The 530,865-nt window shown below is 43.5% G+C and overlaps 3 protein-coding genes across 3 annotated transcripts; 1 reads left to right on the plus strand and 2 right to left on the minus strand.

Annotated features, from left to right (window-relative positions):
* Window positions 1–30,193: 30,193 nt before the first annotated feature.
* Window positions 30,194–392,932, minus strand: HMCN1 (hemicentin 1). Its single transcript, XM_083156769.1, is given in 107 exon segments — window positions 30,194–31,072; window positions 34,026–34,152; window positions 43,307–43,426; window positions 43,520–43,648; window positions 52,095–52,220; window positions 53,581–53,694; window positions 54,811–54,945; window positions 57,952–58,071; window positions 62,850–62,909; window positions 75,997–76,234; window positions 77,459–77,580; window positions 80,902–81,039; window positions 86,246–86,395; window positions 91,114–91,284; window positions 91,443–91,613; window positions 94,423–94,593; window positions 96,265–96,435; window positions 97,606–97,776; window positions 103,687–103,857; window positions 107,090–107,359; window positions 109,639–109,720; window positions 111,486–111,676; window positions 111,965–112,099; window positions 117,007–117,220; window positions 120,688–120,878; window positions 123,486–123,755; window positions 125,445–125,579; window positions 125,706–125,840; window positions 127,147–127,254; window positions 133,292–133,456; window positions 133,659–133,780; window positions 138,465–138,621; window positions 140,146–140,273; window positions 141,461–141,605; window positions 143,021–143,162; window positions 152,386–152,522; window positions 154,353–154,434; window positions 156,464–156,660; window positions 157,040–157,303; window positions 167,797–167,894; window positions 180,794–180,977; window positions 181,497–181,621; window positions 183,122–183,281; window positions 183,382–183,531; window positions 186,298–186,429; window positions 187,758–187,839; window positions 188,197–188,393; window positions 188,489–188,602; window positions 189,426–189,587; window positions 190,831–190,927; window positions 194,788–194,975; window positions 197,471–197,584; window positions 198,170–198,373; window positions 200,832–200,976; window positions 203,111–203,256; window positions 203,344–203,457; window positions 206,176–206,349; window positions 206,537–206,728; window positions 215,256–215,339; window positions 215,531–215,644; window positions 217,733–217,900; window positions 219,540–219,821; window positions 227,036–227,197; window positions 227,662–227,784; window positions 229,101–229,197; window positions 231,773–231,948; window positions 235,290–235,413; window positions 238,131–238,282; window positions 239,018–239,194; window positions 242,639–242,740; window positions 246,584–246,707; window positions 249,183–249,334; window positions 250,874–251,043; window positions 253,078–253,186; window positions 268,088–268,369; window positions 269,861–270,139; window positions 271,207–271,361; window positions 276,776–276,902; window positions 282,871–283,018; window positions 284,109–284,239; window positions 288,004–288,198; window positions 291,271–291,366; window positions 291,483–291,743; window positions 294,127–294,254; window positions 295,100–295,224; window positions 295,227–295,270; window positions 298,325–298,484; window positions 301,704–301,816; window positions 303,348–303,492; window positions 305,681–305,808; window positions 306,937–307,032; window positions 309,910–310,092; window positions 311,591–311,749; window positions 311,833–311,946; window positions 314,186–314,313; window positions 316,387–316,528; window positions 317,378–317,653; window positions 323,844–323,965; window positions 326,604–326,748; window positions 327,440–327,703; window positions 329,933–330,053; window positions 335,184–335,290; window positions 342,749–342,920; window positions 350,484–350,606; window positions 358,224–358,382; window positions 371,001–371,071; window positions 392,523–392,932. Coding segments are annotated over 107 exon segments (16,506 nt in total). The 5' UTR covers window positions 392,794–392,932; the 3' UTR covers window positions 30,194–30,705.
* On the plus strand, window positions 44,066–51,484 carry LOC146026261 (uncharacterized). Its single transcript, XM_083156770.1, has 2 exons — window positions 44,066–45,780; window positions 48,337–51,484. The coding sequence occupies exons 1-2, from the start codon at window positions 45,414–45,416 to the stop codon at window positions 49,233–49,235; spliced, it is 1,266 nt and encodes a 421-aa protein (XP_083012896.1). The 5' UTR covers window positions 44,066–45,413; the 3' UTR covers window positions 49,236–51,484.
* A 12,322-nt stretch (window positions 392,933–405,254) lies between the features above and the next one.
* APOBEC4 (apolipoprotein B mRNA editing enzyme catalytic polypeptide like 4) lies at window positions 405,255–406,526 on the minus strand. Its single transcript, XM_083158051.1, has one exon. It carries the CDS (start codon window positions 406,524–406,526, stop codon window positions 405,453–405,455), a length of 1,074 nt encoding a protein of 357 aa, XP_083014177.1. The 3' UTR covers window positions 405,255–405,452.
* Window positions 406,527–530,865: the final 124,339 nt, after the last annotated feature.

Raw genomic sequence — 530,865 nt, forward strand, 5'->3', positions numbered from 1 at the left:
CCAATATCAAAATCGGGCGCCCAGATATTACACAAGTACCTTTTTTTTTTCTTTATTCCTATTTTGTTTTATTTGAAACTGTTTTTCACTGTGACTGTAGCTATTAGAAATATCTTGTAACATACTTTTTTTCTGTAACATAAGCCTTGTAGTGTTTTCACTTAAATAAAATTTTTTAATTTAGTTTGGGTGTCTGCTGTTTATCCAGCCCAAGCTTCTGACGAATTCGCCAGGGCGCTACCATGTAATTCATAATTTGGTGTGTCGGCAGAACCAAAGCTGTCGTGGACGAGGTAAAAAAACTACTTTGGTTGGTGGCAAGCGGAAAATCGTGCTGAAATAAACACACGCTTGGGGTACTTTGTAAATGTGTCACATGGCAGGGATTCTGAGATTGGCGTATCTGGGGAATCGCCACCTAGGATCGTGACAAACTGGTGGCCGGCGGTGGGATATTTCAAAAAAGTAATTTTTGTTTTTATTTGGGTAACTTAAGTGAATGCAATTCACCAGATACCAGAACTCAAGGCTTATACAGTTAGTGAAGGTCACAGTAAAAGCATTTCCTGTTGCCCATCCCTGTTTTATTATTTTGGAGAAGTAACTGCAACGGAATAGCAGCTACTTATAAGGAGGCACAGCTTAAGTGGAGACTGACCTGTGACTCTATGGAGGATGATACAGAGTGTCACGATGGCAGACTTGTGCATAAGAGTTCATCTGCCATGGCTACTGAGGTAGCAGGAGGTGGACTTCGTACTGAACTTTTACTTTCTGCGGAAATTAATAGTGTGAAGTTGAATCGTGATGTGGTCTTTGGTATCAACCGAGTGGAGCCTGCCAAGCGGCAGACCAGGGAACAGATGATCCAAGTCCTCAGAGATGCGGACCAGCAGGTAGCTCGGGGGAATCAAGCAGATTCCAGTTCTGAGGGTGGGAATCATTCTTGTTCCAGATCAGAGGAAGAGGAGAAGCAGACACTGAAGATTGCAGGCCCCACAAACCGTGGATTGGAGGCCTCCAATTGCTGTTTTGCCTTGGATCTGTATATGAAAGAGGCTCTGAAGTATGTGAAAGAGTCGGATAATGCAATGGTGCTGAAGCTGATAAAGCAGTTTCATGAATGGGAGGCTGCAGAATGGGCCAGAAAGGCAGCAGCAGCTAAGGAAGACGAGGACCTCAAGCTCCAGTTGGAGCTAGCTAAACTCAACTGGCAGCCTGTGACAGTGGACGCGAATTTCAACGGACTGCATCTCGACTATTTCCCTGTCTGGGAATAAGACAGGGTAAGCAAAGTAATAAAAGTATGTGGCTGAATGAATTTGCAAGATGGTTATAAATTATATATCAATTTTTAATAACTACACATGACAAAAAAACATTTATCTAAAAATGCCACAGTGTGCATGAAAAATGTTAATCTAGAATATTGCAATTTTAAACTGACTGATGTCTTAGTCAGATAAGAAACAAGCTCATTAAAGTTCCCACTGGATGTGAATGAATATTTCCAACCCACACTGTGTTGGAGTAGATGCTGGATGTGAAAAGCCTTAGAGGTGAGAGATGGGAAATCTTGCGTTTTTAGAAGCAATGTCTCTCTTGTGTCCTCATGAGTGTCTTTCAGACAGTAACCAGGAATCTCTGGTTTCTCATACCGTGGTAACTCTGTATGCTGAATAATTAGGAACAGATGCAAATGTCCCAAATGCAGTGTCCAGTTGGTGTTGGGGCTTAATTCACAGCAATAAAACCGGTGGATGGTAATGCCAGTTGGGGGTAATTCAAGGCAAGCTCAATGCGTTTCCCCGGATATACTCCGGCTTCCTCAGGAGCAGAAAGTGAAAGAGTAAGCAAAGTAAATGCCGGCTTGGTTGTGAACAACCAGCTGGACCTGGACTTTACTACAGATGCTCAGGGGTCTGACGTTTCTGCTAGTACCAGGGAGACGGTGGGGTGCATAGCAATCACAGAGGCTGCGGAGTACCAATCCCCTATACTACTGGAGGAGTCCAGTGGGTTTGTTGACCCAGAGAAGGATGATGTTGTGTTTACCCTCATGAGCACAGAGGAACTAACAGTAGAATGGCAGCTGCAAGGTATCTCCTGCCACAACCATACCCATGGGGAGATGATCATGCAGCTCACCCAGGCAAGGGACGATGAGTGCAATACCTTCAGCTAGTATCGTGCAGGATTTCATGTCTGGGGTCCATCTGCATCTCCTGGGGTACTGCTGAGAGAACTGGGGGAATGTTACCAATTTGCGCAGCAAGAGGTCCATGGTTGGGGAAAGTTTGATACCATTTTGGAAGGATCAGTGGCACCGGGTCAGTGTGGAGTGGCATCGTCTAGAACAGTTCCAGTTACAAGCTCTAGAAGTAAAGTCCCAGTTTAAACTGCTGGTAGAAGCTGAGGATGCATGCATCAGGCTCCCACCAGGGTTGCCCCACGAGGAACCGGTACCACTGCCTACTATATTTGTTGCTGGAAGAGGCTGACATACTCATGGAAAAGATTATGTCGGAAAGCAGAATGAGACTGTATTTATGCAAATGTGTTTGGGACTACGGATGTGGGACCTTTATTAACTCCACAGATATCTGCCAATGTTGTCCCCACTGTCTCTAACCCTTCTGAACCATATGATGCATCTCAGGTAGTATGTACCCATGCTGAACATTGCAATGTTGGGATACCTGTGTGAAGCTCCTGGGATGGTCTGTGATAATGCTGTAACTTCTATTGAGATGGAGGTAGGAGCCGAGGGTAAGATAGAGACAGGTATCTGGGGTAATTCTAGTATGTGGGGGTAAGTGGATGCCCTAATCTTGTTGGGAATGAGACACCATCGCTCACCAGTGGTAGGAGTGCTGCTGGTGATGTCATTCATGTTACTGGACTAGGAGTAAACCCTGTCCTTCCAGTGATGTCTGGTCGTGACATGGGGCCAGGGGACACTAACTTCACAATTGGGACAGATCTGAGTTGGTTGCAGGCAGAGCATTTAACTGCCAATAAGTTAATGTGACAACATTCTCAGATAACCACATTCCTGCTCAGAGACAATGGGATCCAGATAAAGAGGTTTTGCCACTGTTTAATTGTAAGACAGTAGGATTGGTCCCATGTGTGGGGGAAAATGCGGGGTACTTGTGTCATATCTGGACACCCGATTATTTGATTGTATGCCTCAACTTAAGGCATAGAATCAGATGCGATGCAATGCGATTTTGCTGTAAAATCGCGTCCATCGCATCGCGACTAAATCGCATGTGATGCGATGCGATCAATGCGATTTTTCATAGGATTCAATGTTAAAATGGTCCTGTTCATTTCCCCACTATCCAAGTGGGCATAGAGTTGATTTTATATAGCGTGGCGAGCGCAGTGAGCCACCGAGCCGGAAGCGTGGCAAGCGCACGCGGATTACTTAAAATGTATTCCGCGCCTGCTCGCCACGCTTTGGGCTCGGTGACTCGCTGCGCTCGCCACGCTATATAAAATCAACTCTATGGCCACTTGGATAATAGGGAAATGAACAGGACCATTTTAACATTGAAACCTATGGAAAAGCGCGTTGATCGCATCGTATGCGATTTGGTTACATGCAATGCGATGCGATTTTTCCGACCCGATCTCAAAATCGGGCGTCCAGTTATTACACAAGTACCAAATGCACAGATTAATTTGCAGGTATTGCAGGATGTCCCCCCAGGTCATGATATTGATGTTAATGTTGATAATGTGATGTCTTGCACTACTGAGGGAAATGTGGTACCATGTGTAAAGCTGAATTGATAATGGATCCCTCTCTGGCAAGTCTCATGGCTATGTATAATAGCGAAAGGGATTGGCACTGGTTATATTGATGTGATCAATTGACAATTGAAAGTTGATGATCTATATAACCAACATAGTTACTGCTTTCTTTCTAAATCAATGGCAGTGTTTGGTTGGTGGTGCTCCCAAAAGGATGTCCAGTGGTTAAACTGAAAAAGGGGGGTCACGAAGATGACTACAAGAGAACATACGTGAGGTTTTTTGGGGCACACTTAAAAAATAATAACGAATAAGTGATACAATGGTTGATGAGTGTACTAAAACTTAACTTTTAATATGATTATTGCTAAAAAAGAAGAGATAATAAGAAAAGTAAATAAATGTTGGGGCTAATTGCCAATTGAAGGTCCTTGACTATATTCACAAAGTCAGCGCAATGTTTAGAAAAAAATATATAATTTATATAGTACCCGTGGAATCAACACCTGTCAGTAAACATAACTTATACAATCGGCACAAATGCACGGTGTAGTTAGTGCAGGTATTGGGTTAAGGATGCTTGACACACCTCAAAAAAAATAATTTAAATATACACTGGTGTGGTCTCCGTCGTGTTAAGTGGTGGTATATAAAATATAGAAAAACCAAGGAAGAGTGGAAAGATTGGAGAGTATAGAAAACTTGGGCTGGGTCCAGAAGGTGATCTTCTGCTTACCTGATAATTACAACACTGGGTATTCCCAGTGGGTCTTCCCACAGGTACTAGCCCGGCCAGTCACTGCTTAGCTGCTGAGATCGGGACGGGTTCAGGCGTTCCAGTGATGTGTGGTAGTAATATTGGCAGGATGAGAGGGCACCAGCATTGTAGCCCGAGGAAAACAGAGTGCTTCTGCTTTCAGAGGCGTCATCAGTGGCTCCCCCTGTTGCTTACCTGCATTGCAGGGGGGTCAAATTTGACGCGACTGATGAGAGAGCACTGAAAAAGGGGTTGGTATAAACAGTTGGATTGGTGTAAAAAATGCGGACCCTGACTTCTGCTGTCCACCATCTACTGATAGTATCCAATGGTGGATGAGAGAGCAAAGGAACGCTGACCCTTTCCCGGAAATGTGGGAGAATAATGACGGTTGTGCAACAGCTGGTAATGTCACCCAATATATGGTATCAGTCACCTTGGTATGCCAGCGGGTAATACCCCAAAGGTGTAGGGGTGTCTGCTTAAGGTAGCTCAGGAAATTCCCCTTTCTGGACACCTTAGAATTAAAAGGGCCTGGGCTTGCATTAATAAATTCCACTGGCCAGGTATGATGAAAGAGGTGGGCAGGTACTGTCAGAGCTGCCATACTTGTCAGATAGTGGGGAAGCCTGAGGTTGTGGGCACAGCCCCGCTCATTTCCTTCCCTGTGGTATCAGAACCCTTTGTGCAGGTGGCTGTAGATATTGTAGGGCCCCTTGCAGTGCCCAGTAGCTCCAGAAAGGAGTACATTTTAAAAGTGGTAGATTATGCCACACGTTACCCGGAAGCTGTGGCCCTTTTTATCCATTAGGGCCGACAAAGTGGCCGATGCCCTTGTCCCCATATTCTCCCAGCTATGGTTTGCCAAGGAGATACTGAAAAACACATAAACCCAGCAGAGGTCCCCTCCAAACACGGAGAGTTTCGTGATAAAACCACAACCATGGAGGCTGCAAGCCTGCGAATGCCAAGTGAGCTGCCTCCCACTGAGGCTGACCCATACATGGTGCATAGGGTGGATAACAGTAGGAAGGCTGTCCAAGGTGTAGAGCCAAGAGACTTGGCTGGCAGTGATGCTGCCGTGTGTAAAAAATTAAGTAAGGGTGAATGGGACAAGGGAAGGCCCCAGCTAGTTACTGAGGCTTTAGTAATAGCAGCAGGTACCCTTTCACAATCTGCACACACACACACACACACACACACATAAAAGCTTTGAGGGAGTGTACCTTCCCCCCAGTGAAAGGGAGGGGGAGGTCAATCAGCTCAGGCAAAATACTGTAGCAGGACAAGAGGTTCTGGGAAAGTGACAGGATTACCTGTCCCACTGTATGTAGTGCTGAGGGAAACACAGTAGCCATACAAGGCCATAGCCAATATGATTTGTATCATATTTATTGTTGTTAACCTCATGTCGTGTAAAGGTATGTTACAACACCTGATAGCATTGTCCCACCCTCCTCTTAAGGCTGCCCAAGCCAAGCAGAGGCTCTGGAATGCCTACACCTCAGGGGAATGCCCATGTGGGGTGTGGCAGAAGCTGGTTCTGACCTCGAGATGGCAAATGGAACTGCCGGCTGCAGGTGAAAATCTATGCCCGGTAGTCCAATGCACAGCTGGGATGTGCCAACAGTTTGCAGCCTGCAGGGAGGGGAGCAGGAACCAGGCTCCTTGCCCACCCTAACAACGGTGGAGGGGTCAGGTGGTACCCTGACTGATGCCCAGAATAGAAACGGAAAAGCAGCTGAGTCAGTTGTCAGACACCCGGCACCCATACCAGACCTGATTCGCAGGGAGGCCAGGGAAAATGTACCTAGGCACCCACCAGGTAGACCTAGGTCACCAAACACCCCTGATACAGCCAGCCTTCGAGGCCACACTGGGGTTGTTACAGATAATAAGGTGGGTGAGATGTGGAGCCTAGGGGTGATACAAGAATCCTGTAGTTCGTGGACCCCGCCCATAGCACTGGTCCTAACATGGGAACTGCAGCAGTCTGTCAGGCAGGGCACTAACAAGTGTCAGGGCTCAGCATAAGAGACTGTGGCAGGCTGTGGCCACTGCTCCCATGTTGATTTTTAAAAGGGGGAGGTGTCATGATTGGATGCCATCCTGTCATGAGCGACCGCCATTATTACACCAGAATGGGCGTAATTGTACCACGCCATTCTGGCCTAACTGTCTAATGTATAAAATGTAATTGAGAAGTGACCTGCCCCTGGATGACTAGGAGGACATGGTGGGTGAAACAGGAAAGCAGATGGGATCCCTTTCCTTTGAAGTCCATACTCTCTGTTTATAATAATGTTTCTGATATTGTGGTGCTATCTCCTCAGCCTAGCATCAATGGGAGTGCTTTCCCCTAGAACCCAGATCAAGATCTGGTCTTCCTGTATGTCTCAACATAGTTTATTGACTCTGACCCCAGGGGGGTGCTTTGTATCCAAAAGTGTCAAAGCTTTGGTTGTTGATGGGTAATTGCTCAGCTTCAAAAGGAAAGTAAATTTGCCAGTCCCTGCATATATAATCAAGAGACGTATTGTGACAGTGAAGATTCCTGAAAGGGGCGGGGGGGGGGGGGGGGGGGGTGCTGTACAGATCTTAAAAGTGTGTGGCACACAAGAAATAAGGTTCATTATGCTTCAGATTTGATGAGTCTAATGGTTCTCGCTGATGATCCGATACCAATACGAAGGAATCCCACTTCCCCCCGTTTCATGCTGTGTGTACTTGAATCGTTTTTTTTCTTTATTCCTATTTTGTTTTATTTGAATGTTTTTCACTGTGACTGTAGCTATTAGAAATATCTTGTAACATACTTTTTTCTGTAACATAAGCCTAGTAGTGTTTTCACTACAAGGCTTATGTTAATTCTCCTTTGCTGACTGCTGCTGCCAGGCCTTCTTCTTCTTCCTTGCTGACCTCTACTGCCAAGTCTCCTTCTCCTCCACTCACCGCTGCGCCAGATCTCCTGTTCCCCCGCGTATTGGCACTGGCAGCAGGAGGAAAGGTACGAGTGGGTACGAGTGGGCACCTCACAATTGTCTGAAAGATTAAGACATTTGACATATTGAAACTGTAGTATTATACAATCCAATACATTATACAATCATTATAAAATTAGATCAAAGATTATACAATAAGAATATAATATAAATAAAATATAAATCATTTTAGATACTGTACATTTCTTTATATGGTAACAACAACATTCAGATTGAGATATATATATATATATATATATATTATACATTTCCCAATGCTATTTTAGCGAGTAGTGCAGTGGATTCCACTGTACATCCTCTGGGACTAATTGCCTTACTGATTAGCTATTGTCCTAGCTAAATATTTCAGCTGGTTTACCAGTCACTAAGGCATTTGAGGTTATTCAAACAAAGCAATTTTTTTAGAAAATGGACAAAATTATGTGCAATGCATATGGGGCAGATGTAACATCTGCAAAGAGAGTTAGATTTCGGTGAATTATTTTGTTTCTGTGCAGGGTAAATACTGTCTGTTTTATTTTTACACTGCAATTCAGAATTGTACACTGCACCTGCAGTGCAGCATAATTGTGTCCATTTGCTAAAAACTGTGCTTTGTGATGATCAGATATAAATAGCCCCCATTGTTTTGGTTACATTAATAACCACCCCTATCCCACCTCCAACAATGGATTAAAACATGTGAAACAAATTGTTATTAGTTAGCACTTTTGGGCTGGAGTGACCAATCCGGCGGCATTTTTTCAAGATGTCCACTAGTGAGTTTGTCAATGTAATGACAAACATGTAAAACACACACACACACACACACACACTCTCCAAACCAGCCATCCTGTAGTGTTACTTACCCGGTGGTGGCAGGTAGCAGCAGGGCCCGGAGCAGTGCGACAGACATGAGGCGGGTGGGAGCAGAGCAGTGTATGGGCTGTGCAGCATGCTGTCTGACAATAGCAGCCCCTGTGACACCTCCAACAATGGACTAGCATATGTGAAATAATGGTAATTAGCTAGCATAGCTTCCTGGCTCTACCTCCTGCTATACACTATGGGCAAGGGTGATGACTATCTTATCACCCAAACCGTTCATCCCGCATTGTTACTCACTGGGTAGTATCAGACAGCAGCATCACCCAGAGCAGTGTGGCAGGTGGGAGCCAAGCGTTAGTGACCTCTAACATCATGTCATGCGAACAGCCACAGAGATGGGGACAGGAGCAGCTGGGCTGCATCTGACCAGGTGCTCAGTGCTTCCAACATTAGATTGCATATGCGCAGGCTGATCCCAGAATTCTGGGATTGGAAGCTCAGATTGCAGGATTCAATTGCTGGTGATTTTAGGGACAAATCCCAGGATCAAGCCAATCCCGATTTTCGGATTGTCCACCTTACCATGGGCCTAATTCAAGTGTGATTATTCTTGCTGTTGCTTTTTTAAACTATAATATAATTGAATTGAGGAATTCGTGATAGACAAAATTAACAAGGACCAATCATAGAGAAATATAAAGTGACAAAGTGGATCATGACTAATCTACAGACAAACAGAAATAATATAACTATTTATAAACCATGACATGTCATGACTTATTAATGATAATAATAAATGTTACCAGAACAAAAGAACATAAAAATGTGAGGGTACGAGTTCCTCAATCACTCAGACACCGAGCAGATGAAACCAAAATATGGTTTATTTTTATCACAGCACACGAAAGTAGATGAAGACAGGAAAAAGAGGCAAATGTAGCATATAAACGTTATCGGGTAGCAGGCCCAAACAGACAGTCCTTGTATAGTCACAGTCCCAGATCAGTTCCACAGGGCAAACTATCACTTAATCCCCACAGCAGTGATAGCATATAAGTCCACACGATACCTAGACAGAGCATAACCTCTTAGTCCAGGACAGTCCTTTAGGACGTTAGGGGTCTAGTATCTGAAGGGTCTAGTTATAAAGGGTCATCTTAAAATTAATAGCAGCGTTATACCCGCGTTATATTATTTATAACTTCCTTGGATATCGATTGTGAATTGACTCCTCTCTATATTCCATCAACAGGTAAACCTATTTCAGATTTCTACTGCAGAACATCGCAGCTGTTTGCACTGATTTAAACGGGGTAAACCTATTTCAGATTTCTACTGCAGAACATCGCAGCTGTTTGCACTGATTTAAACGGGGTAAACCTATTTCAGATTTCTACTGCAGAACATCGCAGCTGTTTGCACTGATTTAAATGGGGTAAACCTATTTCAGATTTCTACTGCAGAACATCGCAGCTGTTTGCACTGATTTAAACGGGGTAAACCTATTTCAGATTTCTACTGCAGAACATCGCAGCTGTTTGCACTGATTTAAACGGGGTAAACCTATTTCAGATTTCTACTGCAGAACATCGCAGCTGTTTGCACTGATTTAAACGGGGTAAACCTATTTCAGATTTCTACTGCAGAACATCGCAGCTGTTTGCACTGATTTAAACGGGGTAAACCTATTTCAGATTTCTACTGCAGAACATCGCAGCTGTTTGCACTGATTTAAACGGGGTAAACCTATTTCAGATTTCTACTGCAGAACATCGCAGCTGTTTGCACTGATTTAAACGGGGTAAACCTATTTCAGATTTCTACTGCAGAACATCGCAGCTGTTTGCACTGATTTAAACGGGGTAAACCTATTTCAGATTTCTACTGCAGAACATCGCAGCTGTTTGCACTGATTTAAACGGGGTAAACCTATTTCAGATTTCTACTGCAGAACATCGCAGCTGTTTGCACTGATTTAAACGGGGTAAACCTATTTCAGATTTCTACTGCAGAACATCGCAGCTGTTTGCACTGATTTAAACGGGGTAAACCTATTTCAGATTTCTACTGCAGAACATCGCAGCTGTTTGCACTGATTTAAACGGGGTAAACCTATTTCAGATTTCTACTGCAGAACATCGCAGCTGTTTGCACTGATTTAAACGGGGTAAACCTATTTCAGATTTCTACTGCAGAACATCGCAGCTGTTTGCACTGATTTAAACGGGGTAAACCTATTTCAGATTTCTACTGCAGAACATCGCAGCTGTTTGCACTGATTTAAACGGGGTAAACCTATTTCAGATTTCTACTGCAGAACATCGCAGCTGTTTGCACTGATTTAAACGGGGTAAACCTATTTCAGATTTCTACTGCAGAACATCGCAGCTGTTTGCACTGATTTAAACGGGATTTCTACTGCAGAACATCGCAGCTGTTTGCACTGATTTAAACGGGGTAAACCTATTTCAGATTTCTACTGCAGAACATCGCAGCTGTTTGCACTGATTTAAACGGGGTAAACCTATTTCAGATTTCTACTGCAGAACATCGCAGCTGTTTGCACTGATTTAAACGGGGTAAACCTATTTCAGATTTCTACTGCAGAACATCGCAGCTGTTTGCACTGATTTAAACGGGGTAAACCTATTTCAGATTTCTACTGCAGAACATCGCAGCTGTTTGCACTGATTTAAACGGGGTAAACCTATTTCAGATTTCTACTGCAGAACATCGCAGCTGTTTGCACTGATTTAAACGGGGTAAACCTATTTCAGATTTCTACTGCAGAACATCGCAGCTGTTTGCACTGATTTAAACGGGGTAAACCTATTTCAGATTTCTACTGCAGAACATCGCAGCTGTTTGCACTGATTTAAACGGGGTAAACCTATTTCAGATTTCTACTGCAGAACATCGCAGCTGTTTGCACTGATTTAAACGGGGTAAACCTATTTCAGATTTCTACTGCAGAACATCGCAGCTGTTTGCACTGATTTAAACGGGGTAAACCTATTTCAGATTTCTACTGCAGAACATCGCAGCTGTTTGCACTGATTTAAACGGGGTAAACCTATTTCAGATTTCTACTGCAGAACATCGCAGCTGTTTGCACTGATTTAAACGGGGTAAACCTATTTCAGATTTCTACTGCAGAACATCGCAGCTGTTTGCACTGATTTAAACGGGGTAAACCTATTTCAGATTTCTACTGCAGAACATCGCAGCTGTTTGCACTGATTTAAACGGGGTAAACCTATTTCAGATTTCTACTGCAGAACATCGCAGCTGTTTGCACTGATTTAAACGGGATTTCTACTGCAGAACATCGCAGCTGTTTGCACTGATTTAAACGGGGTAAACCTATTTCAGATTTCTACTGCAGAACATCGCAGCTGTTTGCACTGATTTAAACGGGGTAAACCTATTTCAGATTTCTACTGCAGAACATCGCAGCTGTTTGCACTGATTTAAACGGGGTAAACCTATTTCAGATTTCTACTGCAGAACATCGCAGCTGTTTGCACTGATTTAAACGGGGTAAACCTATTTCAGATTTCTACTGCAGAACATCGCAGCTGTTTGCACTGATTTAAACGGGGTAAACCTATTTCAGATTTCTACTGCAGAACATCGCAGCTGTTTGCACTGATTTAAACGGGGTAAACCTATTTCAGATTTCTACTGCAGAACATCGCAGCTGTTTGCACTGATTTAAACGGGGTAAACCTATTTCAGATTTCTACTGCAGAACATCGCAGCTGTTTGCACTGATTTAAACGGGGTAAACCTATTTCAGATTTCTACTGCAGAACATCGCAGCTGTTTGCACTGATTTAAACGGGGTAAACCTATTTCAGATTTCTACTGCAGAACATCGCAGCTGTTTGCACTGATTTAAACGGGGTAAACCTATTTCAGATTTCTACTGCAGAACATCGCAGCTGTTTGCACTGATTTAAACGGGGTAAACCTATTTCAGATTTCTACTGCAGAACATCGCAGCTGTTTGCACTGATTTAAACGGGGTAAACCTATTTCAGATTTCTACTGCAGAACATCGCAGCTGTTTGCACTGATTTAAACGGGGTAAACCTATTTCAGATTTCTACTGCAGAACATCGCAGCTGTTTGCACTGATTTAAACGGGGTAAACCTATTTCAGATTTCTACTGCAGAACATCGCAGCTGTTTGCACTGATTTAAACGGGGTAAACCTATTTCAGATTTCTACTGCAGAACATCGCAGCTGTTTGCACTGATTTAAACGGGGTAAACCTATTTCAGATTTCTACTGCAGAACATCGCAGCTGTTTGCACTGATTTAAACGGGGTAAACCTATTTCAGATTTCTACTGCAGAACATCGCAGCTGTTTGCACTGATTTAAACGGGGTAAACCTATTTCAGATTTCTACTGCAGAACATCGCAGCTGTTTGCACTGATTTAAACGGGGTAAACCTATTTCAGATTTCTACTGCAGAACATCGCAGCTGTTTGCACTGATTTAAACGGGGTAAACCTATTTCAGATTTCTACTGCAGAACATCGCAGCTGTTTGCACTGATTTAAACGGGGTAAACCTATTTCAGATTTCTACTGCAGAACATCGCAGCTGTTTGCACTGATTTAAACGGGGTAAACCTATTTCAGATTTCTACTGCAGAACATCGCAGCTGTTTGCACTGATTTAAACGGGGTAAACCTATTTCAGATTTCTACTGCAGAACATCGCAGCTGTTTGCACTGATTTAAACGGGGTAAACCTATTTCAGATTTCTACTGCAGAACATCGCAGCTGTTTGCACTGATTTAAACGGGGTAAACCTATTTCAGATTTCTACTGCAGAACATCGCAGCTGTTTGCACTGATTTAAACGGGGTAAACCTATTTCAGATTTCTACTGCAGAACATCGCAGCTGTTTGCACTGATTTAAACGGGGTAAACCTATTTCAGATTTCTACTGCAGAACATCGCAGCTGTTTGCACTGATTTAAACGGGGTAAACCTATTTCAGATTTCTACTGCAGAACATCGCAGCTGTTTGCACTGATTTAAACGGGATTTCTACTGCAGAACATCGCAGCTGTTTGCACTGATTTAAACGGGGTAAACCTATTTCAGATTTCTACTGCAGAACATCGCAGCTGTTTGCACTGATTTAAACGGGGTAAACCTATTTCAGATTTCTACTGCAGAACATCGCAGCTGTTTGCACTGATTTAAACGGGGTAAACCTATTTCAGATTTCTACTGCAGAACATCGCAGCTGTTTGCACTGATTTAAACGGGGCAAACCTATTTCAGATTTCTACTGCAGAACATCGCAGCTGTTTGCACTGATTTAAACGGGGTAAACCTATTTCAGATTTCTACTGCAGAACATCGCAGCTGTTTGCACTGATTTAAACGGGGTAAACCTATTTCAGATTTCTACTGCAGAACATCGCAGCTGTTTGCACTGATTTAAACGGGGTAAACCTATTTCAGATTTCTACTGCAGAACATCGCAGCTGTTTGCACTGATTTAAACGGGGTAAACCTATTTCAGATTTCTACTGCAGAACATCGCAGCTGTTTGCACTGATTTAAACGGGGTAAACCTATTTCAGATTTCTACTGCAGAACATCGCAGCTGTTTGCACTGATTTAAACGGGGTAAACCTATTTCAGATTTCTACTGCAGAACATCGCAGCTGTTTGCACTGATTTAAACGGGGTAAACCTATTTCAGATTTCTACTGCAGAACATCGCAGCTGTTTGCACTGATTTAAACGGGATTTCTACTGCAGAACATCGCAGCTGTTTGCACTGATTTAAACGGGGTAAACCTATTTCAGATTTCTACTGCAGAACATCGCAGCTGTTTGCACTGATTTAAACGGGGTAAACCTATTTCAGATTTCTACTGCAGAACATCGCAGCTGTTTGCACTGATTTAAACGGGGTAAACCTATTTCAGATTTCTACTGCAGAACATCGCAGCTGTTTGCACTGATTTAAACGGGGTAAACCTATTTCAGATTTCTACTGCAGAACATCGCAGCTGTTTGCACTGATTTAAACGGGGTAAACCTATTTCAGATTTCTACTGCAGAACATCGCAGCTGTTTGCACTGATTTAAACGGGGTAAACCTATTTCAGATTTCTACTGCAGAACATCGCAGCTGTTTGCACTGATTTAAACGGGGTAAACCTATTTCAGATTTCTACTGCAGAACATCGCAGCTGTTTGCACTGATTTAAACGGGGTAAACCTATTTCAGATTTCTACTGCAGAACATCGCAGCTGTTTGCACTGATTTAAACGGGGTAAACCTATTTCAGATTTCTACTGCAGAACATCGCAGCTGTTTGCACTGATTTAAACGGGGTAAACCTATTTCAGATTTCTACTGCAGAACATCGCAGCTGTTTGCACTGATTTAAACGGGGTAAACCTATTTCAGATTTCTACTGCAGAACATCGCTTTAAATCTGTAAAAGCTGCTATTGTGGTTTTATCTGTGCTATGTGAAGAACTTAGAAATATTGGGATAGTGCTACTGCTCTTACATTGGTTTGGTCTGATTAGCACCTTTTGCTGGTGGGGGAGGTGTATTGGGAGGGGCAGCTAATTCAGGATGGACATATGTTTGTTTTAGGCCTATATATTGAGTATAGTTTGGGACGTCAGTCCTTTAGGACGTTAGGGGTCTAGTATCTGAAGGGTCTAGTTATAAAGGGTCATCTTAAAATTAATAGCAGCGTTATACCCGCGTTATATTATTTATAACTTCCTTGGATATCGATTGTGAATTGACTCCTCTCTATATTCCATCAACAGGTAAACCTATTTCAGATTTCTACTGCAGAACATCGCAGCTGTTTGCACTGATTTAAACGGGGTAAACCTATTTCAGATTTCTACTGCAGAACATCGCAGCTGTTTGCACTGATTTAAACGGGGTAAACCTATTTCAGATTTCTACTGCAGAACATCGCAGCTGTTTGCACTGATTTAAACGGGGTAAACCTATTTCAGATTTCTACTGCAGAACATCGCAGCTGTTTGCACTGATTTAAACGGGGTAAACCTATTTCAGATTTCTACTGCAGAACATCGCAGCTGTTTGCACTGATTTAAACGGGGTAAACCTATTTCAGATTTCTACTGCAGAACATCGCAGCTGTTTGCACTGATTTAAACGGGGTAAACCTATTTCAGATTTCTACTGCAGAACATCGCTTTAAATCTGTAAAAGCTGCTATTGTGGTTTTATCTGTGCTATGTGAAGAACTTAGAAATATTGGGATAGTGCTACTGCTCTTACATTGGTTTGGTCTGATTAGCACCTTTTGCTGGTGGGGGAGGTGTATTGGGAGGGGCAGCTAATTCAGGATGGACATATGTTTGTTTTAGGCTTATATATTGAGTATAGTTTGGGACGTCAGTCCTTTAGGACGTTAGGGGTCTAGTATCTGAAGGGTCTAGTTATAAAGGGTCATCTTAAAATTAATAGCAGCGTTATACCCGCGTTATATTATTTATAACTTCCTTGGATATCGATTGTGAATTGACTCCTCTCTATATTCCATCAACAGGTAAACCTATTTCAGATTTCTACTGCAGAACATCGCAGCTGTTTGCACTGATTTAAACGGGGTAAACCTATTTCAGATTTCTACTGCAGAACATCGCAGCTGTTTGCACTGATTTAAACGGGGTAAACCTATTTCAGATTTCTACTGCAGAACATCGCAGCTGTTTGCACTGATTTAAACGGGGTAAACCTATTTCAGATTTCTACTGCAGAACATCGCAGCTGTTTGCACTGATTTAAACGGGGTAAACCTATTTCAGATTTCTACTGCAGAACATCGCAGCTGTTTGCACTGATTTAAACGGGGTAAACCTATTTCAGATTTCTACTGCAGAACATCGCAGCTGTTTGCACTGATTTAAACGGGGTAAACCTATTTCAGATTTCTACTGCAGAACATCGCTTTAAATCTGTAAAAGCTGCTATTGTGGTTTTATCTGTGCTATGTGAAGAACTTAGAAATATTGGGATAGTGCTACTGCTCTTACATTGGTTTGGTCTGATTAGCACCTTTTGCTGGTGGGGGAGGTGTATTGGGAGGGGCAGCTAATTCAGGATGGACATATGTTTGTTTTAGGCTTATATATTGAGTATAGTTTGGGACGTCAGTCCTTTAGGACGTTAGGGGTCTAGTATCTGAAGGGTCTAGTTATAAAGGGTCATCTTAAAATTAATAGCAGCGTTATACCCGCGTTATATTATTTATAACTTCCTTGGATATCGATTGTGAATTGACTCCTCTCTATATTCCATCAACAGGTAAACCTATTTCAGATTTCTACTGCAGAACATCGCAGCTGTTTGCACTGATTTAAACGGGGTAAACCTATTTCAGATTTCTACTGCAGAACATCGCAGCTGTTTGCACTGATTTAAACGGGGTAAACCTATTTCAGATTTCTACTGCAGAACATCGCAGCTGTTTGCACTGATTTAAACGGGGTAAACCTATTTCAGATTTCTACTGCAGAACATCGCAGCTGTTTGCACTGATTTAAACGGGGTAAACCTATTTCAGATTTCTACTGCAGAACATCGCAGCTGTTTGCACTGATTTAAACGGGGTAAACCTATTTCAGATTTCTACTGCAGAACATCGCTTTAAATCTGTAAAAGCTGCTATTGTGGTTTTATCTGTGCTATGTGAAGAACTTAGAAATATTGGGATAGTGCTACTGCTCTTACATTGGTTTGGTCTGATTAGCACCTTTTGCTGGTGGGGGAGGTGTATTGGGAGGGGCAGCTAATTCAGGATGGACATATGTTTGTTTTAGGCTTATATATTGAGTATAGTTTGGGACGTCAGTCCTTTAGGACGTTAGGGGTCTAGTATCTGAAGGGTCTAGTTATAAAGGGTCATCTTAAAATTAATAGCAGCGTTATACCCGCGTTATATTATTTATAACTTCCTTGGATATCGATTGTGAATTGACTCCTCTCTATATTCCATCAACAGGTAAACCTATTTCAGATTTCTACTGCAGAACATCGCAGCTGTTTGCACTGATTTAAACGGGGTAAACCTATTTCAGATTTCTACTGCAGAACATCGCAGCTGTTTGCACTGATTTAAACGGGGTAAACCTATTTCAGATTTCTACTGCAGAACATCGCAGCTGTTTGCACTGATTTAAACGGGGTAAACCTATTTCAGATTTCTACTGCAGAACATCGCAGCTGTTTGCACTGATTTAAACGGGGTAAACCTATTTCAGATTTCTACTGCAGAACATCGCAGCTGTTTGCACTGATTTAAACGGGGTAAACCTATTTCAGATTTCTACTGCAGAACATCGCTTTAAATCTGTAAAAGCTGCTATTGTGGTTTTATCTGTGCTATGTGAAGAACTTAGAAATATTGGGATAGTGCTACTGCTCTTACATTGGTTTGGTCTGATTAGCACCTTTTGCTGGTGGGGGAGGTGTATTGGGAGGGGCAGCTAATTCAGGATGGACATATGTTTGTTTTAGGCTTATATATTGAGTATAGTTTGGGACGTCAGTCCTTTAGGACGTTAGGGGTCTAGTATCTGAAGGGTCTAGTTATAAAGGGTCATCTTAAAATTAATAGCAGCGTTATACCCGCGTTAACCCGACGGAAACCAGAAGGCAAAGAACAAACCATCATTACTGCTGAAGGACTGCATTATACCCAAAAAACTCAGGAATATCATGTGGCCTCAACTCACCTTTGCCATGAGTGGACCAGGCCCACCACCCCTACGGCTGAGAACACCTGGACTACCCCCAGCCCTACCCCTCATGGTGAGCATGGAGCTGTGAGGGGAAGCAGCAGGGTCAGCCTATGCACCAACACTTCACCCATCAATCCCTTGTAAAAGTGTCAGTCCCCTGCAAATGTGTGTTCATGTCTTTTCTCTCCCCCCCCCTCCTCTCCTGCAGCACACATCAACCCCACCATGTGCTTTTCCTGTATTGTGTACCTCCACAGATTGCACACCCTGCCAGCGCTGACCTATGCAGTGCACCAAGCTGGTTGCCTCAGATGGTATCTCCGCGGACAGGATGTGGATCACGTGGATGTTTCTGTGCAGGGTTTATCATACTACTACAGAAGTATTTGCTTTCCAATATATGCATTGGGTCCTTGTATGGCTCGCCCCTTACAGTGTAACCTTCGTAGTGCGCCCTCCATGGCTGCCTCATCTGGTGCACTTGTGAATGGGATGAAAAATACATGGACCTGAGTATACATTGAAATCATCCATTTTGGGTAGTTTCTTTTAGGGGTATTCTATTTCACCCTGGGTAATCCTACGCAGAGCGCCTAAAATGGCTGCCGCACTTGGTACCTTGTCAGGGTGGAGTACACAACCCATGGAAGTTATTATCCAAAATGCTGCACCACTCCTGCATTATGCTTACTGTGTGCTCAGGGGCTTTTGTCTGTGACATGTCTGTTACTGTACCTCCAACATCCTCTGTATTATGTGCATTGTTTTTTTTTTTATGTCTGTAAGCGCCTTGAGTCCTGCTGGAGAAAGTGCGCTATATAAATCTTACTTACTTACTTACTTACTAAAAACAAAAGGCATACCTCCCAACTATCCTGATTTTTGGGAGACAATCCTGTTGTTTTTAAACTGTCCTGCTGTCCCACTCATGATGGGAAAGGGGGAGTCCAATTATGTGTTTTTCTATTTACATGAAACAGAGGGTCTGGGGGCATGCCAGCAGCTCACAGAGCACTGATCATGACCCCATAATGATGGAAATTGGGCGTGGCTTGTGGTCACAAAATTCTTATAAGACTACACCCGCTTCACATCTTAACAACATTGGGAAGCTTGGGAAATAAGATAGGAACCATGAGTAAGATGTCTCTTATAGGGAAAAATAAGAGGAAGAAAAAAAGGTGGGGGGAAAATAATAATAATAAAAAACTAAATCTGAGGGTTTGTTTATAAGATCTTAAGGGTATTTACAATAAGTCTTCAAAAACCTTTGGTTGGAAGAGTAGTTAGAGTACTCAAGAAAGAGGAAGGGAATAGTAATAATTAAAGGGTATTAAAAGGTATCTCAGATGTTGGAGGAGTACTTGTCTATTAACAAGACGCCAGAGGTGGAAGTCATGAACCTGTGGCAGGCTTATAAAGCTGTTATACAGTACGAGGCCCTTTGATCCAAATCACATCCAGACTACGTATACATACTACGTCATAATCAGGCTATCACTACCCTGACCGAACAGGTCCATCGCCTTGAGGCAGTCTTCATTGTCCCCTGATGATCTTAATAAGCTCAGGGGGGAACTTAATGTTTTGTTGTCACACAAAACTGCGTATAGTCTTTGATGCCTTAATCAAACCTACTATGAGAGGGGAGAAAAGGCGTATAAACTTTTGGCATGGAAATTGAGGGCCAAATTATCCTCCAAAAACATCTTATCTATCAAATAATTGGGGTCTTGATCCATGATCCCAATAAGATTATGAAAAAATGTGAATCTTTTTACCATTCATTATGTAAAGCTGGCTCAACCCCTGCCTCCCCTAACTTGCTTAATGATATTGATTTCTTTCTGACCAAGTGCTGCCTCAGCAAACTTAATGACTCCATGGATCCTAAACTAGGTACAGCTACCACTATAGAAGAATTAGGAGAGTTGAAATTACAAATAACTGGTAAGGCCCCTGCCTCAGAATGAGATTTCTTGTAGCACGCTACAGGGAGGCCATCAATCTTATTTGCCCATTTATATGGACTATTCAATAGTACTCGCAGGGGATCGATTTTTTGTGACTGCGCATGGTCATTAATGCGCATGTGCAGCCGCTGTGTGCTAGCGGCCACAGCAAATAGATTATTCACTGGCCGATCGTACACAACAGTGTGGGTGGAGGGCATGAGGCGGCAGGCTGGGGGATGCGCTCATGGGAATGGTAAGCGTTTCATGGGTGTTCTCATGGTAATTCCCCGATGATGCTGGTGTGGGTGTCAGGCAGCTGATGCTACCGGATGTCAGCTGCCCACCCACTTCTAGCACAGGGCACCCCACCACAGAGGTGTCTCAGATCTGCAAGTGCTTGAAAATTTTTGTCCCCGCACTCAAGGCTGTGAATGTATGTTTATGCAAAACAACCATTCTCATGTCTGCGGAGGGATCGTGGCGCTTGTGTGGGGGGGGGGGGGGGATGGGGGTGTTGGCCATGCTAGTGGCGTTTGGTGGACTCACAAGGCTGCAAAATTTACAACCAGAATAAGGGTCAATATGACGATGGCCTTTATATTGCTAATAAACACAATATTGCAGGTAATTGCAAGGGCAAATGAACAGGTGTGACTGCAGTGGCCTGCAGATACTGTATCCATTTATTTACTAGTGTGTTTCTGAGAGTAGGGCATGTGTGATGTGTATGAGCATGTACGTAGATCTGGGGGTATGTATAACCTTCAATATGACCCACTCTATTAGGTACAATATGCTCTGTTCTGGAAGTGGCACTGCAGGGCAGGCCAAAATTCAAATAGGGGCATCACACCCAACTGCCAGTATGTCCATGACAGTGATGGTTGTCAGTTTTTGAAGTGGCAGTTTGTGTGGCTCCTCTACTTGAATTTTGGATTATGCTGAAGTACCTTATGGAATGGATCATGTTAGAGGGTATGGGACAAATCGGAATCCACCAGATCAGTAGCAGGGATGAGGTGGTCATGGGATTGCCCTGTCTGTTCCATTTGTAATGGGACCAAATGATGTCTGATGGCAGCCCAAGTGCAGGGGATGCCATTGCTATTCGACCAGGACTTCCACCAGCGCCCCGCATACCCTTCACCACTGTAATGCTAATTATGTAGAAAAGAGAGGGCACCTAACAGGCAGTAGTGTAATAGCATGGTGGGAAGAGACTCGCCAATATAAAACATGCAAATAAAGAGTTAGCTGTGTGTGTGTGTGTGTGTGTGTGTGTGTGTGTGTGTGTAGCACCACTTTAGTTAGGTGGACAAGTTGCTCAGTTGGATGATTGGAGGAAAGTTAGTTCGGAATATGTCTAGCTTTAGCCATGCCTATCACTGAGGTCCCCAGGTATAATGATGTACTGATCCCGCTTACTTTGGTGCCAGTTTCTCCTACAGTTGTTTTTGTGCTGCCCATGTGAGGCATCCCCAGTACTTAATATAATTACACTTATACAGCATCAATCTATCAAATGTATTACCCATAGATGTAGCCCTTCAACATAAACTTTTATAATGTTATTTTCATTGCATAAATAGTATTATTAAATGAGGATGTAACCAATATAATAATACACCTACACCTTCATTACAGTACCATTCTTACCATGAATTACTGAGTATTGAGTAATGGTTGTATCTACCTATTAATATATTTACAATACACTGACACACATGTTTAGTACTACAAGGGTATACCTCTTGCATATAGGTGGAGTTTATATGTCTGTACAATCAAGTATTATAATGACTTTTTTTTATTAAGGCACTTTGTGGTTTATGTATGCAGCAATAACAATTACAGACAGGGGATGGCCATTTAAATATATGGTTTATATGGGTAATAAAGATGTAGAAAAAACATCCTTATCCTTTCAGCAGTCATCCAAAGACTTTTAATTCAGGAACGAAAACATGTAAAATAAAATTGAGATGGACAAAAAGCATATTGTATACTGTTTAGCCAGTGTAATTAGCAAAAATTCATTAATAAGGATAGCAAAAAAAGATATATGGATAAATATAGCTGTGTCACATTTAAAGAGGATGACGCTATTTTGTGTGTCTAACCATTTTTTATAAAATCAAAGAAAATCAAAGGGACTTTGGGAGTACGGATGGGTCTATGTTATATCATGACGTCATGCGGTAGTCACACAGTGTTCCTCTGGGAACATTTTAGATGGCCAGGATATCTTTATGGGACCCCTTGGGAACTGCGGGGCCCTGCTAGGCACCTAAGTTGTATTATGGAAAATCTGCCTCTATGACAATCATGGATTTGATTAATTTGAAAGTTTTTAGAAAGTTTGGAATGAAAAGTAAAAGTGTATAAAGCTATATCTGTTTAAATCATTCCCCATCGCATCTCCTAATTTAGATAACATCACCATGTTTCCCCTGTGGAGCAACTGAGTCCATACATCCCATTAATGCAGGTTCTGGGTAATAAGTGGCGCAGTGCATTTATTTATTGTCTCCCACAGGAAAGTCTATAGAGGTGTAAACTTCTACCTGTCCTGTAAATTTAAGTTTGGGAGAATCAATTAACCAAAGGATCTGGATCTATAAAGTTTCATTAAATGCAAATGGGAGATTTATCTAAGTTTGGAGAGTGGTAAAGTAGAAACCAATCAACTTCTGTCTGTAAAATGAGAGCTAGAAGATGATTGGTTAGTACGTTATCGCTCTCTGAAGGTATAATAAATCTCCCTCTGTGTCTTTTCTCCATCCAGACCACAAATTAAAAGTAATAATCTTCTCTATAAAAAGATGTGGCAAGTGCAATAAAAATGATATCACATTATCATTTTAACTAAAATGATTCAGTCTCTTTTTTGAATCTGTGTGTTCTGAAATGGAATCAATGAAGAAGGAAATAATATGATGGATCTAACCATCCAAATATACCCATACATTTAAAATATTATTGTATGTAGTTGTGGGTCAGCCTGTGGGCAGTCCCTCCATATATGGAATATATTAGATTTGCCCAAATATCTCAGTCCTGCACTGGATCAAGATTTTTACAGGGGAAGATTCTGCTCACATCAATTTTGAATTTAGAATAAGAAGGCTGAATGTGTTTCTGTCAGGAATAGCTGGTCTGTATGTTCGAAGATCAACGTTGTAGACTTTATGGTTGCAAAATGGAGCCAAAATATAATTGATGATTCAGAATTAGATATTGTCTCCTACAAGGCATCCACCTTTTAAGGAAGGGTAAAAGATATAAAGTAATTCTGTCTACTCTGTCCACCCTTACTGACACTTCACTTACCTGATATCAGTAACTTTAAACTGACTTGTATTAAAAGTCTTGTCCATTTTCCAGTGTAGGCAGGGCAGCTCCACCATCCCAACAACCAGGACTTTTGTCCCAGCTGCCAGGAATTTTGGGTGTGGCTACTGCGTGCGGCCAAGAATGCCATGTGACACACACAAAACAAAATAACGTGTGGCACTTGGAGGGGCTGCATGCACTCAATGTCCTGATAGCAAATAGCACATGATGAGCAGCACATTCCCTTTAATTTTCTACTATTTATCCATGCAGTAGGTCTAGTTGTGTATTAACCATATTCCTTTAGATCAGTAGTACAAGCAAAGGTATTCTTTTCAAATAAAATTCAAGTTTTATTTAAACCCATTGAAAAATGGTCTTGAAGAACCTACACTCTTCTGATGTAGGTTGCTGCCTCCAGGGACTGTGCAAAAAGAGTTAGTTCCCAAAGCCCTATAGTAATATATTGTACAGTTGTGATGCACTCTCCATGGCGCTACCGCTAATCGTGATTAAGAAATGTATATATAATGAAATTCTTATTGGTCTCTGCAGACTTCTCTGTCCTGTATCACTTCACTTAAAAAAGCCTGGAAGTCTTGGTCCGTAGTACATAACAAATAAAAAGAGTAGTGTAGGATTGTGTAGGATTTTCAAGTTTATTATAATCAGAACTTTTCAAAGCATGAATACATTCTGCATTGTGTATCCAATTTCACTTACAAGTGTACCCCAACTCACTTCAACAAATGGTTAAACGCATCATGGTATCTTTAAATCCTCAACAAAATACAGTAGGTGCATACCCCACTCACTTCTGCAAATGATATTTGAAGCACCTAAAGGTTTTTTTTTTGTCCGGATGTGTACCTGTAATGTAATTACCGTGTATACTCGAGTATAAGTCGACCCGAATATAAGCCGAGGCACCTAATTTTACAACAAAAAACTGGGAAAACTTATTGACTCAAGCGGGACCCTCACTCGAGTATAAGCCGAGGCGGGCTTTTTCAGCATAAAAAATGTTCTGAAAAAGTAGGCTTATACTCGAGTATATATGGTAGATACATAATGACACACATCAAGGTATCTTTCTCATTGTTCAGGAATGGAGTAGATGTCCCAGCAAAAGGGTCATTTATTCAAATAACAAGATATCCATAAAAAGTAAACTTTAAAATTAAAATTACAATTAAAATAAAGGTAGAGGATAGGTAGTACATTCCAAGTGCAAGTGCCAAGAGATCAAAATAGCCAGACCGTCCGGATAACTGACCATTCCACTCAGGACACCACCAAATGTTTACCTTAAATTTCCTCTCCAATAAAGAGTCTCTACAGGGCCAACATGTTTTGAAACTCTAGTGTTTCAGTCCTGTGAAGATCTTTCCCTTATGTACATGGTTTTATACTGTGTACTATCTGTATCACTTCAGGTTCCTGTCATCTGATCGGAAGTGACCGTTCCCCGGTATTCGTAGCGATCCTAACAATGGTATAATGGCCATGGTTATAATGTTCTCCCTCAGTATTTTAATTTTAAAGTTTTTTGACTTTTTATGGATACCTTGTTATTTGAATAAATTGCCATTTTGCTGTGACGTCTAGTCCATTGCTGAACAAAGAGTAAGATACCTTAATGGTTGTATTATACATCTAATTAAGTTAGCAGAGGCGTCACTAGGGTTGGTGTCACCCGTTTTAGAAATGTATGGTGTCACCCCCCATGGACCTCCTCCGAAGAGAGATAGATTATGTCTATCTATATCTATCAAGAGAGAGAAAGAGAGAGAGAGAGAGAGAGAGAGAGAGAGACTTGAAAAAAAAAACACATAGGCGGATACTTGCTCAATGTTTCAATTATGAAATTACTTGTGGGTAATTGAAACGTTGAACAAGCATTCGTCTACGTGTACATTTTCAAGTCTGGGGAGCGTTGCCAGTATTTGAGGTATTGTTGGAGCCAGCTCATCAATATGCTTCAGAAGGACACTCAGGCATACTCACTTTTGGGTTAGTGGAGAGCCAGTAGTACATCATACTGAACATGTTTTTGAAAGACAGATAGATTTGTAAAATATATATATCTATACATATTATATAATGTTCACTGGTAAACCAGCACACCAAAATACAGTCAATGAATCAAAAAGAAAATTAAAATAAATTTAATAAAAATTAATTTTATGAAAAAAAAAATATATAGCAAGGTACTTATCTACTGCATGTACGTATTGGCAAAATAGAAGCATGTACAGTCTGCCAAGCCATAATAGTATAGTAATCAATATATATATATATATATATATATATATATATATATATATATATATATATATATCCCAAAGTGCTGCACTCACCCTACATTCTCGAAAAGCCCCCTCTGCATCCCCGGTCAGCACTGCCCCCCCCCCCGGGGTGAGTAAGGGTCCCCCAACTTCGTTACAGGGTTCAGGAAGAGAAGGTGCAGGGTGAAGAGGTAGAATGTACAAAGTGCAGGGAGAAAGAGTGCCGACGTCAGAAGTTACATGGTTTAGGATGGAAGGTGCAGAAGTGGGCCACTGATGGCTGTGCATCACCACATCACTGACAGCAGCACTTCCCTACTCACTGACGGCATCGTTTCCCCACCTCACTGCCGGCGGCGCATCCCTGCCTCACTGACGGCATTGCATCCCTACCTCACTGACTGTGGTGCATTCGCACCTCAATGATGGCTGTGCATCACTGTCACAAGCACAATGCACTAGTCAGGAACTCCAAATTAATAACATGCTCCCATATAGAAAGGCCAATATACTGTAGATGCAGAGGTACTGCAATATGTACTATACAAATGCTGCTGAACCTATTTTACATGTTTTTTTTATTTATGATCCCAATTACATTAATTATGTTAAAATAATGAACTTCCATACTGCTTTAAGCATCATTTCTATAGCCCAGTGTCACATCTGTGTGTGTGTGTGTGTGTGTGTATCTTCACAAGCATCTTGATAAAGGGGCATCACTGTCCTGAAACGCCGGTATATATCTACCTGCTTCTGTGTTTTTTGTCCGAGTGCCGCCGCACACGAATACTGGTATATATATGTATATATATATATATATATATATATATATATATATATATATATATATATATATATACACACACATACATACTTACTGTACATATACAGTATACTGTGCATAAAATAAACACACACACACACACAGTTAATAAACTTTAAAATAGGTGGCGGTGCTTACTGTCACATATTGTAACCGCTGGCTTCTGTGCTTTGCTCGCTGTTGGAGCGATCAAGGTGGAGCGGGTGAAGGGGCCTTGATGCGGGGGACAGTAAAAAAACAGTGGCTGCGTGAAGGAGGCAGAGCCATCTGGCGCAGCATACATTTTAAAATTCTGTCCAATCGCGGGCCACGGCAGCTAACCAGAAGAGTGAGGATCGAAGGGTACCACGTGAGTGATGCGTCCAGGTGTCACGGGGGGCGGCACCAGGAAGGAATCATGCTGCTTTAGGGAGTGAGGGGCAGATTTATTAAGCTTGGAGAAGAGATAGACTGGAGATAAAGCGTAAAAAAGGTAAAAGGAGATAAAGCACAGCCAATCAGCTGTGTTTGAAAAAGACAGTTGGGAGTTGATTGGCTGGTGCTTTATCTCCTTTTACCTTTTCTCTACTTTATCTCCAGTTTATCTCTTAATAAATCTGCCCCTGAGGGAGCAGTATGAGGAGACTCCCTAAGCTGCTGTCGGTAGGGTGTCAGCAGCGTGATTCCTAGTGACCTGGTTCCAGTCCCCAGCTACGGCGATTTGTGTAGCGCAGTGGTAGCCAATCCTAGCCCTCGAGAGCTACCAACAGTTCACATTTTCCAGACAACCTAGCTGCTGCACAGGTGCACTCATTAATCAATGACACATTTTAAAAGATACACAGATGGAGCTAATTAGCTCACTTGTGATTCTGTGAGGAGACCTGCAAAACATGCACTGTTGGTAGCTCTGGAGGACTAGGGTTGGCTACCCCAGGTGTAGCGTGACGTGTGGGTGGAGTGCGGGAGAAATTGTCGGCAGGGGGGGTGAGTGGGGTGCACACCTATTTTGTTGATGATTTAAAGATACCATGATGTGTTCGACATAACCATTTGTAGAAGTGAGTTGGGGTATGCTTCTTAGTGAAATTGGATACCCAATACAGAATTTATCCATACATTGAAAAATGTTCTGAATATAAAAAAACTAGAAATCTTACACATAGTGTATACTTTTAATTTTTTATATACTACGGACCAAGACTTCCCGTTTTTTTAAAGTGAAGTGATACAGGACAGAGAAGACAGAGACCGATAAGAATTTCAATATATATACTTTTTTTTAATCAGGAATCTTAGAGGTAGTGCTGTGTGGAGTGCATCACAACTGTACAATTTATTTAAACCATGTAGTGAAGGGCTTAATATGCAGAAAAATTTATAATTGGTATATTTGGATATTAAAACTCAATTAACAGCTATCTTAAGCAGACATGAATAGATTTGCTGTAAAGCTGTTTTTTCTAATTGATTTTTTTTTTAAATGTTATTATTATTATTACAATGTTTGATAAAACAAAGTCTTTCCCTTTTAAACATGAGCACATGAGGCCATTTACCTCAAAATAATTTAGGAGCTACTAATATATACCTTAAAGTTATACAATGATAAATATTGGTTGTTTAAATGACTTTAATATGCTTGTGAATGCATATCAAGATACCTTTCTAAAAAGTACTAAATATAATTATCTTGTCTCTGCGCTAATAGAAGACTGTCTGACTAGTATGGATTAATCAAACCACACAATTCTGTACATATAAAAACAAATATATTTCATATACTAAATTAGGTCATACACATATCAATAAGAGAGTGAATTCACTTATAGCAATAGCTAGTATAGTTCCTGGATTATAAAATAGACATTGTGGAAAAGGTGGATCATCTAATGATATAGTAGTTATTCACAAATGAAAATGTAAGCTTCCGGATTTATGTATAAATGTCAGCGATATTGTCCCGTACCAGGATCATATATAAATAACAATGTGCAAATGGAATTATGTTCAGCCATGCATGTACTGTATGATGATTTTCAAGACATCTGGAAACAGCACTATTGTAAGCTTCAGGTTCAGCCACTGACATCACAGTACACTGTGTTACTGTTGAGAAATAAGTACAGTTACTCCACCCACTTTATTTTCTTTTTCTGATGACTAAGTGTCTTGCATGACACCCAATGATTCCTCCTGGTATAAAATATTGATGCAATGCAGATACTTTGTGTTTTTTTTTCTCTCCTTTCCAGGTCTTAGTTGCTCGATTGCCCAATTTTTCTGCCAGTAAATCATAGTGCGTCTCGCTATATTTCAGAGCCTCACCCATACCTGTGGTTATAATCAGTCTTTAACTTTAAAAGGTACAATGAAACTGTCCAAAGCAACTTTCTGCATAAACGCCCCCAGACATTTTCAGTTAATCCTTTGGGCACCAGGCGTAAAGTGTTATCCGTTACAGTAACTCAGCTGGGATTACTTACTCCTAATGAAAACGATTTACTTGATTAAACTTCAGTATTTAACCTCTGACACCCTAGTCTAAATGTTACCAGACTTTTCCCAGCAACAAATCATATTTTATAGTTGTGAGACATTCTCTCATAAGTAATGGGTCAGGCCGTAATTGGTTTCCGTCTGATAAATGCCTTACACTATGTGCATCTATTTTAAGGAAGCAGACACGCATTTTGTTTGGGCTGTCAAATTGTTTGCCATTACATAATGTAGAGGACAGACTGAAATTATTTCTTAATGGCAGAGAAATTGCCAAGCACAATTTAATTGGAAACGTAGACCAACTATAAAAATGAAACCAATCTGCCAAATAACTCATTTCTGTGTATGTGTTGCAACCACCTAACATACTGGACACTTAAAATAGATACTATACTGTACATATACTGCATGTAGAATGGACATGATCACTATTTGGAAAATAAAAGCATTAACTTTAAATTAAAAATGTGTATATTTGATTACAGCTGCTATGCCTCAGAAACTCTGCACTTGTACAACAGCTGCTCACTAATTCATGTGATCAGTTTGACAATCTATAATGCTGGTTACCTATAGGGCTTGCTTACTGCCGTCTGTTTAACACTCTGCTGACAGCTGGATAGACAGGAAAATCTCTCTGAAGGGCATAGTGCTCTGTGATTGGTCATATGCAACCCATTACAGCTGTATCCAAGCTCTCAGTAATTATAAATACAAGGGTATGAGTCTATAGGAAGGTCAAGAGTCATTAGGTTGACCACTATTCCTTGACTGGGCATAGGTTGACATCGTAAAAAGATCAACATGGCTTAGGTTGGCAGGGTCAAAAGGTTGACACAAGCATTCGTCAACATGAAAAATGTCAACGTGGAAAAGGTAAACATGAGTTTTTCATGGTTTTTGTAGTCTATATCGACAAGGACATCGTATAAGTGTACCATGTCCCCTCTTGTGGCTTGCTTCGCTCATCATGCTTTGGAAAAACACCTGTTTCGGTAAAAAAAAAAAAAAAAAAAAAACTAATTTCAACCTTTGCCATGTCAACATATTGTATGTGTTAACCATTTGACCATGTCGACCTAAGGTATGTTATCCTTTTTTCATGACTCGACTTACGGCTTGTTAACCTATTGACCAATGACCTATTTATTTTCGACCTGCTGACTGCATCCCAAATATAAATATTACATTGTATGCATATATTGATAAAGTTGTTTTTTATTATTATTTTCCTTCATTATTAGCACAGATGTTTAGAATGGTGAATTCATATATTTGCTCCTGTATCAAAAAAAAATCAAACAATTTTACACATTCATTTTAAACATAATGGTGTAAACATAAGTGCATTCAAATATTATATTACAAGATCATTTAAACACTTGAATTATTGCTTTCAGTGGAATAGCATATTGTACTTACAGTATTATATATAAGCAGGAAGCAGCTATAATCCACATTTTACCATAGCTTTCAATACTTGTTTTTCTTAATAAATAACTATTGAGTTTGTTTATTAAAACATGTCTGTCACTACAACATATTCCGTTTTCTGAAGGACTAATTTGGCAATTTAATGAATCTTCGTAGCACAAACCATGTTACAGATGCTGCATTTTATTTAGCAAAATATTTACTATATTGGAAAAAATCTTTCAAGTATTAAATTATAGAGTGGCATAAGGCTTCAGGACAAGACTGACAAACAATGTCTAGTAAGGATAGGGGGAGACGGAAATATAAACAATAAAAGTAGTCTGATACTCAATGGTGCGATCTATGCTATAGGATAACGCTTTCACTTTCATTCTATAGGTTTCTGGCTCTCTCAGGGGTCTAGTGGTAAAAACAACTCCTTTCATGTTTTCTTCCCTTATAGAAAAGGGCAGCGTTGGGTCTTCGTCAATTATAAGGAATGTTGTCCTTGGATGTAATATGCCATCCTGTGTGTATGCAACCAAGCGGATTAAGTCTTGATTAGCAGCGATGCCGAATGGAAGTGATACCAACTTGTACTGCAAGGCATATGGGCTCAGAGAACATTCCAAATCGTTTGGTGCACAGTTTTTCAGACAATACCTGATAGAGGGAAGAGACAATGAACATCATTAGTAGCAATGGGGATTATTTACTAAAGCTTGGAGAGAGAGATGTAAGGGGATATTTATCCAAGCTTGCTGAGAGATATTCAATCTCCTGCCGCTATTATTAATGGGGTAAATAGCAGTGGGGCCCTATGCAATGCTGTTTTTCCCGAAAAGGATCTCGGACAAACTTTAGAAGCAGTCGGGCCTGTTCTGCCGAGAACGACCAGGGATTGTCGAGCTCCCTGCCGTATCTCATGGCCAAGCCCCCTTTCCGGTGTTCGGCAGGCGGGACATCCTGCCGATTATTCACAAGCCAGCTGAGAACGGGACTGGGATTGAATATCTCCTATAGTGGAGAGACATGAAGTACTAATCAATCTGCTTTGGTAATTTTACAGGCTGTGTTTGAAAAATGTCAGTTAGGAGCTGATTGGTTGGTAATTTATCTCTCTCCAAATTTTTATTAATATCTCCTAAGGTACCACCAATCAGCTTCTAACTTTCGTAAAACTTTTGTTTTACAGGCTGTGTTTGAAAAATGACACGAGTTCATTGGTTGTTTTTTTCTGTCTCTCTCCACTTTTCCTTATCTCTCCCCAAGCAATGATGAAGCTGCCCTTATGTCACTGGTATTATATCGAAATGAAAATTAAAAATACAATATAAATGGTAAATGAATGAGAAAAGGCAATAAAATATATCCAATCCAAATCTAAACAATGAAGAAAAGTTGTTGTTTTACCAAAAACATCTAATAATTAAAAAACTTAACTTGCTACATCATATATTACAGTATTAATAATAATACGTTTTTTACAAATGCAAATTTTCTTCACTCATCCAAATGATTCTATACTGCTATTATAAATATATCAGTAAATAAATAAACTCAGTAAATAAACTCTGCAATTACAGTCCGGGTTTGAGGATATTCATACTTGAGTCCAGATGGTTAAATAAAGCTGACTGAGTTAATTAAGTCATCTATGATCAAGCATAGATATCCTTAAAACCTGGGCTGCAATGGCGGCTTTAGGAAACTCTTACTTAAATGATTATTTCTTTGATGACTGTTCATCCAAACAAATCACAGTCAATTTGTCAGGAAACCCTGAGAAGGAACCTCAGCAGCGGAAGTGGCACCGCACCTGTCCAGCATAAATACTCCATCTCATAGCACCTTAGTTGCATGGCCAATTTGGTAGGAGACACTGGGAGAGAACCTCAAGATTGGAAGTGACACCACACCTGTCCAGTATAAATACCCCATCTCACAGCATCTTAATTGCATGGCCAATTTGGCAGGAGACACTGAAAGGGAACCTTGACATTGGAAGTGCCGCCACACCTGTCCAGTATAAATACCCCATCTCACAGTACCTTAGCTGCATGGCCAATTTGGCAGGAGACACTGAAAGGGAACCTCGACATTGGAAGTGACGCCACACCTGTAAAGTATAAATACCCCATCTCACTGCACCTTAGTTTCTCCTACCAAATTGGTTGTGAAACTGAGAGTGAACCTCAGCACCGGAAGTGACACCGCACTTGTCCAGCATAAATAACCCATCTCACTGCACCTTAGTTTTAAAGCCATTTTGGCAGGAAACACTGAAAGGGAACCTCAGCAGCGGAAGTGACGCCACACCTGTCCAGCATTAATACCCAATCTCACTGCACTGTGGTTGCATGGGCAATTTGGCAGGAGACACTTAAAGGGAACATCAGAACTTGCTTCTACCCTAGAAGGTATATCCACTTATATCTGAAAGATCTCCCCAGATGTACTATATACCGAGATATGATTTCTTTGTGGATCATTTTTGTATTATGGAGTCTACCCACATAGGACCAATATTTACTTAAATCTCAGATCACTACTGGTTTTACTTGATTTAACCCCTGATGAAGTCTTAATGACGCAACACGTTGGGGCTGAGATCTATATCGAACAGAAATATATCTGGCATTCATGTGCACAATTATAAAATGCTTTAAATCAGCCATTTCAGTTTTTACCTGCAAAATTCTGTGAGTTAAAAAACTTATTTTTAATAATTGCACTGTTTATTATATGTAACCCCACAGGGCTTATATTGGTTTCCAGTTGGAAACACTTATTTCTCTATATCACTCATCTCCACTAACAGGGGAATTCGTTAGAGGTGCAGCTTTTCATTATAGTGCATATTAAGGGTCGTATTCCATTTATATAATGTCATTTATTCATGTCTATGTCTGCATTAGTCAAATATGTATTTACCCACTAATTGCGGCACCCTGCTAAAGCAGCTTGCCTGGTGCTGTCTCCATCGGCAAGCCGCTGTTGTCCATTCCAATTGCTGTCCCGTACATGCGCATGGCATCTATTTAATTTGAAGAGAAAACTTGGGGGAAGCCCAGCACATCCGGAAGTGCTGGGCACATCTCCAAGACTCACACTTATGGTTCCTCCTTCCACTCCCCAGGTGGCTATGCCCCCTTTTAGGTTGCACAGGCCGCAATGTCATGCCAGCACATGAGAGCCTTGCTCTCCACCTAGTGGGAAAACTTTATACACTGTAAAGATGGAGTGCGTCACTCCAAAACATTGACATTACAAGCTGCACATTTCTGAAGTGCTGTATTGTGCTTAACCCACCCCTGGGGCTGTGCCATATCCCTATCTTGGGTAGTCCTGGTACATCACTGCAAGCCTGCCCAATCCTGTGCCCAGCCATCTGCCCCTGCAGGATGGCACTGTGCTTTGTGCACTAGCAGGCAGATGAGGTACACAGCTCAGGCATGCCAGTCCGAGCACCTGCAGGCACGGTGCACAGGATGACATATAATAATCCATGTAGTTGAGGTGATGGGAATACATACGAATTATACATTGCCATTAGTATGGATCATGTACTGTTTGTCATTTTCCAGCAAGTTAAATGTAAGTAAATGTAGCATACCCAGAAGAAGAATCCCGGAGGTAGTTTGGAGGACAAGGAGTGTCTATGCATTGGTGACTTCCTCTCATGTTGAAACACATCTGGTTCACCCCACACTGGATGTCCTGTACAAGGCATTCATCAATATCTGTTGGCAGAAGGATACATTAGACACTGCTACACTGCTATTGAAATAGAAAACATTTTGCCTTTTGCTCTGACCCATAACTAATTCTGTTCCAAGAAATGAAACACATCATTGGCACACCCTATATATGACCTCTTCACTCTGGCAATCATTTAGTCAAATTTCCTGAAAAAAATTAAAATAGCGGAAATAACATGAGCTGTGTTCTAGATCTAAAATGATTTTTTAGAAGTATACATAATGTAGACTATTTTGTTTGAAATTGTTATTTACAGCTAAGTTCCTATTTTAATTATGGTAATTACAGGGTAAGACAAATTGTAAGGAGATTAATTATTCTTCTGCTGCCAGAAACTTATGAAGGAAAGGGGAAACAGGGTGACTGCCATGGGTATGGGGAAGTGTGGGCGCAGAGAGAAAGACTTTGCTGCCATTGCAGTCACACCCTGACAGACTCTCACTTTCTGCCAATTCTTAATGCTTGTTTGAGTTTTGGGGGCACATTTATCAATGATCGCATTTGCAATGCGATCTGGGCGGAATATTATCACCCAGGATCGCATTGTAAAATGCGATCAGATCACTGGGATGTATCATCCCTGGCAATGCAGGGACAGGGCTCCAAAAGGAGCCTGTCCCTGCGAAGTGCTAAGCCGGAAGTCGGGGGGTCAGCGCATGCGCGGTTATGCGCTGACCCCCCCCCCCCCTGACCCCTCTTACTGCACTGCCCTGCCCGGGCAGTGCGATGTGTAGCCATAGGCTACAATGGGCTATCGCCATCCCAGAATGGCGATAGCCCATTGGGGGAAACCTATGGGGGATGCGGCCGGCGGCGGTGCAGGGGGGGATCGCAGCAGGGATCAAAGATTCCTGCTGCGGTCCCCCTTTAATACATTTAAGTGAAACTTAATATTTGCGGTTACCCGTTTTCGGGAATTTAGCCACAAATATTAGTTGATAAATGCAGCCCTTGGTCTTTTAAATGGAAGTGTAATAAGAGGATAGATGTTCATCGCATGAGAGATGAGGATGCATGGACATAAAAGGATGTCATAATAAAAAGGATGGTGTTGTAGGGACATAAAGTGTTGGAGCTAAAAATATACAGATGGGGTTTATTGTGAATAAGAGGGACAAGCAGGGGTGCCAAGGGGAGGGGGGTAATAATTACCCAGGTCTGATGAAGGGGCCCAGTGGGGGCCCCTAATACTCCCCTATTACCTGGAAGCAAGAGCTGCAGCAGACAGGCCAGGCTCTCTACTGCCCTGGGTACAAGGACATACTGTAAGGGTGATTCGGGTTGGTAGAGGTGGGCAAGATTCTGAGTAAAACAGGGTTTAAACCTACCGGTAGTTATTTTAACTTCTTAAAATAAAACATTTTATACTAAAAAACTAGTGTTTTTATTTAATTAATATTGAATTCCAGTGGAATGCCCAGTGCAACTGCATAACTCCCTCATGTTTGTGTGTTTCTCTGAAAAGTGCTTTTGCATTTTCTATTACTATTCTGATTTATTTAATGATAATAAGTAGTAAGTAGGACTATTGCTTACTATTAACTTGATGTCCTTTTTTTCCAATTTCATCTATCTCTGAGTGTACTTTGGGAACTTGTTTCCTAGCAGGGCGCCCATCTTATGCCATCGCATACCACTAATTAAGGTATGTGATGGTATGTGATGGAACCCGATTTTAGGGTTCTAAGAGCCGCACTGTACAATTTTAATATCGCGCCGCATCGCATGCCATTTAAATTGCATGCAATGTGATTTGTAATTGTACAGGCACCCTGATGGGTGATTACTATGTTAAATGCACCCCCATTGTTAACGCCACCCCCACTATCAACGCCAACCCGAAGCATGGCGAGCGCAGCGAGCCCACGAGGGGCGGCGGTACGTGTCCTCCAACCTTTTCATACCCCCGCTATCCACATCGGCGTGGAGTTGATTCTATGTAGTGTGTGATATAATCCGCATCCCCTCGCCACAATTCAGGTTCGGTGGCTCGCTACGCTCGCAACACTATATAAAATCAACTCCACGCTGACGTGGATAGTGGCGGTATGAAAAGGTCAGAGGATGCATACCGCCGCCCCTTGCAGGCTCGCTGCGCTCGCCACGCTTCGGGTTGGCGTTCATAGTGGGGGTGGCGTTAACAATGGGGGTGCATATAACATAGTAATCACCCATCAGGGTGTCTGTACAATTAAAAAATCGTTTTGATCGCATTGCATGCGATCTGGTTGCATGCGATGCGATCGATGCGATCAAAACGATGGCATAAGATGAAAATCGTGGGCGCCGTGCTAGTAAAGAAGTACTGTACTTTGTTTCATGGCCATTTTAACAGCATTATAGGCCCCTAGGCAAAACAGTGTGGCGCGGGCCCCTATATACATGTACAGTATCACACAGCCTTGTTTGTTTAAGAAAATAAGCCTTATTAAGGCCCTTACTTTGCTGCTGGCACTGGAGCTGCTGGCACAGAGACAGAGGCTGCCACAGAGTTACACAGACTGTCAGAGTTGTGTACTGACATGAGTCAGGAACCAGAGGACACGCTGCCGCCAAACAGACAGGACAGCTGAGTACAGCATCACAGAGGGATCCAAACTCTTGCCTCCTGCCACAGGCTGCATCAATTGGTTAGTAATGTCTGTCCCACTCTCAGTAATGCTCTGCAGCGCAGGCTAGGCACCGGCGGCTACCAAATCTGGTGCGAACAGTTCCGCAGATCAGGGGGCCTTTCCGATGGACCTAGGATGGAAGTCTTGGGCACTGGACCCCTAGGATTATGGGGCCCTTGGGCAACTGCCCATCAAGCCTATGCGTTAAAATGACCCTGCTTTGTATGTATAATATGTTTAACCTACAGTACATATATTTAGATGTATTAGGAATACTAAACAAGTACAAAAATAGGTTTTATTGAAAGCTGTAAAATAACGTAAAACCTAATAACATTATTAATGTTGTTAAGAGGTTTCTAATACATGATTCAATTCATTGAAATATATATACAAAAAATGGTTAAAAGCAAAAATAATAATAATAATAATAATAATAATAATAATAATAAAAAGGTGTAAACAAAAAAGAGAATTTCTAAAACCAAAACTTTGTTTCCCCAATCCTGGAGTAAAATGTGGGTATGCAGACATAAACTGGGGGATTCCCAATTGTTTTTCACGCTTAGATAAAGATGGGAGAACATAAATGGAATTTGTGGATGGGGAAAAGTTTAAAACAGCTACAAAGAATATTGCTGTGAAGATAACATGTGATACATTTGTGAATAAAATTGTTTGGATGTCTTTGAAGATTTTAGACAGTAGTGACATTAAGAAGTGTCAAGGGCAAAGTATAGGCATAGCTGCAACACACAGCAAATTTTGCCAATTACATTTAATCTGTGCTGTTAATTGCAATGTAGCTGAGTAGCCTACTTAGACAAAAGGCGAAATTTACTAACATCGAATGGGTATGAATGCACGTATTCATACCCATTCTATATCAAATACGGGTGGTAAATTATCTTCAGCTTTTTATATACGACAAGCTCAGCTGTATTCTGGTTTACGAACGAATACACCATCTATAGAACATGGCCATATATGGTTTCGAGATGAGCGGGTCCGGATCCCCGAGATCCGAATGGATCCGGGTCAGGATCCGAGGCGGCTCGGGAGTTCCCGACTCAATTCCGGACCGAAAACGAGGCAAAACGTCATCATCACGCTGACGTTTTCTCGCGGGAGCGGGATCTTATAAAAGACGCGGTACTTGTGTAGTTTCACGTCGCCGGAAGTGCAGAGGCTCGCGTGCCGCTCTAGCTATGAAACTCATGATTAACCGTGCGCGTGCGGCTCTAGGTCAGACAGAATGTGCTCGCGCCGCTCTAGCTGTATTGACAGCTATGTAAACAGCGTATAGCTGTATTGATAGCGTGGCGCCGGGCAGCAGCAGCGCGCTGCCCAGGCGCTGAGAGGTCACTGTCACTGTGGCACTTGTAGTTCCACAGTGAAATAGGCAGCGCCTGGGCAGCGCTGACAACGGGGGTATGTTAAAGTGGACACCCCGGCACAGCGATGCCGGGGCTTCTAAACTGTACGCGAGATTCAGACGCAACTGCGTCTGAATCTCGAGTCGCATAGATAGCCGCTAAGAAGCCGGAAAGCCTGGATTCAGACGCTAAAGCGTTAGAATACAGGCGCCTTGCAAGCCGCAAAGGTGTTGGGGCTTGTAAACCCAGACGCAAATGCATCTGGATTTACTTAGGTGAAGGGGTACATCTAAATTTAGACGCAAAAGCATCTAAATTTAGGTGGCCCTAGGGGAACACTATTGAAACCCACCCTCAGTGCCACTAGTGGACGCCACAGCTGTGGACCGTGTAAATCCCACTAACCACGCCCACCCGAAGTGTGGCGAGCGGCGGCGGTACGCGTCCTACGACCTTTTCATACCCCCACTATCCACGTCGGCGTGGAGTTGAGAATAGATTAGTGTGGCGAGCGCAGCGAGGCGAGTGCACGCGGATACCTTCACAGCTATCCGCGTCCCCTCGCGTGCTTCACAGGTGTCAGCGTCCGCTCGCCACGCTTCGGGCTCGGTGTGTGGTGAGCGGACGCTGACACCTGTGAAGCCCGCGAGGGGACGCGGATAGCTGTGAAGGTATCCGCGTGCGCTCGCCACGCTTCGGGCTCGCTGCGCTCGCCACACTAATCTATTTTCAACTCCATGCCGACGTGGATAGTGGGGGTATGAAAAGGTCGTAGGACGCGTACCGCTGCGCTCGCCACGCTTCGGGTGGGCGTGGATAGTGGGGCTGATTCAGGAACACATTCACCTCAGTGTCTCATACAGGGCTACTGCTGACTGACTGACTACTCAAACTGCGTAGCTCCCTGGTTGACTACGTAACGCTGTCCGCGTGCGTCTAAGCCGAAGTGCCGGGAGTGTGAATTGAGACGCTAAATAAGTTAGCGTCTACATTGGGAACACCAGCGATGTGCCGGGGTGTGCGATTTATAAGCCCCGTTTGTCTGTTTTTAAGCCCCGTTTGTCTGTTTTTTTACACGATACACTTCATTACATTTGGCGCGCGCAGCGCTACGCTACCTGGCAGGCTGCCAAGTTTCATAGCTAGAGCTGAGAGGTCACTGTCACTGTGGCACTTGTAGTTCCACAGTGAAATAGGCAGCGCCTGGGCAGCGCTGACAACGGGGGTATGTTAAAGTGGACACCCCGGCACAGCGATGCCGGGGCTTCTAAACTGTACGCGAGATTCAGACGCAACTGCGTCTGAATCTCGAGTCGCATAGATAGCCGCTAAGAAGCCGGAAAGCCTGGATTCAGACGCTAAAGCGTTAGAATACAGGCGCCTTGCAAGCCGCAAAGGTGTTGGGGCTTGTAAACCCAGACGCAAATGCATCTGGATTTACTTAGGTGAAGGGGTACATCTAAATTTAGACGCAAAAGCATCTAAATTTAGGTGGCCCTAGGGGAACACTATTGAAACCCACCCTCAGTGCCACTAGTGGACGCCACAGCTGTGGACCGTGTAAATCCCACTAACCACGCCCACCCGAAGTGTGGCGAGCGGCGGCGGTACGCGTCCTACGACCTTTTCATACCCCCACTATCCATGTCGGCGTGGAGTTGAGAATAGATTAGTGTGGCGAGCGCAGCGAGGCGAGTGCACGCGGATACCTTCACAGCTATCCGCGTCCCCTCGCGTGCTTCACAGGTGTCAGCGTCCGCTCGCCACGCTTCGGGCTCGGTGCGTGGTGAGCGGACGCTGACACCTGTGAAGCCCGCGAGGGGACGCGGATAGCTGTGAAGGTATCCGCGTGCGCTCGCCACGCTTCGGGCTCGCTGCGCTCGCCACACTAATCTATTTTCAACTCCATGCCGACGTGGATAGTGGGGGTATGAAAAGGTCGTAGGACGCGTACCGCTGCGCTCGCCACGCTTCGGGTGGGCGTGGATAGTGGGGCTGATTCAGGAACACATTCACCTCAGTGTCTCATACAGGGCTACTGCTGACTGACTGACTACTCAAACTGCGTAGCTCCCTGGTTGACTACGTAACGCTGTCCGCGTGCGTCTAAGCCGAAGTGCCGGGAGTGTGAATTGAGACGCTAAATAAGTTAGCGTCTACATTGGGAACACCAGCGATGTGCCGGGGTGTGCGATTTATAAGCCCCGTTTGTCTGTTTTTAAGCCCCGTTTGTCTGTTTTTTTACACGATACACTTCATTACATTTGGCGCGCGCAGCGCTACGCTACCTGGCAGGCTGCCAAGTTTCATAGCTAGAGCGGCACGCGAGCCTCTGCACTTCCGGCGCCGTGAAACTACACAAGTACCAAAGACGCACGCGCGCCCCGCCATCTTCACTACAATCTTGGAGAGGGAAGAGGGTGGTTGGGAAGCTCCGTGTGCCCTGTGCTGTGCTCCGTGCCATGCTGTGCTGTGCTGTGCTCCGTGACCTGCCCTGTGCCCTCACTGCCCTGTGCTCCGTGCACTGTGTTGTAGACTTGTATTGAGTGAGAGTCAGTGACTGTTTATAGGCCTGAGCTATGTAGTGTGATTTAAATAACTAGGTGCTGCAGTGGTCACACGCAGGGGCTGCAGTGTCCATTGTCCAGGGGCTGTCCTGTGGCCCGTGCCCTGTTGTGATTTATTTAGCCCTAAGCCCTGTGTTGTGATTTATTTAGCCCTGAGCCCTGTGTTGTGTGATTTAACTAACTCAGTGCTGCAGTGCTCACACGCAGGGGCTGCAGTGCTGCTGAGTAGTACACTGTGTACAGGGGCTGCAGTAATACAAGGGGCTGTGTCCAGTGTGACGGCCTATATCCATTGTCCAGTGTCACGAGTCACGACATATATCCTGTGTCCAGTGTGACGACATATATCCTGTGTCCAGTGTGACGACATATATCCTGTGTCCAGTGTGAGGACATATATCCAGTGTCCAGTGCGACAGATATATCCATTGTCCAGTGTGACGACATATATCCTGTGTCCAGTGTGACGACATATATCCAGTGTCCAGTGTGACATCTAACCATTGTGTGACGGCATATATCCAGTGTCCAGCGTGACATATATCCATTGTCCAGTGTGACGACATATATCCTGTGTCCAGTGTGACTACATATATCCAGTGTGACTACATATATCCAGTGTCCAGTGTGACATCTAACCATTGTGTGACGGCATATATCCTGTGTCCAGTGTGACATATATCCATTGTCCAGTGTAACGACATATATCCTGTGTCCAGTGTGACATGTAACCATTGTGTGACGGCATATATCCTGTGTCCAGCGAAAATATGTCCTCATGGACATCCATGGTCTCATCCATTCCTATCGTACTTCTTTTTTGGATGGGATGTCCAGAATGGATGGCTGGGTGGGAGAGCCCCAGCAAATCTTTTTCTTGCTCTTTTTTCGTCTTTTTTTGGCTCTTTGGAGCAATAAATATTTTTTTGGGACATGATGGATGAATGGTGGGGAGAGGAAGTCCAAACAGCTGGGGATGGTCATCCAATTAAACCGGGTGTGCGGCTTCGGGAGCGACACACGTGAAGTTGTGAAGTGGTGAGGGAGGTAAGGGAACACACGCCTAGCCAGTCATATCAAACGAATTAACCTTAGCGGTAAATTGGGTGACAGATGTCGCAGACTGATAGACCTCACAACCTAGATAGGGGTCTATAAGGGTAGACTAGATAGGGATCTCCAAACCAGGGGTCTTAGAGAGGTGGAGGAACTCGGTTATCTGCCACCAATTACCCCCCTCCCCTCCACCCATTAGGTGATGGATGAGGAGGCAACTGCTAATGTTTCCAGAGTTCATCAACCTGATCACGACAGATAGGGGTCTTATTAGATATTAAACTGATCAGAACAGATAAACACTTGCCGCAGGTTAGAAGTCAGTCTCTGCACAGACCGACGGCTGCGCAGGAAACTCATACAGGGGAAATTGGCCCAACTACAGTAAATTAAAACAATTCTGTGAGCTGTGAAGTGATCAAAATTGACTAGAAATGAGTGGAAACTAATGTTATTGAGCTTAATAACACTTTAGGGGGAAAAACATGCCCAAATTCTGTTATTTTAGCAATTTCTAGCATTTTTCCAAAAAAAAAAATCCAGATCCAAAACCAAAACCCGCAAGGGTGGTTTTGCCAAAACCAATTCAGATCCAAAACACGAAGGGAGATCCAAAACCAAAACCCGAAAAAGTGCCCGCCGCTCATCTCTGATATGGATATGATTTCTATGGTGTGCTCATTTACTATCATTCACACTGCTGAATTCAGACGGTAATACAGCAACAAAATATGACTGGAAAGTACTCCTCATTTGCCTGGCCTATTTGGCTGAAGCCTGCACGGATCAGTCAGATCCCAGAAAAGTCGAGTCGTTTGAAATTTGGTTTGGGAAAAAAAAAATTGATGATGATGATGGACAGATCTTTGCTCCAATGCATCTATCCTGCTCATTAAATATAACACAATATAACAATATAACACAATGGGTGTATTCAATGCCGCGGGGAGCGGCCAGCGAGGGGGTTAAACAGCGAGGATTGCAGAAAACCAGCGATCCTCGCTGTTTAATCCCTGCGCCGGCCGCTCGCTCTATTAAATGAGACCACAGCGAGACCCGCGGCTAATGCAGGAAACTCGCTGTATTTAGCTGCGAGTCTCGCTGGTTCAGGAGTCGCATACGCCAATTCCCCCTCGCTCAAAAAATGGAGCGAGGGGGAATTGTGAGGGGGCTGCGTTGAATACTGTCAGGGTGAGTGGTGACAGCGGGCAGGAAGCTCTGCTCGCTGTCACCACTCGCCCACAGCATTGAATACCTACCAATGAGTGCTTCAAGTGGCTAGAACTGGTTAAGATTTGATAAAATTGGGTGAAATGGTAATTCATGAAGGATTTAGTGCAATACAATTGTTATCTGTCAGGTATCCCTTTAATTAATCTGTATGAACAGGCATGATTTGCAAAACTCTCATGCATGGTGCTGTGGGGGGGGGGGGGGGGGGGTTACCTTTTCCTTATAATACTATAGCATTCTTGTGAACTTAATATTGACCATTTAGAAACAATACATATTGCGTAACAATACCTTGACATGTCTTTCCGTTGGCCATAAGCTGATAACCGATGGGGCAGAGACACTGATAACTTCCGAGAACGTTTCTACATTCATGTTGACATGCATCTTGCTTTTCACATTCATTGATATCTGTACAATGATTTAAATTTGTTAAAACCAATTAAAATGCAATACAACACGGAAAAAAAACCTATTATGCACATAATGTATTACAGTACATACCTACACAAGGCATTCCAGGATCGTCAGACTTGAACCCACGGGGACAAGTGCAAAGATAACTGCCGTGCGTGTTTTCACATATTTGATTGTTTTGACATCGATGTGTAGCATCTCTGCACTCATTAATATCTAAGATGGATACAAAAGTACAATATGCCTGTAAGTAAGCATGGTCCACACTCAGTGGTTAGCAGTGATTGCCTATCACAGATCATGTAATTCTACTAACACAGAAGACCACTGAAGGGGCTGCATTCCTATTTGTACAATGATGTGCCTGTCCAGCGTGGTGGAGGGTAGGAAGGGGTATGAGTTTATCTGGATCAAATACTGTTGATTGTGAAACTGTTACTGTCAGCACCATAAAAGGGCTTTACTTTGCCCTGTACTGGCCATGCCCTCAGAGAGTGTGGCATCATGATGTCATATGAAGGGGGCGGAGCAGCCAGCACCAGTAATTACAGCACTGATGTTTTGGGGAGCTGTAACAGCTGTATGTAGTGTGCACAGCTAATAGTAAAGTATAAACTGGGCAAAAAAAAAATATTTTAACCATTTGTCAAAACTTTTAAAGATAAGCACATTTAATCAAAGAGAAAATAATGTTTCAACACATTTATTATTTAAGTCAGAGGAAATTGTTGACCAAATATCACACAGGATATTTTGAAACTATGTAAAACGTAATGGCTGCATAGACATGGAGGGGATTAAACATGATAGCTGGGTGTGACCTTAGAGGTCATGTGACATGGAGAGCCTATGGCTACCTTGGATTTGGGTTGTTGGCTCTGTTCATTACTCTGGGAGTAGGAGGAGTCTTCCTCTTCTTCCAGAGAATTTTCAGTGAGTACACACAAATTTTCCTGCTCTTCAGTTTAGGCCCTGTGAGCTTAAATCTCCCTTCTCTAGTTTATCTTTTCCCCCTTAGCTTAAAGCTTGTCATGTCCCGTTCTGCCCCCAGCCGCTCAAGGCGTGCTGTTAGGCCGCCCGCCCGTTTTGCTGAAGCCCTGGGTACTGTGGGGGCGGCTGCACACTCACCTGAGGCGGACAGCCCCACTTCGCGTGCGGCTGGCAGCTCTGGAGGGGGGCGTCGGGCCAGTGCGGCTGCTGCTGCGGTTCCCTCATCCCCTTCTATGGAGCTCCCGGCTAGCCGCGGGCGGAGAGCGTCGCGCGGCGGGCGTGCGGGTGCAGGAAACGCCCGCCGCGGCCTAGCATTGCTGCAGCAGAGCTTCCCCCACACGTTCACGGAGCCCGGGCTCGGGTCTGAGCAGCCCGGCACCTCGGCCGGGCGTAGGGGGAGAGGCCATGCGACGGGGGCTGCGGCGCGGCGAGTGCCCGGTGGTGACGGCATCTCGCCGCGCGGGCAGCCTTCCAGGCGCGGTGGAGCAGCGTCACGCGGTGGGCGCAGGTCTGCTGACGGCGCCCGCCGCGCTGCTCACGGGACTGGGGGCGCAGATGTGGTAAGGGACAGGAGCCGCGCTGCTGCTGCTGGTGTGGATGTGCCCACCGAGCGGCGGCCATTACGCGGTTCAGCGCATGCACCTGACATGGCGGCCGGGCCTAGTCGCCCCAGAGGCCGGAGGGGGGCAGCAACAAGGGCCAGTACAAGGGCTAGGGTTAGCCCAAGGGAGCAGGAGAGGATCATAGATCCTTCCCCTGATCCTGAGACTCCCCAGTACGGCTATAGGCCGTCTTGGGAGAGTTACAGTCAGGATGAGGCAGAGGTGACCCAGTCCCCTCCTAGAGCAAGGGTCAGGAGCAGGGCTAGTGCGAATAGAAGGCCAAGGAGTAATAGCAGGGACAGTTATTCAGCAGGGGGGGGGCCAGCAACACACGCAGGCCTCCTTCTGCAGCATTTGATCCGGAATTACTATCCGCAGCCTTGTCCTCAATGGCTGGGGCTTTAGCTCCCTTAGTCGAGGTGGATTCTGAAGGGGCTGATTCACCTGGGTCTGCCAGTCGTAGATCATCTGCTAGGGGCCAATCTATTCCGGGTTGTGCGGAATTTGTCAGGGCTTTTAGAAATATCAGCCCCTCAGGGCACGGTTCCCAGCCAAGGTCTTCTCGCAGGCACGATGTTAACACCTCTCCCAGTGTGCGCAGGTCTGGCCGGGGCAGGGCCGGAGGGCCCTCCCGGTCTTTGTCTGTTGTTTCCTCAGATCCCGATGAGCGTGAAGCTGACCCTGTGGACGAAAGGGAAGCGGATTTGACAGATGACACGGATGACGACACCTGGGCGGCGCAGCCTGAGTCGACAGGTGAGGAGAATACTGATGAAGGGGCTGGTTCAGTAGCATACTCATCCACAGTGGGGTCTGGATCTAGCCGTTTTTCCTCTTCCTCCTCCTCCTCATCGGCTGGTGGGTCAGATGTAGGTAGTGCTAAGAAGGCGCGTAAGCAGGCTGCCAAGTACGCTAAAAAGGAGGCGGGTCGTCAGGCCCTCAGTCGCAAGCGTAAGCGGGCAACATCAATTACGAAGAGGGAGCGCAAGCGCCGCAACTTGCCAGGGGTAGTACACTGCGACTACACCGCTGTACTTAGGGGCCTTAGGGAAAGCTGTAGGTCAAAAATACAGAAAGGGGAATTTGTGGACTTGTTCAGTTTAACGGACGAGTCCAAAAAAGCCTACAAAGCGGCTAAGGCTAAGGGAGGCATAGGAGCGGAAGCCTTCCGCTCCTATGATAACTGGCTAGCGGGATTCTGTGTTTTCTCCGCATGTTATCTGGAGGATAGGCCTAGGGAACATATGAATGTAATTCGATACATTCACATGGTCCATTAGATGAGGCGCACGTACGGTGGAGTAGCGTGGAGGACATACGATGAGCAGTTCCGGCGCAAGCAGGACTGCTTACATGTCATAGATTTTGGGTGTAAGGACGTGGAAGTCTGGATGGCACTCACCAGGACTCCCGTGGAGGCGGTGGAGAACACGCGAGCTATTGCCGCTCCAACTCCCGCCACAGCGGTGACACAGCGTACCACGGGGAGTGACACTGCCGGGCCGAAGCGTTTCCCTGCTAGCGGTAGGTCCTTTACACCGGGTGCTGCAAAGGGAAAATGTTATGGCTTTAACAACTCCTTCTGCAATCAGGGGCAGCGGTGCCGTTACAAGCACGTCTGCATAAACTGCTCAGGGAATCACCCGGCTTTTAACTGCTTTCGAGGGGGCCGCCCCTCTCGAGGGGCGGCTGCCTCGGCAGCAGCAAGGCCTGCCACGTCAGGCAACCCTAGATAGAGCCTATACTCCGGTAAGGGTGGAAGCCATGTCACCATGGCTCCGCCAATACCCGGATAGAGGTTCCGCGGAATTTCTTTTGCAAGGTTTTGCCGAGGGTTTTCACCTACCTATTCAGAGTGAAGTTGTTGGGGGAAAGTTTAAAAATCTTCAGTCTGCTCGCTCCTTGTCCTCAGTTTTAAGGGACAAGGTTGACACCGAGCTGCGTTTAGGTCGCATGGCCGGGCCCTTCCCTTCTTCTCCCCTGCCCGATCTAATTCTATCCCCCGTTGGGGTAGTGCCCAAGAAAGTTCCTGGTAAGTACAGACTTATCCAGCACCTTTCTTATCCAGCAGGCTCGTCAGTAAATGATGCCATCCCAGAGGAATTTTGTTCAGTGACCTACCAGTCATTTGATGACGCACTGGAGATGGTTCGGGCCAATGGTGCGGGGGCCCTGATGGCGAAGGTGGACATCGAATCGGCCTTTCGTCTCATGCCCCTGCACCCCGATGCCTTTAGGTACATGGGCTTCCGCATAGGTGAGGAGTACTTCATTGACAAATGTTTGCCGATGGGGTGCTCCGTATCTTGTGCATTTTTCGAGAAGTTCAGTAGCTTTTTGCATTGGTGCGTGGAGAGGTCATCCGGGATGAGCGGGATCGCTCACTACCTGGATGATTTCCTTTGCGTTGGCCCTGCGGGTTCCAAAAACTGTGCAGTGTTGTTAGAGACGGTTCGTTCTGTCTTCTCGCAATTCGGAGTGCCTATTGCAGAAGACAAAACCGAGGGCCCTATGACCTGCCTGTCTTTCCTGGGGATCCAGATAGACACAGTTTTGGGACAGTGCTGTTTACCTGTAGAGAAAGTCACCAAGCTGAAAGGAGTCATCGACGCATGCTGTGATTCCCGTAAGATTACGTTGCGGCAGGCCCAATCCCTGCTAGGGCAGCTTAACTTCGCCTGTAGGGTCATTCCAATGGGTAGGCTCTTCTGTAGGAAGTTAGAGAGGGCAACCTCTGGAGTAGCCAGAACTCACCATCTAGTGCGGCTATCCGCGGAGATCAGGCGCGACCTAGCTGTCTGGGCTACCTTCTTAGAGGATTTCAACGGCATTCGCATCTGGCTGGCCCCCGCGATTGACAGCTGCTCGCTGCAGCTATTCACCGATGCTGCTGGCGCAACAGGGTTTGGGTGCTTTTTGGGCGGTAGTTGGTGCGCGCAGGCATGGCCCCCTTCGTGGTTCACTAAGGGCCTCACGAAGGACATGTTGCTCCTTGAGCTGTTTCCCATCATGGTGGCGATTGAAGTCTGGGGCGCGCAGCTTGCTAATCGCAGTGTACTCTTTTGGTGCGACAACTACAGCACAGTGCATGCGATTAACAACCAAAAGGCAAAATCACCTTTAGTTCTGAGGGTGCTGTCGCAGCTTTTCCTGCAATGTCTACGTTTTAACATCCTCTTTAGGGCTAGGCATGTCCCGGGCGCAGAGAATGGAGTAGCTGACGCGCTTTCGCGATTTCAGTGGGATCGTTTTAGAGAGCTGGCTCCTTATGCTGACGTTGTTGGGGTCTCGTGCCCGGCTTATATTTGGCAGGTCATCAGCCCGGACTGGAGGGGCTAGCGGAATTATCGGTAGCGCCGGCTACTCTTAGAACATACCGCCAGGCTTGGTCGGAGTGGGAGGCTTTTTCCGGAGGGGCAGCACAGCCAGGTACGCGGGGTAGTAAGCTATTCCTATCCTTTGTCTGGCATCTTTACAAGTCAGGGAAATCTAGAGCTGTTGCAGCCCGGTACCTGGCAGGAATATCATTTTTTGCGCAGCTGAAAGGGAAGCAGGATTTTACAAAGGGCTTCTTGGTGCGTAGGGCATTGAAGGGTTGGGCTCGCATTGCTCCTGTAGCTCCCGATTGCAGGCGTCCCATTAGCTTCCCTCTTTTGTTATCCTTGTTGGATAAAATTAATTTGTTCACGGACTCCGAGTTTGAGACCCTGCTGTTCAGTTTAGCGTTTTCCATGGCATTCCATGGAGCTTTTAGAATATTAGAGCTGGTTGCGGCATCGAAAGTTAAGATTGCTGCGCTGTTATATACAGACATTTGCATAGATGCAGGGTCGCTTTGGTGCAGGATTAGGCGATCCAAGACTGACCAGGCAGCGAGGGGGACGTGGGTGCATATAGCCTCTGTCATACCCAAATCAGCTTGTCCGGTGGCAATGGCCGAACGCTATACACTAGTGCGACCAGCAGGGGCTGCCTCTTGGTTGGTGCATTATGATGGATCTCCCCTGACTAGATATCAATTTACATGGATGCTCAGGAAATGCTTGGGTAACCTGGGTTTGTCACCGGAGGAATTTGGCACTCACTCCTTCAGAATTGGAGCTGCAACATCTGCTGCCAGCGCTGGCCGGTCAGTCAAGGAAATTAAGAGGCTAGGGCGTTGGCGCTCTGCGACATACAGAAAGTATATTAGGCCTCACCTCCTGCCCTGAAAGGTCTATGCATATATGGGTTCCAGCTGTGTGGTTGTACTCCTATGTTACCCCTGCCCGATTGTTTCCTACTCGGGGATTAGCCACACTCTGTTGTTGGGCCAGTGTCCGGAGTTTTCACGCTTTTTTACCTGAACTGACGGACTGAATTCGGCTATATCTAATTCGGCTAATTCGGCTCCAATTAAGAGTCCCTCAGCAGGTTCAGACGTTTTTTCCTCCGGCCGAGTAATTCCTTGTTTTCCAAACTCCCTTCCAAACCCATTCCTCCCTTTGTTTGTGGCTTCCCTTCTGTGTCCAGGAGTGGCTTCAATTGGCATTGAAGCATTAAAGCACCAAATTGTGCTGCAACCACCAAATTCCTTTTTTCTTTTGGCAGACCCTTCTAAAGCTAGTGAATTAACGCTCCGGCATCCTAGAGGCAGGTGCTAACTGATATCAAACATCTCCTTCTTTATAGGTGTGGGCTCCGATGCACGCAGAATTTGGATAGTTGGGCACTCCTTTGTACATTGGGCGGCCAGGTTGATGGTTGCAGGCGAGGGACCCGCATGTGAATTTGGTCATTTGGTGAGGTGGATGGGCGTGAGAGGAATGTACTGGCGCGAGCTAAAGGCATTCTTGCTGATGAAGGTGAAGAGTTTCGGTGTGCCAGACATATTGGTGTTACACCTTGGGGGTAACGATCTTGGGAAAATGTCCCAATTGCAATTGCGGGCCCTGATTATAGATGACCTGGCTGCCATTAAGGGTGCCTGGCCTGGATGCACCCTGATCTGGTCCTTTGTGGTTCCTCGGTTATGTTGGAGAGGTGCGAGAGACTGTAGGGCCATAGACGAGGCCAGGAAGAAATTGAATTCAGCTGTAGCTAAATGGGTGATTGAAGCAGGCGGGGCCGTGGTACCACACGAGCGTATAAGGTTTAGGCATCATCAGCTATTTAGGCCGGACGGGATTCATTTAGTTGAAGGGGGTCTGTATTGGTTCATCGAGGACTTGCTAGCGGTTGTAGGTTTAGTCCTGGGTTAGGTGGCGGGCGGGTGCCTCTTGCTAGAGACCCCGCGTTGGCGGGAAAGAGCGGCAAGTTATTGATTCCAGAGGTTTATCAAGTTATGTTATTGCGTATTCGGTCATGTTGCGGTGCGCTCGCCTCTCATTTGGCTTAGGCCTTCGCTAGATTACCCGACCGGGGATGGCGAACCCACTCAGAGGAGTGGGCAGCCAGTGCTGTAGGTTGAGTGGATACCGCTTTATAGGTTAGACCGATTATGCATGGGTGTTGGGTGGAGCTTAGTTAAAAGCCGCTCTTTTCTGGGCCACCTTTAAAATTAAAATACAAAAATAAAATAAAAATTAAATATAAATAAACAAACAAAAATAAAAACAAAAATTAGCATAAAAATTCTTTTGAAATAAAATTCAGCTAACAACTGTTCTGCCAAATTCAAGTCTCCGTGTCTTTATTTATTATATATAGAGGTATAAGTATTATGTGACATCAGAACATGATTGGGGTCACACATCTGCTATTACAATGTTTAGTAAAACGTAATGGCTGCATAGACATGGAGGGGATTAAACATGATAGCTGGGTGTGACCTTAGAGGTCATGTGACATGGAGAGCCTATGGCTACCTTGGATTTGGGTTGTTGGCTCTGTTCATTACTCTGGGAGTAGGAGGAGTCTTCCTCTTCTTCCAGAGAATTTTCCCCGCCCTCCCTCCCCTAAAATTATTGTCTAGAGGGCTTGGTTTAGTAGTTTAATTGCGTTAGCTGTTAGGCGGGAAAGAGCGGCAAGTTATTGATTCCAGAGGTTTATCAAGTTATGTTATTGCGTATTCGGTCATGTTGCGGTGCGCTCGCCTCTCATTTGGCTTAGGCCTTCGCTAGATTACCCGACCGGGGATGGCGAACCCACTCAGAGGAGTGGGCAGCCAGTGCTGTAGGTTGAGTGGATACCGCTTTATAGGTTAGACCGATTATGCATGGGTGTTGGGTGGAGCTTAGTTAAAAGCCGCTCTTTTCTGGGCCACCTTTAAAATTAAAATACAAAAATAAAATAAAAATTAAATATAAATAAACAAACAAAAATAAAAACAAAAATTAGCATAAAAATTCTTTTGAAATAAAATTCAGCTAACAACTGTTCTGCCAAATTCAAGTCTCCGTGTCTTTATTTATTATATATAGAGGTATAAGTATTATGTGACATCAGAACATGATTGGGGTCACACATCTGCTATTACAATGTTTAATAGATATTTATTGCTCATATTGCTCCACCAATAATTTGATAAATAACTGGGCAGCAGTACATTTTTAGATGTACTGTATCTTAAAATTTTCACATCGTAACTCCGGTGGGTTTTTCATTTTATTTGAGAGGGACCATGTTATATTTGCAATGTACCCTTAATTCTCAATGATTGGAATGATCTGCCCTAAACCGTTCATTAGTTGAGCTTCATTCAATGGCCAATTGCAAACCTTGCACAAAAAAATTGTGTCAAACTACCAATATTAGATTAGATTAGTGAGATGACCAAGCAAGTTTAGATGACCAAGTCTGTCACAAATTGTGACCCTTTAACTAAACTTGAATGATTGTAAAGCCACCATTGATTTTAGATTTAATGTGCAATTTTTCATCTGTAATCTGCTTTACCAAGCACTTGATGCTACTCATGGGACAGGCTCTTGACCCCTTGTGTCTTACTAGTCCAAGTCATGTCCCAGTTTTTTCCCTGGGATGCTGACATGCTTTACCTGTGAACATCCAACACTGCATTAGCTGATCTAGCTGCTAGCTACCTACAGGGTCCAAGGGGGAGCAGCTGAGCTGCACATAGAAACACTCACCTACACATGATCCATTTTCTACCTTGGTAAATCCAGAGGGACATATATTGATGCATTTATAACTACCACGTGTGTTTTTACACAGCTGGTCCGGCTTGCACACCAACTGGCGGCATTCATTTAAATCTTCAAGGAAATATAAATGTCATTAAAAAGTTATTATTAGTTTGTATACCACATAATTTAGTTTGCATACAGTATTTAGGTGCTTGTGATTTCAGTCTATGTACTAGCCAGTAGCCAGGGAAGGGGGTGATAGGCTTAGATGCTAGTGAAAGGACTTAGCGTTAGGATATGGGGAAGGAAAGGGTTAGGCTGCAGCTAGGGAGGGTTAGGATTAGAACACCAAGAATAGGGGAGGGGGGTGGTTAGGGTTAGGCTCCCAGGTGTGTGTGTGTGTGTGTGTGTGTGTGTGTGTGTGTGTGTGTGTGTGTGTGTGTGTGTGTGTGTGTGTGTGTGTGTGGTGGTGGTGGTGGTGGTGGTGGTGGGGGGGGGGTTAGGTGTAGTCAGCGGGGTGTGGGGGTTAGGCACTTGCAGGGAGGGTTAGGGTCAATCTGTGGCAGAGCAGGGGTGGTGAGGGTTATAGTTATAGTTCGGCTACTAGAAGGGAGGGTTGGGTGAGGCAGAAGAAGGGAAAGTATGCATAAGAGACCCTGTCAGGATTCCCTTCCCTGATCGCTTGTACCCTAACCGCCAGTCATCTGTACATATAGCCTTGTTTTGTATATAACAGTGATAATAGTAATAAAATCTATACGATGTTAACACAACCACTTGAAAGCTTAGAGCAAGCATTCACTTAATTAACAAATAATATGGGGGTCTAAGTATTGTTCTGCATAAGGGGGTTATTCTGGTTCAATCGCAAAGGCAAATTCCTTCTCAAATGGACAAAACCATGTGCACTGCAGGGGGCAGATGTAACTTGTGCAGAGAGAATTAGATTTGGGTGGGTTATTTTGTTTCTGTGCAGTATACTGCAGTGTAAAAATAAAGCAGTCACTATATTTAGTGGCTGCTTTATTTTTACATTGCAATATACTGCCCAGAAACAAAATAACCCACCCAAATCTAACTCTCTCTACACAAGTTACATCTGCCCCCCCCTGCAGTGCACATGGTGTAGTCCATTTGAGAAGGAATTTGCCTTTGTGAGTGAACCAGAATAAGGGCCCACAGTCTCAGAACACTGAGCAGAATCATCTACAAACAGCTTCTGGTCAGGTCTGTGTTTTCTTTATGCAATTATATATAATTGTAGAAAATGGCAAAGCACATCTCATGGACGAGCTCCTTTCAAAACCCCTGTGCCTGCAGGAGCCCATTTAAACATGCTGCCGATGGCAGCGCATATTGATATATGATCCTAGGTGGTAAGATCCCTCCCATATCACATTTAATATGTGATCCATTCAAAATGGGCTCCCTGGTCCGTTTCATTATTTACTCCATTATCTCATAGTAACAACAAAAATGGAATCCATACCAAAACATCTTCTGCCTTTTAAATGAAAACCTGGATCACAGCCACAGTGATAACTTCCAATGCTATTAAAGCAGCGCTGATGACAAGGGTTTGACTCTTTGCACTCATTAATGTCTGTAGGCAGCAAACACACAAAAGACATTGTTACAGTAGGAGACCTGAGAAAGTACTAATCGCCCCTGGAATACAATTCGCTCAGCTGGTATTTGTAAATGGATGTTTAGTAAAATACAGTAGTCATCATTTAAGAATGTGATATAAATCCAAGCATTATACAATATACTGTACAGTATATAACACATTTAAATAAGGGTAGAGGCTGAATACCCCTTGAAAAAATACTTGTCCTCCATAATGAATACTTGTCCTCCAATACTTGTCCTCCATCAAAAATGAAAAAAATAAATAAAAGATTTGGACTACATGTAAGATGCATTTATGACATTAGAAATATAAAGGCTGTCACGCACTACCATGCATACATGTGTATAAAAGACATTTACACAGGTTTCACAAATATCAAGTATTACAACTTTATATTAAAGTAGTAGGTAGACAGATAAATAAGACAGCAGTCACTGAGAGATGAAGACATGCTCAAGGAAAGTGTGTCTCTAATAATCTCCTCAGCACAATCCTCATTATATTATTTTGGGAAAAGGCAGGCAGGGCAGGGAAGGTGTTGAGGATCTGGAGCGAAGCATGGTTAATGCTATCTGAAGATAGCGTTATTAAAGGAGGGCTCCCTCTGGTATATTTTCACAATTCAATATTATTAAATTTGAAGCAGATCACATTTTCCATTTCAAGTATGGGACATGCAATCCGATTGCTAAAAAAAAAAGTGATATCAAGGGCTTGAAGCAGCATCTTGGGAACTCTGCTATAAATAACCATTAGTACAATGCAATGATACTAAAATAATGTGAAAAGGGTGTTAAAACGGTTTTCACTTTATTTTAGTAAAAATAATACTGATAAATAAGCTAGATTTAAAAAAGTGATAATACTCATAGGCATGTTCACAACAATATAGATTTATCAGAAGATGCTAGGTGAAAAACAAACCTATACTCTAGCTTTCTGTACTATGGGCAATTCAACAAGAAAAGAAAAGACATTATAAGTGAAGTCGACTAATATTCTCTGACTAGAAAAGTTTGAACTGCACAATGTACCCTGGATCCTACATCTATCCTACAGTCCCTGCCTCTTCATACTGTACAGTACCTTGACAGTCTAGGCCATTCTTAGCAGCTGCGAATCCAACTCCGCACTTCAGAACACATGTATAAGAACCAATGGTGTTTTTACACTCTTGATTTTTACGACAGATAGAATCTTCCAGAGTACACTCATCAATGTCTATGAAACAATATCATAATTAATAATATATATTAATTACTATTTCTATCACAGTTGCATGCAGCAGTCCATTATTGCATAAACATATAACAGATACGTGTTGTTAATAAAGATAAGAAATGTAGAGCTAGCATGAGAGCTTCTAATGCATCCATGCTACAATATATTTAACCTGAGCTGTACTCACCATATGGTACTTAAGGTGCCCATACACGTTACAATTATTGTATACAATATTGTATACAATATCGCATCTCATCGCATCTCGGTTTTGCGAAGAGTTAAGATCTAGTACAAAAAGTATGTGCTGCACATACTTTTTGTTCTAGATCTCATCTCATCTCATCACAAAACTGAGATGCGATGAGATGGGATATTGTTTACAATAATTTTAAGGTGTATGGGCACCTTAAGGCCCTGATATTCTGATTGCTTCGCACCACTGCACGTTCGCACTGGGGAGCGATGTTTAGGAACTGCGCATGCACATAAACTTTAATTATATTTGTTTCACAGATGCTGAAAAATTGCACTTAAGCCACAGGCTACATATCACATTTTAAGTCAGCAGGAAGGATTGCTGAGAGTCCTCCCTGGCAATGACACCTGCTCATCCATAACCAGCACAGCCACACATGGGCAGTAAGCAAATCCCAGGGATGGGGATCATCAGTGCTTCGGTTATAAGGCACAATTATCTCTATGGCTTCAATCATTTTTTAAATAAGGCCCGTGGACTAATGTCTTTTTTCAGCCTTAATTACTATGTTTCTATGTTACTATGAGATGGTATACAGTGAGGAAGGTAACCTGGCAGGCGAGCAGAGCCAGGGAGCTTGATTATCAGCAGCAGATGACAGCAGCAGATTGCACAGGGTTTTGCACAGGGTAACCACTGGGACTCTAAACAAAATCCTGGAGCCTTGAAACGCTGAGGACTGGATATACACAGGAAACAGACAAGTTGTTCAAGGCAGGGAAAATGGACCAGAGGCCGCAGCTACAGTATATACACGAAGTACCTGTGCACACCTTTGGTCACATGGGTCAGTGCACAGATCAGAGCATCAAGATCACAGTTAAATCATTGGACAACAGAGTCATGTGATTGCAGGTGCCATGGCGGTTCCCATGTGGCGTGGCCGGTCCCGGGTTCAGGGCAATGCCACTCAGATCCTGCCATGGATAGTACCCGGGGATGGCACAGGACAGGGGCCTGCACTGCAAGACACACCAGAGAGTGGGTAAGGAACACGGACCCGTGCGCAGATGTGAACACGCACCGCGGTTTCTGACAAAATGACTTTGTTCCAGGAGTTTTGAGGCTTGTCTCGGTGCTGTTTGGAGTATTGTAAACAGGATGCTTTGTGGCATTTGTGTAGTAATGGCTTTCTTCTTGCGAATCGTTCATGCAGTCCATTTTTCTTCAAATGCCTCTTTATTGTGCATCTTGAAACAACCACACCACTTTTTTTCAGACAGTCCTGTATTTCAGCTGAAGTTATTTGTTAATTTTTTTTTGCATGCATCCTCAACAATTTTCCTGGCAGTTGTTTCTGAAATTTTTGTTGGTCTACATCAGTGATTCTCAACCTTTTACCTTGCGGCACACTAAATAAGACTTTAAAATTGCCAAGGCACACCCTAAGATCCCCACAGGGCAAAACACATTGGCCACAACAGGAAAAAAACAAACCTATTGGCCTGCACATTAAAAACAATCACACTGGTCCCCACAGGTAACAAAAATAAAATACATAGGCCCTTTATATTAAAAGAAGAGATCAGTAAATAACATTTGAATTGGTGGTGGCTGTAAACGGGTTTGGGCATCTTTAGATCTGGGGGCACACTTGAGAACAGCTCAAGGCACACTAGTGTGCCACGGCACACTGGTTGAAAAACACTGGTCTACATGAACGTAATTTGGTTTCCACAGAATCCCTCATTTTCTACTACCATTTCCTGCAGATCCTTTGACAATTCTTTTGCTTTCCCCATGACTCAGAATCCAGTGCAGCACTGGATGAAAGATGCAAGGGACTTTCAGGAGACCAGAAACTCACTGACCTTTTATACACACACTGATTACAAGCAAACAGGTCACATGTGAGGATGGTTACCTTTATTAGCCATTCAAACCCATTTGTGTCACCTTGTGTGCAAGTTATGAGGCCAAAATCCCCAAAGTATGTAAACTTTTGATCAGGGTCATTTGGGTAGTTTATGTTGTCATTATGATTTAAAAAGAGTAAACACAGTTGTTTGACAATAAATGGCTTCACCCAACCACCAGCTATGAGTGAATAAAAAGTTTGTGAGTTATCATTCATATTGTCTGACAAATGGCCAGAAAATCTCAAATTCTTCTAGGGTATGTAAACTTATGAGCACAACTGTACTTTGTAATAGCTTGTTGCAAATACAGATCAGAACCTGTGAGTCGATGGAAACAAGTCAGAGCCACTGGGATCTGCCCAAAGAATCATGGAGCTTAGATGTGTATGGAGATGACAGGAATGAGTCCAGAGTATCCACATGGTGGATGTGATGTGTAGTCCAGTGCAGCGGCCAAGTCAGGATAGATTGGGTCCTGCAGAGTATCCCCAGGATAACTTGGGGTGCCACAGTCGATACAGGAATAGGCATGATTGTGGGCCCGACACTGCCCACGGATCACTATGAATCACAATGAGTGACAGTGGTAAGTGGCCGGGTGTGAGATCATGTGGATTTATCTATGCTAGTGTATGAAATTATTTCATGTACACAATGCAAGAAATGTAAGCAAATTTACATATACATGGAAGGATCACACAAGTACAGACATATGGGAGGCAGCTGGGACTCTGACTCCTGCAAAATAGGAGGCACAATGGCATTGTTTGCTAAGCAAGATGGAGATTTTTTTTGCAGGGCTGGAACACCCATTAGTCAAGTCAAGGCCCCTAATATACCTTTGGTCTCATGTGTTTATGGGTAGTGTACACAAGATCAAGAGCTTACCTTGACAGTTCCTTCCATCTTCTGAGATCATGAGTCCTTTGGGACAAGAGCAGTAGTAGCTTCCCATAATATTATGGCATGAATGTGAGCATGGGTTGTGGGTGGCACATTCATCATCATCTGGAAGTATTTAATAAACATGTGTTAGACAGCCTACACAGATTACACCAGCTATTTGTGGACACCCTTTAAGGGCAGAACCCTGGCATGCTCTGAAGGGACTAAATAATTGTAAACCTAAAACATGGAACACAATGTCCGAATTCTGATTTTGGCTGCACTTTAAATTTTCCATTACCTTTACGCCAAAATATATTATAGTATGTGGCACTATCTGTACAGCGCCTTCTAAATATGCTTAGTTATTTCCAAGGGAAAGTTTAGAGTATTAGGCTTGTAAACCAACATCAGTTATTTTTCTAATTCCATGAGTGCTGTGGGAATCCGTTCACTGCAGAAACATCACACGTACTTATAACATATTTGCTGGATTTATACAGATAAAACATTTCTAGTCATATAGATAACATAGATAATCTATTGGAAAAGGCCCTAGTCCTCGGACTTATGCATACTAATTGAGCTTCAGTGGGTAATTTATTTAGCTTCTTCTTTTAATACAGCAATTGCTATTTTTATATGAACGTTATAAATTGTTTATATCTATCTATCTATCTATCTATCTAATAAATTGTTTACATCTAAAAAAAATGGCTACTATATACTGTATATCAGGCATGTCCAAAGTCATGCCCGGGGGCCAATTGCGGCCCGTCCTGTCATTTCAAGCGGCCCACAGCCTCCAGCTTGAAGCGGGCAGAACATCAGATGTGGGAAGCACAGCACAGGACACTAAAGGTGGGGTCCCGGCGAGCGTGCCTTTACCTTGCTGTCTGCTGCAGTGAGGAGGTGATGGCCGCCACAGATAGATGTATCCTACCCCTGCTGCTTCAATCGTATATTACCCTACTCCACAATCACAGTGACAGCAGTGTTTGGGGAAGGGGGCAGCAAGGGGGAAGCTTGCTCCCGTAACACATGAGTTTATGTAGACTACATTTTGTTTTCATGGACAAGATATACCACTCAGGCCTCAGTCATCTGGTAACTTTTTTCCTAATTTTCCACCCAGTCCATGTATACAATTATTACTGCACAGTTGGCCTTATTCTACTTCACTCTTTCTGACAAAATCCTTCTTAGATGGACAAAACCATGTGCACTGCGGGGGGGGGGGGGGGGGGGGGGAGATGTAAAATGTGCAGAGATAATAAGATTTGAGTTAGTTATTTTGTTTCTGTGCAGGGTAAATACTGGCTGCTTTATTTTTACACTGCAATATAGAGCTCACTTTGAAGTAAACCCCCACCCTAATCTAATTCTCTCTGCACAAGTAACATCTGCCCCACCTGCAGTGCACATGGTTTTGTCCATCTAAGAATGAATTTGTCAGAAGGAGTGAACCAAAATAACCCCCAGTATTCCTTCTATTATTGTTCTGCAATTCCGTGCCTCTACAGTAAACAATGTATACTATACCCAATGTGCAATGCTGGAGAAACTGTGGCGACAAGCAGACAATAGCTCAAATACGGTGGTAGTAGTTCCCATCTATAATATTGCAACTAATAACCTATTAGTGGCTCATGAGGGTGTGTGTGTGTGTGTGTGTGTGTGGGGGGGGGTGTTTCTAAGTACACAAAACCCCCAACATCCCTACCCCCTCCAAAACACCATGTATGTTTTTACTATGTTCACTGTCCAATGACCCGCATAGTCCATAGGTGGTGTTATGCAATTTATATTGAATTAATCTGGCTCTGCATCCTCCCACCATACCCACATGTCATATTCTCAAATACTCCACACAGTTTTCGGTTTCAGGTCACCCGGCAGGTGCACATGTGCACTCATTATTCAGCACCATTTTAAAAGGTCCACAGGTGGAGCTAATTATTTCACTTGTGATTCTGTTTGGAAACCTGGAAAACGTGCGCTGTTGGGGTACTTGAGGACCAGGTTTGGGAACCACTGCCTTAGAGCATGTTTGGTACCCATGGTCCTTTAAAACTGAGAGTGATTTCTTTATCTCATACTTTTGTGCAGCTTTCAAAAATATTCCATTTTTTTTTCCATTTCCTGTTTTTAATTGCTGATAGATGAATTAAGGGCATACTTATCACAATCCACATCTCAGATGGTGACATGATGTGATAAAATTGCCACAATTTGCAATGCAATAAATGAAGACATCACAGGGATCTATCATTTATTGCACGGATGGCAGAGCTTGCAAGAAGGAGCTGTTTCTGCATATGCACTCCTCAGACTTCTCTAGGTAATCTTCCCAAAAAATTATCTGAGTATATGCTGCACATGCACTGCTGCCACTGGTGCTGGGTACATCCCCCCTCCCCTGCTATTACCCAGTGATAGGTGTACCGATGGATGCACTCTGGTCATTTAATGGCTGGCTTCCAGCTCTGAGACCCAGTAATCTTAGGTCTGCTGTAAATTGCTGTAAATGTTGTTTTACAGCAGACATTAGATGGCCAAAGCCACAGTGCAGAAAGCTGGTGATCAGATGACCAGAGGAACACATGAGGACACCAATCACCGGTGATCAGCCTATGGTATTATTAAACGGTATCCGAATGGCTGACAGACAATATCTAGATCTGGTATGGCTAAAAAAGTCCTCGAGATCTACCAACAATTGATGTATTCCAGACTACGTGTGGATCTGTAGAATGTGTCAATTAGGAATGAATGCAGCACATGTATGAGAATGTGACATTTAGCAATGGCTTGCACCTGTGCGTAAGGCTGGAGCCACACATTGCATTTAAGCAGGATGTAGTCGAACAGGAACAGTTTGTCAGGATACAACTTCTTGTGTTCGAACATGAGGCCACAAATTGCATTTTAGGGGGATGCAGAGTTGAACAGGAACTGTTTGGCAGGATACACCTACTTGCAGGATACAGTTTTTGTGAGGAAAAATAAAATTAGCACCAGGCTCTCGGAGCCGGCTCTGGTTCCCAAAATATGGGGGAAAAAATAAGTGGGGGTCCCCCATATTTTATGAACCATCACTGGGCTCTCAAACCCGGCCCAGGTTCCCAAAATACAGGAGACAAAATTAGTAGGGGTCCCCTGTATTTTAGGAACCAGCAACAGGCTCCACTAACAGGGGGTGTAATGCCATAGCCTGAGAACACATTTGACGGGATCCCATGGCCAAAGCATTACCCACCCTAACTAGTCAGCCCAGGCCAGCAGTTCTTGGGGAGTATGGGACCCCCAAATAAAGAACATCTCAGGCCTGAGCTGCAGCCCATGGCTATCCCTCACAACCCCTGGGTGGTGGGTACTGGGTTGATAGCTTATGCATTAAGTAATATTGTCCTTTACAGTGGAACTATAGGTCCCAGCAAGAGAACCACAGGTATGAGCATGTGGGGCATTAAAGGCCCATTGGTACCTATGGCCCCCCCTGTAAAGGAAAAATTTAAATAATATTAAAATTTTACTTCTCCTTAACCTGGTGGCAGTGGCATTTAAGTTTTCTCCTCCCAGAACATTGGTATCTTCAGGAACTCATCTCAGCTCCTCCTCCGCCATCAAACTTCCTGCCTGTCTACGGCCAATATAGCCAGCTCAAGGGTGTGGGACAGTAACAATTGGCTAGCCGTGGCCATTCTGATTTTTTTTTTCTTTTCCACTGTCTCACCCCACCACTACCGATGGGGACCCTGACCACCGTTGCCGCCACCACAAATGAGGGGGGCCTGGACTGCGGCCACTGGGGATCCGGACCATTGCCACTGGGGAATCAGGACCACTGTCACTGCTGGAGGAGCAACAACACAAGGTTCTCCACAGCCAATAAGACCTCACTACCACACTGTGTGAACACGGACATTGAAATGTATGTGTTTGCCTTAAGATCCGGTCATCTTGCCATTCGGTTCCACACATGGCAAGATGACCAGAAGGCCGCATAGGAGTGGAAGGCCGCATAAAAGCCTGCATTCAGGCTTCTTGCAGCGCAGAGGGTCCCGCTTAACAAGACCCACTGCACTGCTATATGTGGCCCCTGCCTAAGCTAGGTTGTCTGTAAAATGTTGACTGTTGGATGATCTTGAGAACCAGTTTGGCCACCTGTGTTTTATATCAATGGTCAATAGGTCCCAAAACCTGTCTGGGTGTCACTCTTGACCTCTCCTTTGCCCTCCCACGTCCAATCCCTGGCTCAATCCTGTCAGTTACAGATACGCAACATAGCTTGCAGTAGGCCTTTTCTCACCCAGTTTGTGACTAAACTTATTAGTCATCTCACGGCTCAACTATTGCAACAGTCTCCTCACTGGCCTCTCATGCTACCAGCTTGCTCCCCTCCAGTCTGTCCTCAACTCTGCAGCTAGACTTATCTTCCTCTCCCATTGTCTACATTGACACCCAAAAAAGTAAAGACCTCAGCTGGGAACCAGAGGGAACACGTGAATAATGCTGTCTCAGCATAGCCTTATTATCATAGGATTGTCTACAGTATTATTATTTTTTTGAAAATTTGGCCAAATCACATTTTTCATGAAATGCAATGTGATTACTAAAAATAAAATGCGAATGAAAGGGTTTGGAGAAATATGCCTGGCATTGAGAAAATAAATATCAAGTACCAGCCAATCAGCTTCTAACTGAGATGTTATAGGATGTGTTTAAAAAATGACAGATAGGAGCTGATTACTTAGGCTTAGCACATCTTCTCCTATATGACTATCAAATCTTACATTGGCACCAAATCTTGACAGTGGGCTACGTCATTTCTTTTTCATGAAAAAGAGGAAAAATAATATGAAAACAAAATATTTGACATTTTTATATAATTTTTTTACCTGCACAGTAGAGCCCCGAAACATCACTAAATCCAGAAGGACACTGACCATCCAGATCACCTTTGGGATAAAAATGAATGAACTTTTAGAAGTAACTAAACTAATATGCCTGACTAGAGTGCAAATTACATTCAGTTTATTTTTGCTAAATTCAATTCTAGCACACTGTGTAATTTTTTATGCTAAGCATTTTAATTTGCAAGAGATGATATGTATACTGTAGCACAAGATTTAGAAAGGGAATGACTGATATGCATGGTCAAAGATCCGTAAGTATCTGCAGGCACAGTCCTCCAATACAGGTCTTGGAACTCTGTGATACAGATGTGGCCAAGTACATCGTGGCTGCGTTGCGCATAATGTGCGCTATGCAAATAGTGCATGAATCGCGCCTGCTCCTTGCGCTATAGTCCCTTTATAGATCGCGTTATAAATGTAACGCAATGTTGTAAATGTAACCTGAAATTACACTCATTGACCACCAGATGTCACTTTTCCTAAACAGTACAGCGCATGCCTGTACATGTAATTGGTGTCTTCTGTAATATTGTATACAGTAATTCACACATACTGTACAGTACTCTGTAACGCTCGTTTATGAGGTACAAATACGGGGGATAAAGAAAGCTGGCCAATCAACTTTCTTTATAAGAGAACTTCACACTATAGATTTTGTCCAACTTCCCATTACAGATTTTGTCCTTACTTTAGGGAAAGAGTACTTACTTTAGGGAAAGAGTTCTTGGATTAAATTCGCAGGAGGAGATATGATCAGTTATACATGTCATTGGTACAGATTGCTACTGTATAAATATGGAATCCATGCTAACCTTTACTAATGCTGGAAACTTTCACATGGTATATTATTTACGGAGGTGTCTATCATTATGCTGTACTGCGCCATGAAAACAGCGCACTCTACTGGGCATGTCTCATACTTGAATGTACTGTATATTGTACACCAATGGAGCAACTGAAATCACAGGTTTCTGTGGCCCAGTGGTTAAAGACACAGTTACTGTATACTGTTAGCAGCAATACTGGTTCGATCCACAGTGTGGTATAATTTTTTTTTTTAAATGTACTATTTTTATTTTTATTTTTTAATCAATAAAGTAATTTGGTGCTTTGCAAATTCCTTTTGCACAAAAAAATAACAATGGCAGGCTGCAATCTACATGATACAGTTATTGTCGTTACATACTGTAAGTTACAAAGAACGTTTTTATTTTCGCAAGAGTAAATTTTCCACTTCAGGTAAAAATCCTTAATTAAGGGAAAGAGTACTTACTTTACAGAAAGAGTTCTTGGATTAAATTCACAGGAGGAGATATGATCAGTTATACATGTCATTGGTACAGATTGCTACTGTATAAATTTGGAATCCATGCTAACCTTTACTAATGCTGGAAACTTTCACATGGTATATTATTTATGGAGGTGTCTATTATTATGCTGTACTGTGCCATGAAAACAGCGCAATCTACTGGGCATGTCTCATACTTGACCGTACAGTATATTGTACACCAATGGAGCAACTGAAATCACAGGTTTCTGTGGCCTAGCGGTTAAAGATACAGTTACTGTATACTGTTAGCAGCAATACTGGTTCGATCCACAGTGGGGTACAATTTTTTTTTCATTTTTTAATCAATAAAGTTATTTGGTGCTTTGTAAATTCCTTTTGCCTTTTGCACAAAAAAATGAACAATGGCAGGTGGCCATGTACATGATACAGTTATTGTCGTTACATACTGTGTTGCAAAGAATGGGTTTTTATTCGCACAAGTAAATTTCCCACTTCAGGTAAAAGTCCTAACTTTAGGGAAAGAGTACGTACTTTAGGGAAAGAGTACGTACTTTAGGGAAAGAGTACGTACTTTATCTAAAGAGTACGGTTATGCATGTCGTTGGTACAGATTGAGTTTGAAAGTCAATGCATGCTTCTGCACCTTCCCCCATGATCACTCATTAGCATTAATTCCCATTGAGCCCACTGTTTACTGTATACAGTATGTCTGTAGCAAAACACCTCCCCCAGCCACTCCGTGCATGGTCACATTAGTGAGTAAAGAACTACTGTAAATGCTGTGAAATGACTATGTTCACCCTATTGGGTGTTTATCCCTACATTGTGTACTTAATCCAGGATTGGGTACTTGTGTCTTAGCAGGGTGCCCGGCTATGCTACGCTGACAATGTAGCTTAGGCTACGTTGTCAGTGTAGTGTAGCCGGGCTCCCTGCTAATATGTGTAGTGCATTATACTTACGGTCAACGATGTCCCCGGCGCCATGCTTCCCCTCCTCCGGCACTCGCCTCCATGTCGGTGTCCCCGGCGCCAGCGTTCCCCTCCTCCAGCACTCACGTCCTCCATGAAACTGCCCGGCGGCAGCAATGTACGCAATTAGTGTAGTTCTGCTGGGGGAGCACGGAAACCATGTAGTACCCGGGTGCCCAATTAACATACATACGCTTGCGCAAGGAAATCACATTGCATGTCCCATTTTAGTGCCATGCAATCCATGCAATGCGATCTCAGTGGTTTATGGATAGAGTACTCCATTCTGCCACAGCTATCATAGGCTGTGAGCTGCCCTCTACTGAAGAGATTTTTGTTAAGAACTGCCGGCGCAAAAGAGATAGTATTATGCTTGATCCCCACCATCCTTATTACCATATGTTCTCATTTTTACCATCAAAGAAAAGGTTAAGGCTTCCTAAGCTTCGAACTACACATATGAGAAACAGTTTCTTTCCTTTAGCAATTATTGATTTTAACCAAGATCGTTAATTGTTGTCTTTTTATGCTTCGTATTGTAATTTCGTTGTTGTTCAATTTTTTATTGTGATGACAATGACAATAAAACTGTTATTATTATTATACTGATAGACGTTTGTCAGTTACCGTAGCTATGCTTTCTGAATAAGCGTAAGCTATGGAAATAGATTAGTCAGTCAGAACTTGCGTAAGTTCTCCCGGGCACCAAGGCCGGTGCTAGGGTGTCAGTCACCCTCCTGCAAACCATAAATTTTGCGCCCTTTCACACTGCCAATGCAACAAGCTGCAGCCCGATTGTGGGAGCGTATGCAACATGCGATCCTATGGAGGATCTCGGGTGCATGTACATGTATGCATACACCATCTCAGTGCTGTGTCCGCAAAATGTTGCAGGCACTATTGGTGCCCATACACGCTGCTATAATCGCATACGTTATGGGCTAGATCACATCGCACGGCATGCATGCAATGTGTGTGCGATGCGATCCGAAAGCAGTACAAAAAGTGTGTGCAGCACATACTTTTTGTACTGTGCAATGCGATGCCCACGGGAGGGGCAGCTACAGTATGTATGTATGTATGTATGTATGTGTATTTGGGTTAAAACGGTGTACTGGTGGGGTGCATGTTCCCGCACTGTCACCGCGTGGTGACAGTGGTGCTGTGTGCTCCGGTGCCATACAGGGCATAGGTGGCGTGAGACGTGAGCCGCCATGTGTGTCTGTGCCTGGTTAGGCCTTTGACTGGAAACGCTGGCAACTGCGCAGCTGCGCACACTCACTGCTGGCTGGTTTCTGTCGCCTCCACGCCATCTTTTGGGATCCTGCAACCTGTACTGTGCGGCTCCACCTTCTCCTGTGAAACGGCTATCCAATCGCCGCACAGCTCACTCCTTAAGGCCGTTTCACACACTCCAGCTCCTGCCGGACGGTGAAATCCCGCACGGCCAGGAAGCCGTGCCGCACACATTAGTTGTGAATGGACACTATTGTGTCCATTCACACGGGACGGCCACGGCCCGGCCGCACGGTTGCAGCCGGATCCCGCCACTGGAAGGGACGGCTGCTGGGCTGTGGCCATCCCCTCCATGATAAACTACTGTGTGCGGCACGGCTCCCTGGCCGTGCGGGATTTCACCGTCCGGCAGGAGCCGGAGTGTGTGAAACCAGCCTCACGGGCAAGACCGGCAGTCAGTACAATGATGTCCATGCCTAAGCATCATTGCTCACTCCTGGCTGTCTGTAGTATTTACTACAGTTCCTGCGCCTCTGGTGAAATTCTCTTCTATTCCTGCTGATCGTCTCACTGCTACACCTGTGTACCACGGAACCTGCTGCCACCAATACGGACTGGACAAGGTTAGCCCCCCAAAGGGGTATTATCTTTCTCCTCAATCCTGACGGTTATTCTCCACGATTACTCCTGGTTCTGCAGCCACGATCCAATTCAGCAAGGACAATCAAACTTCATCATTTAATCTTCATACAACCATCCCATTATTCTTCCAATCATCCAATTGTTCTTCCAACCATCCAATCTTCATTCAATCCTCCAATTGTTCTTCCAATCATCCAATTGTTCTTCCAACCATTCAATTCTTCATCCAATCATCCAACCCTAAGATCAATCATCCAATTCTTCAATCAATCCTCCAATACTTCTTTCAATTACCAAGCATCTCCATCCTCTTCAATAAAGTATTGTATTATTGACTTTTATCATTCCATAACTTACAGTGTATTATTGTTCCAGACACTTTTTAAATAATGGGCTGGGTTATGTGCCTAAAGGTGGTCATACACGCTGCAATAGCAGCATACAATGCGGTTTGCGATCCTGCGGGCATCGCATCGCACAGTACAAAAAGTATGTGCTGCACACAGTTTTTGTACTGCTTTCGGATCGCATCGCACACACATTGCATGCATACCGTGCGATGTGATCTAGCCCAGAACTACACTAATTGCGTACATTGCTGCCGCCGGGGAGTTTCATGGAGGACGTGAGTGCTGGAGGAGGGGAACGCTGGCGCCGGGGACACCGACATGGAGGCAAGTGCCGGAGGAGGGGAAGCATGGTGCCGGGGACATTGTTGACTGTAAGTATAATGCACTACACATATTTGCAGGGAGCCCGGCTACACTACACTGACAACGTAGCCTACGATACATTGTCAGCATAGCGTAGCCGGGCGCCCTGCTAAGATCTGCTTGTGTGGAATTTAATCCAAGTACTCTTTAGATAAAGTACATACTCTTTCCCTAAAGTACGTACTCTTTCCCTAAAGTACGTACTCTTTCCCTAAAGTTAGGACTTTTACCTGAAGTGGAAAATTTACTTGTGCGAATAAAAACCCATTCTTTGCAACACAGTATGTAACAACAATAACTGTATCATGTACATGGCCACCTGCCATTGTTAATTTTTTTGTGCAAAAGACAAAAGGAATTTGCAAAGCACCAAATAACTTTATTGATTAAAAAATGAAAAAAAAAGTAGTACATTTAAAAAAAAAAAAATTGTACCCCACTGTGGATCGAACCAGTATTGCTGCTAACAGTATACAGTAACTGTATCTTTAACCGCTAGGCCACAGAAACCTGTGATTTCAGTTGCTCCATTTGTGTACAATATACTGTACGGTCAAGTATGAGACATGCCCAGTAGATTGTGCTGTTTTCATGGCGCAGTACAGCATAATAATAGACACCTCCATAAATAATTTACCATGTGAACGTTTCCAGCATTAGTAAAGGTTAGCATGGATTCCGAATTTATACAGTAGCAATCTGTACCAATGACATGTATAACTGATCATATCTCCTCCTGCGAATTTAATCCAAGAACTCTTTCTGTAAAGTAAGTACTCTTTCCCTTAATTAAGGATTTTTACCTGAAGTGGAAAATTTACTCTTGCGAAAATAAAAACGTTCTTTGTAGAACAGCGCCTCACCGGCAGGAAGCCTGCAGACTTCCGGTCCAGAGACTTCCAACAGGACAGCCAGCGGCGGCATGTATGGCGTGCGGCAGACACGCTCTCTGCACTTCCCTGGCCTATATAAGGTAAACACTACTTGTTATTCTTGTTATCGCCCATACACCTTGACAAAGGGGGACCACCCCGGAAACATTGGTTTCATTGCTGTGACTATAACATGCTTTTTTTGAAAGACCCCGGAGTGCCAGTCTGCATTTATTCCTTACAAATACCCCTTTGGCGGTGCACCAGGGCAGCTCAGACATTGAGGAGAGTGCCGGGCCGCATCAACCCCTATATATATATATATATATATATATATGTATATACATACACGCAACAAAATCCCCCAAATTGCTCTTCAATATATGTATACACAGGTGGTCGCTATTAGACACTTAGGGTTCCCTATCAGTAGGAACCCACAATTTCCTCTAACCACAATAGTGTCCCCAGCACCCTAAGTGCAATATGTCCGTTCAATAAAGAAAAAATATATAAAAGAAAAGATGCTTGTAGCTTCTGATTTTCTGGAATAAGTTCCTGTTTATTTTGATCAATATATATAATATATATAAAACAATGATCCAATAGACAAGCAGAGGCACTCAGGAGGACTTAGTGTAAAGAACAAACTTTAGTGATCCAACGTTTCAGGGTTAGCAAAGGTGTACACCTTGACAAAAGGGGTTTGCTAACCCCGAAACGTTGGATCACTAAAGTTTGTTCTTTACACCAAGTCCTCCTGAGTGCCTCTGCTTGTCTATTGGATCATTGTTGTATCATTTGCACAAGGGGGCACCTGAACACCCCCAAGGAGAGTGCCGGACTGACCCATGCTGATATATATATATATATACACACACACACACACACACACACACACAAATATAGGACGTGGCATAATGGCATGGGCTTTCTCTGGGATCAGTTTTAATTTGCCCTTCCCCCATGAGGACATGCCCCTTATGTCCCTAGTAGAAAAAGGAGGGGTGGAGATTTTTTTTTCTGGCACCAGGCACCAAAAAGCGGGGTTACAGAGCTGTATATTCCTGGTTATTTTCGGAGATTCATTTTTAAATGCAGCTTGGAAACCATGAGTTTCACTAAAGACCAAACTACCATAAAACCACATGATTTCACACCAGACATCGAACCGGCAGAAAATGCTATTTTTAAAGACATGTTTCTGATAGGTGATATTAGCATAAAACGTATGTTGTTTCAGCTACCTTGTCTGTCAGAACTGGAATGAAACAAATATGCAGTGGATAAAAATGTATTTTCCCCAGCTTACAATGAAGTAATATTCAGAGGAAATAATTATTTTTAATGCCCTATAATTAAATGAATGAACTAGTGTTATACTGTATATAAAAAATCTGGGTACTTGTGTATTATCACGGCTCCCACGATTTCCATTTTATGGCATCTTATACAATTTAAAATTGTATACCATTGTATATGGCATACAATGGCATACGATGAGATGAGATTTTAAATTGTATAAACACACTAATGGGTGCTTTCACTGTTAATTGGCCCCCTATAAGATTTTTAATTGTATAAGCACCGTAATGGGTACTTACAATATTAAATGCACCCCCACGCCACCCCCACTATCAACGGGAACCCGAAGCGTGGCGAGCGCAGCGAGCCCGCGAGGGGCGGCGGTACGCGTCCTCCGACCTTTTCATACCCCCACTATCCATGTCGGCGTGGAGTTGATTTTATATAGTGAGGGGAGCGCAGCGAGCCACCGAGCCCGAAGCATGGTGAGCGCAGCGTGCCCCGCAAGGGGCGGCGTTTTACTTTACATGTATTACGCGTCCCCTCGCGGGGCTCGCTGCGCACGCCACGCTTCGGGCTTGGTGGCTCGCTGCGCTCGCCACACTATATAAAATCAACTCCACGCCGACATGGATAGTGGGGGTATGATAAGGTCGGAGGACGCGTACCGCCGCCCCTCGCGGGCTCGCTGCGCTCGCCATGCTTCGGGTTGACGTTGATAGTGGGGGTGCATTTAACATTGTAAGCACCCATTAGGGTGCTTATACAATTAAAAATCTTATAGGGGGGCCAATTAACATTGAAAGCACCCATTAGTGTGCTTATACAATTTAAAATCTCATCTCATCTCATCTCATCGTATGCCATATACAATGGTATACAATTTTAAATTGTATAAGATCGGGTCCCATCGCAGCACATCTCATCTCATTGCATACAATCTTAAGCCTAATGGGATGCAATGAGATGGGATGAGATAGGAGCCATGATAATACACAAGTACCAAAATCTGTATTGTAGTCTCGGTAATAAATTGTTACCGCATATCTTTTTCTATTCTTAAAATGATCTAATCTATTAGTGGGGAATGACTATTCATGGTGAGTTTCCAATGACTATTCATGGTGAGTTTCCAATGACTATTCATGGTGAGTTTCCAATGATAATTACTCTCTGCTAAACCCAAGAAGTGCAGCTAATCTCATCATCTTGTAATGTGTAGTCGTAAAGAAGAAAAAAGTCCCTAAGTGACCAATTTTGTTTATTTTTCTTTATAAATGTCACTCTAATGCTTTACTGTTTTATAATTATCCTTGATAATTATATGTTTCTTCTCCAACTTAGGAATCCCGAGAGGGAGAGGTTACTAATTACTAAAACCTGGGCTTCTTGGAAAGATCCAATCGATGCTCGGGCCAACATCTAAGGTGGACAAGTGCATCACGCCGGGAATAGTATTTCCATTATTTTTTCAGAGAAAGCTTAGAAACTCCCCACTTATTTAGTTATGTCCAATTCAGTTGCAAGGCCCGGGGGCTGTCTCAATGGCTTCACTGTACATACAGAGGGCAGTATTTTAAAGCATTTAACATGTTACAAATACATTTTCCACACCTACTAATGACCTTGCTTTATAGGCTATTATAACCAACCATCCAACTAACCAACATAAATGTTGTACTGTGTCCATGTCTATGCTTTAAGTGGCATTGTTTAGTGAAAAAAGAGGAGATTTACTGTAATTTTTATACTCAAACGCAGTGTAATTTTAGTGCTGTAGATGACTTGAGCCAGAAGTCTTTTACATTTCTGAAGACCAAGAATATTTATACTGGGACGTTAGAACTGCTCAACTTGGTGATTGTAGTTTATAGATAAGGAGCTTTGTCCTGGTGCTGTCTCGGTTTTATTAGTGCGTAAAAGTAATATAATGTTCCCAACAATGTGGTTAGAAAATGAAAGGAAAAGAGAATGAGATCATTGTGTATACTGTTGTTCAGTTGTGTTCAGAAGGTGTATGCTCGAATGTAAAAACATAAATGACAAAGGAGGCATTGGACAATCTGAACACCTGTAGTGACTTTACATCCATGTGTTCAATAATATGATTCCAACATGTAAATAAATAATGATGGAGTTTTGGACATTCATTTATTAATCCTGGTGTCCTTTATTGTGAAAAGGAGTATTTACTATAACCAGCTCATAGATCCATAACTAGAATAAGAACCAATAAATAAATAAATATATGGCCAAGCTAAATAAATTCAAATAAAGCTGTATTATAAATTTTGAAGACTTTACATTTTTGCCACTACAAAACATGATTGTTGCTATGCAATGTAATATTAACGAATTTAGGCAAAATGTTTAAACAATCTTTCTTTTTACCTTGATATAATTTTTTGCTGAAACATTTTGCCTAGGTTGTGTAAAGTATTTAACCCTAATAAATTTTTATTATTTGTCAGGACTTATTATAGCTCCGGATTTATGGAAACTCAGTTGCTAAACAACCAAAACAGGAAAAACAATGTTAAAATTGTAAGTTTTTATATTGTATCATACACCTGAACAGCATAACAACAGTATGCAGGATGATCTTGTTTTCTTTTACTTTTATTTTAGATCCACATTGATCTGGGGGACCATTATATTAATTTTACACACCATAAGATAGAGAAAGCCCCATGACATATTTTTTTTATTTTAAAAAAGTACAATTTTAGTGAACTGTATTATTCACACACCTAATTTTATTGTTACCAATATATTTAATTAAAATAGATTTTTATGGAATTAAAACAGTTTTTCTGTTCCCATTCATTGATCAGATGAATTTGTAATTGTATATGTAGTAAAAAAAACTGTTAGAAAGCAGTGTTCTTCTTCTTAACTCTCTACTGAACATACATACATGCCGGGTACTATGAACCAGGGAGGACTTTTCTCTAATCTGATGTATTAGTGCACATGAGCTGCAGCCATCTTGTAGCTAATTATTTGTACCATGTAAGGCTGTAGTAACAGCCTTACATGCTTAGCTTGGGAGAGATCTGCATATGAATCTGTTCTAGCATCCCTGCACCACTACCTGCAAGCAGCATACACTCACCTGCTGCTTCACTCAAAGCTTTGCTCCATAACCAGTGTATCAGGTGAGTATGACTGTACGTGCTTTACTTCAATAAACCAACGCTACTGATTAAGTAAAATCCATTAGTGTGTGCCTAAATAAATACAAATACTCATCAGCACCTGCACACACATAATTCCTTCATCAGCAACCAATGAGGAGAGGGGACACACCCCCAATCTCATGAATATTGATGTAGGCAGAATACGTTAACGACTTCCATGCACCCACCCGTTTAGCCTTGAAAAAGCTTATAGCGAAACGCCCATCAGCGTTTCACATTAGGGGGGGTTTGATTGATCACCAATGCTGATTTACTGTATGATTATTTAGCTTTAGACATTGACCAAATAGTGTGTGTACAGGTTTCATTACCCACAGCGTTCCGCCGCATATCTTTAAGCGGTGAGACGCACAGTTATAGATAGCAGCCTTGATAGTGACTGCCTGTGGTGCCAAACATATAATAATACCTGGCTTCACATAGACAAGTGTTCTACGGCACAGTGATACGGGGAATAGTTTCCTACTTTCTCTGGGACCTATATGAGTGACATAGTATAGAGAGGGGAAAAGGAGCGGCCAGGACGCTATCCGCATCCGATCCCCTGCTAATACTTAAACCGACCTACCAAATACAGGGACACGGTTCCCACATCCTAGGGACATGGTTTTAATGTTTTAGTACTATTACAAAGTATGTTGGTTTTGATATTAGGTCATTCCTTATATTTGATACTTATTATATCAATTATTCTACTGTGATACACACTATATACACTACATCAGTAAGATCATCAGTTAACCCCCACAGCGTCAGGAATGTTATTTCCTTTTTAACTTTGTCTATTTAGTCCTTACATGTTATATGTTTAGCTTTTAACTCTTTCGCTGAATTTTTAAAGACCATCAATAAAGGTTATAATTTATATGTTTACTCTTTGTTTACATTCTTTTGTTTCTACTGAAATTAACCATATTCATTGTCTTGCGGTAGCACACCTCAACATAATAAAGACCAAGTCCATTAAAATTATAGATAATGAGGTAGCACTAGTTATTTTAGCTTTCCAGTGCGATCTGATACCCCTTCCCTTTTTTTATCATTCCTAAACGTTTGCTACTTAGCAATCAACACATGTGGTTGGTAATTGTCACTATTAAATCTGCAGATATGAATTATGTTTCATACTGTCTTTGATTCATAAACAATTACTGTAACAATAGTGATACTTTTCCGTTTTAAAATGGCATTTGAACACTCCTCCTTCAAATTCTCCACTCCATCAAACTCTGTGACACTGTACTTTTTTACCCCTCCCCCCTTTTTGTCCAACTACATCTCCACACCTGCATCCACCTCCCCACCTTTCCTGATTTTAGTTGGCATTCACTATAATCTATCCCTGGATCCCTAATCTACTCCCTCTACACTCACTTCCCTCAGTGAGCTCATCAGCTACTTTGGCCTCTGATATTACCTGTATGCTGATAATACCCAAATTTACCTCTCTACCTCCGGTATCATCTGCTATCTGTTGATCATCTCCTCTTAATTAACCCACTGCTTTCTCAACCAGAAACCCACTGCTCTCCTCTTCAATATTCCTCACGTCAGATTTCTCATCCTTGCTCCTCACCTCTCTCTTTTCTCACATTCATTCCCTCTCCAAATCATGTCATTTTCATAGCCGCAATATTTCAAGGATTCAATTATTTCTTAATCTGAATTGCACTAATGCTTTGTCTATGCCCTTATCATCTTCATCCTTGACTACTGAAATCTACTTTCTGACAAAAAATATCTCCCATCTCTTCCCTCTTCAAACTATCCTTAACTATGTTGCTACTTTATATTCTTCTCTCTTCATTCTGCCTCTGACACCTTATCTATCAGTCACGTCAATGGCTCCCTGTCACACTCAGAATCAAATTGAAACTCCTCTATTTAAAGTAGTCAACCAATTCCATATTCATTACATCTCCAACCTTATTCCCTCCCATTCACATGCTCTCCTGCTATTCATTCTACCATTTACATTTGCTTCTCCTCGATGATCTGTGGTCACCTGCTCCCATGCCGGTTTCTTCCTGTGCTGTGCTAGTCTTCTGGACATCCCTACCATGCACTAATAAACACTAATTCAGCCTTCAAATACACCTTCAAGTTATCTCTTTACCCAAGTCTATCACCCTTCCTCCTAAGTCTCCTGTTTCTGCATTATACAACTCTACTATCCTTTACATTTAGGTGCCCCTTCATTGGCCCTTCAAAATATAAGTGCTTGTAAACTGGGCCCTCTTTTCATCTGTGTCTCTACACAACTATGTAATTTGCGGAATTTAATTATGTGTAGTTCCTGTAACAATCCTGTTTAAATACACTTGTACTATGTAAGTTTCTGTATATACTATTGTATAATATACAATGCTACAGAATCCTTGTGGAGTTATATAAATAATAGATAATAATAATTATAATAATAATAATAATAATCTATAAATACTGTTATTACATTAAAATGATAAATCCACTATAGTTATTTTAGTCATTAAAAAGTTGAAATAGTCTGCTATTGTTTGGTAGAACAATAGTTCTTAGCAGTGTTATGAGTCCAGATACACAACTAAGCCTCACTGCTTCAGCATGGTAGCTAAGTCACAATCATTTAACAAGATATTTATTAATTTGTACTTTAGTAGGGTTCTCTCAAAAAGCTTGGACCTCAAACATGGAACAATCTATGTTCATTAGCTGTGCAGCTACAAACAGGTTTTACATTAACTGCCAGAACATCAATGGATAAGTAGAGTGAAGGTTGGCACTGAAAGAAGGGAGCTTGGATTTATTATTTATGACATTCAATGTGACAAAGTCATACTTGTGCAGTAACTGAATATTAATATAATGACTTTCTTTATTCCGTTCAGTTTTATTCTAGCTTTTGTTATCCATACTGTACCTTTGGATATGGAGGCACGCATCTGGAAGTCAAGAGTTTCTTCTAGTGGGTTGTATTCGGCTTCTACAGAAGACACGTGTAATGTCTCCACCATAACTGGCATTTTTCCATGGCTGGGAGCATAACTGATAGAATGATTCCAGGCATATGGTACACTGACTTCACCCAAGTAGAACATTCTTGTTGAGTATGCATAGAGTTCACCAATGCCTGTTTGGACATAATCCTCTGTGTAATCCTATAAAAAGTATATAAAGTACATGTATATAAATGAAATGTCCTTATCATTTTTACACACTGTCTCAAATCCTGCCACACCTGATACTACTCCATCTGCATCTCCCAGCAGCTTTAGTCCCATGCTCACCCCCACCTCCGTAGACTATGTGCTCAGCAGTGCTCTCTTTACCCTTTGTCTCACGTCTGCATCTCCTTCGCCAACCTTGTCCTTTTTGTGCCATTGTATTAAAAATAATTTGGAACTCTGACTGCCTGGCACTATGGAGTCTTATGGTGCAATAGAAATCAACAATGGATATAATTACCACAATAATGTATGTCTGTTATGTAGTCAGTTGGATATTCTAAAAAAAAAATGGTACTTATGTGTTAGTTGGGCGCCCGTTACGTAGTTAGCGTAGTGGTGTATTGAGAATACCAATACACCACTATTCTGGCTACGTAAACTACGTAACTTACATAAATTACGTAAGTTATGCAAATTACGTTACTGCAGCCCTGCTAATACATAAAGGATCACATGTCCACTATCCACATCATACCCCCAGTGTCCACGTGGGCGTGGAGTTAATTTTATAAAGTGTGGCGAGTGCAGTGAGCCCCGCAAGGGCATGCAGATACGCGGCCCCTTGCGGGGCTTGCTGCGCTCGCCACGCTTCGGGTTCGGTGGCCACACTATCTAAAATTAACTCCACGCCCACGTGGACACTGGGGGTATGACGTGGATAGTGGGCATATGATCCTGTTAGTGGGTGTTGTGTGTGTGTAGTGTGTATGTGTGTGTGTGTCATTATACTTACCATCCAGATGTCCCCCGTGCCTCCGGGACTCTGATCCCCGCATCGCGGCCGCCATGACACTTGGTGCTTACTACACTATTAGCGTAGTGCCGCTGGGGGAGCAGGGAAACCATGTGATGTTCCCCCAGTGGCTGCCAGGATCTCCCCTCTCCGCCGCCATTACGCCCTTCCCCGCACCGACGCCAGTCCCCGACGTGTAGCCCTTCACCCCACACCGCCGTGGCCAACCGCACTGCTGACCACCCTGCCCATAAGTAACAGCAGGGCAGCCGCCATCACCCCCCTCCGCCCGGCCGCACCTATTAGCTGGGCACCCGGCGATGGCTACGCTGACAGCCGGGCGCCTGGCTAACATATAAGTACCAAAAACATATTTTAGCAAATTGGAAACAATTACTTTTTACTGTTTTTTTTTTTTTTACCTTTAACTTTATGTCAACAGAAGACTGGAGTTGTAGTACATATCCCTTCACCACTGTATCCAGTAGAATGGAGCCATCAGCAGCAAGACCGCGTGCAATATGAGTGATTTGCATTATTTCTCCTATACGTTTAGGAAAGATAGATATACTTTATTAAACATACTGTCAAACATAGAATTTGATGGCAGATAAGATCCATATGGTCCATCCAGTCTGCTCATTATGGTTAGGAATTGGGTTAGGGGTTATGTAGACAAGGCACCCACTCTGCGTGTCAGAGCAAAAAAGGGTGGCCTTGGAAGCTAGAGTAGTATTGCCTGGCTCCTGTCTAAACTTATTACGGTAATCCATTTAACAGCATTTGGACATGTGACATTGGTACAACATAAGCCCCTCAAGACTCTGCTCCTTTTAGATAAAATATTCCCAATTTTTTTTTTGTGTGAATTAAGCCAGGTGGAAAATATGCTTTTATGCCACTGTTTTCCCCTATACACAGTCTGATACTCTTGGGGAAATTTACTAAGATGGGAGTTATATTTCACATGGGATGTTGCCATGGGCAATCAATCAGATAATATCTATTATCTTCTAGATTGTGCTAAAAAAATAAGAAGTGGATTCTGATTGGTTGCCCTTAGAAACATCTTCTGTAAAACAGAACTCCCATCTTAGTAAATTTCCCCTTCTATGTCATGCAAATATTTGCCTGTATGACTGCTGCCAATGCCTGTGCATCATAATGGTTCTATGATTACACAATGAGTGGTAAGCTAGGGCACTAGTACTGTGTCACGGTAACACCTAGTGCAGGAAGCAACTGTTGGAGCTGGAGGAGCTGGAGGAATTTGATCACAGATTAGATACGTTTATTTAAGAATACAGTATACTACTATAGGACAGGAGGGGGGAGAATACAGCCATGTGCTGTTTACACTTGGACATACTGTATACTGGCTATTCTGCAGGAATAACATATGTGCACTGTTATTTTTATTTGTACTTTGTTGTTTGCACAATTAGTGTTTTTCTTGGATTTCATAAGGGATGGTGATTACCTGAAAGTAGGCATGTCAGTGCACAGAAGGCGCCTTTGTCCCAATTTAGTAGGCCTAAATGTCAGGAGGCATCTCTGCCCAAATCTGACTAAGTTAAGGGGTTATTTATTATTGTTTATAGTACTGCCAGTTCTTAATTGCTATAAAGTGTAGGCATTATATGGGCTGAAATGGTTTCCTGTCCAGTGGGTTCCATATGCTGCCAGCTGCTGCAGAACCACACATCCCAGCTTGCTATTAGGGAATGCTAAAACTGCAGCTGGGATGTGTCACTGTGTGTGTGTGTGTGTGTGCTCTTTAATACATTCGGGTGGTATATTCAAATCTTGCAAAGTAATTTTGGATGCTAATATCATGACCACATTGCACTGCAAATGCAACTGTTGATAAATGGGCCCCTTAGACTTTTTTTTATAAACAGATTACTCATCACTTCTTGTAAAGGTAGCCACAGAGGATGGTGATGGTGGAAGCCTGTCTAGAAGGGATATTTCCATTTATTAAGGTGAGGCCAAGGGAAGGCTTGCAATCACTAGCTCCGGAGAGTCAGAGGACCTCACCCCCCCCCCCCCCCCCCACCAAAGACAGGAGGTCCAACCACCCCTGGAACCCCAGAAAGACAGGAGCCTCTGGGCAAGGCAGGTTATCCCTGCACTCCAGGCAAAACAGGTGTCCTCACCCCACCAGGCAAGACAGGTGCCCTCACCACCCATGTAAGACAGGTACCCCCATCATAGAGGTGTGTATTCTTCCGACCATCGAAGAGGCATGCATACCCCCCACCATCTGAGAGGCATGCTCATACTCCCCACCACCACTGGAGAGGCATAGAGGTATGCAAGCCACATCACCATTGGAGGGGGGGGGGGGGGGCAGATATAACATGTGCAGATAGAGTAAGATTTGGGTGTTATTTTGTTTCTGTGCAGAGTAAATACTGGCTGCTTTATTTTTGCACTGCAATATAGATATCAGTTCAAAGTACAAACCCCACCCAAATTGAACTCTCCCTGCACATGTTACATCTGCCCCACCTGCAGTGCACATGGGTTTGTCCATTAGAGAAAGAATTTGCTTTTGCACGAGAACCAGAATCAGGCCCATGGTGTGAGGAGCTGTGGGCTTTATAAAGCTCTAAAAAGATTGCTCTAAATGGGTAAATTTACTAAAGCTTATAAAACGTAAGAAATTATGTCAAATTTTTATGATGCAATAGAGCAGCGGTTCTCAAACTGTGGGTCCTGACCCCAAAGTGGGTCCTGACCACCTCAGCATGGGGTCACGACACCATGTTGCTGGCCATCAGACTAATGTGTTTGTTGAGGGGGGACAGGGGATAACTCATTAAGTAAACACCCTCTGCTTCCATCTTCTATCCCCTTTTCCATCCCCTCATTACCCACTGCCTCCCTGTCACAATAGCGGCCACTTCACTTCACTAATCACACATGTGGCGGCCATTCTGTGGTAACTTGCTGGGGTCCAGTAATAATATTTATTGTCTGACGGGGTCCCAGAGCACATAGTTTGAGAACCCCTGCAATAGAGAAATGATAGAAATAATCTAATTGGTTGCTACAGACAACATCATCTTTCATTTTTAAATTTAACCCTAAGTGTTCAGGTATTCGTGTTGGTTCGTGTATCATGCCAGACTTATAAATGGAATCATGATAAATGAAACAATCATTTATAGATGAAGGAAAATATGAGTTGTGGAAAGACCACATAGTCCTAAGCATGTAGTATGGTTTATATAATATTTTTATTTATTAGAATTATATATATTAATAATTTGTTATTTACCTATAATTCACATTAAATTAGTAGGATTTAGATATTACTTATCTTTTCATGATGAAATGCTGTGTAGTGGACCATATAGAGCTACAGGTATGCGATCAACATGGCAATGGTTGACGCATGATGGGGGGGGGGGGGCTTTTTTATAATTTACCGTCCGACTGGGTACGGTATAGTGTGCTGAGTGCAGTAATAGTGGAGCAAACCACCTGGCCGAAGCATGACAAGCAAAGCAAGCCATGTGAGGGGACAGGGTACCCTAATTTGGGGTCCTCATGATGAATTGCAGTTGACAAAAAAAAAAAAACTCATGTCAGCCCTTTCCAAGCCGACCTTTTTGATATTGACGAAATATTTTTTTTTATGTCGACATTGCGCATGTCGACCATTTGGTTTGACTAGTCGAATGTCTACCTAGACACTGTCTACCACTTAGACCGTAACCGAGTTACACAGATGGAATGTTGGATGAACGTGGCAGCACAATACAGTGACAGTGGCCTAGTGTTCCATGCAATGTATATTGGGGACAGGAAAGGGGTACCTGATAGATGAACAGGAAACTATGTTGCTTGCACAAACCTGTTGCAAACTCCACCTGAGATTCTCTTTTAAATTCACCACCTGTGAGCGTAAATCCATTAACTGCTTCTCCGATCTCCTTTGCTACGGTCCAATATACAGGATTCAGAACAGATGCAAGATTCCTCATAGAGGGGCCTAAATTGCATAAGAAATCCATCAAAATATAATCTTACCAACAATGCAATTCTTTCAAACAACAGTGTGAACCGTTCATAGATGTTGTTACAAATAGTTTAGAGACATGTTTTATAAATAACAATATAAATAGTTTAGAAAGACGTTGGTTTGCATAATCTACAGTACATATACCACAGTACATACACAATATGCAACAAATTTTGGGGGTGATTCAGGTTGGTTTGCTAAGCACATTTGGTTTGCTAATGGAAAAAACCATGTGCACTGCAGGTGTAGTAAATGTAAAGTAAAGAGTAAATTTACTAAGAATACGAAATTTCGTATTCGTATTCTTAATACGAATTAATACGACTGCATACGGCTGTTTCAGCCGTATGCAAAGTCGTGTTCCGGAGGGGAAATTACAAAGCGGTATATACGGCCGCTAATACGAATTCGTACAGGCAGCCTGCACGGATTAGTCAGATCCGTGCAGGCTGCATAGTGTAAATAAAATTAGAAAAATAAATAAATAAATAAAACGTTGTGCCCCCACCCCCCCCCCCCCCCCCCCACCCCCCACAGCCGAAACCAGCACCAGGCTGAAAGAGACTGGTAATAAAAAAATCAGGAAACCCGGCAAATTTGGGTTCAGCGATTTTTTTAAAAACCAGCTCCAGGTCCTGGGCTAGTTCCCAAAATACAGGGGACAAAATGAATAGGGGTGCCACGTATTTTAAGAACCAGCCCCAGGCCAAACCAGCCAGCAGGGTAATGTCACAGCCGGGGGACACATTATATAAGTTCCCGCGGCCAAAACATTAACCCTACTGACCAGTCAGCCTGGCCAGCGGCCCTGGGGGAGTGGGGACCCCCCCAATTAAGTGGTCCCCCCCTCCAGGACTTACCTGACCAGGCTGAAGCCTGGTGCTATACCCTGTGGCCCTGAAGCGGTGGCCACCAGGCTGATGAACCTGTGTAAAAAAAAAAGAATAAACTATTGTTTAATACTGTGGAACTATGAGTCCCAGCAAGCCTCCCCGCAAGCTGGGACTTGGAGTACCACAAGTCCCAGCATGCGGGGCATTAAAGGGCCCGCTGGCACTTGTAGTTCCACAGTATGAAAAATAGTCAAATAAACTCACACACAGACACATGAAAAATAACACTTTAATACATCCAAAGCCCACACATACTGATACTTACCTATCTTGATCCCGTCGGTAGGTCCCTGGGTCCGGGGCTGGTCCGGGTTCGTGGCTCCAGGGCTGCAGAGTCCATGGTCCAGGATCCGAAGAAATCCATAGGGGTACCTGTGGAAGGAAATCAAACTTAACAAGGTCCTTTGGCGAAGATCTGTCCTCTTCAGGGCTGTAGAGTCCAGGGTCCGGGGCCTTGGTCCAGGGTCCATGGTTCCAGGGCTGTAGAGTCCGGGGTCCAGGGCGTTGGTCCTGGGTCCGGGGCTGGTCCAGGGGTCCAGGGCTCCAGGGCTGCAGAGTCCGGGGTCCAGGATCCAGGATCCAAAGAAATCCATAGGGGTACCTGTGGAAGGAAATCAAACTCACCAAGGTCCTCCGGCGAAGATCTGTCCTCTTCTATCCGACGTAGTCCTGGTCTTCAGAAAATAACAAATGCCGGCTATTCCGGTCGGTACCCGAGACGGACTGAGGAGAGACGCAGAGATGTTTCATCTTCCGCACCTCTCCTCTGAATGATTCTATTGGCCGCCTATCAGGAGCCAAGAAAGTCAGTTTAAAAAAAATCGGGGAACCCCTATTTGCCGGGTTTCCTGATTTTTTTATTACCAGCCCCGGCTCTTTCAGCCTGGTGCTGGTTTCGGCTTTGGGGGGGACCCCACGTAGTTTTTTAAATTTATTTATTTTTCTATATTTTTTTTAACACTGAAGCCTGCATGGATCTGACTGATCCGTGCAGGCTAAAGCCAAATACCACAGGAAAATAAAGTATATTTCCCTGCCGTATTTGGCCGGCCATTCGCGGCCGTTTCACGCCAATTAGCGTCTGTATTTTCAATACGGCCGCTTAGTAAATCAGGATCCACCATTCTTTTGAATGGTGATTTCTGTCTTATTCTATCGATGGTGTAATCATTCATATTTGTAAATACAAATACGAATGTCCCATCAATACGAATATGAAAATTTGTATTTTTTGGTATAGTAAATGCCAAAAATAGGAATACGACCCCAAAAAAATCGGGTACTTGTGTATTTTGGCGGCGCCCGATTTCAGCATCGTTTGATAAACGTATCGCATTGCATCGCATGCCATGTACCCAATTGCATGCGATGCGATGCGACGCGATTTTGACCCCCTATACGATGAAAAATCGTATAAGCACCCTAAGGGCTGTTTCACACAGTACGGTTCCTGCCGCACGGTGAAATCCCGTACGGTCAGGGAGCCGCGCCGCACTCAGAATTTTATAATGGCAGGGATGGCCACAGCCCGGCAGCCGTCCCTTCCAGTGGGGGGATCCGGCTGCAGCCGTGCGGCCGGGCCGTGGCCGTCCCGTGTGAATGGACACAATAGTGTCCATTCACAACTGCTGAGTGCGGCACGGCTCCCTGGCCGTACGGGATTTCACCGTGCGGCAGGAACCGTACTGTGTGAAACAGCCCTGAAGGGTGCTTTTGAGCACCCTAATGGGTGCTTACAATGTTAAATGCACCCCACGCCACCCCCCTATAAACGTGAACCCGAAGCGTGGCGAGCGGCGGCGGTACTCATCCTACGACCTTTTCATACCCCCACTAGATTAGTGTGGCGAGCGCAGCGAGCCACCGAGCCTGAAGCGTGGCGAGCGCAGCTTGCCCCGCGAGGGGACGCGGATACCTTTACAGGTAAACGCGTCCCTTCGCGGGCTTCACAGGTATCCGCGTCCGCTCGCCACACTAATCTATTCTCAACTCCACGCCGACGTGGATAGTGGGGGTATGAAAAGGTCGTAGGACGCGTACCGCCGCCCCTCGCGGGCTCGCTGCGCTCGCCATGCTTCAGGTTCACGTTTATAGTGGGGGGGTGGCGTGGGGGTGCATTTAACATTGTAAGCACCCATTAGGGTGCTTAACATTGTATAAGCACCCATTAGGGTGCTTATACAATGTTTAATCGCATCGCATCGTATGGCATTGTATGCCATGTACAATGGCATACAATTTGAAAATTGTATGCCATCGTACACTAACCAACGAAATCGCGTCGCATCGCATACCATCGCATGCGTAATGGTATGCGATGCGATGGGTGCCGCCAAAATACACAAGTACCAAAAATCGTATTTTCGTCTGAAAATACGATTTTTTTTCACAAATTTATCTTAGTAAATTTCCCCCTCTAGGGCAGTATTCCTCCCACTGACATGTAGGTGTACTCCACTTAAAAAGTTTTTCTTTCCACAATCCAATGGTTCTAACAGCAAAAGGGCTGGTCAGTTCTCTGTAGGTATGTAAACACACAGTAATCTTCAAAGAGACAGAACCATAATTTATCCATGTGCTGTTTAGTTGTTGTTTCATTGTGTTTGTTGTATCCATGAATGGTAAATATATACCAAACAGTTTGTATACTATAGGTTAAGCTGCACTACATACACAATTATAGGTTAGGGCTGTTCTTAGTGTGTCACTCCACTATACAGTACTACTACAACAAGTTAGAATTGAAACCCACACAGCTGTGATCTTGTTTCCTTACAAAAATCTGTAGGTGAGTGGACAAGTGGTAGCCACAATTATAACAATCTGTGTTTATTTGTATGATCCCATTTATTGTCCTTCTGGTCAGACAATAGTCAGGCTCTGGGGGCAAGGTAGAATCTTTGACTGGTGCCAGTGATTATTTATACTAAAACACTAAAACTCTTATTGTTGGTTTTGAATTAATCGGCTCCGTCTAAGCAGTATCCAGCATTCTCATTGGAGCTAATGCCTATCTGGTGCAGCCAGTCACACCTGTGACTTGGATATGTTAAGTTGCACCATGTGCCAGCTAATACTTTTCATTGTGCCACAGATGCAACTTGAGCATGGCGGTGGGTGCGCACCTTTTGCCAACCATGTTGTACACGCGACATGGCAGATGCTTGATGAGCCTGGCTACAGTATATCTGTATGTGCTGTTTTTCCGCCTAGACATCTTCTTTTGTGTCTGCATCCAGTCTGCATACCTGGAGATTTATGTATGGCCGGAATGTACAGGGTGTAAAGTAGGTCATCCATTGACTATACCTGCGCGGCAGCAGGTACCACAACTCCACTGCACCCTCTTTAATAGTTGAAAAAAAATGAACTTTTCAATATTTGTTTACTTGAAACCCGTAGAAATCTGATCATGAAAGCTCAGGGAATCAATTGAGAAGTCTTAGTCAACATATAAGTTGTCTAGCAAAATATTGATACCAGTATTCAAAATGCAGCGTATGCTATGTAATATCTTATTTATATGCATACTGTACATGTTTTAAATTCTATGAAAAGTATATGTTGTTTATTTATGTATTTTGGTAAAACTTTATTCATTACTATTTTGATCAATCAGTCAGACTTTTTAAGAGGCAGGAAGGGCCCACCGGGGAATGTAGTGGTAGGGGCCCATGTTTAGGGGTGTGGCCAGCTGCCACAGAGGTTTGCTAGTCCATGCATGATGATTTACCAGATTAATAACTGCAATGCACTGTAGATAATACACAATAGTCATATATACTATGAGATAACATGTATAATTCAACTGCACTGGCTGCAACCTGATCCCTGGACGATGAGAAGGGCTCCCAGACAGTGGGACCCACCGGGGATTTCCCCTGTTGGCCAGTCCAACCCTGCTATTCGATATTTCAATCTTCAGATTTTTTATTTGGTATATACAGTACTCAAAGGATATACATAAAAAGTTATTGATTTTTATCATTGTTTCTAGCATATAATAAACATCTATTGTTATGCATATTTCACATTAATCATATTTTATAATGCTTATATTCTTCAATGTGTTTGTGTGCTTGTGTGTCACTTGTTATTTTAACCTTGATACCTACAGCAATATGTAGGCAATACCCCTTTATTCAATGGAAGATTAAACAGTTGTGAAACCTGATAAATGGTAAGTCATAGGTTATTTGATTTGATGATAGATAGATAGATAGATAGATAGATAGATAGATAGATAGATAGATAGATAGATAGATAGATAGATAGATACTCACCTAGGCTTTTAGGGATGTTGGTAAAAGTTGCCTTTATTGTACTACTCTGTGAGTCAGGTGAGTTGGTGATTGTACCATTGAGAAGGGCAATGCCAAAGTCAACATCATTGATAGTTCCCACCAGCGTTCCTCTTATAAACTGAGCTCCTTCTAAAGAATACAAATGTCTCATTACAGTAAGAGAAATATTAAAGAAATGGTAATATTAAACTTCATTATAGGTAATTAATATAAAGGTATTCTGCAGCAAGTCTGAATAGCTCATCCATCTTGTGCTTCACAGCTATAGGCATACAGTACCTGTTAGAATGATAAAAGGTGCATTCATCAAAGGCCACAGTACTCCTTATTCTTGCTGATAGTGTTTACATTTATTAGAATGTGCATTGCATTTTGGACCAGACCAGTTAAAAAAATCCATCTCTAGAGATTTCACGCACATTTCCTGGTTCAGAATACTGGAAAGAGGAATGTGACCCTGGGGTCACCTAGGAGCGCTGGTAGGATAGAAGGAATATGTGCTTGTAACAAATAAAAAAAATTTAAAATTTTTTTTTTAAATTATAAAGAGATTCTGAGGGCTATTGCAGCTCCTTGGAAACAGAGGTTGTGTGCCTCTATACAGATAAAGCTATTCAAGGAAATTGCACGCTGCCTAGGCTGCATGCTTACCCAAGGAGCGCAGTTGTACTCAGAAAAAAATAACAATAATAATTTTCCTTAATGGAATTATTTATTAAAAAACAATATATAACAATTTATACATAGAATAAAAATTCATTAGAAGTGCACTTCAAACATAGATCAGACAGACAGGACAAACAACATAAGACAAACGGATGCTTGGCATATATGGTAACTAATATGCTTATTTCTCAATACAACACTGACAAGGCAGATTTGTGTGCATAGTTACCAGTCCTGCTCTTTAGATAGAGCTTCAAGCTGCACAGAAATGTCCCCACTCTATGTGTGTGGTCAGGGCTCAGTCCTTCCTCTACTCAGCTGGATATTCTCAATTGCTGAGGAGGGATGCAGCTGCAGCCAAAGCAGTGTACCCACTTTGCAGACAATTTTTAGCAGCAGTATACAGGGGTCACTTTGCGATATCCTGGCATCAAACACAGCTCCAAAAAACGCGTTTCTCCGCCTCTTAGCAGTCATCAGCGGCTTCCTCAGTTTGTGAAACTGAGGAAGCCACTGATGACTGCTAAGAGGCGGAGAAACGCGTTTTTTGGAGCTGTGTTTGATGCCAGGATATCGCAAAGTGACCCCTGTATACTGCTGCTAAAAATTGTCTGCAAAGTGGGTACACTGCTTTGGCTGCAGCTGCATCCCTCCTCAGCAATTGAGAATATCCAGCTGAGTAGAGGAAGGACTGAGCCCTGACCACACACATAGAGTGGGGACATTTCTGTGCAGCTTGAAGCTCTATCTAAAGAGCAGGACTGGTAACTATGCACACAAATCTGCCTTGTCAGTGTTGTATTGAGAAATAAGCATATTAGTTACCATATATGCCAAGCATCCGTTTGTCTTATGTTGTTTGTCCTGTCTGTCTGATCTATGTTTGAAGTGCACTTCTAATGAATTTTTATTCTATGTATAAATTGTTATATATTGTTTTTTAATAAATAATTCCATTAAGGAAAATTATTATTGTTATTTTTTTCTGAGTACAACTGCGCTCCTTGGGTATGCATGCAGCCTAGGCAGCGTGCAATTTCCTAGAATACTGGAAAGGCTGGTGATCACCAGAGAAGAGTTTACTGGCCTGAATTAAAATTTCCCAAGCGAGCAATTGTAGCAAGTTAATTATATTGTATCTATTGTGATATATGTCATATATGATTTACATGAAGCTTGGTATGGTCACTTTTATGATGGATTACAAAGTTATCCAACCTCTGTTGACTAACGGGCTGGGTATAAGCAACTATTACAGTAATTTAGAAGGCTGACATCTTATGTAATGTCTCTGAAGCACACAGATATACAGCAGCTCACAATTTATATAAATACAGTACATGCAAAGATGGCCATATATAATTCTGCATAATCAACTCTGGGCTCAGTCACATGGGTTTATTTTTAATGCTTAATGCTTTAATGCTAATTTGTCAGCCATGGGGGTCAATTGTATTAACTATGTTACATTAGAAATGTAACATCACTCAGCTATGATATTTATCATAGAAGGACTTGATGAGCTGGGAATATATATAAAATTATAAAATGTTTATATAAATACAAATTAATCTATTATTTTAATACATTTTAGTCAAAAATGTTTATCTTGAAAACGATTTTACATGTGTTTTAAATAGGACACACTATCATCAGGTACAACATACTGTAAAACTACAGGATGATTTGTAATTGGACACAGACAAAGAACAAGTATTTACATACAACGCATATGTGAATTTACAGTATGCATTTTTACTTTTGCCCGATCTAGTCTGAGTTGAATGGGAAATGGGGGATGACACTGATCACACGGAACTGCCCTGTAGGAGTGTCATGGGAGTGTTGTGGATATGAATCTAAAGATCCGCACAATGCCTATAGGGAAGGGATGCCTGTTTCAGATGGCTCTCTGACCAGACAAGAACTTTTCGGGCCTGAAAGGCCAACCTGGAGAATGCAGTGGTAGGGGCACACACTTGAGGGGTGTGGTCAGCCACCAAAGTGGGTATGGTCAGCCACAAAAGATGCTTGGCTGTCTATTAGAAACTACATGTGATAAGTGATTCTGTGCTGACCAGACAGTGTCTAAAGCTCAATAAGGTGAAATACATGCTATTGCAAAAAATATTTCAATAAGCTTTATTGTAGGACAGTGATGTAATGTAGATCAACAATGCCATTCCAATCACAGGGGCAGATGTATTAAGCCTGGTGAAGAGATAAAGTGGAGCCAATCAAAATTTAATTTTTCAAACACAGTTGATTTGGCTGGTGCGTTATCTCCTCCCACTTTATCTCTTCACCAGGCTTAATACATCTGCCCCATTGTTGAGAACTGTTTTTCATGCTGAAGTCCACACCTAACAAGCAAATTGGCCAGTAGTGTGCTCTTACTGCTCACTTTTGGTTGGCAGGATGTCGAAACCTTGTATAGTTTCTTTAGAAGCAAAGCAAGCAGCCATTTTCATCTGTGTTCCTGCTCTACCAGGTAACTGACCATATAGTAGACTAACAAAGTATAATTTGACCCCTAGAAGATAATCTTAAGGCAGCGAGGTCCACCAAGCTTTTCCCTTTACCTTTGTGTTCCTTTCTGACCCTAGGTTCAAGTGATGTTAATAATCATGATGGTTGCAACAGTTGGTGTAAGATAAGTGGGCAGCACATCTTTCCTCTTGAATTTGCCCTATCCCCAATATTGGCTGAATGGAATCATGCATAAGGTAATAAATCTGGCTTCTGTGGCTGCCTGCAATTACAGCAAGTACAGACACTTTGCATGTAACTCAGCATCATGACCATAGAAACAGAAGCTACACACATCGTATATCTCAGTGCAACTTATATGAACTGCTCAGAAAATGGGCACATAAAACGGTGGTTATGTGGAGTCATGTGTTATTTGGGCTCACTGTACAGTGTGGATGTGTGGCCCCAGATGTGGGCCATGCAGACGGACAAAATTCACAATTGCTTATATTGGGAGGGGTATTTGTCATACCTGCTATAAGGAGGTGCATGATCATTATGCAGAAGAGTACACATCACAGGAGAATCATATTTTAGGACATATGCGAATATGTATGTATTTTGTATGCTGTATGTGTTTGTATGTATGCAGAAGGGACTCTGCTGCACAGGGCATTGTGTATAAGGTGCTCTGTGGCAGTGGGGATAGTGTGTAACAGTCAATGCTGCACTGGGCATAGTGTTTAAGGAGCCCTGCTGCAGTGGGTATTGTGTATAAGAGGCTCTGCTGCAATGGGCATAGTGTGTTAGGGTCAAGGCTGCACTGGGCATAGTGTTTAAGCGGCCCTGCTGCAGTTGGTATTGTGTATAAGAGGTTCTGCTGCACTGGGGATAGTGTGTAAGGAGCCCTGCTGCAGTTGGTATTGTGTATAAAAGGCCCTGATGCACAAGGTTCACAATTTCTCGTTTTAGCACAGGACACCAAATGTCCAGTTACAGCACTGGTCCTCAGGTAGTGACAATATGCATATTAACACATATGACACCACGAAAGATTTAATACATTTTGTAGATAAGAACATTAATTGTATCCAGGAGGATCAGTAGATAACGTTGGACACATGTCAAATGGACAAAACCATGTGCACTGCAGGTGGGCAGATATGTGCAGAGAGAATTAGATTTGGGTGGGGTTTTATTTCAAAGTGAGATCTATATTGCAGTGTAAAAATAAAGCAGTCAGTATTTTCCCTGCACAGAAACAAAATAACTCACCCAAATCTATTCTCTCTGCACATATTAGCTCTGCCTCTCCTGCAATGCACATGGCTTTGTCCATTTGAGAAGGAATTTGCCTCTGAGAGTGAACCAGAATAAGGCCCATGGGTTGAACTGTAGTTTTTGGAGGTTTGGCTGAGTATGGCATACTGTATGCACCAAGCCCCGGAATGTGACAGAATCTGGGGCCAACATGCTGTGAGCAATGCCCTATGGAAGTCTATTGGCCTCTATCATTCTTCCCCACTTAGCAGATCCAGTCAGATTCCACCCAGTATCCACTGCAGCACATTCATAAGCCCACACACGTGCAGATGGGGCTCCGGGTCATAAATATGGAATCCTATTATTGCAAAGGACAACTCTTACCGCAAGAGCTGTACTTAGGCTTTTTTTTTAAGCTTGCGGCATCACTTCATAACTGGACCAACCTTGGCACGTGTGAATATTACATCTCAGTAGCTGGGTGGAATCTCCTTGGCAGGTCCGACCATTATTAGATTGGATGTGATGTTTACACAAACGTGTCCGAATCTGCTGTCCACCTCCACAAGAACTAGAGCATTTACTCCAAGCTTCCCATGGACCCCAATTTCCATCAACTGCAACAACAAAAATAAAGCTGATTATTTGTGCTGTAACAGTATACACACATTTCTTTTAAAAGTCATTAAATAAAGGCACATGACTACATGATTACTTTATAAGCAGCACATACTGTACACATACATCTCTCAAGGTAATGTACATGGATACTTACCAGAACACTTGTCCGTATTACATTTGTGTACATCTGTATCAGTGCCAGCACAGCCTCTGCCACTGTTGGAAGGAGCGGGGCTGTCACATGTCCGATATCTTCTCATCTGACCCCCATTACATGTTCGGCTACATGTTCCCCATGAACTCCAAGAACCCCAGTTTCCATGAACTGCAATTAAAAAGATGTGATGTCTGCATGTTTCACGGACTGAAGTGCTGTCTTATAGCTTGAAACCGATGGCAAAAGCCTAATTTTAATAGGCTTGTATAGTCAAGGAAATCATCTTTACATAGCTTATCTACTTATCTTATATAGAAAAACAGTATTTCTCAACCAGAGGTTGACCCGAGTCCTACGGTGCATGTGCCCCTCTCAATGCACATTGCAAATAGATATCCATAGGCAACACCATCTTCAGAGAGCAGAGGGGGATCTAGGTGGTGTCAAGCCTTGGAGAGAGATAAATTACCCAAAACAAATCAACTACTGACTGTCATTAAATTACAGCTGTGCTAGAAAATTATTGTGACAAGCTAATTGGTAGGTATTTTATCTCTCCCCTCGCAGGACACCCCCTCCAATAGATGAAATTATATATTGCCCCAACCTAAAATCTTTGTGGCACCCTTGATCACTATTATCCCTGACCAAAGACACAAACATATGGGCTTATTCTGAGTTGGGCGCAGTTGTGTCTTTTGCTAAAGCCGCTACAAAGACCTTCCCACATGTATATCTGTGCATCGAATGCACAAGGACTGAGATGCCAATTGGTGCATTCTCTCTATCTCAGCTCTTGGGGGGTTATTCTAGTTCACTCTTTCTGACAAATTCCTTCTTAGATGGACAAAACCATGTGCACTGCAGGTGGGGCAGATGTTACTTGCGAAGAGAGAATTACAGATGGAGCTGGCGTTGTCTTTGCAGGGGATGGCGGCAGAATCACCAGCCGCCATCCCCAACCAGCCGCCATCTGCTCTGCGAAAGGGGACGCGCGCGCATGAGATGCGCGCACGTCTTCTTTGGATGGCGCTTCCCCCGGGTCCCCACCGCCTCCCCGCTCCCCCCCACGCCTCCCCTAACCCTGACGGACAGGGTTCCCATCGCCCCGCCGCCTGGAAACTGAGACGCGTGTGCGCGTGAGACGCACGCGCGTCTCAGTCAGATAGAGCGCCGGGATGCTGGCGGATCGCCAGCGGAGACAGTCTGGTGATTCGCCAGCAAGAGGGAGCGGGGACTCATGTGCATATGTAAAACATCTCTCCAGAATGAAAATTTAAACAAGAAACATTAATTGTCTTAATTTAGTACATAAGGAAAGGCCTACCTTAGTCACTATTCTACAGAGTGAAGCAAATTCTTATATACTTACGTTACAGGTTGAGCATCGGTAGAAGGTTTCTACAATTTTTTTAAAGCGACAATCATTTACACTGCAAAATAAAAAAAAAAACGACTATTCTGGCCGGCTTTCTCGGCTCCTGATTGGCCGCCTAGCGGCCAATAGAATCATTCGGAGGAGAGGCGCTGAAGATGAAACATCAGCGTCTCCCCTCAGTCCGTCAGCGGGTCACCGGCCGGAATAGTCAGTTTTTTTTTTTTTTAAAAGAAGACCTGGACCTACATCGGAAAGAAGAGGATGTGATCTTCACCGGAGAACCTTGGTGAGTAGGATTTTCTTCCACAGGTACTCCTATGGACCCCGGACCCTGGACCATGGAGCCCCGGACCCAGGGACCTACCTACGTGCTCAAGATAGGTAAATATCTGTATGAAAGGGCTTTTGGATGTTTTAAAGTTTTATTTTTATTGTGTCTGTGTGTGTTTATTTTACTATTTTTTAATACTGTGGAACTACAATTGCCAGCAGGCCCTTTAATGCCCCGCATGCTGGGACTTGTGGTTCTCCATGTCCCAGCATGCAGGGGAGACTAATAGTTCCACAGTATTAAACAATAGTTTATTCTATTTTTGTACACCAGTTAATCAGCCCGGTGACCACAGCCCAGGGTCATCGGGGGACAGCACCAGGTCCCCACTTCCCCAGGGCCCCTGGCCAGGCTGACTGGTCAGTAGGGTGAATGTTTTAGCCACGGGACCTTATATAATAAGTGTTCCCCGGCTGTGACATTACCCTGCTGGCCTGTTGGGCCTGGGGCTGGTTCTTAAAATACGGGGGACCCCTACTCATTTTGTCCCCCATATTTTGGGAACCAGCTCTGGAGCCTGGGGCGTGTTTAAAAAAAAAACGGGGAACCCCTATTTGCCGGGTTTTCTGATTTTTTTATTACCAGCCCCAGCTCTTTCAGCCTGTTGGGACCCCACGCCGTTTTTATTTTTATTTATTTATTTATTTTTCAATTTATTTTTTTTACACTGAAGCCTACACGGATCTGACTAATCCGTGCAGGCTTCTCCCAATACGACAGGAAAATAAAGTGTATTTTCCTGGCGTATTTGCCCGGCCATTCGCGGCCATTTTACGCCAATTAGCGGCTGCGTTTTCAATAGTAAATCAGGAATCACCATTGTTTTGAATGGTGATTCCTGTCGTATTCTATCGATGGTGTATTCATTCGTATTTGTAAACACAAATACGAATGTCCCATCAATACGAATACAATAAATCGTATTTTTGGCATAGTAAATGCCAAAAATACGAATACGCCCCAAAAAATCGTATTTTCCTATGAAAATACTAATTTTTTACACAAATTCGTTTTACTAAATTTCCCCCTATATCTATTATCATCGTAAACACCATTCCATGGTGATAACATAAAAATGTGATAAAAAAGGGCAATTATCAAAGTTTTACACCATAAATTCCACTTAAATTTGAACAAATATTAACATGAAAATTGACCTTTGAAATGAGTAGCAGCCTATGGAACAAATTCATATGGCAACAGTTATAAGGTTAAAGTTGACAAATTCAATATTAATAGTAAAATACTCTGAAGAATGGAAAACTTACTTGGACACAAGTCTCCATTACAAAGCTCATTTTCATACTCTTTTCCTTCACATCTGTGACCTCCATACTGTGGTGCTGGATTTGCACATTCCCGAAACCTTTGACGAAGTCCTCCTCCGCAGGATAAACTGCAGGATGTCCAGCTACCCCAAGCTGACCATTTACCATCCACTGGATAAATGAAGAGGAGTGAATGATCATCATTTGCATCTCTACTCAAGGGATGGACATTGACGGAAGTGCTTTCACCATTCACTGCGAGCAATGGCCATATGATTTATCATTTGAATGCAGCTTTTTAACAAACATGGTGCACGAACAATAGCAACAATTGCAATGTGAGATCCATCAAAATGATTTATTTTTAAACAAATTCTTCAGATGAGATGGTTAGTTACTATAGCACTGAAAGCTTTGTTGGAGGAAGCTTAGCCATCATTTGATGGCCTGCTTATGATGTTCATCTCTCTATTTGACTAACCAGAGGTTTTGGGGGAAATTTACTAAGCTGGTAGTTGTATTTCAGATGGGATGTTGCTATGGGAAACCAATCAGATGCTACTTATTATCTGAGAAACATACAATTTGACGGCAGATAAGAAACACTTTGCCCATCTAGTCTGAACCATATTTAATCCTTATCATACAAAGCTAGTGAAGTAATGCCAGGTGGCTACCTTGACTTCATATGGTGATCCATGTACTGCCGCTGACCACAGCTACCATTCTATCTCTGCTGATTCTACATCTGTGTGATAGTGGACACACATATCCTTATTACCGCTGCTGACCATGGCTACCGTACTGACCCTGCTGAATCTGCATATGCATAGTAGCGATCACATGTAAACATGTTACCTCAAACCATATTTAATCCTTATTTTTTTGTAAGGATATCAATATGCCTATTCCAAGCATGTTTAAATTGTACTACTGTATTTGCTGCTACCACCTCTGATGGTCCTATTCCACTTATCTACTACTCTTTCTGTGAAGTAATTCTTCCTCACGTTTCCCCTGAATCTTCCTCCCTCTAGTTTCAGTGCATGTCCTCGTGTTCTGTTGCTCCTCTTCCTGTGAAGAATGTCTCCCACCTGTACCTTGTTAAAACCCTTGATATATTTGAAAGTTTCTATCATGTCCCCCCTTTCCCTTCTCTGCTGTAAACTATACATATTAAGATCTTTTAGTCTTTCCTGGTACGTTTTGTGATGTAGGCCATGCACCATTTTAGTTTCCTTTCTTTGTACAGTCTCTAATGTACTTAAATCCTAGATATTTGGATCTACTAGAGGGTGCTAAATAAATAAGAAGTATACTCTAATTGGTTGTCTATAGCAACATTCCATCTGACATAGAACTCCCATCTTAGTAAATGTACCCCTTTGAGTCTTAGGTGAGGTGAGAGGTAACATTGTACATGTTAAAATAAATGTTGCTTTTGAGCTAGAGAACCATTTTGAATAAATAAACTGAATCTCACACCTTGGTATTGAATTAAAACATAACACATAAATATATTAAAATATATAAGATAAAATATAAATGTGCATGACAAAGAATTGACTTACGGTATTAATAATGTGAGATTGTTGAATCATTTTGTGAACAAACTTCAATTTACAAATAAAATTATTATTTGTAAATCATACTGGAAGCAGCTCTCTATATACTTCCTGTGTAATACTGTATGGAACTCTGCCAGTGATTTCATATATATTTATAAAGTTAGTCTTGTACATTTTTTTTATGAATTAACAAGTTACAAATGTATAATGTGAAATAAAAGCACACTGTGTTATAGCACATGAGATGATGAGCAACAACTATTAGCGGCTTTACCCGGACAGTGCTGGTCATTGCATATCTGTGTTTGTGCGTCTTGTCCTTCACAATTTGCTCCATCAAATGATGGCGTGGGATTATTACAGAGCCGTATACGTGTCTGAGTTCCTTTCCCACATGTCTTGCTGCAAGAATCCCAGGGTTGCCAAGGACTCCAAATACCATCAACTGCAATATATTAAGGTAATAAACAGATTAGTATATTTCACATTTGACACAAGGTTCAATTGGCCAAAATGAACGCTAAACCTATATTTTATGGTTTTAACTTTTTTTTAGACAAATCTATGAGGTCAGACCAGTCACGCTAACTAAGTGATCTGCTCCCACCTCATCCTCCTGATGTACGGATGGAGCCAGCCTCATCTAGCAATCTCTGGATAGCTACTGTTCTCAGCTGCAATACAATACATAGAACAATACAGTAGGGAATTAGCAGAGTAATCCCATTACTCATTTAGGGACAGATTTAATAAACTTGGAGAAGAGATAAACTGGAGATAAAGCGGAGAAAAGGTAAAAGAGATAAAGCACCAGCCAATCAGCTGTGTTTCAAAAAGACAGTTGGGAGTTGATTGGCTGGTGCTTTATCTCCTTTTACCTTTTCTCCACTTTATCTCCAGTTTATCTCTTCTCCAAGCTTAATAAATCTGCCCCTCTATCCTATTAAAGGGCTAGATGAGGATGGCTCTATCTGTACGTTTTGCTATCGCTTAGTCATAGGTTCTACTATATTAAATACTACATTGACGCTACTAGACTCCAAAGTAACCATTTTATTTGTATTATACATGAAAGGAGCCAAACTGATCTCAAATAATTGTCTGTGTACATTGGCGTGGAGTCCATTCACACCTTCATATGTCAGTGTATAAGAATTAACAAATCTCCCATTAGTTACAATTAATTGGACATTTGTTAATGCTTATACACTGTATGTGCCAATTGTTTGCTTGGCAGATAAAGAATTGCATATAGAAGAAATATATTGGCAAAGATTGCTTCTACTATATCTGGATGTTTTCACCTTTTTAAACTTGAAATAAATATTACTAATAGATTAGTAATTGAGCTTGTGTTTATATTATCTATGGACGCTCTGTCCATAGATAATATAAACACAAGCTCAATTACTAATCTAGCATTCCTAATCTTAATCAGTCCTATATTTTTACTGCCTGCCTGTATATATGTATATATATATATATATATATATATATATATATATATATAAACAATATGAAGCACTAATTAGTTGCTAAAGTAAGTGACAAGCAATGGTGAAATAGGCAAACATGTGACATGTATAGATGACAGATGACATCTGTGTATCTGTACCTGGGCAAGGTTTTGAATTGCAAACTGCAACATCAACTGCTTTTCCAACACATGATTTTCCACCTTCTTGGGCCGGAGGATCATTACACATTCGTATTCTTGTCCGTTTCCCACTTGCACATGTTTTAGAACACTGCTCCCATGGACTCCAGTCTGACCAACTCCCATCAACTACACAAAAGAAAACAAAAACATTTTTGTGAAAAATTATAGAGCAAATTACATTTCTGAGAGCTTCCGCTCCTAAATTAATCAAGCAACTAGATCAGGGGTGAGGAACCTCCGGCCCATAGGCCGTAAACGCCCTTCGTAGACAGTGTGAGTGGCCCACCCACCCGCCCCGCAGCTTGGCCGGGAGTCAAGTAATGGGGAAATCTTGCGAGAGCTCGGTAGTTCTTGGGAAATGCAGCAGAAGACTGGGAGTCCTGTTCAGTGACAGCCACCGGAGCGTGGGACTTATAATATATGGCCCGGAAGAATTTCTCTCCCCTTGCCACAAAAAAGGTTCCCCACTCCTGTATCATCATAGATCACCTAGATCATAGTGCAACATTTATTCTTACATACAGTATTTATATATCTATTGTACAAGGGGCATTTGATAAGTGTGGTAAATTTCTATGGTGCCACAATCTTTCTTTCTACTCTTCTACCCCCCCCCCCCCCCCCAGGCCAAATTGCAGTCAGAAATCAAGCGATGTTCACTTGAGGTAGTCATTTGAAGTGATCGGTTTAATGCCCGATACACTATACACCAATATTGGCAGCGGCGGGGATCGTCCTGCGTCACCAGGCAATTTCCATTGGAATGCCCATCATTTTCATGGGCATGAAATGCTGGGCGTTCCCATGGGTGAATCCCCTGGCTTAGCATCCCCATGCCCCCCGCCTTCAATTTTGAGTGCATGCACCTGGCGAACACTCTGTTTGCCGTGGCTTCACGCACCCTGCATCTGCACATGCACAGAAATGCATCTGTGCATGCGCAGATGCAAAACATCGATCCCCTGTGCGAACGCATGGGGGACTGAACGAATTAGAATAACCCCCAAAGAATATTACACTAATCCAGCCATTAATTACGCACTGGTCACAATGCAGATGCCTAGGCTACTAAATGGAAGATCTAGTTCAGCACTGACTCAGTGGTTTTCTGTGATGCTTCTATAAGCGTATCAATAATAAAATGATGACTGTTGGAAACATGTGTGTACAGACTTAAAGATGTATCAGATTTTCTGTACACACCAACAGATGCCTTATAACTACAAGCAGCCTTGTTATTTAACCAGATGATTGGTTTTATTGAAAATAAAGCAGGTATATCTGTACTCATTGTATTACACACTGGTAGTTGGAGTGGAGTTTGAGCAGAGAAGGATGTCATACAGCTCACCAGCCAATTAGAGGATGTACTGGGTACATGCTGGCACTCTAGCACGTGAGCGTGACACGGACCATTCTCCACCTTTCTGTATGTCAGGTGGCCCACGGCTCTCTGTCAGCAGCTTTGCTTAGCCAGGCAGTAATGCTGGACCATCCCATCAGGCCTTTGGAATTTCTGGAATTTGCCAAAAGTGTCAGATGGCCAGGTATCACTGGAGCTAAGTGGAAGACTACTGTCTGCCATTGCGCCACTCTCACATAGGGGGAAATGTACAGAGCACGGCCGAGCTGCTTTACGAATAGCTTTGGCCGCGATTGGCCATTCTGTATTTTTAGCCTGAGAACTCTGCAAATGTACAAAGCTGCCGAGTTCTCAGGATTCCTATTTTCCGAAGTCATTTGTATTTGGCTGCTGAGTTTACTGGCAGGCACATAGGGTCAACTCTGAAGCATTGCGCAAGTCAGATTTGTGCAATGCTTCTCTGTGTACAAATAAGAAAAAATACATACATAAATAAAGAGCGCTAATACAATCCACCACCTTGTGGGTTTTCACCATAAGTTTGCACAAGTATGAAGAGATGTACACAATTATTAAACATAGAACTTATGTTTATTAATTAAAAAAATTCTTAAAATTTCCAAATCCACATCTGTTGGTTCAAGACGATAGACAATAAGTTCAACCCTATGCGTTTTGTCTTAAAGACTTCATCAGGGGTTAGGCTGTGGGTGGTAAAAAATGCCAAAATGTATCATCAATTTCACAGAATTTAAAAGGATATTTGGTACTTGTGTATTATCTGGGCAGCCGATTTTTTTATCGCAGTGCAGCGAGCCACTGAGCCCAAAGCGTGGCGAGCGCAGCGAGGGGATGCAGATTACTTCACATACAATCCGCTGCGCTCGCCACACTATATAAAATCAACTACATGCCGACGTGTATAGTGGGGGTATGAAAAGGTCGGAGGACTCGTACCGCCATCCCTCGCGGGCTCACTGCGCTCGCCACACTTCGGGTTCGCGTTGATACTGGGGTGGCATTAACAATGGGGGGGGGGGCATTTCACATAGTAATCACCCATCAGGGTGGGTGTACAATTAAAAATCGGGTCTGGGGGTGCATTTACCATTGGAATCGGGCAATGTACAATGTAATATCGGGTATAATCGCGTCGCATCGCATCGCATCGCATGCCATTATAATGGCATGCGATGCGACGCAATATTAAAATAGTAGGTACTGCTTTCCTAGCACGGCGCCCGTCTCATTGATTGTATGCCTCAAGTTTAAGGTACTTAAGGCATACAATCAACGCGTTAACCATTGTTAACACCACCAGCACTATCAACGCCAACCCGAAGCGTGGCAAGCGGCGACGGTACGTGTCCTCTGATCTTTTCATACCCCCACTATCCACGTCGGCGTGCAGTTGATTTCATATAGTGTGGCAAGCGCAGCGAGCCACCGAGCCCCGTGAGGGGCCGCGGACTAATTTACATGTATTCTCCGTCCCCTCGCTGCGCTCGCCGCGCTTCGGGCTCGGTGGCTCACTGCGCTCGCCACACTATATAAAATCAACTCCACGCCGACGTGGATAGTGGGGGTATGAAAAGGTCAGAGGACGCGTACCGCCGCCCCTTGTGGGCTCGCTGCACTCGCCACGCTTTGGGTTGGCGTCAATAGTGGGGTGGCGTTAACAATGGGGGGGCCATTTCACCCATGAGGGGGGGGGTTAACAATTAAAATTGGGGTTTTGGGGCCTTTTTACATTGATTCCAATGTAAAAATCGCGTCGATTGCATCATCTCATGCATCTTATGCCGCACAAACACATAAGATGCATGAGATGCTTGAGATATCAGCCCCACACATACAATCTAGATCGTGGGCGCCGTGCTAGGAAAGCAGTACCAAATAGTATACTCTGCCTGGGAAAGCCTTAAATCGGTTCCCATCGCATTGTATGCCTTAATTAGTGGCATGCGATGCGATATATCGGGCGCCCAGATAATACACAAGTACCGGATATTTTTCACAGAATTGAAAGGTCACAGAATGAGATGAGCGAGGAGAGCATGTGCAACATTAAATATACAGAGGAATGTGAATTCCTTGTGTACATCTCTTCATACTTGTGCAAACTTATGGTGAAAACCCACAAGGTGGTGGATTGTATTAGCGCTCTCTACTTACCCTAATTTCTTCTTCTTTTTATCCCCACTAACAGGGGGGATTTGTAGAGTAGCTGCTTGATTGTTTGGGGCGCACTCGGGGCCATCCTTGTATACATAAATAAATGTTTAAAAAAAAGAAACAGTGTGAGGTCCCCACCACAAGCATAACCAGTCCCGGGCTCTCTGATTCGGTCCTGGTTTCCTAAATACAGGGGATAAATGATCTGTAGTTGCCTTTTCAAAGACCAGCAGCGCACTCATGGACCAGTCCTGGTTACAAATATATGGGGAACTAAAAGACTAGGGGTCCTTGGATTTTTATAACCAGCACTGGGCTTCAACAGCCAGCAGGGTAATGCCACAGTCGAACAAAGTCAATTGGGGCCAACCACAAAGATGACCTACAGTATATTGACTTTGCGGTCAGATGGATTTGCTGGTTCACGCCATAGATGTCCATTTTAAACTCATAACATGGGCTCCTATGGTGGGAACCGCCCATATACTCTTATGTTGATTTCATAACATCTAGTTATATGGAGGATTGCACAGCCTATCAGACATGGAGTTCTGCTGGAGCTCGCTCCATATAGGCTGAGGGGAGCCCCATTGACTGACATCAGTGGGTTTCACCTCTTTCTCGGGGAGGAGCCTCACATGTATACATGCAGCGCCACAAGTCTGGTGGGTCGTAGTTTGCGGTTTTTATTGTAACCCCTTGGATGCCTACATGGACCGAAGAGGTGATATAATTTTTTTATCTACATGTCCACAATGGATTTCTACTGGACAAATGGACTGAACCTACAGGGACAAGATAAGATAGGTGAGTACGTATGGTGTATGTATGTAAATAATGTTATACTTTATTTGGTGTGGTTGTTTTTAGTGGAGAATTGGTACTGTTGTGGGACTACAAGACCCAGCAGGCCCATTAATGCATATGGGGGAGGCTTGCTGGGACTTGTACCCAATGCTTTTTTTACACTTTTCGGACTATCACCCAGCACCCAGGGAGTAACCAGGGAAGAGATCTCCTTATTGGGGGGATCCCCACTTCCCCAGGGACCTGGTCAGGGCTGACCAGCCATAGTTTGATACTATGGCGGCGGGACCTTATATAAAAAGTGTCCCCGGATGTAGCATTACCCTGCTGGCTGCTAGAGCCTGGTGCTGGTTATAAAAATATGGGAAATCCTTCATCTTTTTGTCCCCCGTATTGTTGTAGCCAGGACTGGTCCAAGAGCCCTGTGCTGTTTTTTTACATACAGGGGGCCACAGATCTTTTGTCCCCTGTGTTTCTAAAACCAGGACCGGCTCAAAGAGCCTGGGGCTGGTGATGCTTCTGGGTGGGACCCCACATCATTTTATTTATTTATTATTATTTTCACACAGAAAAGCATGTACAGATCTCACTGATCTGTGCATTGCTTCAGCAAATACGGATGGAAAATATATTGCGTTTTCCATCCATATTTTTCGCTGAATTCAGCAATACCAATGTTTGTAAATTTGCCGACCACCATAGAACTCTATGGGCATATGCGCCTGAGTTCTGTTGATGGTCTACTCATTCGTAATGCCGAATTTGGCTGAGCTTGCCATTTGTAAAACGGCAACTCGGACAAATTCTGCACATACCGGGTCCTGGCCATGATTAAGATCGAATGGTTATGAATGGGTGCACTTCACTTTCTATAATGACAAGATAAGATATTGTAAAGTACATAAAGTGCTACTACGCTAATATGGTAAATAGACCAATTTCACAAGTAGTGCATGTAGAAATGTAAATCTTTGATGAGTATAATTGCTCTTAAGTATATTTTAAATATATATATATATATATTTTTTTTTTGTTTTGATTTGAGTATTTGCAGAAGCCGTACACACAAGGTCAACCTGGGAGCTAGCGCTGCATGCGGAGCAGCATTTTGCCTATATTAATAGGCAAAACGCACCGATTTTAGCAGGATAGACATGGCATCCGGGGCTGTGCATCAACATCACTATAGCCTGTACACATGGAGTGATCCGTGCTTACTTTCTAAGGGATCTAGTCAGATCACTTAGCAAATAGCCCCAAATCGCCCCATCTGTACAGGCCTTAACTGTGCTTTGTGGCTTTTAACAAAATATTTAAGAGTTTAATCCAATGACTCCCAAACTGTGTTCTTAGGCTCCCTGGGTTGCCTTGAGTTGAGATGAGTTGAGACACTTGCAGGGGTGCCTCGGGTTTGTGGTCCAGGACAAAAACAAATTATTTGTGGTCAAAGTGATAGGAAAAACTAGTGCTGGCAAACATAACAAATGTGAACAATTAGAATCACAGCTATGTCCACCACCACATAACTGTCCCTAAGAGTGACAGGTAAACACAATTTACTGAAATAATTTACTTAAATTATGAGTAGCAAAATTGGACTAGGGGTGCATTGAGAAAATTCTGATTCTCTAGGGAGCCATAATTCCAGAAACTTTGGAAACCATTGGTCTAATGCACTAAAACCCAAATACCTGGGCAATGTTTATTTTGACAGATTCTGGTCTCAGTCTCTTCTCCTTGACAGGCCAATCCGCCATTTGCTGGGGCCGGGTTGTCACATTGTCGCACGCGTTTCTGAACTCCCTGGCCACAAGTCACACTGCAGGATTGCCACGGCAGCCACTCAGAAAAGCCACCGTGCACTGGAAAACAGGTAATTGCATGTAAACAGAAAGGGTATGTAACCTGGCGTGAGAAACGCACAGAATCAAATGAATGATAAGCAGCTCAAAGGGTCCTGGAGACCATCTCCCAATACAGTAACACAAAAATCTGGGGTTGGACCGTCACAAGCGCTGGGTGCAGGTACAAACACTAATCTCCTAGTGTGGATGGCACAGGAGATCAGTGCTGAAATCAGATCCTCACTTGAAATTGGGTCTGACCGATGTGAGTGATAACCTCCCTGGGCGCATGCAGCAGACAGACACTTACTTTAAAGTTCTGTCTCACGTTCACATAGCGGGTTCTTTATCAGGGAAATGACCATCACACATTCGTCTGTATGTCAAACTAGAGCGACACTTACTTTTAAATTCTGTCTCGCGTGCGTGTAGCAGGTTCTTTAAAAGACCAGGGCTTGTGACGGTCCAACCCCGGATTTTTAGGTACAGTAATTGCATGTGTCAGTCATTGATGTTTTTACAGTACTTGTTAGTTTTCAACCTTTATATTTGTGTTTTTGTGTGCAATTATTTGCACAATAATGTGTACTTATATAGAAAACAAATGAGTGATCTTTCATGTGCATAACCTGTAGGAATCACCATGTGTTGGAAAAATGTAAGTATTCAGGATCTGTGTGTTCTTGGCAACGTTGTGACTGACCAATCCCACCGTTGGTGTCTATATACCACTCCAAATTGTGAGTGGAGGGGACAGCTTACCGCAGTGGCAATCATAACACTGAATGGTTATTGTGTTTGTCAGTGAAAGGTCACTCACACTGTACTTACTGTACACCTGCAGTGCAAGCAAGGGGAAAATTGCAGACATTCACCCAAATCCTGAGTTCTATAATGAAATGTACAACTCTGTGCAGCCTGCTGTTCTGTGGCCAGGCCTTTGATATGTCCCTGATATACTCTGAATTGTATGTAGATGTGTGTGCTTAGCTCTGGAGCATGTGCTGTGTGGCACACCAGGGCCCTTATTCTGGTTCATTCACATGGACCACCCTTACATATGTGTGTGCCTTCACCATCATGGGGGAGGTTCGTACTGGCATGCGAATGGATGTTCATGTAAAACATCCATTCGCAAGCCTTAAGAATGAATCCTGGTTGCGAATGGGTGGTGCTGGCTAACCATTCAGGTTGGGGTGACTCGGAAGGATGCGAATTCGCATCTGAGTGAGTCAACCAGAATAAGGGCCAAGATATGGCCATAATATGGCTTGCGTTTAAATATGAGTCAGCCCCTCAGTTTTTTAAGCACTCTGGAAATATTTGGCATACCTGTAGAATACTGCAGATAAAAACACAACAAGAATGTTTCTACAGATGTAGCCATGCCCTTAATGACAACATCGCAGCCCCAGGTGCCTGTTTGGCGAAAAAAAGTAGCACTCAGAGTGCTGGGCTTATGCATTTTCAATGGGCAGTATTCAATGGCCGGGGGCCGCGGGCGGCAGCGAATCCGGTGTAGGATTCGCTGCACTTTCGCCGTGATTCTCCCTGCTGGGAGATTCGCCGGCATTCGCCCGTCCACTGTATTCAACGCGTCAGGGGCTCTCCGCCCCTGACGGCGATAATTACTCTCTGCGGCGAATGGCACTCGGCTCTCTCCCTGGCTCTCTCCCCTGCTGCTGCGGCCAGGGGATTGAGCGGAGACACGGCGGGGGAGCGCGCTGATGCTGCCAGGAGCCCCGCACAGTCTGAGGACGGGGACGGGTCCAGCAGCAGCAGACCTCCGGCTCCAGCAGTACCAGCGCTGACATCTGCTATCACCGCGCTGTGGCTGCCGGAGCCAAAGGTCTGCTGCTGCTGGACCCCTCCCCGTCTTCAGCCTGGCAGCGTTCCCTGCGATATCAGAGCGCTCCCCCGCCAGGATACCAGTCCTCACATCCCCCTGCCGGGACTCCTGACTTGGGCATTGGCTGTGAGCGGCAGCTCAGGGGAGCAGTGCACTTATGCTGGAGAGGGAGAGGGGGGGGGAGAGATAACCTGCAGGGGAAACTACGCACACATCGCAAGACTCCTACAGTCCTGCTGCATGCCCTCCCAGGCAGCCTCTGCTGGTAATCGGGTATCTTGCTGTGGAGTTTGTCAGCGCTCAAAACGGTGAGTGTCCGGCACCAGATGAGCGCAATTTGTGCCCTGTTTTGTGATCTGATGCTAGTCATATGCTCTGGGTGTATATGCTGCTTCTCCCCCTGTATACCCCCTGCTGCTGTCAGTGGCAGCCTGATGGTTCCAGGTTGTGGCACTGGCACTGCCAGGCAGAGGGCACACACTGATCCCCCCTGCCCGCCAGCGCTACTGAACCCTGCGCTACCACCCCACTGCATGCCACCCACCAGCGGGCAGGGGTCCCTGCAGCCCTTATGTGAAATCAGCGGGGCCCCCCTGCAATATGTAATATAATCCGCAGCACAGCATATGTAATGTCACCAGCAGCCCCCCCCCCTGCATATGGTACGTTTAAAAAAAATATTTTAAAATTAAAAATATATTTATGTGATCCTTGTCCAGTAAAAAAAATAGCAAGACTCTTCAAATAATTAAATAACTGATTTTTTTACTACAAAAAAAAAAAAAAAAGCCTTTATTTTGAAAGATCACATTCCAGTTCTCCAAAAAAAGATGCCGAATGCAAATTGGAGAATCATGGCGAAAATCACTGGAGAAAGCAGTTCTCCACTTCAGCATTGAATACACTCTCGGCGAATACCACTGAAAACCCCATTGAAAACCACTGGAGAATCGTGGAGAATCAAAAACAGAGAATCGCCAGACATTCGCTCTTCATTTGCAGAGAATTGTGTCCATTGAATAGGGAGAATTGTATTTCCTGTGAGAAAATTCCCTGAAAACCCGGGGAATTGACTGATTCCCCAGAAAATATGAAGAATCAGAGGCATTGAATACTGGCCAATGAGTCGCAGGTGTGTGTTGTGCCAGTGACGTCTCGTCCATGACATAACGTTGTCATGGACATACTGTTGTTATCACAGTTAAAATCCAATCTTTGAACAAATGAATATATGTTATGTTGTCTATCAAACTGGATTTTTCATTGTTACATTATTGTACTAATTGGGTAATTTATGTTCACATATCAATAATCATTAGCAATTAATCATCAATGGCTGCTCTGCTAAATTTTAGCACCTTGTATATGTCATCTTGTTTGCCATTTTATTCATTACAATACCTTGCACAGTGAATAAAGCCTTTACAACAGCTGATCCCATGATATTGGTAGCTCTGCATTCGTATATGGAAGTATCTTCTTTGGAAGCTGCAACAATTTGCAGAGAGTTGTTTGGCAATACTGTCAGGCGATTATCCCCAGAGATGGGATGACTCAGACGAGACCAATAAATGTCAGGCTTTGGTTCTCCTTCTGCCTGACAATCTAACACCACAGTTGCTCCAGCATTCACTGTAGTATTAATTGGATGAGCTGTTATAATTGGCAGTTCTGTGGATAAAATTAATTTACAATCAGTTTAATTGCTGTGAAGAAAAGTTAGTCATCCATATTCAGAGGAAATTTGAGGAAGAATTACTTCACAGAAAGAGTAGTAGATAAGTGGAATAGCCTCCCATCAGAGGTGGTAGAGGCAAACACAGTAGTAGAATTTAAACATGCTTGGGATAGGTATATTGATATCCTTACAAAAAATAAGGATCAAATATGGTTTGAGGTAACATGTTTAAAAAAGGGCCAGACTAGATGGGCCAAGTGGTTCTTATCTGCCGTCAAATTCTATATTTCTATGTTTCTATATATTTTGGTCGTGCCCCAGGATACTCCCCCTTTGCAATGCGGTCTTTGAGTTTGCCTCTACAGTGCTCAAAACTACTCTCCAAGACTCACCTTCATTGGCTCTTCTTCATATATTCCCCCCAAGTCTATCACAAGCAGATTGCTATGTTTTGGGCCATATCTGCATAGCCACTAGGTCTACAACAGCTCAGCACTGGAAAGACTCCTCTCTTCCATTATCAGTAGCACACGTAGGGGGGTTTCTGAGTACCCAGAAACCCCCCTCCCCTATATTCTGAAAGCTGAGAGTCCCCTCTTCCCATGGGTACAAGAATTTTAAAAATCAGCCCTTGGAAACCGGAGATATCTGACTTCAAAGCAGTGGTCCCCATCCAAGCCTGTTAATTGCTTTTCCCAGTCAGATATTTCAGGTTCTGTCTGACATAGAGTTTTTATAAGGGTATATTCCAAAAGCTGGGACTATCCCTCTTTGATGGACACTAGTAGCTTGTCTCTACTGTTCCCAGAACCAGAGATATCAGCCTTTCAGCAGCTGGTTACTGCTCCAGCTCCACACACCTGGTATGTAGTTTTATATTCTTGTTGCAGATTATTCTGCCTCCTGAACTCTGATCCCGTAGTCCCCAATACCATTTGGTAGGTGGGATTCTCTTGTTTTTAATTCTATTCAAATATAAGAAATCTATTTTCGGGAACTGGAGATATCTGCATCAAGCAAGCTGTCTTCCCACCAGAAAATTATGAATAATAAGCCCACTCCACTATATATATTTATTATTATTATTATTTATATACATTTGGTCTATCTCTAATACTTTAACTGACCCGGCTTTGCTCCACCCCTCTGGAAACCCCCGTCTGAAAATCCTGCATTTGCCCCTGATTATTGATTAAAACTATCCGCAAAACTCACCTAGCTTTTGGAATGGAGACTCAAGGTCTACCCTATTCATTCTCTGCAAAATCCCTGTTAGTCAAGTGTTATAGCTGGCATACTATTTTACCTCTCACAAAGGAGCTGTTATCCTGCTTGATATGGAGCACTGCATTTTGTTTTTCTGTTATAGGAGAATGCCTAGCCGTCTGTCAACCTCTATGCTTAATTCTTGCGATAACTACTGTATGCACATATTTCTTTTGTATATGCATTTATTGGATGACTCCTTGTCTCCCCTGCCCTCCCTCTTTTTTTTCTGTATCCCTTACCATCCGTGAAAACAGAACAAAATCCAAATAAAAACTATTTATGTTAAAAAAATAAAAGTTATTCATTCAACGCTGTCCGTTTTTAATACAAAGTAATATTTTTTAACCTCATAAGAACACTACATTTTGCAAGTGGTGGCTGTAGTAATAGAATTGACGCGCTACAATTAGCGCGTCAATTTAACAATGGCATGATAATGCATGAAATACTTTTATAAGATCCAAATTGTTTCTGTCTTTTCATTAAGCCAGTGGCTAACCAGGTGGTGATGTCTTCTGACCGTGTGATCAATCCACATAACCCTTCCATTCATGACTAAAAGAATGAACCCCACTGGAATTTAAACATAATTAAATGAAATTTAAAATTGCATCTATATATATATATATATATATATATATATATATATATATATACATATATATATATACCAAACAAACTCCATCACTCCAGTACTTTTTTCTTTTAATCCATTTCTTACCCTGGTGCCCTCCTCTGGCCAGTCAAGACCTTTATACCAGTGGTGCAGCAAACAGGCGTCACTCAGGGATTGCAGTGCAAAAAAGTTTATTTTATTTTCCATTCCTACATGTTTCGAGCTCTGTGCTCGTCCTTAGGGAATATATATATTCCTCAGGGAATATATATATATATATATATATATATATATATATATATATATATATATATAAATATATATATTATTTGTTGCTTCAACCAGTAATTATTTCATGTTTCAAAAAATAGTGGAAAAGAGTCTTACTTTGCAAAGATAAAGTAACTGTATGTCCGGTAACACCTGCATCATTTGTAGCTACACATGTATAATCATCAGCATCTTCATTCTGGGTGATAGAGGAGATTACAAGAAACAGTACACATTATAATACATTTATTACCAAGTTTACATTAAGAAGAAGCGGTACATAAAGCACACACTGACATACCTCCCAACTTTGACGGACCAGGAGGGGGGACACTGTTGATGCGCGCCTGCGGCGCGTCGAAATTTCAGGGGGCGTGGCCTATACTGGCAGCTCTCCTGCGAGGCCACACCCCCATTTTGCCGCTATGGGGCATGACCCAGAGGCTCTGTGAGCCTCTGGCCATGCCCCCAGCCCCCTGGCTGTGCGAATAGACGCTGTGCGGATGCGCACAGCGTTTATTCCCCGCTTCTTAGCAGCCGACGGTGGACTCCCAACAGCCCCCCCTCACCGCAGGACACTGCCGGCCGCGGGTGGGACAGCGGGACAGGCCCTGATAATCGGGAGTGTCCCTCTAAAATCTGGACTGTTGGGAGGTATGCACTGATATGAAAACCCAACTGTGGAAAGAATTCCAAAGTAGGGTCAGTGCTCACGTTAGGTTTTAATATGTTAGTGTAATGCAGTGGAATATACTGTAGGCACTTAATGAACATATTGTATTTGTAAAACACTGAACATTTTTATTGCTGTAAATATTGTGCAGCAACTTCATTATTGGACCCATGCTGTATCAGTTTTAAATTTAATGTACTTAACATGAGAAAAGCATACATTGAAATAATACTAAGTTACCAGGGCCGGACTGGCCATCTGGCACTTCTGCAAATGCCAGAGGGGCCGATGGGTAGGTGGGCCGATATCTTGGAGGCTCCGTCTCCCGATCGGTGCACAGAGAGAGCCGCTGGACTCACGATGGGTCCAGCAGCTCTCTCTGTGCAGCACTGAGGTCCAGGAGAGAGGGGAGAAGAGAGGCCACTATTCCCCTCTCTCCTGCAAACCGGGAGAGGCAGCGCACGCATGTGCATGAACAATAAAATGTTGCGCACGTGCACAAATGCCAAGGCCGATTCGGCAGCCACATGTTCGCTATAATGAAAGAAAAAAGAAAAAATAGTAATGTCACTGGCCACGCTGTGCCATTCCAAAATGACACATTGCAGCCATTGCGTTTAATTGCATTGCCCCCTTTAAGACACATGGCAAACTTGCCTACTTTTTTTTAGCTCCTCTCTGGGAGAAGCCCAAATAAGTGACACAGAGTCTAATCATCAGGGGGTGGGGACAAAGGCTGATGTTATCAAACTCCACCCCCATTCCATCCAAATGCCACAAATTGCAGGGTCTATGGAGAGGAGGCGTGAACAAAATTATGCAAAATGGTGCGATTTGTGTTATTTTAGCCCACTCCTGAAAAGCTGCAAATATGGGTATTTGTCTCATGAGATCCATCTTTGTCAGACCCACAGTATATAAGAACAGCTACAATGTTCTCTATAGTAGATATTTAATGGTTAAAACTTTCCGTTCTGATAAAAAAATATGGTACTTGTTTAGTTTCACGGCGGCAGTATGGCCGCCGTGAACTTCCGGCTGCTGCGCTCACTAAACTATCAAAAATAAGGTAAATAAGGTAAATGAACTCTATGCCAATGAAGATCGTTCCTACCCCTACTATCCACGTTGGCATAGAGTTAATTTTAGCGTGGCGAGCGCAGCAAGCCACCGAGCCCGCAGCGTGGGCGAGCGAAGCGAGCCCCGCAAGGGGACTCAGACGCATGGCCGCTGCCGCCGTGAAACTAAACAAGTACCAAAAATATATATTTACTGCTACCAGCTGACTTACCATCGTATTATAAATAGCTAGAGATCCATTATGAAACTGTTTAAACCGTCTGTTAAACAGAATCCCATTTCGTTTCTTGCTCCACTGTATTTTAGGGGTAGGATTCCCGCTTACTGTGCAATGTAATATAATGCTGCTCCCTAATGGAATACTCTGGTTGGCACTGTGGATTCCAACAAGAACAGGAGGTTCTAGAAAAAAAAAAAACAACTTATGTGGTCAAAAATGTAGACTGTAGACTTCAATGTGGCAGGGATGGGTGAGAATTATGTATCACATATGCTCTGTACAACACTGCAGAATATGGTGGTGCTTTATAAGTAAACAATAATAATATAGAGCCTTTTCATTATACAACTGAGAAAAGTGGCTTCCTAATCTCTTCCTCCCAGGGCAGAGAACTAGTATCCTTAGAGCCAAATAAGCATTAGTATATACTCTGCAAGTCAAATATCACAATGCTAATTCTATGTACGTACCCTTCACAAATACATATACTGTCGTGCTGATTGGTGCTACTGTGTTTTCTGCTATACAGGTATATGTACCAGCATCCTGTTTTGAAACCCTTTCAATCACAAGATCATTCAGAAATTTAGACCGTCCAGCAGGTGCTGCAGGAGAAACAAAAATGTGTTAAATACATTTAGTTTTGTATTGAGCATTAGTCCCAGTACTAGGGAGCAATACATCCATGCCTTCAGGAGCACAGCCCATTATGAATACTTGTTCCTTCTTCAGTAGCTATATACTGCCACAAAGGGGGATGAGCTGCAATAAATTGGGGTTTGATTATTTTGTAAACACCCACACTTCCTGACACTGATAGTTTGCATGAAAGCCATAATGCCAGTCTCAAATCTTTCATGTCCCTTTCCAGTTATGCCATTCTCCATTTTATAGAAGTTTAGCATCTGTGCACAGTCACTGTATACATTAAGGCAGTGGTTCCCAAACTGTGCACCTAGGCTCCCTGGGGTGCCTCGGGACACTTGCAGGGGTGCCTCGTGTTGGTGGTCCAGGACCAATTCAAATTATTTATGATGATTTATTTCTGGACAAAACCAGTGCTGGTGGCTGCCAATCATAAAATGTATACAATCAGAACCAAATCCTGCCCTTTACCACATAACTGAATCTAAGAAGCACATATAAACACAATCTACTTAATTTGATAACAGGATTGCAAAGACCCCTGTGAACGACGAGATGTGGCGATCGCAATATGCAGCACCTCAGGAGATGCGGACAACCGCCAGTCCACCACCCCAAGTAGGTCCAGACGCTATCGAGACCATGATAGAACAAATCAAGGAGGCGACTAAGGTAATCCGTGAGATGCATCGAGAACGGGAGGAAGATGAATATAGAAGGTGGCGACGTGAACTTGATAGAAGGTACAGACACCAGCGGAATCCCCGATGGAGGTTGGAGCGACGACCCACCGACCAGGTCACTGTGTGCCCACAGATCACGAGAAGACACGGGAGAGGCGGTCCATCGGCAGTGTTCCAGAATACGATGAGAGGGTCCTGTGGAATGCAGGTGACCGATAGGCCGCAAACCGGCCCAAGAAGAATTACAGGTCGTGTCCTATGGTTTGATGTACCACGCGGGTATGGATTCATTAAGCGCGCAGACACTGGCCATAGCGTGTATGTCCACTATACCGCCATCCAACATGCCAACCCCCAAAACAGCTTCCGGAGCCTGAGCAACGGTGAGGCCGTAGAATTCGAATTGACAAGCTGGAAGAAAGGCACCAAGGCCGCCAACGTGACTGGACCGAATGGAACACCGGTGCTATGTAACAGACGCACCCCAGCACACTATCCAAGTCATAGAGAGCCCCAACCGTACTACCAGCAAGAGTACAGCCACAGCGGAAGTAGAGCTGAACTGAGGGAAGTAAATGGCGAGAGTGACCGATTTAATGCCAACCCTCCTCGACCAGGACAGATGCCCCGCCCACCAGAACCTGACATCACGAGGTCAAGCAAGAAACCGGTCGTGCGGAGTGAGGCAGTCCATCAGAACTGGCAAAAAGCGACCAGGCCTCAACTTCCGGAGCCGACGCGGGAGTATGTGCCCAGGATGGATGATGCCGGTTACCGAGCGGCGAACCTAGGGCCAAAAAATGTCAGAATGGCTGAACCGGAGAGAAACTCCAAAATTGTTGTCCATATGGCCGTGACAGAGACCGTGGAGCCATCAGAAGTGTCACCAGCTATGCCCTTGCCTGAACCCAAGATCAGTAGAGAAATGCCAAAGAGGGATGAGAAGGTCGAAACCTGTTTCAAGCCCGTGATTGATGGTGAATACACCTCCATATCTGGAGAAGAATTTGCCTTCCAGATACAGCAGGCGATTCTGCGATCCAAGAGGCGAGATCGAGAGGCGAGACATGCCTAAAGCCGAGTGCAAGTCGTGAGAGTGGGCGCCATCTATGAATAACGGTGAAGAAACTGGACCGCAGAGGGATGGGAGTCCTGTGGCGGAGGGATGGTTGGCCCGGAGAGCCCACATTAGATATAAGGCAGTGATACGTATAGTTGTTATTGAATGCATGATTGCTCGCACCTGTTTTCATTTAGCGTTTGAATGATGAAATGGACATTGAAAGGTTTGTGTTTACAACTTAATGTCCCTGGTTGGTTGCCTGGGGACAGGCAAATTTCCAGCAGGGAGGTGTGTGGCAATCCACTTCAGATGCCACTGAGCCTAACTGAGGCTGGAAACAGCAGCCAATATTGCCTGCAGTTTGTGCAGGCACAGAAAGGGTTAAAACAACCCAGCCAGCGCTAGGACCCAGCAGCCACCCTCACCTTTGCCTTGCAAGGGGAAGCCTGGTTCCATGGGGATTGGCTGGCTGAGGGAGCGCGAAGTTGGGAGGTCAGAGGCCAGCTGAAAAAGCAGCGTGAGAGGAAGAAAGCGTGGAGCCTAAAAGGAAAGTGCTGGCACGTGTGAGGAGAGGAGCTCTGACCGGCACGCAGGAGGAAGGTTCCGACGGCCAGAGAGAGACAGCGGGCGCATTCAGTGACGTCGCTAAGAAGGAAGCCGCCAGCATGAGAGAGACCAGCGGCGTGTACCCGGCCGGCGGTGATTGACAGCCGGCTCCTGGACACCGCGACGGCGGGCGCAGAAGGGAGAGCAGGCGATGTTGGGAGCTCTCAAGCATCGGGGAGAAGGGACCAGAGTGCCGGAGGGAACCGTGCAGCAGTGGACACTGCTGGGAGGTCCCGGTCCGTGGAGACTGACAGCCAGACCGCAGCAGCAGAGGACCTGGGGCTAGAATCTGCCCAAGCCAGGGGATGACTGGATCGTGACCGGCCGGAGCCGGCAACAGCAGCAGGAAAGCAGGTACGCAGACCCCACTCCAGGAGACCTGTCCTGGACATCTCCCCTGTATTCCTGCCAAACGCAGCCATAGTATATCCAGCCCCTGTCGGCTCGGAACCACCGCCACTCGGACAGTCTGCCTTTTTGGAACCAGGCCTACTCTTGGCTGTCCTGGCCTCTGTAGTGCGCCAAGGTAAAGAACTGCCCTAGTACCCTGAGGCGCTGGGACCCCACTTAACCCCTGCAGCACTTTTCAAGCACAACACAGGTTGTCACCCCAAAAGGGGATTGTTCTCCTTAACCTTGCCCCATGTTTAAAGTGCCTGTTAAGGCCATTGTGAGATTGAGGCTACCGTTACAGCCTGTTCTCTGTTCATAACAGGAGGTTGCCCTAAGGAATGGGAATCTGCCTCTCCCTCGATTCAGAGGATTGTTTTACATCAGTGTGCATATTATAGGGACATACCCTTTTACATGTGAGGACCTGTCGACGTGGGACCACTATGTTGAGCCAGAGACTGGTACTCTGTGACTGTGTGTATGTTGATTCATTTGCCATTAGATTATATTGAGGTTTCTGAGCCATTTAAATTGATTGCCAGATAGAGTGATTATTGTTTGATTGTATGCTCTACTGTAAACGTTTGTTTTATTGAGCATTTCTTCTTGTCATTTGTCATTGAGATATTGCAGCGGTCAGTCCGTGTGTTAGTAAAATAAATTACTGTCGCTGCTAATCGTGGTAGAGTTGTCTTTTGTGCGTCTCCTTGGGTTGTGCCATTCCCTGCCACAGGTTCTCCAGAAGAAGCCGTGAGGAATCCAGAAGCTGCCGCCGTCATCAGCTCCAGACTCAGGTGCCATCTCACAACACACCGTTACAGGGTCACTGTCACATATATTTTTTCGGGCCTAGGGGTGCCTTGGAAAAAATCTGATACTCTAGGGTGCCGTGATTAAAAAAAGATTGGGAACCCCTGCATTAAGGAATAATAATAAAAAAACAACAAACCTCATTACTCTGTTAGAAAGTATTTAAAATCACCCAAAGAGCTGATCTACAGTAATTTTGACTACAATATAATGTACAGTAATATATGGTGTCTTGTTTTAACTGCTTGTCCTATTTATTTAAAAACATAAAAATTATCATCAATACAATACGGTATCAATCATGATAAAGAATTTCACAAATTCAAATATCAGATGTTTAACATTGCAAAAACAGTTGTGGAGAAGCATCGCAATTGCATTTTATACAAACATCAATGAAAATGCTAGTGGCTTGCTTGGAATGCAGGCTACATTTGGATGGATTCACATGAAGCATTCCATATAGGATATATATATATATATATATAGTCAGTGCCGGTGCAAGGCACCGGAGCGTCCCAGACGAGGGGGGGGGGGGGGCGCTCCAGTGCTCACCCGCCCCCCGGCCGCTGTACGGGGGGGGGGTGTGCCGGTGATTTCCGCGGCGTTCCGGGGTGGGGGGTGCCGGTGGGGAGGTTGGCAGGGATTGTCAGGTGATGCAGCGGCATGCCACCACGTCATTTTCCGGGGGCGAGGGATGATGTGGCGACCGCCGCTAAGTAATTCCAGGGGTAGGGAGGTGGAATGGGTGATGCGGCGGCAGCCTAGTTGCTCTGGAGGGGGAGAGGGGAACCTGCTGCAAACTGCCACCCTCCAGTGGCAAATGCCTAGAGCTGCCTAGTGGTGGCACCTGCCCTGTATATAGTCCAATATAACAGTACCCAGTGTTTGCATACTCTACGAAACCCAATATGTCCTCCCATAATGCTCCACAGACGGCCTAAAAAACTCCAGTCACCAACAGATTTAATGTTTTAGTGAGTTGACATTGTCATCAGGAATAAAGAAACAGCATACCTCCTCCCCCGGTCCTCCTCCTCCAGTGGTTGCACTGAATGTCGGACAATAGTATAGTATTATAAAAACACGAGTGGCTAGATGTACCAAGTGTTAGAGTGATAATTACCAGCCAACCACCTCCTGTCATTTTACAAACACAGCTTGTAGAATGATTTATAGGAGCTGATTGGCTAGTAATTTATAACTGTCCACTTTATCACTTTTTGAAGTGCGGTGCATGTGGCCCAATAATATACATTATAATTTAAAACACAGAACTTTTCAGATTCACTTACTAGTCAGATTCACTTACCAGTTATGATTCTATCCTTATAGGCCCATGTAATTTGAGGTAATGGATTTCCTGTTGCTTTACATGATAACTGTAGCTTTTCTCCTTCACTAAGTGACACATTTGTGGGAAGTTCAGTAAAAGATGGACGATAGTGAATGGTGAGGATTACTGTGTGGAAGTCTGTTCCAGCAACATTATTTGCCATACAGGTATAATTACCAGCATCATCATGCTACATCAATGTAAAAAGTTTAGAATGAATATTTATTCACACTTAGGAATTGATACACAACAGATTAATACCAATCTACCATTGTAGGTGGTTAAGGGGGGTATTCAATTGCCGGCGACCATCTCCCCACGGGGGAGATGGTCACCGGGCCCTATTCAATGATGTCTTCCCTGACCGCATTGAGCAGGGTTTCTCGGCAGAACGAGTACGACTTCACTAGCTGTCGGGCTCGTTCTGCCGAGAACGACCAGGAAGTGACGAGCTACCAGCTGCAGCTCGCCTCTTCACGGCCGCAACTCGCGGTCACACCCCCTTCTCGGTACATTGAATCCCGCCTGCGTGTTCTGGGTCGAGCTGACCGAGAATGGGACAGGGTCATGGCGGTGGAGCAAGCTCCACCGCCATGACCTAAACATTGAATATCCCCCTAAGTGCTTTAAGGATTTCAGACAAGAGCTTAACCATTAAATTGATATGAAGACACAGGGCCCGATTCAGAGTTGATCGCTGATGTGTAAAGTCACAATCCGTTCTTTTATGGAATGACTGCGTATACATATAGATTGCAGGGCGCATGCATGAGCCAAATCAGTGCCAAAAAATAGCGTGGCAATAAATTAATTTACATATAAATTGTTTGGTACTTGTGTATTTTGGCGGCGCCCGATTTCTGCATCGTACGATGAACGTATCGCATGCCATGTACCTGATGGCATGCGATGCGATGCGACGCGATTTTGACCCCCTATACGATGAAAAATCGTATAAGCACCGTAAAGGGTGCTTTTGAGCACCCTAATGGGTGCTTACAATGTTAAATGCACCACCACGCCTCCCCCCCACTATAAACGTGAACCCGAAGCGTGGCGAGCGCAGCGAGCCCACGAGGGGCGGCGGTACGCGTCCTACGACCTTTTCATACCCCCACTATCCACGTCGGCGTGGAGAATAGATTAGTGTGGCGAGCGCAGCGAGCCACCGAGCCCGAAGCGTGGCGAGCGCAGCGAGCCCCGCGAGGGTCCGCGGATACCTTCACAGGTAAACGCGTCCCTTCGCGGGCTTCACAGGTATCCGGCTGCGCTCGCCACGCTTCGGGCTCGGTGGCTCGCTGCGCTCGCCACACTAATCTATTCTCAACTCCACGCCGACGTGGATAGTGGGGGTATGAAAAGGTCATAGGACGCGTACCGCCGACCCTCGCGGGCTCGCTGCGCTCGCCACGCTTCGGGTTCACGTTTATAGTGGGGGGGTGGCGTGGGGCTGCATTTAACATTGTAAGCACCCATTAGGGTGCTTAACATTGTATAAGCACCCATTAGGGTGCTTATACAATGTTTAATCGCATCGCATCGTATGGCAGTGTATGCCATGTACAATGGCATACAATTTGAAAATTGTATGCCATCGTACACTAACCAACAAAATCGCATCGCATACCATCGCATGCGTTATGGTATGCGATGCGATGGGCGCCGCCAAAATACACAAGTACCAATTGTTTATTTAGTGTTGTTTTTTTTCTTACATCTCACAATATACATATATACTTACGAATAACCCATTTTCTGTTGAGGTACTTCTCACCTTTGTGCTGATAGTACTTTGGAACTTTTTGAGTTGGTAACATCAATATCAGTAAATGTTTTTATGCAGTAGCTAGCTATAGTATATACATTATGGGGCTGATTCAGTTTCCCGATGTGGCCATGCCAAAGATAGCGCAGGTTCATTGGCCTCGCAAGCCGCACTGTAACCTGAGTAAGATTAGAGGCTGCAGTTGCAGAGGGACTTTATTACTAATGATCGTGTTGTTCCTCTTAAACTACGAGTGCATCACAGTTTAATGTGATCACAAATGCAGACAGGAGGTGGTGTGCACCTTCTCTGGCATTTGCATTGCAAAGGATCGCATATGCTTAGCTGCTGTGATCAGCTTAACAAATACAATCCTTATTAAATCAGGCCCAATATACTGTAGCTTTTTTCACAACTCTGTAGAATGCCCATATGTATGATTGGGATACACATCAGTTATCAGAGCTATCAATATACAGTTCAAGCCCAGTGTGCAGTGATCCTCATTACACCACCACTAGTTCCAGCCTGTTGTTCAGAACAACCTGTACCAGCACAGTGTTCTGTACCACTTAAATTCGGACAGTCTGACCTTCAAGTTTGGTGAATAATATTTACACAGACATGTGGGGCTAGATGTAATAGTGAGCTATTTTTTTAGAACATGAAATTTTTTTGGTCAAAAACAGCCAAAATGTTTTCCAAAAATGTAGTAGTGTCCAATTTGCGAGAAAAATAGCAAAATTTGCAATGACCAAAAAATTGAAGTTCAAAAATTGCATCCAGGTGTTTTCTCATTGAAAACAACAAAATTGCACATGCAGTAGCGTGCAATTTTTGAAATTGCACCCTAAACATGACCAAAAATTGCAATAAAAATTAACTTGAGACTGAAAGAACCCTGAATAAATCAGTCAGATGATAGAAAACATAGTGGCCCATTTATCAAGTCACCACTATAATAATGTGGAAATAGGACTAAATTATGAAAACTGACTATTTATCAAGTGTCATGCAGAATCGCAAGATACCACCATCCTCAAACAAATATGAGGAACATTGTATTTGTTTTTGAGTGTGAAAGCCAATAACAACTTCAACCCCTTCAGTCTATTGCCCCCCCCCCCCCCCACTGGAAATTTTGGCTGCCTTCGCCCCTTAAATAATGCCCGCCTTCCGCCTCCAACCCCGCTACTTACCGCAGGAGCCGCCGGCGCCGGATCCGCAGATCTATTTATCTCTTGTCTGCAGTCCCGGGCAGCTCTCCTCCTGGCAGGCTTAATGAAAATAAGCGGCCATTTTTTGCAGGTCATTTTTATTAACAAGCCTGCCAGGAGGAGAGCCACCCGGGACCGCAGACAAGAGATAAATAGATCTGCGGGTCGCGGTGTCAGCGTCGGTGAGCAGTGGGGCCCCAGCAGCATGTTAGTGCATGATAGCCCCGCACTTAATCAGCACCTCCCCGCGACCGCAGGGTCTGCGGGGCTATTGTTATGCCACTGAACCCCTTCTATAATATTGGAAAAGCCTGGCTGGATCTCTTTGAAGAGGGCCGGAGCCATTGACGATGCCTATTGCAATCATATTACTTTCCACATATGTGGCTGAGTCCGACCCGGCAGTAAAGTGATAGAGTTACAGTAGCAATGAGTCTATGTTTAAGTTATGGCCAGGATGGGCTTTTATTGGAGCCCATGTCCCAGAAAATATCTGTAAATAATATTAAATAAATTGCCCAGAAATAAAATTCCAAATCACCACGATATGCAGCGATAAGGAATACTAGATTTCAGGGTATTAACTTGATTATTATTAAATAGGCCCCATAGTGCCTTTTTGATCAGTACACTAAAGTACCCAAACATTCAATAAAAAGAGTGGAAAACTATTACCTCAGCATTGTGCAAGATGAATTCCCCAGATTCTAGCACTGCTTGTTTCCCAGTCTTATCTGTTAACAGGACATTGTCCTTCATCCAGGATATTTCTGGAGCTGGATTTCCATAAGCTGTACAGGATATGATAACTTGGGAGCTATGTATCACCGACAATTCTTTGCTGTTTTTTAGAATTTGAGGAGGAACTGAGGGGTGAAACAAGAAATTAATATTTACATCATGGAGACAAATGCAAACTCTGTGTGTGCCTGTGTCTGTCTAATTCATGAACACAATTGTTTCTGCTTTTGTATCACAATTTGAAGCAGAATAGGCATCGGGGGCATATATGCAGCTTAACGCAACTACCGGCAGTTCAGAGTCATACCCATCATTAAGTGGGTTTTCTGGTTGGCTATTGGGCTTGCCTACAGTATAAGTGTGGATATATGGGTGTCATCGGTGTGTGATCGAGGTCATGTCACACGATGAACAACTGTGCACAGCATCTTTTTGCAAAGAGAAGTGAGCTTGGGGAGAATCCCAGCACCTCAGTAACTGAGCATGCCCTCAAGAGTGATGAATTGGGGCTGTGTCAGGAAGGCACGCCCCATCCGGCCAGGCCTTATTTTTGGGAACATGCATGCTGAAGGCCTGCCTGCATGTACGTCAGTATCCTTGCCTGCCTTGATTCTACCAGGAACACTCCACATCTGTTACAGACATTAGTAGCAGTGACCTACTGTATATAATGTAGTTAGTGGTGTGACTCAATGGTGAAAGTAGGGTCCTTGCTGTACTATACAGTCCCCATATTGGAGACGATCAACTGCATTTCCCCAGCTATGGAGGTTAAGGAAAAGAATTGGCACGGATAAGCCGCTGCTACCCAGAGCTCCTGCACCAGGTATAGGCAGGGACAGTATACATGTTCTGTATACAGGTGGAAGTCAGCATCTATTTTAAAATATGTAAAATAGTCTCATTTGTGGCCAATTTACCTGCAACTCTGAATTAGGCTTCTTGTCTTAAAAGACCTTTATTCAGTGGTTAAATACAATGAGCCTAATTTGAGTATAAATGTACTAAAGTGAGCTGATGTTACTGGAATCTGACCACATATCTGTGGGCCTTTTCTGTGCTTTAGAAGACATGTAACATTGTGTACTTTATTATCCATTTGTTATAAAGATCAGAACATCTTTTTAGGAAACGATTGAGCCGATGTGTGCTTAGTCATCCTGTGTCTGAGGCGTGTCCCTTATACACCTAATCCTCTGTATGTGACTGTGCACTTCAGAAACAAATATAATAAATATCTAGAAATAAGATCATTCTACTAATTTAGAGTTCTGTGTGAAGACAAGTTGAATCTTTAGAATTTTGTTATATTCTCGCAGTGCAGGAGGCCTTTGTGCAGCCCTATTTACTAATATAGTGTGCACCTTTTGGGTTCTGTTGTATAGGAATAGACTGACTTAGTCTGCTTGTGCTATAATTAGTAGAGGTTTCCTGAACAAAGAAAGCAGTGCACATGATACGTGTTTGTGTGTGTGTGTAGGTAGGTAGGGGGGGGGGGGGGGAGTGCTGGATGACTTCCTGACAGTCAGTATTCCAACGGCCAGTATACTGACATCAGAATCCCAACTGTTAAATGCCCGACAGTCGGACTCTAACTAACAAGGACTTTTCTCCCTAATGGGGGTCCACGACCCTCACAGAGGGAGAATAGAATCTGTGGCGAGTGCAGCGAGTCACCGAGCCACCGAGCCCGCAGGAGGCTTCGATGCGCTCACCCCCCCCCCCCCCCCCAGTTGGAGTACCAGCAGTTGGAATTCTGACATCAGTACACTGAACAACTGTTGGGCCACCATGCCACACCTGTGTGTGTGTTTGGGAAGGGGGGGGGGATATGCACAAGCCCCATTGGTCATTGTACAATAGCAATGTAGTTGTTTTCATTCAATGAATAGGACACACTTTTTGAGTGAAAAGGGGGCTATTTGGAGCCACAGTATATATATATATATATATATATATATATATATATATATATATATATATATATTAGGGGGAATCCGCACTCACGGCCAGCCCCTGTCAGCGTAAGGGGTGCTCAACTAAACTATAAAATATCCACAGATATTCCAAATATAGCACTGGTGTAGACCCCAATAAAAGATCCACGGAGAGCACTCACCAATGAGATCACAACTTTAATGGTACTATTTCAGGTTATCATAAATCTTACTGTTGTAGTCGACGTTTCGGCCACTAGAGGGCCTTTGTCAAGACAGGTCAGCAGATACGTCCGTACAGCACAAGAAATTCAAGTACAATGATCCTATCTCTAGTGTTCCCTTATAAGGCATCCTAATGTGCTCATTAGCTCCAGCCGTGTATAGAAATCTACTGGTGCTTGTAAGGGTCATATGCCCTCAGTCACATGGGGTGAACGCCGCATAATCATTGGTCTGCCGGGCTGAGGTAATTTATACCAACATGGCCGTGCGTTCCACAGCGGTCCTGGTGTGTTCCAGCACCTTTATATCAGTTTTACTTTTAGTTTTGATCCTCCAGTCTTTCGGAAGTAGAGCCGCCGGGTAGTTAGAGGTGTATAGAACCTCCAATTTACTTATGTGTTACTCATGTAGTGAGTAAACACGGGGTCACGCAGTCAGTTCATGTGCACTGGTAAATATATATATATATACACACACACACACACACACACACACACACACACATCTTTATTGATTGAATGAAGATAAAAATTGTTTCTTACGTATAGTGATGCATTTATGAATACTTACTCAGAACAGATAGGTTCATGGTGGAACTGATGGAGCCTGCAGCATTTTCCGCAGTACATGTGTACTGGCCTTCATCATCTGGCTGAGCAAATGCAATTTGTAAACCTCCAGTACCAATTATCCTCTGTCCGGGTGACTTAGCAAGAGGTGCTCCATCTTTATACCAGCCAATCTCAGGTGCTGGGCTCCCATAGGCCTCACAGAACATGGTGACAGATTTATCTACCACAACAGCGTATTCTTTCTGGTGTGGTTTTATCACTGGCGGCTCTAAACATTTATAAACAATCATTAACATTTTAATCACAGTACAATAGAGTTAAAAAAATAATTTCTAAATCAGTGGGGTAAACAAATGATTGCCTGTGTCCACAATGCCCTTTTCCCATTACTTGCAGTGCACCCGGTGTTAGCACTATTTTTTTAATGTCAGGTATTGTCAGGTATACAGTATGGCTGAGCTAGATCTTCAGTTCTGCATAATTAATTCAAATGAGATAAGGCTGAGGAAAACTGGGAACTGCGTGCATTAGTCAAGATTACCACATGAACATTCAGAACAAGGGCAAATTTTATCTTTAAAACAAGGGTTGGTAAGTACTAAGGGGACTATGGGGGTGATTCTGATTCTCTTGCTATTTAGAGTTCGTCCCCATCCCGATGTTTGGGGACTGCACATGCTCATTGTCTAATTTGCGCATGTGCAGGCTCCCGGCGACTTGTATAGCAAGCCATCCGCAAACATGGTGGCAGGCTGGCAGAGGGAATTGGGCTAACCCATGGGAATGCCCAGACTTTTATGGTGGTCCTTATGAAAACACCGACCATCCCAATGGGTTCCATAGGACGTCAGCTTTTATTTGCAAAGGCAGGAGAAATCAATTGATGGTCATCTCACGCAAGGGGGTGTGTTCTCATACACATCCCCTCGTATGTTTCTGAGGAGATTTAGTGGTGGTGGTGGAAGGGGGGGGGGGGAAGCTTCGGAAATGGCGGAACAACACATCTCAGACCTAGAGGATGATCTACCCACAACCCGCACTACTTTAGAAGAAAACGTGAAACTTCTAACTACTATTCAAGACAAATTAGAAGATCTCGAGAACAGAAATAGAAGGAATAACAAGAGAGTAATTGGTGTACCGGAATCCGTTAAATCACAGGAGCTATTGCAATTTGCCACACAATGGCTGCCTAAGGAGCTAGGTATAGCTACCATGTTGATCAAGAGGATACAATGAATCGGTTCAGATAGACAAAGATACCAGAGACAGTGACTGGGAGACACCCAAAGATATAGAGCCAGATGCACTAAGCTTCAAAAGTGATAAAATGGAGAGTGATAAACCACCAGCCAATCAGCTCCTGCCTGACATTTTTAAACATGCTGTGACATGGCAAGTAGGAGCGGATTGGCTGGTGGTTTATCACTCTCCATTTTATAACTTTTGTAGCTTAGTGCATCTGGCCCATAATGTTTTATGGGCATGTTATGGGAGTGTCATGGGTTGTTTCGGAACTGGTTGCAAACTCAGAAGTTTATTGGCTCACCTTAGAGGTTATACTCTGATTGAGAATCTACCCTTAGTGTGGGGCCCTTGCGCATGCAAACACATAGCTGCATGCTGGAGGAAGGGCTTATACTAGCATTAGCTTAAAGTCACAGTCAAGACTATGGCAAAAGACATTGGTGTGGACGAAGCAGCATGCAACTTAGAATCAGACCACAGGGAGTGAAGAGTTTTTGTATTCTTATATAATTTATAATCGTATTCCCCACTAACCCACCTGTGTTTAGGAAACACAACATTTTGTGTCTGTGTGACAAGCATATTTCCCTAAACCAAATATGCATTTTTCTTTATATAGTTTTCTCATCAGCCTTGCCCCCTAATGTACAGTATCAGCAGGATTCATGATGATACAGTACTCACTACCTGGGATGTAATAATATCTTACCCTGAATCTTTAGCTTGATTTTTCCCAATGCAGTGCCAGCTGAATTCTGGACAATACAAGTGTAAGTACCAACATCCTCTTGGGTGACCATCACAATTTTAAGGCTACCATTAGAGTGTATTATGTATCGACTTCCTGCAAAAATTTATAAATTATAATAGATAACAATTATGGTCAGTAATTTGTAGCGATTGGCAATAAACAGTGAAAATACAGGAAAAACAGATTTTTGTACAATTGATGATCACTTGAGTTTAGTACCTGTTTTTATACCAACACCTTCTTTTTGCCATGTAATAGTAGGTGGCGGAAATCCCAGGGCATCGCATGAGAGTGTAACAGAGTGGTTTAGTATTGCTTCCATGTAATCAGCTTGACCATGTATGACAGGCACCTCTAAAATTAGAAATTGAAAAAAAAACCACAATATTTAATTCATCCTAAAGTCTCAAAATTCCCCAAACCTTTTGTTGTCGATATTACTTATTTGTACGATGGAGCCTCTATAGAGGAGCAAACACTCAAAAATGAACCAATGGTTGTGTTTATAGCTTATATCAAAGTAAACATCAAATTGATAATCCTGCCTGTATTCCAGGTTCCTTTGTAAATATATAACATTTTTAGCACGGTGGGGATAGGTATTAGTTATACATAGAACATAGTTTCTGAGGGTTTAGACCAGGCATGTCCAACGTTGGCCCTCCAGATGTTGTGAAACTACACATCCCAGCATGCTTTGCAATATTTTTAGCATTCCTTAATAGCAAAACTGTGGCAAAGCATGCTCGGATGTGTAGTTTCACAACATCTGGAGGGCCAAGTTGGACATGCCTGGTTTAGACCATATAGGACAGTGGTAGCCAACCCTAGCCCTCGAGAGCTACCAACAGTTCACGTTTTCCAGACAACCTAGCTGCTGCACAGCTGGACTCATTAATCACTGACACATTTTAAAAGATACACAGATGGAACTAATTAGCTCACTTGTGATTCTGTGAGGAGACCTGCAAAACATGCACTGTTGGTAGCTCTCGAGGACTAGGGTTGGCTACCCCAGATATAGGACCTTATTCTGGTCCTTACGCATGGTTGTGTGTGATCGCACAGGGCCGATGTTTTCACATTGCATGTGCGCATGTGCATTTGCTGGGTGCGTGCAGCCACTGTGAATAAACTGTTCGCTGGGTACATGCACCCATCCTTGCAAACGGAGGGCAGGGGGGGTGGCTCATTAGCATATGGGAACGCCCAGCATCTCATGGGCGTTCATGCTAATGGGCCGATGACATAGGTGCGGGAGGTGGCCAGCTGACGTCACCGAGTGTCAGCTGTCCACTCACTTCCCTCCGAATGTACATGCAAAACATCCAATCACAGCCAGTGCGAACATACGCGCCTTGTGAATGGTGGGTCAGTGTACCATCATTCGCAAGGTGGGATCTGGTTCACTTGCAAGGATGCAAATTCGCATCCGAGCGAATCAACCAGAATACCCCCCTTATAGTAAACCATATCACACTTCAATAGAACTCTGACCCTAATCTTCATGCTCATACTCTGAATGGGGGCATTATCCATAACAGTATACACAGACCCAACATAAATTCTGTAATTGTATTAAAAGCATGTACTGTATTTAAAGGCTATGTGGTAAACTAGGTTATTCATTATTCTCAATGATAGCAAATTAGTAACTGACCTTGAACATGGAGATTTATATGAATTTCTGCAGAGCCGCCCTCATTAACTGCCCTGCAGGTGTATCTTCCAGCATGAGTTAATTCTGTATGTGGTATCTCAATACTTCCTGGGAAACCCGAGAAAATCAGCTTAGAGTAGATTACAGGCTGTAGTGTGAACGTATATACTGCATGCACATTATTGTGTGTTAAATTACTAAATATTCCCCATGGTGGGAATGATTCATCTTTGTTAGCAAAGCAAAAAAGCACACAACTAGACAAAATGTAGAAAAAACATACAGGAAGATAAAGTATAGAGAGAAGAAGTACCAGTCTTTTTTTTAAATGCAGTCTGTAAACTAAGCCAGCCAATCAGCTCCTACCTGCCATGTCGCAGACTGTGTTTGAAAAATGTCAGACAGGAGCTGATTGATTGATTGGTTGTTTATCATTCTCCATTTTATTACTTTTGAAGCTGGCCCAGAAACTGATTAGTTAGTACTTTTTATGTCTCTATATTTTATCTCTCTGCAAGCTTTGATATACAGTATACTGTACAAAGTATTGATATTTTATAACAAACCTGTATTTGTAAAAATAAACCATACTAAGGGCAGGATGCTCTAAACCAGCGCTGCGGAGGGAATCGCCAGCAAAAGCTGGTGATCCTCTGCAGAAGCCTATGGGCTTCTTACCACAGCACTGTGTGAGGGATCCGTCATGGATCCCTCTCAGCATGCCCCCCGCCGTCCCCGGTGCTCTGCGCATGCACAAATGGACTCCCAGGTCTCAGACCCGGAAGTCCAGCGCTGGAGTCGTATCACAAGGGACAGCTCTTATTGGAAGAGCTGTCCCTTGCATTAATGATCGCATATGTTAGAGCATATGCGATCATTAACAATGCGGTGGCCGGCGAAGGGGGGGCGATACAGGGCAGCGGATGTTAGAACATCCCACCCTAAAGGGAGTGGGGGAACATTGACTATACCCAAATGGTTTTTGGAAGTGTCATCCCTCTTACACAAATACAGCATTTTGCTGTCACACAGAAATAAATGGTGACAATAAACATTGGACACACAGTATTTTCCCCAGTGTCACATTTTAATATAAGCAATAAAGTTGGATGAATTTGAATGAACAGCATTAGAATATCAAAGTAATAAACAACAAGTTTCTATGGGGGTCATTGTAATTTGCTTGGTCCCCGGCAAATTCATTCATTCGCAAAGCGGAGGGGATGTGTGGACCACCGCAGGCATTCGCATGGGCGGCGGGTATGTTAGTTGGCTCGTTAAGAAGCAAAGTTATGCTGCTTAGCGAATCAACCAGAATCACCCCCTTTATACAGACTGACACACATTAACAACTGGACAACAACTGACTTACGATCAACCACAGTTCGTAATAGATCAATAGCTCAGCGATACATAATATAAAGCATGTACCATATGTTATACCTTGTGGTGTATATAAAATACTGTAAAAAGTGAGTACCTGGACATTTACAGTAGTGGTTGTGATCGTTTATTATAGTACATTATTTGCCAATTTCTAATTATACTTCATACAGACATGAATCCCTACTGTTGCTAATAATAGAACATCATCTGCTCTCTCATTTTAGTGTTCACATAAAATTCCCTCTAAGGAACTTTTGGCCTGATTCAGACCTGATCACAAGGCTAAAAATCTGTTAATCGATAGACCAGGCTTTCCCAACCACGGTCCTCAAGGCACACCAACAGTGCAGGTTTTAGTGATATCCAGGCTTGAGCACAGGTGACTTAATTAGTATCTGAGTGAATCTGATTAACCCCTTACCGACGCAGCCTGTTTTTGCCTTCCTGACAGAGGCCTTTTTTTCAAATCTGACATGTATCACTTAAGTGGGGATAACTTTTTTTTGCTTTTACTTATCCCAGTGATTTTGAGTTTGTTTTCTCGTGACACATTGTACTTTAAGTTAGTGGTAAATTTTGGTCGATACAGTTTTTTTTTTTTTTGTGAAAAATACCAAAATGTCGTAAAAAAATTGAAAATTTTGCAATTTGCAAAATGTTAAATTTTCTGCTTGTGAGACAAATAATCATACCACTCAAAATAGTTCATAACTAACATAGACTATATGTAAACTTTATGTTTCATTCATTATTTCAACTTTCTTTTATTTTTTTTGGACACTAGGGGGCAGCAGAGTCAAAATTATATACATAACACAGTAAACGCTGCAATTGGCTGTTCACATTTGAACAGCCAATTGCAACGATCGCCGATCGGGGGGGGGCATCACTGCCCCCCCTGGGCAATGAGGGAAGATGTCTGCTGTCAGGGACAGCAGACATCGTCCCTCTGTCACCGCATCTCTAGACGCGGTGACAGTTTAAAGTCATGACGTACATTTACGTCATGTGTCGGGAAGTACATCCCGACCATGACGTAAATGTACGTCAAATGTCGGGAAGGGGTTAAACATCTGTGCTGAAGCCTGGATATCACTAAAACCTGCACTGATGGTGTGCCTTGAGGACCGTGGTAGGGAATGCCTGCAATAGACTGTGTACGGCCCATAGTATGCGAGACGGTCCTGCAATGAAATCCTGCTACCTTTTAATCACTGGCCATTCACAAGGTGATTGACATGAAGTTGGCATTTGGGGGTGGTCAGGTGTTTGGAGGGAGGGTGTGTGACGTCAGCTCCAGCCATGATCAGTATGATTGTTTTGCAGTTGCTAAGTAAGTCCTGGGCTAGGCACAGACTGCCCACGCTGGGGAAATTATTACATGGTGAGCAATTGCGATTGAATTTGCAGACAAATCCCCGACATAGTGACTTTTCGCATGCCATGCTAAGCCATTCGCAGGCCTGCAAAGGGCGGGATTTCACTCTGGCGGAGAGGCGGCTATCTGATCGCTGGGCTCCAAAATTAGCAGCCCGGAGATCTAGTCTAACTCAGGCCCAATATCTTGGTCAATTACTTGTGACCTTAGAAACATTTGGGAAGAGAGTGTAGCAACATATTGAGATAATAAAGAGCTAGGCGCCCATTTACTACTGGTTCGCATATGCAATGTGATCTGGGTGGGATTTTCTGCCAAGGATCGTATTGCAATAGGCAATCCTTTCTCCTGTATGTATCTCCCTACAGATCCAGGGACAGGGTCTCGGAAAGGAGTGCTCTGCTGTGCTCAGCATTGCTGAGTGCTGGGGGTCTGCATATGGGCAGTCAGCGCTGATACCATGCTGACTGCACTGCCCTGCCGTCAGAGCATTCTGTAGCCCATAGGCTACAATGGGATACCCCCATCACAGAATGGCAGTAACCCTGGAACCCACTGCTCAGAAAAACTATTGGAGATGCGTCTGTCGGCGGGGTCCCCCCTGATATATTCTGGGGTAAACTCAATATTTGTGTCTAACCCCAAAAACGGTATATTATTTTGCTTAGCATTTTTGTTAATTTATTAAGCAATATTTTGCTGTTTGATATGACCACCAATCCTTTTTAGTTAAAGTGAATAGAAGGTATATATTAAACTTATTTCCTTAATTTATTACGCCAGTGACAGGCTTCTTTTTTCTCCTTGCTTACATTTAAACAATATCAAGTGAATAAGCTTGCAGGCAGTGGCATTTAAAGAAAGGAGGAGGCCCGTGTGCAGCTTCCTCCGGCCGGGCTCCCATCTCTCTGCCTGAAACAGTGAAAAAAGGAGGAGGCCCGTGTGCAGCTTCCTCCAGCCGGGCTCCCTTCTCTCTGCCTGGAGCAGTGAAGAAAGGAGGAGGCCCTTGTGCAGCCTCCTCCAGCTGGGCCCCCTTCTCTCTGCCTGGAGCAGTACCGGAGCACCGGGAGCAGTAGGATCTGAGCACTAGCGCTATTAGACCCTACTGTGCATGCGCAAATCTACAGAAACATAGCGTGGATGCCATTTATCCAGAGATTGTGCAGCATTGTGGATTCACTGCGCATGCACAAATTGCTGGAAATATGTCCGCTGCGTCATTTTTCCAGCGATTTTTCCAGCAGTCCTGCCACCCCCGCTGGACTGCAGAGAGTAAGTATTTAAAAAATGGGTGCACACTGCACCCATTATAGATACACCACCCACGTATTTGCAAATATATGTAACAAGATCTCTGAATATACTACCATGTGGTTTTAAAACTGTTTCCTGATATCATTCAGTGTGCTGGGGAAGCCAATCTCTTTTTTCTCCTCAGTTTTACCACTTTCATGCACCTGAGTGATATCACTGAACTAAATTGAGCGTCTGCCAAAATGTATTTTTATATTTGAACAATATCATACTGAGTCAGAACCCCTGTGACTCAGTCTACTGACAGACTTCAATATAGCAGCCTTTCTTAGAATTACACAAATAAGCCCTGGTGCATTAGAACCCTAATTTTTCCAATTACAGAGTGGAACCTTAACCTATAACTGGAACAAGGTTTTCCAAACCATAAAGATAAGGGCAGGGCTGCAGCAGCTTCCACAACGACAAGCTAACACCCAAGAAGACCAGTACAAAGGTCTGGAGAGATAAAACATGTGAGAGACACATGTTGGTTACAGTGTGATCACCCAAGTGAGATCTTTATAATGCAGCACCCAGGAGAGGGTAAGAGCTGCAAAGGTATTGCTGACAGGGAGGGGAGTCTCTTATGTATGAAAGCCTCCATCTGCCATTAAAGAGGGATCACTGTTGTATCCTGCGTGGCTAAATGAGCCATCCCTGTATGAGAGGGACGGCTGCAGCCAATATCAGACTAAGGCTCAAAGAGAATTCAATTGTAGGGGCCCTCTGAAGGGTGGTAGCACCAGTCCCAGTGACAGGGGGTCAAATGAGACAGCTGTGATGCTCCCCTCTGATCTGAGGGGCCCCAGAAGATGACTGCAGAGACATTGATGCTGTACGTAGTACAGTGTTCACCCAGCTGCTTGGCCATAATTTCTATGCCTCTAGCCCCTCGGCCTATTCGCAGTCTGTTCTGTACCCCTAGTCCCTTGGCCATCCTGATCTGTGCATCCAGCCCCTCGGCCATCTGTTCTGTGCATCCAGCCACTCGGCCTCCTGTTCTGTGCCCCCGGCCTATTAGCAGTCTGTTCTGTGCCCCTAACCCCTCGGCCATCTGTTTTGAGCATCCAGCCCCTCGGCCATCTGTTCTGTGCATCCAGCCACTCGGGCTCCTGCTCTGGGCCCCTGGCCTATTGGCAGTCTGTGCTGTACCCCTAGCCCCTAGGCCATCTGTTCTGTGCATCCAGCCACTCTGCATCCCGTTCTGTGCCCCCGGCCTATTGGCAGTCTGTTCTGTGCCCCTAACCCCTCGCCCATCTGTTTTGAGCATCCAGCCCCTCGGCCATCTGTTCTGTGCATCCAGCCACTTGGCCTCCTGCTCTGTGCCCCTGGGCTATTGGAAGTCCGTTCTGTGCCCCCAGCCCTTTGGCCATCTGGTCTGTGCCTCCAGCCCCTTGGTCATCTGTTCTGTGCCCTGGCCACTCAGCCATCTGCTCTGCACCCCTAGCAGTCTGCTCTCTGCAAACTGGTCGCTTAGCAATGTGCTCTGCCACAGTGGGTCATACCCGCGAACGCCCACGATGAATGTCCCCGCTGCACTGACCCACCAATGCAGACTGCCCCAGTGGCACTTCTATGTGGAGGTCTATGTGCATCCAGCAGCCAAAATACAGGGCTGGCTGCCAGCCAATCAGAGTCAGCAACTGTGGTGATTTGCTAATGGGCTTTGGCTCACCATCCTTTAGCATAACTGAAACAATCGCTAGAGGGGTGGGAGAAGCCTGTTCTCTACTCTCCTTCCTTTACAGTGACCAGCAGCAGCGGAGCCTGACCCAGCCAGTACGGTGAGTGAGCACTACTGGGGCTATTATATATAGAGTATATTATACATACATACACACACACACACACACACACAGATTATGGGTTGTTCCTATTAGCAGCAGATGATTCACAAGTGTGAATAATCATGACAACGGACGCACTTTACGGCAGACGGAATTAACCAAAAAGCGATCGCTGCTCCATAGGGTTGCAAGCAATTTTTAGCGAACAGCCTCAAAATGTGCTCATATCAATTTTCATTAGAATATTAGAGCCAATGGCAAAAAAACTTGTAGCCTATAATTAGTAGACAAACATTACCAGATTCCAATGTTTTGTAGCTATCTCCTTTAGCAGACAGGGGTTTTCCATCCTTAAACCAGTGGACAGATGGTTGCGGAACACCATACGTAGTACAGGGAATCACAGCAGATGACAATTTATTCACAAAAATATTTGACACTTCATCAGCAATGGATGATGGTACTGAAGATAAAACAAAAGACACCATGGGTTTACATTGGTTGGTATAGTGACCAGGGCTGGACAGGAAGGGTGTTACAGTTTTTTCCTGGGTGTAGCAAATCATTGAAAAGGTTGCAAGGTTGTTAACTACCATTGTCTCAAGTTATTTGTGTACCCAACATTAATGTCAGGATTAAACCAAGTTTCTATATATTATCCTTACCTAGTACTGACAAATAAATCTCGCTTTCATCATGCCCAGCATCATTTGAAGCAGTACACACATATGTCCCTGTGTCGTCTATAGCTGGAGAGATGATCAAGAGTGATCCGGAAGACAGAAGTCTGCAAAAGAATTAGAAGTCATTGTGTCAAAAATAAAAAATATTATGGGGTGGATTCAACACAGTGAGCAGTGAATAGCTCTGGAAGAAAGATCCTGGAGCTGTTCTAATCAGCGTGCTGCTAACTCCAACTAGTGGTTTTCTGCTCACACCATTCCCGAAATCTGACAAAACTATGGCGGCGATGCTGTTTTGTGCCATAGTGCGGCACAAACAGCATCGCGGGAGGCACTTAAGTTGGAAAATGACAATGAATGCGACTAAACACCCGCGAGTACCGGCATTCTCCAATTTAGCAGTATGCTGATTAGAATAGCTCTGGGAGCTCCCTCAATCCTGTGATTGAATATTAAACAGCAAAGATACATTTTTACTGAAAGAAAAATACAATGGAGCAACAAATTAGAAAAAAATACCAATCACAACCAAACATTTACTATTATGCGAGTTCTATTGAAGATGGGATGTTGCCCATAGCAACCATTCACATTCTACTGTATCTATTATCTTCTGGATCTAAAATGTGCTAAATAAATAAGAAATAGAATCAAATTGGTTGCCATGGGCAACATCCCATCTTCAACAGAGCTCCCATCTTAGTAAATTTACCCCATAATGTCATTTCTCTGAAAATAAAATTGTTGGCACACAGACAATCTAGCACTTACAGTGTAGCTATCATATAGGGATTTGAATTCTTATACCAAACTGAGTCATTATTTCTGAGTATATTCAATAAACAAAATATGATATTCCTTCCGAATTTTAACATGAATTTATTGAAACAAATATTACAGCCCCCTACTGGATGTGATGAGAACTGTTGAGGATCAGTATTCATATAGACAGAAGCCTCTTTTCTCTCATCTTTTTTGAGAAACATAACCAGTGGCGTAACTATGGCGGCCCAGACCGCATGGTAGCAGGGAGGCGCTCAGAAAGTGTGGGGGTTGTGGGGATATTGCTATGCCGCTGCCGCATCTGTGGCCAGGGCTGTCTTTTCGTTTGGGCTTAATGGGAACTTGCCTAGGGGCCCCAGGTGTATAAGGACCCTGATAGATGAGGATCCCCTTTTTCCAGGGATACCAGAATTTAGAAAATCGGCCCTGGGGAACTGGAGATATCCAACTTCAAAGCAGCAGTCCACATCCGACCTGTTAATTGCAATTCCCAGTCATGTTTCTCAGGTTCTCTCTGACTTAGAGTTTTTCTGAGAGTATATTCCAAAAGCTGAGACTCTCCCCTTTCTGTTGACACCAGCGGCTTGGGTATTTGTGTATTATCACGGTGCCCATCGCATACCACTTATTGAGGTATGTGATGGGATGTGATGGGACCCGATTTATGGGTCCAAAGACCCGCACTGTACAATAAAATATCGCATCGCATGCCATTAAAATGGCATGTGATGCGATTTTAAATTGCACAAGTACCCTGATGGGTGATTACTATGTTAAATGCACCCCCATTGTTAACGCCACCCCCACTATCAATGCCAACCCGAAGCGTGGCGAGTGCAGCGAGCCCGTGAGGGGCGGCGGTACGCATCCTCCGACCTTTTCATACCTCCACTCTCCACGTCAGCGTGGAGTTGATTCTATATAGTGTGGCGAGCCGCCGAGCCTGAAGCGTGGCAAACGCAGCGAGCCTGGCGAGGGGACGCGGATTACATGTGAAGTAATCCGGCTGCGCTCGCCACGCTTCGGGCTCGGTGGCTCGCTGCACTCGCCAGACTATCTAAAGTCAACTCCACGCCGACGTGGATAGTGGGGGTATGAAAAGGTCAGAGGACTTGCGATTCGACCAATATGATGCCGTACAATGGAAATCTTGGGTGCCAGGATAATACACAAGTACCGCGGCTTTTCTCTATCATGCCCAGAACCAGAGATATCAGCCTTCCAGCAGCCGGTCCCTGCTCCAGCGCCAAACGTCTGGTGTACAGTTTTATATTTTTGTCAATGTATTGCTCTGGCTCCTGATCTCTGATCCCCAAGTTCCCAGCACCTCCTGAAAGTTGGGACTCTAGGTTTTTATACTATTGAAGGCTAAGAAATCTTTTTCCAGATAATGGCGATATCTGCAGTCAAACAAGCTGCCCTTCCACCGGAAAATGACGAATATTAATTCCACTCCATTATCCAACCCTCTCCTGCGTATAAAACACCCCCTACCTCCCTGGAAGTCATTCATTCAGCTCAGTGCCCCCTTGCACAAGTTAGTGTTCACCCTCCCACCACCTGTGCAGTAAAGGAGTAATTAGCAAAACTTACTGCTCCAGGTCCTACATGTTAAATGTAAGATAGAGCACATCCTGCCACCCGTGGGACATCAAAGCTGCTGCTGATAGCATCCCCCACCCCTAGGAGGGGAGAATGGGTAAGGGCCCCAGTGCATTGCTTTGCCCAGGGGCCCACACTGCTGTTAAGATGGCCCTGTCTCTGGCTGGGACCCGCAGCTGTACTTTTCTGTGGTCCCTGCTCTCCTCCTGGCTCCTACTGCTATTAAAAACTGACCTTCAAAAAAAGTCTGCCCCCATACAGCAGACAGTTTTTGAGGATGAAGATACATACAAAGAGAAAGAAAAAGTTTGTCCCTAGTATGGTGCACCTAAGTTACCTAAAAATCAACTTTTATTCAGTTATTATTAAAAGGCTGCGAAATATAACGTAAAAATCATATACATATATAAACATATAGTGATAGTTGGACACAACGGAGGCTGTGGCCTACTATAGCATCCTTAAAAATGGTCTGCTATTAGGGGCAGCCATTTTGTGAGGGTCAGTTTTCAATAGCAGGCTGCAGCAGGATCCAGGAGAAGAGGAGTTCAAGGCGTGCCGGGACCGCAGACAAGACTGGCGGGGGATGTCGCATTCGGAGTGGTAAGGCAGGTGAGTTAACTTTACTTGGGGGGGGGGGGGGGGGGGGGGGACACTGACAACATTTTCAGCTGGAGGGCGATAAATTTGTTGTTACACTACTGAACATAATACCATATCTAGGCATGTTGGGGAAGGAAAGAGGAAACCGGAAGTATGTACTTCCAAGACCGGAAGTCGCTGCAAACAGACCCAGAGAAAAAGCCTCGCTGGACAAGAGAAGCACAGATCCCGGCAATAGTAAGGGAAAGCTAGCCACCCCACATACAAACTACACCAACGGCAAAAAATATACTTCCCGGAAACGGCATATAATCAAAAAAAGAGCTTTAAACATTTCAACATTTATTTATGATATTTTTTATAAATCAATTAGTATTGCAATAGAATTATGTAGAGCTTTGTTATCCACTTAAACTTCCATGTTTTTTTTTTCTTGCCATTTACTTATTATAGGTATACACGATAAACCAGATTCATATTTTGACAAAAGTAAACAGATGTATTTAGCAAAATCAATAAATAGGACTTACAGTATGTCTATTGACTTTTAAAACGTATTATTATTATTATTATATGACTAATATACAGCTAAGCAAGGCTCAAACTGGCATCACAAATAAATAAAAAACAGGACGTTTGCGTACTCCTGCTTCTCCTGCTTATGTTTTTCAAACACAATTTGTACATCAAGTTCGTAATTTACATTAAGGGTACTGCTTTAAATGTCTTTTTATACAATACTTAATTGATTAAAAAAACACAATTGTTTTTGAAGTTTGCTGTTTATAAATTACAATTGAAAACCTCTGAAATATGCAAAACATCACTTCATTATATGGATTATATGGACAGATTTGAATATCGTCAAACAGGTGTGAATGTTGTCAAATCTTTGCTACTTTTTTAATAAAGCTACATTTTTTCCAAACAACTTAAAATTGTAGATATTCTACCAAATTTTCAAATATTAGAAATGTTTTGCACAGCTGGTATGAGAATCAATATGTCCTTGGACTGACCATCTCTATTATTGAATGGAGAAAAAAGAACTGTCTCCCCTGTCATTTTACTATTACACCCTACAACTGAAGCATTGCATGCAACTGGTAAAGCATTTCTGATTATAGCTGATCCTATGATCCAATATGTATTGACACACCACTTCTTGCTCTTTAATAACTGGGATGCTATTAGTAACTTTTTACCAGTATCAGTATTATACCTGCTACCTGATGTCCTGAGCCCATTTATACACCATGGAGGTTATTCAGGTTGATTTGCAAGACTGCCAATTCGCAGCCTTGCAAGTCCACCAAACCCTGCCTTGCGAATAGCGGCTGACTGCCACCCATTTGCAAGGCAAATTCGCATACGGGGCAGCCTGCTGGGATCCGCCCCATCATTTGATGGAGCAACCTTACAGATGCGTGTCTGCTTGGGGGGAAGTTGGTGACATTTGGTGATGTCAGCTGCCCACCCCCCGCTGTCCGTCATGTCTCATTACCATGAGAATGCCAGTATTCTCATGGAAACATCCATGAAACGCTGGGTGTTCCCATATGGCAATGGGGCAGCCCACCTCCCCACACCCCTCTCCGCCCCCCACCCGCAAGGTTGCTTACGTGCACCCGGCGAACAATCTGTTTGCCATGGCCGCATGCAGCAAGCGCATGCACATGCAGAGAAATGCGCATGTGCAATCAAAAAACATCGGTCCGCGTGCGAACGAATGGACCTTGCGAATGGTCCTGAATAAGCATGTCCAAATTGTTAGTGGGGTTTTGGTATTGAGCAACATACCTGTAAATATTCAGATTTTTCTCTGTATTAATTAGATGTCCATTTTTCTTCCATTCTACTTTAGGCTTAGGGGTACCTGTCACATTGCAAATCAATGTTGTCTGGAGGTTTATGATTGCTGTGACATTTCGTGGGCCTGGGCTTATGACTGGAGGATCTGTAAAACAATTACATGCAGCATAGAAATGCATTATTGTTACTGTACAAACCTTACCAACTTTTGGAACTAAAGCCTAGTATGGTCCATTTATGGCCTATCATCTGTATAGCAAATAAGAAAAAGGGAGCCGTTCCTTTTATTCTGCTCTGTTGAAGTGGACAGTTTTCATCTTTAAGCGCTGTGACCTAGAACCGTGACCTAGAGCTAATACTGTCACTTCAGTAGTGAACTATATCTCTCAGTATCAAGGTAAGGACACAATTAGGGATGCCAAACCCAGAGAGTTTTTTCAATCCCAGGAAATCGGGATTGAAAAATGCTCAATCCCGGGTTTCTCGGGTTCCGGGGATTGGCCTCCCTAATAAAAAAAAATGTACTCATGTGGTGAGGACGGCCAGGGGTGGCGGAGCTTCCGGGAGGAGTGGCAGTGCTTCCGCTTCGTGACCCCCTGACCATATCACGAGGTACAGAGCCTCACTGCCGGAGATGGGAGAAGCCAGGCAGCGTCTGAAGTAGTGCTCAGACACTGCACGGCATTAGACTGCGCATGCGCTGTTTCATTCCAAAATTCTGGATTCAATTCCAATATCAGGATTAAAATGCTGGCAATTCTAGGGCCAAATCCCTAGATTCCGCCAATCCTGATCCCAGGATTGGCCACCCTAGACACATGGAGTTGTCTGCTTACAGACAATACCTTTAAGAAATTATATGCAACCATTAAAATGTCCAGTCCTCCTTAAGAAAAAGGAAGCCCCTGCAGATAAATTAATTAACAAATCAGCTCTGTGGTGTGTCCAGTCAGTGCACAATAAACTGTAGAAATGGTGCTCTTTAGTCCTGAAAATGATAATTCTAGAAAAAAGTACTGTATAAAAGTAATAGGAAGAGTTGGGCTCCATGACGGTGCAATGGGAGAAAGGCGATATAGTGCATATTGGAAGATTAGAATCAGAACTCAGCAAACAAGGTTTAACTAAGCAAGAAAAGTAAGTTTCTTATTCCATGTCCCTTGAGTTTATTCTCACCCTTACCTCAACCATTCTGTAATACCATCAAGCTAACCAACAGGATGCTACCAAAATTCCATTAACTTAGACATGAAGACTATATGAAATGAAGAATACATGCAGTGTAGATTGTTAAAGTAGATAATGCTCACAGGATATAATATCATCTCCTCAAGAAGGTTAGTGTAAAAATATAATCACACCTGATACTTCTGCACCGTCAGTCAATTCAATTTGATCTACCACTTTGGAGAATTCCACTCATTACAGTATAAAAATCTTATGCTGGCAGTTCTATGGTGAGTGAGCTAGAACAAGAGAAATATCCTTGCCAATAGCTGTGATGTCCTGACAGAACCTTGTAGCCAATGAAATCACTCCTAAGTGTTTATATGTAAATCTTTAACATGGAATTGTACTATTGGTGCTTTCATCATCTGCGTTTTGTTCTAACTGAAGTATTGCATGTACATTAAATATTAAACATGAACCAATGCCAAGGAATACATACCATAAACCAGAAGCTCAATTTGCCTCTGGTTGGATCCAGCTGCATTAGTTGCTAGACAGAAGTAATACCCAGAGTCTGTGGTATCAGCTGATGGAAAGTACAGAGAACCAGATTCTGTGATGAAATATCTATAATATAGAAAAGCAGCCTAAAATATTTCACCCATTTTGCAGTTGTATTCATATCACTCTGTGTATGTTTGCACTGCTCATAGGACAAGGAATCAATCCATTTGATAACAAACATTGAGCATTGGGTGCTGAAGAGAATGCCTGTCTTCTTATTTTCCATGAACTCCCACTGAACAAGAGCAAAAATGGTCTGATGCTAGTATGAAATATACCGGGTCACATGCACACTTACAATCAAAGTGGTGGAACTTTATTGTAAGGTGTTATTCTCACTTATAGAGGGTTTACTCTATGCAGAGTTGTAGGCAATCACAATGCATCTATCGGAAGGATCATGTTTTGCAACTTCTATACAGTAGATGTAGGTCTACGCTGATTAAGATGACTAGTAGTAAACCATGTGTGCATGCAAAGGTGGTTGCATATCAAAACTCTGCAGATATATACATTTATTCCATGCATAGATCTTTTCATTAATTTCCCATCAATTTGCTACAGTAAAATACAATACAAAATGAGCGCTAAAGGGGATAAAGTCAATTTACTTTATCCCTTTTAGCGTTCATTTTGTATTGTATTTTATTGTATCCCTTATATTGAGCTGTTCCCGGGATTGGCCACCCCAGATACAATATAAACATGGAGTTGTCTGCTTACAGACAATACCTTTAAGAAATTATGTGCAACCATTAAAATTTCAGGTCCTCCTTAAGAAAAAAGGCAGCCCCTGCAGATAGATCATTAACAAATCAGCTCTGTGGTGTGTCCAGTCGGTGTACAGTATACTTTAGAAATGGTGCACATTGGAAGATTAGAATCAGAACTCAGCAAACAAGGTTTAACTAAGAAATAAAAGTCAGAGTTTCTTATTCCATGTCCCTTGAGTTTATTCTCATCCTTACCTCAACCATTCCGAATACCAGTGACTGTCAACCTATAGTGGTTGACCTAAGTTCTGTCGACCCTATGACCTATACTCGCTATTAGTATACACTGGGAAAATTAGGGGCAACACAATAAAACAAATAATACTATTTCACATACAGATGGGGCCATTCTCCCTGTGCCGTCAGCGCCCTAGATTTCAGTATCTGGCAGCTGCTGGCGGAGTGCGGGCCGGCGGAGGTGGATATTCTACCCAGCTATTTTTTTGACTTTGAAATAATAGTGTTATCAAATTTGACCTTTCATTGTTTCCAGTTAGAAGAGAGCCGTCCTTTCTCCATGACACACTTGGTGAAGGGACACCGCTGGCAATGCACTCCAAATGAGCAGGCTTCTTATCAAAGGTGGTCACTAAATTAGGACCCTCTTTTATTGAAGGAGGAACTGTTGACAAAAGATGAATATTAATCCATAGCAATATGATGTTGGACAACACTGTTTTGGAAGAAAATTTTATTTGTAGGCTATTCCAGAACATGGTACATAAATAAAGTTTAATTTAATGTGGCGTATAGTAAAATATATGTCAATAAAAATAAAAACATACAGTACTGTATGGAATTATGCAGCAAACTAAACAATTGTGAAATATTTAATATTTAAGATGCTTTATTGTAAGCACCCCTTGCCTTGACAACGACTTTTTTACATTCTAGGCATTCTCTCCAACAACCTCATGATATACAGTTGCAAGAAAAAGTATGTGAACCCTTTGGAATTACCTGGATTTCTGTATAAAATGTATTCTGATCTTCATCTGCAGTAAGTCACAGCAATAGACAAACACAGTCTGCTTAAAATAATACCACACAAACAATTATATGTTCTCATGTTTTATTGAACACACCATGTAAACATTCACAGTGAAGAGTGGATAAAGTATGTTAACCCCTAGGTTAATGACTGCTCCAAGAGCTAATTGGAGTCAGGAATCAGCCAAACTGGAATCCAATAATTAGACGAGATTGAGTTGTTGGTTAAAGCTACCCTGCCCTACAAAAAAAACACACACACCAGTTTTGAGTTTACTATTCTCAAGAAGCATTTCCTGATGTGAACCATGTCTCGCACAAAAGAGCTCTCAGAAGACCTACGATCCAGGTGTATGTGACTTAGATGAAGATTAGAACACGTTTAATGACCGATTTATGCAGAAATTCAGGTAATTCCAAAGGGTTCACAAACTTTTTTTCTTGCAAATGTAACTATTTGGAGATTTTCCCATATACAGTATGCTGAGAACTTGTTGGCTGATTTTACTTCACACTCTAGTACATGGGTCTTCAAACTGTGGCCCTCTAGATGTTGTGAAACTACATGTTCCAACATGCATTGCCACATTTTTTCCTATAAGAGCATGCCAAAACTGTCAGGGCATGCTGTGACATGTAGTTTCACAACATCTGGAGGGCCACAGTTTGAAGACCCATGCTCTAGTACAAATCATCCCAAGTTACCTTTATAGGGTTTAGAACAGGTGACTGTGGAAACAGTTCTTATAGAGCCTGGAGGTATGTTTAAGGCCAATGGTGGCCTAACTAAGCACAAGCCAAATAGGAAGACATGTCACTGCAGGATACTGTGCTAGCCATGATGGCTCAGCAGTCAGTGGGTTCATCAAAAGGTTACCAGCAAATTAACCCCACAACATCACACCTCCTCCACCATGGTTTATGATGGGAACCACATATACAGATATATCTGCTTACTTGCACTGCATCTCACAAAATTAGAGAGGTTTGACTTGAGGAGGAGATATAAGAAAATCAATTTGAAAGCATATTAAGGATAATTATTACCATAGATGTTCAGCACAAATTCTCTGGTGGTATATCCAGCAATATTACTAGCAATACAAGTATATCTCCCTGTATCTGTCACCTCAGCATTGTCAATCCGCAGATATCGTCCGTCAGATACAATTTGTACTCGGAAGTTGGCCTAGGCAGGACATAACATTTTTTTTTAAAATTCAGTGGAATTAACTTGCAGTTTTTATTGCGTAACTTACATAACTAAACAATATAATATTATTAAGATTATTCAGTATAACACAGAGCTGCATAATATTATATAGTAGTATTTCTATAGCAAGACTAATATACCAGTACAAACAGAGCGTAGTTACAACAGCATAATAAAAATATACATAGTGTACATAGGCGAATCTAGGGGGTGGTCCGGGGGTGCACAGGACCACCCATTAGCCCATTTTGTAGCTGAGGGATGGAGCTTTCCAACGAGCCCAGCCCCGTGTCTCTAGCCCCTAGGGAACCCGAGATACGACCAGGCAAAGTTGGAACATTTTTCCTATAGGATAACATGGGACCCGCTAATTCCAACCCCCACCCAGTTCAACGGCTGCCAGTTCCCCCTTCGGCATCACTGAAGCTCGAGGTTGATCTCAGTCAAACCCAAATTGCTGGGCCTTCAATCTGATACCAGGCTGAATCCATATGGGTTAAATGGTTCCAGGGATATTGAGGTTAAACCGTGTTTTTTTTTTTTTTTTTCATTTCTTAAATGTAATTTCATGACTGTTTATGTTCTTTGAGGGCAGATTTCTCTGTAACCAAACAGCCCAGTTTCATGGGACCAAAATATTTCGAAGCCAACTCAAAAGTTCTTCAATATGATACTGGTCTCATGTAAATGGGTCAGTTGGTTCTGAAGATATAGCTGGTTGGTTAAAGGGGGGTAGGAAGAGGGAAGTGGTTGTCTCTCCCCCTCACACCAGAAAATGCAGGGACTAGGCTGGTGTATAAGGTGTCAGCCTGGGAATGTCCCTGCATGATCCTGGGATCATATTCCCGGGTAAATCCCTGAATTTTCTGTTGTGAAAGGGGTATTATTTTAAACAGCCGTGATCTGCAGTGCTCTGAATACAGCCGGGCAGCCCCCTGCTCTCTGCCCAGCTGTCAATGACTGTCACCCCTGCAGCTTCCACTCCAATTCTTCTTCCCGCTTTCACCTCAGCCTCCCCCCCCCTTTAATCATGTGGTGCCGGCGCCCGGCGTGCTCCCCCGACATCATGCACAACAACAGCGCGCACAATATTTCAAATGTCCATTCGGATAGAGGGGACACCAGGAGGGGAGTGTGAGCGTGCTCTGCGCTGCGCTCTGCTCCTCTCACCATAGAAGCAGCTGCACCGCTCTCCCTCTCTCCCTGCAGCAGCAGCAAAGGCTCATATAAAAATTTACAGTAAGTGGCACTTTTCGGGGCATTGCTTAAGAGACGCTACAAGTAGCGGTATGTGGGGGCATTATGCATAATGTGTGGCTTAATGTGTAAGGGGCATTATGGTGTGCAGCATCATGTGTAAGCGGCATTATGTGTACTGCATCATGTGTAAGGGACATTATGTGTGCAGCATCATGTGTAATGGGTACTATGGTGTGCGGCATCATGTGTAATGGGTACTATGGTGTGCAGAATCATGTGTAATGGGTACTATGGTGCCATCAAGCAAGAACCCCCTAGCAATGAGCACGTAGGTAAGCAGCAATTATGTGGCAAATATGTAATGGGCATAACGGTTTGTTATATAGTATGTAATGGGCATCATGATGTGTGGCACAATGTGTAATGGGCATTATGGTGTGTGGCCTTATGTGTAAGTGGCATTACGGCGTGTGGCCTTATGTGTAAGTGGCATTACGGCGTGTGGCTTTATGTGTAATGGGTATTACAGAGTTTGCTAAAATGTGTTATGGGCATTACTGTGTATGGTCTAAAGTGTAACACCACACCCCTTTTTGTGATGACACGCCTCCTTCCCATGAGGCCACGCCCCTTTTTGCTGCGCCGCGCTAAGGTCCCCCTACTGTTATGTCTAGATTTGGGACCACCCATTACCATAATTCTAGATTCGCCTATGATAGTGTATAATAACAGGACTTATTTTACAAAATACAATAAACTAGCTATAATAGGTTAGTGAACTTTTAAAAATGTAAGTCACAGGTGAACTTTCCTCAGGTTTTTGTTATAATTAATATAATTTAATTTAATAGTAACTCTACAGTAACACTTGGCAAAATAAGCACTAGAATGCTGTGTCTAGTACTACAAGCACTGTCCATTGGCAGTTCAAGTATGCATTCATTAATAAATTGAAGGCTTTGCTAACAATGGCATTTCAGTGATAAGAAGTGATACTATAATAGACTAGACTAGAATATGATGTCTTGACAAATATGTCATGATGAGAAGTTAGAATGTTATAGATCTATATATTGCAAGTGTATGTCATAGGTATACAATATGGGGCCTTATATGGGACAGTTAAGGCCCCCACACATAAGGCCGACTTGTACTAATGACAAGTCAGCACCGATTTCCCTGAACTTCCCCGGCAGATCCCCAATGAGAGCTCACTAAAAGCTCTATTTCACATAGGATGTTGCTATGGGCAACCAATCAGGTTATTTATTAAGAATCTTCTAGAATATAATAGATAGTATCTGATTGGTGGCCCATAGCAACATCCCATGTGAAATAGAAATCCCCTTAATGTACCATATTTTTACATGCAATAAATCACATGCGATTTATGGCATGTAAGCCTGGGGAGCTGCAGGTGGGTGGCCGGGAGAATTGAAAAATATTATTCAAAAGACTGGGCAGCTGCTTATTGGTGTCACACTCAGCCGCGGCGGTGCGCGGCGGGCATACTACTCACCCGTCCGCGCCCGCCGTCGGCTAGCGTGTAGTGGTCTCTGGGTCAGCGGCAGCGGGCAGCGGCAGTCTGGTGGGCAGCAGGCAGCGTGGGACGTCGACAGGTGTAGCAGTGTGTGCTGTAATGGTGCCGGGAGGCCGGCGCCGCCATCTTGGTTAAGGGCAAAATAGCAGATTGGCCCAGGTCTGAGGTTTCCTCCCATACTGACCTGACAGCCAATGGCAGCCGCCCTCTTGGGATATAGGGGATCTGCCTAGGGCTGTTCAGTGTCAGTGCAAAGAGTCTCCAGAGGCGTTCACAGCTCCCAGCTGACTCCGGCTCTCTGACTCACCTCTCCTGACCTTGGTGCCTTGCTCGTGCTCTGTGTTGGTCTAGGTTGCTGCTTAACCCCATCGCTGCCAGTTCTCTCCACAGTCTGGTCTCTGCCTGTATCCCTGAGCTTCCTGGCCTAGCCCTTCAAGTCTCCTGCTTCCAAGCAATTCTTCAATCTTCATTCATCATTCATCTTCTTCCAGTCTTCAAGGATCCTTCATTTACCATCAAGTACATTCTCTTTCCGGATCCTCTTATTCTTCAAGTCCCCAGCCTGCCGTCCTATGCTATTTGAACTGTCATTATTCAAATGAACTTTCTTCTTCTAAAGTGCCTTACTGGCTCAAGTATTGTTTATCACTAACTGCCACTTTAAGAAAGTATTCAAGTGTGTATTGTTTCCATTTATGCATTCTATTATTAAACCTGCACGATTTAATCCTTCATCCTCTGGTCCGTCTCCAGTCGCTACACACCACACGACTTCATCCAGCCCTTCAGTCGTGACAGTTTGCACTGACCCGATGGAGTCGGGTGAAGTACAGGCTTCCATGGCGGACGTCTTTCAAGGTATCGTGACTCGTCTTGAACAAGTGGAAACTACCCAACGCCAAGTGGCTCAATTTCTTCAGGCCTTGTCCCCGCCCCAGGCGGCTCCCTCAGTGTCGGTTGCTCCAGCACCAGAGATTCCAGTTCCTGTTTCCACACCAGGATCCGTAGTTCCTCATCACATGCAACTCCCTACTCCCAGCAAGTATGATGGTTCGCCAAGGGCATGCCGTGGGTTCCTGAACCAATGTGATGTCCACTTCACCTTGCAGTCATCTCACTTCCCAACCTCCAAGGCAAAGGTGGCCTATATTGTGTCTCTCCTGGCAGGGTCAGCTCTGGACTGGGTGTCCCCTCTCTGGGAACGCTCTGACCCCCTGCTCAATGACTATGAAGCTTTTATTACCTCTTTTCGTCGCATCTTCGATGACCCTGGCAGAGTGTCCTCTGCCGCCACTGAAATCCTGAGGATTCGCCAGGGTAGCCGATCGGTGGGACAGTATGTTGTGCAGTTCCAGACCCTGGCCTCAGAATTAAAATGGAACGAAGAGGCTCTCCTCTCCGCCTTCTGGAATGGGCTGGCAGGTCGTATCAAGGATGAATTAGCTACTCGTGACTTCCCGGCTACCTTGATCGAGCTCATCTCTCTGTGCAACAAAGTAGATCTACGGATGCAGGAACGCCAACTAGAGAGAAATCGCTCTGATCGTCTTCGCCCTCGCTTCACCCCAAATGCTGTTCCCGTTCCTAGACCAAGTCCTTCCACAACTACACCACCTGATGAACCTATGCAGATCAATCGTTCTCGGCTCTCACAGGAAGAAAAGTCCCGTAGACAACGGGAGAATCTCTGCATGTACTGCGGGTGTGCTGCCCATTTGCTGTCCTCCTGTCCATTGCGTCCGGGAAACGGCCGCTCCTAACCTCCCCGAGGGAGGCCCGGTTAGGAGTCTTGTTTTCATCTCCCTCCTCAACTGTTTCCACCATTCCAATTACCATTGTGTGCCCTCAAGGGGAAAATAAAGTCCAGGCCCTATTGGATTCCGGAGCGGCAGGAAACTTTCTTTCTTCATCTTTCGTCTTTCAACACTCCCTGGCAGTACAACCCTTGACCCATCCCCTGGTTCTCACTGCAGTGGATGGGAGTCGTATCTGTAGTGGGCAAATCACCCTTCAAACCAATCCAGTGACAGTGCTAGTGGGTGCTCTACATCAAGAGACTCTAGAGTTCTTAGTTCTTCCTCAGTCATCACACCAGGTGGTCCTGGGTCTACCATGGCTCGCTAAACACAATCCTCATATTGATTGGACCAGCATGGAGATCAAGGCCTGGGGTACGAACTGTTTAACCACTTGCATGACTCGTATCATTCCACTCAATCAAATGAATCCTCAAGAAGAGGGAGGTTCCAGTCTTCCGTCTTCACCAGCTTCACCCTTGTCTATACCCACACCATACCATTCTTTTTCTGATGTCTTCAGCAAGGGAGGTGCCGATTCTCTGCCCCCTCATCGTCCTTGGGACTGTCCGATAGAGTTGGTACCCGGGAAATTTCCACCGCGGGGTCGTATCTACCCCTTATCTCTACCCGAGACCAAGGCTATGTCTGACTACATTCGTGAAAACTTGAATAAAGGCTTCATTCGTCCATCCACCTCGCCAGCCGGAGCGGGGTTTTTCTTCGTTAAAAAAAAAGATGGGACTCTCCGGCCATGTATCGACTATAGGGGTCTCAACGATATCACAATCAAGAACCGCTACCCATTACCCCTCATCACCGAACTCTTCGATAAGATCAGAGGGGCGTCTATTTTTACCAAACTGGATCTGAGAGGGGCGTACAACTTGATCCGAATCCGTTCCGGTGACGAGTGGAAGACGGCTTTCAACACCCGGGATGGCCACTACGAATACCTGGTGATGCCATTTGGCCTTTGCAATGCCCCGGCCGTCTTCCAACAGTTTGTAAACGACATATTTCGGGACTTACTGTATCATTCTGTCGTGGTGTATCTCGATGATATCCTCATATTCTCTCCTAACCTTCATCTCCATCGTCAAACCGTATCTGAAGTCCTGCGCCGTCTACGCCAAAATCAATTGTTCTGCAAGCTAGACAAATGCGTCTTCGAGGTCACTTCCATTCCATTTCTTGGCCACATCCTCACCAGCACTGGGATAGAGATGGACCCAGAGAAAGTAAGAGCCATCCAAGACTGGACAGCGCCTACCACGCTCAAAGGTATCCAGAGGTTCCTGGGTTTTTCAAATTATTATCGTCGCTTCATCCGGGACTTCTCCACCCTTGCTGCACCCCTTACAGCTCTAACCCGCAAGGGAGTAGATCCTAGTCAGTGGCCACCCGAAGCCTCGCTAGCTTTCCAACAACTAAAGAATGCATTCGTCTCTGCTCCAATTCTTCTTCAGCCGAACCTCGACAAACCCTTCATTATCGAGGTGGACGCATCCTCAGAGGGAGTCGGGGCAATCTTGTCACAGAAAGGAGAGGACCAGGAACTTCACCCCTGTGCTTTCTACTCTAAGAAGTTTCTTCCAGCAGAGAAAAATTACCCCATTGGGGAGCAAGAGTTACTAGCAGTCAAGTTAGCGTTGGAGGAGTGGCGGTACCTCCTGGAGGGGGCACGACATAAGATCACGGTATACTCTGACCATAAGAATCTCTCATTTCTCAAGCATGCCCAATGTCTTACTGCTCGTCAAGCCCGCTGGGCCATGTTCTTCGAACGATTTGATTTCCAGATCAGATTCAGACCCGGGTCGATGAATGCCAAGGCCGATGCCCTTTCACGCTCCTTCGAGACTCCGGCCGACCTAGAGACTCCTCCTCGACCAATCCTCGACCCTCTGGTTTTTGCTCAAGTTACGGTCCAACCTTCACCTCCTCCGGGCAAAACCTTTGTTCCCCTCAATCTTCGCAAAAGAGTGCTGTCCTGGGCACACGCTTCCCGTTTTGCAGGACATACTGGTGCACAGAAGACCCTAATGTTCCTGTTACGTTCATATTGGTGGCCCACCATTCGTCAAGATGTAACCAGCTTTGTCGCTTCCTGTGTAAAGTGCGCCCAGCATAAGTCCCCCAGAACATCTCCTGCCGGTCCTCTTCTACCTCTAGCCATTCCTACAGAACCATGGTCCCACTTGTCTATGGACTTTATCTGTGAACTTCCTCCCTCCAAAGGGCATACGGTAATCTGGGTGGTGGTTGACCGGTTCTCAAAAATGGCGCACTTCTTCCCATTGAAAGGTCTTCCATCCGCTCCAGTTCTGGCTCAGCTCTTCATCTCCACAATCTTCAAACTTCATGGGTTGCCCAAAGAGATTATATCTGACCGTGGAGTGCAATTCGTTGCAAAGTTCTGGAGGGCTCTCTGTTCCGCTGTACAAGTCAAACTCAAGTTCTCCACTGCATTCCACCCACAAACCAACGGGCAGACGGAACGGGTCAACCAAGACTTGGAAGCCTTCATTCGTTTATTCATCTCTTCTTCTCAAGACGACTGGGTCGATCTTCTGCCTTGGGCGGAATATGCGCACAATAATTCTTATCATTCATCCTCCGGCACCACTCCCTTTTTTACTGTTTTTGGCAAACATCCCAGATCTCCAGATTTCTCAGACTTATCTTCATCCGATGTTCCTGCAGCTGCTGCTTCTTTACAACGGTTTGCGAAAATCTGGTCAGATGTTCATACCGCTCTCCTCAAAGCATCCGCTCGATACAAAAGGATGGCGGACAGGAAAAGAAGAGCGGCTCCCAAATTGAAGGTTGGAGATCGAGTGTGGCTGTCTACCCGCCACATACGCCTTCGGTTACCATCCATGAAGCTGGCTCCCCGATTCATCGGGCCGTTCCCAATCACGCAAGTTATTAATCCTGTTGCATACAGACTACAGCTTCCTTCTTCCCTGAAGATCTCAAATTCTTTTCATGTGTCTCTTCTAAAGCCCTTGAGATTGAACTTATATCAAAAGAAGGTGCCCAAACCGCCCAAGATTGGTTCTGAAAGAGAGATTGAGTTCGAAGTGAGACGCATCATCGACTCACGTTGTCGCAATGCCCATCTGCAGTATCTGGTGGAGTGGCTTGGATTCGGTCCTGAGGAGAACTCCTGGGTTGATGCTGCAGATCTCCATGCTCCCCGTCTGGTGAGGCAATTCTTTCAAAGGAACCCACATAAGGTGCGTAGGTGCCCTGGGGTCACCCAGAAAAGGGGGGGTACTGTCACACTCAGCCGCGGCGGTGCGCGGCGGGCATACTACTCACCCGTCCGCGCCCGCCGTCGGCTAGCGTGTAGTGGTCTCTGGGTCAGCGGCAGCGGGCAGCGGCAGTCTGGTGGGCAGCAGGCAGCGTGGGACGTCGACAGGTGTAGCAGTGTGTGCTGTAATGGTGCCGGGAGGCCGGCGCCGCCATCTTGGTTAAGGGCAAAATAGCAGATTGGCCCAGGTCTGAGGTTTCCTCCCATACTGACCTGACAGCCAATGGCAGCCGCCCTCTTGGGATATAGGGGATCTGCCTAGGGCTGTTCAGTGTCAGTGCAAAGAGTCTCCAGAGGCGTTCACAGCTCCCAGCTGACTCCGGCTCTCTGACTCACCTCTCCTGACCTTGGTGCCTTGCTCGTGCTCTGTGTTGGTCTAGGTTGCTGCTTAACCCCATCGCTGCCAGTTCTCTCCACAGTCTGGTCTCTGCCTGTATCCCTGAGCTTCCTGGCCTAGCCCTTCAAGTCTCCTGCTTCCAAGCAATTCTTCAATCTTCATTCATCATTCATCTTCTTCCAGTCTTCAAGGATCCTTCATTTACCATCAAGTACATTCTCTTTCCGGATCCTCTTATTCTTCAAGTCCCCAGCCTGCCGTCCTATGCTATTTGAACTGTCATTATTCAAATGAACTTTCTTCTTCTAAAGTGCCTTACTGGCTCAAGTATTGTTTATCACTAACTGCCACTTTAAGAAAGTATTCAAGTGTGTATTGTTTCCATTTATGCATTCTATTATTAAACCTGCACGATTTAATCCTTCATCCTCTGGTCCGTCTCCAGTCGCTACACACCACACGACTTCATCCAGCCCTTCAGTCGTGACAATTGGCAGCCACCCAACAGAGTGCTCTGTCGGCCAATCAGCATCCTCCTATTCTGGAGGTTGCTGATTGGCTGAGAGAGCTCACTGCACCCTACCACACCATATCAGATGCGATACATTGCGGGTGCTCACTGCTTATCACCCACGAAGTGCCGATGATAAATGTGCAGCCTGTCTGACCTTCAATGTGCACAGGACCACGCAATGCAAGTCGTTGTGCCCGAAGCATGGAGAGTGAAGTGAGTCCACGGGGGTATGCGTCTTAATGTTCTGAAGCAAGTTAGTTATGCTAACCCAAAGGCTTACATGCTCTGAACTTAAACCTTTGTGCTATGCCATTCTGGATCCCACATTGTGGTAATTGCACATAACTGAATTGCCCTCTAAGTTATTTAAAAAAAGAAAAAAACAGTGAAAATTGCTGATTAGATAAGGCCTGATATAGCCAGCATCACTTGCAAAAATACACAACAAACCAAAAATCCATGACCTCAAATAAGTAATGTATTAAAAATGTACCGAGAGTGGTCTATCATCCTTTAGCCACGTGATTTCTGGAGCTGGGAGAGCATCTGATTTACATTCAAGATTAATTTGTTTATTTTGCAGCACTGTGATGTTATGGATTCCACTGATGCCGGCAATATTCGGAGGCACTACAAAAAACAATATGCACAGTTATATTATGCACAAGGTGTCATGTACTGCTGATTACTTAGTCACTGCAAGGTGTATAGTTATCAATAATTGACTTTATGTGCCTAGGAAGAAATGCATTATAGTTCAGAAGGAAAGTCCATATTAGGCATTCTAATTTGGATTCTTCTTAATTGATTTTGACATATTCCTACTTATGTCTACTATCACATTAACAATAATTACATTGTGCAGCTATAATTTTGCATGTGTGTGTTATATGATAACTATAGAATTAACTCTGTAATGTTAAATCCAATCTGTGCTTGTAGTAAAGTAATGGGAATAGTTATTTTGGGTCGATTTGCACAAGGTCCACACTGACAAACAGAAATGAAAATGTCAACATGAGTATTTCAAGTTTTTTGGTGTAAATGTCGACACCTGATCACATGGACCCACAATTAGTGTACCATGGGGGTTATTCTGATTTTTAGCATCTGCCCATGGACCATGGACGTTCCCATGGTAATGGCCATGACACGAGGGCGGGGGGCATCCAGGGACTTGACTAAAAACACGAGACACCCAGAACAGACTCACAGGAGGAGACGCCTTTTGTTTTCATCCTGCGGTTCCTCCCCCCCCGAATAGCGCTATTGACTGTCTATCGGCCTAGCAACTCCTGATTGGCCGCTAGGCAGCCAATAGCACTATTCAGGGTGAGAAGCTGCAGGATGTAAACAGATCCTGCGTCTCCACCTGTCAGTCCGTTCTGGGTGTCGCGTGTCTCGTGTTTTTATTTTGCCAAGTCTCTGGATGCCTACATGGAACCAAGAGAATGCGATCTATGCCGGAGGACCCTGGTGAGTTTGGTTTCCTTCCACAGGTACCCATTTTGGATTTCTTCAGGACCATCAGATGGACGGAGACCTACCTACGTGTCAAGATAGGTAAGTATCTGTATTATAGTTGCCGACTATTCTGCTGCCCTCTCCGGGAGAGGGCAGCTAGATCACTGAAGCAGGGGGGCAGGGCCATTGCCAGGAGGGGGAAAGGGGCAGTTTTGGGGCGGGCCATGGACATGCTGCCCTAGAGGGTGTGTGTCTATAGCGAACGCATCATTTTAGCTCCGCCCACTGCAGTGCAATGTCGGTATTTCAGGCATTACACTGCGGGAGTAAAATGCTGCGATCGCGTCATTTGACCCGTGGACCCCCCGCCAGGGGGTTTATTCGCGGGAGATGGAGGGAATGCGGGAGGGTTGCCCCCTTTTCGGGGAACCGGGAGGGTGACCAGATTTCGGGACCCTCCCGGCCATTCCAGGAGGGTAGGCAACCCTGATCTGTATGAAAGTGCTCTGTATGTAATAAAGTTTTATTTTTCAGGTTTGTGTATTTATTTAACTATTGGTTCTGCTGTGGACCTAACCCTTTCTTGCCTTAACCCTTGAGTGCCAAGTGAATTTGTCAAAATAGGTGTGAAAATTGGCAAGCAAATATTTTTATTCATTATAATGACCTGTAATGTTTACCTTATATAGGAAAGATAATCTATTTTTACACAACGTTTTTTACTTGAGTTTGAAAAACAAATTTGAGAAACACTGGCTTTTTTAGTGGATATTTTGCAAACCTCTCACATAGATTTTGGCACTCAAAGAGTAAAAAATCAATGATATATCAGCTCTTTAATAATAGCAGAAACCAGTAGTATACAGATGCAAAGTAAAGGACTAATTCTCCAGTGTGCCTGTAATTTACCACCATACCTAGATAGTGGAGAATAATGCCCATACAATGGTACATACAGTACACCCATACAATAGTGATAAATATATCTGAACTTACTATGAACCTTTACAGAAAATTCTTTTTTAGCATCTCCTGCACGGTTTGATACCACACAAGTGTAGAGTCCAATGTGCTCTTCCTAGAACCATTAAAAAAACATGTTATACATTTCAGCAGCACCAATGGTAAATACAGCAGTTGAGACTGAAAATGTGAATTGGCCAAAATATAAAATTATCAATATACAATGTATAACTTAAACAGGGCCAGTGTAAGGCTTCTCAGCACCCTAGGCAAAACTTCAACCTACTGCGCCCCCATCCCCCTGTGGCCACTAATACCCACTTTCCAACCTTTTAAGGCATACTTCCCTAAAATTCCGGAATGGGAGGGAGGCTCCCAAAAAAACAGGTGTTCCTCCCAGCCCCCCTGGGAAGGTGGGCAAGTCTCCTGCTTTCTCCGGAGGCCAAGGAGTACAAGGAGCGGGGGGGGGGGGGGGCAGCAAAGTAGGGAAGTATGCTTCAAGGGAAAGTATGAAGGTGAAGTTCCAAAGCAACCAACTGCATTAAGTACAACAAGGATCCTCATAGACCTCCTTGATTTTTTGATAGGAAGACTCGATGGTGCCCCCCAGATCCCGGCCCCCCTAGGCTGTTGCCTAAAGCTGCCTAATGCTAAAGCCGGCCCTGAACTTAAAGCTAGTGAAAAAAAACCCCATAACAACAGAAAAGGGGCCTGACTGAGGTGGATGCGATAGCATAAGTTATACACACACATATATAGACGAATCCTGTACCAGTCTCAAAATGTTATTCATTTGCCCATCTTATCTCCACAATGTATATATTAAATGAAGCAGTGCCTTCAGATTTGCTTTGGAGGTGCTACCTACTATTTAGATAATGACCTGAAACACCCATACAAGAGAAGCAAGTATTGGCATGGGTGCACTAAGAGTCCTTTGATAATGTGTAAAATTGTTTTTTTAATTACTTATTGATAAAATGGTGAAATATTAAAATATAGTAAGTGAAGAAAATAGAAAAGAAAAAAGTGTATAAAATATGAATGGCCACTGCCTATTTGATTCAACTTATCAAGGGTCATTTATTCCCTATGTATTCTTTGTGTGTCCTAGGTCCTATGTCCTACGATGGATGTTCCCATGGTAATGACCGTGACACGAAGGCGGGGGGCATCCAGGGACTTGGAAAAATAAAACCACGAGACACGCGACAACCAGAACGGACTGACTGGAGGAGATGCAGGGTGTGTTTTCATCCTGCAGTTCCTCTCCCCCAAATAGCGATATTGGCCATCTAGCGGCCTAGCGACTCCTGATTGGCCGCTAGGCGGTCAATAGCGCTATTCAGGGGAGGAGCTGCAGGATGTAAACAGATCCTGCATCTCCTCCTGTCAGTCCGTTCTAAACTATATTTAGTTTCACACTGTATGACTCCTATAGACTTTCTTTTTCAAAACCTGTGAATATATTCACTTGTATCAATAATATTTCTGTCTATTTAATAAAATTATTCAAACAGGATAAAAGCATCTTTTTGTGTCTACACAGACTTATTAGGAGACCAAGGAATGTTTCATAAATTGTGTCATTTTGTATCAACAATGTATACAATGGGGCAGATGTATTAAGCCTTAATAAGAGATAAATGCAAGGGTGATAAAGAGGGATAAACGTTTAAATTAAACGTTAAATTTGCCAGCTCCTTACTGACTTTTTTCAAACACAGCCTGTAACATGGCAGTTAGCAGGTGATTGGCTGGATGTTTATCTCTCCTTATCACCCTTGCATTTATCTCTTGTTAAGGCTTAATACATCTGCCCCAATATTCCAGTCAACTGGGTCTTTGGGTGCAGTCACTGCCTGTGACACGCATGCATCAGGCTAGCCACTCCCCATCCCAGTTATCACCCACTAAAAATTCCATAGATCTCTGTGGATCTCATGCAGTAAGGATGCATGTGCAGTACCGGCTCAGATGTATACTGTATGTAGACTAAAGACATTGGCCACTTGTGCCTGATGATGCCACAGTTTTCACCTCTAAATCAGGCCCTAGTTATTTAAAAGAAATCACACGCAATAAAAATATACTGTATTGTAACTGGCACAATATAATTTTAATGGACATATATTTTATAATACCTGGGCACTTGCTATTCGGAGTATCTGTCCTCCTCTCATGAAGCTGACATTGTCAGTCTGAGAAACACTCTGTCCATCTTTAAGCCAAGTTATTATTGGTGGTGGAAAACCCATTGTGTCGCAAACAAGGTCCAAGTGGTTATTGACAACCACTGATAATTCATCTGCATTTTCTGATCCGTTAATATGCGGGGGCTCTACGGATAAAGGAAAAATGTACAAGACACACCAAGTAAACCAATATCGTTTTATATAGTATAATATGTAATGAGCTGCTTGCTTTTGTTTTAGTTTTCAAAAAGTGATTTCTTTTTTTATTGATCATTTAGTTACAAAATGTCAGCAACATAGCTAATGGATACTGTTCCTGTAATATTGTATATTCTTCATATACTGACCAACAGTAGTTATTATATATACATATTGAGAACATAAGAATGCCATCCATAATTGTGCATTTGTTGCAGTACAATTATTATTTTTAATACTGTATATATGTAGAAGAAGTGGTGATCACAATCCATGTAGCCATAACAGCATTGTAAGGAGGTTTGTTACATACAGTTGTGAACTTACCAAGAACGTTGAGAATGAAATGCTTGCTGGCCCTGCCTGCCTCGTTAGCTGCAATACATGTATATCTGCCAGCGTCACTTATGTCAGTATTCAGGATCTCCAGGATCATCTTCTGACCCTCTACATGATGAATAGCATTACCATCTTTTAACCATGACATATGGGGCACAGGATGTCCATCGGCAATACATTTCATTATGGTAGGATTTCCCTTCACAGTGGTCAGCTGTTCAGTTATGTCTGCGCCATCCATGCTCGGCGACACTGTAGAAAAATGAACCATACAAATAAAATACATATAAGGTAAACTAGCACATGGGTTAAACTACATGGTATTGGAAATCCTGCAAATAATTGCATATATACACACAAGCATGCTTCTTCTAAGTATTTTGTAAAGAATCGAACAGACCATATATGAGTAATCTTCCCAACTGCTGGGCAGATATGTTTTCACTGATTCTGGAATTGATATCTTTTTTTGCTTGTTACGGTTATTTTTCTTTTACACTAAATTTGTAAGGAACCATTAGTATGGTACAGTTCTGTTTTGTGTTCTGTTTAGTTTGTGTTTGGCATTGGACTCTTTGGTGGCCTACGGTGGTCAGTCTGTGCCATTGCAGCTCAAATCTTCTGGAGTCTTGATTTATTCACAAGGCTGATTGATAATGAGCTCATTATTCCTGCTGGCAGGTTGGCTGGAGATGTCTCAGGTGTGCTAATCACCTGAGTCCTTCTTAAGGCATTCTCCCCAGCAATGCAGAGCTGGTGATAGCTTCCTGTTTCCTGGTTTTCAATTTCCTGGTCTGGATTGTCTTGTTCTGTCAAGTATCTTGTCCTGCTGTGGTCTGGGTCCAGTCATCCTGTGCCTTATGAAGGATTCTTCCTGCTACCTTTCCTGCGTGAGCCTGCTGACTCTCATCTGGGAACCACTACCTTTCATCTTATGCCCGGTGTCATGAGTAGTCTTAGGCTACGGTTAGGTTGCACTGTGGTGCATGTCAGTTGCCCAAGTTGGGCATTATTCCTCCAGTTTATTTATGTGGGGTTGTTCCCCTTTAAGTTGTGCTTAAGTTGTGCTAGGAACAACTTGTCTGTGTGCGATGAGGTCGCCTGGTGTCTGGTTGCGACAGGGTCGCTGGACTGTTGTTTTGGTTGCGACGGAGTCGCAGTATTTTCATTATTATTTTCCATACTTGTGCCACTTCAGGTACTTCTGCATTATCCTCTTTAGTCAGGGTTATTAGTTTAGTCAGATTGTCCTCTTGGACCTATCCTTGGCGGTCGTCGTGGGCTTGTCAGCACCTAACACCTGGCTGCACCGGAGCTTGGGCAGGCCTAACTCGCCCTTTCAGCCTTGGCGGCTACAGGTGAAGCCTAACATCCTGCAGTCCATGACCACCTGTCAGGGAGGGCCAATAGAGTGAGGTAAGAGGCAGCTCCACCATACAGTCGAGGAGATGTTCAGTTACTCCCCAACGCATAACAATTCTATTTCTACAGGCTGAACTAGAGTTTATGTGTGTATATTAGAAATGAAACATGGGGGGGGGAAGGATTTTCCTGATGTGCTATCTGCCGTTGTTGTTTGGGAGAATCACTCATGTGCCTATCACCTCTGCATGGTGCAAGTTTTCCCAGACTATCCCACAACTCTCACACAGTGTGCCTCTGCTCTCTAGTCACTCCTAGCGCCAAAAACAAAGATGTTTTGTACACTTGTGGTCCATGTTTCACAGACAATTGTAACACTTGATCATCTAAATATGTCATATCTGGTCGCTCCCAGTTCCAGATTAATTGGTTTTGGTAATTCTCCAAACTGGCCACACAGCCCAAAAAACACAGTATCTGTATACCTGCCCATATGTCTGTCTCTGCCTCCCTGGTGTGTTTGGCACTAAATCAGAAGGATATGTGTGCACATCAGCTATGGCAGTGGTTCCCAAACTATGTGCCATGGAACCCTGGGGTGCCTCAGGACACTTGCAGGTGTGCCATGGGAAGGGCCATAACTATAGGGGGGCTAGGGGGTTATGCGCCCCAGGCACTGAATGGGGGGGGCATAGTTATTGAGCTGGACACTGACTGCATCAGCGGGAGAAGGTGGTGCATCAGTTTGCTGTCACCGTGAGCCTCACTCTCCCATGGCAAGGAGCATGAAACCCCCTTTGCAGAACATGTAATCCCCATGGCATTGAGCATGAAACCCCCTTGGCAATGAGCATGTAATCCCCCATAGCAACAAGCATGTAATCCCCCATGGCAATGAGCATGAAACCCCCTTGGCATCGAGCATGAAGCCACTGGCATTAAGAAAGAAATTTCAAGCAATGAGCATGTGGGTAAGAGGCACTTATTTGGCGCCACGTGTAATAGTCTCTAGCTTTGTGTGACCACGCTCAACCATAACATGCGACACGCCTATTTTTGCCACGCACATTGGACATTTTTTTTGTGTGTGTGGGGGGGGGGGGGCACCAATTGACCGCCTTATCCAAGGCACCAGAATCCCTAGATTCGACCTTGCCTTGGGTTGGTTGTCCAGGAATAACTCAAATGATTTATGGTCAGTGTGATAGAAAATCCAGTGCTTGTGGCTTGCAATTATAAGTTATGTGGAAAAACAAAAGTGAATCCTCATCACATAATTGGATTTAAGAATGGCATATAAACACAAATTACTTATATTATATTTTTTTCTAAATTTCTCAATAAAAAACATTTGGTGTAGGGGTGCCGTGAAAAACATTTGGTGTAGGGGTGCCGTGAAAAACATTTGGTGTAGGGGTGCCGTGAAAAGATAATCTAGGGTGGGGTGATACAGTATGAAAAAGATTGGGAACCACTGAGCTATGGCTTTAGGTTTTATGCTGAGTACTCACCCTTTTCTTGCCTTCTGTTGGCATTTGCTGCAAATGTAACTGCACCTAGGGGTCTGTGCTCATAGATCCTGATTGTACAGGCTCTATTCCTTCCAACGTAATACTGTTGTCCCACACCTGTAACTTACTCGGCAGATGCAATAGAAGCAGTAGGATTGGGACAGGAGGTGATGTCATATAGATTGGGACTGGAGGGGATGTCAACAAACGCTTGGGCACATGTGCATTTTCCCTGATACTCTCAGAAAATGTCCGGTTTACACCCCCAAACTCCAGATTTTTGTCAATCAACTTGCATACGGCCAGCAATAAAACAATTAGCAGGAACTTATCGCAGGATGTCCTCAGGCATGCGCACTACGATCCGTATGCAAGCACAGTCTATCGATTATGGCCTGACCTGCGCATTTGCAGTTGTGTAATCAGGTTTGAATAATCCCCCATAGATAGGTACTATAAGAAGCCATTCTACATACATATGTTACTATGTATGTAGGGGTCGTGGGGTCGCGTTAACAATGGGGGGGGGGGGCATTTGACCCATCAGGGTGGGGATACAATAAAAATTGGGGTCTGGGGGACATTTAACATTGGGCCCAATGTAAAATCGGGTCTCAGGGACCATTTTACATTGGTTCCAATGTAAAAATCACGTTGATCGCATCGCATGCGATTTGGTTGCATGCGATTTGGTTGTGATCGACGCGATTTTTTAGGTCCCGGTGGATACACTTTTTATCGCTGTGCCCTGCTAGGAAACAAGTACCAATAAATTTGCCATTGCCATACTATTGTATGGAAAAGGTAAATCATCTAGATCAGGGGTGTCAAACTCAAATTCATCGGGGGCCGCATCAGCAGTTTGGTCACCCTCAAAGGGCCGGTCCCCCAAAAAGTACAAATGACAGAAAACTTGTACAAGGTGTACTTTAAAGCAGTATGAAACAGGACATGCATATAACAATAATGCGATAACAAAAATGGTGGGCCATCAAACACAGAGCTATGCTGCAGAAATGTAATTCCACATCCAGTACTAATTATATTGAGGTGCAGGGTTCAGTGGTAAACAGGGACAGAAGGTACAGAGCTGCAGGGGAGAGGATTGAAATGAGCTGGCCAGTCACACATTAACACTGACAATTAGCTGAACACTGCTCAACTATTCAGGGGGCTTGTGTACAGTATGTGCACCCCCCAGCTGAGGCATGGCTTCAGCATCCTGAACTAGGACATTGCCAACAGCAATTCCACTGCCTGGTCCTGCAGATACTGGTCTGCAGTCCCGTTGCACCCGTCCATTAAAAGTGTCTCTCTTGAAATGGTCACCACCTTATGAAGACCGTTCTTAGGGATGCTAGAGGAGGTGACACCATTTTGGCAAAGACATTTTAATGTGGGCTGACTAAAGGAGAGCATGGCCTGGTGTGTAAATGTCAAGCTCAGTGACAGAGATCCCCACGTACAGCGACCAGCCCGAGCTATACACTACTAACCTATTTCAGTCAGCCGCCTCGCACACACGGTTACCGCTACTACCAGTAGTCCAGCACGGATCGCCAGCTGCGTGACGTCCCAGTCCCAGCAACCAACCCCACAGCTCCGGCGAGCGAGCGAGTGAGCGCGGGGTGGGGGGTGGGTGAGAGGAGGTGGCCTAGGCAGGAGCTGGGACACACTGCCCCTGCGTGCTATCTCCTCGCGCGGGCCACATGACGAGGTCTGGCGGGCCAGATTTGGCCCGCGGGCCTTGTGTTTGACACCCGTGATCTAGATGTTGCTAAACAACAAGAAGCACCCTTTGAGGCTTGTCATTCTTTCACATTTCATCAGACTAAGCTAACCTATGGTATGTGTGCTGTGCCCATAGGCGTGCCCAGGGGGGGTGCCGGGGGTGCACAGGCACCTCCTAATGACAGGACCTTGCTGCACGATTGCAGCAAGGTCCTACATCACAGAATATAATTTTTTTTCCGGGAGCTGGCTGCCTGTAGGGGGAGCTGGAGTGCACAGACAGCTCCTCTCAGGCCTTACTGAAACAGTGCTGGACGAGTGGCTGGGTGAGGAGTGAGGAGAGGACTTCCTGGTGTTTGAATGTGCTGCAGGTAAGCTGGAACAGGGGGATTGTATGTTATATGAGGCTATGACTTTGTTTTAGAGGGGAAGGGGGAAGGTATATTGGTCTTTAATAATGCTGGCTGCTTTTTTGTTATGTCATAAAGGTGTGTGTTTATCAGCTTGTTGTAAGTATACTATGTGTGCATAGGGGGGCTGTGTATATGTGCACTACGTGTGTGGGAGGGGACTCTGTGTAATGTGTGTGTATGTGGGTGTGCAAAGGCTGTGCATATGTATACTATGTGTGGGGGGGGCTCTGTATGTATGTATGTATGTGTGTGTATACTATGGGCCTTATTCAGATGCACTCGGCTGCATGGGGGGGGGGGGGCGGAGATGGACGGGGGGCGCCGGTCTGCCCCATTACCATATGGGAACGCCCAGCGTTCCATGGGCGTTTCCATGAGAACGCTGGGTGTTCTCATGGTAATGAGGCAGTGACGCGGGTGTGTGGGCCAGGTAGCTGACATCACCGGATGTCAGCTGCCCGCCCAGATCCACGCCAGCGTGCACGCAAATGTAAGTAACTTAAAAGTCACTTATATAGGCGTGAACACTAAACATCATTCGATGGTCGGCGTTCGCCGCGCAGGGTTTGATGGACTCGCAAGGCTGCGAATTCGCAGCCTTGCGAATCAACCTGAATAACCCCCTATGTGTGGGGGCGGGCATTTGCCCCTGGGTACTTGGGGTACAAGTGTGGTGCACCCCCTAATAAAACGGGCTGCGCACGCCTATGGCTGTGCCGTGGCGGTGGCAGCTCATCTGCTAGATCTGGTCATAATTTCAAGATCACGCACATGTGTATTGTAACCAACCAGGAGGCTTATATGCTGCAGGTCTTGCAGAGATCATAGATTCCTGAATTGACCATTTTTTTTAAACATTAGTTGAATTCAACGTTCCCTGCATTGGACAGCTAAACTTTGTAAAAATCCCACATCTAGGGTGAAATGTAATAGGATGAGAGATTCAGAAAGTGATAGATTTGGTAAGAAATCTCCAGTTTTTTAAAGCAGCAATCATTTACACAAAATGAAACTGGTTTTGCTGTATAAATTATTGCCGCTTTAAGAAAACTGCAGATTTTTTACCAAATCTCTGACTTTCTGAATCTCTCATCCTATTACATTTCACTCTTAATCTATTTTACATGGTGTCAAGGTAATAATGATATCCATGGAAAAGGACTCTATAGTTGTAGATCTCATTTCCAGCAATTTGGTTCGGACACTTTTTAACCCCTTCCCGACATTTGACGTACATTTACGTCATGGTCGGGATGTACTTCCCGACGCATGGCATAAATGTACGTCATGACTTTAAAGTGGCACCGCGTCTATAGACGCGGTGACAGAGGGACGATGGCTGCTGTCCCTGACAGCAGACATCTTCCCTCGTGGCCCAGGGGGGGCAGCGATGCCCCCCCCATTGGCGATCGCTGTGATTGGCTGTTCAAATGTGAACAGCCAATTGCAGCGTTTTCTGTGTACCGGCGAATAACGACGCTCGGTAACACAGGGATCGGTGGTGATTGGTGCTGTTAAGTACAGCACCAATCACCACCAGGTGTAAAGGGGTCACTGGTGGTCACCCCACCTCACCCCACCTGCCCCCAAGGCTGTGATTGGTCCGTCGACATAAAATCCAAATATCACTCCTTCCGTTCGGAGTCCTGCCATGCACCCAAATGGTATTTTTTGGTCACATATGAGGCATTGCCATACTTGGGAGAAATTGCGGCACAGATTTTGGGGTGCTTTGTCTCCTTCATTCCTTGTGAAAATGAAAATTTTGAGCCAGAACTGCATTTTTGTGTAAAAAAATGTAATTTTTCATTTTCACAGCCCAGTTGTACCAAAATTGGTGAAACCCCTGGGGGTTTGAAATGTACACTATACCCCTAGATGAATTCCCTGAGGGGTGTAGTTTGCAAAATGGGGTCACTTGTGGGGGGGTTCCACTGTATTGGTGCTTCGGGGGTCTTGCTAATGCGACATAGCACCCACCATTCATTCCACCAGAATCTGTGCTGCAAAATCCAAATATCACTCCTTCCCTTCTGAGTCCTGCCATGCACCCAAATGGTATTTTTTGGTCACATATGAGGCATTGCCGTACTCGGGAGAAATTGCGGCACAGATTTTGGGGTGCTTTGTCTCCTTCATTCCTTGTTAAAATGAAAAATTTTGAGCCAGAACTGCATTTTTGTGTAAAAAAATTTAATTTTTCATTTTCACAGCCCAGTTGTACCAAAATTGGTGAAACCCCTGGGGGTTTGAAATGTACACTATACCCCTAGATGAATTCCCTGAGGGGTGTAGTTTGCAAAATGGGGTCACTTGTGGGGGGGTTCCACTGTATTGGTGCTTCAGGGGTCTTGCTAATGCGACATAGCACCCACCATTCATTCCACCAGAATCTGTGCTGCAAAATCCAAATATCACTCCTTCCCTTCTGAGTCCTGCCATGCACCCAAATGGTATTTTTTGGTCACATATGAGGCATTGCCGTACTCGGGAGAAATTGCGGCACAGATTTTGGGGTGCTTTGTCTCCTTCATTCCTTGTGAAAATGAAAAATTTTGAGCCAGAACTGCATTTTTGTGTAAAAAAATGTAATTTTTCATTTTCACAGCCCAGTTGTACCAAAATTGGTGAAACCCCTGGGGGTTTGAAATGTACACTATACCCCTAGATGAATTCCCTGAGGGGTGTAGTTTGCAAAATGGGGTCACTTGTGGGGGGGTTCCACTGTATTAGTGCTTCGGGGGTCTTGCTAATGCGACATAGCACCCACCATTCATTCCACCAGAATCTGTGCTGCAAAATCCAAATATCACTCCTTCCCTTCTGAGTCCTGCCATGCACCCAAATGGTATTTTTTGGTCACATATGAGGCATTGCCGTACTCGGGAGAAATTGCGGCACAGATTTTGGGGTGCTTTGTCTCCTTCATTCCTTGTGAAAATGAAAAATTTTGAGCCAGAACTGCATTTTTGTGTAAAAATATTTAATTTTTCATTTTCACAGCCCAGTTGTACCAAAATTGGTGAAACCCCTGGGGGTTTGAAATGTACACTATACCCCTAGATGAATTCCCTGAGGGGTGTAGTTTGCAAAATGGGGTCACTTGTGGGGGGGGTTCCACTGTATTGGTGCTTCGGGGGTCTTGCTAATGCGACATAGCACCCACCATTCATTCCACCAGAATCTGTGCTGCAAAATCCAAATATCACTCCTTCCCTTCAGAGTCCTGCCATGCACCCAAATGGTATTTTTTGGTCACATATGAGGCATTGCCGTACTCGGGAGAAATTGCGGCACAGATTTTGGGGTGCTTTGTCTCCTTCATTACTTGTGAAAATGAAAAATTTTGAGCCAGAACTGCATTTTTGTGTAAAAAAATGTAATTTTTCATTTTCACAGCCCAGTTGTACCAAAATTGGTGAAACCCCTGGGGGTTTGAAATGTACACTATACCCCTAGATGAATTCCCTGAGGGGTGTAGTTTGCAAAATGGGGTCACTTGTGGGGGGGTTCCACTGTATTGGTGCTTCGGGGGTCTTGCTAATGCGACATAGCACCCACCATTCATTCCACCAGAATCTGTGCTGCAAAATCCAAATATCACTCCTTCCCTTCTGAGTCCTGCCATGCACCCAAATGGTATTTTTTGGTCACATATGAGGCATTGCCGTACTCGGGAGAAATTGCGGCACAGATTTTGGGGTGCTTTGTCTCCTTCATTCCTTGTGAAAATGAAAAATTTTGAGCCAGAACTGCATTTTTGTGTAAAAAAATGTAATTTTTCATTTTCACAGCCCAGTTGTACCAAAATTGGTGAAACCCCTGGGGGTTTGAAATGTACACTATACCCCTAGATGAATTCCCTGAGGGGTGTAGTTTGCAAAATGGGGTCACTTGTGGGGGGGTTCCACTGTATTAGTGCTTCGGGGGTCTTGCTAATGCGACATAGCACCCACCATTCATTCCACCAGAATCTGTGCTGCAAAATCCAAATATCACTCCTTCCCTTCTGAGTCCTGCCATGCACCCAAATGGTATTTTTTGGTCACATATGAGGCATTGCCGTACTCGGGAGAAATTGCGGCACAGATTTTGGGGTGCTTTGTCTCCTTCATTCCTTGTGAAAATGAAAAATTTTGAGCCAGAACTGCATTTTTGTGTAAAAATATTTAATTTTTCATTTTCACAGCCCAGTTGTACCAAAATTGGTGAAACCCCTGGGGGTTTGAAATGTACACTATACCCCTAGATGAATTCCCTGAGGGGTGTAGTTTGCAAAATGGGGTCACTTGTGGGGGGGGTTCCACTGTATTGGTGCTTCGGGGGTCTTGCTAATGCGACATAGCACCCACCATTCATTCCACCAGAATCTGTGCTGCAAAATCCAAATATCACTCCTTCCCTTCAGAGTCCTGCCATGCACCCAAATGGTATTTTTTGGTCACATATGAGGCATTGCCGTACTCGGGAGAAATTGCGGCACAGATTTTGGGGTGCTTTGTCTCCTTCATTACTTGTGAAAATGAAAAATTTTGAGCCAGAACTGCATTTTTGTGTAAAAAAATGTAATTTTTCATTTTCACAGCCCAGTTGTACCAAAATTGGTGAAACCCCTGGGGGTTTGAAATGTACACTATACCCCTAGATGAATTCCCTGAGGGGTGTAGTTTGCAAAATGGGGTCACTTGTGGGGGAGGTTCCTAACTTTTAGCATCTTAGGGTGCCTAGAAACCTACATGGTGCCTAAAAAATAATCTCATAAAAAGGAGGCTCCAAAATCAAGTAGGTGCTCCTTCTATTATGAAGCCTGTGGTTTGGTCAACGTGCATACTAGGGCCACATATAGGATATTTATGAAAACAAAAGAATTGGGGAAATCAATTTTTAGTCACATTTCTCTAGTAAAATCTACTGTGTTCATTAGAAAAATGTATTAAAATTGAAAATTTGCTAAAAAAATGAAATTTTGAAATTTCACCTACACTTTGTTTTAATTCCTGTGAAACACCTAAAGGGTTAACAAACTTCCAAAATGCTGTTTTGAATACTGTGAGGGGTGCAGTTTTTGAAATGGCATCAATTATGGGGGTGTCTCACATACAAGTCCCTCAAAGTCACATCAGAACTGAACTGGTCCCTAAAAAAATCAGTGTTTGAAATTTTCTTGAAAATTTGAGAATTTGCTATTCATATTTTAAGCCTCCTAGTGTCCAAAAAAATTAAAAGGAGGTTGAAATAATGATGGCAACATAAAGTAGACATATGGTCTTTGTTAGTTATTAACTATTTTGAGTGGTATGATTATTTGTCTCACAAGCAGAAAATTTAACATTTTGCAAATTGCAAAATTTTCAATTTTTTTACGACATTTTGGTATTTTTCACAAAAAAAAACAGACTGTATCGACCAAAATTTACCACTAACTTAAAGTACAATGTGTCACGAGAAAACAATCTCAAAATCACTGGGATAAGTACAAGCAATAAAAAGTTATCCCCACATAAAGTGATACATGTCAGATTTGAAAAAAAGGGCTCTGTCAGGAAGGCAAAAACAGGCTGCGGCGGTAAGGGGTTAAAAACAAAGACACAGTACATACAGTATTTACACACTTTAACAACATCAACGATACAATTACCCAAGACAAGACAAACAATGCAAACAAACTTTAACATATATCACTACAATGCATCCCAATACATTGGGATAACATGTCCGTTAAACATACCATAGACTTTTAAATAGTAATCTTTTTTGTCCACGCCAGCTCTGTTTGAAGCTATGCAAGTGTAGGAACCTTCGTCCGATTTCTGTACTCTGGAAATCCTACAAACAAATCAGATAGAATACAGATGCAAAGAATCCAAGGAGACATTCTGAACAGTATCATTATTATTATTATTATTATTATTATTATTATGCGTTATTAATATGGCACCACAAGGGATCCATAATACCCAATTATAGTGCACATAAACGAAAGGGAAAACAAGATAACAGGGACTTACAGTACAAGATAATATACTGTAGGACAAGACCAGGGTATATACTGGACATATACAGTAGTTGCATCAGAAATAATCAGGATGGCAGAAAACCAAACAATTTAATTCTATTGGAAGGAATATGGAGTATTAGTTTAAATAAGAGTTGGTGTAGAACATAAGCTCTCACAAGCAGGGCTCTCTTCCCTTACCTTGTAAAGGACCGGTGCAGACAAAAAGAATTTACATGGATGGGGTAGACAGTGAGCATGGTGAGGAAGTGGGTCTTGCGAGCCAGTTTTGCAGGGAGGTGGATAGTTTGAGGTAGAGAGGTAGAGAGATCCAGAGGATGGGTGGGAGTGGAAAGTGAGATTCGGTCTCAGTCCTTGCATAGTCATACTCATGGATGTATACCAGAGAAGGACTAAGCAATGAGAGATGCAGAAAGTTGCAGAAGGCCAATGTAGAAAGGCTCTGAATCAGGGTTACTGTACTATGTGTTAATTGATGATCAGAATAAGTCACTGCATAAAAAAGCTACTGTAGTTGAGTGTTGCTAAAAGTGAAATTGGGTGTCATCATATGTCTTCATTGAATTCTACAGTAGCTTAATATGGGTAATTTGATACAATTGGTTGAAGAATAGTCTCAGTGTTGATAATAAAAAGTAAAAGTTGGTCCTGTCCCTGATCTACCCAAGGTATACCCAGATCTAACATAGGGCCTTATTCTAGTTCACTCTTAGAGGCAAATTCCTTCTTAGCTGGACAAAACCATGTGCACTGCAGGGGGGCAGATGTAACATGTGCAGAGAGATTTAGCTTTGGGTGAGTTATTTTGTTTCTGTGTAGGGAAAATACTGACTGTTTTATTTTTACAATGCAATATAGATCTCCCTTTGAAGAAAAACCCCACCCAAATCTAATTCTCTCTGCACATGTTACATCTGCCCCCCTGCAGTGCACATGGTTTTGTCCAGCTAAGAAGGAATTTACCTCTATGAGTGATCTAGAATAAGGCCCATAGTAACAACCCAGAGTTAGAATTCCCTTCCTCTTCTGCTCACTGGGAACCGGTACTATAAAAGCCGTGGTTGGAATGGACTTCTTCATGCAGATGCGAAAGCATCTGATATACAGTACTGTGCATTCTAGCATTAGGATAGGCTAGTAATTAGACAGTGGCAGCTTTACAGAAAGGTGGTCACAGATGGCAACGACCCAGTCTCCTAATGCTTAAACAAATATTATCTGATTCGGATTTGGGAGCAAAGCAAAAAAAAAAGGAATCTTTTTTGCATGTAGCGTAAAAACTGGCTACTTCTGCATGAAGCCACATAGAAGAAAATGGTGAGGGGGTGGATTGATGTGCTCCATTGATGGTTTGTTCAATCAGCAATCGATGTTGGCCAGCTTTTGCTGTGGGTGCCTACACCAGCTGTCATAATTATTTACCTGTTGGCATTATGCCTATATAATATTTATATCATAAATTAAGATATATTAACATGTCAACCTGCTGACCATGCTCACCCTTTTCCCTGTCAACCTTTAGATTGTATAACTTTATAGCTTCATTGTCAAACTTTCGATCAAGTCGACCTTTTGATTGTCAATATTTTGAGCATGTCACTATTTGGACTGTTCACATTTTTGGTGTAGATGTTTTAGCTGTCTACCATGTGTTTTGATCACCTACAATATGCCTACAGTACATCCCATGTGAGACACCACTCACAGTAGATGCAACAAAGACAGGGTTCTATCAGTTACAAATCAATGTATTTTATTGACAGAATCAAGATTTTTTTTTCTTAGACTTACAATGTTACATCTTCTATCATAATGTCCTTGTGAGTGTGTTCTCTGCTCAGAAATACAAGAAAAAAGTGCAGAAATTGTCCCGCTTGGGCTAGAACTCTGCATGTGTTTCCATCTGAATGCACAACCACATGGACAGTTATGCTGTGTACACAACGTTCAATTCAGTGTTATTTTCGGTACTTGTGTATTATAGCGGTGCCCCCGATGTACATCGCGTGATGTTTTTATCGAATCGCATCGCATGCCATGCGACGCGATTTTTGCCCCTATGCGATGAAACATTGTATAAGCACCCTTAAGGGTGCTTTTAAGCACCCAAATGGGTGCTTACAATGTTAAATGCACCCCCATGCCACCCCCCCCACTATAAACGTGAACCCGAAGCGTGGCGAGCGCAGCGAGCCCGCGTGGGGCGGCGGTACGCGTCCTCCGACCTTTTCATACCCCCACTATCCACGTCGGCGTGGAGTAGAGCATATAAAGTGAGGCGAGCGCAGCGAGCCACCGAGCCCGAAGCGTGGCGAGCGCAGCGAGCCCCGCGATACCTGTGAAGCCCGCTAGGGGACGCCGATACCTGTGAAGGTATCGGCGTCCGCTCGCCACGCTTCGGGCTCGGTGGCTCGCTGCGCTCGCCACACTTTCTATTCTCAACTCCACGCCGACGTGGATAGTGGGGGTATGAAAAGGTCGGAGGATGCGTACCGCCGCCGCTCGCCACGCTTCGGGTTCACATTTATAGTGGGAGGGGGGTGGCGTGGGGGTGCATTTCACATTGTAAGCACCCATTAGGGTGCTTATACAATTTTTAATCGCATCACATTGCATTGTATGGCATTGTATGCCATACACAATGTCATACAATTTTAAAATGGTTTGACATTGTACAATATTGCACGATATTGCGTCGCATCGCATACCATCGCATGCCTTATGGTATTCGATGCGATGGGCGCCGCTATAATACACAAGTACCTCATTTTCTATTCAATTTGGACTATATAGTCCAAATCGAATAAACAATTACAATGAATCGTACAGTTTTAGCTGCATTTGGTACAGATTTGATCCCAGTGTGCGGCTATGTCACAATATGCATGTATTTCAGTTACCTGCTGGTCAAATCCTGCTGGCTTTGTCTCATGCTGCTGACAGCTCTGTATAGTTGAACTGTGCTGTGAGATCTGAGCTCAGCTAATTAGTAACACCTGGTAACTCTCTCCTGCAGGAGAGTTCAGTGTAAACTGAGCATGCTTAGCCCGTTGATTAGTTCACCGGTGAGTTCCCTGTGCTTCCTATAAAAGGCAGTCTCTGGGAGATAGAAGCTGCCAGAGTATAGGTTCACACCAGCTCCAGCGTTCCAGTGCCTTGTACTATTCCAGACTTCTGATTATTGTATCTGACCTCGGCTTGTTCCTGACCATTCTCTTGCCTGATCCTCCGGTACCGTGTCCAGTGATTCCTGTGTATGACCTTGGCTTATTCTATGACCATCCGCCTGCCTGCTCCCTGTGTACCGCATCCTGTGCCTTCCTGTGTATGACCCGGCCTGACTCTGACTAATCATTGCTGCATCCATTGGCATCATTTCTGTCCACCTGTTACTAACCCGGCTTGACGACCACGCTCCATATTCCACAAGCTACCACCACTCATACGGGGAACCTGACCAGGGGCCCGCGACCGACGTGTCGGTGCCGCAGAAGCCCATATCCCGCTTGGAGGGGTCACTGGCAGAAAACCCCCGGCACGGTTAGACTCCGCGACCCTGTGTCAGGTCTAGCCAATCCCCGAGTGGTAGTGCACCCCAAGTTTGTGACAGAATACTCTGGCCCAACTGGAATATGGATGCTGTTAGTGGCATGTCTCATAAAGAACTCCTGGAACACCTGCTGGTCCGGGTTGACAAGCAAGGACAGTACCAAGCTCTGATTATGCAAAGCTTGCAAACTCTGCAGCAGCAATTGGACCTCGCTCCACCCTCTCCAACACCAGTGATTTCTGATCCGGAGTCCATTAGGGTGCCTCGCCTGCTAATACAGCAGTTACAGGAGCTGCTGTCTAACGTCCTCACCCTTGTCACCAAACTGCTCGGCGAGTCTACTGTGGGCTTGGTGCCTGCAAGACCCTCAGATTCCACTCCGGGTACCCCATTGGCAAATATATCTGTGCCCTTTAAGGACAAGTACGTGAGTCGGCCTCGTCCCCAGTTGTCAGATGAGGAACGCCAGCGACGCAGGTCCTTAAATTTATGTTTTTATTGTGGAGGCCAGGACCATTTAATTGGGGTTTGCTCCCTCCGAGAGGCCAGGAATAAGGTTATTGCTTCTGTGCCCACTCAGGAAGAGTTTCATGGCTATCACTGGGGTCCAAGAACTAAAATCTTTTTACCTAAAAGCAGTAAATTTTCGGTCAAGCCGCAAGAAGCGAACCCGAGTGTCAAGTTCCGAGAGGGGAGTCCGGGTGTCCAACCCCAAGAGGGGGTCCCATCAGTCCAACCCCAGAAGGGAGTCCGGTCCATTCAGCCCCAGGAGGGAGTTCATGGTCACAAGCCCCAGGAGGGGAGTCCGAATATCAAACCCAAAGATGGGGTTCTGTCCAGCCAGCCCCAGAAGGGGGTTCTGTTAGTCCAGCCCAAGGAGGGGCTTCCGAGTATTGTGCTCCAGGAGGAGCTTCCTAGTGTCCTGCCCAAGGAGGGGCTTCCGATTATTGTGCTCCAGGAGGAGCTTCCTAGTGTCTTGCCCAAGGAAGGGCTTCCTAGTGTCTTGCCCGAAGAGGGGCATCAAAGTGTTTCACCCCAAGTGGACTCTCACAGTGTCGAGTTCCGAGAGGGGTCTCAGAATGGCAAGCCCCAAGAAGGGGTACTGAGTCTTTTTCCTCAGAAGGGGTCTCGGAGGGTAATTTCCCAGGAGGGTTCTCAAATTCTCAAACCGCAGAACGGGGTTCAGAGTGTCGTGCACCAGGAGGGGTCTCAGACTGTCAGACTCCAAGCAGGGTCTCAGAGTACCACACCCCAAACAGGGTCTCTGAGCATTGCGCCCCAGGAGGGTTTCCCGAGCACTGCACCCCAAGAGAGGTCTCTGAAAGTGGTACCCCAAAAAGGGCCTCTGAGTACACTACCACAAGAGGAATCTCCGAGAGTTGCACCCCAAAAGGATCCTCTGGTCGCCACACCCCAGGAAGGGTCTCTGAGTGTGGCTTCCCAGGTTAGGCCACTGAGCACTTTGCCTCAAGAAGGGGCTCTATATATCACCCCAGAAGGGGGTTCCGAGTCAATCGCCCCAGAAGGGGGTTCCGAGTCAATCGCCCCAAGTGGGGGTTCCGAGTCAATCGCCCCAGAAGGGGGTTCCGAGTCAATCGCCCCAGAAGGGGGTTCCGAGTCAATCGCCCCAAGTGGGGGTTCCGAGTCCGTCACCCCAAGTGGGGGTTCCGAGTCCGTCACCCCAAGTGGGGGTTCCGAGTCCGTCACCCCAAGTGGGGATTCCGAGTCCGTCACCCCAAGTGGGGGTTCCGAGTCCGTCACCCCAAGTGGGGGTTCCGAGTCAGTCACCCCAAGTGGGGGTTCCGAGTTAATCACCCAAGAAGGGTGTCCCCAGTTAATTACCCCAGATGGGGGTTCCGAGTTAATTACACCAGATGGGGGTTCCAAGTTAATCACCTCAGAAGGGGATTCTGAATCAGTCACCCCGGAAGAAGGTTCCAAATCCAGCACCCCAAGTAGGGGTTCCAAGCCAATCACCCCAGATGGGGGTTCCGGGTCCTTCACTACAGACCGGAGTTCCGAGTGTGTCACCCCTGGTGGGGGTTCCAAGTCTGTCACTCCCATTAGAGATCCATCTGCCCTTGCCGTCGGGCATGAGGACCCATCTGCCCTTGCCTTCGGGCATGAGGACCCATCTGCCCTTGCCTCCGGGCATGAGGACCTATGTGCCACGGTCTCCGGGCCTGTCTCCGTGGCCTCCGGGCCTGTCTCCGTGGCCTCCGGGCCTGCCTCCATGGTCTCCAGGTATGGTTCCTTGGCCTTTGGGCCTTCCTCCGTGGTCTCTGGGCCTGTCTCCATTGCCTCCGTGGTCTCCGGGCCTATTGCTTCCATGATCTCTGGGCCTAAACATGTCAGCCAAGGAAAAATTTCTAAAGTACCGATGCCTACTGTACTGAACATCCATGAGGCTTCAGCAGTGCCTCAAGTCCAAGAGACATCCGTTGTGTCTAAGGTCCCACCTGGGTTGGCTAGTACACAAAAGCCAGTTGAAGAATCTTCTGAAGTCATTTGCTTTGATGGGAACATTGCCCATTACCAGGCTTTAGCTGATTACTACTTAGATGCCATGAACTTTGATCCATCCTCCGGGGTTAATCTGGCAAATATTATAAAATATATGATCTTATCCTTCCGAGGAGAAGCACTAGAATGGGTCAATCGACTTGTGGAAGCTAATGATCCTCGACTGCGAGATCTGATATTATTCTCCAGGGCCGTGATTGACAAATTTGGATCAAAGACTCCTTCATCTTCCTTGGTTGAAAGTCTGTCCATGCCTCTTCAAAACCATGGGTCATCTAGACGGCATGCGGAGACTACTAGTGCTTCTGGGAATTTTTTTTTACCAAGATCTGAATCAAAGAACTCAACAGTTAGGGGCATTCGTGTCGGTTCTCTAGCACTTTATGGTCTCAGTGAATCATCAGCCAAAAAGTCTTTGATCTGCACCCCAGAACTAGACTCCAACTCAGATTATGATTCTGAACACGATGCTGCGCCCTTTCTGGGGGGTCTAGTGTTGGCCAGAGCCCGTTTTGTAGACCCAAAGGTCGCACATCAATCGACCAAATCCAAGCGATCTTCCAAAAAGACGAAGCACCGCAGACGACCCTAAAAATTTCCTTATGGGGTGTTCGGAGCCCACCCCTAGAGGGGGAGGTAATGTCACAATATGCATGTATTTCAGTTACCTGCTGGTCAAATCCTGCTGGCTTTGTCTCATGCTGCTGACAGCTCTGTATAGTTGAACTGTGCTGTGAGATCTGAGCTCAGCTAATTAGTAACACCTGGTAACTCTCTCCTGCAGGAGAGTTCAGTGTAAACTGAGCATGCTTAGCCCGTTGATTAGTTCACCGGTTAGTTCCCTGTGCTTCCTATAAAAGGCAGTCTCTGGGAGACAGAAGCTGCCAGAGTATAGGTTCACACCAGCTCCAGCGTTCCAGTGCCTTGTACTATTCCAGACTTCTGATTATTGTATCTGACCTCGGCTTGTTCCTGACCATTCTCTTGCCTGATCCTCCGGTCTCTGAAAGTGGTACCCCAAAAAGGGCCTCTGAGTACACTACCCCAAGAGGAATCTCCGAGAGTTGCACCCCAAAAGGATCCTCTGGTCGCCACACCCCAGGAAGGGTCTCTGAGTGTGGCTTCCCAGGTTAGGCCACTGAGCACTTTGCCTCAAGAAGGGGCTCTATATATCACCCCAGAAGGGGGTTCCGAGTCAATCGCCCCAGAAGGGGGTTCCGAGTCAATCGCCCCAGAAGGGGGTTCCGAGTCAATCGCCCCAGAAGGGGGTTCCGAGTCAATCGCCCCAGAAGGGGGTTCCGAGTCAGTCGCCCCAAGTGGGGGTTCCGAGTCCGTCACCCCAAGTGGGGGTTCCGAGTCCGTCACCCCAAGTGGGGGTTCCGAGTCCGTCACCCCAAGTGGGGGTTCAGAGTCCGTCACCCCAAGTGGGGGTTCCGAGTCCGTCACCCCAAGTTGGGGTTCCGAGTCCGTCACCCCAAGTGGGGGTTCCGAGTCCGTCACCCCAAGTGGGGGTTCCGAGTCCGTCACCCCAAGTGGGGGTTCCGAGTCAGTCACCCCAAGTGGGGGTTCCGAGTTAATCACCCAAGACGGGTGTCCCCAGTTAATTACCCCAGATGGGGGTTCCGAGTTAATTACACCAGATGGGGGTTCTGAGTTAATCACCTCAGAAGGGGATTCTGAATCAGTCACCCCGGAAGAAGGTTCCAAATCCATCACCCCAAGTAGGGGTTCCAAGCCAATCACCCCAGATGGGGGTTCCGGGTCCTTCACTACAGACCGGAGTTCCGAGTGTGTCACCCCTGGTGGGGGTTCCAAGTCTGTCACTCCCAATAGAGATCCATCTGCCCTTGCCGTCGGGCATGAGGACCCATCTGCCCTTGCCTTCGGGCATGAGGACCCATCTGCCCTTGCCTCCGGGCATGAGGACCTATGTGCCACGGTCTCCGGGCCTGTCTCCGTGGCCTCCGGGCCTGTCTCCGTGGCCTCCGGGCCTGTCTCCGTGGCCTCCGGGCCTGCCTCCATGGTCTCCAGGTATGGTTCCTTGGCCTTTGGGCCTTCCTCCGTGGTCTCTGGGCCTGTCTCCATTGCCTCCGTGGTCTCCGGGCCTATTGCTTCCATGATCTCTGGGCCTAAACATGTCAGCCAAGGAAAAATTTCTAAAGTACCGATGCCTACTGTACTGAACATCCATGAGGCTTCAGCAGTGCCTCAAGTCCAAGAGACATCCGTTGTGTCTAAGGTCCCACCAGGGTTGGCTAGTACACAAAAGCCAGTTGAAGAATCTTCTGAAGTCATTTGCTTTGATGGGAACATTGCCCATTACCAGGCTTTAGCTGATTACTACTTAGATGCCATGAACTTTGATCCATCCTCCGGGGTTAATCTGGCAAATATTGTAAAATATATGATCTTATCCTTCCGAGGAGAAGCACTAGAATGGGTCAATCCACTTGTGGAAGCTAATGATCCTCGACTGCGAGATCTGATATTATTCTCCAGGGCCGTGATTGACAAATTTGGATCAAAGACTCCTTCATCTTCCTTGGTTGAAAGTCTGTCCATGCCTCTTCAAAACCATGGGTCATCTAGACGGCATGCGGAGACTACTAGTGCTTCTGGGAATTTTTTTTTACCAAGATCTGAATCAAAGAACTCAACAGTTAGGGGCATTCGTGTCGGTTCTCTAGCACTTTATGGTCTCAGTGAATCATCAGCCAAAAAGTCTTTGATCTGCACCCCAGAACTAGACTCCAACTCAGATTATGATTCTGAACACGATGCCGCGCCCTTTCTGGGGGGTCTAGTGTTGGCCAGAGCCCATTTTGTAGACCCAAAGGTCGCACATCAATCGACCAAATCCAAGCGATCTTCCAAAAAGACGAAGCACCGCAGACGACCCTAAAAATTTCCTTATGGGGTGTTCGGAGCCCACCCCTAGAGGGGGAGGTAATGTCACAATATGCATGTGTTTCAGTTACCTGCTGGTCAAATCCTGCTGGCTTTGTCTCATGCTGCTGACAGCTCTGTATAGTTGAACTGTGCTGTGAGATCTGAGCTCAGCTAATTAGTAACACCTGGTAACTCTCTCCTGCAGGAGAGTTCAGTGTAAACTGAGCATGCTTAGCCCGTTGATTAGTTCACCGGTTAGTTCCCTGTGCTTCCTATAAAAGGCAGTCTCTGGGAGACAGAAGCTGCCAGAGTATAGGTTCACACCAGCTCCAGCGTTCCAGTGCCTTGTACTATTCCAGACTTCTGATTATTGTATCTGACCTCGGCTTGTTCCTGACCATTCTCTTGCCTGATCCTCCGGTCTCTGAAAGTGGTACCCCAAAAAGGGCCTCTGAGTACACTACCCCAAGAGGAATCTCCGAGAGTTGCACCCCAAAAGGATCCTCTGGTCGCCACACCCCAGGAAGGGTCTCTGAGTGTGGCTTCCCAGGTTAGGCCACTGAGCACTTTGCCTCAAGAAGGGGCTCTATATATCACCCCAGAAGGGGGTTCCGAGTCAATCGCCCCAGAAGGGGGTTCCGAGTCAATCGCCCCAGAAGGGGGTTCCGAGTCAATCGCCCCAGAAGGGGGTTCCGAGTCAATCGCCCCAAGTGGGGGTTCCGAGTCCGTCACCCCAAGTGGGGGTTCCGAGTCCGTCACCCCAAGTGGGGGTTCCGAGTCCGTCACCCCAAGTGGGGGTTCCGAGTCCGTCACCCCAAGTGGGGGTTCCGAGTCCGTCACCCCAAGTGGGGGTTCCGAGTCCGTCACCCCAAGTGGGGGTTCCGAGTTAATCACCCAAGAAGGGTGTCCCCAGTTAATTACCCCAGATGGGGGTTCCGAGTTAATTACACCAGATGGGGGTTCCAAGTTAATCACCTCAGAAGGGGATTCTGAATCAGTCACCCCGGAAGAAGGTTCCAAATCCAGCACCCCAAGTAGGGGTTCCAAGCCAATCACCCCAGATGGGGGTTCCGGGTCCTTTACTACAGACCGGAGTTCCGAGTGTGTCACCCCTGGTGGGGGTTCCAAGTCTGTCACTCCCAATAGAGATCCATCTGCCCTTGCCGTCGGGCATGAGGACCCATCTGCCCTTGCCTTCGGGCATGAGGACCCATCTGCCCTTGCCTCCGGGCATGAGGACCTATGTGCCACGGTCTCCGGGCCTGTCTCCGTGGCCTCCGGGCCTGTCTCCGTGGCCTCCGGGCCTGTCTCCGTGGCCTCCGGGCCTGCCTCCATGGTCTCCAGGTATGGTTCCTTGGCCTTTGGGCCTTCCTCCGTGGTCTCTGGGCCTGTCTCCATTGCCTCCGTGGTCTCCGGGCCTATTGCTTCCATGATCTCTGGGCCTAAACATGTCAGCCAAGGAAAAATTTCTAAAGTACCGATGCCTACTGTACTGAACATCCATGAGGCTTCAGCAGTGCCTCAAGTCCAAGAGACATCCGTTGTGTCTAAGGTCCCACCAGGGTTGGCTAGTACACAAAAGCCAGTTGAAGAATCTTCTGAAGTCATTTGCTTTGATGGGAACATTGCCCATTACCAGGCTTTAGCTGATTACTACTTAGATGCCATGAACTTTGATCCATCCTCCGGGGTTAATCTGGCAAATATTGTAAAATATATGATCTTATCCTTCCGAGGAGAAGCACTAGAATGGGTCAATCCACTTGTGGAAGCTAATGATCCTCGACTGCGAGATCTGATATTATTCTCCAGGGCCGTGATTGACAAATTTGGATCAAAGACTCCTTCATCTTCCTTGGTTGAAAGTCTGTCCATGCCTCTTCAAAACCATGGGTCATCTAGACGGCATGCGGAGACTACTAGTGCTTCTGGGAATTTTTTTTTACCAAGATCTGAATCAAAGAACTCAACAGTTAGGGGCATTCGTGTCGGTTCTCTAGCACTTTATGGTCTCAGTGAATCATCAGCCAAAAAGTCTTTGATCTGCACCCCAGAACTAGACTCCAACTCAGATTATGATTCTGAAAACGATGCCGCGCCCTTTCTGGGGGGTCTAGTGTTGGCCAGAGCCCGTTTTGTAGATCCAAAGGTCGCACATCAATCGACCAAATCCAAGCGATCTTCCAAAAAGACGAAGCACCGCAGACGACCCTAAAAATTTCCTTATGGGGTGTTCGGAGCCCACCCCTAGAGGGGGAGGTAATGTCACAATATGCATGTATTTCAGTTACCTGCTGGTCAAATCCTGCTGGCTTTGTCTCATGCTGCTGACAGCTCTGTATAGTTGAACTGTGCTGTGAGATCTGAGCTCAGCTAATTAGTAACACCTGGTAACTCTCTCCTGCAGGAGAGTTCAGTGTAAACTGAGCATGCTTAGCCCGTTGATTAGTTCACCGGTTAGTTCCCTGTGCTTCCTATAAAAGGCAGTCTCTGGGAGACAGAAGCTGCCAGAGTATAGGTTCACACCAGCTCCAGCGTTCCAGTGCCTTGTACTATTCCAGACTTCTGATTATTGTATCTGACCTCGGCTTGTTCCTGACCATTCTCTTGCCTGATCCTCCGGTACCGTGTCCAGTGATTCCTGTGTATGACCTTGGCTTATTCTGTGACCATCCGCCTGCCTGCTCCCTGTGTACCGCATCCTGTGCCTTCCTGTGTATGACCCGGCCTGACTCTGACTAATCATTGCTGCATCCATTGGCATCATTTCTGTCCACCTGTTACTAACCCGGCTTGACGACCACGCTCCATATTCCACAAGCTACCACCACTCATACGGGGAACCTGACCAGGGGGCCGCGACCGACGTGTCGGTGCCGCAGAAGCCCATATCCTGCTTGGAGGGGTCACTGGCAGAAAACCCCCGGCACGGTTAGACTCCGCGCCCCTGTGTCAGGTCTAGCCAATCCCCGAGTGGTAGTGCACCACAAATTTGTGACAGGCTACTTGGCATAGACTTGGCATGCAAGTCTATTTCTGCATTGATCTGATAGATCAAAAGCAGTTCCATTCTGCTCAATGCAGCATTCACCCTCCCCCACACAAAGTCCTCGCGCCATCCCTCCCTCCATCTTGGCCGATGCCAGCACCTGCCGGGTCCCAGTGGCCCTCGATATCGAATCGGTTTCAATGGGCGTTAGGTCGGACCATGTGTCCACTCCATTAAACATGTGTAACATTAAGGTCATATTTCAGCATTGATCAAATACTGACACTGGAAACCAGTCTACCAAGAAAAAAAAAATGACTGCTAAAGATGAACAAAATACTAATATTGCAAATATTTTGCCAGTTTTTCCTGAATTGTCAACTAATTTAGGCAGTAATGATGAATACTGGGTCATTTTAGAGCGCAATATTGCATTTTTATTAATGTAGTCACATTTGCCTATTATTTGCCATCTTGCATAAGTTGTGCCAATTCTGAATAATGAATGATGATTCAGAGAATTACTATTAATAACTAAAATACTGTGTAATTCCTTTTTTTATATATATTCCCATCTGTTAGTTACTAATATGTTACTCTAATAGTTTCTTTAAAATCATTTTTACTAAGACAAAATGAAATGAAGGTATTCTGGTACATAATATTTTGTAGGTTCTTTGATTATAAGTGTAACTGCAGATATTAATCTTTATAAAGGATTTCTTTGGAGACACAACTTACATGAACAGTGTATTTACCTGAACACTTGTCCTGAAGAAAGAAGTCGTATTTGTGAGGACACAGATAGTGGAAGACCATTTTTCATCCAATTGATTTGCGGTGTTGGGTCACCACTAACGAGACATTCAATGTTTATTGAAGTATCTAATATTGCCGTAACCGCTGAAGGTATTCCTTGGTTATCTGAAATCTTAGGAGGAACTAAGATGCAGTAGAAAGAAACAAAGATACATGTACAGTTTAGACTAATCTCTAGATGGGAATATTATAATACAAGATACATGTCATGTTTAGGAGAATTTCAGACATAAAAATGAGGCCACATATAATGGGCCTGATTCAGGTTTACTGGGACCCCTGCAAATTTGTTGTGGAGGTTGATGTTTCAGGTCTGCGCATTCGCGAATATGCGCATGTGCGGACCTGATGTCAAACGCCATTGGCAACTACCACAGTTGCTGAGGTATTTGCACACAGCGGGGGGGGGGGGGGGTAGCAAAAGAATGCTGTTTAGCAAGTGTGTCGGAATCAGGCCCAATGTGTATTGATTACAGTTCAATTAAAGGAAGCATTTGGCATTATCTGTGCTTCTGTGCACTGGCCTCCTGAAGATGGAGATGTCCAGCGTTCTGTATGTGTATTATTAAAGAGTAAGTAGTGATAGGAAAACAGAAGTGTGTGCACTATACAATGCAATGCCTTCTAGAGTCTTGTACATACCATGTACATTTAAGTTGAATATCCTGTCATCTTCACCAGCAGGATTGGTAGCCACACATGTGTATTTTCCCATATTAGCTACTTGGACATTTAGAATGGATAATATTTCTCCACTGAAGGTTTTGCTTTAAGATTTAGAACACAAATATCACAGTGAATGCAGGAATATTGTACATTATACAAGAGAAAATATATACTGTAATGCATTTCTTTTATACATTTTTTTTATACAGTAAAGTGCTTTAAATTTTATTATTAGCATGTCGTCATCCCTGGTTTTACCCTTGCACTGTGCTCTTTTTTATATTTTTATATTGAACTCACCCCTAAGTGAACTGAAAACATGACAGTGAAGAGAAGAATGATACATTGGTGGTATGGATGGTGGTATGGATGGTGTAATGGTTAGCAGGTCATGGGTTTGATTCCCACCATGGCCCTAACTGTGAGGAGTTTGTATATTCTTCCTGTACTTGCGTGGGTTTCCTCCGGGTACTCCGGTTTCCTCCCACATTCCAAAAATATACTGGTAGGCTAATTGGCTCCCAACAAAATTAACCCTAGACTGTCTGTGTGCGTGTATATGTGTAGGGAATATAGATTGTAAGCTCCACTGGGGCAGGGACTGATGTGAATGTTCAACTATACTCTGTAAAGCGCTGCAGAATATGTGTGCGCTATATAAGAAACTGTTAATATATAAATAATAATGATAAATACATGCAGCAGCATTTGACAGATGAAAGGCTTATTACACTAGGGAGGTTATTCTAGCTGACACGCAGTGCTGCGAAGTTCGCAGCGCTGTGTGTCTTTTTAAGCCCGCCCGCTGCTCGCACAGGCAGCCGCTCCCCTTCTCAGGGTGAATTCGCCCGCACGGCTGCGAATGGATGTTTTTCATAAACATCCATTCACAGCCTATGGGGCCAAACCCACATCATTCGATGGTCGCTGACCATTGAATGATGTGGAATATACATGCAAAACTAAGACACTCTCAGGTGTCTTAGTTTTGTATGTGTTCTAGATGGGAACATGTCGGGAAGCTGGCTTTCGGTGATGTCAGCTGCCCACCCCTGGCACCCGTGTCACTGGGTCATTACCATGGGAATGCCCAGCTTTTTTATGGGAACACCAATGAAAGCGCTGGGCATTCCCATGGGCTCGACTACTTGCCACCGCCCCATGCCCCCTGACCGCACTGATTGGTGTGAACACCAGGTGAACACTCTGTTCGCCATGGCCGGCCGTACCCAGCGCATGCACATGGACAGAAATGCACATGAGCAGTTAGGAAACATTGCTAACCGTTACGAATTCAGTGCGCATAAACTAGAATAAGGTCCTATGTACTGTAAGAGAAAAATCAAATTTCTCAGACACTGCTAGCAGAGGTGCAACATTTATTCCAAAATGCCAACAAACAGATTTGCTCGGTCTGACAACTGAGCAATTATCTCTGTTAGGCATTACTTCCTATTGAGGCTATATTTCTAGGAATACTAATCCAGGTAGACCATAAATGCCTCCATTGCCTGTATAAAGATTTCCACTAACTGGAAGCATGCCACTATACAATGTTTCCATCATTATGGACATTTAACAGAGGTTTTAGAGATTCTTACTTAATGAGGAATTGGCCGTTATGGCGGATATGTTTTCCATCCTTCAGCCAGTAAATGAAAGGTGCAGGAATTCCACCGGTCTTGCACACCATCTGTATGTCTTCATCTGGTGACGCGTTGATCTCATTTGGGGTTCCAGAGCCAGCAATGCTAGGGGGAACTTTAAATATTTATATATTATTATATACATTGACTGCAATAATGTAAAAGATCCTTTCAATTATGCACCTTTAAAATCCATGTATGACTGGATGACTTGCCTTGAATAGTTAGAATAAAGTGTTTCCGAGCTCTGCCTTCTAGATTTGATGCAACACACGTGTAATTTCCACCATCTGTTAACTGAGCTCTGGTTATTTTCATTTTGCTCCCGCCAGAAAGAAAGTGAGGTTCCAATAAATCTGAATGATCTATATTTACAATCAAAGAGGTTAATGTAATGCAATATTATAAATTAGAGCACATCAATTCACTGACATTTATGATATAAAATGTAGCACCCAATACTTCTACCAAGCATGGCAACTTTGTACATTGAACATTCAAAAATATTGAACTTTTATAGAGCATAACAAATATCCTTATTCTTTATAAAACATAACAATAGCACTATTTATATGAAATATCCATAGTTAGTTGTTGAAGACAGGAAAACTATTTTATTCTGCATAAAACCTCTAAAACATAGACTATTCCTGGCAAACGGGTATGTTGGTAAACATAGGGCTCCATTTAATACTGGATCTTAACACCAGCAGCCAGGGCCGGCAACAGAAATCTTGGGGCCCTGTACAATGATATTTCTGGGGCCCCACACCTAATCCCAAATCCACACAACCCTCTTCTGCATAAGCCTCATTTAACCTTTCACTGCTCCAGATCCTGTTTTCAGGTGCAGACTTCTCTCGTTCTCAGTCCTGCTGGCCTTGCTCCTAGCAGCAGCTTCCTGCTGGCTCCCGGCTGCTGCTGGCTTGTCACTTTCACAAAAGAACGCCGAGCACTACGAGCAGGCAGGGAAGTTCATTCGCAGAGCGCGGTACAGACGATCCGCACATGCGCAGTAAAAGTACAGGAGCCAGAGACTGAGGCCACAACGCCAGTGGCAGGTACAACTGTGCGTCTGCGGCCCCAGGCTGTACACACACACAGAGTAGACGGCTCTAAGTGCCGAGTGGCAGGGCACACATACACAGTAGACGGCAGTGGCACACAGTGAGTCAGTCAGACTCAGCCACTCACAGATGGTGCACAGTAGATGGCCGGGCCATCTAGTACAGTTGGCGGCTGTGCTGGGGCATGGAAGCTCTGGGGCCCTTCAGATCACTGGGGCCCGTCACACTTGTCCCCCTTGACCCCCCCTGTCGCCGGCCCTGTCAGCAGCCCTACTTTTTTGTATTGCCGTGATACTAACAAATATGCCCTTGTTGTTAAACATTTCTTTCCTCTCCGGTGAGGTCCAGCAATGTCCCCCTGAAACTGGAGAGGATTGCTCTCTCCTACAGACTGTATAAGCAATACAAAGTAGGACATGTCTAGTTGTTAAATGGGGCCCTGTATATTAGAGACAACCTGTATATATCATAATGATTGTATTGTGCATTTTTTTTATTCTTAAAGTAATGCCCCTTATATATTATGCCACTCACCGTAATGCCCCTTATACATTCTGTAAAGGCCATTACACATTACGCCCACAGCAAAATGCCCTTTACATTTCCACACAATAATGGCCCTTACAAATTATGCCCGACCCTAATGCTTCTAATTACTTTTAAATGATCTGCTCATTTTCAGGGTCCCATGGCAGAAGATTCACTTCCGGGTAACACTATACATGGAGTGGGGTAACAAAATGTTAAACTCCCGCCCATAGATTTTTAGTGTAATTTACACGTTATGGCCACATAAGTGCCACATAATGCCCTCAGTAGGGTTGCATCATTTGAATTAATTAATTTTAAACATTTAATTACACATGTCAGAAGCCCCACGCTGACCCTTCATGGGAGAGACCTACACCCCCATGCCACAGTGAGAGACCTACACCCCCAAGGGGCAGTGAGGGCTATTGCTACCCACTGACTACAGTATGAGAAAGTGTGAAAGTCATTCACATCAACAAGTGACTAATGTTATGAAGAGTGCCACAGTTTGATATGGGAGACCGAACCATAAAAAAGAATGAAGCAGTTGATAAAAAAAATAGGGTTCACCAGGGTAGTATACAACTAGAAAATCCATAAAAATGTGTAAACAATTTAAGGAATGTGAAGAGAGTACTGGGTAAACTTGGAAGCAGAGCCGGATTTAGACCTCATGGGACTCTAGGTAAGAAACCAGTTTGGGGCCCTCTCCCTCAAACAATACATAGAACTATATTTTCATTCCTGATTCATGTCCTGACATTATATTTATGTCATATTTCCACCTTATAGTAATGCCCTTAAAACATTATGCCACACTGCAATGCCCCTTACACATTATACCACACACCGTAATGCCCATTACATATTATGCCAAACACTGTCATGTCTAATACATATTACTGTATATCACACACTGTAATGTCTATTACAAATACTACACACCGTAATACCTATTAAATACTATGCCATACACCATAATGCGTATTAAAAATGATAACACACTGTAATTCCCATTACATATTATACCACACAGTAATGCCTATTAAATATTATACCTCACACCGTAGTGCCTATTACATATTGGCCATTATTCAGATCTGATAGCAGAACAAATTTGTTCACAAAATGGGCAAAACCATGTGCACTGCAGGTGGGGCAGATGTAACATGTGCAGGAACACACTTTTCACAATCCACTCGCAATTAATTGACAAGAAGCCAGAAAAGACGCAGGTGTATTCAACCATATTCAGGGATTCTGCTTGCTTGCATAGACTGGGAAAAGCATTAAATGTGAGATAGTTACATATGGATTTGCAGCTGTCCTGCAATATTTGCAGAAGTCATTTGCAGACTTGCACAGGGCGAGTTTTTACTCGGTCTGGTCTGATCGGTCCAGTCTGATCGCAGGCCTCTGCAAATTCAAACTGGATCAGATCTGAATCAGGCCCTAGGTTCCCAATGTAACATTCCTTTAATTGAAGTTTTTGTAATACAAATATTTCCTTATATTAAAAAACAAAACACTTACTTATCTGATTTCCATCCTTAAACCAGTTTATTGTTGGTGTAGGAATCCCATAAGCATCACAGGAAAAGGAAACAGAGTTTAGGATAGTTCCATTGTGATACTCCTCCTGTGGGCCTTGTATACTTGGAGGAACTAAGAAGAGATTGTATGTTTATTTTAAGGGGATAATTTTTATTAACAGTTAACCTTTATCACTGTAAAAATAAGCCTACACAATTTCATTTAATTGGCATTTGAACTAGTTTTTTAGTTGAGGCAATAATATATTTCGCTTGTCACTAAGGTTTACATGTTGGGATTGAGCAATATATACATGAAGACAGATGCACTAAGTTTGGACAGTGATACAATGTGAGAGAAATAATACCATCCATTTATCTCCTGTTATGTTTATAACACAGCCTGTAACATGGCAGATAGGCCATAGGCTGGTAGGAAGATAATTTATCTATCTCAACTGTATCACTCTCCAATGCTTAGTCCATCTCCCCCATGGTGTTAGATGATGAACTTGGTCACTTTCTTAGTCTCTCTGGTGGTTGCTGAGACAACAATTTACCAAGCATTCTGTCATTTGTCTCAACATACAGCCACTGGGTCACAAATGCATAAAAATATGAATGATACTGACCGATAGCCAGTAATATCACAGCACATGCAATGCTTGCATTCCACTAGTGGGGCACATTTATTAAGCCTGGTGAAGTGATAAATTGGCTGGTGATAATGCACCAGCCAATCAGCTCCTAACTGTTAAATTACAGTCTGGGTTTGAAAAATGACACTTAGGAGCAGAATGGCTGGTGTATTATCACTGGACACTTTATCACTTCACCAATCTTACTAAGTGAGACCCACTATTCTAAAGGTATGATATATTACGTAAGGTGAAAAAGAGCTCCATTCCACTGTCCTTTTCACACAAGCACTTTTAAATTTGGAGCTACTGTAAGTTGGAAAGTCATAATTTTATTTATTTTTTTACACATATTGAATTATATTATTATTAGTTGAAAAATCTTTATACAGGTTGAGTATCCCTTATCCAAAATGCTCGGGACCAGGAGAATTTTGGATAACGGATTATTCCGTATTTCGGAATATTTTAATATTTCAATGATGTATCTTGAGGTATCTTGCATTTATGTTGTATATATACATCAACCACATGAAATAAACACAAATATATTTTATTTGTGCATAAAACAAGGTTTCAAAACATGAAACAAAGTTTGTGTACAATCTCAGGCACTGAATATAAATGCCAAGCAATCATTGTCTTGTACATATATAGTGCCAGTTACATATCATTCCCTCAGTAGTGCTGTCACAGATGTCCCCAGTAAGTTTTTAGCAAAAAAAAAATGTTTTGGTTCACTTTGTGGAATGTATGGTTTTCAGAATAATTCGGATAACGGATATTTGGATACGGGATACTCAACCTGTATATAATCACTTACCATGAACATTCAGCAAAAATTTCTTCCTGTCTTGTCCTACAACATTTGTTGCGATACATTCATATTCTCCAGTATCAGATACCTGAAATAAATAATGAAAGTGCCCCTTTTAACTGTAACATTATATAGTACAGTAAATAAAATAAAATGTATTTGTTTTTACATTAGTCAGCACAAACATAATCTGCAGCACTTTACAGAGAATATTTGGCCATTGCCTGCCCCAGTGCAGCTAACACACAAGCACACACTATGGTAACCTAAGGAAGCCCACACAAGCATCGGGGAACATGCAGGTTGGATGAAACCAAGACCTTGGTGTCGTGGGGCAGTTATGGTAACCATTACCACATCCATGCTGCCCATTTGGTCAAGTGACTCATTTCTCCATCAAATCTCCTCAAATCACACAACAAAGCTTAAGATAAATTTCTGTTACCTGAACATTCTTAATATTTAGTGTATGTCCTCCATTTAGGATTCTGTAGTTAGCATAATTCACAAGCAGCTGGCCATTCTTATACCAGCTGATGACAGGAGGTGGGATCGCATCTGATTCACATTCCATCAGGAAGGATGTAGCAATGTTGGCCTCAATAATGGAATCACTGCTACCACCGAGGATTGTAGGAGGGACTGCAATGAGAATTCAAATATTAGACCATTTCCTTACTGTAATTCTAACACTGTATTTAATTATCTGCAATGCTGTAGGTAATGATAAAACAAACCATAGACATTAAGTGAGAATCTTTTCTTGCTCTCTCCGGCTTGGTTATTTGCTATACATTCATATTCCCCAGCGTCTGACAGTTTGGTTTGAGGGATCTGCAATATCCTGCCACCTAGAGAGGATACAGTTAAATGTATGAGCAAGTTTAGGCTTCATAGCAAAAAGAACTGTATTCATAATAACATTGTATCAAATCCTATACAGCCAGCTGATTCTGTACTAAAGACAGTATTAAGAATCTAGTCAAAATCCAAAGTTACTTAGAGGCACACACAATTCATGCAGTTAGGCTAGGTACTGTACCCAGCGAAATCAGAGGCAGCAAGCGGCAATTGGGGGGGAGGGATTTCAGGGGGCGAGCCATACGTACTGCAGCATGTCCATTGTTAATGATGTGTTCCATCGTCTGTACATGCAGGATGAAGTAGGGCATCATAAATGACCAGAGGAAGTGCATCTACAACTACCTATTCCAGGACATTGTAAAGTCCGGCAACACAACCCCTCCCGACTCTGGTCTTAATTACAAGACTGTCCGGAGTAATCCTACATGGATGGTAACCCTAGGAAGCGTGTGTCGATGACAATATGGAGCATGCACACTAAGTAATATTATAAACGAAGAGGCAAAATGAGTAATATTTCAAATATTGCTTATTATGTATGGGACTTTAAGAGTTTAAACTTTATTAAATCCGTGAAGGGCTACAATTACCCTATAGGTTATGTATGCGTAGAAATAAGGAGTACTGCTCAGGGGGCATCATTACACAGTATGTATATAGTATACTTACTAAAGCTTTTCCCCAGTCCCTCATTTACGGAATGCATCAATGATGTGATTATGGATGAGCAGCTAATTAAACATGTGAATTATTAAAGTTGAAAATTAAAAACTTTTTTTCTACCTTGGATTGTGTATAAATCATTCTTACCTGGCACAATAAAAATATGTTTGCCACTGCTAAGGACAGCACCATCCTTATGCCAGGTTATTGAAGGTGGCGGAAATCCAGTTACTTCACATGTCAGAGAAATAAAATTATTTTCTACAACAGTGACATTTTCAGCGATACTGCCTGCGACTCTGGGAGGAACTGCAACAAATGTAGGGAGATGGATTTGATCATTTATTGTTCCTTCAAAATTTTAAATGTTAGAAAGTTTATCCGTATATTAACTAAGGACAAATTAGACTGTTCTATTATCTGTTATGTTACGTATGCATTTATAATTCAATTTGTATTTTTTTTTATTAGAACAATGATTGACAGATAAAACTATGACATAAACTATTGTTTAATATAGAAATACCTTAAATCTTTCACTGAAAAACTTAGCAAAATAAAATGGAAAGAAATAAAGTACCAACCAATTTGCTTCTGTCATTTTTCAAACACAGCCTATGAAGAGACAGTTGCATGCTGATTGGTTAGTACCAGTGGCAAGTTTTACCGAAGTGCTGCAAGGTCCAATAAAATTTACACTGTGACTGGCAGTGACTTCCCACTGGAAGTGCTACCTGCCAATTATACACATAATAGGCAGCCACTGGGGGATGTGTTTTCTCTCTCTGGGACTTCCAGTCTAAACTATGATTAGCAGAGAGCATGCTTCGAGTAGAAAGCCTTTCCATTCCTTTTGTTCAGCCCTACCTGGCTTTTGTGGGCTGCAGTTGACACAGTCCATAGGGGCTGGTGTTTTGAGCTTACAGGCATGCGCTGGTCTTGGGACCTGACAGATCCAGCCAGCCTGAGCCTATCTCCTTTGCTCCTGTTGTTCAACGCATGGGAAGTGGCAGTCCCCCTCATTAATTGGGGGGACCACTGCTGGTTAGTACATTTTCTGCCTCTACTTCATCTCACTCCAAACTTTGATAAATCTTCCACTTAATCCACTAAAAATGAGTTAGTTTGCATAAGATTAACTGTAAATGTTGTCTCTATCAGACCATTTCAATTAACTTCTCCATCAAAACAATTAATACAGTAATATTCTGATTTAAATCATATGACAGAGCTCTCAAGGAACAAAGTGGCTGTCAATCCCTTCTTAATGAGGACTTTCCACTTTATGTTTAAAATAGATAAAGCTTTCCCAGGCTGCCATTTGTGCTTATTTTCCCTGCAACAGTGCTACCAGTTATCCATAGCTAGGGGATCCTACCTGTTATTTAAAGGGACCAAGATCATTAATAAAATATCTAACCACTATAACTACATTGTTAAATGTATTCTAGGAATGGCACAAAAATTATTATTGTTCCATCATAAATTCCTGACAATTAACGCTAACCTCACTACAATTTCCTACTGACTGAATGTAATTTATATTTTTTACCATGAATGTTTACGTTGAACAGCTTCTGTGCACTTCCTGCTGCATTCTCAACAATGCAGATATATCGTCCAGTATCCATTAACTGAGCATTTAAGATCTAAAAAACACAACAAAAGCAGTAAATACTGTATTAGACCTATAGCGGTACACATTATTGCATTGCATACTACTGTATGTAACACAGCTGTAGAATCTTGCAAAGGTGATTGAATCGGTTTGTCAAGGGATGAGTCATAAAATAACACGTTTTTCACTTTGTCCAGCATAAAAAATTTGGAACATCAGAAAACATTTGAATCTCCTGCAGCTTTTATATTACTTATTGATTTTGTTATTTCTGTACCGCTAAGATATATTTCATTTGTATTTTAAAATGCAAGTTCTTCTAAATCGCAAAAGAGTTGCCTTCACTCCCACAATGGCTGGTCGACTTCTGCAATATTGGGAGATCTCCTGCTCTATGGAATAGACAGACAAACACCTGCAACTCTATTGTGCATATTACAAGAAATAGGGGTAGGTGTATTAAGCAGTGATAAGGAAGGAGAAGTGTTAAAGTGCCTGGCAGGGCCGGTGCAAGGCACCGGAGCTCCCCAGGCGAGTCGGGGTGGGGGCGCCCGGTGCCTGGGGGGGTGGTGGTGGTACCTGTGGTGGACGCTGTCGGCGTCCCTGCTGTGCTGGAGCGGGCAGGGGTGTCCGTGCCGCGGGGGTACCTGAGGCGCTGTCACTGTATAAAGCTGCTGGTGGCAGCGGGGTCCCTGCAGTGAATAGAGAATAACTAGCGCTATGCGCGCGACGGCGCGGGAAGCGCTTTTGATTTTGAAAACACTTGCCGCACGCTGATTGGCAAGTGGTTTCAAACCCAGAAGCACTTCCCGTGCCTTCGCACGCATAGCGCTAGTTATTCTCTATTCACTGCAGGGACCCCGCTGCCGCCAGCAGCTTTATACAGTGACAGCGCCGCAGGTAACTCCACGGCACGGACACCCCTGCCCTCTCCAGCACTGCAGGGATGCCGACAGCTATATGCTGGGGGTGAGGGGCGAACTGCCGCCCTCCTGGTGCCTGGTACTTTATCACCGGCCAATCAGCTCCTGACTGTTAGGTTAAAGGCTGGGTTTAAAAATGGACAGTTAGGAGCTTATTGGCCAGTAATAAAGTACCAGGCACTTTATTACTTCCCCTCCCTTATCACTGCTTCATACATCTTCCCCATAGTCACAGACATTGACAGCTTTTGTTATATGTGCATTAATCTAGTGTTTTCAATGAGCATAATGTAACTTCTCAATCAAAACAATAAATAATGTTTAAATTTAAATATGACAGAGCTCTCAAGGAACAAAGTGGCTGTCAACTTTGGACAATCCCTTCTTAACCAGGACTTTACACTTTATTATACCTACCAACTTCGAGTCTATGTGAAAAAGGGAATTAGGGGGCCTGTCTTGCCAAAAAGGGGGCATAGCCTATAATCGCGTCTTCATGCGAGGCCACACCCCAATTTTGATGTGTGGGGGCATGGCCCAGAGGCCATGGGGGAAATTTACTAAAGGAAATTTGTAAAAAAATAGGTGTATTTGTATCCAGAAATACACTTATTTTTGACATTTACTATCCCGAAAATACGGCAATTCGTACTCGTATTGATGTGCTATCAATACGAATACGAATTGCCGTATTTTTGGGATAGTAAATGTAAAAATAAGTGTATTTATGGATACAAATACACCTATTTTTTACAAATTTTACTTTAGTAAATTTACCCCTATATGTCATATATATGTATATGTCCTCATACAGCTTTGCTGCAATCATGCCAAGTATACCCTCTGCAGTCATGCTAAACAGGCCCTGGCATGTGGTAACAGATGCATTAGGTGAGGTAACCATGCACGAGGTGGCGATAGGTTATATCTGGACTCTCTGCTGGACTTATTCCATCACAGGATGGATTTAACCTGTCAGCAGCTTTGCCAGAGGACCCTGTTTTTATGCTGTATCATTCATGTTCATGCACTGTAAGTGCAACATATTAAATGCATCTATTTTTATTACCATTGATTTGAACTATTTGCCTCTTTGTGGTCTCCCCTATATTATGAGACGGGAGACTTCATTTGCAGTTATTCCTGACAAAGAATGTATTGAGAGGACAATTGCAGATCACCATATAATATAGGACAACAGTGGTGTAAGTAGAAAAAACGACTCCGTGGCACTGTGCCGCGCGCCTTCAAAAATGGGCGTGGTCAGGTTCATGGTCATATGACACTAGGGGGAGTGGCTGGAATATTGCACACTGAAGGCACGCGGCCAAAATTTACACAGTAATGCCTGTTACGCGTCACACACCCAATACATATGACCCATGGCATAATGCCTCTTACACATTATGCCCCACACCATAATGTTCATTGCACCGCTGCCGAACAAGTGATGCCCATAACTAATATGCCCCCGCAGTGCCAGATATGCCCCCACAGTGCCACACATATGCCCCCAGTGCCAGATATCATATGCCCCCACTGTTCCAGATATGCCCCCACAGTGCCACACATATTCCCCCAGTAACAGATATGCTCCCACAGTGCCACAACTATGCCCCCAGTGCCAGATATGCCCCCACAGTACCACACATAAATGCCCCCACAATTCCAGAACAAGTAAGCAGCAGCACAACTCACCCTCCGTGAGTGACTCCTGCGGGGCTAGCTGTGTCCGGTCCGGTCTCCTCTCCGCCCCTCCAGTCCCCCGCTGCTTCTGCTTCCCTGGGGAGGGGAATGCATCTCAGGCTTCACTGTGTCCCTGACTCTGACTGTGTGATTGGGCCGTCAGCCAATCATATGTCGCGGGCTAGCTCCTGATTGGCTCCCAGCCCGCGAGCTCTGATTGGCTGACAGGTGACAGCCCAGTCACAGTGACACAGGGAGGGGAAGGAGAGATGCATGATGCGTTCCCCCCAAAGGGAATCAACTGTGGCAGGGCGGCGGAGCCCACGCCCCCCGTCACTTACATATGCTCGCATGTGCATTAAACACTTCTGGGGTATTTCTTATGGCGGTATGGGGTACCGGCAATATATCTATTGCCGGTACGCCGTACCGCCCCTGTAGGACCATATCATTCTTTATCTTAACCTTTGTGTGAGGCGGTGATTTAGGCTACTATACATGGTCCCATCTGGAGTGCTTTGTTAAGCTGTGTAATCTACTTTGTATCATTGTTCTCCTGAATGTTTTCTTCATGTTATTCTATTGGCACTAGCTTTTTAAGAAACACATGTTGGTTTATGCGTACTTTATCCTGAAACGTTACCTCTATATATGTTCTGCATACAGAACAACCAACTATTATATAAGACCTTAGAACAAAATGGACTCTAGCCTCTGTAATTTACATGTATTTCTAGACAGACACATCCCCTATTTTATAATAGTAGAGATAATCAAATGATAGATAATCAAATTACTGCCTTTGACACAGATGATGGGGGGGGGGGGGGGTGTCTGAGAATAGGTCTGTTATTAATCTCAACCTGCTGCATACTACTAAGCCAATCCGGTTGTGAGAGAACTGTGGCTTTAAATAAATTCATACAGCAGACTGGTCAAAAAATCCTGCCTCTTTGTTGTTTGTTATTAATTAGAACACAGCTGTATATTAACATCAGGACCTTGATGGTCAGAAATTGATAAATATCCGACTATATTTTATTTACATATATTTATTAATTTTGTATTTTATTGTTGTCCACCGGCCGGTTTATAATTATATTATTGTAATTGTCTTGTTTAAGAAATAGATTTCTGTAATCTCAAAACAACGCAGTCCATATTTTTCTTTAATTTTTGACACGGATGTGACACTTTATTCATGTACTGAAATGCTTCTGCAAATATACATTCTACATGTAAACATATATTTGCTGTTGATAATTACAACTGTAGTGCTGACCTGCAGATATGTCCCACTGGATAAAATCTGATAATGCTTTGCTTCCTTGATCAGTTGTCCATCTTTCTCCCAGCTTACTGTGGGCTCAGGATCACTTTTCACACTGCAGTCTAACAATATTGTTTGATTTGCCAGAGATGTAATATTCTCTGACAAATTTTCACTGGCTCCTTCAAAAGTTGGTGGTACTAAAAACAAATATAAAAACAGCCAAAACATAACAATTCAAAATCTGAACATAAAACATTTGCATTCATAATACCAATAATCTACAATAAAACTGCAAAAATAACACATTTTGTCAATAGAAAAAGACATGCTGTTTACTGAAAACAATGCAAATTCACTTTCTATAGAAATACACATCTTATACTGGGTCAGATGTATTAAACCTGGTGAAAACATAAAGTGGAGATAAAGTAGAAGGTGGTAACGCACCAGCCAATCAGCTATGCTTGAACAATGACAGTTAGGAGTTGATTGGCTGGTGTGTTATTAACTTTCTTTTCACTTTATCTCTTCACCCGGCTTAATATATCTGCCCCATTATTGGTTGCATAAATTTACAAATTATCCATTTTATATAATAAAGCACTCGATTTAATCAAATTATGACATAACCTTAAATACATTTCCAATACTCTATCAGAATTTGAGATATTCTAAATGTTATTTACATATGATATACAGCTGAGTAATAGCTATTTATTCTGTTATCAGTCAATGCCAGAACAGTTCTGTACTACCTGATGTATTATCTTGGTGGTTTTCCTGAAAATTACACTAGGTGAAAGGTTGATTCAATCTCTAAAATATTCACCTCTAAAATATTGAACCAGCGTCCATTTGAGAACCAGAAGAGGATCTTTGTTTACTGCAAAAATACTAAATTCTCTTTGGTTTCAAATAGCTCTAGAGCAATAATATGCTAGACTAGTATTAGGTTGGAGAGATGACTATCCACTCATGGGAGACTAAGGGGGGTATTCAATCTGTGTCGACCTCCCGCAGCCATCTCCCGACGGGGGAAATGGCTGCGGGGCCCTATTCAATGCTATCTCCCCCGACAGCATTGAACAGGGTTTCTGCGCAGAACAAGCCCGACATCACAAGCTGTCCTGCTCGTTCTGCCGAGAAAAGCCGGAAATAGGCGAACTCCCGGCCGGAGCTCGTCTATTTTCGTCCTCAACTCGCGGCCACGCCCCCTTCTCACCGTTCGGCGGCCGGGACATTGAATCCCGACCGTCGAGCTCCAGTCGAGCCAAGCGAGAACGGGACAGGGGCACGGCTGTCGAGCTTGCTCGACAGCCGTTCCCCTAACATTGAATACCCCTCTAAGGGGGAAATTTTACTAAGCTGGGAGTTCTGTTTCACCTGGGATGTTGCTACGGGCAAACAATCAGAATCTACTTTAGCATCTTCTAGAAGATAATAGGTTGTATCTGATTGGTTGATCATAGCTACATCCCATGTATAAGAACTAAAACTTAATGAAATTCCCCCTAAGATCTTGGCCATTGCTCTCACACGATTCTGGAGTCATGTCAAGTATTCTGTCAAGTTTACCAGGTTTTCCAGGTAAGGAATGACTGTCACTCCTTGACCCTCAGAAGCACTGCTATAACTGCTATTACTGTATCTTTGTGAATAGCTGAAGCCATGCTAAAATATTTAATGAAGACAATGGACTGCAGATCTGAGAAGGTGTGAGAATTGTGTGAGTTTGTTATTATATCACTATAACTGTATTAAACTGACTGATTTCACATTGCAAATTTAGGAAAAAGTAATTTATCTCATACACATTAACCCCTTCCCGACATTTGAAGTGCATTTATGTCATGGCCGGGATGTACTTCCCGACGCATGGCATAAATGTACGTCATGACTTTAAACTGTCACTGCGTCTATAGACGTGGTGACAGAGGGACGATGGCTGCTGTCCCTGACAGCAGACATCTTCCCTCGTAGCCCAGGGGGGGCAGCGATGCCCCCCCCCATCGGCGATCGCTGTGATTGGCTGTTCAAATGTGAACAGCCAATTGCAGCGTTTTCTGTGTTCTGTGTATAATTTTGTCTCTGCTGCCCCCTAGTGTCCAAAAAAATTAAAAGGAGGTTGAAATAATGATGGTAAAATAAAGTAGACATATGGTCTTTGTTAGTTATTAACTATTTTGAGTGGTATGATTATTTGTCTCACAAGCAGAAAATGTAACATTTTGCAAATTGCAAAATGTTCAATTTTTTTATGACATTTTGGTATTTTTCACAAAAAAAAAACAGACTGTATCGACCAAAATTTACCACTAACTTAAAGTACAATGTGTCACGAGAAAACAATCTCAAAATCACTGGGATAAGTAAAAGCAATAAAAAGTTATCCCCACATAAAGTGATACATGTCAGATTTGAAAAAAAGGGCTCTGTCAGGAAGGCAAAAACAGGCTGCGGCGGTAAGGGGTTAATAATGTGATAGGGCCTTAAGCTTTGAGGTCTAAAATATTTTGGTTACTCATTTAATGATTTATTAAATCTAACTGCATTTCCCTTTTCTCTAGTGCATGTGTTCCATTCAATGAAGGGGTGGGTTAAAGACTTGCAAGATAAATCACCAGTTTTTACAGATGCTTTTCCGTATAGTATAAAAGCACAGGGTTTAGTAATATGAATGTAGAATACTTACATAGCACCCGGACATTATACTCAAGGGAATCTTTTCCTGCTTCATTTATAGCAACACAAGAATAGGATCCAGCATCCTCTATTTGTGCCCTTGCAATCTGTAGGCTGTGTCCTCCTAATTAGAAGCATGTTTACAGTGAGAATAGTTAAAGCTAAACATATGGACAAATATTCAAATCATTCTAGTGCATTTCTTCTGTACATTACTGTGGCACATGTATGATAACCCATACCTCAATCATTTTATAGAGGGTCCCTTCTGTAAGTCTTGCTGCCCTGAAGAAGTGTACATAAATAACCATCTTAATGACATTGTGGGCCCTAGGCAAAGCAGTGTGCTGTACCCCTACTTTAGTTAATAAAATCCTAACTTGGCTATCAGCCATCAAGTAATTAGCATGCTTACAGCCATTATCTGTCTGGCTGCAGGCCGGTAGAGAATGTTTCCTGGCAGTCCTAATTTTGTGTAATGTGTAATCAAAGCAGACGTGCAGCAATCTCTATTAACTACAAAAGTAACTATGGAGGCACCAGCAAACTTCTGCTTGAAGGCCCCTAGAATTGCGGGGCCCTAAGGCAGCTGCCCAGTAAGCCCATACAATAAGATGGCCCTGAATATAGGGCTTACAGCAGATTGGACTGCTATAATGGTATGAGACAGCTTCAGTAGGGATGTAACCAATGTCATTAACTAGAGTACCTGGTAATATAAATACTTTGTCACTCGAGGTCAGCAAGTTGCCATCTTTATACCATGTGATAGTTGGTGGAGGCACAGCATTGGTTTCACAATAAAGAGAAAATGGGTTGTTGACAATGACATCTTTGTTATCGCCATGCCTTCCAATGATGTTGCTCTTAGCATTCAACAAGAGTCCAGATAGCTTTGGAAAGACTGGAGGCACTAACAAACCAAAAAAACAAAAGCTTTAACTTGTTTTAAAAAAGAACTCAAAACAAATTTGAATATTCATGCAAAATAATGATTGTTGCATTCCCAAAACTCATCCAAATGGAGTATTTAATTACACAGGCAAAAGTGGGACTTTTCTGAGCACCAACAAAGCAGTTGAAGGAACTATGCTGGGGCGTTTCCTACACCCTAGCATAGTAAGGAATATTGATTGAGATCAGGGCATAAAGTGGTCATTTAGAGGCGGGGGAACTAATTTCTCTATGCCAACTAATTACACCCCTTCCCCTCCCCCTCCCCCCATTAGGCATTGACAGGGCCAGTGGTAGGGTTTTTGGCATCCCTCTGCAAACTAGAATGATTTCCTGTAAGAATTACTGTGCAGGGCCAAAGTGGAAGTTAAAATGTTCCACCTCACCATTAGAGGTGGTGGAACTCAGTTCCACCTCGTTCTCCCTCACTTTAACCCCTAATTGAGATACAAACCATCTTAGGTTCTCTGCAAAATACACATTCTGGATATTGAATGAATTTGGAGGATGCAGAGTAGCTCCTGTACAATCAGAGATAATCTACTTTTTTGCTGCAAATTGTGCATCTGTGCATTTTATATGCACACAAGAATCTACACATTTGTCTTTTTTAGATTTGGACACATTTTGTGCTTATATCTATTTATGCTTAGAGAGGCAGAATGGTCGATGCTGTGAGTACAAGAATTGGCAAGCTACTATAGGCATGTGCACTGAACAGAATTAGATGCAAACAAAGATGCATATGGCCTATCAGGATGTGGTCACTTAGGGCCTGATTCTGGTTCACTCGCAAAAGAAAATTATCTCTCTTTTCTAATGGAAAAAAACCATGTTCACTGCAGGGGGGCAGATGTACTGTAATGTGCAGAGAGTGTTAGATTTGAGTATTATTTTCTTCATGAGCATGGTAAATAATGCCTGATTTATTTTTACACTGCAATATAAATACTGTCAGTTTGAAGTACAAACCCTACCCAAATCTAACTCTCTCTGCTCATGTTACAGCCCCCCCCCCCCCCTTGCAGTGCACATGGTTTTATCCATTACAGTGAGAATTTGCTGGTCAACCAGAATCAGGCCCTTAGTGTATGGGTGGTCAAATCCTGGTCTTAAATATGGACTTTAGTTGATGACCTCAAAAGAAAAGTTCTTCAGACAAGTTGTTTAAATCTTTATTGTTACAACTTACCTGAAGGACTGTTTTATGGTATTTTGGAACAACTGGACGATTATGATCTCGCATACACTACCAGGTTTTTAATGTGTGGGCAGCTTAACTTACTAAATGATGCAGAGAGAATATCCCATCCACGTAGTGAACAACAAACCAGTGAACCATGCATACTAAAGTGGGCAAGAGAACCATTTTGAAATAAATCCAATTGTATATTCACCTAATGTTTGGGTAACTATTCACAAAAAAAGTGCTAACAATGTGTTAAATAAATGTGAAGTTGTTCACATGTTTCTCAAAATAAATGTATAAATAAATGTAAAAGTAAAAACTGTTTTCAATGGTAAAAATGAAAATATTAAGGCAATAATTCTGGTGAACTTGCAAAGGCAAATTCCTTCTCAAATGAACAAAACCATGTGCACTGCAGGTGGGGGAGATGTAACTTGTGCAGAGAGAATTATATTTGAGTGGGGTTTTACTTCAAAGTGAGATCTATATTGCAGGAATAAAGCAGTCAGTAATTTTTATTTGCACAGAAACAAAATAACTCACCCAAATTTAAATCTCCCTGCACATGGCTTTGTCCATTTGAGAAAGAATTTGCCTTTTCGAGTGAACCAGAATAAGGGCCTAAGTGCAGCTATTCAAACAAATATTATGCCTAATTCCAGGTACTACAAAATAAAAGTGTGTACATGTAATTATTGAATGAACAAGAGAAAATAGTAAATACAAATATTGTGCAATGGTGATCCTGCATGTGTTTCACAAACTAGATAGAAATATTTACTAAACATAAAACATACTTTATATAGTGTAGACGTCTGCAATCGTTTCACCTCAGACATTAATAAAACTAAAGGCCTGATTTAGCTTTGTTAGCAAAGCAAAACATCAGGTAAACAGGCAAAACCATGCTGCACTGCAGGTGGGGCAGATGTAACATCTACAGACAGTGTTACATTTTGGTGGAGTGTGTTCAAATTGAAATCGAAATCATATTTTTAAAACAAAGTGGTCTTATATCTTTGGGATACATTCAAAAGCAGATAGTATATATACCCTGCCCAGAAACACTATAAATGTATTTTTTTTTAATCTTGTCTTAGATCCATTGAAGAGTTAAACATGGACATTAATTGATAAGACTATGTGAATGCCTAGAGATATTCTTTCTGTTACAAATTCTACCTCATATTACAAAGCAATTATGCAGTTTTAGAGTATTTTTTCTAACCTTGTATGATGACGTCAAAGTCCATTTCATCCTCTCCGGCAATATTGGATGCCACACAGGTGTAACGCCCGGTATCTGACAGCTGTGCTTTATCTACATGAAGCTTAGTTCTATTAACTACCAATGGATTCTCAGTACCAAGTGTCTGTATAAAGACATAAAAATTATGTTGTGTGCAAAAACTTGTTACCAGTGACAGCTCCAGAGGTGGGAGTCCAGCACAGTCCAATATTCAAATAGGGGAGTCACACCAACTGCCGCCCCAAACACTTCCAAACATCACCGGCCAGGAATCTCTAGCAGTTGGTGTGGCTACCCTATTTCAAGTTTGGACTGTGCCCAAATCTGGAGCTGTCCCTGCTTGTTACATTTATCGTTTCTCTACATGAATCAAGATACAAAAAAAAGGCCCAACCAGCCCATGTTGAATCATTGGAACTTTTTAGCTATCCTGATTTGGTGCAAGTATAATAATACTAATAAGTAATAACAAGAATAAATATTACTGCGGAACAATAAGTCCCAGCAAGCACTGCAGCAGTTGATTGCATGGAATGATGATGATGATGATAATAATGATAATAATAATAATAACAGAATGACTGAGGAACACAAAAACACAGATTATAGATATGAGCCTTATGTACAACTATGGGGGGTATTCAATCCCGGACTATATTTTCGCCAGGCGGAAATGTCAGGCATTTCCAACAAGATATGGTCGAATTGACCTTCCAACTATTTATTGTTAGGTCCATATTTCCAACTCCATAGATTGACGAAAATTGTTGCTGATAGTCGGCCGTGGCTGAATACTGAGGGACGATATTTCTGCAGGAAATATTGGCTAACATTGAAAATTTCCCTATGTGTGATGCAAATTCTGTATTGTCATATAAAGTTGGCACTACACCAGTTATAAAGCTGGTGAATAAAGGGCTTCTCATCTTTTCTATTCCCCTTAAGAAATCCAAGGCTTCTGACTTTTTTATTAAGATAAGATAAACCTTTTGGGTTATTATCTTTGGGTATTTTTTAACAATACAATGAATATAAAAAAAGATCATTATCTTTAAAAGTGAAGTATTATAAAATAATATTTAGAAACCAGTGAGATACAGTAGTCACAATAGATATCAGTTGTAGAATATATTTGCATGTATGAGTGTCCCTTGCAGATGTTTAGTTTTTCTATAATGTGAATGGTTAATTTGTTTCTGGGAATCAAAACCTAATTAAATACCAAGGGCAGCACGGATGGTGTAATGGTTAGCATTACTGCCTCACAGCACTGAGGTCATGAGTTCGATCCTCACCATGGCTCTAACGGTGCGGGGTTTGTATATTCTCCCTGTGCTTGCGTGGGTTTACTCCGGGTGCTCCGGTTTCCTCCCACAATCCAAAAATATACAGATAGGGTTGATTGTCTTCTAACAAAATTAACCCTAGAATGTCTGTGTGTCCGTGTACATGTGGTAGGGAATATAGATTGTAAGCTCCACTGGGGCAGGGACTGATGTGAATGTTCAAATATTCTCTGTATAAGAAACTGGTAATAAATAAATAATACCACATTTAAAATATTTATAAAAATATAGAATTTTTTTTTTCTTGGCAAATTAGCATTAAATTAGAATATTATTGGAGATTTGGCTTGACCTCGTGGATATGCTGAACATAATTACTTTAAATCTGTTTTCAATCTAGCAAAAGGTTTACCGAGCACCATATATTTTGTAAATAGGTTTAACTATTGTTCACTACGGATGTTATTATTGCTTAATTTGAGACCTTAAAGTTTGTTAAACTCGAAGGGGGTTATGGAGATTCACAGCTCCTGTATCCTTCACAGAACCTCTATTCATGATGTTGTTCACAGGCTCCCTGGTTAGTCTTGTGGCCCCAAAAGGCGCTCTAAAATTTTGGAGGAGGTGTGTGAGCAAGACTGTGTGCCAAATGTAATAGGGTGTGAGAATCAGAAAGTGAGAGATTGGGAGAGGTTTCCCATTTTTTTTAAAGCGGCAATCATTTACACTGAAAAACCAGTTTGATTTTGCCATGTAATTGAGCTTTAAAAAAAATGGAAAAACTCTCCCAAAATCTCTCTGATTCTCATACTTGTTTATATTTGGCCCAATGTACGTCATTGTAATGAAGCATCAACAAAAGGTAGCCTACAATATATTTACAATCATTAGCAAGAATTTTGTAGCAATAACCTATACGCCAAGAAATGTGATGAAAATACATGAAAAGTAGTGAAGCAAATAGTAACAGACCTGTCCCTCTTTGTACCATGTGACTGTGGCCAGTGGGAATGCCTTCACATCACATTCAAGAGTAAAGTTTGTGTTTACTTTGGCTTTCACTTGCTTTGAAAATATCCCAATTCCTGTAAGATCATCCTTTGTAATTTGGGGTGGAGCTGGAATAAAGAACAAGTGCTCTCTAGTCAATATGCTTCTTTTAAGTCAATGCATATTAGATACTGCAAAACACTCAAATTACGTACTGTAGACTTTCAGATTATAATGATGTTCACCAAGTCCGGCTTCATTAAATGCGATGCAGCTGTATTTCCCTGAACTGCCTTCTTGAGCTCTTAAGATCTGAAGAGTACGCCCTCCTAGGTATAAGAACAAAAATATAATCTGCAGGGTTGGTCATTGTTCCCAGATGTGACAAAAGGTTAGAGGAGACACAAGAGGTAAGTATCATGCTGTATACTACTTATAACCATCCTTGCTTATTCTACAGAATGAGAGAGTAGACTAGGCTCATGGATCCCGCACTGAAGTGGGCAGTCTCAATGCTTGATGAGGCCGCCCACTCACATAAATCTTGCGCCTCCTCTCTGGAATATTGACAAGTAGGGTTTTTTCATTTCACAACATTCCGAAGCCTAAACCATTCATTTTGCATACAAACACAGGATAATATACAACACAGAACTGAACATGGCATTTAGGAATAAACTAAAGGTCTGTGTTAAAAAGAGTATATAAAAAAGCATAGTACCGTACATTTCCAATTAAATGGATTTATTGTACAGTATATCTAACAACTGTTTAACGTAATTCCCACCCAGCAATGTAAGAATGTATTTCCTGTGGTAAGATAAATTACAGATATTTTTAAAAATGATAATAAGTTATGCTGTGTACACACGGCAGCGATAGGGGCTGAAATCGCTGGGAATATGGTCGCTGAGCGACCATAGTGCAAGTGATTGGAGTGTGCACCAGCGATAAATCGCCGGGTGCGCGCTCCCGTTTTCAGCCCCTGAATGGTCGCTGGTCGGAGGAACATGCTCCTCCGACCAGCGACATCCCCTGCCTCTTCACCCAGCAGTGTTTAAATTTTCATCTGCGACCATCTCTGGTCGCAGATGAAAACGGGACACGGGGCAATATGATTGCTGAGCAATATATTGCAAGCAATATATTGCCAGCGATCATATTGCCCCGTGTGTATGCACCTTAAGTCAGAATTCTAAACACATAGGTGCTGAGTTGGAATTAAAATAGGAATAATTAAAAAATGTTATTTTTTTACACATATGCAGAGCCATACATGCATCTGCATGATACAGTATACTGTATGCCTAGTTTACACAAGTCAATATCATTATGCTCCTGTTTCCATTTCCCTCAGGCATATATAGCGTATTTGTGTATATATCAGTGGTTCCCAAACTGTGCGCCTAGGCTCCCTGGGGTGCCTAGGAGCACTTGCAAGGGTGCCTCAGGTTGGTGGTTCAAGTTATTTATGGCCAATGAAATAGGCAAAATCAGTGCTTGTGGCTTCCAATTTAGAATATGTGGGTAAATAGAAGTGAATCATGTTTCTCACCACATAAGTGGATCTGAGGAAAACATTTAAATCACAACTTATTTAATATCTTTCCTGAAACTAGTAACCAACTTTTGGCCTAGGGGTGCCGTGAAAAATATTCTGATACTTTAGTGTACCATGATTCAAAAAGTTTGGGAACCACTGGTATATATCCTGATCGCAATAACAGCATTGATGTGGAAACAGACTTTGTGAATTTTGTCTGTGTGAGAACATACTGTACACTCCCAATTGTAAGGTGTGATGCCTGTGGCTCTGTAGTTGTGCATATTTGTGCATTTGCTTTCTGAGCATTCACGGTGAAGTCTGCCCTATAATGTACTGACTATAACAGAGTCTATACTATAAGTCTTAATAATATGTTTTTCCATTTATACCACTAAACAATTACCAAATTCACTGTTTTGCTGTTGTAAATCTATTATCACTGTTTTCTTTTTACTTTTGTGAAAGCCCCTCTCAATACCTCCACAAACAGCTCGGCATTGCTGGTTGTCAAGGAGAAGCAGGGCCATCTTAATGGCATTGTAGGCTCTAGGCAAAGCAATGCACTGGGGTCGTACTTAAGTTTAAAAAAATCATAGCTTCCTGTGGTGTCTCTCCACCTGCTATCAGCCATCCAGCCATTAGCAGCTTACATCCATTAACTGAAGGAAATATCTGTACTTATCTTTTCATGGAAATCCTTTTCGACTTCTGGTACTTTTTACTTCATTACTTCATTATTCGTCTTTCAACAGGGTGGATACATGAAAAGATAAGATTTTGGGGAAAAAAAGAGGGATGTGATGGTCTACTCTTTTGCAGTAGTAGTAGACCATCACATCCCTCTTTTTTCCCCCAAAAATCTTATCTTTTCATGTATCCACCCTGTTGAAAGACGAATAATGAAGTAAAAAGTACCAGAAGTCGAAAAGGATTTCCATGAAAAGATAAGTACAGATATTTCCTTCATTCAGCGCCACTTTTTCCAGAACCCTACCCCCCCACTTTTTCGCTTGCACATTAATGGATCAATAGGGATTGATCCACGGGTTTCGGAAATAAAGGCAGCAGAATCACCGGAGCGCCACATTTTGATTCCACTTTTCTAGAAAAATTACATCCATTAACTGTTTGGCTGCAGAGAATGTTTCCCGGCAGCTCTGATTTTGGGTAATTCTCAATAAAAGCAGCTGGGCAGCAATCTCTTCTAGCCTCACAAGAAACTCTGGAGGCACCAGCAAAGCCCTGCTCAAAGGACCCTATAGGTAAGGGGCCCTAGCGCAGCTGCCCTATAAGCCAATGGCACAGAGAAGAAGAGACCTACAGTATTTAATGGAGGAACATGTTTGCCTTTCTGATGAGGCTGTCATAAGATGAAAGAGGTTTCAGCTAGAACTCATAGCAGGGCCCTGAACCAACCACATCATTTCCAGGACACTTTGCTTAATGAAAAAACAAATTGTGACATTGTATTATTGGCAGCCCAACAGCATTAAAAATGCACCTGGTAGAATTCTGACATTATCCTTTGATTGGATCTTGTTTCCATCTTTTTGCCAGGAGATGGTTGCCGGGGGATGGGAGTGAACGTCGCAGGTCAGTGCCACTGAGCTGTGCAGAATCACAGCTACCTCCTCAGGAGATTCCTTTGTTTTGGCACCAGAGATTGTTGGAGATACTGCAAAAAGAAAGTTTGGAACCAATTAGCAACACTAGCTACCAGCCCATAACAAATATGACAATATTGTCAATGATATTGATATTTTGGTTCAATGAGCAGATTTATTATTTGGTTGATATGATTATATCTTATTACAAAAAAATTCTGTTTTATCAAATTAACATATGACAAATGCCATGCTTACCCATAACACCAAGACTAAAGCTTCTGCTTTTATCCCCTGCTAAATTGGAAGCAACACACATATAGCGTCCTGTGTCTGATACAACAGCACTGGGAATATGTAAATTCTGTCCCCCATTTTCAAGTTGATGATGACTATCTTCCTGCAAAGGCTGTCCGTCTTTCAGCCATATTATCTGTGGTGCAGGATTACCTAAACAAAGATGCAATGTTACTTCTGTAGTCTTGCACAGATACCTGACTTTTTCCATGCAAATATATTTAGATTTCCAATGCAAACAGATACACTTTATGAAGTTCATTAAGGAGATATACAGATAGAGCCATCCTCATCTAGCCCTTCAATAGGATTAAGTGAGCCAGAGCTGTCAGACTTAATCCTCTGCTAATCCCCTACTGTATTGCACTACGTATTGTATTGCAGCTGAGAACAATAGATGATAATAAGCCTTAGTGAGCCATGGCTCTGCTGAGAAGGCTAGTTGAAGAAGGCTCCATCTGTAAGCAATATATACAGTAAACTCACATACTCTGAATGATAGACAACACAAAGGGGCAGATGTATTAAGCCTTAACAAGAGATAAATGTAAGTGTGATAAAGAGAGATAAACATCCAGCCAATCAGCTCTTTACTGACTTTTTCGAACACAGCCTGGAGCATGGAAAAAATTGTGTTTTTAGACCTTAACATATATATTAAGAATAATGTTATTTGCACGTCTAATCATATTAAGGCTACTGATTCCAACAGTTACATAGAAAGAAATAGTCAGCACCACAGGAACTGGCTAGAGGGTATCCCCTACGGCCAGTTTCTGAGGGTCAAAAGTAACTGTACCGAAAGTGATATGTATGAGAATCAAGTATCCGCAATGTCAAACCGTTTCCTTGCAAAAGGCTACGATAAAAAAGAACTTATGGCTGCAAAGCAAAAAGCCGATACTGTGAACAGAGAAGACCTCCTTGGGGAAAAAGTCGTAAAACCAAAGAAGACTACGGAGTGGTCTTTTATCTCAGATTTTAACCCTGATTTTAAGAAAGTGGAGGCTGTTTTTAAAAAGAATTGGTATCTGTTAAAAAGTGATCCAGTTATAGGTGCATCCTTACCATGCTATCCTGGCTTTATATACAGAAAGGCACCATCACTAAAGGACAAACTCGTGAAGAGCTGTCTTGACGTGATGCCACGAACAAGTGATCGCACGAAAGGGTTCCACCGCTGTGGAATGTGCCTGATGCGTAGAACTACTAAGGGGATAAGTAAAACCAGAGAATTCATTTTTAATGGCACCAGTTTTAAAGTAAATGATTTTATTACATGTAATTCAAAAAATGTAATTTATTTTTTGCAATGTGACTGTGGCCTATTTTACATGGGGAAGACAACTAGAATTTTGAAAACGCGTTTAGCTGAACACGTGTATAATATAAGAAAAGGTTTAGAAACCCACACGGTTCCAGCGCACTTCAAGAAAGTCCACAATTCAAAAGAATGTTGCATTAAATCATTTGGTGGCCTTGAAGTAATCGTACCCACTTGGCGGAATAAAAATATTGAAACCCGTCTAGCCCAGTCCGAAATTAAATGGATTTTTAAACTTAATACTCTGGTGCCAAATGGTCTGAATAGTGATTTTTAGATCAAATGGTTTTTATAAGTATCCTTTTTAGTATTTTAAATGTATTTTCTGCTTTTTAGATATTTTTTTAAAATATTTTTAACACTTTTTGAATTTAAAAAAAAAAAATGCCATATTATAAATGTATTGCCGTGTATGAGTATGATTGACAACCTGTCTTTTATCCTCCTTCCCTTTCTTTTTTTTATATATGGATAAATTACTATGACACGGGACTATAATATTCTGCAAAGAACCTATGTCTGAAGAAGGAAAAGGACAATGATCAATGCAAAGAATGACGTCTTGGATTTCCTTTAAATATGAACTTTTTTGCTACAAATGTAAATGTTTTGTAGATAATGGGCGCTGTGCAATACGTAGATGCATGAACCGGAAGTGTCGTTCCGGCTATTGGAGCGCAAACAAACGTCAGGTGGAATGCAGGAAATGCGTGTCCAAACCTGTGTTTGCGCATAACGGACCGGAAGTGACGTTCCGGCCATCTTGGCATACAAACAGATTCAGATTCAGATTCAGATTCATTTATTGTCATTGTCCCATGACAGGACAACAAAATTCAGTTTTAACATCCAAACCGTAATCCAGCAACATTACATACAATTATACAAACTACAATACATTACACAATACAATACATACTAATATAATACATAAAAGAAGGTATATTCTACCTAAAAACTATTAATAACACTAGCCAGTATTCAATGCTAAAACAGCTGAGGGATAGAAACTATTCCTCAATCTGCTAGTCCTATTTCTAAGACATCTAAAACGCTTGCCCGATGGCAACAGTGTAAATAGGCCATGTGCTGGGTGCGTCGGATCCCTTACAATGTTGTTCGCACGGCGCAAACATCGCTTCCGCTGAATGACTTCCAATGATGGTAATGTAGTCCCCACAATCCATTCGGACATTCTAACCACCCGCTGCAGCTTCTTACGCTCCTGCATTGTACAATTACCATACCAAGCTGTAACACAGGTGGTAATGATACTTTCTATCGCACAGCGGTAAAAATTCATCAGTATTCCTGCTGACAATTTATGTCTTTTTAACATCCTCAAAAAGAAAAGCCGTTGATGGGCCTTCTTCACTAGACCCCCGGTGTTAACTGACCATGAAAGGTCCTCCGAGATGTAGGTACCTAAAAACTTAAAACTTTGGACCCTTTCTACCTCCATCCCATTTATCTGAATAGGAATAACCTGATCAACTTTCTGCCTCCTAAAATCCACAATAATCTCTTTTGTTTTACTAGTATTAAGCAGCAGATTGTTGACATGACACCAAGCAGCAAGAGATTGTATCTCATCCCTATAAGCTGTTTCATCATTATTACTAATGAGACCGATTAGTGTTGTGTCATCCGCAAACTTAATAATAGTATTAGATGAATGAACTGGTCTACAATCCCAAGTGAAAACTGAATACAGAAAAGGACTCAACACACAGCCCTGAGGCACCCCTGTGTTTAATATAATGGGTGCAGAACTATTAGATCCCGATCTAACAACCTGCGGTCTGTTAGTCAAGAAATCTGCAATCCAGTTACACATAAAACTGTTAATACCCAACCCAGATAGTTTGTTAACCAACCTGGCAGGGATCACCGTATTGAATGCTGAACTAAAGTCCACAAACAATAGTCTAGCATAAGTATTGTTTTTGTCTAAATGAGACAGTACAAAATGGAGCAACATGGAGATAGCATCCTCCGTGCTCCTATTTTTACGGTATGCAAACTGGTATGGATCCAATAAAGGGGGGAGACTGTCCTTCAAATACTCCAAAACCAGCCGCTCAAAAATTTTCATAATAATTGGCGTCAGCGCCACCGGACAGTAGTCATTCAACCCCTTCGGGCTAGCTATCTTAGGCAACGGGATAATGGCAGTATTCTTAAAGCATGAGGGAACAACTGACTCAGACAAGGATAAATTAAAAAGATCTGCAAAAACCCCTGCCAACTGCTCTGCACACACTCTGAGAGCCCGCCCAGGGATGCCATCAGGTCCAGCCGACTTGCCCACGTCAATCCGACCTAGTGCTGCACCAACCTCCTCTGATGACAAAACAAGAGGCTGGCCATTTACAGGCAATTTAACCACCTTCTCGTGATTCCCTCTATCGAAACGTGCATAAAAATAATTTAGCTCGTCCAGAAAGGAGACATCCGAAGTCACCGAGTCAGAAGCCCCTGGCTTATAATCACTCACGACATGGATACCTTGCCACATGCATCGGGAGTCAGATTTTAAAAAATGCTCCTCTATTTTCAGCTTATAACAATGCTTTGCATTTACAATCCCCCTCCTCAAATTTGCCCTTGCTATTTTATAGGCTTGTGCATCCCCCTTCCCAAAGGCGATGTTACGAGCCCTTAACAAAAGCCGAACCTCCCCGTTCATCCATGGCTTCTGATTGGGGTACACAGTAATTTGTTTCTGGGTCGTAACCTTATCAATATTTATATTGATATAATCCAGCACTGTAGAAGCATAGTTGTTAATGTCCACATGTGAACCGTCATCAACCCGTGGCCCAAACTAATATTGGGTGGAACGCAAAAGACGTGCGTTCCATTCCCGATCATAACACTGGCTACTTCCACTTCCTGCATGGGTGTCCTGGAGCACAAGGCTCTTTTGGCGCCCTTATGTGCTATTTAAACCATGCCAGCCACGGGAAACACTATGCTTCCGATGAAGGACCCAAAGGTCCGAAATGCAAGCAGGTGTTCCCGTGGCTGGTAGAATCACCCTTTTATGCTGACTGGAGGTTTTGGAATCTACACCATTCACTGTTTATCCCTGAGAATGGTTTCCGGAGCCTGATGATCGGTGGAGAATAGGTCTGGGTGTAACCTCCCCTACATTGTCACCGGCTGGTGACTATATGCTTGTTTTTACTTGGAAATTGTGAGTGCATAATAAATTGTTATCCCCCTTTGAAAAAAGGTGTTGCACTATTTTCTTTTCTGTTTTTAGACTACACAGAATTTAAAAGTCTTTATTGCTAATTGGAGATTATGGATCCTTCCTGTTGAGTTGCTCGGCTGGTCCAATTAAAGAACCACCTCTACAATAATTGAGGACACTATTGTGGACTTTTTAAGCCTTATATAGTGTAAGTTTACTTCTGGAAGTGCTAGAAGTGTTGACACCTATTTTCTGTTACAGCCTGTACCATGACAGTTAGCAGGTGATTGGCTGGGTGTTTATCTCTCTTTATCACCCTGGCATTTATCTCTTGTTAAGGCTTAATACATCTGCCCCAAAGTGTGGTAGAGGTGTGTGCCAGCACAGGCAGTTGCTACATCCACTCTCTGTTCAACATGAATAAAGTATGGGTTTATAATATGCCTAAGCACCTTTGACAATGTGTGCTTTATATCTAAGTTCCTTTATGTATAAGAAACTGCTTTGTGTTTGTGGTTAGAGGATCAGCACTAAATCAAATGGAGAAAATATTCAGAATTCTAGCTCTGCCATATAAAATATGTCCTATTGAAAAAAATATGGTTAAAAAGTCAACAGCAACAACAATGCTATGTACTATAAACCATTTAAGCCACAATTAGTAGGTAGAAACCAGATCCAGTTGCCTATATAAACAGAAATCTGAAGTGGGAGCATAGCATTCCTGGATGTGAACGTTTTGTTTCCTTTTCAGATGTTAGGTATGCTACTAAAACAAAACCTGCTCTGTACGTGCAATGGAGTACAGAAGTCACACCAGCAGGTGGTGAATTGGCCAAAGTTCTCTACAGAAGTCTACCAGTATGGGGTTTATTAGCTTAGTTTGGGGAGGTGATAGTACAACTAGTTTAATGCTAAAGTGGTCTGGTAGTATAGGTGTCTGAACTGGGGGTGACTCTTCCCTCAAAAACATTTGAGACGCACCAAAGTACTGGGTCATTGGAATGGTATATGCATTGTACCGAGGTCACTATAATATGCACTGCATTACATAGTAACATAATAACATAATAATTAAGGCTGAAAAAAGACGTTAGTCTGTTGAGTTCATGGACGTGCAGTGAGGTAAATGGCTCAAGAGTCCCTCGGAAGTACCAGAGCCAGATATGCACACAATATATGAGCCATGGGGTACATGCCAGCTTTATACACATGTGCAGCAGTGTACACTGCTGGAGATTCACTGAGTTTTGATAAGAGATGTGCAGAAAAGGTAGCCAGGTTAGGCACTGCCTCACCTGCCATAGACTTTTTACTCCAGAGTTTTGACTATAAAAATGATTAGAATAATAAAAATAAGATTTTTTTTTATAAATTATTTGTATGTTTGACATACTTTATCAATTAAAAACGCTGGCATATGCGCTAGTATGACAGGAAAGGCTGTGCCTCACCTGCCTCACCCCACCGCACGCCACTTGTTGAGTTCAACCTATCTACTGTAACTTGTAACTACTGACTTGAGTAAGTCATATCTATAGGATTCCCTTAGTGGACAAAAATATTTCCAGTTTTTTAAATTCATTAACAGTAGTTGCTGTAACCACCCCCATCGGCAAGGAGTTACAGAATTTTACTGCTCTAATGGTGAAGAATCCTCTTCTTAATTCAGTTTGGAATGTCTTTTCCTCAAGCCTCAGTACATGCCCGCGTGTACTGAGTATAGGCCTGTTAGTGAGCAAATCACCTCCCAGTTCCATTTGATTCCAAATCCTGTATTTGAACATACTAATCACATAACCTCTCAACCTCCGTTTTTCCAGTGAAAATATTTTCAGCCTGGTTAACCTATATTTGTATTCTAGTGATTCGGGACCTTTTACTAGCTTAGTTGCCCTTCTCTGAACCTGTTCCAATTCGTTTATGTCTTTTTTAAGGTGCGGTGCCCAGAACTGAACACAATAATCCAAGTTTGGTCTCACCAATGCCTTGTAAGTGGAGTATCTAGTGTAAGGCAGCCCCTGATGCTGCATGGGGGGAGCGAGCGGCAGCGGGGGCTGCGTGGGTGCTGGCACCCACCCGGAACACTGATATTTATTAACTAACAGTGTGCCATCTGCCGCCAGGGCCATAACAAGGTGGGAGCTAGGGGGTCACCCTAAGGGAGGGCATACTTAACCAGCCTCCACCAGCTCACTGTGGCCGCACCGCAGGGTTCAAGCTGAAGATGCTGGAGCCAAGGACGACCCTGGCTGTTATAAGGACCCAGGAGGTGAAGGAGAGGACCCCCAATGGCTGCAAAATGCCCCAGAGGGAGCCTGTCTGGAGAAAGACCCCGAAGACCGGAGCCCAGGGAGGAACAACCTGCGCATGACAAGGAGAAGAGACCAGAGGAGAATTCTTCCTCCTTCCGTTTCTTCATGCCAGAAGGGTGTGCAGGCACCGCGATGGATGACCACAAAATTCTGCAAAGGAAGCCCATGGTGTCTCCAGCAGAAAGAGGACAGCGCCGTGTGGAGAAAGTACCCGGAAGACCCGGGCTTCCCTCTTTATCCTACCTTTCCCCTGTTTAATAAAATAACTGGGCATACTGTACATACAGCTTTTGGCTCTCCTCATGTTTCACTGCAGGTTCCATTTTAATGTTTCTTTGAGGGGTCCCGGTTCCGGATGTGTTCCAACTTTAAATTAGTCTGATAGGATCTATTTTTGACAAACCCATGCTGAGCCTTACTTATCACTTTCTCATGTTCTAAAAAATTTTGGATACTATCTCTTATTATTCCTTCTAATATTTTTCCCACAATGGATGAGGCTGACCGGTCTATAATTTTCAGGATTAGTTTTGCTACCTTTCTTCCATATTGGTACTACGTTAGCTATGCACCAGTCCCTTGGTACCAACCCAGAGTTTATTAATTCCTCGAATATCAGATATAATGGTAGTGCTATGACAGAACTCAATTATTTTAGTATCCTAGGGTGTATTTAGTCCATGCCAAGAGATTTGTTCTGTAATCTAGTTTTGACTATTTCTCACTTAAACATACATTGTACCGAGGTCACTAGAATTTTTTCTGCACTGGCCTACAGTCATTACCTTACCCCTTGCAAGACAGTCACATCCACAATAAAGACTTGCCAACATCAACAGTAAGTTACAATTGGTCCAGGGCCATAAATAGTGTGGTGTGGAGTGTGCAACCGAACATAGTGCTGCAGGGTAGGGAGTGCTATTGGCAGCACTTTTTCCTGTTTTAATTACTTTCACTTGTAGCTTCCTTCCTCTTTAAGGCCCCCGCTTCCTAACCACCCCTGTCTGTCTCCTTGGCCTACCCATTCCTCCGCTAATGTCTATACTACATTCATGAACTTAACTTGTAACCGCTTTGTTATTCAGGGGCACATTTATTAAGCTCAGTGAAGTGATAAACTGTCTGGTTTTTATCACCAGCCAATCAGCTACTACTTGTCATTTTTCAAACCAAGCCTGTAACTTCACAGTTAGGAGCTGATTGGCCGGTGATAAAAGCCAGACATTTTATCACTTCACCGAGCTTAATAAATCTGCCCCTCAGTCACCTATTCATCCTGTTGAACTGGCAATGCTCGGAGTGCGAGATACTCCATTACTGTTTGGAGCTACTGCCTATAGAAACATCTTTAGACCGGCAAGCTGATTGTTTAGTTCTTCGATGTATGTGAGCTTATATACACCAGTAAATTGTTTTTACTATTGATCTAATGGTGCGCTTCTCTTTCTACCTTTTTTTTTACAAGCTACCAGTACATACATTATAAGGACTGTGGTTGGTCTTTTTAGATGAAGCCGCACAATATTAAGGAAGGAGGATGGACATTTGGTGACATATATAGACTTTGCGCTATTGTGTGCCATTGCTCTCTACCACAAGGGCATGAAACATATGTTCTCATTGTAAATATAAATAGTGGGTGGGGGTTACTGCAGTGGTCTGGTCGGTACTACGGCAATACATACATTTAGGATTCATGTTAATTCAAACCTGAGGGTAAAAGTTTTCTGTTTTTGTAGAATGGAAACTTGCATGGCTGTGTTATGAGCAATGGGAACACATAGAGATTCAAAACACTTTATACTTTTCATTTTTAATTGCCAAATGTGGTGATTTTATTACCTGTTGCTTCACAGGAAAGTTTCACTTGGCTTTTTTCTTTTACCTTTACATCTTCCAAAACATTCCCAACAAATCTAGGTGGCACTGAAAATAAATGTTAAATGTTATACAAACTATAAGTAACTTTGTCAGTCCGGAAAGCAATACTAAATACATAAACAATTATGAGGCATATAACAATACCAATTTTATAAAATATATATAAATTAATTAATTGAATATTGAGTTTGAAAATGTAATTGAGAAGTGAGGTGCCGCATAAACCAAGTACGTACCTAATACACTTAGATGGAAATGTTTAAATTCTTCTCCTGCAGCATTTGAAGCCACACAGTGGTATCTTCCAGCATCTGAGACTGCAGTGTGTAAAAAGCGGAGGATCATACCACCTGACACAGACGATAAGACAAATTAATAAGTGAATGCAATAATATTGCTTAAATGAAAAATAAGTTTTTCTACTTTTTAAGTTTGCCCATACTGTATTTAATTTAACCCTTTTTTTTTAAAGACATAGGGGGGTATTCAATCTTCGGGTCACGGCAGACGAGCTTGCTCGCCCGCCGTGACCCAGTCCCGTTCTCGGTCAGCTCGACCGAGAACATGCAGGTGGGATTCAATGTCCCGCCTGCAGCGGGACGAGAAGGGGGCGTGGTCGCGAGTTGCGGCCGGGAAGTGACGAGATGCAGCCGGCAGCTCGTCACTTCCCGGCTGTTCTCGGCAGAACGAGCCCGACAGCTAGAGATGTCGGGCTCGTTCTGCCAGGAAACCCTGTTCAATGCTGTCGGGGAAGACAGCATTGAATAGGGCCCGTCGAGCATCTCCCCCATGGGAGATGCTCGACGGCGATTGCATACCCCCCTTAGGGGGAGATTCTTTAAGAATCTCCATCCCCCTTCGCCGCCCATCGCATTTATAATTATCGCATATGTTCTAACATATGCAATAATTATAGCAAAGGACAGCTCTTGCGTTAAGAGCTGTCCTTTGCGGTGAGAGTCGCCGGGTCCCAGCAGGTCCCGGCGGCTCCCCCATCCCCCACACACCCGGCGCTGCTGCTGCTGTGCCAGGCTCTCCTCCTCCCTGCACCCAGAAGAGGATCAGTGCAGGGAGGAGGTCACAGGTGAGGGGGGAGGGGGTGATGCGGGGCGTCGCGGGGGTCCGTGCGGGGAGGCGGAGGTCGTTGCGGGGCGGCGGTGGGATGCGGTAGAAGTCCATTGGCTTCTATGGGGCATCGCCAGATTTTTCTGGCGATGCCCCCCGCCGCGGTAACCCGGCGGGGGATGCTTACAGCATCCCATAATGCGGTAAAAACCCAGATAACAGGGTTTTTACCGCATTTCTTGTTTAGAGAATCTCCACCATTGGGGGAAAATGTAATAGGATGAGAGATTTAGAAAGTTCACCCAATTCCTCAGCTCCTAAATCGTTTTGGACTGCCTGGACAAATTACTCCTGTTTCAACTTATTGCACCACCAGAGACTGACGTCAGCTTCCCAGTGCGGGTAAGAGGAGAGGAGGCGGCTTAAGTGGCATAGTTTCTCTCCCGCATCGGCTCTCATTACAACAGATCAACGCCGGTTGTAGCAACACAAACGCCAATCAACATCACAGTGCTCCCCTCTTGCCCATGTTATTACAACTATTCACATTGGTGAGATGCCCTGCCTTTATCTGATGGAGCCATATGGTTATAATACACTAATAGCATCATCAATCAAATACAGAAGTCCAATATTTATTTGTTGCAACTTAAAATCAAGGATTTGTTCTGCATTCAAGTTCTTAATTTGGGGCCCTTTTAATTCTACAGTGGTGATTACAAAAGCTACTTGGAGCTCCCCACTCATAATTACACCTAGATGTCTACCTGAAATAAGTGGGTAAGAGCACCAAACAATTAGCATTTAAGGAGCAATCCTTTTAACTGGGGAATTGGTCTAATGCTGGGGTAGCCAACCCTAGTCCTTGAGAGCTACCAACAGTGCATGTTTTGCAGCTCTCCTCACAGAATCACAAGTGAGCTAATTAGCTCCATCTGTGTATCTTTTAAAATGTGTCAGTGATTAATGAGTGCAGCTGTGCAGCAGCTAGGTTGTCTGGAAAATGTGAACTGTTGGTAGCTCTCGAGGGCTAGGGTTGGCTACCACTGGTCTAATGTGTGTGGTCTACTGTTGGACTTTTTATTATTATTTGATTTCATTAGTGAATTGATTTTGATGTCATAATCGTTGTGTCCTACTTGTGATTCTTAAATGAATATCTTTAAATTGATCTTTTTATTCATTAATAAATAATTCATAGAGCAATACAGTGCGCTCTCATATTTTTTTAGTTTTTCTGTTGGAGTTGGGCCATTCTTCTGGGAGCAGCACAATTATTGAAGCTGAGCTTTTTTGTTTAATTAGTTAATTAATAAATTAATTGCACCAAATATACTCTTTTTTTATACAAAATAATACATTATTTGCAGTACCTGACATTACTTGGGGTGCTTGATTCAGGCTGATGAGGTGACCATCCTTGTACCATGTTACTCTGGGTGGAGGGATCCCCGATACTTCGCATGATAGCGTCACTGGATTTTTCTCCACAACAGTGATATTTTCAAGCTCCTGAAATCTTCCAGAGAATCTTGGGGCGACTTAAAAACATATATACAACTTACACACTCTTTTTTTGTCTTACATTTAGTTCTTTCAAATACTTTACTGTAATCAGATTTTCATCAATTATTCAATATTAGATAATACATTTCTTCTTCATTCCTCACTTTTTAGAGAAATAGATACTATTGATGTTCATGATCAGGTGCAATGTTATCAATTATATAATAATGGTGCCTGTGCACTTCTCATGCCAGATTCTAACTACTGATACCAAATCCCCCACAAATAATATCCACCGCCGGCATATAACACACAGCCTTATACCCATCATAAGTACAGCATCACTGCCAAATGTATTTTCCGTGCTTGGATTATTATATACAGTAGTCTTAGTGTATTTTTCAATATCTGACTGGTTATTTCAACATAGTTATTACTTCATTATCTATGTAATAAATTGCTCCACTCTTATGCATTACTAGTTCATCTCCAATAATACATTGGTGTAATAATGGATCACTCGCAGACCCCTTTTAACAATAGTTTAGTCACTGTGTGTTCATTATGTCCCACTATTGCAATTCTGTCTGCTCCTTTCCATTGCACTCAAGCTGTTAGCACACATTCGGAGGGTTATTCCAATTCAGTCAGTCCCCTGCGCCCACATCGATTGCACACAGAAGTCCGTGCGGGGGGGGGGGGGGGGTGTTGCGTGGAGGGGCGGGCCAGGAAATGTACCTATGGGAACGCCCAGCAGTGACGCAGGTCCGGGGGCAGGCAGCCGACATCAGTGGATGCCAGCTGCCCGGCCTGCTTGCCGCACAGGGCGCTCACAGGTCTGAGACACCATAGAGGTGTCTCAGATCTGGAAGCACTGAAGAAATCATTCGATGGTTGCCGACCATCGAATGATTTCTCCCCCCACACCCAAGGCTGCGAATGGATGATTTGTAAGTCAACCAGAATAAGGACCTCTATACTGATTCTCACACAATTCTTAAACTCTTCTAGCACTATAAGGCTTGGATATAGGCAACATTTGGCATGCCAGTTGCTGTGGATCTAGACATCCCAGCATGTCCTGTCACAGTATTAGCTGGAACTAGCTGCAAAGGCATTCTGGGATATGTAGTTACACATATTGTATATTATAATGTCAACGTTCAAGTACCTTACTACTATCTGACAAACTGATTAATTACAACTACAGCCCAATGCGCTAAATGAATTAAAGTAACAATGGTTAATACAGTGCATAGAGAAGAGCACGAGGTAAAGAAATAGAAAGTAAAGCAAATTACATATATATATATATAAATATATTATTATTAGTCATAGTAGTAGTAGTAGACTTATTATTAGTACTTTGAAATGCACTTGATATTGTGAACTTAACACTTCTTTTTAAAACTATCTATAAATTAAATGATATTTCATAATGATCCCTTATGTTACATTCTGGATAAAAGTGATAAATAAAAACATCCGTAGTTACATCTATGACATTTATTTGCACTGTTTATAATATTGACAAGTAACAATTTGAGTCCTACTGGCATCAACAGCACAGAAATAGCATTCACTAAAAAACATCAATACTTTCCACCATACGCTTTCGTTACACAATGATTATTAATATTAAAAGTCAGCGATCAATAATGTACTACTACTTACTAAATACCCTTAGGTCGTATTTCTTATCAGACTGTCCAGCCACATTCACTGCTACACACACATAATGGCCAGAGCTTGACACCTGAACCTTCTCTAAATGAAGTTTTCTCCCGTTGTTGAGGATTTGGAATCCATCTCCATTAATTACCGGAACACCATCTCTCAGCCAGGTCAACATGGGCTGAGGATCTCCACTAGACTCACACGCAAGAGTCACGTGATTTCCTTGGATCACTGCAATCTCTGTGGGAAGTTTTCCGTTATCATGTATAGTGGGACGGACTGGAGGAAATAAAATGAAATTGGAGGAAATTTGCGATGCATAATGTATCATGATAACAAGATATGTTCCACCTATGATTTCAAAATGAAGCAATACAATTTTTAAAAGCACTTTATACATGAATAGGTCTAAGTACATAGCAGGGGATGGCCAGCAACTTTCAGTCTGGGGGGCAAACACAAGCCAAGGGGCCCTGGAGTGATAGAGCCTACAGTGGAAAAAGAGAGACAGTGGAAGAAACTGCAGGGGAAAATGAGATATTGAGAGACTGGGGGGGGGGGGGAGGAAGGGAGATAATGAGAGAGACCGCAGGGGAAAGAGATATAGGCAGGGACATAGGGAGGGTGGCTCTGGTGGACCCAAAGCTCCAGGATCCGAAGAGGAGAGAGGGTGTGCCACCTGCGGCGTATGGGCTCAGAATCTCTGCCCACATGCAGAGACCCTGAACCCCAACAAAGATGTCTTGTTGGAGACAGAATACAGTCACATATTGCAATGTAATGTTGGGCTTTAATGACACCCAGATCGCATTGCATATGTAGTTCTTGATAAATGGGTGCCAATAATGAGAGAAACTGATAGGATGTGGATATAGTGAGAAAGACTGCAAGGGACATGGAGAATGACTGCAGGAAATGAAGAAAGTGAGAGAGACCGCATGGGAAAGGGATATAATGAGAGATACCGCAGGGGAAAGGGATATAATGAGAGAGTCCGCAGGGGAAAGAGATATAATGAGAGAGTACGCAGGGGAAAGGGATATAATGAGAGAGTACGCAGGGGAAAGGGATATAATGAGAGAGTCCACAGGGGAAAGGGATATAATGAGAGATATCGCAGGGGAAAGGGATATAATGAGAGAAAGCAGGGGGAAAGGGATATAATGAGAGATATCGCAGGGGAAAGGGATATAATGAGAGAGTCCACAGGGGAAAGGGATATAATGAGAGATACAGCAGGGGGAAAGGGATATAATGAGAGAGACCACAGGGGAAAGGGATATAATGAGAGAGACCACAGGGGAAAGGGATATAATGAGAGAGACCGCAGGGGAAAGGGATATAATGACAGACACCGCAGGGGAAAGGGATATAATGAGAGATATCGCAGGGGAAAGGGATATAATGAGAGAGACCACAGGGGAAAGGGATATAATGAGAGAGACCACAGGGGAAAGGGATATAATGAGAGATACAGCAGGGGGAAAGGGATATAATGAGAGAGACCGCAGGGGAAAGGGATATAATGACAGATACCACAGGGGAAAGGGATATAATGAGAGAGACCGCAGGGGAAAGGGATATAATGACAGATACCGCAGGGGAAAGGGATATAATGAGAGATATCGCAGGGGAAAGGGATATAATGAGAGAGACCACAGGGGAAAGGGATATAATGAGAGAGACCACAGGGGAAAGGGATATAATGAGAGATACCGCAGGGGAAAGGGATATAATGAGAGAGTCCGCAGGGGAAAGGGATATAATGAGAGAAACCGCAGGGGAAAGGGATATAATGAGAGAGTCCGCAGGGGAAAGGGATATAATGAGAGATACAGCAGGGGGAAAGGGATATAATGAGAGAGACCGCAGGGGAAAGGGATATAATGAGAGAAAGCAGGGGAAAGGGATATAATGAGAGAGTCCGCAGGGGAAAGAGATATAATGAGAGAGTCCGCAGGGGAAAGGGATATAATGAGAGATATCGCAGGGGAAAGGGATATAATGAGAGAGTCCACAGGGGAAAGGGATATAATGACAGATACCGCAGGGGAAAGGGATATAATGAGAGATACAGCAGGGGGAAATGGATATAATGAGAGAGACCACAGGGGAAAGGGATATAATGAGAGAAACCGCAGGGGAAAGGGATATAATGAGATAAACCGCAGGGGAAAGGGATATAATGAGAGATACCACAGGGGAAAGGGATATAATGAGAGATATCGCAGGGCAAAGGGATATAATGACAGATACCGCAGGGGAAAGGGATATAATGAGAGATACAGCAGGGGGAAAGGGATATAATGAGAGAGACCGCAGGGGAAAGGGATATAATGAGAGAAACCGCAGGGGAAAGGGATATAATGAGAGAAACTGCAGGGAAAGGGATATAATGAGAGAAACCGCAGGGGAAAGGGATATAATGAGAGAAACCGCAGGGAAAGGGATATAATGAGAGATACCGCAGGGGAAAGGGATATAATGAGAGAGTCCACAGGGGAAAGGGATATAATGACAGATACCGCAGGGGAAAGGGATATAATGAGAGATACAGCAGGGGGAAAGGGATATAATGACAGATACCGCAGGGGAAAGGGATATAATGAGAGAAACTGCAGGGGAAAGGGATATAATGAGAGATACCGCAGGGGAAAGGGATATAATGAGAGAAACCGCAGGGAAAGGGATATAATGAGAGATACCGCAGGGGAAAGGGATATAATGAGAGAGACCGCAGGGGAAAGGGATATAATGAGAGAGACCGCAGGGGAAAGGGATATAATGAGAGAGACCACAGGGGAAAGGGATATAATGAGAAATATCGCAGGGGAAAGGGATATAATGAGAAATATCGCAGGGGAAAGGGATAAAATGAGAGATACCACAGGGGAAATGGATATAATGAGAGAAACCGCAGGGGAAAGGGATATAATGAGAGATACCGCAGGGGAAAGGGATATAATGAGAGAGACCGCAGGGGAAAGGGATATAATGAGAGAGACCGCAGGGGAAAGGGATATAATGAGAGAAAGCAGGGGAAAGGGATATAATGAGAAATATCGCAGGGGAAAGGGATATAATGAGAGAGTCCACAGAGGAAATGGATATAATGAGAGATACCGCAGGGGAAAGGGATATAATGAGAGAGACCGCAGGGGAAAGGGATATAATGAGAGAGACCGCAGGGGAAAGGGATATAATGAGAGATACCGCAGGGGAAAGGGATATAATGAGAGATACCGCAGGAAAAAGAGATATAATGATAGATACCGCAGGGGAAAGGGATATAATGAGAGAGACCGCAGGGGAAAGGGATATAATGAGAGATACAGCAGGGGAAAGGGATATAATGAGAGATACAGCAGGGGAAAGGAATATAATGAGAGAGACCGCAGGGGAAAGGGATATAATGAGAGAGACCGCAGGGGAAAGGGATATAATGAGAGATACAGCAGGGGAAAGGGATATAATGAGAGACTGCAGAAGGCATAGTGATAATGGAAGACTGCAGGGAACAGGGATTACTTGTGTTATGCTATGCAGCTAACTGCTGCAGATTGGACATCGCATCCCATTGACCACCTATGTTTTTAATGTGATGGTAGTGGATTTACCATTCGATGGTGGCATTCTGATGTTTACCACCATCAAATATTAAATATTTGATGATGGTACGAGGGGGGACGAGGTTGAAACCTGCAGCAAGGTTCTGTACTCCTTTTACGACCCCTTCTCATTCTGATTGCTGTGTGTACAGCAGCTGCAGTCTGACCCTGACAGCCAGGAGGCAGACAGAGGCACATTCTACGCTATCAGGTAGAAGCAGATTTAGGACTCGGGCATCCTGTTTTTGAAAAATTGGACCTGCCTATGGAGCAGTTGGCACCATGTCTCCCAGCTCAGCCTGCCACTGGTATAGATAACCAATATGCACCAGCTCTAATACTCTTTTCTTAGAATGAATATTGCATTGTATAGTCCATGTTTTAAATTGAATATATGTGTACACATTAACTGGAACCAAGTATCTAGTAGTTCATAAGCCCCACACACTAGAGTATATATCGTCTAGTGTTTACACTCAATATTGTTAAAGATGCACGCTCCCACACGTCATTAATGATGATTTAGGTCTTCTGAACATGGAGGTCAATTTAGCTATATAGCCAAACGATCTGCCTGTTCAGCGGATCCCAGTGAGATCACTGCACAAAATCTACAAAGGTAGCCCATCATATTGGTCTAATAGATGTTTATTTCAGAATGTTCTAAATTATGATTAAAGTCTGTGCGGATCCACAACCCCACTTCTCTGTAAAAGTATCTTCTGCAAACAATTGCTCCATGCAGAACACATTCTGTTATACAGAGTTAGGGCAACTGGTTGCAGATGAATGCAGACCCAAGCCACTGTGCCACCATATGTCTCAAAACTCCTTAGCTAGCCCAAGCACTAGACAGTCTAGGCTTGCTTCCATTAAAACATGATAATAACTACCGGCCATGTGGTACAAAAATACTGGGACTAACTGGATACAGGTTAATGATAAAGATTCAGGTGAGGCAACTACACTATCCTTACAGAGAATCTTAGTGATCATTTTACATTTGCTGGGAGAATTGTTAGTGGAAATATTGTTAAGGAGTAACATTTGTTATTATCCAAAAAACATTTGACTTTGAATTGGTGCAGTGCTGTAGATTCGATTCAAAGAGCAAATAAATTAATTTTGTGAACTGTAATATTGCAGTGTGATGCAAGAGTCCACCAAGTGGTCAGTATTGGTATTGCAACACAGACAATTGAATTTTATGAGTGCAGCTACTGTAACATCATGTTAATACAAGGACAGGGCCAGATTTATCACTAGGCCTGTGAGGCATGGGACTAGGGGCGGCACTCATCATGGGCAGCAGCCACCTGCTGCTGCCTGGCCACTCAGTGACAATTCCCGTGTGAGCAAGCTCCCGGAACATTAACTTCCAGTCTGGCGTTCCGTATCCGATGGTCTAGTGCGGCTCTCATCCTGCCTTCTCCTGCTATCTGCCATATATGAATAGGGAGAAGGGGCGTCGGAATGGGGGGGAGTAAGGGGGCAGCATGCCCCCCCCCCCCCCAAATTTGAAAAAGGCGCCGTCAGAGATGTGCTGTCAGGGTCGGCTCAGCTGCAGTGCTATCAGACCTGAGGGCAGCAGCTGCAGCGCAGACACAGAGAGCACTGCTGCAGCTCTTTGATCGCTGTCACCAAGCTCCGCCTCCAGCAACCATCAGCACGAGCTCTGGAAGGAGAAGGCGGACGCTCATAAGAGCTGCAGAGTAGGGATGGCCATCGTTGCCATTACCATCGATGGTTGCCATCGATGGCAATTCTGCAACAGGCCATCGATAGTGCTAAACTATGCAATGGATGACCATCGATATTTTTACATATTGATGGTCATCCATTGTGTTTGATTGATTGGCCTGTGGGCCAATCAAACACGGGGGCGGGGCTTCGTGGGTGTCAGGGGGCGGAGCTTTGCTCAGTGTCCCGGCACTTTGAAAAAAAAAAAGCAAAACATCGTTTTGCTGTTCCATCGATGGCGGGAAACCATCTGGTTCTCCCCCATCGATGGCAAAAGTATTCGACATCGATGATCGATGGCCATCCCTACTGCAGAGGGACACCCAGCCTGTGCGGCCACGAGGAGGTTGTTGCAGCCCACACCAGGAGAAAGTCATCCCAGGACACAGGAGGTAAAGTCCGCCCAGTAAATAGCGCCGGTGCCGCTGTGGGAAACCTGTCAGTGTCACCCCTTTTCTCTCCCTGTCACCCCTTTCCTCTCCGTCACCCTTGTCCTCTCTGTGTCACCCTTACCATCTCCATGTCCCAATTACCAACTCCTTGTTACCCACTATCTCCCTGTCCCCCTTATCCTCTCCGTGTCACCCTTACCCTCTCCGTGTCACCCTTACCCTTTCCATGTCACCCTTACCATCCACATGTCACCCTTACCCTCCACATGTCACCCACTATCTCCATGTCACCCTTACCCTCTCCGTGTCACCCTTACCCTCTCATTGTCATGCTTACCTTCTCCTTGTCACTCATACTATGTCCATGTCACTGTTACCCTCTCAGTGTCACCCTTTCCCTCACCGTGTCACCCTTTCCCTCTCAGTGTCAGCCACTATTGCCATGTCAACCTTACCCTCTCCTTGTCACCCACTTACCCTCACTGTGTCACCCTTACATTCACTGTATCACCCTCACCCTCTTGGCCACCAACATCACCTGCTGCTTCATCAGTCACCCACTATCTCCCTGTCATACTCTATCTCGGTGTAACTCTTTCCTTAGCCCTGTCACCCACTGCCTCCTCAGTCACCCACTATCTCTCAGACACATCTTCCTATTTCGTCACCTTGGCCTCTCTCTGCCAACCACATCACCCTCTGTCTCTCCCTGCCCCCTTTACATCACCCTTTAACTCTCCCACTCACCCACTGCCTCTCCATTTCCCACTCTCGACCTGTCACTGACTGCTTCCTACTATCCTCCTCTACTTCACCCACTGCTTACCCCTGGCATCACCCTATTTTTCCTCTTGTTGCCCATTCCCTGGCTAAACTCAATACCCTCTCACTGTCACCCATTGCCTTACCCTCTACCTCTTCCCTGTGTCACTATCTCCTCACCATTCTCTCTTTCCATAGGATATATGGAGCAGCAGGCACAATGACCTATGGTCTTGTTATGAGCCATATCACAGGAGGGGGGGTTATGCCTCATAACCCCCCCCCCAACATAAAACCGTTCTGGCGCACCTGATAGTGAGTAACCTTACCAGTCTTCCTGGCCCCCTCCTGCTCTCTGAAAGCGGCAGCCCACCAGGCATCCCTGCTCCCAGCTAGCTGTAGCAGCGTTAATGTCCACCATGCTGAGTCCGACAGCCTGCTGTCTGTCATGTAAGTAATCACTTTCTTCCCCTTGGCCATAGAGAGCTCTCTTAAGTAGTGGTATAACACTAATTTATTGTTTTCCACCCTCATTCTACACGACAGGAAGGTAATATTGGTCATATTATTATGCAGCTTATCTATTGCTGTTTTAAAAAAAAACGTTAAATGTTATTAAATTTTTTAAATATATGGTTTTATCTCTAAATAATGACTGTGTTAAAATAAGGGGGGGGGGTGGGGGGGGGGGGGGAATAATAATGGTATAATATTGTGATGTGCCTATTGTCCCTTTAACACTCACTATATCATTGACAGATTTTTAATACCACCACAAAGATAAATATTTAGATATCACTTATAGGGAGAACTATTTTTGTGAGAATAAAGTAATTACATGAGTCTTTTTCTCCATAAAAAATATTTGATAAATGAAATTATTTTCTCTAAAAATATTTTCCTGCATTTCATAAATAAAATATAGGTATCCAATGTGCCTACCCCCCAAAAACGGACCAAACATTACTCTTTATTATTGTTTAGAGCTTACCATACACTTTCACATTGTACGTCTTTGTTGCAGTCCCAGCTGAAGTAAAAGCAGTGCAAGTATATGATCCTGCATCTGATTTCATAATGGCCGCAATCTGCAGATGTCGTCCTCCAGAATGTGAGCGAACTCGGCCAGTATCATCTGGCTCTAGTGCAATATCTGAAAAATACAACAACCATTTACTTATTACCATTTATTTATTCAGTACACAATCCACCAAATTGGTGAAGGGTACACTCACTCATCTGTGTTTTTGTGCATTGTTATAAATAACAGCAGAGAGGTGTAAATCATCCTTTTCCATGGATGTTCCAGCCCCTCAAATTAGAATGGTGCCACCTGCGGATTATTGTGGAGCGGCAATTATTCATTTTATACATCCTGTTATTTTTATGGGGTGTGTCCATGCACCCGTTTTAGGCCATTACCAGGGCCCAATGTGGCTCTCGATGCCCCAGTCTGTAAGAAAAATATCACACTCACCACAAAGAGAATACTCTGTGGTACCAAATTCACCAATTATAGCTGCTCCGGGGATTCCATTTTTGAAAAATACTAACATTTTTGCATGAAACACGTCAAGATTGGGGTAATTGGAAACTCCATGTAAGACATTTACTAACCATTCTTTTTCCAGGACAGTGTTGGAGCTGGAATGCCACTTGAATCACACACAAGGCTAATTTGCGTTCCTTCAATGACTGTAACCTCCGATACATCCGCAGAACCCTTTATAGTGGGAGGAACTAAAATACAGTAAATATGGTAAACATGAGATACTCTAGATGGATACCTAGAAATAGATTGGCCAAAAAACAACAACAGACAGCTAGACACAGTAGTTGAAAACATGCAGGAATAACACATTTTTACTTTTGAGGAACAATAAAATCGCCAGTTAGATTTGTCTAGTCGATGCAAAAGTAACCGCATTATAAACTCAATGTCTGATTCCTGTGCCAAATGGCTTTTATAATATTTTGGATGCCTTTTCATTTCTGCCAAATAGAAAAAATATTGTGCCACGTTACAGAGAGAAAAAAATGTTTTGCCACAATTTAAGAAATATATCACCCCAATACTGTGAAACACATGTGATTTAGCTTAATGTTGTGTCAGGGACTTTGGGCCAGATGTACCAAGCTTCAAATACAGCCAACCAATCAGCTCCTACCTGTCATGACACAGACTGTGTTTGAAAAATGTCAGGAAGGAGCTGATTGGTTGGTTACTTATCACTCTCTATTTTATCACTTTTAAAGCTTAGTGCATCTGGCCTGTTGTCTTTCTGGAATCACCTTAAAGAATTTGGTGCATGAATAGAAATAAGTCAGCACATTAGCACTATTAAATCAGAGCTCTCCTCTCTGTTGGTGTAAAGTTGTTAGTGACAACAATGAAATTGTCAATATTTTGCCCAGCAGAGGTGGATTTAGACCTCGTGTGGCCGTAGGCAAGATGTCAGTTTGGGGCCTCCTCCCAAAAAACAATCCATGGCACTATATTTGTACTAATGAACACAGGTGGCATCGCTAGAGTAACGTGGCGCGTGCAAAGTCTACCGATAAATGCCTCAGTTGTGTGAACATCGGCATTTCCTGGATGGCCAGGATATCTTTATAGGGGCCCTTGGGACCTGCTGGGCCTTAGGCAGGCACCTAGGTTGCTTATGGAAAATCTGCCTCTGCTCCACAGCCTGGGGCTTCTGAGCTGTAGCAGGGGAGTATGAGGGTGAAGGAGGGGAGCACTGAGCATGGTCTTTATGGTATGTGTCTGCGGAGGGGGGACAGACTTGTTTTGTGCCTCTGCAATGATACAGTACTGTGCATTTGCTGTCTGCAGACCACATATGGGAGGACTTTCTGTGGTAAATTAATGGGTCCTGTAATTGACTAATGGGCTCCCAGCAAAAAAGCTTGAGAACCTCTACTCTTTTAAAGTATATATTATCTGTGTTATATTCTTTGGGTTAATGCTATACAAGTTTTGCTAATTCATGATAAAACGAGTAATGATTTATTTCATGCTTAAAAAATGAAAATAAACATTGAATAATACATACCTACTACATTGACGTTGAAGTTTTTTTCAGTTTTTCCAGCAATGTTAACAGCCTTACAAGAATACCGCCCAGTGTCTTTCACCTGAACACCCTCAATCTGAAAAATAAACCTAATGTATTTACAAATCATTAATAATATCATTACAAAATTGACTCAATATCTTATTAATTATAAACTATTTTTTCAGGTGCGTGATCAAACCATCCTACTAGAACGAGGCAGTAATCTTTTATAACAGTGGCACTTTAGGTGAAATGCACATGAAAGACTAAAAACAACAGATGGTTATATTCAAAGAAGGCAGTATGGGGGTTATTCAGTCCTGATCACAAGGCTGCAAATTTTCATGCCGGTAGATAATCGATAGAATGTGCTTGCGTACGGCTCATAGTATGCATGCACGATGCCATCCTGCAATAAAATACTTCTATTTTTTTTATCGATGATCGTACCAAAGTTGATTGACCAAAAGCTGGTGTTTGTGGGAGTGTCAGGGAAAATGCAGACATGCCCAGGCGTTTGAAGGGAAGTCATGTGACATCAGCTCTGGACAGTCTGTTTCTATTGCACTGTGACCGCCCAGGGGAGCGTAGTGATTAGAATGACCTCCTTAATGCAGATTATTTTCTCACAACCTCATAAACTGTATACCTTATAATGCATCATTTGAGATTTGGCATTCATGGAAACTCATAGATTTTGTGGAATCTATGGGTTAGCGGGTGGGAAACCGCTCAGGATATGGCACATGTATAGCGAAAATTATCTGAATAGCTCTGGGTGTTAAACCCACAGCTTTACCCATGCAGTAATCAGTGCAGGTAATTAAATATGCCCCAATGTATAGAAAGTAATAAACACAACACAGCAGCATTAATTCCAGTACTTGTGTGTAATAACTGGGCGCCCGTTTTTTTTATTATATGCCTTAACTTAAGGCATACAATCAGATGCGATGGACCCGATTTTTTCGGAAAAATCGGGTTGATCGCATCGCATCGCATCGCATGCAACCAAATCGCATGCGATGCGATGCGATCGACCCGATTTTTACATTGGATCCAATGTTAAATGGTCCCTGAGACCCGATTTTACATTGGGTCCAATGTTAAATGCCCCCCCGACCCCATTTTTTATTGTATACCCACCCTGTTCATACCTCCACTATCCAAATGGGCATGGAGTTGATTTTATATAGTGTGGCAAGCCCGATGTGTGGTGAGCGCAGCGAGCCCCGCGAGGGGACGCGGATTACTTAACATGTATTCCGCGTCCCCTAGCCACGCTTCGGGCTCGCCACACTATATAAATTCAACTCCATGCCCACTTGGATAGTGGGGGTTTGAACAGGGTGGGTATACAATAAAAAATGGGGTCTGGGGGGCATTTAACATTGGACCCAATGTAAAATCGGGTCTCAGGGACCATTTAACATTGGATCCAATGTAAAAATCAAGTCGATCGCATCGCATCGCATGCGATTTGGTTGCATGCGATGCGATCGACCCGATTTTTCCGACCCAATAAAAAAATCTGGCGCCCAGATTTTACACAAGTACCACAAAACCTAATTCCAACAGAATAATCATGGTTTGGGGCAGTTTGGCTGCCTCGTGGCCTGACAGATGTATAGTATAATTAACAAGTTGAGTAATGAAATAAAAAAATTACACAAAAAATAGAAGAACCAATACAAACAAAAAGCCCAAGACTATTGCTGAACTGTAATAGTATTGCAGAGAGGAATAGTCCACAATTCCACTGGACATCTACAGTATACAGGTCTGATCCATGGCTGTAGGATATGTAGGAATGAGGTTATTGATGCCACAGGAGGGCCAACCAGTTCATAAATCCAAAGGTTCACATACATTTCATCTCTTCAATGTAAATGTCTACAAGGTGCGTTCGGTAAAGACATCAACCTTGTGTAAGCAGGTGGTGTATGTCTATTGTTAGTTGAAGACCAGATCACATTTTATGAACAATTTAGGCAGAAATCCAAGAAATTCCAAAGGGTTCACATACTTTCCTTTGTAAAGGCAGCAGAGTAATATATGTACATCTGTATGTATATATAGTATGAATGCAATTATTCGTCAAGTTTTCTGTTTTGTTCATACAGTATACAGTAAATGGGTGGATGCAAAATCACTGAAACCCAAAATCATGTGGAGCACAGCGCAGTAACAAGCTGATGTTGCCAACAATGATATATTTTAGACTTATGATTTGAGACTTGATTTTTTACTACTATATGGTGGTAAATTGGCGGTAAATTTGAAAATAAGCAATAGTACTAAGAATTGCTATATTCTCAATACATCCTAGGAAAACCCGTGTTTGATCTCCCTAGCCCTGCTGCTGCGGTTCCAAATCCTGGACTGGATCTTCCACATTACCCTAATGTGGAAGTATGCTGACCCTGCCACACTGGCATCACATCAAGGGATGGTGGCACCATAGTAGAGAAATTTACTACACTTATACAATCTATGTATAGGTAGGATGACCAATTATGAGATGATGCTTGAACATTAAACATTTATTACATATTATTCAGAAGCGATGTTTTCCATGACTCAGAAAGAGCCTATAATATTTACACAAACTTTAAACCCTGTCTTTCCTCATATGATGACGGTCTGAAATAAATATGTAAGTGACTTACCTGTAGAATGCTTCCATTGTCCAAAATCAAGAGACGTGATCTGTTTACCAGTGGTGTCCAGTCTTTGAACCAGGTCAGTGCGGGAGGGGGTATTGCATTGCTTTCACACTTCAACACCAGTGTGTCGCTTAGTAAGATGGATACATTTTGTTCTTCTCCCATGATGTTTGGGGGTACTACATTCAATAGAAATACAGCGGTTACAAATGGTTAGAAGACAGGCTCTTTTCATTGGACAGGAATAACTATGTTAATGCAATAGCTGATCTATGTCAATTCAGAATTCCTATGGTAAGTGGCCCAATAATGATGAAATATGCAGCCCTCTCTGGTACCAAGATCCACAGGAAGTCAATTTATTATGTTCTTGTATAAATCAGCTAACTTACTGTAGTATGATTGTTATATGTGAGCAGGCGATAACCAATACTATACAGTACTACAGGGGTCCTCAATCTATTTTGCTCTGGGACCCCAACAGACAATAAAAATAATGACATGACCCCAGCAAGTTACTGCAGAAGGTCATCACATCACATGTGTAGTCAGCAGACAGCACATACTGTACATGGCAGCATTGTGGTGGTAAAAAATTATGTAAGGAGTCTAAAATAACAGACAACAGACTTTCCAGATTCCTTGAATAACTGACTGAGATTAGAAAAGTCATCTGCCTGATGGGCAGCGACAAGGAGCCGCGACCCCATCCTGAGAAGATCAGGACCACTTTGGGGTCAGGGCCCACAGTTTTAAAACCGCTGTGAGTACTCCATTAGTTGTGTTTAATGTCCTCTTCTGCAGCTGTCCTTTAATGTCCTTAGAAACACCATGAAACTGACCTAAAGGCCCCCATACACCAGAAAGAGATTGGACCCAACAGTCCAATCTCAACTGGTCGCACGACAGATTATGTGCATACGATCACACGATGCTCACTCCCATCGAATGGTCGGTCCTCTGATCTGACGTGCTGCATGTTTGATCGAACAAGCGATTGTATGTGCTTTTAAGCACATACGTTGGCTCGTTCGATCAGTCCATGACCTGCATATGATCAGGTCATATGCAGATCATCCTGATGTATGGCCAGCTGTACAGCCCATAATGGAAGAACATGTCCTGTTAAGTTTGCCCTGTACTTTTGCAATAACTGTGCTGTACAGTGCTGATGGCCCAATGTGGCACCTGATAAAGGATATTAATTGCAATACAAATAATAGTTATGGAAATAAACTTATTTCTGGAGCCCTGTATTGAAACAATCTCAATTCGGTACTTATGTAGTATCTGGACGCCCGATTAAAAAATCGGGTCCATCGCATCACATCGCATGCGACCAAATCGCATGCGATGCGATGGACCCGATTTTTCCATAGGATTCAATGTTAAAATGGACTGAGTCCATTTTAACATAGGATTCTATGGGAAAAAGGGTCCTTTTCATTTCCCCACTATCCAATTACGCATGGAGTTGGATATAAACCTGTGGCGAGCGTAGCGAGCCACCAAGCCCGAAGCGTGGCGAGCGCAGCGAGCCCCGCAAGGGGATGCGGAATACTTTTTAACAAATTCGCGTCCCCTCTCGGGGCTCGCTGCGCTCGCCACGCTTTGGGCTCGGTGGCTCGCTACGCTCGCCACAGGTTTATATCCAACTCCATGCGTAGTTGGATATAGAAACATAGAATTTGACGGCAGATAAGAACCACTTGGCCCATCTAGTCTGCCCCTTTTTTAAACATGTTACCTCAAACCATATTTGATCCTTATTTTTTTGTAAGGATATCAATATACCTATCCCAAGCATGTTTAAATTGTACTACTGTATTTGCCTCTACCACCTCTGATGGGAGGCTATTCCACTTATCTACTACTCTTTCTGTGAAGTAATTCTTCCTCAAATTTCCCCTGAATCTTCCTCCCTCTAGTTTCAGTGCATTTCCTCGTGTTCTGCTGCTCCTCTTCCTGTGAAGAATGTCTCCCACCTGTACCTTGTTAAAACCCTTGATATATTTGAAAGTTTCTATCATGTCCCCCCTTTCCCTTCTCTGCTCTAAAGTATACATATTAAGATCTTTTAGTCTTTCCTGGTACGTTTTGTGATGTAGGCCATGCACCATTTTAGTTGCCCTTCTTTGTACAGTCTCTAATGTATTTATATCCATCTGGAGATATGGCCTCCAGAACTGAACACAATACTCTAGATGAGGTCGTACCAATGACCTATACAGTGGCATTATTACTTATTTCTTTCTACTGCTGATACCTCTCCCTATGCAACCCTAATCTCCCTAATCTGACTTGCCTTCTTCATTGCTTTGTTACATTGCCTACCTGCCTTTAAGTCCCCTGAAATAGTGACACCTAGATCCCTCTCTTCCTCAGTAGTTTCCATTATAGTGCCATTTATACTATATTTAGTCTTTGGATTTTTGCAACCCAAGTGCATGATTTTGCATTTTTTGGCATTAAACTGTAGTTGCCATGCTCTTGACCATTCCTCTAATCTACCTAGATCATCAATCATTTGTTTTACCCCTCCTGGTGTGTCTACCCTGTTGCATACCTTTGTGTCATCTGCAAAAAGGCACATTTTACCCTCAATTCCATTTGCAATATCACCAATAAAGATATTAAAAAGCACTGGTCCAAGTACAGATCCCTGGGGTACTCCACTTGTAACCTTTCCCTCCTTTGACTGTACTCCGTTTACTACAACTCTCTGTTTTCTGTCCTGCAACCATGCTCTTATCCATTCAACTATCTTAGAATCCAATCCCAAGCTTTCAAGTTTATTTAACAGTCTGCGATGTGGGACAGTGTCAAAAGCCTTACTAAAGTCTAGATAAGCTACATCTACAGCCCCACCTTGATCTATTACTTTAGTCACCCAGTCAAAAAAGTCAATAAGATTTGTTTGACATGATCTTCCCCCAGTAAACCCATGCTGTTTTGGATCCTGTAAATTGCTGGTTTTGAGATATTCTACAACTCTTTCTTTTAAGAGTGTTTCCATCAATTTCCCTACTACTGATGTAAGGCTCACTGGTCGATAGTTGCTTACCTCTTCTTTGCTTCCACTTTTGTGCAGTGGGACTACATTCGCTGTTTTCCAGTCCTCTGGGATTATTCCAGTAGGTAGTGACTGGTTGAATAATTCTGTTATTGGTTTTACCAGCTCCCCTTTGAGCTCTTTTAGTATCCTTGGATGTATCCCATCTGGCCCCATTGATTTATCCACTTTCAGTTTTGAGAGTTCTGTGAGGACTTTCTCCTCTGTAAATGTACTTGTTTGGATAGTGGGGAAATGAAAAGGACCCTTTTTCCCATAGAATCCTATGGAAAATCGGGTCCATCGCATCGCATCGCATGCGATTTGGTCGGATGCAATGCGATAATCGGGCGTCCAGATACTACATAAGTACCCTCAATTCTGTGATGCCCACTCCTAAACTAGCTCTGTATGTGTAAAACATCCAGTGCATCAGTTATATATACATTATATATTTATACAACTCACCATACACAGATAAGTCAAAATCCTTTTGCTGTTCTCCAGCAGCATTAACTGCCACACATGTATATTTCCCTGAATCGCCAACCTGTGCATTAGTTAATGAGAGAACTCTGCCACCTGAAAGAATCTATGACACAGATATAAAACAAATGATGTATTTATATTGATCACACTGACACAACTCATTATGGGGGGTGATTCTGGTTGTTTGCAATAGCCAACAAATTCATTTATTTATTAACAGTTTCTTATATAGCGCACACATATTACACAGCACTTTACAGAGAATATTTGAACATTCACATCAGTCCCTGCCCCAGTGGAGCTTACAATCTAAATTCCCTACCACTTGTACACGCAAACACACACAAACATTCTAGGGTTAATTTGTTGGGAACCAATTAACCTACCAGTATATTTTCGGATTGTGAGAGTACCTGGAGGAAACCCACGCAAACATGGGGAGAATATACAAAATCCACACAGTTAGGGCCATGGTGGGGGTGGAACCCATGACCTCAGTGCTGTGAGGCAGTAATGCTAACCATTACACCATCCATACTGCCCCAATGGACAAAACTATGTGCCCTGCACATCAATGTTGCCAAAAAGTGGTTTTCTGACTGTACAACTTCAAAATAATGTAATTGGTGCCATGGAGGCCAGATGCAATCAGTGGTAAGTGTCCTTATCACACGGATTCACAGAGCACAGTACCAACAGAGTTAGTGAATGTTATGTAAACGTCGCACCGCACTAATATGCAAGTGGATACGTTTACATCCACTCGTGTGTGGAGGCATGGAGGAGAAATTATTTGATGGTTGCTCACCATCGAATGATTTCTCCAGCTTTTGCCCTAAAAAGTAAGTCGATTTTCTGATGCCTGCTATACTGCGAATTGGAGGTGGGCACTGACGTGATCTCAGCCACCAATCCCAAACAGGCATTGACACACCTGCATTCGCAGGGGTACACCCAGCATCTGTATGGGTGCGCCCATATATCACTGCGGTCTCCTGCGTCCACCCCCTGCCCGTCACCTCTCCACCCATTGGGGCCTTTGCTGAAGTCGGTCCTGAGCGATCAGATCTGAATCGACCCATCAAAATGTATTGGTATTTTGGCTTTGAGGAATGCTATAATAGGGCACTGCTACTGAGATAATGGTAATTATTATAAAATCTCTTTCAATATCATTTTCATAATACCATACTCACACATAGACGCTGGGGAATGACTGGATACATTTGGAGTTTATTTGCATCCTGACATTTTCAGACGAGCTCTCTGTCTCGCCTAACTCTAATCATGTCATCCGCCCGGATACATCGCCCTCCATCATGTTCCAGAGGTCACCCACATCACCCTCTTCCTCCACTACTAGCTTCTCCAATGGGTTGCTTGGAGGATCGGGACCTACAGACCTCCTGGAAAGGGCATCTGCATTGAGGTGCTGTTTTAGGGGGTGGCGGTAGTGTTGGCAGTATAGGTAGTATCAGCAGTACAGAAGTGCTGGGTGTTTTGGCACTACAGGAATTTCAGCTGTGTCCTCACTGTGGGGTGCTGGTAGTCTTGGCAGTGTTGGCATGCAGTGATGTCAGCAGTGTGCTCACTGTGACGGTGCCATGGGTACTGGCATTGTCGGCAGTGCAGGAGTGCTGGTGGTGTCTTTAGTGCGGGGGGGCTGCCAGTGTCGGCATTGCCAGGGTGGAAGCAGTGTTGGTAGTGCAGAGGGGGGGGCAGGGTCAGACGGCATTGGTAGTGCAGGGGGGGGGGGGGTCAGGTGGTGTTGGTAGTGCAGGGGGGGAGGACAGGCAGTGTTGGTACATTGACAGTGCAGGTGATGTTGGCAGTGCTTCTACTCCCATCACAAAATGAACCCAATTATCTAGAAATACTTTTATTGTGTGGTTTGTGTTCCATCAACCACTGTAGGAATCAGTAGACTTAGGGGGCATACACTTTAGGCGATGAGTGCTAAGCGATCTAGCCTCAGCGTTCTGACTAGATATTTAGCACATGCACTTAATATCTGAGATGGGGAAGCGACGCGTGGGACCGGTCATACACTCAATCAACTAGCATGGCACAGGGACAGCGCAGAATCCCCAGAGCACAAGAAATGCGGAGCTTCTCAGCCTCCTCCGGCTGCAGCAGCTGCTGTGTAACTGGCTGTAACTGGCTCTTTAAAAATAAAACAAATTCCAAAAAATTACCGGGGAAAGCCTTAGTGCTCCCCGCACCCAAAATCCCCCACTGCCCAGTAATATAACAGACTGTTGCCATATATAAATATATATTAGCTACACCTATTATTGCATTGCGCACTTCCTTGGAAGTGCGAATACTGTAAAGAGCCTAATAAAGAGCCACACACATTGGCCAAATGTACGATTGTTTGCAATGTGCATCCGATCCATCCAAGGGCATGTACCATTAACAATTAGAGCTATGTGAATTTTTGTGGCTATCCAGAATATCATGGAAGTCAGTCAGATCTCTACTTGCAGTCAAAAGGGGATGGAACTGCAGGACACGTTGCAATCTGACTGTAGGCATGTACACAGAATTGCCACCTGCTGAGAGGTGGACAAGCATATTTTAAGCTCCAGTAATTTCAGACAGACTTAGGACAGAACTGGAGCAAATCCATCCTGTTAATGGTAATGGTTGGTCTCAAAAACTGATGTACAGCATGGGGACGGGGCGGATGGTGCAGTCACCCAGATGCAACACACTCTTAATATAAATTGCAATCAGCTAATTTTAGCATGCATTACGGGCCACTTTGCATGTAGCTCTGAACCACTTCCCCAGTTTTCATTGTTATTGCCACAATACCTGAATTCCACCACGGATACTGGAGACTGGGCTGCCATTTTTTAACCATGTTAATCCGGGAGTTGGGAACCCTGTGGCTTCACATTCCAGTCGTACAGGATTGTTGATTATCACAGTAACAGGATCATTTGTACCAAAAATAAATGGAGGAACTGTAAGAAAATGTATCAAATACAATTATATAGATGTTAAGGACTTGCACTGGCACATCAGCTACTACAGTTTTAGCACAAAAGTTAACGAAAAATAAAATAAAGGATCGTCAAGTCACTTCTTAATCTGTAGCACACAGGTCTACTGCATTGGATGGTTGTGATGATATAGAGATCTTATTGGCCACAAAGTGTTTCCTAGTTCAAACTAGGGGAAAATTCTCTCTCTAATGGACAAAACAATGTGCACTGTAGGTGTGGCAGATGTAACATGTGCAGAGTGAGTGAACCAGAATCAGGCCCTAGGTATATTGCATACTATCTTTGTTTTGATTATTCTAAAAATTAAGCTCTAATTAAATAGATGTAATTATGTAAGTAAGCTAAAAAAAAAAAACACTCACTGACACAGCATACAGTATATTATTCACACATAATATATAATGAAACGCATATTGTAAAGTTAACTGTGTTTATATCACCACAAAAATTCTGAAGTACTGCAGAAATGAATCTTGACTAGCTGTATACGTGCTGAACAACCATGGCTGCAGAGGCACTTCCTGTATAGTAATTACTTCCTGTATAACAAACACTTCTTATACTGTATAACAAAGTGGATGACAATGATGCAGTTTCACTCATTCACGTACAACATACAGCTACACATACAGTATAAAGAAACAGATATTACTAATAGTGTCATACATTTTTACCAATTAATGTGAAACTTACCCTGCACCTGTAGAATATAAGAAAGTTCAGCTGAGCCTGCTATGCTACTTGCTACGCATTTATAAACACCTGCATCAAATATCTGAGCACTTGTTATCTGATATATTGTTCCATGATTTGACAACATATCTCCACCAATTGCTATGACAGGGTGGTTATCCTTTGACCAAGTTACAACTGTAAAAAAACACAAAAAAATAAGAAATATTAGGTAAAAAAGATAATGGGGGGAAGCTCTAACATCCGCGCCCCCTTATCGCCGCAGATCGCCTACATAATTATCGCATATGCTCTAACATATGCAATGATTATGGCAAAGGACAGCTCTTGCATTAAGAGCTGTCCTTTGCGGTGAGAGACAGCGGGTCCCACCGGGACCCTGCAGCTCCCACCGGCTCTCCCCTCCCAGCCTTACCCGGCGCCGCTGCTGCTGCGTCGGGCTCTCCTCCTCCCTGCACCTGGAAGAGGATCATAGTGTAGGGAGGAGGAGGTCCCAGGTCCGTGCAGCACATGCGGGGTGGCAGTCGGTGCGGGGCGGCAATGGGTCGCGTTAGAAGCCCATAGGCTTCTATGGGGCATCGCCAGATTTTTCTGGCGATGCCCCCTGACGCGATAAGCCGGCGGGGGATGCTTAGAGCATCCCAAAATGCGGTAAAAACCCGATAACGGGGTTTTTACTGCATTTTTAGATTAGAGAATCTCCCCCAATGACACTTTAAGACATGTTTATTATTATTATTATTATTATTATTATTATTATTATTATTATTATTATTATTTTATTTATAAGGCGCCACAAGTGTTTTGCATAATGTTGAATAAATAACAAAAATAGAGTACAAATAAAGAGCGCCACAGTACAATACACACTACAGCTTAAATTTAAGTAGTGAGGACTCAATCAACATACAACTCAGGGACGTGCGGTGAGGTTAGTGGATGGTGAGGCACTGGCTTGCTTGGACCCAGCGCCAATGGGCTCTGTTGGGAGCGCTGAGTCCGGGTTGCTTCAGCGCTGACAGGCAGGTGTGAGAGCTGCCGCCTGCATAAGCAGCAGAGACCGACAGAGCGGCTCCTGCCTGTCAGTGCAGAAGCAACCCAGATCCGGCGCTCCCCACAAATAATTAGGCCCCATGGTGTCACAGATATGCTATCCTATAGGGTCTCCCAGCACATACCCTGAGCCAGCCCCGCCAAGTCTAGTGCAGCCCATAGGCAGCACATGGGCGATGCCCGGGCACAGAACGGCTGCTACAAGTGCAAATTACTAAATAGCAGAGCCTGGTGGCCACTATGACAGATAGCAAGGAGGTGGCATGGATGGAATCCTGGCAGGCTGACAGGGGTGACTGTCAGCAGGAATTCTAATTAGCAATATGGGTGTAGACTGACTGAGCATGCTAGTGACAATGTGGAAAAGACTGTCACTGTCTGCTTTAAGGGGTACATTGAGGCAGTCTGCTGTCCCTGCTGTGCACCCAGGACCATCTTAACAACATTATGGGCCCCTGGGCAAAGCAGGCCAGTGGGGCCGCTAATTACACAATGTATGTCAAATATAATAAAGGCCCTTACTGCTCAATTTAGGGGCTGCTGTCTGCCAGACACTTAGTCAGGGGCTGGCTGGCAACTTTTACCCTGGGAGGCAAATGCATGAAATTGGCACTGGGAACAGTAAAATGGCCAAGCATACAGATCCCCATTCAGGACAAGCAGAATTAAAAGCATTTGTAGCACCTCGCCACTTATGAGTAAAGGGGAATAATTGGGATGTAATGGGAAATCTAACGTAGACTCATATAAAGTTCAGTTGGGATGTGTGTGTATGTGTGACACGTGTATACACACACTATCAACCTATCACATCCCCCCTTACACACACACACCCACACCCCCATTATATATACACAATATAGCTACCAACCCCCACACACTCCTTATGCCAATTACGTCCCCCAAATCACTTATATACAGAAATGCCTCCCACACACCCCTTTAATGCTCTATAAAAATCATTATCATCTACCCCCTAACCCCACAAACACATATATTTGGAGATCATGAGGCCACACACATAATGAGGCCATGCAGTTTTTACTTACTTGTTTGGGCTTTATATGTGGCTGGAGGATCATGAAGCAGCATTCTTCAACTGCAGAGCTCTCTCGCTGCGGGGCCCATGGTAGGAGGTGGAGCTGGCAGTCATCAGGCACATGTAAGGAAGCCGGGCACCGCTGGTCGCTCGGTTCGCTCCAGGCCCTAATATGCTGTGCTCCATGCCTGCGCCCTGCGCTGAGATGTGATGCTCCATGCTGCTCCAGCCTTGCTCCGGCACTTTTGCGTCTCCAGGAGACGGGGACAGTTTGAATCTCGTACCTGTGCGACCTCCCATTATTGAGAGAGGACACCATGGAGGCACTGACTGGGCTTGGCTGCCGAGCTACTACAGTGCAGTCAGCCTTCCAGTGCTGCCTGTGTGCTCCGCTCTCCTAGTCTCAGCGGGAATTCAGCGCAGCGGTGAAGACACCGGCGGGGTGGGATAAGGTGCGGCAGTGCTTTCCGCTCTCCTTCTCTCAGCACCGCCAGGAGGGGATGCGGGGTGGTACGGCGTACCCCCTTACTTGCACCACAGTCCACCCTAAAAACCGGCTGAGGCTGCTGCGCTCGCTCCCCTTGTCTCCGGCTCTGTCCCCTCCGCTGAATGGGGAGCAGGTGACATGACTAATGTCTGTAGAAACGGCACCTGTAGAGGTGCCTCAGTGACAGCCATGGACGTGCTTTCTGCGTATATGAAAGCACGCCCCTGTCACTGAGGCAGATTTGATTGCCCAATCACATCTGCCTCAGCGACAGGGGCGTACTTTCATATACGCAGAAAGCACGTCCCTGTCACTGAGGCACCTCTACAGGTGCCGTTTCTACAGCTTTTTTGAATGGGCTTTTACAGCCCGGCGCTCGGATCCGCCCGCTGCCCGCCCCCTGTTTTGGACCCATAACATTGGCAGCAGGAGGCACCGCTCTCGGTGCCTCCTATGCCAGTAAAAAAAAGGGGGGGAGGTAAAAATGTATAATAATAAAAAGCATACACTTATGACAAATAATATGTGTCATAAGTATTTGTTTTGTATCATTTTGCTCATTAATGACAGGGGAGGCACTGCCTCCCCTGCCTCCCCTGACTGCACGTCCCTGATACAACTAGAGGCTTGAGGCCAATGTTGGAGATGAGTATGCAGACGAAGATGGTTACTGAGTGTTTGAGTATAAGAGAGCTGTGAGTGAAATGTGAAGAGAAGTGAGCTTTTACAACAGGAGGGAAGAGGGCCCTGCTCGGAGGAGCTTACAATCTATTAATGTTAATTTTTATATAATGCCACACTGATCTGTATAGTACGTGTAACACACAGCTCGCTGGCAGATCTATGGATTTCTAACACAATTATATTCGTAGATGACTAAATACAATTGCATGGACCATTGAAAAACACAATTTTATGAAACAAGATATCTAGTAAATTTGTGTGTTTGGACTTGAACCACTCTTAACTATCCCAGCAGTACTCAGTGTGTTTAATCACAATTGGTAATACATTTACCCCTAAGTGTTTATTCTTTACTTACCAGGATGAGGGTTGCCTGATACTTTACATTCAAGTATAACAGGGTGATTGGCAAGTACTGTTTCATAAAGAACTTCACCCGAATTCTCTATTTTCGGAGGCTCTGTCGATGTAAATTTGAAAATCAATTAGGCCAGTAGCAGAAGCCTACAATATGTACACAAGGAGCATAATATAAAAGTTCTGTTGATAATATGAACAAACATTATTTGTAACATGTAGTCCAGCGGTTCTCAAACTGTGGGTCCTGACCCCAAAGGGGGTCCCAACATTCTCAGTATGAGGTCGCGACTCCATGTTTCTGACCATCGGGCCAATGACTTTTCTAATCTCAGTCAGTGATTAAAGGAGTCTGAAAAATCTATTGGATTGTCTGTTATTTTGGACTCCTCCCATCATGTTGTGCCTCCACAATGCTGCCATGTACAGTATGTGCTATCAGCTGACTACACATGTGATGTGATGGCCTTCTGGTGTCATTTGCTGGGGTAGTATAATTATTTTTACTGTCTAATGGAGTCCCAGAACAAAATAGTTTGAGGACTCCTGATGTAGTCTAATGCTACTAATGCTACTATAGTAATGCTACTATGGCTAAAATTGAATGACAATGACATATAATGACTGAAGTATGCGCATTTATTAGTATAACAAATTGTGATATAACACCATCTCTTAATACCCTCATTACACTAGTCCCATTTGGGCAGATTTCACCTGATTCCGAAGGATTGGCCCAAATCAGATGTGTACCACATCCCATTAGGTCTGATGCGAGGTCCCGTGCGCAACTCGGACCCCCTCCCGGCAGCGGGGAAAGGGGTCGCATGCGATACATGCATCGCATGTGAAAGGACCTCATGCGATAAATGCCATACATCCCGGATGGCTCAAGGGGGATCGGATGGCCATACACTGCTGCGAGACATTGCAGTAGTGTATGGTCACCTAGTATACTATGAGGAGACTAGCGGGCAGATTTATTAAGCCTGGTGAAGTGATTAAGTGGCCAGTGATAACACACCAGCCAGTCAGCTCCTAACTGTCTTTTTTTAAACCCAGTCTGTAACTTGACAGTTAAGAGCTGATTGGGGCTATAGGCACCAAGCTTCAAAAGGTCATGAAGTGGAGAGTGATAATCTACCTGCCAATCAGCTTTCAACTGCCATGTTACAGGCTGAGTTTGGAAATGGCAGTTGGCTGGTTGTTAATCCCTCTTCACTGTATCACTTTCTGAAGCTTGGTGCATCTGGCCCTATGTGTCTTACTTATAACAGAAATTATTTGTAGTTTTTATATTGTATTAATTATTTATTAACTTTCTACAATTACTTTAATTCCCTAAGCAAATGTGAGCTTTAAATGTAGGTACCCACTGGTCTAATATTTAAAAGTTCAAATTCTAGTTTTATTGCATGTTAAGCAAATGCTTCAAATTGTGTGTGTTTTTTTTTCCATATACTCCATTGCAATTGATGTGCTTAACTTGAATGAATGGAGCATTCTTTGTTCTGAATATGGCAAAACTCCAAGGGCAGGATGTATCACGCATTGAATAGAGATAAAGTTGGCCAAGTTGACAAAGTTACTGCCCAAAGCAGCACCTGTAATTTCAAAAAATTATACTAGATAATTGACAGAAACAGATTGTTTGCTTCAGGAAATTTCTTCAAGGTAGACCTTGGCAGAAAAAAACATTGCCAGTGCAACCCCCCCCCCCCCCCTCCCCGCCACCGCCCATCTCCCCATATTTTTCAAACAGCGATCAGAAAAAGCACTTGCTATGATGCCCCTGCCCACATGACATAAAGAATTTAGAGAACACTCTAAACAAAATGGACACAACAATCATTAGAACACTTGACAGCACTTTGACTTTGATACGAAACACGTAGGGCCATAGGGCCAGATTCTCTAAGCTTCAAAAGTGATAAAATGGAGAGCCAACCAACTAGCTCCTGTTTGACATTTTGCAAACACAGTCTGTGACATGGCAGGTAGGAGCTGATTGGCTGGCTGTTTATCACTCTCCATTTTATCACTTTTGAAGCTTAGAGAATCTAGCCCATAGCCTAGTGTTGAGATCCCCACCACTGTCGTGTAGCTGAGGACAGAGTGTAACCGGCTCCAACTTAAGGTGCATTGCACCGAATTCATGCTCTTTGACTGCAGTGATTAAGAATCGCCAGCGTTGGTATGTCAATTTATACCTCTGCCTGTATGTTTCATGTTGGAATAAACTTTTACAAAAACTATTCATGCACTATCGAGTTCCCATTTCTGTACTTTTACAAATCCATTACCTGGTGGATACAGGTGTAACTTCGGAAAACGGAGCTGCCGGGCCGAATCTCCCAAGTGCTTTTCCAGCTTTATCCCAAGGAGGATTGGATATCTCCTACAACTACTTTTGGGACTGTGTGTTCCTTCAAGGTTCCTTTGATATTAATTTAGCGCACTGATTTTTTGTCCTTTATATAGTATGTAAATATAATAAAGTTTTTTTAAACCATTACACTATTTTGTTTAAAAAATGTCCCTAAACATGATGACTTTTTAAAATATTATTACATAATCTGGTACTTATGTAGTATCTGGGCTGCCGATTTTGTGATTGTATGCCTTACCTTAAGGCATACAATCGGATGCGATGCGATTCGATGCGATTTTGCATAGGATTCAATGTTAAGAAGGTCCTGTTCATTTCCCCACTATCCAAGTGGGCATAGAGTTGATTTTATATAGCATGGCGAGCGCAGCGAGCCACCGAGCCCGAAGCGTGGCGAGCGAAGCGAGCCCCGCGAGGGGACGCATATTTCTTAAAAAGTATTCTGTGTCCCCTCGCGGGGCTCGCTACGCTCGCCACGCTTCGGGCTCGGTGGCTCGCTACGCTCGCCACAGGTTTATATCCAACTCCATGCCCACTTGGATAGTGGGGAAAGGAAAAGGACCCCTTTTTCCCATTGAATTCTATGTTAAAATGGACTCAGACCATTTTAACATTGAATCCTATGGAAAAATCTTGACCATCGCATCGCATACGATTTGGTCGCATGCGATGCGATGCGATCCGATCCGATTTCTAAATCGGACGCCCAGATACTACATAAGTACCCATAATCTAAATAGCTATTATTTACCCAGTAAGGGTAAGTTCTAGTCATGGCAGCCATGCACTGACCCGCCAAGGTGCACTGATTAATCAGAGCATGTGAACGTCTGCTACATGTGCGCTGAAGAGGAACGTGGATTTAAATCTCATGGGGCCCTAACTAAGATACTGATGTATGGCCCCCTCCCTCAAACAATCTTTAGCACCTTATTTTCATTCCTGATTTATGCTCCTTTGCATATTTGTTGTCTTTTCTCCTTATATTATATAACAGTATATGACTTTGCCTCTTCACTGATTGCACCATGGGGGTTATTCAGAGTGGATCGCCGAGGTGTGAATTTTTAGTCCATTCAGTTATCGAATGGATGCTCATGCGTATGGATTGTAACAAGCATTCACAATTAAAAATAACAACAATAGTGAAAGGATCTAATTGCAATCCCCTCACAATTTGACTGATAGGTATTTGGGGAGGGACACCTGCCATTTTCTGGGAGAGTCCGAAAATACACAGGTGTGCCCAGGAGTTTTAAGGGAGGGCTTGTGACATCAGCGCCGGCCTTGATCAGCCTGTCTCTGTTGCAGAGTTGTGGAATGGTCAGACTTCAATTTGCACAGACTGGAAAAATCATTTGATGGTGTGTGAATTGCGTCTGGGTTTTCAGGTGGGTAGTGATCTGGGATATTTTCGCTATTCACTTGCAGTGCACAGTTCTATGTGTCTGGTGGCAGCTATCTACTTTAGTTATCTGCTACCTTGCAGATGAGCGATCTAGTCTGAATTATTAATAATCATTATTATACCACTGTTAACTATATGCATTCATTTACCGTAAACATTTAACCAAATGTTTTGTTCGGCTTCTCCGGCTGCATTTGTTGCCACACAGGTGTATTCCCCGGCATCTTCTAACTGAGTATTCCTGAACTGCAGAATGCGACCAAATGATTCCACCTACAATGTAAACATAGAAATACTGTAGTACATTACCAGAAATCTTCCGCAATCTTATATCAGGCTTTGAGGTTACACTATTGGAAGTTCATGTTTTATATTAATTGGGATTTTAGGCAATGCCATTCAATGCAACAAAACATACATGATAGATAAAATACAAGTCCTTTAGCAATAAAAAAAACATTCTTCATCAGTTACAAATCTAAAGGTCAATACCGTAATATTGGGAGGATGTCTGTAATTCAATATACATTTCTTAACATACTGTAATGTCTGTTTTCTACTTATACAGTAGGTGCAATATACACATTTTGTGTAAGGTCAGGATTGTGCTACCATTACACAAACCTAGGCAGTTGTTTTGTTACCAGTGCTTAGAGGTTGCCTGCACACTCCATAAGTAGCTATATTTACAAAAGTGCAGGTTTATATAAGTGAAGATGTTGCCCATAGTAACCAGATTATATTTGTCATATTTATCTAGCACCTTCTAGATCTAGAAGATGATAGCTATAATCTGATTGGTTGCTATCAGGGTTGGATTGTCAATAGATGCCACAGGCAAGATTCCCCGTGGGCTGACGTACCCACAGGACCACCTGAGGCCAGGAGATGATAGAGAGTGACAGACTGTTGATGTGGGTGTGTTACTGGGAAGAAGGTGGCATGTCGGTGTGGGATTGTTAGAGAATAGAAGGTGGCAGGCTGGCATCAAGAGCACATAAGTGGGTCAGGTGTTTTTTTTCCAGGCCACTTTAATTTTCCATTATGCCCTTGGTTACTAAAGCCAACAACTCCACTTCTATAGACCCTCACTTTAATAAACTTACCCGACACTACCAGTAAGAGGTCCCGAACATGCCACGCCCATCTCTCACCTAAATGAGGAGATGTGGGGGCAATTTCCAAGGATGCTGCTTTTATGTATTTTGGAGAAGCACCACCAACAATGTGGTTTATATTGACATGACAATGTACTTCTCTATGAATACTAAATCAGAACTTTTTCAAATAAATTTAGATTTAAATTATGAACACTGCAAGTTCTAAAACACATGTATACGGGCCGGGCCTTACTCCTATTGACGCCCATTCAGTGTTCCCTGACATCAGAATCAGGACAACAACAGACTTTCAGTATTTGACATTCTGCTGCCATTCGTGAGGTGGGAGGGGGTGTAGTCTCTGTATGAAACTTTTTATGTTTAAATACATCCTATCGACAATGGGATTCACAGACAGTTTCTGGTAATTAAAAGGACTGCAGCATGACTATATATGTCTGTGGCTGTACCTACATATGAAATGCTACGCTACAGTAAATTGATAAACTCTAGTAAACTCTAGATGAGTGGGCAAAAAAATGGAAGATGAGGTTCAATGTAGATAAATGTAAGGTTATGCACCTTGGGAGACACAACCAGTGTGCAAGTTACAACCTTAGTGGAGAGGAACTGGGTAATTCCATACTTGAAAAGGATCTAGGAGTCCAAATAGACAGCAATCTAGGATGTAGTGCCCATTGTAATGTAGCTACAAAAAAGGCCAACAAAATTCTGGCATGTATTAAGAGGGGAATGGAAACTAGGGACTCAAGGGTAATTATGCCACTATATAAAGCATTGGTGAGACCTCACCTGGAGTACGGAGTACAGTTCTGGGCCCCACACTATAAAAAGGACATCATAGAATTAGAAAAAGTCCAAAGGCGAGCAACAAAGCTTATTAGGGGAATGGAGAATTTAAGCTACGGGGAGAGATTAAGCAATTTGGGACTATTTACATTAGAAAAGAGACGTTTAAGGGGGGACATGCTCAACATGTACAAGTATATCAAGGGCCAATATAAGGAACTGTCACACACCCTATTTTCTACTAGAAAGGAATCTAGGACGCGAGGGCATGAGTATAGATTAGAAGAAAAAAGATTTCATTCAGCTAGTAGAAAGAATTTCTTTACGGTCAGAACAGTCAAACTCTGGAACTCTCTTCCCAGAGAGGTGGTAACGGCTGGCTCATTAAATGCGTTCAAGGCAAAGTTGGACAAACATTTACTGGAGAAAAACATCCATGGGTACAAATAAGAAATATAATTTGTCTGTAAAATACCAGAACCAACCAAATCAGCAATGGATATCTATACCAGGTTGAACTAGATGGACGCAAGTCTTTTTTCAGCCTTACCTACTATGTAACTATGTAAAATTACTGGAAAACACTGTAACATACAGATACACCTGCAGTCACACACAGAATATATTTTATTTTAGTCAGCAGAAGGTACTTGTGCTTCCTATTTGCAATAACTTGCGAATAGTATGCATTTTAACATAAAAAGTTGCAGAAACAAACAGGCTCTGCACTACCGAGTCACAACACTGCATTATGCAACTAGAAGGGCTGTGTAACATGCGAGGAGTCTGGATGTACGTGGACACATCTGTAAGTGAACAAAAATGACAAAATACTCACTCTGAGATTTCCTTTAACAACATTAAATGGTAGTCCATCTTTTAGCCAAGTAATGTGGGGAGCAGGAATCCCACTAGCAATACACTGTAACGTTACTGCTTTGTGCATTAATACAGATATCGGTGACTGCTCAGGGTTAATGGAAGGACGAACTACAATACAAGAAGTTTTATTTTTTCTATATTATATATTGTGATTTCATGTATACAGTATTGAAATATATTATAATGAATAAATTATAAATATCAACAACAATATACCATACAATGATTACCAAGGAGAAATTAAATGTTTTTCAGAACTATACAAGAAAGTCAAATAACTTTTTTTACTAAAGATTACTTTTGTTTTTAAACTAAAATACCGTTCATTAAATTTGATAATATAGAGTACATAATGAACTCTATTATCCATGATAATGATACATTCAAGAATGAAGATGACAAATTGAACAGAATATGCAAATAACGTACAGATGGAGCCTTCTTCAACTAGCCTTCTCTGGAGAGCCATGGCTCACTAAGGCATATTGGGCCTTATTTTGGTTCATTCTTTCTGACAAAATCCTTCTTAGATGGGCAAAACCATGTGCACTGCAGGTGGGGCAGGTGTTACTTGTGCCGAGAGAATTAGATTTGGGTGGGGTTTTACTTCAAAGTGAGATCTATATTGCAGTGTAAAAATAAAGCAGTCAATATTTTCCCTGCACAGAAACAAAATTACTCACCCAAATCTAATTCTCTCTGCACATGTTACATCTGCCCCCCCTGCAGTGCACATGGTTTTGTCCATCTAAGAAGGGTTTTGTCAGAAAGAATGAACCAAAATAAGGCCCATTATCATCTACCGTTCTCAGCAGCAATACAATGTAGGTTCCTAATCACGTGAGATGATGCAAAATGACTCGTACAGAAAGCAATCATTGCAAAATAGCTTGAAGTGAGTGCAAATGAAACCTACTGTATGTATGGAAGATAAAGACGTGTGTAGCTAATAAGCAAACAGGATAAATAAAACGTTCTGCCTTAACTACAGTATATGTATAGCCAACATTAGCATGTGTATTTGTGGAATGCAGGTACCACCAAATTGGTGTCCCTAGATGGTTACATGCTAAGGAGTAATGACTATTATCAGTACAAAGCATCTAGCACTGTCATCCTATATGATGGCCCTTATTCTGATTCACTCGCAGAGGCAAATTCCTTCTCAAATGGACAAAACCATGTGCACTGCAGGAGGGGCTGATGTAACATGTGCAGGGAGAATTAGATTTGGGTGAGTTATTTAGTTTCTGTGCAGGGTAAATACTGGCTGATTTATTTCTACACTGCAATATAGATCTTACTTTGAAGTAAAACCCCACCCAAATCTAATTCTCTCTGCACAAGTTACATCTGCCCCACCTGCAGTGCACATGGTTTTGTCCATTTGAGAAGGAATTTGCCTCTGCGAATTAATCAGAATAAAGGCCGATATGTGAGAACAAAGTCCTTTGGAGTAGAGCCATAGTTTATTGAGGAGGATATGATCAATCACTGTGAGACTTTGCTTAATTATAGGAGGTAACTGGGGAGCCAATTAGTGCATAAATACAAATGGCTACTCAAAATGTATAATTAATTTAGCACTGTAATAGAGATTTACAGTAGAAAATGAGGAAGGATTGAAATATCAGTATTTATATTTACCATGAACACTAATGTTAAACAGTTTACTGCTGGTCCCAGCTTCATTACTGACAATGCATTCATACACTCCACTATCTGATGACTCAGTGTTTGGAATGATGAGTTTTTGTCCATTTGACTGTAAATGTAAATCACTGCTGACCTCTAGGGGAATTCCATTCTTCAACCACCTACAAAAAAAAGCACATTTTACTATGCACAGATAACTTTTATTTGTCTGTCCTGACATTTATAGAAATGTATGTATTGCAAACCATTGTGACCAGATCATCTTGAGCAAACTTACTGTTGGTTAAGCCAAGAATAATTTTTAGCTTCTGTCCTTTGTGTAATTTATATATATCAAGTATCCTTCATATAAGCCTTCAAAACTCTAATCCAGGGTTCCTCAAACTATTTTGCTATGGAACCCCATCAGACAATAAAAATAATTACAGGACCCCAGCAAGTTACTGCAGGTCATCACATCACATGTGTAGTTGGCAGGCAGCACATACATGTCAGCATTGTGGATTCACAAATAATGTGACAAGTCTAAAATAACAGACAATTCAACAGATTTGACAGACTGCTTGAATCATTGACTGAGATTAGAGAAGTCATCACCGTGATGGTCAGCAACATGGAGTTATGACCCCATGCTGAGAAGGTCGGGACCACTTTGAGGTCAGGACCCACAGTTTGAGAACCGCTGCTCTAATCCATGCACTCATTATCTCACGCATTGATTTTTGCAATAGCTGCCTTACCGGTCTTCCTAAGAAAAGACTCACCACTATAATCCATTTTGAATGCAGCTGCGAGGCTGATGTTCCTGGATAGACGTTCAACGTCTGCTGATCTGCTCTGTCAGTACCTCCATTGTTTGCCTGTATTTTACAGTATTTAATATAAAATACTTCTACTCAAAAACAAGGCCATTAACCAGACTACAACAACATATATCTCTTTGCCTATCTCAAATATATCCCCACCAGACCTCTCCACTCAGCAAAAGATCTGCATCTCATATCCACACTCATTACTAGATCCCATTCACAATTGCAGGAGTTTCTTCTGACAGCATTCACCCTATGGAATGCCTGGTACTTGTGTAGTTTCACGGTGGCACTTCCCTGCGGATCGCATCGTATGGAAATCGTTTGCAAATCGTATGCAAACCGTATGCAATATCTGCATACGATTTGCATATGATTCAATCACGATGCGATTTAGCACACCCCCACTATACACGTCAGCACGCAGCATGCCCCACGAGGGGATGTGGTACACGTCCTCCCGACCTGTTCATACCCCCACTATCCACGTCAGCATGGAGTTGAAGCATGGTGAGCGGACGCGGAAAACAAACCCGAAGTTTGGCGAGCAAAGCGTGCCCTGCGAGGGGACACGGATTACTTGATATGTAATCCGCATCCCCTCGCAGGGCTCGCTGCACTCCCCACACTTCAGGCTCTTTTTCCGCATCCGCTTGCCCTGCTTCCAGCTTGGTGGCTCGTTGCGCTTGCCACACTTTATATAATCAACTCCACGCCAACGTGGATAGTGGGGGTATGAACAGGTCGGGAGGACGCGTACCACGTCCCCTGGCGGCACTCGCTGCTCTAACCATGCTTCGGGCTGATGTGGATAGTGGGGGTGTGCTAAATCGCATTGCGGATCAAATTGTGTGAAAATCGTAAACAAATATCTCATGCGGTTTGCATTCAATTTGTATGCGATCCACTGGGATGTGAAACTACACAAAACGACACAATTACCGAATGCCCTCCCATGCACATTAAGATTCTACTCTAGCCTCCAATCTTTCAAGCGTTCCCTGAAAACTCACCTATTCAGGCAAGGTTATCATATTCCAGAACCCCACATAACCTCCAGTAGAAGTCATAGCTAATTGCATCCTATCAGGACTGTCTTGTAATATGGTGGAACTGCCATGCTATGGATTCCTATCCTTACCTGTCCCTCCTATTATTCCTTATAGATTGTAAGCTTGCAGGCAGGGCCTCCCTACCTCTATGTTGGTTTCTTACTACCAAGCTTGTTTAATCACTGTTCCAATTGTAAAGCGCAATGAAATTTGCTGCGCTATATAAGAAACTGTAAATAAATTAATATACATATATACCTATATTATAAATAATGTATGTGTGACAGTGAATGTTTAACATTTATATACATGATAAGAGAGTTCTGTGCCTTACTTTACAGTTGGTAGAGCTGGTCCTATAACATAACATTCCAATTCCAGGGGAGTACTGGCAATAACAATGTAATCTCCAGGATCATCTGTATCTTCTATGGTCGGTGGTACTAAAATGAATTCCATAAAACATTGATTTAAGCCACTATAATGTTATCAAAACAATATCATAAAATGTTTAAAATTAGTCCATTCATAGAACAAAAGATCAAAAAGCCAATTTGTGATATATTTGGGAAATCTGCTGAGAATTCTTGTATCTTTCCTCTGTTCTTCACTTCTGTGTCATGCACATAACATTTCCAGTTTTCCTGTACTGGATCGATGATATTTATATACACATTGCATGTGACCCTGCAGCTACAGGGTGTGGTATATAAGGACGACAGTCATGGGTTACTGCACAAGGTTGACATTGACAAAAGGTTTACGCATGAAAGGGTTGACATGAGTTTTCGCAATATTCAATGTTCACACCTGAGCATGCAGACCCCCAATTAACATACCACTTCGTACCCCATGCTTTGGGCTAAGTGCTCCCCACTGCATTTGACAAACAAGCCCACATGAATGGTAACGTATGAAAAAGTAAAAAAAATATTGGAAAAATCCCCCTAAACTCATGTCAACCTTTTTAAGTGTCGACATAGTCAACCGTTTGTTGTGTGTTGTCATTTTCACCATGTCAACCATATGCATGTGGACCATATGGAATTGACCTATTAGCACAAAACTGCTCTGAGTCCTATGGGGCAATGAATACTTTATGTGAGGTCAGGCAGCCGTAAAGGCTTAGTACATCTGCCCTATATGTGTTTCCATTTCTTCACACAAAACAACATTTAACATGCAAAAGGCAATGCCTTCTTATTCAATTAGTAACAGTAAAGAAAACATTTTGTACCCTAATAATACAGTATTTCTATTGCCAAAACAAAAACATAAGACACCAGACTATTGCTTCCTTTATACTCTCCCTCCCTTCTGTTGCAAGTGACTCTCTATGGCAGCATACCTCCCAACAGTCCCGATTACCGCGGGAATTTCCCGGTTTTTATGTTGATACAGATATCAGTAAATCTCAAAGGAAATATGCCAAACAGTGGCCCTTATTCTAGTTCACTTGCCCAGGAAAATTCCTTCTCAAATGGACAAAACCATGTGCACTGCAGGTGGGGCAGATGTAACATGTGCAGAGAGATTTAGATTTGTGCAATTAATTTGTTTCTGTGCATGGAAAATACTGACTGTTTTATTTTAACACTGCAATTTTTGCAAATGTATCTTATTTTGTATCTTATTTTGAAGTAAAACCCCACCCAAATCTAACATTACATTTGCCTCACCTGCAGTGCACATGGTTTTGTCCATTTGAGAAGGAATTTGCCTCTGAGAGTGAACCAGAATAAGGCCCAGTGAGATCTTTATATTTAATTTGTGTACGATTGCGGGCAATCTTCTATATTTGAGGTGTAAAGCTGAGTACACACTATGGGCCTTATTCTGCTTGGTGCGGTCCGTTCCGAATTCTTTCGGAGGGTGCGTTTTAGCCATCTGCGCATGCGTAGGCAATGCAATGCACATGTGCAACGTAGTGTCTCCACACTCGTTCTCGCCAATACGTCTAGAAATGTGCACCGAACTTCCTCGGGAAATGTGGGCGTAACATGGGCATCATGTGGGCGTACACAAGGGTGCGGTTTCAAAGTGGGCAAAACTGGGCGTAAATCTGGGCGTACACGTGGGAGTGCACGAACAGTGGTAGGCGTGCATTCGGACAGGACACCGACTGCAAGCGAACCAACACGCCAGAAATATGCGGTCCATAAGCAAGCTTCAGTTTTCGGAGAGCACTGGTTCATGCGCTAGGCATTTGGATCGCCCAGTTAGTACGCCCGCACCTTAAGCACTCGCAGCTGCCAACAATACAATCCACTCCACTAGTCATTAGTGATTAATTACACTCTTTTCACAGGTTCAATTGGAAGCATTGCTACCTAAAAGGCCCATTACAATACTTAACATGATGTAAGGGTTAATCTAAAGTGCAAGTAATGTGTTTAATTATCAATTAGGAATTAATTGATTACATATAGATGGCTTCCGGTTCCACCTCTGATGGGAGAGGAAGCATAGAGAGAGAGCTCCGTGTCTCCCCCAGCTAAAACACCGATTCAAAGCCGCCAAAGCGGACACAGAAGACCCGTTCAGAGAAAATCACCCGACTCTGTTCCGGTCGGAGGCAAATGGATAAATTCCTAGCCACACAGATGCCGGGAAAAACGAATAAAACAAGAGCGGACAAACGCGCCGATTCCAATATGGCGCCCACAAGCCGAAACGCTCAGCCCAGTCGTGAGGAGGAAGCCTCTCCAGCTGACCAGCCGAAAGACACACAGCAGGGATCGGACAAGGTCTCTCACCCCAGAGAAGACGCCCCGGTCACATACAGAGAGGTTGTGCAAGCGATACACGAGGCTATGGGGCCGCTAATGGAGACCCACGCGGCCAAGCTAGACAAAGCGGTGCTGGATATTAAAGCCCAGGTCAAGGGATTATCGCAGCGTATATCAACCACAGAGAACAGAGTGGGGGACATGTTCCATGACATGACTACGCTACAACAAGCCCACGAAAAACTACAGAAAGATCATCTCCAGATGGTAAATAAGCTAGATGACCTCGAAAATCGCACCAGACGCTGCAACTTGAGGATTGCGGGGATCGAGGAATCGATAAAAGGTCCAGCACTGTACAAATTCATACAAGACACTCTGCCAGACCTGCTGGGCATACAGGAGGCGTGCGCGGGAATGGTGGTCGAGCGAGCCCATAGGCTAGGGCCGCCTAATAGAGATTCAGACACCCGCCCGAGGATAGTGATCCTCAAGCTGTTGAATTACCTACATAAAGAGGAGATATGGAGGGCATCAAGGAGAGCGCCAGATCTCTCCTGGAAAGACAGACGCCTGAGAATCTTCCAAGATTACTCATCGGAGGTTATGAGGGCGAGAAGAGCTTTCTCCCCTATATGCACCAGGCTATTCAAAGCATCAAGACGCTTTGCATTAATCTACCCTGCGAAACTACGTGTATTTGACGGAGACACATACAAGGAGTTCTCCACACCGGATGATGCGGAGAATTATGTAGCTGAAGAACTGGCAAACACATCGTCGCCTACCTGATAGAACCAAAGACTTGTCGCACATGAAGACGAGAATCATGATGGGATCGGTAGGACTCACTAACCCCGGCTACCGCTGAATGTTCCACGCATGGTTTGCAAGTACCCTACGCCTGTTTATGTTGTTTGATGGAATTGAGGGCAGCCCCAGATGCTGTACACCGGGACTGACTGCATACTTGATTAACCAGCGGGCATATGGGAGGGATACTTGTCCCACAAAAAAAAAAAAAAAAAAAGGGGATGAAAAAATACGTATCTGCCATGCTTACTTCACTAACCACGGCTACCGCTGAATGCTCCACGTCCGGCTCGCAAGTATTTTAAGCCTGATATTCATGTTGTTTGATGGGATTAAGGGCAGCCCCAGACGCTGTCCACCGGGACTGTTTGCATACATGAGTAACCAGCGGGCATATGGGAGGGATACCTGTTTCACTAAAGGGGGGTAAAAATATGTATCTGTCATGTCTACTTACTGAGAAAAATGAAGGGTGGGTCGTTATTATCATTAATGTTTATATTGTTAAGTTGGGGGCAGCAGGATGCTTAGCTCTCTAAGTTATTGTTTGACTACGAATGTTTAGGTTAAAGAAGGAAGTCCAGAGTAATGGAAAAGCCATTGGGTGCAAAAGCCGCCCAGGGCTATATGCTTATTTGTTTAGTTTAAGTGTGAGTCTTGTCTTTGTCTTCCCTGTCTTATGTCTCCTCCCTTGGTGTTTCTGGGTCAATTATATGTGTTGCTATAGAGGGAACGGGATCATAACTATACTTCAAGCCCCATGTCAGATATTACAATAGGAACGCTAAATATAGGAGGGTTTAACTCGCCGGCGAAGAGAAAAAAGGTTCTCCTGTACCTGAGGAAAACATCGGTAGATGTCGCTCTATTACAGGAAACGCATCTTACACCGGCTGAGACACTAAAGCTCAACACCTTAGGATGGACAGTAATAGCCAGCTCCACATTTACCTCGAAAGCCCGAGGCGTAGCAACCTTAATCAGAAGCTCCTTACCTTACACTGTTCACTCCACTGATTCTGACAGTGAAGGACGATATGTTATTGTCGATGTAACTGTTGGGGTTCAAAGATTTGTCCTTTGCAACCTATATGCACCTAACCGATACTCCAGGGATTTTTATTTAGATGTAGTGTCCAGACTGACCACCTTCCCAGACTCTGTTCTACTAATAGGGGGTGATTTTAATTTAGTCGCCTCTAGCACCTTAGACCGCAATGTACCCCACAAAAGACGCACAAAACTACCTGAGGTGGGAATAGACACATTTATTAAAAAATTAAACACCGTAGATGTCTGGAGGGCGTGCCATCCTTTGGAAAAAGAGTATACTTGCCTATCGGCAGCCCATGGCACGCTCTCCAGAATTGACTACTTGCTATTGTCCGACCATATGTTCGCTAAAGTTTTGGATTCTAAAATAGAACCAATAGTGGTATCGGACCACGCCCTATGCTGGGTCAGACTGACAACAAATGTTGACAGTGGGCCCACGCGTGGTTGGCGTTTCCCGAACCAATTAACCACATCAATAAAGTTTAGGTCAATGCTAGAAGCGGCTTGGGAGGAATACAAAACTCACAATGCGGAAACAGCACAGAGCAACCCTATACTATATTGGCAGGCTGCCAAAGCTGTCCTGACTGGGGTGATCTCTTCCTACGCTGCCTCGACATACAAACAGTTAAACAAAAGTTATATGACCGCCCAGAGGGAAGTATCCGAGGCATACCAGGAATTCTTGGGTTCCCCATCCCCGGCATCGAGGGCATATTATAATCAATGTAAATGTATTTTTGATAATGTACTGTCTCAGATGGAGGCCCGACATACTTTCAATAGAAACTCTAGGTTCCACAAGCATGGGAATAGAAGCGGCAAGCTGCTCTCGTCACTGTTAAGAGGTAGGAGACCATCCACGGTAATCAAAACCCTTAAGAAAGAGGATGGCGGGATGGTAAGAACCAACGCACAGATAGCTGAAGCTTTAAAATCATTTTACCAGACGTTGTATTCTAAGCAGGAGATAGACGGCCCTCAAAAAGAAGCATTCTGGTCAAAAATCAAACTCCCACAGATGTCTAATGAGCAGACAGCTTCTTTGACAGCCCCAATATCTGTGGAAGAACTACAGCGTACCATTAAAGAGCTAAAGACCGGTAAGGCGCCAGGGCCGGATGGCTACACAAACGAATTTTATAGAATCCTTACAAACCCCATAGTAGAACCCTTAGCAAGGGCATTTAACCATATCCTTGCAGGGCAAGAACTACCGCCCCATTTTAATACAGCCATTATTAAGGTGCTGCCCAAACCAGGCAGGGATCCCGAGCTGCCAGGGTCGTACCGCCCCATCTCGCTGCTCAACACTGACTATAAGATACTGACAAAAATAATTGCTAATCGCCTTAAAATGCTGATGCCCTCGCTGATTCATCAGGATCAGACCGGGTTCATTTGGGGCAGGCAATCAGTATCCAATATCCGCAAATTATTACTTGCAAAACAGTGGGGGGAGCAGCGAGATGGGGAGGAGAGTGACATTGTTCTTTCTTTAGATGCCGAGAAGGCGTTCGACCTGGTAGCTTGGGATCACCTGTTCACCACAGTCGGGAAGTTTGGAGCCAGTGAAGATTTCGTGACACTACTTAAACACCTATATTCAAACCCCGCCACTCAGGTGTTGGGTAACTCCTACTTATCCTCCCCATTCTATATTGAAAGAGGCACGAGACAGGGGTGCCCGCTTTCCCCCCTCCTTTTTGCCATGGCATTGGAGCCATTGGCTGTCGCACTAAGACAATCTACATCATACAGAGGTATCTACGTCGGAAAGATAGAATGCAAATTGTCCATGTTTGCGGACGATATGCTCCTGTTCGTCTCTAATCCAGCTACATCCATACCGGCCATAACCCAACTTCTGAACCAATTTGGGTCATTTGCAGGGTATAGGGTCAATTATACCAAATCAGAGATCCTCCCTTTAGGGACGGCGACATCAGGCCTCCACTTAAATCCAGCACTGTCGGGATTTCAAATAGTTAAATCCAAATGTATATGTGCCCCTTTCCCTGTCCAGGTTATACATAGAAAATTTAACTCCAAAGGTCAAATCAGTCATACAAACAATTGAAAATTGGAAAGCCCTACCTCTCTCCCTGATGGGCAGAGCAGCTGTTATAAAGTCGGTACTATTCCCAAAAATATCATATGCTCTACAGATGTTACCCCTTTCCCTTAATAAGAGAGACTTGAGAAGCGTGGAACGGGCATTTAGGACCTTTTTATGGGCTGGAAAGAAATCGCGTATCGCGTACTCCAGATTGAAATTGTCCCGTGCGGAGGGCGGGGTAGCTCTACCGGATCCAGACATGTTCAGTAAAGCTGTGCAATTTAAATATGTGACAGATTGGATTTGGCAGAGGTCAACATACATCAATTATGATCTGGAAATGGAGGCCTTCCGCCCATACTCTCTGGTGGCCTTGCTACATACCCCACGGAGAGATATACCGCCCCCAGTACTGAACAATGTCCTCTTTAAAGAGACATATAGGGCATGGATAGGAACTAATAGACATTTAAAAAGAAACCCTCTAGTCTCTAGACACAACACGGTATGGGGAAATCCTGCTTTTTTGCCGGCGATGGGGAACCCACAATTCAGACATTGGCGGGAGGTTGGCATAAATGCAATAAGGGATGTCTTTGACCCTGGGGGAAACATGCTAGACTTCAAGACCATACGAGAAAAATTCAATATACCCCAACAGCATCTTTATCTATATATACAAATTAAACATTTCATTACTAGCAGACCCAAAGCATACAACACAATAGACATTAGGGATCCACTGGAAAACATGCTGACACTGGCTCGCACTGGTCCTTTTAGGGTAAGCTATTATCATAGTCAGGTATGTAAGACCCCGGTTGAAAAGCAATGGAGGAAGACCTTTGAAACATGGAGAGCAGACATTCCTGACCTTGATAATATAGAAGGGATGCTCAGATTCATAAGTACGGGTATGAAACCCTTATTCTCAACATCCCTACAAGAAACATATCTTAAGATGCTCAATAGAGCCTTTGTGTCTCAAGCTCAGAGAGCCCATATGATCCAGGGTGCATCGCAATGCTGTCCAAAATGTGGCACACTTAAAGCACATTTCTATCATAATGTTTGGCAGTGCAGGAAAGTGGCCACGTTTTGGAACAAAGTAATTAAATATGTAAACGATACCTTTCAGATTTCCCTTAAAAAACAGCCCATGGCTTGTTTATTGCTTAACTTCTCAAACTGGGACCTAGGCTCAAAAAAGAGAGAAATAATGAGAGTGCTACCAGTCATACTAGTGGTGGCGCATAAATGCATCCTGGCTCACTGGATCAAAAAATCTACCCCCAGATTGACCGACCTAACTAACTTTATGCTACGTATAATATACTATGAAAGGCAGGCGACAATGCCGGAGATTGAGAAGGGAGCTAGCATGTTCTATAAAAAATGGGGTCTGTATATAGAATCACTTGACGAACCCATACGCCAACAAATACTTAAGATATATGAAAACACAACTTGGGCTCTCCTGAGAAGGGCAGGTGCTGGGTGAGAAAAATACACAAAGATCTATACCGAAGTAGGAAATATAGAGAAAACCCTACTGACATTCATGATTGTATTACTGTGTCTCTTACTTATACATGTATATTTTATACTAGTATCTATATATTATAATTGTACTTGTGCTGGCACTGATAATGGTGAAACGCTGGGTCACACACCCAAATGGAGACAGACATGAAGACACACGGTCGTATCACATCGCCCTTCAAGAAGTCTAAGCCTAAGAAGACACCTTTACACTCTCTTCTGGCTAAGGAACCCTCCTATAATCCTATAATCCTATAATCCTACAATCTTATAATCCTATAATCCTATAATCCTATATTCCTATAATACCATAACCCTATAATATAATTCTATAATCTATAGTCTATAACCTATAACTTATAACCCATAATATAATTAAGAAAGGTCCCCCTATCATACAAACCAGTGTAATGGGACCCTCCCCCCTCCTAACTGTATTTTCCCTTGTCTTGTCTTGTCTTACCCCGTTCTGTCTTAAATTACATATATGAAGGAAAATATCTGTGAACCAGTTGATTATATTACATTATTTTGTGAAAAAAATTTTTTTTTGTAACCAATGTTTTTGCCTATTAGGTAGACATGAGGGCCGAGAGGACTATATTGTGCACTAGCCGACAATAACACAAAACAAGTTAAAATTAAAATTGACAATAAAGATAGACTCTTTAAGGAAACACCGGCCTGGTTGGTCTCAGGCTCTAATAATCACTCATGTTCGACAAAACTCCTTTCCTTCTCTCCGCCCACTAATGTCTGCTGTTATGCGGAAACATTCGTACCATAACTGACAGTGTCATAAATTGATAATAATTGACTCTTAAGAATGCACAAACCATATGTACCGTTCAAGATATGTAAATGTAAATGTAATTTTTATTGTTATGTCTTTCATATAATAATAACCAATAAACAGTTTAAAAAAAAAAAAAAAAAATTGATTACATATAAAATTAATCTATGTGTTATGAGGTTGGCTAATTGGATAAGTGTGTCATGTTGCAGAAGCATGAGTTTCGAATAGATTACTGAGGATTGCGGAAATACACCAACTCGGTGCGTACGGTCAGCTTCCTGTCCGTTCGGCTGCTGTAAATGCACAATCTTTGTGTTCCCACCGCACACGCACGTTTGGATGTAGTCCGAAGACACTCCCTCTTCTTAGCTAGTCCGTCCGAAGGGATGCAGACGACCTGTGGGTGTGTGTTCTTAGAATGTCCGCCGTGCGTGGCGTTCGGTCATTTCAGAAAGAAGACGGAATGGACTGCAATAACCAGAATAAGGCCCTATGTGATATTTGCTAATGATATGCACAATAACAATATCGTTAATCCTATTATTGTGCAAATCGTCTAGTATGTATCTACTATATTGTTAACGATGCGTGAAAGGAAGGAAATCATATATTATTAATTTTTTTAATTAAAATTTTTATTGGGGAATGGAAGAACATACAAACTCCTCATTATATTTAATATTATTTATATGCAGATACTTATTTTTGCTACTAGTTAGATAATTATATATATATATATATATATATAAAAAAATAGAGTTATATAGTTATTTTGCACACCTCCTTCACCCCCCAACATTGCACATTAATGTAGCTTGAGTCGAGCATTAAGAATCTGTAAATAAATATTATATGCCAGGCTCTGCAGTTAGTACCCGCCTGAGTCAGGGCCGTCTTTTCATATGGGCTTAATGGGCACTTGCCCAGGTGCCCCAGGTATATAAGGGCCCTAGGCTGATAGCTGAGGTTCCCCTTTTTCCAGGGATACCAGAATTTTGAAAATCGGATCTGGGGAACTGGAGATATCCAACTTCAAAGCAGCAGTCCACATCCGACCTGTTAATTGCAATTCCCAGTCATATTTCTCAGGTTCCCTCTGACTTAGTGTTTTTCTGAGAGTATATTCCAAAAGCAGGGACTCTTCTCTTTCTGCTGACACTATCATGCCCAGAACCAGAGATATCAGCCTTCCTGCTCCAGCTCCAAACATCTGGTGTACAGTTTTATAGGTACTTGTTTCCTATCTGGGCGCCCACGATTGAAATCGCGGGCATCGGGGGTAAAATCGGGGCCATCGCGGGCATCGCGGCCGATAAAAAATCTAGTGCGATGTGCCAGACGCGATGCCCGCGATTTTCCCATAGAGAACAATGTTAAATGCCTCAATTTACCCGCGATGACCGCGATTTACCATAGGAAACAATGTTAAATGGATCAATTTCCCCAAATTATCATAGGGAACAATGGGAAATGGGGCAAAAACACCCCTGAACATAAAAATGTCCCCCCCAAAAGTAGTTGACGCCACCCCGCCATCAACGTGAACCCGAAGCGTGGCGAGCGCAGAGAGCCCGCGAGGGGCGGCGGTACGCGTCCTCCGACCTTTTCATGCCCTACTATCCACTAGGGCGTGGAGTGAGAATAGAATAGTGTGGCGAGCGCAGCGAGCCACCGAGCCCGAAGCGTGGCGAGCGCAGCGAGCCCCGCAAGGGGACGCGGATACCTTCACAGGTAAACGCGTCCCTTCGCGGGCTTCCCAGGTGTCCGCGTCGCCATGGACACCTGGGAAGCCCGCGAGGGGACGCGTATAACTGTGAAGGTATCCGCGTCCCCTCGCGGGGCTCGCTGCGCTCGCCACGCTTCGGGCACGGTGGCTCGCTGCGCTCGCCACACTATTCTATTCTCACTCCACGCCCTAGTGGATAGTAGGGCATGAAAAGGTCGGAGGACGCGTACCGCCGCCCCTCGCGGGCTCGCTGCGCTCGCCACGCTTCGGGTTGGCGTGGATCGTGGGGTGGCGTAAACAATTGGGGGGGCCATTTCAGAGTTCAGGGTAACTATTTGGGCTCTAAGGCCCATTTAACATTGTTTCCTATGGTAAAATCGGGTCCATTGAGGCATTCAGGGCCGGCCTTAGGCATAGGCAAGCTAGGCAATTGCCTAGGGCATTTGGAATGCCTAGGGGCATCAGCAGCTTCTGCTGATTAAAATGATATGCAGCATGCCTATATTCTGTGTGTGAGTGAGGCTGTATTTGCATATGAAATAGTGTATTCATGGAAATCACTGTAACATAGCATTCCATATGCAGGTACAGCCACAGTCGCACATAAAATATAGGCATGCCACATATCATTTTAATCATCAGAAGCCCCTTGTGTGTGCTGGTCCCAACAATGCAAATAAGACGAATTTTCAGCAAAAAATGCACCCAACGTTAGCAGAACTGGCCAGGAGCAGCATGGCCTATTGAGACAAGATGTATGCGGAAACATCTGTATCCAAGCAGAGGCAGAGGTTACAGTGTTAGTGGCTGTGTGAGTGCTGTCTGCGGGTGGGTTGGTTGTGCAATAGTGTTCGCATAAGTGTAAGGGGCATTATCTGTGTCATGTATAAATGCATTAATAATGTGCGACATATGTGTAACAGGCATTATGTGTGTCATGTGTATAAGGGCATTAATAATGTGCAACATATGTGTAAGGGGCATTATGTGTGTCATTATGTGTATGAAGGGCATTAATAAAGGTTGGCATAATGTGTAAGGGGCATTATGGTTATAAGGACATTAATAAGGGGCATTACTGTGTGGTATTATCAGGGGTGCCGAGAAAAAGGGGTAGGGGGTACAAATTACCCAGGCCAAAGTCTGATGGGAGGGCCCAGTTGGGGCCCCGGCCCCTTCCCCTTAATCAGCTCTTCTGCTCTGCCCAGCACACACTGCTTTGTGCTGAATTGCAGTGTGGCCATGGAGGTGGTTAAAATACACTATTTTCTCAGGATTTTTTTCTAAGGGAATAATGTGAGGAGTAATGTATATAACTAGGTAAAGTGGTACTACAGTGCGATGTAACGTGAATAAAGGACACCATCGCATGATATAATGTGAATAAAGTTGCACTACTGTGTGGCATAATTTGAACTGGGGGTAAAATTGTGTGGCCATGCCCCTTCCCAGCAAGAACACACCCCTGTTTGGGCCGCACACCAAATGTGTGCACTGTTTCTATTTAAAATATTGCGGGTAGGAGCACCAAAATGATGACTTCTATGATGAGGGTTGATGGTGCTGGGAAAGGGGAGCAGAGTCAGAGGCGGAACTAGTGGTGGTGCTAGGGGGCACCAGCCAAAATCTTGCCTAGGGCGTCATTTAGGCTAGGGCCGGCTCTGGAGGCATTTAACAGTAAAATCGTGTCCATCGGGCCTTTTTATATTGATTCCTATGGCAAATCGGGAGCATCGCGTCGCGGGCATCGCGGGTACATTTATGGCCGGCCGCGACGCGACCGACGCGATTTCCATGTTTAACATGGGTTTCAATGGGAAATCGCGGGCATCGCGTCGGTCGCGTCGCGGCCAGACATAAATGTACCCGCGATCACCACGACGGGCGCCCAGATAGGAAACAAGTACCGTTTTATATTTTTGTCAATGGATTGCTCTGGCTCCTGATCTTTGATCCCCAAGTTCCAAGCACTTCCTGAAAGGTGGGACTCTAGGTTTTAATACTATTGAAGGCTAAGAAATCTATTTCCAGATAATGGCGATATCTGCAGTCAAACCAGCTGCCCTTCCACCTGAAAATGACGAATATTAAGCCCACTCCATTATCCAACCCTTCACTTGAATATAAAACACCCCCTACCTCCCTGGAAGTTATTTACAAGGGACCCTTCATTCAGCTCAGTGCCCCTTCCACACATTAGTGTTCACCCTCCCACCACCTGTGCCGTAAAGGGGTAATTAGCAGGTCCTGCTCCAGGTCCTACATGTTGAGTGGAAGATAGAGCACCCCCTGCCACCTGTGGGACATCAAAGCTGCTGCTGATAGCACCCCCCACCCCTAGAAAGGGAAATGAGTAAGGGCCCCAGTGCATTGCTTTGCCCAGGGGCCCACACTGCTGTTAAGATGGCTCTGGCCTGAGTAGAAGCCACATACCGCTCTGCGTCCTCCCTAGCCGTAGTGTGCATTCCCTGTGTGTCTCTCCCACCTGGTCAAATGAATCGGCCCATCACTGGGGGTAGCGGTCGAGTGGCACTGCAAGACGCACTAGTCACTATGAGGAGGGGAAGGCAACACAGATCCCCAGACCAGAACATAATTAAAGGGCGCGCATTGCAATCCGGGCCGAGTGTGTCCCTGGTACCAATACAATAAAAATGCCCAGCTGTGTCTCTGCAGAGCAACCGTCCATTACCCCCAGGAATTTCATTTTTACCCCATTTGGGGTCATTTACCCCTGTTCCTTGACTACTGGCCTACTGTATATTTTCAACAACTGCATGTTCAGTGGTGGGGTGATGTCATTGAACAATACTATTAATGATATCTTTCAGTCTGTATGCGCTAACTCATTTGTCGGAGAGCACCGCCAATAACATTGACAATATTGGTAGAACAGCTGAACATATAGTGTGTACCCATCTTTAGTTTTACATTCTGGGAAGATCACCCAACCATATAAGCCCTGTATATTTTAATCTGAAGTACAGTAGGTATTAATTTGGCATTAATGTATATACTTTGTCAAATTGTTGTGCAACATGATCTCTAATTTTTTAGTCATATATTTATTAACATTTACTTATATTGCATCAGCATATTCTGTTTGGATTAAAGTTGGAAACAAGCACTAATAAAACAAGACAGACAAAGCAGTTAGAGGCCCTACATTATATAGCCAGAGCTGTAACTAGGACAGTGTAGTTGGTGCCACCACTCAGAGCACAGGATGCCCTGTGGGCAGACCCAGCTATCGCCTCCACCTCTATTTGCAGAGCACCGGGCAAGTGGATGTGGTGCCTGTTTAAATTTGGAATTGAATTTGAGCCGATCATGGCTTGCTAACTAGAAGCCAATCAGAAGCAGCTGTGGTGGCCCAATCATCTTACATCAGAATACCATACAGGATTTTGACAGGTTTCCTAGGCACTTAGCAAACATCCAACAGAGGAGTTATTAATTCCCTAAAATCTAACCCCATCTTACATCAGACACCACCAGGCAAAGCAGTGAGTTTGTGTGAAGAATCAGGTGAAGAACTCCAGTGGATCCAGAAGAGGTCAGAAACAGCACCACTGGTTAGGATGGGCCAACAGCACAAGAAAGAAGATAAGCAGATTGGTGGGAAGCAAAGCTCCCAGCTTAACAGTAGGCTGCCTTGACATCTGGTCATTTATCCCCCCCCTCATCGACTACTAGGTGTCAGGCATTAGGCCCATGATGCCAATTAGACCTCAGAACTGTGAGAATGTTAGGCAGGCAGAGGGCCCATTGCAGAAGTAAGACTGACTCTAGACATTAAGCCCAGGTCACTTGTGCCATATGGTAAGGGTTACTACTACTGTGTGTCATAATGTGTAAAGGGCACTATTACTGTGGGCATGATATGTAAGGGACACTGTGTGGGCTCATTGTGTAAGAGACAAGACTAATGTGTGGGCATAATGTATAATGGGCACCAATACCGTGTGGGCACAATGTGTAAGTTGTGTGAGGCCACAAATCTTTATTTTTTGTGCATATTATCCCTATATGAAATAAGAGCTACAGCTATAGCTCTGGCATGGGAACACTCGCATGTCGGTTCTCCGCTTACTGGTTGTGACGTCGGTTGTCAGCGTCAGTTGCCATGGTGTGGGAATCACGTTTGTATACGTGACCATGGCAACGGACGTGGCGCGGGCGCGCACTGGTGACGCGTGAGCCTGACAGCGGGAAACGTGTCGAAGCGTGCTGGATGGAGTGGGGGATATAAGGTGAGCACTTTTATTGTTGTATTATGCCTGATGACGATTTTGTAAATAAAATCGAAACGTTGCTTGAAGTTACCTGCTGATTCGTTTGTATTCCTGACCGTGTGCTGCCTTCACTGCATACACAGTGTGACGAGAGTATATTTGCCTGTGACCAGGCTAATGGTTTGCACCGGGACTTTGATTATTTTCCAGAGGAGTTGCTTGGCCGTAGGACATTGTATATATATATATATATATATATATATATATATATATATATATATATATATATATATATATATATATATATATATATATATGCAATAACAATAAAAAAAAATCTGATATACTTAACTGTGATTATATCACCTTATAGTTTATTTTTACTAACCTAAAACATCAACATCGTATTTGATTTGAGCTTCTCCGGCTATATTAGTAACCACACAAGTGTATTGCCCTTGGTCGAACTCCACAGTGGTTTTTATCTCCAGTTTTTTGCCACTATACAGAAGACGAATGTTGGCATTTGTCTGGACAGGCACTCCATCTTTTAGCCAGGTTATTAAAGGTAATGGATGGCCACTTGCTTTACATTCCAGTACAAGTGGGGTACCAGCAATGACCTTTTTACGTTCAGGTTTGCGTAAATCTCCATCAATTGTAGCTGGAACTTGTAAACAAAATATGTAAAGAGAAAATATGTTTTCAACATTGTTACACAGAATCAAGAACACATCAGAAGTAACAAACTGTTTTCCTATAAATCAATCAACACATTTTACATATACAAACAGCTATTTATATACTACTGTAACATATATATTTCCTACATACAGTACGTCTACTATATGCTTTGTAGCTTCCAAATAAGAGGCAAATAAATAAAAACAGCATAAAAGTAGCAATTTGCTTCTAAAAGGAGCAAACCAAGTTGCAATACAGGGAATGCAAATGCATTTATTTATTTATTTTTGTATGCCTGCAAACACATTTATTTTATTCTATGGCTGCTTTTACATGCAAAGAACCATTTCTGTGCAGCCTTGTTTTCATATACCTGCCCCTGATCTGATGATTTTTTGATTTGGTTTAGGAGTAGAGACTCGTCCCTATCGTTCACGTTTGGCGGTCTGTAGCATACCCCTATTAAAATTTTATTATTGTTTTTTTTATTTTTATCAGTTATCTCTGCCCACACGGCCTCCGAGTTATCTTCATCTGTATCTGAGATCATAATTTGCCCACAAGATGTTAAGTCCTTTTTTACATAAAGGCACACCCCCCCCGCCCCTTCTATTTTCCCTGTCTTTCCTGTAGAGTGTATATCCCTCCATGCTTAGCGCCCAATCGTGTGACTCATTACACCATGTTTCTGTTATACCAATAATGTCATAGTCGTCCCTAGTGGCCATAGCTTCTAGTTCCCCAATTTTTCGTGCTAAGCTTCTTGCATTAGCCAGTATGCATTTGAGTTTGTGTTTATTATTAGATGCTACCGTTGAGGCTACGTTGGGATCTCATTTCTCTATTGATTTCTTACTGACTCTAGTTTTTCTCCCCAACCCCCCTTCTCCACCCTCCAATCTCTTAAATGCCCCTTCATCACTGTACTGTCTAATATGCCCATAGTTTATATCTGCATCCCTCCCCCCTATGCCTAGTTTAAAGACTCCACCAACCTTCTAACCATCCTGCCTCCCAGCACTGCCGCCCCCTTTCCATTCAGGTGCAATCCGTCTCTGCTGTATAGATGGCGCCCGTCTGAAAAGTCCGACCAATGCTCTAGGAACCCAAATCCCCCTTTCCTACACCATCCCTTTAGCCACGCGTTTAGCTCCATAAGCTCCCTCTGTCTTCCTGGACTAGCGTGTGGCATACTTATATAGTACTATATTATAGTACTATAATATTTTAAAATGCTATAATCATTTAAAGTAATCTATGGACCAAACATTTTTCAGTTATAGATTTAAAAAGTCATATAATATACTAGCTTCAAAAGCTAGTCTGCTATCTTGTGATTGCCTCGTTGTTTCTGTATGTGTGACTGCCTCAGAGTTTGTGCATGTGTGAGAAAGAGATGTAGTTTCACCCGCTGCTAACAGACGGCAGTGTTTCAGAGACACACAAACCGACACTAGAAACAATGTAAATTCCTTACCATAAATATCAACTTGATATGCCTTCTCTGCGTGTCCGGCAACGTTAGCCACGTGGCATACGAATTTGCCTGAGTCCGTGATCTTAGCCTCAGAAATCTGTAGATATTTACCATGTTCAATGAAAATGACATGTGTGCTGGGAACAATTACATGTCCATCTTTATACCATGTTATTGTTGGGTGTGGAATTCCCTTCGCATCACATTCCAACTGTATTTCATTGTCCACATTGAATAATAAATGTGTTGTAGTGTTTTCATTCTTGATGCTGGGTGGAACTAGGAAAGGTAGATGAAGAAATTAATTTAGATTCCATGGAAAGAGCTATGTATAATGCCTATAACAAGTTCTGCATCACTTACAGTATGCCTCCCAGTCTCGTGTTGTGGCATCACATGAGCAAATGTAAAATATGATTTAATCTATCTGGCTATATCCATCTACCCCTTATGGGAAAGTAGGCTACTATGATTTAAATGTTACCATGACCTACTGTATTATTCTCCTTCCCTGGGAAAAGCTGAGACCCTCCATTTTATTCTGTAGTTGGAAAAGTGTAATAATGATAATAATAATAATGACAGTTAAGAGCTGACTGGTACATTATCTCCTTCCATTTTATCACTTCACTAAGCTTAATAAATCTGCCCCTAAAGTACATCTATAGATAACAACATCTCACATGAGACACAAAACAGGGGACAAAACAGATAAAAAATAACAATATAGGTGAAGCTGTTATAGAAGAAATGATGTTCCAGGTGACGCACATTACTTCACAGGTATTACGCGTCCCCTCGCGGGGCTCACTGCGCTCGCCGCGTTTCGGGCTCGGTGGCTCGCTGCACTCGCCACACTATATAAAATCAACTCCACGCCGACGTGGACAGTGGGGGTATGAAAAGGCCGGAGGACGCGTGCCGCCGCCCCACGCGGGCTCGCTGTGCTCGCCACGCTTCGGGTTGGTGTTGATGGATCTTTTATCTTATGGATCTCATGGATCTTATGCATCTTATGGATGTGCATGGTGAGCGCAGCGAGCCCCGCGAGGGGACGTGGTCTCATAAGAAAAACGGGAGTCCAGATATTACATAAGTACCAAAAGAAGTTGTAAGTTTAGTCACAGAATTTGGCACTTACAAGCTGCTTGCTTAAATTTCTAACTATATTTAATGATTCTTGTCATTATATATGGTATTGGTCAATTCTAGCATACCTAGCAATTAGCATTACATACAGCTCAGTGTAGTAGTCTTTTATACAGTATTAATGACAGCAAAGGCCAATTGTATTCAAGCTTTGTTTGTGGATCTGTATCCATCAACCAAGTATATATTTCACTTACCAATAACAGTTAGTTTATTTTCTTTAGTTTGTGAACCGGCTGAATTAGTCGCTACACACTTGTAATGTCCACTGTCACTTAGATGTGCTCTCTTTATGTGCAGGCTTTGCCCATTTTCCAAAATGATCACATTTGGGTCTCCTGTATCAAGCAATCTAGAAAGCAGAGAATATATTGGGAAGTTAGTGAACAGTGGAAATGTTATATTTCTTCTATTTATTGATTTTGATTCACTGTTAGATCTACGTTTATAACATAAATTAATCAAGTTACTCATTACACCAGGCACAGGCTACCTTATCAGGCAGCATTATTAAATATTAGCAACATGATATGAGCAAATCTCAAGAACAGTCAAGTGCTTATAGCCCCTTATGTCTGGCTCCAGCTACTACATTGAAATAATATTAAATTTTTCAGGCCTACACTACATTGCCTTTAAATCTCAATATACTTCCCTTGAATAGTTTCACAGAGTTACTATATTTATTTGGATGGGATTGTCTTGATATCCGCCACTTCATATGTAATTCGGACCATGGCCCTTATTCTGATTGACGCGGACTTTACCGCATACTTTCGGATCGCGTGTTTTCGGCGTCTGCGCATGCGTGGAGAACGCAACGCGCATGTGCCACGCCTTGACTCCGCACCAGTTCGGCCAAATCCCGTCCAAAACTGTTCCCCGCAATCAGTCGGGAAATATGGGCGTATTATGGGCGTCATGCGGAATGACACATGGGCGTAGTTTCAAAGTGGGGAAAACGGGGCGGAAACATGGGCGGATACGGGGGAGTACACTTATGTTGGGGGGCGTACATTCGGATAGCACTCCGAATGCACGCGATCAAAAAGGGCAGAAATGTGCGGTGTCCACAAGTGTACTATTGCTTAGCGGACACCACTCGTTCATGCGGTAGGCGAACGTACGCCTAATGACTACAAGCATTAACACCTGAACCCAATAGAATCGACTCCTTTACTCATTACTCACTAATAGGACGCTTGTCAGTGCTTTAATTGAAACCATTGCACTTCAATTGCTGTAAGGGTTAATGTGTGCAATGCATGTGTTAGGCATGCTTGTAAGGATATATTGGCATCTAATTGATTCCAATTCCAAATAAGAAGTTTTTTATGAGGATAGGTATTTGAATAAGTGGGTCATGTGATGTCTTGCAGAAGATACATAATAGTGGGTTGTTTGGCGTAAATACTCCGCTTACGTGCGGTAGCACCGCTTGGCTCCCGTTCGGATGCGGTATTCCCGAGCATACTCTGTAATACTCTGTAATACCGTGCAGAATCGGAGTGTTTCTCCCGCACACGCATGGTTTGTATGTCGTCCGTAAACACGCCCTGTTCTTAAAGAGTGAGTCCGTCCGAATGCGGAGGACCCGTGGGCGTTTCTACGGACGATGGCCGCACGCGGCAGAACACCGTGGCGTGCGGACCGCACCGTAAGAATGCGGGAATATCCGCACCGATCAGAATAAGGGCCCATATGACTATGCAGTACCAAGGGGAAAACCCCTTTTCTTTTTTTATGGAATACACTATATATTCATTCATCATTGACCCATGGTTTAATTGAGCCCCCATGGGCTCATGGAATCTAATAAATAGATCCGTTTGGCCTCTCTCTGTAATAGGAATTTTGATCTATTTCCCCCATAGGGGAGGGATATGATCTATGCCTAGCTACATGCTGGTCACTTGTGCACTTGAGTATGGCATCTCTAATCACTTACCTGTGTTGGGCCATCCTTATTTAAATTGACATTTGGGAAGGTATTCAATCATGGGCGACGGCTGTTGAGCTGGCCCGATAGCCGTGACCCTGTCCCGTTCTCGGTCTGCTCGACCGAGAAAAAGCAATAGGATTCAATGTCCCACCTGCAGCAGGATGAGAGGGGGGCGTGGCTGTGAGCTGCGGCTGGGAAGAGGCAAGCTGCAGCCGAGAGCTCGTCACTTCCCGGCTGTTCTTGGCAGAGCAAGCCCGACTGCTTGTGAAGTCGGGCTCATCCTGCCGAGATACCCTGTTCAATGCTGTCGGGGAAGACAGCATTAAATAGGGCCCCGCAGCCATCTCCCCTGTTTAGAGATGGCTGCGGGTGATTGAATAGGGCCCTAGGCTGAAAGCTGAGGGTCCCCTCTTTCCATGGGTACAAGAATTTTAAAAATCGGCCCTTGGGAACCGGAGATATCTGACTTCAAAGCAGTGGTCCCCATCCAAGCCTGTTAATTGCTCTTCCCAGTCAGATATTTCAGGTTCTGTCTGACTAAGAGTTTTTCTGAGGGTATATTCCAAAAGATGGGACTCTCCCCCTTTGATGGACACTAGTAGCTTGTCTCTACTGTTCCCAGAACCAGAGATATCAGCCTTCCAGCAGCTGGTTACTGCTCCAGCTCCACACACCTGGTATGTAGTTTTATATTCTCATTGGCTCCGGAACTCTGATCCCCTAGTGCCCAATACCATTTGGTAGGTGGGATTTTCTAGTTTTTAATTCCATTAAACTCTAAGAAATCTATTTCTGGGAACTGGAGATATCTGCAGTCAAGCAAGCTGTCCTCCCACCAGAAAATTATGAATAATAAGCCCACTCCACTATACACCCCTCCTCTGCATATTAAACATCCTCTAACACCCTGGAAGTTATGTATCAGCACCCCTTCATTCAGCCCAATGCCTCCTTCTCCCACCTCATCTCCCACCATCTGTGCAGTAAAGGGGTAATTAGTGGAAACTACTGATCCAGGCCCTACATGCTGAGCGGTTAATATAATACCGCACCCGGGGGACATCAAAGCTTCCCCCACCCCTACCGCTGGAGGATCGGTAGGTGCCCCAATACATTGCTATGCCCAGGGGTCTACACTGCTGTTGACGCCCCTGTATGTATATATATATATGTATGTATATATATGTGTGTGTATTTTTTATTATTATTATTATTATTATTATTATTATTATTATTATTATTTATATACATTTGGACTTTCTATAATACTTTAACTGACCCGGCATATACTGGGTCACCTAAGTGTCCATCTCCGTGCTTTGCTTCACCCCTCTGGAAACCCCCTTCTGAAAATCCTGCTTTTGCCACTGCCCTTGGTCTTGCCAACAGAAATTTAGCAAAAGGGCAAATTAACACATAAATAACTAATTTCGAGGAGCAAGTTATGTGATGTTTGATTTGAACAGATTTATTTGTAAGTGCTGGAAATATATCTGAATGACTAGAATTACTAGAGAGGCCAAATGGATCTATTTATTAGATTCTATGACCTCTTGAGAAACCATAGTCCTTCATTGTTTGATTTAAATGGTACCATATTATCCTTTACACTGTTCATTACTCGATTGTATCCATCATGTTGCTGATAGTGTCTGCATCCGTTCAGTTTACACATTACATGTATCATTTACTACGGTTACATTTGATTCTTCTGCACAATTTGTTATATTACTGTACACTGACGCTTCCCATCCAAACTGATGGAGCTTGAGAGGTGCTGCAAAGAGGAATGGGCGATACTGCCCTAAGATAGGTGTGCCAAGCTTGTGGCATTATATTCAAAAAGACTTAAGGCTGTAATTGCTGCCAAAGGTGCCATCAACCAAGTATTATGTAAAGGCAAGGAATACTTATGTACATGTGATTTCTTATTTTTAATTAATGTTAAAAAAAATCCCAAAATCTTTTTTTCACATTGTCATTATGGGGTATTGTGTGTAGAATTTTGAGGGACAAATTAATTTATTCCATTTTGGAATAAGGCTGTAACATAACAAAATGTGGAAAAAGTGAAGCGCTGTGAATACTTTCAGGGTGCACTGTATAATGCAGTACATTTTATTGCATTGATGATCTGAACTTGCCTCTATCATTATTATTAGATTTGATATGTTTCATGTTACTGAATATATATACATTATATGCACTCCCACCATCAATAATGAAGTCCTGTGGTCAGCCCTGCTGCAGGGTCATTACTAATTATACCATGCTGTTGAAAATGACATGGCATCCCCAGTTGCCCCATCCTATGCTCCCTGCATCCGCAAGTTTAGCAGTGTAATAAAACCATACACCAGTGCCTGGGTGTTTATCTTTTTGAAAAAAATGAAAATAAGTGTATCTGTGCTTAGTTAGGAACATTTGTGGGTACTCTTTACCTAGCACGGCGCCCACGATTTTGATCGTGGGCATCGTAGGTAAAAAAATCGCGGGCATCGCGGCCATTGAATGCACTAAAAAGCGAGCGAGCGCAGCGAGCCACCGAGCCCGAAGCGTGGCGAGCGCAGCGAGCCCCGCGTGGGGACGCGGATACCTTCACAGGTAAACGCGTCCCTTTGCGGGCTTCACAGGTATCCTCGTCGCTGCGCTCGCCACACTATTCTATTCTCACTGCGCTCGCCACGCTTCGGGTTCACGTTGATCGTGGGGTGGCGTTAACAATTGTGGGGGCCATTTCACACTTCAGGGTGGCTATTTGGCCTCTGTGGGCCATTTAACATTGATTCCTATGGAAAAATCGTGTCAATTGAGGCATTGAATAGTAAAATTGGGTCAATTGAGAAATTTAACATTGGTCCCTATGGGAAATCGCGGGCATCGCGTCGGTCGCGTCGCACCCGATTTTTTAGTGCATTCAATGCCCGCGATGACCGCGATGGGCGCCGTGCTAGGTAAAGAGTACCCATTTGTGAAATTAGCAAATTCTATAATCGTCATGCTGGTTGTATTTGAGAACAATATATTAATTGAATAATATATTTTTATACAGATTATATATTTATAAATATTATATAATAAATATTATATATTTGTAATAATACTGATTAGATCATAACAGTCTCAGGACCTTATTCGCAATGCGAATTTACGACGGTGCGCAATATTTTCTTTACTGCGCATGCGCCTGTGAGAATGGCCGTGGTGAACAGTGTTTGCCAGGCGCTCGCACCCACCAGTGCGAGTGTAGGAGGGGGCAAAGGCGGGTAGTTGCGCGCATGGGAACATCCAGCATTTCATTGGTGTTTCCATGAAAACGTTGGCATTCCAATAGTAATGACCCAGTGACATGGGTTCCAGGGGCGGACAGCTGATATTACCGGATGTCAGCTGCCAGCCCTGTCCTCGGTCAGGACACATGCAAGCCTAAGACACCTGAGAGTGTCTTAGATTTGCGTGTGCGCACCACATCATTCGATGGTCGGCGACCATCGAATGATGTGGGTGCCAACCCATAGGCTGCAAGTGGATATTTATGCAAAACATCCATTCACAGCCATGCGGGCAAATTCGCCCTGCGAAGGGGGGCAGCAGCATGTGCAAGTGGCGAGTGGGCTAAAAATTATACGCAGCGCTGTGAACTTCAACCAGAATCACCCCCTCAGTGTGTAAGCAGTATATTTTTATTTATGCAACACATTGGATGGATTTCAGACATTTTGGGGTTTATGTTTGAAGCAACAGGAGCCAACCAGTTTCCTTCATGGAATATTACAAAGCCTTTGCCCCTCTAGAGTGTGCTTAGAAATGCAGGGTAATCTCACCTATTTTCTTTGAACCACTGGATGATTGGAAATGGTTTTCCTTTTACCACACACTCAATTTTAGCATTATTTCCAACAATCACAGAAACATCACTGATGATTCCACTATTTACAATTTCAGGAGGATCTAGAGGAATAGTAAAAAATGTAATTATGTTATGCACATAATATACAAGCCAGTGGCTGCTGAGAAACCACTATTTGTTCTTTTTTCATTTTCTTGTTGCTAACCATCATAACACAATGGAAAATACCAATACACATTGCAAACCACAATTTGAGTGTTATTTAGGATTGAACACAAAAATATGCCTATAAACTTAAGTTTCTGCAGCTGTATTTTCAGTTCCACATTTCTTATAGTTTTAACTGATAATTTGACTGGAGGCAATATTGTTCAGGAGCCTATGACTGGTGCAGTTTTGGAAACGTTATTTGGATACTTGGTATACAAAAAGTAAAAAAACATAGAAATAAACAAAATAAATAATTGTTTTCCTGTAATACTGTCATACACATTAACACTAATTGTATGCTAATGTAGGTTAACCCTTTGAGTACCAAGTGAATTTGTCAAAACTGGTGTTAAAATTGCCAAGCAAACATTTTTATTTATCATAATGACCTGTAAAGTTTATCTTATATAGGAAATATAATCTATTTTACACATTTTTTCTTTGAATTTATATAACAAATGTGAGCGACGTTGACATTTCTAACCAACATTTTGCGCATCTCTCACAGAGATGTTGGCAATTTTAGTGGATATTTTTTTGTATCTCTCACAGAGACACTCAAAGGGTTAGAAAACTTTTATACAAAAAAGTATTAAAAAAAAAACAACAACAACCATTTTAGGTTAGAGCAGGGATGGCCAGACTTTTGAAGTCAATGGTCTACTCGGAAAGCTAAAAAGCTTTTATTATTTACCAGGCTGGCACATTTGTGTACACATAGAATGGGTACCCTAAAGAGGCATGTGGCATAACAAAAGGGATATAACCTTGCTGCGGGGACTGCCTTGCATGAAATCACATTTTTCCTCACAGTAATAAACACACTGTCCCCAAAGTAAAAATTAAAGCACACTGCCTCCATAGAAAAAAAAAAACATTGCCCCGCTCAGGAATAAATGCAAACACATTGCCCCACATGAAAAAAACACATTGCTTCACTTAGAAAATTTGAAAAAACAAACAACTTGCTTGCACAGGAAACATTTCAAACCCACTGCCCCCCAAAAACAAAAATACACATAGTCCCACAAAAGAAAAAATGCAAACACATTGCCCTCACAGAAAAAATATAAACACATTCCTACTGCAGGAAATCAACACATTGCCCCACACAGGAAAAAATACATTGTCTCCCACACAAACAAATAAAACCTATATTAAATTGCCCCAGCATGCTCCCTATACAGACTGATCTATTAGACAGTAAATAGGATGGGTGGTGGCTTTACTGCCATGCTTACCAGTCTTGGTTGGTTGATGATCTTGCTTTTGGTCACATGCACATTGTAGCCAGGCCTGTGTCTATGCCCCTGCCCCCTCAACCCAGCCCTCTGGTTGCTGTATTTTCTTAATGGAAGGTGTCTCAGTTGAGGCTGCTTTAGTTTGATGGAGGCAGCCAATAAGAGTCAACCAGCTTATTGGCTAATGCTGGCTGGTGCAAATTGCAGCAACTCTGATTAACTGGTCACATGTGTGCAGTCGAGCAGTCAAACGTGATCAATGCTTTGGCCAGGGATATACTTACTGTATGTCAACCAGGATATAATCTGACAGTAGCAAAAAAGAGGAGTCTAACAAACCCCTAGCTTCACCAATGACTCCTTCAAGATAAATTCACTTCTGGAAGACCCAAAGATTAGAACTCTGTGCTGTGCCAGTGTAAGTGTAAATGTAATGGTTGTCCTTTCTTCCCACTTAAATAAACAGACTGCAAATATTGTACCGTATACAGGACACAAACAAGCCTGGTCAAAACTCAAAATAAATCAGAAAGCAGGATACTGCGCAGGCTCTATGTTGCTGCTCCTCCAGGTGAAGCCTTATTCCATGTACCAAGATGTCAGCCAAAGCTACTGCAGATCAGATCACAGGAATCAGTGACTAGAACAGAGAAACCTGTAAGATCTGTATATTATGGAACAAAGTCATCAGCCATGTCCCAAGTCAGCAACAGCAGCTCCAAAATAGTACTTGAGGTAGTACTTTAGGATATATGCGATCCAGTGTAGGTAATGTGGATACTCATTCTTTGTAACATTCATAGATCACTTCAAATGAATGAAGTTGCAAAGAAAATTGCAGACTACAAAAGACTTGTAGAAAATCAAAGAGCTCAAATGCTCAAGACTTTGATATCATGTAAGGGAATTCTGATTGACCCAGGTTGGACTTTGTCAGTGGAACAGCAGGTGGTTTCAGATGCAGAAAACTTTGGGGCTTTATGTAGGACTTGCGCATTAGGTACTATTGATCTAGACAACATTACAGGCTATGAAGGAGTTTCTTGGAGAGATGCACCTACGATATGTACTGCTTAGTACAACTTGACTGACTGTAGCTAGACAGTACTAATTGAGACCAGGCAGAAATAGACTATAGAAACTAGACTGAATACTTTGAAGCAGGCTGAACCCAGGAAACGGCATAACTACAGATGTATCCACTATCATTATTGCCATTGAATGACATGACTGTGTGTACCCAAGCCTCATTCGCGGGACATTGGCCACGTCATTAATGCTGTGATGCATATGCATCACCGGATGGAAGAGCTAGGCTACATCAGTAAGTGCCGTGAACAGAATCAGAGTACAGGATGCATATGGGATCGATTAGTAAGGCTAAACACAGCGAGCAGGATACACTTAGAATTGGTGAGCTGGTATAAACCCATTGAGCTGGATACACTTGGAACAGGTGAGCTGGGCAAAACCCAAGCAGGAGACACTTAGTGAGCTGGTTTAAACCCTGCAAACTGGATTCACTTGGAATTTGAGTCAGGATAAACCAAACAAACAGTATATGATTGGAAGATTTCCAAACACAGACCCATGCTCAAACTGAAGATGTTACAGTTTTTGTGCTAAGCAGACTTCCTATGCAAAAAACTTGGCAAAGCAGGATATCCTGATCTGTAGGAGGCAAATCACAAGACAAACTAAAATATGAGAGCAGTAAGTCAGGGCTGGGACATCTGATAAGAGTAAAGAATATTCTTCTTAAGAAAACAGAGATTAGAGAATCAATTGACCATTGTCTTTACTACAGTGCCTTAGCAAAACCTTGTACAATAAGTGGTCAAGTGAACTAGTAGAGAGAGAGAGAGCAGATCTATGCTGAAGTATTTAGGCCCAGATAAACTATTTTAGGTGGAAGCCATGTCTACAACAGTGTTTTTCAAAAACTGTTTTCCTACAGTTGCCCTAAAGGACATAACACCTATTGAAGCATGGACAAAGAGATAACCGAGTGGAAAAATTGACAGAATTCATTACCAAAAGAAAGAAATGCAAGCTGGATAAAAAAGCAGTGAAATGCATCACTCTTGGCTACTGCCATGCAACTAAAGATTACAGTTTATGGAATCCAAGTAACACAATGCTTGTCAATTCTAGAAGTACAGTACCATATTAAAAGAAAAGGGCAAACCATAGAAAAGCTGGAAGCTGATATGCAGAATACTTATTTGTCATTGGACATACCCTTATCTAGAGAGTTGAACCAAAGGCTACCATAGTGGCAATTCAGTCAGAGAAAGGGCTTCTGCAAAATCAATTATTGGCAAGCCACCTGAGAGGTATGATGAAGAATTTGCAAACATTGCATTCAGTGAGCCTCAAGATATCCAGTAGCCAAAGTTAAAAATTTGATTGGTGTGAGTGGAATTACAAGATAAGCAGAGGGACTTTGCAAGACTTTGGGTTCACAAAGGAGAAAGACGTCCAGAATTGTAAGAGTGACAGCAGTCCTGAGTATGAGAGTCAAAATTCTGTTGTAGTGGTCAATGCTGTCAGTGAAGGAATCTTAATGATGTGTCTACTAAAAAGAATGGATCAAAGTAATGGGATATAATTATATCTTGTTTATAACCTTGTTACTTTGGGGTTTATTCTAGTTCATTCTTTCTGACAAAATCCTTCTTAGATGGACAAAACCATGTGCACTGCAGGGGGGGCAGATGTAACATGTGCAGAGAGAATTAGATTTGGGTGAGTAATTTTGTTTCTGTGCAGGGAAAATACTGACTGCATGATTTTACACTTCAATATAGATCTCACTTTGAAGAAAAACCCCACCCAAATCTAATTCTCTCTGCACAAGTTACATCTGCCCCACCCGCAGTGCACATGGTTTTGTCCATCTAAGAAGGATTTTGTCAGAAAGAATGGACTAGAATAACCCCCTTTGTTAGGTTGCTACGAGAAGAATGTTTGTGTAACAAGGAGAATCTTTTAGAGAGTGAGGTGTTGAAATTGTAATGTGCTACTGGAAGATTCCATGTATTTATTGGTAATTGTTTGACTTTTTTGTGCCCTGTGACAGAAAGAGAATTGGCGCATCCACCTTTATCACTTGAGAGAAAATGCGTATGCCATTTTGGTAGAGGGGCATGACAAACTGATCCCAGGGAAACCCAATGCTATAATGACCATTCCTACATTGTATTATATATTATATGTACACACACACATTTATAGAATACTGCAAGAAATGTTGGGCCTGATTCAGACCTGTGAACAAAAACACATCGCCTCACATGCCGCCGTAGGGGAGAGAACTCATTCGATGGTCGCCAACTATTGAATGATTTCTCTCCCCTTTGGAAATAAAATTCAGTCTAAACTGACTTTTATTATTACTGCTAATCACCGAAATGGAGCTGACAGGAAATCTCTGAATATGAGGCGGGTGTTTTGTCAACTCTAGGGCTCTGTGTTGAAGTTCAGGTAGTTGCGTGTCATACTAAGCGTTAGGCACTGCATGGCAATTATGTACACGACTGGGTATGGTAAGAACCACCTTTGTTTTTAGTCTCTGTGTGTCTGTCCTTATCTATCGCCCTTCCTTCTGGACGGACAGTGGACCTTGCATTCCAGTGCCGAGAATGACCTTCACTTAAGCCCGATAAAGGTGTATGGACACCGGCTTAGTGTACCGTATCCACTCGCATGGCTCGCTACACTAGCCATGCTTCGGGCACGGTGACTCGCTGCACTCGGCAGACTATTAGAGGTACTTATGTAGTATCTGGGCTGCCGATTTAGAAATCGGATCGGATCGCATCGCATCGTATCGCATCGCATGCGACCAAATCGTATGCGATGCGATGGTCAAGATTTTTCCATAGGATTCAATGTTAAAATGGTCTGAGTCCATTTTAACATAGAATTCAATGGGAAAAAGGGGTCCTTTTCCTTTCCCCACTATCCAAGTGGGCATGGAGTTGGATATAAACCTGTGGCGAGCGTAGCGAGCCACCGAGCCCGAAGCGTGGCGAGCGTAGCGAGCCCCGCGAGGGGACACAGAATACTTTTTAAGAAATATGCGTCCCCTCGCGGGGCTCGCTTCGCTCGCCACGCTTCGGGCTCGGTGGCTCGCTGCGCTCGCCACGCTATATAAAATCAACTCTATGCCCACTTGGATAGTGGGGAAATGAACAGGACCTTCTTAACATTGAATCCTATGCAAAATCGCATCGAATCGCATCGCATCGCATCTGATTGTATGCCTTAAGGTAAGGCATACAATCACAAAATCGGCAGCCCAGATACTACATAAGTACCCTATTAGATTCTCCCACCATGCAGTAGTGGGTTAAAAAATTTTTTTTAAAACCGTGTCAACCTTTTTCATGTAGACCTTTTCCATGCCGACCTTTTGACCATGTCAACATTCTGCCTTTTTGAACACTTGACCTTTTTACTGATGATCTTTTGACCATGTCGACCCTTTGACTGTTGACCAATAGTTGTCGACCTTTTGACTGTCAACCTAGACACTGTAGATATAATGACTGCATATCTACTAAATTAGGCCCTTATAATTATGTGAGTGTTAATTTGTGTTATGTTCACTTACCTAAAACGTTTATAAAGAACTGTTTCTCAGCACTCCCTGCAATGTTAGTAGCTGTGCAGGTAAAGTATCCAGAATCTAATACAGATGTTTCAATTATCTTCAGTATTTTTCCTTTTTCCAAAATGTGGACATTATCACTGTCAACAACCTGCAAAAAAAGACAAATTGAATGTAACAGTACAAATTTGACTACTTTGTTTACCACAAACCACAAAGGAGGTTTGACCTAAATAACATTTGTGGTTTGTGGTAAATCTCATGTTCCCCGTAGAAGTGTATAGGCTCCGCTTGAGTGACAGCTCAATGGCGCATAGCCAATCAGGAGAGCACTGCTATGTGGTGCTTCCTGATTGGCTGATGGGTCTCTGATGAGACCCATCAACCAGGAGAGTCATATAGAGGCCCTTCATTTAGGGGAATAAAATCCAGATGCATATAGAATCAATTTACTTGCTTTTTTTATGGAGATGACCATTCGACACTGGGTTAGATGAGTATGTATTTTTTTACAGGTACCCTATGGATTCTACTGGAGAAGAGGACCGAAGGGCTATGGGGGATGTAGGTAAGTATTAATGCCCTCCATGTTGGTATTTTCAGTTATCCAAGTGTAGTGTAGTTCAAAGTGTAGTTCCATAGGTAAAACAAAATGTTAACTCTTCATTTTACACAATATTGCTATGAACTCGGCCCACATCGCTGACTATTTAGTGTATTAATGTTACAACAGCAAAGACCGGTATAGCCATGTCCCCGGCTGTCGCATCACCTTACTGATTAGAGGAGTCCATTGCAGGTTTAAAAAAACAAAGGGACCCCAATGTAATTTTCCCCCTGTACTTTTACAAAAGTAGCACTACACAGATCTGAAGGATCTGCCCATGCCTCATGTTCGCCAATGTTTGTTTACTGGCAGCCAAATATGAACAAGTTTCTCATCACGAATCCTGTAAACAAGGGAGCTTAAGAATATACCAGATTTAAAAAATATATATCTAAAAAAACTGATCTGTGTATGTTTGTATATTTATCTGAAACACGAGAGCTTAGTAAATTTACCCCAACATGCAAATATTTAATTGGGGAAAGGGGCTTAATGTGCCTACAGTAACACACAATTTTACCACTATGTGCAAAATGCATCTTCCCTTCTATTTTTTGATAAATGTGGTAAAAATAAAATCCTATAATATCTGTGATTAATCTCATATGATCTATGCTTATTCTGCTATGAATACCTGCGTGCTTCCATTATACCAGGTGATTAGAGGTGAAGGACTCCCTGTAGCATCACAAAATAAGCTTGCAGCATGGTTCAACAAAACAGATACATTCATCACTATTTCCTTTTCTTTAATGGTTGGAGGATCTGTGAAGGATAACATTTTAGGTTACAAACATTGAAAAAAAAACTGAATAATGTTGTTCCTAAAAATAAGGAACAAGTATGTGCAACTTTGGAAAAGGAAGCCCATGTTTACACGAGTGTCTAATTACTGTGTTCCGTACGGTATTAATACCATGTGTGAGAAGGATTCACTCTACTGTTCTTGAGCAGCTGCATAAAATTAGGCTCTTGGCAGAAACTGAAATCTGAATAAGGAATCGGGAAGTGTGACAGGCAAGCTACAATTATAGGCCAATAAAATGAAGTGCAACAGACTTTGGAAAATATTATTCGACAGATAAGTTTAGTACATAGTTATGGTGATTTTGTTTTAAATAACTCTGCATCATGTTCCTACAGTAAAGATATATATTTCTAGCCATCATCTTGAGGTCCCATTCAGTGGCATAAGTTCATCCCAGTTGCCCGGAGGCAAGATGTATATTGGTGCCCCCAACACATACACACACAAAACCTTATATAATTATATATGTCTCTTATGAAATATTATATATATGATAGAGAGAGAGAGAGAGAGAGAGAGAGAACACTGTATATTTCAGAACTAAGCCACAGAAGCTATTTCAATGTCTTTCAATTAATGGATTTAAACTTGCAGGGGAAGAGAGGTGCCCCCTTGAGAGCAGGAGCCCGGAGGCAGATGACTCCATTGCCTCCCAGAGTTCTGCCACTGGTCCCATTAACAAAGTAAAATCTCAAGGCAAATTGTGCAATGGAAGTTTGGTTTATTAGCCCTGGTCTAAGGGGTGAATAAAATGCAATGGGTAATTATAATTTTCAGAAAAAAAATAAAATAAGACAAGTTTGAGGGGCTCAGACTGATTGTCATCTGTACGATTAAGAAATGTTAAATGATGTCCTAATTTCTGAATCATCAGTGATCACATTTCTTTACTCAATTTATGATATACAGTAATGGACCTTATTCTGGTTCATTCGCAAAGGCAAATTCCTTCTAAAATGGACAAAACCATGTGCACTGCAGGGGGGCAGATGTAAAATGTGCAGAGAGAGTTACATTTAGGTGAGTTATTTTGTTTCTGTGCAGGGAAAACACTGACTGCTTTATTTTACACTGCAATATAGATCTCGCTTTGTAGTAAAACCCCACCCAAATCTAATTCTCTCTGCCCAAGTTACATCTGCCGCTCTGCAATGCACATGGTTTTGTCCATTTGAGAAGGAATTGCCTTTGCTAGTGAATCAGAATAAGGGCCAATATTTTATACCTAGGGCCAATTTTGTAATTCAGATTTGACAGGATTTTTGAGAAATCTGTTTTCTGTAGGAAAGTGGCTTAGACACCATCATTCACATTTATTCCATATGGATGAGCTGCCAACAATGGGGCTAATTCATGTCAGATCCTATTTAAGGGAAGGAATGAGAGTGGGGCAGCCAGCGTTTCTCTGGAATTAGGGGCTTGTTGTCTCCATTTTCCATGAGTGGCCAGACCAGACTGCCTGCGAGGTGCAATTTTCTTGAACTCGCAAGCTGCCCTGCGACAGGCAGCTGGAGTAAGGTCAGAGTTACTCAGGCTGGGGTCGCAGAGGAGTATCAAGAACGTTCCTCTAGAACTGCAATCAAATCACAGTTTTCAGCAATTGCAAATGCAGGCACCTGCTCCTGCATTTGCATTGCAATGGAAGGCATACTGTATGCTAAGCTGCAGCGAGCAGCTTATTATATGCGATTCATAATGAATCAGACCCAATGTTCACATGCACACATGCCCAAGATTTATGGTAGAGCAACTCTATAAAGTGTGGGAGAACGTGTGCAACATTGGTGGAACCCATGAGCTACGGCTTTTCATTTGCATCCCATTATTTTGTAGTGTGAGTTTTGCATATAGGGCGACACAAAAAAACCTTGTAATTATAAAATGAAATACCTTTAAAATTTCAATATTTTAATAGGTACTTTAAAATGAGTACTGTCCAATGAGTGAAATGTTTCGGATGTGTGAAAGAGATTCTTATCTTTTTTTGATTTTTACATTTTTGATATTTTAATGTTATACGCTTTTATGTTTATCAGTGTCCTCTATGTGTCTTTAATCAATTCTTGTTTGCTGGGGAGATGTTATCTAAGTTTCTATGAAAGAGTTGCTTCCGTGTTAAGGCCCCCATACACTAGCCGATTTTGGTCAGATTTAGGCCAGATCAGTCGGATCTGGCCTAAATCGGACCAAAATCGGCTAGTTTTGATGTCCCCTCAGATCCGATGCGCGGTCCCGTGCGCATCGGATCTGCGTCGGGTGGTCGGACGGGCTGCACGTCCGACCACCCGACTTGGGACCTAGTGGGGCGGTGCGGCGGTGGAGGGACGAGGGGGGGCTGGGGACGCTGCGAGGGACACAGGCGGCATAGAGCCGGGCGGGGGGAGCTGTCAGCACTGAAAAAAAAAAAAGCCCATACAATGAATGGGCGGCCTGTGATTGGCTGAGCGCTCTCTCAGCCAGTCAGCAATTGGCTGAGAGAGCGCTCAGCCAATCACAGGCTGCCCATTCATTGTATACAGTAGGCTTTTTTTTCTAGCACTGACAGCTCCCGGCTCCCTCTGCCCGTCTGTGTCCCCCGCAGCGTCTGTGTCCCCCGCAGCGTCTGTGTCCCTGCAGCGTCCCCAGCCCCCCTGCTCCCACCAGCAGCCCCCCCCCCGCTCCCCGGGTTTTTTACATGTGATAAATCGAGACAATTTATCACATGTAAAAAATGGCACATCAAGTGCCAATCTAATCAAGCTCCCCCGGGGAGCAGCCGGGGAAGCTCAGGGGGAAGTCGGGGGCGACTTGTCCTAAGGACAAGTCGCCCTAGTGTATGGGGGCCTTTACTCTTGAGTGCTTTTCTTTAAAGGCACTCTTATGTGGGTCACTCTTCTTGTTAACTTTAACTTGTTTACTTAGCTCTCTAAAGGAGGTAAAACAAAAAATACACGATAGCATCACAGCGGGAGGAAATCTCTAAAGTTAACAAGAAGAGTGACCCACATAAGAGTGCCTTTAAAGAAAAGCACTCAAGAGTAACACGGAAGCAACTCTTTCATAGAAACATAGATAACATCTCCTCAGCAAACAAGAATTGATTAAAGACACATAGAGGACACTGATAACCATAAAAGCGTATAACGTTAAAATATCAAAAATTTTAAAATCAAAAAAAGATAAGAATCTCTTTCACACATCCGAAACATTTCACTCATTGGACAGTACTCATTTTAAAGTAAAATTCTCTATACTTATCTTTGTGCGCCAACAAAAAAGACATTCTTCTCCGTCCTACTTTCTATTGTATTTTGTAACTTCATTGTCTTTGGCTGCACCCCCTCTGAGCTTTACAAATAAGACTGCCTCATTTGCGGCCAACTGGTGCTATAGCACCTGCCTGTGCGGACATATCTCATTTCCCCTTCCCTTGAAATTTACATATATATAATGAAATACCACATTTTTAACCCTTCATTCATAAACAGTACAATACCATTGCAATTCCTATAATGAATGAGCAAGAGGCATGTAAACATAATTATATATGAATGTTGATGGCACCTATGCAGACAAATGTAGAGAAGAGCACTTTATAAGATATTAGCTGTCAGAAACCTGACAACCATGTCAAAGTTTTCAGACCTTTAAAATGAATGTTTTTTTTTATTCAGTGTACCTGTAATACATTTTTAGGAAAAACAACATGTCTAAAGTAAAATCAGATGTTAAATATATTTACCGTGGATTTTTAAATTGTATTTCCTCTCTGTTAGCCCTACTTCATTAGTGGCCACACACTTGTATTCTCCACTGTCGTAGAGTGTCAATGAATTGATGGTAAGCATTGTCCCATCCCCTGTAATGTTAATGCCAGGTTCCGTTCCAGTTAACTCTTTGCCATTGTGCAACCACTTAATGATTGGTTTAGGATTACCTAATTAAACATATGTACAAACATTATGTTATATAAGGTACATTTATGGGTTAATTTACTAAGATGGGAGTTATATTGAAGATGGTATGTTGTCCATAGCAACCAATCAGAATCTACTTTTTATTTAGATCCTTCTAGTAGATAACAGACAGAATCTCATTGGTTGTCCATAGCAACATCCAAACTTAAAAAAAAAAACACCTTACTGTCATTATGCATTTTATAAATATAAATAGTAACATTTTTATTTATTATAGCTTGGCAAATACCCCACACATTGGCCCTTATTCTGATCGGTGCGGATATTCCCGAATTCTTACGGTGCGGTCCGCACGCCACGGTGTGCTGCCGCGTGCGGCCATCGTCCGTAGAAACGCCCACGTGTCCTCCGCATTCGGACGGACTCACTCTTTAAGAACAGGGCGTGTTTACGGACGACATACAAACCATGCGTGTGCGGGAGAATCACTCCGATTCTGCACGGTATTACAGAGTATTACAGAGTATGGGCCCTTATTCTGATCGGTGCGGATATTCCCGAATTCTTACGGTGCGGTCCGCACGCCACGGTGTGCTGCTGCGTGCGGCCATCGTCCGTAGAAACGCCCACGTGTCCTCCGCATTCGGACGGACTCACTCTTTAAGAACAGGGCGTGTTTACGGACGACATACAAACCATGCGTGTGCGGGAGAATCACTCCGATTCTGCACGGTATTACAGAGTATTACAGAGTATGCACGGGAATACCGCATCCGAACGGGAGGCAAGCGGTGCTTCCGCACGTAAGCGGTGTATTTACGCCAAACAACCCACTATTATGTCTATTCTGCAATACATCACATGACCCACTTATTCAATTACCTATCCTCATACAAAAATGCTTATTTGGAATTGGAATCAATTAGATGCCAATATATCCTTACAAGCATGCCTAACACATGCATTGCACACATTAACCCTTACAGCAATTGAAGAGCAATGGTTTCAATTAAAGCACTGACAAGCGTCCTATTAGTGAGTAATGAGTAAAGGAGTCGATTCTATTGGGTTCAGGTGTTAATGCTTGTAGTCATTAGGCGGTCCGTTCGCCTACCGCAGGAACGAGTGGTGTCCGCTAAGCAATACTAGCCTTTTGGACACCGCACATTTCTTCCCTTTTTGTTCGCGTGCATTCGGAGTGGTATCCGATTGCATGCCCCCCAACATAAGTGTACTCCCCCGTGTCCGCCCATGTTTCCGCCCCGTTTTGCCCACTTTGAAACTACGCCCATGTGTCATTCCGCATGACGCCCATAATACGCCCATATTTCCCGACTGATTGCGGTGAACAGTTTTGTACGGGATTTGCCCGAACAGGTACGGTGTCAAGGCGTGGCACATGCGCGTTGCGTTCTCCACGCATGCGCAGACGCCGTAAAGACGCGATCCGAAAGTATGCGGAAAAGTACGCGTCAATCAGAATAAGGGCCATTGTAATAATATCAATTTAAGTATTTTGAAACCTTGATTCTCTATGCATAGAAACTTTTTCATATATACTGTACTATAGCTTTCATTTTTAAAACACTTTACAATTGAAGCATCAGGTAAATATACAAATCATATATTGCAGATATTTAAACATACAAAAAAGTTATTTTTGCCGTTTGATTTTTATTAATTTATCAGTAAAATATGGCTAATTGGTAAAATACATATGCCCAAAACAAAAAGAAACACTATCGAAGGTCAGAAATATACATTACTTTGGAGGTCAATTTTTTTTCCGATGAGTAAAAATTCTTATTTTTTTTTTTTTAGTCCTATAGATTCATTTCTATCTCGTGAAAAATTAAGTACCGGTAATTTTGTTTTTTAGATTTTTTCATCATTAGCACATTAATGAAATAAATGATTTCACTAAAGGTTTTACCTTTTTCTGACTAACAAAAATATTACGAGAATAGGTTCTAAATGAATGAACAACATTACTGAAAGGGGCGTGGATTATTGAATAGACAGTGTCTAGGTAGACAGTCAATAGATCATTACCAAAAGGTTATCATGCTATAGGTCAACAGGTTCAAAAGGTGAACAGGGTCAAAAGGTCAGCCTGCAAAAGACACATTTAAAGGTTGACGTACATTTTTCAATTTTTTGTGTGAAGGTCCCATGGCTCGCTTCGCTCACCATGCTTCTGAACTGGTGCTTTGCTTCCTTCAGCAAACTTTACCATTCTCAATTGTAGTCCACGTGGATGGTAAACAATGCAAAAAGTCCCAAAATATTTGTGAAAAATTGATGTCGACATTTTGACCATGTCAACCTATTGCATATCAACATTTTTATGTTGATATGTTTGTCTCTGTCAACCTATTGCATAGCAACCTTTTGGTGTTGACCGATTGACTGTCTATTTAGTAGATATATTAACCAGAACCAAATGAAAGATGAGCAGTTAATCTAATAAATATTAAAGGACATTTAAAGAGGGATTGTGAGATAGCTCGGACAGAGGTACAGTATGAACCGGTTGCATACATACAGTAAGTGCCATGAGTACAGGTATGACTATTACCTGCCATTAGCACATGTATGACTATTACCTGCCATTAGCACATGTATGACTATTACCTGCCATTAGCACATGTATGACTAGTACCTGCCATTAGCACATGTATGACTATTACCTGCCATTAGCACATGTATGACTATAACCTGCCATTAGCACATGTATGACTATTGCCTGCCATTAGCACATGTATGACTATTGCCTGCCATTAGCACATGTACAGTATGACTATTACCTTCCATTAGCACATGTATGACTATTACCTGCCATTAGCACATGTATGACTATTACCTGCCATTAGCACATGTATGACTATTACCTGCCATTAGCACATGTATGACTATTACCTGCCATTAGCACATGTATGACTATTACCTGCCATTAGCACATGTATGACTATTACCTGCCATTAGCACATGTACAGTATGACTATTACCTTCCATTAGCACATGTATGACTATTACCTGCCATTAGCACATGCATGACTATTACCTGTTATTAGCACATGTATGACTATTACCTTTTGCTGGGCAGAGGAATGAAACCTGTTGGCTGGAAATTCTCTCCTGATTTGTTTTGTCATAGGGAGGTTCCAGATCTGATAAAGTAGGAGGTGCTACAAAGTAACAATGAATAGAAAAGTCATCCCTATGATATATCCATCCAGGAAAATATAAATAACATTATTTTCATATAAATTGTTGTGAAACTAGTTTATAATCATAACTTTACCTCGAATTTCTACTGTCACATTTGCGTTATCCTGGCCGATTATGTTACTAGCAATACAGGTGTACATTCCTGCATCTGTAAGTTCTGCATGGTCAACTCTAAATGTAGTATCCTGGTTTCTTTCATTCACCTCTAATATTCTTCCATGGTGATACCAGGATGTTCTGGGTGGTGGTATGCCATGACTTATACAGGCAATTTCAAAGCTTTGCCCAACATTCACTCTTATAGTTTTAGGGCCTCTTTGGATTTTGGGTGGGACTAAGGAATAAAACCAATGAGAAAGCATACAGTACAAAACGACAAAAGAACATAATAACATTTCTGTAGTTATACATTTATACAACAACAAAGTAATTTAGAGACATAACAGAGGCCGCACCTGGCGGATGCATGAGGAATACTAAAATGAGTAATACTATGCGTTTCTGTAAAATCTTTGGGAAAGGCTGAATTTACACTTTTTTTACGTCAAATCTTTTGAAATCTTGGAGAGAGAGAATGTACAGAAGTTGCCTATAGCAACCATCTATCTTCTAACTGTCATATTACAAACTGTGTAAAAAATAGATACAGTAAGCTGATGTAATGATAAGAGCAACTTCACCACTTTTTCTCTCCTTATTATCTCCCCCCAAGAAGTATATGAATTAACCGGACATTTTATTTTCAATTGAGACACTCATTGGACTAGTTGATTTGTATATAAATACCCTTTTATGGACACCAAATTCTGCTATCATTGGCATATTGGGGACTGGATTGAAAATAAATTAAGTGTAAATGTATCACAGTTGAAAAGAATAAAGTGGATAGAATTAAAGGGGCCTATGTACTAAGCTTTGGAGAGAGATAAACTGGATGGATATAGAGTACCAGCCAGCTTCTAACTAACATATTACAGGCTGTGTTACAATAAATAACAGGAGCTGTTTTTTGGGACTTTATCTCTCTCCAAAGCTGATTACATCTATCCTAAAGTACCCAACACAGCATGTAAAATGTTTGCTTTATCTCTCTCCAGGCTTTGATAAATCTAGCCCTAAATTGTGAAATGAAGATCTGCTGTGGCAAAAAGCTATGCATAGAATCAATGTTTTCTATGACAATCTGATGTTTATAATCATTTCACAGCTATGGGGGATATCCTATTATCCCCAAAGCTGCTTCAGGCGATATAAAAGGGCAGATATTATGATTAATGACCGATGGTCATTTTTGCAGTATCCAATTAGCAGCTCTCTTTATCTGGCAAAAATGGACCTGTGATTGGACAAAGGAGGTTATTCGGTACCTATGTAATATCTGGGCTCCCGTTTTTCTTATGAGACCGCGTCCCCTCGCGGGGCTCGCTGCACTCGCCACGCTTCGGGCACGGAGGCTCGCTGCGCTCGCCACACTATATAAAATCAACTCCATGCGTAGTTGGATAGTGGGGGTATGAAAAAATGGGGTGCATTTAACATGGGAGTCCAGATAATACATAAGTACCGGTTATTCTAGTTCACACGCAAAACTGAGACATTTGCAGCTTGTGTGTGGTTTAAACGCCACATGAAGCCCTCACAAATGCTGTCCCCCCTCACACGACAAGTTTCCCCGCACGTGTGCAAATGGAAATTTAGCATTCGCAGCTTGCATGCGAGGAGGAAATCATTGGTTGGTCGCCGACCATCCAATGATTTCTAAGGTGCATGCAAATCTCTGCACTCTCTGGTGACTTAGATTTGTGGCTACCTTGTACAGGAAGAGGGCGGGGCAGCTGTCATCTGGTGACGTCAGCTGCCCGCCCCCGTCACCCGCGTCATCGCTAAATTACCATGGGAGAGCCCAGTGTTTTCATGGGAATGCCCATGAAACGCTGGGCATTCCCATGTTTGCAGCCTATTGCTGCTGCACCATACCCCCCGCCCGCACTGCTAGGTACGAACGGGCTGGCGAATAACCAATTTATTGTGCCCGCTTGCACCAAGCATGGTACTTAAAATGCTTATGTGCAAACACAAACGCTAAGCGATCAAATCAAAATCACCCCCCAAAAAACACATGTGATTGGGGTTAAGTACCTGATCGCATGTGATATAGCGGTTCCCATTTGCTGCTTATTGGACAGTATGCTTTGCGAGCCTCAAGCAGGTGAAGCAAAATGCCCGATAACATCGGTTATAGGGGGAAAGGATGCTGGCATTGGGGCTCAGAGGCAGAACTCTGGGAGGCAATGGAGTCATCTGCCGCCGGGCTCCTGCTCCCAAGGGGGCACCTCTCCACCCCTGTGAGTTTGAATCAGTTAATTGAAAGCTGTTGATATCACTTCTGTGGCTGACTCCCCCTCCTAGCAGGACCATAGATATCACACTCTCTTTATTCTAAACATAATATCCGTAACATACATACACACATGCATACATATATTTAAAGAAAATGGTTGGGGGGGGGGCACAAATATTTATTATGCCTCCGGGCAACTGGGATGAACTTACGCCACTGTTGGGGCTAATAGCATAGCACTGGCCAAACCTGCATTGAATCCCTGCCACTAATAGGATATTACCCCAAGAAATTTACAGAAAAAACACAAACTTGAAATTCATTATTTCACAATTGTTATTTGAAATACGATCAAACAAAAAAGTTGAAAACTTACCATATACATTGAGTCTTATTGACTGTGTAATATTTCCTGCTATATTTGTACCTACACAAGTATACATCCCTGCATCAGAAATTCTAGTATCAAATATCCTCATTGACCCAGATGGAAGAATATTGTGTCTGCAATAAAAATATTGTCGTTTAGAGCTTGTTAGCTTGTTAGTACAACCCCCAAATTGCTTAAACTCCAAACAGATAGCTGTGTAAGCTATCTGTTTGGAATTTAAGCAATTTGGGGTTGCTGGATAAAATAAATTATTTTAATCAGTTATACTCTTTATATTGCTTTTTTTCCCCAAGGCTCGCTAAGCAGCGAACAACCGCTGCTTAGCAAGCCTTGAGGATCATATAACTACTATGTTTAGCTAACAGGAAGAGCAAAGAAATACGTATAATACTTGCTGACATTTAGGGGGAAATTTACTAAAGGAAATTTGTAAAAAATAGGTGTATTTGTATCCAGAAATTCACTTATTTTTGACATTTACCATCCCGAAAATATGGCAATTCCTATTCGTATTGATAGCACATCAATACGAATACGAATTGCCGTATTTTCGGGATAGTAAACGTAAAAAATAAGTGTATTTCTGGATACAAATACACCTAGTTTTTTTTTACAAATTTCCTTTAGTAAATTCCCCCCTTAATGTCACCTCTCTGGTAGAAGCCCAGAGTGGAGACTTTCAACTGCCATTAAGGCAGAGATGAAGCACTACATTATCAAGCCCTGCCCCCATTTCAAAAACTCCTGCGATTCGTGGATGCAAATTGCGTCATTTTAGCTCCTCCACGTACACCCACGAATGGCAGGATTGTACCAGCGGGTTAGGAAGATGCGGGGCAGGCCAGGGGCATGCAGAAGCCTTGTCCACCCTTCCAGGAGCCTCCCAGCCATTCGGGAGGGTAGGCAAGTATGATACATAATAGTCTATGCATCAAGAGCCAGGAAGATGTTACTGTACCTCTGAGAAAATGGAGAAATGAGCTGTCTCTCCTTTGCCCATGTAATGAATGGAGGAGGCATACTCTTTACCTCGCATGGCAGCGTCACATCATCACCTACTTTCACTGATATACTGATATTTCTATATGACTTTTAGAACTTCCTTCTGTATTCAAAATTTTGGGTTTAACTGAAACAAGAAAAACATTTAGATATATGGTATAAATAGCATGCAATTCTAAATTGTGAATGATATACAGATGTTATATAGAATAGTATGTAGCCATAAATTGAAATACATTTATGGATTTCCTATCTATTTTTAGTATAGAAAAATTAATTCAGAGGGGTACATTTACTAAGATGGGAGTTCTAGTGAAGATGGGATGTTGCCCATAGCAGCCAATAAGATTCTACTAATTTAGCACTTTCTAGAAGATAATAGATAGAATCTGATTGATTGATTGATTGATTGATCTGATGGACTTCATCAGGAGAGTGTAAATTAATGTAAGTCCAGCCCAAAGTAAATGGCGTGATTGGTGAAACGCATTGAGTCCACTACCTCAGCACCAGCACATTATCTTTTATACATGTAAGGTATTATTTTATATCATATGCACTTTATTAAACTCCTTATTTAATTTGAATTGGGGTTTTCTTTTAATTGTGCACTGTGGCACATTAACTTGTGACATCTTTGGACACGTTCGGAGACCGATTAAAAGGTACATTTTAGCGCCATCCGAGATAATCCTGGTAACCAATGGAGTCCTGAGAAAAGATCACTGATTATTCTGATGCACAAATATACTAATCACACTGTAAAAATAAGACGCACTATCTACGGTGAATCCACTTACCTATTACACTAGAGAGCGCTGTTTCTCAGTATTTTCAATATACAGTTGTGCTCATAAGTTTACATACCCTAGCAGAACTTGGTATTTTCTGGCCATTTGTCAGAGAATATGAATTATAACACAAACTTTTCTTTCACTCATGGTTAGTGGTTGGGTGAAGCCATTTATTGTCAAACAACTGTGTTTACTCTTTTTAAATCATAATGACAACAGAAACTACCCAAATGACCCTGATCAAAAGTTTACATACCCCAGTTCTTAATACCGTGTATTGCCCCCTTTAAAATCAATAACAGCTTGAAGTCTTTTGTGGTAGTTGTGGGTGAGGCTCTTTATTTTCTGAGATGGTAAAGCTGCCCATTCTTCTTGGCAAAAAGCCTCCAGTTCCTGTAATTTCTTGGGCTGTCTTGCATGCACTTCACGTTTAAGATCTCCCCAGAGTGGCTCAATGATATTGAGGTCAGGAGACTGAGATGGCCACTCCAGAACCTTCACTTTATTCTGCTGTAGCCAATGACAGGTCGACTTGGCCTTGTGTTTTGGATCATTGTCATGTTGGAACGTCCAAGTATGTCCCATGCGCAGCTTCCGGACTGATGAGTGCAAATTTTCCTCCAGTATTTTCTAATAACATGCTGCATTCATTTTACCATAAATTTTGACCAAGTTTCCAGTTCCTTTGTAGCTCACACATACCCAAAACATCAGCGAATCACCTCCATGTTTCACAGTAGGAATGGTGTACCTTTCATCATAAGCCTTGTTGACTCCTCTCCAAATGTAACGTTTATGGTTGTGGCCAAAAAGTTTAATTTTGGTCTATTCATTCCAAATTAATTTATTCCAGAAGTTTTGAGGCTTGTCTTTGTTTGGTGCTGTTTTGAGTATTGTAAGCGGGATGTTTTGTGGCATTTACATGGCTTTCTTCTGGTGACTCGACCATGCAGCCCATTTTTCTTCAAATGCCTCCTTATTGTGCATCTTGAAACAAATACGGCACTTTTTTTTTCAGAGAGTCCTGTATTTCAGCTGAAGTTATTTGTCGATTTTTCTTTGCATCCCAAACAATTTTCCTGGCAGTTGTGGCTGAAATTTTTGTTGGTCTACCTGACCGTGATTTGGTTTCCACAGAATCCCTGATATTCCACTTCTTAATTAGAGTTTGAACACTGCTGATTGGCATTCTCAATTGCTTTGATATTTTTATTTCCCTTTCCTGTTTTGTACAGTTCAATTACATTTTCCTGCAGATCCTTTGACAATTCTTTTGCTTTCCCCATGACTCAGAATCCACACATGTCAGTGCAGCACTGGATAAAAGATGCAAGAGTCTGTCCGGAGATCAGAAACTCACTGACCTTTTATACCCACACACTGATTACAAGCAAACTTATCACAGGTGAGGATGGTTACCTTTAGTAGCCATTCAAACCTGTTTGTTTCAACTTGTGTGCATGTTATGAGGCCAAAATCTCCAGGGTATGTATACTTTTAGTCAGGATCATTTGGGTAGTTTCTGTTGTCATTATGATATAACTAGAGTAAACACAGTTGTTTGACAATAACTGGCTTCAGCCAACCACTAACCATGAGTGAAAGAAAGGTTTGTGAGTTACAGTATCATTCATATTCTCTGACAAATGGCCAGAAAATCACAAATTCTGCTAGGGTATGTAAACTTATGAGCACAACTGTATAATATATATATAATATATATATATATATATATATATAAACGTCCAAAATAAAGAGGCACTCTGATGTAGTGAAAAACAAAGGCTGTATTGTAGCGCCAAGCGCTTTCGGGGTCCAAAGCCCCTTCCTCAGGGCACAGCAACAACTTGTTGCCTCTTTATTTTGGACGTTTATCTTCTATTGTTGGAAGTGCACCTGGATTCACTATTATAGTGAGTGCCGACTACCAGTGGACATTATATATATATATATATATATATATATATATATATATATATATATATATATATATATATGATCCTGACCATCTACATCCTGCTCATGACTTGTTCAAAAGGTTGCCGTCCAGTAGGAGGTACAGCTCGCAACCAGTGAAGACAGTCAGGCACAGGAACAGGTTCTTTCCCCAAGCAGCAACCGCAATATTAAACGCTACCTACAGTATGTACCAGTGTGATGCTGCCACCCATATTATCGCTGTCATATTACTTGTTAGTACTTGTTATTACTTGTCATGTATGTCTAGGAGCAGTAATCGTCGGAAACAAATTCCTTGTGTATTGTGTATTGAGTTGCACTGTATACTTGGCAATAAAGAGATTCTGATTAATTTAGATACACAGTATATATAGCAAAATAAATAAGGAAACATTATTAAATATGTAGTAAGAAAATGGCCAGCTTACCATAGACTGTTAGTTGGACTTTACGTGCTGCGTAACCTGCAGCATTTACTGCACTGCACATATATTCTCCAGAATCCTCCCCTCCTGGAGCAGACAGGAACAGGCTTCCATCCATTTCAATAATTACAGAATCATTATTCTGAACAATAGTTTCTCCTTTCTGTAAAGAAAGGTATATAATACCCTCAATCACAAAGAATTACCTCCCAATAAGGAAGTAGCAATATGTTATAGAAGAAGGGTTCCGTTCACATGTGTTGGCATTATTTAGTAACTCATTTTGCAACCATCATATACTATATTTAGCATATACCAGACTTTTCATCCCTTTAAAAATGAATATGGTTTGAATAAAATATCCCAATTAATTTTAAAATATTTAAATCTGAATTTATTTGTTCAGTCATTTCTTTTTTTGCAACTAGTCTTTCTGTTAACGCCATCCTGAGATACTTGATTAATAGTCTACACAATGTAAAAGCCATTAGGAGACAACCAGGGCTGCCAAGAGGGGGGGGGGGGTACTAAATACTCGGGCCCGAGCTTGCTGGAGGGGCCTGGTGGGTACCCCTTCGACTTTAGAGGGTTTTTTCATCGTCATCGTAATATCAGACCAACTTTCCTCCAAGCATCCAGCTACTTGGTTGGATGGAATAAATATCAGGTACTGCATGGGAGCATATGTAATTCGTAATTCAGTAATTTGCTCATGGAGACAAGGTACTGTTGTTGGATCATTTTGACTGAATTTTTTTGTCCATTTCCTGGGTTTGTGAGCAAATTACTGATTGTCATTTGCTCCCATTCAGTACCAGATTTTCAATCCAACCAACTAATTGGATAGCAGGATAAACATTTGTTGTGTGTGTGTGTGTTGTGGCCAGCAATAGTAATGCCCTATTTCACAAAGCTATAAGGTAGGAGATATACAGATGGAGCAGGGCTCCCTCTTGCTGGCGAATCGCCAGAACGTCACCGCTGGCGATCCGCCAGCAGCCTGGCGTCTATCTGACTGAGACGCGTGTGCGTCGCACGCGCGTCTCAGTTTCCGGGCGGCGGGGCGACGGGAACCCTGTCTGTCTCCACTTCAGGGAGATGGACAGGGTTGGGGGGGGGGGGTGCGGGGAGGCGGTGGGGACCCTGGGTGGGGACCGGGGGAAGCCGTCGGAAGGGGACGCGCGCGCATCTCGTGCGCGCGCATCCTCTTTCGCAGATACAGATGGTGGGTGGCGGGAATGGCGGCTGGCGTCACCATCGCCATCCCCTGCAAAGAAGAGACCCGCTCCATCTGTATATCTCATATTTTGCAAGCACCAGTGCTCACACCTTACATCCACATATTTTTCTATGGGGAAGAAATTGGGCTTAATAACAAGCTTCTCTCCAGTAGCTAATAAGATGATATTCTTCTTCTTTCTAATATGTGGTACGTCCAGTTGGAGATGGATCTACTGATCCCTCCATAAAGTAGTAGATATCTTTGCAAATGTGTAGCCTAGCACTGAGCTGTAAGCAGCATTGGCAGGCCCCTGTAAAGATGGGTGTGTCCCCCAATCTTGGAAGTTTGGCCACACCCATTTTTTTTATAAACCCCCTCCTCCCCACTTAAAAAAAGTTAGCCCTCAGATTCAGGAGGAAAGTAGAATGATCAGTGGGATTGGTAAGACCCCTGCAGGCAAAGGAGACTGCTGCACTCATTGATTTTTGAATAGGAGGGCGAGAGGGGAGTGGCATCCTGCACCCCTCAAACAAGCTTGGACCCAGGTAATTGGTAACCCCCCTTCCCCCGGCACCCCTGGTTGTGCATGCAGTGTTGCTGCCTAGTCTCATTTTTTGTTGATGGGTTTTCACGTGTAGCCATAATCCCCAGACTTTCTCTGAGCAGCAATTTTTTTTACCTTTGCTTTTTTTCTGTACCTGTAGCATTTTGTAATTTTTTTTTTGTTATTTTTGGAATATTGTACTTTTTTGTATTTTTTTTCATTTTGTACATTTTTTTGGTGAATGTCACACCAGTAACCAAAGCACTTAGGGCCTTATTCTAGTTAACTATTTCTGACAAAATCCTTCTTAGATGGACAAAACCATGTGCACTGCAGGCGGGGCAGATGTTACTTGTGCAGAGAGAATTAGATTTGGGTGGGGTTTTACTTCAAAGTGAGATTTATATTGCAGTGTAAAAAATAAAGCAGTCAGTATTTACCCTGCACAGAAACAAAATAACTCACCCAAATCTAATTCTCTCACATTTTACATCTGCCCCCCTGCAGTGCACATGGTTTTGTCCATCTAAGAAGGATTTTGTCAGAAAGAGTGAACTAGATTAAGGCCCCTAGTTAGCATCCCAGACCATTTGTCATTCATCTGTAACATTTACATAAAAATGAATCTAAAGAACATGCTCCCCATGCCCATGGTGTGCCCAGCAAATACCTCTCCGTGGTCGGCTCTCGGATCTGACCACATTTTTTTTCCTTAAACCCGTGTCTTCTACCGCCTCTATGTTATGCATCTTTTCCATATGTTGCTTCCCTGACCCACTTTGTGTAGTGGCCAGAACCCTTTTTGGGCCTCGGTCCCTCCCCACAGTGTCGGGATTGGGGGTTTTAGTGGCAGTGAACCTAAACAATCAAGCTACCTCGCGTTGGTTTCATCCAAATCGGTCCAACAGTGTCCAAAATGCATACCGGATCAACAAACACAAATATGTAAGAGATTATACATCTAGCTATTAAAATGTCACAACCTATTTGAAACCCATAATACCTGATACATTGTTCTTGAATTAGAGAACAAACACAGCCTAATTTAGATTGTATTATATTACTTTGTTAGATGGTGTCATTTTGCACTTTGCACAACCTGTTGCACTTTGCTAAAGCCGTATTAACAAATTCAGTGATGGGAGGTGTGCATCTGTGTAATCTCTAAATTGCAATGTAAACAGAATGCAGCCCAGGATATGTATGCTACATGAATAGAATCAGTATTCAATATTATGGGTTTGCTCCCGGTGATGCAATGCATCAATCACATTTCATTATGTATGCCTGGGAAGCAGGATGGTGTAACCTGCAGAACGACGCGTCTGTGGGACTCAATGAGAGTATTTGAAGCCGTATAGGCAAGTGTAGGGGCCAAATGTAAATCCACCTGGTTTTCAGTGTAAATGATTACTGCTTTAAAAAAAATGGGAAAAACTCTCCCAAAATCTCTCACTTTGTAATTCTCACACCATATTACATTTACCCCTAGGTGTCTTCAGTGTGTTATCTCCAATGCCATGTCCTGCATTGGAAGATGAATGTGTACAATAGGGATCACTGGATTATAAAACACAGACATTTTGCCTGCAGGAGATTTCCAAAATATTAGTTACCTTTTTCCAGATAATAGATGGTTTAGGTACCCCACTGGCTTTACATGGTAGAGATACTGCATGCCCTTCAACTGTACTGAAAATTTGGGGTCCATGTTGAATAATTGGACTAACTGAAATAGAAATGGTAATCATGAGTCCTAGGGCACATATAGTACAAGCCATGACAGGATAGCTGTATGATATAGCTGGCTAGTAGAATGTGAATATGAAAATCTGGATTTTTCAAAGCTCATGAAAGCCCATATACCAGGGGTTCCCAATCTTTTTTTAATCAAGGCACCCCTAGAGTATCAGAATTTTTTCACGGCACCCGTAGGCCAATTTTTTTATTATTAGATTGTGTTTATATGTGATTCTTAGGGTCAGTTATGTGGTAAAGGACAGGATTTGCTTCTGTTTGTACACTTTTTATGATTGGCAGCCACCAGCACTGGTTTTTCTCATAAATAATTAACCATTAATCATTTTAGTTGGTCCTGGACCACCAACCCAGGGCACCCCTGCAATTGTCCTGAGGCACCCCAGGGAGCCACGGCACACAGTTTGGGAACCACTGCCATATACAGTAGTCATTTTCTCTGAAAAACATATTTATTTATTTACAGTTTTGTATATAGCGCAGCATATTCTGTTGTGCTTTACAATTGGAAACAACAGTGATTAAACAAACTGGGTAGAAACAAACCTACATAGAGGTAGGAGGGCCCTGCTCGCAAGCTTACAATCATATCAGCCATCACACATGTTGCTGTAAATGTAATTCTCAATGTAGACAGATACTTATAATGCAAGCAGATTATTATTTTGAAGGAAAAGTAGAACAGATTGCAGCACTAAAATGTAACAGTGGAAACTAAGAAAAGGCTAATGTACCCAGAGAAACACACACTGAAGGCGCAGTAGGAGGGACAAATAGCAGTATGGTATATTTCAGCATTTCACCAGAAGTATGAGAGTGTTCCCAGTGGCAATTCTACCTTGTAGAAAAGATCTAGAAATCAGTGCATTTTATTTGTGTATATGGCTGATGACATGGTGAACAATGGGAAGTTGCTGTACAGTTGCTACTTGGGTTTGAATAAGATGGGGCCTTCCATGTCAGGACAGTGGGCCTAATTCAGGCTTCATCACAGGGCAAATCTGTTCTCAAAATGGATGATACATCTGCCCCACCTGCAGTACACATGGTTTTGCCCATTTTGAGAATAGCAAATAAGTTATTTGTGATATGTCAAGCTGCCCATAGACGGTCCGTTCCCGGACCGTCCGTTCTGTACTATGAGATGCACGATCCCGCACAGCACATCTCATCGTACGGTACAAAAAGTATGTGCTGCACATACTTTTTGTACTAGCTGGTTATCACATCGCATCGCATTGCATGCACACTGCATGCACAAGGCATGCAATGCGATGCGATGTGTACTATATAAGTCCCAAACAGATCCGTTAAACGGACCGTGTATGGGCAGCTTCAGAGTGATGTTCACCCTGACAGTCTGAATATCATCATTTAGAGCATGCAGTCCTCAACTCTGGGCCTGCTTCAGACATTTACTCGCAGCCTATCGATTTTTGTTTCAAGAGATAAAAGGAGATCACCAACTATGTGAATTTCCCATTTGTGCTATTTTACCTTACCATGCACATTGAGAGTTGTTACTCTTCTGTTTGCACCGGCAGCGTTTGTCACTGTACACACATACTCCCCACCATCTTTCAAGTGAACACTTTCCAGATGAAGACTTCCATCTGTTCGTACACTAACATACGGAGTTGAAACCACCTAAAAAGGAAAGAAACTTTTATATAGATTGTTTTTAGATATACAGTTATACTAAAGATTATAAAGACCAATAACATTTTTCATTGTGTTCAGTGCATATGGATTATATCTGGTGAGACATGTAATTTTACACATAAAAGATATAGCTTCATTTTCAGTTTGTGAACGTGTTTGTGACGTGCACAGATTCTGGTTTTACACAGGTCTGCCTAGAAATTCCACCCGATGTTCTATATATGCTCTCATCCTGCAGACGTATACATTACAAACTTGTATATGTCACACCAAGGTTCAACCGCTAACCACTTTATACTCACCCTTTTCATTATGGCAAATGGTTCTTTTTTTTCTCTTAAGATTCATGATTTAGAATTATAATTTACTACAGTAAATTGCTCATATCCCCAAACTATGTTTTATTATTAAAAGTCAAAAGTGTTTTGTCATTTCCACCTGAATCTGTCCAAATGGACATGAAAAGGAACAATTTAAGTTTTATTAGCCAGAGGTTAACCAACATTAAGGGGCATATTCACATAGCTGCAGGACTTACCCAGGAAGGTACCCTCAAGTTTAACACCAAGAGCTTATCAATTTTTAGCTAATTTTCTGAGTTACACCCATGGCTAACACGTGCTAACCTATATGTTCCACTTAAGTGCCCCTAGCTATGGGCCGCTAACTGGATAGGTGTTTTCTGTTTGCACCAGCATGCAGAAATTGCAGTAAGTGCAACCTGTCCCTGGCTACGGGATGCAATTGAATAGCACAAGGCACTGCAATAAACCTACAGCAAGCCCCTTGACTAACTGAATATGCCCCTATTGGTCCCCATACACTAGGGTGATTTACATGCAATTTGGGCATTTTTATGCAATTTTGGCCATCAATCGCATGAAAAATGCCAAAATTGCAAGTAACTGACAGCAGGTCTGATGCGAAGTGTGGTCCCATGCTCATTGCGCAGGAGCCTGTGAGTCGCAATTGCTAGAGATGCAATCTGCTAGATTGCTTTTGAGCTGGGCAGGCTTGGCTGAGATTGCATGCAAAAGAACCGCAAGCGATATATTACATTCAATTATTCTGTCCGAGAAGGTCCCAGAGGACTCAAGGGATGATCGCGGGTTACTTCTCCAAGGGGAGAAGTCATATTGTGTATGCCCAGCTTACGATAGCATTCATTTGTACCAGATCTCAAGCATCTGCAAGAGATTCCTGTCCTTATAGGTGCCTGACTCCCTGTCTGATAGTGTTGCTATTACTGTATGTGACCATGTTCTAGGTATACATTTTTCCCTCCCCTGTTCTGCCACTCAGTCTGGGTAGGTAGGGAAGGCAGGGCCTCACCTGTCATACTCTAGTATATCCAGAGTTTTAACTGGAAATTATTAGAATACTACAAAATAAGATATTTATAACATACAGTACATAGGGTTGTGCTTAGGGTTATATTTAGGAAATATACTGATGCACTTTTGTATAATGCCCATGTGAAGCATAAAGTTCATCATATATGTATGAGTGTAAATCTGGCTCTGATATAAGTCAGTGCATTCCCAGTAATTAACCACACAGCATGTCACTGCTCAAGGGAGATAAGCTTGCACATCTGCATATCGTCCTGTTTGCCGCCATTTTCCTCATGGTACACAGGCTAAGAGAGGGGGAGGGGTATAAAGCAGAGTGGCACAGTTTTGTCTGAGGCCAGTCTCTGGCAAAGAGATGCTGCTACCCATGATTATAGTGTGCGTACAACCAGTTTGCAAGTGCATCAATCAATAGGGCCAGAATTTCATATCATGGCATGTCCATACACCACCCCCTGCCCACACACAGTATTGTCATGCCCCACCAATCATAATTGGGCCAATAGATTTCATTGTCACCCCAGATGTGAGGTGGTAATGACGGAAACCTTTGTTTATGGGTTGTAGCTAATTCACTACAGTGCATGGGGGGTAACTCTAAAAAAAAAAGATCAAGGATTGTTTTAAAAGGAGTTGGAATGTGTTGGGTACTGTTATAGACAATCTGTGCAGAGTTGTGTAGTACACTGTACAATTGTTTTTTTCTAGCATATTATTATCTTAAACTTAAATTACTTGCAAAATGAATGAACATGTCGTCATAGTTAGCAAATATTAGATTATGATGACATAGTAATTAATTAGTAAAAAATAAAACTTACTAAAATGTTATTCTTAGCCCACTGTCTGACTGGAAGAGGATTTCCAGCTAAGATAACACATGGCAAGGTGATCTGGTTTCCTTCAATAACATTCACTACGGAAGGGCTCTCTCCAATTACAGGAATAACTGAGAAAAAGTTAAATTAAATTAAAAGAATAATTAGTTTACTTTCATTTACATTACAAAGAGCAAAAAAAAAAAACCCAAGAAATAGCACTTTGTATTAGAGATTTGCAGGCACTGATTTACTCTGATTCCAAAGCAGGATCTTATTGGCTATCAACTGTCAACAACTGTCATGTGATTTGGGATAGCCAATAAGATCTTGCTTTGAAATCAGAGTAAATCAGAACCTGCACATCTCTACTTTGTATACAGGGGGTTATTCAGATCTGAAGGTGATTTAGCAGAACCCTGCAATTAGATAGCCGCCAACCCACCAGAGTGAAATTCCTACCTGTGCAAGGCTGCATAAAGCTTGTGCATCCATGTGCAACTCATTCACCATCAGATGATTTTCCAGTCTGTGGGTGACCCTGAACCTACTCAGCCTGTGCGATAGAAACAGGCTGATCGAGGCTGGAGCTGACGTCACACACCCTCCCTCAAAATGCCTGGGCAGGCCTGTGACTTCTCTGACACTCCAACAAACTGTCCGGTTACCACCACCAAACACCAGTGTCCTGCCAATCTTGAATTTGTGAACATCTTACGATCAGAAAAAAAGCTGGATTTTTTTTTGCTGAATGACCAATAATCGGCCACCTTGCGAAATCAGGTCTGAATAACCCCCACAGATTCAGACAAATTTGTGCACACATGTAGAAAGCTGGAAACACACTATAAAATTATTTTTCCAATCTGGCTGGTTGGAACAAAAATCTGGTCATGTCTGGGAGCAAATTACAATCAACCATTTGCTCCCAAAAGCTGGAAAACTGACAACAAAAACAATAATTTGCATAAATTGTTTAAATCAAAAGGTTTTATCCAATTTCACTGAATGACCATTTTTGTTTGTTTTCCGTGTTTTGGAGCCAATGGTCACTTGTCATTTTCTCCTAGAAATTACCAGATTTTCATTTCAACCATTCAGATAGTGTGTATAAAATTTCAGTGTTGCATATTAAATTAATCAGTGTAGTATTGTTAAGTTGTTTTGGCAAATTTGATTGTTTAATAAGTGTGACTAAGATGCCCAATAAAAAAAGATGCTCAGCACAAGCCAAGTTGCCCTTGGTAAGAAGTTCGTACCTAATCCTGTCAGTGTAACAGTGATTTGGGAATTAATTTTTCCAAACTGATTCTCAGCTTCACAGAGATAGAGTCCTTCATCTCCTACCCACAGATCTAAGAGAAATAAAGTACACATTTATACACTGAAAGAAAGAAAGTAGGTCAGAAAGAAGGTAAATAATTGTAAGTACATTTCATTTTTAAAAGTTGGATGAGGCCTTTTAGGAACAGTTCTGCAGTAGATTTCAACAAGTTTAAAATAGGTGTACTACATATCCGCAGGGCCGGCGCCACCACTAGGCAGCTTTAGGCATTTGCCTGGGGCGCCGGCCACTGGAGGACATCAACCACCCACCCACCCCCGTGGAGTGACTCGCCGGCCCTCACTGCATCAAACCCACCCCCCTGTGGAGCGACGTGGCGGCCGCAGCAAACACCATCACCCTCGTGGAGTAGCCCTGCATCTATAAACTCAGATAGAACTGTATACTTAATTCAATATATTTTGAATGTTACCTCTCCCTTTACTTTACTGCAAGTTCACATGTTTATAAAAATCTTTTTATTTTGTAGAGCGTGACTTCTTGTGCCATAGATTTATTTAAAAAGAAAATAAAATATACATTTATTTCCATTCCATAAAAGGAAAAAAAAGTATATGCAAAATAGATGCAATGGGGTACATTTACTGAAATGGGACGATGGGATTTTGTCCATAGAAACCAATCAGATGCTACTTCTTATTCATGAAGCACCTTCTAGAATATACTAGATAGAATCTGATTGGTTGATATGGACAACATCCCATCTTCAATAGAACTCCCATCATAGTAAATTTACTGCATTATATGTATTTTGGAAAGACCATCTATAGGATGCAGTACGTTGGGCCTGATTCTGGTTGACTAGGTAAGCTGCAAAGATTGCAGCTTACAGAGTCCCAGAGTGCCCACCCTGCCAAAAAACTGCCCCCTCCCCACCTCCGTATTCCCTTGAAACCAGGCCAGGGGATGTGTTATGCCTGCAGCAGGAAATATCATTCTATGGTTGGCGACCATTGAATGATTTCTCATGGGCTCGCAAATATAAATCAGTGGAGACGGAGTTATATTGCGGGCGACGGGACGAAGACATGGAATGCCCATTGATATCATGGGGACACCCATAGTAGTAGTAGTAGTAGTACGTTTATTTATAAGGCGCCACAAAGTGTCCGCAGCGCCGTACATAGCAAAAAAAAAAAAAAAAAAAATTACAAGGTAACGTACAGGGTGTGTAGAAAGATACAGTATAAATAGGGGTATAGCTGGTAGAACTAAAATCAGCATCAGTTCAGAAGTAGGTGTCAAAATAGTCAAGGAGACCGAAGATGAAGTAGAGGAAGGGAAGAACAGGACAGGAGCACAGGTGAGGTAATGAGGTAGGGTGAGTACGTGAGGAAGGAGGGCCCTGCTCATAAGAGTTAACATACTAAAAATAGGTGGGTGGACGAACGAAATACAATAGGATAAGTAGGAACGGAGGGGAACGGAGGCAGGATAGGAGGATCAAAAGGGGTTAGGAGGAGGGATAGGCTAGTCGAAAAAAGTGGGTTTTGAGGGAGCGCTTGAAGGAGGTAAGGGAATCAGATAGCCTGATGGGTGGCGGGAGGTTGTTCCAGTGCAGGGGGGCAGCGCGAGAGAAATCTTGGACACGGGAGTGGGAGGAGGTGATTAGGTGAGAGGTCAGTCGGCGGTCAGCGATGGAGCGAAGAGGACGGGAGGGAGTGTGGATAGAGATCAGTGAAGAGAGGTAGGGAGCTGTGGAGGAGGAGAGAGCCTTGTAGGTGGTGGTGAGGAGTTTAAAGAGAACTCGGAAAGGAATGGGGAGCCAGTGAAGAGATAAACAGAGGGGGGAGGCGGAGGTAGAGCGGCGGGAGAGGAAGATGAGCCTAGCAGCAGCGTTAAGAATGGATTGGAGAGGTGCGAGGCGGGTGAGAGGTAGCCCAGAGAGAAGGATGTTGCAGTAGTCAAGGCGGGAGATGACAAGAGAGTGAATGAGAATTTTGGTCGCATCAGTGGAGAGGAATGGTCTGATGCGTGAGATGTTGCGTAGGTGAAAGCGGCAAGACTGTGAGAGAGCACGAATGTGGGGGGTGAAAGAGAGGGAGGAGTCAATGATGACGTTTGACGTTCCCATCTCCCATCGCTAACACCACCCCCATCCCACACCCCTCCCGCCTCAATGCGAACGGCGACATTGTAAATTGCCAAAGCTGACATTGTATATCGCCATTGCGAAGGAACCAGAATGTAAGATCAGTAACACAGTCCCTATATTTCTAAGTTCTTGACATACTGTAGCACAGATATAGGTACTTATATGTTAGTTGGGCACCCACTATAGTTAGTACGCTCAAAACCCCCACTATCCATGTCGGCATGGTGTTGATATTATATAGTCTGGCGAGCACAGCGAGCCACCGAGCCCAAAGAGTGGCGAGCGCAGCGAGCCCCGCGAGGAGACGCGGAAAACTAAGCAAATAGCTTAGTGGGTGCCCAACTAACATATACTGTAAGTACCCAGATATAAAATCACTATAACAGCTTTTTACAATTTTAAAGCGATAGTCTACAGTAGAATTCTAAAATAGGATTAACCAATATAAATCAGTGCAAGCAGCTGCGATATGTCAACATTTTCATAAATCAAATGTATCAAGCTTTGGTGAGAGTTAAATTTGAGAAGTTCCTCAAAGCAACCAATCCACTTCTGGCATTTACAGTATCTAACACATTCTATGAAGTGACAGAAGCGGATTGGTTGCTTTAGGAAACGTCTCCACTTTCTTACTCTCCCAGGCTTATTCACATCACCGCTCCAGTTACTACAAGTTCTGAAGGGGATAAGCTTTGCTATTCTCTACTGTACATGTTGCCTGTGATTATTGGGCTATAATTACACACCTCAATGCAATGGAAACACCCCTTTTGTAAGAAATTGTAGACTTACTAGTAATTTGTAGTGTTCCAGTCCTCTGGTTATACATAAGTGGCTTTGAAAGTTTGGATGTGTCATTTAATTTTCTCCATTTTATCTTAGGTTCTGGGAATCCACGGGCAGTACAGAGCAATGTCACATCTGATCCTATATCCATTGCTATATCACTTGGGCTCTCTGTGAACACAGGAGCAGCTGGAAAGAAGTTTTCATTCTGTTAAATATGAATAATTAGCTATATAAAGCTACGGGTGAGTAGAATTATTAGCATTGGCATTGTGAGGCACATGATACCACTGTGAGGTACAATACAGGATAAACTCAAACAAATAGAGAACTACTTAAAACAGTGACTGACTGGGCCGCTGAATCGGCCCTGACATGCTCACGACCTTTGTTGGGTACATGCATGCACGTGCACACATACACCACATATGTGTGAGCTGGCTCCCTGGGCATGCAGGAGAGACGGTAATAGTGTTGTGTGATGCCTCCCTCTCTCCTGGACCTCAGCGGCACACAGAGAGAGCTGACAGACCCGCCGCAAGTCCAGCGGCTCTCTCTGTGCACCAAACAGGAGGCGGAGCCTCCAACTCGCAAGAAGAAATCGGCTTACCTGGCCTCCGGTTCCTCTGGCATTTAACAGAAGTGCCAGATGGCCAGTCTGGCCCTGACTTGAAATATGATTAACACTGTGCAATTACTAACTGTTTATCAATAATGAACTCATTAGCAATCTAATCAGCAAAGGCCAAAATGATGGAATGGGATAGATCAGACATGTACACATTGTTTAAAATAGAGATGGAGAACCTTCAGTCCTCCAGCTGTTGTTGAACTACACATCCCAGCATCCCCTGCAAAAGTTGGCCAAATAGCAAAACTGTAGCAGGGCACTGACTGCACATGCCATCATACATCAAAGGAAATGACTACTTATTTCTAATTACAAAACATTTATTTCCAGTCCAAAATATAATTATACCATGGCCCTTATTCTGGCTGACTCGCAAGGCTGTGAATTTGCAGCCTTGCGTGTCCCCCAGACGCCGCCCGCTGACCGCCGGTACACCGGTGGTCAGATTTGCATGCACACTCGACAGGAAATGTGCAGGCAGCTGACATCCAGTGAGGTCAGCTGCCCGCCCCCCGCACCCTTGGCACCGGATGATTTCTATGGGTGAATCCCCTGGCACACCCCCACACTGCATCAGCACATGCGCAGACACAAAACATTGGTTCGCACGGTTGACCGAACTAATTAGAATAACGCCCATATTTGCCATTACTGGTGACAGTATCTTAAAATCTGTCATTGTAGGCCACCTTTAAATGATTTATTGGTTGACCAATATATCAAAATAAAGTGCTTATATGTTAATGGCAGCATTTTATTCTGAATATTCTGTCCATTTAAAAGATGCAGTTTTAATAAACGCATAATCCAGTGCATTTTACCATTAATAATAGAGACATTTTGAAAAGGCTGCTATTTTATAAACTCACAACTGAATATATTTACCCCTTATAAAAGTAGTGAAAAATGACATATGCACTCAGTCCTACATTATGTAAACACTCAACACTACTCATGACTCGATTCATAATTCCTTCCAGATAACCGCTGCACCCCTAGCCTCTGTACTAGATAGCTACTTTGTATAAGTTATACATGTAGATAAAGTGGACTTACAGCCAACACTGAGGAGAACTTTTCCATTTGCTTTCCCAGCTTCATTAGTTGCCACACAGGTATATTCTCCCTCGTCTGAATACAGCGTTTTTTTAATTCGCAAAGTCCCAAGAAGATCATCAATAGACATTCGTTCTGATGTGCTTAACTTTACATCACCTGGATGAAAGAACATTTTTTGGAATCTTAAAATACATGAAGAATTGTATAAACCTTAATGTACAAATATTCTACTCCAGTACCTTTGAACCAGTGCACCTGAGGCTCGGGAACACCTGTTGCTTCGCACTGCATAATAGTCTCTTTATCAGCTGCTACCAGCATCTCTCTCTTGATGACTCTCACAACAGGAGCCTCTACAAAACCATGAATATGACAAAGTTTAGATTTTGCACAAAAAAATAACAAATTTTTGGCCTTAACATGATTATCACAAGTGTAGTAACCTATAGCTCTGTGCACCTCAGCCAGAACCTATGAATTAATTTGCGTTAGCCTTGGGTTTGCTGTAGACAGGCATTAAAGCTTAAGGCAGTCTTCCTGTGCCAGTAATCACCATGGCTAATAGGCTATGCCCCTTAGTGACTAAAATATAATTATACAGTACACCTGTTCACCTGACTCATTCATACACAGCAACAATATGAATGGCAGGGATTGCAGCATTTTTGGCTGTAGGATGTGACAATGTGGGCATGGTACAATAGCCCATGCCTACAGTTTCAGGGCATTAGAGAAAGAAAAAATGGGGGAGATTTATCAAAAGTTAGAGAATGAAAAAATGGAGAGAGGTAAAGTTCCAATCAGCTTCTTTCATTTTTTTTTTAAATACAGCCTATAACATAGCATTTAGGAGCTGTTAGTACTTTATCTCTTTACACTTTTCTCTTTCCAGTTTTTGATAAATCTCTGCCATAGAGAGGGGACATGTACATTAACTGGGCCGTGTTCTTTGGTGGTAAATAATATTTTTTACATATTGGTACATAGGGGGGTATTCAATTAGTGCCAATTTCTGGGATAGCTGAAAAATATAACTAATTCAGTACCCAACTATTCAGTTGCGCCCATTTTTCGCTGCTATTGAAGGCCGCAATTTCACCTGGCAAAAAACATGTAAACGTGAATAATTTGCACATCCAGTTATTTTTAGCCACAGACAAAGTTTTCACCTTGGTGAAAAATTGACACTTTTCTCAGTTTATTAGGGAGAATTGTGATTCCCCCTATTCAAATGGAGGGACTATTTTTCACCTAGGCGAAAAATTCAGCAGGGGCAAAAATCAACTGGATTGGCAAATTTGCCACTTTACAGGTGAAATTGTGTCCATTTTCACCAATGCCTTTTCGCCCCCCAAAAAAGTGAAAGGGTATGAGAGAAAAAAACGCCTTCAATAGCGGCAAAAGCAGGCCCAATTGAATAGTCAGGCAACAAATCAGTTCCGTTTTTTTTGGCTATCCCAAAAAATTAACTAATTGAATCCCCCCTTAGGATGGATATTAAGAAAGACAAGTACGTTTCTAATGTGTACTTTTGACCACTGAATTTATTTGAATTAAAACTTCACATTTTAGTAATAGAATATAATTTAAATTTTATTTAGGAAACAATTAAAGATAGAAAGTGCTCTATATTGTTCAAATAAACTCATTGGCATATTTATATATTTGTGAAGGAAGCCAGATATTTAATGGGTGCACTCGCTGTACCCATTTTTTTAATACTTACCCATCCGGAGTTCTGTGATGACAGAAGCAGTACCGCGGAAATCTCCAGAAAAATTACCACAGTGCCATTTTTCCAGAGATTTGCACATTATATAGGGATGCACGACTGCTGGCAGAGAGAAGGGGGCCAGGATAGAGGAAGTTGCACACGGGCCTCCTCCTCTCTTAAAACACTTGTGTCAGTGGCCCTTAATTAAAATGTACTCAGTGGTCCCCAGTATATGACACATTAGAAATGAAGGCATGTGTGTTTTCTATTCTACTTTTTCTATAAGTTCAATGATAACATCCTGCAAAGAGATTCGGTAAGGCAAATTTGTATGTATCAGTAAATAAACTACCTAAGCAATAACAAAGAAAAATATAGTCATGAAGATAATCTAAAATCTAACAGCCACAGAGTAATATAGACAGATGGAAGCACAGTGCTACTCTTCTATCAGTGTGCCAGCCCTCATCTTTAAAACTATAAGTGCAATTGCATCTCCCTGCAGCTCTCATCTGATCACTGATTCTTATTTCTTCAAAGCTAGGGCAGATCTGCTGGCAATACTATACTCAGAAATAAATTGAAGTATTGTATTGCAACTTTAAAGCCACAGGAATTTCTTGTGTTTTAAAATAAATTTTAAGAAGATTGAGCCCTATGCTGGCACAGTGTTTCCCAACTGTGTACCTAGGCACCCTAGGGTGTTGCCATGCTCTTGCAAAGATGCCCGTTGGTGGGCCAAGAGCAAAGCAAATTATTTATAGTCAAAGTGATAGGCAAAGCCAGTGATAGAGGCAGCCAGTCATAAAACACGTGGACAATTAGAAGCACAACTGTTCTAAGTGATACATAAACTGACCTCTTATACAGTAACTTACCAATGTATACAAGTATGGATGCTTGACTGTCTGTTCCAGCAGTGTTAGTTGCCAGGCATGTGTAAACTCCCGAGTCTTTCTCCAGTGCGTTTTTAATAATAAAGCTTCCATCTTCTGTTAATATATACCTGTATAAGAGTCAGAGCTTAGCAGTCAATTAAAATTGCATTTGTAAATAACATAAAGCAATAGGAAATACCTGTAATGGACAGAAGACATACAATAGTTACTTATTCTTCTGACCATCCATTTGTCCAATAGGGAAGTCATTAAAATAAAAATATATTACAATTTGCTCATGTCAATCAACAAATCAGTGTACAATTGCTAATGCAAATGCACAAGATATAAAGGAACATGCGATAATCAACATTTGTAGAACATTTAATCCAATCTAGATTAGTTTATTATTGCATATGACTGCCTGAGACCACAATAATTGTGACTACATTTATTGCCATGTATTTATATATATATATATATATCACACTTGCTCCTGAGGAAGCCGGACAGAGAACATCCGGGGAAACGCGTTGAGCTTACTGAATGACCGCCTATAAATCCACCTGTATCAAGTCATGTCCCATCTCCCACTGACGTCCACAATTCTCCTGTCTTTTTTGGATTACAACTACCTTTGGGATACCTGCACTATTCCTAATTATCCTACATAGAAGGAGAAGACACATAATAGGGAGGTATCTATACCCTACCAAGGGAACTTTGGGACTTTATCATCACCCTATTCTGGTCCACAAATATCGCCAGAAAACATCGGATGGTAATCATAAATATCATCTACCATCTAAAAACAAGCCATTCTATATGGAGCTCTAAACTACAGTTGTGACATTTCCAATGTCCATTAGCATGATATATGCGATATTTCCATTGCTCATTAGCATTATATATATGTTTTTAGGATTCTTTTTATGTTTAATTTATTTTTATATGTAATTCATTAAATTGTCTTTTTAAATTGAGAACCATCTGGTCTACATATTGGTTCAGCCAGTGCTGGCACACTTTCTATATTTTTCCCTCTACATTTGTTTGGGTATGACAACCCAGTGCCAGCAGCTGTTTATAGCGCACTACCAATAGTTTTCTTTTTTTCTTTTTTAAATGGTGTCTAATCTTATATTTATTGCCCTGATGTGGGTGGGTAAAAGTGTCCCCCGGTATAAGGTAATTGCAGGTAGTGCAAGCACATCTTTTTCTTATTTTTTTAAAAAAAATTCCTTTTTGTTTAGTTCCTAAGCCTGAGATATCTGTTTTATGAGTATTGACCTAGAATAACAGGGCATGATATTGGTCTGTGCAAGATTTAAGTCTGAATCAGACTGGATACCATATAATGTTGTTAGTTCTGTTACATTGTATATCCGTTGCCATGGTTTTAATCACAGCCGTGTGGCTCCACGGTGAAGTCATTTTCTTACGCTGCATCAGTAACCAGAAACCGGACTGAGAGGGGCAGTGCATGTGGGTGAGAGGGATATAAGGTAAATAGTTTTTTTTGTTATTGTGTTGTATCCTGACGAAAATCTATTGATATTGAAACGTTGCTGAAAACTGTGATGCAGTGTGTTTTATTTTGTTAACTGAGTGCCGCACCTCTGGGAGACATGTATTACTATTTGTGGAGGCACCGGGACAATTACTATTTACATTCAGAGTGCCAGCCCTTGGCGATATATATATATATATATATATATATATATATATCTATATATCTATCTATATATATACAAAAACTATTACAAAACTCAAATTTAAGGATATAGCGCACACATATTCTGCAGCACTCTACAAAGAATATTTGGCCATTCACATCAGCCTCTGCTCCAGCTGGGGTATATGGTCTATAATCCCTACCAAATAAAACACTTACTTGCTAGGGTTAATTTTGATTGCAGCCAATTAACCTAGAAAAATGTGGGGGATTATGGGAGAAAACCGGAGTACTCAGAGCAAACCCCCACGTATGCATGGGGATAATATAGAAACTCCACACATTTAGGGCCATGGTGGTAATTGAGCCCATGGCTTTATTGCTGTGAGGCAGTAGTTCTAACCATTACACCATCCATGCTCTTCCAATATATGAAACATTGATTTCTATAACTGTTAAAATCTAAAAATAGACATTTTACTATTCTAATTATGTAGCCAATATCATTCACCTGATTATACCTCACCTGTTGTAGAATCTTACAAACATGTCATTGTGCGTCCAAACTATCTGAGGTGGAGGATAACCTGTTGCAGAGCACTTCAATTTAATCCTTGATCCTTTAATAAAAGTCATATTTCTGGGATCTACAACAACGTTTGGTGGATCTACAAGAAAACAAATTTTGAAAATACAAATATTCTGTAAGCAAAGATTTCTCTCAAGTCTTCTAAATTTTATTTCTAAATATAATGGATGTTATTTTAAATGGTCAAGCACAGTGTAAGCCTCTCTTTGGAGGACCTGTGCACCTAAATTTGGGAAAATGTGGTGAGATATCTGCCAAAATGTAGGTTTATGTGTATAGCACCAAGATAAGATTGATGCTGTCAGGAACACAGCATCCATTAGGATAACTAGGCTGAAGCCTAGGGCCCCAGAGGTACTAGGGGCCCAGGAAGTTGTGTGAGTGTAAGTAGGCACACTAAAAACAAAATAGAGGTCATGCATTTTAGTGGCACCCAGCCATCTCCACTTCACCAATGGACTTCACATATTACGAGCTCTGAGCTGATGTGTAGTCTCTTCTCCTAAAGCGTACAGTATGTTTTATGGGAACATTTCACCCATTCATTAGCTCTTTGCAATCATTTAATATATAGCTCTCTATCTCCAACAGGGCCCAAGGCACTTTGCGAAGAACATGACAATGTAAAACAAAGCTTACAACACATAAAATGTGCTATGTGACAGTGTAATAAAGGCAGTCCAGATGTCGCATAATGCTTGCGATAAACAGAGCCGTATTTTAGCAAAAAACAGAAATATCTTATTAAACGAATAGGTCTTCAGGTTGCTGCAGTTCACTGTCATTTCCACAATGCATTTTCCTTTACTTTTTCAAATCAATTAAAATAATGATCTTTCAATTTTACTCTGGTACCGGTGATTTCTGGTCAATGGGCAATAGTGAAATATGCTACTGTATGTATGCATGAATAAATGATAGCTTGTACCTTGTATGGTAAGAAACACAGCAGCTGAAGTTCTTCCACCTTCATTGGCTGCAGAGCAGACATATTCTCCTGCATCACTGATCTTTACACTTGAGATCTTCAGGGAATTGTTGTTTAGAATGTGAATCGCAGAAGTATTTTCATGTATTAAATCAAGATTATTCTTTCGCCATGTAAAATTGTAACGAACAGTGCTCAAGACGTCACACGTCAGTATAGCTGGTTTTCCAATATTGACCGTCAGATTATGTAAAGCTTTTATTACAGGTGGAGGTTCTAGAAAACATAAGAGTACTGTAATAAACAACTTTTATGCAACTATCAGTAACTGTGGTTATGTGATAACTAAAGATATAACAAGCAAATGACCATTGCTGCATAATTCATATATCTGCAAATAGATCTTATGGAATATGTACGTCTTATAGAAGTTTCTTCTGCAGTTTCGCTGATGTTGTCTTTATTGCAGGTAAGCAATTATGTGAATTTGTCTCATGATAAGTTCCCTCCTTTCAGATCAATACTCGTAGTTTAAACAAAGCTAGTAACAATTGGGGGATACCTGTACACACACTTGGCATTAGTGTATAACAAGGCAAATATATATATATATATATATATATATATATATATATATATATATATATATACATATATATATATATATATATATATATATATATATATATATATATATATATATATATATATATATATATATATATATATATATATATAGGAAGGCACCACATCATTCTGTATTTTGGACTGTGTGATTCGGTTGTTGGAGTGGCGCTACCTACCAAAATGTATATATATTCGGCAATGTTTCAGGGTAGTGTGCCCCTTTCTTAAGTCTTACAAGTGACAGAAATTGTGACATAATCAAATAAATACTGCAATAAACTAGTGCTGCTCCTCCTCCTCCCTCCTTGCATGCGCTGTGGTCCGGTGGTGCACCGCAAACAATAATTAACAAATAATAATGCAATAATGAATGTAATAAACATTAATGCCCAGTGCTATACTATGCTGGTTAGATGCCACATAGCTTTCATGAAAGACTTTTAACTCCAAGTCAGAAACCCAGCCTCTGTATTTCCTACACCCCGTTTGGGGAATCCTAAAATATATATATATATATATATATATATATATATATATATATATATATATATATATATATAGTGAAGAATAGACGTGTCACTCCAGGGGTCTTTTTCAAAGATTTTATATCATACGAGCAAAATGGTTACATGGCAGGGTCAACGTTTCGATACTCAGAGGTATCGTTGTCAAGACAGCATGTAACAAGCATACAAGTATATGCCCGCACGGCGGCGGGACCACACATATATAACATAAGAAATCACTTACTGGCTCCATGTGATACCGACCAGTCACCGGGTGCAGCGCGCACACCTCCTGTCACTGAGGCCGGAGCGCGCACCACTGACATCACCCCGCCTGCTGCATAGCAACGCAGACAGGCTGGGCGAGCGTCCCCGGCAACCAATCAGAATCCCCACAAGCCGAGACAGACGCATGAATGAAACAACAAAGCGTGTGCATGTCAAATAACCAGCGCGGGGGATCAGGGGAGATGCGGGGAGATAGCACTGCTGACGAAGGGGCATATATGCGGTACAAAAAATAACATAGTCCAATGCCAGAGACAGCGCGGCAGTGTGCAACAATAGAGCCAGAGTCAGTGTCGACAACCGTGTCAGCAAAGTCAATACGGCAGAAGTAGCACTGCTGGGGGTGACAGCGCGAGGGATGAGAGGAGATGCGGGTGTATAGCGCAGCTAGCAGAGGGGCAAATGAGTGACAGTAATAATAAGCCAAGCATGATGCAACATCGCCCAGACGCAGAGTTATCGCGGCAGTGTGCAACAGTGGAGCAATGGAGTAGAATCTGAGTCAATGTCGACAGTGGTGTCAACCTGCGTGCAATCGCATCCCAAGGCTTTAGAAAAATAAACTCCAGTTCATCCGGTCATTTAAGCCAAATGGCTTAACAGTATTGAGTTTGTGAATCCATTTGGCCTCAAGTTTCAGCAAGAGGCCATCTCGGTCACCCCCTCTAGCCAGCACAGGTACGTGGTCGATAAGTATAAACTTAATATCGGCAACAGTATGACCAGCCTCCAAGCAATGTCGGGCCACCGGTTGATCTGCTTTCTTAGAAGAGATGGCATTGTTTATGGCGGAACGGTGAAGGGCCATACGCTCCCGGATTGTTCTTATAGTTTTGCCGACATAATGTTGTCGGCACGGACAGAAAAGCAGATAAATAACATGAGTGGTGAGGCAAGTCAAGACGTGGTGAATGCGGAAAGACTGATTACAGTGAGGGTGCTGGAAGGTCTTGCATACTACCATATTGGGGCAGGTGGTACATTTGAGGCATCGGTAGCAGCCAGGAGGTTTATGTAAAAAGTGGGCTTTGGGGGCTGTGGACTCAAAGCCGGTGATGTCGGCATGCATGACCTTGTCCTTGATATTCTTGCCTCGCGTGTAGCAGGCCATAGGGCGAACTCTATTGAAACATGGTAATGAGCGATCAGATTTAACAATCGGCCACAGGGCTGTGGTGGCACGTTGGACCACTGGACTGGCGGTGGTGTACCGTTGTTTCCAGGGTAAGGTGTCTTTTTTGGTGCGCTGGGTGGGTTGTAGTAGGTCGACACGAGGCGTGTTCAGTACCTCCAATTGAGTAGTTTTAAGGTCATTGAGGTTGTAGCCTCGCTGGACGAATCTGGCAACGACCATATTAGTGCTGTGTAGTGCCGCTTCAGGTGTACTTGATATCCTCGCCACCCGCATGAGCTGTGACTTCGGGAGACCACGTTTGAGACCTCGGGGGTGATGGCTAGATGACAGCAGTAGTGTGTTTCGGTCCGTTGGTTTGGTGAATACCTCAGTGACAAACGATAAATTTCTGCACAACCAGTACCTCAGCCGACACATCCTGATGTACGTTAGATTTATAGACGACCTGTTCCTCATGTGGACAGGCCCTATAGATCTCCTCACCCAGCATATCTCCATCATCAATTCAAGTTCATCTCCCATCAAATACACCATTAACGTACAGCCTCAATCCATCAGCTTCCTGGACGTCAAGGTCAGTCTATGCGCGAACAAAATTGTCACTGAGGTATTCACCAAACCAACGGACCGAAACACACTACTGCTGTCATCTAGCCATCACCCCCGAGGTCTCAAACGTGGTCTCCCGAAGTCACAGCTCATGCGGGTGGCGAGGATATCAAGTACACCTGAAGCGGCACTACACAGCACTAATATGGTCGTTGCCAGATTCGTCCAGCGAGGCTACAACCTCAATGACCTTAAAACTACTCAATTGGAGGTACTGAACACGCCTCGTGTCGACCTACTACAACCCACCCAGCGCACCAAAAAAGACACCTTACCCTGGAAACAACGGTACACCACCGCCAGTCCAGTGGTCCAACGTGCCACCACAGCCCTGTGGCCGATTGTTAAATCTGATCGCTCATTACCATGTTTCAATAGAGTTCGCCCTATGGCCTGTTACACGCGAGGCAAGAATATCAAGGACAAGGTCATGCATGCCGACATCACCGGCTTTGAGTCCACAGCCCCCAAAGCCCACTTTTTACATAAACCTGGCTGCTACCGATGCCTCAAATGTACCACCTGCCGCAATATGGTAGTATGCAAGACCTTCCAGCACCCTCACTGTAATCAGTCTTTCCGCATTCACCACGTCTTGACTTGCCTCACCACTCATGTTATTTATCTGCTTTTCTGTCCGTGCCGACAACATTATGTCGGCAAAACTATAAGAACAATCCGGGAGCGTATGGCCCTTCACCGTTCCGCCATAAACAATGCCATCTCTTCTAAGAAAGCAGATCAACCGGTGGCCCGACATTGCTTGGAGGCTGGTCATACTGTTGCCGATATTAAGTTTATACTTATCGACCACGTACCTGTGCTGGCTAGAGGGGGTGACCGAGATGGCCTCTTGCTGAAACTTGAGGCCAAATGGATTCACAAACTCAATACTGTTAAGCCATTTGGCTTAAATGACCGGATGAACTGGAGTTTATTTTTCTAAAGCCTTGGGATGCGATTGCACGCAGGTTGACACCACTGTCAACATTGACTCAGATTCTACTCCATTGCTCCACTGTTGCACACTGCCGCGATAACTCTGCGTCTGGACGATGTTGCATCATGCTTGGCTTATTATTACTGTCACTCATTTGCCCCTCTGCTAGCTGCGCTATACACCCACATCTCCTCTCATCCCTCGCGCTGTCACCCCCAGCAGTGCTACTTCTGCCGTATTGACTTTGCTGACACGGTTGTCGACACTGACTCTGGCTCTATTGTTGCACACTGCCGCGCTGTCTCTGGCATTGGACTATGTTATTTTTTGTACCGCATATATGCCCCTTCGTCAGCAGTGCTATCCCCCCGCATCTCCCCCGATCCCCCGCGCTGGTTATTTGACATGCACACGCTTTGTTGTTTCATTCATGCGTCTGTCCCGGCTTGTGGGGATTCTGATTGGTTGCCGGGGACGCTCGCCCAGCCTGTCTGCGTTGCTATGCAGCAGGCGGGGTGACGTCAGTGGTGTGCGCTCCGGCCTCAGTGACAGGAGGTGTGCGCGCTGCACCCGGTGACTGGTCGGTATCACATGGAGCCAGTAAGTGATTTCTTATGTTATATATGTGTGGTCCCGCCGCCGTGCGGGCATATACTTGTATGCTTGTTACATGCTGTCTTGACAACGATACCTCTGAGTATCGAAACGTTGACCCTGCCATGTAACCATTTTGCTCGTATGATATAAAATCTTTGAAAAAGACCCCTGGAGTGACACGTCTATTCTTCACTATATTCCACTCCTCCTCGTTGGCACCCGGGGCAATTTACTTCTTGGATACTTGAGTGCCGGTTCGTCTCCACGTTCTATATATATATATATATATATATATATATATATATATATATATATATATATATATATATATATATATATATATATATATATATATATACATATATATATATATATATATATATATAAAATTATAACTGGACCTTAGTTATTAAACTCCTGTCTATGGTGATGTTACGCAAACATTTATGAACCCACTCCACACTATCATCCTGGATATTCTCTACAACTCTAGCTGACCAAGAGCTAAATAAAACTAGAGTGAAATTAAACACTTTCACTACAGAACACAAGGTAAAGCTGGTATATGATACCAAAAACAATTGGTCGGAGCAACTCAAAACACAAATAGAGGGTTATACCAAAGAGTTAATAAAGTTAAAAAAACAGGGGGCCTTATTTTGGTTCACTCTTTCTGACAAAATCCTTCTTAGATGGACAAAACCATGTGCACTGCAGGGGGGGCAGATGTAAAATGTGCAGAGAGAATTAGATTTGGGTGAGTTATTTTGTTTCTGTGAAGGGAAAATACTGGCTGCTTTATTTTTACACTGCAATATAGATCTCACTTTGAAGTAAAACCCCACCCAAATCTAATTATATCTGCACAAGTTACATCTGTCCCACCTGCAGTGCACATGGTTTTGCCCATCTAAGAAGGATTTTGTCAGAAAGAGTGAACTAAAATAAGGCCCAGGATTATGAAACTCATCAAGTGTACCCATGGCTAAGTACTGCCAAGAATCAACTCGACAACGCAAAGTGTTCACCAAATGGCGCTCCACGGGTCCACAAGAAGAACAGATTAGTACATCAGCAAGTGAGGCTGAAGACAGGCCCAGTGGATCCAAACTCTTAAAGCCCCTATTCCTTTAGGGGTATGCACAAGGGCTGGATGAACCTGGCAGACAAAAAGCAGGAAAGCCACCTGCAGGGAAGGACCAAACGGGTAAATAGACACCATCTTTAATTTATCATCCACGGCACTCACTCCAGTGGAAGCCACCTTGCTGAGTAAAGGACTATCATTTGTCCCAACCAATCCATTTAATAGCTTCCAACATAAAATGTATAATTTCCGGTTTAAAAGACAGCTAAAACTAAAGGAACATTTTGGACAGGTAGACGACACTGGTATCTCCAGACAAGAGCCAATCGGATTGCAAAAACTTCAAATTTCACATTCAAACCCACATCCACTAATGCATCCATCAAAACGTTCCCTAGAATGATGGAGGAAATTCCACCAGTTGGAGCATCTAAACCTCAGTACAATCTCTCCAAGGAGGAATTCCTTTAAGGATAGCTACAGCATGTGGCATCTAACCAGTATAGCATAATATAACACTGGGCTAGCAGGTTCACCTGTAGAACGTAGCCGTTATCTAACGACTTCACCAGGGGCGTAACAAGCAGAGAGAGTATAAGGGACCAATGCAAATAAAACAGAAGAAATCATACTTCGCCATAAATTGCATGAGAAATGCACTTTGCACTGTTACTTACCATTTACATCAAAAAATGTCTGAGCTCGTGCGCTGCCTGCTGTGCTAGTAGCAACACATTCAAAGAACCCTTCATCATGGGATGAAACATTGGCTATTTCCCAGCTTGCATTGATGGATTCTCTGCAAATAAAACAAACTACATTAATGTGTCTGCTTCAAGTTCCTATCATTAAACAGATCTTCTGTAAGAATGCTGCTATTCTGCAATATCCTAACAGTGGGCTCTCTAATACGTGGTTAGGTCACACTTTACATATAGTGACAATGTTCTGATGTACACAAATATACTATAGGAGGAGAAGTGTTTAAGAAGATTTTTTTTTATAAATACACAAACTTGCATATTACACGAAAGCTCCGAAATGGCAATCATGTTATTTCCTTTATTGCCACTTGGCTGATAATAGTAATAAATGCCCGATTACTCTTTCTAGGTGTCAACAGGATGTGCCCTCTATATACAAAGAGCATATGGTACTGAATACGATACATCGATCAGGACATATGATAAAGTACATTAAACGCAATTAGCTGCTTTTTTAGAGCCAGAGGGGGAAATTTACTAAGATGGCAGTTCTATTTCACATGGATCAGATACTATCTATTATCTTCTAGAAGGTGCTAAATTAATAAAAAGTAGATTTTGGTTGGTTGCCCATAGCAACATCCCATGTGAACTAGAATTCCCATTTTAGTAAACTTCCCCCAGAGTGTGAGTTGTTCTTCTTGAGAGTACTGTAATTGAGAGTAAATTGGCAAATTAATAATTAGAGATTTTATATTGCTACCTCTGAATCAACACAATTGTACAGTGGCCAATAAAAGACTGAAAATACTGGGCTTGCTTATAGTCTTATTAACTGTATAAACCAAGGTAGAACAGTGTAATCATCAAACATCGTAAGGACACTAGCAGCCCATTAATGATGCTGCATCCTCCCAGACGCTGCCAGGTGATCAAGCTTTCTTTGCGAAACGTGCGTCCGTACAGGCGGTCAGGGACGTGGAGCGACTACCAGATCGGAGCATCAATACGATACAAGCGCTCCTGTCTATCCCTGCGCCCCAGAGATTCGGGGCTGGTAACGTAAAAACCTTTGCCTGCAAAGCGGCCGTGCGCCTCTGGTGCCGGCTCAGCTTCTGTTACAGGCAATTTTGATTGATTTTTTTGATTGATTGTTTTAACACTTTCTATTCTCATGCTTAAATTGTGCACCTGTTATCCCCCTTGTCCCTGACATGGCTCTTAATTGTTGTTAGCAAGCACCTTTGCATCCATGTAATTTGCGGCATTCTTATAAATACAACATATGCGTCTGTGAAATTCTCTTTAGACAGCGATACCATTTAAAGGTATAGGTGTATTAACCATTTAAGCACCCTTTATAACTATATACCGCTCTGTGTTGAGCCTGCCAAGGTGATTTCACGTGCATTTAATTGTTAATTAGCTACTCTTATATCCATCTATATTGTGTCTCCCACTTTTGTGGCTTATTGCCTCATTGAGGAGTTCTCATACTTAATGTGGTTTTGAGTGATTGATACTGCATGTATGAAAGAGACATCCTTTGCAATATATGTGCAGGATTGAGTGGCTTGTTTGCTGCATACACACATTGTTGCCAAATTGGGATATCGTTGTACAATTAACATTTCTCCAATTGATATAATTGTGCTGATGATATTATAGGGCATTTCTGATTATAAGCTCTATATAAGCCAGCGGACTATGAGGGGAACCTATGCAGGTGCACAAGTGTAAATAGTGTGTATGGTGTATATACTTCATTTGGTTTTTCGGATTTAATTTTGCTGACTATTGATTATAATCCTTATCTCATTTAATTGAGAAAAAATCTATAATGCCCGTATGATAAAGGCATTGAGGATATATGAAGGTCAGCTAATCCCCTTTATCAGCCCCATTATAATCTTTTTCAGATAATTCGCAATTGAGAGGCAATTATTTTTGTCTTACCATCAGGGTATATAAATTCTGTTCAAATCAATATATCAAAAGTCTCTATGATATTCATTCATACAAAATCGCCACAGCAGCATAAATTAACATATGAATTACTACCTAATATTTTTGCACAATATTATTCTTCATTAAATTTTATTAGTTCACTTGGCATATAAAAAATATCTAAAAAAATATAAAAATCTTTTTTCCAGCAGTTTAGCAAATCTCAGATTGGGGATTAAGAGTGCACCCCACCCGAGTTTCTTTTTTCTTTTGTTCCTTCAATCAAACGCATCCATACTCGGGGGTGCACCACTGACCATCCCTTACTTAAAGTCATAGCCTTGGGCATAAGGCTGGTAGGTGATGCTAAATTAGAAATTTTTCATTCTTAATTACTGTCAGTCTTTTCCCCAACCTACTATCCCTTCGATAATTACTTTCAATTATTTCCACTTCTAGTGCAGGCTCCTCCCCACCCAATTCCCTTCCTCCCAGGGGGTGCCAGATGACCTCCTGACAATTGGGATTATGACGGTCAGTATTCCAACATCATAATCTCAACTGTTAAATGCTGGCAGTCTGGGTCCCGATTTACAGGGACTATTCTCCCTCATGGGGTCCACGACCACTGAACACTTCCTTGCATCCAGCTATGAATCATCCCATTATCTGCTCCTCTGATTTCATTGTAATACACACACAGGGGAGCATCCAGTTTCCTACAAGGTTTGATCTATCTGCTACATTTTTCTATACTGACACTGTTAAGACATGTAATACACTTACTGGAATTTTTGGTCTGCACCAAGTCTGATGCCATTCTTGCTGAAATGCACTGTTATGGGTATAAGACTTTCTACAAAGCATGGAACGTGACCAGGCTGCAGGTAGTAGCCAGGAGTTACTTTGGGCATTGACACTTTTGGAGCTCCTGTAAAAACAGAGAATACAGTTAAATAATATTTCTGAAACATACCGTATATTACAATTGTTTTTTTTACCACATTGAAAATAGATACACTAGTATTTATAGGAGATGATTGCGAAAGCCAGTATTTATATAATACTTCCATTAGGTTTAAAAACAATGTTAGACTAGTCATCCTTGTCACGCTAAACGTTTCGCTGAGAGATTCATCATTTCACAAAACCTTAAAAAGCTAATTTTACTTGTGGCCGCCTGCCAAACAGAATAGCAGTGAGAAGGGAAGAGCTCAAGATAGTTTACTTTATTAATATAAAAACTGATATTAGTCATCTGTAATCTCCAGATCTGATAACAGAAGCATCTTAAATATGTGCTTATTTTCTTCCTGGAAAAAAGCATGGCAATAAATGACCTTACCATGAATTGGAGATCTGGGGTGAAATTTAATAGGGTGAGAGCTTCAGAAAATGAGAGATTTGGTAAGAAATCTCCAGGGTTTTTTAAAGCGCCAATCATTTACACGGCAAAATCAAACTGGTTTTGCTGTGTAAATGATTGCCGCTTTAAAAAATAAAGTGTGATTTCTTACCAAATCTCGCACTTTCTGAATCTCTCATCCTATTAAATTTCACTCTTGTTGTTTTCATTTGTAATGTTGTAGTTGGTATCTGCACATGCAAAGTGAAATAATTACCTGGAACAATATTAGAGAATGAAACACTAGATGCCCGCTGAAACAGGTAATCGTTTTTATCATAACCTGTCATTCTGAGGAAAAACACTTCTGTTGGTGGTATAAATCCAGTTACATTCCAGATCTCATAGGGTATTCTATCTGGATAATACTTTATTGGAATTGTTTCCAGAACACGTCCTGATGTACTCAACAACTCAAGGCGATCGATTCTTGCTGGGTGTTGTAATCCGGTTGTGTTCAAAAGCACATATGTGGGAATTCCTGTTGGAGCCAAAAAGATTTATTCAGATTTTAGAAAAGGTTCAGATGTTATCTAATGCTATGAGTTCATTAACATTGTCACAGAAGCACAGAATCTATTTATAAACCCCAAAATGTGCGGTATCACAATGCTTCTTTATGGCTATTAAAGGTGCATGTCCAGTTTACGGTCTTTGGCAACAACTTCATAAAAATCAGTTTTTGAAATGACTTGTAGCTTTGTGTAACTAGTAATAAAGGAGGAGATGTATCCAACCTAGCTAAGAGATAAAGTCAAGAGAGAAAGATAAGCACCAGCCAATCAGCTTCTAAGTACTATTTTATAGGCTGTAATATCTATGTACTAAATCTTGGGGAAAGATAACGTGGACAGACATACATTACCAACCAACCAGTGCCTAACTGTCACTTTTGGAACAGAGCCTGTAACATTGCAGTTTGGCACTGACCGGTTGGTACATTATCTTCGCCCACTTGATCTCTCTCCAAGATTTAGCATTAGTACATAGGCCCAGTGTTTAAAAAATGACAGAAGCTGATTGGTACTTTTTTTCTTTCAAACATTTGATGCTACTCTGCCAAAGTCACGAAACAGTCCAACCTATTTCAGTTTGGAACTACAGTACTAGCTTAATACATTTCATTTCAAGCTTTCTATAGTTCTCGTACAATATTATTTGATTTAGATTATGTTTTTTTTTTTTTTTTTGAGAAACATATTTATTGTTTTTTCACATTAATTACAAATTAGGAAAGAGTACAATTAGAAGACAATGGAAATACAAATATATTTAAGTAATATTCCTATAAAACAAATATATTTAAGTTTAATTTCAGAAACAGAGAGAAATAATAACTATCATTTCTAGATTACATCAAACACAAAGGGAAAAAAGTGGGAAGGAGATATGAGGTTGGGGGAATGACAAGACAAGACGAGTTTTTAAAAGATTTTAGATCTTTAGGGTCTATACTTATTCAACTTGTTTTTATATAAGCCGATATAAATTAAAATAAAAAATAAAAATAAAGGACAGAGGAGTCTAGTCTCCTTAAGGGGCAATTGTTAATTGTCTAAATGAAAACCATGAAGTCGTTTCAAACATATGCTTCTCTACAAGCACAACCGTGTAACATTTGCTGAAGTGTGTCTACAAATGTGTTTTCACCAAGACATGCAAATCTAAGCAGTGAAGTGTCCATTATAAGAGACCCATACAAGTAGAGAAAACAGTCCATGAACGTAGCTGCCCAATAAATGTTTTAATTCCATTTGGATCTTGAGTTCAAGACTAGGTACAAATATGTATTGATGAAGTTTGGTGAGACCTCAGGACCTTATATCTATATTTCCATAGGATATTTACCTGCTCATTCATTGGACCCTGCTTTCCCTAATTATTGGAGTACCATTGCTATCATGTATTCTGGACATTTAGAAGTGTGGTACAGAGGACTTGTGCATTGGATCGATTAGGATAATCTCCAGATTCCCACCTCCAGTGGCACCCAGAGCATTTAATCTAACTGGACTCTGGCTCAATGGGAACTTTGCCAACTGGTCCAGTGCAGGTTTTTATAATCATATAGGATGTGCTCACTTTTGGTCCTGAGCATTATCTCGAATTATTGTCATTTTGTTTTAATTATGCTATTGGTTTTAATTATGTATTGATATTATATAATGTATTTAAATTCGCTTGTCAGTTATTATTATTTGTTGTGCTGTACAGTGTACCTGTAGCTAATAAGCTTTATACCAGGAGCCCTGCTAACATCTGCAATAGGGGACAGGATGGCTCCTTCCTGGAACCACTCAGACTGCGCTGCAGCAAGCAATGCTGCCGGACTGTGAGATGATACGCATAGGTGAATGTTGACACACCATATTTTGGGTGGGGGCACCAAACTCCAATTTGACTCCAGGTGAATGAGATAAACGTACGCCACTGCAGCACAGCTTCACAGGTGGATCACATGGGTGTGATTATTTAGCTAGTGGGAGTTTGGGAGAAGATATAAATAGATGATCTTGTGTTGGGGCGGGGTGACTGATGACGAGTTTGTTGGCAGGTGACAAGTGTTATGGGAATATTTTATGGTGGTCTGTTGACTTGTATTACTGTTGCCACAGTATGGTTTTTAGAAAATTTAAAATATTCAAAAACTTACATAGCAAATATCTCACTATAACCTTAGGTCATTACATGCTTAGGAACAATAACCAACCTTGTATAGGTCTGCTGGATGTTGTACTGAAATCTAATGTAGGTCTGTTGGAAAACCCTGCACGAAAGTCAATTGTACTGACACCTGTGATTCTCACTGAATGACGTCCATTACTTGATGTCTGAAAGAACAGAAAACCTTTGAACCTCTGAATAGAACCATACAAATAATGTCACATTTTAAGTTTCCTTTAAATAGGAAATTAAAGTATTATAATTATAGTAGGTATTTTTCAGAGTTTTCAGCAGAAATAGTTATATTATAGTATTTACCTTATTGCTCATTTTATCGCACTGTGTTGTATATGCACCTTTACAATGTTGCTCATTGAGAGGGAAGCTTGCAGACTAAAGTGAAGCTTGAATACTTAAGTGACTTGTGAGTTGGAAACTGAAGCAGGTGAGTTAGAATACTGAAAAAGGTGAGTTTGAACACAGTCTAAATGTTCATATTCATATTTCTGTCTTCCCAAATCCCTGCTCTCTGTCTGCTTTCACTAACCTACCCTCTCACTTCTGGTCCTCATGGCTATTAATCTCTCAACTTCACTTTCTCCTACCGCTCCTCCCATCTCCCATCCCATACCTATCCTGACCACTCGCCCCCGCACCCCCACACCCCCACCCTCCCAACGACCCCCCCTCGCTTCTGCAATCCCAAAAACCTTATCCACATAAATAAACAACCCACCCCCCCTCTTTCCTGTGCCCTATGGAATGCCCGATCCATCTGCAACAAACTCCCTGCCATCCATGACCTATTCATCTCTAGCGCATTCCACCTCCTTGCTATCACGAGACCTGGCTCTCCACCTCTGATTCTGTCTCTCCAGCCGCTCTCTCCCACGGTGGCCTCTCTTTCTCTCACACCCCCAGGCCTGATGGTCACTAAGGTGGCGGCGTGGGTTTTCTCCTCTCAGCCTCCTGCACCTACAGTGTCATTCACCCTGAACCCTCACTCCTTTTCTCCTCCTTTGAGTCTCACTCTATCCGTCTATACTACCCCTACCACCTCCGTGTCGCTGCAATCTACCACCCCCTGGCCCTATCTCCCAATTTCTTGACAACTTCGCCGCCTGGCTTCCACACTTCCTCTCCTCTGACCTGCCATCTGTCATTCTTGGTAGTAGTAGTAGTAGTAGTACGTTTAGTTATAAGGCGCCGCAAAGTGTCTGCAGCGCCGTACATAGCAAACAAAAAACAAATGACAAGGTAACGTACAGGGTGTGTTGAAAAATACAGTATAAATAGGGGTATAGCTGGTAGAAATAAAATCAGCATCAGTTCAGGAGTAGGTGTCAAAATTGTCGAGGAGACTGAAGATGAAGTAGAGGAAGGGAAGAACAGGACAGGAGGACAGGTGAGGTAAAGAGGTAGGGTGAGTACGTGAGGCAGGAGGACCCTACTCATAAGAGTTAACATACTAAAAATAGGTGGGTGGACGAACGAAAAACCACAGGATAAGTAGGAACGGAGGGGAACGGAGGCAGGATAGGAGGATCAAAAGAGGTTAGGAGGAGGGATAGGCTAGTCGAAAAAAGAGGGTTTTGAGGGAGCGCTTGAAGGAGGTAAGGGAATCAGAAAGCCTGATGGGTGGCGGGAGGTTGTTCCAGTGCAGGGGGGCAGCACGAGAGAAGTCTTGGACACGGGAGTGGGAGGAGGTGATTAGGTGAGAGGTCAGTCGGCGGTCAGCGATGGAGCGAAGAGGATGGGAGGGAGTGTGGATAGAGATCAGTGAAGAGAGGTAAGGAGCGGTGGAGGAGGAGAGAGCCTTGTAGGTGGTGGTGAGGAGTTTAAAGAGAACTCGGAAAGGAATGGGGAGCCAGTGAAGAGATAGACAGAGGGGGGAGGTGGAGGTAGAGCGGCGGGAGAGGAAGATGAGCCTAGCAGCAGCATTAAGAATGGTTTGGAGAGGTGCGAGGCGGGTGAGAGGTAGCCCAGAGAGAAGGATGTTACAGTAGTCAAGGCGGGAGATGACAAGAGAGTGAATGAGAACTTTGGTCGCGTCAGTGGAGAGGAATGGTCTGATGCGTGAGATGTTGCGTAGGTGAAAGCGGCAAGACTGTGAAAGAGCACGAATGTGGGGGGTGAAAGAGAGGGAGGAGTCAATGATGACACCGAGGCAGCGCGTTTGGTCGGTGGAGGTGATCTCGGTTTCGGGGGATGGAAGATTAGAAGTTCAGTTTTAGCCATGTTTAGTTTCAGGAAGCGTTGGGTCATCCAGGCTGAGATGGCAGTGAGGCATTTGGAGATCTTGGACAGGAGTGATGGGGATAGGTCGGGGGAGGAGAGATAGATTAGGGTATAATCAGCATAAAGGTGGTAATGAAAACAATAGGAGCTGATGAGGGTGCCCAGAGAGGTGGTGTAGAGGGAGAAGAGGAGAGGGCCATATCTTGCGCATCAGACCATTCCTCTCCACTGACGCGACCAAAATTCTCTTGTCATCTCCCGCCTTGACTACTGCAACATCCTTCTCTCTGGGCTACCTCTCACCCATCTCGCACCTCTCCAATCCAACGCTGCTATCTCCCCCTGTCTATCTCTTCACTGGCTCCCCATTCCTTTCCGAGTTCTCTTTAAACTCCTTACCACCACCTACAAGGCTCTCTCCTCCTCCACTGCTCCTTACCTCTCTTCACTGATCTCTATCCACACTCCCTCCTGTCCTCTTCGCTTCATCGCTGACCACCGACTGACCTCTCACCTAATCACCTCCTCCCACTCCCGTGTCCAAGACTTCTCTCGCACTGCCCCCCTGCACTGGAACAACCTCCCGCCACCCATCAAGCTTTCTAATTCCCTTACCTCCTTCAAGCGCTCCCTCAAAACCCACTTTTTTCGACTAGCCTATCCCTCCTCCTAACCTCTTTTCATCCTCCTATCCTGCCTCCGTTCCCATCCGTTCCTACTTATCCTATTGTTTTTCATTCGTCCACCCACTTCCTTTTAGTATGTTAACTCTTATGAGTAGTGCCCTCCTTCCTCACGTACTCACCATACCTCTTTACCTCACCTGTGCTCCTGTCCTGTTCTTCCCTTCCTCTACTTCATCTTCAGTCTCATTCGACACCTAATTCTAAACTGATGCTGATTTTAGTTCTACCAGCTTTACCCCTATTTATGCAGTATTTTATCAACACACCCTGTACGTTACTATGTAATTTGTTTTTATTTTGCTATGTACGGCGCTGCGGACACTTTGTGGTGCCTTATAAATAAACGTACTACTACTGCATTGAGGTCTAGTGTCTGTGAGGTCACTGGAGCACACTGAACTCGTGTTTGTGGGGACAGTGTCTGATGAGGTATATTTATTCTGGTTCAAGTAAGGCAGAAGAGAGCCTGTCTGGGCCCAGTTATTTCTCAGGGGGGGTGGTCTAATTACAGTAGGCATGGCCATGCACCCTTAAAAAGAAATACAGAAAAAATACTACTTTAAGCGCCTCCCTGGCCACACTGCAGCCCAGCTCACAGCAGTATGTGTTGGGTTGAGAAGGGCTGCTGTAGCTGCTGCTGCTAGGTAATGGGGGAGGACCAGGACCCCCACTGGGCCCCTCTGTCAGGCCTGGGCCTGGGAAATTAGTACCCCCCTCCTTTCTTGGCATCCCTGGGTGTAAGTATTTATGATGGGATGACTAGATGATCAGCAATAATAAGTAGGTCAGGGGTGGCCAAACCGGTCCTTGAGATCAACCAATGGTCCACGTTTTCCAGGTTACCTAGCTGGTGCCCAGCTGTAGTCATTACTAACTGTCACATTTTAAAACATGCTGCATTCATTCCTACTATAGATCCACAGGTTGCCTGGAAAACAGGCACCGTTGGTAGATCTTGAGGACAGGATTGGCCACCCCTGACATACTGTAGGTAGACTGTGATGACTAAATGATGATCACTTCATATTAAGGTAGATTAAAACTCAATTGATCGGACACTATCAGTCGACACATGAAAAAAGTTGTTGAAAAAAGACTTGTTCATCCCAGTGGGCGTAGAGGGAAAATGGAAAAGTGTGCCAAGTGCAGCGGTGCACTGTGCCCGAAGTACAAGAGGTACACTTATACGATGTCATATAGAGTGAAGCGCCCGGGGGCTGTGGGTGCAGTGGCAGAGTGGGAAGCTCGCAGTGTCCGGGAAGTGCTGAGTGAGTGGACCCTGTGACAACGGCCGCAGAATTTGAAAATTCAAAAGATAGGCCACTGATTGGCTGAGAGAGACAAAGCACTCTTAGCCAATCAGCGGCTGGCCTATCTTTTGAATTTTCAAATTCTGCCGCAGTGTCCACTCACTCAGCACTTCCCACACTGTGGACTGCCCATTCCACCGCTGCACCCAAAGCCACAGGGCGCTTCGCGCTGCCCAGTTACCACCTCGACTCCCCCTGTATCCATCCTCCGGCTCCCACAGGTTACAGTGCCGGGACTCTGCACCACTACGGAGCTGCTCCCCCCTGCCACCACTCGGCCCTAGTTTCGCCAGTGTTGCTATGACCCTGGGGGTTATTCAGACCTGATGGCTGGGCTGCTAAATTGCAGAGTCCTGCAATAATGCAATCACTACAGAGCCAGAGTGAAATCCCACCCTGTGCAAGCCTGCAAATTGCTTAGCATGGTTAGGGATAATTAGCCGTTCACCATCTAATAATTTTCCCAGTGTGTGGAGTCTGTGTGTAGCCCAGAACCTACTCAGAAGCTCTGGTAGAAGCAGTTGGATCATGGCTGGAGCTGACATCACTCTCCCTTCATACGTCCGGGCACACCTGCATTTCCCTGACACTCCCAGAAAACCCCCAGTTACCACCCACAAATGCCAGCTTCCTGTCAATCAACTTGCATATGGCCAACGATCAACACAGTAGCAGGATTTTATTGCAGGATGGCCTTGCGCATGCGTACTACAGGCCATACACATGCAAAGACTATCGATATTCGCCTGGCCCTTGAATTTGCAGCTGTGCGATCAGGTGTGAATAATCCTCTGTGTTGGCTATTTTAGCCTTTTCCCTAAGAAGAAAATGTGTCCACGGAGGTCTATTAATTAATAATAGAAAATAACTTTGTGTAGTGGAAATCTGTGTTTTCATCTGAACTATGGCCAATATGTCTAGGTATTACCACATTGACTTATTCAATGTAACAATTTTTTTAATACAGTTTTAGTAAATATTATTTTTTTCTATATAATAAAATATATTACAAATTATAATTAAAATAATATATGTCATAATGTACGATCATAAGAAATCTTACCTTAATTTTCCACACACCAGGCACCGGTTCTTTAACATTTAGTACTTTGGCCGAATTAAATATATTCAATAACTCATTAAGACCTGTTTCTAGCTTCATCTGCCTTCCTGAAAATAAAAGGCAAAATTTATTTTTATACATATTGAACAACAACATATTTCCAGTAAGCTAGTGCAACAGTCCAGCCCATCAAGTGCAAGTGGAGACCTGGGCTACTCTAGACTGTATTCATAGCAGCACCCTAGAGTTTAGATTATAAAAGAAACAGCAAATGGTATATTACTGTATATAAAAGCAATCTGAGCACACCTCCCAACTGCACTGATTTCAGCAGGACAGTCCTGTGTCTCTGTGCCTGTCCTGATGCATCCCTCCTAACTCTGATGAGTCGTCACCTGCCCGCACCAGAGGTGCATCTGCTGCTAAGAAGGGAGTGGGACCTCAGCAGACTGGGTGTGGCCATGTGTGGAGGGTGTGGCCTAGTGCCATGACTGCCTTTTTTTATAATTTTGAAGTTGTTCCCAGAGCTCCCTGAGCAGCACTGTACGCATGTGCATCTGATCAGTGATCACTAGCTTCCCTCAATCTTTACCCTGCCTGCGCCGGGACACTGCAACCAATGGGTGCGATGAAGTGACAATTTCCAATTAGTAGGACTGTCCCTCTAATATCGGGACAATTGGGAGGTACACTACGTGCTGTCCCACTCACATGCCACAGTACCTAGAAGAGTTTGGGGATGGACAAAACTCTGATAAACCTGCAGTGGTGAGACAAGAACTTGCACAGTCATACACATAAACTGTGCCAGATCTGCAAGAGCTTTGGGACTTCCCAGCAGTTCGTGGAGTGTTTGTAAATCCACTCTGATTTTGGGGCACTATTATTTATTTTATTGATATATATATTAAAATATGGTATCAACTAACTTACTAAACCCGCAAGAAAATTGTTCATCCATCCAAGTACTAGCCAGGCCCAACAGAGCATTGCTTCCAAGATCAGACGAGTTTGGACGTATCCAGTGTGGTGTCACTAGGTGGTTCCACTAATGACATTAGGCAAGGGTGGGGTGATCACCAGACATTGCACTCTCACAGAGTGCTAACAAAATACGATAGTTATGTGACCTGCATTCAGTATACTTGTTTCACAAGCTCACAGCAATATTTAGAAAAACAAGCGTATTATTAAGGGAAGAAATGTAAAAACATTGCATAAGACTACAGTAGAGATAAGGGATAATTCAAAACATATTTCATAAAGTTGGATAAATACATATTTACCAGGGGTGGAGTGTGGACCAGTCAGTGCATAGACTGGACACTTGCTGGAAGTGCATTTCGCCCAAAGTTGGCTTGATCACCAGGACCACCAATTTAACTGGTTGGCCGGGTCACAAAGTAGGATATACTCAAGTTATTTCTCCCAGGCAGAATTTGTGCAAAATTAAACCCTTTCTACAGAACTTCTATATTTAAACTCAGTGCTGCAAGTATAACCTTTCGGTTTGCTGAATTCACACATTTCTAGATGGGAAGTCAGTATTCAGAAGCGTTTACTGAGGATTCAGTAACAGGAATTATGACATGGCAGTGGTGGAGTGCCAAGCCTAGACTTCAGTATGAAACAGGACTCTGTTAGTAAGACTCTTACACTTTCTGAAAAGGATTGTCCACCACAAAGCTCTGCTGTTAAGTTAATATATGTATTAACTTAGTAACAATAAGCTCTGATTAGAGGGACATACCCCAATTTGAGCTACAGAGTGGCCTAGCGGCTCCTGATTGGTCGGTAGGGTTAATGTTTTGGCCGCGGGACCTTATATTATAAGTGTCCCCCGGCTGTGACATTACCCTGCTGGCTGGTTGTGCCTGGGGCTGGTTCTTAAAATACGGGGGACCCCTAGTCATTTTGTCCCCCGTATTTTGGGAACCAGCCCCGGACCTATAGCCTGGGGCTGGTTGTTAAAAATCGGGGATCCCCTATTTGTCGGGTTCCCTGATTTTTAATTACCGGCCCCGGCTCCTTCAGCCTGGTGCTGGTTTCGGCTGTGGGGGGGACCCCACGCCGTTTTTTTTTTTTATTTATTTAATTTTTCTATTTTTTTTACACTGAAGCCTGCACGGATCTGACTGATCCGTGCAGGCTTAAAGCAAATAGAACAGGAAAATGGTGTTCTATTTTCCTGTCGTATTTGCGTGGGTGTTTCACACCACTTAGCAGCCGTATTGTCAGTACGGCTGCTTAGTAAATCAGAAACCACCATTCTTTTGAATGGTGATTTCTGTCGTATCCTATCGATGGTGTAGGACATTCGTATTTGTAAATACAAATACGAATGTTCCATCTTTAGGACTACGAATTGTTGTATTTTTGGGATTGTAAATCCCGAAAATACAAATTCGTAAAAAAAAGGTGTATTTCTCCCTACGAATACACCTTTTTTCTACGAATCCATTTTGGTAAATGTCCCCCGACATGTCAACAAAACTGCACTGTGTTCCATCGTATAGCTCGCTGCATGAGTGCCGGAGGACTCACCGGCAGTCGGGATTCCGGCAGTCATTACCCCGTCAGAATCCCGACTGCTAAAAGCCCGATACACGGGCAGCGGCTATTCTACTTTGTGGGGGTCCACGACGAATAAAATAGGTGCCGAGCGTAGCGAGCCACTGTGCCTGCAGTGGCACAGTGCAGTCGGGATTCCGAAGTCGGGCTAATGACGGAAACCCGACTGTTGGTGTGTTATACCACACCCCGCTGCGCTCCCCATGCTTCGAGCTCGGTGACTCACTGCGCTCGGCACACTATTTTATTCTCCCTCCATAACCTAGTGGATGGTAGGTCATGAAATACCACCTGTCAGCACATGTTGGCTCATAACAAATGTGAAAAACCCATCTTTACCTTTTGACTGTTGACCTTCCCAATGTCGACATAATGCATGTGTCAACCTTTTGATCCAGTTGTCCTTCAGTGGTCAACCTAATGCATGTCAACCTTAATAGTGTACACATTTCTGAAATATCTATATAACTAAATTCCGACAAGATTTAGCTAATGTTTTAAATCCGCTGTATTGGGCTGATCTCTGTACACAATATATTTGTGGACTGATATTGGCACATCAGGCTGCAGCGGTTTATATCAGATGAACAAATCTAACTACTTTAGAAACACTTGTAGCTCTGGGTGCTATGTATAGATTTTATAATAATCAGACCAGACACGATAAATTGGATGTTTGGATGCATAATAGAACAGTGTGTACAGCACATAAGTAAGCAGCCTGTTTAGTATCATATCCAAATGGTGGGCCATTGGGTCTGATTCCGAACTGCATACAATCCACAACAAAGCAGATGTTCACATAGCTGAGAGATAATTTCCACAAAGCTGCTGTTGCTATCAATTTAGACATTATCAGATGATGGTGGAAAAGTCATGGGCATTCCTAGGCAGTGACTGGTAGGTGGCTAATATGCAAATTGGGATGTTTGCTGGGCATATAGACGCTGCTGTTTTCGTAGCATGCTTGTTTGCTGTTGATTAATCCACATACAATGAGCCAGGTGTGGTATGGCAGTCCGACATGGGGTATCCAGACAATCAGTATCCTGACATTGTAATCCCAAGTGCCGGCGCTCCGACAGGGGGGAAAGTGCAAAGTAGTTCCTTGCGGGCTCGATGAACCCACCAAAGGTTCTATTCAAAGGTTCTATTCTCCCTCTATGGGGGTCGTGGACTTCCACAAGGGGAATAGCCCCTGTTGGGGCACCAGCAGTCAGGATTCCAAGGTCGGGGTACTGACCTTTTGGATCCCCCCTGTCGGGCAGTCATCTGGCACCCCAATGAGCCATACCTATGGGACCAGTAGAACATGCTTTGCTCTTAAAAAAAATCTCAGTGCAGGACTAGATTGAGAGCTAATAGTACTGACAGACGTGAACCTACTACATGTGGCTATCATGATCTGGTTCAAACACAATAAGGTTCACCAAGAACCTGAGAATGGGCAGGCTACTGAAAATGTAGCCAATACTAATTACTATCATGGCCTGACAACCACTTCACTATACAAGAAAAGTCCCGAAAAACAAAGTCATCAGTGGCCCAAAAAAAAGTGGTAATAGCCTTCGAGTTTAGCAGCCGGGCAGGATGCCAGCTGAACTCAGAGGGGCAACCATTACAAGGCAAAACCATACCTTGTAAATGATTGCCCCTTTAAAAACTCTTGTAGATCGGCTGGCTTCCTGCATGGCTACGGAATATGGAGGCTATTACAGTTGGCCACTGACCTTTCTGCTTACAACATTCTACAACAATGGCCAAATACTGTACAATCTGAGCAATCCTATAAAGTCATAAATAAAGAATTGTACTGTTTTCTATAGTTTTGATGGAACAGGTAGGGGTTCTTTAAAGATTAAATACAATAATGCCCCCACATTAGAAATATAAGAAATATATCAAGGAGTTAATTGGGAGCTATGAGAAAGGCACGCAGAGTGCAACAATGCTACTGCATGGATTATGTACACATTATGGCATTCTCCCTGTATCCAAGGCTGTAAGTATGGAGGTAGGGGGTGGTACGGCGTACCGGTAAAACATATTATGCCGGTACCCCATACCGCTATAACAAATGCCCTCCAAAATGTTTAATGCGCATGCGCGCATATCTAAGTGTCGGGGGCGTGGCCTCTGCTGCCCCACCACAGCTGATTCTTTGGCGATGGTAAGGGAGCCGAGGGGAGGGGAGCGCATCGCGCATCTTTCCAGCCCGCAAGGTATGATTGGCTGGCGGCCCGGACACAGCAAAGCTGGGGAAGGAGAGACGCACAAAGCGCTCCCCTGTCCCGTCCCCTGTCACTGGAAGAAGAAGCAGCGGCGGCGGGGGGAGGAGAGGAGAGAAAATGTCAGAAGGGTGAGTTACTTGTGCTGCTGCTGGCTTCTGGCACTGTGGGGGCATATATGTGGCACTGTGGGGGCATGTGTGGCATTGTGGGGGCATATCTGGCACTGGGAGCATAACTAGCAGTGTGGGGAGCATATGTGTGGCATTGTGGGGCATATCTGGCAATGGGGGCATAACTAGCACCGTGGTGGGCATATGTGTGGCATTGTGGCGGCATACTTAGCACTGTGGGGGCAGACTTGGCACTGTGGGGGCATACTTAGCACTGTGGGGGCATATGTGTGGCACTGGAGGCATACTTAGCTCTGTGGGGGCATACCTGGCACTAGGGGCATATCTAGCACTATGGGGGCATATCTGGCACAAGGGGCAAATGTGTGACACTGTGGGGGCACTTATGTGTGGCTCGGGGGCATACCTAGCACTCTGGGGGCACTGTGGGCATACTTGGCACTGTGGGCATATGTGTGGCACTGTGAGGGCATACTTAGCACTGTGGGGACATATATGTGTGGCACTGTGGGGGTAAATGATATCTGGCACTGTGGGGGCAAAAATGTCATTGTGTTTTAAAGTTTTGTCATGTAGTCACCCCCCTCGTGTCATATGGCCACACCCATGACACGCCCCCAACCACGCCCATTTTTCACGGCACGGTACCACTAAGACATTTTTTTCTACTTGCACCACTGCATGTATCTCATTTGCATATAACATGTTCAACCTATGTGAATATCTGTCGTAGGCAACATGTATATTAAATCTCTGTGTTGCTATTGTTACAGTATGTGCCAGATTAAACAGTTTAGGGAAATGAGAGTGTGTTTCACCAAGTCCCTAGTAATCATGTAACGTTAAATGCTTTTCCAGGAGACAGAGAAATAGTTTTCCCATTCAAAATCCAGCCCGACACCAACTCAGAATTAAACTAAATAAAAATCTTGGCAGCTCCACACACATCCAACTGTGCACAGAAATGATTTCTAAAGTTCATTTCAATATGGCAATACCAGAGCTAGACAGTTAAGGTATTTACAATACATTTAGAGATTATTTTCTGTTAATTCTGCAATAATACATTCTATTTTAGCATATATGCTATTAACCCTTCCTCCTCCCAACAGTCCTGAAAACCGCGGGAATGTCCCGGTTTTCGGGGACATTCCCACGTCCCACCCACGGCCGGCAGTGTCCCGCGGTGAAGGGGGGGGGGGCTGTTGGGAGTCCCCCCTGTCGGCTGCTGAGCAGCGGTGAATAAGCGCTGTGCGCATGCGCACAGCATCTATTCCCGCAGCCAGGGAGCTGGGTGCACGGCTAGAGGCTCATAGAGCCTCTGGGTCATGCCCGTATAGCGTCAAAACGGGGCGTGGCCTCGCGGGGAGCCGTGAGTATAGGCCACGCCCCCGCAACACTCTGTCCCTCCTCCGTCTCCCTGAAAGTTGGGAGGTATGCTGCATGATCAGAATAAATTGCTTCTTTGCAATTGGCAGCATGTAATTTTAAGGTCCTTGCCCAGTCACAAACACAGTCACTATGATATAAGCTTTTATGCAATCTACAGTACATATTACTTGTGCAATGTACTGTATAAATAGGACAGATGCACAGTATAAAGCCTGGTGAAGAGATAAGGGCCCCTATTCTGGTTGACTTACAAGGTTACAAAATGTGTTTCATTACTTTTTTGAAGCTGTCGCTTTCTGTACCCGCCAGCGCCTGGAGCTCAAGCTCCACTCATTCTGACCTTGCTACATCCTTGGTAATAGCTACTGGGACCAAGCTGCTATGAAGGCTGCTTTTACTGCTTGGTCATCAGCTTACACAGTGCTGGCCATGCCCCCATAGGAGCAGAAATGGCTTTTGGTCATGAGGCCATGCCCTCTTCATCCCTGTTCAGCCTCCCGATCTATGGGTTTGCAATGTTGGGAGGTATGATTGTCTGCTGATGTCCCCTATACATACATTCTGGAAAAAATGGTGCAGTAGCCATTATACTTGCATTTTGTGAACGAATAGAGAAATTGCTCTGAAAATGGCCGCAGTGCCAATTTCCTCTAGGACTCTGCATATGCATATTATAGTGTGAGCCCCTAGTACTTAGACTCTATAATGCTGCCAGCTACTGAGGAGTGAGGCCCTCCTCTCTTACAACACCCCTGCGTGTATCTTCCCCAAAACACCCGCAACTATTCATTAATAAGCTTGTAAGTCTTATGGTGCCCATACAATATATGATGTATCGCGGCAATGACGGTCATGCTGGGGGATACTTAACATGTGTAAATATCCCAATCCCTCAGTCTGGGTGGGGAATGCGGAATCTGGACTTTTTAACATGCTTTTAATATCCCTGATCTCCCAACAAATCACTGTTAATTGCTACCCACTGATCGGCACATCCAGTTGGTGGGCTGGGCAATCAGAGGATGGTCCCACTGGTGTTTGGTCTTCTTTATCCTCAATATATATGTAAGAATATTTCATAAATATTAAGCAGTACAATATAGTATGAAATAGGGATGTTAAAAAAAGTGTTGTCTCACCATACACTATTCCATTGCGGATAGATCTATATATTTTTAAATAAAATAAAAAACTTTTGTAAAAAACACATTAATCAGTGAAACACTATAACAAAACTCACCTAATGGATCATGGAGAGTGATGTCTGGAGAGGGCCCACTCAGTGACACAGTGACTTCTTTAAGGCTTGGGTCAAATGGAATTTCCCAGGTGTATGATGTCCCGGTCAAGTGGTCTGTGGACACAAGGTTGACCTTGGAAGCCTGAACAGCTTCTTCTACCCATTTTAAAACCTAAACATCAGAAATAAGCTGGACAATTTATTATTATAGCCAAAACAGCCTCAAGCAATAAAATAAACACTGATGAAAGATGCAGCTGTATGCTGTATGTATATATATATATATATATATATATATATATATATATATATATATATATAGTCCTCCAAAGAAAAAGGCACTCCAATTGCATTTAAAATCTTTAGTAAATGGATGTCACCGAATACATTGTATTTTCGGGGTCAGCGCCCCTTCTTCAAGGTACAATCCAAAACTGGAAACAGCAGAGTAACTCTGCTGTTTCCAGTTTTGGATTGTACCTTGAAGAAGGGGCGCTGACCCCGAAAATACAATGTATTCGGTGACATCCATTTACTAAAGATTTTAAATGCAATTGGAGTGCCTTTTTCTTTGGAGGACTGTTTGTATGGATTTAAAGTGCACCCAAGCCAGTTAATCCTGAGACCCCTGAGTGCCGGCATATAGTGGGATATAGATATATATATATATATATATATATATATATATACCTTACTTTTACCAAGGTGAAGCATCACAAACCCAACCTCTGCTGTTTACTAATAAGTAGCAGGATTAATGAATAACAAAACGAGAGCCAGAATGGCCATATTGTCGCATATTTAGAAAAAGGTGCCATAACAGAGAGGTACCTGCAAGTGGTCGACACAGATGCGGTCTGCACTGTTGACACTACATCTAGGCTGGGTAGGAACGCAAATAAGAGCGCAAATCCACGGGAGAAGTGGAGGACACGCACTTTTTTTAAATTTATTTACAACTATGACATGTTATAGTTGTCTTTCATGTTTTATAATCCCACACTAACTTACATCCATGTGTTAGTACATGGTCTTAAACGTTGGTCATTAGTTCAGCACTGCACGTATTTTTGCACATAATAGGTTTTAATAGGCAGCATTCACGCTGCTGATATATAAATGTTCTTATGAGCACAACACGATACAGTTTTTATGTACCGGTATGTATAATGGTTATTTGTACTGTTGCAGTGTGTACTCCGACAACACCGCGTTGCCCTAGCAACCAAAGAAGCCTGGGACCTCCTATGCCCGCCGGAAGCCAGTACGGGTAACGGAAGTGGTCAGAGGAGAGTTCCGGCGACGGAGGACATGCGGGAGCGCGGCGGGGAGAAGACATGCCGGTAAGTTATACGTTAAATTTGCACTTTGTACACTTGGCTTGTTATCCTGACGAAGGAGCCACGAGCTCCGAAACGTATAGAAATAAAAGCTTCACTGTTTTCACTACTTGTGGAAGTCTCCGAGTGCCACCTGTCATCACGTGCTATATATATATATATATATATATATATATATATATATATATATATATATATATATATATATATAGCCACAAAGAATGAGGACACTCACCGGTCTTCTTGAAAGTAGACAATTTTTTCTTTATTTAGTCCATCTCACCTTGGCCCACTGTCATGCACTTTGCACTTTATTTTGGTGAGATGGACTAAATAAAGAAAAAATTGTCTAATTTCAAGAAGACCGGTGAGTGTCCTCATTCTTTGTGGCTATACTGGTGAACTGGATTTGTCCAGGATTTCCTGAGGTGACACCCGTCGACTGTGGTTGGAGGAGAGTGTGATCCCTACCTCTGGATATATATATATATATATATATATATATATATATATATATTGTACAGTATTGTTAAGGTGTATACACATGGGGCCTGATTCTGGTTTATTCGCAAAACAGTGTTATTTCACTGCTTTGCGAGTCCAATAACGCCACCCGCTGGGTGTGTGAATGCCTGTCCCCGCTACACGCTGAATTTACCCGCCTCATTGTGAAAGGATGTTTTGTGTAAACATTGTGCAGCCCCGAAATCATTTTATAGTCGCTGACCATTGAATGATTTCTGTGGTGCTCTCTAAGTAAGTCTCTGGTGAGATTAGCGGCTACCTGCTCCGAGACCCGGGTAGCTGATGTCCGTGATGTCAGCCACCCGCCCCTGGAAGGCAGTTAGCTGCCCCCGTTCCGATGGGAACGCCTAGCATTTTCCTGGGCACACCCAGTGTTTTCCTGGTTAGGGTCAGGAAACACCCCCCTCATGCCTCCTACATGGTTTTTACGCATGTTCATACCCCCTGTGCGAATTAGTGTTTCATACCTCCGAACTGCCCTAATTTTCACGGGAACCTCTGGGGTTTTGGGACGTTCCCGCAACCCAACCAGGACAATGTCCCATGGTGGGGGGGAGCAGTTGGGAGTCTCCCTATCACCCTTGCCACACCCCCAAACTCGCACCTTAGCCACATGCAAGGGTCCCTCCTTGGACTATTTGAAAGTTGGGAGGTATAGTGTTTGCATCCCATACAGCCCAGGTAGTTTCTCCTCAAATGCATTCCTAGTTAGTAACTAAGTAAGTAACTAAGTTTAGTTTAGAACTTTATTGTTTTGTGGTGACACTGAGGGGTAAATTTATTATAATTAGAGTGCTATTGAAGATGGGATGTTGCCCATTGCAACCATTGTACTTCTTATTTATGTAGCACCGCATAGAAGATTAAAGATATAATCTGATTTTCTGCAATATCCAACATTCCATCTTCAACAGAACTCCAATCTTAGTAAACTTACCCCTGTCTGGACAAGTACGGATCCCCGACTCCAGAAAGAATAAATTGCTCCATGCAGAAAGAAACCAAAAGTAAACTCTGCGCTTCAATAGTGCAAGACTGGTAGGTACAGAAAAAGATCACTACTTATTAAACGTAAATACATTATTTAATCACTAGCTGACCCGCCCGGCGTTGCCCGGGAAACCCTTGGGGTTTCTTTATTTCCAAAATTGCTGAAAAATGTCATCTTGCAATATGCTGTGCCAAAGACCTTAGATTGTAATTTGTTATAGATTCCACCATAATGTTAGAATGTGTCTGCATTGATACTCAATGACGGCAATGAAATCAGGTGTGGTGTTGTTGTTTGAAACACAATGCTCCTGAGTTGATAACTTGTATGTGTTGATGAATTCCACATCCACTCCTGAGATTTAGCACCTACTGTATGACATATCCTCCAACATCTGAGGGTCAGAAATCGGTACAAAATCAGAAAGGGACGTGGCCACACCTCCATTTCTATACTTTCAAATTGTACAGTTTCTAGGGTGTGTAATTACAGGCGCTGAGTGCGAAGGGACCGGGGTGGGCGTTACTTACCCCGCCATAATTAATTAAAAATTCACTGCTCCCTGCCACTGCCACTCCCCTCACCGAACCTGCAGCAGTCTCTGAGGTCTGGGGATCTTTAAAGCACATGCACCGGGCATCTCTACCAAACAGTGGGGCAGCCCCTGAGTGTGGGAGCAGGTCCACGGGCCTGGCCACATGATGTCATGACGCGACGCACGCTACCCGCACCACTGTAATGCCCCACTGGGAATAGGTGCAATGGGCCAAATTCTTCCCTACACCCGCTGGGCCAATCCACTGATCCAGCCATCGCAATCATAAATGGGTGCATTGATAAGGTTTGAGTGTAAGAAGTTGAAGAATAAGACTGAGAAAAAGAATTGCCATGTTACAAAGTGTACAATTTACTCAATAAATCGTGAAAAAAATGTAAGTGTACATAGAAGTACAATCAAGAAATGAAAGTAGGATTAAAAAATAAGTTCTGATTCAAACTGATAATTGTTTGGATGGGGTGGGTTGTGAAACAAATCTATAGGTGGGGGTATGGATATTGTGGGCATAATTGGTGTTTGTTACACCTACATGGGGCCCTCAATTGATGGGATTTTCACTAGTGTCACGGTCACATTGTCACTATAGGGGGATTCCCAATTGGGGTCCAGGTGATCTTTTAGGGACCCTTTACAATCCTGTAGGTCTCTTCTCCTTGAGCTTACGGTCTCCCTTAATGATAGTCAATCACTGAGGGAGACCATAGGCTCCAGGAGAAGAGACCAACGGAATTGTAAAGGGGTCCCTAAAAGACCACCTGAACCCCAATTGGAAATCCCCCTACGGTGACACTGTAGTGAAAATTTCTCATCATCTGGGTACTCCCTGTAGGTGTACCAAACCCCAATTATGCCCACAATATCCATACCCCCTCCACCTATAGATTTGTTTCGCAACCCACCGCCATCCAAACAATTATCAGTTTGAATCATAATTTATTTTTTAATCCTACTTTCATTCCTTGATTGTACTTCTATGTACACATATTTTTTTCACGATTTATTAAGTAAATTGTACACTATAACATGACAAATCTTCATCTCATTGTTATTCTTCAACTTCTTACACTCATAACATTCAAACAAATGCATGCAGCGCTCATGCCCATCGACCAAACATTATCTATGAACCAAAAGAGTCTGGGAAACCCTTAAGGCAGAGCAGTGCCTGATATCCAACTGACTAACAGGGTGAGTGCAGTGTACCCACTTTGTATTGATCAATGGGTGCATTGGCCAGGACAAAGATTTCTCAGTGCAACTGGAGGACTGGAGAGACGGATATGGGGAACAAAGTAGAAATGGTACATTAGGTACAGTTTTTATTTGCCGGTACAGACTGTTAAATAAACGGCAAATTATTTTTTATGTGTTCTGTGTGTTTGTGTGTGTCGTACTGTTTTTGTGTGTGTGTTGTAATGTATGTGGTTTTGTGTGTTATATTGTATGTATCTGTCCAATTCGTAAGTGTGTGAGGTGTGCTATGTATATACAGTATGTGTGTTTTGTGTCTTTGTGTATCTGTGCAATGTTTAAGTGTGTGTTTTGTGTATTGTACTGTTTTTGGGTGTGTGTTGTAGTGAATGTTGGTGTGTGTTGTACTGTGAGTGGTGTGTTATGTGTGTGTGTGTTGTGTTGTGTGTATATCTGCCGAATGTGTAAGTTTGTGAGGTGCGCTACGTATATATGTGTGTGTAGTGTGCTGTGCATATCCTGGCAATGTTTAAGTGTGTGTGTTCTCAGTGGCGCCTCCCCCCCCTCCCCGCCGGCCTCCCCACCCCCGCCGTTAATGGGGGGGCGCCTCCCCCCCTCCCCACCCCGGCCGCCGGTGCCACACACCCCCATCGCCGCAGGCTTACCTGCCTGCGCGTCCCGGCTCCCCTCCTGGCTTCAATTAATAATTCTATGCAGACGGACCACGATAAAATGGCCGCCCCCATACCGCAAACAGTTTCAGAGAACTGTCTGCTTTATGGTGCGGCCATTTTATCGTGGTCCGTCTCCATAGAATTGATTGAAGCCAGGAGTTGTGTGTTTATTGTACTGTTTTTGGGTGGGTGTTGTAGTGTGTATGGATTTGTATTGTACTGCATGCGGTGTGTTTCCAGCGATTTCAGCCCCTATCTCCCCCGTGTGTACACAGCTTAAGTGTGTGAGGTGCTCTACGTATAAATGTGTGTGTTGTGTGCTATGTGTGCGTATGTGGTGTACTGTGTGTGTGTGTGTGCGTGTACAATGTGTACGTGTGTGTGTGTTATGTGTGGTCTATGTATATCCTCAATTATTTCCTAATTGTTTAAAACCTTCACCATAATGTTAGAATGTGTCTGTCATACTCAATGACAGCAATGAAATCAGGTGTGGAGTTGTTCCTTCGTCCACGGTTTCCCAGATCGTCGATCTTTTCCCCATATCATCAATAAAGGAAAATTAAAACTTGGTGTTTTTTAAAATTCTAAGTGAAATTTCCCAAAAACGGCTTCGAGGTGCACACCACCGGGTCCAGAGGTATCCTGTTGCCAAATTTGGTGTCTCTGAGTGCCACGGTGTGTCCGCAATGCGACTGACACGCACGCGCACACACACACACGCACACAGACTCTTCAACTTATTATATAGATTAATCAATTCTCAATTGAAATTATCAATGCAAATTGACAATAGACAAACAGATATTTTGTGAATGAAGTGGGTCATGAAGGAAAAGTTATTTTATGATAAAAAATATCAATTTAAATCAATTAACTATGTCCCATTAAAGACCATATAAAGCCGTCAATCATAATATCTGAGTTATTGACAGGTGCTTATGCTGTTTTCAACTGCCCTGCGGGAGGCAGGAGTTACCCAGCCCAGTCTGTAGCTTGTATTACCGTGCCTCAGTTGCCAGCAGTGCAGGGAGGGAAGCCGTGAGCGCCGGTATGTCTAGGACAGTTGGTAGGTTGGAAGTACTAACCTTTTCTATTTATAGCCCCAACTTTCCCAAATAAAATGTGTTGTTGATTCCTACTTTTCTGACACTGCCTGTTTATAACCCTAACAATCAGAAGGCACATGAGGCCCCATTTTCATAATCTGTATTCATACCAAGAATCAAGGTCATGCAAGCTTTGTTTTTCCCTTCTGCGCCAGCATGGGTCTGGATTTTTTCCAAAGGGAAGACCCTCTGCTTATTCCATGCAATAAACAGTGGAGGGTTGTGTGACTTTATGAAAGATCCCTTCAGATACCTCGCTGTTTCTACAGCTGTCTCTTTCTCTGATTAGAGCACAAGTAAGTGAGCACACCTTTACTATACACATACACACTTTTCCTCCCCAAATCTACATGACCTCCAAAATGGAACACAGAAAGATCATAACAATATCCCTCACTGATCATTTTAAGCTATAAATGAGACTCATCTGAGCAGTGTTTTGAAGGAACGAGTAAATGTAATAATTCCGGATGCGGATAGAGGACAGGACATGTTCCTCTGCCCCCATGTGTACTTCCATCTTCATGTAAACACTTTAGTCTCGGAAGGCTTCTGCTAAATATTTCTTTTCACTATTTGATAAACATTACCCTTGGTGCCACAAAGACTGTATTTCCCAATATGTTGCTTTCTGTGAGCTTTTGTGAACTGATAATTTATTCAAGATTGCTCAACTTTTTATAAACAGAAAAATATTCCACTAAATACTTTATGTCATTATAAACACTAAATGGAGAAGGACAGATGTTTATGATGTGAATTATTGCCCCCAAAATGTCTCTCTTAACATTTATTCTGTTTACGTTGCCATAGCTTTGGATTCCAAGCCATATGTTTGCTTTGCATTTTGTTTTAAACAAAAATGATATACTGCAAGTTGTTATTTATATGCAAATCTATTTGTCTAAAATGTTTGTGTGTGTGTGTGTGTGTGTGTGTGTGTGCTTGTGTGTAACATGTTAATGAATAGGTCCCAAACTTTTCAAAAATGTTATGTGTTAACATGTTGATTTAAAGGGCATTAACAAGGTTGTCATAGTAAAAAAGGGTGTGTAATTGATTAGCCCCAGCCTTTCTCCACCCAATTCAACACTTGCAATTGAATGCCCCCAAAGTCTTTGAGAACATTCTAAAACATAACATTTATCCCCCTAAAAAAGTATAAAAAAAGGCAAAAAGTACATCAGAGAACCCTCAGCTTGAATACCTATTTACAGTAATTAAACCTTAAGAAGATGATGTGACAAATAGTCCAATATACATTGTTTGTCTCTGATGGAAATATCCGAGCTTGTTTATTGATGTTATAAGGGATTTACTATTATAGCATTAGCTAATGATATTACCTCATTAACTTGTTTCTTGTCCAGGTGAAATACTTGGCCGGAGCTAGTAGAGGCAATTTCTTCATATATCTTATAACCCACATGATTTCTGTCATCGCAGTCTCCAGTTAGCACAAACACAACCTGGTGGAGCACAGTGTAAATGTCTATTCATTGTTCTAGCTTTCTTTGAAAATATATGAAAGTCATGGACAGGGCAGTAGCTATTTGGAATCTTATATACACCTTATAGGAGGCACTAGAGGTTTAAAGTAGTGAACGTGTTAAAGTATTACATAATGCAAGCTTGTGACACCCAAGAGTAGGTGTAACGATCAGATCAGGTGATCGATCAAATTAACGTATGCCTCCTGTTATGATTATCTGTGCAATCAATGTATGTCTGGTATGTTTGGTAAAATCATGCCGCCTGTGATTATTATGTGGGAGATCAGAACATGTCATGTATTATGTGTGTGGACTATTGGTGACCCAGGGAGTGTAGCCATCTGTGGACTCCTCTGGAGTTAGGATGTAAGATAAGATCTGAGACCCCTCATAAACCAGATTGGGGGGGAGAGCAATAGTGTCCAGCCAACCGGCCAAAGTGGCTCTGGCCCTGCACTAAATGACCTCTTATCACTTGAGGAATGTATAAGATCTACTTCAAAGCAGGGACAAATTCTTTATGGGAAAGATCTAGGGACCTTCACTAGGCTCAGCAAGGGAATGGTTAAAAATCCCAAGGGTGGGAGGGATGAGGGAGGCTGCAGATAAAACCTCTGTACCTTGGGATAGTCAGTGTCACTACCTGGGGGTCTAGCAAAACAGGCTGTAGGCGACGAGAGATTTCTTGTGGAGGATCCCCCCACGTCAGGATCTGTATTTAAGTGTAAGATAGGTTCTGTCTTTTTTCCCTTTTTATTTTTGAAATTGCATTTAAAACTCGTGTGTACTTTTAAAATCACTGTAAAATCTTGTAACTATTTTTGTCTAAAGCTCTGTAGTATTTCTAGGAATAAATAATACATATTCTCAGTCCTGGTTCTGTGTTCTTAAGACTCATTAGCCTCATAAGAGAAAGGCTGGAAAACGTTACCATTGATATCTTGTATTGTGTGGTCAGGGGCGAGCCAAGCCGCCCCTTGCGCAGTTTCAGGCGCTAAAATCAGGTTTTGGCTGGTGGCAGTGTACCTCAAGGAAAGGACCCGAGTGTCCTGAGTGAACCCCAGTCACGGCCGGCGCTGCTCAGATTGACGTATCGGAGCAGGCGACCGGTGGGTCCGTGACATTTGGTGGCAAGCGGTGGGGTGGAGAATTCATTTTTCTCTTTAAGAACTTAAGTGAGTGTGGGTAGAATTTTGTGAGAAATACCCACATCACCAGAATCAGAACTCAGAGCTTTACTATAGTTTTAAAAGTCACACAGTGAGTGCAATTTCTGTTCCCTCCCTTCTCTTGTTTTTCTTTCCTATCATTTTATTTGACAAGTGTGAGACTCAGGATGGCTGATTACCAGCAGATGAGGAGAGATGACCTGGCGGTCGTGTGTGTGCAGAGGAATATCCCTTGGTCTGGCCAGAGTAGAAAACGTATGATTCAGGCACTAGTGGATGCCGATCGGACTCTAGCTGCTGGAGGAAACCAGTCCATGGACAATCCTACCCCAGGGGCTCAGTCAGCACTGGACAGTACAAACGATGCCGTGCCAGGGTCAGACACTTCTGCTGGACCCAGCAAGTCTACACTGCAGAGCGACCTTCTAGCTGCTAGCAGGCAATTGAAGAATGTGAACCCCGTATTCGCTTTGCAGCTGGTGCAGTTCTGCCAAGGCATTGTCGACAGAGAGGCTGCGGAGCGCAAAGCCACTGTGGACAGAGAGGCTGCGGAACGCAAAGCCGTACGGGAGGCTGCAGAGCGTCAGGCTGAGCGTGAGTACCAGTTGGAACTGGTGAGGCTCAGAGGGCTGATCGCTGTTGGTGAACCAGTGGAGGATGATACAGGGCATTATGATGGCGAACCTTTACGTGAGACTTTATCTGCCGTGGCTACTGAGTTAGCAGGAGATGGGCTTCGTACTGAACTTTTACTGTCTGCGGAAGTAAATAATGTGTTGGATCATGGTGTGGACTCTGTTATCAATCATGGGGAGCCTAACAAGGGACAGAGGTCCCAAATGACCGCTGACGCGAATTTCACCGGGCCGCGTCATGCACAGTTCCCTGTCTTGGAAGCAGACAGAGGAAGCCAAGTGAGTGTCAGCTTGGTTGTGAATAATGAGCTGGCCCTGGACACTACAACCGATGCTCAGAGAGGTGACATCTCTGCTAGCACCAGGGAGACTGTAGGATGTGTGGCAGTCAGGGAGACTGCAGAGTACCAATCCCCTACAGCACCAGAAGAGCCCAGTGGGTATATTGACCCAGTGGAGGATGATGATATGTTTACCCTACTGAGCACAGAGGAACTAACGGAAGAATGCCAGCTGCAAGGTATCTCCTGCCACAACCATACTCGTGGGGAGATGATCATGCAGCTCATCCAGGCCAGTTATGATGAGTGCAATGCCTTCAGCCAGTATCGTGCAGCATTTCGTTTCTGGGGTCCATCCGCGTCTCCTTGGGTGCTGCTGAGAGAACTGGGACAATGTTACAAATTTGCGCAGCAGGAGGTCGATGCTTGGAGAAAGCTGGATACCCCATTTTGGGGGGATCAGTGCCGCCGGATAGGTGTGGAGTGGCGTCGCCTAGAACAGCTGTTGCTACCAGCTCTGGAAGCAGAGTTCCAGTTTAAACGGTTGGGAGAAGCAGAATCTGAGGATGTCAGCAGCTTGCTCTCACCAGGGGTGCTCCACCAGGGTAAGGTGCCTCTGCCTACTACAGCAGTCATGGAACCTGTTCCAGAGACCTCACATCACAAGGCCCAGTTTAAACTGCTGGAAGATGTGAGCAGCATGTTCCCTCCCGTTGCTTCAGATTTGTTGCCGGAAGCGGCTGGCTGCATAGTGAAAGTATGCAGGGGAGAGACTATGTCGGAAATAGGAATGGGACTTTCTGACTGTATGCACACAAGTATGTGTGGGACTACTGATGTGGGACTTTTATTAACTCCACACATATCTGTCACTACCCCTTCTGAACCATATGATGCATCTCAGGTAGTATGCAACCATGCTGAACATTGCAATGTTGTTATTTTGTGTGAAGCCCCTGGGATGATCTGTGATAGTGCCGTACCTTCGGTAGAGGTGGAGGATGAGTTAGAGACAGGTATAGTGGGTAATCCTTGCCAGTTTGTGGGGTTAAATGAATGTCCTAATCTAGTTGGGAATGAGACACTCTCACTCACCAGTGGTAGGAGTGCTGCTGGTGATGTCATTAAGGTCGCTGTGCTAGACGTTAACCCTGTTCCTCCAGTGATGTCTGGTTGTGACATGGTGCCCGGGGACGCTAACTACACAAATGGGACCGATCTGAGTTGGTTGCAGGCAGCGCATGTACCTGCCAATAAGTTAATGGTGACAACATGCTCAGATAACCCCATTCCTGCTCAGAGACAATGGGATCCAGATATAGCGGGTTTGCCATGGTGCAATTGTAAGCCAGCAGGATGGGCCCCATGTGTTGTGGAAGATGCACAGGCTAATTTGCAGGTATTGCAGGATGTCTCCCCAGGTTATGATAGTGATGTTGCTGTTGATAATGTGATGTCTTGCGCTACTGTGGGAACTGTGGTACCAGGTATAATAAGTGACCCGGTGGGTCCTGTGTGCACTGTAGGCATGTCTGATAGGGAGAGAGTGTCCCTTACTGCAGCTTTCCCCCCAAACCCCCCTCCTTACTGTAGCCACACAAACACAGATACAGGAGCACCGCAGGGGTTCCCTCCAGACACTGAGAACCCTCCAGAGAGTGCATTTTTCCAGCATCACTGGATAACGGATGCCTCTCCTGAGAACCTCAGTGGCACCACCCCAGCCACAGAACCTGCGGGTCTGGGAGGGAAGGTCAGGCTCAGGAAGGTGTCCTGGACTGCCATGGAAAGCTTGGCTTTCCACGCAGAACTGAGAATCAACCCTGCACAGGCTGCCCCATACCTGGGAAGTGGGAAAGATACCCCTGGGTACAGTGAGAGGGTTGTTTCAGGAATAGAGCCAGTGGCTAGTAGGGAAGCTGCTGTGTGCAACCAGAAGGGTGGGAGGGCCCGAGAAGCACAGGTAAACTCAGCTCCATTAACCTCAGGAAAGCTGAGCTGGGATGTTCCCAAGACAGGGGACAAGGACCTGCTGGTATTCCCCCTTGCAGACACGTGCCCCCCTTCACAATTCACACACACAGACACAGAGGGCGAATCTCCTCACAAAAGGATGAGGTGTGAGGTGTTGAGTGAGTGGACCTTCCCCCCAGTGAAGGGGAGGGGGGGTCAGTCAGCTCAGGAGAGGTGCTGGGAAGACATTTTTCAGTCTGTATATAGTGCTGGGAGAATGCCCCACACCTGTGGTATAGTTAAACGTGCCGAGTTACGAGTCCCAGGGGGATGGCCATTTGGGGTGTGGCGGAATGGTCTGGTACTGATCTCAGTGAGTAAGGCCAAACTGCCAGCTGCAGGGGAGAATCCGTGTCCAGGAGTCCGACGCACAGCTGTGGTGGGCTGTGTCGATACCAGCCGGGATGGGCACAGCTCCCACTATATCAGTGTGCTCACAGACTATGGGTTCGAGGACACCTGTGTGCTTTTAGTTTGCCATCTCCTGCGAGAGGGACAGGGACTATGCCCATTGCCCACCCTAGCCACGGCTATGGCGTCAGGTGGTGCCATGACAGACGTCAAGTATAGTGAAGTGTTAGTACAGATCCCGCAGAATCAGTGGCAGTCTGTCTCAGCACAGAGACCACTGCTACCTGTCCAGGTGATGTAGTTAATAGCGCACTGATGAGACGGTGACGTGGGTCACCGCCTCTGTGCGCCATTTTAAAAGGGGGAGGTGTAACGATCAGATCAGGTGATCGATCAAATTAACGTATGCCTCCTGTTATGATTATCTGTGCAATCAATGTATGTCTGGTATGTTTGGTAAAATCATGCCGCCTGTGATTATTATGTGGGAGATCAGAACATGTCATGTATTATGTGTGTGGACTATTGGTGACCCAGGGAGTGTAGCCATCTGTGGACTCCTCTGGAGTTAGGATGTAAGATAAGATCTGAGACCCCTCATAAACCAGATTGGGGGGGAGAGCAATAGTGTCCAGCCAACCGGCCAAAGTGGCTCTGGCCCTGCACTAAATGACCTCTTATCACTTGAGGAATGTATAAGATCTACTTCAAAGCAGGGACAAATTCTTTATGGGAAAGATCTAGGGACCTTCACTAGGCTCAGCAAGGGAATGGTTAAAAATCCCAAGGGTGGGAGGGATGAGGGAGGCTGCAGATAAAACCTCTGTACCTTGGGATAGTCAGTGTCACTACCTGGGGGTCTAGCAAAACAGGCTGTAGGCGACGAGAGATTTCTTGTGGAGGATCCCCCCACGTCAGGATCTGTATTTAAGTGTAAGATAGGTTCTGTCTTTTTTCCCTTTTTATTTTTGAAATTGCATTTAAAACTCGTGTGTACTTTTAAAATCACTGTAAAATCTTGTAACTATTTTTGTCTAAAGCTCTGTAGTATTTCTAGGAATAAATAATACATATTCTCAGTCCTGGTTCTGTGTTCTTAAGACTCATTAGCCTCATAAGAGAAAGGCTGGAAAACGTTACCATTGATATCTTGTATTGTGTGGTCAGGGGCGAGCCAAGCCGCCCCTTGCGCAGTTTCAGGCGCTAAAATCAGGTTTTGGCTGGTGGCAGTGTACCTCAAGGAAAGGACCCGAGTGTCCTGAGTGAACCCCAGTCACGGCCGGCGCTGCTCAGATTGACGTATCGGAGCAGGCGACCGGTGGGTCCGTGACAGTAGGTATCACAGAAGCTATCAATATACACATAAGTATTCGGAATTCCGATCCTCCTGTTTGGATGTGTTACTTTATATCTATTCTTCACCCGGACCTGGTATCTATAGTTTCTAACAGGAAGTAAGTGTCACAGGCAACTTACAATACAGTTTAAGATATATGAAACAGACATTAATTAAACATATATTAGCAATTTAGATAACATCAATATGTATATTATTCACATACAGAACGACAAAGTACAAGACACAATACTAACATTTGACATCCCTAACATGCTAAAACAACGTTTAAAACAATCACTTAAATGACTCTTATAACTTAGCTTAGTGCCTTTTATAGCAAAGGTCAGCTAATAACAGTCTGGGATGAATGTAGCAATGTATAGAATGTAATAGATAAAGTACAGCTGGTTCTGGACACCCAGGTGCTTTTGAAACTTTTTCTTGTCTGTAGGCAACAATGTCTTTTGGCAACTATGGGTCTATCTTGCTTGTCCCTGAATAATCTCATTACTCAGCACTGTAAATGTGGCAATGCTTAGCTGGATGTTATATTAGCTGATTGTATGTACTATTTATATAATGGAAGTGAAGCTGTCCACTATATCCATGTTGCTATATCAGACAATAACTGTTTACACTTGGGCCACTTGGTCCTTAACCCTTTGTGAGAGATCTTCAAAATATCCGCTATAAATTCCAGCATCACTCACATTTATTATATAAATTCAAATTAAAAATTATGTGTAAAAAAGAATTATATTTCCTATATAAGATAGAAATTACAGGTCATTTTGATGAATAAAAAAGTTTGCTTGGCAATTTTTTACACCTATTTGACACTTGGCACTCAAAGGGTTAAACACATCTCTGGAAGGGCTTTCTATGCATAGACAGTAAATCAGGGCTACTGACCTGTGCTCCAAAGAGTTACTGTGCTCAATTGTTACATTTATTCTCTGACAACAATGGTTGCTGGTCCCTGTGATAATGAGGCCTGATCTATCCTTTTTGCGGTCCATGGGCCTTATTTTGGTTCATTCTTTCTGACAAAATCCTTCTTAGATGGACAAAACCATGTGCACTGCAGGGGGGGCAGATGTAACTTGTGCAGAGAGAATTAGATTTGGGTGAGTAATTTTGTTTCTGTGCAGGGAAAATACTGACTGCTTTATTTTTACACTGCAATATAGATCTCACTTTGAAGTAAAACCCCACCCAAATCTAATTCTCTCTGCACATGTTACATCTGCCCCACCTGCAGTGCACATGGTTTTGCCCATCTAAGAAGGATTTTGTCAGAAAGAATGAACCAAAATAAGGCCCCATGTGACTAAGACAGTACCGATCCGTTTTGCAAAGATCTGGCTGTATGCTGAGGAAACTGCAGCACTGACCTAGCAGACTGCAGCGAGGTGCTCACTGCTATGTGACTGCTTTTATAAGTCTTATAAATGGTGATGGTAATATATAAGATGGCTAATTTAGGTATATACCTGTGTTCTCTCATTTCCCTGGGTATTTCAGCAGGGATCCTTAGACTCCCTCTCACTCTCTCAGTCAGCTGCTGAACCCTGACATGATGGGCCACTTCTTCCTCACTGCTCACTGGCTTCCTTGCTGAATAAGGGATCACCTTGGTGCCCCTCAGATTAGGACCCTTCTCTTTTCCCTGGTGACATCCTCAAATCAGGTTATGTACACGGCAACCCCTTCCACTCCAAGGTTCTGCTCCACTCTCCCCTCATCCTAAGATGGTGAGCCCAGAGGGCCATCTGCATTTCTGTTTCATTTTCCCTGTTACTTACTTGTGACTGCTTCTGTTGTATCAACTGTAGGACATCATTAGCAAGATGGTAATCCTTGGATCTTGCATCAGTAAAAACATAAATAAAGGATCCAGGGTGAGATATTTCCAGAGCAATTTTAATAGCTCCAACACTCATTTCTGGACAATCACCACCACCCTGTATTGCATGAAAAAAGTATGAAAAATACGAGACATTAATGTGATTATTAAGAATATTCCACCGCTATTTGCAGTATAAAGTAAGCATTTAGCAAGTACAATTCATGATTGCTATGGGCAACTTCTCCACTCTTTTCACTGCTTAATACATTAACTCCAATCAGAGGCACTTTAAAAGAAGAGGCGGCCTTTGTGCAACCGCCTCCATTCTAGCCCCCTCTTCTCTCTTGGAATCCCAAAAAAACGCACCGTGGCCATTTTTTGCCAATTCCAGCAATGCTGCTGCCTTCTTCGTGGGACTTACAGAGGTAAACATTGCACCCATTTTAAATGTGCCTCTGACCCCAATATGTTTCACTCAGAGTACAATTTAAATTTAAATTATCATCCTGATATATATCTGTATCTTTGGAGTCAATCCAATTAGATGCAACTCCCGGGAGTCTGCAGAACTGCACAGAGTGTAACCGCTCCAACATAATTCATTCTGACTGCACTGTATACCTATGCCTGTTAACACAATGGTGCTAACCGACTCTACCGGTATGTGACCCATTACCTTGTTCAATGTGGAATCATGATTTTTTAATTAAAGTCTATATCTATGATAAACGCACACACACCTAATCAACTGAGACTGTAATGGTGCTATATTCAATACATATATATATATTAATATGGAGTGGGTCCCCTATTAATAGCTTCCATAATTACACTCTTCCACTCTTCTTGTGCCCATTGATTCTGTAAAGCATGTATCAGATCATGCACTGATGTTTGACAATAAGGCCTGGCTTGCAATCTTAGTTCTGGTTCATCCCAAAAATGCTCAATGCAGTTGGAGACATGGCTCTGTGCAGGACAAGTTTGTTTTGCTTTGAGCACTGGGCGCAGCCATGTTGGAATAGAAAAAGGGCCTTCCGCAAACTGTAGCCACAACGTTTTGATATGCTAAAGCATTAAGATTGCCCTTCACTGGAGATAAGGGGCCTAGCCCAAACCTTGAAAAACCAGCCCCACCCCTGATATAATGCAGTCAGGCAGGTAATGTTCTCTTGGCATCCAACAAACCCAGACTTGCCCTGCCGATTGCCAAACAGAGAATTGTGATCACGCTACAGAACATGGTTCCACTGCTCCATAGTCCCATGTCAGTGTGCTTTACACCATATCATCTGACTCTTGAATTGACCCCAAAGCAAAAATAACTACAGTATTTTTTTTTCCTTAAAAATAAAGAACAAGCCAAATGTTTAGGATGTCATTATTGTGAAAATGTAATTTGAAGACAAAGGATGATTTTGTTACTAGATCAAACTTACTATTATGGCTTAATAAGTAACAATAAAATAGCTGTTAATGACACTATTGATGATGATGTCTTTTCCTTTTGAAGCTATGTGGTATGTCTTCATAAAATACATTTTCAAAGGAGCAAACAAAAAACAAATGTCCCATTACCTAAATGGAGACTGCAATTAACAAACTTTTCATCTAATAAACACACTTCAAATGGCAGATAAACAAGCTAGCAGATTGTACACTTCAAAAGTCTCCTGTAATGTTTGATACTGAGTTTAAGAAACTGGAAATAATCATTCTTATTTATATTACTATACAGTGGCGTGAAACTGTTTTTCTGCCTTCCTGATTTCTTCTATTTTTGCCAATCTTTAACACTCGATTGTTTCAGATCTTCAAACAAATTTGCACACAAGACAAAGATAACCCGATTAATTACAGAATACAGTTTTTAAATGATCATGTAATTTATAAGTGATAATCTTATTCGACACCAGCAAGCCTAATGTTATATAATAATTGCTCCATAGTTACTCATTCAATTCAACAAAAATGAAATTATATTTAAGTTCTATTACACTATACCAGTGGTTCCCAAACATTTTTGACTCACTATACCCTACAGCAGCGTTCGCCAACCCGTCGCTCGCGAGCGACGGGTAGCTCGCCGGGTGTTTTAGAGTAGCTCGGGGACTCCACGCTGCCGCTCGTGTAATGGTGGCGACTGGGCAGGGTGAGCGCAACCGCCTCTAAAGTGCCATCAAGCGGCACGGGCGCAGCAGCAGCCAGTGAACGGGAGCGAAGGGAGAGGTTTCCCCAGCAGCGCAGCCGCACGGACCTGAGTGTGAGTTCCCGCCCGTCACCGCGCACTGTTTGTCCCCGGGTTACCCGCGGTCACGTCTCCCACTGGGCGGCGGCGGCGGGGATCGGTGTCAGGCCTGGCTGTCGCTACGTGACCGAGGGGGTCGTGTTTGAGTTCTACTAGTAGGTAGAGCGTGATGTCTCTGACATGTTCCCTCAGTCAGGCCCTGGCAGGTATAATGGGCATCATGTGTATGGCATATGTTTAATGAGTCATTAAACATATGCCACACAAATAATGCCCATTAAACATATGCCCCACATCTTGATACTCATTCATTAATAATCATCAAGGTGTGTGGGGCATATGCCACACACATGATGCCACACACTTGATGCTCATTAATAATGAGCTTCACGCTGTGGGGCATTTGTATAATGGGCATCATGTGTGTGGCATATGCCCCAGATACCTTGATGATTATTAATTCATGAGCATCAAGGTGTGGGGCATATGTGTAATGGGCATCATTTGTGTGGCATATGTTTAATGAGCATCACAGTGTGTGGCATATGATTAATGGAGCATCACGGTGAGGCATATGTATAATGGTGCATCACGGTGTGGCATATGTATAATGGTGCATCACGGTGTGGGGCATATGATTAATGGAGCATCACGGTGTGGCATATGTATAATGGAGCATCACGGTGTGTGGCATATGATTAATGGAGCATCACGGTGTGGCATATGTATAATGGAGCATCATGGTGTGGCATATGTATAATGGAGCATCACGGTGTGTGGCATATGTATAATGGAGCATCACGGTGTGGCATATGTATAATGGTGCATCACGGTGTGTGGCATATGATTAATGGAGCATCACTGTGTGGCATATGTATAATGGAGCATCACGGTGTGGCATATGTATAATGGTGCATCACGGTGTGGCATATGATTAATCGAGCATCACGGTGTGGCATATGTATAATGGAGCATCACGGTGTGTGGCATATGATTAATGGAGCATCACGGTGTGGCATATGTATAATGGAGCATCATGGTGTGGGGCATTTGTATAACGGAGTATCACGTTGTTGGGCATATGTATAATGGGCATTGTGTGTGTGGCATATGTATAATGGAGCATCACGCTGTGGGGCATTTGTATAATGGAGCTTCACATTGTGGCATATGCATAATGGAGAATCACATTGTGGCATATGTATAATGAGCATCACGGTGTGTAGCATATGTATAATGGTGCATCACGGTGTGGGGCATTTGTATAATGGAGCATCACGGTGCGGGGCATATTTATGATGGGTATAACGGACTGCACTATTGGGGTCATGTGTATCTGGCACTACACTATTGAGGGCATATGTGTATCACACCCCCATTTTCCATGGCCGCACCCCATGTGGCTACAGCTCTTAGAGAGCTGACCATGCCCCCATAGCGGAAAAAATGGGGGATGTAGCCTCGCTGGAGTTCCACGGTAGTAGCTGAACCCTCTAATTTTTGGCGCGCAGATGTCTCTTCTCCTCTACCTACAGTGTTGGGAGGTATGTTTGTGACATATTGGACATTGCAGTGTGTGGCATATTGTGTCTGGGGCATTGCAGTGTTTTTTTTTTATATTATGCAGATTTTTTAACATTTTTTACTTTAGTAGCTCTTCGGGCGGTTTATTTTGTCGCGAGTAGCTCCCGACCCAAAAAAGGTTGGAGACCACTGCCCTACAGTATTAGAATTTGAAAAGTTTGTTATTTATAAATTTAGAAATAAATATTAAATTCAGTAAATTGTGTTTAGATTTCATCTTTAGGTTTAATTATGATGTGAGGAACAAGATTTAGTTCTGTTTGTCCACATATGCTATGACTGGCAGCCACAAGCACTAGTGCTGCCTATTACATTGACCATAAATGATCTGAATTTGAAAAAAACCAGGGCACACTGAAAGTGTCTCATGGCACAAAGGGTGCCTAGGCACACAGTTCGGTAACCACTGCACTAGACACCTTCAGGTCTGATTAGTGTTAGCCCTGTTAAAACTAAATATCATTCAAATGGAATATTTCCAGCAATGTGAAGTTTACTAAAAGTTCTCAACAAGCAGCTCAATATACTGTGGTCAAAATAAATTCTAAGAGGTAAGAACGAAAGTGATTGAATTCTGTAAGTCTGGAAAGGATTACAAAGCCATTTCTAAGGCTCTAGGACTCCATAAAATCATGGTGTGAGCTACTGTACTGGAGACAACTTTGAACAGTGGTGAATGTTCTTAAGAGTGACCACATTATCATCATTCCTTTACGAGCACTTTAAGGAATCACCCAGGAGGTCAAAAAGAACATTTTATTAATAATTGTATAAAGGCTCGACAGTGTCTAGGTCGATACTAAATGGTCAACATGCACAAGGCTGTCAGAGATAAAAAGTCGACACGAACAAACAGAAGCTGGACACATACAAGATCTTACACACTGGAAGCAGTGGTTCTCGGCAAAGGCAGGATTCCACAGTACACCCAGCAGGAGTGATTGTTGGAATACTTAGACACAGTCTGGAACAAACTGAACACTGGAGTAATTTCAGACAGTAGTAGCTAGGAACTCTGAGACTCTCTAGGAACATGGAAATAACCAGGAACCAGTAATATACTAAGTGTATAATAGGACTAAACAGACTTATACAGGACTATGGCAGGATTATAACAGGACTGAGACAGGACTATAACAGGACTGAGACAGGACTGTAACAGGACTGAGACAGGACTGTAACAGAACTCTAACAAGACCGGCAGGTTCTCAATGCTGGAAGCATACCTAAATAGCCAGTGGCTTAGGAGGCAGCCACACCCAAAGGCTAAGGTATGCATGGAAACAAGGCAAGATGGATCAGCCAAAACCTGGAGTACTGATCCTGTGAGAACATAGAAACTCTGCAAAGATCATAGTGACTGCTGCATAAACACCGACCTGCCGGAGGCTTGTAACACTACTCTTGGCTAGAGGGAATATAATTCATTTTGTTTAGGAAATGTTGAGTTGAGGTGGTGAGATGACATCCAAGATGAAATAGCAGAAATGCATTCACGCTGATGGTGTCAATTCAGGTGAGAATAGATAGATTTGAGTATCATAAGCGTACAGATGATACTGAAAACTGAAATAGTTGATTAGTTTGCCAAGAGAGGAGGTATAGATTGAGAAAAGCAGAGGACCCAAGACTGAGACTTGCGGTACTCCAAATGACAGAGGTAGTGAAGAAGAGGTAGAATCAGAAAAGCAAATACTGAAAGAGTGATTAGATAGGTAGGATAAGAACCAAGAAAGGGCTGTATTCTGAAGACCTAGGGACTGTAGTGTTTGTATGAGAAGAGAGTGGTCAAAAGGGTCAAAGGCAGCTGAGAGAACTAGAAGAATAAGAATTGAGAAATGGCCTTTAGATTTAGCAGTGGCCAGATCATTTACTGCTTTAGTCTGTGCTTTCTCTGTGGAGTGTTGAGAGTGAAAGCCTGAATGAAGTGGATCCAGTAAGTTGTAGTCATTAAGAATGTGTGTAAGGCGAGTGTAGGCAAGTCTCTCATGTAGCTTGGAGAGGCATGGAAGCTGAGAGATAGGACAGTAGTTAGAGAGACAGTTTGGATCAGAATTGTATTTTTTCAGAATGAAAGTAATAAGTGCATGCTTGAACAGAGAAGGAAAGATACCAGTAGAGAGAGAGAGGTTACAGATTTTAGTTAAGTTTGGGAAAAGCACAAGAGAAAGAGTGTTACTGACTTGTAAGGGTATAGGATCAAGAGGAAAGCTAGTGGAATAGGAGAATGAGAAGAGTGTTGATACTTCATCCTCACTTGTGGAATCAAATGAGGAGAAAATGTCAATGGACTCAGGAAAGGAAATGAGCAGGTCACTGGCTGAGGAAGGGCATGCTGTCACGAAATGGGTGTGTGGAATCAGTCGTGACTGGAGTGGTCAGATGGTGGATTGATGGAGTGGTGCGGATCTCAGGAAGAGAGGCGTGACCAGCCGGAGATGGGTTAACACAAACAGGTTTATTGAAGGAACTCATATAACAGATAATGTAACCAGGATCAATACTTCTTGATTGGACAAATAATAACTAGATGCAAGTCTCTGATAAATAACAAGTAACAAAAGATAGCAGTCCTTTGCAAAAATAAACAAGATGGCAGTCCGTTCAAAATAAACAAGATATGTGCCGGTAGTTCTGGGAGGATAAGGCAATGTTCAGGATTTGAGTTTAGAGAAAAGGATACCTGAAAATTGGACAATTGGCTGACTGAAGATTGGACAATTGGATGACTGAAGATTGGACAATTGGATGACTGAAGATTGGAGGGCTGGATGACTGAAGATTGGAGGGCTGGATGACTGAAGATTGGAGGGCTGGATGACTGAAGATTGGATGGCTGGATGACTGAAGATTGGATGGCTGGATGACTGAAGATTGGATGGCTGGGATCAGGATACAGCTGAATGACAGGATTACTGGAAGATTACAGCAGAGACGTAGCACACAATAGCTGGATGCAGTTTGTAGCAGGCAGGTCAGGAAACTGGTATCAGGACAGGGTAGCGACTTGGCGTTGACACAGGAACAGGTGACGGAGATAACAGAACTGAAATGGCTGACTTGGCATATAACAAATAACTGAAGAAAACCGAGTATAAACACAGGAACTAGAGGAGCAGGAACTGGAGCAGGAATTGGACCATTTGTGAACCAGACCATGAGCGCTGGACCAGCCGGACAAGCAGAGCCTCTGGGAGCTGAACACTGAAGACTCACGCAGGGATTCCAGGAAGCAGGCTTGAACTGCACAGAACATCCAGCACATGCAGCAGGAAGACAAGTTGCTGAAGTCAGTTCTGCCTCTGTGAGCAAGATATTTATCCCCCCTGCCTTGTATTGATTGGAGGAAATGACAGAGGGCAATCTGCAATCTGAGGCAGGAATCCAGAATACTTCAGTCTGAACTAAACAGGTGAGCCACATGGAACAGGAGAGCAAGGGGTTACAGGTGATTCCAGCTTCTGCCTGGATTTCAATCAGGTGCAATCAATCAATGAACCAGCAATGCACAGACTGTCTGGCAGCATGAATGGAGACAGGACTGAGTCAGACTGAGACACAGAGCAGAATCACCAAACAGGTAAGCTTGACTAAGCAGATCTGTGACATTACCCCCTCCTTCAGGGTGGACTCCGGACACCTTTGCCAGAACCTTCTTTGGAAGGGAGCTCAAGGTTAACGACGATGCTTCTTCTTTTTCTTAGATGAATGCTTTGATTTTTTTGAGGAAGGTGAAGCTTTAGGTTCTGCAAAACAGGCACCAGAGAGCACAGGACCTCCCAGGAAGGGAGTGGCATCATAATCAGAATCATACTCTGAATTTGAGTCTTGGTCTAAGGTCAGGATTGAAGACCTCTCAGTTGAATTGAAACTCCCTGAAGGACCACTGAGGTAGCATGAAGCGGAAGATCCAATACATATGGTGGGTATTGACGGGGCAGATTGCTTTTCAGAAGATGATCCTGGAGAATTGGACAGTCCAGAGGAACCAACACAATGGGCGGACATGGATGTGTACCCAATTCTAACGTCCATAGATTTGGGCATCAATAGACAATTTTTTGAAACCTTGGAGGTTCTAAGGCATTGTTTAGTTGGCACACAATCTTGGATGGATGGCAAAGAATGGTTGGTTTTGGCCACCGGATGACTTTTAACTGTAGTGGTGGAGGAATTCTTACAGGGAGTCTTTGAAACGAACCTTTCCACTACGGCCTTGGAGAAGGATGTCAGATCTCGAAGTCTGGAGTCGTTAGATTCATAAAGCGGACAAGCCCACTCCAAAGCTTCTCCTTTAAATGACAAAAACAGGTAACTGACGATGTTGGCTAGCGTGAGACCAGATGAAGGTTCGGTTTCCAATATAGACAAATATTGGTTCACCAGGGCTTCATAATGGACAAGATCCCCATCAAAATAGATGGGCGAATATTCTCTGCTTGAATCTTGAAATGGTTTTGATGGAATTGGGGCTTTGGAAGGCTTCAGCTGATCAAGAATCTTGGACTTTTTAGGAAAAACTGGAACCACGGAAGCCTCAGACACGGCGGGCACATTGAGTGTTTTGTGCATGGCAGACCCCTCGGATGCCTTGGGCAAGGCAGTCTGCACTGGAATAACTGGAACAACCTCAGGCCCGGAGGCCAGGGCAGGTGTGTCCTCAGGCCCGGAGGCCAGGGCAGGTGTGTCCTCAGGCCCGGAGGCCAGGGCAGGTGTGTCCTCAGGCCCGGAGGCCAGGGCAGGTGTGTCCTCAGGCCCGGAGGCCAGGGCAGAAGTGTCCTCAGGCCCGGAGGCCAGGGCAGAAGTGTCCTCAGGCCCGGAGGCCAGGGCAGAAGTGTCCGGAGGCCAGGGCAGAAGTGTCCTCAGGCCCGGAGGCCAGGGCAGAAGTGTCCTCAGGCCCGGAGGCCAGGGCAGAAGTGTCCTCAGGCCCGGAGGCCAGGGCAGAAGTGTCCTCCTCTCCTCCAGGGTCTCTGGTATACAGGACCCCCTCCTGGGACTGGACACTTGGAATTTCCCCCTCTTGGAGATCGACACCTGGAATATCCCCCTTCTGGGACTGGACACCTGGATTCACCCCTACTTGGGACTGGACACTTGAAATCCCATTTTGGGGCTGGACACAGAAAGCCCTCTTCTGGGGCAGGAGACTTTGAACCCCCTCTTGGGGCAGGAGACTTTGAACCCCCTCTTGGGGCAGGAGACTTTGAACCCCCTCTTGGGGCAGGAGACTTTGAACCCCCTCTTGGGGCAGGAGACTTTGAACCCCCTCTTGGGGCAGGAGACTGAGAGCCCCCTCTTGGGGCAGGAGACTGAGAGCCCCCTCTTGGGGCAGGAGACTGAGAGCCCCCTCTTGGGACAGGAGACTGAGAGCCCCCTCCTGGGGCTGGAGACTGAGAGCCCCCTCCTGGGGCTGGAGACTGAGAGCCCCCTCCTGGGGCTGGAGACTGAGAGCCCTCTCCTGGGGCTGGAGACTGAGAGCCCCCTCCTGGGGCTGGAGACTGAGAGCCCCCTCCTGGGGCTGGAGACTGAGAGCCCCCTCCTGGGGCTGGAGACTGAGAGCCCCCTCCTGGGGCTGGAGACTGAGAGCCCCCCCCTGGGGCTGGAGACTGAGAGCCCCCCCCCTGGGGCTGGAGACAGAGAGCCCCCCCCTGGGGCTGGAGACAGAGAGCCCCCTCCTGGGGCTGGAGACAGAGAGCCCCCTCCTGGGGCTGGAGATTCTGGACCCCCTTCTGGGGCTGGAAAGGCTGAACCCCCTCTTGGGGCTGGAGACGGGATACTCGTTCTGAATCTTTAGCACAAGATACCTCTGCTGGGGCTGCGGTATTGGACAACCCTCCTGAGGTTGATGAGACGGACACATGCTTTTGGGCAGAAAATCCTGAGACACCACCTCCAGTAATGGATAAAGGAACTTTCCCAGGAGCTCTGTGTACAGCAGTAAAACCGTGTTTGGCCAAGATGATCTTTGTTCTAGGGCCCCAAGTATTAACTCGGGTTTCTTTCTGAGCTGTAACGGGAGGAATCTCCCCATTTCTGGGCTGACGGAGAGAACAATCTTCTATGAAATGGTCTGAACCACCACAATAGAAGCACAGGTCTAGCTGCCTGCGCCGCTGACGTTCCTCCTCAGACAGCTGGGCTCGTGGTCTGCTTTGTGGTATGTCCTTACAAGGCTTATGAGAGGACTTCTCAGGAGTACTTGGAAGTGTAGTGGAAGTTCCTTTGAGCACAGTTCCACTGGAAAGGGGTACCAAAGAACTGTCCAATATGTCGGAGACTACAGAAAAATTTTTAGATGGTAATTCCTGTAGTTGATTCAGTAACTGGTGTAAAACCTTTAATGTCTCTGATTCTGGCTCTTTAAAGGTCCAAGCAGAACCAGATTCCAGATGGCAAAGTAACGGACTTATGACAGACCCACTGTCCGCAGAAGCCTCATCGTCCTCCTTTGGAGTAGCCAGGTAGTCAGGGGGTAGAGGTGAAGAGGCCAAATGACATGCGGCTGCAGATGTGACACGTGAGGATTCATTAGCCGGCAAGGATTGCTGCAGCTTGCAAGAACAACCAGATAAGTCTTGCCAGAACTTTGTGAGTAAGAACTGAAGATCAATCTGTCTCTCCATGCTGGTACTGTGATCTAGACAACCCACACTTCTCACACTCGGATCACTGACCAAGTCCATGGGACTTCAGCAAACTGTCACGAAATGGGTGTGTGGAATCAGTCGTGACTGGAGTGGTCAGATGGTGGATTGATGGAGTGGTGCGGATCTCAGGAAGAGAGGCGTGACCAGCCGGAGATGGGTTAACACAAACAGGTTTATTGAAGGAACTCATATAACAGATAATGTAACCAGGATCAATACTTCTTGATTGGACAAATAATAACTAGATGCAAGTCTCTGATAAATAACAAGTAACAAAAGATAGCAGTCCTTTGCAAAAATAAACAAGATGGCAGTCCGTTCAAAATAAACAAGATATGTGCCGGTAGTTCTGGGAGGATAAGGCAATGTTCAGGATTTGAGTTTAGAGAAAAGGATACCTGAAAATTGGACAATTGGCTGACTGAAGATTGGACAATTGGATGACTGAAGATTGGAGGGCTGGATGACTGAAGATTGGAGGGCTGGATGACTGAAGATTGGAGGGCTGGATGACTGAAGATTGGATGGCTGGATGACTGAAGATTGGATGGCTGGATGACTGAAGATTGGATGGCTGGGATCAGGATACAGCTGAATGACAGGATTACTGGAAGATTACAGCAGAGACGTAGCACACAATAGCTGGATGCAGTTTGTAGCAGGCAGGTCAGGAAACTGGTATCAGGACAGGGTAGCGACTTGGCGTTGACACAGGAACAGGTGACGGAGATAACAGAACTGAAATGGCTGACTTGGCATATAACAAATAACTGAAGAAAACCGAGTATAAACACAGGAACTAGATGAGCAGGAACTGGAGCAGGAATTGGACCATTTGTGAACCAGACCATGAGCGCTGGACCAGCCGGACAAGCAGAGCCTCTGGGAGCTGAACACTGAAGACTCACGCAGGGATTCCAGGAAGCAGGCTTGAACTGCACAGAACATCCAGCACATGCAGCAGGAAGACAAGTTGCTGAAGTCAGTTCTGCCTCTGTGAGCAAGATATTTATCCCCCCTGCCTTGTATTGATTGGAGGAAATGACAGAGGGCAATCTGCAATCTGAGGCAGGAATCCAGAATACTTCAGTCTGAACTAAACAGGTGAGCCACATGGAACAGGAGAGCAAGGGGTTACAGGTGATTCCAGCTTCTGCCTGGATTTCAATCAGGTGCAATCAATCAATGAACCAGCAATGCACAGACTGTCTGGCAGCATGAATGGAGACAGGACTGAGTCAGACTGAGACACAGAGCAGAATCACCAAACAGGTAAGCTTGACTAAGCAGATCTGTGACAGCATGCCATGCCATCTTGGTTTTTATCAATCTTGTCCTTAAAGAGGGAACCAAGTTCTTTCAGCGACCTTATGCATGTCTAACATAAGGTGTTGACCTAGTGACTGTTGCCCTATTGACGGATGTCCATTTGAGGAAATAAAGGTCTTGCTTTCCTCAGTTAATGACAGTCTATTCTACCATAAGAAAGAGGATGAGCAAAAATAGTATCCATGGAAGAGTTTCACAAACTTTTTCACACCACTGTATTGTATCAATATTATTGTATAATTACTAAGCAATGCACTTTAACTAATCCTGTCCCACACTGATTATTGTTCCACACTGGTTATTACTCCTGCATCATTGCCGGCCACCACGTGCATCGCCCTGTATTACAGGACAAGTGAAGCACTTTCCATAGTATCCTACTATCGAAACTGATGAACTGACCTTGTGAAAATCTCTGGGCTTGGTGAAAATGGCTCAGTGCATAGAAACCGGCCAGTCATTTTCGTGACAATGTTTATGTGCAAAAACGCCCGTGTTTGTATTACTGCATTGCATAAACTGCACTTTTTGGGGGGAGATTATAGCTTGTTACATGCTTATTATGATTTCTTCATGGGCTGCGCATAGACGATCTCAAATGAAACATTTAGGACTGCCTTTCCAGAAATCCTGCATCTGCGCCTTTCTCATACATTATCTTTAAAAGAGGTGGAAACTTATAATAAACATGAAAGACACACCAAGGGATAAATGTGGTACTGTGGGGAAAGCGTAACATTCAAAAATTCTTTACCTTCTCTTGAGTCCCACCTTGGCAATCCAGGTGTGAGAATAACAAACCTCAGCATCAGAGTTGTAATTGTGCAGTGCTCTTTTCTACCTGGAGCAGTTCCAAATTATACCACTCTGGGATCAAATCTGAGGTGGAAGGGGGGGGGGGGGGGGTGATTTTCGTATTACTAACCTGTACATAGAGTTCTTTAAGTTCATTCTGAAATTTCTCTGGATCGGTTGTGATTGTGACAGGACCAATTTCTAGAATGGAAATAACCAATGAAATGTCATTTAGTGAACAATGATTATTAAGAGTTTCTAAAAACATTGTGGGCTATTTGTTCACGCATGAAAAATCTAAGAAAAAAGCACAAATGTGATCATTATTGTATTACAATTCAATAGGTCAACCACTATTGGTCGACAAGCAATAGGTTAACACAGAAAAAAAATCGGTATGGTCTAAGCCAGGCATGTCCAACGTTGGCCCTCCAGATGTTTTGAAACTACACATCCCAGCATGCTTTGCAATAGTTTTAGCATTCTCTAATAGCAAAACGGTGGCAAAGCATGCTGGGATGTGTAGTTTCACAACATCTGGAGGGCCAACGTTGGACATGCCTGGTCTAAGCCGACAATGACAAAACTTTGACTCAAGCAAAAGGTCAACATGTTGACCCATGACAAAGTCGACACAAGTTTTTCATGATTTTATTTTAAACTGACTTATTCTTACTTCATAATCCAAAAGGGCATAGAGGGAGCATATAACAGTGTACCGAGCACAGTGAGGCACCATGCCCCAAGCATGGCGAGCGCAGCAAGCCATGGTACACCAATACATAGCCATTTCCATGTTGCCCTTTTTTCAATGTCGACCCTTTTCATCTGGCGACCTGTTGACTGTCGACCAATAGGAGTCAACCTATTGACTGCCGAACTTTATACTGTTTACCTAATAATCCACATCCATTGTGGGTGAGAGAAAGGATGTCACAGGAAGATTGGAAGTAGGGCTGAATGGAGATGTTGGGAGAAAAAGGAAAACCGGATAGAGAAGGAGCGGAACAATGGCAATGAGAGGGTTTGTGGGATAGAGTTATAGAGAAAGTGAATGATACAGTATGAGGAGAAATGTAATCTTTCATCAGTTATGCTGGACACACACACACTATAAGATCATTGTGCCAATCTTTCTTGTTGGACACCAAAGAATGGGCATATACAGTATGTTATTTCAGATAAATTGATTGAAACAAATGGATTTAAACAATTTGAAGTCCATTTGTGTCTGTTTTCCATTGTAAAGGAACAATAGGTAATATAATGTATGCTTCCATTCCCTTCACAATTAGATAAATCATGGCTTTATAAATCTGATGGTGGGGCTATGCTGCAATAATTACAGTATTTGATCACTGCACCAAACCCCCTCCACCCAGCTCTTCCCACATGGATGCTCCTCAAAAATAATCCCAGTGTGGAATTTACTAAAGTTGGCAAGTATGAATTCAGGTTATTTCTTTGTTAAGGAGAAGTTATAGGATTACAAGATGAAGGCATTTAGTTATATGTTGTTGTATGAACAGACATAACTGTAACACATACACTGCTCACATATTTATGTGTGACTTAAGGACTCTTCCAAGACATTATTCTATAGCCCACTATTGCTTCCTCTAATGACACAGAAAATTCCTAAACTATTTTTAAATGTCCGATTTGCTTATTTCATTTAAAAATCTCTTGCATTTCTGGACTCCAGTAAATGTAAACCAGTCACTAAAATGCACATAGATCATTAGCACACAGGAAATGGAAGAGGAATTTGTAGACATACTGTAGAAAGAACTGACTGCACTACACACTGCAACGCTATCTCTTAACCCATACAGTACCTGCACTGGAGATTATGGGGGAAATTTACTAATGGAAATTTGTAAAAAAAATAGTTGTATTTGTATCCAGAAATACACTTATTTTTGACATTTACTATGCTGAAAATACGGCAATTCGTATTCATATTAATGTGCTATCAATACGAATACGAATTGCCGTATCTTCGGGATAGTAATTGTCAAAAATAAGTGTATTTCTGGATACAAATACACCTATTTTTTACAAATTTCCTTTAGTAAATTTCCCCCTATTTGTCAAAAATAAATCCATTAGATATTTGGCAAGAGTGTGCTCATCGTACTTTACATAATTCTCATTAAACTAACTAAATTGTATAATAAATATTGAACTTTAAAATTATTACTCCTACTGTTCCTTTTAAAATATTACCCATCAAAGTTACTGAAGTATCCTGTGTTTAGAAGCAAACATGGGGCCTTATTCTAGTTCACTCTTTCTGACAAAATCCTTCTTAGATGGACAAAACCATGTGCACTGCAGATGTAACTTGTGCAGAGAGAATTCGATTTTGGTGGGGTTTTACTTCAAAATGAGATCTATATTGCAGTGTAGAAATAAAGCAGCCAGTATTTACACTGCACAGAAACAAAACAACTCACCAAATCGAATTCTCTCTGCACAAGTTACATCTGCCCCCCCCCCCCCCTGCAGTGCACATGGGTTTGTCCATCTAAGAAGGATTTTGTCAGAAAGAGTGAACTAGAATAAGGCCCATTGTTGCAAAGTAGTTATGATCAAATCTCCCACAGTTTAATAAAAAAAAAAAAACTAAAAGTTTGGATAAATAAATAATCTCCTCCATACAAGCTCTTGGAAACTTGCAAAATCATTACAATTTCAGTGACATAATGAATTTAATAAAACAGATAGTTAGATAGATGTGCACCTCACACTAAACTGCCAAATACAGAACACACAGGTAAAAAAAAATAATAATAATGTCAAATGTCTGTACTTTCCACCATATTTGCCAGAGAAACCATTTTACACTCCTGCAATGTCCCGGGTTATAGCTGGCTAGACCCAAGTTATAAACAAAACAAATATTTGGTCACTGAATTTCAGTGACCAGATCGGGAAATAATATATCTAAAGTTATAATCAATGTGTTTGGTTAATTTTAGATGTAAATATAAGCTACAGCTTTTCTTTATGCCCAAGTGTCTGAATCAAATCCTGGATCCAGATTCCCCACAAGGTAGAACCAGTTAACCCAAAAGGGTTGGAAACGCTGCGCTATTATATTGATATTCCTTTAAGGGTGAATACACCATGAGTGAACACACATGACCAGTTACAAGATGGAGACTGTTTCAGAAAAATATATAAAAAATAATTTATTTAAACATATAAAGAATAAATCTTATTTTACTAGGTGGCCACCTATAAAAATTTCAGATCAATTTACACATAATATATACCAATAAAATGAAATGTATTATAATGCGCATATATTAAAACTTTGATACTATAACTAACTTTATCCAGCTTCCAAAATTCAGCCACAAAGTTTTCCAAATCATTAGATGATGTATGCAGAAAATTGCCATATAAAGATAGTGTTCATATATGAGAATGAATTAGCCGGGCTGTACCCGAAGTGATGCCGGGCGACGGCACTTCACAACGGGGAGTCTTTTAATTGGACAGTGACTCACAAATGGACAGTTTTTATACTGATACAGGTGATATGGAGGTTGGTGTACGATGAATAGGTATCTCACCTATGCCTCCATGCTGGAGTGTCCTGCCTTGAGGAGGCTGTTGGAGTGTTTAGCAAAGCTTTGAAAAAGCCCTTTTGGAGGGCTAAACTCGTTAGTAGCTACCCCCCAGGGACTGGAGATTCATTTCTACACCAGCCCAACACCATTGGATGACTGGTCCTTTATTGCCATTTCTACAAAACATATGGGGCCTTATTCTGGTTGGAGCGGCCGGGCCGTACGCGTACGTCCCGGGTTTTTTTATGATCTGCGCATGCGTACATTCGCTAATGCGCAGGCGCGACCACTCACCAACGCTTACGGATGGGTCTCTACGTGCGAAAAAACCTGTACGCGAGTGTACGGGTATTGGGGGCGGCATAGGGGCGTGAAGAGGGGAGCGGCCGAAATGATGAGGGAAAATGGGCGTAAATATGGGCGTACACGGGGGTGTGCACCAAAAATGAGCGGTGCTACTACCGCACGATCGACTAAGGCACCGTTCATTTCGGACACAAAACAGGCGGCCGCCAACCGCCATCTCAAACCACCCCTACAGATACCGCATGCCAGCGTGCGCCTGAGTTTGCTAATTAACGCTGATTCCTACTCAAACACATACACCTGAATGTAATAAGCAATGCTGCAGTCTATTAAGTCCAAACCATGATTTCACTACCTGCAAGCCACACACAGCACTCAAACACATTGGAAGCTTATCTTTCTATACTTCTCTACATTTAAAGGTTTGTTTAATTAAGAATCTTTTTAAGACCTGCTTATATATGTTAAGGTAGGTATTTGCTAAACAGTTAGACACATTCACTACGTGCTTTCATAGACTTTACACAGTAGCACACTCAATCTACACAAGTCGACATGTGTCAACGTGTTCACTCTAATACAAACATAGGTTTTGTATTTAGGATACAATAACATAAACCACATCTAACACCTACAAAGGATGTTTCAGCAATGTTTGAAGCCCATCACCACTATTTTGCACATGAATTAATTCAATCAATTAATTAATTTTCATAATTATAGTTGAAAGGCAAGATTTGCAGGTCCATATATATGAAGGGTATGTCAGCGTACACGGACGTACGCTCACTCTCACGAGCGGTGACATAAGCTGACTTTTCTATTGAAAACAATAGGGACCCGTCCGTGCAAGCTGGCGTACGCTCAGATCTCCGCAAGAAGGCGGTGGGAAGACGGACGAGAGACGTCCGTAAACGGCGGCGTACGCTCAGTTGTACGCCAGTTGTCGGAGTGTAAGGGCTGGCCCGTCCGTGTACGTTGGCGTACGCTCATTTGTACGCCACTCCCCTTCTACGTTGTTTATGCCCGTACGTATGCGGCTGAGTTGTGGGTGGACTTAACCCCAACGGCCGCGTGCGGCTAGCGTACGTTAATAGCGAACGTACGCACGTTTGGCCGCTCCAACCAGAATAAGGCCCATGGTCTTATAAAATGGCTCTACAACCCAGCCGTGCAAAGCCGTAGCTCAGAGTCTAAATACGGAGAATGCCAGCAGGAGCACCCGATCCACGTGGGTGAGAGGCACGCTGTGATCGGAGCCCAAACCACCGACAGCGTAGGTGCGAGTTACGCTGACCGCACTTGTTTGCTAAACACTCCAACAGCCTCCTCACGGCAGGACATGCTTGGAAATAATGTAATCTTCATGCAAAGGCAATAACTTTGGTGCACCCTTTGGTATAAATGGAGTTTTAAAGCTGCTGTGATACCGCTTGAAAGCTGTGTTCAGTGATCTAGGTTGGACCTGGGTTGGTGATGTAAAAGAGGTATTAAGGATCTTTTTAACCTAGGAAACCCTCAGCAGCCACAGGAAGCCATTTTGAACTGTGATAACCAGTTTTCTTTTTAATCACATTCCATTTCTTTTTAAGCCTATTGCTTATATTTTTTAAATCACTGAATCTTCATTTACACTAAGAACATTTCTGCCCAAATAAATTGACTAGCACCTCAAAATCACACATGCGTTTTTCTAAATTGACATGAATTCCAGATGCAACCAAAACTGTAAACAGCTTTCCATCTGTTGTTGACTAAACTGACGAATATTGTGGAAAGACTACTCTTTGTATGAAACATGCATACAGGTACAGGGGGTAATTAATATTAGGTTGGAGTAGCATTACATGCAGTGACGTGCAGTGATGGCTGTGTACCGAGAGGCACTGCAACTCTGTATACAGCTGCCTTCCTGGCGGCCAATGCCCCCCAACCACCAGAGCCCCAGGACTCCACGAAGGTCACATGTCCTCACAGTGCAAGAGAAACAGTCGAGCTTGTGAGAAGCTTAACTGTCAGAAGAAGCTGTTATTTGACAGGAGCTGGATCTGCTCTCCAAACACTATGGCCCCTGTAAACTAAGCACTTCTAGAAGTGCTGCTTTTAACATTTTTGTTAATGTGCTTTTGTAGCCCATGGCTTAGCCCCAGCCCTATGAGTTTTATATCCTTACACTTGACAGTGGGAAGCACCACTTACCGGTGCCTCCCAAACTAATTTTAATGTTATAAATTACTAATATAATATAAAGAAAATACTTATGACACAGAATATGTGTCATACTGTAGGTATTTTCTTGTATTATTTTAAACAAAATGACTTGGGAAGACCTGCCTCCCCAGACTGCATGTCCCTGATTACATGCAGCAAAGTATTGATTATAATCGGTACTTTGCACATGTGAAGGACCCATTTTACGCATGTGCAAATGAGTCCTGTGACAACTAGGGATGTGCACCGAGCACTTTTCGTGTTGCGTGAAACACGTTTTGGGTCTGTATCTCGGGCAGTGTTTTGGATCTGGATCTGTTCCAAAACAGCACTATTTTCGTGTTAGTGTTCTGATTTTTTTTATAAAAAGCATAAAAACTTCTAAAATTCCAGAATTTGGTGGGTTCTATGTATATGTATGCATGCTATGTGTATGTATGTCTTTATGCATGTATGTATGCATGTATGTACAGATGGAGCTGGCCTAGTTCTTGCTGGGGCTGGTGAAAGTATCACCAGCCCCCGCTAGCGGTCAGCTCCCGCCAGAGACGCGCACGAACGAGACGCTCGCATGCCCTGTGGCAACGGAGCTTGCCCCGGGTCCCCGCCGTCACCAGCCCCTGCAAGAACTAGGTCGGCTCCATCTGTACATACATACATACATGCATAAACACATACAAACACAAAGCATGCATACATATAGACAGAGCTGGATTTAGACCAAATCAGGCCCTAGGCAAGGTACCGGTTTGAAGCCCCCTCCCTCAAACTATCCATAGCATCATGTTTTCATTCCTGATTGCTGCCCCTTTGCAATTTTCCTCCATATAGTAATGCTCATTATACATTATGCCACACCGCATAATGCCTCTTTAACAATATCGGACGGCCACCCATGCACACGGCACACAGAGAAAAGCAGCCAGTGATGGCTAGCCATTGCTGGCTGTCACAGTGTAATTGACACCCTGCAACCGTTTGGGGGCGGTAACCCAGCATTTTCTAGGAGTGGCCCAGAAAATGCAGATGTTCCCTGGCCAATGAGTGGGATGGCTGCTGACATCAGTAGCAGCCTCTTTCTCCCCACAGCCATTGCAGTGGCGAGTAAGTCCTGGATTACTAACCACTGCAAACAGAGGGGAAACGATTCGCTGGTGAGTGATTCTGATTAGTTTTCCTCTCATGTGAACAAATTCACAGCTGTGCACATGGGCGGGAATTCGAGTGGGCAGGGCGGTGTTGGTTGGCATTTACCTGATTGCTGTGCTCCAAAGATTTGCAACCCAATGACCAGGTCTGAATTGGGCCCCATGTACTTGCTGCAAGTCTGACCATGCAAGAACACACAGCTGATACTAATCAAATTAGAAAGTGCCAAGTCCTTACTATGATCTGCTAACTGTACTGGGTAATTATTCTGTATGTAAGTATAAATTACCACTAGGACTTCAGCTTTGAAAAAGAAATACAGAGGACATTTTAAAATGACCTGGAAGCATCTACAGATACATTTACAAGCAATTCAGCTTGTCTTTGGGATCTCCTTTGAGGGAAAATACGAAGTAGCAGCACAAAGGACCTTATTCTGGTTCACTCTCGGAGGCAAATTCCTTCTGAAATGGACAAAAGCCAGTGCACTGCGGGTGGAGAAGGTGTAACATGTGCATAGATAATTAGATTTAGGTGAGTTATTTTGTTTCTGTGCAGGGAAAATACTGGCTGCTTTATTTCTACACTGCAATATAGATCTCACTTTATAGAAAAACCCCACCCAAATCTAATTCTATCTGCACATGTTACATCTGCCCCACCTGCAGTGCACATGGTTTTGTCCATTTGAGAAGGAATTTGCCTCTGAGAGTGAACCAGAATAAGGCCCAATGTTATTGCCTGAATTCTCTGACATTTTGCAGCTCATTAGAGGCAGATGGACACCTGTTTTTTTAATGTCTGCATTAGAGGGCAGTGGCAAACGCAGGATTTTCAGAAGGGGGTTTCCAGAGGGGCGGAACAAAGCACGGAGATAGACACTTAGCTGACCCAGTATATGCCGGGTCAGTTAAAGTATTATAGATAGACAAAATGTATATAAATAATAATAATATTAATAATAATAATAATAAAAAATATATATATTATATATATATATATATATATATATACATACATACATACATATACTGTACATACATACAGGTGGCGTCAACAGCAGTGTAGACCCCTGGGCATAGCAATGTATTGGGGCCCCTACCGATCCTCCAGCGGTAGGGGTGGGGGAAGCTTTGATGTCCCGCGGGTGTTAGGGGGTATTATATCAACCGCTCAGCATGTAGGGCCTAAATCAGTAATTTTCACTAATTGCCCCTTTAATGCACAGATGGTGATAGATGAGGTTGGAGAAGGGGGCATTGGGCTGAATGAAGGGGCCCTGATACATAACTTCCAGGGTGGAAGGGTGCAGAGGAGGGGTGTATAGTGGAGTGGGCTTAGTGGGCTTATTATTCATAATTTTCTGGTGGGAGGACAACTTGCTTGACTGCAGATATCTCCAGTTCCCGGAAATAGATTTCTTAGATTTTAATGGAATTTAATGGTTTTTACTAGAGAATTCCACCTACCAAATGGTACTGGGGACCAGGGGATCAGAATTCCGGAGGCAGAGCAATCTGCCAATGAGTATATAAAACTACATACCAAGTGTGTGGAGCTGGAGCAGTAACCAGCTGCTGGAAGGCTGATATCTCTGGTTCTGGGCAAAGTAGAGACAAGCCATCAAAGGAGGAGAGTCCCAGCTTTTGGAATATACCCTCAGAAAAACTCTAAGTCAGACAGAACCTGAAATATCTGACTGGGAATAACAATTAACAGGCTTGGATGGGGACCACTGCTTTGAAGTCAGATATCTCCGGTTCCCAAGGGCCAATTTTTACAATTCTTGTACCCATGGAAAGAAGGGAGCCTCAGCTTTCAGCCTAGGGCCCTTAGACTCCTGGGGGGGTTTCTGGGTACTCAGAAACCCCCCCTGCATGCGCTACTGGAGGGTGGTGCATCCACTCATATGCCTTACCTTTTGCAGGAGCATTATGTTATTTGAACCAGACAGTGGGGTGAATATGGCACCCATGCTGTGCAGAAGTGCACACAGTGATTTCAATTGTATTGTAGATGAATTTTACAGCAGCTCAAAATCATGTTCTACAAATCTAATTTTACACTTTTTAACAGGAAAACTTTTGCCATTCCGTGATTCATTTTGGTGCGGCACAGAATTTTTAGGCACATGCCAAGCAATGCAGCAATAAGAGCTTCACACACAAATTTGCCACATCTTGCTCTCATGATTAATGAGCATTATATAAGACTAACCAGAAATAATGAAATGTTTACTTTAACCCCTTCGATGGCACTCCCGAGAATTTTCTGGGCTATGTGCCAGTGCCCAGTCTGGCAAACCCAGAAAATCTTCGGGAGTGTCACTGCCTGTGCTCCCTCTTGCTGGGCAGCGCCGGTAAACTGAGCGCTGAGCTTCAGCCTCTGTCCGGCTTCTGCTGCCCTGCCCTGTAAATCCCCCCCCCCCCCAGACAGTGTGCGGCGTGACCTTGTTAAAGTCGCAACACTGCCCAGCCCCTGGATGGCTGAATTTTGGGCGGGAGCTGAAGTCATGTGACATCAGCCTAACTGCCTTGAGCAGTTATCAACCACCGCCTACTAGAGAGGATCTGCTTTCTGGACCAGTTGGGACCTTACCAGAGACCTTCTTCCTCTAGCGGACTATTATTATTCTCTGCCGTGAGTAATACATAGAGAGTACACACAATGCCAGGACCCTCTGGGACATACTTTACACTTTTCCTTTAGTGGACATCCTTCTGTTGCACCGTTATTAATAGTGAGGATACTATCTGGATCATTTGGGACATTCTGTTCCTTAAACTCTTCCTCCAGCAGTGGAACTATACGGTAATCAAGTGTGGTACAATTTTATTGTTTTGAAGTTATAGTTATTCTTTTTTATATTTAATATTTTCTTTATGTGTCTTTATGTGTTGTATTATCATGCAATTCTAACAGTAACATTTATTTGAATTTATTTGCTTGGTCTTCATTGGTTTCTGCTTGTGGAGACTGACTATCCCCTCCTTTAGCAGCAGCTAGAATTGAGGAAGAGCTCACTGTTAGGTGCCCGAGATCAACAGCATTCCCCTGCCCACCCATTTCCATCCCATACTGATGAGTAAACACCGGCGAGTGTAAAACTCGCCAAAGGTGCTCACTCAGGGGGTTTGCACATGCCCATTTTCACACATGCACAAACCCTGACCAACAAATTCGGACCTGAGTGATCTGGTCTGAATCAGCCCCTTTGTACAGCGCATTAAGGGAGTTTTTTACATTTACTTTATATAAAACTATTAGTTAAACAGCAATGGAATCTAATGATGTCAGTGTGTATTTATATAGAGATTAGGCTACATTCCGGAACATAAAGAGATGCACTGCCACAGGACAGTTCCAGAGACTTCCTCTATAAATCAAACCAAGTCCAACCTTTAACATATTCACTAGAATCCCAGTGTGAGAAGCCTCCCAGAGACCTTTCATCTCTTTCATTACTGCCAAAGAGATCTTCAAGACAACTTGTTAAAGTCCACAAAATTGGATGTTGCATGTAATGAATCTAAATGGCTAGTCTGTGTAGCCCAGCTTCATTATCATTTGACCAATAGTTAAAACACTAGAGACGATCATGAGTTCATGTATTTTGTAAATATTTTTTTTTGTTTTTTTTTTAAAAAGAACCTGTAACCTTCAATATGGTTTATACAAAGGGCAGTATTCAATGCTCCCATTTCACTTTTTTAAATGCTCCCAGGTCGCCAAAAATAAACAAGCTTTGTCTTGGTCATCGCCATTGATCGCCATTGTTTTCTTATGGGAAATTTTGCAGACCTCGCCGTTTGTATATTCAATCCTAAAACTGAGAACGTGCTCACTTATTTATTGGCTTGCCTCTCTGCTGTTTTAGGTGAACTCAACTTACATACTTATAAAAAAAATTATTTTATTTTCTTTTTGGTGTCTACAAGTCTATTTTTTGTATTATTTAAAGGATCTATATATTTTTTTTTTCTTTAGAAGCGTCACATTAATATTTTTTTTTTGGGGGGGTAACTTTTTCCCCCGCCATGATGCATTTTTTTTCTCACTGTTTATTCTACCCATGATTCACCTCAGTTATTACCCATGATTCCCCTCTTCTATCTCACTCATTCATTTGGACTTCGAAGAGATACACAGCTTTTCACACATCAGCTAGTTTGGAATCTGGTTTGTTTTTTTGGGGTTAATTTGCTTTATTTGCAATATTTGAACACTGTCTACAAATTGAGCCATTAACTTATACGTGGAATTGGTCAATGCTCACCATCAGGGGCAGCGAGCAGCTGAAACGTTGAATACAGTGAGCAGGAGGCATGGAGTAGAAGAAATGGAGAATGCACGGCGAACAAAAAAACGGAGAACGCTGTGTTGCGCTCGCCAGAGCATTGAATTGAATGTTCTTTTTCTTTTTCTTATTGGCTGCCTAGTGATGCCAGCCAAAAGGATTAGTGATATGCCCAAGTGCCATTAACATCTATTCACTTTACTTAGCCCACACTGACAGGTAAAAGCTAATGTCAGATGACATAATGGTTGCCATTTAAGAGAGCTGTGTGATGCGAGATTTTTTTTCTACCATTTCCTCCTGGTGATTTGGGATGAACAACCAGCATAATCATTTAAATGGATAGAATTACAGATAAACAATGTGAAACATCATGAAAAGACAACAAGCTCATGGTCACATGGACATGGTCACTACTCAAAAGATCGACACAAGGTTTTCACGTTTTTTTGGTGTAGAAGACCGAGTTGGGTCATGCTTTACTATTCAAGTGGGCATATAGTGAGAATATAATAGTGTGCCAAGTGCATCGAGGCACTGTGCACAAAGCATGGCGAGCGCAGCAAGTCATGTGAGGGGACGCACTACACTTATACGGCGTCCATGTCGACATAGACACACACAATTTTTTGGAAAACTCATGTCGTCATTTTGTTTATTGACCATATCCATGTTGACCTTAAGCTTGTGTCAACCTTCTGCGAATGCCAAGCTATGGCATGTCGACCATGTTCGGGTGCCGACCTCATCACTGTAGACCTATGTGGTCGACCCACAATAACTTAACCAAAACAGAAGGCCACAGATAATAAAAAAGAATAAAATGAGCACATCCAATTAATTATGATGTATTGGCCCAACATGTCAACAAACGTGCATTGAGAATGAAAATGTGATACCTGGAAAGAAGATAATACTGCATCTCTATTTCAAGGAAGTCCATTAAATATTTTCTTTTTCTTACAATAATGTATCAGAATTATTAGTGTTGAAATTTCCTTGGGCTACCGCCATTCTGAAATAGCGGTAGCCCATTGCAGCTGACCGTGCAGACCCCCTGCTTCCGGCTGAGCGCATCGCAGGTACGGGCTCCTTTCAGAGAGTACATCCATGTGATAGGATCGCATATTACAATGTGATCATGGGCGTTAATATTCCGCCCAGGCGGTCCTTAATAAATGGACCCCTAAGTATATCTACAACTTCAAGTACATGAAATGAACAAAAATTATATTATCACTGTTTCCCACTGACAATGGGGGTTATTCTGGTTCACTCCTTCTGGCAAATTCCTTCTCAAATGGACAAAACCATGTGCACTGCAGGTGGGGTAGATGTTAGTTGTGCAGAGAGATTTGGGTGGGGTTTTACTTCAAAGTGAGATCTATATTGTAGTGTAAAAATAAAGCAGTCAGTATTTTCCCTGCACAGAAACAAAATAACTCACAGAAATCTAATTCTCTCTGCACATTGTACATCTGCCCCCCTGCAGTACACATGGTTTTGTCCATCTAAGAAGAAATTTGCCAGAAGGAGTGAACGAGAATAACCCCCAGTAATAGTTCAATGGGATAAGATAAAAGCATTTGTAAACATGTCAAATGGCAGTGCCTTAGAAATATGTAGGAAATGGGCAAATGTACAGTATCAGACAAATGTATCAGGCAAATGTATCCATCATATTATAGCATGCACTTTATACATGTTGGATACAGAAGAAGCTGATTGGTTGCTATGGGCAACTTCTCGACTTGTCCACGGTTTAGAAAGTTTGATAACTCTGCCTTAGAAGTAGATTTCCTAAGGTGTATTTTATTTATTTATTTATTTATTGTTTCTTATATAGCGCAGCAGATTCTGTTGCACTTTACAATTGTAGACAGTGATAAAACAAACTGGGTAACAACATACAGACTTGGAGGTTAGAGGGCCCTGCTGCAAGCTTACAATCTATAGGGATTTAGGAGGGAAACACAAGGACAGGCACCAGTAAAAGCATAGCAGTCCCACCAAGTTACAAGTCCAGAAGGGAAGCTATATAATACAGAAGTGCCTCAGAGGGTTATGCGTGTAGAACTTAAATATGATAGGCTTGTCTGAAGAGGTGAGTTTTCAGCAGGACCGGCGCCACCACTAGGCAAATCTAGGCATTTGCCTAGGGCGCCGGCCACTGGAGGGCGGTATTTTGCCCCCCCCCCCCCCCGTGCCCCGGGGGTACCTGTCCTGCGGCTGTGTATATAAAGCTTGCGGCGGTGGCAGCGGGGGGTCCCTGCAGTCAATAAGAAATAACGAGCGCTATCCGCCTGGCTCCGCAGAAGCGCTTCTGTGGTGTAAACACTGGCCGCACGCTGATTGGCTGAGATTCAGCCAATCAGCGTGCGCCGTGCGGCCAGTGTTTTCACAACAGAAGCGCTTCCGCGTAGCCAGGCGGATAGCGCTCGTTATTTCTTATTGACTGCAGGGACCCCCCCGCTGCTGCCGCCACAGCCGCAAGCTTTATATACACAGCCGCAGGACAGGTACACCCCCCGGCACCGGGGCGCCCCCACCCCGACTCGCCTGGGGCGCTCCGGTGCCTTGCACCGGCCCTGGTTTTCAGGGAACTCTTGAAAGTTTGGAGGCTAGTGGACCGTCTTATTGTGCGTGGAAGGGAATTCCATAGTTGTGAGCAGCCCGCTGAAAGTCCTGTAATAGTGAATGGGAGCTAGTGATCCGTGCAGAAGAGAGATGCAGATCTTGTGCAGGGCAGAGTGGTCGAGAAGGGAGATATTTTGTGATAAATAAAGAGATATATGCTGGTGCAGTATGGTTAATAGCTTTATATGCGAGTAGAAGTGTTTTATATTGAATACGGTAAGATACAGGCAACTAATGGAGGGACTGGCAGAGCGGATCAGCAGACGATGAGTGTCTTGCAAGGAAGATCATCCTAGCAGCATCATTTAAAATGGATTGCAGTGGTGAGAGTCTGTTCTTGGGAAGACCAGTTAGGAGACTATTGCAATAATCAATGCGGGATATAATGAGTGCATGCATAAGAGATTTGGTAGTGTCTTGTTTAAAATACGGTCATATTTTGGATATGTTTTTTAGACGCATGTAACATGATTTGGAGACAGATTGAATGTGGGGAAGAAAGGACAGTTCAGAGTCGAGGATGACCCCTAAGCAACGAGCTTGTGGGGTAGGGTAGATTGTCGAGTTGTCAACAGCGATGTTCTTAGTAATTCCGTTTTGGAAATATTGAGTTTGAGTTGGCAAGAAGACATCCAAGATGAGATGGCAGAGAGACATTCAGAGACCAAAACCACTGGTGACAACTCTGGGGTTGACAGATAGAATTGAGTATCATCCGCAAACAAGTGATACTGAAATCCGAAAGAGCTGATAAGTTCGGAATGTAATGCATAGTTGCCTACTTTTGAAAACTAGTTTCAGGGAGATCATAGTTGGTAGAAGAATTTTGCACAGCGCCCCAATTGAGGGGGCGTGTCATGCTCCAACCAAGGGGCGTGTCTAGTTCCATATACTGTATGGTGAGATTGTGAAAAGAGATTGTGAATGTAGATGAGCCCCAAAGCAGTTAGTAAGAGCTACTATACTTGCTAAAGTGCTGGGAAATGGTGCTGATGATTCAATGTAAATGTATCTATCTCTCATTCCTTTTTTCCCCCAAATTTTTTTACAGTGTAATGTGGGCTAGGTAAAATAAGGGAGATTGCTAGGCTAATGAGGGAAATAGGGAGATTGCTGTTATTTCAGGGAGTCTCCTGCAGAATGCAGGAGGGAAGACAACTATATTGTAATGTAATGTGTACCAATAAGAATTAAATAGATAATATAACTGTGTCACAAATGCGTTCTAATTACCTTTCATACTCTATATTTCTAAACAAATAATTTTCCAAATATAGAACCAGTTTCCCAATATTATGCTGCTTTCACATTGCAAACCTGCTTTCAACCCGTTTTTGTAAACGTTTCTTAAAACAGATCTAAAGCCAGTTAGGATTCTAAAATCCGAGTGGTTTTACAATCGCTACCCCCAACCAGGCAATTCCCATTTACAGGTACTTTGGAAAGTCTTTTTTTGTACATATTTTATCGCCTACTAAGTTTTACTTTATTTAAAGTCTTCTAATTTTAAAATGACTGCATTCACAAAGTATATATATATGTTGCAAGAGTGTGTTTGAGTTTAGAGATTTATACATATACTGTATGTATGTCCCTGAAATTGAACAATTTAATGACAGCTTTATTTGTGTACCAATTAAATTTGCACGCACATTTTCTACACCGGAGGCGTCTTCTATATATAGTGCATTACACAAAGTAGTAATCCTTAAAAATTGATACTGAGTCTGCCTGGTGGACATATGACTCAGTCTCCCCCTGACAACCCCCCCCCCCCCCCCCCTCTCATGGGCTGAAAGGCCAGGAATGCTAATGAAAACACTTTGAACTTAACCTTACAGAAAGATAAGAACACATCTGATTCTCTCAGATGTTGTTCTGAGACATATATGGTAGAAAGCTTTTCTCATTGTAGGAATGTAAACACAGACACAATTCTTAAAATGTTCTACTGATGATAATTTTATAGTTCTGCCAAAAGTCTGGCATTCATTATATTTTTTGATTTTTGCTTATCCTTCTTCTTGGTGAAAATCTAAATATTGTTATATCTTTGCTGATATTTCTTTTAAAAAGATACAAAAGAACTGCTAAGGGTCAAACAGTCTTAAGTTAATAAACTGTAATACTAGGAGAATTTCTACATACTGTATTTTAAAATATAGCAACGTTATCCAAACAGTTTCACTTAGATTGCTGTATAATACTGTACTTGTCAGGGCTTAAAATGGTCATACAAAGGTGGGAAACTACTTTCTCTATGCCACGTAATTGCAACCCCCCCCCCCCCCCCCCACCTCTCCCCGTTAAGCAGAAACAGGGCCAGTGGTAGGGTTTTTGGCATCCCCCTGCAAACTACAATGCTTTTCTGTGAGAATTACTGTGCAGGGCCAATGTGGAGGTTAAAATGCTCCACCCCACCATTAGAGGTGGTGGAACTCCGTTCCACCCTGCTCCCTCTCACTTTAACCCCTAGTTACAGCACTTTTTAAATAAGAGGATTTTAAAGTATAAGATTTTAAAAATGATCCAACTATATCTAATTTTCAACTAATTGTTAATTGGTAAAATACAGTTTACTACTCTCATTGGCTGGATACAGCTGCTTATGGTATAATGGGTTACATAATCTAGGTCATCAGTCAACAGGTCGACATGCACAAGGTTGACATGAGGGCAAATTTATTACAGCAAAACTATGGCACAAAGCATGTTGCTATGCAAGAGGAGTCGTCCGGCATCGGGGTCCAGTTGCGATGGATCGTGTAAAAAGTGTCATATTGCAGGTCCTCTTCACATGAACAGCTTCCAACTGGTGTGGTACATCCTCATGCAGACCAATATACTGGTTCCATTGTACAAAGGCTCTTTGATGATACTTTGTACAGCTGATGGGTCTGTTGACATCTGTTTGTTATAACTTCTTTGCACTCCTTCTGACAAGGGGTCTTCATGATTGAAAAAAAAATACCCATTGATTCCATGTCTAATTTCACTGGTTATCTGCTACTGAATCCCAATTTTTAGGTGCAAGAAAAACCCAGCATCTAATTGAATACCTCCATTTGTGTCATATCTTCTTCTTAGATGTTTTACAGATTTTCAGTATTTTTAATGCATTCCCCTGATATGACAAAAACTATCACATATCACATTAGATATGTCAGAGATACAACAAGCATGTATCAATCAAAAACTGCATCCTCCTTAAATGAACACTAAAGGGTACTTTTGCATCTTTTCTAAATGATCTGTCTAGATCGCTTAGAAATTAAGCATGGATCGCTCAATGTGTATACCCATTAGTGATGGCGATGCATGGCCCCACGTGTCACCATCGCCAGCTCAGATCTTGAGCACATGCAGTCACAATTTAGATGGATCGCCTGCATGTGCAAAGATCGCCCATGCACACATTGCTATGTGTGTATGGGCAGCCTAGCCAGCCATGTGTGTTGGGTGATCTTTGCTAACTAGATCGCTCCAAAACAGCTGCGACCTGCCCCACGTGTACAGGGCTTTAGAAGTTGTGGAAATAGATCCACAATAAAAAAATGTATATTATACAACAAAAAGTAGAAATGAAAACACTTCCCTATAACCAGAGCTATAACTAGACACTTTGGTGCCATAAAGAGAATTGGTACCCCTCCGCACCCCATATAAAAATTGGGACAGTGTGAAAATATAGGAATGTGTCCACAGAACAGCACCAGTTCACATTACACTGCCTGCACAGAAGTGTATGTAATCAAAAATACACCATAAAGTAGTAGTCCTGATGCACTTTAAGCCACACAATAGTACCACTCATACACATTATGCCACACAGTAGTGCTCCTTATACAATTCAACATACTGTAGTACTCTTTATACACATAACTCCTCAGTAAAGCCCCTTATACACATTGTGCTATTTGAAGGAGACAAGGAGGGGGAGAAACACGTGAAATAGAGACTCAAACTGTCCAGCACTGCCAACTGTAATGTATATCTGCATGGGTGCATCCATCAGCAAAGGAGCCAGGTGCACTTTTACTATTATATATTATAGTGGGTATCATTGCAGCTGGTGGCTGTGGCCCATAAATAGATGGCCAATCAGGGTGAATGCAGATGGTACACCAATAGGATAAATTCAATGTGTGCAGGGCCAGCTCTACCATTAGGCAGCTTTAGGCAGCTGCCTAGGGTGCCGGAAACTAGGGTGGCGCCACCAAGTCTGCCTATCAAAAAAATTAAGAATGTCTATGAGGATCCTTGTTGTACTTCATGCAGGTGGCGGATGTGGAACTTCTAAGATCTCAGCCCCATACCTTCCCTTGAGGCATACTTTCCTACTTTGCTGCCTTGTACTATGTTGTGGGTGGCAAAGGGGAGGGTGCGGGGGGAGCCTCCAGGGAAAGCTGGGGACATGCCCACCTCCCTGATGGGCTAGGATAACCTCACAATTTTTTAGCCTCCCTGCCATTCTGGAATGTTAGGCAGGTATGCCTTAAGGGGTTGGAAAGTGGGTATTGGTGGCAGTATGGGGGGGAAGAGCAGTTGGTTGAAGTTTTGCCTAGGGTGCCGAGAAGTCTTACACCAGCCCTGAACATGTGCTAAGTACCGTCTGCAACACCCTAGTTATGACCCTGCCTACTGTATAACATGTTTTATTAAATCTGCTCTTGTACTTGTGATCACTGCATTATACTGATACAATGCCCTGAGACAGAAAAAATGGGGTGTCAGTTACCTAGGTAACTGTAGGGGCGCCTGTATGAGTGGCTTCTGCTAGCGGCTGTCAAAAAAAGGGGGTGTCAATCCCTATGGAAAATATACAGAAAAAAGGTGGTAGACTGCGCTCATTGATGACAGACTGAGAAAATAAATTTGTAATTTTTAATTATACAAAATAGCATGCTGTAATAAACATATAAAAATACGAGGTACAAAGTACACAATATAAAAGAAGGGGTGGGGAAAGGGTAGGAATAATTGAAAATAGCTGCGTCCACTGTTATAGGGATATCACCTTAGTTTGAGTCCACAGTCCAGTGGTTAACCGTTGAAATAAGGAGCAAGTGGATATGTCAAGAAAGCTGGCTGCGGCGGTACTCAAATGTGGTTTTTCTTCCGATTGTAGTAGGGGGTAGCGATCCTCCCAACTTGGATAAGAAATGACGGTTGAGTGTCCGCTAGAAGACCCTGGGTGGGTATTAGACAGGCGGCTTGCCTTCAAGAGGTGAGTGCCTCACTCCAGGTCGAGGCCAGTGATAGTAAACAGATGAAAATCTCCAAACGACCTGGAGGGAGGCACTCACCTCTTGAAGGCAAGCCGCCTGTCCAATACCCACCCAGGGTCTTCTAGCGGACACTCAACCGTCATTTCTTATCCAAGTTGGGAGGATCGCTACCCCCTACTACAATCGGAAGAAAAACCACATTTGAGTACCGCCGCAGCCAGCTTTCTTGACATATCCACTTGCTCCTTATTTCAACAGTTAACCACTGGACTGTGGACTCAAACTAAGGTGATATCACTATAACAGTGGACGCAGCTATATTCAATTATTCCTACCCTTTCCCCTCCCCTTCTTTTATATTGTGTACTTTGTACCTCGTATTTTTATATGTTTATTACAGCATGCTATTTTGTATAATTAAAAATTACAAATTTAATGCCCTGAGACAGCCTGACTATAGCAGGCAAGAATAATCTTAGAGTAGAGAAAAGGCTAGTGAACATTAGTATGATTATTATATGCCGCTGATAAATTACTATTTACTTGTTGGTTACAATTATTAATTATATACATATATATAAGTTATGTTATTTTCTGTGGGCAAACTAAAAACCATTAACAACAGGTATGAATTAAAACCTAAATAAATTGCAAAAAAACTCTCAGCATCTCCCTGACAAAACTGTGATGTATTGTAGGAATGCACTGTAGAGTGGTACAGATGTGCATTCACACGGTTCGATATGGCTTCCGATGTTGACGATATCGTCAACATCGGAAGCCATATCGCATACATATCGCATACTGATTGTATGCATTGTAAGGGCTTCCTAGCCCGATGCGCGCTCCCGTTTAAGGAGAGATCGGAGGGGAGATAGAGTGTGCTGCCCACTCTATCTAGCACAAATCGCAAGCATATCGCATGCATCGTATGTGCCTTGCGATATGCTTAAGATGCGATGTGCTATACGATTTCCAGGGCCCTGTCAGTCATCCTGTTGTTAAGTCAAAATCACTTAGTCAAAATCTTAAGCAAATCTTAAGGCACATAGGAAATCGTATAGTAAATCAAATAGGAAATCGCATAGCAAATTGTATGGTAAAAAGTCAAAATCTTAAGCATATCTTAAGGCATATCTTAAGGAGTAGAGAAAAAAAAACATCGAATCGTACATCGGATCGCACAGAACATCGAACCGTGTGTACACACTCATACACCTAGCATCCATAGGCCATACCACATGAGATGCTACTGAGCCACTAGTTTTGTGTAATTTTATTTCTTCAATTTGCATATTATTCACACCGCAGACCCAACAAAACCCCTCTCACAGTGTATTTCAGACATCTGGCTGAAACTTTAACTACACAAGAATTAGTATTAAACACATGTAAAGTCTGAGGTATAGCACGACGTAGCAAAGCCGCGTCACTTGCATCAGAGCTCTTCTCACACAAATTCTGACTCGGTTTTACAGATATTCAAATGTCTCACATCAAATTGATCTGTGCAAGCTAGCAATGTCGTTTGGTCACTCCCATTTGTTATATGCAAATAAGATGCGCACTTTGGACGTATTCAAAGCTCTTTTGCGAGCTGTGATGGTGAGCAGTGCTGATTGCTCGCCATCACAGCTCGCAGGTCAGTATTTAACTGACCCCCTTGCACCCACCTTTTCCGCCTCGCTGGGTTTTTACAGTGAGGTGGAAATGGAGTGTGCGGCTGCCAGAACAGCGAGGCTCATGGCTAAAAGCATTAGCCGCGAACTTCGCCAATCGGGAGAATGCTTGCCATCCTCTTACAGCAAGGATTCCTCCGGAACGTTTAATAGGGTGAGCGGCCGGAGCGGGGGTTTAACGGCAAGGGTGGCTGGCTTTCAGAGATCCTTGCCATTTAACCCCCTCACTGGCAGCATTCAATACCACCCTTTGAGTGACAAAGTTGCTCAGACGGCTGTTTGGTGCCACTGAAGCCACAATGAGGACACAATTGTAAAAACTTTTTATGTAATCATTAAGAAAGAATGAAATCTTAAAGTCTCCTTATCTGCATATTAATGTACATATTCTATAGAAGAGTCAATTGTTTTATATGTCTATTAACAAGGGAAAAAACTTTATCAAATAACACAAGTGGACAGGCTTTCAAAACTATTATGCACATGTGTATAATTAGAATACATTGAATAGGTGAAGATAGACGCATAAAGTTAAATTTAGCAAACAAAAATTGAATCTCTTACCTGGATCATGGAATGGCACCAGTGCAAAGTTATATAGCGGTTTTCTTGGTCTGCTTAAAGATGTTTCCAAAATCTTTGATGCACCTTCTATCACTTGCACTAAATCATCGTACATGGATCCAGTAACATCAAAAACAAATGCTAAAGTTGAAGCTCCATCCGGTGTGTTACCTAAATCTGTCTCTGTTTCTGCACAGGAATTTTGTTTAAACAGCTGAACAAGAAGCAGCACAATTGGCAGCTGGTTGGAAATGTACTTACAGAAAAACATCCTTAAAAGTCTTGCTGAAGTATGAATATAAAGTGAATTTTAATTGAGCTGAAGAATAAAGTGAAACTGCTTAAGACATGGCTTAGCAAACAGTCTAACTGGAATTCCAGTTGTCTTTCTCAAACTTCTTAAAACAATGAACAGTTCAATGGGCTGGACCACAACTGTGCTTAGAAGTGTATTTTTTCTGCTTGGTAGAAACAAAGGTCTCTGGTTTCCCCATGGACTGGTGCTTGTCTGCCACCTGCTGGAAAATATCTGTACTTGTGTCTGGTTCTAGACTTCAAAAAACATTTAAAAAATCAACCATTGGCCTTTTGCTAGTCATTTAGGGGTATATTTGAGAAAGTAGGGAAAGAGATAGAAAGTGGGGAGAAGAAAAGCACTAACCAATCAGCTTTACTTATTTTACACAGTATGTAAGTTAGAAGCTTATTGGTTAGTGCTTTATCTATCTCCACTTTATCTCTTTCTATGCTTTCACAAATTTCCCCTAGGAATGGGCTTATGCAAATGTAGCAGAATGAAAAAAATATTTTGTATGTATAAATCTAAATAAAACAATCAAGAAGCAAGAATAATAAACAATATAAACATAAGAATAAAAGGTAACTCCGCCCAGAAGGGATAAATTCCCTAATGAACCAGTCTGTTGGCATCCCAGAAGTACTGAGTCAGTTCAGACACACTTTGATTGGTTGTTAGTAAAGGTAGTGTGGTGGGCAGCCTTAGCCGGTTAAAGAGTTAAGGGGTGTACACACAGTGTAATTCCTTTTCTATTCAATCCAGATTCGATCGCAATCGAATCGGGATCGAAGCGCACAGCACGGTGTACACATTCAATTTAGACTATATAGTACAGATCTCTACTATATAGTCTTGCCTGCACAGTATATTTTTCAATAAGATTTCGATGCCGCAGGGCCGCGCATCGGTATTGCATTGTGCTCAATTTCTGTTCGATTTTGATTCGAATTTGCTTATATGAGAAAAATCTAATAGAAAAATAGATTAAATCTATATAAGAAACTGTAAATAAATAAACTGTGTGTACAACCTATACAATGTAGTAACTCTAAACCTTTAATCGGGGAGGTGGGGCGAAAATCCATTTGATTCAAATTAAAATCCAAACTCTCTCATTGATTTGAATTAAAAAATAATAACTGACATATCAGTCATGACCCTCCCCAAGCACACTTCAGTACTGAGGGGGCTCCACAGCATACTCCATGACTACTAGCTATTCACTGCACCTGATACACATTGATCACTCACATATCACATACCTGCAATTGCAGGCTACTTGGGGCAGAGACGGTCCTAGCCTAAATGACGCCCTAGGCAAGATTCTGGCTGGTGCCCCCTAGCACCACCACTAGTTCCGCCTCTGACCCTGCTCCCCTTTCCCAGCACCATCAACCCTCATCATAGCAGTAATCATTTTGGTGCTCCTACCCGCAATATTTTAAACAGAAACAGTGCACACATTCAGTGCGCAGCCCAAACAAGGGTGTGTTCTTGCTGGGAAGGGGCATGGCCACACAATAGTACCCCAAATTCAAATTATGCCACACAGTAGTGCAATTTTATTCACATTATATCATGCGATGGTGTTCCTTATTCACGCTACATCACACAGTAGTACCACTTTACCTTATATACATTACTCCGCACATTATTCACATTATACCCTTAGAAAAAAATCCTGAGAAAATATTGTATTTTAAGCACCTCCATGGCCACACTGCAACCCAGCACAAAGCAGTGTGTGCTGGGCAGAGGAGAAGAGCTGCAGCTGCTGCTGCTGCTGTCACTTAAGGGGAGGGAGCCCGGGGCCCCCACTGGGCCCTTCCATCAGAATTTGGCCTGGGTAATTTTTACCCCCAACCCCTTTCTCTCTGCACCACTGATAATACCACACAGTAATGCCCCTTACACATGACATACATTATTAATGTCCTTATAAACATAATGCCCCTTACACATTATGCCAACCTTTATTAATGCCCTTCATACACATAATGACACACATAATGCCCCTTACACATATGTTGCACATTATTAATGCCCTTATACACATGACACACATAATGCCTGTTACACATATGTCTCACATTATTAATGCATTTATACATGACACACATAATGCCCCTTACACATATGCCGAACACTATTGCACAACCAACCCACCCGCAGACAGCACTCGCACAGCCGCTAACACTGTGACCTCTGCCTCTGCTTGGATACAGATGTTTCCTCATACATCTTGCCTCAATAGGCCATGCAGCGCCTGGCCAGTTCTGCTAACTTTGGGTGCCTTTTTTGCTGAAAATTCATCTTATTTGCATTGTAGAAAAGGTTACCAGTATATCCCCTTAGCGCTGGTTGTAAGTAAGTTTCTTGTTCTCTTATTGGTTACCCAAAAAGGAAAAACAGAAAAAAAGGACACAATAGTGTGATACAGTTTTTTCACAATGCTAATAGCAATAATGACACAGGTGATTTAGCTGACTCGTACCCTTTCTCTATGTCTACTATCATGTAGACATTAGCGTTTTGACAGGGGAGCGGTCACGTCACCGATGGATCAATTGTATCTCTTGCTCATAAAAAAGAAGAAGGTACTGGATGGTGTAATACAGTTTTTTTAATTTCTATGACACGGATACAGAAGAATAAAAAGTAGCAAGGTGGACTCTCACCAGATCGTGTGGTCCACACACATAGATGTAGACAACAGCGCAGATGTTAAAATTTGGGGGGATCCCAGGCTTCCCTGATAGTCTCCCAGCAGTGCAGTACCACCAAGCTTCCTCACTCCAGCCTCCAACGCGTTTCGAAACACACCGGTTTCTTTATCAAGGCATATGGAGTGTGGTACACGATACCTCTATTTATACCCCCTTCATGCACACCTATTTCCAGACATGGATCTTCCTAACAGCTAATACCCTATGCTATAAACATGAAGGAGTATAAAGTCTGTTTCAGGTTTCCTTTTGGACCCGCGGGAAACGTCTGTTATTTCCGGGTTCCCGGCTGAATTAGAGCCGGAGGTGACGTTTGCGGTTCATTCCGCGAACTTCCGGTTTTGGACTCGCGGGAAACGTCTGTTATTTCCGTGTTTCCGGCTGAATTGGAGCCGGAAGCGACGTTTGCGGTTCATTCCGCATACTTCCGGTTTCGTCATGCGTTCCACTAGCCGGGATGTCATGGCGGAAATGCCGGTTTCTGTGGATTATTTTGCGTTCCAGCTGCCGTTCCGCCATTTTCTCTCTCAATTAAAGTGCAGTTTGTAGGGAAACGATAAAAGTGGTACAAAAAAAGGGAGGTATTAGTGTACAATTCATAAGAATAAATATACTATATTCTTATGAATTGTACACTAATACCTCCCTTTTTGCTCATAAAAAAGAAGAAGGTACTGGATGGTGTAATACAGTTTTTTTAATTTCTATGACACGGATACAGAAGAATAAAAAGTAGCAAGGTGGACTCTCACCAGATCGTGTGGTCCACACACATAGATGTAGACAGCAGCGCAGATGTTAAAATTTGTGGCATTATGTGTGTCATTATGTGTATAAGGGGCATTAATAAAGGTTGGCATAATGTGTAAGGGGCATTATGGTTATAAGGACATTAATAATGTGTGTCATGTGTGTCAAAGGGGTAGGGGGTACAAATTACCCAGGCCAAAGTCTGATGGAAGGGCCCAGTGGGGGCCCCGGGCCCCCTCCCCTTAAGTGACAGCAGCAGATGCAGCTCTTCTCCTCTGCCCAGCACACACTGCTTTGTGCTGGGTTGCAGTGTGGCCATGGAGGTGCTTAAAATACAATATTTTCGCAGGATTTTTTTCTAAGGGTATACTGTGAATAATGTGAGGAATAATGTATATAAGGTAAAGTGTGATGTAACGTGAATAAGGGACACCATCGCATGATATAATGTGAATAAAGTGGCACTACTGTGTGGCATAATTTGAATTGGAGGTACAATAGGGTGGCCATGCCTCTTCCCAGCAAGAACACACCCCTGTTTGGGCTGTGCACCGAATGTGTGCACTGTTTCTATTTAAAATATTGCGGGTCGGAGCACCAAAATGATGACTGCTATGATGAGGGTTGATGGTGCTGGGAAAGGGGAGCAGGGTCAGAGGCGGAACTAGTGGCGGTGCTAGGGGGCATCCAGCCAGAATCTTGCCTAGGGCATCATTTAGGCTAGGGCCGGCTCTGCGTGAGAGTTTATGCTGCTGCTGCAGCTGCAGCTGCAGCTGCTGCCCAGGAGGGAGGGGAGGGGCATGCCTATAAAACCCTGGGTGTTCCCCTGCTTCCGCCCCCTTTCCTTTAATAATGGAGCTGAAGGCATTCACTCAGGGGGTTTGCTCAAGCATGCACATATGCAAACCCCAACCATCGGGGACCCGGCCGAATTCAGACCTGAGCGATCTGATCTAAATCGATCCCCTTGTCTCCGGCAATATCCGTCTCTTTATTGGCCCGGAGTATTTCACCTGTTCACTAAAACCCGCCAGCTCTCTTCTTATTAACTCCTCATACTCTATACTTTCTTATTTGTTCTTCACCCAGTTCTTCACCTTCTGCTGCTATTCTGCAAACTGTGCAAGTGCAACCATTAGGCAGCTGCCATAAAGCACCAGCGACTGGAAAGAGCTGCTGAGTCCACCAAAAAAATGAAATAAAATAAAGGATGTCTCTTTTGCATGGTGCTGGCGGCAGCCATGTGTCTAATCACTTGCTATTCCTGGCCCCATCACACATGAACTCACTAGTCACTACCAGTGCTGCCAGGTCTCTGAGGGTACTGCATATCTCCCAACATAACCCTCTCCAGGAGGGACATGATGCTCTGTTTCTGGACTTTCAAGGTCACAGATAGACAACCGGAAAAATGCATAAAGTGAGGGTGTTCCAAGGGGATGGCTTTACAGTCCTGAGAAAAGAGGTGTGCAGTGGGGTGTGTAGTGGCAGTGTCACTCCTGACCTGAAGGTGGCATTTTCACAAGTCTGCGAACACACGGGCTGAAAATGCACACAAACGGATTCTGCGTAAGTATAGGGTGGTGCAGATAATTGCACAATCACAGAAACACACATAGCTGATGTTCATGAAAACTTCTTTTGTTCTTCGGGAGGCTTGCCACCTAGCAACAGCAGGTGGGTTAGGCAGCAAGCCTCCCAAAATTACTGAGGGAGAGGAAATGAAAAATGTTTCACTTACCTCTCCCTATACAGCTACAGCGCTGCCGGGGGCGCACGTGCGCACATCGCGCCACGTGCACACACGCGCACACGTAAGCGCGCGCCCCCCAGCACTAGTCAGATTTTTTCTGTCAGCAGACATGGAGGACAGTGTTTCTGTGTCAGCTACAGTTTCACTTTATACGTCCTCCATGCCTGTCAGTATGAAAGGGGAAAGTATGAAAGGGGAAAGAGGCCACAAGAGGGCACTGCCTCACTCCCCATCAGGCTCATCCTCTTCTGAGGATATATTTATTCCCAAAAAGAAGAAAAAGTAAGTCAGAAAAGTGGTACAAACTGACTCTTCTGATTCTGAGGTAAATGAGTTTCCTCAGGAGGAGGCAGGGTCACCCTACACCTCAGGGAGCCCCATTCCACACAGGAAAAAATTAAAGAAGAGAAACGTAAGTCTTCTGATAAGGGGACCTGTTCAGGTGATATACCCCTCTTTCCTGGCATTGCCTGTAGCAGGCAACCTGATAATGCACCGAGCAAGCACACCTCCCCTGCCCGTAGCTGGCAAAACTTTCCTGCCCATAGCAGGCAGCATGAAGGTACCCGTTCCCAGTTTAAAGGGACACCTACTGGCTCTTGCAGGGAAGACCCCTCCACCTAAGCTATATGCTACCCACTGGGCACTGAAACAGAATTCTGAGGTACAGAAGTTTGTTCAGCTTTCATTCAGAGCAGCACTGATTAAAGAAGATGAGTTAGTGTTGATCCAGATACTGCGCAATCATTATAGAATTTGATCTCTGGAGAGGCAAAGAATGTTAAGAATGGCCCATCAATGTCCAAGTTATTAGAATATTTTGGTGTGATGGGCCTGGAAAGGTGGATACCTCTTAGTAGTCGGAGGTAAAGTTTGTTATTTGTTAGATCAGGAACCAAAATGGCCAAAGCTGAGCCACATGACCTTATGGTTGCTGAGGCTAACCCTGATTGGTATTTAAATGCCAATAAATCCAGGAAGTGGAGAAGTGATCCCCGAGTATGTAAGCTACTTACATACTTGGGGCTCACTTCTCCACTTAGCCCTGGATTTATTGGCATCTAAATACCAATCAGGGTTAGCCTCAGCTACCATAAGGTCATGTGGCTCAGCTTTGGCTAATTTGGTTCCTGACCTAATAAATAACAAACTTTACCTCCGACTACTAAGAGGTATCCACCTTTAAAAGCCCATCACATTAAAATATTCGAATACCTGGGACATGTGCACGTGACGCGATGTGCGCACACGCGCGCCCCAGGCGGCGCTGTAGCTGTATAGGGAGAGGTAAGTGAAATTTTTTTCATTTGAATCTCTCTGGCTTGCTGTGCTGTATATATCTTTATCTGTATATATTTATTTATTTACAGCATCTTATATAGCACAGCAGATTCCGTTACAGCGTCTTATATAGCGCAGCAGATTCCGTTACAGCACCTTATATAGCGCAGCAGATTCCGTTACAGTGTCTTATATAGTGCAGCAGATTCCGTTACAGTGTCTTATATAGCGCAGCAGATTCCGTTACAGTGTCTTATATAGCTCAGCAGATTCCGTTACAGTGTCTTATATAGCGCAGCAGATTCCATTACAGCACCTTATATAGCGCAGCAGATTCCGTTACAGCACATTATATAGCGCAGCAGATTCCGTTACAGCACCTTATATAGCGCAGCAGATTCCGTTAAAGCACCTTATATAGCGCAGCAGATTCCGTTACAGCACCTTATATAGCGCAGCAGATTCCGTTACAGCACCTTATATAGCGCAGCAGATTCCGTTACAGCACCTTATATAGCGCAGCAGATTCCGTTACAGAACCTTATATAGCGCAGCAGATTCCGTTACAGCACCTTATATAGCGCAGCAGATTCCGTTACAGAACCTTATATAGCGCAGCAGATTCCGTTACAGTGTCTTATATAGCGCAGCAGATTCCATTACAGCACCTTATATAGCGCAGCAGATTCCTTTACAGCACCTTATATAGCGCAGCAGATTCCGTTACAGCGTCTTATATAGCGCAGCAGATTCCGTTACAGCACCTTATATAGCGCAGCAGATTCCGTTACAGCACCTTATATAGCGCAGCAGATTCCGTTACAGTGTCTTATATAGCGCAGCAGATTCCGTTACAGCGTCTTATATAGCGCAGCAGATTCCATTACAGCACCTTATATAGCGCAGCAGATTCCGTTACAGCACCTTATATAGCGCAGCATATTCCGTTAAAGCACCTTATATAGCGCAGCAGATTCCGTTACAGCACCTTATATAGCGCAGCAGATTCCCTTACAGCACCTTATATAGTGCAGCAGATTCCGTTACAGCACCTTATATAGCGCAGCAGATTCCGTTACAGCACCTTATGAAGCGCAGCAGATTCCGTTACAGCACCTTATATAGCGCAGCAGATTCCGTTACAGCACCTTATATAGCGCAGCATATTCCGTTACAGCACCTTATATAGCGCAGCAGATTCCGTTACAGCACCTTATATAGCGCAGCAGATTCCGTTACAGCACCTTATATAGCGCAGCAGATTCCGTTACAGCACCTTATATAGCGCAGCAGATTCCGTTACAGCACCTTATATAGCACAGCAGATTCCGTTACAGTTTCTGGTCTAACAGATGTGGCCATAAGCCACTCGTCCAATATCTAACACTCTTAAATATTTAGTCACCCAAAGCATATATTTTTAACGATTTTAAATCTTTTTCTATTTACTCCATTTGTGTTATTTTAGCTAATAGAGCATGTCTCACCTGTAAGTCCAGTAATGCATTATCTTAAATATGTGACATTTTGTTTTTAAATATCTTTTAATACTAGATTTTTAATTACTTTTTGAGTTTGAATATGCCATAGTATTTTACTGGTTTTGCTCGCAACCCCAACATGGTCCTCATCCTCAAAGGCAATGGAGGTATGCAAGGTATAAGATCTATCGAACCTGTGTTACCATATTTGGGATTCTTGATGAGGAGTTCATGCACTGGAACCTGATTAAGCCTCCGGGAGCTGTTGCATAGGCAGCCAGTATGTATAAAGTTACTGCACATGTGCTGGCCCCCTACAGGGGACCGGTGGCCGGGACCAGAAATTGCAGGGAGCTCTGCGGTGGCTGCGGTGACAGCTGTAGAGGGGGCGCATTGCGGCAGCCCCCTTCCTCCAAAACGGTAAGAGTCACCACTGTTTGTAGCCCATCCCTCCAGATCCTTTCCCTAAATGCCCAGTAACAAGGAAGTGCCTGTGATTACATGATTAACCAGTAAGGGATATGGCATAAAATATCAATGGCGGAAGGTGGTGATGTGTGGCTTTTGGGTAAGTGTTGTCTAAATATGTTTTTAACTATTATGTGTGTATATAAAAGATGTGTTTTATTTTACTTTGTTTCTGATTTATATTTATTTGTCTTCCAGGAGATAGTGGCTATCCTTGCACCCCCTGGGTGCATGCTTACAGCCACCAGCAGGGGCATAAAAAGACCTTTGTGGGACGCATAGCAAGATTTTGGAAGGGTCCCCTGGCAACACGAGAGAGCTACAGGAGGGGGAGGGGGGTTAAACTGGTGGGGATCAAAAAAATCCACGCCCGTAAGTACAAATGTGCAGCCATAGTGCATGCTTTTGCAGTAATATGTGTATGTTTGCAAGTAGCCAAAGAGTGATAAAGATGCATCCAAATTGGATCTGTATATATACATTCTAAACTGGCTGTAACTTTGCCTCTCTCTCCAGTTTATCATTATATAAATTACTATTCATTTTATTAGTATAATTAATATTGTTACTATTATAGGCATGAACAAGCGTGTATCCCAACCATTTTGATTGGTACACAGTATAGTATATGACTGATCAATAAAAAATGTTGTTTATATGGTGTTGGGTTAACACACGTCACACGACCTGCGGGTGCGATGACGTAACAATGGGCAGTACCAGAATGGGGGGGATGAGTCCCGGTTCTGGCATGTCCATACTGGGTGAGCATTTAAAAGTTAAGGATGTATGTATTGCTTTATGTCCTGACGATAGTGAGAACATAATTGAAACGTTAATATACAACTTCAGCCTATTCATTATTTATGGAGTGCCGATCGCCATTGTTTGTCTACATGTTTTTTTTGTGAAAATTATGTTGTAAAACATTATTATTTTAAATGTATAGTAGAACATTGTTATGAATGTTTGATCAAAATGTAATCTTTAAACCTCTACTTCGAAGAGCCTCAAGAATCCCCTCTACCAACCCCCTTCCCACTCTCCACTTCCTTCCCCCTTTCAACCCCCTCTCCACCTCCATCCCCTTTCTCTGTCTCCACTTTTGCCCCCCACCCAAAACCCCTCCCCTCTCCACATCCAGAGATTTGAACAACAAGTTACAGCAGTGGAGAAGAGGCACAAGAGGGCTGGGCAGAGTGATGAAAGTAAGCACAATAATGCTATTTAAGCATAGATACGATTACTCCAAAATATTATTTAAAAAAACATTTTTAATGAATTATTTTGATTAAAAAAATGTATTAACATTTAAATATTGTTACATTTTCTGTTTAGTAAAAAAAATGGTGTTTTTTTTATTTTCTTTCTTAGAACAAAAACAGATCTATCTATCTATCTATCTATGATGTGTTTATAAATGTCAGTGTAATAGGACATCAAAAAGATTATGGCCCTTATTCTGGTTTGCTTGGTAACCTGAGAGGTTTATAGTTTATCGAGTGTCTGAGACATCACCCCGCCAAATACACACCACCCTCACCCCTGATTTCCCCTCACAACCATGCGAGGGAATGTGTTACAAAAACACGTCCCCTTGTATGCCCTGTCGCAGGAGAATTCAATGGTCGCTGATCATTGAATGATTTATCCTGCCTTCGCAAATAAAAGTCAGTGGAAACTGACTTTTATTTGCGAGCGCCTGGATGAAGACGGGGTGGCTGACTGATGTTCTGTGATGTCAGCCGCCCTACCAGGTACACATCCTCCGCCCACGTACCCATGGGAAAACCCAGCATTTTTTAATGGGGACACCCAAAAAAAGCCGTTTGCCCCCGGGCCACCCTGATCCTTGCAAATGGTTTGGTGACTATGCAATTCACCAAAGCCATTCGCAAAGGGGAGCTGCACATGCGCATGCGCAATACCAAACATCGGGATGGGGTTGAACTCGCAGTTTTACGAGTAAACCAGAATGACCCCCTGTGTTAGTATGTTTGGTGGATTCATTGTTTAATAACAATGATATTGAGTGCTCTAACTGAACACTTTGCATTGTTTAATGACTTGATTGTTTAATGACACATCATTAAATAATGTAATATGGAGTAGATATTTCTTAGGGGAAAAAACTTGTCTAGTCTGTTGGCAAATGATCGCTTAATTGTTGACATTTGCAAAACGCAAATTGCGAAGTAAAATGTGCCTCCAAAAAAGTATAGGTTGGTATTTTATTTAGCTGTCAAGATCTTGTGCCTGGTCAAAGGTGGTGTTGGGGAACTGCACTATATATTGGGGATAAATAATTAGTCAATTGGGTATAGTAGGGGATATAACTGATTTTAATTATGAAAATTTTTATATTCTACATCACATATTACCCTTGGCCCCAGGGTCTTGGGCTATAATAGTGATGTTCAGTGGTGCACCTCCGAGTTGGACTGAGTCAAATTAACAAAAAAGAAGAAAAAAGAAACTCGGGTGGGGTGCACTCTAGATCCCCTAACTTAGATTGTTCTGTTAATTTAGATAATACATTTTTTATGTGTATTTTTTTTCTGCTGTGCATATTTTATTTTGATTTTAACATATTTTAATAAAAATATTTGGTACTTGTGTATTTTGGCGGCGCCCATCGCATCGCATACCATAAGGCATGCGATGGTATGCGATGCGATATCGCGCAATATTGTACAATGGCATACAATTTTTAAATTGTATATGGCATACAATGCCATACAATGCGATGCGATGCGATTAGACATTGTATAAGCACCCTAATGGGTGCTTACAATGTTAAATGCACCCCCACACCACCCCCCCACTATAAACGTGAACCCGAAGGGTGGCGAGCGCAGCGAGCCCGCGAGGGGCGGCGTTACGCGTCCTCCGACCTTTTCATTCCCCCACTATCCACGTCGGCGTGGAGTTGAAAATAGAAAGTGTGGCGAGCGCAGCGAGCCACCGAGCCCGAAGCGTGGCGAGCGAAGCGTGGCGAGCGAAGCGTGGCGAGCGAAGCGTGGCGAGCGTAGCGAGCCCCGTGAGGGCATGCGGGCACCTGTGAAGCCCGCGAGGGGACGCGGATACCTGTGAAGGTATCCGTGTGCGCTCGCCACGCTTCGGGCTCGGTGGCTCGCTGCGCTTGCCACACTTTCTATTCTCAACTCCACGCCAACGTGGATAGTGGGGGGTATGAAAAGGTCGGAGGACGCGTACCGCCGCCGCTCGCCACGCTTCGGGTTCACGTTTATAGTGGGGGGGGGTGGCGTGGGGGTGTATTTAACATTGTAAGCACCCATTAGGTGGGTGATCGGGGGCACCGCCAAAATACACAAGTATCCATTATTTTATCAATAAATTCATAACATTTTTTTATTTTTTTATTTTTTTTTATTGCTAGTATTGCTGTGCGAAAGGGTTAATCATTCAATCCCAGCGATCCCAGTTTCTTTTTTCTTCTTTTTTGTTAAAGATCTTGTGCCTACCTGCATAAATGCAAAATTCATCCCTTGAATATACATTCTAAACTCCTACCAGTTCAGGGCCCCAAACAGTTTCAGGTCTCCTCACAGAATGACAAGTGGATCTACTAAATGAGTATAGTGAGCAATGAATAAAATGTGATTTGTTAGTGGTCCAGAGGACCGAGTTTAAAAACCACTGAAATAATCCCATTCTTCAAAATGAAAAAAACATTTTCACATTTACCCGTGTGCAAAATCTGCATTTAACAAAGACCCACCACAATCCACAAACTCCTTCTATCGACCACATATTTTGGCATCATAATAAATTGTTCTCTTGTAAATCTAGGGTTTTGTTTGCATATCATTTTGCTCTTTTATCCAATTATCATCTATTTTACTTTAGTATACACAGGTGCACAACTATTGTGGGCCCCACAGAAAAGTTATGTAAATTAATCCATGTACCACTCAGCAGTGAAAAACACATATGTATATAGGACTTCAGCAGGGAATGTGGGACCACGTAGTGTTGGTTGCTATGGAAACTTCTCTCTTCAGAAGCATTGATACATCTACCTCTTAATCAGCAAAATGTAGTACAACTATGTTTAGATTTTTGTCAAATTATTATTATTTTTTTCATTGTATGTACTTTATGAATGATGCTGTTTTGTTTAGCTATATTTTTGGACTTTGTTGCTTTGAATCACGCTTTCTTTTTTTTCTTCCTCTTCTCCTTTGGCGATTTATCCTTTCCTCTGACTACTTGCTCAGTGATTACAATTGTATTACTTTTTTTGACATTCGGAAAATGCTCACTCAAGTCTTTTTCCACACTCACACTCCCAGGCATATTTAAATGTCTGACAACTAGTTTAGGTTTAGATGCGAGTTCTTTCTGAGCATGAGTTGGAAGCACAGGGGACATTTGGGGAATAAAGAAGGGGAAAAAATTACTGTTGGCATTTTGGAGCGAGGGAGCTAAATTATAATTTATTTTTTCTCTGTAATACTCAGGGAGGTATTTCGTTTCTTGAGGCTTTGGAACTGGAGGCTCGTTAACAAAATAAGGCTTAATCCCTGTGATAAGATGTATCATGTATGCATTATAGCTGTCAGCTGTTGCTCGAGCATTCAAAATGGGTTCATAGAGAGTGGTTTCTGGAACTTCTTTCACAAAATCATAAAGAACAGTTTTCCAAATTCCATCATGCAATGGATTCAGTGTCACTCTAGGCCAGTGGCCAGCAAGACTCTTCAAAGCTTCTCTGTTCCAAACAGCACTTGGAAAGTCCTCTTCTATGTGGTACATCTGGGAAAAGTAGATATCTAGACGCATCTGTGGATATTTGATTAATAAATCATACATTCTGCTAATGCAGCACTGACCATACTCATTGCAGGGCGTGAAGTTCGAATAAAGAGTTAAGTAGCCAACTGAGTCATGTTGGTAGAGAAAGGAGTCCAGGTAGCCATGTATGTCAAACAAAATAGACTCAGCGTGAATGTTGGCATAAGTACAGTTTGTGACCTGGCCTTTTTGTAATACTGCTCCATTAAAGGCCTTTATTTCATAAAATATGAGTTGCTTGTTTTCTGGCATTGTTGGCCCATATGGAAATCCAAATGCTTCATAAAATTCTCCATAGGAAACCCGAGATTCCTCGCCTGTGCGAATGTGATAGGGACATTTTGAGCAATGTTGGTTTGGATAAAGCCAGTAATAAGGTTTGACTAACGTTCCATGATATCCAGAGAATTCCTGGTAAATATTTTCCATTTGCAGCCTTAAAAATATAGTTAGATTTTTACAGGTGATCTTCTAGCTTGAAAGTTTACCTGGCAATGGAGAATAAATAATACGTTTGTAGTTAGCTTGTAATTTTCATATCAAAATATTTATTTATCATTGCTTAAAGTAATTGCGTGATATGGTGTGTACAAACGGTAAGATTCCTTTGCTATTCGCCTAATGCTGTGTTCACACGGTACAATTTGACTTTCCATTCTGACTATATAGTCTAAATCAAATCGGGATAGCATATAGATTGTATGGAGATAAAACAAGTTTTTAAGCTTTGTATCCCGATTCGATGCCGATGTGCACTCCTGTGCAGCTGAAAACGAAAAGCCAAATAGGTAGTGCAGCAATGACGATATAGTGCAAATCAAATGCAGATAGCAGGAATTGTATGTAAATAGTACAGAGTTAGCAAAGATTGCATAGAAATCAAATCTTAAGTAAAATAGCAAAGGAATCTCACTGTAAAGGGAGCAATTTTGTGCTATTCTCCAAGCAATCTGACTAGATTGCTTAGAAAGTAAGTACAGATCTTTCCGTGTGTATGCCCCAAAAGATTATCTCCTGTTAACTAAGTCAGTGCATGCAGTCAAAATCTAGAATATTTTGGTGGTCTTGCGCTTTTATGATAAAGCTGCTCCTATATTTTAGTTATAGAAATTGCAGGGGAGAGGAGCGCTATTGGTTCTTAATTAGTTGAGCTGAAATGTTATCGTAAAAATTGCGGAGGGTGTAGGATATAACTAAAATATATAATTAATGGTTATATGTAAAAATAATAAATAAATGGATTCGTGGTACCTGTAGGGAAAAAACTTTGTTAGTGCCAATGTTTACACTCCTTCGGTGAAAGAGTTTTTGTTGAGGTATTTTAAAAGGTTTTTTGTCAGTCCGGCGGTGCTATCCCTATCTTACCCTATGCTGCCGATGGTCTTCGTCCTGGCTGCTTTCCGGTATCTGTAGGCTTGAGGGCTTCTAAGCGCAAAAACGGCTGAGCTGTGTTTGGGACATTACAGCCGTTGCGCCGATGCTCCGTCTTCACCGTGCGGACCGGAAGTAGCCGGAAGTTGGAGTGCGATCGCCGGTGGAGCTGGGGATGGAAGAATGGTGATAGCTTGCCAGGTGATCTTGTCTCACCAACGCGTTTTGTGCGTCATGCGCACTTTTTCAAGGACCATCGGCAGCATAGGGTAAGATAGGGATAGCACCGCCGGACTGACAAAAAACCTTTTAAAATACCTCAACAAAAACTCTTTCACCGAAGGAGTGTAAACATTGGCACTAACAAAGTTTTTTCCCTACAGGTACCACGAATCCATTTATTTATTATTTTTACATATAACCATTAATTATATATTTTAGTTATATCCTACAGTCAAAATCTAGTCAAATTGCTTAGGAAGTGACTGTAAATCTCTCTGTGTGTACAGAATGAGAGATACTGATCACAATCTCTCATTGTGAACTACTTCCCGGCCCTAGCACAAATCTCTGCATGTGTATGTGCTCTCCATGGGAGATCTGGACACCAGGAAATTGCCCACCTTAAATAGCTTAGCAAAATTGCTTACCACACATCTCTACGTGTGTATGCCCCTTAAAAGTGGAGTTTGGAAAGCTCTGAATTAATCTAATAATCGGGACGTGTAACCCCACTGTTAGAAGAAAAGGAGGGTGCCAATAATAATGTATGAAATGGTCCTTACACCAAAAAATAAAATGGCACTTCTGATTTTTGATTAAAGCTATAAATAAATGTGATCATCAGTGTACCGTAGAGTTGATCTATATACAGTGTAACTAATGCATCACAGGTTAAATAGCTGTTGTAAAACCACAGCAGAATGACTACAGGTGATTGGTTTTTCGCTAAAAGCATTTGGACATATAAGAAAAAGGCTCACACACTACAAAATAAATACAAATGACTAAATCACACTTATAGCCATTCCAAACGGGTATGGAGTAAATGCTTAGAAATGTAATGCAATATGTAGTCACAGCTCCTTTATTAAACACAAGTCCTGTACCCACGATTCCCCTAATATGCCAATCAGTCCAGTACTGATTATTCTCTTCAACTAAAGTCCCTGGTCCTATGGGGGAATTTACTAAGATGATTTAGTAGAAAAAAATCGTATTTTCCTACGAAAATACGATTTGTTCAGTGTATTTGTATTTTTGGCATTTTCTATGCCAAAAATACAAATATTTGTATTCATATTGATGGGACATTCGTATCTGTATTTACAAATACGAATGTCTACACCATCGATAGAATACGACAGGAATCACCATTCAAACGAATGGTGGTTCCTGATTTACTAAGCAGACGTATTGAAAATACGGCTGCTAATTAGTGTAAAACTGCCACGAATATACGGCAGGAAAATACACTTTATTTTCCTGTCGTATTTGGCAGAAGCCTGCACGGATCAGTCAGATCCATGGAGGCTTTAGTGTAAAAAAATTATAAAAATAAATAAATAAAAAAAACCAGCGTGGGTCCCCCCCGAAAGCCACAACCAGCACTAGGCTGAAAGAGCCGGGCCGGTAATTTAAAATCGGTGAGCCCTACAAATAGGGGTTCCCCGAATTTTAACAACCAGCCCCAGGCTCCAGGTCCGGGGCTGGTTCCCAAAATACGGGGGACAAAATGAGTAGGGGTCCCCCGTATTTTAAGAACCAGCCCAAGGCACAACCAGCCAGCAGGGTAATGCCACAGCCGGGGGACACTTATTATATAAGGTCCCGCGGCCAAAGCATTAACCCTACCGACCAGTCAGCCTGGCCAGGGGTCCTGGGGGAGTGGGGACCCCCCCAATAAAGGGGTCCCCCCCCCTCCAGAACTTACCTGACCAGGCTAAAGCCTGGTGCTGTCCCTGGTGGCCCTGTGCGGTGGCCACCGGGCTGATAAAATGGTGTAAAAAAAAAGATTAAAAACTATTGTCTTATACCGTGGAACTATGAGTCCCAGCAAGCCTCCCCCACATGCTGGGACTTGGAGAACCAGAAGTCCCAGCATGCGGGGCATTAAAGGGCCCGCTGGGTCTTGTAGTTCCACAGTACAAGAAATAGTTAAATAAACACACTGACACCCCAGAAAAATAAAAGTTTAATAGATACATTACACAAACACACTGATACTTACCCATCTTGAGCGAGAGGTCGGGGGCGAGAGGTGAGAGGTCGAGGGCCAATAGAAATCATTCTGAGTAGAGGCGGGGAAATATGAATATCTCTGCATCTCTGAGTGTCCGAGCGGAGAGAAGCAGGTACCACTGCAGCCGGGAGCAGCGCGACTTGAAGAGAAGATGCCGGGATGGTCGCCAGAGGACCAGTGGTAGGTCCCTGGGTCCGGTACAGTGGCTTGGTTCCGGGGCCTTGGTTCCGGGGCCGGTCTGGGGCTCCAAGGCTGAAGAGTACGGGGTCCAGGATCCGTTGTAATCCAAAGGGGTACCTGTGGAAGGAAATCCTACTCAACTGGTCCTCTGGCGACCATCCCGGCATCTTCTCTTCAAGTCGCGCTGCTCCCGGCTGCAGTGGTACCTGCTTCTCTCCGCTCGGACACTCAGAGATGCAGAGATATTCATATTTCCCCGCCTCTACTCAGAATGATTTCTATTGGCCCTCGACCTCTCACCTCTCGCCCCCGACCTTTAACCTCTCACCTCTCGACCGTTTACCTCTCGCCCCTCAACCGTTTACCTCTCGCCCCTTGCCAGTTTACCTCTCGCCCCTCGACCGTTTACCTCTCACCCCTCGACCTTTTACCCCTCGACCTTTACCCTCTCACCTCATGACCTTTAACCTATCATCACTTGACCTTTAACCCCTCGCATCTCACCCCTCGACCTTTACCCTCTCATCCCTCGACCTTTACCCACTCTCCCCTCGCCCGTTTACCTCTCATCCGTTTACCATTTACCTCACAACCCTCGACCTTTAACCTCTCGACCTTTAAAATCTCGACATTTACCCTCTCAACCTTTAACCTTGTGACTTTTAACCTCATGCCCCTCGACCTTTGACTTCTCAACTTTTAACCTCTCGACCTTTAACCTCTCAACCTTTAACCCCTTGACCTTTAACCTCATGCCCCTTGACCTTTAACCTCACACCCTCGACCTTTAACCTCACACCCTCGACCTTTAACCTCTCGACATTTAAACCCTTGACCTTTAACCTCACGTCCCTTGACCTTTAACCTCTCGACCTTTAACCTATCAACAGTTAAAACCTCGACCACAACCTTTAACCTCTCAACCGTTAACCCCTCAACCTTTAACCTCATGCCCCTCGACCTCTCACCTCCCGACCATTTACCTCTCACCTCTCGCCCGTTTACCTCTTGCCCGTTTTCCTCTCACCCGTTTACCTCTTGCCCCTCGACCTTTACCCTCTCACCCCATGACTTTTAACCTCTTGCCCCTCGACCTTTAACCTCTCAACCTTTAACCTCTCGACCTTTTACCATTTGACCTTTAACCTCACACCCCTCGACATGTAACCTCATGCACCTCGACCTTTAACCTCTCGACCATTGACCCATCCACCTTTAAACTCTCAACCTTTAACCACATGCCCCTCGACCTCTCAACTCCCGACCGTTTACCGCTCACCTTTCGCCCGTTTACCTCACGCCCCTCGACCTTTAACCTCTCGACCTTTAACCTTTTAACCTTTAACCTCACGTCCCTCTACCTTTAACCTCACGCCCCTCGACCGTTAACCCTTGACCTTTAACCTCACAGCCCTTAACCTTTAACCTTTGCGACCCTTGACCTTTAACCGCACGCCCCTCGATATTTAACCCCTCAACCTTTAACCTCACGCCCCTCGACCTTTAACCTCACGACCCTCGACATTTAACCCCTCAACCTTTAACCCCTCAACCTTTAACCTCATGCCCCTCAACCTCTCACCTCGACACCGTTTACCTCTTGCCCGTTTTCCTCTCGCCTGTTTACATCTCAACCCTCGACCTTTAACCTCTCGACCTTTAACCTCTCAACCTTTAACCACTGGACCTTTAACCTCACGTCCCTCGACATTTAACCTCATGCCCCTCGACCTTTAACATCTCGACCTTTAACCTCTCACCTCTCGCCCGTTTTCCTCTCGCCCGTTTTCCTCTCACCCGTTTTCCTCTAGCCCCACGCCCGTTTACCTCACGCCCCTCGGCCTTTAACCTCTCGACCTTTTACCTCTCGACCTTTAACCTCACGACCCTTGACCTTTAACCTCATGACCCTTGACCTTTAACCTCGAGTCCCTCGACCTTTAACCCCGCGACACATGGCCTTTATCCTCGCACCCCTTGACCTTTAACCTCATGCCCGTAAACCTTTAACCTCATGACCCTTGACCTTTAACCTCACGTCCCTTGACCTTTAACCTCATGCCCCTCGACCTTTAACCTCATGCCCCTCGACCTCTCACCTCTCGACCTTTCAACCTTTTACCATTTGACCTTTAACCTCACACCCCTCGACATGTAACCTCATGCACCTCGACCTTTAACCTCTCGACCTTTGACCCATCCACCTTTAACCTCTCAACCTCACGCCCCTTGACCTTTAACCTCATGCCCCTCGACCTCTCACCTCTTAAACATTTACCTCTCACCTCTCGACCATTTACCTCTCGACAGTTTACCTCTTGCCCGTTTACCTCTCGCCCCTCGACCTTTAGCGTCTCAACCTTTAACCTCTCGACCTTTAACCTCACGACCCTTGACCTTTAACCTCACGACCCTTGACCTTTAACCTAGTGTACCTTGACCTTTAACCTCACGACCCTTGACCTTTAACCTCACAAATCTTGACCTTTAACCGCTCTACCTTTAACCGCTCGACCTTTAGCCCCTGACCTTTAACCTCACGCCCCTCGACCTCTCACCTCTTAAACATTTACCTCTCACCTCTCGACCATTTACCTCTCGACAGTTTACCTCTTGCCCGTTTACCTCTCGCCCCTCGACCGTTTACCTCTCACCACTCGACCTTTAGCCTCACGCCCCTCGACCTTTAGCCTCTCAAACTTTAACCTCTCGACCTTCAACCTCATGACCCTTGACCTTTAACCTCACGACCCTTGACCTTTAACCTAATGTACCTTGACCTTTAACCTCATGACCCTTGACCTTTACCCTCACGCCCCTTGACCTTTGACCTTTAGCCCCTTGACCTTTAACCTCGCGCCCCTTGACCTTTAACCTCGCGCCCCTTGACCTTTGACCTCATGCCCCTCGACCTCTCGACCGTTTTCCTCTCGACAGTTTACCTCTTGCCCGTTTACCTCCCACCACTCGACCTTTAGCCTCACGCCCCTCGACCTTTAGCCTCTCAACCTTTAACCTCTCGTCCTTTAACCTCACGACCCTTGACCTTTAATTTCATGACCCTTGACCTTTATCCTCGCGCCCCTTGACCTTTAACCTCGTGCCCGTCAACCTTTAACCTCATGCCCCTTGACCTTTAACCTCTCGAACATTTACCTCTCGCCCCTCGACCGTTTACCTCTCACCACTCGACCTTTAGCCTCATGCCCCTCGACCTTTAGCCTCTCAACCTTTAACCTCTCGACCTTTAAGCTCACGACCCTTGACCTTTAACCTCTTGCCCGTTTACCTCTCGCCCCTCGACCGTTTACCTCTCACCACTCGACCTTTAGCCTCACGCCCATCGACCTTTAGCCTCTCAACCATTAACCTCTCGACCTTCAACCTCACGACCCTTGACCTTTAACCTCACGACCCTTGACCTTTAACCTAATGTACCTTGACCTTTAACCTCATGACCTTTGGCCTTTAACCTCACGATCCATGACCTTTAACCTCTCGACTTTTAAACTCTCGACCTTTAGCCCCTTGACCTTTAACCTCACGAACCTTGACCTTTAACCTCGCGCCCCTTGACCTTTAACCTCATGCCCCTCGACCTCTCACCTCTCGAACATTTACCTCTCAACTCTCGACCGTTTTCCTCTCTACAGTTTACCTCTTGCCCGTTTACCTCTCGCCCCTCTAACCATTTACCTCTCACCACTCGACCTTTAGCCTCACGCCCCTCGACCTTTAGCCTCTCAACCTTTAACCTCTCGTCCTTTAACCTCACGACCTTTGACCTTTAATCTCATGACCCTTGACTTTTATCCTCGTGCCCGCCAACCTTTAACCTCATGACCCTTGACCTTTACCCTCACGCCCCTTGACCTTTAACCTCATGCCCCTCGACCTCTCGAACATTTACCTCTCACCTCTCGACCATTTACCTCTCGACAGTTTACCTCTTGTCCGTTTACCTGTCGCCCCTCGACCGTTTACCTCTCACCCCTCGACCTTTAACCTCTCAACCTTTAACCTCTCGACCTTTAACATCACGACCCTTGACCTTTATCCCCGCGTCCCTTGACCTTTAACCTTGTTCCCGTCGACCTTTAACCTCACGACCCTTGACCTTTAACCTCACACCCTTGACCTTTAACCTCTTGCCCCTCGACCTTTAACCTCATGCCCCTCGACCTCTCGAACATTTACCTCTCACCTCTCGACAGTTTACCTCTTGTCCGTTTACCTTTCGCCCCTCGACCGTTTACCTCTCACCCTTCGACCGTTTACCTCTCGCCCCTCGACCTTTAACCTCAGGCCCCTCGACCTTTAGCCTCTCAACATTTAACCTCTCGAGCTTTAACCTCACGACCATTGACCTTTAACCTCACGACCCTTGACCTTTAACCTCACGACCCTTGACCTTTAACCTAATGTACCTTGACCTTTAACCTCATGACCTTTGGCCTTTAACCTCACGACCCATGACCTTTAACCTCTCGACTTTTACACTCTCGACTTTTAGCCCCTTGACCTTTAACCTCGCGAACCTTGACCTTTAACCTTGCGCCCCTTGACCTTTAACCTCGCGTCCCTTGACATATAACCTCAGGACCCTTGACCTTTAACCTCATGCCCCTCAACCTTTAACCTCATGCCCCTCGACCTCTCACCTCTCGAACATTTACCTCTCAACTCTCGACCGTTTTCCTCTCTACAGTTTACCTCTTGCCCGTTTACCCGAGAGCCCCTCTAACCATTTACCTCTCACCACTCGACCTTTAGCCTCACGCCCCTCGACCTTTAGCCTCTCAACCTTTAACCTCTCGTCCTTTAACCTCACGACCCTTGACCTTTAATCTCATGACCCTTGACTTTTATCCTCGTGCCCGCCAACCTTTAACCTCATGACCCTTGACCTTTAACCTCACGCCCCTTGACCTTTAACCTCATGCCCCTCGACCTTTAACCTCATGCCCCTCGACCTTTAACCTCATGCCCCTCGACCTCTCACCTCTCGACCATTTACCTCTCGACAGTTTACCTCTTGTCTGTTTACCTGTCGCCCCTCGACCGTTTACCTCTCACCCCTCGACCGTTTACCCTCGACCTTTAACCTCTCAACCTTTAACCTCTCGACCTTTAACCTCTCGACCCTTGACCTTTATCCCCGCGTCCCTTGACCTTTAACCTTGTTCCCGTCGACCTCTAACCTCACGACCCTTGACCTTTAACCTCACACCCTTGACCTTTAACCTCTTGCCCCTCGACCTTTAACCTCATGCCCCTCGACCACTCGAACATTTACCTCTCACCTCTCGACAGTTTACCTCTTGTCTGTTTACCTGTCGCCCCTCGACCGTTTACCTCTCACCCCTCGACCGTTTACCTCTCACCCCTCGACCTTTAACCTCAGGCCCCTCGACCTTTAGCCTCTCAACATTTAACCTCTCGAGCTTTAACCTCACGCCCCTTGACCTTTAACCTCACGACCCTTGACATTTAACCTCACGACCCTTGACCTTTAACCTCATGAACTTTGGCCTTTAACCTCACGACCCATGACCTTTAACCTCTCGACTTTTAAACTCTCGACTTTTAGCCCCTTGACCTTTAACCTCGCGAACCTTGACCTTTAACCTCGCGCCCCTTGACCTTTAACCTCGCGTCCCTTGACATATAACCTCAGGACCCTTGACCTTTAACCTCATGCCCCTCAACCTTTAACCTCATGCCCCTCGACCTCTCACCTCTCGAACATTTACCTCTCAACTCTCGACCGTTTTCCTCTCTACAGTTTACCTCTTGCCCGTTTACCTCTCGCCCCTCTAACCATTTACCTCTCACCACTCGACCTTTTGCCTCACGCCCCTCGACCTTTAGCCTCTCAACCTTTAACCTCTCGTCCTTTAACCTCACGACCCTTGACCTTTAATCTCATGACCCTTGACTTTTATCCTCGTGCCCGCCAACCTTTAACCTCATGACCCTTGACCTTTAACCTCACACCCCTTGACCTTTAACCTCATGCCCCTCGACCTTTAACCTCATGCCCCTCGACCTCTCACCTCTCGAACATTTACCTCTCACCTCTCGACCATTTACCTCTCGACAGTTTACCTCTTGTCCGTTTACCTGTCGCCCCTCGACCGTTTACCTCTCACCCCTCGACCATTTACCCTCGACCTTTAACCTCTCAACCTTTAACCTCTTGACCCTTGACCTTTAGTCTAGTGCCCCTTGACCTTTAACCTCGTGCCCGGCGACCTTTAACCTCACGACCCTTGACCTTTAACGTCTCGACCTTTAACCTCTCGACCTTTAACCTTTAACCTCATGACCCTTGACCTTTAACCTTGCGCCCCTTGACATTTAACCTTGTGCCCCTTGACCTGTAACCTTGTGCCCATCGACCTTTTCCCCCACGCCCCTTGAATTTTAACCTCACGCCCCTTGACCGTTTACCTCTCACCTCTCGACCGTTTACCTCTCAACTCTCGACCATTTACCTCTCAACTCTCAACCTTTTAACTCTCGACCTTTTGACTGTCTATCCATGATTTATAACAATACCCATCAAATCCTGGTGGCTAATTACCTGTACAGGAAGGGTCAATTAGTGAGGTTTACATCACACATTATGGCAGGTGGAGATTTCTTCGGATTCAAGAGCTTTAAGATGTTTTAAGTCCTTTAAAAGAATGGCAAAACACAATAATTCCATGTTTTACACTATATGTGCTCACATGGGGAAAAGAAGCTGTGGTAAATAGCTCTGGAAATAAACCCATGCTGCAAACCACACTGCCATTTGGATTTCCTCCTATGTATCTCTGAGTTGGTTACCTTTATATGTTCCCTGCAGAATGGAGAATGTTGAAGAATAAAAAGTTCATGGGCTCCATCTCTGAGAAAAATATTAAAACAAAATCCAAACCGATGATCCAAAAGATGGATACAAGGGGCGAAATGTAATAGGGTGCGATTTTTTAGACTAAAAAAAAATCGCACCAAATCGCACCTTTAAAAATCGCATTTTTTGCTGCGAATTCGCATATGTAATGAGATGCGAATTTGCGGCAAAAAAATGCGATTTGCCGCGATTTCGGACGATTTTTAGTCATGAAAATTTGCGCATTTTCAGTCATGAAAATGTGCGCATTTTCAGTCATGAAAATGTGCGCATTTTCATAAATGCGATTTTGTGCTAAAAAAAAAAGTAAAAAAAAAAATGGCGTGGGGTCCCCCCTCCTAAGCATAACCAGCCCCGGGCTCATTGATCCGGACCTGGTTCCAAAAATACGGGGGACAAAAAATCTGGGGGTCCCCCGTATTTTGAAACCAGCACCGGGCTCCAACAGCCCGCGGTGTCATGCCACAGCCGGGGGACACTTTTTATACAAGGTCCCCCGGCCAAAACATGAGCACCGTGGCTGGTCAGCCTTGGACGGGGTACCTGGAGGAGTGGGGACCCCCCCCAATAAAGGGGTCCCCCCCCCAGGCTTCACCCGTCCAGGGCTGAAGCCCGGGGCTGTCACCGGCGTCCGTGGCCAGTGGACGCCGGCCTGATAGGGTTAAATCGATCATACGTTACATTGCTTTATACCTGAGAACTACAAGTGCCAGCAGACCTCCCCCGCATGCTGGGACTTGGAGAACCACAAGCCCCAGCATGCGGGGCATTAATGGGCCCGCTGGGACTTGTAGTCTACCTGTAAAAAGAATGTTTATAAAAAACACACACACAGAGAAGTAAAAGTTTATTACACACAAACCTCACTTTTACACCAGCGTTACTTACCATTCCTGGATCCAGCGCTGGTCTGGCTGCTTCACAGCCGGCTCCCCCCGCACTGACGGGCAGCGGGGAGAACCGGCTTTCTCCGTTGCCTCTAACAGCTTCTGTAGCGCTGTCCCAGTGCTACAGAGGCTGAGAGCGCGATTGGCTGAGCTATTATGCGTCACCATGGAGACGCATAGCTCAGCCAATCAGGACTGAGCTATGCGTCTCCATGGAGACGTATCAGCCAATCGCGCTCTCAGACTCTGTAGCGCTGGAACAGCGCTACAGAAGCTGTTAGAGGCAACGGAGAAAGCCGGTTCTCCCCGCTGCCTGTCAGTGCGGGGGGAGCCGGCTGTGAAGCAGCCAGACCAGCGCTGGATCCAGGAATGGTAAGTAACGCTGGTGTAAAAGTGAGGTTTGTGTGTAATAAACTTTTACTTCTCTGTGTGTGTGTTTTTTATAAACATTCTTTTTACAGGTGGACTACAAGTCCCAGCGGGCCCATTAATGCCCCGCATGCTGGGACTTGTGGTTCTCCAAGTCCCAGCATGCGGGAGAGGTCTGCTGGCACTTGTAGTTCTCCGGTATAAAGCAATGTAACGTATGATCGATTTAACCCTATCAGGCCGGCGTCCACTGGCCACGGACGCCGGTGACAGCCCCGGGCTTCAGCCCTGGACGGGTGAAGCCTGGGGGGGGGACCCCTTTATTGGGGGGGTCCCCACTCCTCCAGGTACCCCGTCCAAGGCTGACCAGCCACGGTGCTCATGTTTTGGCCGGGGGACCTTGTATAAAAAGTGTCCCCCGGCTATGGCATGACACCGCGGGCTGTTGGAGCCCGGTGCTGGTTTCAAAATACGGGGGACCCCCAGATTTTTTGTCCGCCGTATTTTTGGAACCAGGACCGGTCCAAGAGTCCGGGGCTGGTTTCAGAAATACGGGTGACCCCTATGCTTTTTGTCCCCCGTATTTTTGGAACCAGGTCCGGCTCAATGAGCCCGGGGCTGGTTATGCTTAGGAGGGGGGACCCCACGCCGTTTTTTTTTTAATAAAAACACTTTTACACATTTTTATTAACAGGACCATGCACAGATCTCAATGATCTGTGCATGGTTCTGTCAAATTCGCCTGTCAGAACCTGGTCTATTTTTTTTGCGATTTTTGGTAACATTTACCAAAAATCGCACCCTATTACATTTGCGAGTTGTATACTTTATAATGGGAAAACATCTGGATGCGATTTGAAATGTGACTAAAAATCGCACTTCTAAAAGTGCGATTTCGCGGTAAAAAATGTGCGATTTTCGGAAAATGTGCGATTTCGTCCGTTTTTGACCAAAAATCGCACATGTCTAAAAAATCGCACCCTATTACATTTCGCCCCAGGAAAGCATTTGAACAAGCATTTGAGGTAAAGGATATGCCTGATACTTACACAAATACAATAGTAAAGGCCACCATAGCTGTCAGAGCAGCAGCCACCAGATATCAGAACCAGTGTCATCCATAAGGTCTCATTATAAATGCCTCTTTCTCCTGCCACTAATGACTTCCAAACACAACCAATCAGTGAACCTGACACATAAGGAAACACCTTTAAATGAATTTTAGGTACTCTTTACTTAGAACGGCGCCCACGATTTTGATCGTGGGCATCGTTAGTAAAAAATCTCGGGCATTGAATGCACTAAAAAATCGGGTGCGATGCGAACGATGAGATGCCCGTGATTTCCCATAGGGAACAATGTTAAATGTCTCAATTGACCCAATTTTCCTGTTCAATGCCTCAGTTGACCCGATTTTTCCATAGGAAACAATGTTAAATGGGCCACAGAGGCCAAATAGGCACCCTGAAGTGTATAATGGCCACCCAAATTGTTAACGCCACCCCAGGATCAACGTCAACCCGAAGCGTGGCGAGCGCAGCGAGCCCGCGAGGGGCGGCGGTACGCGTCCTACGACCTTTTCATACCCCCACTATCCACGTCGGCGTGGAGCTGAGAATAGAAAGTGTGGCGAGCGCAGCGAGCCACCGAGCCCGAAGCGTGGCGAGCGCAGCGAGCGAAACATTGTTTCCTATGGAAAAATTGGGTCAATTGAGGCATTGAACAGGAAAATCGGGTCAATTGAGACATTTAACATTGTTCCCTATGGGAAATCTCGGGCATCTCGTCGGTCGCATCGCACCCGATTTTTTAGTGCATTCAATGCCCGAGATGGCCATGATGGGCGCCCTTCTAACTAAAGAGTACCTTTTGTTGTTGGGGGGGTGGGGGGGGGGGTATTACTATGGCTATATAAATTAATAACCAAAAAATAAGCTAAACCTCTTTTAAAAATAATACACAGAACATTGTACTTTGCCCTTGCTCTTAACGAGTGTTAGAGCATTCGCTCTCTTGTCTTCCAGCTTTCCTGTAGTATTGTGATACTGACGAATGTTCCTGCAGAGCTCCACTGGTTTATGCCTAATGTTAGTATGTGTGTGTGTGTGTGTGTGTGTTTATGTGTATGTATCAGTGACGTGCGGTGAGGTCAGTGGCTAGTGAGGCACTAGTTTGGGTACTTATGTAATATCTGGACTTATGAGACCGTGTCCCCTCATTTATACATACATACATACACTGACGCTCTCATTCATACATACATACACTGACGCTCTCATTCATACATACACTGACGCTCTCATTCATACATACATACACTGACGCTCTCATTCATACATACATACATACACTGACGCTCTCATTCATACATACATACACTGACTCTCATTCATACATACATACATACACTGACTGACGCTCTTATTCATACATACACTGACACTCTCATTCATACATACATACATACATACATACACTGACGCTCTCATTCATACATACATACACTGACGCTCTCATTCATACATACATACACTGACTCTCATTCATACATACATACATACACTGACTGACGCTCTTATTCATACATACACTGACGCTCTCATTCATACATACATACACTGACGCTCTCATTCATACATACATACATACACTGACGCTCTCATTCATACATACATACACTGACGCTCTCATTCATACAAACATACACTGACGCTCATTCATACATACATACACCGACTGACGCTCTTATTCATACATACATACACTGATGCTCTCATTCATACATGCATACACTGACGCTCTTATTCATACATACACTGACGCTCTCATTCATACATACATACACTGACGCTCTCATTCATACATACATACACTGACGCTCATTCATACATACATACACTGACTGACGCTCTTATTCATACAGACATACACTGATGCTCTCATTCATACATACATACACTGACACTCTCATTCATATAGACATACACTGACGCTCTCATTCATACATACATACATACACTGACGCTCTTATTCATACACACATACACTGACGCTCTGATTCATACATACATACATATACTGACACTCTCATTCATACATACATACATACATACACTGACGCTCTCATTCATACATACATACATACATACACTGACGCTCTCATACATACATACATACACTGACGCTCTCATTCATACATACATACACTGACGCTCTCATTCATACATACATACACTGACGCTCATTCATACATACATACACCGACTGACGCTCTTATTCATACATACATACACTGACGCTCTCATTCATACATGCATACACTGACGCTCTTATTCATACATACACTGACGCTCTCATTCATACATACATACACTGACGCTCTCATTCATACATACATACACTGACGCTCATTCATACATACATACACTGACTGACGCTCTTATTCATACAGACATACACTGATGCTCTCATTCATACATACATACACTGACACTCTCTTTCATACAGACATACACTGACGCTCTCATTCATACATACATACATACACTGACGCTCTTATTCATACACACATACACTGACGCTCTGATTCATACATACATACATATACTGACACTCTCATTCATACATACATACATACATACACTGACGCTCTCATTCATACATACATACACTGACGCTCTCATTCATACATACATACACTGACGCTCATTCATACATACATACACTGACTGACGCTCTTATTCATACAGACATACACTGATGCTCTCATTCATACATACATACACTGACACTCTCTTTCATACAGACATACACTGACGCTCTCATTCATACATACATACATACACTGACGCTCTTATTCATACACACATACACTGACGCTCTGATTCATACATACATACATATACTGACACTCTCATTCATACATACATACATACATACACTGACACTCGTATTCATACATACATACACTGACACTCTGACCCCCAAGAGTGGCTTCTTTATCCATGAAGCAACCTCCCATCTACAGCGGCTCTTTTCTCATTGCAGCACCCGGCGACCCACCTCTCTTACAGGGATCCTTCTTGTTGCAGCACCCGCAAACCCCCTCCCCCCCATAGCGGTTCCACAGCGGATGGGACCGGGCGTCAGCAGGGTTACTGTGACTGCAGTTACTTACCCTGCTTGCCCGGCCGCCGATCCGCTCTCCCCTGCTCTGCTGCTGTAACGCTGCTCCAGAGTCCCGGCTAGCCGGAGCAGCTTCCGGTTTCCACGAGGGGCCGCGGAGCAGCAGCCCCCTGCCTGTCAGCCATCCTGGACCAGCCCGCCAAGAGGTTTATTGGACCGGCACAACACTCCTGCGCCCCGACCCTTCCAACATGGGACACGGCTTCTGCTGCCGCCGCCGCCGGCTGCTAAAGGTATGTGAGGGTGGAGTGCAGGGTGGGCACTGACGGCGAAGGGGGCGGGGGGCTGTTCGATGGCCTCAGTGACAGGGTCTTCATATTGGCTGAAAGCGCACCCTGTCACTGAGGCATTTGGAGAGTTGCCACTCTTACTCGTTTTTCAAATGGGCTTTTACAGCCCTCTTCTTATCCCCGCCCACTGCCCACCTCCGGCTTCCAGCTTTTTATAAGGGGTAGCTGGAGGCACCGCTTTCGATGCCTCCAAAATCATTTCCACACATTATGCTACAATGACAAGGATTAAATTAATATAAAGAAAATACTTATGACACACAATATGTGTCATAAGTATCTTCTTTGTATTATTTTAATCATTAATGACAGGGGAGGCACTGCCTCCCCTGCCTCCCCTGCCTCCCCTGACTGCACGTCCCTGGTATGTATATGTGTCTGTGTGTGTTATTAGAATGGTGATACACAGAATGGAATCTGCTTATTAGCCAATCGTAGGTACATGTAAGGGAGGGGTTAATGTAGACAAGTAAAAACTAAATTCCACAGCAAATACATAAATATATGACCCAAATTGGTACTACTACTACCATGCAGTGTAGAACCACTAGAGTAGAGATGACTTTCCAGGGCTGTTACTAAAATCTCTGCAGTTTATTATCCTGTTCAGTAGAATACAAGTCTCTCTTGCTGGCCGATTACAGTGCGCTGGGGAATTTGTTGTGTTACTATGGGCTTTATCACTTTTGTTGCTAAATGTACTGTTTATTTCTGTGGTGTGTTTTCCCAACTCTCCAGTGGTACCTGCAGGGCCGGATTAACAATGGACCTGATGGAGCTACAGCTACAGGCCCATTCTCCAATTTCTCCCATTTTGTAGCTGAGGGCCAGTGCTTTCCAACGAGCCCAACCCTGCGTCGCTAGCCCCCCGGGAACCGGAGATACCGCCACGCAAACGTAGAATGTTTTCCCCATAGGATAACATGGAAACCGCTAATTCCGACCTCCACCCGGTTCCAACGGCTGCCAGTTCCCCCTCCGGCATCACAGAAGCTTGAGGTTTCCCAAATCGCTGGGCCTTCAATCTGATACCTGGTCCATATGGGTTCATTGGTTAAAGAGATATTGCGGGTAAACCAATTTTAAATGTAATTTCATGGCTGTTCATGTTGTTTGACAGTTTTTTCTGGAACCAAACGGCCCAGTTTCACGGGACCAAAATCATTCGAAGCCTACATGTAAATGGGTCAGTTGGTTCCGAAGATATAGTTGGTTGTTTAAAGGGGGGCGGGGTGGTTTTCTCTCCCCCTCACACCGGAAAATGCAGGGACTAGGCTGGTGTAAAACGGGCCAGTCCGGGAATGTCCCTGCATGATCATGGAACCATATTCCCGGGTAAATCCCTACATTTTCTGATGTGAAAGGGGTATTATTTCAAAGAGCCGGGACATGCAGTGCTCTGAATACAGCCGGGCTGCTCTCTGCCTGGCTGTCAATGGCTGTCATTTCTGCCCGGCGGCAGCTGTCCCCCAGTTCCCGCAAGCATGTATTCCCCCTTGGCAATGAGCATGTAATCCCACATGGCAATGAGCATGGAACCCTTGGCAATGAACATGTTGGTAAGCAACACTTATGTAGCATAATTTTTAATAGGCATTATGGTGTTTGGCATAATACGTAATGGAGATTATGGTGTGTGGCTTAACATGTAATGGGCATTATGGTGTAAATTTGTAATGCCCGCCTTTGACGCACAATGTCCCTATTTATGGAGCATATTTTGCATTATTGCTCAATCTGTTTGGTATAATGTGAATTTTGCCTTAATCTGTGTGGCATAATGTGAATTTTCACTCAGTCGGTGTGAATTTTGGCTCATTCCATGTGGCACAATGTGTAAGAAGCAAGTACAGTTTAAGGGGGTTACTATTGTGTTGCATGATTTGTATAAGGGGTATATGGTGTGGTAAACTTAGGTGACCACATAAAAGGTGCTGAAATGTTGTCTACTAAGTTTTGGCTTTCAGTAATTTTTTTATGACTGGAATGCCGCCTCATGCGGATGCAACTTTTGAGGCCAACCGCCAATATATCTCCCTGCATTTTTCCAATGCCAGCCCCCTGCCTTTTCCAGACATATATAATTAGTTGAAAGTATTTACACAAATGGAGACACACCCATGAGCAGACCACCCAACCAGAACACTGGTCACGCCCCCAACATTTTTAGGTGCTGGTCACAATCCTTATTATTGCGCATAATAGGCCCTTGATAATTTTCAGCTCCAGGCCCATTTACACCTTAATCTGGCTCTGGGTACCTGAATACTCCATTGTGGCAGAACCTTCTGAAGGACACCCCAAGTTTTTGGTAGCTGAAATCTCCATGCCTAAAGTGTTAAGACTTAACTGATGTCACCCTGTACAAAAGTCTGCCATTACAGTCCAGGTATCAAGGATATTCATGATGGACTCAACCGTGAATATTCTTGATACCTGGACTGTAATGGCAGAATTTGGAATCTCCACTATTAATTCAAATTGATTGATACAAATTAAGTCCTTTGAGCACAAGCATGGATATCATTAGAAAATGGACTGTAAAGGGCCATACACATGGAGTAATTTTGTGCTATTCTCCAAGCAATCTGACTAGATTGCTTAGAAAGTAAGTATAGATCTTTCCGTGTGTATGCCCCAAAAGATTATCTCCTGTTAATTGCTTAGGAAGTGACTGCAAATCTCTCTGTGTGTACAGAATGAGAGATACTTATCACAATCTCTCATTCTGAACCACTACCTGGCCCTAGCACAAATCTCTGCATGTGTATGTGCTCTCCATGGGAGATCTGGACACCAGGATATTGCCCACCTTAAATAGCTTAGCAAAATTGCTTAGCACACATCTCTACGTGTGTATGCCCCTTAAGATTTGATTGCTATGCAATCTTTGCTAACTCATGTGCTCCAATTACATACAATTCATACTACAGGTTTAGTATCCCTTATCCGAATATCCGTTTTCCGAATTCCGAAAACCATACATTAGAGAATTTGAAAAAATATATATATTTTTTTTATAAAAACTTACTGAGGACATCTGTAACAGCACTACTGAGGATATCATATGTAACTGGCACTATATATATGTGCAAGAAAATGATTGCTTGGCATTTAAATTCAGTGCCTGAGATAGTAGTACTCAAACTTTGTTTCATGTTTTGAAACCTTGTTTTTTGAACAAATAAAATATATTTGTGTGTATTTAATGTGGTTGATGTGTTTACACAGCATAAATGCAAGATACTTCAAAATACATAATTGAAATATTAACCCCTTCCCGACAATTGACGTACATTTACGTCATGGTCGGGAAGTACTTCCCGACACATGGCGTAAATGTACGTCATGGCTTGTAACTGTCACCGCGTCTATAGACGCGGTGACAGTTTCAACATGTCTGCTGTCCCTGACAGCAGACATGTCCGTGCATGCCCAGGGGGGGCTGCGATGCCGCCCCCCCCGTCGGCGATCGCTGTGATTGGCTGTTCAGTGTGAACAGCCAATTACAGCGTTTTCTGTGTCACCGGCGAATAACGTTCGCCGGTGACACGCGATCGGAGGTGATTGGTGCTGTAAAGTACAGCACCAATCACCGCGGGGTGTAAGGGTGACACTGGTGTCACCCCACCTCACCCTGCCCGCCCCCAAAGGCCGTGATTGGTCCGTCGGACCGACGGACCAATCACAGCCATGGAGGGGGGTTTAAACTAATGGTGACTGCACTGCAGACGCCATTCCGGTCTGGAATTGCGTGCAGTGCGGTCACCGTGCCTAGCTGCCGCAGTATACTGACCTGAACCTTGCCAAATACTTACCTGATCCTTGCAAATATCTTGCCTGCTTCATCACTGCTTGTAGTGTGCTGGATGCTTCCTGGATCCTGTTACTTGTGACTTCCTGTGTTGTGAACTTGTGCTGCTGCAGTGTAATAGCGTTAGATAGAGAGAGATAGTGTCAGAGAGTGCTATATTTTGTGCTGCTGCAGTGTGATATAGTTATAGAGAGAGAGAGAGAGATAGAGAGAGATAGAGAGAGATAGAGAGAGATAGAGAGAGATAGAGAGAGAGAGATAGAGAGAGATAGAGAGGCCTAGTGACAGAGAGTGCTATATTTTGTGCTGCTGCAGTGTGATAGTTATAGATAGAGAGATAGAGAGAGATAGAGAGAGATAGAGAGAGAGAGATAGAGATAGTGACAGATTGTGCTATATATTTTTTATATAACTGACTGCTGCCCCCCCTTTTGTGCTGATCAGTATAAATTAACTGATCAGCAACTTTTTGGGGGCGCAGGTTTTTTTTTATATATATATATACCTGTCACTGCTGCTGCTGCAGTGTCATAGAGTGTTAGATAGTGAGAGATAGAGAGATAGAGAGAGATAGTGACAGAGAGTGATAGAGAGTGCTAAATTTTGTGTCTGCTGCCCCCGCCTTTTGTGCTGATCACTATATCTGAGGTGATCAGCAACTTTTTGGGGGTGCAGAGGTTTTTTTTTTTTTATATATATACCTGCCAGTTGCACTGTCAGTTGCACCAAAGGTTGTGCACCTGCTGCCCCTCACTGGTAATCAGTGTCGCATCACTGATCACCTTTTTTTTTTTTGTGTGTGCTGTGGGGTCTTTTTTTAATTTTTTTTTTTACACACACTGTGATTTTGTGGGTGTCCTGTGGCCGCTGTGCGCTGATCAGTGACGTACATCACTGATCATCTTTTTCGGCACAGGGTTGATCTATTTTTTTTTTTTTTTGATCAAATTCCTGTTGCCTTTGAGCGCTGTTCAGTGACGGACATAACTGACCAACATCTGTGCTCAATTTTTGGCGCAGGACCTTTTTTTTTTTTTTTTTAACCCCTTCAATTTTTTTTTTTAACCCCTTCAATTTTTTTTTAACCCCTTCAATTTTTTATTTTTTTTAACCCCTTCAATTTTTTTTTTTTGTATAAAGTATTTTTTTTTTTCTGCACTACATACACACTACACACTACATACCCCCCGGGTTGAAATAAAGTTTGTACCCCCCCTACACTATACACGTGTTGAAACATTTCACTACCAGTAACACAAAAATAAAAATGGCATCCCAAATGTCATCCCAAATGTCATCCCAGTCATCCAGAAGAATGTATTCAGCGGAGGAGGCATATGCCATGCTTGCTTCTAACTCTGACACAGCCAGTGATGCAAGCGGGGAATTTGAAGGATTCGCCTTAAGCTCCTCTTCCTCCTCTGGTGATGAGGGACCCCCTCAAAGACGCCCCCGTAGAGCAGCTGAGACCCCCCCCCCCCCCAATAATTGATCTCGTATGGACCCCACCACCAGACAATTTTGAGCCCCAGGTTCCTGAGTTTTTGGCCATGCCAGGAATCCAATTTGATTGACTTTTTCAAATTATTTTTCTCTGATGATTTTATAAATTTAATGGTGGACCAAACTAATTTATATGCCCAGCAGTTTATTGCTCAAAACCCCACGTCATCATTTGCTAGGTGGACCCCTGTAGATGCAGTAGAGATGATGACGTTTTGGGGTCTGGTGTTTCATATGGGCATAGTAAAAAAGCCAGAAATTAGGCAATATTGGAGTACAGATGTTCTGTACAGCACCCCATTTTACCGTATGGCCATGCCCCGGGCTCGATTTGAGACGATCCTTAAATTTTTGCATTACAACGATAATGCACAGTGCCCACCCAGAGATGATCCCACCTTTGACCGGCTATTCAAAGTCAGGCCGGTCATTGATCATTTCAGTGCCAAATTTGAAGACATGTACATCCCAGATAAATTCATTTGCATAGACGAGTCCCTTATACATTTTAAAGGAAGGGTTAAATTCCGCCAGTACCTTCCCAGTAAGAGGGCAAGGTATGGCATAAAAATGTATAAGCTGTGTGAAAGCAGCTCAGGGTACACTCACAGGTTTAGGGTATATGAAGGGAAGGATTCAAGAATTGAACCGCCAGAATGCCCCCCCTCCCTCGTAGGTGTTAGTGGAAAAATTGTCTGGGATTTAGTGCACCCCTTCCTGGATAAAGGTTATCACCTCTATGTGGATAACTTTTACACCAGCATCCCCCTGTTTAAGGCCCTTGGTTCAAGAGGTACAGCAGCTTGCGGTACTGTGCGCAAGAACCAAAGAGGCCTCCCAAAAACGCACGTTGCCCAAGTAATGAGAAGGGGTGAAAGCAGGGGAATATGCACCGAAAATATGTTGTTGGTCAAATATAAGGACAAGAGGGATGTCCTTATACTGACAACAATTCACGGAGACAGTACCACCTCCGTCCCTGTACGAGGTACCAGTACCCACACCTCAAAACCTAATTGTATCCTGGATTACAATAGGTACATGGGCGGAGTGGATCTTTCAGATCAGGTACTGAAGCCGTACAGTGCCCTGCGGAAAACAAAAATCTGGTACAAGAAGCTGGCCGTGTATATCATCCAGATGGCACTGTATAACGCTTACGTGCTATTCCGTTCTACCGGCCAGAGGGGGACATTTATGCACTTTCAAGAGGAAGTCATAAAGGGCCTAATATTTGGGAACCAGCAGGCAGAGGGCCCCAGTACTTCTAGTACTGGCCCCCGTATTGTACCAGGGCAGCATTTTCCTGATGAAATCCCCTCCACTGGAAAAAAGGGCAGGACACAAAAAAGGTGCAAAGTTTGCTATAAAAAGGGAATAAGAAAGCAAACTATTTTCCAGTGTGACACTTGCCCCGACAAACCCGGCCTATGTATAAAGGAGTGTTTTAAAATATACCACACATCTATGGATTATTAGGTTCATAATTTCACCGTGCTTCGGGGGTCTTGCTAATGCCACATAGCACCCACCATTCATTCCACCAGAATCTGAGCCGCAAAATCCAAAAATCACTCCTTCCCTTCTGAGTCCTGCCATGCACCCAACTGGTATTTTTTGGTCACATGTGAGGCATTGCCGTACTCGGGAGAAATTGGGGCACAGATTTTGGGGTGCTTTTTCTCCTTCATACCTTCTGAAAATGAAAAATTTTGAGCCAGAACTGCATTTTTGTGTAAAAAAATGTAATTTTTCATTTTCACTGCCCACTTGTATCAAAATTGGTGAAACCCCTGGGGGTTTGAAATGTACACTATACCCCTAGATGAATTCCCTGAGGGGTGTAGTTTGCAAAATGGGGTCACTTGTGGGGGGTTCCACTGTATTGGTGCTTTGGGGGTCTTGCTAATGCGACATAGCACCCACCATCATTCCACCAGAATTTGTGCTGCAAAATCCAAATATCACTCCTTCCCTTCTGAGTCCTGCCACTTTTTGGTCACACATGAGGCATTGCCGTACTCGGGAGAAATTGGGGCACAGATTTTGGGGTGCTTTGTCTCCTTCATTCCTTCTGAAAATGAAAAATTTTGAGCCAGAACTGCATTTTTGTGTAAAAAAATGTAATTTTTCATTTTCACTGCCCACTTGTATCAAAATTGGTGAAACCCCTGGGGGTTTGAAATGTACACTATACCCCTAGATGAATTCCCTGAGGGGTGTACTTTGCAAAATGGGGTGACTTGTGGGGGGGTTCCACTGTATTGGTGCAACATAGCACCCACCATTCATTCCACCAAAATCTGTGCTGCAAAATCCAAAAATCACTCCTTCCCTTCTGAGTCCTGCCATGCACCCAACTGGTATTTTTTGGTCACATGTGAGGCATTGCCGTACTCGGGAGAAATTGGGGCACAGATTTTGGGGTGCTTTTTCTCCTTCATACCTTCTGAAAATGAAAAATTTTGAGCCAGAACTGCATTTTTGTGTAAAAAAATGTAATTTTTCATTTTCACTGCCCACTTGTATCAAAATTGGTGAAACCCCTGGGGGTTTGAAATGTACACTATACCCCTAGATGAATTCCCTGAGGGGTGTACTTTGCAAAATGGGGTGACTTGTGGGGGGGTTCCACTGTATTGGTGCAACATAGCACCCACCATTCATTCCACCAAAATCTGTGCTGCAAAATCCAAAAATCACTCCTTCCCTTCTGAGTCCTGCCATGCACCCAACTGGTATTTTTTGGTCACATGTGAGGCATTGCCGTACTCGGGAGAAATTGGGGCACAGATTTTGGGGTGCTTTTTCTCCTTCCTACCTTCTGAAAATGAAAAATTTTGAGCCAGAACTGCATTTTTGTGTAAAAAAATGTAATTTTTCATTTTCACTGCCCACTTGTATCAAAATTGGTGAAACCCCTGGGGGTTTGAAATGTACACTATACCCCTAGATGAATTCCCTGAGGGGTGTAGTTTGCAAAATGGGGTCACTTGTGGGGGGGTTCCACTGTATTGGTGCTTGGGGGGTCTTGCTAATGCGACATAGCACCCACCAAAATTCCACCAGAATCTGAGCTGCAAAATCCAAAAATCACTCCTTCCCTTCTGAGTCCTGCCATGCACCCAACTGGTATTTTTTGGTCACATGTGAGGCATTGCCGTACTCGGGAGAAATTGGGGCACAGATTTTGGGGTGCTTTTTCTCCTTCATACCTTCTGAAAATGAAAAATTTTGAGCCAGAACTGCATTTTTGTGTAAAAAAATGTAATTTTTCATTTTCACTGCCCACTTGTATCAAAATTGGTGAAACCCCTGGGGGTTTGAAATGTACACTATACCCCTAGATGAATTCCCTGAGGGGTGTAGTTTGCAAAATGGGGTCACTTGTGGGGGGGTTCCACTGTATTGGTGCTTTGGGGGTCTTGCTAATGCGACATAGCACCCACCATCATTCCACCAGAATTTGTGCTGCAAAATCCAAATATCACTCCTTCCCTTCTGAGTCCTGCCACTTTTTGGTCACACATGAGGCATTGCCGTACTCGGGAGAAATTGGGGCACAGATTTTGGGGTGCTTTGTCTCCTTCATTCCTTCTGAAAATGAAAAATTTTGAGCCAGAACTGCATTTTTGTGTAAAAAAATGTAATTTTTCATTTTCACTGCCCACTTGTATCAAAATTGGTGAAACCCCTGGGGGTTTGAAATGTACACTATACCCCTAGATGAATTCCCTGAGGGGTGTACTTTGCAAAATGGGGTGACTTGTGGGGGGGTTCCACTGTATTGGTGCAACATAGCACCCACCATTCATTCCACCAAAATCTGTGCTGCAAAATCCAAAAATCACTCCTTCCCTTCTGAGTCCTGCCATGCACCCAACTGGTATTTTTTGGTCACATGTGAGGCATTGCCGTACTCGGGAGAAATTGGGGCACAGATTTTGGGGTGCTTTTTCTCCTTCATACCTTCTGAAAATGAAAAATTTTGAGCCAGAACTGCATTTTTGTGTAAAAAAATGTAATTTTTCATTTTCACTGCCCACTTGTATCAAAATTGGTGAAACCCCTGGGGGTTTGAAATGTACACTATACCCCTAGATGAATTCCCTGAGGGGTGTACTTTGCAAAATGGGGTGACTTGTGGGGGGGTTCCACTGTATTGGTGCAACATAGCACCCACCATTCATTCCACCAAAATCTGTGCTGCAAAATCCAAAAATCACTCCTTCCCTTCTGAGTCCTGCCATGCACCCAACTGGTATTCTTTGGTCACATGTGAGGCATTGCCGTACTCGGGAGAAATTGGGGCACAGATTTTGGGGTGCTTTTTCTCCTTCATACCTTCTGAAAATGAAAAATTTTGAGCCAGAACTGCATTTTTGTGTAAAAAAATGTAATTTTTCATTTTCACTGCCCACTTGTATCAAAATTGGTGAAACCCCTGGGGGTTTGAAATGTACACTATACCCCTAGATGAATTCCCTGAGGGGTGTACTTTGCAAAATGGGGTGACTTGTGGGGGGGTTCCACTGTATTGGTGCAACATAGCACCCACCATTCATTCCACCAAAATCTGTGCTGCAAAATCCAAAAATCACTCCTTCCCTTCTGAGTCCTGCCATGCACCCAACTGGTATTTTTTGGTCACATGTGAGGCATTGCCGTACTCGGGAGAAATTGGGGCACAGATTTTGGGGTGCTTTTTCTCCTTCCTACCTTCTGAAAATGAAAAATTTTGAGCCAGAACTGCATTTTTGTGTAAAAAAATGTAATTTTTCATTTTCACTGCCCACTTGTATCAAAATTGGTGAAACCCCTGGGGGTTTGAAATGTACACTATACCCCTAGATGAATTCCCTGAGGGGTGTAGTTTGCAAAATGGGGTCACTTGTGGGGGGGTTCCACTGTATTGGTGCTTGGGGGGTCTTGCTAATGCGACATAGCACCCACCAAAATTCCACCAGAATCTGAGCTGCAAAATCCAAAAATCACTCCTTCCCTTCTGAGTCCTGCCATGCACCCAACTGGTATTTTTTGGTCACATGTGAGGCATTGCCGTACTCGGGAGAAATTGGGGCACAGATTTTGGGGTGCTTTTTCTCCTTCATACCTTCTGAAAATGAAAAATTTTGAGCCAGAACTGCATTTTTGTGTAAAAAAATGTAATTTTTCATTTTCACTGCCCACTTGTATCAAAATTGGTGAAACCCCTGGGGGTTTGAAATGTACACTATACCCCTAGATGAATTCCCTGAGGGGTGTAGTTTGCAAAATGGGGTCACTTGTGGGGGGGTTCCACTGTATTGGTGCTTTGGGGGTCTTGCTAATGCGACATAGCACCCACCATCATTCCACCAGAATTTGTGCTGCAAAATCCAAATATCACTCCTTCCCTTCTGAGTCCTGCCACTTTTTGGTCACACATGAGGCATTGCCGTACTCGGGAGAAATTGGGGCACAGATTTTGGGGTGCTTTGTCTCCTTCATTCCTTCTGAAAATGAAAAATTTTGAGCCAGAACTGCATTTTTGTGTAAAAAAATGTAATTTTTCATTTTCACTGCCCACTTGTATCAAAATTGGTGAAACCCCTGGGGGTTTGAAATGTACACTATACCCATAGATGAATTCCCTGAGGGGTGTACTTTGCAAAATGGGGTGACTTGTGGGGGGGTTCCACTGTATTGGTGCAACATAGCACCCACCATTCATTCCACCAAAATCTGTGCTGCAAAATCCAAAAATCACTCCTTCCCTTCTGAGTCCTGCCATGCACCCAACTGGTATTTTTTGGTCACATGTGAGGCATTGCCGTACTCGGGAGAAATTGGGGCACAGATTTTGGGGTGCTTTTTCTCCTTCATACCTTCTGAAAATGAAAAATTTTGAGCCAGAACTGCATTTTTGTGTAAAAAAATGTAATTTTTCATTTTCACTGCCCACTTGTATCAAAATTGGTGAAACCCCTGGGGGTTTGAAATGTACACTATACCCCTAGATGAATTCCCTGAGGGGTGTACTTTGCAAAATGGGGTGACTTGTGGGGGGGTTCCACTGTATTGGTGCAACATAGCACCCACCATTCATTCCACCAAAATCTGTGCTGCAAAATCCAAAAATCACTCCTTCCCTTCTGAGTCCTGCCATGCACCCAACTGGTATTCTTTGGTCACATGTGAGGCATTGCCGTACTCGGGAGAAATTGGGGCACAGATTTTGGGGTGCTTTTTCTCCTTCCTACCTTCTGAAAATGAAAAATTTTGAGCCAGAACTGCATTTTTGTGTAAAAAAATGTAATTTTTCATTTTCACTGCCCACTTGTATCAAAATTGGTGAAACCCCTGGGGGTTTGAAATGTACACTATACCCCTAGATGAATTCCCTGAGGGGTGTAGTTTGCAAAATGGGGTCACTTGTGGGGGGGTTCCACTGTATTGGTGCTTGGGGGGTCTTGCTAATGCGACATAGCACCCACCAAAATTCCACCAGAATCTGAGCTGCAAAATCCAAAAATCACTCCTTCCCTTCTGAGTCCTGCCATGCACCCAACTGGTATTTTTTGGTCACATGTGAGGCATTGCCGTACTCGGGAGAAATTGGGGCACAGATTTTGGGGTGCTTTTTCTCCTTCATACCTTCTGAAAATGAAAAATTTTGAGCCAGAACTGCATTTTTGTGTAAAAAAATGTAATTTTTCATTTTCACTGCCCAGTTGTATCAAAATTGGTGAAACCCCTGGGGGTTTGAAATGTACACAATACCCCTAGATGAATTCCCTGAGGGGTGTAGTTTGCAAAATGGGGTCACTTGTGGGGGGGTTCCACTGTATTGGTGCTTGGGGGGTCTTGCTAATGCGACATAGCACCCACCAAAATTCCACCAGAATCTGAGCTGCAAAATCCAAAAATCACTCCTTCCCTTCTGAGTCCTGCCATGCACCCAAATGGTATTTTTGGTCACATGTGAGGCATTGCCGTACTCGGGAGAAATTGGGGCACAGATTTTGGGGTGCTTTTTCTCCTTCATACCTTCTGAAAATGAAAAATTTTGAGCCAGAACTGCATTTTTGTGTAAAAAATTTAATTTTTCATTTTCACTGCCCACTTGTATCAAAATTGGTGAAACCCCTGGGGGTTTGAAATGTACACTATACCCCTAGATGAATTCCCTGAGGGGTGTAGTTTGCAAAATGGGGTCACTTGTGGGGGGGTTCCACTGTATTGGTGCTTGGGGGGTCTTGCTAATGCGACATAGCACCCACCAAAATTCCACCAGAATCTGAGCTGCAAAATCCAAAAATCACTCCTTCCCTTCTGAGTCCTGCCATGCACCCAAATGGTATTTTTGGTCACATGTGAGGCATTGCCGTACTCGGGAGAAATTGGGGCACAGATTTTGGGGTGCTTTTTCTCCTTCATACCTTCTGAAAATGAAAAATTTTGAGCCAGAACTGCATTTTTGTGTAAAAAAATGTAATTTTTCATTTTCACTGCCCACTTGTATCAAAATTGGTGAAACCCCTGGGGGTTTGAAATGTACACTATACCCCTAGATGAATTCCCTGAGGGGTGTACTTTGCAAAATGGGGTGACTTGTGGGGGGGTTCCACTGTATTGGTGCAACATAGCACCCACCATTCATTCCACCAAAATCTGTGCTGCAAAATCCAAAAATCACTCCTTCCCTTCTGAGTCCTGCCATGCACCCAACTGGTATTCTTTGGTCACATGTGAGGCATTGCCGTACTCGGGAGAAATTGGGGCACAGATTTTGGGGTGCTTTTTCTCCTTCCTACCTTCTGAAAATGAAAAATTTTGAGCCAGAACTGCATTTTTGTGTAAAAAAATGTAATTTTTCATTTTCACTGCCCACTTGTATCAAAATTGGTGAAACCCCTGGGGGTTTGAAATGTACACTATACCCCTAGATGAATTCCCTGAGGGGTGTAGTTTGCAAAATGGGGTCACTTGTGGGGGGGTTCCACTGTATTGGTGCTTGGGGGGTCTTGCTAATGCGACATAGCACCCACCAAAATTCCACCAGAATCTGAGCTGCAAAATCCAAAAATCACTCCTTCCCTTCTGAGTCCTGCCATGCACCCAACTGGTATTTTTTGGTCACATGTGAGGCATTGCCGTACTCGGGAGAAATTGGGGCACAGATTTTGGGGTGCTTTTTCTCCTTCATACCTTCTGAAAATGAAAAATTTTGAGCCAGAACTGCATTTTTGTGTAAAAAAATGTAATTTTTCATTTTCACTGCCCAGTTGTATCAAAATTGGTGAAACCCCTGGGGGTTTGAAATGTACACAATACCCCTAGATGAATTCCCTGAGGGGTGTAGTTTGCAAAATGGGGTCACTTGTGGGGGGGTTCCACTGTATTGGTGCTTGGGGGGTCTTGCTAATGCGACATAGCACCCACCAAAATTCCACCAGAATCTGAGCTGCAAAATCCAAAAATCACTCCTTCCCTTCTGAGTCCTGCCATGCACCCAAATGGTATTTTTGGTCACATGTGAGGCATTGCCGTACTCGGGAGAAATTGGGGCACAGATTTTGGGGTGCTTTTTCTCCTTCATACCTTCTGAAAATGAAAAATTTTGAGCCAGAACTGCATTTTTGTGTAAAAAATTTAATTTTTCATTTTCACTGCCCACTTGTATCAAAATTGGTGAAACCCCTGGGGGTTTGAAATGTACACTATACCCCTAGATGAATTCCCTGAGGGGTGTAGTTTGCAAAATGGGGTCACTTGTGGGGGGGTTCCACTGTATTGGTGCTTGGGGGGTCTTGCTAATGCGACATAGCACCCACCAAAATTCCACCAGAATCTGAGCTGCAAAATCCAAAAATCACTCCTTCCCTTCTGAGTCCTGCCATGCACCCAACTGGTATTTTTTGGTCACATGTGAGGCATTGCCGTACTCGGGAGAAATTGGGGCACATATTTTGGGGTGCTTTTTCTCCTTCATACCTTCTGAAAATGAAAAATTTTGAGCCAGAACTGCATTTTTGTGTAAAAAAATGTAATTTTTCATTTTCACTGCCCACTTGTATCAAAATTGGTGAAACCCCTGGGGGTTTGAAATGTACACTATACCCCTAGATGAATTCCCTGAGGGGTGTACTTTGCAAAATGGGGTGACTTGTGGGGGGGTTCCACTGTATTGGTGCAACATAGCACCCACCATTCATTCCACCAAAATCTGTGCTGCAAAATCCAAAAATCACTCCTTCCCTTCTGAGTCCTGCCATGCACCCAACTGGTATTTTTTGGTCACATGTGAGGCATTGCCGTACTCGGGAGAAATTGGGGCACATATTTTGGGGTGCTATTTCTCCTTCATACCTTCTGAAAATGAAAAATTTGAGCCAGAACTGCATTTTTGTGTAAAAAAATGTAATTTTTCATTTTCACTGCCCACTTGTATCAAAATTGGTGAAACCCCTGGGGGTTTGAAATGTACACTATACCCCTAGATGAATTCCCTGAGGGGTGTAGTTTGCAAAATGGGGTCACTTGTGGGGGGGTTCCACTGTATTGGTGCTTGGGGGGTCTTGCTAATGCGACATAGCACCCACCAAAATTCCACCAGAATCTGAGCTGCAAAATCCAAAAATCACTCCTTCCCTTCTGAGTCCTGCCATGCACCCAACTGGTATTTTTTGGTCACATGTGAGGCATTGCCGTACTCGGGAGAAATTGGGGCACAGATTTTGGGGTGCTTTTTCTCCTTCATACCTTCTGAAAATGAAAAATTTTGAGCCAGAACTGCATTTTTGTGTAAAAAAATGTAATTTTTCATTTTCACTGCCCACTTGTATCAAAATTGGTGAAACCCCTGGGGGTTTGAAATGTACACTATACCCCTAGATGAATTCCCTGAGGGGTGTACTTTGCAAAATGGGGTGACTTGTGGGGGGGTTCCACTGTATTGGTGCAACATAGCACCCACCATTCATTCCACCAAAATCTGTGCTGCAAAATCCAAAAATCACTCCTTCCCTTCTGAGTCCTGCCATGCACCCAACTGGTATTTTTTGGTCACATGTGAGGCATTGCCGTACTCGGGAGAAATTGGGGCACATATTTTGGGGTGCTATTTCTCCTTCATACCTTCTGAAAATGAAAAATTTGAGCCAGAACTGCATTTTTGTGTAAAAAAATGTAATTTTTCATTTTCACTGCCCACTTGTATCAAAATTGGTGAAACCCCTGGGGGTTTGAAATGTACACTATACCCCTAGATGAATTCCCTGAGGGGTGTAGTTTGCAAAATGGGGTCACTTGTGGGGGGGTTCCACTGTATTGGTGCTTGGGGGGTCTTGCTAATGCGACATAGCACCCACCAAAATTCCACCAGAATCTGAGCTGCAAAATCCAAAAATCACTCCTTCCCTTCTGAGTCCTGCCATGCACCCAACTGGTATTTTTTGGTCACATGTGAGGCATTGCCGTACTCGGGAGAAATTGGGGCACAGATTTTGGGGTGCTTTTTCTCCTTCATACCTTCTGAAAATGAAAAATTTTGAGCCAGAACTGCATTTTTGTGTAAAAAAATGTAATTTTTCATTTTCACTGCCCACTTGTATCAAAATTGGTGAAACCCCTGGGGGTTTGAAATGTACACTATACCCCTAGATGAATTCCCTGAGGGGTGTAGTTTGCAAAATGGGGTCACTTGTGGGGGGGTTCCACTGTATTGGTGCTTGGGGGGTCTTGCTAATGCGACATAGCACCCACCAAAATTCCACCAGAATCTGAGCTGCAAAATCCAAAAATCACTCCTTCCCTTCTGAGTCCTGCCATGCACCCAACTGGTATTTTTTGGTCCCATGTGAGGCATTGCCGTACTCGGGAGAAATTGGGGCACAGATTTTGGGGTGCTTTGTCTCCTTCATACCTTCTAAAAATGACAAATTTGGAGCCAGAACTGCATTTTTGTGTAAAAAAAATAATTTTTCATTTTCACTGCCCAGTTGTACCACAATTGGTGAACCCCCTGGGGGTTTGAAATGTACACTATACCCCTAGATGAATTCCCTGAGGGGTGTAGTTTGCAAAATGGGGTCACTTGTGGGGGGGTTCCTAACTTTTAGCATCTTATGGTGCCTAGAAACCTACATGGTGCCTAAAAAATAATCTCATAAAAAGGAGGCTCCAAAATCAAGTAGGTGCTCCTTCTATTATGAAGCCTGTGGTTTGGTCAACGTGCACACTAGGGCCACATATAGGATATTTATGAAAACAAAAGAATTGGGGGAATCAATTTTTAGTCACATTTCTCTAGTAAAATGTACTGTGTTCCTTAGAAAAATGTATTAAAATTGCAAATCTGCAAAAAAAATGAAATTTTGAAATTTCACCTACACTTTGTTTTAATTCCTGTGAAACACCTAAAGGGTTAACAAACTTCCAAAATGCTGTTTTGAATACTGTGAGGGGTGCAGTTTTTGAAATGGTATCATTTATGGGGGTGTCTCACATACAAGTCCCTCAAAGTCACATCAGAACTGAACTGGTCCCTAAAAAAATCAGTGTTTGAAATTTTCTTGAAAATTTGAGAATTTGCTATTCATATTGTAAGCCTCCTAGTGTCCAAAAAAATTAAAAGGAAGTTGAAATAATGATGGAAACATAAAGTAGACATATGGTCTATGTTAGTTATTAACTATTTTGAGTGGTATGATTATTTGTCTCACAAGCAGAAAATTTAACATTTTGCAAATTGCTAAATTTTCCATTTTTTTACGACATTTTGGTATTTTTCACAAAAAAACACAGACTGTATCGACCCAAATTTACCACTAATTTGAAGTACAATGTGTCACGAAAAAACAATCTCAAAATCACTGGGATAAGTAAAAGCAAAAAAAAGTTATCCCCACTTAAGTGAGACATGTCAGATTTGAAAAAAAGGGCTCTGTCAGGAACGCAAAAACTGGCTCTGTCAGGAAGGGGTTAAAATATTCTGAAATATGGAATAATCCGTTATCCAACATTCTCCTGGTCCCGAGCATTTTGGATAAGGGATACTCAACCTGTATCTACATTCATACATGTATGTACATTCAATGTGAACTATATAGTCATTGCTGCACTGTCTATTTGGCTTTTCGATTTCCGTCGAACGGGAATGCACATCGGCATTGAATCGCTATAGAAAGCTTAAAAACCTGTTCTATCTCCATTCATGTTTATGCGATACCGATTTGATTTTGACTATATATTCAAAATCGAGGGTAAAATGCACCATGTGCACACACCATTAGGCTTCCTGAATAATCATCTTAAATTGTGTCAGCTGATGACCAAAAATAATTAAATTAGTTCACAAAGGAATCAATTAGTCATCATTAATTTACACAACTCAACATTTCAGCTAGATTTGTATAAATGAAGTGTTAGTATATGGGAATTTAAATTCATCAAGCTTTTTATTTGATGTGTAAGAAAATGTAAATAGTCTAATGATATTTTCTTCAAACACAAACTATCCTGAAAAAGAACAGCTATTATTTTTGTTTCCGATCCATAAGGTCTATTTCACACGTTCGGGCTCCTGCCTAGTGTCGAAACTCCGCACGGCCAAGAAGCCGTGCCTCACACATTAGTTAATAATGGACACGATAGTGTCCATTCACAGGGGACGGCCATGGCACGGCTGCCCGGTTGCAGCCGGATCCCACCACTGGAAGGGACGGCTACCGGGCTGTCGCCATCCCTACCATTGTAAACTGCTGTGTACGGCATGGCTTCCTGGCTGTGCGGGGTTTCGCTGCCCGGCAGGAGCCGGAGCATGTGAAATAGACCTATGGGAGACAGAAGGAGGCTAAGAAGGTAATCAGATGTGCAAAAGCACAGGCTGAAGAGAAAATGGCCCAGTCAGTGGGTAAAGGGGGGAAAACTTTTTTTAGGTATATAAGTGAAAGGAGAAAAACAAAAAGTGGAATAATTAGACTGAAGACAGAGTGTGGAAGTTTTCTTGAGGGGGACAATGTAATAGCAGATAATATTAATAATTATTTCTGCTCAGTATTCACTGCTGAAAGAGAGGGGAAGGGGCCACAGTTAAGTTGCAAGTATAGTCAGAAAACTGAGGGAGAGACAAGTACATTTACAGAGGAGAAAGTCCTCACAGAACTCTCAAAACTGAAAGTGGATAAATCAATGGGGCCAGATGGGATACATCCAAGGATACTAAAAGAGCTTAAAGGGGAGCTGGTAAAACCAATAACAGAATTATTCAACCAGTCACTAGCTACTGGAGTAATCCCAGAGGACTGGAAAACAGCGAATGTAGTCCCACTGCACAAAAGTGGAAGCAAGGAAGAGGTAAGCAACTATCGACCAGTGAGCCTTACATCAGTAGTAGGGAAATTGATGGAAACACTCTTAAAACAAAGAGTTGTAGAATATCTCAAAACCAGCAATTTACAGGATCCAAAACAGCATGGGTTTACTGGGGGAAGATCATGTCAAACAAATCTTATTGACTTTTTTGACTGGGTGACTAAAGTAATAGATCAAGGTGGGGCTGTAGATGTAGCTTATCTAGACTTTAGTAAAGCTTTTGACACTGTCCCACATCGCAGACTGTTAAATAAACTTGAAAGCTTGGGATTGGATTCTAAGATAGTTGAATGGATAAGAGCGTGGTTGCAGGACAGAAAACAGAGAGTTGTAGTAAACGGAGTACAGTCAAAGGAGGGAAAGGTTACAAGTGGAGTACCCCAGGGATCTGTACTTGGACCGGTGCTTTTTAATATCTTTATTGGTGATATTGCAAATGGAATTGAGGGTAAAATGTGCCTTTTTGCAGATGACACAAAGGTATGCAACAGGGTAGACACACCAGGAGGGGTAAAACAAATGATTGAGGATCTAGGCAGATTAGAGAAATGGTCAAGAGAATGGCAACTACAGTTTAATGCCAAAAAATGCAAAATCATGCACTTGGGTCTCAGAAATCCAAAGACTCAATATAGTATAAATAGCACTATAATGGAAACTACTGAGGAAGAGAGGGATCTAGGTGTCACTATTTCAGGGGACTTAAAAGCAGGTAGGCAATGTAACAAAGCAATGAAGAAGGCAAGTCAGATGCTTGGTTGCATAGGGAGAGGTATCAGCAGTAGAAAGAAAGAAGTAATAATGCCACTGTATAGGTCATTGGTACGACCTCACCTAGAGTATTGTGTTCAGTTCTGGAGGCCATATCTCCAGAAGGATATAAATACATTAGAGACTGTACAAAGAAGAGCAACTAAAATGGTGCATGGCCTACATCACAAAACGTACCAGGAAAGACTAAAAGATCTTAATATGTATACTTTAGAGCAGAGAAGGGAAAGGGGGGACATGATAGAAACTTTCAAATATATCAAGGGTTTTAACAAAGTACAGGTGGGAGACATTCTTCACAGGAAGAGGAGCAACAGAACACGAGGACATGCACTGAAACTAGAGGGAGGAAGATTCAGGGGAAATGTGAGGAAGAATTTTTTCACAGAAAGAGTAGTAGATAAGTGGAATAGCCTCCCAACAGAGGTGGTAGACGCAAATACAGTAGTACAATTTAAACATGCTTGGGATAAGCATATTGATATCCTTACAAAAAAATAAGGATCAAATATGGTTTGAGGTAACATGTTTAAAAAAAGGGGCAGACTAGATGGGCCAAGTGGTTCTTATCTGCCGTCAAATTCTATGTTTCTATGTTTCTATGTTTCTATAAGTTACATTGATAATCTAATGTAATGAGGAGCAACATTGAAAAATGGCCTCCGCACAGGGGTGAGAAAGCCTCCAGCAGCATTGGGTTAAAAAATAAATAGTAACTTCCGTAAAATTAATTGAAACTGCAGTAAAAAATTTATTGTAGATCTTTCAAACCCAATAAAATGTATACTGTATTGTGACAAGAATCACGTACACGGAGATTCAAATGAAGACTATGATCTTTATTTTATAAAGCAGATGACAGCATACCACATGACTTCCATATGCAAGCGTAGTTACAGACGGCAGCATACAGGTAATCACAGCGTAAACAGACTCTTACAAATGCTCCAGTGGTCCCTACCATAACCCACACCCCGGCCAATCATTTGGGCAGCTAATCCACTGGTATATGGTCACTAGGTCGACAAGGGGAAGGTCGACATTCATTGGGTCAACCACTGAAGATCGACATGCATCAAAGTTGACGCACTTGAAAGTCGACATGGCCTTAGGTCGACAGTCAAAAGGTCGACATGGGGTTTTTCAAGTTTGTGTACCCGACATAACAGGTAGAATTTCATGTCCTACCATCCAGGGCGTGGTGGGAGAATAGAATAGTCTGCTAAATGTAGTGAGAGACCTTGCCCATGTCGACTTAATGCATGTGTCGACCCATATCAATCTTTAGGTGTGTCGACCTTGATGCATGTCAACCTTCAGCGGTCAACCCAATGCATATCGACCTTCAGTCTGTCGACTCTATGATCCATACCCAATCCACCATCAAGAGCATTTGCACTCTACCCTGGAAACACTTAAATTAGGAGATCACAGGTGCTGCTGATTACACTCCTGGATTCTGCTACTGCTGCAAAACCTGGTTTGGATCCTCCACATTTCTCTTATGTGGAGATATGCTGTCTCTGCCACATTCCTCCCCCCTTAGCTTCAACCATCCTGGTGAAGCTACATAATTTTCTGGCAAGCTCTCTGCCTCGCCCACCTCTACTTGTGTCATTTGCCCAGGACTCAAGGACTCAACTGCCCACTTAATAACTAAGCACTCCTATTCTACAGTTGAGTACTTGTGCACTCTGGACAATTATTTATTGTAAAGGTAGAGGATGGGCTTCTCCTCTCCATCAAAAAGAGTAAACTAACCAAAGTTATTTTTAAGAGAGCTCGTTATGGGGTGCTTTCTCCAAAGCAGCTGCTTCAGGAATAGTCAGTTCCCTAGAAAAACACAAAGTAAAAAATATAAAGTAAAAAATAAAAAGTAAAAATATAGAAACATATGTTTCTATATTCTCCTCTCCATCTACTGTTTTTTAAGTCAGGAGCTTGCAAGACGGGCTTGGTACACAAAAGCTCGTCTTAAATCCTGCCAAGCAGTTTCCACTGGTCTTAGACCATGTTTACTTGTCTGCGGATTGTTTTTTAAAACATTGGGTTAGTGGAGCTGCTCTAGTGGTGAAATCTCGAATGAACCTATGATAATATTTTAGAATGTAAGCTCTCACGGGCAGGGCCCTCTCTCCTCTTGTGCCTTTCTTAGAATATATAAACCTCTGCCACCCTGATGATTGCTTCAGTGTCCTGTCCCCTGAAGCAACTATCCATATTTACCATGTACTTGTCCTAAACTGTCTTGTACTGTAATTTGATATGTGTTTTTGTTCCTAATTATGCTTTGTAAAGCGCTGCGGAATTTGTGTGCGCTATATAAGAAACTGTTAATAAATAAATAAATAAATAATATCACACCAGAGCGAGAAGTGTCCTAAGTTGTGTCTTACATTTCGGTGTAGACCAAGTGTGAACTGCTTCTACCTTACTAGGCTGAGGTTTAACATGTCCTCTGCCCACAATGTAACCAAATACTTGCCTTCCACCATACCAATGGCACATTTCTCAGGGTTGGTGGTAAATCCGTGTGCCCATAGAGACTTCTACGGGCACACGGTTGGTTTCTACCTTTGGTAGGTGTGACTCCCAGTCAGAGCTGAAAATAACAATGTCTTCTTAATATGAAGCTGCATATTCCCTGTGGGGATGCAACAACTTAATTATACTGTAGCTCTCTGGACAGTTGCTGGGGCACCCTGTAAACCAAATGGCAGCACTTTATACTGGAATAAGCCTCTGGGGTAGAGAAAGTTGTGTTTGCCTTACTAGCTTCTGTTAATGGAATCTGCTAATAAACTTTTGTCAAATCAAGTGTAGTGAGATACTGACTATTGGCTAAATGTTCTACCAATTCATCAACCCAAGGTAATAAGTAATCAAACGGGAACACTTGATTTAGATTACAGAAGTCATTGCAGACCTTTAAAGCACTTGAAGGCTTAGGTGCTAAGACAATTGGATTATTCCACTCACTGGTTCCTCATAACCCCTAGGTGTAACATCTCTTAAACCTCCTGCTTTAATGCTGCCTGATTTGTTTCAACATGTTAACCACTTCCTGTTTCTGTCCAGGGGTAAGCGTGACTTCAATGGGTACCTGGCATTCTGGAACCTTTTAAGCTACCAAAGAGGGTTTTTTGGGGGGGAACTGCACTATGTAGTCAGGAAAGATTTCTATGAAATGGATAAATTAGGGACATAACTGACTTTTGTTAACATAATAAATTATATATTCACATCACACCCCAGCTTGGGCCCTTGGGTCTTGCATTATATGTGTGATGGTCAGTGGTGCACCCCTGAGTTATAATACGTTTGAAAAAAAGAAAAAAGAAACTCGGGTGGGGTACACTCCTAATTGCCAATATGAAGTAAAATTATTCCTATAGAATTCTTACATTATTCTTAATTTTGTAGCTTTTAATGTTTTGTTAATTTTTAATGCTGTGTATATTAATCTACGTTTTTTTATATTTTTATTGGTGAGGCTTTGAAGTCCAAAATTAATTCCAATTCATGAGATTTATATACATTTAATTAAATTGCCTAAATCTCTGCAAATTTTATAATATTAGTCAAGAACTGGTATAACAGATATTGGGCGAAATGTAATAGGGTGCGATTTTTTAGACATGTGCGATTTTTGGTCAAAAACGGCCGAAATCGCACATTTTCCGAAAATCGCACATTTAATAGGTTGAAAATCGCGGTAAAAAATCGCACTTTTTACCGCGAAATCGCACTTTTAGAAGTGCGATTTTTAGTCACATTTCAATTCGCATCCAGATGTTTTCCCATTATAAAATATACAACTCGCAAATGTAATAGGGTGCGATTTTTGGTCAATGTTACCAAAAATCGCAAAAAAAATAGACCAGGTTCTGACAGGCGAATTTGACAGAACCATGCACAGATCATTGAGATCTGTGCATGGTTCTGTTAATAAAAATGTGTAAAAGTGTTTTTATAAAAAAAAAAAACGGCATGGGGTCCCCCCTCCTAAGCATAACCAGCCCCGGGCTCATTGAGCCGGACCTGGTTCCAAAAATACGGGGGAACAAAAAGCATAGGGGTCCCCCGTATTTCTGAAACCAGCCCCGGACTCTTGGACCGGTCCTGGTTCCAAAAATACGGGGGACAAAAAATCTGGGGGTCCCCCGTATTTTGAAACCAGCACCGGGCTCCAACAGCCCGCGGTGTCATGCCACAGCCGGGGGACACTTTTTATACAAGGTCCCCCGGCCAAAACATGAGCACCGTGGCTGGTCAGCCTTGGACGGGGTACCTGGAGGAGTGGGGACCCCCCCAATAAAGGGGTCCCCCCCCCCCAGGCTTCACCCGTCCAGGGCTGAAGCCCGGGGCTGTCACCGGCGTCCGTGGCCAGTGGACGCCGGCCTGATAGGGTTAAATCCATCATACATATCATTACATTGCTTTTTACCGGCGAACTACAAGTGCCAGCAGACCTCCCCCGCATGCTGGGACTTGGAGAACCACAAGTCCCAGCATGCAGGGCATTAATGGGCCCGCTGGGACTTGTAGTCCACCTGTAAAAAGAATGTTTATAAAAAACACACACACAGAGAAGTACAAGTTTATTACACACACACACCTCAATTTTACACCAGCATACTTACCATTCCTGGATCCAGCGCTGGTCTGGCTGCTTTACAGCCGCCTCCCCCCGCACTGACAGGCAGCGGGGAGAATCGGCTTTCTCCGTTGCCTGTCACCGGCTTTCTCCGTAGCTTCTGTAGCTCTGTCCCAGTGCTACAGAGGCTGAGAGCGTGATTGGCTGAGCTACAGTATGCGTCTCCATGGAGACGCATAGCTCAGCCAATCAGGACTGAGCTATGCGTCTCCATGGAGACGCATACTGTAGCTCAGCCAATCACGCTCTCAGCCTCTGTAGCACTGGGACAGAGCTACAGAAGCTACGGAGAAAGCCGGTGACAGGCAACGGAGAAAGCCGATTCTCCCCGCTGCCTGTCAGTGCGGGGGGAGGCGGCTGTAAAGCAGCCAGACCAGCGCTGGATCCAGGAATGGTAAGTATGCTGGTGTAAAATTGAGGTGTGTGTGTGTGTAATAAACTTGTACTTCTCTGTGTGTGTGTTTTTTATAAACATTCTTTTTACAGGTGGACTACAAGTCCCAGCGGGCCCATTAATGCCCTGCATGCTGGGACTTGTGGTTCTCCAAGTCCCAGCATGCGGGGGAGGTCTGCTGGCACTTGTAGTTCGCCGGTAAAAAGCAATGTAATGATATGTATGATGGATTTAACCCTATCAGGCCGGCGTCCACTGGCCACGGACGCCGGTGACAGCCCCGGGCTTCAGCCCTGGACGGGTGAAGCCTGGGGGGGGGGGACCCCTTTATTGGGGGGGTCCCCACTCCTCCAGGTACCCCGTCCAAGGCTGACCAGCCACGGTGCTCATGTTTTGGCCGGGGGACCTTGTATAAAAAGTGTCCCCCGGCTGTGGCATGACACCGCGGGCTGTTGGAGCCCGGTGCTGGTTTCAAAATACGGGGGACCCCCAGATTTTTTGTCCCCCGTATTTTTGGAACCAGGACCGGTCCAAGAGTCCGGGGCTGGTTTCAGAAATACGGGGGACCCCTATGCTTTTTGTCCCCCCGTATTTTTGGAACCAGGTCCGGCTCAATGAGCCCGGGGCTGGTTATGCTTAGGAGGGGGGACCCCACGCCGTTTTTTTTTTTACTTTTTTTTTTTTGCACAAAAGCGCATTTATAAAAATGCGCACATTTTCATGACTGAAAATGCGCACATTTTCATGACTAAAAATCGCGGCAAATCGCGGCAAATCGCATTTTTTTGCCGCTAATTCGCATCTCATTACATATGCGAATTCGCGGCAAAAAACGCGATTTTTAAAGGTGCGATTTGGTGCGATTTTTTTTTAGTCTAAAAAATCGCACCCTATTACATTTCGCCCATTGTTTGTTTATCAAATTGACCATCATATATCCTTAATTACGATGCACCGTTGATATTATAGGTGTTTTGCTCAATCAATTTTTGAGATAAGGATTTAATCATAGGTCAAATAAAAATTTTGGATGAAAAAAAGAATTATGAAAAATTGTATAAAAAATAGACATTCAGAAAAAACAATGTATGGTACATTTCATATATACATATATACAATCATGCCAATCTCTTCTCACAATTGTTGTGCCTAATATCCTGCAGTATTGTGCCTATCTAATTTGCCTCTGGTTAGTTATGTAACGTTGTTCTAGCTTATCTGTACTTACAAAGGTTCCTGATTGGAAACAATCTGCTACTAAAGGAAACAAGTTTTAACAATGCAACCTTTTAGCTGAATTCTTGAGAGATATAAAGTGGGGTACTTGTGTATTCTCACGGCACCCATTACGTAGTGTGCGCTCGCCATGCTTTGGGCTCGGTGGCGCGATGCGTTCGCCACACTTTATAAAATTAACTCCACGCCCACATGGACACTGGGGTATGACGTGGATAGTGGGGATATGATTGTGTTAGTGGGTGTTGTGTGTGTGTGGTGTGCGTAGAGTGCATTATACTTACCCTCAACTATGTCCCTGGCGCCAGTGTTCACCTCTCCTCCGGCACTCCTCCATGACAGTCCCCGGCAGCAGCAATGTACACAATTAGCGTAGTGCCTCTGGGGGAGCAGGGAAACCATGTGATGCTCCCCCAGCAGCAGTACGCTGAATTATGTACATTGCTGCCGCCCCAGGATGCGTCTCCCCCGCCGGGTGTTGCACTGTACGCCGGGTGCTGCCGGTATCTCCCTCCTCTGCTCGGCTGCCGCTCAAGCCCCGCAACCCGCCCTTCAGCCCACCGAGCCCGCCGCACAGTAAGTTTCAAGGCACATCTTAGCAGGGCACCTGGCTAGGCTACACTGACAACATAGCCTAAGGTACATTGTCAGCGTAGCGTAGCTGGGCGCGCTGCTAATACACAAGTACCTAAAGTGGTTCCAATGAATTAACCGCACACTATCACTTTACGTGTGCTCCAATTTCACTGCGTATCCAATGCACACAATAATTAACAGACAATTTGCTGTATGTTCCATTAGTCAGCACAGAATATATAAGTTAGCATTCAACTAAGGGGCACACTTAAAGTGATAGTGTGTGGTTAATTCATTGGAACCACTTTATGTCTCTCAAGAATTCAGCTTAAAAGGTTACCTTGTTAAAACCTTTTTCCTTTAGTAGCAGATTGTTTCCAATCAGGCATCTTTGTAAGTACAGATAAACTAGAACAACATAGAAACATAGAAACATAGAAATTGACGGCAGATAAGAACCATTTGGCCCATCTAGTCTGCCCCTTTTTTTACCCTTCAGGTAATCTCAACCCTTTTTAATCCTTATTTCTTTGTAAGGATATTCATATGCCTATCCCAAGCATGTTTAATTTGTTCTACTGTCTTAGCCTCTACCACCTCTGATGGGAGGCTATTCCACTTATCCACTACCCTCTTTGTGAAGTAATTCTTTCTAACATTTCCCCTGAACCTACCTCCCTCCAGTTTCAGTGCATGTCCTCGTGTTCTATTACTTCTTTTCCTTTGAAGAAAATTTCCCTCCTGTACTATGTTAAAACCCTTGATATATTTGAAGATTTCTGTCATGTCCCCCCTTTCCATTCTCTGCTCCAAACTATACATGTTAAGATCTTTTAGTCTATCCAGGTAAGTTTTGTGATGTAGGCCATGCACCATTTTAGTTGCCCTTCTTTGTACACTCTCCAATGTATTTATATCCTTCTGGAGATATGGTCTCCAGAACTGGACACCGTATTCCAGATGAGGCCATACCAATGACCTATAAAGTGGCATTATTATGTCTTTTTTTCTGCTACTGATTCCTCTCCCTATGCAACCAAGCATCTGACTAGTCTTCCTCATTGCTTTGCTACATTGCTTTCCTGCCTTTAAGTCACTTGAAATAGTGACTCCTACTGTAGATCTCTTTCCTCCTCAGTAGTTTCCATTATAGTACCCTTGATACTATATTGAGCCTTTGGGTTTTTGAGTCCCAAGTGCATAATTTTGCATTTGTTAGCATTAAACTGTAGTTGCCATGCTCTTGACCAATTCTCAAGTTTACTTAGATCATCAGTCATTTGATTTACCCCTCCTGGTGTGTCTACTCTGTTGCATATCTTTGTGTCATCTGCAAAAAGGCATAATTTCCATTCAATACCATTTGCAATGTCACTAACAAAGATATTAAAGAGCACTGGTCCAAGTACAGATCCCTGGGGTACTCCACTGGTAACATGTCCCTCCATAGAATGCACTCCATTTACTACAACTGTCTGTTTCCTATCCTGCAACCAGGTTCTTAACCATTTAATTATTTTATAATCTAATCCCACACTTTCAAGTTTATTTAGTAGCCTGTGATGTGGGACAGTGTCAAATGCCTTACTAAAGTCTAGATTTGCCACATCTACAGCCCCCCTTCATCTAGTATTTTGGTCACGGAGTCAAAAAAGTCAATGAGATTTGTTTGGCATGATCTCCCTGCAGTAAAACCATGCTGTTTTGGATCCTGTAAATTGTTTAATTTAAAATATTCCACTATTCTTTATTTTAATAGTGTTTCCATTAATTTCCCTACTACTGATGTAAGGCTCACTGGTCTGTAAACCTTTGAAGGTTTTGCTCTTCTCCAGTTCTCTGGAACTGTACCTGTATCTAGTGACTGGTTGAATAAATCTGTTAATGGCGCTACAAACACATCTTTTAGTTATTTTAGTATCCTTGGATGCAGTCCGTCTGGCCCCATTGATTTATCCACTTTCAGTCTTGAAAGTTCTGTTAGGACTTTCTCCCTAGTAAATGTACTTCCATCTACCTTATTTTTATGAATGTCCTTGCAACTTAACTGTGGTCCCTTCCCTTCTCCTTCTATAGTGAATATGGAGCAAAAGTAATTATTTAGATAATCTGCAATTGCCTTGTCTCCCTCCACCAAATCCTCAGTGTCTGTCCGCAGTCTTATTATTCCTCCATTTGATTCTCCTTTCAATTATATACTTAAAAAAAGTTTTGTTTCCTTTATCTACAGACTGAGCCATTTTCTCCTCAGCTTGTGCCTTGGCACGCCTGATCACTTTCTTAGCCTCTTTGCGTCTGGCAAGATACACTTCTTTGTCGTTATTATTTTGAGTCTGCTTGTATGTCCTAAAGGCCATCTTTTGTGCTTTTACACTAGTTGATACCTCTTAGTAAACCACACTGGCTTCCTTTTCCTGGTACTTTTCTTAACCCTTTTGATACAAAGGTCCCATGCCTTTAGCAGGGCCGTAACTAGGGGGGATGGGCTGGGGGGTCACGCGTACCGGGCGCTGGAGGGGGGGTGCTGTCAGGTCCGGGGACAGACAGCGGAGGTCCGGTGACAGGCAGTGGGGTTCCGGGTAGCCGCTGTAGCGGCAGTTTGATTCTGTCCGTCTCTACTCTCTCATACTAGCGCGGCGCTGGTGATGACTTTGAAAAGACTTGCTGGATGCTGATTGGCTGAATTCAAAGTCATCACCAGCGCTTCCCACCGCCACGCTAGTAGGAGAGAGTAGAGACGGACGGAGTCAAGCTGCCGCTACAGCGGCAACCCGGAACCCCGCTGCCTGTTACCGGGCCCCGCGGGCTGCACACAGGAGGTATGTATGTTGTCAGCGGGGAGGGGGGGTCTCCAGTGCCAGGGCCAAGGCGGTCATTTGGTGTGTGTCGTTTCCCCCCCCCCCCCCCCATGAGGGGGGGGCACCAAATGACTGCCTTGGCCCGGGCGCCGGAAACCCTAGTTTCGGCCCTGCCTTTAGTATTGCACTTTTAAAAAATTTTGCACCTCTCCTGCACTCCTTCAAGTTCCTCCAATCCGCTAATGAGTCACTTAAACATCTCCCCATTTTTTGCAAAGTCAGCCTTCCTAAAATCCAACACCTAGTTTTTGTGTGACTTGAGTTGGACCCTGCCTTGATACTAAACCATACTGCTTGATGATCACTGGATCCTAGGTTCTCACCCACATATATGTCTGATATCCTGTCACCATTTGTGAGAATTAATAACTCACCAGAGGCACAATACTGAGAGGCTGAATACAGACAGGCACAATACTGCAGGATATTGGGCACAACAATTGTGAGAAGAGATTGGCATGATTGTATATATGAAAAAAATGTACATCTGAATGTTTATTTTTATACAATTTTTCATCATTTTTTTCCATCCAAAATTTTTTTTTGACCTATGATTAAATCCTTATCTCAAAATTGATTGAGAAAAACACCTATACTATCAATGGTGCATCAATATTAAGGCTATATGACGGCCAATTTGATAAATAAACAATATCTGTTATACCAGTGCTTGACAAATATTATAAAATTTGCAGGGATTTAGGCAATCGAATTAAATGTATATAATTATCATGAATTGGAATTCATTTTGGACTTCAAAGCTTTACAAATAAAAATCTAAAAAAAAGTTTCAATTTTTTTTTTAGATTAATATACACAGCATTAAAAATGAACAAAAAACTAAAAGCTATAAAATTAAGAATGATGTAAGAATTCTATCGGAATAATTTTACTTCATATTAGGGACTAAGAGTGCACCCCACCGGAGTTTCTTTTTTTTCAAGGTACCAAAGAGGCCAACTGGCACTTTCCTTAAAAGGTTTTAACAGGTTTACATGGTAGATTAGTACCTCCCTCCTTCTACTCTCTTGTTTGGACCTATTAATTGACTGGTTCCACCGCCTCTATGATTTCATAAGGGCCCCACCATTATGCATACATCTTACTTTCTGTGGTGGGCACCAGCACTAACACCTTCTCTCCTGGGTTAAAGGACCGATTGACTAAGGTAACATCATACTTTTGTTTCTGATGCTGTTGGCCCTTTCCATGTGTTCATTGAGTAGTGGCGCAATCTGCCTTAGACGGTCTTATAACTGTGTAACAAAGTGATCGACATTAGGGTCCTGGCACAGTTGATCTTCCCACCCTTCTTTTAAGAGATTCAGAATTGTTTTTTTGTGACACTGCCTTCTTTTTCAATTGCTTAAGGGTTTGATTAAACCTTTCTACAAGGCCTTCTGTTTGCGGGTGGTATAATGTGGTGCTTATCCGGTCTACTTTTAACAACTGGCATAAATCTTACATATTTAGAAACAAAAGGGGTGCGTGGTCCTTTAAGATCTCTTTCAGTATTCCCAACCGAGTATACATGGATAGTAGCTCTCTGGCATTGGTGCCAGATTTCAAATTACGGAGGGTTATAGCCTCCGGGTACCTGGTGGCATAATCCTCTACCACCAATATGTATTGGTGTCCTTGAGCAGACTTTTCCACTGACAGGGCCCTATGAGATCTATACTAATCTCAAAAGGCACAGAAATGATAAGGAGCGGAACTCTGGCTGTTGGGCTGTTTTCTGGCACACTTGGCGTTCCTGACAATACCTCTAAACAGAGGCATATATGCCAGGCCAAAGAACCTTAACTGGATGTTTTATAGTGTTTTCTCCTCCCCCAGATGGCTGCCCCACAAAATGCGTATGAGCAGCTTCTAATACCAACCGCTCCAGCTTCCGAGAAACTAATAGCTGATCTTCTCTTTTCCCTTGTAAAGTAACAACACGATATAGCAAATCATTTTTCAATACAAAATATGTCACACCCTCTGCAGTGATATCTTCTCAGTCTCTTGTTGTGGTTCAGGACCTGCAGTAGCTCTCCCAGATGCCAAGCTTTGGTAATCTCTGGTCTCTGGCCCCTGAGTTGCTTTATTGGCTGATGGTTTGTTTTATGTCATGCCAGGTAACCAGCTAGTGCAGCAACAGGAAGTCACGGCTCAGGATCAATGGATAAGGTGTTCTGAAGGTCACCACACCTACCATCTTTAATGACCGGCCTTGAATGGTTAGGGGTAAGTATACACATGGATACTCCTCAAAATCACCACGGATGCACAACACCCTGACAGGAGGCAGGACCTTGTCAGCTTCTGGTGAGCTCACTGCTGGTATCTACCAGTGCCCAGATCTCCTGACCTTCCAAATGTACCAGTACCCGGTACAGAAAAGACTCTGCTTGGGATACACCCGCAGCCACCATGCTGACCAACAGCCTAGCCATTTTTCCACTCTGCAATCCATCATCTCTCCCTGTTTCAGCCAGTCCCGCTGCACATTAACAGGCTTGCTGCACTCAAAGCATACCATGGATGCAGAGCTTTTGACTTAACCACAGGAACCTGAGTTCTGGGCTTTGGTACTAGCATGAGCCCTGACCTGGCTTTACTCAATTTCCCAAAAGTGGTGATTCCTCAATTACAACTGCCATCTCCTCAAATGTCTGGGGGTCAGCCTGTAGTGCCCACTGCTGTATTGAGCAGTTTAACAACCACATAGCCTGATCCAGTGCAACTATCTCCACAATTTCCTCTGCCAATTTTTTATCCAGCTGCAACCAAGCCTTTGCAGCCGGGCTAGCTTGGCCTCTGAATCCAGGGAGGCTCAGAGCACTCCAGCTGCCAGTCATGAAATTCCTGGGCTTTGCTGGGCCCTGTCACTCCAATCCTGTCAAATATCACCTTTTTAAGGCCAAGGTAGGAGCAGGCCTCAGCCACATACATGTCTACGTAGGCTCTCTGTGCCTCCCCTGTTAAACAGGGAGCCAGCCTGTCAGACCTTTCCTCTGCCGGCCATCCTTAATGCGTGATCATGCGCTAACACGTGCAAAGTAACACCTCAATATCATCAGCTGAAGTGAGCTTTGGTAGCCTTTCGAACTCATGCCCACCTTTCCTTATCGCCTTTAGCTCTTCTTACAACATTTGTATCTGGGCTTGATGTTTAGCAGACAGATACTTTTGCTCTGCATTTATCATCTAGACTTGGGTTTGTTGGTCCTGTATCTTAGTCTGCTGTTGTTGCCAGATGCTGCTAAATGGCAGCCATCTTCTTCTGCCCCTCATATATTAACTGGAACTGAGCTTGCTGCCCAGCTGCCAGTTCAGTAAACATTTTAGTATCTCATCCATGTTACCCTGTACTTTCCCTTTAAGTGCAAACTTTGGAGGCTTAATATATTGTGCCAACTTATAACAAAGACCAAGCCAACCTGCTTTGCTGGCTACCAAACACCAAAACAGCAAACAATGTCAATAATATGGTGTCCCTTTAAGGCTGCTTTCAACTACAAGTTGCCCTGTGCTTCATCAAAGACATAGCTGAGTGATTAAGCTAACCAACTTACTATGCACACCACAAGTAAAACGTGTTCCTTTCTTCCAAGCCAACAACTGACCTATGGACCTCAGCTGTATGTAGTCCAGCTGAGTTTTGCTCACATTCTCCACCAATTGTGACAAGGATCACATACACGGGGATGCAAATAAAGACTTTGATATTTATTTTATAAAGCAGGTCACAACATACCAGATAAATTCCATAGGCAAGTGTAGTTTGCAAATGCTCCAGTGGTTCCCTACCATAGCCCACACCCTGGCCTATCACTGGGGCAGCTAATCCACCATCAAAAGTATCAGCATTCTGCCCTGGAAACACTTATATCAGGAAATCACAGGTGCTGCTGATTACACACCTGGCTTCTGCTGCTGATCCAAAACCTGGTCTGGATCCTCCACATCTCTCTTATGTAGAGATATGCTATCCCTGCCACATTATACATGTATATATTTAAATTGTAGTAATATATCACATTCAAATTGTAATAATAATACTTAGTGGAGAATTTCCCTGTCTAGGGAAATTGTAATTACTGCTACCATGCCGGGTATGTGGCTCTTGGTGCACCTACTAGATGGGTAAAGCAGCTTTTTCTTCAAAATCCAGCAGTATGGCTGCATTTGTGGTGGCACAAGCACAGTCAGTGCACTACTGCTGGCGCAGCCACACTGCCGAATACTGTAGAACAAGCGTCATTGCCTCCCTCCTCCTTCCCAGCAACATACCTCCCAACATGATCCTCTTCAGGAGGGACACAATGCTCTGCTCCTGGACTTTCCTCTTGATGTATGATGCATTGTGTCCCTCCTGGCATGGATCATGTTGAGAGGTATGCAGTAAGTATCCCCTGCACCCTCTATAGTTACACCACTGCTTATAACCAGTTAAAATAATAAGTACCAGCCTGTGGGGCTGGTACTTTTGTGCCTGGGGTGCACTAACCCCTAAATCCACCCTGATAACACCCTGTACTATAAAGCAAGAATAAAGTAAGCATTAATCAGATATCAGACTTATGATACCACTTCAGTAGCACATACTGGGGTTTAGTTATTAAGGATCTCAAAAGCAAACTCTTTCTCTGATGGGCAAAACCATGTGCACTGCAGGGGGGGGGGGAGATGTAACATGTGCAGTGGGTTAGATTTGGGTGGTTTATATTGTTTCTGTGCAGGGTAAATACTGGCTGCTTTGTTTTTACACTGCAATTTAGTTTTCAGTTTGAACACTCCTCACCCAAATCTAAAGGCCCCATACAGTAGTCTGACTCATCTGGGACACAAAATCCCTTGAACCCCCCGGCAGCTCCCTGGGAGGGATTCCATATGATTTGGCATGTGATAATTCTCATGCAATTTATCATGTGTAAAAGGATTCCTGGGGAGCTGCCAGGGGAGTTCAGTGGACATCAGATGTGATACATTGCGGGTGCTTAAAAGCACCCATGTTGTGCCGCTGATGGGTCAGATTCCGATTTTTCCTATGTGCTGCACATACGATCTCAGCCTCCAATCCGATGCGCTTGGGAACAAGCATCAGATCCGATCTGAAGTCAAACACCTCCGATTTGGCCAGTTTTAATCCGATATATCAGGCCGATCCGTTGGAATTGGATGAAAACAGGCCAAATCCCACCATTGTATGGCCACCTTACATCTCTCTGAACGTTACATTTGTCCCACCTGCAGTGCAACATGGTTTTGCCCATAAGAGAAAGCTTATGCTTTGAGATCCTTACTTAAAAAACCCACTGTACGCAGCAAAGATAGATTTAAAATGAATTCATTAAGGAATACCTGTACCTCCAGGTGGATTAATCTGACATTTCAGACATGGGTGGCCAATAAAAGAAAGCATCCCAAAATATATCTTCCTTGGAAAATCTGCAAGTTCCTAAGACAAATGGAGAAATACGTATCACTGACCGAATGTCAAATGTAGAACAAACAGACTGCAGTTCTTTCAAAATACTGTATACTGCTTAAGCCAGTAGTTGCCAAACTTTCTTGAATCGCGGAAGTATCAACAAAATTTAAAGGCACCTTAGTCTTATCGGTAAATTAAAAAATGGTATACAGTATTAAGTAATTTGTACTTACCTGTCACCTGGTACCTGTCAGTCATGCAGTTTGGACATTGTTGCGGTTCTATTTGACCACATATTTTATGATTGGCAGCCAACAGCACTGGTTTTACTTAGAACTTACACCATAAATAATTTGATTTGGCCTTGGACCACCAACCCAAAGTACCCCTGCGAGTGTCTCACAGCACCCCAGGGTGCATACAGTTTGGGAATCGCTGGCTTAAGCAATTAACATGAGCTAACAGTCAGTGTGGAGAGAGCAGTGGAGAGACATGTCTAATAGGTATATTTACCAATTGTCACCAAGTGCAGCCATGACTGGAGTCAGTCTCTGTAATTAATCCTCACAAATGGGTTTCTTCATCTCAGTGTGTTGGCAGTTTCATTATATTATTCTGTGTTAAAAAGTAATGCACCAAGTGGCAATGCTCTGTTTGCCTCCTGAGCCTGGATGCAGTTAATATAATTCCGAAATAGGTCTGATGAGGACCTAAATTAGACACAAAGAAACAAATGATTAGCTGTATTATAATATGCAGTTTGACATCTTTTACAATGTTATAGTTGTCCCAAAATTTTTACAGTATAACTATTCCATACTCCCAACTACTGTAATACAGAAGAAGGGACCCTCGCATGCGCCGAAGGAGAAACCCTGAGATTTAGGGAGAGTGGCCTAGCAGCCAGGGGTGTGGCCTACTCATTTCATCATTCCGGTGAAGCCATGCCCCCCCATTTTTGCCATTGTGGGGGCATGGCCAGCTCTCTGTGGCAGGTGGGACTAACAACTGTCCCCCCTTAACCTGGACCTTACATCCATTGTGGACCTACACTGCCAACAAACAAGTCCTCTGCAGCTGCTACCACTCCAGAGGACATCAGGATTCTGCCAACATCAAAGATACAAGATCCATTCTAGGAATCGTGAGTGGTTCACAAAAATAATTGAATATTAGTAGCCTAATATCCTAAAGGACATCAGCGTTCTCCAGTTTTTTCCAGTTTGAAAAGAACAGGACATACCCTGTTTTATGGTCCACCAAATATTCCATTTCCAGAGGTATCAATTACAATACAAGATCCGTATACATAAAAAGGAGGGAAATAGGGGTGCCTACTCCCATGCAATTGCAAATTTAAAGATAAAGATCACCTGTTCTTATTTATATTTTATGTATGTCATTTATCATATTACATGTACAGTATGTCATTAATTATGGTTTAATACAAGAATAAAGGTTTATATATATATGTATTAATTGTTGTGTGTAAATTAATCTTTCCTTAAAAAGCGCAGTTTCCTATACCTTTTTCTTTTCAAGCAAACGGAACTGACTATCCCGGTAAATTATAACTGCTGCAATTTGAAGAGAATTTTTGACAGCGCTTGGAATTTCGAATATTCTGGGCTGAAATCAGGGCTGCCATTAGGAATTTTGGGGCCCGGGACTGATTTCCAGTTCAGTCCCCCTCCCTCCTCACTTCACTTACCGCTCCCAGCTCCTGCTCCCCCATCCCTTCTTCCACTCTTCTGCTAGAAAAAAGAAGGTGGCCGATTGCGCTAATATTGATAAAACAAATCAAATACTTAAATTAAGTGGAAATGGTCAGGTGTGAATAGTAAAAAAGATATTTATTTATAACATATAAAATGTAGTGGAAGGTATAGCATTTGACAAATAAAATTATTGCGAGAAATAAAAAGGTATATTAAAATATGGACAATGAATCAATAGTCACCCATGTATGGAGAAATATGTGCCAGTCCTTTAGGGAATTATCCCAGATTTTGTAGAGGATCCTGGATGAATTTTTTGTAATCCAAACAATTGGGGAACACTCCAGTGCTGTTGGCACTTGTTATCCACAGCTTTTTCAAGCACCTTGAAAAAGCTACCACAGACAGCGAAACGCGTAGGTGCATCCTAAACAGGACATCAGCACCCCAATTGCATCGATTTGAAGTTGGAGACCAAAAAATATATTGCCTTTCTTTGGGACACTCGCGCACAAAGACAAGTGGACTGGCCCTTTCACCACCATCCGTGGCAAAGTACCATCTTGGAGGCACGCCACCTCCTAAAAGAAGCCCGGTTACAACCTTGTGGATAACAAGTGGCAACAGCACTGGAGTGTTCCCCAATTGTTTGGATTACAAAAAATTCATCCAGGATCCTCTACAAAATCTGGGATAATTCCCTAAAGGACTGGCACATATTTCTCCATACATGGGTGACTATTGATTCATTGTCCATATTTTAGTATACCTTTTTATTTCTCGCAATAATTTTATTTGTCAAATGCTATACCTTCCACTACATTTTATATGTTATAAATAAATATCTTTTTTACTATTCACACCTGACCATTTCCACTTAATTTAAGTATTTGATTTGTTTTATCAATATTAGCGCAATCGGCCACCTTCTTTTTTTTGTCTATTGTATTGGAGGTGACTCCTCCTTTTGTATAGATTGCTGCTGTAAAGCCAAGCACACTCATATAAAGCGCCTTTAGAATCGATATAGGTTTCTATATCCATTTTTTTTCCACTCTTCTGCTGCCTGCACTGTGCTCAGTACGAATCAGGTGCTGGAGTGCATGCTTCTTCAACTCAGGACACTGGCGGACAATTAAAATGCAGCACTGGCTAGTGAGCCAATCAGAGCTCGTGTAATTGCAGCTGCTCTGATTGGCTAACGGTACACAAGCTCTGATTGGCTCAAAAGCCGGTGCCGCAACTAAATTGGACACCAGTGTCCTGAGTTGAAGAAGCCTGCACTCCCCTGTTGCCGGCCCTCCCTATCACCGCCCCTGTCGCTGATCCTCCCAGTCGCCACTCGGGGAGGATCGGGCCACTCTGGGAGGATCTGGGCGTCTCGTGTGTTCGGGTGTCCAAACACAGGTATACCTGAACAGATGAATGCTCCCCCCAAGCGGCCATGAACTTCTTCAAGCATCCGCAAACAGCCAAATCCAGCAGCAGCACCTGGGAAGCAGCGGCTGCCCCTTCTGTGATGAGTATTTCTGGGGCAGGAACAACCTGTAGGTAGGTTTGTCCTGCAACAGGAAAACCCACCACTTAAGGGAGTCTGTTTATTCTGTAGTATTCAGTGCTGTGGGGAGAGTACTTTTTACCTGGGCCCGGGTCTGTTGGTCCCCCTCCCCTGCTGCAGAGATCGGGCAGTGGGAGTAGAGAGCAGAGGCTGCCACTACAGCATAGCCTTTCTCCCCCTCTCAGCATATGTTGCTCAGTGCCATGTGCTGAGTGGTGTAGAGAGGCAGCAGCCTGTGCGCCGGCACACAGGCTGCACCCCCTGCAATTTTTTTAACAGGGTTGTGGTTACCCCTCCAGTTGACCATGCCCCTTTTCACCGGCGCGCCCTGGTTGTATTTAAAAGTCATAAGCTTTCCAATGACATATCACAATACATACGGAAAGAGCAGTCCATTAGCCCCTTCAGGGGTTGTCCAATTAAACCCATCTTTGAGCTTAGATTGTCCCTTAAGATGATAAGGTAGTGTGCAAAGTTTGGATACAATTAATTAGTTAAAGCATTCGAGAGTTATCATGGAACATTCATACAAACACACACACATCATCTCTTATAGAACCGTCAATCTGTGACTGTGTGTATAACGATGGGTGGAGTCATAGAGTGACAGATCGGGGCTAATAGCCTATCAGCGCACCGATCTGTCACCCTATGACTCCGGCCAGCGTTAAACAGTTACAGAGTGACAGATCTGGGCTGTATGTAGGAGATGAGCCTCTCACCTCTCCAGGGGTGTTGCTTTGTGGGGATGTTTGTGGGCGGCTGCAGCTCTCACATCACGTAGTACATGATGCTCTCGCCCCTGCCCCGCATTTCTCTGTTAGACCCAGTGCCTGCACCCGCCCAGGTGCCCCGTCCAGTGGTGTACGCCAAAGCCTCAATCCGGGGGTGTTGCTGTGTGGGGATGTCAGGGACAGGCTGCAGGGCTCATCAGGGGAGAAGCAGGTGTTTGGCTGGAGAGCCGGGTGGGGAGTCCAAACCGAACACTGAAGATACATTAATAACATATAAGTAATAATAAAAAGACGTGAGCCATGACACCGCCACATGTCCGCCTCCCACCGCTGTGTGTATTACAGTGGTGGTAGCTGGAGATTGTCACTGATGTAACAAGGATTTATTGGTCCCAGGGCGGTGAATGGGATCACATGCGATACATCCTATGTAGAACAACCGCATACAATGTATTGCATGCGATCAGCTGCTGGGGAGCTAGAGGTAGAAGTATCTAGAAGTATCTGGAACTGAGGCTCACATGCGATATATCGCCCTACTGTATTGGGGCCCTTAAGCTTCACACAGAGGTAAAGAGTGTGACGAACATACTGCAGAAGATCACTAGAAAATCTGACAAAATAAATTAAGACAGATGGAGAGGATGGGGGGGGGGGGCATAATAGCTAGAGACCTAGGACATGATTGATCAAAAACGCTAGTATAGCATGCTATATATATTAGTGCAGTAGCACTGGACCCGTTCCAGTCTGCTGGCAGGCACCACAACGCAGTAGGGTCTGTGCACTAGTGTTCAGACCCTACTGCACATGGAAAATATTGCACCAGCCATTTTTTGCTGATTTCCTCAGTGGCAGCCGCTCAGCATTGTGGAGTCTAAGCACTAGAGCGCTCATACTCCACTACACATGTGTAGATCTCCAGAAAAATGGTGCAGTGGCCATTTTTCTGGTGATTTCCACAGTGCTGCTGACAGCCTCGCTGGACTCCAGAGGTTAAGTATTAAAACAACGGGTACTGGTGTGCAGTATGCACCCCTTATAAATATACCCATACTGTATATCAGTGGCAATAGCATATGGAGCTAATTAGATATCGTCATTACGATGCAATGTATTTTTCATTTATTAACCAATATTTATATGACGCATACAAATTGTGCGAACTTTAGAGAATAATTAACAATTCACATCAGACAGCTTCAAAGTATCCCCCCTTTTTTCTGGCATTGATTTCCTGATGTCATGTGCATTGCTAATTCTTGGAATGACCGAGTCTGGGGGAAGAGCCCCTAGCTGTTTGGAATCTCTCAGCTAATTGCATGGATTAGAGCTTGGAAGGAATACTAGATAATCAGGAAGTGGATATACTCATGCCGTTTGTATCGCAGAGCACTGCTTAAGTGAAGAGGTCAGTTCTTTACAAAGGCCAAACATTGTTGCTCAGCCATGCAGCAATTATGAGTAACAATAAACAAAATTGTGGTGGTTTGTAGCAAATGTTGGTGCTCATTTGGAAAACTAGAACACCTTTTTATTACTCAGGAAGAAATGGCTTGATTCAGACCTGTTCACTTGGCTGCCTTTGTTCGCAGCCTAGCAAACAGGTAAATGGCGTTAACACCTCCGCCATTTGCATTTGCATTTGAAGGAATGTGCATGTGACCCCGGTCCAAGTTAGAGGTGAAGCAGGCCTGACCTCTGGATCCAATGTGCATGGGGACGTGCTTTGGATCAGATGTGATCTCAAACACATGCGATTTCTCAATCCGATCTATCGGAATCGGGTGAAATTTTCACAAATCGCAAAGTGTATGGGGACCTTTAGGTTTAGGAGCTTAGAAAGTCGGTTAGGCTGCAGGGGTGGGAGGGTGAGGTTTTGGCTGCGGAGGTAGGAAGGTTAAGGTTAGGCACTAGTGGGGAGGGTTAGAGTTATTCTGTAGGGGGGTGTTAGGGTTAGGCTGTCGGGAGGGAGAGTTAGGGGGGAAGGGGGGCAGGTAGGTATACTTACTAGACCACTTACAGGAATCCAGCATCGGCATTCTGACCACCAGCATCCCGTCCACCAGTCATCTATATATATTCCATGGAGTTGATGTACACACTTTAATCTGCAACTATACTACAGATGGGGCCACTGTTACTGTGGCCTCCGGCGCGCCATCCACAGGTTTCTAGCAGATGGCGATCCAGCGAATGGTGATGAAACATGGATGTGAGAGCATCTCACACACTCGCGCATCCATTCTCGTGGACGGAGCAGGGTGGCGGACAGAGGTTGACGCAATGGGAGTCCCGCTCAGATGAGAGCGGCCCCATCTGTATAAGTTTGTATTTCATCAGTGGCTTTGACCGATTTAAACAGCAATAGAAGTAAATCATACATGGCTAGCATTCAATTGTATTGCCAGTTTAAATATACAGTATCAGTCAGAACTGTGATGATTAGAAGCTTTGAAAACCCACTGGTTAGTAAGTATGCCACTTAGGGGCAGATTTAATGACATTTTCGGTACTTGTTCCTAGCACGGCGCCCATGTTACGCGATGGCAGCCGATGTTATACAATTTAAAATTGTATACCATCGCATTGTATGGCATATACAATGGTATGTGATTTAAAATTGTATAAGCACCCTAATGGGTGTTTTCCATGTTAAATGTGCCCCCTATAAGATAATTTACCGTAATGGGTGCTTAGTATGTTAAAAGCACCCCCAAAGGCACCCCCACTATCAACGCCAACCCGAAGCGCAGCGAGCCCACGAGGGGCGGCGGTACACGTCCTCCGACCTTTTCATACCCCTACTATCCATGTCGGCGTGGAGTTGATTCTATATAGTGTAGTGAGCCACCGAGCCCGAAGCGTGGCGAGCGCAGCGAGGGACGCGGAATAAATTAAAAGTAATACGCATCCGCTCGCCACGCTTTGGGCTCGGTGGCTCGCTGCGCTCGCCACACTATATAAAACCAACTCCACGCCGACGTGGATAGTAGGGGTATGAAAAGGTCGGAGGACGCGTACCAACGCCCCTCGCGGGTACCACATTTTCTTGTTATCACTGGGGGGGGGGAGCACCCGGACACACATTGCTAACACACATCCTCCCCCCCCCCCCTAACAGGGACAGCCGCCGCCGGGACTTCACTGTAATATCATGACAGCCGGGCAGACAGAGAGCCGGGGGCTGCCCGGCTGTATTCACAGTGCTGCATGTTCCGGGCTCCCGGCTATTGAAATCTCGCGCTGCCGCAGTGGCGCGAGATTTGAAATAGCCGGGAGCCCGGAACATGCAGCACTGTGAATAAAGCAGGGCAGCCCCCAGCTCTCTGTCTGCCCGGCTGTCATGATATTACAGTGAAGTCCCGGCGGCGGCTGTCCCTGTTAGGGGGGGGGATGTGTGTTAGCAATGTGTGTCCGGGTAGGGATGGCCATCGACCATCGATGATTCGAAATCTTTTGCCATCGATGGGGGAGAACCAGATGGTTTCCCTCCATCGATGGAACAGATAAAACGATGTTTTTCTGTTTGTTTGTTTTTTCAAAGTGCCGAAACACGGAGCATAGCTCCGCCCCCGGCACCCGCGAAGTACCGCCCCCATGTTTTGATTGGCCCACAGGCCAATCAATCAAACACAATGGATGACCATCGATATGTAAAAATATCGATAGTCATCCATTGCATAGTTTAGCACTATCGTTGCAACGGCAACGATGGCCATCCCTATGTCCGGGTACTTCCCCCCCCCCCCCCCCACCCCCTGCTAAATCCGCCCATGCACTCAGCAGCCGGAGAGACCTGGTGACGGTGCGCGGCTGCACACAGACACGGGCGGGGGCACAGATTTACTGCACAGTAGACGGTGGGGGTAACACAGCATACAGACGGGCTGTCAGTGCATATTACAGTCCTTCCCGGCAGCGGCAGCTGTCATTGAAAAGACTGCACATATTGGGCACAGCAATGTTCCTCTATCAGAGGATCTAACACTATATATGTCAGTGCATACTTACACTCCACGGCAGCGGCTGTCCCTGTTGGGGGGTGGTGGGAGCATATATTCCCCCTTGGCAACGAGCCCATCACTTCACTGGGAGCATATATTCCCCCTTGGCAATGAGCATTTATTTATTCCTACATGGCAATGACCATGTAACCCCCATAGTAATGACCATGTAACCCCCATTTCAATAGTCATGTAATCCCACATGATAACGAGCATGGAACCCCTGATGGCAAAGAACACGTAATCCCACATGGCAATGAAAATGGAACCCCTGGCAACAAGCATGTAGGTAAGCAGTATTTATGTTGCATAATTTATAATTGGCATAATACATAATGGACATTATGGTGTGTGGCTTAACATGTAATGGGCATTACGATGTAAATTTTTGTTCCGCACCTTCGGAGCGCAATGTCCATGTTTGTGGAATTTATTGTGCATTTTGGCTCAATCCATGTGGCATTATGTGAATTTTGGCTCAATCCGTGTGGCATTATGTGAATTTGGGCTTATTTCATTTGGCATCATGTGTAAGGGGCAAGTATAATGGGGTCTAGTATTTTGTTGCATAATGTGTAGAAGTGCTATATGGTGTGGTATACTACACTCAAGGACATGCCCCCTTTTCTGTGACCACACCCCCTTTTCCAGAGCGCACAACTACATCCTTCACTTTTGATGCCAAGATCGGCCTGTGTACTTTAAAGGCCAGGGTCTATGTATAATACCATTCCCCCCACTCTCTGCTCTCCTCCGCTCTCTCTCTGAGTGGGTACACTGGCACCCCCCATCCTCTCCCTCTCATGGTGCCCCCCCCCCTGTCATTTTCTCCTGGATCCACCCCTGGCTGAGTGACGCAATTGGAGACTAGTGTCTGTCTGTGACCGTCCGTGCATAAAGTGCAGCAGGCAGCAGCCACTCAGCACTCGGAGGCTGTCTCCTGTCTGCACTGTGCACGGACCTTACTGCGCATGTGTGGCCCTATTGTGAAATATGCTCCACACTAGATGCTGTGGCTGCCTCCTGCCCTGCCTAGTGCCTTCTTGTCGCAACAGGAGACTTTTATAGGAACTTCTGTGAATCACAAAAAGCAGATACTGTATTTTCAATATATGTTCTGTTGTTAATCGCCCAGCAGTAGAAGCCGCAGATAATGGCGGATCCGGAGGTGCCATAATAGTAAGGGAAAGTTAGCTTGCACTCTCTGTACCACCGCAATGCAAAATGTGTGGGCTTGGAATTACGTCGGGATGCCCCAGAAATATCAGTGTACTGGGCCCCAAGATTTCTGTTGTTGGCCCTGCCTGTAACCCACAGAAATACTTACACTATTCATTTTCCACAACTTTCCACCTCTCCGCCACAGCAGCTCTAGCCAATTTCTACATTTATCTCTCCTGGCTCCACCTGTACCAGTCTCTTGAAACAGCCCTTGACGAAGTGGCTCCAGATTCCCGTTACACCCCACGCAGGCTTAGATGCCAGCCATGGCACTCTAAATTAACATAATAAAATAACAGCAGGGCCCTTCTACCTCCAAGTCTATCTGTTGTTAGCCAGTTTGTTCTATCACTGTCTATAATTGTAAAGCGCAATGGAATTGGCTGCGCTATATAAGAAACTGTAAATAAACAATGTCAGTCACATGTAGAATAGAATCTGCTCCAGGTGCTTCATTCGATAATATCCAAACTCCAGCAGAATTTTTTTATGTGGATGATATATATATATATATATATATATATATATATATATATATATATAAAATGTATGTAAAAAATAGCTATTTAAACTCAATTAGGGCAACAACTTTATTACAGAGCTTCGTAGTGATCCCACATTCCAAATGCACTGATGGAAGGTATCAGGCGAGTGGTGACATTCCTGACAAGAGCCTGTTTCTTCAGCGATCCAGTGTTTTCTTTGAGCAGAAGAGATGTACACTCTATGAATTAATCTGAAGTGAACCTCTTGAAGATAGGCAGATTGCAATTATTCAAACATCAATTGAGCTACAGTATTAACTACACAGACAGTTGTTATTAAGCAATGTCTCTGTATGTTAACATAGTATCTAGTCTGGCTATTGACATAATAATCTACCTTTTGTTCCGATATCGTGTATAACAATAAATCTACAGTATTTGCAGTATTCCATCCTGTCTGCTAGCAGTTAACGCTTAATTACTTATTATCTAATCACTATAATAAATTGCCCCACTGAATTATCCACTTGCCCCACTGAATTATCCACTGTTATGCAGGTTATTTTTCCACTTAAATGAGTTTTATTCTTAATAGGCAGTAATTGTCAAAGCAAATAGGTTGTCTCTGTATCTTATCATGGCAAGCAGCTATTATACATATTAACATAATAGTCTAGTACTTATCTGAATAAAGAGCATAAGCCATCTACTTCATCGCTAAAGATATAGATAAATAACAATTAATTAATAATGTCCTGTCTCCTCAGATGCGTAGTATTAGAGAGTGTCTCATTCAGACTGGATCGCACAGCACATTTTTTCCTCTAATGTACAGTACAAAACCGTGCTGCACTGCTGGTGGGGCAAACGCGCAGAGAGCTATATTTTGGGGAGTCATTTTGTTTCTGTGCAGGGTAAATATTGGCTGCTTTATTTATACACTGTAATTAAGCTTTCAGTTTGAACACACATCACCCAATCTAATGCTGTGTACACACGGGGGAGATATATTGCTCAGCCATATATTTCTGAGCAATATATGGCTGAGCAATATATTGCTCAGTTTTTCCTGTTCATCAGCGACCAGAGATGGTCGCTGATGAAAAAGAAACTGCCTGGGGGAGCCAGGCAGTGGTAATCAGCTGGTCGCAGGAGCATGTTCCTGCGACCACCGATCACCACAGGGGCAAAAAACGGGAGCGCGCACCCGGCGATATATCGCCGGTGCACACTCCCATTGCGGGCAATATGGTCGCTCAGCGACCATATTTCCCGCGATTTTGGACAAAATCGCCCCCATGTGTACGCACATTAAGGGTGACATTTAATGAGATGCAGCAGTTTTTTTGCGATTTTTTCGGCAAAGACGGACGTAACCACACGTTTTTCCCAAATCGCATATTTAAAAAACGCGCATTTTGCCACAAATTCACACATTCTGAAGGTGCGATTTTAAGTGACGCCAGAACTCGCATCCAGATGTTTTCCCACTATAAAGTATAGAAATCGTATATTTACTGAGATGGGAAAATATTACTAAAATTCGCCACACATGCAGACCAGGTTCTGACAAGCGAATTGACCAGAACCATGCACAGATCATTGAGATCTGTGCATGGTCCTGTCTTAAAAAATGTGTAAAAAAAATGTGTAAAAGTAAAAAATTTAAAATTAAATTAAAAATGGTGTGAGGTCCCCCCTTCTGAGCATAACCAGCCCTGGGCTCATTGAGCCAGACCTGGTGCCAAAAACACAGGGGACAAAAAGCGTAGGGATCCCCCGTATTTCTGAAACCAGCCTCGGACTCTTGGACCGTTCCTGGTTCCAAAAATACGGGGGGACAACAAATTTGGAGGTCCCCCGTATTTTGAAACCAGCACCGGGCTCCAACAGCCTGCGGTGTCATGCCACAGCCAGGGGACACTTTTTACATAAGGTCCCCCGGCCATACCAAGAACACTGTGGCTGGTCAGCCTTGGACGGGGTACCTGGGGGAGTGGGGACCCCCCCAATAAAGGGGCACCCCCCCAGGCTTCACCCATCCACATTGCTTTATACAGGTGAACTACAAGTGCCAGCAGGCCTCCCCCACATGCTGGGACTTGGCAAACCACAAGTCACAGCATGCGGGGCATTAATGGGCCCACTGGGACTTGTAGTCCTCCTGTAAAAAGAATGTTAAAATAAAACACACACACAGAAAAGTACAACTTTATTACACACACAAACACACACCTCAATATTACACCAATATACTTACGGAACCAGGGTCCAGCACTGCTCTCCCTCCTCCACAGCCAGCTCATCCCGCACTGAGAGCGTGGTGAGCGCAGTGAGCCCGCGAGGGGCGGCGGTACGCGTCCTCCGACTTTTTCATACCCCCACTATCCACGTAGGCGTGGAGTTAATTTTATACAGTGTGTCGAGCGCAGCAAACCACCGAGCCCAAAGCGTGGCGAGCGCATCGCGCCCCGCGAGGGGACGCGTAATACATCTGAAGTAATGCGCTTCCGCTCGCCACGCTTCGGGCTCAACTCCATGCAGACGTGGATAGTAGGGGTATGAAAAGGTCGGAGGACGCGTACCGCTGTCCCTCGCAGGCTCGCTGCGCTCACCACGCTTTAGGTTGACCTTGATCGTGGCGTTAACAATGGGGGGGCATACAATGAAAAATGGTGTCTGGGGGGCATTTAACATTGGGGCCAATGTAAAATTAGGTCTCAGGGACCATTTAACATTGGTTCCAATGTAAAAATCGGGTCGGGCGCATAGCATCGCATGCGATTTGGTCGCATGCGATGTGATGCGACCAATTTTTCCGACCCGATGGCATACAATTATAATCGGTGGTGCCGTGCTAGGAAACAAGTACCAAATTTGCTTTGCAATCCAGTCTGAATTAGGCTCAAAATACTAAGGGCTGAATGTATTAGCCTCTGGAAGAGCAGGACATTTATGTGAGAATGTCAATTTTTTTTTTACAAAAATCAGCAATCATTTACAAAGCAAAATCAGGTTGCTTTTGGAATGGAAGACTCATACAAAAGATCCTGTATCTCTGAAACTTGGAGGCTATTTTATTTTGCCCCTCCAAGAATTTGTTCCTTTTTGATCTATTGCAGTAAAGAAATAAACAATATTTAATGATACAGCTGAGGTGTGCAGTGGGACCCCGCGAACATGTACTTTACGGATTAGCTTTTTCAAGGCCTTGCACATTCCCAATATGCGTCATATTACTTTTTTAAATAAACGGTCATGAGCAGTGGCAGCTCCTATCTAATTGTGTTAAGGGTACTGTCTCTAACCATGCCTGCCTGGAGAGGAGGAGACAGCCAATCCCATCATCTGGGTCTCAGCACCTGCACATTGGGGGCCAGATTCTCTAAGCTTCAAAAGGGATAAAATTGAGAGTGACAAACAGCCAGCCAATAACCTCCTATCTGACATTTTTCAAACACAGGAAAAAGAGAATTTTGTAACCAGTCGCACAGGAAAAATCTATATAGACCCCTCTGTTACTGATATTAGCAACATTGCTATTCACCCGGGGTGTGCTGCCACTAAGACAGGAAATTTAAGCATACATTTACAAGAGAGAGAAGACTGTCATTTTTTGTGGCGCACTAAGAAAGAAAAAAAATATAATAGTAAAATGTAACTTTTAATAGTATCTCATTTAAAAGAATTGCGACATATAAAAAACATTGACCATAGGAGGTACGTGAGAAAAGTAGGAAACTTTAAAAAAGGGGATATAATCCTCTTATGGTGAACCCCAATACACTATCCCCTGTATTGAATCGGTTTAGGACGTCTTATATAGTATCCGCTCGTCTGCAGAGGGCTGTATAGTAACAATGTTTATAATATATAATTTTTAATTTTTATACAGATCCTCTTGCAGTGAGTCACTTAATACCCACTGTATGAGACCATTCTATTAGGGGTAAGTGCTCTCGTGAGGCAACGTACCTCCTATGGTCAATGTTTTTTATATGTCGCAATTCTTTTAAATGAGATACTATTAAAAGTTACATTTTACTATTATATTTTTTTTCTTTCTTAGTGCGCCACAAAAAATGACAGTCTTCTCTCTCTTGTAAATGTATGCTTAAATTTCCTGTCTTAGTGGCAGCACACCCCGGGTGAATAGCAATGTTGCTAATATCAGTAACAGAGGGGTCTATATAGATTTTTCCTGTGCGACTGGTTACAAAATTCTCTTTTTCCTGCAAATTGCATAGTGAAAGGTTCTTTTCACTTTCTTACTAGTCAGCACGGTACATTGTTTCAAGACACATTGTTATTGAATTATTAACCAGGTTACCGATCAAGCCCCCAATTAACGGTATGTCGATGTTCAATACCACAGTATCGACACAACCTCCTGTCAACACATCTATGTCGGCACCACAACCATTCAGTTTAAGCCAAGAACTTAACAGCAGGCAAATTAATTTAAAGAAATGCATGGAAACGATGTTAGATAAAGGTATCACTCAGATAGATACTACACAAGAAGATTGGGTCAATGACCTGTATGCACTTAAAAATGTCTTGGTTAAACAAACCAAGACATTCTGGAACAAAGCTACTTGTGAGAGCTATGTTAGACAAAAAATTACCCCAAGAGGCCTCCGACCTAGGGTCTTTCCCTCATACGAACTGGCAACTGAAACTCTAAAGAATGAATGGGAAAAAATATTAACTACCTGTACATTTGATCTGATGAGTGTCCTCATGAAGCATGATGAAATCATGTTGGAAAATTATGCACAAGAAATTAATAATCTGGGCGATAAATTAAAGAACTTTGAAGGCCTAGAGAAATTTCAGAGGACATATCAGAAAATTAAGGGAGAATTGGAAGGCATTGAAAAAGACATCATTAGCCGCAAAAAAGGCAAATTACAGAGGGATGTAGATGATTTCAGAAATAATAGAGTTTACAGATGGAACATTACTAATAGGAAAAGACCCACGAATAACACCACGGGGTATTCCACATCGGAGTTAGATTCCTCGGATGGGGAACATACAAATGCATCCTTTCACACTAAAACAAGGAGGGATTTTTTAGGGGCTACCCCCAAGGACCCCAAGGAGATACTAGAAGGGGGAGAACCAGGAGGGGGAAGAAGAGGAAAAAGAGGCCCAAGAGATTGGAGGGAGGACCGCAAAGATGCACGGCGATACAGGAGATGAACACCACTGACTCCCTGAGGATCGTAAATTTAACCGAACATGTCTTAACAGAGGCACAAATGTCGATCCTCAACAAAGGTCTCTCCTTTTCCCCCTCAAAGTCCCTTGATAGATTTGAATTCCAAAAAGACCTTCATTTGTATGTTAGAAAATTACTACTCAGGAAATTCTTTACTAAACGCCTGGAGTATACTCAGGGCTTAAATGATGAGACACAGTCTAATCTTATCTGCAATGATCCCTCACAAATGAGGATTGATCAACTATGGGACAATGATGATATAAACATATTACAGATATTACAAGAACTTTCAGAGACAGGGGATGTCCCTGACACCCTTCCAACACAGAATGTAGAGGCCCCCAATACTGCACTAAAAAAGAAATCCACATTCACACCTGACCCGTCCATCTGCCCACAGGTTAAAGTGTTTCTTGAACTGGTGAGTCGAGAATTTGACCAGATAGAAACAAACAAGAGAGCACTTAACTCTGAAGATAATCTCACAAGATCCGAGAGACAGGCACTGCAAGAAATCAAGGGATGGAAAGACACTATTGTTAAACCCTCTGATAAGGGGGGGAACATAGTGCTATGGTCCCTGACAAAGTACCAAAAAGAACTAAAGAGACAGTTGAGTGACACCTCCTGTTATAGGAGACTGTTCTTTAATCCAACTAATGACTTTTTGGAAATCTACACAAACACAATAGAGCAGGCCTATAAAGATGGAGTCATCACTAAAATGCAACACGAGTTTCTAGTGGTGAAGAATGTGAGGATCCCCACCTTATACTTGCTACCTAAGATCCACAAGTGTGAAGACAACCCACCAGGAAGACCCATTGTGTCCGGCATAGGGGGGCTCTCTGAGAAAGCGAGTCAATTTGTGGACCAACATTTGAGACATTTTGTTATCACTCTACCCTCCTATGTCCGGGACACAATGGATGTCTTAAATAAGGTGCAAGGTATCACACTAAACCAGAACTCGTGGCTGGTCACATGTGATGTGGAGAGCCTGTATACCAGCATCATACACGATGCTGGTATACAGGCAACCAAGTACTTTTTGAGCATGGGCCGAGATGTACCACTAAATGACTTTATACTTAAATTGTTGCATTTTGTTCTTAACAAAAATTATTTCGTCTGTGAGGATAACTTCTACCTCCAGGTACAGGGGACTGCGATGGGGAGCACTTGTGCCCCCACGTATGCAAACCTGTACCTGGGGTGGTGGGAGAGAGAGAGGGTCTTTGTGGATGACAATGAGATATACACAGTACATGTGTTACTTTGGTTACGTTATATAGATGACCTTCTCATCATATGGGAAGGTGAGAAGGATCTATTTACACAATTCATCAACAAGTTGAATACCAATCATTTAAACCTCAAACTGACCCACCACATGAGTCAAACAGAGGTGGAATACCTCGATCTCCGGATCATGGTGGAGCCAGACAGAACAATCTCTACAGATATTTTCCGTAAGAGTACTGCCACAAACTCTATATTACATCGAGAGAGTGCACACTTCCCCCCTGTGTTGAAGGGTCTCCCCAAAGGGGAATATTTAAGAACAAAACGGAATTGTTCCCAACCAGCGGTGTATAAAGAAAGAGCAGATCAATTGGACCAGAGATTAAAAAATAGAGGCTATAGCAATCGAGCCCTACGGAAAGCAAGAAAAGAGACAGCCAAATGTAATAGAGAGCAACTTCTCGTGCCCAAGAACAAAATAGCTCAGAAAGAGAAAGTGAGGTTCATAGGCACCTACTGCAAGGAATGGCGGGAGGTGCAACAAGCCTTGAATAAACATATTCATATTTTAAAAACGGATAAAGATCTTGAGGACATTTTAGGAGACAGAATTGACATTAGCTGGCGGAGAAGTAGTAATCTCAGGGATATACTAGTCCAGAGTCACCTAGAGAAAGAGACCAGACCTATTCATCACAAAAAGGGTTCATATAAATGCGGCACATGTAGAGTATGCGCTTACATGTGCACCACTGAATCCTATACAGATAGATTCCAAAAAATATGGAAAATACAGAAGTACATATCATGCGATACCACAGGGGTTATCTATAATTTAGAGTGCCCCTGTGGTAAACACTACATAGGAAAAACGAGACGGTCCCTGAGAGTCAGACTGTCTGAGCATCTCCTCAGCATCAAAAACGCCCAAAAGGATCAAGCTAGGTTTAAAACTTTGACTCCGGTTGCCAAACATTTTATGCGACATCATCAGGGCAAGGCCATTGGCCTCAAAGCCTTTGGAATGCTAAAAGTTGAGATGGGAATCCGGAGAGGTGACTGGGATAGGGAACTGTTGAAACAGGAAACACGCTTAATATTCCTCATGAATACAATGTCCCCAAATGGTTTAAATGAGGAAAACAATTATACAGTGTTTCTATGATTGAAGCCAGCTAAATTAGAGAGAACACTGGCAGAAAACTAGAAGGATCAAGTTCAACTGATATCTGAAATTAGCTATGACAATTTTTATTATAACCCCTGATTATTTTTCACCTATAGAAACAATATAAATCTGAGTCCCGTCTATTCCCCTTTCCATTAAGTTACTCACCGGTGTTGCACATTTTATCAATTTATTAATTTGCGTTTGCACTTACACATTCTTTATTTTGCTCCTTTCCTTGTCCTTGATTGAAGTATTCACTTATAAATTATATACATGTACGTGTGACTATGCACATATGGATGCATATTTATGTATAAATATGTGAACTTATTAAGATATCACATAACACCCTATTATCATTCACATATAAATATAAAGTACTCACTAATTGAATTTATTCACTCCACGCACCGTATTGAATAATAGCTCGGAATATAATCAGAAATTTGTGAATATCCTTAATATATCACTCCCTACTGTCAATAATGTCAATAATAAATCCAGGACACCAAGTATAAATTGTAAGAGGTAGTTCACGTATATGAATGATCTATCAAAAACCAAGCAGCCTCTACTCCAGTTTTGATCCCAGCCTGCTTTACTCTATCTACTGTGACACAGAATTCGTGTTTATACTCCGTCAGCAACATGGTATTTATATGATACATATAAGCAGATGGCAGATCTCACTTATTTCTTTATTATTCAAGTCTCAATTTTTCTTGCCATCTACGTCTCTATACGAATTACCGCATGATAAGACAATTAATAAACATGACACATGATCTGACCAAGGTGTGCAGTGAAAGAGAATATTTCCTGCAAAATTAAAGATTAGAATTCGTGTCTCCCCTTTTTTTCTTTTCTAATAAAATTTAAAAACAAAAATAACCCATAATAATCAAAGAAATTCTCCTGTTCTCTAACATTTAGTTTTCCTTTTTTTTAAAAAATTTAAAAAAATTTATATTTTATTATGTAAACAGTGCAGCATAAATCAAATACACATAAATGATATTATACGAGTGGAACACTGATATTAAAGTCTTTTTCTCCTTTTTACTTCATTTTCTGTGTGCTCCAGAGTAGTGTTTGATCCTTAATTGTTTCTCTACAAATAATATGGAGTAAGGGTTAAGTCTGCCGACAGAGTGGATAGGGTGATTTCCCCTAATCCATGAGACAGAAGCAACAACCAATCCAGAATTAACAGACACGATGACACACCCTTACCTGCACTCATGAATATGCAGGAGGGGTGGGTATTTAAGGGGCTTCCGGGCTGCTACCTGGTTGGTCCTGATGAAGCTGGTCCAGGCGACACGCGCGTCGACCAGACACTCTCTGAGTGTGTAAATCCCCAATATCCCTTCCCCATTGAAATGTATTTTGTATATGCTTAGAGGGCGCATGGTATCCGCCATACAGAGGCAGTGAGAGGCAATCAGTAAGAGACGTGGGGTCAGACCCTGACCACGTACTCAGATTGGCAGCGTGTGCGCAGCACGGAGGTGCAGATACCCAGTGCAGTCGGCCCTGGCTGCAGTGTGTGGCGGCGCGACGCGAGGATCTGAAGGGGTTCAGGAATCGGAGTGTCACTCTCATTGACCTCGATTCCCCCTCAGATGCCGGCGTGTGCGCACACTGTCTAAACAGCGAGCGGTCCCATACTGTCAGTTATGACGTTACTGTAAGACGCGACAATTACCGCAAAAAAAGTGCACTCATACAGTGGAACACTGACGGTTATGATATATAGAGTAATTGTCCTTGGATTAGAACACACGTCTGAGTGACGAAACCTCTGAAATTTCAATTAAATGTGTGGCAGAAATAATAAACGTTATGTGGTACGAACCAATCTCTTATCAGCATACTTTTGATGCTTGCCTAATGGTGACATATTGTAGGCTTACATATGTTGAAACAGTATCAATAAAAAATATGTGGTAACAAGCACTTATATTATCTGTGTAGTAACGGTGGATACGCCCTAATTAGGGATACTTGAGAAGCAGACAGTTGATTCTCCTGCATATGTATGAACTGTCCAGATAAAGTCTGACTGGTATATTCGAATACCGGGACTGGGAACAAACAGTTTAAATTCAGATCCTAATAAAAGAGAATTAACACACCTATATATACTTCTCACCCGTTATTTACTCTAAAAGAGTGGTTGAAAACGTAAAACTCACAACATAAAAAAGAAAGTCACACATTTAATTTGTGGGGTCATTCCTTTATAAAAGCAGAGATGGATATGCATTACAGTAATTCACGGTAATCACCGCTGACTAAAATAGTTCATGATCCACACATTATACTGCTCGCTGAAATCTCTATTGCCTCACGAGAGCACTTACCCCTAATAGAATGGTCTCATACAGTGGGTATTAAGTGACTCACTGCAAGAGGATCTGTATAAAAATTAAAAATTATATATTATAAACATTGTTACTATACAGCCCTCTGCAGACGAGCGGATACTATATAAGACGTCCTAAACCGATTCAATACAGGGGATAGTGTATTGGGGTTCACCATAAGAGGATTATATCCCCTTTTTTAAAGTTTCCTACTTTTCTCACGTACCTCCTATGGTCAATGTTTTTTATATGTCGCAATTCTTTTAAATGAGATACTATTAAAAGTTACATTTTACTATTATATTTTTTTTCTTTCTTAGTGCGCCACAAAAAATGACAGTCTTCTCTCTCTTGTAAATGTATGCTTAAATTTCCTGTCTTAGTGGCAGCACACCCCGGGTGAATAGCAATGTTGCTAATATCAGTAACAGAGGGGTCTATATAGATTTTTCCTGTGCGACTGGTTACAAAATTCTCTTTTTCCTGCAAATTGCATAGTGAAAGGTTCTTTTCACTTTCTTACTAGTCAGCACGGTACATTGTTTCAAGACACATTGTTATTGAATTATTAACCAGGTTACCGATCAAGCCCCCAATTAACGGTATGTCGATGTTCAATACCACAGTATCGACACAACCTCCTGTCAACACATCTATGTCGGCACCACAACCATTCAGTTTAAGCCAAGAACTTAACAGCAGGCAAATTAATTTAAAGAAATGCATGGAAACGATGTTAGATAAAGGTATCACTCAGATAGATACTACACAAGAAGATTGGGTCAATGACCTGTATGCACTTAAAAATGTCTTGGTTAAACAAACCAAGACATTCTGGAACAAAGCTACTTGTGAGAGCTATGTTAGACAAAAAATTACCCCAAGAGGCCTCCGACCTAGGGTCTTTCCCTCATACGAACTGGCAACTGAAACTCTAAAGAATGAATGGGAAAAAATATTAACTACCTGTACATTTGATCTGATGAGTGTCCTCATGAAGCATGATGAAATCATGTTGGAAAATTATGCACAAGAAATTAATAATCTGGGCGATAAATTAAAGAACTTTGAAGGCCTAGAGAAATTTCAGAGGACATATCAGAAAATTAAGGGAGAATTGGAAGGCATTGAAAAAGACATCATTAGCCGCAAAAAAGGCAAATTACAGAGGGATGTAGATGATTTCAGAAATAATAGAGTTTACAGATGGAACATTACTAATAGGAAAAGACCCACGAATAACACCACGGGGTATTCCACATCGGAGTTAGATTCCTCGGATGGGGAACATACAAATGCATCCTTTCACACTAAAACAAGGAGGGATTTTTTAGGGGCTACCCCCAAGGACCCCAAGGAGATACTAGAAGGGGGAGAACCAGGAGGGGGAAGAAGAGGAAAAAGAGGCCCAAGAGATTGGAGGGAGGACCGCAAAGATGCACGGCGATACAGGAGATGAACACCACTGACTCCCTGAGGATCGTAAATTTAACCGAACATGTCTTAACAGAGGCACAAATGTCGATCCTCAACAAAGGTCTCTCCTTTTCCCCCTCAAAGTCCCTTGATAGATTTGAATTCCAAAAAGACCTTCATTTGTATGTTAGAAAATTACTACTCAGGAAATTCTTTACTAAACGCCTGGAGTATACTCAGGGCTTAAATGATGAGACACAGTCTAATCTTATCTGCAATGATCCCTCACAAATGAGGATTGATCAACTATGGGACAATGATGATATAAACATATTACAGATATTACAAGAACTTTCAGAGACAGGGGATGTCCCTGACACCCTTCCAACACAGAATGTAGAGGCCCCCAATACTGCACTAAAAAAGAAATCCACATTCACACCTGACCCGTCCATCTGCCCACAGGTTAAAGTGTTTCTTGAACTGGTGAGTCGAGAATTTGACCAGATAGAAACAAACAAGAGAGCACTTAACTCTGAAGATAATCTCACAAGATCCGAGAGACAGGCACTGCAAGAAATCAAGGGATGGAAAGACACTATTGTTAAACCCTCTGATAAGGGGGGGAACATAGTGCTATGGTCCCTGACAAAGTACCAAAAAGAACTAAAGAGACAGTTGAGTGACACCTCCTGTTATAGGAGACTGTTCTTTAATCCAACTAATGACTTTTTGGAAATCTACACAAACACAATAGAGCAGGCCTATAAAGATGGAGTCATCACTAAAATGCAACACGAGTTTCTAGTGGTGAAGAATGTGAGGATCCCCACCTTATACTTGCTACCTAAGATCCACAAGTGTGAAGACAACCCACCAGGAAGACCCATTGTGTCCGGCATAGGGGGGCTCTCTGAGAAAGCGAGTCAATTTGTGGACCAACATTTGAGACATTTTGTTATCACTCTACCCTCCTATGTCCGGGACACAATGGATGTCTTAAATAAGGTGCAAGGTATCACACTAAACCAGAACTCGTGGCTGGTCACATGTGATGTGGAGAGCCTGTATACCAGCATCATACACGATGCTGGTATACAGGCAACCAAGTACTTTTTGAGCATGGGCCGAGATGTACCACTAAATGACTTTATACTTAAATTGTTGCATTTTGTTCTTAACAAAAATTATTTCGTCTGTGAGGATAACTTCTACCTCCAGGTACAGGGGACTGCGATGGGGAGCACTTGTGCCCCCACGTATGCAAACCTGTACCTGGGGTGGTGGGAGAGAGAGAGGGTCTTTGTGGATGACAATGAGATATACACAGTACATGTGTTACTTTGGTTACGTTATATAGATGACCTTCTCATCATATGGGAAGGTGAGAAGGATCTATTTACACAATTCATCAACAAGTTGAATACCAATCATTTAAACCTCAAACTGACCCACCACATGAGTCAAACAGAGGTGGAATACCTCGATCTCCGGATCATGGTGGAGCCAGACAGAACAATCTCTACAGATATTTTCCGTAAGAGTACTGCCACAAACTCTATATTACATCGAGAGAGTGCACACTTCCCCCCTGTGTTGAAGGGTCTCCCCAAAGGGGAATATTTAAGAACAAAACGGAATTGTTCCCAACCAGCGGTGTATAAAGAAAGAGCAGATCAATTGGACCAGAGATTAAAAAATAGAGGCTATAGCAATCGAGCCCTACGGAAAGCAAGAAAAGAGACAGCCAAATGTAATAGAGAGCAACTTCTCGTGCCCAAGAACAAAATAGCTCAGAAAGAGAAAGTGAGGTTCATAGGCACCTACTGCAAGGAATGGCGGGAGGTGCAACAAGCCTTGAATAAACATATTCATATTTTAAAAACGGATAAAGATCTTGAGGACATTTTAGGAGACAGAATTGACATTAGCTGGCGGAGAAGTAGTAATCTCAGGGATATACTAGTCCAGAGTCACCTAGAGAAAGAGACCAGACCTATTCATCACAAAAAGGGTTCATATAAATGCGGCACATGTAGAGTATGCGCTTACATGTGCACCACTGAATCCTATACAGATAGATTCCAAAAAATATGGAAAATACAGAAGTACATATCATGCGATACCACAGGGGTTATCTATAATTTAGAGTGCCCCTGTGGTAAACACTACATAGGAAAAACGAGACGGTCCCTGAGAGTCAGACTGTCTGAGCATCTCCTCAGCATCAAAAACGCCCAAAAGGATCAAGCTAGGTTTAAAACTTTGACTCCGGTTGCCAAACATTTTATGCGACATCATCAGGGCAAGGCCATTGGCCTCAAAGCCTTTGGAATGCTAAAAGTTGAGATGGGAATCCGGAGAGGTGACTGGGATAGGGAACTGTTGAAACAGGAAACACGCTTAATATTCCTCATGAATACAATGTCCCCAAATGGTTTAAATGAGGAAAACAATTATACAGTGTTTCTATGATTGAAGCCAGCTAAATTAGAGAGAACACTGGCAGAAAACTAGAAGGATCAAGTTCAACTGATATCTGAAATTAGCTATGACAATTTTTATTATAACCCCTGATTATTTTTCACCTATAGAAACAATATAAATCTGAGTCCCGTCTATTCCCCTTTCCATTAAGTTACTCACCGGTGTTGCACATTTTATCAATTTATTAATTTGCGTTTGCACTTACACATTCTTTATTTTGCTCCTTTCCTTGTCCTTGATTGAAGTATTCACTTATAAATTATATACATGTACGTGTGACTATGCACATATGGATGCATATTTATGTATAAATATGTGAACTTATTAAGATATCACATAACACCCTATTATCATTCACATATAAATATAAAGTACTCACTAATTGAATTTATTCACTCCACGCACCGTATTGAATAATAGCTCGGAATATAATCAGAAATTTGTGAATATCCTTAATATATCACTCCCTACTGTCAATAATGTCAATAATAAATCCAGGACACCAAGTATAAATTGTAAGAGGTAGTTCACGTATATGAATGATCTATCAAAAACCAAGCAGCCTCTACTCCAGTTTTGATCCCAGCCTGCTTTACTCTATCTACTGTGACACAGAATTCGTGTTTATACTCCGTCAGCAACATGGTATTTATATGATACATATAAGCAGATGGCAGATCTCACTTATTTCTTTATTATTCAAGTCTCAATTTTTCTTGCCATCTACGTCTCTATACGAATTACCGCATGATAAGACAATTAATAAACATGACACATGATCTGACCAAGGTGTGCAGTGAAAGAGAATATTTCCTGCAAAATTAAAGATTAGAATTCGTGTCTCCCCTTTTTTTCTTTTCTAATAAAATTTAAAAACAAAAATAACCCATAATAATCAAAGAAATTCTCCTGTTCTCTAACATTTAGTTTTCCTTTTTTTTAAAAAATTTAAAAAAATTTATATTTTATTATGTAAACAGTGCAGCATAAATCAAATACACATAAATGATATTATACGAGTGGAACACTGATATTAAAGTCTTTTTCTCCTTTTTACTTCATTTTCTGTGTGCTCCAGAGTAGTGTTTGATCCTTAATTGTTTCTCTACAAATAATATGGAGTAAGGGTTAAGTCTGCCGACAGAGTGGATAGGGTGATTTCCCCTAATCCATGAGACAGAAGCAACAACCAATCCAGAATTAACAGACACGATGACACACCCTTACCTGCACTCATGAATATGCAGGAGGGGTGGGTATTTAAGGGGCTTCCGGGCTGCTACCTGGTTGGTCCTGATGAAGCTGGTCCAGGCGACACGCGCGTCGACCAGACACTCTCTGAGTGTGTAAATCCCCAATATCCCTTCCCCATTGAAATGTATTTTGTATATGCTTAGAGGGCGCATGGTATCCGCCATACAGAGGCAGTGAGAGGCAATCAGTAAGAGACGTGGGGTCAGACCCTGACCACGTACTCAGATTGGCAGCGTGTGCGCAGCACGGAGGTGCAGATACCCAGTGCAGTCGGCCCTGGCTGCAGTGTGTGGCGGCGCGACGCGAGGATCTGAAGGGGTTCAGGAATCGGAGTGTCACTCTCATTGACCTCGATTCCCCCTCAGATGCCGGCGTGTGCGCACACTGTCTAAACAGCGAGCGGTCCCATACTGTCAGTTATGACGTTACTGTAAGACGCGACAATTACCGCAAAAAAAGTGCACTCATACAGTGGAACACTGACGGTTATGATATATAGAGTAATTGTCCTTGGATTAGAACACACGTCTGAGTGACGAAACCTCTGAAATTTCAATTAAATGTGTGGCAGAAATAATAAACGTTATGTGGTACGAACCAATCTCTTATCAGCATACTTTTGATGCTTGCCTAATGGTGACATATTGTAGGCTTACATATGTTGAAACAGTATCAATAAAAAATATGTGGTAACAAGCACTTATATTATCTGTGTAGTAACGGTGGATACGCCCTAATTAGGGATACTTGAGAAGCAGACAGTTGATTCTCCTGCATATGTATGAACTGTCCAGATAAAGTCTGACTGGTATATTCGAATACCGGGACTGGGAACAAACAGTTTAAATTCAGATCCTAATAAAAGAGAATTAACACACCTATATATACTTCTCACCCGTTATTTACTCTAAAAGAGTGGTTGAAAACGTAAAACTCACAACATAAAAAAGAAAGTCACACATTTAATTTGTGGGGTCATTCCTTTATAAAAGCAGAGATGGATATGCATTACAGTAATTCACGGTAATCACCGCTGACTAAAATAGTTCATGATCCACACATTATACTGCTCGCTGAAATCTCTATTGCCTCACGAGAGCACTTACCCCTAATAGAATGGTCTCATACAGTGGGTATTAAGTGACTCACTGCAAGAGGATCTGTATAAAAATTAAAAATTATATATTATAAACATTGTTACTATACAGCCCTCTGCAGACGAGCGGATACTATATAAGACGTCCTAAACCGATTCAATACAGGGGATAGTGTATTGGGGTTCACCATAAGAGGATTATATCCCCTTTTTTAAAGTTTCCTACTTTTCTCACGTACCTCCTATGGTCAATGTTTTTTATATGTCGCAATTCTTTTAAATGAGATACTATTAAAAGTTACATTTTACTATTATATTTTTTTTCTTTCTTAGTGCGCCACAAAAAATGACAGTCTTCTCTCTCTTGTAAATGTATTTTTCAAACACAGTCTGTGGCATGGCAGGTAGGAGCTGATTGGATGGCTGTTTATCACTTTTGAAGCTTATGTAGGGTACACGCCACGACGACCCACTCACGGTGACACGGGGGGGCATGACCCGCTCACGATGTGCACCGTGAGCGGGTCCGATCCGATGGCGACCCGCACCCGGCTGTATGGTCGTTCTTCAGATCCTACCTGCAGCAGGTAGGATCTGAATAACGACCGACCGACCCGCGGGGCCGAGCATCGGATCGGGATCAGTCCAGAACAGGGAAAAAAGGGCCCAATCTACCTACAATCTACATCCAATTGGTCGGAATTGGATCTAGATTGAGGGGATCGGGCAGAGCCAGATTAAGGTCTAAATGGGCCTGGAGCTGAAAATGATCAAGGGCCTATTATGCGCAATAATAGGGGTTGCGGCCAGCATCTAATAATGTGGGGGACGTGACCAGTGTTCTGTTTGGGTGGTCTGCTAATGGGTGTGTCTCTATTTGTGTAAATACTTTCAACTAATTATATATACCTGGAAAATGCAGGGGGCTGGCATAAGAAAAATGCAGGTAGATATATTGGCGGGTGCACTCCAAAGGTTCACCCGCAGGACGCCGATGTCCTAAGATACTTGCGGGGTGAGACGGCACTCCAGTCATAAAAAAAATACTGAAAACCGAAACTTGGTAGACAGTATGTCAGCACCTTTTATGTGGTAAGCTAAGTTTACCACACCATATACCCCTTATACAAATCATGCAACACAATAGTAACCCCTTATACTGTACTTGCTTCTTACACATTATGCCACATGGAATGAGACAAAATTCACACCGATTGAGCAAAAATTCACACTATGGCACACAGATTGAGTCAAAATTCACGTTATGCCACACAGATTAAGGCAAAATTCACATTTTGCCACATGGATTGAGCCAAAATACACACTATGCCAGGCATGTCCAAACAGTGGCCCTCCAGCTGTTGTGAAACTACACGACTCCCAGCATGCCTTGACATAGTTTTAGCATTCCCTATTTGCAAAACTGTGGCAATTCATGATGGGACTTGTAGTTTCACAGCTGGAGGGCCATAGTTTGGACATGCCTGCAATATACCAAACAGATTGAGCAATAATGCACAATATGCTTCATAAATAGGGGCATTGCGCGCCAAAGGCGCACATTAAAAATTTACACCATAATGCTCATTACATGTTAAGCCTCACACCATAATCTCCATTACGTATTATGACAAACACCATAATGCCTATTAAAAATGATGCGACATAAGTGTTGCTTACCTACATGTTCATTGCGAGGGGTTCCATGTTCATTGCCAGGGGTTCCATGCTCATTTCCAGGGGTTCCATGCTCATTGCCATGTGAGATTACATGCTCATTGCCAAGGGGGAATACATGCTCGCGGTAACTGGGGGACAGTCGCCGCCGGGCAGAAATAACAGCCATTAACAGCCGGGCAGAGAGCAGGGGACTGCCCGGCTGTATTCAGAGCACTGCATGTCCCGGCTATTTGAAATAATACTCCTTTCATAACAGAAAATGCAACGAATATGGTCCCAGGAACATGCAGGGACATTCTCGGACTGGCCCCTTTTACACCAGCCTAGTCCCTCCATTTTCTGGTGTGAGGGGGAGAGAAAAACCACCCCCGCCCCCCTTTAAACAACCAGCTATATCTTCGGAACCAACTGACCCATTTACATGTAGCCTTCGAATGATTTTGGTCCCGTGAAACTGGGCCATTTGGTTCCAGAGAAATCTGCCCTCAAACAACATGAACAGCCATGAAATTACATTTCAGAAATGAGAAAAAAAATAGTTTTACCTGCAATATCTCTAGAACCAATGAACCCATATGGACCAGGTATCAGATTGAAGGCCCAGCAATTTGGGTTCGACTGAGATCAACCTCAAGTTTCTGTGATGCTGTAAGGGGAACTGGCAGCTGTTGGAACCGGGTGGAGGTCGGAAATTAGCGGGTCCCATGTTATCTTATGGGGAAAACGTTCCAGGTTTGCCTGGCGGTATCTCCGGTTCCCGGGGGGCTAGCGATGCAGGGCTGGTCTCATTGGAAAGCCCTGACCCTCAGCTACAAAATGGGCCTATTTGGAGAGTGGGCCTGGAGCTATAGCTCCATCAGGCCCATTGTTAATCCGGCTCTGGGATCGGGCCATAGTCGTCCTGGTGTGTACCCAGCATTCGAGATTCTGGCCCCTAATCTGGAAGAAGCCAGAGGCAGTGCCTGCTCACCAGAGGTGGACTGTGTTTGCACAAACACTGGCTTTAATGAACTTGCTTCAGCTGCAGCCCATCAAAGACAAATTGGGCTGCACAAAAGACAGATGGTCAGATTCTTTAAGCTTCAAAAGTGATAAAATGTAGAGTGATAAACAGCCAGCCAATCAGCTCCTGTCTGACATTTTTCAAACACAGTCTGTGGCATGCAGTGCCAGATTAAGGTCTAAATGGGCCTGGAGCTGAAAATGATCAAGGGCCTATTATGTCCAATAATAGGGTTGTGGCCAGCACCTAATAATGTGGGTGGCATGACCAGGGTGTGTCTGTATTTGTGTAAATACTTTCAACTAATTATATATGCCTGGAAAAGGCAGGGGGCTGGCATAAGAATAATGCAGGGAGATATATTGGCAGGTGCCCTCCAAAGGTGCACTCGCAGGATGCCGATGTCCTAAGATACTTGTGGGGTGAGGCGGCACTCCAGTCATAAAAAAAAATACTGAAAGCCGAAACTTGGTAGACAACATTTCAGCACCGTTTATGTGGTCACCTAAGTTTACCACACCATATACCCCGTATACCAGTGGTTCCCAACCTGGGGTACTAGTACCCCTGAGGGTACTCTGCAGACCAGTTGGGGGTACTTGAAACTAATATTGTTAAAGGTGGAAGAAGCAAAAAACTTTCGATGGCACAAGATGATTCCCATTGCCATGAAGACAAACCACGTTGCGTCACTTCCGGTTCCGTCTGCAGTGTCATCAGCGTCTCCTTGTGCTTTTGCCTGACCAGCAATCCACTGGGAGCTTCCCGCACTGCCCTCAGGCAATCAGCAATCATATGCACGCACTGAGACGGGTGGAGAAAGCAGTGGCATTAATCCTAAAGGCATTAGCGTGAGCCCTGGAAACAGTACACAGCCAGCAGGCAGGGGTGTGGATCATCTAACAGACCACACTTAGGTCGACAGTCATTAGGTCGACCACGTTGGGTCGACAGGGTTGTAGGTCGACATGGGACAAGGTCGACATGGGACAAGGTCGACATGGGACAAGGTCGACATTTGTTAGGTCGACATGGGACAAGGTCGACAGTTGTTAGGTCGACATGGGGTTTTCACTGTTTTTTGACCCGAATGTCGACACAGTGAAAAACCCATGTCGACCTAACGACTGTTGACCTAAACCCATGTCGACCTTGTCCCATGTCGACCTACAACCCTGTCCACCCATCATGGTCGACCTAATGACTGTCAACCTAAGTGTGGTCTGCTAAATGACAGTTTCCCGCGGCCAGGCACGGAGAGGCCCAATTCCTGGTTTCACATTACTCTTCTGCTACTCCTTAATATAAGTACACGCATACTGCTCACTTCCACTCCACTCGTAAGTACTGTGGATATATCAAATTGAGAGGAGGGGTACTCATAAATGAAAAGACTAATCAAGGGGTACGGGAGAGAAAAAAGGTTGGGAACCACTGCCTTATACAAATCATGCAACACAATAGTAACCCCTTTATACTGTTCTTGCCTTACACATTGGGGTTTATTCTGGTTGGTGCAGTGGGGCCGTACGCGGTCGGATCGGGGTTTTTTTGTTCTGCGCATGCGTACCTTTTGGAATGCGCAGGCGCTGCGACTTCACAACACTCACTGCCGGGTCTTTCCGTGAGAAAAAACCTGTCCGCAAGAGCACGGTCATTGTGGGCGGCATAGGGGCGTGCTGAGGGGAGCGGCCGAAATAATGAGGAAAACTGGGCGTAAACATGGGCGTACACGGGGGTGTGCACCAAAAATGTACGGTGCTACAACCGCTCGATCGGCCAACGCACCGTGCATTTTGGACAGAAAACAGGTGGACGCCAACGATACCTCCAGACCACCCCTAGACATACCGTATGAGAGCGGACGCCTGGGTCTGCTAATTAACGCTGATTACTACTCAAACTCAGACACCTGAATGTAATAAGCAATGCTGCAGTCTCTTAAGTCCAAACCATTATTTCACTACCTGCAAGCCACACACAGCACTCAAACACATTGGAAGCATATCTTTCTACACTTCTCTACATGTAAAGGTTGGTTTAGTTTTATGTTAGATTCATTTTAACACCTGCTTATATATGCCAAGGTAGTTCGGTTATAACCATCTATACACATTCAGTGTTTGTATATACTTTAAACAGCAGGACACTCAATCTACAGAAGTCGACATGTGTCAACGTTTTCACTCTAATACAAACATAGTTTTTTTTTTTTTTTATGATAAAAATACATAAACCACATCTAAGAGCTACAAGGATGTTTGACCAATGTCCTAAAGCCATGGCCATTGAAAATAGGCGAGACCCATCTGTGCACGGTGGCGTACGCTCAGATAGCCGCAAGATGTCAGTGGGAAAATGGCCAAGAGACGGCCGACCAGACCAGAATAAGTTCCTAGATGCCACATGGAATGAGCCAAAATTCACACCACTGAGCCAAAATTCACACTATGCCACACAGATTAAGGCAAAATTCACACTATACCAAACAGATTGAGCCATAATGCACAATATGCTTCATAAACAGGCAGGGCCGGTGCAAGGCATCTAGGTGCCCTAGGCAAACCTGCAGGACACCGCCCCCCGCCCCCCCCCCCCCCTCCCTTCCGGCACGGCTCCTTCCGCACGCTGTCTCTCCTTGCCTGGCTCCAGGCTCCAACTGCATGGCGCGTAGACGCTACCCCCACCAGGCTCTATAATTAATAAAGTAATGAAACTACCGAGGGTGCAGGGGACTGCTTGCCCGTGTACCAGCTAGCCGCTGCGCTGACAGACAGTTCTGAATCCCCAGTTATCAGGCCTGCCTGCTACAGCGGGAAACTTTGTCACCCCTGTCAGTCAGTCAACTGCCTGTCAGCGTTACTTAATCCCCTGCCCGCCTCCCCACCCTGGACGGTCTGGACTGGACACCGACACACACGAGCGGACGGCAGAGCAATGTACTGACTCCGGCGGGTGGAGGAGCGCCCGCCAGCCCAGCTACTTAGTAAAACACACTCACTATGTAGCTGGGCGGTCGGGCGGCGGCGGCTCCTCCACCCGCCAAAGTCAGTACATTGCTCTGCCGCCCGCATCATCATGTGTGTCGATGTCCGGTCCAGACCATCCAGGGTGGGGAGGCGGGCAGGGGATCAACGCTGACAGGCAGTTGACTGACTGACAGGGGCTACGAAGTTTCCCGCTGTAGCAGGCAGGCCTGATAACTGGGGATTCGGAACTGTCTGTCAGCGCAGCAGCTGGCTAGTATGCGGGCGGGCTCTGGCTGGGTTACTCACAAATAGCTGCTTGCTTGTTTCCTCTGCAGGCATGGCAGCTTCTCTGGGCATAGCTTCCTGCTGGCTGCTGCTTCTCCCCGGCTGCAGCTCACTACCGCCCCCTAGTGGCCGGCGCCCTAGGCAAATGCCTAACCTTGCCTAGTGGTGGCGCCGGCCCTGTAAACAGGGACATTGCGGGCCAAAGGTGCGCATTAAAAATTGACACCATAATGCCCATTACATGTTAAGCCACACACCATAATGTCTGTTACGTATTATAAAAAAAACATAATGCCTATTAAAAATCATGCAACATAAGTGCTGCTTACCTAATGATAGAAATGGCAGCCATTGACAGCTGGGCAGAGCAGGGGGTTGCCCAGCTGTATTCAGAGCACTGCAGGTCCCTGCTCATGATACCTGTTTCACACCAGAAAATGCAGGGACTTACCCAGGAATATGGTCCCAGGATCATGCAGGGACATTCCCGGGCTGGCCCCTTTTACACCAGCCTAGTCCCTGCATTTTCTGGTGTGAGGGGGAGAGAACTCCCCCCCCCCCCTCTTAAACAACCAGCAATATCTTCAGAACCAACTGACCCATTTACATGTGGGCATTCAAATGATGTTGGACCCGTGAAACTGGGCCGTTTGGTCCCAGAGAAATCTGTCCTCAAACAAAATGAACAGCCATGAAATTACATTTCATAAATGAAAAAATCGGTTTACCCACAATATCTCTAGAACCAATGAACCCATATGGACCAGCCTGGTATCAGATTGAAGGCCAAGCAATTTGGGTTTAAGCTTCTGTGATGCTGGAGGGGGAACTGGCATCTGTTGGAACCGGGTGGGGTTCGGAATTAGCAGGTGGGGAAAACGTTCCAGCTTTTTGCCTGGCAGTATCTCCGGTTCCCGGGGGCTTAACGATGCGGGGCTGGGCTCGTTGGAAAGCTCTGGCCCACGGCTACAAAATGGGCCTATTTGGAGAGTGGTTCTTGAGCTGTTGCTCCATCAGGCCCATTGTTAATCCGGCCCTGGGGGCATGGCAGGTAGGAGCAGGGGCGTAACTATAGCACCGCAGCCCCCGCGACCGCGGGGGGGGGGGCGCTGTGCATGTGCGGGCGCCGGGGGCTGCAGTGCTATAGTTACACCCCGGCTCCTACCTGCCATGCCCCCAGGGCCGGATTAACAATGGGCCTGATGGAGCAACAGCTCAAGAACCACTCTCCAAATAGGCCCATTTTGTAGCCGTGGGCCAGAGCTTTCCAACGAGCCCAGCCCCGCATCGTTAAGCCCCCGGGAACCGGAGATACTGCCAGGCAAAAAGCTGGAACGTTTTCCCCACCTGCTAATTCCGAACCCCACCCGGTCTTACCTGTCAGTCTTCAGTACGCGCTGGTCCCGGCTCCCTTCTTCTGCTATGAGGACCACAACAAAATGTCCGCCCCCATGTAGCAGATAGTTCTCTGAAACTGTCTGCTGCATGGGGGAAGACATTTTGTGGTGGTCCTCATAGCAGAAGAAGGGAGCCGGGACCAGCACGTACTGACCGTAGCCAGGTAAGACTGGGGGGGATTGCATGGGCGGCGAGGCGGGGGTTGGTGCGGCGGGGCGGGCGAGGGTTGGTGCGGCAGGGCGGGCGGGGGTTGGTGCGGCGGGGTGCGTGGGTGGGCGCCCTCCCTTTAACGGCGGGGGGGCGCCCAAAAGCTAGTTACGCCACTGGGTAGGAGCTGATTGAATGGCTGTTTATCACTCTCCATTGTATCACTTTTGAAGTTTAGAGATTCTAGCCCCTAATCTGGAAGAAGCCGGAGCCAGTGCCTGCTCACCAGAGGTGGACTGCGTTTGCACAAACACTGGCTTTAATGAACTTGCTTCAGCTGCAGCCCATCAAAGACAAATTGGGCTGCACAAAAGACAGAGGGCCAGATTCTCTAAACTTCAAAAGTGGTAAAATGGAGAGTGATAAACAACCAGTCAATAAGCTCCCGCCTGACATTTTTCAAACACGGTCTGTGACATGGCAAGTAGGAGCTGATTGGTTGGCTGTTTATCACTCTCCATTTTATCACTTTTGAAGCTTAGATAATCTGGTCCAGAGAGTGGCTTTCTACACAAAGCCAGCTCTCTGCTATTTGCAGTCCCAGAGGGAGGAAAAAACATCCAATGGGACTGGCAGGTACAGTAGCACTTCCAACTGGAAGTCACTGTCAGTCACAGTGTAGCCCTTGCAGTCATGGTAGTGCTGCAGTCCTGCAGCTCAATAGTAAAATCCTCACACACCAAGATCCTGATGCTTGCTGAGAAGGCACTGTTTAAGAACGTGAGTAATTATTACAGACTAATTGAACTAATTGTAAACGTACCAGCGCAAGTCCCGCTGATTTTTTTCTAAATTTAATAATACGGGGGAAATCAGACGTCCTCTAGGGGTGTGAGAGAGAAAATACACATTTTCTGTCCTCTAATTGAATTGCAAAAGCCCACAACTGCATTTTTTTGTATTTCCTGCTGATCATTTTTTTTGTATTTCCTGCTGATCATAATATTCCCCCCAAAGATTCCCTCTGAATGAGACTTGTCTATACAAATTCTGTACCTGATAACCATATTTTTGGTGTTTACTACCCACTGGTACACAATGTGCACAACAACTTTGCAGATACAATGCAGACCACATACATTGTAAACATGCTAGCTTTGATCAAGCAATTGTGTACAGTAGACATTCCACTGTAAACCAGGGTTGCCGACTTTAACATTCTCCTCTCCGGGAGAAGCCCGGAGAGGAGAGTTTCAGCAGCCGCTCAGGGGGCGGGGCTTACGAGTGACATCACTAAGCCCCGCCCCCATACTGTTAAAAGCAGCAAATTCAGGGATCTCCATGGAGGGGGCGGGGCTAAAATGACGCAATTGTGCCGTTTTAGCTCCGCCCCCTCCTCTGAGACCCGAGGATTGCGGCATTTTAATGCCGCGATCCAGGGGTCAGCGGGGGTCCCCCCTGAATCCGGGAGGGTTGCCCACCCTTCCGGGGGCCGGGAGGGGGTACCCGATTTTCGGTAGACTCCCGGAAATTCCGGGAGGGTCGGCAACCCTGCTGTAAACATGTAATCAGAGACAAACCCTGCCATCAGTTAGGGCAGTGGTTCCCAAACTGTGTGCCTAGGCACCCTGGGGTGCCTCAGGACACTTGCAGGGGTGCCTTGGGTTGGTGGACCAGGATCAATTCATATTAATTATGTGCAATGTACCAGGCAAAACCAGTGCTGGTGGCTGCCAATTATAATATATGTAGACAAACAGGGGCAGATCCTGTCCCTCACCAGATAACTGTAACATATAACCACAATGCACTTTTTTATATTTTTTTCCTGAATTTCTCAATAAGAAACATTTGGCCTAGGGGTGCCTTGAAAACATTTGGTGCTCTAGGGTGCCGTGATTCAAAAAAGTTTGGGAACCCCTGAGTTAGGGGAAAGTAATGGTGCAGAGACAGGGAAAAATAAATAGGTTGCCTGATTCCGCATTCACACACCATTTCCCATCTTAGTCCACATAATTTAATAATAATTATTCACAAATAATAAACCTGTTGGATGTAGTGGGGCAGCCTTCAAAAGAGATAAATGCGAGGGTAATGAAGAGTGAAGGGCTGATTGCCTGGATGTTCATCACTCTTTACCACCCTCGCGTTTATCTCTTTTTGAGACTTAATACATCAGCCCAAGTGTTCCTTATACCCTGTAATTGTATCTTCTAGTAGCACTGACTTGTATCCCTCTCTAACCACACCACTAATGCTGTGTACACACGGGGGAGATATATTGCTCAGTCATATATTGCTGAGATGGTCGCTGATGAAAAAGAAACTGCCGGGGGGAGCCCGGCAGTGGTAATCTGCTGGTCGCAGGAGCATGTTCCTGCGACCAGCGATCACCACAGGGGCAAAAACGGGAGCGCGCACCCGGCGATATATCGCCGGTGCACACTCCCATTGTGGGCAATATGGTCGCTCAGCGACCATATTTCCCGCGATTTTGCACTAAATCGCCCCCGTGTTTACGCACCTTATGTGCCTGTACTGATCCTAATCCCACACAAACACATGTTCTCACTAGCCCTGGCATATCACTTTGTCAGTGTACCAGGGCAGCAGTGGGAAACATGCTGTAGCTCTGCCCAGAGTTTTGGGCTGCTCCACATTCTGGGCCTTATTCTAGTTCACTCTTTCTGACAAAGGTGGCGATTCTCTAACACAGAAATGCGGTAAAAACCCGTTATCTGGGTTTTTACCGCATTTCTGTATGCCCTAACCCCCTCCGCAGTGTCAGCGGGCTTCTTACCACAGCGCTGTGTGAGGGGTCCGTCACAGATCCCTCCCAGCATGCCCTGCGGCAGGCTCCGGCGCTCTGCGCAGATGGACTCCCGGGTCACAGACCCGGAAGTCCAGCACCGGCACCGCATCGCAAGGGACAGCTCTTATCGCAAGAGCTGTCCCTTGCGTTAATAACCGCATATGTTAGAGCATATGCCGTTATTAAAAATGCGGAGAATTCGATTTGGGTGAGTTATTTTATTTCTGTGCAGGGTAAATACTGGCTGCTTTATTTTACACTGCGATATAGATCTCACTTTGAAGGAATCCCCCCTCCCCCCCAAAATCTAATTCTCCCTGCACATGTTACATCTGCCCCCTGCAGTGCACATGGTTTTGTCCATCTAAGAAGGATTTTGTCAGAAAGAGTGAACTAGAATAAGGCCCTCTGTGCCTTTCTGCAGTAACACTACTTTCTGCTGACTATGGTCTGTCTGTGTAAAGGTCCATACATACTGGGTGAAGAAAATCACTCAGTGCATACACACTGAGCGATTTTTGTCCGTTTTTGTGATTTTTCCTGGGGTAGACGACTTTCCATAGCAGGACGCTAAGGAAGCTGTCCACCAAGTCAGTCATCTGCTGCTAATCCCAGCAGATGAGTGGTGGGGCCAGCTGTGATGCGGGAGCGTGCATCATCGCTCACTGCTCATCGCTGCCCTGTATAAACTGGAAGGCTTTTGAACTGAAAGCAGCTGAAAAATATAGTGAAAAATACAATGTAAAGGTGCTGAGTGCAAAGTACAAGTCCTGTATGTTGTGAGTGATTGTCCATAGTGGATAGAGATGTATCCTTTTAATCACTTATTTATATGGCTGTATTTATTTAAAAAAAAACTATACAAAGAGCAATAAGTGATCGAAAACATTTTTAAATAATATTAAAAATAGGCAAAAAGATGATATTTGTAGAGAGTTAGGATCTAGGTACCTTCTAGCTATTTAGTGATCTTGTGCGCTGTGTAGATAACATAATACCATATATGAGGCACGGGGATGGTACTTTCTGATTTAGGGTGGTATTCAATGTGAATACTGGCGACGTGCAGCGAATCCTGTTTCGCCACTGCTTGCTGCGTTCCGGAGCCTCGCCGGCTCCGGTATTCAACGAGTCAGGGGCTCGCTGCTCCTGACTGGCGAATTTGAGCTCCTGCGGCAGACGCCGCAGGGAGCCTGAGGACGGTGGCAGGCAGGGAGATGGAAGTCTCCCTGCCTGCCCCAGAACGTTTGTGGGGGGGAGGTGGGAGCCAGACAGCACAGGCTGCCCCCCGGGGTGCCAGCAGGGGACCGGGTACATTCACTACACCCGATCATGCATATGTAATGATCGGGTGAACTGAATATATGAATATCTAATGAGCTGCTCGGCTCCGGCCCCCTGCAGGCTGGTCTGTGTAAAAAAAAAAAAAAAAAAATTTAAATTAAATATATATTCATGTGCTTATAGCACATGAATAAAAATAGCATGCCCCTCCTCAGAATAAAATTCCAGATTTTTTTGCACCAATTGTAAAAAACAAAACACTTTATTTTAAAAGTTCACCTTCCACTTCACCATAAAAAGATAGCGATTGCTACTCGGTGAATCATGGCGAAAAAAACCTTGAAATGTATTCGCCATCTGGTCATTGAATAGGGTGATTCACCGTTTTAGTCAGAAATTCGCCTTACAGCACAAAATCGCCATAAAAACCTGGCTAATCAGCCTCATTGAATACCGCCCTTACAATTCCATGGTTAGCAGAGGAATATGGATGGTTGAGTTAAAGGGACAGATCCCATTAACATTAGACTCTGGCACTGCTCTGCTGCCAGAGAGGAAGAAATCTGGACCTTTTCCTCTCTTAACTCCTGGTGCAGTTGTCAGGCCTGATTTCATACTTCCTCTACACCATACCTGCCAAGTGTCTGGATTTTCACAGGATAAGTCTGTTTTTTTGTTTGTTTGTGTGTTGTTGTTTTTTTTTGGGGGGGGCAGTGTTCCGTGGTGGTGGAATGTGTTGTGCGTCCCCCAGTCAGTGCAGTGAATAGAAGCATGCACACAGTGTCCAGTCAGGGAAATGGAGGGTCAGGGGGCATGGCCAGCAGCTCACAGAGTGCTGGACATGCAAAAATGGGGTGAGGCATTACAGGAGCGTTGTGATCATAGCCAATGCCCCCTGGTCACTAGGCCACACCCTCATATTTCAGACAAGCGGGCATCCCTTCGGCGAGTGTGGGTGTGCTTCCTTCCATCGGTACAAAGTTGAGAGGTATACTCTACAGCAAGGATGGCCAAATCAGTCAGTTCTACCAACAATTCACATTTTCAAGGGCGTAACTACCATAGGTGCAAGGGGTGCAGCTGCTATGGGGCCCAGAGCTGAAGGGGGCCCATCTTTACTGTCCAAGTAATATGTTTTACATACATTTATCACCAACACTTATACAACACAATGTAACTCCAAGTCAATCACACTTCTGTGAAATCACACTGTCCGCTTAGGAAGCAACACTGATTGACAATCAATTTCACATGCTGTTGTGCAAATGGAATATACAACAGGTGGAAATGATAGGCAATTAGCAAGACACCCCAATAAAGGAGTTGTTCTGCAGGTGGTGACCACAGATGACTTCTCAGCTCCTATGCTTTCTGGCTGATGTTTTGGTCCCTTTTGAAAGCTGGCAGTGCTTTCACTCTGGTGGTAGCATGAGATGGAGTCTACAACCCACACAAGTGGCTCAGGTAGTGCAGCTCATCCAGGATGGCACATCAATGCGAGCTGTGGCAAGAAGGTTTGCTGTGTCTGTCAGCGTAGTGTCCAGAGGATGGAGGCTCTACCAGGAGACAGGCCAGTACATAAGGAGACGTGGAGGAGGCCGTAGGAGGGCAACAACCTAGCAGCAGGACGGCTGCCTCCGCCTTTGTGCAAGAGGAACAAGAGAAGCACTGCCAGAGCCCTGCAAAATTACCTCCAGCAGGCCACAAATGTGCATGTGTCTACTCAAACGGTCAGAAAACTTACTCTATGAGGGTGGTATGAGGTCACATACCACCCTCACACTGGTCACACTGAGCACATGTGGTCACACTGAGCACATGTGACAGATGTGATTGAATCTGGAAACACCAAGGAGAACCTTCTGCTGCAACATCCTCCAGCATGACCGGTTTGACAGTGGGTCAGTAATGGTGTGGGGTGGCATTTCTTTGGGGGGCTGCACAGCCCTCCATGTGCTCACCAGAGGTAGCCTGACTGCCATTAGGTACCGAGATGAGATCCTCGGACCCCTTGTGAGACCATATGCTGGTGCGGTTGTCCCTGGGTTCCTCCTAATGCAAGACACTGCTAGACCTCATGTGGCTGGAGTGTGTCAGCAGTTCCTGCAAGATGAAGGCATTGATTCTATGGACTGGCCCGCCTGTTCCCCAGACCTGAATCCAATTGAGCACATCTGGGACATCATGTCTCGCTCCATCCACCAATGCCACGTTGCAAAACAGACTCTCCAGGAGTTGGTGGATGCTTTATTCCAGGTCTGGGAGGAGATCCCTCAGGAGACCACCCGCCACCTCATCAGGAGCATGCCCTGGCGTTGTAGGGAGGTCATACAGGCTCATGGAGGCCACACACATTACTGAGCCTCATTTTGACTTGTTTTAAGGACATTACATCAAAGTTGGATCAGCCTGTAGCATGTTTTTCCACTTTAATTTTGACTCCAAATCCAGACCTCCATGTTTTAATAAATTTGATTTCCATTGATAATTTTTGTTTGATTTTGTTCTCAGCACATTCAACTATGTAAAGAACAAAGTATTTAATAAGAATATTTCATTTATTCAGATCTAGGATATGTTATGTTAGTGTTCCCTTTATTTTTTTGAGCAGTGTATATTGAAATTTTTTTAGAAAAAATCATGTTGATACTTTCCTATATTAAACATAGCCATGTTAACCTTTTGTTGTATCGACATTTGGTCTATGTTGACCTTGTGCATGTTGACCCAGATTGCGCTCTCCCAGCTACTTGATGATAGCATAAATGACAAGGAGAGAACGAAAGATGTAGTTTAGCAACACTCTTAAGGGCTGCACACATGGGCTGTAGCAGGGACTTAGCGATTTTTGCTTAGTCACAATCTCCCCGTCGCTGCCGGAGATGACCGGCTAACCCCAGCAGCAGCCCGTGCGTACAGCCTAATAAAACACTGCAGCGTCTAGCAAGAATATTCTTACCTGCAGTGACAGTGTCTATTTGGCCGGGCGATAGTCAATATCACTTAGATGAATCGCCCCATGTGTACAAGGCTTTATAATAGGAATCCTTCATGCATGACAGGCAAAATGTTTGCTGTCTTCAGTGCTCTGATTTGTAGACATTCAAAGTGTAACTATAAGAATAATAGTAATGACCACATCAATACCACCAAGTGGCCCCTGTGCATTGCTTGGCTTCCAGAGAGCTTAACAATTTGTTCTAAAGTTTTTAAACATTTACAACATACTGTAGCTATTAGTTTTATTTATATACTGCCTATTAGTACAACACTATTATCATCTATTCATATATACAAGTAAAATAATAGCACATCTTCTTACCGTGTATGCCCAGAGAAAGTGAGTTCTAGTTTCTTGGACAGATTTCTCTGTTAGTGGATCTGATAAGATCCTGCATGAATTTATTTGCAATACAGAGTGGTTGCTAGGCCATTTGCCTGTTCCTGTACATACAGGGCAGTGTGTGCTGATGGGGTGTGGCATAATTGCCTATAACAGATTAGTTACTACAACATTCCACGGCTATTGTAACGGATTTCTGAGACATGCAAATGTTCCCAGGCTTATTATTTCCTACCTGCAGAAACCAGCAGAACTCTGCAAAGTATCAGGCATTAGCAACTGCATAAATCTGTTTCCATTCTAGATCACAGCCCAGTGTCAACTATTCATCATATTACAGCTCCAGAAACATTTTGGAAAAGCTCCATTTCAGTGTCACATGGGTCTATATGTCATATCCATAGAACTTTCATTTTCAATTGAATGGTTCTCTCATGCTTTGGTTCTGTTGACTTTGAAAGTGCTCATCAACATTTATTACATTCTCAGAATTGTCCCCATATTAGTTTTGCCCCCAAAGTATCAGGTCTGAACTGAGATTTGGAACTGGGTCAGACCCGAGGGGTTATATATACTTATGACCAGCGGTGGAGGGAATCCTGAAAGTGTGCAAGTAAGGAACGCCCGACCCCCCCCCCCCCCAACCCCCTCCGCAGCCTTACCCTAGCCGGCATTCCATCATTGGCATTGCGATTGCTGGCATCCCAAACACTGGACTGCTGAACTACACATCCCGACTTGAGACATACCTCTTTTCTACTGATGTTATAACCCAGATAGTGCATCTCATAATGCACATGGGTACAGTGTCCAGCACTTAAAGATTACATAATCTTCTTGCGGCCGAATTCGCGATTCCCTATGTTAGAAACGGGTCCCAGGTTGGATGACCTCCAACCCATTTTCATTGCAGTTCACCTAGGACCTTCCCAAGTTAAACCCTAAGTTAAACCCACTGACATAAATCTAGGGTTCATGTGCACTCATGTGCAGTAACCCAGGGTTTTGATTATTAAGTTAAAGGAGTATATTTAAACATACTGTAGCCAGGGTCTTGGTGGTAATCGAACAGAAAGTTGCTGTGCAACTGTAATGCTAACTACTACTCCAACCATACTGTTTATTTACATATAGGCCCTTATTCACATTGACACGTTCGCACGCAAATTCGCATGTATCAGCCTCCTACTCTCATTGCGCATGTGCAAACTGCTAAATTCCTATTCGCAAGCAATCTTCCAAGCGGTCTCTGTTGTCCGAGCGAAGGATTACCCAGTAGGCGTGATGTGGGCGTTTGCATGGGCGCGTCCAGTATAATGAGCAAAACTGGGCGTACACATGGGCGTACACCTGGGCGTTCATTTCGAGTGGTGGGTTTCGCATGACTGCAACACGGATTGTTCCCACACAAACTCCAAAACTTTCGTAAGCTCAAAGCAGGTTTTCAGTTTCGCACACCATACTTATTGTGAAATGCTCATTTGTACGCTTAAAACACAGTAGCGAAATGTGGAACTCATTAGCACCTGAACATCATTGTGACCAATTATTGTTTGATTGTTACAATCATTTAACTCTGCTCCACTTCAGGTTGCATCACAAAACCAAACACGAGTTAGCAGACACATTTCAATTATTATGGTTTGGTGAATTGTATGTCACAATGCAAATGCACTTAACACGTGTATTAATTGGCCTTATATAACAGACCTTTATGTCCATTTTCACTCTGCCATGTGTAGCATGTTTGCACTGTCAACATTAGTCGACATGTGTCAACTCACATATGCAACATATATATAATATATCTGCGTAAAATCACAAGACAACGCATGGTAAATGTTAGTATATTTTTATTCGCATATACCACATAAATAAAGTAAAATAAAGTACAAATAACACAATTTGTTGGCACAAAAAGGACAATGAAATTATTTTATTTACGCAGTCGCTTAGGGACTCCCCCTTTTGTGGGTCTACCACACCTGCGTGTACGCATAAGTGGGGGTGCATTATGACCTTCACCCTGTGTGGTCGAAGCTGCTGGTGTGGGGGCAGTGGAGGCTTGTTGTGTGGCCATATGCTCATTGAAGCGTCTGACTTCATGGTGGAGGCCCTCTAGACTCTGTGCCATTTTCTGAACCACCTGCAGCATTTGATCCTGGCATTCCACAGTGGTGCGGCCCTGCTCACGTATGTCCTGCAGCACATGTGCAAGGGAAATGTTGTCAGCTGGAGTTTTTGGTTGAGCACCATTGTTTTCAGTTGGTGGTGGTGGTGGAGGAGCAGAAGCGTCAGCCTCAGTGTTGTCATCTGTGAAGAAACAACAAACAAGAAAATATCAGTTGCTGCACATACACCTGTAAATCTATACTGTGCCATTTCTATTTGACATTTACCTCCGGTATCTGCACCAAACTCATCTGGCCCCAATTCACTGTCCATGCTCGAGACACCTTTAATCTCCTCCTGAGAAATACAGTCCTGGGCCAATTCCTCCAGTGACGTTAGCTGTAGGTGTTCTGGTAGATTCCTCCACCTGTTTTCTGGCTGGCTTTCCATCTGTTTGACAGTTTCCTTTTAAGGCGTGATTTGAAATCTTGCCACCTGCACAAATATTTTAAAAATAATATTCAGAAATGATACATATATGTCTGCGTTCAACATGCCTATATATGTCCACTGGGTTACGATGCACATGGTTCAATGTCTGCCCATATAAATGTCATACCTTCTTACAAGCATTACACTACATTTGCATTTTAACAATTACACATTTACTTTATTTACACATGCACTACATGCCATTACACATAAGAAACACCTTGTCATCTTCACCCCTGAAAGTGTAACCATGACCACTATTTTTCAGACATTGGACATGTGGTTATACAACCTCTCTTTTCAGCTGCACATACATCAACATACCCATGCCTTCTACATTTGGTATAGTTGAAAAAACAGGCCTACACACTTAACAACACACACACACACACACACACACACATACAGCATATCACACTTGCCTGCGCTTCACATGTTGCCAATCCCGGGCCTGAGGGGAGATGGCATTGATGTCCTCTGTGATTTGTTGCCACACCTTATCCTTGGCATTGGTACTCATTTTTTTGGGCCCAAATTCGATCAGGTCTCTGGCTTTAGGCACTAAAATGGCCAATTCGGTTTTGGTGAAAGGGGTGTTGCGGCTTCAGTTAGCCACATCTGTATTTGTGACATTACTTTGGCTTTGACCCCCAGCACTTTGGCCTGCCACTGCAGCACCCACGGACTGTTGTGCTGAGTTTGTTTGAATGGCTAGCTGTGAGGATGAGGATGAGCCTTCCCCTTCTTCTCCTCTCCTCCTCTCCATAAGGGCTTCAGTGATGGCAGTCAGTCTTTGAATGATAGCCTCGTGCCAGCTCAATGAGTTCAGAATCAGCTCAATGAGTTCAGAATCAGAGGGAGACGTAACGTCTCCCTCTGATTCTGAACTCATTGAGCTGGCAAATGTGTTATGCATTCATGTGTCCATTTGTAGGCTGGCTCGTGAGCTAATTGTTTTTTTCGCACGCGCGCTAATTTTCACAAGCGCGCGAGCACAAGTGCTTCAGCAGTGAAAACCCGGCTGTATGTTTATTTCGATTTGCTAACGTCCATCACTATTTTTTGTTATTAAGCGCATGTCAAGAGTAATTTTGTATTAATTCTGCACTGTGGGTTCTCGAAATTGGATTGTGTCATTCTCAATCCATGCCAGTGTTTAGTGCGCGTTTGCTTGCGCATCATTTGTGTTGTTAACCGCCATCATGGTGTGTGCCTATAAAAATGGCGAATGTTGAGTTTGCTAGCGGCTGATATATATTTCGCCGTTATTCGCGTATGTTTCAGGAGCACACTGTGTAAGTATTTTGTCTATTTTTGTCTAGTGTACAAAATATTCGCATGTGTAATGTTGAAAATCTTTCTATTGATTTACACATTTTGACTTTAAGGTGTGCCATGCATACAGAACATTCCATCTGTAATGTTACAATGCATCTCTGCACTGATGTTTTCTACTGCTGTGATTGTTAATGGGCCAGATTGTAATGCGATTTGTATTCTCTACTTTTGCTTTAGGATTGGATTAGTGGTCAACTACTGTGGCCAATTATTGCTTTCCTCAGTATTGTCTTAAGGTAAATCACAGCTCACAGGACATTGGTGTGTGGTGCTTACAGTTGCAACTGTTTTTTTTATGTGTGGGAGTATGTTTTCGGTGTGTAGCCACACATCATAGTAAGGTGCTCTGTCATTATCATACAAAATGTCTAGTGGTTAAGTCATGCAATCATACCTAAGTTTTGTGGATTGTTACTTAAGGAGATGGTAATGTTATGTGATGCATGTGTGGTAATGGTCATATTTCAATACATGCCCTTTTTTAGGACTAGGATTGGGTATGGATCTCTACAGGCATCCTCTGCCCGTATGTATTTGACGTGTTGTTGGTGGTGGGAGTCTGTGTGTGTGTTTTTTTTTTCATTATACAATATATTTTTGATTCCAGATGCAAATGGTGGCCATGGAGGTGGGTGTGCAGCAACAGGCAGAACGTGTGCCTCCACCTGTTCGAGGAAGGAGGCTGTGGCGTGCACAAATCTTCCGCACACGTGTGACCCTCTTTGGGATGCCGGATGATGAGGTACATCATGGTTGGCGGTGTTGCATTTTTGTGCCTCAGGGTCATTCCAGCAAGTGGTGGCAGTGCTTGCAGGAGTTTCCCAACCTACTTTCAGTAGGATCCTGAGGCGTATCATGTCGGCCATGTTTAGACGCAAGGGGCACTTCATGGCCATGCCATTAGACCAGGATAGCCTGGATAGGGTAAAGCTGCAATTTCAACACCTTGCGGATTTCCCTAATGTGATAGGTGCTGTGGATGGGACACATGTACCATTCGTGCCACCATCACGTACTGAGCACATCTTCCGTAATCGTAAGATGTTCCATTCCCTCAACGTGATGGTGGTGTGTGGACCATCCATGCAGGTCCTGGCCTTTAATTCCAACTTTCCTGGAAGTGCCCATGACTCCTATGTCATTAGGCAAACCAGGATCTGGCAAAGATTGAAAAAGTTGGAAGGACGTGATGCGTGGATTTTGGGTGACTCCGGTTACCCATGTACACCCTGGCTGCTAACTCCTTACAGCTCACCAACACCAGGCCCACAGGAGACATACAATGCGGCCCATGTCGCCACCAGGCAAGTCGTGGAGCGCACCATTGGCCTCTTGAAGGGCCGATTTTGTGTGCTCCATCGCACTGGTGGTGACCTCCAGTATGCACCAGCCATGGTGGCAAAGATTGTGGGGTTGTGTTGTTTGTTACACAACATAGCTGTAACGAGGTCTGTACCCTTCCCCGAGGAGGAAGTGCATCCACCTGAGGCACACGATACTGCCCCCTGCCGCTACAGACACCCTGAAAATGTTCTTGGACACACCCTCCGAGACTCTGTGGTGGGACGCTTTTTCAGGTAGGTGTAGTCTCATTCATTTACAACATATTGTCAACTACTAACCATCTTCCATTGCCAGATTGATGTGTGACCATATAAGATAGATTGAAATACATTATCACAACTTATGCGTATTTACTTGCACCAATATATATGTGATGCTTATCATTTAGTTTGCATTTGATGTTTAGTTTCCAGTATGTATTTCCAAATGCTTTGCCTTTTCCTATCCTTGTAGGTAAACTCATGAAGGTGTTGTGGTGAGAGGTCAATGGTCACCTAAGGGATACTGCTTGGTGTGTGTACACATTTATGATGGCGACTGCACACTAATGGAGCTGCTGTGGCTTTTATGGAGCAATTACACCTTTACAAAAAATTGTGGTCAGCAAAATAATACTTTACCATGTAACATACATTTCTGTAGCTCACTATGGGGTTTATTCTGGTTGGTGCGGCCAAACGTGCGTACGTTCCATATCAACGTACGCTCTCCGTACGGGGCCGTTGAGGTAAAGTCCACCCACAAAACAGCCACATACGTACGGGCACAAACACCGACAAAGGGGAGTGGCGTACAATTGAGCATACGCCAACGTACACGGACGGATCACCCCTTAGACTCTGACAACTGGCGTACAACAGAGCGTACGCCACCGTTTACGGACGTCTCTCGTCCGTCTTACCACCGACTTCTTGCGGCTATCTGAGCGTACGCCAGCTTGCACGGACGGGTCGCTATTGTTTTCAATGGAAAACTCAGCTTATGTCACCGCTCGTGAGAGTGAGCGTACGTCCGTGCACGCTGCCATACCCTTCACATATATGGACCTGCAAATTTTGCCTTTCAACTATAATTAAGACAATTAATTAATTATTCTAATTGTTATTCAATTATTGTTTTCTATTAACTCAATTGTCTACCTTAATAAAGACCCTAATAAAACAACATTTTAACCCTCATTACATGTATATTTATTATGTTCTAATGTTGCATTTTAATCACTATCTATGTGTCCCCACATTGCTGTTACTTTTAAATCAAGTTATGTTGGTGTTTCTGTATATGTACTAAATTATGTCCATAATTAGTTTGATCTGATTTTTTAACATGTATACCTACCCTGATGTTATGTGTGATGTTTTAATCTAACAACAATAAAAAATCATGCCTTTTCACTATGTGTTATTTCACCCCAAAACACACACATTCACACATCATTCATTACCCCTCACCTCAAATTACCAATATAACTTACATTACACCAGTATGTACCTGCCCTTACAAACCCTCTCACATATTTATGATTAAAAACACAGGCAACTTCTAACTTTCAAAAAACTTTTATTCTTAACAAACATAATAGGGGGGGGGGGATAAAAAAAAATTACATGAGGGCCTCCAGACGTACAAAAAGAATATTTAAATAAAATAAAGTCAGGAATATTTCCCGCATTATATTGGCCACCTCCTCCTGTCGCTGTTCAGTGTCTGTAGTGAAGGGGAAAAACACATTATAATTAATATATCATATACATAAATGTTTATTGCATTGTAACATAATATGAATTTGTGAGTTAAGTGTGAAGGCCACATACATTTTTCAACTACATTGAAGATGGGTATGCTGTAAACATGGTCCAAAATACTATTCTGTTGACACACACAAAACTACCAATTGGGATACAGCATACATTCATCCAAGAAGGAGTAATTTTTATAATTTTATGTAATATGTACAGTATGTACATATTACATAAAATTATAAAAATTACTCCTTCTTGGATGAATGTATGCTGTATCCCAATTGGTAGTTTTGTTTTGGGGGACTCACCTCTAACCTCACAATTAGGCTGTGCTATTTGTAAAGCATGCATCCGCATGGCCTCACACACTATTAACAAAACAATCTATAAATTAATGTTGCACATCATGCTGGGAAGTGGAGTTACACAACACCTGGACCCACATAACTACAACACCACTAATGTCGGATAAGTCATTGGATGTACTGTTATGTCAATTATTCAAGGGGTGAGGCATGGCCACACTCCAAAAAACCACCAAGGGGAACCTTGTTCCTGGAGAAGGACAGGCCACACCTCATGGTCGCCAAGCAGTGATATGTTGCAACAAATGTTGATGTTGGATACACATATGTGGTTGTTGTGATTGTTTATGTGTAGAAATGTGTAGGTAAACATTAGACACATTATTTACTTACGGCTAGTTGAGCCATCCTGCTCGCCGCTGGTTGGGTGTCCGGTGGTTGGGGGGGTCAGGAGCAAGGGGGATGGGATTGGACTTGGGATACAGGTAGTGGGTTGGAGTGGGGATTGGAGAGGTTTGGGGGTGGGTGGTGGGGAGGTGTAGGGGGGTTGGAAATGGGGTGGGGAGGGGGTGTTGGTGGGTGTAGGGGTGTGGGTGGGGGTAGGGGTGGGGGTGGGTGTAGGGTTGTGGGTGGGGGTAGGGGTGGGGGTAGGGGTGTGGGTGGGGGTAGGGGTGGGGGTGGGGGTAGGGGATGTAGAAATGGGGTGGTCACCAGCAGGCCCCAATGTCTCCTCCTCTTCCTCCTCCTCCTCTTCCTCCTCCCGGGCTTCCTCCTCCCGGGCTGCCTCCTCCCGGGCTGCCTCCTCCCGGGCTGCCATGCGTGCCCTTGCGCGTACTAAAATGTTCATGTTGATGGCATAGAAATCGAAGGTTGGGTTTCATAAAAATGGGGGATAGAAAAATTCACATTAGTCATGCTCATAACCTTACAAATTATCATTTCACTTCTATTTAATACATTTGTCATGCTAACTAATTGATATGCTACACCCCAAAACAGAGGGACTACAAATACCCCCCTATACCCCCCTATACACCCCCTATACACCCCTATACACCCCCTATACACCCTATACACCCCCTATACACCCCTATACACCCCCTATACACCCCTATACACCCCCTATACACCCCCTATACACCCCCTATACACCCCATATACAACCCATATACACCCCTATACACCCCCTATACACCCCCTATACACCCCCTACACACCCACATACTCATGCACAAATTGAGAAATACTACAGAAATCATTGCTAACAAACGCATACATATTTGAAAATATATACTTACATCGCCCAATATGGCGGCGAATTGAGCATAGCAGAACTGGCTGCCGACGGCAGTCCGGGCGTAGATTAGCCGGCGGGCAGCATTATATGCCCGCCGCTTGTCCCTGTTGGACACATATGGGCCCCTGGGCCCCAGGCGCCGGTCCATGACCTCAACCAGGGCCACCAGCTCCTGGGTAGAAAAGGAGTTAGCCCTGGTTGAAGACATATTGGCAATGGCGCAGTTATTAATTGCAGGTACATATATAACTTTTGGTGGTTGCTGATTGGTCTAAAAACTTGTTTGTTTAGTATTAACTTTATTAATCCTTCGGTACTTATGTATTATCTGGGCTCCCATGTTAAATACACCCCATTTTTTCATACCTCTACTATCCAAATACGCATGGAGTTGATTTTATATAGTGTGGCGAGCGCAGCGAGCCACCGTGCCCGAAGCGTGGCGAGCGCAGCGAGCCCCGCGAGGGGACGCGGTCTCATAAGAAAAAACGGGAGCCCAGATATTACATAAGTACCAATCCTTCTTACATTAACAATATGTATGCGAATATAAACTTTCGCGGACCGTTCAGATATACACACCATAACCAACAGTATGGTTTCAATTTATAGAGAAACGTACTGTATATACAGTGTGCTAAAAATAATACACGCAACCATCTACTAATACATACGCTGATAACAAGGCACATACAACATGCTTTCAATGTAGAGACGTACTGTATATACAGTGTGCGAAAAATATTACACGCAACCATCTCCTAATACATACGCTGATAACAAGGCACATAAAACATGTTGGTGTATGACAAATTCATCCTCATAACATATGTAAGGAAAGCATTATAACGTTGTTATGTTTTTAAATGTGATTCCGAAAGCATACACAAACTCCAACAGATATCACCTGAAAACAATCATCATTGGAATGACAGGTGCACACATTTAACCATGTAGCACACAATGGTCAACAACCTGTGTATGTGCATGTACAGGTGAATGTTCAGGTGCGTTGAGACCTGCGTAATTTAAGATGAAATTATCGGCGTGAAATATCGGCGTAAATTAGCTACTACATTGCGGGGACAAATATATGCCCCCTTGTTCATGGCGGGAGTTTACCATATAAATATCCAGTCAGATGCAGGCCATAATTGCTGCAAACATGTCTAGCTCAGATGATTCCGCAGCTGAGGACGCTCTACAGAGAGCAAGAGCAGAATCCTTGCTTGAAAGGTTAAGGCAGAGGGAGCAGGAGAGGACAAGGAGGACCCAAGAGGAAGGGGGCCCCTCACTAACAGGCACTACTGCAACGCCACCAGCTACACAAGGGCCAAGCAACCAGCCAGAACAAGAGGTTGCATCTCTCCAAACAGGTGTGACCCAGCAGGTGCATGGTGAGAGAACTGGGGCCACCAGAAAACGAGCTGCAACATCTAGGGCAAGGACTGAGCAGGATACCACCACCAAAAAGAGAAACCCTGCATTTGTAGAGGCAGAATTGAGAATTTTAGTGCCCAGGGCACGAGAATGGATCGAATTGGCTACCAGGAAGCCGAGTGCCAGTGCAAAGAGAAACCTTTGGGAGAAGATCACAGAGGAAGTGAACCAGGTGTCACCAGTGGTCAGAGATTGGCTAGCAGTGAAGAAAAGGCAAGTGTGTTTGTCCCCCTGATAATGTCATATGTGTGTACATATGTTACATGTATGTTTTGAGAATAATAGAAAGGTGTGTTTGTAGATAGTGCTACACTTCAATGTAACATGTGAACACAACCATGTCTAATAACCCACATTTATATATGAAACATGCACCATTGGTGTGATGTGAGGTTATGGGCACAGTTCTGCTCATGTGAAGTATCTGATGGGACAACAGAAAGTGTGTTGTTGAAAAAGAGTTGTTGTAACATGTTCCATATGATGCTACTGAAACAAGAATGTCCAAACTGTGCACATGTAGCTGGTGAGAAACTACAAATCCCAGTATGCCTTCCCATAGTTAAATTACTCCATAATAACAACACTGGCAAGCTATGGTGGAATGTGTAGTTTCACAACAGGTGGAGGTGCATAATTTGGCCATGGATGATGTCATTTCTGCATAGTGATCTATGTATGTGCATTTAGTGGCCTAATGAATGAGATGAGACACTGAAATGCCTCATAATGGAGACATTAATGTGTGTGTGGGAAACATATGCCTAAAAAACATAAGATCACCCACACTAGGAAATGTAACGTAGTCATGATGTTGACTAGCACAGTGGTGCACATATCTCATGGTGATATTTGTATTTTTGAACTTGTAGGTGGTCAGAATTCAAAACTACACTGAAAAGGAAGATGACTGACCAGTTCAAACCACAGCATGTCCACCGGGAGGGGGCCTATGCCAGAAAAAAATGTGGAATATACCCCCCTGGAGCAGGACGCCTTGGATGTTATTGATAAGGCCGAGGTCAGGGGGATATCCAATATGGATAGTGAGCTCCCGGTGGAGGTCTTTAATGCTGCTTTTGATGGTAAGTCACAGTAATGCATTGTATTTGGTAAGATAGTTTTTTGGGTGTATGTGATGGTGACATTGTTTTCAATTATTATCCTAGAAGAAGCAGAAACACAGGATGAACCGGCAGCATCTTCCTCTGCAGAGCCACAGGTGGAGCAAGTGGTCCAGCCTCCACCAACACGCCACCCCCAGCCACAGGACACATGGGATGCCAGGTGGATGGTGATGCTGGAGAGGATTGAGCAGCAAGGGGAGGAGGCTGCGGTCTGTCAGCAGCAGGTTGTGGAATTTCTGGCAGATTGGAAGGCCACACACAGCCAGCAGTGTGAGGCCTTAAACCGCATGAATGACACTCTGGCGGCTGGCATGCAAAGCATTGTCCAGCAAATCAGCCGCCAGAATGACATTCTGGTGGAGCTGCTGACCACCGCCAGGTCCCTAAGGGACAATCCCCCATCTGCTGGGCCACCCCAAGCTGCTCCCAAACCTTCCACCTCTGCTGACCCTCCTGTGTCCAGTAGGGGAAGACGGCGCAAGCCAACAGAGCCAAAGGCCCCTGTCCCCAAGGCCCCATCTAAAAAGGGGAAAAAAGGGCCAAAATAATGACACCTGGTTCACTTCCTCTGTGGTTGGACCCGAAATGTTTAAATTGCACTGGACATCCACTTCCTGAGTTGGCCATCGATCCATTTTCGTGCCATGGGCAGTAAAGTTCTTTTTTTGATCTCTAGAAATGCAGGATACATATTTTTTTTTTTTTTTTTTTTAAAGATTTTTATTTTGCAAAGTAGTAAAATATACATACAAACGTCCCTTTCGGGGCACATAATACCAATCTCACAGTCCCACCTGGCTACTAAGTTGACATTCCTGGGTATTTCCATATATCCAATGTCACAATATGTCAACAAGTGCCTTTACAAGTACAGTCATTTAAGAACACAAATAAGACAATACATACATACATACATTTGGAAAGATCTCTCATGATTAATAGTCTTAAACATTACATATAGCATTAGAAACGAGAACCGTCGGGCCTCCAGTTAACCCCCACTACACGACTCTCCCGCACTTTTAACACCTTCTGTATCCTTTACCCCTGTATTGATTCAGGGTAACAAAGGGAACCGAGAAAGGTTCTTCTGTATATGTCCCAGTCTAGCCACAGCTTTACTGCTTTATTTTGAGCTTTTTTCCCCAGTGTTTCCCATCTAAAACAGGATTCAATTTTCTCTATTACTATCTGTAAGGTTGGAACCTGTTCTCGTTTCCAATACTGGGCAATGGAAGTAATACCCGCTGATATTACCGTATTTATCGGCGTATAACACGCACTTTTTTCCCCCTGAAAATAGAGGGAAAAGATGGGTGCGTGTTATACGCCGATATGCGTGCTATACGGCGGTAATTTCACCCGGCGGGTACCTGTAATGCCTGTAATGCCGGGTGTTGCTGTTATGCGCGTTGCTGTCATCCACGGGACGCCTACTAATCGCGCGTTCTCTGCTGCTGCTGCTGCTGCTGCTGCTCAGCGTCGGGTCCTCGCAGCAGCAGCACGCTTAAAACTCCTCCCTGTCATCCACGGGGCGCCTACTAATCGCGTGTTCTCTGCTGCTGCTGCTGCTGCTCACCGTCGGGTCCTCGCAGCAGCAGCACACTTAAAACTCCTCCCTGCACAGTGACTCCTTCCTCCCTGGCTACAGCAGCGTCATCAGCCTTCCCAAGCGCTGGCTGTAGCCTGGAGGAGGAGAAGGATTTCTGTGCTAACTGTGCTGCCCTGCTTCTGTTATTCAAGGTGGATTTTTTTTTTTCTTTTACAGATAATCAATTATGTTAATAAACACTGTAATAAAGTTTTTATTTAGAAATCCCCTCTTAAAATGAAGGTGCGTGTTATACGCCGGTGCGTGTTATACGCCGATAAATACGGTATTTGATTCACAATATATCTCTTCGAACCGGTTAGGCTCGTCGGTAATATATGCAAGAGTATTGCCTGTGCATTCAACTGAATCTCCAGGCCCAACCCTTGCAACAACTCCTGCTTTATCTCCGCCCAAAGAACTGCTACTTTCTGACAGGCCCAAAAGATATGTCTCGTATCAGCCCTTTCCCCACATCTCCAGCATACATCTGGCTGTTCAGGAAAAAAAGAATGTAACTTCACTGGGGTATAATATGTGTCGTAATAGATAAAATAGAATCTTTCGATATACATTACTGAGTTAGACATCTTGTTAACCATGTGAAAAAGTTGATCCCATTGTGCGATATCCCATGTAAGATGTAACTCCCTCTCCCATCTAAGTTGCCATTTGGTTTTGGAGTTCACCTCCACTTCTCGGTCTAACAGATGGTTATTGTCAGATCCCCTGCGTCCAGCACGGAGGCTGGCGCAGGGGGATCTCAGCGACGCGCTCCGGCTGTTGCCGGGCAGCGGGGACGCCGCCGCGTCACTCCGCAGCGTGCAGTCAGACGTGGACGCGACGGCAGCGCGCAACCCACGTCTGACGGCCGGGAGACTAGCTCCCGCCCGCTCCCACAACGCCCGCCTCGGTTGCCTAGGCGATTGGGGACGCCAGGCAGCCGGGCGGGAGATTCACATCCAGCCCACTATATAAGGCTTCCGGCCAGGACGCTCAGGGCCGGTTATAGCTCAGACCTTGTGCCCTGAGTGTTCCTGGTCCCTGGATACCCTGACTCTGCCTTGGCCACAGCAGTCCAGCCTCTGTGTCCTGTCCGGCATCTTAGCAGTCTGTGTTCCTGCTCTTTCCAGCTGCAGCCCTGTATCAGCTAAGTGCCTGCATTATTCATTGTGTTATTACATTCATTGCATTTACTGAGTCATCTACTGTGTATTGTTACACGTATTACATATTGGGTCATCTACTGTGTATTGTTACACGTATTACATATTGGGTCATCTATTGTGTATTGTTACACGTATTACATATTGAGTCATCAGTTGTGTATTGCTAACCGTATTGCGTTTTTGGGTCATCTGCCGTGTATTGTTACACATACAATCTGAGTGAGTTATCTGTTGCATCTTGTGGGTCTTCTCGTGTGTACTCTGGCTCGTTATACCCTGTTCACACATTCTGGTCCTTACGAGATCCTCGCCAGAGGAAGGGTTTAGTTAGTCTGTCCCCTTGTCAAACACTGACCTTGGCGTGTGTGTTGTCCATCATAAGACCAGGTGGCATCGAGGTAGGAGCCTGACTAACGGGCTCCTACGAACGCGGCTATTAGTGGTGAAGCTTAGTTCTGCACTCGCACGTCAACGTCACCTGGTTGCAACGGAGTTAGGCTGGCGAGGTAGGTCTTCCCGATCTTATCTCCTACCAGTCAGTGTCACGTGGTGCCTCGTCAGGCAGCGTGACACAGGAGACCCTTACATTATAACCGGCCACCCCACTCACTCAGTTGTTATCCTCGGCCTGTCATGGATCCCTCTCAGCAGGTCACGGGTCATGCTCTAGTGGGTCAGATTCATTCCCTCACACAGAAGCTCCAGGAGCTCACACTCCGGGTTAACTCCCAGGAGGAACAAGTCCAGGAGGCCCTCACGCCATCCAGGCGCCCTGAACCTAAGCTTAATCTCCCGGATCGATTCTCTGGAGATCGTTCCCATTTTTATAACTTCAGGGAGTCATGTAAGCTATATTTCAAACTACGTCCCATATCCTCTGGTTCTGAGTCCCAGAGGGTGGGAATAATTATTTCCCTGTTACAGGGAGATCCTCAGACCTGGGCCTTCGGACTCCCAGCAGGAGATGAAGCTTTTTCCTCTGTAAATTCTTTTTTTTCCGCTATGGGGTTGATTTATGATGACCCCGATAGATCTGCTTCGGCAGAGGCTAACCTCCGGGCCCTCAGGCAGGGACAGGGTACTGCAGAGAGTTATTGTACGCAGTTCAGGAGGTGGGCCAATGACTCAGGTTGGAATGACCCCGCACTGCGTAGTCAATTTAGAATTGGTCTGTCGGACACGCTCAAGGATGCTTTGGTTCATTATCCCTCTCCTACGTCCTTAGATGATATTATACAGTTAGCCATTAAGGTTGACAGGCGTTTTCGGGAACGTCAGAGAGAGAGGGAGTCTGGAGTCTTTCCCTCGTCATCTCAGGGCGAGTCTCCAGATCCTTCAGGGGAAGAACCCATGCAGGTCGGGGCCACTCGGCTTTCAGCCGCCGAGAAGAACCGGAGAAGACTCAAGGGCTTGTGTCTTTATTGTGGAGGTACTGGTCATCGTGCCTTAGGTTGTCCCCTTAAGGCGGGAAAAGACAGGGCCTAAGTGGATTCGGGGGAGTTCACTTAGGCCTCACTCACTTTTCCCCTACTGATTCTGTGAATATTACAGCCACCGTCACCTTTGGGAAGCAGTCTTTGGAGATTCCTGCCTTTTTGGATTGTGGTGCGGCAGGTAACTTTATTGACATTTCTTTGGTCGAATCACTCGGCTTCAAACCAGTTCCCCTTGAAGGGGCCCTGTCCGTCTGTGGTTTAGATGGCCTACCACTATCTAATGGCAGCATCTCCTTCCGGACTCCTTCTCTCCGGTTGACCATAGGAACCTTGCATTCAGAGGAAATAACTTTTCTAATTTTTCATTGCCCTTTCGCCCCTTTGGTCTTAGGTCTTCCGTGGCTAAAAAAGCATTGCCCTACCATCAATTGGGTTTCAGGCGAGATTACTCAATGGGGGTCGTCTTGTTTTAATAATTGTTTATCTTTACCCGTAAGGGCAGTCTCTTCGGTTCCTTCTTCTTTACCCATTCCTTATCATGATTACGCTGATGTCTTCTCCAAGAAAGAAGCAGACACACTGCCGCCTCACCGGTCATATGATTGTGCCATCGACCTCGTTTCCAATGCCCGGTTACCCAAAGGACGTCTTTATGCCTTGTCTACTCCTGAATCTCGTGCCATGGATCAGTATATTAGGGAGAGCCTAGAGAAAGGCTTCATTCGCCCTTCCAAATCTCCTGTGGGGGCGGGTTTTTTCTTTGTCCAGAAAAAAGATGGCTCTTTGCGCCCCTGTATCGATTACCGTGCCTTAAACCAGATTACCATCAAGAATTCCTATCCGTTGCCCCTCATCACCGTCTTGTTTGACCAGATTCGAGAAGCCGTGATCTTTTCCAAGATCGATTTAAGAGGGGCATATAACCTCATAAGAATCAAACACGGGGATGAGTGGAAGACCGCTTTTAACACTCATTCCGGCCACTACGAGTATCTTGTAATGCCCTTTGGTCTCGCTAACGCTCCTGCGGTCTTCCAGGATTTCATCAACGATGTACTCCGGCCTTTCTTAGGACTCTTTGCGGTTGTCTACCTGGATGATATTTTAATTTATTCCAAGAGCCTGTCTGAACATAGACAACACGTTTGCATGGTCCTTCAAAAACTCCGTGAAAACCAACTTTATGCCAAACTGGAGAAATGTGAATTTGAGGTTTCCCAAATATCCTTTCTGGGCTATATCATTACCCCACAAGGGTTTTCTATGGACCCCAATAAAGTTCAAGCCATTCTGTCATGGGCTCGGCCTACCAACCTCAAGGCCGTTCAGAGGTTCCTTGGCTTTTCAAACTATTATCGCAAATTCATTCGTTCATTCTCCGATATTGTCGCGCCAATTGTGGAGCTAACTCGCAAAGGAGCAGATCCACAAAATTGGTCTCCCCAGGCTATCAGATCCTTTGAACAATTAAAGAAGGCTTTTTGCTCTGCTCCAATTCTTCATCATCCAGACCCCCAAATTCCTTTCATTGTGGAGGTTGATGCCTCCGATGTCGGAGCTGGAGCAGTACTCTCTCAGACCCACAGCCCGGATAATAAATTACATCCCTGCGCCTATTTCTCACGCAAATTTTCTTCTGCGGAGAGAAACTACGACGTCGGTAACAGAGAGCTTCTTGCTATTAAGTGGGCCTTCGAAGAATGGCGCCAGTGGTTGGAAGGAGCAAAGCATCGGATCACCGTCATTACTGATCACAAAAACCTGGCATACATTCAGTCAGCCAAACGTCTCAATCCACGTCAGGCTAGATGGGCTCTATTTTTTACCAGATTTCAATTTGTAATTACATTCAGACCCGGACCTAAAAATACCAAGGCCGACGCACTTTCCCGAAGTTTTCTGTCCTGTCAAGACTCCGAGGTGGTGAACGAGCCCATTATTTCGCCTGATGTTATCTTGGCTGGGGTAACTCAAGACTTAGCCACTCGCATAATTGCTTCTCAGTCCTCGGCACCTCAGTTGACACCTCAAGATCGCCTCTTTGTCCCCAAAGTCTTGCAAAACCAAGTTCTCCATGATTTTCATTCTAGTAAACTTGCCGGACATCCAGGTGTTATCAAGACTTTCGAAAGCCTAGCCAGAGTGGTTTGGTGGCCCGCCATGAAACAGGATGTCACCCGTTTTGTGTCAGCTTGTCCTGTTTGTGCCCGACAGAAAACACCCAGAATTTCTCCTATGGGTCAACTTCTACCACTATCCATCCCGAAAAGACCCTGGTCCCATATTTCTATGGATTTTATTGTCGACCTCCCCGTATCCTCCCACTGTTCCACCATTTGGGTTACGGTCGATCGATTCAGCAAGATGGCTCATTTCGTACCCTTGCGCAAGCTCCCCTCAGCGCAAGAGTTGGCTAGGCTCTTCATTACTCACATTTTCAGATTACATGGACTTCCCACGGACATCGTTTCTGACAGGGGTCCTCAGTTTATTGCCAGGTTTTGGAAATCTTTCTGCTCCAATTTGGGTATTCAGCTCAGTTTCTCGTCTGGTTTCCATCCTCAGTCAAACGGACAGACAGAAAGAGTCAACCAGTCCTTGGAACAATATTTACGTTGCTTTATTTCCAAATGTCAAACCAATTGGGCAGATTTGGTTCCGTTAGCGGAATTTTCTTATAATAACGCCTACCATGTATCTACTAAAGTGTCCCCCTTCTTCTGCAATTTTGGATTGCATCCCAAATATGCTTCCTTGGACTCTCCGCTACCATCCAATCAATCCCACTCCTCGGCAGTTGCCACTCTTAGAAAATCCTGGAGGAAGGTGCGTCTTGCCTTGAATCAATCTGCACTCCGGTTCAAAATGTTTTATGATAAACACAAGAGGCCTTGCTCATTTAAGGTTGGGCAGAGAGTCTTTCTTTCTACTCGTTACATTAAGTTACGCCAGAAATGTCATAAACTGGGGCCTAAATTCATTGGACCTTTCCGCATCATCAAACAAATTAATCCAGTGGCCTTCCAGTTACTCTTACCCAAGTCCTTGAAGATCAATAGTGTTTTCCACTGTTCTCTTTTCAAACCGGTCTCCCCTTTCTTTCGTCAAAAAAGAACCAGAAAACCTGTAATCATCAAGGGTCATAAGGAATTCGTGGTAGAACGGATTCTTGACTCTAAACTTGTCCGCGGCCAGCTCAAATTTCTGATCCATTGGCGGGGTTACGGGGATGAAGAAAGATCATGGGTTCCTGACAAATTTTTGCACGCGCCCAGATTGAGGACAGAGTTCTTTAAGAAGTTTCCATGGAAACCCGGGAGTAAGGGTTCGGTGACCCCTCCTCAAGGGGGGGGTACTGTCAGATCCCCTGCGTCCAGCACGGAGGCTGGCGCAGGGGGATCTCAGCGACGCGCTCCGGCTGTTGCCGGGCAGCGGGGACGCCGCCGCGTCACTCCGCAGCGTGCAGTCAGACGTGGACGCGACGGCAGCGCGCAACCCACGTCTGACGGCCGGGAGACTAGCTCCCGCCCGCTCCCACAACGCCCGCCTCGGTTGCCTAGGCGATTGGGGACGCCAGGCAGCCGGGCGGGAGATTCACATCCAGCCCACTATATAAGGCTTCCGGCCAGGACGCTCAGGGCCGGTTATAGCTCAGACCTTGTGCCCTGAGTGTTCCTGGTCCCTGGATACCCTGACTCTGCCTTGGCCACAGCAGTCCAGCCTCTGTGTCCTGTCCGGCATCTTAGCAGTCTGTGTTCCTGCTCTTTCCAGCTGCAGCCCTGTATCAGCTAAGTGCCTGCATTATTCATTGTGTTATTACATTCATTGCATTTACTGAGTCATCTACTGTGTATTGTTACACGTATTACATATTGGGTCATCTACTGTGTATTGTTACACGTATTACATATTGGGTCATCTATTGTGTATTGTTACACGTATTACATATTGAGTCATCAGTTGTGTATTGCTAACCGTATTGCGTTTTTGGGTCATCTGCCGTGTATTGTTACACATACAATCTGAGTGAGTTATCTGTTGCATCTTGTGGGTCTTCTCGTGTGTACTCTGGCTCGTTATACCCTGTTCACACATTCTGGTCCTTACGAGATCCTCGCCAGAGGAAGGGTTTAGTTAGTCTGTCCCCTTGTCAAACACTGACCTTGGCGTGTGTGTTGTCCATCATAAGACCAGGTGGCATCGAGGTAGGAGCCTGACTAACGGGCTCCTACGAACGCGGCTATTAGTGGTGAAGCTTAGTTCTGCACTCGCACGTCAACGTCACCTGGTTGCAACGGAGTTAGGCTGGCGAGGTAGGTCTTCCCGATCTTATCTCCTACCAGTCAGTGTCACGTGGTGCCTCGTCAGGCAGCGTGACACAGGAGACCCTTACAGTTATACCAAAAAGAAATCCCCTTTTCCTTTTTCACCCCTACTATGTGAGCCAAACAATCTGCTGGAAGAGAGACTAGTTCTTTTCTTTGGAAGACCTCTGAATTTAACCAATGTCTGATCTGTAAATACTTGTAAAATTCAGCATTACTCAGCTTGAATTTACTCTTAAACTGTTCAAATGACATTAGTTGGTTGTTGTCATATAGGTCCGCTAGCGTTTTTATCGACTGGAGTTTCCAGCTATCCAAATTTAAGTTCGGAATTATTTCTTGCAGCATTGCAATTGGAAGGTGACTCATTGGTGCCCCTGCATAATTCCTATCTTCTAAGAATTTATACCACGTATGTAGAATGTCTCTTAGGGGCTTGGTAAGGTCTTTATTTAATTTCTCGTAGCATGGGGGTAACCACAGCAGAGCTTCCAACGGAATTTTTGAGTTATAGTCTAGAGTCTCCCCTTTGTTTGTTGAGTCCCGCAGAGACCCTCCTATGTACCTTACCTGGTCGATTAAAGTAGCTCTTTGATAGAGCTCTAGGTTCGGAGCACCCAGACCTCCCTTCTTCCTAGGAAATGTCATATATTTCCTGGCTATTTTGGCCTTTTTATTTTTCCATATAAATTTATTAAATATATTGTTGAACCTATCAATCCAATACTTTGGCAATACAACCGGTATCGCTCGGAAAAAATAAAGTATCTTCGGTAGAAGAAACATTTTTAAGATGGCAATTCTGCCTAATAAAGAAGCCTCGTTCTTCATCCATGTATTTATTTTGGTATTCAATTGATGTAACAGTATACTATAGTTGAATTCTATTAAATTTTTGCTCTCCGAGACCAGTTGTATGCCCAAGTATTGGAGTGAAAAGTTTTATTGTTCCTCAGTGAGAAAAACAAAATAGCAATCTAGTAAATATGATACCTTTTAATGGCTAACAAAAATAAATGTTGTTAAAATGCAAGCTTTCGAGACTTCTTAGGTCTCTTCCTCAGGCATGGTATATGATATACCATGCCTGAGGAAGAGACCTAAGAAGTCTCGAAAGCTTGCATTTTAACAACATTTATTTTTGTTAGCCATTAAAAGGTATCATATTTACTAGATTGCTATTTTGTTTTTCTCACTGAGGAACAATAAAACTTTTCTTATCAACTGGCTAACACGGTACCAAACTTTTTTCTTTTGACTAAATCAAGTATTGGAGTGAGTTGTTTTTCCATTTAAAATTAAACTCATCCTTTAATTGTCGTTGTTCACTTACTTCAATATTTATTGTCATGGCCTCTGATTTATTTTGGTTCAGCTTATAGTAAGACACCTGGGAAAAGGTTTGGACAATGTTCAAAACTTTAGAGAGGGACTGTCTCGGGTTTGCCAAAAATAGTAGGACATCGTCAGCGTATAGCAGTATTTTCCTCTGGTTCTTTTTTTTACCGGGTCCGGTTAGATCCGTTGTTTGCCTGATGAGCTGCGCCAGTGGCTCAATCGCCAGGACATAGATCATCGGAGACAACGGGCAGCCTTGCCTTGTACCGTTTGTAATTTGGAAGCTCTCTGAGAGGAACCCATTGCAGTACACCCCAGCAGATGGGCTGGAGTACAATGCAAGGATGGCCCCCAGAAAGCCTCCCATGATACCATACCTTTTTAAAGTCTCTTCCATGTATAACCAATGTAGGCGATCAAAGGCTTTTTCGCCGTCTAGCGAAAGGACCACCAGCTGCAACCCATCTTTTGTCGTGCCTTCTAAGATCTGAAGGGCTTTAAGTATATTATTCGTGCCTTGTCTGTCTTTGACAAACCCGGCCTGGTCTGGTTTTATTAGCTCTGGTAGCAATGGGGACAGTCTATCTACTAACACTTTTGCAAAGATTTTAATATCGCCATTTAGCAGGGCAATTGGGCGGTAGTTTACTGGAGAAGTGGGGTCTTTCCCTTCCTTAGGTAACATAACAATCCTAGCATGTAACATCTCCATTGGGAACTCACGTTTCTTACTCGCTTCAAGAAACACTTGGAGTAGCGTTGGGGCCAGTTCTTTATAGAACGTTAGAAAAAAGTTATTAATAAAGCCATCTGGGCCTGGTGTTTTGTTTTTTTTTAAGAGATTTAATAGCACGGTAAATTTCTTCTATATTCCAAGGCTCATTAAGTACATCTTTTTGTTCTTGCTTTAGACTTGGGATCTCTATTTTATCCAGAAAGGATTTTATATCTATCGCAGAGGGTTGCAGGGTTTCTGAATCATTTTTTAAATTATATAAGTCTCGTAAATATTCTGCAAATATATCCGGTATTTCTGCTGGATTAGTTCTTTTTTGGCCCTGTTTATTAAATAATGCTTTTATTGCTGATCTCAGCCTAACTCCTTTGATTTTCCTAGCCATATATTTAGAGGCTTTGTTGATCTCGCCATAATATTTTTGTTTAAATCTATCAAGTTGCCTATTTATTTGGGCCATATTTAGCCGCTCTAGTTGCTCTCTCAGCTCTTTCAACTTGAGGAGAGTCTCTTCCTTTTTAGGATGGGATTTATGCAGCTTCTCCAAGTCTCTGATTTGCTCTTCTACTTGTAGCAAAGCCAAACGTTCCCTTTTTTTCAAGGCTGCTACTGCTTGAATGATTCTGCCTCGCATTACTGCTTTCAATGTACACCACAGGTTGCTTGCACTAGTGTCCTGGGGTTTATTAAAGCGAAAAAATTCTTCTAAGGCTTCTTTTATTATTTTTATTATTTCTTGAGAAGTAAAAACATAATTTGGACACCTCCATGTCCTGGGGGTCCCTTTATATTGGGTCTGTTGCCAGCAAACCAGGAGAGGGGCGTGATCTGCACAAGTCATTGGCAATATATCCACCCTATTGATTTGCTGTAGTGTAAGTCTATCCACAAAGGCAAAATCAATACGTGAATATGTTTTATGTACGTGGGAAAAAAAAGTATAATCCCTACTGGTGGGGTGCAGAGCTCTCCATGTGTCAAACACTCCAGCTTTTTGTATAGAGTCATTAAATCTGTCTGCAATCCTCTTAGCACTCTGTGATGCTCTTGGGCTACTATTGTCTGACTTATCCAGTTTAGCGTCCATTACCAAATTAAAATCTCCGAGTACAATTAATGCTCCTTCCGCTATCATGTTAAATTTCTGCCAAAAACTTTTAAGCACTTTCATTTGTGCCGTATTTGGCAAATATACCGAGGCAATCGTAACTTTTTGGTTGTTAATTACTCCCTTTAATATTACATATCTCCCTTCATTATCCATGAACTGGGAGGAAATCTCAATTTTAAGGTCTTTTCTGAAAAGAATAGCAACTCCCGCTTTTTTCTTTATTGAGCAAGAAAAGAATGCCTCGGTATATTTGCCATCGCCAAATTTCGGATGTGCCACTTTCGAAAAATGTGTTTCTTGTATTGCAGCAACTTGGACATCGTGATCATTTAAATACTTCAGGATTCTTCTCCTTTTTTTTGGAGAATTGAGCCCTTTGACATTAAGAGACATAAATTTTACCGAACTATTCATGGCCCCTCAGCTTGTTCTCTACACTTAACTGAGATCCTTCCACTCCATACCCACACACACAGAACACACATACAAAATTTAACAACATTTTCCCGGTGTTGTATCCAACACCTCAGCCCTCTCACTTAGAGGGGGTTATATAGTTTTATTGGGGGTAGCGACCATGCTTTCCCCTCCCCGAAATGCTTTAGTTACCAATCCCAAACTGGAGAACAAGTTAAAAGGAGAGAAAAAGAGGAGAAGGAAGGAAGGGGAAGGAGGGAAAAAAAAAAAAAAAAGGGGGGGGGAGAGGAAATGGTTCAATCATAGAAGCATCTTTTATCATAGATTCTGGCTTCCTTATTCCTATGTTTACATCACAATATCTAAACCTTAACCATCGGCATGTATAGGCAAGATTGTTTCCCATAAAGACACCCCCTATTTCTTATGCGCATACCCTCCCACTCAATAAAAAAAGTGTCTAAGACCTCTATATCTATACATCCATTTTTCATCGTGCATGTGCGTTTCAACAACCTAGACATCCTAGGCCTTAACATATCTACTCCTAAGTCGCCAAAAAAAAAAAAAAAAAATTCTAAGATTAATAGTACAAACATGTCACCTGTATTCCAAACATTTGTCTTACTTTATCAATTTATCACACCCTTCCTATAGTCAAATACTCAAGCTCTGAGCTCGATTTGTGATAATAAATTTTACAAGCTGTGATTATCTATACATCTATTCCTCGTCGTGCACGTGTCTTTCAAAGCTTAAACATTCTAAGTGTTTAAAAATGTAAAAAAAAAAAAAAAAAAAAAGAAACAACCTTAATAATACGAACATATCACATGTATCCCAAACATTTATAGTAATTTATCAAGTCATCAAGTGCCTAATAATACCTTACCCCCCTCCTATAGTCAAGTACCTGAGCTCTAAACTCCGATTGTGAAAGTACATTTTACAAACTGTGAACATTTATGCATATATTCCTCATTGTGCACGTGACTTTCAAAACCTATACATTCTGACCTTTAATATATATGCTTCTGGCTTTTTTAGAAACCGTTGATCACTAAAAGATTTTTGAGGCTTTTAAAAGGCAACTTTTTCAGAGCCCCCTTAATTGTACTAGTTATAGCTTGTCCCCCCACATCAACTCAATAGTATGTGGCAACATCTGCCTCCGAAAACTTCTTCATAGAGTTCTTTGGTGGGGCCAGTTAGATAAAAAAAAAAAAAAAAAGAATAACAACCCCCCCCCAACCCCCCCTCCCTAAAGTTCTCCAATTAATGAAGTTCCGTTGAAATTCTAAATTTTATACAGTTCTCCATTCTTTGCGCAGCGCCACTAAGTTATCTTCTCCTGTCTTTGGGATCTGCAAGTTCCATTTCTCCACGCCCTCTCTCGCCTCTTCTTCTGTTTTCCATGTATATACTAGACCTTCATGAAATACAATGAGCTTTACAGGAAATCCCCACTTATATTTAATATTTTCTTGCCTCAGAGCTGTAGTAATTTTGGAGAACATTCTCCTTTTAGCCAATGTTGCTGTGGAGAGATCGCCAAATATTTGTAGTTTTCCAAGCACTTCTGAGGTTTTACCTTGGACTCTGCTGTTTGCTAAGATTTGCTCTTTGACATGAAAATAATGAAGTTTCAGTATCACATCCCTTGGGACCTCTATCTGGAGTGTTTTAGGTTTTGGAAGCCGATGTATCCTGTCCATAATTAGCTGCTCTTTGGGGATTCCTGGTATGATTTTACTAAATAGATCAGTAACATACTGACGTAGCTGTCCATCTGTTATCTCCTCTGATACCCCTCTGATTTTTAGATTGTTCCTTCTCGCCCGATCCTCAGCGCTGGTCACTTTTTCTCTCAACAGCAGCATATCTCCTTGTAGAGAGGTATATGAAGCTTTCAACTCATTATAGGCCATAGCCATTGTGTCCAGTCTATTCTCTACCTGGTCCGTTCTCTCTCCCAGGCTCACAAGCTCTTTGGAGAGCTCTTGAAACTGGTTTTTGATCTCTCTTGACAGATCCCCCTTCAAGTCTGCTAACATTTGCGCCATTTTGCGTACGGAAATTGGCTCATCTGCAGTCTCCTCTTCTGGTGTACCAAGAGGGACTCCTGTTTTTACCTGAGATATTTTTTGTTGTGCAATCGGGGAGACCGAGAGTCTATCCTTCTGTCTCTGAGCCATGGTCTGGGCTGATTTAAATAAGTTAATCGGCGTAGTTGCCGTAGGTTTAGGTTTCTTCCCCGGCATCCAAAACAGATATTTTTGCACTTGCAACTAGGGAAATTATACCGGTCTGTGTCCGGTCTGGAAGCTTGGCGCCTGGGACTTTTATTAGCTGAAGGTCCTGTAGGAGGAGGCAGGAGAGGGAATTTATTAATTAAAACGCATTCCTAGGGAGGGCAAGGCGTCCAAAAGATCTTATATTGACATCAGTGGATTACTGTAGATGACCCAGCAATCCACCTTTGTCTGGAGGAAATTAGGGAGAGAGGAAGGGCACCACGGGACTCACACATTTTAAGCTTCCACCATTTTTGATCCCATGCGGCACTGAGCGCCAGATACGCAGCTAAGATTTAAGTCCTTTTGAGGTGCTGCCAAGGCTAAAGTCTATGTTTTAGACACTGTCCTTGTTAGGAGGAGCGAAGCTACCGACCAGTTTTGATCAGTTAACGAGATACTTAACGTTCTATGTGCTCACCTCCGTTACACACACGCACGCCTCTCTCAGTGTCTTAGTCCCCAAGACTCAGCAACTGGGCTCTCGTCACTGTAGGTGCCCACACGCCGCTCCGTTTAGCGCTGCAGCTTATGGCGCCGAGACCCACGTGTAGCGTTCTCCTCCGGGACACACTGACTTCCCGGCGTCCGCCTCACCTCCTCCGTCCCAGCGCCTGCCTCGCGCTCACTCGCTTCCAGTGCGCGTCCTGCGTCACCGCCTCTCTCCACGCCCTCCACGCCAGACGTCTCGGTCACGCCCACGAATCGCGTCTTTGTACAAGCAGTTCTCTGCTTGTACAAAGATACATTGTTGGTGGTGTGTATCATGCTTAGTATTCACCCTGGTTGTTGCAGTTCGTTTTCTGGTGTCCACATTTCTTTCACCATTGCATTTGCAGGGTAACACATGTTTGGAGATATGCAACCTCTTGTTCTGGCTGAGTTATTTTTGTGTATATTTTATATTTTATTTTTATTTATGACATTAAAGTGGCAAATAAGCTGTGATGCTGAACAGCAAATAAATTTATTTTCCCAATTACAACACAATTGTTGTATGTGTAATTTCTTGTGTGAAACAAATAATACATTTATGTGTACTTACTGACCAGGGTATTTTTGTACATTTCTTGAAGTGTGGTAGAAGTTTCCCATGTGTAACCCTCTCCATGGCCATTCCCATGTTCCTATCCAACTCAGCACATGTGCAGAGCAACTTAATAGGTGAGAAAGCAGTTTGTGTGCAGGTGAGGTAGCTCCTACATTAGTAGGTAAAAGCAGGTCCAGAACAATGCTTTCCTCATGGAGTGGGTGAGGTAGACAAACAAGGGTCAAAAGGGACATTTGTGTAGGAATGCATATGTGTCCTCCCTAAAAAACCAGTCATGTGTTGGTACAGGTATGTTAAAGATGTGTGAATCGGCCAAACATGATAAAATTGCTTATGAACAAACATGTTTAACTATTTAAATATATATATATGATTTTACAGTGTCATAAGCAGATGTAGGAATCCTTTGTTAGAGAGATGTGATTGCAATAATGTGATTGGTGGTGGCATCTTACATCCAGAGTGTAGTAAAATCCAATTCATAGCAGATCAGAAAGTGGTACTGTATTTTGGGTACTATACAAAGATTGTGTGCAAAATAGTGGGCATGGGCTTAAAACATTGCTGAAACATCCTTTGTAGGTGTTAGATGTGGTTTATGTATTTGTATAATAAATACAAAACCTATGTTTGTATTAGAGTGAACACGTTGACACATGTCGACTTGTGTAGATTGAGTGTGCTACTGTGTAAAGTATATGAAAACACGTAGTGAATGTGTATAAATGTTTACCAAATACCTACCTTAGCATATATAAGCAGGTCTTAAAAAGATTCTTACCTTAAATTAAACAAACCTTTAAATGTAGAGAAGTATAGAAAGATAAGCTTCCAATGTGTTTGAGTGCTGTGTGTGGCTTGCAGGTAGTGAAATAATGGTTTGGACTTAATAGACTGCAGCATTGGTTATTACATTCAGGTGTATGTGTTTGAGTAGTAATCTGCGTTAATTAGCAGACCCAGGCGTCCGCTGTCATGTGGTATCTGTAGGGGTGGTCTGAGATGGCGGTTGGCGGCCGCCTGTTTTGTGTCCGAAGTGAACGGTGCTTTAGACGATCGAGCGGTAGTAGCACCGTTCATTTTTGGTGCACACCCCCGTGTACGCCCATGTTTACGCCCATTTTCCCTCATTATTTCGGCCGATCCCTGCAACACGCCCCTATGCCACCCCCAATGACCGCACTCTCGCGTACAGGTTTTTTCGCACGGAAAGACCCGTCCGTGAGTGTTGTGGAGTGGGCGCGCATGCGCATTGGAGATGGTACGCATGCGCAGATCCATAAAAACCCCGGAACGTACGCGTACGGCCCAGCCGCACGAACCAGAATAAGGACCTTTATCTTTATTGACAATGGTTATGGGGGACTAAGCAACGTTACACTTATGTGGTTGTGAACAGGTGAATGGCATATTTCTTATAAATAACACAGACAACTTATAACATTGTGCTAACTGTTTATTATGAACCCCAAAAAAAAATCAGGAACGATGCAGTTGTTCCTGCAGTTGACCAAAAAGAGTGGCCAGGTAGAGGAGGGTGAGGTGTATGAGGGCCAAAAGAACTTGTGCATCTGGCTGTTTCTCTTCAGTTTCTGTCTAGAATGAAAAAAAAGAATTTGTAAATGTACTATAATAAATGCATCTTTGCTGTATATTTGAAAAAACTAAGAAATTGTGATTTAACTGTGAAGACCACACCAATTGCACAAATACATTGTACATGGCCCTACAGCTGTTTGAGTCATGCATGCCTCAGCATTGGCTAACACACTATTAAAAGAACAATATGAAAATGTATGTGGTTCATCATGCTGGGAACTACGCTTTGCCCACCACTACTGTAGGATATGTTATGAGCTGCCCCTATAGATTGTAAGCTTCTGAGCAGGGCCCTCCAGCCTTTCTGACTGTCTGTAAGTACCATGTTTGTTGTATCACTGTCTCCTTTGTAAACTGCCACAGATTATGCTTTGCTATAGGAGACACTGATCTAAAATAAAGGAAACGATGAAATCAAAGTTTTGTCCTTGTAATTTCTGTCATGGTGAGGCATGGCCACACAGCACAAAACAAAACCTACGGTGCTGTTTGAACCTGGAGGAGGACACCCCACACGTTAGGCTAGCACTGCAGTGTATATGTGATGTGGGCATCACATATGTGGGTGTTGTGTTTGGTGATGTGTAGAAATTTTGGTGTCACCATTATGCACATTCTTTACTTACGGGTGCCATTGTCATCCTGCTCTCTGGTGGTGGTTGGCCTGTAGCTGGGGGATGGAGGCAAAAGGAGGGATGCTGCAGGGATGGGTGTTATGTCCAAGGTGTTGGGGTGTGGTGGGGTTTGGGAGGGGTTTTGGGGTGGGTGGTGGGGAGTAATAGGGTGGCTCAAAAGGGGGTAGTGGTGGGTTGAAGGGGGGAGGGGTGGTGGAGGGGGAAGTGGAGGTGGAGGAGGTATGTGAGTGGGAGGTGGACGTGGATGGGGATATGGGGTGGTCACCAGGGGGGCCCAAGGTCCCTGAGATCACAGAGTGGGAGGGGGAAGTGGAGGTGGAGGAGGTATGGGAGTGGAAGGTGGACGTGGATGGGGATATGGGGTGGTCACCAGGGGGGCCCAAGGTCCCTGAGATCACAGAGTGGGAGGGGGAAGTGGAGGTGGAGGAGGTATGGGAGTGGGAGGTGGACGTGGATGGGGATATTGGGTGGTCACCAGGGGGGCCCAAGGTCCCTGAGATCACAGAGTGGGAGGGGGAAGTGGAGGTGGAGGAGGTATGGGAGTGGGAGGTGGATGTGGATAGGGATATGGGGTGGTCACCAGGGGGTCCCAAGGTGCCTGAGATCACAGAGTGGGAGGGGGAAGTGGAGGTGGAGGAGGTATGGGAGTGGGAGGTGAATGGGGTTGCGGCAGGTGACGTGGGTCGTGCAGCTCTGCCCTGGTCCATGGCCTCCCTCGCAGCCTCCTCCTGACGGGCCCTGATGCGTGCCCTGGCCTGAACTGAAATGCCCATGATGGTTCAGGAGTCATGGATGGTGGCAGAATATGAAAGGGAAAAGGAAAGGATCATTTAGTATAGATTACAACATACACACTGTATATATATATGGGAAAGGTGTCATTTTTGTAACATAAAACAATTTATATCAAAATACTGCACACTAATCTACATCCATATAGGGACATATACACACTACACATATATACCACTACACAACCATATATGAACCTATCATCCCATATAGGCCGACATACCATAGACATAATACACCCATAGACTAATGCACATCTAAATATTAACTCAAACTGTGCTATAAACACACTAGCATATTTTGAATCCCCAAAAAAATACAGAAAATACTCACATCGGCTATTGTAACGCCGAATAGCGCATAGCAGCTCCGGTTGTCTTCTGCGGAGGTCGGACCACCGGCGCTCAACCTGTCCTAGGGTCCTCCTGACGCCCGTCCGGACGAATATTTGGCGGCGGGCTGCATTATACGCCCGCCGCTTTTCAGCATTAGAGACATAGGGGCCCCTGGCCCCCAGCCGCTGGTCCATAATCTGAACCAGGGCCAGGAGCTCCCTCATTGAAAAGGATGGTGCCCTTCCAGAAGACATATTGGCAATGGCGCAGTTATTAATTGCAGGTACATATATAACTTTGGCTGGTGTCTGATTGGTCACAAACATTGTAATGTAATAACTTTATTAGTCCATCTTCACAAAACAGTATGTTTGCGAAAATTAAGATACGCTGACCGTACACATATGCACGTCAATACATACAATATGCATTACATGGAGACGTCCTGTATATACAGTATGCGCGTGTATTGATGCAACGGCTCAGACAAGCTGAGGAGCTGTGGCAAAGGCAAGAGCAGCCTGCTCCACCACCAACACAAGCACAGGCAGGGAGCAGCACACAGGCTACTCCTGCCCCTAGTGTGCCTAATGGTGGGCAAACTATCAACCAGCCTTAAAAACTATTGCTGAGTCCGAATGGAATGAAGAAGTGAGAAAATTTAAATAGCATATATGCGACATTTCACACAATTTCAGATACAACAGAAAGGTGTATGAGTATGTTTCTGTACATTTTTTACGAATGACATGTGGAACAATATTGTTAGTGTGTTATATGTGTATCTAACATGTGTTTATATGGTGATTGCTACACATTCAACCATATTCGATATAAATGTCTTGAGAAAGCAACAGATCTAACATTATACACTTTATAAAGGTTGAAAAATGAGTTAATGGAAACCAATAACGAGTTTAAGGTGTTGTCTGCGTGAGTAATGAGGTTTGCAGATTGAATCTAGTTTACATCCATCCGACTTAATTGAGGAGCGTGAAATCATTAATTGATGTGTGAGTGCATGTGTCTTGCGTGCTTTTAAGTATTTAGGACAAACACATTACGCACAAGAGCATGTTCGCACGCACACTGTGGTGCGTGTGCGTGTGAAAATGTGTTGGCGCGTGCGAGCATTTTTAATTGCACGCCATGGAGGGCCACACCCTTTTTTGTATGGGTGCGAACGAATTAGTTCGCAAGCCCTAGAGGCGTGACTCTGCAGGATGCGTGCGAGCTGTTTTGAAGTGTAACACTGCGTGCGTGTGTGCATGCGAACGAATGAACCTGAATAAGGGCCATAGTTACAGATGCAGTAAGCTAACATCCAGGAAATGCTCTATTAGGAATCTGGTTCCTATTCATGGACAAAAAGTAGTAACAAACACTCATTAATCTCAATGCTGTAACAGAATATGCTTCATCTATAGTCAATTAATAAAGGAAGGAGCAATTTTACTTTTATTTTGATAGCTTTAGATCTGTTGGTTTGTCATTACAAAAAGTATGAAAGCCCAGAGCATGTACAGTACAACACCTACAATTAGATTCATCTGGAGATGACAATTTATTTCACCGTCCTTTTCCCACTGTTACAGATTTTCTTCAACAAAATTTTAACACAATTACATTTCCCCTTTCAGCTCCTGCATGAGAATCAGTTGTCAGCCTTCTAAGCTATCAGCCGCCTAAATAGCAGAATGTAAATAGGGAACGATTCAGACCTGTGTGTTCACCAGCTGCGAAGCCAGGTGCAGAGAGGCCATAAATCGGGTCACAGCGGCTGCATGTGACATCAGAAACACTCCATCGGGGAACCAAGAACAAAACGGAACAAATGTTTGTGGTTGTATGCAAATTGAGATAAATGTTGTGCCTTTCACATCGATGATGAGGATGATGATGTTGATGACAGCATTCATTTGAATCAATTTAAAGTATATGATCCTACCCATCCAAAAATGATGCCGTATTGTCATTACTCAACATTTCTTTAGCAGACATATATTTCATTCTGTTGGTTCACAGATAAACTTGTACTGTACATGTGCTCTTCTCCCTGTGACCTGAGAACTGCCTGTATTATATATGTGAGCACTGTGCATTAGGAAGGGTTGATAGTGTTAGAAATATCTACAATGAAAGAAGCAGGTTACAGACATCTGTCTCTATGGGCCTTATTCTAGTTCACTCTAAGAGGCAAATTCATTCTCAGATGGACAAAACCATGTTCACTGCAGGGGGGCAGATGTAACAGGTGCAGAAAGAATTAGATTTGGGTGAGTTATTTTGTTTCTGTGCAGGGAAAATACTGACTGCTTTATTTTTACACTCCAATATACTGTAGATCTCACTTTGAAGAAAAACCCCACCCAAATATAATTCTCTCTGCACAAGTAACATCTGCCCCACCTGCAGTGCACATGGTTTTGTCCATTTGAGAAGGAATTTGCCTCTAAGAGTGAACTAGAATAAGGGCCTATGTCCCTAATATCTTAGCATTTTCTTATGGTGGCGGCTGGGGCTTTAACTGATCAGGGCAATTTTACTGGTATGAATGGATATGGGATAGCTTGGCGCACATTTACAAATAAAAATGTGAGTTGTTTATAATTTTAAAAACAACATTTATTGAATAAAATACATACATATAACACTTGGACACTTCTAAAAACACTGGGATACAATACAGATAATTTGACCTCACCCTGATGGTTCTTTGCGGTGGGCTCTCTCTTAAACAAATAAGACCTGCGGCACCACCGCAGGAGGCTTGAGGGTAAGGCTCCCAGGTAGAACAGTGCAAAATCGTCCTTTCATA

This window comes from Crinia signifera, chromosome 8, assembly GCF_055691185.1.
Source record: "Crinia signifera chromosome 8, ASM5569118v1, whole genome shotgun sequence".
Taxonomy (NCBI): Eukaryota; Metazoa; Chordata; class Amphibia; order Anura; family Myobatrachidae; genus Crinia; species Crinia signifera.

Bases quoted from the DNA above. Each gene is read 5' to 3' on its own strand.
- LOC146026261 (XM_083156770.1), top strand. From the start codon at position 45,414: ATGGCTGGGGCTTTAGCTCCCTTAGTCGAGGTGGATTCTGAAGGGGCT. The intron at 45,781-48,336 runs GTGAGGAGAATA...TATATTTGGCAG, and splicing joins GGCGCAGCCTGAGTCGACAG to GTCATCAGCCCGGACTGGAG.
- APOBEC4 (XM_083158051.1), bottom strand. From the start codon at position 406,526: ATGGAAAATATTTACCAGGAATTCTCTGGATATCATGGAACGTTAGTC.